General features: G+C 42.0%; 7 protein-coding genes across 20 annotated transcripts; 4 read left to right on the top strand and 3 right to left on the bottom strand.

Annotated features, from left to right (window-relative positions):
• The first annotated feature begins 102,125 nt into the window (after positions 1-102,125).
• Positions 102,126-200,948, top strand: rxraa (retinoid X receptor, alpha a). Of its 2 annotated transcripts, none has more exons than XM_076757805.1 (11): positions 102,126-102,418; positions 129,732-129,845; positions 162,445-162,683; positions 179,839-179,989; positions 182,590-182,769; positions 187,609-187,778; positions 193,230-193,359; positions 194,849-194,981; positions 196,931-197,022; positions 198,651-198,756; positions 200,346-200,948. In XM_076757805.1, exons 1-11 carry the CDS (start codon positions 102,391-102,393, stop codon positions 200,491-200,493), a joined length of 1,491 nt encoding a protein of 496 aa, XP_076613920.1. In that variant the 5' UTR covers positions 102,126-102,390; the 3' UTR covers positions 200,494-200,948. The 2 variants fall into 2 exon arrangements, with proteins under 2 accessions (XP_076613920.1, XP_076613919.1); XM_076757804.1 differs by having other exon boundaries at positions 187,594-187,778; positions 200,346-200,634.
• A 4,187-nt stretch (positions 200,949-205,135) lies between these two features.
• wdr5 (WD repeat domain 5) lies at positions 205,136-211,054 on the bottom strand. Its single transcript, XM_076757806.1, has 14 exons — positions 210,875-211,054; positions 209,924-210,033; positions 209,624-209,732; positions 209,436-209,509; positions 209,128-209,217; positions 208,815-208,904; positions 208,595-208,678; positions 208,463-208,518; positions 207,387-207,433; positions 207,146-207,221; positions 206,852-206,885; positions 206,614-206,688; positions 206,437-206,524; positions 205,136-206,254 (listed from the first exon to the last, which is right to left on the bottom strand). Exons 2-14 carry the CDS (start codon positions 209,999-210,001, stop codon positions 206,154-206,156), a joined length of 1,002 nt encoding a protein of 333 aa, XP_076613921.1. The 5' UTR covers positions 210,002-210,033; positions 210,875-211,054; the 3' UTR covers positions 205,136-206,153.
• Positions 211,055-211,411: 357 nt separating this feature from the next.
• On the top strand, positions 211,412-219,482 carry LOC143338481 (bromodomain-containing protein 3-like). 4 transcript variants are annotated; one of them, XM_076758913.1, is made up of 11 exons: positions 211,412-211,581; positions 212,632-212,959; positions 215,404-215,541; positions 215,633-215,768; positions 216,496-216,608; positions 216,714-217,013; positions 217,107-217,235; positions 217,330-217,512; positions 217,863-217,966; positions 218,057-218,331; positions 218,443-219,482. In XM_076758913.1, exons 2-11 carry the CDS (start codon positions 212,765-212,767, stop codon positions 218,544-218,546), a joined length of 1,677 nt encoding a protein of 558 aa, XP_076615028.1. In that variant the 5' UTR covers positions 211,412-211,581; positions 212,632-212,764; the 3' UTR covers positions 218,547-219,482. The 4 variants fall into 4 exon arrangements, with proteins under 4 accessions (XP_076615028.1, XP_076615026.1, XP_076615027.1 ...); XM_076758911.1 differs by having other exon boundaries at positions 217,842-217,966; XM_076758912.1 differs by having other exon boundaries at positions 217,330-217,527.
• A 6,600-nt stretch (positions 219,483-226,082) lies between these two features.
• On the top strand, positions 226,083-417,214 carry vav2 (vav 2 guanine nucleotide exchange factor). Of its 9 annotated transcripts, none has more exons than XM_076758096.1 (29): positions 226,083-227,358; positions 278,598-278,714; positions 358,662-358,720; positions 369,513-369,581; positions 377,519-377,624; positions 379,656-379,754; positions 380,791-380,859; positions 382,068-382,168; positions 391,479-391,578; positions 393,046-393,141; positions 396,913-396,981; positions 397,189-397,275; positions 398,455-398,540; positions 398,659-398,791; positions 399,172-399,186; positions 399,505-399,614; positions 399,841-399,942; positions 401,710-401,798; positions 402,800-402,813; positions 402,981-402,999; positions 403,596-403,723; positions 406,368-406,439; positions 406,615-406,676; positions 406,987-407,103; positions 407,638-407,725; positions 407,844-407,967; positions 410,583-410,666; positions 411,128-411,282; positions 414,954-417,014. In XM_076758096.1, the coding sequence occupies exons 1-29, from the start codon at positions 227,155-227,157 to the stop codon at positions 414,999-415,001; spliced, it is 2,622 nt and encodes an 873-aa protein (XP_076614211.1). In that variant the 5' UTR covers positions 226,083-227,154; the 3' UTR covers positions 415,002-417,014. The 9 variants fall into 9 exon arrangements, with proteins under 9 accessions (XP_076614211.1, XP_076614203.1, XP_076614204.1 ...); XM_076758088.1 differs by having other exon boundaries at positions 410,580-410,666; XM_076758089.1 differs by having other exon boundaries at positions 398,452-398,540.
• Positions 417,215-417,614: 400 nt separating this feature from the next.
• Positions 417,615-433,486, bottom strand: vsig8a (V-set and immunoglobulin domain containing 8a). Its single transcript, XM_076758949.1, has 7 exons — positions 433,384-433,486; positions 432,047-432,222; positions 430,583-430,787; positions 425,542-425,694; positions 424,726-424,848; positions 423,330-423,471; positions 417,615-417,831 (listed from the first exon to the last, which is right to left on the bottom strand). Exons 1-7 carry the CDS (start codon positions 433,484-433,486, stop codon positions 417,615-417,617), a joined length of 1,119 nt encoding a protein of 372 aa, XP_076615064.1.
• Positions 433,487-436,608: 3,122 nt separating this feature from the next.
• On the top strand, positions 436,609-487,932 carry LOC143338365 (putative flavin-containing monoamine oxidase A). Its single transcript, XM_076758720.1, has 13 exons — positions 436,609-436,726; positions 436,858-436,945; positions 438,325-438,505; positions 439,071-439,185; positions 440,233-440,390; positions 441,434-441,523; positions 443,572-443,656; positions 451,730-451,830; positions 458,550-458,708; positions 460,818-460,904; positions 462,468-462,568; positions 468,607-468,895; positions 487,732-487,932. Exons 1-13 carry the CDS (start codon positions 436,609-436,611, stop codon positions 487,930-487,932), a joined length of 1,773 nt encoding a protein of 590 aa, XP_076614835.1.
• A 3,057-nt stretch (positions 487,933-490,989) lies between these two features.
• Positions 490,990-537,641, bottom strand: lrrtm4l1 (leucine rich repeat transmembrane neuronal 4 like 1). 2 transcript variants are annotated; one of them, XR_013079222.1, is made up of 3 exons: positions 537,139-537,641; positions 519,396-521,092; positions 490,990-492,768 (listed from the first exon to the last, which is right to left on the bottom strand). XR_013079222.1 is itself a non-coding variant. In XM_076758292.1 (3 exons), exons 1-3 carry the CDS (start codon positions 537,140-537,142, stop codon positions 492,703-492,705), a joined length of 1,701 nt encoding a protein of 566 aa, XP_076614407.1. In that variant the 5' UTR covers positions 537,143-537,641; the 3' UTR covers positions 490,990-492,702. The 2 variants fall into 2 exon arrangements, 1 of the variants encoding a protein (XP_076614407.1); XM_076758292.1 differs by having other exon boundaries at positions 519,462-521,092.
• Between the last annotated feature and the right edge of the window lie 39,075 nt (positions 537,642-576,716).

The raw sequence follows: 576,716 nt of genomic DNA, 5'->3' as shown, positions 1-576,716 counted from the left end.
TCTCACAGGCGAGGTGGAGGAAATGTGAAGAGGAGTAAGTCTGGTGAGCCAAAAAGAAAATAAATCAGGATAACATTACGAAAAGAGGGAGAGAGCAAAAGCTCTATTGACTGAGGCAGAAAAATGTGCGAAATTGTTTGAATCAGCAGTTACTCGTAACAGTGCTGCTGGGCCTTTTTTCATAGCACACATTGACTGCTTCCAGCAGGACAAGCACAGGTGGAGCTCGTTCAGTGAACAATGGCCCTTTTCCACTTAAGTGTAGGAGTAGGCCAGGCCAGTGAGCAAACAAGCAACTTAACTGGACCCTGACACTGACACATCTAAATGAAGTGCAGCCGTCATTAATGTTTTTAATGACACCTGTGCCTCCTTATTTGCTATTAGTTATCAAAAGGTCTGCAGTGAAAAAGCCTGAGCCTCTATGGCACAGACATTAACATGACGGCATTTCTCCAAAGTTAAAAGGATATTTTCACACTTCATCATGATGGAAGACATCCACATCAAGCTGACAATGGGCAAACTTGGTTTTAGCTTGGAGGTAGGATGGTTTTATTAGCTATACAGCAGCTGACTGTGCAATGTTTTTCATGCTATGTTTCACATTACAGTGAAGCTACTGGATTATAATGTTGGTTAACTGTATTTGTGTTAAATGTGCTTTAGTTTAATAGTGCAGTTCTGTCACATCGTAGGTCTGTGTCAGTGGTTTCCTGTAAGTAGCTGGTGCATTCCGAGCGTGTACCCTCTGATCAGTCTGAATAGCTTTTTTAATATTTACAGCCGGAGCTGGCACTGAGTTTTGAATTCAAGCTGCTGGGATGGTGGATGCATTTAACACAGACAGTGCTGTAGGAGAGTGAGTGAGCCAAAAGGCTATGTTTCATCTGTAGTCCCTGGACAAATGTCACTAAGCCATGTTTCATGTTCACAGGTTGTGGAAAGTCCCTGCTTCACTTCACAAAGGTAGGATATTTGCTGTTTGCGCTCTATGTTTATTGCTGAATTTGCTATGAGGCATACTCTGCTGGCTGTTTGATGACTGCTGACGGCTAATATCCGCACTGCTATTTATGTGCTATATTTGTACTGATAGAAATTGTGAGACTGCTACTTCCTTGTTTTGTGGCTGATGTCTTTTCACTTGTTTGATTGGCACGTGCATGATGATACTTCCATGCTGTTTATGTTCGTAGTGTTGAATATGTATAAGTTAAGGCCAAATTGGCTTGTTCCAGCTGTTATTTTGAGTGCTTTCTAGTAAAAGGTGGTACTATATATATATTGGCTTTAGGGATGTAAATTTGACTGTTGTCTTGCACAAAGCCCATCGCTGGAAACTTAAAATGGCTTTAGTCGTGCATAGTCTGGTCAGTCACGTTCATGTTTTCTCCACACATGAAATATTCAGCTAAAACATTAGAGAGAGCTTGTTGGTTGGGTTTGAATTTTATCATCATCTCACTTCAGTAGATGGTAAATTCCCTGTACAGAGGTGCTTTGGTGGGGGGTGGCCAAACAGTGGGTGGTACCCAGACATGGATTTCGCATAACAACTGGGGGTGGCCTCTGTATATGTTTGAGTGTTATCACCACTCTTCACCGTCCGCTGTGCTGAGCTTGATGTTTCTTTGTGGGAACTGATAAGGTCAGAGCCTAGACACCAAATATCATCTCTTGTATTCACATAAATAAATCGGTTCCATGTGGTTTGGCCAACTGAACAAACTCCCTCCCAGTTTTGTGACATTGCAATTAAGTTATTGTCAACTTGCTCCCACGCTCAGGGCATGATTAAGTGACAGTCTGTAATTGTTTTCTCTGGTTGTGCTCCTTCTGTGATTTCCCCATTCAAATTTCAAATTTGTTTTGTCACAGCTCATTTAAGATTCACTGCAATTAGAACTAGGCCACTGTGAAAACTGTATTTCTAAGTAAATGAGATCATCTTACATTTAGAATTAAAATCTGGTCAGACCTGTTTGAATGTGTATTGGATTATCCTGCGCTGTCACTTGCCTTGTCTTAATTCTTGTTGCCATCCAGTGACAGTTGTGGTGTTTATTTTCAACCGGGTCACTCTGGAGAGGCTGTGGCTCAGGACGGACAGCAGCTGTTTGTGGCTCATCCACTGATTGCAAGGTTGATGGTTCGATCCCTCAAAGTGTCCTTGGGCAAGATACTGAAGCCAACTTGTTAATTGTTAATTGTGCGTCTCAGTGGGTGAATGTATGTGTTGTATGCATTGATCAGTGCGTGTTGGTTGATAAACTTAAAAAGCACTTTAAATACAGTCCATTTTCCATTTTTGAGAATGAATACACATTGTCTGTCGCTATGAGATCATCCTTCCGCTGATCCAGACTAGCATCTACCTGATTGAACTGTCTGGTCAAATAGTGAGGTAAGCTGTTATTTTCATAACAAACATGCAGTGTTACTCTTGTCATGTTTGGAAACTACAGTGCAGCATTGAATATGGTCAGTCAAGTTTGATGAACTGCAGCCTATGCAATGCTGCTAACTGTACAGTAGACAGCCTTATAGAATAATGCAACATAAATACAGAGTATTTTAAACCACCTTCCTGATTTCTAATGTTCAACTAGTTAGCATTAGCTAACTTCCTAGCATTTGTCAATTCATTCACTTGGAGGAAAGTAACAAAGTACATTTCCTCAAATACTGCAGTTAAGTACAAATTGGAGGTATTTGTACTTTACATTTTATTTTCTGCTAATTTATACTTCTATTCCACTTTTGCTTCACTACATTTAGAATTAAGGGCTTTAGTTTAGTTTGCAGATTCAGAATCAATATATTATATCAAGGCTTTTTTTTGGTCCCCAACAGGAAATCCACAAGCTACCCAACGGTATAGTATATCATTCTAAAATGGGCCATTCTGCATAATGAACACTTTCACTTTTGCTGCTTTAAACACATACATTTTCAATGCAGGATTTTAACTTATGTATTTTCCTTTTCTGAATAAGAGAGCTTGAGGAGGAAAGTGCTATCCATACAGCACAGCTAGATTCAGGAGTGAGATGTAAATGGAGCTGGGCATGACTTAAAGTGGAGGTGAAAGCAGTCCAGAACACATTGCACCTTTGTCAGTATTTTAAGACAGTAGACAAACCGGGACGTGTCAAATGTATCCTCTATTCAAAGCAGATAAATCATATGCCAACAAGGGCGTACATGCCCTTTTGTCAGCCTGCCAAGGAAACACCAGCAGCCAGTGCACACCATCATGACAACTATGAGTGTTTCACCTGAGCATGTAGTCCCCAAAATGGAATTTCTCTAGGGGTAAAAATAGTTACTACACTCATTGAGTATCAGCCATTTAATATGAAGACACACACAAATAATACATGCATGTTGAATCATGGTAATGAAAGGAGGAACGTTTACAGGCGAAATTTGAATCATTTTTTTGTTTTGCTTTTAGGCAGTGGTTCTTGCTTCTCAGGCAGAACATTCACTCCCTTTCACTCTGATACCTGTGGTTGTGGAGCCGACAGAGACGTTGGCCACAGCTAAAGTTGCACAAAGCAGAATGAAGCTGTCAGGCACATCAGCATCTTACAAAATGGTCCAGACCTTTTGTGAGAGGATCTTCAGCAACACTCAGAAGTATCCCTTTTCCATTAACCTTGATGAAAGTACTTCCAATGGTGATAAAAAGGTGCTTTCCATCCTAGTTAGCAACTTCAACACAGAGAGGAAGACCGCTGATGTGGAGTAACTTAGGTCTTTCTAAAGTCTTGAAGGTCACAGAAAGTATTCTGTAAAAGGTGATGGGTAAGTTCCTGAACAACAACAACATTCCATGCTCCAACACTGTGAGCATGATGATTGATTCCTGTGGTACCAAACAAGTCAGCAAGACGGGTTTGGAAATGAGTGTGACAGAAACACTTCCCAAAAGTGGTATGTGTATGTACAAACTCAATTCCAAAAAAGTTGGGATACTGTGTGAAACATAAGTACAAACAGAATGCAATATTTGCAGTGTGGCTTCATAGTAGTAGTTTCAAGTATGGGTACTAGATTAGCTTAACTGCAGTCCAGAGGTGATGTAACTTTTCAGTCACTGTGAATCACAGTGTGTGACTCACTCTCTGTGATTTCATTCTGGGTGAACTCACAATCTCAGTAATTGGATATTTCATTCACCTCTTAACTTACCTGGCACCCTTATGTAAGGATTGTATCCTTGCATTTGTATAGGCTGATTAGGGCCGCATGGGCAAAAACGTTTTGCATATTTCTAGACAGATGACTGAGTGAACTTATTAAACACTACATTGCCAAGTGCGACCCTCTCCTCTTTATGTTTGGACATAGATTGTATGCCAGAAATTTACATCGATCTCTCAGCCAATATTACATTCTCCTCAGGGTGAATGAGTCTTGTCCACTAATTGCAAGCAAGCTGCAAGTTTTCACCAATTGTCTTCTTGGTTTGTGAAGACAGAACACCTTCCACAAGACCCTGGTAACTCTTGAACACAATGCAAACAAACAGCTGCCTGTAAGAGATTTGTACATGAGACAATTCATGAAGAAGGTTTAACTTTGAATGTGTTTCCATTCATTTTCATCATTAGTGCTACAAATCAGAAAGAGAAATGAATAGAAAACCTTTACTGTAGATGAGTGGTTTTCAAAAATGTGAGCAGAGTTGAAGAGGAGGTAAGAGGGAGGGATGTGAGACAAAGATACTGTGTCAGGTGAAAGGAAAAGATGCAGTGCCTGCAGCAGGCAGATTAAGTACTTTAAACCCATTAGAGACCTGAGTTGTCTGTACAGTCATCGACACATTTCAAACTGAAAATGCTACTAAATAGTTCATCATACTTTCAATAGTGCCAATTTGCTAAAATGTTAACAAGACATCACAGGGCTCAAGTTGTAGCTAACTGATTCCATGGCAATATTATACTTCCTGTTTACATCCCCCAAAGCCCCTAAATTATAGGAACTGCAGTTTCAAAATTTGTTGCAGGGGAAGAGGAGCAGTTGTGTCAATTTAGTCACGGTGTCCCAGATTTTGGAAACCCCTGTCGTAGTTTAAATAAGATTTCAAGAATTCACCAACCCCCTCATGTCATATAGACCAGAGGCCACACATGGCACTAGAGGAGTCGGAGTGCTATTAAACCTTCATATATTTGTGTTTTGTTTGTTTTTTTTTCTGTGCAAACTTCTCAATTCAATTCTATAGCTTGAACTACCAGTAGTTGTGATTATTTAATAGAAATCATTCTTCCTGACACAACCTTGCTAGTACAGTGTTGAACCGGTTGCTGCTGGCTAAGCTGTCTTTGTGACGATTGAGATAGAAAGTCTATATGCCCTGGACATGTTACCAGTGAATCGCAGGGTCAACAGAGGAACAACCATTCACATCTACAGCCAATTACTGTACTTCTTTTATAAACAGCACATCCTTCCAGCTTCTGATTTCATAGTGCACAGTAAACAGCTACGTTGCAGAGCAGAGCTGCACTCGTACTATGTGTTTTCTTTTTATCACATATATATAAAGACAGTAAAAATGCCTTATGGGTGCTATTGCTGCACAGATATTTATTGAGAGGTCCCAGAGGCTTAATCACAAAATTTACCTTCAGTTTCTAAAAAAGTGTGCCATAGCTGACAATACTTTGATAGTCTTATAGGCATCGTTTGACTAATATATGGGGTTGAAAGTCAATGAAGTGTCCCTTTCTCAGCAGTCGGTTGTTGACCAAGTGTTACCCGTTCACTCTCCTCAGGTGTTTCAGGGATTTGAGCTGCTGACCTTCCAATCAGGACTGTACTCTTTTCGCCTTTCGGCTACCACTGCCTGTAAATTGTGTAACAAGCTGTAATTTCTCCTTCTTAGCAACAGTCATGTCCATATCCCTCAGCAAGTGCTTCATCCTGCCACCACAGCATTCTCATCTTGCCTACAGGGCTAAATCAATGAATCAAATGAAAGGACGACAGGTGGGGAGGGTGAGTGTGTGAGATAGACATCAGGAGGAAAACAGAGAATGAGAGGTTAATCCCCACAGCTCGATATTATTTCATACCTGCTGCAGAGCGTGGTCAAGGCAACCCAGTCACCCTTTCTCTTAAGGCCATCTCAGGACAGATGTTGCAACTTTTAGCTGTAGCCTGTCATTGAAGGTCATTCAGCTAATGCCTTCACACACATTTGTCCCCTGCTGTCACTGCCTCTCACACTGACATTTATCTTAAAACTCAACAGACTGCTTCAACATGCTCACCGTTCTGTCATTGCTAACCAGAAAAAGCGTGTGCATAAAAACATGGACATAATGGGCAAATGAATGTGAAAAGGAAGTCATTCTTAGTTACAGCACTATCAGCACATAATCACTTTAACACTGGTATGTGGTGCTATATGTAACATGTGTACTCAATGCATGAATGTATGAATGTAAGCCATGTTATCAGTATAACTAGAGTGAATGTGAACTTCCCAGTTCTGCTTCTTCTATCAATTTGTGCAGCTATTCTCCTGCTTCGAGATGCTTTTCATTTTCACTCAACCACTAATGATATCAAAACTAAATTTGAGATGACAAAGTCAGTGTACTAATGTCAGCTACAGAGACGTGTGTCTTGTGACGAATGATCTAATAAAAAACTGAATTATAATATTTAATGAATTAATAATAGACAAATGGAACAAGATCTGGAACAGAGCTCATTTAATTTTTCTACAGACGTTTAACGGAAATTGACACAGCTATACATAGCGTATTGGCATTGCTCATTTCCCACTAAATTACAGAGAGACAGTATCGTGACCAGCTGCCACTTGCTGTAAATGATCGTCAAAGGAAGCATCATGGCTGTATATAGTATGGGAATGTGTAACAGTTCAAAGGTTTTGGGTTCATGTTTTCCATGTAATTAAACCTGTATTGAAGCAGATTCATCATTATAGTGTTCCCTCCAGAATGAATAATCTGCATTATAATAAGAGGTTGGCTGTAGCTTATGCTGTTGCCAAAAAGGTTATTTTTTGTGCGAAGGAATGCTTCTGTATCCATGTATTTAAAACATGAGAAATCCAGTGTGGAAAAGTGCAAAACCTGAAATAGTGATCTACGCTGAATGTGTCCTGTGGAGTTTTCTTGTTACTCCTAGTGGAATTTCACACTTGCTCAGAACCTTTATTTATTTATTTATTTTTTTTAAACCTTCCACCCTATTCTCAAAATAGTAAACACAAAACCCAATCTTCAATCCACATTCACAAATCTTCTGACTCTTCTGGTAAAATCAATTGTCTCAAAACCATTTTATCTGAAATGGCTCAAAATAAAAGACTGCTTTGAGGTCATACACACAGGGAATCAGTATATGTCAGCATAACACTGCTGAGCATTCATTACATCCTAAACCAAAAGTTTGTCATGACTGGTGTGAGCAAGACAACAGGAGTAGTACCCAAATGCAGATCACGGAGGCAGGGCTGGAACAGATCAATGATTTATTCAAAAAAATCAGATTAAAAGCTTACAGGACCATGAGGCTGGCAGGCAGGTACACAATCAGGTAACAGAGGAATAAAGGAAGTGGATTGGAGAGAGTGGCTGGAGTGGCTGATTAAGGAATGAGATCTGTCCCCCCAGCTGACAGGAGTTAGAGGGTTCAGGATTTGTGTCAGCATGGATGGCTGACTGCGGTTCTGGCAGTTCAGGCAGAATGTCACCAAGGATGGCTGACTGGGGTTCAAATAGGATGTCCACAAGGACAGCTGCCTGAGGTTCAGGCAGGTTTACTTGAGGTCTGTGGTGCTGGGCAGCTGAGTCAGCCACTGGTGTCACAAGCCATGGAGACCACACCCTCTTCTGGGGACTCCACAGCTCCAGCTGAAGATGGCCAGGTGAGACCCTTCAAAAGGTGATCACCGGTTGGTAGCACGCTGGCTCAGGGCAGGCAGGTTTCAGGCTCACAAATCTGAGCTTAATCAACTGAAGTGCAGGCTGGCTGCTAACAGGTGCAGACTGGAGGCTAGCTGGTTGAAGGGGTAGTTGATTGGGATGCTGAAAGGCCAGAGTGACAGCTCATGTCATGTCATAAAAAATGTCAGCAGGGCTGGTGACTGACTGCTGAGCCCACGTTTGGTCAGGTCATACTGTCACAACTAGTCTGAGCAGGACAACAGAAGTAGGACCCAAATACAGATGATGGAGGCAGAGTTGGTGCAACTCAGTTATTTGTTCACAAAATAATCAGATGCAAATCTTACACAATACTGAGGCAGTTGACAGGCAGGTACAGGTGACAGGGTCCCAGTAACAGGTTTGACGGTACTGGTGAGGAACACTAGAGCAACTTAGCAACTTAGACAAATGGACAGAGCAACAAAAGAAGTGGATATGGCTGTTTAGGGTGTGGAGATGGGTGGAGCAGGCGATGCAGATGATGGGGAAAGGAGGGAAAATCTGAGGCACCCAGTGGATGAAGGAAAGGACAATGCAGGGACCTGGGCACACCGAAATGTGGCTGGAGAGGAGGGACTGGGAGGCAGAGTGTCAAAAATGTAAAACAGCGCTCAGGGCATGTAGCTGCAGAAAAAAAAAATAAATAAATAAACTATGTACACATTGTGTAAAATACAGTTGTTGTTTTTTTCTCATTTGCTTACATACATTTTCTGAAAGCATGGCTCATTGTCTTTAAACTCTAAACACAAATACAAAAACTGACACAAATCCCAAAACTTTGCCAATGTCTTGCAAAAGCAAACACTGCATTCAAAACAATGTCATATCTTGACATTTTGGCTTCAAATGACACGCATACACCATCAAACGAATAGACAATTTCTCATTCAATGGAAAACACTACGATGAGCAGAATTCACCTCTATGATAATCTTTATCTTTAGTCTGCCATTTGTATCTGTATTTTTCAGATACTGTATGTGCAGTAGCCTTTTGTAAACGGATGTGTATTCATACTCAAATATAAAACAGAAGACCAGCAGCATCCTGCCTTTCATTTGTCTGGCAGACCTCATCGACATCACAATGTACTCCTAGGCCAAGCAATGGGGAAAGTATCCCCTGGCATGGTGAATGTAGCCTTGATTTACTTCAGCAGCTATATCACTACATGCTTCCTCCATTGCTTGTAGGAAGGGTATGCACTCATGGGGCTTGCGTTCATATACCTTCCAACGTCAAGCTGAAAAAAAAAAATCCTCATTAGGGCTGAGAAATGGAGAATGTGGTGGCAGAGGAAGAGAGGAAAAACGTGGGCGGTTGATGAACCAGTTGTGGACCAGAGCAGCCCAGGTATGTCGTCTTCTGGGACACTGTACCTGGGCTGCTCGGGGCCATCCATCTATTCGGCTGGAGTGAGAGTGTTGTGTCGTGTGTCCAGGAAAGTGATGAGATGGGCAGTATTGGAAGGGGCAAGGGGTGAATTGTGGTGGAGGATGCCTTGGTGATTTATAGCAGGCCCCCCCCCTCGCTAGGCCACAAACCTCTACAGTGGCACACTGGCTGATGATGTTCCTTCCTTGGCGCCACGTTCTTACGAGGTTGAAACCTACTTCATCCAGAAATATGAATTCATGGGAAACTGCAGCTGCATCTAGCTGAAGAACTCTCTGACACGGAGAACACAGCTATATTGGAAATAGACCTAAGGCAGTCAAAAATACATTACAATACAGTGATGTACATATAGTACAATTCTTTGACTCTGAGTTTGCCTTGAATGCTACTCTATGGACCTACTTTTTGAGGTAGTAGAACATGGTTGAGTGAATAGAAATTCACCCACTCAATATTTTGGAATATACATTGGTCTTCAGTGATTTGAGTTTGTGTTTGCTTCAGGGTTATTATAGTGTTTGCTCTGACCATATTGACCATTTTAGTCTCCTGTTGAGGTGTCAAACATCTCCCTCTCCCATCACAACATAGTAGCCTTTCAGATAACACTGTAAAGTACTGTAATTATTAGAACAACAGTGAAGGTGAAAATTGATGTCCCAAATAATGGCATAGACAGGATGCATTGCCTGCTCATGATTCTGCTGCTCACGCACAATCAAAGCATCCCAAAGATCACCCAGCAATATAAGAAGTTCTGTGCTATATGGCCCCAAGGGGCCAGGGTGGTGGAGGATCCCACAATTACCTATGTTTGCACAAAGGGTCACGTTGTTTATCTGGGATTTCCACAATAGCACGCTGGGAAATTATGTTCCTGCCACTTCTGCTCCTTTTGCCTGATTGAACCCAGTTTCATCCACAAAAATGCATTCATCTACTTCAAACCCCTCTCTATACATAAATATATAATTGCCCACCCCCTCTTAGACATACTCCTCCTCCTCTGCCTCTCATATTATTTCCATCCATTGTTACTAGCTACATTCAACTCACCTGGGCCATCTGTTCACTCTGAACTGGTTTAGACTGTGGATTTGCGTTTTCGCAACTGTGGAAAAACTATGACAAGTGTATAAGAATCAATGGACCCCACTCTAACTCGCCTTTCCACTGCAAAGTGAAGTGTATCATTATCAATGAAACGTTTGCACTTAAATTAGCCTACACACCTTTCATTCGCTTGTAACAGACTGGTTGTGTTCTCCAACCCATTTGGATCACTGGATGCACCAGATAGACTGAAACACATGTTAAGTGCTCCCAAAGCAAGCTCAAGTAAGAAGCTATTGTCTGGGCAGAGACAGGTTGATAATAATGTGACTGTAACCTTCATTGTTGTACACTTTTTACTGTATTGTTGTGAAATTAATGGACCACTGAGTCCGGTTGTTGTTGTTTGAGATACCTCAATCATTGTGTTTGCTCCTTGTTGTTGTGTACTTAGCGAGTTATATTGATTGTGGCCCATGCCGACAGGCTTGCTTTGTTTTGTGTTCGTTTTCTGCCACTGTGGTTAAGCCGGTAAGCTGCATTTTATCAGTTAAAAGACTATTGCCAGCTGACGAACTCAAGCTGATTTTGCATGAGGGGTTCCTGTGTGATAAAGACACAGTAACCATGTCTTTCCACTGCTGTTAGGTTCCCCTCTACTTTGCTTTGAATGCCTTTCCCTCTTTAACTAACTTTTACTAACCTACACATGCACATATCCATGCACCTTTACAGGCATTCACACACCTTCAAGGTTCCGATAACAGCAGTATAACTCGACTTTGCTCACTGCCATCTTGTTGTCAGGGACTGCGGTGCTCCTCATATCTCTTTGTCAAGCTTTGCAGTCTTGAACCTCGCATGACTTAACCACTGACATGTTCATGTCAGCCATCTTGCCGTCTTGCACACTCTCCTCAATCTCCCCCTCACACGCTCCCTCTCTTGCACGCACATACACACACACACACACACACACACACACACACACACACATTCATACGTGCAACACACTTGCTTTCAGCCTTTATGCTTATTAGTAAAGTTGCTTGTGTGATGGCTGCCTGTGTTGTAGTTGAACAATATATGTTTATTGATTGAATGGTGTGTGTGTGTGTGTGTGTGTGTGTGTGTGTGTGTGTGTGAGAGAGAGAGTATTATTTGTATATATGTTGTACAATTAAACCATTATATAGTATTAACATGAAATATTGGATCTAATTTTCATATTGTTATTATATAATGGTTTAAATGTACAATGATTTATTATACGATATAATGTAAATTACAATACAGTGATGTGTTTTTGCTGTTGTTGCTGCTGTTCCCGGTAAAAGTCTGCTCCACCTAAGACCCAGGCCTGCTATGGTTACGCACTGTGTGCACCTTGGATAGTGTTGTAGTATTTATTTCTACTTAACACCCATGGGGGGGATTTTTTTTTTTTAATTCTCTCCGCATGTTGCTATGTATTCCATGCTGATGTGCTTTATTGCCACAACGGGGAGCGTCCCCAAGAATAGACTTGCACTGCCAAGTTAAACTATATTGCCATCTCTATTTGCTATGTGATGTCAATGCTCTTGACAGAACTCTGGTGTGTGTGTGTGTGTGTGTTTGTGTGTGTGTGTGTGTGTGTGTGTGTGTGTGAATACCTTGTTAATGCCGACAACGCAATCCCAGAGGATGACATTTTTTTGCAAGTTTACAAACAAAACGAAAATGAAGTAGCCATACTCATAAATGAAGCCCAAAATTTGTATTTCCCAGGGCTGCAATTCAGCTCCACCTGAGAAAAAAGGTTTTGGCAACTATCGTAAAATTATATTAGTTGTGTTTATAAGTAAAAAACACTGTAAAAGTTATGTAGTTTGAGTCATTCCACAAACTTGTGTGGAAATAAGATATGGAATGAAAATGAAATAAAGACACACCAAAGACACAGAAAAAAATGTGGGAGGCAGACATGATCCAGACAGAGCGACTGGTTCTGTACCAGAACTACAGAGTGAGTAGACGGCACTGATTGTGTGTCCTGAGAATTACAAGGTAACTGCAGCGAGCTGGTCTGATGCATACTGGGGATTTTTGCCGAATCAGAACAACACCCAGGTATTCATGGCATACTGCAGCTTTTGCTTTTGTTTGCATACGACATGCAACATTTTGGCAAAGTCACTAGGTACTGCTTGTGTGGTAGGCGGTTTCAAATACAGCCACTGTCTCAAGGTCAGGGTCTCTACAAATGCAACATGCTTGTTGTTGAATACTCTCTTAATCACCTAACTGCTCCTGATTAGTGTTCGGTTTATTACTCAGCACAGACAGAAAGAAAAACATTTCGTATGCTCCAGAAACACTTTTCAATAAACCACTAACACCCTCTTGTAAAAGTTTGAACCTGTTCTTTCAGTGAAGGTCTAATGTTTGTCACATTATTGGTTTCCTCCCACACACCGCTGCAGATAAGCATCCACGTACAGTGCATGGCTTAACTGAGTGTGGACTAATTCTACTTCACACCATTTCATTCACATAATGGCACTGATTCGCTGAGTACCCACTTGTCAAAAATGACATCTACAAGATGAGAGGAAACATTGTTGAGAAGTCATTACTGTATTTGATTTAGGGCAATATGTCTTTGAACTTATCTACTATTAGATTAGACAAAACTACTTCCAGCAGAAAACTGACGATGGTTTGAATTTGTCAGGAATGTTGTGAAACGTCCTTCAAGAGTCTTTCTCTCTTACCTTAGTCAAGGGCAACAGCGAATGCAGCATAATACAGACTATTTTTTTGCAAATCTGACTTGTTAACATTAAAGAGGTGCAGCAACCTACGGAGAGGAACTGACATTGACCTTCTGATGCAATACAGTTCTTAAGGTGCCAGTTCTAGTTGTGTGATTCTTTGATGAGCCCATTTAAAAAAAAAAAAAAAAAAAACAGCAAAATTTAGAAAACTGTCAGTAGAAAATCATCCTCTACGGTCATATTCTCCTTCCATATTGAATTTTTTTAAAAGGTGTGTGTGTTGTATATCAGCCCCTGCTTACAGCTTCTTAGGATTCATCCTCTGGGAACCTTGGGTATGAGAACTAAATTTCATGATAATCCATGCAGTTTGCCTGATATCAGACTGAATTGTCAAGTTGCTACACTCTGTTTCCACCCTCAGTCTCACACTGTGTCCACTCTAACCAATTTCCAACAAATCCCCCTGAATCTAGAGCCATTTTAAGTTGACCCTGATGTGTGGAGCATCTATCTTGTGTATAGCAGTCTACATTGTTGTCACTCCTCCTTAGGTTCTAGCACATAGCTTCACAATGCATGACAACAGCATGACAACACCGTTAGTTGCCAATGTTGCTGCAAATAATAGGAGGGAAGTCACAAATGCTATATATATATATATATATATATATATATATATATATATATATATATACTGTATGAATCTGTTATAGTGAAACAATTTTTATTTGTAAAACCTACTGTTAGATACTGTGAGACTTTATTCGACACAAATAAAAAAAAATACATGATTGGGGATAGCAAAACATTTGTGGATTGTCTTTTGTGGGTTAACGCTATTGAAGTCCAATAAAAACCTAACCCACACTGCCCCTGTTCTTGTTCATCTTTAAAAGAAAGTGCTCAATGCCGCACAGAAGTGAAGTAGATGTGAAAACATGAAATACTGGAAAACTCCTTGGGAGGAAACTTACCATGGCATTTCATTTTAACAACAGCAGCCGATAAATAAAATGCTTTTGTGAAGTGACCTCGCATTACTGAGTTAAGAGGGAGTTCACTGTGACCTTGGTGTTCTCATGCAAGTCATCAGCCATGTGACAGAAATCACAGCTTCGGTTTATGTACAGCAGTTAAATAACCAGCCATCACATTCATTATATAAATTGGCATTCTGCTATGCTAGAATATTTCTCGCCAATTTGTTCATAATGTTAGGGTTCACAGTGCATCTCTCAAAGTTGTTAGCAGCCTGGAGGAAGTGATACCACCTGCTGCGGTGAAGATGTTTTAAAGTGTGAAATTTCCAGGAAGTGTGCTAATTTGCCCTTGCATCCTGCCCACATAAAGAAGAAAATAGTTCCCCTCTGTAATGACTGCTCAATTCTGTAAACAAGCAGGTGGGAACATTCAAACACAGGAGACAAATTCATGTGGACAGATAGGATTACTAGCTATTATCAGAAATCTGTTTGAATTTCCACACAATCCATACAGTATCACGACCTTCTGTTTCACCAATGTTCTTTTGAGTGGAGTGGTTATCTTTGAAGGTTGCGTATGGTCGTCTCACTGAACTACTTCAAAGTGTTGTCAACATCATTTTCTCAGTTTTCGTATTTGTCTGTTTTGGGGGTGGGGGGGGGGGGGGGGTAGAAAACATGAGAAAAAAGTGACTGATGTTTTATTGAGTCCGTTTGCCTTTTAGATTTGTCTGACTCCATCTGATGTTTCCTGTTGCATTTCTATTTGTCCTCATACACCCCCCCCCCACCCCCCAACTCCATCACTTCAGATCTGGCTGCCAGTCAGCCCTCCTGATTTTCAAAGGCTCCAGAGCATGAAACAGAGACTCTGAACATGGGCCAGATTTTCATTCTCTGATCTTCCCTTCTCACTTCCCTCTATCTCAGTACGCCTTTCTGTTTTTGTATCTTTCTCATTTCCTCATATAGTGGCAGACAGGCATGCAACAGGCAACTAGTGAATCGTCTTACCACTGAGAACATAAAATAATATTTAAGGCTTTATACTAATGACACAATGTGTTGATTGAAAAACCGCCTTCACAATAAGAAATTAAACTTGGTTGGGGCTTGGGAACCATCATGGTTTGGGTTTAAATGACAGCTTCATTAAGATTAAGGGAACCTTCATCATCATGGTTGCAACAATAACCACTTGGGGAAAGGAAGGGACAGAAGAAACGTTGGCTATCAGTTCGAAATATGAAACCTCCCAGATACAGCTCCCAGTCCCTGGTTGAGCCTCTGGTCAGCAATCTCCATCCACATTTCTATAACTGACTTTGGGTCAAATGTCTCTGTGTTCATCTTTGACAGGTGAATGTGCATCAGGGCTGAGAGATGAGTATCTGGCAGACGAGGTCTGTACTTGGTTGTTATTGTGTTGAGATGTGAGGATCCCCTCTTACATGCTGCACTGCTCAAAGGCAGTGAAGAGACAGTTTAACCACCGTGTTGATGTTGGAGTAACAGTCTGGATTGCTTGTATTTACTGTTGGACCTAGCAGTACACAGAGGACACTGCCAAGCGTTTTCCTACTTGGCTTTCAGGGCATTCATTCTCTCACAGTGGAGTCTCTGTCAAGTTGCAAGGTGGTTTTTGTGATGTCCTCCAATCCATCAGAGAGCAGCCCCCATAATTCAGCAGACTGCAACTTAGCTCTGAACTCCCCACTGACAGTTTGTACAATGATCTGCATTATCTGTGCTCCCCCTTCATGTCAATACGCACCTCCAGCATTCACTCCTCAATGCTTCAACAAAGCAAAGTCTTCAGCATAGGAAGACATAAGACATGTGTATATTGATTTATGAAATGCTAGGGGAAAAACATCACACAAAGCTCGCTGTTGTTTTTCATTCAACTCGTTTTACCATTTATCAAGTGGGCGCCTGGACTTTTCAGCTTTTTGTGAGCAATATCTTGTGCCACATTCGTGTGCTTCTTTACTCTTTGTGTTTGTCTTATAATGGTGCCCTCATCATTAGCTTGAAGCCATGGCACACTGTCGTCTTTTGGACAGATCTAATCGTAGGTTACTTCATTAGGTCAATTGCTGCTGGTTTCTTCTTCTGTTGAGTTTTATGGTGGTTTGTGTCCGCAAGTGTTGCATTACAGTCATCTGCTGGTTTCACAGTGCAGACCACTTCAAGTGTCCACCCTGGAGCGTGCACCCATTCACAACATTGTCCATTCTTTCACCCAGAACCAATTCTGCTGCTGCCTGGTATGCAAAGGCATATTTTGAAACAGCTGAATTCATGCATTTGTGATTTTTGTCTAAGAACTACAGACATTAAAATAGAATGAGCGAGTCAACCCTGTCTTTTGCATCTGGCCACAACTGTCCACTCCTGCAGATATGTACAGGCCTCCGGCATTCAGTGCATCCAAGAGGGACAACTTATCATGTGGATGGCATTCATAAACTTTCCACCTCCATGAGGAATAGATTTCCTCATTTGTATTGAGGAATGGAGAGTAAGGTCCTTCCATCTTGGTATGGGCTGTAAATGCCACATTGTCACATACAATTACAAAACCGTCTGGATTCTGTCTCACTGACCCCCTTTTCTCACCTGTCTTTTACAGAGGTCATCAAAGAATGGAAACAGGCACTCATTGTTACAAGTCCCATTTTCATGTGGAGATGAAAGGAAATTGCAGTCTAATTTATAGTCATTTCATTTACATTTTAAAAGTTTTAATGTCTTCAAACAAATGCCAAATGAACTGTGGCTGTGTTAAGAAACCTCCTTCCTCTTCACTTTCCTTGTCTTTCCCCGCTGTGTTTTTCCCCCTGTCCCTTTGTGTCATGTTAGTCTCTCCTTGTGTCTGTCCTTGTGTGACAGTCCCTGTCCGTGTGTGTGTATGTGTCTGGACTGGGCGGTTCCCTGCATTCACGGCTCACCTACACCTGCTCTCTGTGTCAGTCAGCCACCACTGCTGCAGCCGATCCAGAATCACCAGTCACAGGATGAAAAACCTGGATTTCATCCTCTCCACGCTATAGTTTGTTTGCCTCCCTGTTTCTGAAATACTAAGTCTATTCTCATTGTGTCTCAAACCTGCCAAGTCTGCCCAGCTTCAGTCCATCACCTGAAAATCTGCTTACTCACCCCACCTACCTGCCCACTCCTGTTCTACACAGAACATCTCCCAGTGATAATTACCTATTTTTTGCCCTTTATTATCCAAAGTATAATGCATTTAGAGTCCAGCCATTTCCTCAGCCCTTAACGGGTTGTGGTTGAATTCGAATGAGAGAACAGTTGAAGTAGCAATGAAAGTGATAAGTTTAGGACACATTGACTTCTGTTGTGCTGACTATGTTAAGAGTTTTGAAAAAGTTAACGCAGTATTGGGAAATTGGGGTTAACAATTGTTGAAGAAAAAAAAAAAACAAAAACAACCATAACCAAGTATTATCTACTTGAGTAGATATTGGAGGAAAAGAAATGAAATATGTTGTCAGTCAACATTTTGCTGATTTGCATCTTACCGCATAATTAGCAACGTTTCCTCATTACAATGATAAGACGTAATCTGGGCAGCATTACATTTCTTTCTGAGCGTATTTGCTGTTGCAAATTAGTCGTGTACAAACAGAATTTCTAGATAGGTTTGAGAAGAATTGCTGACAGAGATCTGATGTGGGAATGTTTAATTTGATGACTAACTGGCCAAATATCCAGGAGGCAACAAAAAAAACATCACAGATGGATTTGAGGTCTATTTGTTATTAATGACAACATCTGCATTAAAGCATGAACAGGGTTGTTTTGTTACTGTGGATACTTTAAATACTTCATTTGTCTGGTTTGTTTCATTGTAGATGCTGTATTTCACTATTTCCAATGGTATATTTCCACCACTGACTACATCACTCAGAGACAGTTAAATCAGACAAACTCTTCACAGCATATATTCTCTTCCAAGTTTTTCAGGAGAAATATGGAAACATTTTAACACTCTGATCCAAATATTCAGAGGTTATTTTGTCACGAAGTACCTCCAACTCGAACTCCTTTCATCAAAAAACAAGATGCAGTGTTACTTGGTGAGATTTGGATGTCCTGGTTGTTTATGGACATTGTGCGAAGCCAGTGTCAGTTGCTGAAGTCTTCATGCTACGCTAGGCTAAACATGTCCTAACTCCACCTCTATATTTAATGTAGAGACATCAGATATCTTCTCATCTTAATCTTTAGAAGTAAATGAGTTTATTTCCCAAAATGCTGAAGGGTTGATTTAATGTTTATACCTCCAACGTGTTGAAAAATCTGTTGGTGCGCTGCAAACGGCATGATATAATCAATCCACAGAGGAATCTTTCAAGAGCCAAATCTGGATTAGTCCTTCATCATATTTTTCCACACTACAGTGGAACTACATAATGAAGATAACAAAGCTGAGTTTCCCAGTATTGACAGTATATTGTAAACTAATGTGAAACAAAGATTGAGAAGGACAACAGACTGTTTTACTAATCCAAAGATCCTGATCAAACTTGGTGTCAGAGGTGACGGTTGGGATTCTTTTCCAAGCAAAAAGACACTGACGTGAAAGTTTTTAAAGTGCTTTTTGTTGTGTGTTATCGTCAAGATGAAATGCAAGGTGGTCTGTTTTAATAAAAAATCCTGGCGAGTCCTGGGTGACAACTCTCTTTTTGGGAATGGACTTCTTTTTTGAAACTCCTTTGCTTATCATCCGTTGTTACTCTGGGGAGCATGAAAACACGGGCTGAAAGCAGACATCAAACAGCCGAGAGAGGCGTCGGGGCCTATCTCCCTGTGTGTTCTGCTATGAGAAAGGCCAGCACTATCATGGCAAGGTCTATCTTTCAGTGCACTGAGTGAGCTAACCTGCAGAAGGAAGATAAAGAAAAATGGGTTCAATTTCTTCCATCTGAGAAAGTGTGCTTGTTAGAGCGGAGAATCCATTCCCGTTTCCCTGGGACCTTTGATCTGGGATTACACAGGAAGCTCTAAGATGAGAGCTCTACGTTTGGCCTGGGAGAGCTCATGATAGAGCAGCCCGCGGTGGTCGTGGTCTCTGAAGTGAAAACTGCTGCCGAGTCTGTTGTGAAGCAAGCTTGCACGCTCATAAGTGGATTATTACATGATTGCCAGTTTTCATCAGTGGAGAACAAGAATAGAAGAAAAAAAGGCCTGATCCAAATTGTTCATAAGCAATCCAAGAAGAGACTCTGTTATCAATTTCACCTGAAATCAACTGGATGAAACCTTGTTCATTTGGTTCTTTAGCCCAGAACATATTTCTCTCAATATATATCCAGGACTATCAACATATTGTTGCCCTCTGCAGCAGTGTGTTGTGTGCTGTTTATTTGAATTACCTCTAAAACTTGCGGTGAGAATCTCCATCACGCTAAATGAAATATGAATGAATAAGAAGGTCCATAGCCAATCCGAATGATGGCGATCTCACCGAATCCAGGCATTGTTTGATGGATTGGTATTGGTCATGTAAAGCCTGGTCTACTCCCAACCTTGGCATCATCGCACAAGTGAACCACAGAGTGGCCCAAAAAAATACAAATAAATAAATAACAGTGGTGAGGGCATGATGTGCACAGACCCACTTTGGGTAAAGAAAGAAAAAAGTAGCTATAACATCCTCATACTGCACAGAAGTCAAAAGGAGGTGAGCAGGGTTCACGCTGAGCATATAAAGTACAGGACTACGACTCTGACACCAGAGAAAAGGGTATGCTTCCTTTTTCCACTTGTGGTGAGGTTTAGACTACTAAAACAACTTGGATAGAGAAGGAACAGTGTTATGGCTTGTGTTTCACGTCAGTGTGGACTTTTTCAATATTTAACACAAGTCTTTAGAGAGTCTAACACAATCATAAAGACATCAATTAAGCGCTATTGAAATACTGTCGATTGCAAGCCTATGTTTTGTCCATATTGAATATTTTGCAACTTTGCACACACATCCATTGAAGGCATTATTCTAATTATGTGAGAGTGATGAATTCAGCACAGTTCCAGCTATCGTTCGACTTCTATTTTCCATTCTCAAAGTTTCGCTTGTTGTTGAAAATGAGTCAACAGACAGGACTGCCAGAGACCAGCCTGCTGTGGACGACAGAGCGTGCTGCCATTCCTAGATATGAAGCAGCCTACCCCGAGAGAGCGGCTGTCTGCAAACAAGGTGGTGCAGAGGATATGAGGCCGTGTTTTGTAAATGGGCTAAAACCGCTAGGAATTTGGAGCTTCACTGACAGCAACCCTTTAATACCAAAATGACTCCTTTTCAAAAATCCTCTTCCTCATTGCTTAACAATAGGGCAGCAGAATAATGCCTCAAAAGACAGTATTCCAACTACAAAGTTTCTACATTCATTTATTCAATTGGTACCCTTCTGCCTCTGTCTCTCTCTTCCTCTCCCCCTTGCACTCCTCTCTGTGGATTCATGTTGTGATCTTAACATTATAAATGGGTTCTCTGGCAGCGCTTAGATTAGATTTGTTTCTATGAGATTCATTCCAGCCCTAACTCTGGTCTCGGTGCTCATGTGGCTTGTTTTCTTGATGAATGCCCTCTGCCCTGTCAACAGTCATTTGCAAGATCTCTTCTCATAAAGTCGTCCACAGAGGGAAGCCCAAATCCTCCCTCCTGAATCCATACTGCATTCCCTTTTATAAGAGGCTAACCTTTGCTAAGGTCATTCAAGCATCCAGAAGCAAAATATACACGTCTGAATTCTCAATAATTAGAATGATACAATTAAGATAAAAAGTTTGAGTGTATCTCAAGGGAAAACTGGCATGGAGCCTCAGGGTTTGTGTGTGGGGGGTGTAGGTGATTGGGTTTTGATTGATATGTTTGCTCTTTTCCTAGGGGAGAAGAGAGAGGAGTATTTAATGCCTCTTGCTTCATACAGACTGAAGTATCGATCGTGCCGGCCTCCATCTTGCCTTTGTCACACACCCTTTGGCCTGACGGCTCCCGGTGCTTGAATAAGATGTCATTATTTCTCCGTTAGCAGGGGTCATTTTCAAATCTGGCGGTAGCATTTGGCCTGGTTTGTTCAGAGCAGTATGATTACGCTTAAAGGATTAAGGTGGCATTATTTATTTATTTTTTTTCATCATCAACAAATCCCCTGAAGAGACCAAAACCAACAATGAATTTATCCTGCTAACAAGTGCTGCCTGTGTAACCACAGCTTGATATAGCTTCTGTGCCACAGAACTCCAGTGTTGTCCAAAAGCTATTAAAAAGACATTAAAGAGCCATACCGTTGCATTGGGTGACACAGGCTTTTATTACGAGGCACACGGCTAGTGTAGTTTATTCTGAAGCAACTGTGATTGCAGTTTCTGTCTCTATAGAGTGGCTCCATGCAAGACGTCACAAAGCATGCTCGGGGACACGGCTCCGTGTTTACGTAGCTGAGAGAATGCAATTGTTTTGTTATTTGTGGAGCATTGAGGAGCCCAGGCAGTTTGGGGCTCTCTTAAGTGGGACTAATTTGCATTGTATTTTGGGTAAATTCACTCCTTTTTTAACTAGAAACATGACCAACTGAAGTACAGCTTCATGCTGGTCACTGCTGCAGATCACTTGAACCTTGTGGAGGGTTTGAACGGATACTTTACTCATAGAATTACAGGCACACATCTTATTCAGTGGCAAACTTTTACTGGCTAAAATGAGTCAGTGTTTATTATTGTGAAACTAGCTCTCATCACAGAAGAGCAAAACCAAGTCTGGCATAAAGATAGACTTGGACAATATTTAAATAAGGCCTGTGTCACATTTTCACTTATCATAGCAGGAAAAGCAGTGGTGTAACTAATAACATTAACTGTTCTCCTCAAGTGTTCCAGTCAGCCATGACAGTGTGACAGCGAGCCAGCACGCACAATACAAGGCCCCTGAAAGCAGCTAAATGGACCTCAACCATCATTCATTTGATCATTTACACCTGCGATTTTCAGGCTTAAATCTGAACTCTATTGCACACACACATTCTTCATTATGTCAAATACTTCTTCTGTGCAGTGGACTCTATGGTGCTCATACAAGCTGCAGCTTCAAACAGACAAACAAAACATTTTCGAGAAGTCTTCTTCTCTCTGCTCACTCACAACAGTGTTAGCAAACCACAAATTGAGCCATGGTTTCTTCTTTTTGCCAGTTATGTGCTAACTTATTAAACCTAAAGTTAGTCAGTTTTCATCATTGCAAACTCTTTGACTTGTTTTGGACGGGTCTAAGAGTGGAACCATGATGGGCTTAATCCTTTCCTTTGTTATTTTGACTGGTGTTTGTCCTTTCTGTGTATCTTGCTGTACCTTACGGGTATCTGAATCATAGGTGACAACACCTGCTCTGCTTACACACCATGAGATAAGTATCAAGTAGGCTATGAGCTTACTGGTGCAACAAACTTATGACAGTTACAAGCCAGGACAAAGACAGAAAAGTGGAGAATGAAAGAAGAAGAGAATAGACAAGGACCACAAAAGGCTCTCAGACAGTTACACCATGGCAACTTGTAGACAATATCATTACATCTTGCTCAAACACAAATCCAATACACACAACCAAGAGGCAATTCTATGGTCTGCCTGCTTTAATGTTCCCCGAAGACAGATAAAGAATACAAACCTTAAGGTGAGGAATGGCATGTTTGATGAACCACGCGGGGATACAATGATAGCCTATTTCAGTGGGCTGAAAAAAAACGATAAGCATGTGTTTGTGGCCACAGAGGTGTGATTCAATCAAACTCTCAGAGCATCTAAAAATGAAAAAAAAATGTGTTTTAATTTGATAGAAAAACCAGTATCATTGTAAGGTAGCCTGATGTGAACCTGTGCTGTTCAGGGAAATGGTGAGCATTAACACAAGAACAAAAGTTACGCTTATATAAGACATTCTTGCACTGACTGACACCTTTTATTAAATAGCTGGGGTGCCGTCGCTGTGACAGTGGTCAACGATCATCACAATTACATCTGTCAACGTGTAGAGTAGCATTAGTATTCTTATGAAACGGTCATTACATAAGAGGAGGTAAAAGTGTGACAAGACTTATAACAACTTATCCTGCTTGGCTTACATAACCACTTAAGTTTTTGAAACTAATCAGCTGATTAGAATAGTTATAGTTTAGTCCCTCTCCCACAGATCAGCACTATCACCCTTTTGAAACCTCATAAATGTCAGCTTCTTTTTTTATTTAACTTTCTTTTCTGCATCTGATTTCGCCAGTGATGGTATACTAGCCTATGCAGGAATTGTTGGTAACTGTTTGCAAACAACATTCACACACCACCAGAGGAGCTCGGCCTGTTTGTTCATTCGTAATGCAAGCTACTACTGTAGGAATGTTACATTAGTTGTAATGGAAAAGCAGATACTTTAGCAAGCTAACTAAGCTAACCACCCCTGACACCTACTTCTCCAATAGAAAAATAGTTAACTCTGCAATGCTCTTCAACCCCATCCCCTCCTTCAGTGTTCGCCGGCAGGTGAAATCCAACCCTACATTCATTACCCTTTTGGAATGAGGTTTGCCCCTTTTCCTTTCACTGTTTTCAAAGATTCCTGGGGTCTGTCACATGGTCACTAATGTCCCAACATCAGCTGCATGTTGTTACAGGCTGGGGGCTACACACCCACTGCCCAGAAACATCCCAAACACAGCAAAATCAGAAGGAAATACAGGCAGAGGCCAGGGTTTCTGCCACGAATGAGTGTTGGGTAGAGGAGTAGCAATGAGAAGACGGCTTATTTTAGTAAATGCACAAAGAAATCTATTAAATGCCACAGTCATATAAACACAAGCCAAATAGCATTTCAGTCTGAATCATGCTTTGTGCTACTGGGTTAGCTGCTGAATGAAAGTCTGTTGATGCTGCAGCGACCCATTCTTTAACTCAGGGGTGTGTACTGGAGCACAGCGCATCATCGTCATCACTAACTCTATCCAACTCACGTAAACAGTGAACATGGCTATTGTTCGTACTCGCAGCTCTCAAGCTGCCATGCTAGTATTGCAATCTGCCAAGCCTTGTGGAAGACTCGGGACATGCGCAAGCGGCACGCAGGAAGGCCATCCAATCAACTCATTCAGGCTGAATGAAATGGTTGGAAGGGCTTATTGCAGGCCTGTGACAGCCACAGATACCTTTTTATTTATTTATTTATTTTTTTTTTTGTCAGAGACTTTGATTTATTGATTGCTCTTGAGATATAAACAAAATTTCAACAAATATACTGTATCAAAAATGTCTCTAAAATACATTAATAGCGACTATTACATTGATTTCTGAGGCCTTCAAAAGCCTTTTTAACCATCCCTAAATGTTACTGTGATGTTCATTTCATGATTCAATATCTTTTTTTTTTTTTAGTCCCTTTTTCTGTCATAATACATTGATTCTTATTCAGAAAAATTAACAAGCCATGTTAGGATTTGTGTCTGGGAGGCAAAACACAAAAGTTTAAAGTTAAATCATCAGTGTAATTGTTCTTTCTCTTTTTCTTAATCCCCTTGAGATGTTCATTTGGAGAAGAAGAAGAAAAAAAATGTTCCACTTAGACAAGTTAGCTTTTAATCAATGCAATTTTCAGCATGTTATTAGTCCCTCAGCAAGTTAAAGGGTACCCAGGGTTCATTTCCAAACACACAAGAGGTTTATAAAAAATACTATCAAGGTAATGTGTTAATATGCTCAGCGATTGTTCGCTATCTATTAATAATGAAACTGTGATATGATACCATTGCTTATAAAAATTACACCTGTGATAAGTGGACACTGCATACATATGCAGGGCCATCTTTTGCTATAAGGAACCAAAGAAGAAGCTGCTAATTCATTCAAACCTGGACACGTATTGATGCAGTGTTTAGAAGGGAGGTAAGTCTGAACATGTCTGGAGGAAAATGCATTCCAAGCATGTCTTTTTTTTTTTTTTTTTTTTCCTTTGTCCTTTTTCCCATGGACCTGATCTTGTGCCTATTTTGTTGGGCAATTACTAAATCTTACTTTCAGGGCCAAGATAGAACTCTGATTCCAAAAAAGTTGGGATGCTGTGTAAAATATAACACAGAATGTAATCGTTTGCTAATCATTTTTGACATACAATCAATTGAAAACAGTGCAAAGACAATATATTTATTGCCTCACATCATCAACTTCACTGATTTTTCTAAATATATGCTTATTCTGAATTTGATGCAGTAACATGCTTCAAACAAGTTGGGACAGGAGCAACTAAGGAGCGACATTTTTTTTTTCTTTTTTTTTTTTTTTGATAATTCTCAACCAAAGTTCATTTGCAAATGACTACAATGACTGTTTTTAATTCATGTTTTACACAGCATACCAACTTTTTTGGAATAAAGGTTGTAATACTTACCCCTGCCTGTATGACTGTGTTCACACCGACAATATCACGGCATCAGCCTCATTCATTTCAGTGACACCACAATAACAATGCAGGGTTGTCCAGGTAACTTCAGTCCTGGCTTAATACAGTTCAATGCGAGAATGATGCATAAAGCTCACTGTCAGCCAGTCACAGATGTGCAAATGTACATGACAATACATTTTATTTCAAACAGTGTAGCTAAGTGTAAGAAAAGAGAAGATATTTGCTGCCATGAAAACCCTCCACAAATGTAAAATCCTAATATTCTATACAGTGAAGTGCTATAAACCACTTCATAGTAAGTTCATGTCTGATAAATTATTAAACTCAAGGATGTTTTATTCAAACTCCTTCTGGGATTGTGTATCATTTTCTCACCAGTACCTGAAGCAACAAGCAGTACAGCATGCGCTCAGCGCTATACAGTCTGAGCGCAGCCTGAGAGATTTGGACAAAGGTCATTTTCTCCACTCCAACCAGTCTCAGCTCTTCTCTGCTTCTCCCTTAAGTCATGATTGTATTCCAGTCACTTTGTTGCTGTTTGCCACTGTCGGTGAAGAATTGCCATTAACCACAGTACAGGACAGGACTGCACTGCTGCCTCTAAGCATCTTTATTAGTTTGCTCAACTAAGGAGTGAGCCAAGGGAGGTCACCCATCAACACACGGAAAGCAGGACAGACCAAGATAGTAACACTGAGGTGAAACCCTTAGAGAGTGTAGAAATCAAGGTCTAATATGGTTGCAGTGTCCCCAGGCCAAAACCATCTGGCAGTCTGAGAGTGATAGGTTTGCTAAAGCAATCATATATCACTTTTCACCTGTATCAAACCAATTGGCCGGCCTTCTATGGACAGCTGCTCCCTTGCACAGCATTTGACACATTGATGGATAATGGATAGACATAGCCTCCATATGGCAGATACATAGCAGATTTAGACCATCTAATCCTAAATCCTTTTTCAACCTTCACCAAATGACTTGGAGAGCATGTCATATACACAGGATAATCCAGGCACAGACTAGTCAGAAGAAAGTAGCCAGCATAATCCTTCAAATCCAGTCTGCGATGAATTTTCTGCAACTATAAAGATCCCAGCTGTCAAGTGGGCTATTATTCTCACCTCCAACTTTGCTCCAGTCACAACTGATTGGTCGTAATGACAGCTAGTTTGTGGTGATAGCATAGTTCTCGTGTGACACCTGCATGCTTATGATGTTCCACTTCAGTTGTATCAGACTTTCTCTGCATGCTGATTATTGTGGATGGTATCAGAGACAGACAGCCAAGATAAAAGCAAAAAGGAGAATGGTGCCCACTGCGAGATTACACATGTTATTTCTGTGCAGTTTTGGACAGTAAGGTTAGTGTTGGTGACCAGAAACTTCCCCAAACCAGAATTCTAATCTTATTTGGGTTCAAGAACTCAAACTCAAACTTAAAAAATCATACAAATTAAGGAAGTCAGTGCCATTTTTTAATTGTAGATAATGACAGGCTTTGATTTTGAGGGAATGACAAAATTCATTAAGCGACCACTTCTCCATTTTGTTAATAATTAGCCTGTTAGCAAATGATGGCCTACTTACACATCCAATAAACGAAGTGCAGCATCATCAACCCACTGTAGTTGTTTTTCTATCCACCTCCGTTTTTGTCTCAGCCAACTCCTAAGAGAAATATCCACCTTTATACCTGTTACATGTACAACTGTCTTCACCAGCTGGTTCCTAACTTACTTTTTCTGCTGTTTGGTGCTGGACAGCTAGTGTCAATGGGTATTTCAAAGAGGTTGTTTTTCAGGAAGCAGCTGTCTACCGCTCCTGGACATGGGGATGGTGAAATAACTCAGGTTGAACCACACATTAAATCTTCTAGAAAACCAAAACACTGGGCTAAAAGAGGTTTAAGAAGCTCCAGAGCTGCAAAGTTGTGTGATAAATCTGTTGATTTTTTTTTTTTTAACATGCAGAAAACATACAGTTATAAAGGCTGTGAGTTCTGTGTCAGTTCATCTAAAGTGGGTGGTCTCCCTCAGTCTTTGTCTGATTCATACATTATGAAGAGAGCCATGCAATATTTAATCGCTTCTGGGAGCTGAGCTACCGATGACATCTTGCCTTTCTGAAGAACCTTTGATTAGTGGGACTTAAGTTGATTTAATTTGTCTGATAAGCAAAATTGTCCCCCAAACTGGTACCACATTCATTATGTTACAACACATGTACACAGACACAAATGGCCGTAATCTTTTGACCTTTCAGAGGAGCATTTTTCTGTTTGGTGTCGATGATGCAAAGTGAGTGTCCTAAATGAAAATGAATCATTACAGGATGCTTGCTGTGGTGTGTGCGCTATGAGTGTTGTGTCACTAAGGTGGGCTGTTTCTATTAACCCATACCTGTGCCATAAACAGGTCAGCTCTCTGGGGAGGTGATTATTCTCTAGCCTGGTTAATGGTCCCTACTGACAGCACTTAATGAAAATTAATGACCAAACGTAGGATGCCGTGCCACCGCGCAAACAGGAAGGCTACTCCTTTCATCAAAGTGCATTTATTGCCATTGTTTGACTGGCGCTCATTGTAAAGAAAATGATGATCCAGATTGTAATGCAGAAATGAATCATGAGGATTCGATTGCAGCTCTGAAATGCTTTACTGTGTTTCTGTTTTGTCTATAGTGATGAACATAGCACTACCTCTGTTTCGGAGCAGCCTCTGTTTAATGTGCGGGAATAGAATATAAGGACGTTTAATACACTTCATTAGGTTTCCATTATATTTTGCTTTGGGTGATCGGCTGAAATGAGCGATCAGATTTGCCTATTTCTGTCAGTAATATACAGACAGCAAGATGACATGATTAAGGGGTCATTTGGTTAATTGCACAATACTGCCAGTATGTCGCAGTCTTGAAAATGAAATAGGTGCCAGGGGCACAGTAATCCATGCGAGTCACATCACAAAAAACAAGCTGAGCAAGTTATGATTGCTTTTAGCCAGTTGTTTTTTTCCTGTCCATCCTCTCCGTATGCAAATGATTATTAATGTACATGAAGAGATGTGCATTGCTTTGCATGCTATCTACCGCGTATCACACAGTGATAGAGTGGGTGGAATAGGGGGACGGAGAGGAGAGGGTGGGAGCATGAGATGAGGCACACGCTCAAGGAATTTATCACACATTTTCAGTGACTGGTTTGATTTTGGTAAACAATCAAGCGCACCACCTGGGCAAAGGGCGCAGAGGTTGCGGGCGCGTGATTGTGTGACATTGGCAATGTAATCAAAAGGCATTAATAATGCAATTAAATTGAATTCCCATGGAAGCCTGTGGATAAAGTGGTTCAAGGCAGGGGCACACAAATATGCCCACCCACCCCTCACTGCTTCATCATCTGTATGAAACCAGCCCTCCGTCGTTATCCCCGCTGTCTCATGTGTTCCAGCCCCTTTAATCTCTGTCGTTCACACACTCTGCCCTTCTGTCCGACCTCCAACCCTTATTCCCATTCCATCCCTCTGACACCCCATTCTTTCCATTCCTCTCACTGCGTCCAGCCCAAGCCATCGCCGTGACAAGACTGCCATCTCTGGTCGTGACATCATTTTCTTGTTGCTGTCGTCCTCCCGTGTGTCTGTCGATGGAGTCCTCTGTATCCCCCGGAGTGTCTTCAAAATCAGCCATCCAACAGTGTAATGAAGCTAGACTGCCATCTACTGCCTGCTGGGAGTTTACCTCTCTCCTCTCACTGTCATGCCCTGCTGCAGCAAAGGCAGAGCAACATTGCCATCTGCTGTGGCTGCAGATTCAATTAACCAGTTAATTTCCGTTTGGTACCAGCTTCTCATTGTGCTGCTTATGTTCCTGCTTCTCACATTTTGTTGTAATATTCCCTCTCTAATTGACCAGAGGCTAAAAGATTCCGATCTTGCAGGTTTTATGTGATTATGTCTGTCATAATCTATTTCTGAGGACAAGCAGCTGAGAATAAAGCATTATTTAAGACAGCTCGAATGTAGTCATGATCGTCTATGTGTGACCTCTGTCTTCTTCTGTAATTTTATGTCATCATCAAACAGGGCAAACACGCTCGATGTCAACATCCATTTGTGCCGGGCGGGGAAGAATGGATGGAGTAAATGCTACCTCTGGCTCGACATGGCACTGTGGGATGATGGAGCATCCACTGACATCAAACCAAGAGGCGTCAATCAATATTTGTATTGTTTATTGCAGATAAATGAGGTTTTAGGTGCCTAATCAATTAGATGGTCTTGCAATTTGCGCTACAAGATTATTTCACAGTGCATGCCAATCAATATTGCGATACAGTAAATCCTCCAGAATAGGGGGCACCATTAATTCATGTCAAATACTCACACATCCTCCATATCTCAGAGAATGTCAACTTGAGATTTCTTTCTTGAGCAAGTGTTGTGTTTGCCAAAGAAACTTCAGTGCCAGACTTTTGATGCATGGCCATGATACAGAAGTTTTCACTGTGTTATTCATCTTCTATCGCAATGATAAACTGCAGTTTGTATTGTCATAGTTCAGAGCTCTGAGGTCAATCAGCACAATACACCAACACAATGACCCTGCTATTTCTTCCCTCTGTGCTTCTTTTATTAAAAATATTTTCTTGTCTTCAGCCCACACAAGTGTCGATGCTACCTTTGCACGACCAGACACACACACACACACACACGCAAACACATGATTCAGCCATTTAATTTCTCCTTTAGAGAAGTCAAGGTGCCTCTTGTGACTTGAGACTGATTTGAAAATGTTGCCATGGAGCTAACTCTTTTCCTAAAAGCATATATATTTCTCTCAGGATTGGTGGCCTTGTAAATTCTTTCTATAGATGTTAACATGCGCATCATATCTGTTGTGAACTTATTATTTACATTTTATGATTTAAACATGGCTTTACAATTGCCTTTTTTTTTTTTCTAAAAAATGGTGTCGGGCAACAACAACACTACAGGGAGCAGTGGAGGAAAAGGCAGCTTTAAGCAACGGTTGTCAGTGTTATTATTGCTTCCATCAGACCAAAATGTCAGCCTCCGCCTGGTGTGTATGAAATAGTTTTGTAACGCTTTTCTCGTTAAATGATATGTTTCCTTCTAATGGTGCACAACATATTTTGCAACAGCCTTTCACATATGGTTGCTGCCATTGGATGTGTGCCTCTGAATAATGACATATATTAACACCACAGTCTTCCAAGCAGCAATCAGTGCATCATGTTGGCTTTTGCACTGTTAAACAAGTATTCAAACCTTCACTTTTGATGCTCTCGGGGGAATTGTTAAAACAGGGCACAGTACTGCATTCATTCCATGTTGGTAGCAGCAGCTAGTACCAACATCTGCAAAAGAAAAAGCTGCATTAGTTTGTTTTTTGGCCACAGCAACACCGATGCCTTAATGTATTACTGGCCTCTAAAATTGTTATCTTTAGATTAGCCAACACCTGCACCACCATACCACAACCTATTACCACACCCAGCAGTTTCATCGTTCTTTCTGATGCATGTGTTTGGCAGCCTGATGAATGTACATCCAGTATTCACTGTACTCCTCAGAAAAATGCTTGGCCCTTTAGTTAAACGCTCTATTTGCTTCACCTGCTATTCGCAACCTTTGTCTGTCTGCCATTTGGTGGCAGGCAGGTGGTGTGCAGTGGGTTTATTAGAGCTTACCTCCTCAGAACAGCTGCTGCTGGAAATGTGGCTGAGGAGCAAGAAGTCCTCAAAATTAAACAGGAAAATGCATCACTTATCTGTGTCCTGAAGAAGGGCACATGGAAGTGTTTTCTGATCTGACATCCCTGTCAGATTTCCGATTAATTCCGATTTGTGATGTGACAATGCAGTGGTTAAGGCACAAAAGTGACTTGGTTGGAGTTCGTTCGGTCTGGGTCAAAATAAGTACGTTGTTAACATATGTGGTTTTGAGGCTGATGATGTAGTTCTTCTTGGGGGACAGTCTGTCTGACAGAACTGGGACTAAATACAGTAAATGAGCCGTAAACTAAAACCAGTTATAGAGCTAAAACCAGTTAAAAAGACTGGAAAGTGCTCTCTGTGGAATCACTCCTGTGAGTGGTCTCCTTTCACATCACAGGTAGTCATTTGATTCGTTGTTTAGGGAAAAAAAAATAGTCTTGCTATTATATTGTCCCATTTCAGCACTGCTACCTGCCTGTAGATGGGAATTAATATCTGGTTTACACAAGCATTTCCTGTGTCAGGTTTGTAACTCTGCTTGTATTTGCACTTTGATGATAATGAGACCAAAAGCACCTCTGATCACCTCAGGAGTGGTTCAGGGGATTTGATTTTCAATGCATGCTAACAGCATTTACACTTTTATGCAGTTAAGCACTATGCAATCTGACCCAACATGCATAATAATAGCGGATGTGCCAGGGGTTCCTTTTGTGGTTATAGTATCAATCTGTATTCACAAGTATTATGGAAAGACCACTGTCATATACATGTGTTTCTATGAACGCATCTGAATAATCATGAGTGCTTCTAATTTCTTCTCTCATCATGCTTTTGAATTTTATGATTGCAGTAATTACTTTGGTTGCCACACCATATGTTATTCCGTATGTATGTTATGCACAATTATACATCTTCCATCCATTATTTCCACTCCTTTTTCTGCTATTCTGTGCATTATATCCATTAAACAGTATGCTTAGTGTGTGTTTCAGTCAACGTGATTCAAAGAAAAAAACAAAAACACTGATGTTGACTTGAGACAAATAAATAAAATGAACTGCAGCATTGCTGATTGAAATGTTCAGTGGTCCAGCTACTGCCGTACTATATAGCATCCTATATACCAGCTATTATTGCAGCTCTGTCCCCTGATGGTACATATGTAGCATTTATACTTGAGTGGCTTATTGCTGCCGGTCACGACTTAAAAAAATCACATCACAAAGATCGTGGCAATAAAGTAGTCATTTTTCTATCTATATGTATTCTATCGATCTATCTGGCTCAAATCAATAATCTATTGTAATTAAATATTGAGCATTTTTCTGAGAGAAAGGACAATGATTAGACTTTGTTGTCAGATTGATGAATTTACATTCAAGCGATGTGTGGCAGCTGAACCCACATGCAAGACCGGGGGCAGGTTTAAGCAGTTCACAAGACTTCAGCAAGGTCACTGTAGAGCTGTAGGCAGACACGGGCAAGGGCTCAAATGTGACTTGAGAGTTGTAGCGGGTGCACAAGCAGGCAGAAGATACAGAGCAGGCAGCTGAGGCAGTCTGGCAGCAGTCAAGCAAAGGGGCAAAGAGGCTAAAGCCAAAATTGTAACAAGGTACTGGGGCAATGAGCACAAGCAAACACTCTGACAACTGACTGAGAAAAAGGTGAGAATAACAAGCAGGAGGGGCTGGCCTGCATATAACGCATATTCTCTGCTGTGTAGTTCAAATTGTGAATGTTGCCAAATGCCTCACAGGCTCTGCCAGACCTGCAGACTGAGTGTATTTTAGAGAAGAGGAAAAAAATCCCAACCGGTGAAGACAACAAGAAAGTAAGAAACAAAAGTTTTTGCAGCAGTGATGATTTTAAAGTATGTATTAATCCTCAAAACATGTTTCGTATCAATTATGGTTTGACACTGTTTCTCTTACTACCCTGCCCTCAGCATGGAAATCCTCTGTTGTAACTCCACTTTCCCAACATTATATAATTTTGTTTATCTTATAAACAAAAGACACAACGTCTCCTATGCTGAACGGCAGCCAGACCAGCACAAGCTCATGCCAGAAGCTTCTCTTCTGATGCTGGCACTGGAGCCTTTCAGCCCCTCGGTCCCACGTCATGTGCACTCGTCAATCAGATGTAGCACACCTGGGCAGAGCTAGAGAGGACAGGAGAGGAAAAGTGACAAACAGCACAGGAAAGACGTACAGGGCACTGTGTGTTGAACAAACGGTAAAGCTGACTGCATTTTACCAGTCAAGTAAGGCCGACTCAGGAGTATTTTCTTCAAAAAAGACTGCAATGAATGCAATTTAGGCTTTGCTCACAAGAGGGTGCAGGTGTATCATTAGACCCTCGGTCCCTCTCATTGTCAAATGGAGCAGAGGCTTGCACTTACACTATAGAAATACTCAATTACAAGCAAATGTCCTGCATTCAAAATCTCTTCATTTAAAGTTCTAAAGTCTTATCAGCAAAATGTTCTATGCTTGCGTAGCTCACAAGAAAGAATGTTTTGTAGATTTGTGGAGTTAGTCCCTGTCATGTATTTGCTTAACCCTGTAAAATTTTATAAAATGATTTTTCTTTGTAAAATCTCCATCTGAAAAATTATTATTGACTATAGCTGTCAAAGTACTTCAGTAAATGTTCATTCCACCACCAGATGCTACCCCACAAACAACAGGGGACGAGTTTGCATCAAGCTGATCTGGGATACATATCAAAAGACTTGAGTCTTTTCATGCCACTTTCTACTTAGCAACTACTTCGATAATTGTTGAAGTCATTTTTCTAAATCATTTCATGTTTCCAGCTTCACAAATGTAATGATTCACTGCTTTTCCTTATTGGGATTTTTATGATTTTAATTTATTTTTCGCATTTTTTATAAACCAATCCATGGATTGAGAGAATGATCAGAAGATTAATCCATAAGGAAAATAATCATTAAAATATTTCACAAAATTGTTCCAAACGAGCTCCACCTCAACCAGCTACAACAGCAAAATCCTGCTTTTACATTAATGCACGAGTAATAATAATCAAATCTAATAATACAGTGTATAAGAGCATAACAGTCACAGGGGAGACTTTGATGCATTGAGCACTTTTACTTTGAAAAGTATATTTTCCTGATTATACTTTCATACCTTTACTTCAGTACCATTTTCAAAAAGGCCCCTGCATGAAGCTCTGTCTGTCTCCACCATCAGCTTCTCTCTCCAGTTGCAGTCTCATGTAAGTTTCACATATTCTACTGAGAACTGTACTTGGGTTAACTTTATGTAAGGATCCAAGTCATGTGCTTCATGAATATGACCACAAGATGGCTGTCTTGTCCCATTATTTAAAAAAAAAAAAAAGAAAAAGAAAAAAAAATGTGTGATGAGACTTATGAGACTGGTGGATGCAGAGTTTGAAGCCACAGAGTGCCTCATGTGGGACCTGACTTCATCATTCAGATTCATCACACTATGTAATCACCCTTTGTGGTGAAACATTTTTTTCAGGGTATGGTCATGAATCAAGAATTATATTTAGAGCTGGTGATCTTATTCTTATTTATATTTATAGTTACTAATTCCAAATTCACCAGAACGCAAAGCCAGTGTGTCAGGCATGCTCGTGCAGAGTGAACATTTGAAACTGTCCTAACCAGAAAAACAGCACTGATCACTACTAGAAATGTCTAAAATGAAAAAATAATGTTTTGAGCTTGCTGAACAGTGACCTCTTGTCTCGCAAATTGTGACTCCTGTCTGTCACACGCAAAGACCAAAGTAGCGTGAGGTGGTTATAGTCAGTCAGTGACGGTTTATTCAAACCAGGACCACCACCTGTCTCAGACCTTAGCCATGCTTCTGAGCCAGCATGAAGGTTTTAACAAATATGATCTGAAAGGTAATGACAAACAACTGATTTTGTCTTTTTAGTTTAGAGGACCTGTTGATGATTCCTGTCCTTGGTAGTCACAGCAGTACTGAACTGCATTTATTCATGTATTACCATGTGTAACGTCATTTATTCATTACCATCACAGAAAGGATAAGATATAAAATGTACCATTCACATGGAGAAATGCACCACTCTGTCAAAACAGAACTGGCCTATTTGGGCTTCGAGCCGATGCCCAGAAATAAACCTTTCATGATTCTGGTGTGTGAGCATACGGTTACCAATTGGTGGCTGTTTTCCGTCTCCTGCATTGGTGACGGCCCGGTGATAGGCTCCCCCAATCCATTAGTCACTGCTTTTAGCTGATCAACACCACAGAAGATAACAGGCAGCTGGTGGGAGGAGAGAAAGTTGCTGAAAGAGCGTAAGTGAGAGAGGGAAGGGTATGAGACAGAAGAAGAAAGAGAGGAATGATAAATGGGGGCCTCATTAATGTTTTTTTTATTTTTTTTTATTTATGTAACTGGCAGAGAGGAGTGAGCTGATAGGCTGCAGCTCCTCTGCCAGTGGTGCAAAGAACAGAGGGTTTTGAGAGACTTGCAACAGTAATATAAATCTCAGGGACATGTGGGAAAAGTATCAATCAAAGAGTGCTGTAAAAACGAGAACTGACTTAGTGTAAAATGTTCATGTTTCCATTCCCAGCGAGGCATAATGCGAACAGCACCACTGCCTTACTTTTAACACACTCACCCACAGTCTGCACAGCCTCCCCGCCGCCCCCATTTCCCTCCCCTGCCCCATGTCTTGGAGCCGGACTGTACGTCTGTGGCGCCACACTTACAACTGACAGTTTAATACTGCTGCAGAAATTGGTTTCCTGGAGTGGGCAAAAAAAAAAAACTGAGATGAGATTTTAAAGGCTTCTTTTCTGGTGGGCTTTGCTGTGCTGTCTTCCTCATCATCTGTCATATTTGCCTGTCTAATGATGTTTAATAAGAGAGTGAGGCACGGCGCACAGAGCAAAACACACTGCCAACCATTGTGCCTTCGTCTTCCTGATGATGACTTGAGGTAAATGTTATGACGCAGAGGAGTGTTTCCATTCACAGGCGATATTCTCTGCAGCCAAGTTAACTGTCTGTCAAACAGATCCCGTTTAGGACTCGGTTTCTCGTCGGAGAAAGTATAGATTTTATAGGTCGTCGTTGTATTTCTGCACCCTGCGTTTGTGTGTGCGTGAAACGTAAATGCCGTGTTAAAGTGAAAACCGTCGAGCCTGGTTAAACTCAAGAAGTCACGGTTGTCGAGTTGAAAACAAAGTTGCTGTTCTTATTTTCTTGGAAAGTTGACATTGTGGAGATAGAAAGTTCGCCTGCTCAGAGAAGTGTATTGACTGTATGTGTGTGTGTGCTCACACATGCGTATATACATGTGTGATTTAGAGCGTGATCTCCTCAGACGCAGGCCTGTGTGTGTGTGTGATATATGAATGTGCATCTAAGGGAGAGAGCACATGTGAATTCATGCCCCTCAACACTCTCACAGTTGGCTCTTTCACTGTACACAGCTTGCGTCACAGAGCCTTACAAACCCTTCACTTTTCTCTCCACAATATAGCCAGGAGCCAGGGCCCAGTTACAGCTGAAGCCCTTTAATTAAGGCGAGTCGCTCTGTGCCGTCCTGGATGAGGCCTGTGGGTGCATTAATCATATTACCCAAAACTGATCCAAGACCAGTCCTATCTTGTAAATAGAAAGCAGCTTTACACAAGTCAGGAAGTGTGCAGACAGGTAGAGCTTCCACATCGTATTGTCTTTGGCAGTGGGGCAGGCCTGCACACAAAAACCTCTTTGTCTCACTCACAGAAATGGTGCTTGAGTGGAAAGTGTTGTTTGCTCACAGGCAATAATGATGTAGTATCTGTGTTTTCCATCGATGTGAAATGATGTCGAATGGATGCTTGCCGCTGATTGTGATCTCTATCATTTAAGCTACATTTATTTTTTTGGAGGGACTTACAAACTCACAGCTCTACTCTCTCCAGGTCACAGCAGTTGTTTTGCATGTTGCATGCTGTCTGTACGTAAAGCATCTTGACAGCAAAAGCATCAAGATGTGTCTATAGTCACATGACTCATACTGTATCAGAATGGTTATTACTGTAGCTTTGCACACATGCAAGGCCTGTAAAAAAAGTTGTCAGTTGTAGACTTTAATGGCTACTTAACTACAGATTACATAAAATTCAGTCTCAAATTGGGTGCATATCATTTAAATAGCTCAATCCAGTAGTGCAAACTAAGTACAGCTAAAAGGAAAGTGGAGGTAAACTATTAAGTAGGAACCTCTAAAATCTAATGCTGAATGCCAGTGGTATTTGTACCTTTGTGGCGATGACCCTGTACAACACATCCTTGTCCGTACCTCCAATCAGGCTGCAAGGAGGGGAACAGTTCAACCAAAGTATTTCTTTTCAGGTTTTCTCTTTTGATTACGAGGGGTTGAAAGGCTGAGACTGTTGAGCATTTATCAAAAGAAAGAACTAAACCTGAACAACATTTGTAACTACTTTTTCTTAAAAAAAAAGAAAAAGAAAAAGAAAAAGCATGACCAGTCTCTCAGCTCCACGACCTCCATGCTTTCCCTAAAGCCTTCTCAAAACAGTCAAATGAATGTTTCCTTATAATTAAATTCAAATGTTTTATTGCCATCGTCTGGTTGTTTTGAATCTATTGCTACTACTCAGTTTGGACTGCTTAAATGAGCTAAAATCAAAGACAGGTAAAGAAGACACATCTATGTATAATAATGCAACCCTGTGCTCCTTTAGGGTTTGAGATCAAAGAGAGTAATGAAGCCATAAAAAAATGCACTGATACACTGCAGCAGAGAGCAATCATAGTACATAGAGTGAAAATATATACACTGAAGGTGAGGAAAAACATTATTTTTCCTTCTCTGTTCAGAGTGAAGCACAAATCGTAAATCTGCTCTCAATTCCGGTATAATAAAATCAACTGTCAGCAGCGGGGTGTCTGAGCTCTGCAGGAGGTAGTATATTCTGATCCTGTATCGAGCTGTTAATGCCTTCAAATTATTTATATTCCGCTGCTTCATTTTTGTCAGTGTTATTTTATCTTCCCTTCCCTCTTGCCAATAGGATCTGACAAATGGTAGAAAAAGACAATGAAACTCTTGTGGGGTCTTGTTTTAATTCATTTTCAAATTCAGGTTTGAAGTGGAAATGAGGCTTTGTTAGAGTGCTTTCTTCATTTACGGACCTGCCTATCAGAGATATACAAATGCCTCATACTGATTAAATATGTTGAGAGTTAACCAGCCTTTTACCAATACATAAAAAGACTGAAACAGAACAGAATGTGTATGGCTTATGAAGGATGCACATATAACTAGTTTGAGAAGGGTTTTTGGTCACCAACGCTTGGTTGAATCAACTTTTAAACTGATGATGCACAACAGTTTCAGCCTTTTTCCTCCGAAAACTTAAACTTAACATCATTTCAAAGTCATTTGCTGGCTGCACAGATGTGGTATTTTAAAAAATTCAAACTTCATTTTTCACACGGACAGAGCAAGTGGGGGACTTCTCCAAAGAAAAATGAGAGAACGATTAAACTCAGTGGACCTCTATGATAATTCTCTGTTTTGAAGGCGCTAACAGAAGATAAATTTGATCTTCTCTAAAACATAAAGCGAGTAAGATCTTTGCTGTTTTTATCAGGATAAAACTTTGTGTGTGTGTGTGTGTGTGTGTATATATATATATATATATATATATATATATATATATATGTTTGTGGAGACTGTCTGACCTTCACACCTCTCTGTGGGCATCTCTCATGGCAGTTTTTGACTGACAACTGAGGGCCAGTGTTGATGGGATGTGCTGTCAGTTCCTGTTCCACGCCATAGTCCTATGTTGTCTACAGACGTTGATATAAGATTTGTTTTTCCCATTTATAAACAAACTGAATATATATGAATACCGAATAACATTTAGGAGGACAGTTCAAGCTAGCAAGCTAGGTTAACTTGCTTTCACTCGGGAACATTGATGTTTGTTAACCAGGCTTGGTAACATTAGCACTGGCTCGAGTATGAGCTCAAACACTTTTCCATGCATGGCAGTTTCTGGAGTAATGGCTAACTATGCCTATCAGTGACCTAGGCTCAAGATGGCTAAGCTCACTAGCACGGTAGAGTGACTAATCCACTATAAGCGCAGCTGTTCATTCATATGCAACAACAATTCCATTAACACATTACTATATAAAATATTTGCAAGATTCCTCATCGCTCATTTTCCTGCAGGTAGTCAGGTGCACCGCTCTTGTGTCACTGCCCTATGTAGGCATGTGACTCTCTCGGTGGTACACTTGGCTGCGTTTGTGTTCTGGCACCTGCTGTCAGGGGCCTCAGGCGTGCACTTCTGGTGGCGCTGAGCCCGGGAAGTGGGGCCAAGCTTGAATGTTGTGCCTACAAACAGTAACCTGCTAAGCGTACTTTAACAACTGTCGGCCCTCCTGCTCTTTAGAGAAGTAGGACAGAGATAGTCAAAGAGATCTGTAACTATGGTAACAAGTTGTTGTTTCCCTGGTACCAACCTGTATCAACAGGCTTGTTGTATTTATATTTGTATTTTCAAGGATGGGCAAAAAAACGCATGTTTAGTCCACTGGTCGATAATATGGTTGATATACAAATGTTTTCCAGCTGTCTCCCATCATTCTGTCCCCTCTGTCCATCCATGTTTCTCAAAGATTTTGCTGGATTATTTTGGAGAAGCTAGTTTACAAAAGAATGGATGGAACGTCTGCAGGAGTGGAAGATCCTGTATGAACATAAATATCAATGTATGAAAAAATACTCTACAGAAATGACTGCAGGGTGACAAAATTCATACAATTCATTGATAAAAAATGAATACACTTTAGGAATATTTCTTGACTTAATCTAAAGCTTTTAATACTTAATCATCACACCTTACTTCAAAACCTGTTACACTCTGGTATTACTGGAATCTCTCATAAATGAGTTTTGTTCATCAGAAATGCTTATTAACTCTTTCTTACAGCTTAATGTAGTTTGTGGTGCTGCCTTCTGAAGGTTTTATATTCTTGCAGAATTGGCACATTCGTAGCAGGCCTGACCACTCAGCTCCTCTTTCCAGTTAGCTCAAGATCCTATCTATCTTTAACATGAATAAATGTCCCTATTATCATGTTTTCAAAATTTTGCATCAGCCTGCTTCACTTCCCAGGCCTTATGAAGCATTTTCCCAGCCTTGTGGTGTACACAATTATAATACGAGACATGCCAGATGTTTACTCCTCCAAATGTTCCATACTGAGCTCAAGATACAAAGGACTCAGCTATGGAACAGTTCAGGCCAGAATTTTAAATATAGGCTCAGGATCTGCCTGATGAACCAAATTTTACTATCCAAACTGATCATATGTGACTCTAATTGACCTTTCTCTTTGTTCTTTTCTTCCCTAATGAGTTGAGTGTGCTTCAGTACATGCACACACACTCTTACATGCACAAATATACACACACACATACTGTACACTCATACAGTTTATTTAATTTATGCTTTTGCTGTTGCTTGCTTAATGTTTGCTTTTTGATCTCACGGTTGATGTTGCTTGTTTGATTTAATTTGTGGGTGGGTGTGGATTATATGACTTTGTATTTGCTTACAAAGTGCATTGAGGTGAGATCCCTGCTATGATCCTCCCAGGGTTTTCTAAATCTCACCTGAGCACTTTACCTTTTCTCTTTCGTTTTGTTTTTACTGTGCAAATAAATACAATGGAAATGAAATAAAATCATTAGTATTTAGCTTTTTAGGTTGCGCAGACGTCTGTTGTTGGAATTTGAAAACCACAGCAAAGACCAGAAGGGAGAGTGGAAGGAAGCAGAGTGAAATAGGGGTCCAGTGGGAGGGTTTATCTCAGCAGTCCACATCCGTTGAGTCAGACTGACAGGTCTGTAACTCTTGTGGCAGGCTGCTGGCTGTGGGGTTATCCTGAGGTGGCAGTTAGCCAAATGCTCCAGAGTAGATGGGTTCAAGTTTAGGCCCCGTGACCCTAAAATGATAAGGTGAGGGGTCGAGGAGAAGTCAGGAAACCATTGTTTTTAGAAATTCCAATTATTTGGTTATTTAAGTCGACTGGGGCATGCACCCCCCCCCCCCTCGCCTTGCCTTACTGCACAGAGAGGTCTGCACATCATCATCCCATTAACCACATGTGTGCTGGCCAGTACACAGTGAGGGAGAATGGCGAAGGAAATGGAATGATACATGAAGAGAGTGGAGGAGGGAAGGAAAGGGTGTTTGAGAAATAACTTCGGCCTGGAACATAAGTTATCAATTACACAATACAACATGGAAACTGTAGTAATTGAGTCACTGTTTGTGAAAGACAGACATGAAGTGATTTTGTCAAAATGTCTTCCATGCAGGATCGTTTCGCTCAGTTCCACAGGACAAAAATCTATCTTTGTGGGGCTGCTATGTAACTTGATAGCAGAGGATTTAGATTTTACAGCCTTTTTCTACAATCATTTTGCGTTCCTTTGGCTTAGTTGAAAGTGTACGCTGTAAACAGACCTTGGCAAACTCGCGCTTTCCTGCAAGAGGGTCTGTGTTTATTTCAGCTCAGGTTATTCTGCTTTCCTGTTGCAGAGGATATGGCTGAGGCTGGATTTGTTTAAGCATAAAGCACTCTCCTGTGAATCCATTATCTCCCCAAATGAGCAGTTTAAGATGCTACCCTGTGTGTGACCTCCTCCCGTCCTGAGTTCCATACGTGCTGATAAACCAGGCATGTGAGCACTGAGCAAGCATCTCTTGAAGGATATGCAAGTATCCCACATCAAAATGGGCAGTTCACCAGACAAAACTGAAAAACATCAACTGAATTTGCAGGCAAATGCATCTATTAACATTTGACTTTTGACTGACTCCTCTGGCTCACATGAATGCATTCAGACTCGATTCACTCTTACTATAATTGAGGCTCATTTTAGCAAAGACTCATTGCTTTATGTGCAACATGCCAATAATAAGAGGACCCTCCATTGCTAGAGTCTGTATAATCAAAAGATTTGTCTGTGTTTATGTACCTGTTGTGGTTCATCCTGTGTTTATATTCAGAGAGACAATGTCTCATTAGCACTATAAAGTACCGAAAAAACTCTGAAGAACATAAGAAACGAATAGAGGGAGACAGTAAAGCAGAGAGAATATAAGGCGGTGCATATAAAGGGAGTCTGATGAAGGGATTGTGATGGGCATGTAGGTGCAGCAGAACAAACATTACAAGAGTACAGATCTACAAACATCGGTGATTATCAAAGAAGCCGTGCTTCCCAGAGGTTTCAGCAGTTGGCCCCCATGGGTGCAGTGCCAAGCTTGGCCTGGCTGCTTGCTTCCCTGCCTCTTTGGCAGCACTGCCAGGTTTTCTGTGTGATTCTGACCCCCCTGGACCGAATCCTGTCACACAGAGAGCTCAATGCCAAGGGCTCATTTACACATAATAAGTCTCAAAGAAAAAGTAGGAGAGCATTAATGCAAGAAGGATGCTCTCTCCTCCACAAAACAATTGTATCTCTGTCTGTTATAGAGCAGCTCCAATCCAAGGGCCTGTTTTTTTTTTGTTTTTTTTTTCTCTCTCTACAACTTTTCATGTAATTCCTGAGGCCACATTATGAAGTGGGCCTCTTGCTGGAAACACATGCTTTTCAGTGTTTTTTACCCCTGGCTTCCAGACAGCCAGTTCCCTTATATACCCCTTTCTTTACTCTGCCAATACCACAGAAACCTTTTCCTTCCATTTAGATGCCTGAAGTTAATACGAACCAAAGAGGCAGACGCCAAGAGTGAGGGTTTGCTAAGAAACGTAGCATTTGACACTGGAGGAAACTATAAAAGCATGCGTATTTTGATCATCGGAACGACCAACGCAGCATGACTCTATCCTCATAAATCTCTCTTTATAGCACACATTTCACTGTCATATCCCATAACGATTATGTGCATTAGTTACATTCTTATTGTTTAATTTATCCATAAAGTCATCCATCATATTACAACGACTGAACCGGGGGTGTGTGGTACTCTCCAGAGGTGCTTTTGCCACGCTTTTTTCTCCTCTGCCAGTGCGATCAATTGTGGCGCATGTGGCATTACTCTTATCCACAGCTGTGATGAATGGAAAAGTGATTCTGCCGCATGTGTCATTTTTCGTCAAATCAATACTGAATGTAAAGGAATAAGGGAGAGGGGATCTTCCTTCACACTCTCCCACTTTTTCCCTCTCTTCTGATAAAGACTCTTGAGGATTGTAACTGGTGTGAGTCAGATCGATAGTACGCATATCACAAAATAAAATACCTCGATGTTATTTTAAAGAATATCTCCAAAAATGAAGAGTTCAGTGATGGACAAAAAAAAAAAAAAGAAAGAAAGAAATTGCAAAGAGTAACAACATCAGGCTGAAAAGCAGTGATTCGCTGCCCTCACTGGTTCAACGCTTCAGGCTGATTGGGTGTGGTTAGAAGTGTGTTCTGATGCACCTGGAATCCCACCCCGAGATGTCATGCGTACTGACACAACCTGGAGTACACCTCTATAATACTACACTATTTGTTTATGGTATGAAATGTAAGAAAATAGCAAAGAATAGAATCACAAAATGTCTGTTTGATAAATGACTTCAAGGCCCTGAAAACCGATTTTCCCATTGAGTTTCTTACTATGAGTGATGGGGTCCGACATCAAAACAAAAAGGTTTTTATTAAAGTTCCAATGGTTTTTTTTTGTTGTTGTTGTTGTTTCAAGTAAGAGAATTTTATTGTAATGCAAGGATACATTATTCATGCCAAAGTGAATCACATTTTTCAGCAGCTAAAGGTGCTCCAAAACTCATAAAACTTTGCACATGCATCAGAAGTGGTGGAAAATTAGATATTTTATGGATCTTTTGTATGGTTGTGCTAAAATTACTCAATGGCACCACCTAAAAAAAAACAATGCAGTACATTTCACCTATATGTACACAATTCGGGAGACATATGTATCATGTCCAGACTTACAGAACAGCCTCTGGAAGCCGTGTCCTAAACCAAACAGAAAGGCAGCTATTTTGAATTTACTGTGCAGTTTTTGCACAGGTTTTGTCATGCAGGCATTTAATTTTAACCAACTCCTCCTGGAGAAATAATCAGATCGACTTCAAATTCGGTCTGTGCAGTCTTTCAGACATTTGAGATGAAAAGTTGTTATTAGCTTGACTTTTTGCTGAATGGTGTGGCCCCGATGGCGTGGCAAATTTCTGTGTTATGCCATGAAAGAGTAAGCTGTCATAACTCATTTGACAGGAGTCTTGGCCTGGAGACATCTAAATGCCAATCTTCAGTCATAGTCATTAACGGGTTGGTGCAGTTTTAACATCTTTCAGATGAAAAGTTGTTAAAAGCTTGAGTTGAATAGCATGGCCCTGGCAAATTTCTGCTTGGAAGTTGTTGTAACACAAACATACATTGTCTGATCACCCTACTCTTCATGTTCAATAAGATTCCCAGAATAAAGACATCTACATGCCAGGCATAAAAATTATATTTGATAAAAATATGCAAGACCTTTATTTCACTTTCTATCCTATCTATTAGGCCTGGAAACTGTGCAAGATAGTACCATATTAATGTAAATCAATATGGTCCTATTTTGAACAAAAGTTATCTCATGACACTTTCCATGTAGAGCGGGTTTAGATCATACTCCTTACTATACAGAGACCCCACAAGTCCCCCATGAACAAGCTTTTGGTGGCAGCAGCATGAAGAGAAAAAAGCTAGATTTTAACAAACAGAAACCTTGAACAGACCAGGCTCTGAGTGCAGCTATAATAATAATAATTGAAATATGACTAATAATAATATATGAAAGTGCATGTATGATAGTGTGTGTGTGTGTGTGTGTGTGTGTGTGTGTGTGTGTATAAGGAGAGAGAGTCATGATCTGTGTTTGAAGAATCCTTTCTGTTTATGTTGAACATTGGCATCACGTACAGTTGATCTTGATGCTGATCTGGTACAGAACCATACACATTTGCACTCCTAACGGGGCATTTTATCTTTGGTTTTCGGGATGATGAAACGCAAGAAAACACAAAAATGGCAGATAACCACCATTTCAGCAGACCTAAGCTGGATTCAAAACCACAGCCCATCTGTTTACACAGGGTGTTTACACTGGACAAATGGACCATTGCTCACTAAAGTTCCCTGCACAGCTATATGGAGCACTGCTAACCACAGACAGCTGTAGGATGATACATGTACACCATATGAGTAGGGTACAGTATACTCTTAATTCTTGTATTTTTCTTTCATTATGTGGGAGATTTCATTGTTCTCATCTTCCTTCTCAATATGCTTATGTGTCAATGTGTTAACTAGTTGGCTAAAGTTGGGGAAAACAACACAAATAGACAAAACACACACAAAAAAGTACATTTTAATTAAGAACATTATAAAGTCGTGAGCAACAAAACGGTTACTGTCAAAGACTTCAGTTTTTATGATGTGGTGGTCCAATATTCATCCACATTGGACAATTCTGCACCTTTCAATGAACAAGTGTGCCATTTATGTAGCGAGGTGCATCGTAAGCATGTTGAGGTCAGGGTGGTAGACACCAGAGTCTGTTTCCTGTCACAGACCAGTAATTAATGTTTCTTTCAATGAACCCAAACCTTTTGACATGATTAACTGTTTCAGTTGCATAGCCCTAACCATAACTAGATTTTATTTGCTGTAATTACAATCTTTCTTTAACCTTGGTGGCACAATAGTTGCTATGTGTACGTGTCGTGAAAAGCGAGAATTTTCAGAACATTGGCAGTGGACTTCAACCCATGTTTTTTCATCCAATATTGACGTTCTTGTCTGGCTATGGAGTCGCACGTGAGCCTCAGCCAAGTGAGCACCATTCTGTATCTGTCCACTGTGTCCTGTTCTCTCTCACTTACTCAGTTACATTACATCTGTTTTCATACCCATCCTGAATTTGCACACACACACACAAAAAATGGGAAGAGCAAAAATTTAAAAAGAATCACAAAAAGGCAGAAAAAATAACAACATATTTACGCTTTGCATTGATGGAAAAGTTGCCCTATAGATATAGATTTTCCATCACAAACAAGGGGCCCTTGTTGCACGTCATCACCATGGCAGATGAGAAAAGCACAACAGGGTACACATGAATCAGAAGAGATGAATTTATTCATGCAAAGAGAAAAACACATGTCAGGTGGGAAGCAGCAGTGGTGATCTTTTTTAATATCTTGGCATAAAGGAAGCTTGATGGACACATGCACCGATTTTAATCTGCTTAAACTTCCAAAATTCACTTAAAACTTCAAACAAAATTGTAATCAGTTGCTCAAAAATACACAGTGCAGGGTTACAAGTCACACATCACCACACTCCGGATTTCTATGAATGCTAATTATCCGTGCTCCTCCTTAAGAGCCTTAGCGGGATGTCATTTTTGAATGCATACAGAGCAGAACCCCCCCCACCCTCTCATCTTAATAATGCCTCATGTATTTGATTCTGGTGCTTGTAAGTGCGGCTCCTTAGGGGGCACTTCCCACCCCGGGTGGGCGGATGTCATCTCCTCAGCACTCTGCCCTACATTTGTTGGGAAAACAAACATTTACTATGGGGAGAGGGGAGCTGTCTGGGGGTATCGAAGGGTGGGACGGGTAAAGGAGAATGATGATAACTTCATCAGCGTCTAGCAGGTTGGTTTCCGTAAGAAGATGGATGGAAGTTAAATGAAATGAAAATGGATTGTGAGGATAACGAAGAGCGACAGGAAGAGGAGGAGGCAGAGGAGAAGGGAGAGAAATGGGATTTTTAAGAAAGAAGGAAGCAGTGGGACATGATTATGAGCTCCTTCGCTGCTGTAAAACCTCATAAATGTGCTTATTTTGGTCGCAGTTACTTAATGAATAAAGAAGTTGATCAGCGGAGAATTTTTGCAGATATCTTTGTTCTGCTCAGCTCCTCTGTTTTGTTTTTGTCGCCTGCTGTGAGACAATGGCTAGCTGTGAGAGTGATCAAATTAAAATCAACAAGGACAAAATGGCCTTGTTCTAACTAAGATAGTGATTAACATCTGTTTAAGATAAAAAACGAGAACTGGGAAAACAACAAATACGTTGTTGCTGAAATAGAAAATGTAAAAAAAAAAGACACTGCTCGCTTGATTGCCAATTTAAAGTTGAACATGTGGGTTTGATGCATGCATTGTCTCTGCACCTTCATGCATTTAGGGAGCTGTGTTGCTAAAACATTTAGCCGTCACATTCAATTCATGTTCTTTCAGCAGAATTTTCGAGTTGAAACTTTGCAACAAGCTTATGTTAAACTCTTTGTAGTGACGGCTTTAAGCAGTCATGTGGACTGAAGGAACAGAAACTGCAAAGCATTTTTAGATGTTGTGTAACAGCACATGAATCATTGCGTTTGCATGATTCATGCAAGCACAAACCCCGTTCCAGTCCACGTCTCTCATACAAACGTCAGCATGCTAAACCAGTAGCATGATGTCACAATGACATATTCGTACTGGATGCTTATAGAGACATGTTATCAGCGGTTTCTTGCTGTAGTTGTGTAACCCTCCACTTAATTTTTGTCAAAGCATTTTGCTAAAATCTGAGTCTGTAAAGAAGAAGTACCTGATATATATCAATAAAATAATACTAATCTGCTGATAAATTACTATTTCCATGTTTTAAATGTGTCTGTACATCACGGTGAGGATATAGGTTGAACAGAGACGTGTTGAAACCCTGAGAAATCAAGATATGGATTGTTCAAAGTAGTACAAAAGCCAACATTGAGAAGCAATGCTCATTTTCTCAGCCAAAAGTATAGCAGCACTCCAACCCTCCTGCATCTGATTGTCATGTTATATCGATTGTATTTTAGCAAGAATAACAGCCAGAAGCTGCTCTTATAGAAAAGGATTGCACTGGGCTGCAAACATCAGTCCTTTGTCATCCTGGCAGATTGTATAAAAGAGGTGGAGTATGAAAGGCAGAGGAGGAGAGATTTCGCACCCAAGTGAGTTAGCTCTTCATTCACATTTTCACCCCACCCTTCAAACGCCTTTTTAATGTATTTTTTCAATCACTTCAGGGTGCTCCGTCTGTCACAGCAACAGTATGTTAGGAATGAGGTTTTTCTTGGCAGCTTCCCCTCATCCCTCTCAGCACATCGGTCTCACCCTACCGGCACCTTCTCCAACTTGTTGGCCTTCTTTATGTCTGCCTGTATGTCTGTCGTGTTTGCATGTCAGTCAATTTAAATCATTCCCTTTCAGTCGCTCTCCGTGTACATGCATTACGTTTAATGCCGTGTGCCCTCAGAAGCACAGCCTGGAATGTGGTTCTGCATCTGTGCAGCACAATCTCCAAAAAATAAATTACAGCTTAGACCTGATCTCCTGTTATAAATCATCCACTGAATAACAACAGATAGTTTGCTCCAACAACACTCAGATCTTCCTACCACAATTGTCTCTGGTTCACCACCTTTTTTGTCTTTTCTCCTTTTTTCTGTTACCTCTCTCTTCTCTCTCATCATCTAGCCTATTTATTTTCCTTGACTCTTCATTCAGCAACTACACCAAAATTACAGGCTTTCAGCATTGTTCCTATCACACTCTTGACATCATAAAATGGAAATGACACTGTAATTAATGTGATGAGTAAAAACAAGTCCTCAGCTATGCTAAGGCTATGTGAGGCTGCACTGAAGCACAACACTTTGAGTTAGCATACCAACATTCTCACAGTGATAATGCTGACAGTATAGCTGAGGCCGACACAGAATGTCAGTAGTTGTGCAGATACTTGGACCGAATTGCGGCATGAGATCATCAAAAATATTCGAATACATGCAGGAATCATCGGGGTCTGTACCAAAATTTATGACAACTCATCAAGCGATTATCAAGACATTGAGGCACTAGAGGCAAAGTTAAAGGATCACCAAAGTTATTAGAATTCATCACGTTGGAACTATGATTGCTTGGTCAAAATGTGCCAATCCATGTTGTAAGAAGTGAAAGCTTTGACCTGCTGATGGCACTAGAGGGACAGTCTTTGTCTTACAAATGTCTGCACAAAACTTCATGGTAATACAATACTTGTTTGGGTATTTCAGTCTGGACCACACGGACTGACTCACTGACCAACAGACAAGAAACTGCCAAAGGACAAAGAAAAGAGACAAATAAAATTTAGTGGAGTTAATACAGCATGCATTCTGAGAGGGATATACTGTGTCATGCAAAGAGGTTAATAAGGAAGTTTCCATCCAAATTGGACACATTTGCAGAAAATCTCTAAAATTCAAAATAATCCACACAAGTTTTTCCACCTCAGTCAAGCATCAAACATGTTTGACTAATTCAAATTTATTTGTTCAAATTTCAGTGATTCCAGTTTTATGCCCAAACCGAAAGTGCACATTAAGTGTACTTAAGATGAACTGGGCCAAAAAAAAAAAAACGACTCCAACTTGTTACCATGGTTATGAGTCAACCCTACAACATGTTGTTTCAATTCAAACGAATGAATTCAAAACTCAGTCTCAGATATCTGCCTGAACATTAAAATCACCAGCGAAGATAATTCTGCCACGGTGACTAAAAACTATGGAGGACAGAAATTTGAAGAATTGAGATAAAATTCCAAATTAAATCGGGGAGGACAGTAGATAACCACACAGAGGGTGGGGTTTGCATTTTAAATCTGGAAGGCAAGCGTCTCAAAACTACCAGCATCAGTCACTGCTGTGGGGTATTTAAAACATTTATGAAAATCAGCAACTACTCCTCCACCATGATGTTCACTCAGCACTTTAGTCAGTGTTTTCTTATTAATAGACAAAGCATCTAGATAGCACTTTGGAGGAGAGACCGCATGAGCTATAGCATGATGATTACCTCTTTCCCTCTGTCCTACATTTATATTTTGTCATCCCTCTGTCATTCTCTCCCTCTGCCCAGAGCTGGAGAGAGTCCAAACCCTCTATAAAGCCGCCTGCCTCACATGCTGAGATGACTGTTGGGTTGTTTGGAAAACAGCTAACTGGTGACGGATTAAGAGATTTTAGAAGTAATCTTCTGAAGAGGAAGCGCCCCTAGTCATGGATATGCTGTCATCACTGTTATTAATAAAGACATAAGGGATTAAAACAGCAAAAAGTTTGGCCTTACAAAGCAAGCAGTTCCTCAAACACTATCCCCACCCTGAACACAGTGGACCATTGTGTGCAGGGTTTTTGTTCTCCCAAAATTCAGTTACTTCCAGTTTAGTTATAGGGTGTATGGCACTTGTAATGAGTCACAGATCTTGAGTGTTCTTCCTTGTAATTGTACTAGTGACTAGAGTATCATTATTTGCTTATTACATATCAATCTGGAACAACATACACTAATAAGGTTTCATTGTTTTTTTTCTACTTGAGATGAATCTAAGGACACAGGAAGCAGCGTAGGGACCAGACCATTTGGAGAGCTATTTGTAGCTCATTACATGTTCATTAGTGTTCACTAGACTCATCATGGTGTGCCCCAGAGGAAAATGAAAGATTCACAGAACTTTGGCAGATGTTAAATTTTAATCAGAGAGGTCTAGACTTACACTGGAGTCCTGAGCTTGATGTCGAACAACTGGGTCCATATGGTTTGAGTGTATGAGGAGACAGAGACATGGGAACGAGTGTCCTTAAACAGTTAATGCAAATGTGCATTTGATGTTTAGGCTAGAGGAGATTATTCAACACATATTTTCACCAGATTACATCAGCACCATGATGTTGGTAGTGGTCTAGTATATGCTGCAATCTACACAATCTAAAGTCATAGTTTTGCTCACGTCTTAAAATAGATTGCTGCAATTCAGGCATTAGTGTTTGAAACCAACCAATTAGCAGAAGTTGCATAGAAGCAAAATTGATGGAGGCAAAGAAAGAAAAAATTAAAGATAATTAAATTAATAATCAAAGAAAGCTGAAAAGAATGAAAACACAGTTGTAGTCACAACAATCACCTTCTTATATTCTTGTGTTTTAACATGCGTGTGATCCAGTTGTAAATATTAATGAAATGACAAAGCTTTGTTTGACAATTTCTTGGGTAGTAGTTGAAATATATCCAAAAGCAGCCTATTGATAACACATTCAGCTCATAAATCATGAATCATTCTCTCCTTTTCAACAGTACATTAGCAGTTTTAGTAATAAAAATTAACAATATCAGTATCAGTGCTTGTGATTCTGGCACTGGTATTACATATCAAAACCATTTTGTGGTATTATGTATCCCTGCTCTCTACTAGTTGATGCTTTGCAGCATTCACAATCACTCACTGTACTTTTTCAACATATGATCTTAACTGTGGGATGCTGTAGTGCACATCCCTTCCTCTGACGGAACTGCGCTACATACTCTTGCTCTTTGCATCTGTTCTGGCTTGCAGCATACAGATTGAGAATGACAAGTGATTGTGCACCGTCTTGAAGTCAGGATGAGGGCCATTACCCAGCTGTCCTTGGGTAGGACGCATCCATCTCCCATAAGAGGCGTGACATGGCCAAGTGAAGGTGATGATGTTATGTATGAGGCTGACTGGCAGCACAAGGTAAGACTGGCCACTCAGTCACTCAGGGCAAGAGTTGACAGGGTCTTTGCACAGACAAGGAGACAGGCCTTGGGAATGCAGGCAAGGTTAACCTGAGTGATATCCGGAACTGATAGGAAAGTGACCATACTCAGAGAGGGCTTGATAGATGAATGAGTCGTGTGAGGGTGCTCATCTGAAGAAACAATGTGGAATTCCTGCAATGCATATGCACCTGTATGGCAGTGCAACTCAATGACAGGCCAATGCTTGTTTCACATTTCATACCCTGGCTATCAACTATCACAGATAATTGGCATGTGGCAGAGACAGTAAGCAGGGAGATATCCCTTAGCAGAAAATCCTATTTTGCTTTGATGCCTCACAGGAAAGTAGATTTCAGTCACAGCCAAGCAGCGTTTGATCTGCTATGTCCATTCGTTTCATTGCTTCTTCTGCCAGGGGAGCTTAGATGAGCTAAACTGGTGATGATGCCACAGCAGGCCAGCGTTTTTCACCAGCGAGTCCCGCCCAGCGATGGAAGCCATCTGGACAATAACAGGGCCATTCACTTCAGCAGCAGTTTAGACCTAAAACTGTATATTTAGGGCATATGGCAGAAGGAATTAGATGTCAAGAGTATGCACTGTCAAACAGTCAGAGGACATGCGTTTCCTTCTTTTCCCTTCCTGTCAAATGTCCAGCACCAGGGTCCTCTGAGGTTGCACTGCAACAACTGAACACTGTCACGTGTTGGGTGCGGTGGATGGAGGCTCGTCTGAAGCAAAATGGGCAGACGGTGCCTGATTCTCTTTTCGGAGAGCCTGTGGCTGATGTAATTGAAGTGGGCAGAGTGAGGACGAGATGATCCCCCCCTCACGGAGACATACACGTCTCCCCAGCTCTCCTTCCCTCCACTGGCCTGCCAGGCTATAGAGCTGTCGAGTAGTGAGTCTACTAATGGAACACCCAGCTGGCTAGAGACTTCATCATGCTGCAGTGAATTATTCAGCTTCCAGAGGGCTCTCCCCAAATTATTTAAAAGCTTGCTTTGGTGTTCAGGGGGCCAAGGCAGGGCCCCAAAGAAGTACTTGGAGTTTGTCTTTTAGGTTTCCAAGAGTTTTATCCAACTCCCTTGAGGTCCACAGCCTGGAAGATAAACGACTCTGCAAGCCTGCCCTCAGCGAAAAATGATCTGATGATTCGAGTCTGTTTAATGAATGCTCAGAATTCAGATTGCTGAGTAAACCACCATGATGCATATTACTAGAGTATTGACTTATACACATGAGGTCATGTAGCTGCTGCTATCTGAAAAGTTTAGCGCGTATCATTTCATCATCATCATCACTCATCAACAAGTGCAGTTGCAGAAAACAAGCAGTGCATGGCAGTTGAGCCCTAGTTAAAGATTTAGTGTTAGCCTTCATTTCATTGGATTTGACTGACTGGTGAGGACAGACACCGATCTGCATATGCAGCCTTTCATAGTGAAATCCTTTTCCCAATGGAGGATGTGATGCGCAGTCTCATGCTGTTGCACAAGACAGCTTAGATTTGTCAGTCCTTCTGGGTAGGTGTCCTGGCAAGGATGACTGATTGGAATTCCACGTCCATATACATCACACTCGATCCTCGTCCACTCAGCAAAGAGTGGATAAATCACTCCGTCTGGGCCGTCCCTCAGCAGGCCCCAGAAAGCCTTTAATAACAGGCTCAAGCTGCCTGCAGTGCCGGCCCCTGATTGTTTTGAGTGAAAACAGATGTGGTTGCTTGCTTCACAGTGTAGCCTGCTTGATGGAGGTTCTGAGCAGACCCTGTCACAAGGCCCTCTCCGCCATGTTGTCTTACTAAAACATCCGGCACCAATAGGAGGCCACCTGAATTCCCTCCCTGCTCCCTATGGCCTCCATTATTCCAGCACCTCCCCATTGCCGGACTCCGCTGCAAGGGGAAAAAAAAGGATTTCAAACAAGGTGGAAACAGGCTTCCCTCTCCACCCTCGTAAAGCCCACTTGAGAGCCTGGGTGAACACATTCATGCCCCGAGGCCCTGATGAAATAAAACACCAGCGCCATGCCCTTTATGTGAGCCAAAAACACTGGCCATGTTTATTACATCTGACCATCTGGGTTTTACACGTGCATGTCTGCTGGACACAGCTCTACACAGCCATGCACTCACACTTAGGTCAGAGGTCCTGCAGACAGCCGATACCTTATTAGCTGCATATGACTTAAACGCTAACGACACATGATTGCCATAATTTGCCAGAATGCTTTTATACCCTGAGCAATCATGCGGGCACTTTCCCTCATCTTGCATTTAGAAACATCTCTCTTTCTTTCTGTCTTTCTACTAATGATAAAATGGTCTCTCAAGGGGAGACAAATGCCTCTGCAGCAGGGGAACAAACCAAAAGCATCTCCCGCAGGGTCCTCGGTGACTGATATTCTTCACTGATTTGTTTAAACAGTCTCAAATGTCCCCCCTAGCAGTCCCCATCCCACCCCGGTCTCCTACCTCCACCCTCCCCCGGTTGCACATGTGGTGTGTGTCCTGCCGGAGCCCTGAGCGGTGGTCGAGTTGCCCTTCAGGCCAGGAGTTTTAATGAAAGCAGGGTGGACCTGAATACTAACCCACTCTGCCTTTTAAGATGATAGACGTGTTGAGGCTGGGCTTGCCCTAATCGCACCTCCTCCTGGCACACATAAACCCACCAGCCAGCCTGTATTTTCCCTTTTTTCTCTAATTTGTTTCTCACACCACGTCTTTCTTTCTGACTCAGCCACTGGAGCACACACCCAGCTCAGTGTGTTCTGTTGAATCAGGAAGGAAATATTTACCCGATGCTAGTGTGAAGGGGTTGTGACCTCCGGGTCAGACTGGAGGTCAGGATGTGGGCGGCATAGGTATGGAAATGTTTAAACATGTCACTCATGGGATGGCATTATGTAAGCCACAGGTTAGTGTGTGGATTAATAACATTCTTTGTGGTATTTTGAATTACCGTACTTGTACATTTATTGGTGTTAATGGTGGTAATTCACCTCATGGGGTGAATGAAGAACTGGCTACAGAGGCTCCTCAGAGGCAGCTGAGAGGATTTTCTGAACTGCTGAAATGGATAAGTTGCTGTGCCGAAACAAATAATAAAACAAAAGACATGATGATCATAATTATCATGATATTATAATATTCATTTTGCATTAATCATGACTAAGTTTTATATTTTGGGTTCATTTCTGTATCATCTTTAAACGCAAAATGTATTTAGATCATGGCATCGTGGGAGAAGATAGGTGTTTTTTTTTTTTCCCTTGGTAGAGGAAGAGCTTGACTGGTACAACAGGTCCTTGTTCGACATTAGCTGTGACGAAAGAATGAAAATAATGAAATAAACAAGACAACTTTTGGATGTGGACATTAAATCCCAGTATGTTAGGAGACATATCTTCCAATAAATCATACTTCTGTTGCAAAATGTTGCAGCTCACTGTCACCCATGAAGCTGAGTGGCCAGTGAGGGCAGATTTGTTTTAAACAGAGCATGCATCATGCAATTACAAATAAGTCACAATAACAATATAGTCCATTAAAAAGATAATTGGTCAGCAGGAAATGATTGTTACCAAAAAGGTTAGCTTGACCAAAGCGAGCATTTTTTTTTTCCTTTGCATAAATGAATTATGACAACAAATTTCAGAAGGAAGGGGGAATTCTCCCCCAATACCGAAAATGAAAAGTATAACAATGAACATGAGCTCTGAAGAGACATTATGAACTCACTGAATTGGCCTACTAGAGTCCAGAGACTTAACTGCTAACCCTGAGATGTCTAAATATCAAATAGGTTCATATATGTTCATGGCCTCATGTCACAGTGTATGTGATGAAATGATGTTATAGATCGCTGCTGGCCTGCAAACGTGTCTGACGAATGTCCTGTCCAGAGGCTCAACACGCTGGCAGTTGACTTCTGTCTGTATTAGCTGTGACACTTGTGGTAAGGTAACGTGCCTGTAAGGACCTGAATTAAAAATCTATGTTCAATGTTTGTGGTCTTACCTGTGTCCCAGACTGTGCAAAATTTAGTGGATCATTTTTCATATCAAGTATAACAATAGTGAAAATAACATTCATAATAATGATGTATATAATATGTAAAGTTCATTTATACAGCATTTTTCAACACAGATTCTTAAGTGCTTTACGTGGTTGAACCAGGATTAAAACATTTCAGTTATCCACAACAATAATATAACAGATAAGGGATGCTGGAAATAAAACGGGGTGTTCTTATTAATAATAGGCTTTTTTGAAAGTGACTTAAAAGATGTCACTGATCCTGCTCGCCTCAGCATCTCAGGCAGGAAGAGCCAGAGCTGAGGGACCCTGACTGCAAAACCCAGCTCACCTTGAGTCTCAAGCTGGATCTTGGGCCAGTAGAGCCCTGCCCAAGGATCTGAGGCAGGGCTTGGGCTCATAGGGGAGCAGCAATTCAGCAAAACAGTGCAACTGGGAGCTAAACCATTAAGTGCTGGGATGTGTTGGGATGTGGTTGTCACACCAACATTATTTTTGACCAGTATTAGTTCTCTGAGGTGATTAACTGCCTCATGTGTGGGTTAAAAACTGTTATTACATGTCTTATATGTGTCTTTAATGAATATCTATTGGTTTTGATGCTGTTTCCCCTCACATTTAAATAAATGTAGGCAGAGAACAGAGAACAAACACTACTGCATGCCATGATCTATATCTGGTATGATGAAGGTCTTCAAAATGGGATGTCTGGTCTAATTTGGAAAGATTTGTGTGATACTTGATGGTTTTTCCTCTATGATTTTAAACCTCAAACAATAATTAAATTATGGTGGTTAGTCAATAAAATCCCCCCCAAAAAAAAAAGCTTAGCTTTCCTTACAAGACAATAAAATGTACGCTCTAGTCAAGTTAAGTTAGCAAGTGCTACCTGTGTGTGAAGCCCTGATAATATTCATATTCCTGCTCTTGAATGATGCCCTGCAAATCACAGCCATGAAACAAAGTGGTGTTGAAGCCCCCAAATAGTAAAAACAACCAGAAAACAAACGCCTACCAGCAGTGGCATTGTCCTGAAAGGTACCAGCAGCATGAGAAAGTCCTGTTTAGGAGTTCAGCCATGCACTGCTCTCTTTCGATTGCCTTAGAACTAAAGAAAGCCAGGATTTCCTAATGCCCAGAATGGGGAGCTCTCAACAGATTGATCTGCAACAGGGGACAGTCCATTCTTTGGAAGTGAGCTGGCCAGAAAGAAGAAAAAGAGTTTGGTAGGAGAACAGTTTTAGACAGACCTCGTCTGATCTCCAGGGCAAGTTGCACCTGACAGGGGGAAGACATAAATCTGTGTATCTGTCTGTCTGCCAGAGGTAGCTCAAGATGGACCCCTTCTGTCTGGACGTTAGCATGGGTGAGTCAAGGACATGTTTTTATTGTGAAATCCAAAACACTATACAGTATATCAACCTTGTTAGCCTTTTGTTTTGTTGTAGATTACTTTGAAATTTTTCTTGGAGAAGTGACTTGGTTATTAAAATATGAGACTTTTATTTTCTTAATTTAGTTGGTAGAAGGCGGCTTTGTAACGATGTATGTTAAATGCTTACAGCGTGTACAGCATCAGGTGTGTTGTCAACCTGGTGGTAATTCTAATACAAGTTATTGTGTCTCTAATATTGCTTCAATTCAAAATCCATTTCTGTCACTGCAATCACAAAATTATTTGATACTTGCGTTAACTGACAGCATGCATTTATTTTGGCACTGAGCAATGCACAGTTTACATAGTTTAAAGGTAATCGTCCAGTGCTTAGATTTGCAGCTATTACAGTATATCCGTCCTATACTGATGTTTGTATCGGACGGTTGAGGTCTGGAACCCTGTGAAGGCCCTGTGAGCAAACTCTTGGATTTTATATATTAAAAAAAAAAAAAGGAAGAAAGAAAAAGGAAGAGAAAAGAAAAAACTGAAAGATTAAACTTGATTCAATTTTATACACAAGTTTGAGACCGAGACTTGGCAGGATGGAAAACCCTTGTACCACAGAGAAGCTCTGGTGTGTTTGTTTGTCAAGCGGGACTGGAGATTATTGATTTTGCAAGTGTGTGTTGTCTAACTGCATGTGTGTGTGTTTGAAGGGGGAGCTGGCACATACCCCTGGAATGCAAGCAGTTGCTCTTGCAACAGCTATGGCGATTTAGAAGGCAGGCTAGACTACACCCACCAACTTTCATGATTGTACGTTAGATTTCTTCATACATATTAAGTCCCTGGAGACATTTTGTACTTTAGGTCAAAGGCCTTTTTTTCACTTTTTTGCAATAGCTTTCATCCTCATATGCATTGTTAGGTGGAGCAACATAGCTGCAGTTCATTTCCGTCTGTTTTTCATTGATAGTCTGTCTTCCTTTATGCAGCTTTGGACAATATCAATATGCAAAATGGACATATACTCATCACTTGAGCATCTAAAAATCATGATTTCACTCTCTGATCACTGAAAATTCTGTTTGACCATCTTGGATCTGCCCAATTTCCAACCTCTTCATGAAAAGAATCGATAGAGTTGTGAGAGCTCAACTTTGCTCCAAGGGTCCCTGCAGAGACTTGGATACCAACACTTTCAAATGAAAACACAGTTTTAATACTGATGTTGGTCAGTTGGTCCCAGGCAGAATGGTTTCATCTACTTATAAATCATTCAGAATAAACTTGACATGGCTTTGTTTGGCATTGCTTGGTTCTTTTTAGAGACTGTATACATAACTCAAAACAAGCAACAGAAATCATAAAAATACAATTAAACTCATGCAGAGTGTTAAAGGACGGACATATTTACTGCTCTCAGGACAGTTGTGTCACATGCACGGACACATCAGCCTAAAACATGATAAAACACTGTAGTGTGGTGTGTGTGTACCATTATTGCACTGTATACAAGACTGTGCCAGTGTTTCCGAAGTCGCAGTGTATTTCAAAACTGTTTGGAAAGCCTTAAGCATTCAAGTTCCAAGTTGTAAATCATGATCTGTGCAAGAATTGCAGCAAGAGCTTGTAACATGTGCAAAATATCCCTGCTTGCAACTGTTGAGAGAAAATAAATGTTCCATCTATGTGGCCTCATCACTGAAAGCCTTTTTTTGAATTCTAACGAGTGCACATTTGTAAAAGAAATTCGTTGAACGGTACATTACACTGTGACAGCACACTCTGAGTCAATTTTAAGTCCTATATATTGGAGCAAGCGTCAACAAAAGAGAAATAGATGGAAATATGTACATTGTCACAAAAGGCATATTTTTGCTCTGTGCTTTCTTTCTCTGCGGCTTTTTCCGGTTAAGACTAACAGAAAAAGAGGAGTGTGTTGCACTAACACACTCTGTCAGGAGGCTGTAAGGTATTGATTGCAGGAGTGTATGATGATGATGGGCTTTGACAGTCCGCTGCGTGGACCTGAGCTGAGTCAGACAGGAGCCTGCTCCGTCTCCCGTCTGCGAGGGCCCAGGGTCACGTTGGCTAAAGCCTGCATCCCTCTATGCGCATGAATGCCCTGGAACACGGGCTGCGAGGCAGCAAGGAGAAGATTGCAGAGGGAGAAACATGGCTCCAATCTTTAACATTTAGATAAGAGCATCAGCTAAACGTCGACCTCGCAGAGTGACTTATAGCGAAGATAATTCACCCTTCAAATAGTTGCACCCTGTTCGATATGAGTTTTTGATTTTCAATACATTCAGTTCAGCTCCCTGCGTAATCACCTTTTGAGTTCTTATGTGTCCTAGTTTTTCCCACATCTCCCAGCGCGCTTTTTAACAGTCCTTACTGAAGAAGACTGGACCTGGTGCTTTCAATATATACATACATATAATTGTTTGCTTGTGCCCAACCAACAATCTTATGACAATAATATCAAGCAAAGACATTTGAGACATTTTTTCTGCTGTGACCCACTGTAGCTTCACTGGAAATATCGAAACCTCATGATTGTCACGTTGTCTCTGTTTATCCAGTTATTTATGTGAATAACGAGGACTTGCCACAAAATAATCAGCGCATCCAGACATTGGCTCTGCAAATAGTTTTAATGGATTTTCAGAAACATCAGGAGCCCTTGTTTTCTGGGAAATTCCAAAAAACCTGCTGTTGAGTGGATGTTAATAGCTTCTGACTGTAGTAAATGCATTTGGGTTCAGGCTTTTTGTGGGCATTAATGGTAACAGGGAAATAAATGTTAGGGCGCAGCATCCCTACAATGACACAAGTAGCAGGGGACCGATGTCAGGACACATGGTCTTTGGGCATCTATGTTGGCAAACGTCTGCCCTGATGAGGTGTCTTTGAGCCATTGTATAGCCAGATTACACAATCTAATCTCCTGACACTCTCCCTGTGGGAAAGTTAAAGCAAACTTCCCCTACGAGGATTTGGGTGTCACTGTCATCATAATACCATCATTGTGAAAAAGGCCGGGTAGACGAAGCCGCAAACAAGAGAATAATCTGTTGTCTTGTAGCAGGGAGGCAGTTATTGATGCTTAATTAGATTGTGGGTTTTGATTAACTTATTCTTGTAGTTTGTGAACCAGCTTGTATTCCTTCTTTTCTGTTTTTGATCCTGACATTAATTCAAGTTTAGGGTTCTGAATGGACCACAGTGCTTTTCATGGTGATAGAAACTTAGAAAAACATTTACGCCCACTGCATTAAGTTCGCAAAATGGGGAAAAATCTAACAAAAGGTTCTAAAAGGGCTTTCAGAGTATACCATGCTGTACTCTGCCTTCAAAACATATTTTCAAATTGTGTCAGTGCATTATTTCTCAAACAGACGACTGATGTTGTGGGCATATGCTCTGCTTTCTGGACATATTGGTCATTCTGCTTTGTGTTTTTACTGAGTGATTTATGTAGAAATAAATGAAAAGCAAAACTCCTGGCATTGGCTGCCCAGTGCAGGCCCACAGTGAGTAATCTCAGAATGTGTGCTATCCAAGGCTCAAACTAATGAGCTGGACTGAATGAAAGCTTTCATCAAATCCACTTTAAACACTGTAAGCAGTGTTTCAGCCTGTAGGAGTCACTCAGCATGACTGGCTCAGTAATGACCTCCAAATGTGTTTTGTGTGATTGCTGCCTTGCAGCTTCAGTCTTCCTGACTCCCTCCCCTCTTTCTCTCACCCTAACCTGATCTCACAGGAAATTTGTACTTATTTGTTTGAAGCCAAATGTTGTTTTTGACAGACAGAAAACTAAAATAGAAGTATATATACGTATATACATACCTCACTGGTAGGTGGCTCAGCAACCACATTTTTCCACGATGACATGCAGAAACACAGACTCACAAGGTGAAAAAACTATCGAAGCTGGTAATAAAGCAACCTAAGCATACAGCACATTCTACACTTTGATGCCACTTTGGCTTTGGCTTCTGTTTTTACATACCCCATTACACTTGTTCACAATGCATTCAGATCTCCATGCATTGGTACATATTTGTTGTACTGCCCTGAGATACTGCTACAAATGCCCCAAAGTTTTTGTTTCTTACATTAGAAATTTCTTCACATCTTCTTTCTTGATTCCAACATGCTGCTTAGCAGGTTTATTTGAGTTCTTGTGTTTGAAATCATGTAATTCTCATAATATGCATCCAGAGGTACATGTAGATCAGCTTCAACTAGTCTTGCTGGGTGCAGAGGCAGTGGTGAGTTCATTGGAACTCCTTGATGATTAAAAAAAAAAATAGCTGGATTAGTTAGATTGAGGAAGGAATGGTAACAGACGAAGCAGCCACATGGTTTCAGTGGTTACACATCATCAAGGTCAGCATCACCTTTTATTTGTCATCTCTGTTGCATGGAAGATCATTTGCACTGTGCTCTTGCTCTCATTTCATTACTGTAGTGTATGCAGATTCTTATTTCAGTCAGTTAATTGCTTAGTCTACTAAACATCACAAAATAGTAAAAAAATATATATATATTAGAGTACAAAGCTAGTAGCCATTCAAAGGACATGTACAATCAACTCAGAGAGCTGGTTTTTGAACAAAACAAAGGGAGTTTAGTCTTTAGTTGAGACAAAATGCCACTTTCAATAAAGGTGCTCACTCAAGCAAAGTCTTAGTTGTTGACGAGGTGTTATTGATCCATGAGAAGCTATCACAGCTGAGACGAAACATACTGTATCCAGCTCTGCTGAAACTACCACCTCAAGGCTAGAAGACTCCTGCTCGTGCTATAAGTGATTATAAGCGCCCATGGCAAGTTGAGCAGAAAGACCCAAAAAAATATATATATATAATTCCAAACTGACAGCAATCAATAGCAATAATGGATGTGAGGAGAAGTGAAGGACGGGTTGTAAATCCTATCTATCAGCTTGATGAGGGGGATGTTTATTAGCTGATTTATAGCCTCTGTCTTTTCGTCTTTAGGTATTTTTATTGGAATAGTGATAAATAATGCATTTTAGAAAATTAGACTGTGTCCTTGGTTTCTTAAATGCCACTTTAGACAGCTGGCAACCATGGCCACTGCTTAGAAAAAAGGCAAAAAAAAAAAAAAAAAATTGATCCCAGTGCAACTATAGACTAAGACTGGGTCATTAACACAGACTTTGTCCTGGCAGTCACTGACCCAGTATTTTGCCATATTGTTTGCTCAGATAGATCTTCTGCAGAACCAATGTTTTTTTTCCCCCAGCAACATACAAATTTAGATTTCTGTGGGAATGATACACATCTTCTAATGACAAAAGCCAGAGGGCGGGCAACAGGTTTTCCTAATTTATCTCGCTTTCTCATCTGCATTTTGCGTTAAAGGTGGAGAGCTTTAAAACCTTGATGAGAGAGAAAGAGGCATGAGGGTTGTTTGAGGGGGAAACTTAGCATTGAACAAGTCCCGCAGAGATTCACTGTAGCCTATTCCCACAGAACCATAGAGCAATTAGTCACTGCTCATTAATGACTACGAGTCCCATATGGCACGCCCCAGCTGCCGCTATACCACTGATCCAATCTTTATTTGATTTAATATCCTGATAGTTGAGGAGCGTCGAAAATTCACAGAGCATAGCATGATGAGAGAATCTTCTAAGGGACTAACGTGAGGCAGTATGAGAAGGGAGGAAGGAGAATTTTTTTTTTCTTCATTTCAGTGTTATCATTTATTTAATTTGAAACTTGCATTAAAGGCACAATCCATGAGATAATTGTAAAGAATTATATTGCTCCACCACCAAAATTCAAAGCACAGAATTGGAACCTACCATCATTCAAAAACTGAGGTTTTTAATACATTGGCTGACAGAATACTTACATGCCATACAGTACATACATCGAGAGAGGTCACTGTATGTAAATATGTGAATAGCGAAAGACTCAAGTGCAGAAAAACATTCAAAAATTGAATTCTTTAATGGAAAAGCACGTAGTCATATACAAGAGATCAGTTCGAGGCACGCAGACAAATCCAGACAGGGAGTAGGAAAAAATCTAAGCACCAAATAACAAAGCTAAGGCAAAAACCGTAGAGAATAACACTGGGAAAATGCTGGAAAATGATGAACACACAAGGATGAACAAAGACAATCTGGCAAAACAGGGAAATCAGGGGAGTACATAAATGGGGTTGGCTGACAGCAAAACCAGGACCAGGTGAATAATGAGAGCATGAGAGAGAGAGAGAGAACTGAAATGACAGGACATGTTTGTGCTTAAAGATAAAACAGGAAATACAATATGTAAAGACCAAAGGGTTGTTACAATACCCCAGAAAAGGGACCAAGTGTACACACATAAAGGCAAAAATATTCAGGCAAAAAAATATATATCACTGCAGGGCACAAAGGAGGAAGGTCTGCGTGCTGTTAGGCTCCAAATACTGTAAATAGTTCATAAATAGTTTCATGTTACAGTACTCCCTTATATAGACAGCTCCAGATGTCCCAGGTGGGTCCAGGTTGCATTGATGAAAGCAGGAGGTAGTGCATATATGTAGCCAGGTCGATAGTCAATAGTTGAACAGTAGCAAGTCAAATTTTTATGCAGGAGGCTGGAGTTTGAGTCTGATCATAGACCTGTAGTTAAGCTTTGACTTTTAATAATGATATTCCCAATTTTTCCAAGCCTAACCAACTGTTTTAGTTGCGTAACCCCAACCATACCTTACCATAGCTGAATTGCCATAATGACGATCTTCTCCTAATCTTAACCATACAGTACTCGCCATGCACAGATATTGCAGAAAGAAAGAATTTAAGGGGGAAAAAAAAAACATTGATATTGAACACAAGGTTTTGCTCAATCATGCAATGACTGTTCTCGTTTAGCAATTGGGTTGCTTTCCACATACATATGGTATTGAGTATTTTATTAAGATTGACTTGAGAAAGTCCAGACTTATCCTTCATCATCTTCAGATGATGTTCAAGGTTTGTTTGAATCAACACGGGAGTAAAACGACCCTTCAATTTATGTTCTCTGACTCAATTATAAGAAAAGTGAGTGCAAACTGTCGGCGAGAGATCGGCTCTCTACTCCTGACTTGTCCTCTATAATCCAGACCCTTTTACACAGCGAACAGAAGAGGAAAAGTGATTAAGAAAATACACAAATCAAAAAACAGCTGTCAAACAACATCACTGCTACATATCACTGCATTTTTTCCAATGTTTGACATCATTCACTTCACTTGGGTGACACTGGTCTATACAACGTTGTTAGTTTTGCTCATGAGCACCTTGGATGCACTTGACTTGGCCTCATGATATTTGGGACAACACTTACATAAATCTATGCTCTTATTTTTCTACAGTAAAGTTCGCAACTTGTAAATCCTGCAGGGCTTTATTCCTGCTTCATCTCCTGTGTGAGAATACACAGCGTTGGACCACTTCTGTTACGTAAACCAGTCCAAGCTTGCTTTTAATAAATGGGTCACCATGAAAGCTACTAGTTTGTAACTTTCCGTTTTCTGCTCAGTCTCTTGGGTCGTCACATCCTTTTCCTTTGTGATCCACTGCGAATGGAGCAGGCAGCAGGACACGTGAGCGGCTCTCCGGAGATCTACCCCCGGCGCTCTCAGGTGATCTGCCTGCATGGATCCGTTTACCAGCCAAGCAGCTGCTGTGTGAGGTTTGAGCCCTCTTAAAAGTCTATGTCAGGCTATGGTTACAGTCTGCAAAGTCTGAGGCAGTGGTGGAGAGAAGGGACAGCTTAGGGCCAGGGGGTGCTGCAGACCTCCTGCCGTGAGTTCAAAGAGAGGTCCCCAACAGCTGTGGCTCTCAGGGGAGGTTCAGAGGGCTGTTCGGGCAGTGAGGAGGGGGTTTAGGGGTCACAAGGCAACACAATCTGACCTCAAAAACCAAGCTGCTGTGTTTTTCTTGATTTCTACATTTTTTTTTAAGAAATGTACACTGCTTAGATTTCATCACTGTTAGGCCCTTTCTCATATTTTCCAAGGATGCATTGCATTTACTGCACAGATATTTGCTTTGTGAGGCTCTATAAGGTACACATTGAATACAACACATTCATCACATAATGGTTCAATGACACTTCAACAATATGGAATGACAAGCAATGCAGTTTGCTTTTGAAGGAACTCCATTTCTACATTTCTGGGAGATCTAATAGGAAAAACCTTGAAGAGAAAGTAGCATAGGAACCAGACGCTCATATTGAATCATAAATTTGTACAATTTCTTCATTCCATCTTGAAATCTAAAGTCTGAACTATGAGGATTTGCTCTGTTTTTTTTCCAATTGATGACACTGGGTTAGAAGGTTAAGGTTGGTATTGATATACAGCTCTCTTTATATGCAGTGAGATGCAACTGGAGTTCAAGGTTAGTTTAGCAGAAACAAGGACAGACTATAGATGTGATACTGTTAGTAGAAGTGCTTCAGCTGAAAATGTGTAATCAGACTCTGGGAATGCTGCAGAGTTTAAACAGCTCTGTCATGATGAAAAGTTTTGCAAATAACCTAATTTTCACATATTTCTGTCATCAGTCATTGTGGCATTTCTGTAACACCCGAAATACTTGTCATTATAATTGCTCGATCAAGCTGTATCCAGACCTGTTCATTTCTGCCATCCTCTCACACAAGTTCAACAGTCCTTCCCTGTATTTTTTCAGAGTTGAACTGGATTTGTTTGAGATCAATTGACAGATGAGACTGGTGTGCTTGACATCAGTCACGATTCGGCACTGTGTTTTACTGCACACTGTTTTTGTTGGATTCTCCTGTCAGCTGCAGAGACTGCCATTGAATGTGACAAAGAGCGGCTGAAAATCATCTTCAGAGGTAAAAGGAAAAGAGATTATGCTAATGTAAACAGGAATAAGACACCTACTGCTGTGTATATGCAAACAGGTGACAAATAAAAGGAAAAATCTGAATGAATAAGTGGAGAAAAATAACAAATGCAGATGCTTCTATACAGGGAAGGAGGGCTGACTTATTGGTTTGATGAGCATGAAAATGATGCGAATCACAGTCACCAGTTCTCCCGACTGAACGCCTGTGGAAGATGAAGCATTGCTGCAGTGTCCCAGAAGCTCTGAAATGGCTCTTGAGACTCAACACCTTACTAAGACTTTATCTTGTATATTCCTTGAATTTGCCCTCCATCTGTATATTGGAACATACTGCTGTTTGTACTGTGACAATATATATTATTTACTATAATTACCATGATTAAATTTAGCCAGTAAAAATAACTTATGTGGAGATGCTTCACTTTGCCTTTTCAAGCTGCATAAAGCAAGCTGTTGTTCACCTGCTGGTAGACCTATTACAAGCTTACATCCAGGTAAATACACCTTTCATTGGGGGGATTGCTGTTCAGTATTTAAAATGTCATTGGTACTGGTGCATGCAGTCACTCTCCAAATGAAAAGCTGGGAATTTCTGTCATTTTAAATGGTTTTAACAGACTGTCCCCACCAGAGAGAGTAGATGGTCAAATACTTAAAGAACAGATGCAGGGGGCTCAAAGACTTACATGTATGATAGATGATCTTATATATGTTCACAAGTTTGTATTTCATTTGTTGAATGGCAACTTCTAATGCACTTTCAATGTGCAGTCAGTGATGGGAGACAAAATCCATAGTCCTTCTTCCCTGCAAAAATGTACTTAAAAGTTTATCTGAAGCTAATATGAGGCTTCAGCTGTCTGAAATATATCCTCTTGGTTTGTCTATCATAGACTGCTGAAGCTTCAGATGAAGTTTTGGACACATTTCTGTTGAAAAAGTTTGCTTTGGATTTTGTCCCCGTCACTTGCAATGACAGCACATGAGAAAGTATGAACGGGGAGGCCGATTAGAGATAGGACAACCTGTTTCAATGTCCATATGGGCACCTGGCAGTTCATTTGAGACAGACTTAAAAAGATTTTTGAACATTTTAAAAGTCCTCTCTCCCCTTGCATCAAACATAAATCCGGCTTCATTTGGTTATTCTAATTTTCATAATTAAAAATAGATTCATGTGTACATTTTGGGTCACACCGTGTAGTGAGAGTCAACAACATCTGCTTTCAAATTCTTATGGTTAAGTTGGTGCCTTGATTGGATTGGACATCTACATCTGTTATCTACTTGATCACTTTTTCAGTTTAATTTCACTATATATTGATATTAAGATTTAGATAATGTGCTTTTTCTGCCAACTTTGCAATATTTACACTTTGGATTGAAATAGTAAAAGCATTCCAGAATCACACTTCTCTCAGCACCCGAAAAAATAAATACTCTTAAGTGTCAGGAGCCCTTTTCATTATTGTATTTCCTGAGCTTTGATCAGTGAATGATCCAATAGTAGATCCCCAGATAAAGTAGAAATGTAGTACATGTGTATCTGACTTTTCAATCACCCTGCCTATTCTTGTCTCCCCTAGTTAGAATGTTCCAGTAACGTGATACTGTATAAATATTTGTCCGACATAACTGCAGGCCCATTCAGCTGATCCTGTGGCTTCAGCTCCGGCACAATGGCCCCTTATCCCAACCAAGTAACTCTACACTTGCCTCCCTGGTCATTATTGATGGCCTAGTAAGTGTTACAGTTACAAACCAATTACTCTACCATTAATGTTAGATGAGCTGCTCTACAAGTACAGCTTGATGCTTATCAGCTTTCCTCTGTTATGTGCCTTTTTACTTTCACTAAATTGCACACCTTCCCCTACTCTTGGTTTCAGTCCGTAATAAGTGGGAGGTGAGAGTGACAGCTGGCAGTCTTAACCTTATATCAAGGGAAATTTCTCTCAGTTCAAGAGGTAAAGAAGTCAGGAGGTGAGCAACATGTCCTCTAGGTGACTCTGGGAAATCTGGTGACCCAGTAAAGTGATATCACACCACCAAAAAGGAAAAACGACGAGGGGAAAAAAAGAATGGTAGAGAGGTGTAGAGATCGAATGAGTTGTGCTGCCACCTCCACATGTGGTTTTACCGGCACGCAGAGACTGTGTGGCTTCAGGTCAATGAAAGGTAGAACATTCAAGTGACACGCACGCAGACGCTCACGCACAAGCAGCAGTTTTCCCCCCAGATGTGTGTTTGAGATGTGGCAGACAGGTTTGTGCAGAGGAGGGAGAGGAGAGAGATCAAGTCAACACCTTTCACATCTCCATCAGCATCTACTGAGAGACATCTATTAACACATCTTGTCAGTTACAGCTGTCCCTCTTAAGAAGAAACCGAGTGTATGATTTTAACATTAAAAAAAAGTTATTTTAAATAACGACAAAGGGCCAGAATTGCACGTTTCTGGGCAAAATACAAAATAAATAGATTTAAAATATTACATGTATATTACTGTCTTGTGGTTTATGTGGTTTAAATCACTCTCAACCCATTAAGGAATAGTTAATATTGAAATGTAATACCTGAATTTAAAAAAATTATTTTGGGGATGCATGGTTTTTACTGGACAAGGAGTGGAACTTTTACTAATTAGCACGAAACATGAAGTAAGGTCAACGGAAATGTCATTAGTTTGACTATTACTAGCTATGTGGTTGTGAACCAAAATACTGGACAAATTAAGACTGTGATTTAATTGTGGGGTAAACATGGAAGTCTGCACCAAAGTTCATCACAATCCATTCAGTTGCTGTCAAGACATTTAAGAACACACCAATAATGTTGACCTCATGGTGGAGCTCGACAAAATGTGAGACCATCAACAAAGTCAATAGGCTCCATCCAGGAAATAGCATATTTCATCGAAATCTATCAACATTTCTTGAGATATTTCGGTCCAGAGAGGTGGACTGTCTGACTGGCCAACCAAATCAGTAACTGGAATTACCTTCCTTACAGCCAATCCAAGAGCACGGCAAAAAACATACTTTAACAGAAACTGTATCTAAGGCAAAACTAACAGCAGAAAATTGCAGCTATGTTAGTAATTGCAGTGCTGGTAACTCTAATTTCCCGACACTACACAGTTTCTCTCTCTCTCCCCCTCTCTCTCTTGCAAACACACACCTATGTCTCTGTAGGTGCTGGTGCTGAAACCGTACATCAGCAGCTTTGCAGAGGAGCATGTCCTTAAGAATATGATAAAGAGGAAGCAGGCATTTCCTCCTCAGGAGGGATGTTTTCCGTTGCACGTCCTGTCTGATTAGTGAGACCGCTGCCTCTTCCCCTGAACATCACCAGACGCATTTACAGAAAAAAAGGTTTCATGTTATACAGCATGTTGTGAAAATGCTCTCGATTGCACAGAGACGGAGAGTGTCTCCATAATTCATAAGTCTGCTTTAGCTTGCACTCTGTCATGAAACTGTCATGAGACAAGTCATTGCATCTTTGCGTTATCTCTGTCTTGCTTCAACACAGATTGGTGACCATATGCTTCTTTTTTAAATGGCTTACAGTTTGGTTTGTTGAATTATGTATACCTAAGCGTATGTACGTCAACTCAGAGGCCGATTAGCGGATGTTTGTTTCAGCGATTTAAATGGTTGATGTTCTCTAAATCCGAAAAACCCAAGTTCAAAAATAGATTATTCCAAGCAACAAAACCCCAACAAACTTTATTACTGCGCCATGAATCATGGCCTTGACTGCAGAGGAACTTTGAGAAAAAGCTGCTCAGTTGTGGGAAATCATGAGATCGACTGGTCTCCTCTGGACTCCGTCTGGGGGCTGTTGAGGAGGAGATGCATTATCTGAGTGTCCAGAGAAAGTAGGGGGAGAGTGGCTAGCTGAAGTTTATGGAGATTTATGACTCCTTCCCCAGGCCTTAATTGCCTCCTCCTCAGTGGGTAGTCCTGGGAGGCCCGTGGTGAGCAGTGACCAGCACCGGGGCTCCTGCAGGTGGGCCCACCAAAACGCTGTTTACTGAGACTTGTTATGGAGACAAATGGTGTCACGGAGCGCTCCCAAACCAGACAACAAACAAAGGCGAGGAAGAGAAAAGCGTGGAGACGGACAGCTGGTCACTGAAAGGGTTCAGGACTTCAACTTGGCCTTCGGAGACACAGGAAAAAGAGTTATGGGAGCCTTGGCTTTACTGGTACCCATTAAATATCTATCATTGAAGAGTGCTGTCATAAAATAGTGACAGAAAGAAACATTTGAACTTGATCCGAGGACATTAATTTTGTGATGACAAGACCAAAACCAGAATTGGGTCTTTGTCTTTGAAGAGTAAATCTTCTCTTTCGTTCCCTTCATTCAGTCAGGTAACAGCCTCTTTTTCCTCAGGAGGGACCTGGCCTAGAAGGCAGCATAAAAGCATCGCTATGACAATAAATAGGATGCAGAAAACATTAAAAAAAAGGAAAAAGTTAACCCAGTTAGATGCATGCAGGTATTTCACTTGTCAAAAATCATCCATAATATTATCCAATAACGTCAACCCCTTCTGCTCTTGGTGAAATGAGCACCATACAAGCTTTTTCTTTTTCATCACAAGAGCATGGGCCGTAGTGGTTGTTTCAATGATTTTTATATCATTTAAAAACAGATCTCCACATGAGTGAGTATTTTTCTGTTTTCACAGTATTGGCCTGCATAAAGGGATATTGCAGAAGCGTTTGCTGAACCAACATCAAGTAAAACCAGACCTGACTTGTTTGCTAAGCAGGTTTGATAAAAAAAAATAAATAAATAGAATGCAACCAGCATCCACATATTTGTATTCATGAAGCAGTGAAAAGCACCGTTTGCAGTTGGATACCAAGGACAGCTCAGCTGGTTTAAAATGCTTCTTTGGCTGGCTTGTTTATTGACATCCTCGTCTCATGGCTGAGGTAAATTTTATAGGTTAAATCAATAAGTTGATGGCATTCACCTGGTTTCACCCAGTGAGTCAATGCCATGCTCACAGCTTTCCAGAACATGCTGCTGTCGATAGATTTTCTTTTTTTTTTTTTTTTTTTCTTCATGCAGACTTCAACGGGCAAGTGTTACATCTTGCTTCAAAACATTTTATGATGTTATGGGAGACTTAAATCCAAATTCTACTTCTAAATAATATATACTTCATTTTAATCCTTGTCTAGCTCTTTTTTCTGAATATTTGTGCATTGAATCCAAACTTTTTGGCTCGAGCCCCTTGATGTCCACTTCAAAAATTGACAGGTTTTCCCTTCTCATATAAAGCTTTTACAGTCCTGAACAGGTAAAACTTTACACAATTTTGTGCAGCATAAATGTTTTTCCTTTCTTGTTAATCGTCTTGTGACCCTTCAGATTCCTCTTGCAAACCACTGTTGCTCTGATAATCCACGTTACCTCCACATTTTACAGCACCTTTCTCATTTTTAAGGACCCAGTGGAGAAAAGGTGGTGGGTCGCATGGGGTGTTAGCAGCGTTGGAGATGACAGGCTCATGTTTATTGCAGGCGAGCATGTCTTGAGTGACTGGCTCTGTGATGAGCTCCGGAGTGAGATGGCAGAGAGGCAGTAAGTGCACTAATGACTGCGAACAGTCTGGCCACTCAAACCATGAATATTGGATATGTACAGGAGCACATTTACACAGCACCACCCCCACCCCCCTTCCTGTTTCCTGTTGAGTTGGGGCTGCTGCTCATTGAGCAGAGCTTACCTACAGAACACAGGGGACACATGTTGTCATGAGGAAGGTGTGAAGAGGGAGAAACAGTGGAAAGTGTGACTGTATGGAGAGCGAGATGAAGCAACAAGTTCTCTTTAAATGCTTAACATTTACCTTCATTTAACTATTAATAACCATGTCTTTTTCTAATGTTTGCCATTACTTTCAGTCAGCTTTGTTCCACTGCCCACCTGCCCATTAGAGCGTCAGCCCTGCAGGAACATTAGGCTATTTTCTGTTGCAAAATTCAGTAGAGTTTCATTAGACGATTAACCTCTGCCATATTGTCGATAATGTGCAAAAAAAAAAAGAAAAAAAACTCAGAGCAGGTACCAGGCAACAGGCCACAATTAATAAATGAAATAGGCTCTGTGAGCCATCTGGATACTTTTTTCCATGAGCTCTGAGCTGGAGCGAGGACTGATGCTTCTCCATTATTCTGTGGCTATCTTGGATCACCATCCCCAGCCTGTTTTGTGAATGACTCACCAGCTGCAGGAAATCATTTATTGTTTCTGAGTAAAAATGGATACTTAGGAGAAAAAATGCATTCGTTTCAGAAGGAATTAATGCTTCAGTTTTCACAAACAACCATGGTAACACCAAATATATCTCAATCCTATTTCTTGTACAACTCTCAGCTTGTTATATGTAATTGTTTCAGCTTCACAATGATGAAAGGAAAAGCGGGGTTAGCTTAGTACACTTTAAAGCTCTTTCTCTGCATCATGTATGTGTGCAGGAGCACCTCAGCTTTAAAGGGAACATCTAACCAAAGTGACCAAATGCTGTGACGGCTCCTCAGCGGGATATTGATTGAACTTTAGCCAGAGCTTTTTCCACTTGTCACCTCCAGTGTGTTACGACACTTTTTCTGGAATATTCAGGCAAAAATCCCATAAAAACAGCACTCTCCACACCATCCTGCATGCCCTTACTTTTTGCTAGTGTTGTAAATGTCAAACTGTTTCCTACATTGGTTCAGTTTGAACTCTTTTGGAGCGTTTAAGTTCAGTTTTTATTGTCTTGATCACTGTCATGGCTTTCAAACCCCAGAAATCCTCCTCTGGGTCACTGTCTGTAGCTCTGTAGAAACTTCTTAAACCTCATCATATTTTCTAGATCCATTTGAGATAAACTGCAACGTCTGAACATTAGTAGTCACTAATGTTCTTTAGTGGTCACTAATGTTCAGAAGTCACTTTCTGCTCTCCTTTGATGGTATCTCGGAGATTTTATTTGTGGGAAACTGCGATTGCTGATAAGAAAGGGAAAAAAGAGGGAAGAGAGGGGATCGAGTGGTTTTCTGAAGGCTTGCCTTCCTTCAGAACTCGGTGGACACATTTGTGCTCAGACTATAACATACTATGTGGTGACACACATCTCAAATCACTTCTGAACGTCGCCTGAACAATCAGCTAAATGTATTTCAGGTGTAATCACAAAATATTTAGAGTTTGAGATTAGAGTTAGAGTTAGAGCTAAACCTAAGATTGACATTTAAAGTACTCACGGCATGCCAGAAAGATAACATATTTAATGACGACTTGAGCTGAGATTTTATGCGCAAAACCAAATTTGGAAGAGGTGCAGCACATAAAAATGCCTCTTCCAGCCGTAGGAATTATGACTCTGATCCGTCTGATCTGAGGAAATAGTGCAATGCTGTTACAGAGACACAGAGTCCACGAAGGAGGTTGGGATGGATGGAGGGGTCAACACAATGTCTGACTGTGAGAGACTGCTGCTCATTTACCGTTTCCTGCCAACAGGCAGTGCTGGTTTCTGTTCATTATGACCACGGTTGTTCCCTCACCTTAACCAAGAAGATGAATGTCTGCAGTGAAGTGGTTATTTTAACCAAAACCACAATGTTTTCCTAACCTTAACCAGTTATTTATTGCGACCCAAACCATGATCTCTTCCTCCACCTGTGTGTGAACGTGGTTTTTCTTCTCTTTTGGCCTTCATCATTTGAGCTATATGACGACCTGAAAGTCTTGTATATTGCTCTTTTGCTACAAATCCAGATGTTTTTCCACCTTGAAAAAAAGGACTCCACCACCTAAGTGTAAACCAGATCTGTATTTCACAAGATAAAAGAAAAGCTGCAACTTTCTCAGACATTCAGATTCAAAAACACTGCAAACACCAGCAAACTGCGACGAATCAGGGGCCCTCAGTCATGCAGTAATGTACACAACAGGCCAGGGTTGCCAGATCTGATGAGCAAACGCAGCGGCTCCACTCTGCCTGACCCAGTCGCTGTGAACTGGATCTCCGAATGCTGCAGTCCCCGCGGTGAGGAACCCCCCTGCCTTCCCCCCATTCCTCCCTCTAATGAAGACCAGAGGAGAGGATATCAGGCCCTCAATCAGCCACAAGTCCACTTCACATATGTTTTGATGAATCTCCGCTCATGTGCAGAGCCCTGCGAGCTCAGGGGATCGCGCCGCCGAGCCTTATCAGCATTCCTCAGAGGACGCAGTCAACAAAACCACATGGGCTATCACTGACAGGCGACGCCTTGACACAGACGGGCAACACCTCACTGTTTGATCATGTGATATTCTTGGGAGCAGGGAGGCTGGATTGTTTGTGCGATCATGATCACATGCTGTAATTTGTCATGAAGCCTGCTGAACAGTCAGCTGCTGCAGTGGAGTTAAGGCTTTTTGAATTGGGGGTTTTGCATGTGATTGACAGCAGGGTTTTCTGGAGTTTAAGAGTGCAATTTAAAGCTGAGCAGGGTCTTTTTCCTGTCATTTCTGCATTTGCATTCTGCATATTTTCCTGGTCGTGTGACCATCGTTTGTTATTTTGTACACATTTTGATGAGCAGTACTGCTTGTCAGATTGAGTTAGTGTGCATATGTGTCTATACTAGTGCTAACTCTCTGGTTCGAGCTTCTCAAATGTGAGGGTTTGTGCTTTTCTCTGTGTCATATCATTGTAAAGTAAAATATCTTTGGGATTCAGAGTGTCGGTTGGGGGAAAAAAAGTTATGTGAAGACATCACTTTTGCTGTGGCGACTTGTGTTGGACGGTTTTCACAACTTTCTGGCATTTGTTAAATTCCATGATTAGTCAAATAACAATAAAGAGAACAAAAAAAGCCTTTTTTCCAAGCATTACATTTCTTACTGCAGAAACATATCTTGACTACTGTGTGTGTGTGTGTGTGTGTGTGTGTGTGTGTGTGTGTGTGTGTGTGTGTGTGTGTCTGTTACCCCTTCCAAAGTTACAAGCCAGTCCAGGTCAAAAGTACTATCCTTTAGTGTATTTAAAATATAATTTAAGTATAGAAAAGTCATTACAAGTCCACTACTTAATCTAAACTATGTTTGACATATACTTTAAAAAACATTACTTCTAAATAGATGTCGTTAAGTTCTTCTTAAATTTCTGAAAAACAAATGTACTAATTCTGCAGTACTTAAAGTAACATTTCAAAGTGCTATTAAAAAGTGTACTAAATTACAAATACGCTTAATAGTAATAAAGTGTATTTATGAAAGTATACTTTTTCAAGTCCTTTGCAATACACTATTAGTATGCTTAATTAAAGTGTACTTTAATTTCACTTCATTTTAAGTACATTTAAGTATATTTCCAACACACTGGTGATATAATAGTTGTAGTGCAAGTGTGCTTTGACTGCTCACGAATCCTGAGTTTCACTGGTGTACTTCATTTAAAGTTTGTAAAAAGCTATGTCAATTTAGCATACATACACTTCAATTTACTCAAGTATTACTCAAGTGGTACTCAAGGACTGCTTGAGGACACTTATGTATGCTTGAAGGTGACAAAAATTGCACAAAGTGCACTTACATTCTTCAAAAAGTATCACTTAAGTATAATATTTTTTCACCTGGGAAATGAGTCACTGAGATGATGGGGAGGAGGGAAACCAGACAGCAGCGTCTGGGTGAACACTTTGGGAAAATACACCAAATGGTGATTTGCAGCGTGTGATGCAAGCACACAGTACCAGTTGTACTTCAGTAGTACACTGGAAAAAGTGAACTAATGCCATGCAGTCAGATGTTTTTGAAAGGGACTGAGAGTGTGTGTGTGTGTGTGTGTGTGTGTGTGTGTGTGTGTGTGTGTGTGTGTAGGTGTGTATGTTGAGGTGGCTGTAAGGAGCATTTTTTTCTGTCTGTGGAAAATTTCATGCAACTGCTTTCATTTCTCAAGAACTGAAATGTGTGAGAGTTTAGATCCAGATGTTGGTTTTCGAAACAAACTTTACAGGAGATAAAATATTTACTGCTATGTGAACTATGTCTTTCATAGTCTGCTGCCTGAATCTGTGTTTTGAGCATTTCATTTTAACTTTGTAAACTCTTGATTTTGGCTTTGGAGTAGCTTCAGAAATATTTTTTCCTCACACTGTTTGACTTCACATATATATTTCGCTTGCTTGTTCATATCCCTGTGACTCAGCGTGACATGTTTGGTGTCTACATATATATAGCTGATTTCTTATTCCGTATTTTGTATTTCTCTTCTACATCTACTTTTTTTTTTTTTTTTTTATTCCTGCTCCTATTGCTTGCTGTCTGTAACACCCTAATTTCCCCGGCAGTGGATTACTAAAGTTTTATCTTATCTCTTTTGAAACCTCTGAACTTGATAAAAATTTCAAAACAAAGTTTTGCAGATTTTACGAGGTCTCGCTGTAGTTATGCAACATGCGTTTTCACTGAGATACAGAGGTGAAAAGGCAGTTGCATGGAGAAATGTGCAGTACTGGACGCTTACATGGAGCAAGAGTGGAACTGCTGGAAAAGCAGAGATGATTCTTCATTTTCAGGTGCTGTGTTGCAGAGGAAAAGGGCACACAGAGCTAAAAAAGACATGCAGCAGAGAAATAGCAGGCAGATAAGGGAAAGGACATGAAGAGATACAAGGAGTAGGTGTGCATTGCTGCTGAGTGGGTTTGTAGGGCATCTTCAAAAAAAATCAGAGGCAATGTGTAACTTGACTGCATGTGCCCTTGTTTCATCTTACTACAACACGACCTGAACTAAACCCACAAGCTTTCACATTTCCGCTGTGATTTATTCATTTTATCAGCAGTGTAGCGTAGTGGAGGGGTAATGAATAGGAGAGAGAGAGCTGTTAAGAGAATGACTGGGGCGAAATTGGGAGGAGGAGAGGAACATACAGCGTACATGCTTTACTGCTGCTTCCAGACTCTCCTGCCAAATGGGTGCAGTTTCTTTCTCATGAAGTATTCCATTTACTTTGCAGCCATGTGAAAATACAGTTACTTTGAAAGCTTTTAAAGCTCTCAGAGGTGCAATCTGCTGAAGTACAGTGTACCACCAGTAGCCCGCGTGCTACATTTCCTAGGTAGGGATAAGACAGAGACAGAGAACACGGGAAACATACATGCATTACATGCATGCTTTGAATGTTAGTTCCAAACCTTCCTGGAAAAAGTGGCATTTTCTAATCTCGTGAAATGCTCAGCTTAGTTTCTAGCCATGTAAAAGCACACATAATAGCCCAGAAAGCTCTCTGGAGGGCATTTTGTTAAATCACCTGTGTAACACCAGTGCAATCACGCACAGTGTATGTATGTGGCTATATGTTGTTTTTTCTTCTACTCTAAAGGAGCAGGCACCATGTGAGAAAACAGGAAGTTAGCCAGCTGAGTGGTTTCTTTCTTTTGTCTGCGCTGCACTTTAACCCATACACGGAAATAGTGCGATGGAAAGTGTGACTTCTGTCACAGAAAAACAAAATGTTCAGAGCGAGTCGAAATAGAAAAAGTGGCGACCTGCAGACCAGCTGATTGTCCGGTCTGCATGACCGGTGAAAAGTAATTACGGGCAGCTTTCCCTTAATACGACACACTGACAGAAACAACAAGATCCGAGGCGTTCTTCTTCCCTGAGCACACGGATGAAATTTTTGGCCAGCCTGGCTGGATTTCCACCAAAAAGAGGAGAGCTGAAGCGAAACCGCTGTCTCCAGCACTCTGCATGACTGCGTGCTGTTGTGCAACAGACATACACTATTTACTTGTGTTTCCTCTGCCAGCTTGTTGTTTTACACTTTCAACATCCTGCACGTGGGGTGCCACGAGAGGCTGACACTGCTGTTTAACTACTGCTTCATTTACAGTGTAAAAGCACTGCTCATGACAAAAAAAAAAACTTGAACAGAGGAAGTAAAAGATGCTTTAAAATCAGTTTTATGAATAGTAACATGTTTTTTTTTTGCTGCCATATGCGATTAGTGAGCATAAGAACACTGAGATGGCAATTTGAAGACTATGTAGCAGCATAACATAAATCTAGCACAAACATGCAAACACCCACACACACACACACACATACACACACACACGCTGGCAGATAATAGGGACAAGAGCTTAGCTGAGAGTGAGGGTCCAGAGAAAGGTCAGAGTCTTCAGTAAACAAATGGCTGTTTAACCATAAACAAATCATTGTGCCGTTTCACCAGAGCCCTGACGGATGTTACCTCGGGTGACATGACTCTTTAAGTTGTGTTTATGTTTCCTTACATAAACAAAGCATCTATTATCTACTATTATCTGTAATGTAGACCTCAATTATGGACTCATTCTTCTACTGTGTCTTTCTCTTATTTTATTCATCTACTTCTTTTTTTTTTTTTCTTTCTGAAGTTTTTGGCTTCTTTCACAGGTTTCAGCTTTCATCCACTGAGATGAACGTGCCGACTGCTGCCAAGTCTGTGTTCAGTCTGTCCTGGAAAAAAAAGTGTTTTGTTTGTTTTGAGAGAGAAAATAGTGTTGCAGAGCTTTCTGAAACATTTATGGGCCGAAGTCACGGCGAGGTGATTGTCATGATCTTAAAATAGTAGCAATATCCTGTGTCATCAGGGGAGTGGCAAACATGCGTGTTCCATCATGTTCTACTGATGATGTTCTCCGCTGGCAGGATTTCTGAAATGATTTAGAAATATGTGTCTGCGGTCGATTGTGCGCGAGTGTGCTCGTGCAGGTGGGAGTGCGGATTGGAATGAGCCGCCGCCGGTGGTTTTCAGTGAATGCGGCAGTGAAAGGGTGACGCTCTGAGCTGTGGTCACAGTGTATGTTTGCTGTTTATTTTGTTCTGCTTGACTTGGTGGCCTGCTTGGGTTGGTCGGGGGGGCAGGAAGGGCACAGGGCTAGGAGGTCAAACAAAAAGAAACACCCACAAAATGTTGTCCAATCCCCTCTTTGATTCTGAGGATATACATGACATGCATACTATAGTATGGGGTGGGCTGTAGCAATGTCCCCTTTACAGCTCTTTATGGATGATTATGTTTGATTACAGGCAAACGTAAAATCAAGAGGGTGCCGTGGCTCAGTGCATGTCTTTGTGTTGTCCTTTCTTGCTTCCTCCCTCATGCAAAGCAGCTTGAACTTAAGAATGGTCACAGCCAGCAAGGCCTCCTTCCTGTACAGCGTGGACGGGAGCAGTGTCTTGACGGCCTGCGTGGTATATTACATCAAATACATCAAAAAAAGTATGTGCGTATGCATAATGCCTATCCAGTCTTTAGTATGTAGTTTTGTACTGTTATGCCTTTCTACCTCAAATACAACACATACAAACACATAGTCAACACAGGAGAGTCTATTACACGTCTGAGATAGACCATGTCTGGATGAAAATTGCAGCCGACCAATGAATAAAAAAGTGTTTACTTCGACTATGACATTAAGCCGATGCCACAGAGGAGGCCTTGTCCTTCAGTCCCAGTGTTTCAGCCATCGGGTCCTCGAGCGTTTGCTGTACAGTTCTGTAAAAGCTTTTTTTTTTTTTTTTTTTTTCCAGTTCTTTTTCTATATCTGTGTACGCTTTGTCAAGGCAACAAGCAAATGTTTTTCTTTTCCTGTCAGGCACTGTTCCCCGCATGTCCTCATGGGTTTTATTCATGAAAGATCGATGCAGTACAGTTGATACTGGGAGCATCTCATCCACCACATAACCAACCAGCTCATGAATTTCCCTCGCAGTGACACCCTCAGCCGAGCTAAAGGCTAGCTGTTGCTCTTTCGGAACATCACTCCCCTCCTGTCTTCAAACAGAAGTCAGGTTGACCACTGAAATAGGTTGTTTCTTGCTGGAATCATCCTTTTGCAAGTGAAAATCCACGCTCCTCAATCTGTGCAGTTTCACCTTTCACCTGTTGTTTTAAAACAGACTTGAACGATTGTGACCCTGTCCTTTAACTGCAATGACAGTAGAGGCACAGACCTTGTAGCCTTTTTTAATTTCAAGTTAAAATAGACATGAGAGCACACCAGGAAACGTAACCTTTCCTCCATGACGGTGCTGTTTCGTCTAGCCTGCGTGAGCTTGACACACTGAACCCATTATTTTGACCTCACAGAGTGCATATCTGCAATGCCACTGGATGCAGAATCTGTCAAGCTGCAGGTGTATGCAGACTATATTCAGGGTTAAGGATGGGGCTGGTGAGGGAAGAAAACTTTTCTCTTTATTGAACTTTGTCAGGCTGGCAATAGATTTTTTTGTAATTCTCCTTCAGCTCTTGAAAATAAACACTTTCATGTCACCTACCCGCTGGAATGGGTTCATCCTGTATTTGCATTTTGTTGAGGTTTATGCTTCAAGCTGAAAATTGTCCCCTTTAATTTTGGATAGTCATATAATATTTATGCTCCATAAACAAAAACAAAACAAAACAAAAAAAACAAAAAAACAGTAAAACAAACTCCAAGACCCCACCCCTGAGGTGTAGAATTATACAATAAACAATGAAAGTACAATTGCCATGCTTCCCACTGATTTTCCTTCAGGCAGTTTGCTTGGCCTGCGTCCCACATTGTCAGATGAAATGAGTGGGACGACACCGGCGCTGATATGACCGTGCCGCAGGTTTTGGAATCATACAACATCATAAATCAACCACAAGAACAGTGAACAGTCAGACTTAATGCCTGAGAATCCCACTCAGCTCCATTTGGCGCCTGTTATGTGTGAAAACATGCGAGTGTGTAGGAGACGTGAATCAGTGCAACCACTGTCCAAAAGTCCGGGGGATGTTGTTGTTGTTGCTGCTGCTATAACAGTCTGTACTGCAGAGTTGTTGCTGCAGCAGAGACACTTGACTTGGAATTGCACAAAAAGTAGAAAGGCACTTCTGAAATGTCATAAAATGAGCATGTGCTTTTGGCAGAAATCTTTAGAATCTGTTTGTCTACCTTGAAAGCATCAAAACAACCAGAAAAAAGATGTAATTTGACAGTGAAGGGGTTAATATAATAAAATAAAAAAAATCTGGTGAGTACTGTGAGTAAATTACTGGAAACAGACTCTTTATATTGGTGATCCAGAGATTAAGAATGGCCAACTGGGGACCCACGATGACAGAGAATTAACACTAGAGCTACAACGATTGATCAGTTAATCAATTAAACAATTAACCATTTATTTTGTTGATTGACTAAGTCATTTTTAAACAACATTGCTGGTTCCATTTGTGAGGATAAGGTGATTTTCTCTGTTTTATGTGAACATAAACTGAATATTTTTGAGTTTTGGGCTGTCAGACAAACCTAAAAAGTTATAGCTGTGACTCTTTTGCTATTTACTATTTTCTGGTATTTTATAGAATAAAAAAATCTAGTCTATTAAACAATAAAAAATCAGCAGATTCATTAATAATGAACATCATTAGTTGCATTCCTAATAAGCGCTCATCTTTAGATTGCAGTGCAATACATCTCAGGCAGTAAAAAGCAGCTTTTTCTGTTCAAAAGTAGGATTATGTCTCAGATCTCAACCCAGTTTCCCACAAATTCCGTTCCTACTGTTTTGCATCAGCAATTATTCTTTCCACCTCATAATGTTAGGCATAATTACAGAAAAACAACATGCAGTGCCCCTCCTCCATCACTGTTACCATAATTCAAGATGTATCCAAGCAGTTTTAGTTTCCTCAACTTAACCGTGCTTTGGGATAAATGAACCACGCTGGCTGTGAATGCAATCCGAGTGGCTTTGCATTTTTCCCAAAACGTAATTGCTGAAGCGAAATGGTTGCATATGAATGTGATTTGTCCAGATACAGTTGTGTTTCCAGCTTCCACGGGGGTATTTTCCATTGCACATAGAGAATTAGGTCAGAAAGAGCTACGTATGAGCAATGGGAGAAAAGAGACATGAGCAGGGAAAAAGGTAAATTCACCAATATGACTTTATCAGGAGAAGACATGTTGGCTTATGAGCCTTTGTATCTGTTTTTTTTATTTTATTTTGTTTTATTACATTGATGGTTCAACCCAGCAGAGATGTCCACTGTCGTTTCCTGCCATGCCAGCTGGACAGCATGCAGATCTCTAATTTTACAACTCATTTGTCCCACAAGAAACTGAGAAAAGGACAAAGAAGTTAGATCAACTCTCCATGTCACATGTTCTCCTTGCTGGATCCATGATGATGTTCCACGACAAATTTATGACTTTTTGTCATGAGCCAGTGTTTGTTGGCACAGCGTAACGTCAGCTTTCTTTCCTTATCTCTCGAGTGGGACCGTTTTTCTGCATCCGTAATCACCACCCAAAGAGGACCTTTAATTTGTTGGCAAGGCCCTCTGATTATTGTTTAAGGCGGCAGTGCCACGTGTCAGAATGAGTTCGAATCATTAAAATAGCAAAGAAGATGAATGGAGGTCAAACAAACAGGCCGTTGCCTCTTAATCATTCCCACGGACGATAAATCTTTCAGGAAAAGGAAAAAAAAAATATGACAAAGAGAGTTTTTCTCAAATGTCATTTTTCAGCCGCAACATGATTTCAAGTCATTTTAAAGTTGAATGAGGATTAAAACAAAGATCTTTATTCATTCATAAGAATATGCTTTCGTAAAATACAGCTGTTTCTGGGCTTGTGCACAACGGTGCAGCAAAAACCTCTCTATACGGAGTTTACGATAAGTCACAATTACATAACCAGAGCGGGCTTACAATCTGTTCAAACAGCGCTGCGTATGAATGGTTGTTTTCTTAGCACCAGGCTAATTTCTGGGGGAAGTGAGCTTCACATGAAGGTAATAAATGGAGTTTCCTTTTTGAAATCCACTCTGCGCCGACCTGAGTGGATGACAACCCCTGATAAGGTTAAACAAACAGCATGGCCTATCCGCTTCAACCCACAGAGCTGCTGAAACTCACAGAAAGCGCACACACATCGTGCTGCACACACATCAAGTCCGCTCTGTGCTGATTCGCCATGTGCCCTCATCTGCAACCGGTTGTATTCACTTTCTACAAACTGCTCCAGCGCCGATAGTCATCACAGTCACTGCATATCTCTGTTTACATCCACAGGTGCCTTACAAATTGTGTGTGTAGCAGAAAGCAAACAGGAGCTTGTACCCATGTGGAGAATGTGTGTGTGTGTGTGTGTGTGTGTGTGTATACATATATATAATGAATAATATTGAACAAGCAAAAATCAAAGAAAACATATGAAAAATAAAAAGCTCCACGGCTCACTTGTAGTTCAGACGGACTGTGGTTCATAATAAGCAGCTTATTTTTCTCTTCACTTTTTATTAGGCTACATTATTTTTGAGCTAGTATTATAATTACTTGGTTTAGTGTGAGGATCTTGCAGAAAGAAACACACTGTCACCAATGCTGTGTGTGTGAGGACAAAGAATCCTGATTTAAGACAATCCAAATACTAAGAGATACCACTAAACCACTGAAGTTCACTGAACTCCGTTGGTTTCATCTTCAGGTGAACATGAATGTCCCTGAAGTTTCATGGCAATCCATTGACTACTCTCGCTTTCCCTTTTGTGCACAGTGGCAGCAAAAATCTAGAGTCATCTTGTTTGTGGTGGCCTAACTGTAAGCTTTTGTGGAAATTATAGCCAGTGCACAGCAGAGACACGAGACAGGATGGCAAGCACGAAAACGTGAGGGCGACTTTGGCAGCTGGCAGTCCCACCTCCTTCAGCGCCACAGCCTCCTTATAAACTCACACCTTGCTGGGAATCGCTCCAATCTGGCAAAGAGAAAGTTAGAGAGAGGAAGGCAGGGAGGAGGGGAAAGAGGGGGGGAGGAGGAGGATGGGCAGAGGCTTCCTCACAGAGCCTCGAGCTGTGACTGTGAGAAAAGACTGTTACGCTATCTTCACAGAACCCCCTAGACCGAGGAGGGATTTTATCTCTCAGTCCTCTGGGACTGGAAAAGGCAATAGAAGGTTATTTCCTGAGAAGTGAAGCGAAGAAGAAGTGAGTGGGGAGAGGAGGGAAAGAAGTAAAAGAGGGGAGAAAGAGGTGGGTGAGGAGACTTTCTGAGTTTGGCGGGATCTGGGATGGGAAAGGAACAGGAGGGAAGGAACAACCCAGAGCCAGCAAAACACAAAGCAACAACAAACACAGCCCATTGCGGTAGCCCTCCGTCCCACCTTTCCACGCTGCGATTTCCACAACAAAAACATCCAAGCAGCATCTGAGGCGCCTGTGGGTCACAGTCAGAGAGACACAGAGCGAAGCCTCAGTGACAGAAGCACTGCTCATGAAACATTTGGACATTTTAATGTCCCGCCTCCTTCATGCGGAGCTTTTTCCCTCGTCAAAGCCGCACAGAACAAACAGCTATCAAAGGGGAGTCGGGAGGCGAAGGCATAACTCTGTGATTGAACGGGAGAGCATTGTGAGGGGACCCCGCCCTGGATCTGGGTCAGGCTGGGGTTTTCTCCTCCCTCCCGATCGCTTTCTTCCCAGAGATGTTGGGTTTGAGGACGATCAATTTGTAGTTGACAAGAGATGCTCAGACGCAATTACAGTAGTCACAATTGTGGTGTTTATGAAGCTTTTCAGATTAGAAAAAAGCCAACAAAGAGTCAATGTAGGTACTGATGTTAGCTAGCTTGTGACATATGCACCAGCAGCTCAAACTTAGCAGAAACACTAGTTGTTGGTTATTTTTCTTCTTTTTCCCACGAATGCAGTAGAAATTCTCTGAAACCTAGTCTCCATGTCGCACTTCCACCTGACTTTGCACCACATAGTGTCGGTCTCCACCTGTCCAAGCTGTTCCTTTCTCTTGACTTCACATTCAGCTGCACTGCCTCTAAAGAACATCCCGCCTTTGATGCAAGCTGCACTTTTCTCACAATTTAAGCCACCTCTTTGCCAAGCGTGTTGTGTACTCAATGTCCCAGGTCAAGAAAATGACCTCACAAACACCCTTTGAAGGCAGCAAACATGTCATGAAGCTTCTTCAAAGATGATAATTGGATTTAAACTTCTTGTGACTGATTTTGTCACTTGATCTTAAACTGTGCCCACACGCTCTATCTCGCAGTTTACGCTTAATGGCAGACAAAGACATACAGTTCCTGAGAAAATATCTTCAAGATGCATGTGAAGAGTCTTAGTCATCCAAGTCATAGTTACCTAAGCAGGGCACCACCATCTCAATCATTCACACACAGGAATAAGTAAGTGTGAAACGCTCCGCCGCGCTCTATGTTCCCACATGTACGGCAGTGTAGGTCATGCGTCTATGTGAAATCCCCCTTTCATCTCACCGCACACCTCCCCTCGCCATCTCCAAGCAAGGGGGTGACTTTGAGCGGGAGATTTACTGTTGCCGCCGGTAGCGACGCAGCAGATGACGGGGTGCTGTCTCTCTCCTCGTTCATCAGAAAGAAAAATGGATGGGAGCAGTTGGGCGCGGACAGGACCCAGCCATCCATCTCAGCTGTAATTATGCACAAAGCCGTTGACATTTCTCGTACTTCCTACTGTGCTGGAGCCAGGACTGAGATGGACAGAGTTGGGTTGGTCACCTCTTTGCAAGAGTGACCCCCCCCCCCCCTTTAATTAGATGACAGAAGTGGAAAATAGATATGGTTACAGGGTTTTTTTAATGCCTTGTGTGTGCATATCTTATTTTTGTTATCAATAATATGTCAATAAAAACAATAACATGTCAATAAAACATGCCAATTTCCCTGATAGTTTTGTTCAATCAACAGCCCGAATTCAAAATCTATTTCATCTGCAGTGATGTAAAAGTACAGAAAAGCAGCACGTTTTAGGAACCAGACCAAGAAAGTGTCTGGCATCTTTTGCTTGAAGAACAACTTCAACTCAAATCTGTTCACAATTAACTTGCTGTTGTTTGGCTAAACAGTTGATCAGCTCATTTTTTTTCTTCACGGATCCAAGAGCTTCTCAATATTTCTCTTTATTCTATCATGTAAGACACATGGCACAAAGGCAGGAAACCTACTGGAAGATCATTTTCCCTGCTCGTCTTGGCTTAGAATCTACCCCGTTCCTCTTCTGTGACACTTTCCTCTCTCTGTCCTTAAAAAACGATCTTTTGTCAGGAGGAGATGTATAAGTCCTTCCCTGCCGCCTCTTATGTACACTGTACTGCATGTGACAAGAGGTTTTAAAGGGTCCTGAGGATCTGTTTTTACAAGACTGAGAAACTGCTTCAGGAGACCCCCACCTCTGCACACACTGCCTTATCTGTGCCCTATTCATTGGTGCGGACCATTTCTACGCCTTCTGTCACACTTTAGAGGAATTTTCCATATGTTCGATGTGTTGTCAGTTTGCAGGGGGGGAAAAAATGGATGGAGAGGTCCTCCCTGTGCGGCTGCTCTTTTTCAAACATACTCAGTCTATAGGATGTTCCACGGGAACAATGAGCAGACACTGTGCAGTGGCAGACAAAGGCCCAAGTCAAACTGTATAGGAATTTAAATAGAGCAATCCCATAGGGTCACACGCTGAAGCGCAGTGTTTGGAATGAGGAGAGCAGGAGAAAGAAAACAAGTGAAAATTCTGCCTTTGCCGTTCTGCTCTCCATCCCACTGTGGAAAACATGATTAGTTTTTGCCCAAAAGTCCTCGTGCATACGTTATTGTTCCTCTGTATTATGGCTAAGCTCCTCTTTCCATTTCCCACCATTCTTTCAAGACGTAAGAACAAAAGGAGTGTGATGTCGAAACTGCAGCTTTTTCATTTCTGCGCATTACGTTACATGTTGGAGGAGTCTTTTGAAATGGGAAGAAAGATATTTAGCAAGAGGCCACAGAATAGGTGAAAGCCGGTGGCCAGTTTGATATCTGATGCAAAATGAGGCATCACTTTACAGCTGAAGCATGTAGCTGGGAACAGCCTCTCGTGCTCTATACTGTACATGTTGGAGGAAATGGGTGGAGGAAGGGATGTCAAGGCTTCCAAAGGTGTGAGTCATCACCCATTTACAGCAAATAAATATCATTCCCATACCGTGGAAATGAGTGCTGTAAATTAGAGCCAACCCAATGCTGTACAGGCAGCTTTCAGCACGCACACAGGCTATATGTGCATGAGCCTCTCGGTGGCTGATGCAACGAGCCTCACAAGGAAAGAAGGGAAATGAATTATGCGAGCAAATACATTTGTTGGTATAGCAAAAAAGACCCTTAGAATATCTCTACAGTCTCTGAGTAATTTCATTGTTTCCAGACAAACCAAAACAAAATAAAAGAATAAGTCCGGCTCCCTCCCGCGCACGCACAGCAGGCGAGCATGAGAGAAAGCCGTGGCCTCCCTGACACTTTTTCTTTTTTTTTTTTCATCTTTTTAAATTAAATATTCTCTCTCATCCTTGGTGTGGAGCTATAAGCGCTTCAGGTTGGGGGAGGAGGGGAAAAAGAGAGTGTGTTTTTTTTTTTTTTTTCTTCCCCTCTTTAGGAAACTAGATATATTTAGAAATAGGCACATTAAAGAATAAAACCCCCAACACTGAAGAGACACGAAGAGAGAAAAGAAACATTAAGACCGAAATCCCACCCCTGATAAATCACATTATGAGAAAAACAGTAAGAGGAAAGAAAACCGGGGAGGGATACTTTTACACAGATGGAACAGTTAGTCCATAACTGTTGAAATATTTACAGCAAAGTCTGTGCAGATGGTTCAATTATGACTTGTTCTCTGAGAGCCTCTGACAGACTATTTGTCATTTATATCACCTTGCTACAGAGCGAATCCGCAGATAGCTGTTCAGCATTTGTGTTGAAATCATTTTAAGGTCACGATGCAGTTGCGTGTAATGGATACCTCCTTGTTTTTTACGCTGTCTTAAAAATGACTGCTGACGATTTAAGGTATTTATTTGCCTTGTGCACATTACATTGACTGGTGTAGTGACAAGCTCTATAAACACAAATACCCCCCCAACGCCTTGATCTACCTGCAAGGGTGTAACCAGCTACCAATAAAGTAAGATAACGTTTGAACAATTCTGCTGCTGTTGTAATTATTTTAAGCATTGCTTTTGTGTATAATTCATTCTTTGGTACCCTGCCAACACTCAGACCAAAGTCTGTCTTCCTCATTTGCGTTACATAAGGTTATATAAGTCTGTAGCAGAGCTGTGTCTGCATTTTGTTTGACTTGATAAAATAACCTACAGCGACAATGTGCTAAGTTAACTCTTAAACTGGTGCAGTTCAAAAAAGTTGCTGTTAAAGTTCATCCTCCAATTTCACTGAGGGTGTCGTTTTTTCAAGCTCAGCATTTTGTCAGTAAGGACCGAAGCTGCTCATTTTTGTGCAGCTCGTTATGATAGTTTCAGTTTTGCCGGTATTTATGTCTTTAGTTACCGTTAAAAAGCCATGCCTCCAAAATGTGTTTTTTGATAAACAAGAGAAGATTCTGAAGCAAGAGAATTGACATACGAGCATGAAACATATTTCTGTGCATATATTTCTGCCCCACAGCGGACGACTTTGTCCTCTGGCAGGCCTTATTTGCTTTCTATTAAAACTGACCTATCACATTACATAATTCATGCATGGAGCTTGTGAATAATGAATGTTTCTGCCCCAGTTGACGTGAAGCCAGAGGTGGAACAGCACTGCTCTGTCCAGCTTACAGCAAACACCGATGCCACAGGTTGTCTTCTTCTGTTTTCTTTCTTTTTTTCTTGTTTTTTTGTGCTCATGCATGGGTTACACAGCACAAACACTAAATAATGAGACATCAACACGACAGCATGCTGTTTTTCATTAATGTCTTGTTTTTTAAAGCTCTGTTCTTCTCTGTGAAGACCTTTTTTTTCCCACCCTGTACTCAGAAATCATGAGGATAAAATTTCCCTCGCAAAAAACTGAGGCATCTTTTAATCTGTGCTGCGCCTCCCGTCGGACCAACTGTCCATGTAAATGTTTTATCAGGCCTTTAAGGCCCATTCATCACCCTCCTTTGTGTGGATGCCAATGAGGCATCAGGCCATGGGAACCCAGTGTTTCTAAAGAGCCAGCAGCGACTTGCTGCTGGTGACTGCATGAACCTGAGCTTTATTAATAAACAAAAGCTGACGTGTAGGAGGCCTGAGAACCTACAAGTGATGAGACCCACATTAGAAACATGCCAGAGCAGGAGCTGCAGAGTCAGAGCCACAGTTGGTGTCATTTGCAGAGGAGCAACGGACCCCAAACCAGCCTGGGGCTGCTCATCAGTACTTGTCACCAGACTGGCTTCATTAGTCACTGTCCAGATGACAGGGGCTCTTGTAAAGGATATCTCACCCCCTGTGGAGAGCCAAGTGTCTTCGCAAATAGGCTGCTGACCTCCAGAGCCTCGCTGGTCCTAAGGGGGCAGGGAGGGGGGGAAGCTGAAGATGAGGACAGACCAAGAGTGAGATGAGGGCGTGCAGACCGCAGGGCACAGCCAGGCCAGGGCCTCTCCTTTCTGGAGAACCCTGGGAGCTGACCTGCCCCTGACCCCATCTGTACAATGAAGTCAGCCGACTGGTGACTCCTGCACACTCTGATGAAATGGCAGATTCCCCAGAAGAAGAGAGAAAAAAAGGCAAAAAAAAAAAAAAAAAAAAAAACTCTGGGGCCCCTCTGAAGGAGAATGGGATACCCAGCAGTGACATGCTAATCCGCTTGGTTGATGATTAGGAGTTGGGGGATGGAGAGGTTGGAGAGGCAGAAATGAAATGATGAGGGGGAAAAAAATCTTGGCAGTTTTTTGATGCCTCTGCCTTTTGATTCTGTCTCTCCGCCGTGCTATGTAAATGACAGCAGCTCTGTCAGAGTGGAGGTATCTGTCCAATATGTGGACGTGTGATGGCTGATTACGCTTTGATGTTGAGCCTCTGCCTGGATCTTCTGTGAGACATGACACACAGACGCTTTTTGATATTAATTTAATGCACCTCTTTATAAGCAAATTTCTTGACACTGAATTAGAAACACTTTGATTATTAGGCAGAATCAATAGATGTTGGAATGAAGTACAAGTGAGGATGCTCATTTGTGCATTATGAAACCAATACCCATTCATAACATGGTCCATTTTAATTTCTGGGTTTTACTGTATTTTGACGTGCTTCAGAGGGTTTAAACATTGTGAAACCTGCCTTCTATTGAAGAGTAAATAATAGTATAATGGAAGGAGGCACAGTAATATGAGACAGGCCTGGATAATAAACCTCAATACTCTTTGTTTCCTTAAAACCAAGTATTGAAAACTATCAAATAACAAAAACATTGAATTCTTGATCAGATACTGATGGAGACAGTTATATCTCTGCAGATAGTCACATCCCGTCTTTAGCATCCTGCATGATGTGCAAAGGTGATTGGGCAGAAGAGACCAGAGCTAGTATCTGAAATCGGTACCACAGAGAATGTTGTAGACAAAAGCAACCAAAAAAACTTGTTATTGGGTTGATATTTTCTGATTTAAAGCTGCTATATTCATTATTTTTATGCAATGAGCAATACAACACAGTGGATCAAATGAAGGAGTATATGGTAATGATGTTGCTCTTCATGGCGATGCTACAGGGAACTATCACCTGCCATTCCCCTCAGTCGTCCAGAGCATTTAAGCAACCCTGTCTCCTTGAAACTATGTTTATAGCCTAATTGCAGCAGCTGGTACTTAATACCAAATGGATTAAGATTAACATAATGAGGAAATGCTGTTAATTCATCAAGATTATATTAGCAACATGTTTATGTCCTTCAGAGGGAGGTGTTGAATGAAGCATCATTTGTTAGCAGAACTGACAACAGTATTGTTTTGGAATCACAACTGAAAACTCTGGTATTGTGCTGGTGCTGATATTGAAAAATTATACCCAGCCCTAATCAGAAATACTCCAGTGGTTGCCTCAGACAGTAATCAAGGACAAAAACTAGTTAAATCCTACAGGAATTGTGAGGGATGAGGGGAGTTGTGAGTTCAATCGTGTGCTTTAATATGACTTTTCAAAGCTTTCTAAATGTTTCAAATGTCCAGACTTCCCTGTATGCTGGTTCGCTTGTACATCACACAGCCTGTACTCACCAGATGTTAAAAAAAGCAAGAGAAGTGTGAAGCAAACAATGGAGAGTGAGAGCCAGAGTGACACAATATATACAATAAATACCACATGTTGACAGCAATCCATTAGATACACTCATACATCACTGCAGTACAATAGCTGACGTCTCCCACTGAAGACTTCCATATGGTGTGTGAGCCATCCATCCATCCATACACACACACACACATGTGCTTTAATGTATCTAATGCATGAGCCTGGGGAGAAGAAGCCTGGCTCAGAAAGCCCTCCTGATCGTTCGCACTTTAACTCCAAACCTTCTCTCATTCATGCGCCCTTTTGTGCTCGCCACAAACAGTGTGCTCAATCGCATTATCATTACAGAGGAAATCAGTCATATTAAGCCTCTGCGCTGTCACTTGCCCCGCAATCTTCAGCTGTGTGCTGCCAAGAAAGCATGGCAGGACATAAGATGCATGTGAAATGAGATTTGCATAAGCAGTGTTGCTCCATCACTTATTTATTTTCTCCCCTCAGCCAAAAAATAAATAAATAAAAGATGCTGACTTGCTGAGTACGTCCCTGAGGGCGCATCAAACAGGTGACATTACCGCAGTGGGGACTTCATTCATGGTATTATTGTAATCATGACATAATGACCTCATCATGCTTTGAGACATAGGTGTGGAGGGAGGCGAATTGGGGGCAAAAGGAGCATGGGAGCAGGTGGCGGCTCCTTCACAGGTCTTTCTAGTGTAAATCATTATATGGCTAATGGGCCCGTGACATTGGTGTTTTTCTATTAGCAAAGGAGAGGTGGTTAAGACAGGGGGAGCTGAGTCTCGGCTGAATAATTTCTGATCAAACACCGAGGCGGCAGAGGAGCATGTCTCCGCCACCCGCAACACAAAACCGAGACCTGTTTACAAAGAAAACAGGACATGAGGCTTAGTCATAAGGATGTCTCTGACGCGCAGAGTCACTATTGGCTTTCACCAACTGTGTGGTTGTTTGTTGTCTTTTTCGGCATGCTATTAATATCTTTTCAGTCTTGAAACCTAGAATATTGAGTTTGCTAAAGTACAGTCATTACGGCTCTGCAGCATGTGTCATTGAAGTGCAGGAGAGTGCAGGAGAACGAGTAATACCTTATAATAAAGATTATTTAAGCCAGTGCATTAACTGGTTTGAACCAGTAACCATGTACAGTATAAATATATGGAGCTAGATGTGTAGATCACATTGTTTTTTTTTGCTTGGATGTCATCATCATCTTGCATTTTTCAGGCCATAGTTAGTGGTTGTGTTAGATTGGAGTGCATTATATTAACATTTTTTGCCCATGCCTTCTTCACATAAATCAGGGCAACAGAATATTGGAGTAACTATCCTTAAGAGTCTAACATTTCAGAGTGCTGTGCCAATTGTACTGTACAGTACTGTATATATACTGTATACATCCCTGTGCCATCCCACAGTACATACAGGATTTCCCATGTTGATAGAGGCTGCAGTTGCGTCATCATTTATCAGACATGAATACACAACTGCCATAAAAGCTGCAGCAGCACAGATATTTCACATTTAGAATGCAATCCCTCATGTTGTAATTTTTTCAAATTTACAAGTAGTTCAGTATACGTACACATCACGCATACTGTAATCTCACAATTTTACTCAATAGACTTGGAAGTCAGTATTAGTTGACTTGGTCAACATGTACAGGAAACATGTGAACAGTAGTAATTATTTATCATATCTAATGGTCACACATTATTTGCAGTGTCAAGAAAGATGTGTTATTGTATTTTCATATTAAAAATTATAGCTATGAAAAGTAAATGGTAGCTCACATGGAGTTCCTCATGGAACTCCTCACCTTTCAAAAAAAACTGATTTCAAGCCATCAGTGTAGTTTCCGAAACCTTATTCCATATTGTTAAGATGATTGTACATTTTTTTAGTTAAATGTTAGTTCAACATTAGCTTATGTTAGTCAAAGCAACCAGTTAAGTGCTATTGCTATAAATGGAGGACTGTTTTCCATTTAGCCGATATGTCTTAGATTAGCAGTAATACACTGATACAAATGTTATAATAATTCACCAATCAGTTAACACAGCAAGGGTCAGAATCTGTCATGTTATACTGGCCTGATCATAAATTATTCAACAGTCAACCACTTGGAGTAATTTAACATTCGTCATGAAACGTCAGTGTTTTTTTGGTTTTTTGTTTTCTTTTTTTGCAGCATCAACACTCAAAGACTGTTGACTGGCACGGCTTGATTGGCCATATAAAGTTTTTTTTTTTTTTTCTAAAAATGTTACATCAGTGTCCTCAAGTGGAACCCAGAATAAGAGCCTGACTGACAGCAAGGGGATCAGGCATCTGTGTGTGTTTCCCCATGAATAATGAGTGTGCGTGCGCTGGCTTTTCTGCGATCGTGCATGTGTGTGCGTTCGAACGTGCATGCTTATGTATGCGTCCGTCTATACATGTGCGTCAGTGGGCAGGTGGGTAGATACATATGCAAGATCGTGCGTCTGTTGCTGGGCTCTTGGGTGATTATGGGTGTCTGTTTATGTGTGTTTGAAGTGTGTGTGTCCTCTGGACTACAGGCTGTTGCTTCAGCTGAAGGCTCATGTTATAGTCTGCTGCCACAGTTCAGTGAAGGACCCGCTCTCCACTGACAGCCCCCCCCTTCTCTTTTTCATCTGAAATTTCATAGATGCATTTGGGCAGCTCAATGACAACACGTCTCTATTCCTGCTCTATACCTCTCAGCACCAAGCAAACTTCCTTGCTAAGCTGCAAATTGGCATGCTGGGACTATCGCTTCACTCATCTTGAACAAGTCTTTTGTGGTTTGAAAGCCTTTTGAAAACTTTTTTCTTACTTTGTCTTTGGGAGAAGAGAGGCACTTTCATAAAAACTTAAAGAAAGAAGTGTTAGCTTTTATACTTAGCATATTGCGGGGGAGGAATACTGTAACTCCTTGCATGAACTGTTTTGTTTACTTTTAGATTGTTTTTCATTTTTTATTCACATACTGTCTTTATAGGTCCGGTAAAACGTCTGGGTTATATTTTATTAGTTATTTCGTTTGTAGGGAGGGGATGGTAAATCTGGAAGGTTCCTTGCCTCTGAGGTGTGAAGGAGGCCCTGTGTTTCCCCCTGTAGCATGGCCTCATGTTGGGGGAGGGAGGATGGAGATTGGAGGGTGTGTGCAGGGGGTTGCAGACAGAGAGGAAGAGGGTTAATCATGTTTGCAACAGGACAGGCTTCCCCTTGAAGTGGGAGACAGTGGTAGGAAGTGTCCAGATTTATGGTGCTTCGTAGCCGGCCATTGTAGCCGCCTTCATCGTGGCAGTTGACCAGCAGACAGAAGGGGAGAGTGTGAGAGAAGCTGTAAATCACAGAGAGAGTGTGGCTCAGACACACACACACACACACACACACTAACACATCCAGCCCTATCCTTGCAGTTCACAGACAGATAATGCACGGCTCTCCCGCAGTCTGCAGACAAGATAAAGCTGTTCTTGCATGACAAGTTTGGAAACAAGATTTTCTTTCTTGCTTGCTTGATTTTTTGGAAACTTTAAAATTCAAGATGATCTTCAGTGTGTTGAGAATGTTACATGACCCCGACGCCCACAAAATCCTTTTGAAACACAGTCTTTGATTTGAAAAAGAAAAAAAGAAAATCCATGGTCACCCAGTAAAATAAAAACAGACTAAGAAGTGCTCAGTGTGCCTACCTCTGCCCCGCCACACACACACACACACACACACTCCTCTAAATATTTAATGTGATTGATTTCAGTGGACCTGCATCAAAATACACAGAATGACAGCCAGTCAGACTGATTGGCATACGAGCGCTTTTGTTTTTTTGTTTTTGTGCTCTCGGAGGGAAAAGACCCTCGTTAACAGCCAGCTGGAGGGTGTGAGCGACGCATGGCAGGCGAGCGAGTCCACCATCCCTCACTGCTTTGATCGTGTTTTGGCATTGTCCCAGGGAACAACATGAACAGAACTTTTTCGGATGCTCCCCCTGTCTGAAACATATCAAACACACCTGGCATGGCGAGTGTGTGAATGCCCACTTAGCTGTAGGCGTATCGGGTGAGATTGGATTGGTGTTGGATTTTATCCTTTCATTTGGAGATATTCAGCCGTAGCCAAACCAAACCTGGTCTTGATTGGACAAAATTTGTTCGAAGAGTGTTGAAAAAACAGTTTTGCCAAAAGCCTAAGTGGCAGCTGATCAGCGTTGGCAGAGATGGGTGAAAAAATTGCCATGAAGCAAAGAAATTGTGCGTCTATGCCTCACAAATCAGAAGTCTCAAAGTGCCCGAAATGCACACATGGTGGCGCTACCTGAAACGAGAACTAATCACTTTTTCCTCATTCCACCAAATTTCTCTGAAATGAACGAAGAGACGGGTGTTAATCCTATCAAAGGTGGATCTGGTGGATGGCAGCAGGAGCAGCAGCAGCATGAGCTCCTGTGCAGGGGGTTAATACAGACAAATAGCGTCACTGTTACTCCCCGAGCTAACTGGGCCTCACGCACACACTAATATAAGCCCTGATATCCCCACAGGCCTCGTTTCAAATACAGGAAAAATGACTTTGATTTCAGCCAAGGAAAATGTATTATCTCTATCACATCCGCCGTGTCTGCCTCACAGAGGGTTATTATTAGCTACGGTCTGTCACTGCTAGTCTGTAGGTGTCCTGTGGGTGTCCTGTTACTCCACTTCACTCTAATGTTCCTCTCAGTTAAATGACTCTCTCTGTCTCTTTCAAGCACCATTGAGTCCATTTCCTTCACGGGCGGTCTGAGGCTCGCGTAGAGTACTGGCGAGTGTGCATCTTTGCAAACGCGTGGATATACAAGGAGAGGTGTGGAGGAGCTACATCCACACCGAGCTCACCAAGCTGCTATCTGTTCATCAGAGCCTAATGGTTTCAGCAGATGGGGTGGTCTCTTGTCATATTCTGACTGCTGTGCCCACATGGACTCTGGCCTGGTTAGCCCATCCATCCTTGTGGCGGCTGTGAGGCCCCCTCGCTGAACGTGCGCTGTGCCCTGTGTGTACACAAGATCTCTGGCCTCAGTGGGGAATGTTTACCCAGCTGAAGTCCAACAGTGTTGCAGCTCTCTCCCAGCTGTACCGAACAGACTGGAGAGGATGTCACTTAGGACACATCTATTGACCAATATCAGATCCAATATCAGGCCTCTCTTAGATTAATAGCTGTATTAAACACTCTGGTTTTAAAATTCCAAATGAAACTCTAATTTTAGACCTATATATTTTTTAATGTTCTACCTTTACTCAATTGTAATGCCTGTTGTCATTTTTTAGATGACTAGTGTTTCCACATCTCAGTGGGCTCAGTTACCCGACATGCACACATTTGCAGCTGAAGCATAATAAAGCACATAAGTGTCAAGGAAGTTTTTTTTTTTTTTTAAGTGGAAAATACAAAAATAGACGCTTCATCCACCCAGTCATTTATCCTGCCTCCAAATCTCTCAGCCTATGGAACTGAAATGGGAACGCCGTTTTCTCGCAAGATGTGCTCTGATTGCAAGTCACCACGCCGCAAAGCAAAGCAGGATTAGGAAGCGGGAATCGACAACAATGCGACACAAACCAGCCGAGCTTTGCGAGGCAAAACTGCAAGCCAAAAAAAAAAAATGCATTCTGTAAAATGTAAATGAGTGACTCAAGTGATTCTAGCCGGCGCTGTTAACACTTATGACTTGTGGTTTCGAGCGCCGTTCAGCCACAGATGTCTGCACAGAAATGTGTAACATTCGGCGCACAACAGGAAAACAATTGAACTGGCACTGTCATTTCAAAACAGACCTAGATAGCTGTGTGAATGGGGGGCTTGGGGTAAGACAGATCTTATGTAATGTACTGTAGACCTACTTAAACTCAAGGCTGTGGAGTTGCAGATTACATATAATGGTGTGCATGTAAAAAACTGTGATGAAGCAGCCAGATGCTCAGTTTGGGTGACAGGCTGAAGAATATGTGTTCTGTTTGGATGGATTGCTGATGGGAAAAGGACATTCTGAAGGCGACACATCATACATACAAGTTATTTCAACACCAATTGCAGATTTTGGTGGAAAAGAATCAAAACCTGAAAAAGAAAAATCTCATTCATCTCAATTATGTGAATTGAATTCTTAACCTTCCAGTGTGTACTTCAATCACCAGTCCTCTTTCAACTCCACACCGAAAAAAGAAGAAATGTTTGACTACACCTTCAACCCTTTGCACGGCCATAATTCACCCACTCAATCTGCCGGCTCCAGCAGCGCGGGAGCTCCATCACTGTGCAATAATGCTGGACTCGATCGGAGGTAAGAAGATGATGCTCTGCAGGGACGGCGATTCTCCCCTCCGTGATAAAACCAGCTTCTGCCAAGTGCTGACGAGATTTATCGCCGTGTCTGTTTAAATGTAGCCAATTTCACTTTAATATGATATTAAAGAATGATGCATGCCTGCGCTTCAGATGCTCCCATTGAGGGAGTCTCATCTGCCCGTGGCAGCGTTCAAAAACCCAGCGTGGTGAGTCAGTGCTACAGCTGATGTAATGTTCAATATTGATAACAGCCATGAGCGGAATGGGCTCTGATCATTTAGGAAAATATTGTGCGTTTTTTTCTTTTTTTTTTTCCAAACTACCATTTCTTGGCCCCGCGCCTGGATTCATGCCATCCATCAGCTGGATTTGATGGGCAGATATCCACAAAGCTCTTATCACCTCCGATGAAATGAACTCTGTCTGTGAAAACAGAGCAAAGTGGGGCTGAGCATAAGAGGTGAAATGTGCTTGGTAGGCAAGAAATGGTTTCTGGTATCTTTGTTGAAGAGCTTGATGTTTTCTTTTCTTTTTATTCCTTTGTGGAATTTTAAAAAATGACCGAAGCCATGAAAGAAGATGTAGTCTAAGAATGGCTGCTGTCGTTGAATTGTGTTTTCGTGAACCATACCAGGGGTTTTTTAATGTTTCAGCCCACAATACAATTCACTTTCCACCTTTCCAAACATTCACTCGGTTCAGTTTATTTCAATATAGAACAAAAATCAGCTTGCAGACTCTTGAACCTTAAATTTTACAGCGTGACCATCAATCTGCTTTCAGACTTTTCAGCTTGATCAACAGGAATGTTTTACAGCTTTGGCCTTATTTTCATAGATCTGGCCACAGTTCCTATCAGTGATGAAAACATTGCACTCACCAAGCTAATTGCTGAGATCTTGGGATCGGAAAAGAAGTCTTAAGATACAGAAAATGAGGACAAACAGTTCAATTATTGCATTCCTCACAGTTTACGGAGCGACTACTTGGTGAAATATGGGCCATCCACAGTTGCAGTATTTATGTGCTCACACAGTTTTCCTGTGCAATGAAAGATTATTCCTGCAAATTTCAGATGCACTCAGCTTCAGTTTTACCACCAAATAAAGTGGTTTAGATAATCGGGCTATAATGTGGTTTAAATCTCTACAGCATGTGTTTGAGAGCGGTCAGCAAAATGTAAAGTATGAGTGTGTGTTGGTATTTAATGTTCTGGTATTGTGCTTTTGCAGTTTTCTCAGATTTTACACAAAATGGCAAGTTTATGACCATGCATTTGCTCCTGTGTGTGCGGTGGTCCCTCTTCCTGCCTCTGTGTGCGTCTCCAGCGTTCAGTGTGTCAGCTCTTGTTGATTTCCGCAGGGGAAGTTGCCTCGGTGCTATCCTCAGACAAAGCCCTGACCCTGGGGTTAAGGAATGTGAACCCGCGGCTGTGACGATCAAGACCTTCCCTCGGGGCGGACAATGCTGAACACCTCAGCAAACGCCCTAATGATCTCACATGCTTTTGTGTTTCTTGCAGCACACCTTTTTCCTCAGCCCTCAATCATGTCCACATTGAAGTGGAATCAAAAAAACGACAACAGAGAAATGTCAGGCATTTCCTCCTAATAAACAGCAAATCAACCATGTGTCTGACTACTTGCTTTAAGTGGTTTCCTCAATTAGATTGAGAGACTTGGCTTAATTTGATATAATAAAAGAAAAAGGAGTCCAGCCGTGCTAAAACGATTAGTCGATAAATTTGAGTCATTTATCAAGTTAAAAAAAGTCCCCTATTTGCTGGGTGCAGATTCTCCAACTGGAAAATGAGCTGTTTTCTTCTGTTTTATGTCATAAATTGAATAACATAGAGTTTTAGACTGCAATGAGCCTTTTCCACTTCTTTCTGAACTGCAGAGACAAAACAATGAATCGATAAAATTGCAGTGTATATTTATCCGTACATTCCTCAGGACTGGAAACCATTGTCATTGCCACGGAAAGAGGCCATAATCGCTTCTAGGGATGAGCTTGTTGTGAATGGTCAAAAGTACAAAGGAGACCAAAAGGCTCTCATTTATCACCCACTTTAAGAGAGGGAGAAAGAGGAGGAGGCTGGCTGTCAAAGCGACCATAGCGGAGTGTATCGTAACGGTGGTCTCTCCGTCCCCGGAGGCCTGAACCCATTGCTTAAAGCAGGGAAAAACAAAAGAGAAAGCAAAAACGGAGCCAAGCGATATCACAATTAAGAGTTAAATATGCACTCGAGAACCTCCACGAGCAGAGGTGCGAGGCGTTGAAGAGAGCCAGAACAGCCCACAGAGAATTTATATGGATGGAGGTGAAGGGTCAGACCACTATTAATCATGGCCCAAGTTGGGGATTAAATAGCTCGTTCTAGCGGGCAGATGAGAGAACCCGGCCTGATCGAGGTGTTTAAAAAGGCAGGGTTGTGTCTGTCTTCTATTACAGAGCGAGGGCCCGAGGCAAGACAGCCTCCTGAACAGAGGACAAATAGGATGTCCAATCTCTGCTCTTCCCTCCCTCCCTCTCTGATGAGCATTTACCCAGCCACTTAAGTCACTTAACATCATTGTGCTAACATGACACCGTCTGATGATTGATAATTGTTTACTGGGAAGACAGATGATGGAGAGATTTGCACAAAAGCGAGGCCTTGGCTGGAATAATCAGCCATTTTTCTCCCCTCGCACACATTCTCTTGCACACCCATGCACACAAGCACACCTTGAATCAGTGCCCAGTCTGACTTAACTTTTCTCTTTTTTTTTTTTGCACAACTGCCTTTGATCTTTGATGTGCCATGCATTGCATTAATTATGTATCTTGCCTCAGTGCAAACATGATGAACACCTTCAAGTGCTTAATATGAGCAGGCTCATCGCAGGGGCCTGGAGGATGGCTGCAGGGGGTCTATATGTACCCTATATCGTTCCTATATGCACTGCATAAGGGATTTTTTTCAGCGTGGGGGGGGGGGGGGGGGGGGCATAAAGCCTGCATCTGTGGTACTCTTCTTCAATCTGGGCCAAAGACAGGACATTTTTCACTCTCCTGAAACATGCACCACCTCTCTATGTGTGCAGGATTGAGTGTTGAAGGAGAGGAGGTGCACACAAGATGGATGTGGCTTGAATTAGGCGTAAACTGTCATGCTCAGAGGAGACAGCAGTGAGAACAATGACAGAGATCTGGCTGGAGCATTGCTCTGATGCAATGAGGGTTATGCAAAGCACGCTGCCGCTTTCTGTGCAGCTAGCTGAGGAGGGCTTATGTGAATATGCGCCAAAACTTTTATGCATCTGCAATAAATTCATGCTTTTTTTTCTTTTTTTTGTGCCATGTTGGCAGATCACAGACATCAGCAGAGGCACAGTGGGGAATTTTGAGAAAGATCTTGACATTGTTAACATTTTGGTTAGCACAGCTTTCATGATCTGGATTTCTGTCTTTCTTTTAACCCAATACAGAAACAATATCTCCTTGTACCTGCACCACAGAAACAGGTTATGATCGCCTGTTTCATATTTTATAACGTGGTTACAAGTTGTGATGATCTGGATTTATTTGAGTGTCAGATTTTTTTTAATCTTGTCGGTTTCATTCAAAAACTTGGAGACACAACAAAGACAGATATCCATCGCATTGTGATGGACAGTTTTCACATCAGAATCTGAATGCACAAATAATTCAGGTAGCCATTTATCCAAATTGCAAATGTGCACACAGGACTTGAGCTTTGGTTCCTTATCAAAACTTTTAAACAATTTAACAGTTCTCAAACCCTCTCTTCCAGATTCACACTGGATGAAGTGCTCTCAAACCCTAATTCTACCGTGCAGATGAGAGTGTTTACTTTATTCATGTTGTAGCAGCTTCTTGACAGAGACACGGGCTAATTGCAGATGCAGTTGAAACATCTATCCGTTGAGCCAACAGCCCCGGCTCAACAGATGTGACCAGGTTAAAATAACAGCAGATAAGCGGTGAAAAGAATAAGCAGCTGCAGCTCAGCTGAAAGAGAGCATGATCTGGAAAAAAAAAAAACCCTCTACCTCTACCTGCAGCAAATCTGCAGACTAAAAATCTAAGATGAGATGTGTTGCTTTGCTTTTGTGTCGTTAATTTCCAAAGTTGACGACAGGGCTGCCTGCGTGTGTGTGCGGCGTCGCTGCAGGCCGGCCTGCGTTGGTGGGAGTACCCCCTGCACAGGTCCCTTTGCAGTGCGGATCCAGTAGTTGGAGTTGTTGTACGCCGAGCACGAGAGGGAGAGGAGAGGAGCGTGAGCGCAGCAGCCGAATGAGCAAACAGAGGTAGAAACATTAGGTTATCTCCCGAGACTTATCAGACATCGACCTGTCACTTTTACCGCTTCGAGACGAGTGTGCTTGAAGAGGACGGCGGCAGCGGCGGCGGCGGCAGCGACCCGGTCTGGTCCGGTCTGCTCGAGCCTGTGAAAAACTCCCAAACGCGGTCGCCTCAGCTGGCATGAGCTAACCTACCAGACAGACATGGAAACCAAACCGTTCTTGTCATTGGGTAAGTTTGTTTTCATGACAAAAAAAAAGCCTTACTCTGCTGTAAATGTGAGGGTTTTTTTTTTTTTTTTATTAGGACTTCCATCTGCATTTTAGTGTAAAACGTGTCCTCGAGCTGTTTTTTTCTTTTCTCCTTTTCTTTTTCTTTTTTCTTTCTTTTTTTTTTTTTTTTTGCGTCTTTCTCTCTTTTGACAGCGCGTGCGAGTTGCCAAACGCATCAGCATGTTTGGAGCTGTTGTCGAGCCTTAGCGGACGTTGTCTTCTCTTAATTCTACGAACGTGGACGTGTCGTTTCCACTAAAACAAACCCAGACACATCCTCTCTATGTTGCATATCTAATGCTGCCATTTGAGCTGATGACATGTCGCTTTGATACGGAGTGACATCTCGCTCGGGAGAAGCGGTGCGCGAAGCTCGCGTGCGCTGCAATTAAATGTACTTGTTTTAACTCCGCTTAAAACTTTAATTCGCGTCGGTTATGTGAGCAAAAGTTCGGTTTTGTGCTGGTAGCGTTTGCCACGCATGTGGACGGTCTGTATTGAAAAAAAAAAAAAAAAGTTAAAAGCATTTTAACTGAACGAGCAGCTTCTTCTTTCCCCTCTTTTAGCATGTGTTGTCTGCATTCAACTAGCCCGTGTTGTTGCGTTCAAGTGTTTTCTTTAAACTCTGTGTTTTTCACGTGACTTGGTTGAACTTGCGGCTAAATTTACTTCCGTTTGACTTTGAATGTGTCGCTGGTGGTTTGAAAATGAACTCGAGCAGCATGCACATTTTTTAACTCGGCACCGTGTTCAAGCAAACTTGCCGGACTTTCTCAATGCCAGTTTTTGTCTCTTGAAGCTGAGCTCAAGCAGCTTCCAGCAGGTGACACAGGTGTGTGGGAACAGCAGCAGGGTCTCTGTTCAGGATCACAGACTGGAGAGGACGCTCATTAAAAGGTAGCCTACTGAACTGGCACTTTGTGTGGTTCTGTAGAGGGAGACTTTCACTTCACTTTTCATGCTTAGTTTTTTTTTTTTTTTTTCTAGAAAAAGAAAAAAAAGGCAGCATTTATACAGCTGTCATCATTTTAAACAGCAACTCATGAGCTGTTTGGATTTCCTTAAGTTCATTCATTTTTGTTTAGGAATCACTCTGCTTTGCAACCATTAATCTTTATTAAGTCTAAGGGATCCTTTTAATATCCAGTTTAAACACACACGAGCACACCGCGCTGTAAATGATTAATGCTGAGCGCTACTGTAAGCTTGTCAGAGTGAACAGAGCGGACCCTTGTCCCCTGTAGCAGAGATCCAGCTCAGAGCTGTAGGCGAGCCCTCTTATTGTGTCTGCTGCTCTTTCATGAGGGCGTCATGTTACACCTCGACACGTATCATCAGCTGCCTGGATGCACCGGGGAGATTCAGGGGGACCACTGAGACGCCGGGCGCCTTTCTTCTGTTACAGGCCTCGCTCGCTGACACTGTCGCCACAGCGCCCTTTATGTGGCTTCCCAAAAACACGCTAAACCGCCAGCGTTACACACACTGACAGGCTGTTATTACAGGTGCACTGTATTGTGTGTCCAAGCTGAAAGTGATTCAAGTTTCAGTCTGCCTGAATGTGCTCCAGAGTAGCCCTCATACAGGCAGCCTCTGTGGTTGGCGTACTGCTCAACACTCAATTGTTTCAATGAGGAGGAAGACTTTTTCCAGCAGGCTTGGATCTCATCTCTTCCTCGTGCTGTATCAGCAGCTTTTTCACCGCCTGCAGTCCTAATCTGTCGGTCCTGAAACCGCCATTTATATTTAAAGTTGCTCCATCAAAGGCCCGCCCGAGCGCTGATTGTTAATTGGCCACTTCAAGGACGCCGCAGATAGCAGGCGTCCTTGAACGTATCGATTAGCCGCTTCCTCAGCGTAATTATCTGTCGTGCCGCATTAGAAAATCTGACATGCAACTGTTTGAAATGACAGCCAGTACATTTCACAATAATAGATCGGTTGTTGGCCGTGATGACGACATCTCCCTGTGGCACCCGCTTCTCGGTGCTTGTGTGCTGATGTGCTGCCTGATCCCACCATCAACCAGCCCCCTCCACGTCTGACATTAAGCTGTGAAGACTGAAGGGGTGACACTGAAAGGAGAATGTGTCCTCTCGTCAGAGCAATATGAGGCCGATCATGACAGTCTGTCAGCGAATTAAACAGCGTGACTGGGAGAGAGAGAGAGTTGTTCAACAGTGCTAAGATGAAAAGCTTTTTTTTTTTTCCTGGAATTCAGGTGATCTGGGGGTATTGATTTTCTGTTTGTGAATATGTCAGTGCCTAAGTAGTTCTCCTTAATGTAGTTTCACCTGCTGAATGTACATGTCTGGTTTTATTGGTTTTATTGGGTCTTTATCCATATCTGGGGTCTGAGGATAGATTGTGTTGTACAGTTGTGATTGAAAAGCCCACAGGAGCAAATTTGGGTAATATCAATAAAACACAGGTTGAGTACAATAAGACGTGGTGTGAAATGTACAGCCATTTCTAATTCATGGAGTAATAAACCACTGATTTATCTCTGGTAAGCGGCAGAGGATCATGCATTTGCTCGTGTGTGTGTGTGTGTGTGTGTGTGTGTGTCTATGTATCTGTCCACAGCTAATCTCACATGCTAATAAGATATCGTCAAGCTTTGAATTTTGTCTTTTCAACACTATTTTAGGATATGTGTCACAACATAGCAAAAGGCAACTGGCTAGCCTAAAACAAGTCCTACCTAGTCTGTTGCCTTTTTTGTGGCTCAACAACTGACATCCATAGAAAGGTTTGGTCTCATCTTGAACAGGAGCATCTGCAGATTAATTCCATGTCAGATACGTTATGATCCTTTAAAGTTCGTCACTGTCCGAAATGACCGAATCCCTGTTTTTGGTATCTTTGCTGCCATCTTGACTGTAAGCCAGGTGATGATGTGCACTCCCAAAATACAACATTTTAGAACATAGCTCCCAGTTTTTCTTTAAAATTCCCCAATAGACTCGTAGCAAAACTGAAGAATCAAGTCCAAGTTAAATAATTGAAAGATAAAAAGGATTAAACTTTCACACACCAAACCATCTGTTTTTTGTTTTTGTTTGTGCGTTTGTTTGTTTGTTTTTACAAATTTTGTAGGCTGAACTTCCACTGAAATCTTCAGCTCTTTGAAACAAAGCTGGCTCTTTTGATACATCACAATTAATTTAGCACGATTGAAAAGTGCCTGTTTTACCACCTGCCAAAGAGGTGTGTGTCGTTTTTTCCTTAATCTGGTGGAACTAAACTTTGTGGCGCTTTCTGCTCTCGGGAACACAAAGTACCCTCAGTGCACGAACACACACACACACACACACACACACACACACACACACACACACACACTCGCTCCCAAAATCAATGAAGTTCATGGTCTTTGATGAGAAAGTGAGATTCATGCTGGTGTGTGTGTGTGTGTGTGTGTGTGTGTGTGTGTGTGTGTGTGTGTGTGTGTGTGTGTGGGAGAGACTGACATTCCTTTTCTGGCAGTAACTCAGGAACAAAGGTAATACAGGGAGAGGGTATGTGTCTGGCGGGAGGGGTGTGTGTGTGTGCGTGTGTGTGTGTGTGTGTGTGTGTGGTGGGAGCGGGCTGGTGGAATTACACTGCCAAAAGCATTTGGCCAAGTTTGTCTTTTACGGCCGTCCAGTTTTGTGTTCCTGATGTGATGCCTTTGCTCCCCTTTTGAGAAAAGGGGCTGCAGCTGTCATTTTTATTGGAGGAGTTTTATAGCAAGACTTAATGGCTTAAAGTGACAGCTCTCTCTCCCTCTCCTTTCTCTTTTTTTCCCCCTCTCTCTCTATGTCACCCACGAGGCCTTTAACTCAAGCAAATCAAAGAAAATTTGCTTGCGCTCTCTGTGCCCACCCTGCGCTTTCCCACCCCTCACCGCTGCCACCATCCAAACCAAACTGTAAGAAGAGAAGATTTACGCTGCAATTATGAACACAGCAAGAGCATGTTTTTTTTTTTTTTCTTTTTAATTGCAGCGAACTGCAAGGATGCGTAGACCTGTGTTTTGTTTTCCTTCATCGAACGTCTCTGCTGATCAGTATTGAGCATTAAGAGTTGGCTTCGGATGAAACGGTGCGTATTTTCGCCCGTCATGCTCTCTCCTCTGCAGCCCACACTTGCATATGTTCTAAACATAGTACAAATCAGAAACTGCTGCGAGGCTCCTTGATGCACAAGTCGCGGAATGACTCACAGGCTCGTTAATTATTTGTGTGAGGAGCTCCTCGCTCGCAGGAGGTCTTTATTGATAACGGCCGCACTGAACTTTGCACCTCACACCTTGACCTTTGCTCCTCGTGTGCTCGATCACCTCAGGAATTTGCCTTTGGCGTTCAATCTGTCCTTTAAACTTTTTAAAGACAGTAGCTTGTAGTTCTTTCTTTCTTCTTCTCCTCTCCTTGTGTTGGTCTGTGATTCCCTGGTTTGTGTTGATAAACAGTGGTGCAGCAGCTCAGGATTAGTTTGTGTAGTCTATAAAATAGTGAAAAACGACCTTTTCTAGTTCCCAACACTGACATCTTCACATTGCTTGATATACTTGATCCCCAAACCCCAAAATATTCACAGAAAGCCTGAAAAAAAAGCAGCCAGCCCTCACATTTTAAAAGCTGGAACCAGGGGGCGTTTGCCATTTTTTGCTCAATAGATGCCTTTAAATGGTAATCAACCGATCTTTCCAGCAGTAATTTACACTCACAGCTTGGATTTGCAGAAGCTTGTTACTGTGAACACTTTCACCGCTCGGTGTTGGAATCATCTGAACACCATTAGTCTCAAGGTTTATTGCAGGTCCTCAGAGTGTCTGAATGGCTCTTCTGCGGGCTGGCGGTATTCAGGGTGCGTACAGCCACTCTTTTGAAGTGGAAACGTAGTCTCTGTGGGGAATTGACCAGATCACACTCATAATTTGCACTGAGAGGAAGGTCGGTTTGCCCTACTCCAGCCAGAACTCTCTCCTCTGTGGGCTGTGAGCATCGCCGGACAAGATGGAGAGAGAGAAAGAAACAATGTGAGTAAGAAAGAGCTGGAAAGAAGGAACGCAGCATATTGTGGTTGTGATATTAAAAACCCTGCCAAGAAAAAAGAAAAAACAGTAGCTGTCAGAGGCTAACTACCTTTTCCACTCCTCCGCAATCCTCAAGTTGGCATGTTTTCAATAATAAAAACAACTGTCGAGTCTTCGCCTCTGATCGCGGTAATGCATGAAAATATCTGGGCTGTTTGGCGGCTATGATGTGTTTTGTAATTAAGTCATGAGCACATCGGCTTTGATGGTTATTCGCTGGAGAGGGATGACGAATCGAGTGAATCCTCGATATGTTATGCTCCTTGATGTCATTATATTTCCTTATGCCCACATTTTTTTTCACACTAATTATAATTGGCCCCAGTGAACGCTAAAGATGAAAAAAAAAAAAAGTTGATTTATTTCACTTAAATTAGCCGCGTAGAACAATGCAGCAGGATTGAATAGACTTTTGTTTTCTGCATCCAGACGATAGGTCACAGAAGTGAGATTGAACCGCAGTGGCTCATTGCTTTACATGTTGTAATAATATGTATCTGTTACACTGGATATCAGCAGTGTGTAACATGATCAAAAGCTGGGATGATGCGTTTGATGTCTCTGCACTCCACAAAAGACAAAGAACAAGATTGTAGGCCCCAACTGTGAGGGTGTTTTTTTGAAAGCTGTATATTCAGGTGTACACACAGTGCTCTGCCTGTCTTTTTCACACGCATACTCAAAACAGCCCGCGTGCGTCTGTGCGTATGTACATGTAAACACTCGCCGCCGCAGCAGAAACAGAGCAAGGTAATTAAGACTGTGTCTCTCGCTGCTCCATTACAGCTTCTTTTTGAGGTCACAGGGAACCAGAGGAGGTGTCCCAGTGTGCCTCACGCCTCCCTCCCTCCCTCCCCACCACCACCACCACCAGCCGCCGCCGCCGCCGTTATGTTTGTCTGTCACCTTGCCAGATGCCAGGGAGGTGGGGCTTCCACGCACTGCTGGGCACAGGGCCACGGAAACCCCACAGCATGCAAAACACCTCGCTTATGTGCTGCGTGTGTGTGCATGTGTGACCGTGTGTGAGTGGGTGGGTGTTTGGGTGGAAGCAGAAGGCAGCTGTATAGAATGAAGGTTATGTGCATTTACACCTTCACGCCAACAAATATATATATATATATATAGAGTGCGATGAAGTAGCTCCGATATCCAGATTTTAGAATACCACAAACACATAATAGTGGTTTTAAGATTGAAAGAGAGCAAGAGTGTGAGCGTTTCTACTCATGCTGACACTCTAATTAATGGAAGCCTTGTCATTATCATCATTGTGAACGCTAAGTCGGCCCGGAATGTTTTTATATTTATAGAAGAAAGAAGATTATAAAAAGCGGAGCGGCTCGCCAAGGTACACTCAAAGCTGGCTAAGGATATCCTCCATTTTTCTTTCCCCAGTCAGGTAGAGGTTTGTACTGGCACCAAAATGAGATGTGACCCCAGTGAGGCCGCCTCATGCTGCCAAGTTTGAGACACCAACTCAGAGTGTACTTATTTCTTCGTCAGAAAGTCATACGCTGGCTTTGAACAAACACACAAGCTTTCATACCCAGAAAAATAACTTATTTGGGAACAGCCATAATTTCAACGAACAGTTTCCCATGGGCCCAAAGCAAAAGTGGCTCAGTTCTCTAAGGTTATGTATCTGCACCACACACATTTTAAGGTCACCTGCAGACGTTATAATATTTGTTCTATTAGCCAATAACAAGCTCAGCTTTGCCTTTTGCCTTGCTTGAGTTCGAGGCAAGGTGCGTATGTCTGAAGGGGAACTCAAAAAGTCTGAGGCCGTAAAATACCATTAATGACATCATAGTATCGATTCATTGAATGAGTCGTGCAGTCACAGCAGTGATGAGATCATGTTTTGTCCCCCTCACCCTCTTCCCCCTCCTGCAAGTGTCTTCTGGCACCTGCCAGGCCCTCACTGTTAATTGTCTGGTAAAATTAAGCTTAAATAAAAAAAATTCTCCAAGATGCTCAACTACAAATATCATCAATCCTGTAGCTGCTCACCATTTGTAAAACTTTCCCCTCCATCGACCCCCTGCTGCTATTTTCTCCTCTGCTTAAGAAACTCCTAAGCTTCCTTCCCGCTACTTTAAACAGTTCTTCATCTCCAGAGGTCTGGCTAAGATGTTTTGTGAACTGCCTTTATTAGGATTTAATCTTAAATTTAGGGGAATTTTTTTTTCAGCATTTCCCCACTGGAAAGGTTTGTGAATACTGCTCCTCACGTCCACAGTGTGATGCTGCACACTGACAGGCCATTGCTACACTCTCTGTTTAGGAACAAATAAGCTAAAACTGCATTTCCACCAAACACTTTCAGTGCAGTACCTCTGAAACCCATACCAAACCTCTACCTGTATGTACCTAAACCCTATCTGCTTTACATTACCGCTGCAGAAAGCACTCATACATGCAGGGGTTAACCTTCACTTTTCCTGCAGTGGGGAAATAACAGACAGACTTTTCTTGGTCTGGAGAAGCTGCAGCATTTATTAACTGACACACTGTAACCTATACTGTACATTTACTGTCACACTGACAACTTACTGCTCACCTTTTCCTCTGCTCTGCTGGCATTCCCCATCACTTTCTGCTGCTCGCTCACTCACTCTCACTCACTCAACCATCCACACACTCATTGCTCACACGCATTAAAGGTATACTATGCAGGATCATGCCGGACCCTAAGTAGCATGCATCCGAGAGGAAGCTACGAAAGTGGCATAGACAGCTCTGGAAACTGATGGTTAGGGAGTAGCAGTTCCTGCAAAGTTTACCTTTTAAGCGTTATGCTCCGCCACTCTTATAACAACAGGAACACACATGGCATTGAATGTTTCGTGTTCTGTCTTCTCGCTGCGTGATTGTTTATTATGCAAGGAGACAAGCTTGGTTTGAGAAAAGGCTGCAGGCAGCAAACAAAAGACAGCTCTGACTGACGACTCTGGTTGCTTCTCTCTGACCAATCAGAGGTCTGTTTGAAGTGGTATCGGCTCAGCTTGCTTGGAAGTTCGGCGGAGAAGCAACGGAAAAACGGGATGGAGTGAAGTGGCTCTATTGGTTCCATCCACAGCTTTTGACAATGGAAATGTGAAAATACCCGCTTCAGTGTGTGATGAACTGAACTTAACTGGAGCGCACTGCTCGGCAGCTTAAACATGTCAGTTAAGCCGCAAGTGTGTCTGTTTCCCTGACAAATGTAATGCTGCATGTAATAATGGCCACTTTTCGTGGGGCGAGAAGCTGTCAGTCGAAATGAATGTCCCCATATTGGCTCTGCTATTGACGAACACGAGCACCTAGCAACCATAAGTGCAGAAAATTATCACATTGCAGGTAATAACACTTACGCAGTAGCCAGCTTTTATCATGCTCCTGTCTCTACAGCTTTGATTCCCCCCCCCCCCCCATGGACGCAAGCTTTCCATATTTGCCTTCGCCTCTGTCCTGTTGTTCTGTTACCCTGAATATCTGATCCCAGTTGCAAACTAAAAGCAATTTTCTTCAGTTTTCTGTTTGCAAAGTGCACTCACAGTTCTTGATTTGCCTCATTTTAGAGCCTGTTCCCCTTTCAGTTTGCCCTCATCTGAGACAGGCCCGCAGGGATCGAGGACAGTTGGAGCTGTTAACCGTATAACCATATATCAACTGGTATTTCCAGATCCTATCAGCGATAGCTCGCAACACACAGCGCATCAGAAAGTTTTCTTTGACTTTTATGTCCTTGTCATAATGAAACAAGAAATGTTTTTGGGATCCACTTCAGCGAAGTGGCCCTTTAAACCAGACTGTAAGATTAGAGGCTGTGACTGCAATTAGGATAAACAGAAGATCCATTAGAAGAACCGCCAAACAGTCTGGATTACTGATGAGACGGAGGATACTGAGTGTTGATGCAGATCATGTCAGAAATGGATATGAAGCACGAATGTGTTTCATGAGTCACTGTGTGTGAAGATCCACTCATCCAGGTCATGGTTTTCCAAGGAGGGTTAAATCAAGGGCAACTGGACCTGGTTGTAGATGCTTGAAAACTTTTTCGCCTCTCATCCAAGAAGCTTCTTCAGTTGCAGCTGACAGGTCCCGGGTATTGAACCTCTATGGGGTCGTTATCAAGGTCACTGATACTACTTGGTTGGTAGCGCGCCTGGCTGTTGTAGCAGTCATTGGGAGAGTAGAATGAAAGTTGTAACATTCACATTATTTTCACAAATTGCTGTGCACGAGAGAGACGAGAAAACCGATGATATGTGAGATAACAGGGTTCCTCTGTGGCTTTTTTTCCTCTGCCTGCAGTCGAGAAAGAGTGATTAACTCTTTGTTGACGCCTGCAGGCCTAGAATGTTCATACATCCGCCCAACTGTGGTCCCAAGGCCTCAGCATGCATGCACACACACACACACACACACACACACACACACACACACACACACACACACACAAATACACACCTGTATGCACGCAGAAGGGACATGTGCACACAGACAGGCGGTCTTCACTGAAGTCTGGAGGGCTTTGTCACCTGTGGGTAGACACCTTGCTGCAGCCGTCTGGTTTTAGGAATGTCCTCAACAGCAGGAAGGTGAAAGGGTGTTAAGGACAGTGGAGAAGGGGCTGTCGAGCTGGAAAAACAACAATGTGCTTTTAACTTTCTATTTTGACAGATGAACATACTGTACTAATCATTCCACCTGGAACAGCACTGTAAACAACTTAAATGAAAGTACCTCTGCCGCTTGTGACTGAGTGACACTTAGTTGAAGGCGTGGAGATGGCTGGCCCCTCCCTTCCTCTGCTCGCAACATTTCAGTCTGTTCCAGTTCAACATTTTATTGCCCCAGAAGGGAAATTTGCTTTGCAGACAGTGTTTGCAGTCAAATTAAACAGTAGAGTCGTGTATTACAACACAACGAGGCCACATACTATCAGACGACAATGAAACACATCATAAATTGCTGCAGTATAAACCCGTCTTGACCGTGGTAAAACCAGAACGCAGGGTGCCTTTTATTTAAGTGAGCACCACTGCTTAGTCACTGAGAGTAAGATGACTGAATGAAAGCAGAAAGTGAATTAAGTGGTGGCTAAGTTGAATGCTCTTTCATGTTGGCTATAGAATTTGTTAACCTGCTTATTAGACTGAGAAAAACCCCGCATTGTGCCACCAAGGAAAATGTCCTCAGAGCCATGTAAATGGATTACGTACACGGCTTTGTATCAGCATTTTCTTGAATCTGCAACGTGGTGAATTTGGAAATTCAGTGCGAACGGAACCATACCTTCTATTTAAATCTGTTTGTGCTATTTCAGAGAAGCAAGTTGAGCAACCAGGTTTACTTGACAGACAGAGACAGGCAGGCGCTGGCCATGTCTTTGTCATCACGCTTCCACATACCAAAGTGCTGACAGTTGCCTGCGTGAACGGCTCTGACAAGTTCAAGTGTCACATTTAGGATGCTTTCTTCAGTTTCAGCCCAGAACGGGGGAAACAGGAGAAGGCTGCAGATTAAACAGGACAGATCTGAGCGTTGAGTTGTTTGGCGGAACAGGACCGTTATTGGCAGGACCGTCTGCAGCTGTGTAGATTTATGTATTTGTGTGTGTGTGCGGAGGCATACAATAGGGCTGTACTTGCTTTCATAACTTATAGTATATTTTTTGTGTGCAGTGATGTTTTTCTGGTGATCAGCTCAATGATTTATCGACTAATCGTGCCAGCACTAGTAGGCGCACGTATTTGAGTATCAGAAGGGGTATGCGTGTGTGCTCGGGCATGCATATATGTCAGCGTGTGCAAGCCTGCACATGTGCCGCTTTCATTTGCCATGTGCATGATTAGCTGGTGCTACAACGGGCACATTCTGAACTTGGTGATGGCGGTCGGGAGTCCCTGACTCTCTGAATCATGAACTGGTGTATCTGGAGCAGTGTCGAGTTAAGCCGTTGAGAGTGAGTGTGTGCTGTCTGGGAGAGGGAGGGTCAGGGGTTGCGGCTGGGTCACACTCTGTGAGAGCCTCGGCAGACATGACATCGTTCGTATGGAGGTGAGGAGAAGGGAGAAGTGACGGGAAAAGGGGGAAAACAAAACCGGATCAGCGGCCAGGCTCGCAAAAGGAAGCATGTTGTTTTTATTTAGCTCTTGCTTCGCTCAGCGCATGGCCGCATCAGCGCACGCTATTGTTAGTAACAGAGTTAATTGTTAATTGATCCAAAGAACGATAAAACAAGGCACCTAATCTCCCCCTCTCTGACACACACACACATACACTCACACACGTGTGCTGTAGAGAATGAGAGTGGATGTTTATTACAGGATCCTAGTGGATGCTAAGGTGCCCTGGGGGCTATTAAAGCCCTCACTTAAAAGGCACTATCAGGGAACACTGATGTGGGCTGCTCGCAGGAGGGAGGGGAGAGGGGTTGTCGGAAGAGAAGGAGAGGGTAAAAGAGAAGAAAGAGAAGTCCTTGGAACAGCGAGCAGAAGGAGGGAATAAACAGTGTGAGCACATCTGGATTGCCTCAGCAGAATATTTGTGCAACATCTGGAAAAATTCCCTGGAATTTAAGGGTCCCCTCCTTTCATTTCAGTTATTTTTTCTCCATCTTTTCACTTCTTCTACGTCCTGTTTTCTGCATCTTCAAAGTCTGTGCGCCTGGTGCGGCAGGCACGTAAATACTCCTGCAGTAACGCATGTTGAGCCCTTGCAGACTTTATAGCAGGCCAAATTGGGCCCATGTGACCAACTCCCCTTTGTGCAGGGCCGGGCTAATTAATTGGCACAGAAGTGAGAGGGCACCCGGCTGTGGACCAAGACCTAGGCCAGTCCTGAGCCAAACACAACCCCTCATAAAAACAAGAATTCCTCTTCTTACAGACAATAAACTTAAAATCATAGCATGAAAAATAACCTCTGTTTTGTTTTGACCAGAAGCCCTTTCTGGTGTACCATGAAAGAGTCGCTGCATATCATGCTTAAAACACAAACCTTTGAGTTATTTCAAAAACAAATTTAGCTCTTTCATGTATTAGCTTGTTGTCACTGAAAAGGATGCACAAAGACTGTGTTCATGAGCCTCCCTTTGAGGTACGAAGTCCCAAGAGGGACAAGAAAGCCTCAGCGCTGAATCAACACCTTCAGTTGATTTGTATCGCTCAGCTTTTACAGAGTGCACGGTGTTGCGTTCAGCTACGGGGCCCTCACAGTGCATAAGAGATGCACGGCGAGGCCTTCTGTCCGTCTCTGAGGCGAGATCACAAGCGCAGCTCCCTCTGCTGTAGTCAGTGGCGGAGCGAGCCCGCGCTCATTAGCGATTAAGATTCAGACGCGCTCCGAGCGCCTTCTGTCTCACCTGGACGAGGGTCCTCGTGGGTCGGCGGCGCTGACAGGCAGGTAGATTACTCAGAGTGGATGGGAGAGCAGGAGAGCGCAGAGGTACATGCTAATGTGGCTGCGCTGATCAAAAGAGATGCATCATGGTCTCGCTCTCTGATGGGCTCACTGATGCCGCCGCCCCCCCCCCCTCCTCTTGAGAACTACAGGCAGGAGTCGGGCAGTGATCAGAGGGAGACAGTGAGGCGAGCGAGGAAAAGAAAGGAGAGCAGCGTGAGAGATGTGGGAGGAGAAAGAAAGGCATTGAATTGAAAATCAATTGAACATTGAAATTTTTTATCAAGCAAAAATGGCGTAACGTTCACGAGTTTCCAGTGTGGTTTCCCTCGTTATCTGTTGACTGAGCGAGGAGGCAAACGCGTCGTTTCAGCTGGTCAATCATCTCTCTTTCTAGGAATACACTGAGCCAATTTTTTTTCCCATGTTGCTCTGCAGTTGGCCTACATCTTTCTGCCTGGCTGAACTGACAAGCTGCACTCCTTTCTAGGAATGCCGATGTTGACGACACAGTTCACTGTATGTGTGTGCGTTGTTAGGTTTAGTTTATGCAGAGCAGCATCGGCCTGTTTATCTGTACGAGGATGTTTCTACATACGTATATGTGCAGGCCTGTAACGAGGGTGAGTGAAAACAAAATCCTGCTGAATAACAGTAAAAACCAAATGTGCTCCTATTTGAAAATTTCAGGGAAACTCTGTAAAAACTGAAAATGGTGAGCGTTCACAGGAATGATTGAACCATTTCAACTAAAATACATAAAAAAATATATTCAGAGTAACTACTAGGGCTGCAATTAATGTGATTATTTTCAGTGACGCTATCATTATTTTTTTGATTAATCAGATAATTCTTTAGTTTAAAAAAAAAAAAAAACACAAGAAAAAAGGCCATCATAGTTCTCCTGAGTGAAGGTGTTTGTATCTAACTGGCACGGTTAGATACAAATTCATGCAGGATGATTAATATTACCATTCTTTGAAAGAGGTATCTCACTGCCAGGCTTTGTCCAGACATCAGATTATGTTGGCATTGCTTCCTTTAAAATGTGAATCTGAGCACCCAACAGCCATTCAACACGCACAACCCCTACACCGAGCTGCACTGGGAAGCCTTCTCCTGTGCCTCCAGGTCATTGTGTATGCAGACATCTCTGTGCGGCGCTGCAGAATGACCTTGCTCTGGCTTGTCCACTTGGCCGTCCCTTGATCCAAATTAACTTCGCTGTTTAGGACCGTACTTTTTTGAGAGGGTGCACTGTTGCTCGGCTCTAAGCCGATCTGACGGTCTGTCTCTCTTGCTCAGTAATTGTTATTTGAGATAAGAGTTTTTACCCTGGGAGGCAGATTTAGTATTTTTGGAGCAGCCTTATGCTTCGCTAGCTCATCGCATCTTGGGGGCGTCTGCAGGTAGACGGGCAGTGATGTCATCGATGACATTGCAGTAGTAGGAGTGCGCTGCAGCCCTCAGCCTCACCTCTCCACCTGGACCTCACTACAGTATCAACATAAACCCGATTCTTGTTGCTGTAGTTACTCTCTTACTTTCATCTCCTCTGTGCCGTGCAGCTCTGTCGATCTGGTCTCCACTGCAGCAGCTGCCTGGTTTATCTACGCTGTTAAACACTGTGGTCTAAATGTGTTGTCGTGGGGGCCCCGTGACCCTGAAAGCCCGGGGGTCAAAGTGATTGCAGAGAAGAGCCACGTGTCGGTCTGGCCTGTCAGTGTCATTACATCAGTCACATTGATTGGCTCACTTGGCTTAACTTACCACAATTATGAGTGGCTCGCAGATTTCGGTGCAGTGCCCAGCTCTCTCTCTCTCTCTCAATCCCACACAGACACGCGTACATTTTGTGTGTGTGTGTGTGTGTGTCCTGGTCTCAGCTGACCACAGAGGTGAATGGATGATTGATATTCCAGAGGCTGGCCTCCTGGGCATTCACTGAGCTTATGAGCAGCTTAGCCTGTAGTTCTATACTTGATTGGCAGCTATAGTTTACTTTTTCAGTGGGATTGGGTGGGTGGTGGTGGAGGCGCTGATGGCATACCAGTGGCTTTTTCTTACTTTCTCTCTTCTTCTTTTTTTTTTTTTTTTTTTTTGCCTCCCACTACATGTCACCCTGCATTACATCGCCTGTGCATATCAGTCACTCATTTGATATTCCACACAGACAGACAGACAGGCATTACTCAAAATGAGAGTGCATCAGTCACAGTCACCGTTCAACCAGACAGTTTTTCTATGGACAACCTCACCTAGTTGTCGCAGACGACTATTTTATTGCGAAATATTAGCTTTTAATTTTGCATTCATGTCGTACGGGGCTGTAGTCTGGTACAAAATTGTACTGCTGCACAAAACGTGACACCAGATTTGGTTTATGCCGACAAATGAAATGGTTGAAGCAGTGTTGTGACCTCTCTGCATGCGCTTCCTGATCCAGTGTGATTTGCAGTCATAAGGCAGCAACCCATTTATTGTCGTATGCCATCCGAAGTGTAACAGACTGCTGTTACACCTCCTGACCTTCTATCTAGGGTGGCGCTATTTTGCCAGATGTTCACATGGAGCTTTTTAAAAGGTGCTTTGAGGTTTTGAAGGCCATTTAGTAAATCTGAAGGCAAACTGCTGCAGTGGCTGCATCTCATTGCATGAAAAATTAATTAACTGATTATGTTTGGATACGTTCCATAAACCGTGAGGCGAATATCAGAAAATATAATCACGCAGCCCTGCCGTGCACACATTCGGCACACTTTTGCTGTCACTGTAAGAAGTTGAAATGCGACTCTTTGTTTTTTAACATTTCGCTGTCCTTTGCTTTAGCTCAGGATAATGGACAGTGCATGATATAGCCATTAGCCTGTCACAATGGAGCTATCACACACTGGAACCGTGTTCCCTCCTGTTATGATCATTTTCGTGCTATCTCAGGCTCGCTTTGTTTCCTGTCTCGGAGGGAACGGCTCGCTCGAGTCTTTAATACTCTGTTTTTGTGCTCACTGAAAGGCCTCGCTTCCTACCAGAATGCAGCGCAGCATCGCGCTCGCTATGCTGAGCCTCATCCCCCATGGAAGAGAAATAATTTATAAAATGAAAACTACATTTGTTGTGTAAATGACCACATGCTGTAGGATATTTAATCCTGCCTGCAGTCGATCCCAGTCATGTGACTTGACCTAGTTTTGTCTGCCTCCCTCTGCCTGTCTCTCCTCTGTTTCTCTCTTTCATTCTCTTTCTCACTTTCTCTTTCTCCCACAGTCTTTTAGTCTCACTCTGTTCTTCCTCTTTTCCTCTTTCACTCTCGTTTCTCCCTCTTCTTTCTCTCTCCATTCCTCTCCCTTGTGTTTGCCCCATGCTGGCTGCTGTCTGTATTTCTGTTCCCTTTTTATGACTGATCCAAGGATTTGTCTTTTTTTTCCTCCTGGTGTGTTAATATCTGTAACCATGTGGTCAACAGTGCTGTCCTTGATTATGCACTGAATGCAAACCAAGTCAAAAAATGAAGGCGTCTGTTGAATGAGGGCAGTGACACTCACAGAATGACTGCAGGTGTGACAGCAGAATATGGGTTATTACAGAACTCATGAGTCATCCCACACGACAGTTACGCAGAATCATTTCTGCACAACTGAAATGTCAACTGATGAATATTGAGGCGGTCAGATTTGACTTTGTTGAGGAAACTCATAGAGATTTTCCTCACTGGGTTTTCTTTTCTTCTTGGTTTTGTTCGGGTGCCTTGCGGCAGCCCTGACCTGACGTCCTTTTCCCAGTCAGTTAATTGATTTGTTGGTGTAAACAGTACATGTTTTTTTACTCTTTGCATCCTGTGATTTGAATGTCACCTTGTCAGAGTGAATACTATGAATCTTATAATAAAGCAGTGTAATTAAAGATGATTATTTCAGTGATTGATGATGTGATGATTCTAACTCCAAATTAGTAGGATCCTTTTCCGTGTCGGTGCTGTTCTTGTTGTGGTGCTCTTGAATCTCATTGTGCCTTATTTGTTTCAAAAATGGAGACATCTGACTCCATCAAATCCCTTCTTTTAATACTTGATTCAATTCCAGGCAATTTGAGGCGGTGTTCTTCTATTGACTCAAAAGATTCAGAAGTCTTCCAGCGAAGCCAGTCTGCAGGTTCGATATCTACCATGCGTTTACATTTAAGAGCACTACCTAACTTTTGTGTGTTTGGGACTCATGATGCCACTTTCTACAGCCATCTGCAGTGTGATATACCTTGCAGCAAGATAAGAAGGGCCAGGCAGATTATCCTCAGCTAAATGCTCTTGTCACATGCGCTTATTAAAGGCAAAGAAAGGGGAGTAAATATGTCAAATGCTTTGCAAAGCACGGCCTTTTGAATTTGAGAACAGGGCAGATGGAAAGATTGATAGGTAAATAGCTGGATGGACGTTGTGTAACAGCAGCTGGAGCTTGCTTGGCACTGTCTGAAGCGGAACGATTTGGTCGCCTCTTGGAATGCGTGGCATGTATCCATTCCTGAAGAGCACAAGAGATCACTCGGGCTTTGGAATAACACTGTAACCCCGTAACAAGCGTCAGCCTCGCAGTGACAAGTGCGTACATATCGCCGGTTTTACACATTATGCTTGTATCCATACAAGCCATGTCCTTTTTTGCCATAAGAAGTGATTTATAGGCTATTATCTTTCTGCAAATACAAATTAATAGTGCAGCCTGGGTGTGAAAGCGTTCAGTGTCAAGGCTTTGCGAGGAATAACATTTGATTTTGTTCAGTGTGCAGTTGCTTTTCTGGAACTGTCATTTCTTTTTATTTTCTGTTCCCTAAATACACAATACTCAACTGTGGCTTCAGATTGGAAACACGGAACACATCATGAATCACATACAGTAGCCAGGTATTATATTCGCAGCTCATGGCTGAACAGCTCTATTATCATGGAAAAGTGAAGTAGTTTTCCACCTTGAATGGCATTCTGGGGGTGAAAAAATGATTATACAAGAATGATTATTCTTGGTCAGACGCATAAAAATTAATGAAAGTCTTTTATCATGTACTTCTTTGGAAGATTGGCCCATTTAACAGTAATTATTTTACTGCTGACTTTAAAGGCTCGGCTAGGTCCGGCTCCTTGGCATTTTTCATAATTTTTACATAACAAGCAGAAAGAGCCAAAGAGCAAGTTGAGATCCTCAGCCAGAGCTTTCCTGGACCTTCTCAAGGCTTCGCTAAAGACCTGAGAATAATTAGGCCTTTGCTTTTCTAAGACTACCTCAGCTGTCAAGTTCAGGAAAAATCACTGTCATCTCCAAGGTTTACGGACGAAAAATGTATTTAACAGTTTAAACTGGATTTCTTCAGTCCTGCAACACACCGGCCAAATAAATAAATACATGGTAAAAAAAAAATGTTTACACCAAAGAAAAAAACGTGGTTTGCCTCCAGTCTCACACAAATAGAAGTAATGTCACGCCTTGCTGAATTTCCTTCACAAATGGCTTGCTTGGAGCTTAGTCGCCAGGTCGAACTGTGTTTATTTTCATGAGTCAAGAGTGAGAATGAAAAACAGCTCATTTTCATCGTACGGGCGTCTTAAACCATGTCATTAATACAGGACCTGAAACACTGATACTTGAGGGTGTACTCCTTAAGAGAGCCTTGTTGTCTCCATTCATTATTTTGGCTCGTGCTAGTCATTCCTAAACTTGACTTCGCTCTGTAAGCACTGTTTTCCTGTCCAAGTGTTTCCCAGTGCAGCCTGGCTCATTGTCATATACTGAATCAGAGGTGTGCACTTTACAACCAATTTATTGTAGATTTGAAATCCTGGACACGACTATTTCACTATGTTCCCCTTCTGGAGTCAACTCCTTAATGGGGCTTTACAGCCAACAGGCTGCAATCAACATTACTGGTTTAAAAATCCCCCATTCATATTTAATGCCTCCAAATTAAAGAGGCATTTTACCCAAAGAGTGCACTTAATCCCTGTTTTTAAAACTGTCTTACAAGTGGTGTGTCTTTGTATGATTCTTATTCTGCTCTATTATGAATTTCAGTGTTTTTATTGTCGTTTCGGTTTTGGAGAGCACACCCATGCAGAGCAGCTGTGGCTCCAGATGTTTTAGTTTCAGGTTTTGAATTATGCACTATTTCATGTTAATATGTTTCACATAACAGGCTCAAATACACTGTTTTCCATGATTTGTAGTGTATGTGGCTTTTGTTTTAATCAGGTTTTTAAAATGCAGCTGGATTTCCATTTTGGGAATAGCACATAATTACCCAAAGATCATTAAGAAGTTTATGTTAACATTTTTCACAGTGGATGCTGAACTTTAGCTTGTTCCAAATGTGAAGATTTGCTGCTTCTGTCTGTGTCACTATGAATGGAAAATCTTTGGGTTTTTGGATTGTTGATTAGCATTTTCCCAATTTGGAAAATGAAAATGCAATTTTCATACATTTCGTCTATTACCAAACCTTTTGAAAGTACAGGTAAAAGCTCTGCCTTACTTCCTCAAGAGGAAAGAAAGCCTGAAAAATGTTACCACACGAGATTCTTCAGTCTAGTCAGGATTCAGGCATTTGCACATGTGTCTTGCAGCCGCGAGTAAGACAATGGGTGCACAAGGGCTTCTTACAACAAAGGCAGAATGAGCAAATGATAATGTAAGCTTTAACTTAAACATGTGTCGACCTTGATTGGTGAATCTGGGTCAGAGTTATAGAACAAATTGTTCGGAAGAGGAGAACAGAGGACGTGGGTGGCAGCACGAGTCCTTCCTTCTGTTGTGTCCTTGGGTGTTTGTACATGTTTACATCCTCAGTACGTTGATTCAAGATGTACTAGGTTGAGGCAGAAGGAGGAGGTTAATGCGAGACTCTGTGTGCTCCTGTAGAGATGGGAGCGTGGGTGTGTGGAGTCAATTTAGTAGGCTAACAGGAAGCGTGCTCTGGGACCTTCCACCAGAACTCAGGCAGGCAGTGAGTGGGTTACAGGTCGCTGCTCTGCACCACACCTCACTCTCTGCCTCGCAGGACCTCTGGACTGCCGTTGATGCATTAGATTTCCCCCTGCAGAATATTCATCTTCATACTGTGAAGCCAAGCTTTATGTTAACATCAGTTGCTGGAGGTAGTTCTCTTTGATCGCTCCAGAATGTCAGCTGTGATCAAGGGAAATCAGAGCCATGAACTAAGACCAGAACTGTGTTCAATTGCAACCATTAATCAGGGCAAAAAATTGTAAATTTGATGCTAGATTGAAGCAGTGGAATGCCGGGTGAATCCCACAAAACGTTGTGTGAACTTCCACCCGTTATCCATTACAGGAAGCACATAAAACAAGGTTTTTATCACCGCCTTTCTGTTGGTGATATTTCACTGCTGAGAAAAAGGGCCAGTGTGTGATGTGCCAAGGGCTGTTGGCAGATAGTCCGTCATGTGAACAGCTACTGTAAAGATCAGCAGAGGGATAGTAGATGTTTAAATGCTTCCTTGTGTCCTTACCAGGGTGAAAGGAGCCACTCTTAACCCAGCAGCTTTTTCTGGGTCCAGTCACACAAATTTGATTAGAGTCCTTTGCCCAAGGAGCTGCTCCGGCTGCTGGGCTGTAGTGAGGCCCTTGTTCCCCTATTTGCCCCGGAGAAAGGTTCTGACGTGCCCAAGTGCTCTTTGAACCGGCCCTTTCTTTTCTTCCCTTCTAACCTCATTTACCACACTCGTTTAGTTTCTCTCCCATCCGCCCATGCCCCCCCCCCCTTCTCCCCCACCCATCTGTCTGTGGCTGCTCACCAATGGCCTGCCTTTGGCTTCATCACGTCACACCAAGTGAGACAAATGACTGTTATAAATTATCAGGATCCCCTGCTTTGGTTTCATCTAAGCTTAACCCCAGCACTTTGTAATGTTTTGAACAATGCCGCAATAGAAGGCAATGCTCTGTGGGAAAGGTAAACCTGAGAGACTGGGAGAAATGGAGCCACGGCCCAAACACATCCAACTGTCTTTCAGAATAATCCTAGAAGACTTTTTCAGAACTTAACGGCCATTATGAAAGCAGGTGTACTGCATGTCTGGAAGCAATCGAGTTTGGTTTTGGCATGAAAGAGTGTGTGTGTGTGCGTGTGTGTGTGCAGGCGGGGATCAAACTGAGATTAAAAATTTCTACATCAACCAATCCAGCGACTTGTGGAGGTGGTGGAGTTGGTTATTCACACCAGAAATTGCAACGGAATTGGAAGGAAGCCTGTGGGCGGAGTTCTGTGAGCAGCGGATTTTGCCACAACCACAACCACACTTTCAACTAGTTGTCTCCACACGTGTGTTCCCTTCACAGAGTGACAGAATTATGTCTGGCTCCGTGTGTGCAGTCATAACCCCGGTGTCAACAAGGGCAGTGGAGCAGCAACACTGTTAAGTTAAGACTGTTGATATATGTTTTTTTTTTTTGTTTTTTTTTCAAACTGAGAGGCACATCAGTCAAGGTTTCCTAGCTACACAAAGCTGTGTCAGATGGGGAGACAATAGTATTGTGTTGAGGTGATGGTTTGGGAAACAGTATTTCAGTGCAGTTTCGTCTCTTTTGCTCCTACAATAGAATTTGGTATTGATTTTAGATTTAAATCAGTGGAATCTCATCAGTTTTAAGCTTGTTAAGGTGTTAAATTAAGGATTGTTCTATCAGCGTTCCTGAGAAGTCTAAACAAAGTTTCAAGAACTTTGGGAAAGTAGGTAGATAGACATGTGCTGCTCAGTAATAACAGTGGTAAAGTTACAGCTTTACAAAGGTCATCTTTGTCAGGTCTACCTTTTCTACAGATGCCTTGCAGCTTCAAATGCCACACCAGGGCAACTGCCACTTTCATTATACCGAGACTGTGTGAAAGTGCAGACTCAATTTCAGACAAAGTAGGAAGGCATGTTTTTTTTTTTGTTTTTTTTAAACAGCAGTTGTAGAAAGGTCCTCTTGTTCGTTTCAAAAGCGCCTCAGTTTAGGTCCCTCAAAACACAGTGGCTTAATAAGTCATTCAATAAAGCTGTCCAGTTAACTTTTTATTGGCAGTCCAGACCTCAGCAGCGGTTGTGACTCACAACCCGAGAAACAGTTGCACATTGCAGATTTTCGTCGCATTTGTTTTCCAGCTAAGTGAAGACTACTCATAACATGGACCTCCTCGTCATTTTGTGCAAGGAAGTTGTGTCGTGAGTGATTTGGGTTGTTGTGGCTGAACCTGAGAATTGTGTCTTCCGGCCAAGGTCTTCGCGGGTATCTGTTTCTGGAGATTTTGTCGAAATTCCCAATAGGACTGAAAGAAGCCCTCAGGTGGCATTGCTGCCCTAATTCATCCAAAGCAGAGCAAATTATGGCTCTAAAGAATCTGTAGCTTCAGTGAAAAGTTTCTCTACATACAAGCCTGTATTTTAATACAGGCGACATGCTGTTGTAGAACAAACAAATAAAATATGCAACCTACTGCAGAGACTTCCGAGTTATTTCAAAGCTGAAGACCTTATTCATCTGAGGGGTAACCTTATGTTCACCTGCTCCCTTTGACCTGTCCTGTGTCTGCTTTGGCTGCTCAGGGACCTTCAAAGGTGTCAGTAATGGGGTCTAAGTAATCCAGATAGGCAGAGAAACATGTAGAAACGACAACAAAAAGATTTACATGTCTGTAAAATATGCCAAAGCTATTTTTCTATCAAGTACAATAGTATAATCAGCATCTAAGTATTGCCTCCAGTAATCTTCATGAGGTTTGCTTTGTTGTCGTGATAGATCTGCGCAGGCTTTGTTCTGGTTGAGATAAATAAGAGCTCAGAGGCATGTTTAAATGTAGCTTTTTTTCCTTCAAAATGGATATCGTCAAGGGGGGGAGGGAAGACGGTTTGCTGATGGAGCAGATATGCTCAGGAGCAGGTTGGATGCTTTCCACGCTGATCACCGGGATCAGAGAGGGATGCAGCGCTCAGATGAGAGGTGTTTGATTATCAGCTGATGGGGCCTGAAGTGTGTTTTAGCTCCTCACAGAGAGCTCACTGAAGTGAAGGAAAGGTTGTTTCAGCGTATAGGCTTTGTCATAGCGGTAATTGCTGGTGTAATGAGACAGTGCTGCATGGGATTAACACTCTCTACGGAAAAGCAAACATCAGAGGATCATTAAGCGTCGAACGTGATGCCTTTCATTTATCAGAAAACAGCATCAAACACAGAATGTGTTAGAAAGACTCTCAGAAAGCATTGACACAGTAGTGACTGGGCCTGCAACCAACAATTATTTTTTTATTATTGACTAATCTCTCTAATTTTGCAATTATTTATTTAGTTCTTAAAATGTTAGAAAAAAGAGAGAGAAATAAAAAAACACACATTCCCAGAACTCAAGGTGACGTCTTCATCTGTTGTCAGACCAATAGTCAAAAACTATGATTCAGTCCACTGAAAACAGAGAAACAGCAAAAGTCACTGGAAACAGAAAATTGAAGGCATTTTTGCTTTTGAAAATGGCTTTAATGGTATATCAATTATCTAAATTGATGGTTAGTTTCTTGGAGTTTCTGTTAATGGACTAGTTTTTTCAGCACACGCTGGACACAGTTGAATAAAGCACTGACGTAGTGCTGATATGTTGCCTCTTACATGTACTCAACAGTAATTTCATAATTGACTGTTCCTTCATTCATAGTGTAATCTTCTGTCCTATGAAGTAGCATGTCGAGGAAACAGAAAATCTATTAGAATAGACATCTCAAGGACACGTGGGCAAACACACTCGTCTTCAGGGTAGTTTTGAAGGCCGGGCAGGTTTTCTTTTCCTCACGTGGAGCTTGGAGGCATGCTGCAGAATACTGCTGAAGGTGAATGGCATTCACAATGGTAACCGTGGTGATTGATGGCTCTTCTGCTGGTCTGTCCTTCTGCACATTCTACCAGGACCTTATCCCCTGGGGTCCCACGTGGGAAAGGCTTTTTTTCATTTTTTTATTGCACCTGGGAGATGCATTAAGGGCCCAATGAACTTTGACCTTGGGCTTGATCACCTTGGCAACGCGGGACACGAACAATCGCGACGCTTTAAGAGAGCACTGCTGCAATCCCTTCAACTCTCATAAATGCTTGAATGTATTTCATTGAAAAGACTTGAGTTTGTGGGATCTTGTAAAGTCTGGGAGCACTTTCACTGATGTGTCTGTGACAAATGAGAATCGTCCTCTCACGAAAATACTTCAGCTTACCCTTTATCAGAGAGTTCTGCTATAATTGCAAATTGACACACCTTTGTTTCATTAGAGCCTTGTCAATAAGTCTTTCTTTTATTAGCCTTATATCAATAAAAAGCCTTCTTTCATTAGTGGGCCATCTCAAAGGCTTGCCTTCATTAGCACAAGGTTGTAAATGCTGGATGCCGTTTCATGAGCGGCCTATCTTTAATGAGGAAACCCCCAACATGTTTACATTGCTCTAACGCCCCATGATAGCCGGTAAGGATAATACTGATTGGCTGGAGACGTTTCAGCTTGTCCCGTGAAGATTGGATCGTACAATTATTAAAGCCAATGAGATTCTTGCTGCTTGCAAGTGAAGAGCGAGATCAAACATTTCTGTCATCGAGGTCCTGCTTAAGTGTATGGGCTGAGGCATATTGATGCAGCCTGATGGAGATGATTCAATGACAAGACATGTATCAGCCTTAACACTCATGACAGCGGATCCTCAACCTGCACGAACATGTCCAGGCCGCTGCCGCCCTTTTCATCTTTTACTTCAAGGCCTGAAAAGTAAAGCCCTTCACGGAAAATGATTTATGATGTGAACAGGAAAAAGACACGCACATGCCTCTCAAATCCTTCGTTTGTCAAATACTTTTACAAGTGTCAGGTGACTGAATGTTTGATGAGTCACTTTTTGCCCAACCCCTAAAATGTTAGGATGGTGATGATAATGGTGATAGTATCACGACTGGGTATGAAAGGGGCATCCTCGAAAGGCTGAGTCGCTCACAAGCAAGGATGGAACGAGGTTCACCACTTTGTGAACACATGGTTGTATAAAGGATGTTGCTACATGGGCTTGGGAACGCTTTGTAAACCTGTTGTCGGCAAACACACGTCATTTGCAGATTATTGCATTCTGTTTTCAAGCTTGGTATAAAAATACCAAAGGATGAAGTTCCTTTTTTCTGAGATTATGAGATCATGTTCAGGGTCAAACTAATATTGCTGTTCCATTTTCTTGCTCTGCTTCAAGCTTAAGGTGAAATTCTAAGTGTTTGAACACCACACTTAAGCATTGCTCTGTCCAGTGGGAACATTACTCTGGCGGATGGCTTGCAGCGTTGGGCGCTTTTTGTGGGGGAGCTGCTGTCTGCTTAGTTTACTCTTGATTTTGGGAAAGTCCAACTTGACTGGGAGCCCGGGCTCATATGTTAATGCCTTAATGTTCAGTGACATTGCTCAGAGCTCCATACCATGTGTCATTGTTTGCCCTTCAACCCCTTTGTACATTCAGGAATATACTGGATTGTAGGTGGAGCAGGACTTTTTCGGAATCAAAGTTTAACAAGATTTTTTAACAAGGTTTTTTTTCTTCTGCCACCCACCGTGCAAGCATGTCATACATGAGTACTGAGAAAAATGATGATGACGATCCGTGCTTTAAGGATAACAAAGATAAAAAGATCAAATGGCTGATTTTGATGTCCTTTTGTTTGCTCTTTTTGCCTCAAAAGCAAGAAAAAGTAGGCAACACTTCGCCTTTCTATTCCAGTTTACAATTACATATGCTTTGTCCCTAACTTATACACTTTTGTTGTTAGAACTCTTTATTTTTGTACTTTTTGTTGCGCAATGTGTGCCTGGATCTGGATTATATATCAGTCGTGTGGATGGCACAGTATCAGACAACTTCACCATGTTCATCATGACCGTTGAGTTTTTGTATTGGGGTGATGACAGACACATATCTCAAAATTTTGGCAAGACATATTCACAGTTGATATATTGCACCCAAGACTTAAAAAAAAAAAAAAAAAACAGGTTTGGTTGTATTTTGGGGTGAACTAATCCCTCATCTAATAAAAACTTAATCATGCACACACACAGTCTTGACTGAAGATCAGTCATCTCTTAAATTCTAACTATGTTTTACTCATGTCCTTCCAACATGCCTTTACTCTCAGGGATACCCATGAAACTGAGGTTTGGAGTCACTGCTATTGTTTTCAGTTGACATTTTCCAACATCTGACGGCAACAAGAGCATTATTGTGCTCAGCGAACAATGAGGTTAAGCGTATGAGGAGAAACATATTTACTTCTAGTCTAATGAGACAGTCAGAATGCGCTCCTCGTCTGTTTTACGTAATTCTGGATGATCTCAGTCTGTCTGTGTTTGCTGGTCCAGACTCACTTAGTCCATCCCTGCTTTGTCCGTAACACTAATTAAAGCTTTGAAGAATGCCTCAGACATGAGATGGACCCCCCCAACGACCACATAACTGCGCACGCACATGGCACCCACTCATGCTCGCACTCCCTTGTAAACAGAAAGTATCAGCATCCCAGACAGCTTATCATGGGGAACTAATTCAATATCCCTTTGCCTGTTTTAAATGTCATTCTCTGAGCTCATCCGGAGTGACATGTTTTTCATGGTGGCAATAAAGGGCTCATATCACAGTGATGGGGGGGCTCCTCTGGCTCCTGCTCTTGATGCTCGCTGGAAATCTAAAGGTCCTCGTGAGGAATGAATAAAGTTTGGATTTGCAGTGATCTGCCGATGCCAATGAGATCCGCATGAGCTACCCAGTCGATAAAGACAGAGTGGATCTGCCTCAGTAAAGTTCACACAGAAGTTTCCACTTTGGCTAGAGCCTGCACATGAAATGAAATGCCACTCATATGTCACTTTGAGTCTGCAGTATTTAGGAGATATTCAGGAATTTAAAAAGGTTATTAGTGGCAGGGTTCGCGCGACAGGGTCAGATTTAAGCTGTTTTTCTAAGTTGTTGTTTGATTCATGGTGCATTTGTTTCCAACTGAGTCTTATATTCAGTTATTTAACATTCTCTTTTAATTTAGAATTCTAGAGTACTGTAATTCAAGAAATATTTCCGCAAAGCATTTCTGTCTTGGGCAATCTACAGTAGCTTTTTTTTTTTTATTGCTTGCTCTTCTTGTTTGCTGGTACTGTGAGTGATGGGTGAATTCTGGTCCGGAGGGGGTTCAGCCCTCTCAGTTGCTTCATTGTGCAGGATAATGGCTTCCCTATAGAAGATGACCCCCGTGACCCCAGAGGCAGACAGTAAGATGGCCTCGTCCAGCCCCTCGAGGCACCTCGGCCTAATCTGGCATTTTGCCCATAACCTTGGTCCTGTGCCCATCTGCTTTTTGCCCTCCTCCAGGCCCGCCAGTGTTCTCCAGGCTCTGTTCGCTTTCTGGAGCCCTCGCCCTGGGTGTAGCTACAGAGCTGACATGAGCAGCGAGCTGGTGCTGTGCCACCGGTGAGGAGGTTATGGCGAGGGCCAGCCGGCCACAGAGCTGTAAATGTGAGAGGTTGGCTGGGTCTGATGGTGGCACAGTGCTGGCGGCCATCTCATTTTTTTAACTCGTTCCCTCCTCACCCCATGACCGTCAAACCAAGAGCCCCTTAAGGCAAATCCTCAATTTTTGGCATTTGCCTTTTTCAGCTGGAGTCGACCTTTGTTGTACCAGTGTTTCATGCTCAGAAGAATCCACTTTCTTTCCAACTTTGCTTTCCTTTGTCTTATTTTTTGTCTTCTCTTTCATTACAGGGTTCTTGAAGCCCCAGTGCTCATTGGCTCCTCCCATGCAGCGAGGTCGCTCAGGTGAAGTTTGTTCCTGCTTCAGTGGCATGTGTCCCCTCCATCAGCGTCGCCTGTCCTCAGGTAACACTGGCTGCGCAAACAAACCTGTTGCTGCTTGGGTACTTGTCAGTTCTTGGGTAAAATGTCGGGGGGATGTACTGTATATGCTTATCAGTAAGTTCTAGCAGCAGGTGGACACAGTCAAGAGTGGATCGTCAGTTGCGGGAGAAAGAATAACAATATTGAATGTAAAAACACATAGAAAAGCTTTGTTTTGGCAGTATTTGAGTTTCTATGATCTTTAGTTTTAATTGGTTTTTGCCATACTTATATACAGAGTATTGCCTGTTTCTGCCACACACACACACACACACACACACACACACACATGCTCACACCAACGCCTCCGGTCAGAGGTGTGTCTTGGCCCCTTTTTGGAGACAGTGTTCACTCACACTGCTTAATGGTGTCTTTGCATGTGGAGCCCCGGTGATGGACAAGTAAACAGAGGTGCTCTGAAATCAGCCCCAGCCCCCTTCCCCAACACACACACACACACACACAGGCAAGCAGGGTCTGACATCAGTGGATATTCTGAACTGCACTGTGTGGTATGTGGCCCATGAATAGAGGACAGAGCCGTGCACAGCATGTGGTTTATGCTGATACATTTATCACTCCATCCCCAAGGCTCGCTCCGTCTGCAGTGTCAGTGCTGTGACCAGCTGAGCCGCTTGTCATGTGAGGAGAGCGTGACTCATTTGGCAAGACAAAGTCACATAAACATATAAACAGCTGCACGCTGTTTGATTTTAAAGTTAGATGCTTTTGAATTTCTACACTTGAACTGGAAGCTCTCAGTGCATGGAGGAAGAGGAACGTCCAGGCTTATTCCGATGTCCAGCAATAGGTCTGAACAGCCATTGAGCAAAGCCTTCTGTAGAAATGCAGAATATTAGCTAACCCCCCTTTTTTTTTTTTTGCCATTTTGCTTGTCCTCTGTCTTGTTTTGAATCAGCTCAGGGTTTAGTCCATTTGTTCCATTTTGTGCAGCACTACAAAATAATTAGACTCCTTTCTGGTTGCTTCATGTAATTCATTTCCTTACTTGAAGTGCTCTTAGCTGCATGAGGAGAAATTGTTGGGTGAAGTGGTAAATATTAATACATGTTCTGTTGCGTCAGTCTTCGAGTGGTCATGACATTTTCTGTTTTTCAAACAGGACAAATTGAGCAAAACACTTCAAAGGTGATGGAGAAGTCCTAAAAATATTTTTGCTGTTCGTCTTTCAGTCTACTAACCCTAAATAAAACAAAAACAACTGTATCATAACTTTCAGATAACGAAAATGACAAAATCTGTTCAATCTTCAATATAGTGCTATCTGAGTTTGATAAGCGGAGAGAGAGTCGTTATCAAAACTGCCTTGAGGTCTCTCCATAATTGAAATCATTCCGTTTTATCTCACAGTCGGCCGTTACGAAACAAAGCAGTCAAATTTATCAATATGATTACCCTGCAAAGATCAAATCTGTTCCTGCTCACATTTCTTCATCTTTTCTGAGTTTGTTATTCTTGTGAAAGTTTTGCCCTCAAGAATCAGAAACTCCTCAATGACCTTGAAAGAAAGTCGTTCTTTAAAAATGGCGTGGAGTTGAATGAATGGATAGGACGCTGACAAATGCTGTTTGATACCCAGACAGCATGAGCAGCTTGGCTTAATGTTGCCTGGTTGTTACATGGACTGAAAAGAGAAAGGTCAACACAGGACACTGATCCTGAACCTGCAGCAGGGGCATAATTCCCATCTGCCACAGTGGTCTGACATATGGAGAGAAAGAACAACTCATATGTTTGACTGATAAAGAAACCTTTCTGTCATCCTCTCAAAAGCAAATAGACGACATTCTTATTTTCATCTATGGAAGATGAGGAGGTTTTTTTTTGTTCTCAGTGGAGGCAAGATGAGAACCCACTCCCCTCTCTTTCACAGGCAAATACTTTTTCACAGGCAAGTTTCAGCATGATCAGTGAGGTGCACGGTTCTCCACCAACCTCACCCCCATCTTTGTGTATTTTACGGAGCTATCTTGATTGATTGCAACATTTTTTACTGTCACAGCCTGCAGTAAGGGTGGACGTGCTTCCTGAACAATTAGGAGCATCTGGATTAGAAGTGTAGCCTTGCTGAAGTATGTCAAAGGCTTTCCTTCTTTGTGTTGTGGCTATTTTAAGACCCGTAGCACACTAGGATATGAGTCACATTCGATTATTTTGTCTACCTCCGATTCAGGGGCAAACGGAGAGGAGAGGAGGAGTGAAAGTGTTGAAAAAAGTAGGATTTTACTCTGTTGCTGTTTCACTACAGGAGATGTTAAACCAAATCGGTGGTGTGTAAAATGCTCCCAGAGCACAGTGTGCTTCTAGAGACAGTGAAGTAACTGTTAAGTCATAGCAGCAGAGGTTGGGCAGCCGCTCTGGAGTCTAAAGTTTATAGACCCTGTAATAATCATGGGTCTAATTATGGAACGTGTTACTATAAATCCACCAGTGTCCCCAGATCGTGTGATTGTCCTCCAATCTCGACGTTCCAGCCGCCCGACTACGGCCACAATGACAAGCTGCTGTGGGAGGTGCGAGGCATGTAGCGGTGACCGAGCAGGAGGTTTCTGGGAAGGTTTGCGAACCTCGCCCGGGGAACCGTATTGAGCAGCGATCTGCTGAACTCCAGGCCGCACACTGATGTGGCCAGGCTCCGGTTTCAGCGGTTTTACATTGTTTAGGCTTTTCAAAAACAAACTCTTACTGGAAAGGGACTGTGAGAACCGTAGTGTTCGGGACTTTTGCTTTTTTTGAAATGATCCTGCGGGAAAGCGATCATTTAGTGTTTTTTTCTTTATGAGAAAAAGAAGTCGTGATGGGAAAAAGTTTTTTTTTTTTTTTTTTTTCTTTTTTGGAATTGCGGTGTATGAGGTGAGAGAGAGGGAAAGCATAAAAGAGAACGGCAGTGAAAACAGGGCTTTTTGAAAAGGCCCTCACAATGCAGGCCTTGTGCTGTGATTTGGTCTGTCCTCACCGAGCTGAGCAGAGGAATGGAAAAGATTATCCGCAGGAATGTCTGGGGTGCCCTCAAACGGAGCGGGCCGCGTGACTGGCCAATGGGAGCGAGGCCTGCAGAGCGGCGGGCTAATTTTTTCCTGATGAACTCAGCCGCCTGCTCCACAATGCAGTCTGATTGCCAGGGCTGAACCCACATATGGTCTGTGTTTGGAGGGTCCAAATGACAGGACCAATTCTGCCTGCAGAGAAAAGGGGGTGGGGGTGTTGGACGTAGATGATTATTACTGGCTCCCCCTCTTTTTATTTCATTAGGTTTGGATGTGGCTGAGCAGTGTGCCGGAAACGCGCCGACATGACTGTGCAGCCCTTAGTTTCTCACTACCTGCTGAGATTAACCCACCAGGTGCACTGTTAGCTTCTTGATTCATCACTCTTTATTGATGGTGTTTCGTACAGTAACTCATAAATACACCCAAAGCCAACTCACATTAATGTTCACAGCAGTCCCACTTCATTACAGTGCCTAAGAATTATCTCACTACCTCACAAAGCCTGCCAGTTAATTTGGAACCCATTTACTATTCAGGGTAGTTGGAAAGAGGCTCCGCTGCTCCTCCACCTAGAGCCAGGCCAGAGTAAACTACAGGGAAATGCAAGTGACACAGCTCCAGCTCCGTGCAAGGAATGTGTGTGTACGCGCTCATTGTTTTTCTGTGTGGTGCTTTTTAGCATCAGCACAGCAGTTAAAAACCATGTGGTGGGCCTCTGGAGAGAGGCAGCATGTGTTTGTAGACCTTGTGGTCACACAGCGGGGTTTGAGAGTGGAGGCTGGGGTGAAGAAGCGAAGGAGGCTAAAGAGAGAGGTTGGCTTGGTGGGTGGGGGGGCGGTTGGTGTGGAGTTAAAGTGGCTCCCGGCTCCTCATATTTCCCATCGCGGGGTCCTGCAGAGGTGAGGAGGGTCATAGAGAGGGAGCTCGTTAGCCTCAGTATGCTCCATGCTCCCCACGCTCTAATTGGCTGGCCGGAGTCAGTGCTCTCCCTGGCTGCTTCCTGTTAGGTCAGGAGCCAGAGGGGCTGGAGGACGCCAAGCTGCCGATTATGGGCCCTGGCCCCCATTCATTCAGGACTCACACTGCAGATTATTTTTAATACACAAACTCCACAGTATCCAGACTCATCCTAGGCAGCAACCAGCTAATCTCTGTTTGCTTTTTGTTATGGTTAGCTGTTTACTTGAGGCTGGAGGACTGGGATTTGTCATAACTGGGATAAGAACTGCCAGACTGTGCAGTTAATTGGCTGCTTTAATTTATATTAAACTTATCAGGTACTGTGAGATGTAATGGCTGTGGTTCCCAAGATATACAAACTCCTTATGTACTTTAAAATGTAATCTAATGAAACAGTGTTGCCTGGAGGAGACTTTTCTGCCTGTCCTGGACCCTTTTATGGGCAGTTGACAACAATGATAACGTGCTAAAATCCACCCTGATTAGTATCTCTCCTTATTCTGTTGAATCACATAATAAGGAGGCTAATTTCTGAGAACTCTGCTATCTCATTAAAAACAACTCTCTTTCAGTGTATTTGCAAAACTTCCAGCTTGGTGTTAGAGTGCAGATGATATTCAAAAGAAAAGATTAAGCTGTGGCTTTTGTACAATTTTAAAAACTGAAGTGCCAAGTCAAATGATTTTTTTGGAACTCTTCTGAGAACTGTAACACACTGTAAACACAACATCTGACATACTGATGTACTGTACATATTTACTCTAGTTTTAGCTCTTTCTTTGGTCTCCACCGTCTCCTGATTAGCTGGTAGATGCTCCACAATGCTAGTCGCTATCTTGTGCTGTCTGCTGTCTATGAAAATATTAATTAGAACAGCTGTCTTTCTTTCTTCAATTGTCTAATAAAAGGAGTTTGACTCTATCTTCATAATTACCTTACATCTGTGTCTGTTTGTGCTGCTTTCTGAAAACCACTACGCAAGTCCTTTTATCTGACGTGGATTCACTGAATACCCACAATACCTATCCATCACGTCTGCCAGTGGGATCCTCCAAAGTGACATGGCCCCTGGTGGCCAGCTGCCATGGCAGCAGCAGCCAGGATGCATCTGCAGAGATGGAGGTCTCTGTGCTGGCACAGAGTGACGGCAGCCATCCACGGCGGGTCACTAGAAATCAGAGCGACTAAGCCTTTGATAACTCTGTGAGCCTATAATCCCCCAGCAGCACCATCAGAGTGAAATGCTATCTCATTGTTACAGCTCAAACTCGGCGGAGAGGGAGGCGAGCAGGCAGCCAGGCAAACGAGGGACAGACAGGAAGTGGTCGTACCCCTGCTCTCATGCAGCCACTGTCATCTCCGCGGTGTAATTGAGGGTAGTGGGATTGAGGGCTGAGACTTGGATTTGAATTTTTAACAAAGTTCAAATTCTCAAAGGCAGTCATTACGAGTTGCAAGTTGAATCGTGATAGCGCAAAGGAGACAACATTTAAATTTAAATTATCAGGAGTACAGCATAATTTAATGCCTAATGAATTTCTGCACTGAATACAAATTCATCCATTGTTCCTTCTCCTTTTAGGATGAGAGAAAGCCCTTTGTATTATTTCAAGCCCAAAAACAGTGGTTTTTATTTTAAATTCATGCTCTGTCGCATCCTTCGTTATATTTAGCTTGTCGATAATGTATTCTCTCAGAGGCAGTTTACGCAGATGAGGTGAAATTTCCCTCTGCCACAGATTCCAGCTCTCCTCGGAGTTGATCCTGACCCGTTGAGTGAGGTTTACAGTACAGTGTGTGAGGCTTCGCAACTGGAAATGGAGGGGGGGGAAAAAAAGGAAAAAGAAACCTTGCATTTTTTATTAACATCAATTAAACATGAATAAGCAAGTTCTCATTCTTCAGGCCCCATGTTGCCTAACACAGAACAGTATGTTAATCACAGCGTGGGACGATGGGTATGCAGCTAAAATATATGGGCAAATTAACAAAAGGCATGAATACAAATGAATATGTACGTCTTAACCCAGATATCTCAGCTCTTTCTCTGCTCCGGCCAGCTGATAGACACATCAGAGACTGCAGCAGTGCTCAGGCTTTCCTCACTGCTTGAGCCTGATCCTGAGTGCCATGTTTGTATCAGTGAGGCTGACTAAGTGTTGAGGGGCACTGGCCTCCTCTAGCCGCAGATAAACATTGGAGGATTGGGCTACGAAGGAATTGCATATGTGTCACATTTGCAGAAGAATGGTTCGACTCATGACACACTGCACTCCACTGTGCAAACAAACAGAGGGAAATGTGTTCTTTGTGTGCAGAGAAGTCTACCACAGGCAGGGATAAATCATGAAAATAAAATGGGGAAAAAAAAACCCTGCGTGCGCGCTGTGATAAATGAACACGATGAAGAACAAGAGTGCAAAGCAAGACGTGATTTTGAGCAATGCCATAGTTCGAGTGCCTCTTTTGTTTTTCCTCTTTTCACTAAAATCCTGGAGAATCCAAAAAAAAAAGTTTGCATCGAACATCTGGATCAGCTAATCGCGGCAGGGCCAGATATTTGGACAAGGCCAGACCAAAGGAAGAGGCCAATTTTTGTGATTTATTTATCGAGTCTTATTTTCTCTCGGAACCGTGCGTTTTCTGGTTGTTATGCTTCGCTTGCAACATCCGACGCTGCTTTTGTAACTACGAAGAACAACAGCACAAGAATGCAGCAGCGTTTTTCTTGGCCTCGGTAACTTTTAATGTCACTTTTTGCAGTTTGGACATTGGGTCAGAATGTTTGATTATGTGGCGTTAGACTCCTTCTATTATGTTTTCTCCCTCTAAACTGTAATGAGATTCCCCCAAATGTTGCAGCAGAGTTTCTGCATGTCCACCTCAGTCCTGTTCGTGTTTGTTCACTGGCCTGTGTGTTAAGTAGGTGTTGAGGGAGCTCAGGTGTCCTTTTAGAGTGGAGTGGGAGCTTGATGCTGTCAGCGTCGGCTCTGGCTGATCCTCTTCTCACTATGGTCAGTTGCCTCTGTCCTCGTCGATGGGAATTTGAAGGACAGCGGCAGCTACAGATCATCAGACTGTTTGCATCCCCCCCAAATCCCTGGGGGAGGAGAAACAGGGGAGAGAGCCAGACAGTCAGGGATGTTGGGGGGGGGATGGAGAGAGAGGAGTGAGGAGAGAGGAAAGGGGAGGAGGCTGTCGGTATTTTGACGCTAAAGTGATTCGACACGCTTGGCATTATAACCAGCCTGGCGATGGGGGGAGGGAGAGGTAGCGCAACGGAGCGCTTGATCCGAATGTCACCGAAGCCGATCTCATGAAGTGGAAGGTCAGAAACATAGCACCTGCCACCCCAGCACGCTCAGGCTCCGCCCTCATGCTCCCGCAAAGGCCAAACCAGGAACTGATGGGTGTAGGGTAGAGGACGAAGGGTCAAGAGGTCTGCAGGAGATGTGTGCATGAGTATGGTGGAGGGAGGCAGGTTGGTGGAGCCCTGACCCGCCAATGTCACATGTCTCTGCTGCACAGCAACAGGCCCACCCGAGTGTGCTAATGCAGGCCAGTACATGCTGGGATGTGAGAGGTGGAAGAGGGGGAGAAGTGTTCGCAACTCCCACGTGCTTTTTCCTCAGAGAGGTGCACGGAGAAAGAGAGGGGGGAGTGATGGTAATGCAGCGGTTAATGGAAATATCTTGTCGGGACTCTGTTGGTCTGAGAAGCCGGTCGCCCTGGAGGAGCAGGCTGTGGCTGCTGTGGCGACACTAAAGCTTTAGCCCCTGTTTTAGCAGACAAACAGGACAACAATTGAGAAGCTGGAAGTCTCAAAGTCTGCGAGGACCATAGTGTTTTTTTTTATCATCATGGCTTTGGTCCTCATTGCTCATGTTTGTGATAACATTGTACACACCAGAGTAATTGCTGAGCTCAAACAGCAACATCAACAGGTGTCTTGGCGAGGTCAATGTTCTGATTGGCAACAGAAATGACGGCAAAATCTATTAAAGAAGACGACAGAGGTTGCAAACAACTGGGCTCATCCTTAAACCCAGCCCTGCCCACCCTCCATGGGCCCCGGGCGCTGGGAGTCCTGGGGCGTATTGGCGGGGGGGATGTGTTGACCTTTTAGTGTCTGCCCATGCAGACGGCTCAGCCAATGGGGCTGTGTGATAGAGTAGAGCCTGTGTGAAAGAGCGCTCCAAACGCCACAGGGGCATCATGTCCACAAGTCCATTACAGTCGCTGACATTGAGCTAATTGACTAATGTGGTTGTGCAGCTGTGGTGCCATGACTTTGAAATGAGGATGGGAAAGAGATAGTAATATCCAGAGAGGGCGGTGGAGGCTGTAGAAGATTGTGTGTGTATGGAAGGGTGGGGGGGGGGGGGGTGTCACAGTCGAAACCCAATGGCTCAGCATTGACATATCTCTGGTTGTTATTTATCAGACGGTTTGGGCCGTGTGGTTCAGTTAGCCAGACCTTTATGAATCATCCTGATAAGATTTTCTGGTTCACAAACCTTTGAGGTGACCAGAGGGGCAGTGTGATGTGAAATAAAAAGATAAAAACAAGTTCTTTAAACGCAGAGGGCCAGGCAGATGTGCTGACACGTGTTTAGTCGATACATTGATAGCATTGCTGAAATGATCAGTCAGCTAGCTGGTTGACGGAAAAATCACTGATTTTGATCATTGATAAGTTGTTTAAGTCATTTATTGAGCAAAAAAGCCAAATATTTGCTTCTCACATGTCAGGATTTGCTGCTTTTCCCACCGTATTGTTGTAAGTTTTGTGTTTGGTGGTCACAATAAGACAAAGCATTCTATTTAAAGACATCACCTTGAGCTCAGGCTCGAGCTGATACTTTTCACTCCTTTCTGCCATTTTCTGTACAGTACGCATCTTACCCGCTCACACTCTCACCTGCCTTCCTCGCTTGCCCCTGCGAGGCAGCAGGATGCCTGCCTGGGAAGGAGTTAATCATTTACGTGACAGTTTTGCACTAAATATGATGAAACCATCCAGAGGCCCTGGAACATTTAGTCCCTCGCTGTTAATGCTCGTCAGGCAAAGATCTCCTCTCCCGCGGAGACGACGGCATCAGGACAAGCGCTTAATGCCAGAAAGAAAAGCCGCCACGGGCCTAATGCCTTTGTGGTTGCTTTTTACAGCAGCAGTCTGTGTGTGCTCATGTTTGTGTGTGTGTGCGCGTGCGTATATTCATACATCTTTTTATGGATGTATACTGTATTTACAAGGCCGTGTGCTCTTCACGTCTGTCCTGCCAGCTGTGCTTGATAGTGTTTCAGATTCAGCATGAGCCACCCAGGTGAGTGATTAGGAAGAGCTGAGGCACTGCATTGTTAACCCCCCCCCCTCAAAATGAGCATGTGCATGGCTTCTGGGCTTTGATTTGTTTTCCACCCTCCTATATAAAGAGTTCGTCAGGGTGGGATTTTATAGAACATCTATGTCAAAGGCAAAGCTCGCAGAAGCAGCTGCCTGTAACCCAAGCTGATTATGAGCGTGTATTTGTGTTTATTTAACACCCTCCCCGCCATCTGCTCCATGTATTGTGATACACAGGCAAGGCACGTGTGTATGAGCCTGATGATTACACAACAGTCGGGCGAGTTTTGTGGTGGCAGCGTCTCACCCGACACCAACGTGCCGCCAGTTCCCTTATTCAGACTTTGCTCAGCGGCAGACAGACAGTATCAAGTGCCAAATACACATGTATCAACAGAGGGAGAGGCGGCAATGCTCCATGCACACAGTCGTATTGATGCGCATGCAGGTGCACACACAGCACTTGCAGAGATGTGATTAACATGCAAAATGAAGCATATGCAGAGGACAGTGCCTGTCGGCGTCATTATGCTGAATGCAAGAAGAGATCGCTGTGTTTGTCTGCCCTCCATCTGCCTGCCAAAGGTCGCAGGGGTTAAAAGAGAATGTAGAGCTTATGGAAAAACAAACAAGTCCATTATCACTGATTTACCTTGGTGTTGTGTGATAATTAAGCATTGTTGATTTTGGCCTCTCGCTCTACCTGTCTGCATAATCATTATTCGCGAACCCGACACATTAAGTATGTAGGAGTGAAAAAATTAATGCCCGAGCACAGCAGCGCTGGAGGTTACATAATGATCGTAACCTGAAAAGTACCCTGTTCTCTGAGCGCCGTGCTAAAAACTGTATTTATAACGCGGCTTTACAGCTCTTTGTTATCTGACTGCATGAGTTATCACTGAAGATGTTGATACTATCTGAAGACGAGAAACGAGAAGTTGACTTTGGCCCGCGTTAATGGCTGGGAAAGCATCTGATGTGTTATCTCGTGGAATGTTACCTAATATCTAACCACGACGTCGGCAAGCCGCGTTTGTATGTCAGCAGAATTCAAAACAGAGATATAGGTTTCCATAGAACCTTACACAACCTGTGCATATGCACTCCTTTTTCATGGTGGCTATGCTCATAACAAGATATCTTATAGCTCTTGCATCTCTTTAAAAGCTTATTTCAACATTGCATAGTGGTTTTCAACAACAAGGTAGACTGTGACTCATCTTTGTGTGTAGTGAGATTTATGTATAAAATGCATAAATGTCCTTACTGGTTGGATCTAAAAGAGAGTGCTGATGACATGGACTGTGGAGGTTCACAGAGGTCTACAGATCCAGTCAGTGCTTACGTTTCCTTAAAGGAGTTCTCCGGTGATTGAGCATTGCACCTGCACAGAGTTTCACAAGCCACAGAGATCAAAACAGAAAATATAAAGAATCAGATGCCAGAATATCCTGACATTTAGTCTCTAACCACACACCTCTAGTTTTTCGTGCATGTCTTCTTGCAATGAGTAAACTAAATTCTATGTCAAAAAAAAGAAAACCGGCAAGTAACTTTTTTTGACACAGGCCATTTCTTTAGCTCAGTTTTCAGAGTTGTGTCTTCACATTTCATTTGTGGAAAAGTAATTTGGATTGGCTGCAACATCCTTAAGTTCCATGGATTGAATGGCACTGAGAGGGTGGTCAGTGGGGGGGCCCAGGTCTGCCTAAGTCCTGCCTGTACAGGAGTACTGTGATCACCCTCAAAGGTTCCCACTTGGTCTTGTGGTGGCTTGAATATGAAGTTGATACTTTTGAAGGCAGTTCTTGGGCATTAAAACTCCCTCTTTGATCTCTTCCATCTCATTGCTGTGACATGCTGTTGAAGCAAAATACACTTGAATTAAAAAAAAAGTGTCTTTATGAATCTGAACATGGAATTCTCCCGATCCAGCCTCCGATGACGGCTCTCTAGATTTGTGCTCTCTATCTGCTCAGCTTAGGTCACCTAGTCCCTACAAGAAAAGCAGTAACGTGTCAGATCTGAAACGTGCTCCCATTGGCAATCAAACATCCCGAAACAGAATTTGACAGATGTCAGGACAGACACAGCATAATGTCTACACAGCTGTCTGTCCTCAAAGTTCTTTTGCAATGAACTGTCAATGAAGTGAGTGCCATGAAAGCAGGCCCTGAAACATCTCAGCACACCAAGAAGTAAAGAGCACGTCCAGTGGATTTCAGGTCTGGATGACATTAACAGCAGCAGGCGAGTTTTCACAAACTCTGCCATTTAAAATATTGAAAGATTCCAGGGGGGGAAAAAATCACATACAAAAACAGGCAGGGAGGACAGATTTTGCTGAATAAACCAAGTCCCAACATGGACAAGAGAAGCTGTGTCAACGCAACATGAGACAATGAGTCGTCCGGGCTGTTAGGATCTTTGTTGAACTCTTCTTCAAAGATGCGAGAAATGTGGAGCGCTGGCTTCAGGAGGAGAGGGTCGACATGAAAGTGAGTGTAAACAACATCTCTTCACCAGAGGCGTGCGCTGACACTGAGAAATCCTTCAAGATGTTTCACCCACCGCTTCGTACTGTGCATCACACTGCACTTAGAGTTGAAAGGGAGGAAGCTGCTTGCATCACTCAGACTGTGTCGGAGGAGGAGGAGCGTGTGGGTGACTTCTGTGTCGTCTCATTAATTGATGTGGATTCCAATTAGTTATCCAAGGAAGTGTTGTTCCGTGTGTTGCAACACATGTTCGTGATTTACACGCACTTACATGATCTACATCCTGGCCTTGACACTCTTCTGAATTTGCTTTGAGGGGTTAAACACGGTATTTGATGAGGCGCTTTCACTTTTGCTGCCTCTTCCATCATTCAGACTTAATACATGGCACACAACACAATCCAGGCTCCCAGGTACAGGACCTGTGTACAGGATAAGACAGTGCGAGTTTGCGGTTCCTCTGCATGTTTACTTCCATGTTCTATATTACAAGTCCCTCAGCGCAACAAACCAGGAAGTCAAAGGGCCCTGCCTTCCTGTTTGTGTGCTGCCGGGATGTGAAGGGGAAGGCATGCCTAAGAAATGAGTGGAAATTCGAAGCACACACACGGTCGACGTGAACATGCAAACCTCCAATCACACGTGACAGGGAACGTGTTGACACTGTCGCAACCCGGCTGAAGGTTGGACATATTTCACGCAAGGAGAAGATGACAATGAAAATAGAAGAAAACCAAACGGTCAGGGGAGAGAGCAAGAGGGTGACGGCCACCAGTTTATGTATCTTGTTGCCAGACCCGACGACCAGGCTCTCAGAGGGAGAGGCCTGCTCAGAGGGTCCCCCCTCAAAGTTCCACCTTGTTATCTGAATCAATACAAAGTTGATATACCAAAAACTAAATCAAATACAGTACAGTGAGGCAGTGTAAAACAAACATCCCGTTAAACTAGAACAGCTATCGCACAAACATTCATCCGTGACCACAATGGCCCAAACTTCCTGACCACAGCCACCGCTTTACCAGCTATGTTTCCCAACCAAGCAGCTTTGGAGGAGCAATTTCAGGCTTAGAGGAGAAGAGAAGCCAGTGAATAAATAATCAAGCCTCGACAAACCTTACCTGGCATTTGCTGGATGAGAATCCCAAAGCTCTGTAAACCTGAAGATATGTAAGCACCAAACCGATGACGCAAACCCAAACTTCCTCTAAACAAAGGCTCTCCAGCCAACCGAGTCGTCCCAAGACGGACAAAATGCTCAAACACAATGTATATTTATCTCCTTTCACATCCTCAGCGGAGGACATTATGTTTAGACGTCTCCGTATGTCGCTCGTGTGAAGTCTGGAGTGTTTGACGCTCCTCCCTGGTTTTCCCTCATTACACTGTGAATTGCCGAGCAATTTCGGAGTTAAACTAAGAGGCCGGGCTGCCACTAATGATGCATCAATCAGAACGCTCGGCTCTCCTCTCTCTCTGTCTTTCTCTCAGTCACATTTTCATGAACACGTTGCCTAAGTTCCTTTCAGATTCCTAAATTAGCACGTTTCTATCGACTACCTTTATTTGAACACATCCAAGAGGATGTAATGAGATTATTTTTAATTGAACAAGAGTAATTCTAGCAATTAAATTAATCAGTTTTAACTATCAATTCATTTCTCTCCCTGTGCTTGTGCGGATACTTCCCATCCTTCCTCTCCCTTTGCTCTCACTCTCTTCCCTCTCTTCCCTGTTCTTCTCCCCTCTCACCCCATGCGATTACTCCTGAATCATGTTTTCCAGTGGATGTACTCCTCAGCCAACTAAGCCAATAAATTCGGTCTACGTGATTGATCCTTCTGCCTGTCTTGTTTACACAGTGTGCGCTCGCCTGCGCCCAAAGGAGACGTTGACCTTTCACACGGGGGGCAGCCCACCCTCTTTATCTCGCATCATTGTGCAGCTGAAGAGTCAATCAGGGCCGATCATGTGGGAAGGTTTCGCCGAGGATAGCACGGATAAACACTCGTGTCTGTGTGAGCGCGGTTGATGAGGGGAAAAGAGATGTTTTCCTCTGATGTTCACGACCATATAGTTTCATCGCCCCTGGCGGAGGGCTTATTTATTGAAGGAGCTGTGTGTGGGAGACAGAGGCGGCGTTGTGCAGCCACCGTCTCATGAATCAACTGCGCTGGTGATCCTGTGACCCGCTGCTCCCCCCGGTCGGCTCTGGAGTTCAAAGGTTGTCTCTGAAGCTTGTCTCTAATCTGTGCTCAAACATCATAGAGAAAAGGTGTAAATTGGCCCCCTGTTGGCAGCTGACTGGACGTGCATGTCTGAGATCAGGCTTTCTGCACTGTTGTGCTTTGTTTGTTACTTTGAATGTCAAAAGCATGTCTCATAGAGAATTGTGAGAATTTGCTCTTTTTTTGTTTTGTTTTTGTTTGTTTTCTGATTTGTTTTTCTTTATCTTAACTTGCAATAGGCATTTTATACCGTTTTATATTTTAGACAAGTAATCAGTGGAAATAATAATATTAGTTGCAGTTGCTAGCTGTAAGTACAAGTCGAGGTGTCTTTTTCCCTGCAAGATTTTTTTTTTTCTTTCCCCACTTAAGCACATAATCTGTCAGAAAAGATCCAGTGTATTAACTGATGGATCACTGCAGCTGCTGCTTTCACTGCAGAGAGTCTTTTGTCATGTGACGCCTCCTTCACTGTTCTGTCCATCCTCTGCAGATGACAACCATTTGACCCGTGACCCCTGGCAGCCTGTCCCATGTACCTACTAGCGCTAATCCTACCCTCCATAATGCACTGTTGTGCTTGACATAGTGTGACCACAAGGATGACTTTGGATCTTGTTTGCTGCTTTGCCATCAAGCGACAGAGTTGTGAAAGGAGTCGCCCTCCCACCCGTGGCCTGTCCATTAGCGTTCTTGTTCAAGTGTGTTTTCCTACTTCTCTGCCATCCTCCATCACTCTCTTCTTCTTCTCTTTTTTTTTTCTCCCAGTACTATCCCTGAGGTATGGGGGAAATGGAAAGAGGGAGTGGAGGAAAAAAAGGAGGAAGAGAGAGAGCTGAGATATTCTACAGGGGATTGTGGGAACCCACTGATAAAGGCTTGCATCTTAATCCATCCTAAGGCCTGTCTTACAGTGTACTATGAGCTTTTATGTGATCATTAAGAGTGTGTGCTCGCATGCACGTCCCCGTGCACGCTTGAGGTATGAGTGTGTGTATGTGGGTTTGCGTATTTGATATGTTAATGTTTTCTTTTTGTGCAAACACTGATGCAGTAGCTCAGTCCTTTGAATCTTGTGTTTCAAGGCTCTTGGAGATCTTCAAATAGAGTAGAAACACAACACACCTCTTCCCTTTGACAACAAGGCAACACTACTACACAGCGAGTGCATAACCACTTGTTTTATGGCTCATAAGTGCATTAAAAGCACTAATTAATGCGCCACAATTCTCCCTCTAATTCAGTGCACTAGGTAGGGATCTCTCTCTCCCTCTCTGAGCTTATGCCTTCAGCTCCCTCGCTCCTCCTTGAGCTTTAGTGGAATTTGGCTGATGTGCACCAAGGGGAGGAGAGGAGGGAGGCGCTCATCTTGTTTCAGTGCTTTATGAGTCTGACGTGTATGTCTGTAATTGCGGTTATGGGTGATTAAACTCCCGATGCCCCTCAGGATCCACAGCCAGCTATCAGTCAGCGTCAGGCCAAGCTGCACGGCGCCGCTTCCAGAGCTCGGATTGGTTCAAGTGTCTGTCTGTCACATGATGCTGCTGCGCGTCACTCTGTGCCATATTCATAATCAGTGAGCTTACTCATTATTTTTTGATTTAACCGATTAATCTGGGAAATGTTGGAAAATAAGAAGGAATGCCCAGAGCCTGTGGCGTCAGTGTCTTAACTGCTGTTTAAAAACCCAAAAGGAGTCAACGATAATACTTTTAATCAGTTGATTGATCAGTTATTTGTAAAAGTCACTATTTAAGCAAAAAAAAAAAAAAACAGTCCAGCGTTGTATATTGAAGATGTCCCCTTGGGCTCTGGGAGCTTAAAATGTTTTTCTTTTGACTATTTTCTGACATTATAATGCAAAAATAGCGATTCATGAGATTATTGGGATTGTTACCCATTGCGTATTTGTCAACTGGCTACTTGCTTCAGCACTACTCCGTCATGCCCTCCATGGCATTTTTGTTCCAGATGCTTGGTTATAGGAAGCAAATGAGAGGCGAATCATGTTTATTATTTGAGTCTAAATATGTGTATTGCGCGTGGGTGGATGGAAGTGGGTAATGGAATGAAGACTGCGTTCTTCATTTCATGGTATGCGTATGTATGTCTGTATTTATGCATCCATGCCTGTGTGCAATGTGCTTTCATGCCTGCCGTTGTATTGGTACGGCGTATTTGCATGTGTGTTTGAATTCTATTTACGGCCATAAAAAAAAAAGGAAGGCCTTGAGGCCTGCTGCTTCCTGGTCTAATTGGCATGTTAATCATGTCTCTGTGGGCTGGATATCACTGTGTGTGTGTGTGTGTGTGTGTGTTTGTGAGAGATCCGTGACTTATCTCCAGAGGCAACGTGTGACCGCGGGTGTCCTGTCCTCCTCACCGACACTCCCATGGCGAGAGGACGGAGTTTCTCTCAGCTGAAGAGAGATAGGCTGCCAGGAGTCTGAGCCGAGTCCAAATAAAACACTTCAGCATGTGTGTGGTAATGAGGACCTGTGTTTTTGTGTGCGAGTTATCTGTCAGTGGCCTCCTCCCACTAGTTTGCTGACTTGGCTGAGCCTTTTCCCCTCTGTTGATGTTTGGATGTTTTCTCTTCTTCCTACCCCCCCCCCCCCCCCCCCCCCCCACGCAGTATCCTTGAAGGCAACACGGAAAAAAAAGAGGAATCCCACACCCTCTTTACCCTGAGGACCCCTGTTAGTCATGGCAGAATGACCTCATAGAGGAGGATGCAGGGAAAGGGCAGGAAAAATAAATTATGTCAAAACACAGAAGGACAAGAAATGTCGAGAGAAAGAAGGTGAAGAGGAGAGGAGAAAGGAAGAAAAATGTGAAGAAGTAACTCCTGTTGCACCCCGTTTGAAGCCCTTGCCTAGACTTGACTGAAGCCAAGTGTCTGGGTCAGCTCAGGTCAGCCTCGCTCCATCATGTTAGAGGCTCGGTCGGGAGGCCGGGTGATGGCAGAAGCGAGGGGCTGATGAATGTGTGACAGCCCACGTGGACCATAAACAGCATGGATACATTGTGAACTCTTTCACTCTGCCACACTTCTTCATGTGCATTTACAAACAAAAGCTCTGCATTGTCCCATGAGTTTTTCTTTTTCTTTTTTTTTTTGTTTGTCTACACTGCAAAAAGCTCCTTACCAAGTCATTTTGATATGCAAATGAGTCCTTAAAGTGTTGTTCTCTGAGCCGTCAGAAGGAATTCAACCTGTTTCCAATTCAAGTGTTCAAATCAGGTTTCATTTTTTCGTTTGTGGTGCAGCGAACTGCTTTGTGCTTTTTTTTTTTTTGCAAGATACAGAAAATCGAAAGTCGCAAATCCTTGAATGAACTTGACTTCTTTTGGAAACAGGGTTTTTCCACTTTTGATTTTTAGGACTCAATTACAAACAGAAATGACTCAGTAAGATGTTTTGAAGGATGTTTTTTCCCCCGTTACTTCGGCTTGTAACCTCAATTGCTCTGATAATAATTTAGTACAGTAAAGTGGAGTCTAAAAGGCGAAAAGACCCCAAGTGTTTCCATTCTTGTGTTTTGATGTACTCTCTCTTTACAATGGGCAAAGCAAAAACATGCCATTTAATTTGCTTCAAAACCCCAAACTGAAGCTTCTTTTGAAAGTCTTTTTGGGTGACACTCATCATCATCTTCATCCACCTGTTGTCCATTATCCAGTCAAGAGACAGCCTCCATTTAAGAATGTATAACAAGGTCAGACTGTATTGTCTCCTGAAGTCCTACAAAGGTTGCAACCCAAATTGTTTCTTAAATAAGCCACTTCACTGCTAATGGCTTTTGATCATACCTTGATGGTTCCTGCTTCTGCACATGAACACAAGAGTGGTGTTTGTTTTTCGACTGCCTCCTAATACTTAATGTTCATCCACGTTCACCCTTTTAGACTTAATCATGATTCTTGACTGGTCTTGGTGTTTTTGAGCCTTTTGATCTACTTTCTTTTTTCACTGGGCAGAGTGAAAGAAAAAAAAAATCCCCCTTAACTTGGTGGAAAAACCCGAGCTGAAGCTCCTTTTGAAAGCCTCGCTGGACGCCGTGTGTTTGTTGGAAATCTGCCAGTGAAAATGCAAGAGAGGGGAAGTCAGCAGACTGGCTGTCTTCTGTTCACTGTTGTTCAGATTGACTCTGTCAGGCCAGCCTTTGAGGCCCGTGATCCAGGTGGTCTGTTCTCTCTGCGGCGCCCTCTCTCCCCTCCACCCTCCCCACCCTCTGCCTCAGCCGTCCCATGCCCGCAAACATGCCCGGCATCAGCAGCTTCCTCCCAGAGCGGTGGTGTCTTCCCTCCGCCAATCACAGGCCTCCGCAGCTATGGGCACATCAGTGTGAGCCAATGAACAACACCTGTTTCTCTCAAGCGTGGCTGTCCATGCCAATCATAACACCCACTTTATTTGGCCTCTGTCCTGTAGCCAATCCCAACACGTAATTCACCAGCATTCAGGCCATGAGAGGCACAGGCTAAAAGAAATATGGATTATATCGCTGGGGAAGGGACCTTCCAGAAAATGACTTTCCCAGCACAAATGTCACCAAAATGTACGCTGCATCATTGCATCATTGGAAAAAAAGTATCTTGCAATAAAGCAACCTTTTGATAGGACTGAGGGATCATTGTTCGGTAGTGAGACTCTGGAAAAATGACTCACTTTGTTGCCTTTTAAAAGCGTGAAAGCTTTGCTTGTGTTTGTCTGCACAAATCTGAGTTGCGGACACGATTGCATATGTTAAGCTTTCATGCTTCCATATGCATGTATACATGCTCTATGCGTTGCCTTATGTCAAATAGGAGATGCAGTTTGTTTTCTTGTTGTCAGCTGTTAGTGTCTGAGGTGGTGTCACACTGATGTGGTGTGGTCCAGAAATCTCTTGGAGCAGGTTTCTTGGCAGCAAGCTAGTGAATGAACTTATTAAAAACACTGATAAACAGAACTTGGCTAGACGGTTTGTTAGGATGGAATTTCAAACAGTGATTTGACTTTTCTTTTAATGATCACTTGTGAGTCACTTGTTTTCAATATTCCTTTATCTGTCCCGCGGGGGGAAATTCCAGATGATTCCAGTTGATGCAGTGTCTGCCTTTATATAATAATTTGTAAGTTGTGAATCCTGTATATTTGATTCGGGTTAGAGGTCGGTGTGTGGTTCAGGTCAAATTGCGGGTATGAGGTTGGCTCTGTGAGGCGCAGGGCCAAGCTGCTGCGGTTCGGTACATGAACTTTTGAAAAATAAAAATGCCTTTTTACGAGAACTCTTGCGTCAAAACGTTTTCGCCGCCACAGTGTAACTGTTTTGTTTCGGGGATCTGCGGTACACTCCTGTGAAGCAGCCTCCCTCCCGGGGCTCTAAAGAAACATCCAGAGCACACAAAAGACTGGAGCAGCACTCCATGCTGTTGTTCAGCTCCAGCACCTGGAGATGGATCCACTCCCAGGTGTTTGTGTTGTGTTTGTGCTGTCTAAACACGAGCGAGGAGTGTTAGTCACGTCCGCGGCAGAACCGATGGGCTCCATAATGAAGGAGAGCATAAACACGGGTGAAAACACAAGCACAGAAAGTAAAAGACAGGGGAGGGAGGTTGAAAAGAGAGGGAGAGGGAGCAAGACTGGGAAGCTGAGGCAGGTATCTGTGGAGAGGAAAGGGAGCTAGCAGCACTCTCGCCAGCGTGTCTTCCCAGGACATGAAAGACTCACTGCTCCGAACTGGGATTATCCTCCACCTCTGGGGAGTCCCTCTGATGAGCAGAGAAGGCAGAGGGAAAGATGTGGAGAGAAATTCAAGGAAACCGCGACAGAGGAGAGGGAGGATAGGAAAATTAAACGTGAGAGCACGAGCACCAGGGAGAGATAAAGAGAGATGCATCCACAGGGTCTCATCCACATGGATGCCAGCTCCACTTAAGGGCCTGCTGATGCTCATGACGCTTCAGATGACCACCTTTGTGCTGTTTTTCCTCTTTTCAAAACGTGCCTCGAACCCCCCGAAGAACGGCCCGTGCTGGTAATTCACCAGAGAGCCGCGTCCTTGTTTGATCTGACTCCATCCTGGAAATCATCTCTGCAGGCTCAGACAGTTTGAATCAGTTGTGATCATTCCTCTCTGACAGAAAAGACTCAGGTAACAGAGATCTGCACTGCAAAAAACTCCACCTTACCAAGTACAAATCAGTGTGTTTTCAGTGTCATCATTCCTCATTCCAGTGCAGCCTTCTGCCCTTTTCTGTCATGTTTCAAGTACTGACGCTCACTCCCAAATGAGAGCAGGTGATCTGTGATGGAGACAGCGCTCAAACAAGGACATGATACATAGTTTAGTCCAGTGACAGAATATGCATGATAACCAAAGGATCATTTAAGACATTTATCAAGCAAAAATGCCAAATATAATTCTCATATTTCTGTTTCCGACATGAGGATTTGCTGCTTTAATATGTTTTATATCTTAAGACCCTCATTCCAAAAAAGTTGGGCCGCTGTGTACATTTGCTAACTCTTTCAACTTTCAACTCTTAAATCTTCAACTTCAACATTTTTTGTAATTTCCTGCTTATTCTGAATTTGATGCTGTTTCAAGCAAGTTGGGACAGGAGCAACAAAAGACTGGGAAAGTCATGGAATGCTCCAAAAACACCTGTTTGGAACATTCCACAGGTAAACAGGTTGATTGGTAACAGGTGATAGTATCATGATTAGGTATAAAAGGGGCATCCTGGCAAGGCTCAGTCGTTCACGAGCAAGGATGGAGCGAGGTTCACCACTTTGTGAACATGTGGTTGTATAAAGGATGTTACTACATGGGCTCCGGAGCACTTCGTAAAGCTGTTGTTGGGGAAACTTTTTGCAATCTGCAACCTCACTAGACCTCACCTCACCTAGATGTCGCTAAATCCTACACACTGTTCCTTCCAGAAAACAGGGCTTTTAGGACCAAATAACAGACTAAAACTTGGTTAAGATGAGGATTTTATTTGCTCTGTGTTAGTAAGAAGCTTGAAACTTACCAGCTGAATAAAATATGCGTTTGAAACAGCACATTCAGTGGTTACACTGTTGACATAAGCTGTTTGAGTTGTCCATGAGACTTATTTTGTTGATAATGGGCCAAAAGTGAATTGATTTTGTGTGTTCTGGACCGACTCTCTGCGTGCAGTCGAGCAAGAAAAGGGGCGGATTTCGCGGGGGGAGGGCCTCATCAGTCAACGCGACTGTATTTTCCTGATTTTTGTTTATTTACTTTGGATGCTGCGTCCCTCCGATCCTCCGCCTCCGCCCTGCAGGATTTCGCGTTATTTGTTTGCTGTGAGTCGATGCACCAATCCAAAGTACACCCTTCAGCGACAATCACACACAGAACACACACATGCACACACTCGTCAGGACATACAACCCCCCTCACTCATTGAGGCGCGTGTCCCCCCCCCCCCCCCCCAACTCGGCTCGCAAGGCCTCTTCCTGCAGCACGTACACACATATTTTCCCATCGCCGCCCCCCTCATCTCATCCCCTCCGACTGGCCCCCAGGGTCTCCAGCTTTCTCTGAGACTTTCTCGCACTTTCTCTTCCTGTTTGAATCTCTCTTATCTCTCTATGAATCTCTCTATCTCTCGTCCTACATGTCCATCTATTGATCAGTCCATCTCTGCCCATCCTCCCCTTTCCCTTTATCTCAGGCTCGTTCCCCCAAGGGAGAAAGAGAAGGAGTGGGGCAGTTCCAGCTCAGGGCCAGGAGCCAGAACCTTCTCCATTTGGATTTCATTACAAACAGGCCAGCACGTCACAGAAGAATAATAATCAGAGGGTAAAAAAAGAAAGAGAAGGGGGCTCAAAGGCTTGTAATATAGTCAATAAATTCAAGCTTTCCGCTGAAAAAGGGTTCCCATATTATTTCTCTGTCTCAAAACCCAAATGCAAACCAGCTTCTTTTTTGTCTCTGCAGACACTAATTGAAATGGATCTGTTATCCTAAATCACATGTAAACATGTCCAGCTTTGTATAAGGGAACAGTAACCGTTTTTATGGTCCATGATACTACCTCTCCAAACCCAGCTGGGAGGGGGGTGGGTTGGACACGGGCCGCCGTGTACACCGACATCTGCCTTGGGCCCAGTCCAGGTGTTGTACAGGATCAAACACACACACAGTAGACACACAGCGTTCAACTTTGGATGTGTTTCATTGCTTCCTCCATACAAATGGAAATCATCCATCACCCGCTGCCTCTGAACAAGTCGTCAAGTGGCAGATTCCTCATCCCGATGTCACCAGAGGGAAGGGACAGTTTGTTTTTCCTCCTCAGTAACTGGCATAATTATTCTTCACAGACTGATGGCTTTATGGCTGCTGAGTCATAACAAGACACTTAGAAAGTGAGCAGACGCACCTTGTAGATTAATTTCTCTCCCACTCTTCACATCAGTGGGTGTTATTCCTCTTCTTCATTTGCATGTAAGTGTAATCAGATCATTTGGTTAGGCTGGGCTTGAAAACATACTCTCCATGTTCTTTGTTTTCCTTTTGTCTGAAAATGAGCAAGCAGGGGTGCCGTCTCTGACCTCCTGCTGTGCTCTTAAATCAGGTTGCAGAGCTCAAACCTGTGCTTGGACAGTATGACTTAAAGGTACAGCATGATAAATTAGCACATTTTCCTTGATCACAATGAGCCCAATGATAACCTTTTTTTAATGCCTCAATGCATTATGTATTTTCATTGTGTCATTTGAATACATTTAAGTTGGTTAGAAATCCATGATTTAGTAATTCAGTAATGTCTCCAGACCAGGAATGATGGGAAATTAGTGCTTGGTGGTGAACTACCCCAAGAATGAGGAAAAATATAGAAAATCAATACAGCGAGGCTAATTTATATGTTAAGTTTGAAGCTTTTTTTTTTTATAATTTCTACAAATTCAGAATTATGAACAGGGTTGTTGCCCAGTTCATGACACTGTAACGGTGACTAGAGGTTGAAATATCTGAGCTGCGGACCATCGGTTCCTATTTGTGATTCTTTGGTGCGTCAAGACTGACGGATTTTGTCAGTGGATCATTTTCTGCTTCCATCTGCTGAAGAAGCCACTGTTTATGTCCACTTTACATTTTCCAAAGCACGCCTTGGTGCTTTGAATGTGTTTTCCTTCCCTACCTTCTGAAAAGGTATTTGTTTCCTTTTCTTCCAGCAGAGAAAGATAATCTTGCAGAAACTTGCTCGTGATGGGTAATGCATCATCGTGCCTCGCTGAGGTCGTAATGTAACTGACAAAAGTGTGGAAATAACCAAAAACTAGTTATCGGATTCCTCGTGGCTGCTGTTGTTAAATTCCACTCAACCTTATGCTTTGCAGTCAGGTATTTATCTCTATCTGTGTTTTTGTGTATATGTATATGCTTGGCCGTGTGCCTTCAAGTGTGTTTTGGCAGTGAGCGAGCCAGATAAGGGGTGTGTTGTGATGTTCATCTCTGGGTGCAACAAAAGAGGAAGCTCTATGAATCACGGCTTCCTGGCTGCCTTGCATTTCCCCAGTTACTTGGATTCACACAGCAGCCTTAGACATGACAGCTCAGAGGGCCTTAACAGCAGAGATAGATTTTTTTTTTTTTTAGCAAAATTTATCGAGGAAAACGCCAACCCGTTTACTCGATGGCAAAAAGAGGAGACGAGCAAAGTTGAAGCTCTCACATAATCGTCAGCCTGGGGATTGGTTAAGGTCACTCGAAGAGCCCGTTGTTCTTTAACAGTTTATTAACGCACTGCTCTCTTGCTACTTGCTAAGCTGCCGTGTTGATGAAAAAGTAACGGGTCCTCAGAAAGAGCCGAAGAGCATCGGCTGCGAATGTAATCTTCCTCTCCTGAAGGCAGCTCCACAGGCTGCGGCGGTAATTATCGCTCCATGCCACGTCTTTCATCACATGCTATTGTCAGTTGCTGCTCCTGTTATGAGCTGCTGACCAAAGGACGGCCAGCATGATGCGTTCACCATGTTGGATTTCATTCAGCTGTATATTAAATCTCGTAGTCGTCCTTTTGCGCTCTTTGTGTAATACGTGCGTTGAGAGAAAGATGCATATTTGCAGTGCAAATGAAGCAGGCCATGATGCTTTGAGTGGAGACCGCCAGTCCACTCTGAAGCCATGTAGGGTTGATAGCGTTTTCAGCTCTTCAAAAACATCTAAACTGATCTTTTGCATTGTTTTATTTACATTGGTCTTCATCAGTAAAGCCAGAACAGGACAAATACTGTATCAGATCCATTGCATTGCTCAGCTGTGCCTCGCGCAGCCCTGCTCGCAAGCGGGCAGGCGTGGGGGAGATGGTATATCACCGCTGAGCTAAAGAGAACAATTAGGCCATATCAGCAGATCAGAGTGTTGGCAGTCGGGGCACAGTTAGCAATAGTGCCAGTAATCTGTGGCTTAGCTGGCACCGAGCCACAGCCAGCCGCGGCTCCATGGCCTCTCCAGACACTTAAGAGTCACCGAGGGCACCGGCATGCCCCAGGAGCTGGCGCTTTCATCCACATATCAGGGCAATGAATTGAAAAAAGGGAGCCTGCGAGAGACAGAAAAGAGTAAAAGGGAGGTGGGAGGGAAAGAATTAAGTCTTTAATGAGGGCAGTTGATTCAGCAGGCAAAAAGAATCGGGTTATATCAACACTGTATCAAATGATGGCTGTTAGCAGCCCACCTACTGTGAAATTATGGGTGGCCTGTTTTGGGTCTTTTCTGCCACTTATCTCATATTAAGGCCTTTTCCTTTTGCTCTTACATTCTCGCTTTCAGTTGGCTCATGGATGCCAGCAGAAAGGGACCTTAACAGACAACGAGAAAAGACCTCAGATCCTGTTGATTTGAGCTGTCACAAAGGTGCAGCTACAGTTACAGCAGCTCTGTCTGATCATATCTCGTCTTGACAGAAGTCGCTGTTGAAGCAAATGCCCTCTTTACGGTGTGGCTTCGTGCACCTTCTTCAAGCCTCGTTTATTGTAATGAGGATGTAGGATTAAAAGTAACGAGTGTGGGGAAAAAGCTGTAAACACGGTGTATCAGTGTTGTGCCGGGATTATAAAAAGCACAGACGACGACGAGAGCAAAACCCTGTTTCCATTGAGCATCATTTGTGCATTAAGTAAGGCTGTGATGTCCTTCGCTTGGTTTCAAGCCTCAGAGGTGCTGATCAAATGCGACTATCTGCAGCTATTCATATCTAATTGGATGTTTTGTGCATTGTTTTGCACCATTTTTTTTTCTGATTAGATCAACCAATGCTGCTACAGTGACCACAGAAGCCTTTTTTCTACGCTTATCTTCTCCACCTGGCCCTCAAACTACATAGAAGTGTGTAAAACATGAGTACAGTCTGTGTAAAAAAAAAAGATTCAAATAAATACCTCATTCTGCCAGAGGCAGCTTGATGCAACACAGCAACCTTGTGGGTGTTCTTACCCTTCACATTAAAATAGATCAATCCAATCAATGTGATTCCACGATCCTGTCGTTCCAGTGATCCACTGAATTAATTCAGTACCAGTTGATAAAGCCTACGCTGCCAAACCCTGCATTACCACTTCGCACAACTCATTTGCACATTGTGAAGCTGGCAACAGCACACTAAAAAGGTGAAGTGTGTGCAGCAGGTAAAAAAAAAACAAAAAAAAAAAAACATGCCCCCCCCGCCTTCATGATGTATCCATGCTTCATGTATTTCAGCCATGATACCAAAGCTACCATCCAAACTATTTGCCTGTTCAGTCGACAAAAATAGCGAGTAAGCAGGCTACATGAGAAGTGTACATGAGGAGAGCGGGTGTTTTTTTTTTTTTTTTTTATTGATTCATAGATTGCATCATCCAAACCCACTGAAGTGCTATATGCCCGTAGTGAAACAGGAAAGCAGCAAGAGTGACCTTGGAGTTGTAGTCGTTCACAACTGAAGGCAGTAACTCTGAAAACCTTAGAGATGTGGATTGCCTCGGAGGGTAATACTCGTTAATGGTGTCTTCATTTCAAACACAATTTTGATAATCCCAGTCACTGGGATTTGTCGCTTTTCTCTTTCATTTCATTGCAAATTGAAAAACTTCGTATTTAAACTTGTGTTCAGGCAAATCACGCAATCAAAAATAATCAGAATCATCAGGTTTTACATCCCCGTCGACATGTCATAAGCCCCTTATGGTCCCACCCCCTACATCAACTCCCTGCCACCCTAAACACACACACACACACACACACACACACACACACACACACACACACACACACACTCCCTCTCCCCTATCCACAGAGTAAACACATCAGACTTGGATATTTACTCTTTGGACCTTAACTGAAGGGGCCAGATTAGTGTGTTTATATAGTGGAAAACAGTAGACTGACATCCCTGATTAATGATCACACACACACACACATACATGCGTCCCTCCAAACATGTTGACTTTGGTAATTACAGACAATTACAGATAGAAAGTGTGACGCCGCAAACAACAGGCTGATGAATAATAGTCTAATTGTTGAAGCACACATAGGAACACGGACGCAGCCTCACCGAAGATTGGGTAAAATATCAACCTGCTGTCGTCATGGTGATATAGACATCAGCGGTAAAAATGAAGCTGTTACACTGACTCCTGTGTTATTTTGGGCTCTGGGTTTTTTTTTTTTTTTTTACGCAACCAGCTGAATCTCTTGGGTTTTTTTGTTGAATCTTTTCCCCCCTCTTCTCTCTTCCTCCTCTGAACACATCCGGAGAAATGCTAATGACGAGCGTTTCATCCCGACTGTGCTCCGGTGCTCCGTGCACTTCAAAAAACTGACTCACCTGCCTCTCCTAAAACGTCCCTGTGAATAATAAAAAAAACCTGCTTGTCGCCTCAAATCAACAGAAGGGGGGAGAAAGATAAAAAAAAAAAAAAAAAATGGAAAAAACGCGGACTGCGTTATTGTTGACAGGCCGCAACTTTATCCAGTTTTCTCCGTCTGAGGAGCCGCGGTTTGCTAATGCACTGCAGCGAAGGTGCAAGTGAGTCATGGCTGCTTCATTTAGGCCAAACTCAATCCATGAAATGATTGAAATTTTTTATTTATTTTTTTTCCCCTGGCTGCTTTCTCACCAATGGCATCATCCCTCGGCTGACCCACTGCCAGCAGGGTGGTATAGAAAACCCATTGTCTGTGTGAGGATCTGCATGGAGCCAGTCTGTATATTTTTGTTTGTTTGTGTGTATCTGTGTGTGTTTTTGCTCCATAGAAAGGTTTAGCAAAGTCTCAGGAGACTGTGGGATTGGACAGAACTGTAATATTAACCAAAAACTGGCACTGCTGCATGCGTCCTTTTGTGAGTGCAGGCTCCCCAAAGCATAATGGTTTTTGCCTATTGACAGTCAATTCCACTGATCGTGAGTGAAGGCGAAACGGCAGTCTGACATAAAGTATGTGATTTACTGAGATTTATGAGCTCCCCTTTATGTTTTTGCTGCATCCCACGCCCTTGTGTTCCACTAAATCTCCTCTGTGGCACTAGTAGATGAATAATAGAGGAGGAGAGTTAGCTGCAGCGTGAAAAACGAGCATCTGTCTGCCTGCGCATAGGCACGTGCTCATGATTGCGAATGCGCTTTAAAAAGGCACGGCAAATCGGCCCGGTGTCCAGAAGTGAGGCGAGAGAGACATGGACAGAGAGGAGCATATGGAGCTACAGCAGTGAAGCAGGCCGAAGGAAGGAAATCTGCTCTCAGGATGGTTCAGGCTGGTGTGGGGGGTATGGGGGTGTGCTTTACATCTATAATGCATCATCCCCTGCTGGTGGCAGAGGCAACACGAGCCGGTGGGTTAGTTCGGGAATGCAACCACAGTGTTAGCTCTTCATCCAGCAGTCATTTGTACTCTTTATACTGTAGAAGCTGTGTGGATGCAGTGGTTGCTAATTTTTTGGGGGGTTGTGACCTCTCAGCACCGCTGACATGGAGACCCTGAACAGGTCAACTGATCCAGTGTTTTGTAAGGAAAAGTTCATTTGGTAAGGTGGAAGCTGGCAGAGATGGAAAGTCATGTTGCTCTCTGACAGCAGGGTCGCTGACAAATTGTGCACCTTCTGCTGCCCCCCCCCCCACCCGCCTGCCACAAGCAACACTATCAGTGACTCAGTGTAACTATAGAGACCACAGAACGGCCTCCTCTTCTGCTCAGCCTTTCATTCAGAAAGACCTTCCAGTGAAATGGTAAAGTGGATTGTTTGTCAGCGCCTCTCAGAATGACTCATGCGAGGTGATTCATGTGATCTGCCTCCTCGATAGTTAATGTCTGATCAAGTTTAGGCAACTGAAACTTTTTGAATAAACCCAGTCAACGGTTACCTGTTTGCCCAACCATCAGAAAGGTGTATTTAAGCCAAGCTTAAAGTGGATTTGAGCCTCTCTGTCTTCATCAAAACGCTTGTAACTTGTTATTCATCGCCGATGGTGCTGCCTGACTGAGCCTGCGCCCACACCCGTCTTTCCATGGCAATCACGGCGCCTCTAAAATTCATTCCGCTTTCCCTCCGAACAAACCCATGCAGCTTAATGGTATTTCCACCTTGGCTGCTGAACAAGTGACAGCTCTTTCCGGAAAGGACGGCGGTTAATCACGAGCGCAGCCAATCAGCTGTCAGAAAATGTAAACGCGAGTTGTTTTGTGTTTGAAGAATCGCCTTTCGCTGCCGTTCCCCTGTTGAGGACCGTCTCTTTTCATCTCATCGTCCGTCCTCATCTCAATCATCCATTTATCACATTCTTAATGCCAGCAACAGCCAGAACACAAACAGGCAAAATTTCCTCTGTGTAATCTCACCCAACGGCAGAACAAAAGAGGGAGAAAGGCGAGAGGGAGGGAGGGAAGCCTTGTTTAGAAACAGGAGATGCTTTTATGGAGCGCAGAAGTGATAAGTGGGGAACTCTGTCTGCGCCTGTTGGTAAGATGGGCCCTAATTTGCTTATTTGTAGCTGTCAGCTGTGCTTTTGTGTGCCCAGCGATCCCGGCCGATTGACAGGCGGCGGCTGCAAACGGCATCGCTCAGAAGCACTTTTCAACCCCGTATCCAAACACGAGTCTGGCTTTTTGTGCGTCGGCACGCAGGGAACCCGGGCGGCTGCGGCTCGTTTCTTTGGTGCTCCAGTCATTTGTATTCCCCTCTCCTCCCCTGGCCTGCCCTCTCACTCTGATGTGCTTACGCGCTCTTATCTACAGTAATCTTGCGAGCATGTTTATTTTGTGCATTTTGCAGATAGTGAAAACGGTTGCTGGAGATTGCTATGTTTTCTCAAGACTGCTGGTAAAACATGTTTTATTTTCCAGTTCAACAGGTTGACGTGTAAAGGGTGTGTGAAGAAATACAGGCTGGAGTGTTAATGTGACAGTTATACTGTAGAAACCCCCAGCCCCCTCATTTTATCTTCCTCTTATATTGCCCAGCTTGTCCATGACTTGACTTTCCAGTCCTGTCTTCAGTTGGCCTTTCTTTTTCTTCTTCTTTTCCTTGTCTCATTTCCTGTCCTTGTTTCCTCTCCTCTCCTTGTTTCCTCTTCTCTTCTCCCTTTGTCTCCTCTCCTTGTCTCCTTTCCTCTCCTCTGCTCTCCTTACCTCCTTTCCTGCCCTTGTTTCCTCTTCTTGTCTCTTCTTCTTTCCTTGTCTCCTCTTCTCTCCTTGTTTCCTCTCCTCTCCTCCCCTCGTTTCCTCTTGTCTCCTTTTCTCTCCTTTTCTTGACTCGTCTCCTCTCCTCCGCTCTCCTCTCCCCTCCTCGTCTCCTCTTTTCTCCTTGTATCCTCTTCTCTCCTTGTCTCCTCTTCTCTTCTGTCCTTGTTCCCTCTCTTCATACGTCTTTTGGGTTCCTCCACACCTCTCCTCGTCTCCATTTCTCTCCTCTCGCCTCTCCTCTCCTCTCCTCTCCTCTCTGGGGAGGATTAGGACAGAGTCCTTTTCATCCTGCTGTAATCCTACACTGGCAACCCAGCTCCAACATGCATAAACATACACACACATGCAGTCGTACACACACATTTTGCTGTGAGACATCTACATGTTCACACAGAATATGAGCACATCATCAGATGTGTACCAGAGTTGTTGATGATGTCAGATGTTGGCAGATTTTTCAGTTCATTTTCTTCTTTTTTGTTGTTGTTGTTCCTCTTCTCCAAAAAAATAAGGGTGAAAGAGAGAGAGACATAAAGAATGAATGGGAGAGAAAGAGACATAAACAGGCTGATCTACCTCCCAGCCCGTCTCTGTCATCCCCCTTGAGGTGGGGCCTTGCTGGGACTCTGTCAGCTGAGCTCCCCCCTGCTGAGACCTACAATGGCAGATTGGCAACCCTAATACCACAGCTCCCTTTATCTGCCTGAATTAAAACCCAATTGGCGAAGGGTTATGGGAATTGTTGGCTCAGGGAGAGCTTTTTATTTATTTATTTTATTTTTCAGGAATTATGTGTGTGGGCGCAATTTAGGGAAAAAAAATGTAATCAGAGGGATAGAAGCTCAAGGGGTATCAGTCAGAGGATTAAACACTGAACTAATACAGCTAGATGTAGAGCTGTTGTTAGCCCTTTATTAAGAAGGATGTGTGTTTGTTTTCAAAAGGATAGGGCCCGTGTATGTGTGTGTGTGTGTGTGTGTGTATGCATGTGCAGGCAGGAAGTGCTCGTGAGGCAACCAGGATGTGCAGGAAGTGTTTGGCTTGGCTGAGCTACCAGCTTGGTCGCTGTCCTGTGGATTGCTGATGCAGAGGACAGAGATGCAGAGAGTCCCCCTCTTTTTTTTTCCTGCATTCACAGAGCGTTTTACAACACAAACACACACACACACACTCAAAAAATAAAACCACTGTTAAGTCAGCTGGGACAGACATGAAGCACTTGAGGGAAATTGCTCTGATCTGGACTTGTTACTCTTAGCTGTCAGCTAATTGAGCCATCCATCAGTTTTCTTCCACTGCGCAGAAACAGAGGAACCCAGTCCCTTATGAAACAGGGGAGTGCGATAGACAAGCACACTCATTACATAACTAGTCCATGTCCCTGCTGCAGAGAGAGCAAAGTTGTAGTGTCAAAATAGGACAGGGGATAAGAGGGTATGCCAGGACAAAGCACTCAGAGGTGAACCTAAGCTGTCTTATGTCAGCTGGATAGATTGTTATAGCACAGCATAAAAATACATTTTAATGGTATCCTACGCGAGTATCACTGGAAATGAGTCCAAAATGACATCTCCAGATGTCTTGTTTTGTCCAACTGACAGTCAAAAACCCAAAGATGTTCATTTTGCTGTCATGTAAAAGGAGGAAAAGCAGCAAATTTCCATGTCTGAGATGCTTAAACCATCAAATGTTTGTCATTTTGTATATTAATAATCACATAATATGTATAGATTAATGTCAGTTGTGCATTTGGTGCAGATTTAAAAACAAATGTAATGAATAAATTAATGCATAAAAAATTGAATTATCATTTGCATTGCAATGTTTTATACATGTAGCCTTAAATCGCAAGTTTGTCACAGAGAGCTTATCAATCTGTGTAGCTTATAACACTCTCCAGACTCCCAAAAGGGAAAAACAGTATTAGAAAAAAAAAAAAAAAAATGGAAGCACAAAACAGGATGGATCCGTCTCCCATGGTGTGCAGATGAGACAGAAGTAACAGAGGGACAGAGAAAGGAGGCGAGAAGAGGGAAAGACAGAGATAATCATAAATAATAAGTTAGAGATAGTGGAAGGAGGTGGTGAAAGACGAGATAGGAGGGCGGGGGGGTTATCAGTGCACACACAGCCCTGTCGCCAAATTCTCAGTGACATACCTCAGTGCCCTCCGTCTCTGCTCGCGCTCCTGCCTGTCCCGTATCTTCCGTGTTGACAGCTCACGGGAAGATGGCACGCTCAGTCAAGGTAAAGAGCGGGACCAAGTCTAAGAGGCAGAAAAAGGATATCAGCTCTTGTACAGTACACACGACCTTATCTTTATCACTCCCTCTGACTTCAGTTTGGCTGCGGATTTCCCCTCAGCTCTTGTACAAGGTTGTATATTCAATCCCCCCAGGCCCACTACTCCACTCATCAGCCACATACATTATAGATATACATCCTGTCCTCATAGATCCCCGAGGGGAGCACTTGTGAAGAGGTAAACTCCTCATAGAGGGGCAGAAGCAGTGCATGAGAGCGCAAGAGAAGCTCTGTGCAGGCATAATAGTCGGCCTCTTTTTCACAAGAGCCATCGTTGGATGTAATTGTCTCAAGTGTTTTTGCTGAATTGTCCGTTTTCCTGACTCACTTCACACTTCACCAGATGTGTTGGAACCAAAAAGAAAGAACTCAAATTAGCTCAAGTGTGAAAATGGTTCTTTCAAGAAATCTAAAGGTGCAGGTCTGAATGTGCATCAGTTCATGCTGATGTTACCGTGAGAAATTCAGTGGAAAGTCGTAAAACAGCAACAAGTAATCAAGGTTTCATTGTTTTCTCCCTCTTTTTCATTTTTCCTCGCAGACTCGTCGGGCCAGGTGACCTCCTCGCCCCTGGGCTCGCCCACATCCCACCGGGGAATGCACCCCTCTCTGCTCAGCCCGACGTCCATGGGGCCCTCTGGCTCCCTTCACTCTCCCATCAGCACCCTGAGTTCGCCCATGAACGGTCTGGCCTCTCCCTTCTCTGTCATCAGCTCGCCCATGGGCCCCCACTCCATGAACTCGCCCGGCATGGGCTACGGCCCCAGCGTCAGCCCCCAGGTGAGGCCCGTGACAGACACACATGCACGCAATTGAAAGCACACTGACTACACCTGCATATTCAAGGAAACTGTAACAACACACAGGGTCCATCAACCACCACCAACAACGCATTTTTATGTTATGTCAGAGTCTAAACCCTGCACTGCCCCTTTTAAAAGAGTTTGACATTTTGGAAAATTAGCTTATTAGCTACTCTTGCCAAAAAATGAGAAGCCGCTCTCATGTTTGTCCATTGAATACGAAGCTATAGCCACGAGATAGTTATCTTAGATTAGCATAAAGACTGGAAGCGAGGGATGTTCCTAACAGCTAATTTCCCTGATGTTTAAATGGATGTTTTAACTTAGACTACTCAAGTAGTCTAAAAGTATGAAAGGTCTCAGAAAACAGTCAAACTTCAGCACAGTTCAATCTGTAATGTTAGACATTGTCCGAAGAAATATTGTGTATATTACGAGAGTCGTTTAAAATCAATAATCACATTCTTCAATAACCAAATTGCATGTTAAATGCTGCTGAAATGTATGGCAGTTTGCGCCGTGCATCAGAGTTTCCTTGCTGGTCCTGGAGCTAACAGGAGATTCTGGTCAAATATTGCCTCTCTCATGGACCCATTTGTCCTTGTTTTTTCGTGGAAGTGACTAATCAGGCTGCGATTTTTGAAATTGGTCCAGTATTGAACGAGAGCGCTGCAGCAGTAAGCCGCAAAAAGTAATCCCTCCTGATGGCACCTTCGATGCACACACGCTGAAAGACAACATGATGGAAAGACTCGCGTCTTTAAGAGTAAGATCCTTTTTGTTTAACCAGAAACAGCCGCTGCATCACTCTCGCCAAAGCCACCAGACTCCATTTAGAGAAACAGTAATTTTCTAATCGTAAAACACACTTCATTCAAACTCCACAGAAACAAAATAACACTCACCAAAACCTTCTTGGTTTGTCTTTCCTCTGTTCCAACAATCAGCACTAACTCTGGTTTGGTTGAAATAAACCCCTAGTTAGGAGAGGAGTGAGAGAGAGAGAGAGAGAGAGAGAGGGCAGACATCAGAGAGGCAGTGAGGAAACCGGCGTGTAGAGCCGGAATATTTTCACTTCTAAATCAAGCATTATTTTCACCGGACATTATGACAGAGAGAGATTTAAGTATGTCGAATTTCGACAGATTTTCCCTTAAAAATAATAATTAGAAAAAAGTAATTACTGGATAGTGAAACCCCGCAGTGCATTATGAACACATTATCCTGTAATTATAAATGTGTACATTAATACAATGAGTTGAACTGACGGGTATTTCTGCCGCCGACTAGCGAGAGTAGCAACGTTTAAGCTAACCGTCTCCTCGATGTAGCTTCGTATGTAACGGACAGACGTGAGAGAGGGAAAAAAACATATTTCCCATCATGTTGAACTATTCCTATAAATTAACATGGAGACTGGTTAAAACCCATCGAGGTTATTGTGTGTTTGGGGCCGATTTGTCACATCCGAAACCAGAAAGCTTCATGTTCAGCCGTAGTTTCTCATGAGGTTTCGCAGTGTATTCAGTCTCAAATCCACACAGAAACACAGCTGCCCTCTAAACTAACCAGACAAACGGCTGCATATCATGTCTTACAAACTGTATTCATGTCTCAGAAGTGCAAATTACGGTCGATTACACTTGCGCGCGTACACACACACACACACACACATATAATTTTGCTAAGCCAGGCCCCAGCAGACAGAGGCCCTGCTTTGACCCCATGACACAGTTAATCAAGGCCTATTCAACTGGGATTCCACAGAACTTCAGCCCTGTCACTCTTCTACAGTATATCTAAGGCATATTTGTCACTCTATCTTGCTTCCCTCTCCGTCCCTTCATTCTTCGTCTCTTCTGGCTGTCCTCTTTCCTCTTTTTCCCTGCCTTGTTTTTTTTCTTTTTTTTCATTCCTTGTCTCATTCACGCCATCTCCATTTCCTCCCTCTTCCTCGCTATGTCTGTCGCTTTTGTTCCATCAATAAGCCTCAATTTCTTTGGTATTAGAAAAAAAACACAAAATTAAGACATCAAAGCCTGCTGTGGCCCAGTTTTTCGTCTGGAGCCATATCTGAAATTGAAATTGTCCCCCCCCCCCGAAATGCAGCGACTGCCGTTTTTTGTGTTTGTTAATAATTGTGTTAAAGTGCGTCGGCAATGCGATGCTATTTGGAGTGGGCTCTCCTCGCTATTGTTGGGCTTATCACAGAAGTGTCCCACATGTAATGGAGTTAAGAGTGGATTAGGGGCAGTTTCAGAAAGCAGCACGGATCTTTCATTGCTAGAAAGCCCCCTTCCCCCCTCCCCACCCCTCTCCTTCTGATTCTTCTACACTTTTTAATTCCAACACTTTCATCTGTGCTGCGGTTTGTGTCCCGGAGCGACATACTTTGTATGCAGGTTGGATGTTTAGGCAGCAAACGTTGTCTGTCTCAAGTCTGTCTCATTTGAATGAATCTTTTTACTTATCCTTCCTGCCTTCGGCCAATCATACCAGTTTTAACAGCTGTGGTAAGAGTAGGTATAACAGCTGTTTCTGTTGGTGGTGACAGTTTTAGTACTGTACAGTAATGACGGCGTGTATGTGACTTATCTAATGGGTCATGACTGGTTTCTGCTCTTTAACAGTGCTGCATTGTTTTGAATTTGCTGAAACAGCTGGTACCTAAAGTAGATGGACTGTTGCCGCTACTCTTTCTGTGCAATTTGTAGTGTTGATATTTAGACATACAGACACATGGATGTGGCTGATGGGTCACTGTTAGCAGCCTATGAACCTTAGTTAGGGCCGGGTATCCAAAAAGCAATTCTGCCTCCGATACGTTACCTGAATTTCAGCATTAATACCAAAACTATGTCCTCCCCTGAGAAATCTAAAAATAATTTTCTGCAGGTCGCTTTTCTCATCGAGGGCTTCATGGATGGGCTGGTTAGGAGTCAGAGTGTGGAAAAGAGCACCACCCTCTTCTGTGTCCCCCACCCGTTTCAAGATGCCAGTGTGTGGTAAACACATGCAAATGTAAAACAGCATCTCTCACTTTTCAAAATCAGACTGAGGGCATAGGAAACCTTGACCTTGAACTACAGATGCTCTGATACTGATACTGATCTCGGCTCGATACTGAGTCAGATTGCTGGATTGGGTATTGGTGACAATGCATTTGGTATCAGATACCATTATTTTAATTAAGTTAGAAAAGCAATTTTTCCAGTCATGCCTGATGTTGCCGTATACATTAAAGAATGATCCCAGTCTCTTCCGCACAGTGAGGCATGCAGCTTGTTAATTAAACACTAGTATTAGATTGGTGCTCTGTCTTGGCCAATACTCAGAGCCCAGTATCTGTATCTGGACTGAGAAAGTAGGATTGCTGCATCTCTACCTTGAACCTCAGTATCTTTTCGTATAAGTAAGTCGATAAGTGTTTATTAATGACTATTAATGACAGCATTTCTAAACAATTGTCACTTCTCTTATGAAGACATTTTACAACTATATTTTATAATATCAGTCATTATACCCCAGCCTCCACTTACAGACACCTACAGGAGTTATAGTTGTTGACAAATGTATTAATTAACACTTATAGTGTATCTATATACATCTACCTTATACTGTGTGATAAGCCACTCATTAAATGTTTGTATGCTGCCTATAAATGCTGAATAGGAGGAACAGGCTGGCCATGTTATTCAAGAAAAACCTGTTTTTGTTACTCAAAGAAAGAATTAGAAAAAAAAAGCATTCTTATTGGTTCCTCCACCGAGTATGGTATGGGTGCTGCTGTTGAAACATTTCAAAAGGTACCCAGCCTGAAATCTGACAGGTACTCATGTTGAACGTTTTTGAGCCGTTAACCGTGAACGTTTGCATAACTGAGGCTGTGGAGGCTGCGCACTGTTGCTCAGTGTGGGTGGAGACCGGCAGTTTGATGTGAGAGGTTAAAGATGGTGGCAGGGCCCTGTGGTCATGAGGCGCGGCACTCTCTGATGAGACGTGATTTGAGTCAGACGGCGTATGCCACTTGCTCTTAACACTCGGCTGACTTGCTGTTTTCATGAGCAGTTGACTGGAACGAGGTCACAGCTCAGCCTCTTCCCTACTTAACCACCCAGAGGCCAGTACAAGACCCCCGCCTATGCTAACCACACACATGGCTAAACGGACTGGAATGGACACACACACGCGGGCACACACACACACATGCACAAGTACCTGTGATTACACAGTTTGCATACCATGAGGTGTATCCTTCCTGAGGATCTCACATGCACATAGACTTCATAAAAGATTAGAGGAGAAATTAATAATGGGCAAATGTGGTCGATGTGATTTTGGAACATTTGCACTGCTAACACTGAACTTTCTTTTTCTGTTTTACTTCCTTTATTGCCTCTTGCTATCTCTCCTCAACACAAGAAGACTTTGTTCGCCCTAAACTATAATCACCAGTGTCTCCTTTTAGCAGGAAACAGCTTTTAGATGCTTGGATCCAGGTGGAAATCTGATTCAGCCACTCTGGTTCTTATTAAGACCTGTGTAATTTTCAATGAAAATCAGTAAAAACCAAAAACTCATGAGCCCCAACTATCCTCTACATCAAAGACGCAATTGACAACGTGATGAAAGCAGAGAACGGGATGAACAAAACTCCCATTCTTACTGGAATCTTACATGCTCCAAAAGCCAAACCACATGTAAGGAGAGAGACAGTCCTTTATCATCAGCCAATTCTTACATCTCAAACAACGCGTCTTCCCCTTGAGCTCTGTCCCGAACATCCAGACACACAGACATACTGTGGTTGTACTTTTTTTTTTCCCCCCCAGTGAGAAACTTTTGAGTTTGTCACATCTGTTCTGTACGTCCCAGTTATCAGTGGTGTGTATTGTTGAAGATCAGCAAAGCATTGTTCTGAGGAGGGCCACACACACCGTCAACAAACGCATTTTGACACAGTAAAGACTTCGCCTGCGACGCACACCTTGTCTTTTGATGAGAGGTTGTGGAGCCATGTGAAGGGAAAGATGGCGGGACATCTCACTGGGTATCAGGGGCTGATGCCAGGCCACAGCCATGCCCATTAGGATCAGCCCCATCGGTGGTTATGTCTGCGGGCTGGAACTCACCGACAATACAGACCATCTCTCGATCACACACACCACAACTCTCCAAGCAGCTGGGATGGATTATACGTGGGGTTGGAGCACATTTCGCACTTGCAATGACAATGGTGAGAGTTGTCTGGCTGTTGTTTTTTTTGCGGAAAAAAAAGGGGTTCTTTATTATCGGACCACTGCCGCCTCCCATTTTCCATTTTGCGGCTCGGTCTGTGCCCCTCTGGCTTCCGTGCTCTCCCACTGAAAACCTTCCTGAGGATCCTAAACCAACAACAGGCCTCCAGTGTGTCTCAGTACGCCTTCTAAATACATATAAAGCTGAGAGTGTTTCTGGAGTCGAACACGGGAGGAACACTAATGTGAAAAAGGTGTAAACGCTTTACAAGAAATGGAACATGGGCTTAATAAGTTCTAAATGAGCGGCGGCGGTGATGTCATGCGCCGATTTTGGGTACGTCGTGTTTAGGCGAGGGTCGCTAGGAGACTGAAGCACAACACACTCGGGAGAAGGAGAGGGGGAGAGGGAGTGTAGTGGACCTCAGCTCCTTCCTGTGTGGGAGTAATAAAGGTCCATTCCGCTGCTCTTTGATGGACGTCGCTGTAGTCACTGTGCATGACATCATGGCTGCATGGCTCTAATGGCTGCACAAAGGGGCTGTGTGTAAGGCCCCGGGAGAACAGTTAAGGCTCTCTAACGTCAATCAAGCCTTAAATGGATGGGGAAAAGAATTTTTTTAGCCAAAGCTGTCTCCAGGTAGCAATTACAGGCAGTTTTAGAAACCACTTTTTTCCCCAGCTCTGGTAGTTCAAGGAAGTGTAACTAATGTGTAGAATTAATTTAGTTGTGCTTCACGAGAAGTTCAGTACACAGCCCTACATTTCTTTTTCTTCCTGAGAAAATCTTTGCATTACTTAGGCACAGGCATTTATTCCAAAGTTTTCATGTTACATAAGTAAACTTTATCATATTTTAGCAAGTTTCCCATTTGCTGTGTTAATTTGCTCTTGCTGCTGTAAAGGCAAATTTCCCTACATCTGTTTCCAATTAGCTGTTCCAGCAGTTCAGGGAGCAAATCCCCCTGCCTTCCCTGGAAAGCTTTTATTGTGAAACATATCCAGGAAGTGTTGTTTTGGTGCAAGAAGCTGAAAATCCCCAAAGCACAAACAGTCGAATCAGTGAATAAGAACATCACACTATTTCCTTCAAGAAGACACAGTGGTTAGTTGTGTTGATGGAAATGCAAATTGTGAAGAATTTGCCATGTAGCTGTCACCCTGCGAGCACTGGGATTTTATTTTTTTTCCCAAAAGGCTGCGACTATTTTGTTCTCACAGACCATCATTTGAGAACTGACATCATGTGATTGTGCTTGGGCCCGTGTGTGTGTGTTCGGACTTGTGTGGCTGCCACACAGGAGACAAGTCGTTTAGGAGGTGGCAGCTATAAGGGATAGAAACAGTAACATTAGGCTTAAGTTACAGAGAGCAGCCTTCTAATGCAGGCAGGCTCTAGACGTTGCGGTTAAACAGCTGGGGGGCACATATTTATTTTAAAGCTTCAGATATTCCCCATAGGGCTTTAATTGCATCTTGGCGGTGTGATCTTACTGCAACTCAACACTGTGGCATGTCTGTGAAGTGTAATGACACTCACTATATGACTAATTCTACTTTTGTCACTGCTGTCACACCTGTAAAAGCTGGAGTGGGGCACAAAAAGTAGCTAAGGAGAGAGTTGTCTGTCAGCACGATGTCTCATTCAATAAATACAAAAGAGGAATTTCTAAAGACGGTGTGAAAGAGGCAAACGCGGGCCAGACAGCGGTTTGAAGTATTGTTTTAACCTGTTGAGGTTCTAGAAGGTTGAGGTTTGCCACGTTTTCTTCATTTAGCATGCAGCGATTGACAGTTTTCATGTTACACTAAGAGGGTCTGCTAAACGGTGAGACCATTTCTTACAACACAGTCACCTTGTAATGACTATTACATGAGAAAAAACACTGCTGAACGATAATAGATACACTGACAACAACAGCCCAAACTTTACCATGCAAGCAACATCAAAACCGATCAGTGAGATGAAGTAAAAGTTGCCCATCAAACTGTGTTCTGCCTGAAGTAGATTTAATCAGCTCCTACATCTCGTTTGAAGAGTTAATCAATCACACACTGGATAACACTGATGGGAACATTGATCAATAAACTACCGGGTTACTTGTTAGTGAAAGCAGCAGCGAATGAGAGCCTGCGTTCCATGCTAATGAGCGAGTGAAAACATTAGTCTATTATAAGCTGGATGATTTTCTCTCAGTCCATTATCTGCTGCGTGGCGGACATACTGCTGAACGACTCGCAGGATGTAATCAGTCTAAATACTGCTGAATTTAATAGTGCTTTGACACTGAAACACTGTTTGAATCACTGCTGGGTTGTGTGCTGTTTGACAGAAGAGGTAGCACTCTGATCAGTTTCACGTCAGACACTAGAGGACACTTAGAAAAGCACAATGAATGAGTTGATCGTAATGGACGTAGTAGGAAATGAATCACTTGGTTCTCGTTTTGACACTGGAAGCACTTCTTGATCCATCACTCAAGAGATCCGTTAGACAATCAACAATCTTTGCTGTGAGTTGTTGGAGGACATGCCAGTAGACAAGAGAACCACTGCTCACAGGCCGATTGCATAAAGGAATGGGTGGTCAGTTAATTGCTGGACTTACTAATAGACAATGAAACCATTGTCGATGGATCACTGAATGACTTCTTCCCACAGGGCGGTGTCCCACACAGTATAGTAAAATCCGTGAGTTTTCAGCCCTATTTGAACGCCACACCAATGCAAATGATGCCAATCACAGTTAAATGCAGACAAACTACATGGAGGTAAACAGGTCTGGGTTCGTTTGTATCCTGTTCACGATTGACAGACAGCACACGCAGACATTCACAGTCAGTGCCTGAAAAGCAATTCATGAAGCTTTTCTCTCTTTCCTTGATATTGATTGGATGGAGGGTGTGCAGTAGTTAAGATAACCACACAGTGTTTTTGTTCTCATTGTTCTGTAAATCGAATACTACATTTTCTTTTACTTGTTAGAGAGGCACTATTTATTCTTAAGTTCACAAAAACAGTGCGAAAACAAAGGTTTCTCAATAGTTTTTTGGACAAACTGACCACTTTATTATGACAGGGCCATGATATATACAACATTTCCACTCAGCTACAAACTCATGGAAAAATAATGCACTCTGCTTTCTGCAGTATTTATTTACAAAGTGCATGACTCATTGCGGCTAATACCTTGATTAGACTGGAGGACCATGTGTTAAACTCTAGTAGTCATGAATCATGTATGTTGCCAACATGATCATAACACAATCTTATTAGAACCAGACTTGTGTGGTGATGATCATCAGCCACCATTAGACAATATACACATGCATGTGTTCTGTATGTTTTCAGTGTGTGTCTGTTTCCTGTGTTTTCACATCTGCTCAGCTCATTTGGTTGGGCCCTAGGAAAAAAAAAAAAAAAAAAAAAAAAAGATTGATTGTTGCCTTTTAGTTCTGGTCCAGTTTGTGTTCCCACTGGGTTTGTGCAAACTAACCAAGAGCTGTAAACATGAAGTCATACACACTGACAGGTCACGCATTGATTGGACAGTTTTTGACTGCGATACTGCATCGCCATCACAGGTGTGAAAGCATCCTTAAAAAAAAGTGTGCTTTCTCTCTGGAAAAGTGCAAAAGTAGAAGAAGGCTGTTGCCATTCAAACACTCTGCAGACTGGTGTGAGAGGAGAGTGACTCCAGGGTTGGAAGAGCTGCTGTGTCAATGGCAGGCAGCGCCGTGCCCACAGGAGCAGCGCTGTCTCCTGGATAAACAGCCCATGCGCTCATCCACCCACACACACAAAGCCAAAAGAACACAGTGAAACGCATGCATGCAGACAAGACGCACACTCCTGCCTGCACACATGCAGTCCAGAAACAGATCCACACACCTGACGCGGAAATTAAAAATACATGCATGTGCACACGCTCCCATGGTTGCCAAAAACACACATGCACATGCTGCCATGCTGAGGTGAGGCAACAGCTGAAAGTCACTCTGCGTATTCCCCCTTTTGCTGCTGGAAGGCTCACTGCCTTTCATGCCACTGATAGTCTTAATATCCTTTTTCACTGTAACAAAAGTTTCTGTCAAAACACACACACACACAGACACACACACACACAGACGCGCCAGCAGTGCTTACGATGATTCATTTTATCTGTTGTGGCACAGCATGGGGTGAGTGTTGGAAACCTCGGAGCTGTCTAGAATAATGTCTGCTTCTGCTAAATTCTATCCGCTGGGACGGAGAAGAGAAAGTGTTTTATTAGAGCTGAGTGACAATAATCATGGCGATATTTTACAATACGGCGTGCTTTGGAAGGACTCGCTGTGTACAGTCTGTTGTCACTAAAGACTTTATTAATGGCTAACAAATAATTCAGTAAGCCATTAAAATGCACAAATTTGCGTTGCCAGGTTGTGAGCCCATATGTAAGAGAGGGATGCCTGTCATTTCATTCCATCCCCTGCCAACGGTCTTGGATTCATCCAGAAGGCTGCACAGCATCAAGACCAAACACGGCTTATTAATGGCCTACAGTGATGACAATTAAAAGACAGTGTTAATGGTTAATTCGGACTTAATGGATTGTTGTAGTGTAAAAAGCCATCATCGATTTTAAAAATGTCGGTTTTTTTTCCACTTTAAGCAAGTCATCAAGCCCGCAATTAGAAATGCAAGCTCACAACCTGTCGACCCAAACGTTCCTTTGAAATTAAAGCCGCTATGGCTGCTTATTATTGATCTGTAAAAATTGTTGGAGGAGTGATCGTCCAAGTCGTTAGTGATGACTTATCTGTGGAGTATACTTTATTACGCGGACAAAAGTTTGAGAGGAGAGTTTGACCTTGACTGATTCTTTGTTGCAAACATCCATGGGGGGGGGGGGGGGGATTATATAATATAATATACATTTGTGGATTGATTAGAATTTGCCAATGGTGTATAGTCCCATTGGTGTTTGGGGATTGTTAAACATTCCCTGTAGACTATTTCCTCCAGCAGTGCTTTGGAGCTGTTTCACTGCGAGTGGGTCCCTGTTTTGTTGACGTCATGCATACGCTCAAGGACTCGCATGCAGACGCCTGCTTGCAGGTGACGCTGTACACATTCCTGTCAATGGTTTCACACTATCCCGCTGATCTACAGCTGGTGGGAACATGCCAAGATGTGAGGAATGGCTGGCAAAGACAGGGAAGAAGACAGAAAGCTTGTGAGCTTAGATGTAAATAATGCTGGATTTGGAATTCTTCAAATGAGAAAGGCAGTGCACGGAGTGCATTTGTACTCGGCCTTTCCTTCCGTTTCCTTGTCCTGTGCATGACTTTGAATTTCCAGTGACATGACGCACCTACAGACGACCTTTAGGTTCATCCGTAAATAACCCCACTGCAGTCTGAACTAATCTGTGCATTGTGTGCGTGCTCACAGCCGTGTGTCTGTTGATTTGTGCTTGTTTGTGAACCACGTGCGTTCAAACAGGTGCCATTCAAACTCGTAACAGTGCCGTAATTGATCCCAAAGGGTTTCTTACTGTGAATATACCCTGAGGACCACGGAAGAGCGGACCCATTAACAGCACCCACCCCCACCCACCCACCCACCCCCCGTGTGAAACCTGATCCCTCATCTCTTGCTGATACGTGTCCAGATAAGACTCACTCACAAACAGGCATGAGAAGAAAGTTCTTACTCATTCCTGCCATACTTTGCGGCAGCGCTGAGATAAGTTTGCTTTTAGAAGGAAGTGATTGTCACGAGGTGTCAGAGGTGAAAGGTGACACCTTTAGTGTTATCGTTAGGTTGCATCATGACCTGATCCCTGTCCTCACCTCTCAGGAGGCGGCTCGTGTTGTCTCCTGTCAACAGGAGATTTGTATCTGTCCACTCGCACCTCTGTCTAGCCTTTGGACATTTCTTTCCTTGAAGCAAAAGTGAAATAAAGTTACAGCACCAAATTGTGGTTCAGAGTTTTGGGGAGCGAGATCTCCAACGGTGGATTGTGAAGTACAGTGTTCTATTCCTGCGTGATGGAAAACCACATGGAGGGATTCTGTAAGGGCGTTTTGAAAGAATACTGTGAAGATAACTTTCTTTGTGTTCGAAAAGGTGCCCTTGAACTGGAAAGCAACTGAAGTTCCACATGAGGGCTGTGCATTGAGGAGCGGTGTGCTAGGATTTGATGTCTCCGTTTGAAGTGCCTTTATGAGCAAAGTCTGCGCTCTGACTCGCTGAATCGAGCTAAGCCCATCTTAAGCAGAGGCCCCCACTGTCTCCGCTCTTTCCCTTTTCTTCCCCCGTTCACTCGAGAGACGACTCCTTTCTTTTTATCTCACCACCATGTGTGTTGTCATAGCATACTAATAGTTTACAGGACCTGCTCTGCTGCTGCCAGGCTGATTCTTTCTATTAAAGTGAATTACGGTCAAGCAAGACGCTGAAGACAGGCCGACTCACAATCATCATTTTTATTGATATTTTGTCCCATTTTTCTTGTGTATTGTTACAATAGGACTGCTGATTGTTAAGTTTCAATTGTATTCTATTTATTATGAGATTGGCTTATTGATGTGTTTTACTAAATTAGCCTTTTGTAGTGGTTGTTGTAGCTCGGGGGTATACTGTAGAGATTGTTAATGTTTAAGTCAATCATTTGCTGTTCTGGCGTCACAAATGTGAACATTTTCTGCTTTTCTCAGTTTTGATGTTGTTGTTAATAGAATATCTTTGGGGTTTAGACAGTATCTCAGACAAAGCAATTTGAAGATGTCACCTTAGGCTCTGGGAACTTGTGTTGGACATTTATTTGCCAGTTTTTGAGACCTTCTGGATCAAGAGATTCATGAAAATATAGTTAATAGCTAATGTATAAGGACAATAATCATTAGTTTCTGCTCTTGCTTACAGAAAACATGTGGTTTGTTGTCCTGTTTTGTTACAAAACCAACCCTTCTGTAACCTCTTAGGGCACCATTTGTGTATAATAATTCATAAGTTCATATTTTGGGGCAAAACAGACTCTGGTGCATTTGCCCGGTTAGTGTTTGTTGGCCTGGTGTAAAAGCTGTCAATCAAACCCTGGTGCAGACCAAACAACTGGACCGAGACCACTTTACAAGGTGGGTTTCAGTCCACTTCCAAGTGGACTCTAGTGCGGTTTGTTTGTGGTGTGAAAGCAAGTCGGCCACAGGATTGTGTCATTTAAGCATGATTTCAGAAGTTAATGAATCCATCTGCTCATCGTTAAATCTGTTCAGGAAGAGATCGTGTAATTGATTTGTATAAGCAATGCAATTATTCATGCAAATCATTTGGTAACCATAGTGACGTGTATGCACGTCAGCGTGGGTATTTTCCATGATTAATAGGTCAAATGATTAAGACTGCTGCTTGTATCCTACTCTGTGAAATGGGGCCCCATCATTACTGTAGGAGACGCCTTTGTGTCTTCCTGTCTCAACCCGTTAGTCATTATTCATAACATGCAGCTGATTTGCAGGCTAATAATAAATCTACTAATAATTCTTGTAATTATTTATTTCTTCTGAGTTCATAGTGACATCAGACAATATAAATGTACTTCACAGGCATTTGATTTCCCCTTGTGGGCAATGATGATGCAAGAGCTGTCCAATCAGCGAGTTACCTGTCAGTCTGTATAACTTCCTCTGTGTGAACAAGAACTAAAACGCAACAGTATCTTTTTTTTTTTCCAGCCGCAAACAACAGGTGTGATTAACCTGTATCATTTTGAATGGATTTTAATAGGCTGCAGATGATGTCACGTCACTCTTTTGTTGTGGCGTGAACTGCAGATGGAGGGCAGTGATTTTCTGCATAGGAAGCACTATAATACACACTCAAAATGCCTTTGTTTTGGGTTGTTTGCAGGTGCTCAGATCAATCAAACAAAAGTTGTTCTTCATAAGAATGAAAAATGAAAGAACTTTACCGGAAGAAGCTGGAAAAAAAATGGCTTGTTAACTGTCTGTAGTTGGGAAGAGGCGAGTCAGCTGATGGTGGAAATGGTGTAACATTAACTATTGTTTTAAATCCATGGTGATAGATTTAAAGTAACAGCTGCAAGCAACACGACTAACACTTGTTAAGTCAGCATTGACGGTTTCACATAAGACAACTGAATGTAAATAATGTACCCTGTCAAGTTTCAAGATGATCCACGTCTTTTGAGGCGTTTCACCGGACCTTTGCGAGTGATTAACCAAGCAAACAACCGCAACATAAACGGCAACATTCAGCACCGCGATGCTGAAAGTTTGCTGCTCGGTTAATCCACAGGACAATAAGCTACACACCCTTGAAAAAACAGTCATCCCGGAGTGTCGTGGCACCCCTTTGAGGAAATATTATTTCATCACCTTTTGCATGTTTTAATGTTGCAGCATTCTGCTGAAGCCAGCGGGTGGCACAGGACATACAATCACAAACATCAATGTTGTGCAGAATCTGATACCCACAAGAAGACAGAGACCCCCTCTGTACTGGATGTACCAATCAAATGTTCTCCACATGTTATGTAACACCTGCAGCTCATGAAACAGTGTTTTTCAGCTGGAGCGTTTCAGGCACTCGTGCTGTACATTGTACTGCAGGGAATCTTATGTCCTACATTTGCAGTCCTTGATGTTAAATGCTCCTCATTTGTGTCTCTCCTTCAGTATAAAATTCTGAAGCCCAGAAAAGAAAAAAAAATTTGTGACGGGGTTTCCCAAGACCATTCGGCCATAGACACAGCTGGCATACCTCCCTGTGAAGGCTCACATGTATGTGTTGTAGGGGAGGGTGCATGTATTCTATTTCCAGAGCCAGTCCTGAGCCGCTTTAATCCCCCCGCCTTGCCTCCATTGCCATGGGCAGAAGAGAAAGAAAGGCCCCCTAGTCTGCCCACCCCAACGTGGGGAGCAATGTTGCTGAGATTGAGTTGCAGGTTTACTGAAAATAGATTGTGAGTAGAAGAGTCTTTTCTGTCAGGCATACAGAGGGTTTGATAGAGACGATATCAGCAAAGGAGACAGCTCTGTTAGTGCTGCGCTGCAGGGGAAAAGACTAGACTCAGACGTTTAACTGAGGTAAGACCTCATGTTGTGTGCGTGTTTGCATGTGGGTGAATATGCAGAGATGTGGGTGTGTACACATGCCGCCGAGGCTGCTTCCAAACAAATGATACAGCTGTGTCGGTGCCTTTGTGTCTTAGAGGTGCTCTCAAAAATCGTCTTATTCCCTCCGAGATCAGCTTTTCCTGTACCAGGGAGCATTTTGCCACATAAAGTTATACAATAATAACTGTTCTTGTACTCTAACGCGTGTATAATATTAGCTTTGATCGTTTAAATGACACATTTTGAATCATTTTGATATAAATTATGCCCACTTGGCTGATAATCTGCATAAGATTTCCTTCTTTTTCTCTTGATATTAGCAATGAAATAATGTATACAATACCACATGGAAAGCTCCGCGAGGTAAAAACCTAAAAATAATCATCATATTTGAAACTTAAGACGTGTGCGTGTGGTGGATTCGGTGTGTATTTGTGTAAACGGGGTGTGAAGAGCAGTCCGGGGGTGGGTGTCGGGGTGTGAATTGAACATTTTCATGTGGCTGAGGGCTTTAACCTTTTCAACCCACTGAACCCACCGGTGGAACCTTCAAATGCAGCCAAGCCCACATAAAGCTTTATATTGGAAATTCTAGTCAGGTACCTTAGTCAAGTTCCCATGACGCCACATATGTCATGCTGAATTACGTGGCAATGTGTAGAAAATGATGCAGAAGACATCTTAGAATTTTCTATTTGATGTGATGGTAATGCGCCGGGGTTTGGAATATTTCGCTCAATGTACGCATACTGGAGCTCCAAGCAAAAATGTATATGCGGCATCGCTGACATTTAAGAGGAATAAAATATTAGAGTGTAAGGTGAAATGAGATGCCAGAAGTCACAGTGTGTGCATGGTGCACGCTTGCATGCTTCGGTTTTGGTGAACTTGTGCGTGCATGGACAGTATATCTGCATGTGCAGCATGTGCTTCAGCTTAGTAATAGGTGCTAAAGGAAGAGAGGCGCTACGCATTAACAAAAAAAAGAAGCTATTCCAGTCTTGAGCACATGACAGCTTGAAAGAAGCAGAGCTGTAAGATAATGGCTATCACAACAGTCCTGTTCAAGACACTCAAGGAGAAGAGCCCTGCATGAAGGGCCACTCCACTCGGTTTACAAGTCAGCGTGTGATTACGGCGGTAAATGTCCTCTGTGGCTCTGAGGAGTCATGTCAACAAGGCAGGCATGGTCTAACAAAAGATGCTGATTAGTAGCATTGTGGGAAGTGTAGGATCCAGGCTTGCTGGGAGCTTGACCCATACAGGGGACTGAACATCAGGATGCTGCATCAATGTTAACTGTTCTTTTTTAACATCTCTCACACACGCCAAGGCATGCAAACATGGATGCAGTTCTCTCATTTAGGGATGCAGGGAAATATTATTTGTGCTTTTGATCATATATTTTTTTTTAATTAATCATTGAATATAGAAAGTCAGAAGATGGAAACAGTGGGACTTTTCGTAGCTCTGGGTGTTTCGGCTTGTTAATAAAGTGATTCGTTTGTTTTGTCGATGGATTAATGAGCCAGACATTTGATGATGCACCGTTTGCTGTGGAGTGTGTATCTCTACGTTGTTCCATTGTGTCGCTCATGCAATTACTGGGGTCAGTGTAAACGTGGCTGAGGGGCGTCTGTCATGTATGTCTTGTCATTCTAGAAACAAAATGGTCCTTCTGTCTTTCCGGATTCCCGCAGACAGAAACAAGATTTTTCTGCTACATTGTGAGCTAAATTTAGAGCTAAGACAAGTTTGTGTGATCACACGCCTCATATGTGGTAACTTAATGAAAACACGTTTGGCTATATGAGCCCATGTGGCGGCTCTGCCAACTCTGTTCTCACCCCTCAGTTGTGGGTGTGTTCGGCGGGGGTTCCCTTGTCAAAATATATTCCCAGTTGTTTCACATTTTCTTCCACCACTGTAACGTCATTGTAGCGTCAGCCTAGATAAGCAGGCTGGTGCTTTTAGTTTCCCAGTTTTTTCAGGAGACGGGGCTATTGGTCAGCTAGCTTCTGTTCCATCGAGTACATTTAGTATTGGAATAATTTACATCCTGCCCCCAAATGTTTATCTCGGCTGGAAACAGCATGGTGCTAGTTATGATAATTAGTCTCCCCTTGCTCACCACTTTTAGCAAGAGCCGAAGAGAGGTCACTTTGAGATTAACTTTTTCAAAGCTCTTTTTTTCAGTGGGGGGGTGGGGGGGGGCACTAATTGAAGTAAGACTTGAGGGTGCAGTTGCACTGCTGCTAAAACAAATGCCGTCTCTTTATTCTGCTGTACTGTTAAATTTTGTAGTGGAGTTATGCTAGTGCTGAACATTTGGGAGCCAGCGGGGCTTGTTGAGAGCATGAATAAAAGAGTTCCTGGGGTGGAGTGGTGCAGGATCCTGCTGTGCTAGATTTAGATCTGAAGTGGGGAGGGAGGAGAGAGAAAGAGGGAGCAATGGGAGAGGGCAAAAAGAGCTGGTGCGACTGCTGACCGCCTGTATTGAGTATCAGAAGTCAAAACATCCTTTTCATTCTCTGCTTTTAGAAGACTGTTCAGGACAGTCTGCATTCAGATTTACTTCCACCACACCTTCTCTCTCCCTCACTCACAGACCTGGCCCTCGCTCCATGTTCAATGTCATCCGCTAACTCCGCCGCACCAGCTAAGCTATGACAAGCATGTGTTGTGGGGTGTGTGATGTCGCCTGTTTTGAGTTCACGGGGCCTGCTTTGTGACCTGTCGGCGTGTGTGTTTGTGTGTGTTGATGTTCCAGCTGAACTCTCCGATGAACTCGGTCAGCAGCACGGAGGACATTAAGCCCCCGCTGGGCCTCAACGGCGTGATGAAAGTGCCCGCCCAGCCCTCAGGCACGGCCCTGTCGCTCACCAAACACATCTGCGCCATCTGTGGTGACCGCTCCTCAGGTGAGTGACATCAGACTGTGATGAATACCCCCAGAACAATATACTCCATTAAAAACATGCCAGAGACAGTGTATTTAATGCTTTGCCTCATCAGCTTCATTCATTTTTGACATGGTGGATATACAGCAAAGCACCCCAACTTTTTTGGGGTTGTATTTCAAATGGAATGACGTTACTCTTGGTCATTTTTTGAAACAGTAGCTTATAGGAAAATAATGAAAGGGTACAGAACCTTCAGGACGTTTGCAAACTGCTTGCCTTTTTACACCGTTTGCGGTGTTACAGCTTCATATAAAAATAGGTCATTATGTGCAGATGAGTCAGGAAAAATCTGGTTTATGATTTTTTTTTTTTTTGTGACTCATCTGTCCAAAATGAGCCATGATGTCAAAGTTGATTTAAAATTCTGAACACACTCAAATTATAAATATGAAATGACAAAACTTAAATTGATTGGAGAAGGCTGTTTAAAACGTGCACATGAGTCGAAGCCTAACCAAGAAGTCCAGGCCATTTTATGCATAATTTAGGCAAGAATTGTGGGGACTGGTATAAAAATAATTTCTCAACAGCTGGAATTACACAAGACTCAGTTATTACCAAATGAAAAGAAAGTGGGACTACCCAGCATCTCACCAAAGCTGTTCTGACCACACTGAGAAACCTCCAAAGAAGATCCAAAGATGAACTTTGGTCAGGGAACAACCCCACGGACCACTCTGGCAGAACTACATACTGCAGCTCCTTGCAGTGGGAGATCTTATCCTGGAAGGACAACAGTCAGCAGAATTCTTCACTAAACTGGGCTAAATGGCAATGAGGCCAGAAAGAAGCCACTCTTGAGAAAATGCATATGAAGGCAGCACCATAAAGGCGCTTGAAAGAAACTGAAATCATGAGGCAAAAGATTGTATGGTCTGATGAAACCAAACCTCAATTCAGCTTGGACTGAAATAGAGGAGCTCTGTGTGTGAGGGAAACCGGGCACAGCCCATCACTCATCTCACAGCATCCCTACCGTGAAGCTCGGTGACGGCAGCGTCATCATGGTGTGAGTGAGAGGTTTTTGTTTTTTCTGCAGCGGCCGCTGCTTGTAGAAAATGTCGGTGGAGGCAAACACAAGCGGATTTTGAGAGAAGCCTGTTTCAGAGCACCGTCTGACAGTGAGTTTTGTTACAAAATGAAAGGGCAAGTATGAATACTGCCACATCTCTGCTGGAACACCGTCAGATGGGGCTGTAAAGATACATGCAGTGCAGTGTTTAAGGGCTCATCTCAATACTTAATACATAACAGGTCACTTGATAGTTTACAAGGCAATTACATTTGAAACCTTGTGGGACCTTTTTGAAGTTTAAAGGAGCCCCCTGAGTGATGCAAACAGTTAAAAATCAGCTCGAAATGACTTGATGCAATGTCTCTCTAGAATGTGCAAAACAAGCCACTACGTCTGACACTGCTGACACTACTGTCATGTTTTTTGTGGCTGTATATGGCTGCATATTTATCTTGTCAGCTCGGCTGTCATGTTATTATCTTCTTCCTCTGTCCTCTTTTTGGAGATCCGAAATGTTGCCTCATTCTGGACTCGAAACGACTCATTCTTCTGTCGCCAGTTTCAAATGAGTCCTTTTTGTCTGAGTCTGCACAGATCTGTGTAACCAAAGTTCATCCAGAAAATGTTTACGTCTTTCATTTTTTTGGCCTTTCGCACAGTGCAGGCTCACTCAGGGTTCTCTGAATCATCAGCTATCACTTGGTCAAAAGCCTGCTTAACCACTTTCACCACAAGAACATTTAACCCATGGCTAATTGTTAGCCAGAGGCTAATGACATTTAACAGTGGCCTCCTTTGCAAAGATTTTGAACTCTTTGTTTTCACATAGTCAACAGTTAGCCCTGTGTTTAAACGTTTTTTTCTGGGAACAACCATAAAAAACGCTCAGCTCTGAGATAAAGCTGCATATGCAATTCATTGGACAGTTTCAACATCATCCTGCGTCATCGCTGCTATATGAACCCAAGGGGGGAAATCAAAACAGTATTTAATAGCAAGTCATGCTTCATTTAACTGTGCTCGGAGGCTTTATTTATCTTCTCTGGTGGTCTGAGTAGCAAAGTGCTAACCAAAAAACAGTTTGTACAACTCTGGAGCAACAATGAATGGACTTCATAAATAACAGAGAAGGAATTGTTCGGAACAGGGATGAGAACAAAACCGGAGCACAAATCTATGATCCATGGTTTTCTCGTACAGCCCTCGATCATATGCTGCCTCCCTAGTTTGGCACGCTTCATCAAAACCTTGAGAACCCCTGCTGCACGCGGTTTGTGTGGTCGAATGTTCATCTCAGACTCTAAAGGCTTTCTGTCCTCTAGTTTTAAAGCTGCAGTGCACTCCAAGATTGTTGCTGGTGTGGGTTACAGACCAATTACCACGTAGACCAATGAAAGATACACAACTGACAGTTACTCAGACGTCTATCAAGCTGTGGCGCTGTCACTAAACTGACCACCTAACACACTGACACAAAAGGGAAAATATGATTTCAGACTTTGTGTGCATTGGACAAACCATCTCCGTCCCTCTCTCTCCTCAGGTAAACACTACGGGGTGTACAGCTGCGAGGGCTGCAAAGGTTTCTTCAAACGGACAGTGCGCAAAGACCTGACGTACACCTGTCGTGACAACAAGGACTGTGTCATTGACAAGCGCCAGAGGAACCGCTGCCAGTACTGCCGCTACCAGAAGTGTTTAGCCATGGGCATGAAGAGAGAAGGTACAGCACATACCGTTGAGGATAAAGTCCCACTTACCCATTCCCTGAAGTCTGTGCTCATCCGCATAAACAAATATTTAGACACAGAATTTGGGTCCTGTTTAATCGCAGTAAATATGGTGCCTCCTTCTGATCGCTTGTCCTTTTCAGAAAAATCTGTTTTTAATTAGTTTAGTTGAAATGCTGCTCCGCAATTGCAAAGAGCAAACGTGCGGCCCCTCAGATATGACTTCCAGGTTTGAAGATGTCCCTTTTTGCTTGCTTCCTACAAGTAAAGCAACTTGTTTCCCTCACTGCCTCAATCCAATTTTCCAGCAGCACTCGGAGGTGCGACTCCGCTGTGCTGCACCATGCTGTGCATTGCAGCCATAGGCGTCACTGCATTTAAAAATGTTCTGCTTCAAGCACTGCTTTTTGGGAAATAATGCATTCAGCTGTTGCAGTATGGCTGAATGTGGAAACAGAGTGAGGGTTTGTGAGAACAGGCAGTCCTCAGGGAGCTCACTGATGTAGACTGAAGGAATAAAAACATAACAATGGGGCTGTGTGAACTGAATGTCAGCGTTCGTGCTCTTGTGCTCCTAATTATTTGTATAAACCTGGAAGTTGTGTGGGACAGCCTACCTAGTTATCGCAGCCGGCTTGTTTTCACAAACGCGAAGACTGTTTGTGTGCTTATTCTGCGAGACAGTCAATGGAGAAAATTTGATCAGAGAACTCAAATTGGATAATGTCTTGTAATTGCATGGCGTGATGAAAACGTGCACCACATTCCTCAAATTAGAGGCTACTGGAATGCATCATTCTGCTGCTCTTTTTAAATGGACACACTGATTTAATCAGTCTCATGGTGAGTCATAGAGCACGTACTGCAGTTGTGGAGGACAGACTGTTAATCAAACACTCACTTTAAATCATGTCCTGTCACTGTGGTTAAAGAACTCCATTCGAACTGCAGCAGCCATCCATAACATAAACACAACAGTGCACCTACTCTGGCCACCACAGCTATAATATTATCAAAGAACACAGCTGACTCTTTACATGCTCATTCTTATTCACTGGTCATAGCGGGGACTTCATCTTCCTGTCCTATCATTTAAAGTTTGAAGAGTCAGGTAACATATCATCCCGCTGTGGACAGGAAGGGCTTTGTTTCGCCATTAAAGAACTCATTAAAGATACAACAATCAAACATCCTGCACATTTAAATCACTCCTCCTCCAACGCCGAAGCCCTGTCATCTCTGGGTAGAGACTGGGGATTAGAGAATTATCCACTGTAACATTTACAAGGTTAAGGTTTGACTGCCATTAATATCACACTGACTTCCCTCTCAGCTCTCAGCCATGCTGCTTTTAGCCCCCACAATGACACGACTTCTGTGTTGATGAAGGACTCTTACATGTGAATTCCTCCAGAAGGTAGTCAGGGAACAGCAGTGGAAGGCAGCAAATGAATGAAGAGAATCCTTAAAGTGAACTGACTGGACTGGATCACCAAATGTTGTAACCTGTGATGCGTTCACTTACTAATTTGAACAGCGAATGGTTAAAGAGAATTGGATGAACTGCATAGTTTCTGACTACGAGTCTTTTAAGTGAAGAAAAAAACTATTTGAATCAGCAAAGTGATTCATAATTCTTGACATTTCATGAAAGATTTTCTCGAAATAAACTTGCGGCTCACACGTTCAAAGGACTTTATCACGTCTGTTAATGGTATGTAGGGTCTCTGTGCAAATACTTAAAGAGCAATAGCAAAGGCCTCAGCCACGTATCGTCGTCAAAACAGGGAACAATGTCGAGAGAAGGGGCTGAAGCTTTTTCACACAGACTTTCTCTATTTATGGATTTCATGATTGATTGCATACACTATATATTCTGGCAATAAATGAGACTGGCTGGCTGTTGAGTACTAGCGTTGTTGAAAATGATTGCCGTTGTTTGATGCCGCGCTTGTCGCTCTTCTTTGAGAGCGACCCTGACTTGTAAACACTAAATTGCCAAATACCATGTGTGCCTGTGGGGGCCGTACAGTAAAGACAGATTTTTCAGAGCCAATAAGGAATCAGTCTGGTTGTCTGAGGGGAAAAAAAAAAAAACAGGCAGTCAGGTGTGAATTTTAACACTCCACGAGGGTGTTAAAAATATTAGCGCTCTCAGCACTGCTGTTAAGCACTCTTTCGCACATTGAACAAATCAATCACTGCCTCTCACCATTACGGTGGCCACGGACACAGAATACAGATATAGAGTGCGTAGATTAGACTGAGCGATGTGCTGTAAAGCCAGGGGAGCCAAGATGGCAGGTGTTAACCAGGTGTGCAGGTGCATGTGCGCTGGATGTTGCTCCACAGTTTAAAGCTGTACGAACACGAAGATTCCATGTTTTTTGGATAAAACCGTTTTGGAGGCTCTCCTATCCAAGGCCAATTTGTCTTGACCTTTACTTGGCCTCCCCTCCCTCTTGCTTTTATTTATATCATTGTTGGGCTCTTTACTCCTTTCAAGGATATTATCATTTACTGCCTTTCGCCTCACTCGCAGTGCTGCCTAAGCCTCCCCCTACACCCCGAGGGCTGTGGTTAGAGAACAAGGCAGCAGTAGCCCAAAAGGCTAAGCGAATCCACAGAAAAACAGGATTAAATGAATTTATGCTCTCCCAGTAAGAAGAGGAGAAGAGGGGAGGGGGGGAAATAAAGCTAACATGATTTCAGCCCTCCTCACCTCTCCCTGACTCCAACACAAGTATTCTACCCTTGGGCTGACCTCCACCGCCAGACAGCAGTTCCTCTAAAATGGGGCCCCTTTCCCTCTGCTCCTCTAACAACGCCTGCCCCCCACCCCCAACCCCCCCGAACAAGACCACAGCCTCTCTGATTCAGGACTTGGAATAGAAACCAGAGTAGGGGAAACATAAGAAGACAGATCATTCTGCAAACCCAGTGTATGTGATGTATGTGAGTGTGTGATGTGTGTGTGTGTGTGTGTGAGTGTGTGATGTGTGTGTGTGTGCGTGTGCATGGTTCTTCAGGTGTGTATGTAAGCTTGCATGCTGACACTGAATCTCCAAAAGCTCTTTATCATTCAACACATTGCGTCCAAAACTTGTTATTAATCCGTTTGTGGAGGACAAACTTATAAAAAGCCGCAGCGCTTTTCCCGTGGTGTCTTGAATTAAGCAAATTACAGCCCTTTGAAAAGACAAAGCACACACACATGCATCTTTTCCATCCTCACTTGAGGGTCGACGTGCGGTTTCTCTTGCCTTGGCCACAGTGAGTCTCAGTGTCTGCTCAGCACACAAACCATTTCCTGTGTCTCCTCGCCAAGCCAATCAAATGACAGAACCAACGCGGTTTTGCTTCAACTAGATTTTTTTTTTTTTTTTTCTACATGTCGGGAGGAAAAAAAAGATGCACGAGACAAAGTCTTCATTGATTTGTGTTTTGTTTTTTTTTTCATTTAAGCTGTTCTGGCGACCACGCATGGCATGGAGGAGTAGTGACAGGCGATACATTATTTATGTGTCTATAAATGATTTGTGTATAAAAGAAGCTGGCTGTTTGTCATTGAGCACTGCAGGAAAAACACATCTCTTTGATAAGGAAGCTGAAAGAAGTCCTTGAGCATTTGCACGCTGCTGCGTTGTGCATAATGTAGGTCTAAGGTCCAAAATGAATTCCATCCGCACTGTCGAAGCAATTATTGATGATTGAACTCTCTTGGATATGTTTACAGGCATAATACATACAGGGTCATGCACTATTCACTAGCTTACTGAGACACACTGACTGAAGCAGGCTTTCGCACATGCAAACACTTGGCGTGGGTAAGCAAACACACACTCAAGCATGCACACGCATATTATCGCATGTATAAGTGTGTGCCATTACAAACAAGGGCCAACAGTGTATTCAGTTTTGTACTGATATGTACCATTCTATGAACTATTTGTTGTGTCAGAATCAGCAAGATTTCAAGCATTTAATCAAAGGGGAGGATTCAGTGTCGGAAGCTCTTTCCACAACTGCTTTGCAAAACAAAAAGACATCTGCTTCATCAAGTCATTTCATCTCAGATTCATCCGGCATAATTTATTTTTGTTCAGAGCAGAAAAAAAAAATCTACCAATGCAGTTCCCTTTGTGAGAGAATGCTTCCAAAAATGAGGCTTGTTCAGTGTCTTGAACAAGACTTAGGTAAGGCAGATGTTTGCACCAGAAACAAGAACATTTGACTGTTGCAGAAGTTTAAAAGAAAAAAAAAAAGATCTGACAACAGCTGGAGTCACTTATAATGGGAGACTGACTTTTTAAAAATAACAGACAACATGACTTGCTAAATTCAGCAGCCCATTGCAGGGGCTTCATTTTAAGTGTTTTAATGCACTTGCAGTTGAAGTTGCAGAATTAAAGTTGCATTAATAAATGTTTGGCCACTAGAGGGCAGAAGTGACTGAAACAGCCAGCTATTGGCTTTTGCTAACATGATAGGAAACAGTTACCTGCTTGTAGATGCAGAGTAATATTTAGTATTTTGTTTGGAGTCATGTTTGTGTTCACCTGATAAGTGCAAGTCCAATATTCCCAAATTCTTAAAAATATCTGTTGTGTGTTCCACTTTACTCAGCAGCTAATAGCTAAGCTAAGCCAGTTAATGCTGCTACTTGAAACAAGGCTGTGCTGAAAGTGGTGTGAGGGGATCCAAACAGTAAATATACTGTAAAACCAAAGTTATCTAAAAGAGGCTGATATTTTTAACATGTTGACATTGTTAAAAATAAAAAAAAAACAGAAAACAGCAGTAGTGACCGGAACCAGTTTTGTTACATGCAGCCGTTCAGGAGGAGCGCCAGCGAGCCAAGGACAGAAACGAGAACGAGGTGGAGTCCACCAGCTGCGCCAACGAGGACATGCCCGTGGAGAAGATTCTGGAGGCCGAGCAGGCGGTGGAACCCAAAACCGAGACCTACATTGAGACCAACCTCGGTGTGCCATCCAACTCGGTGAGTTGGTATTTTAATGCATTCTCTGGCAAACACTCACATACTGTGTCATTCTGCAACAAGTCATCACAGTCAACTACCTGCATGTTGACATGTGTCCCTATACAGTCTGCTGTATACTTAACATGGAAGAATTCAATGCATTATTTTGTACTAACACGTAATGGTACAAGACAGTCAAAGTGTAACTATGTCCAAGGCTCCTGCCAGTAAGACTTAGGGAAGAGAAAGTAAAATGCTCTTAAGATTTATGATTTATGGCATATGCTTTATTTTCTGCTTTCCCGAATCTTCCTGGAGCTGTCCCAACACTGTCCACATGTTTTTTGTTTTTTTTCTATTTTTTCCAGCTGCAAGTAGCTCCTATATCTCAATTTTCAGAAACGGCACAGTTTGCATACTGACATCTTGGCGCATGTGGACTTTTGTCATTTCTGTAAATATGGTACTTATTATCCAATTAGACTTGTCATGTCGATTGGAATTGGGACTGTTGGAACTGCACTGTTTGAAAAGCATTTTATTTTCCCTGTTTCCAGTAATAAAGCTTCAATAGAGAAGAAGATTCTTTCTTGTCATGTGCAGTCATACTCAGAATAACGGAGTGAATTCTTTTCTCTGCTTTTAACCCAGTGGGCAGCCAACGTCCAGCCTCACCCTTAAGCTTTTGCTTGTTTTTGTTGTGGAGTCTAGTCAGTCAGGAAGTTAATCAACACGTGTCCTCCGTTTTTTAGTCCCTTTGGAGGTGACTGCTTGAGGTGTAGAGCACCGGTTTACCTGTTCACCTTGTATCAGCTCCTGCACGCAGCTGTGAGTTTCCTCATCTATCCCCTCAGTATCAGCTGGGCACTGTGGGCTGTCTTTGACAAAGATGAGACTAAGAGTGATGAATAATGCAACAGGCAGACTGTTCCTGAAAGCATCCCACAAAGCCTCAGCTTTCTCAGGAATTCTGCTGGAACATGAGAAACAGTGGAGCTGTGCAGCAGCCTACCAAAGGAGGCGGTGGGAGGTGGGAGGAGGGACGGAGGGTGAGACTGAAGGAAGGAGGGGGGGGGGGGGGCGCTTCTTCTGCAATTCATCTGCTTCAGGGGAGGGAAATGTCCTGTGAAGTAAAGGTAGAAAAGTGAAGGCTGTTATGTGAGTAAATGGGAGCTATTTTTGGGGGGGAGACCAGATGAAAACGGAGGAGATGAGCGTTGACATTAGGGAGAGGGAGAAAGAGTGGAGAGTCACGGGGGAGCGGCTGGCAGCTCAGACACACTAATGCACCGAGTGTGTTTGGGCTCAGGCATGGTTGGTCCCTCGATGCCCGCTGCCTGCAGAAGACAGATGAAAACAGGACTGATAAATGGATGTACGCGAGAGAGGATCGACTTTAAGTGGAATCATGTCAGGATCATGCTATCTGAGCACCTACAAAATTGCCCACTGACTCTGCGCAAGTTGAATTTACAGTAGAAACATAAATTCATTTGTAACGTAACTTGTTTCTGCTTCACACATATACTATCAAATAAAAAGCGATCTTATGTGTATTTGCAGTTTTGCACACATAACTTTGGGTAATCACTTGATGCATCATCCTCTTTCAGGGTTCCTGAATATCTCGTTTCTTTGAACAATACACTATATACACTAGCAACTCTTGCTGCTTGGTTACGCCCTCCCCCTGATGTTGACGATGCCGACAGGTGCATGTGCCGACGATGCTACGAGTCGTGGAGCACATGTCTGTTTGTCTGCAGCCATCCGCAGTCCAGCAGCAGTGTGTCGGGGACGCAGGGTAAATAGGACTGAAAGTGTCTGCTTGGAGCAAGCAAGAAAACACTTTGATCTGACCAAGCTGGAGTCCAGAATGTTGGCAGAGTATCGGCATGCAGGCTGTCCTGACCACAAGGACTCCCCTTCTGTCTGAGTCCCGTCCCCGCTGCCTCCCACTGTGAGGTCTCCATTCAGAGGCGCTGCCCCGTGCTGTAATTGATCACAGGGCTCAGGCCATGAGTGTACATCATGAATAGACCACCGCCACTGTCTAATGGCCGGGGTCTGGCCAACCTGAATAAAGTGTGTTTATCTCATGGTGACCTAGAACAGGAGTTAAACAGGCGTTAGTAATTTGCCTTCAGTCAGGCAAGGAGAGGACGTCTCTTGGAGGTAGCCCGGGGGGGGGGGGGACTGTTGTTCGCTAATCCTGGGAGTGTTTCTTTCTTTCTATGTATTCCTCTCCTTCTCTAACTTCATTGACTTTATTTCTGGATGGCTCTTCTACCATCTATGCATGAATTAATAGAACTTACATAAAGGTTGAGCTCCTTATCTTTCCCTGAACTTAAGGCAGGAAGTGTTGCTGTTATTTAGATGATAATTAGCTGATGATTCATCCCCATATGAGGACAGTTTCTTTCCTCCAATCTAAAAAAGTGGGACACTGGAGTAATTCATTTTCATACCGATCTGTGTGAGTACCCAATTTTCCCTCGCTTGTCACGCTAGTGTAGTCTGGTTCAAGCAGAATAATGAAAAATTGAAAGGCAAATCTTTCGTCTCCCCTCCTCCAAGTGATGAAAATTTCATAGGACAGTATGCAAGCCTGGCATTTCTCTAAGTTGCAGGGATGATCGACCATGGCGGTGGAGCGTGCGTGGCTATAAACCCTTTGATTTGCTGGGATTGAAGACAGTGTTGTTTGTGGCAGGCGTTTAAAAAATCTGCAAAAGGGGCTAAAATCCAGGAACTTCAACTTTATTCTCTTACTTCTAAGTTTTTGTCCAAGCGTCCTCCTGCTCACTTGCCTCCAGCTGCAGTCCCTACAGTGGAAGAAGTTGACACTTACAGTTGGGTTGCAAGGTATTCCCAAGTGGGCTTTTGTACTTCCACACATGGAGGTTAATGCCATTCCCTCACAGGTCGCAGTGGGCTCTTCCATTGTGGCCCAGTAACATCTTAAATGCTGCTCTGTGACTTGAACAGTAAGTACAGTAATGTAATGCCCGGGGATTGTTGCAGGAGAGTGTAAGCTCCTCTCCCCTGTCATCTCCGCAGACAGAGGCAAAGAAACCAGGTCAGTGTAAACACGGCTAAGATAGCCATACAACATTCATGAGGCTCGCCGTGTTTAACGAGAACCCTGGGACATGTATTCTTATGAGGAGGGGTGGCTCGACCGCGCCGTACACCGAAGCCCCTTTTTTGTTTGTCTTTTGTTTTGGCTGGGGCTGCCCTTTGGAGTGAATTAGCCGAATCTGTTTATGTGTTTTTCGAGAGGAAGTGCAGCTCACGAAAAACTGTCGCGCCGTCCACGTCTCCCACGGAGATCAGATGCTGAAATATTCATAGGATGCCCCCCCCCCCCCCCCCCCCATGAAGAAAAAAAGAGTTTTCAAAACACTGTAGGCTTTGTGTCTGGTTTAGGTTTTTCATATCTGTGATACTCTGCAGTCAGTGTGAGTTTCACACCGTAGGGAGGGAACGTGCAGGAGAGGAAGGGATAGTCTTTGGCCTGCGTATTAGAAGAGGAGACTGTGAGTGGAGGCTTGTTTTCTCCTTCATCTTGAACTAATCTTCTCCTGAGAGCCGCAGTTGATGTCGGGATCCTCCGAGCTTTTAGCATCGATCGGTGGGATTTGAAGAGGGAAGTTGGGGAGAAGTTGCTGGGCGGTTTCCGTCGGAGTGCGAGTTCACACAGGGATACGTGGAATTTAAGGATGTTTACTTGAATTAAAATTATGCAAAGCGTGTGCACAGAGTCTTTGTTTACACACACACACACACACACACACACACACACACACACACACACACATCAAGGGTGTGTTCTCCTGGGATGATGAGAAATTACTCGTCAGAAGTCGACAGTATTGTTGGGGATTTTTTTTTTTTGTTTTCTTCCCAGATGGATTTACATTTTCGTGAGTTCGTCATACTGTATGTTTGTTGCATTAGTATTCCACCGCTGCTCACAAACTCCCTGTTGGTTAAGGAATAATGCCTCCCAATCTGATGCATCAAGACAGTTAAGGACAAGCAGCCCTTGTCTTTGGACTGGCACTTTAATTACACACAGAAATGATCAGCTCAAGAGTTTCTTAAGGAAGACATTTGTTGGCTAGCTTGCTTTAAATTTGACACTTTTTAAGACAAGAAAAGAAAAATCAAATGAATAAATGCACTAATTCAACAATTTTAGCCCACTGAATGTCATCCCTGGCATTAAAAATGTTAGAAACCAGCTTTTGGACCATTGCGTATCTTCTAAAGTCCTGTTTACGGCCCTGTTCATTGATGAATAAGGGAGCTGACCTTGGTTAATTCTTTTCATCAAACATAAACGTTGGGTGTGAGGAGGTAGATTCTTCCAATTCAAGACATTTTTGTATTTGGTGGAGCATGCTTTCACAACAACACCTCTGCCATGTAAGCCCCCGAGTGAAGGGAGGCTTTTTTCTTACATAACGTACATTAAGATAATAGATAAGTCCATATCTGCGAGCTGGAAGACTCTCCTTTCAGCTTTTATGCTCATCTCTCCTCAAGGCTTAAGTAGATCTAATGAAGTGAAATTAAGGAAAGATTGTGGCTTTCTCTCGGTTCCCCTGGACCTTTCATTTCACACAGGAACTAGTCTATGTTCTTGTTTTGCCACTAAATAGACAATGTACAGTGACAGCCCAGTCCATTACTGAGAACTGCTTATTTATCCTTTATGTAGAATGTGTTCCTTCTTCTCAGAAATACTGACTTTAAATGTGACGGTTAATCTTTTGAAATCGTATTACTTGGAAGATACTTAGAAATATAAGAATAGATGCACATTTCCCATCTGTTAATTTCAATAAGCTTTTGATAGATAATGAAGCCACAGAGTTCCAGATAATGGACTTTAGGCTCAGTTACTGTGTGACTGCTTTCGGAGTCACACAGTCATTATGTGTTTTTCTGTGAGTAAACATGAATAATCATTACACACAATCATTTGCACATTTGCAGAGTGTTATAAATCCCTGCTCAGCCTGGTAATAAGAGTCCCATCTGAGCTCCTAAGCGCTTGTTATGTTGTGAAGTGTCAGCGGAGTGTCAGGGACGGGCCTCTTGAGCTCCACTAGCTGTCCAAAAGGCTGATTTGTGTGTCGGCTAAAAGGTCCCCGAAGAAAGAATCTCTTTGGTGAAAGTCGTTATTTCGCCGGCAGCTCTCTGCAGGTACTTCCTCCACGAGCTGGGACAGAGTCGCTGTTTGTTTTGTCTTCCTGCAAGCTCCTCTTTAGAGGATGTTATTCATAGCATAGTGCTCATGCGAGCGTGAATGTGCACGTGGCCCGACCTGACACCAGGCTCTCAGCCAAAAGAGAGACACACACACGATGAAAGGACAATCTGACACCTCTTCATTTTCTGCATTACCTGAATTTCTGACTCTCAGATTTGCGTCTGCTTGCCTGTGTCTCTCTGCAGCCCAACGACCCAGTGACAAACATCTGTCAGGCGGCTGACAAACAGCTCTTTACCCTGGTGGAGTGGGCCAAGAGGATCCCCCACTTCTCTGAACTGCCACTGGACGACCAGGTCATCCTTCTACGAGCAGGTATGTCTAAACGTGCTGAAACAAGTCAATTAAAGAGCCGATAAAAAGCCTTAAAAAGCAGCTTTAAAGCCAACCAAACAACCTACATTTGCACTATTTAACTTATAGTCTTTTGTGTGCCTTTTTTCTTATGCAAGTATGTTGAGTAAACCAGAGTCAAATCCTTCGTATGTGCACACATGTTCGGCCAGTAAAGCCTATTCTGATTCTGATTCAAGGAAATGCACCGATACAAACGGCAGCCAGGAGCTGAGATCAAATACTATACAAATAATCACTACTTTGACGAATGCCTCGTGACTACTTTAGCCATTATTGTCAGAACAAACGTGGCGAGATGAGTTTGCTCTTTGATATTTTTAATGCTGAACAGTGTTTTTTTTTTTTTTTAAAGGGCCTGCACACCCACACACGTTTTCAGCTCTTGTGACGGATTAAACCACCGATAAAAAACAAGTTTGGCAGAGTTACTGCACAAACCCTCCATGAGAAAGCACACACAGATGCTAGCATGAGCTCTCTGTCTGTATCTAGCTTGAAATATCTAAGCAAAGCACAACTTGAGGAGCCTAATGTGGCCGTAACCATGACTAACTCTCTCGGTCATGTGACCGAGACGAGACTCAGACCCACCAAGGTCACAACAGCTCATTGTGTGTGTATCTGCTTTTTGTGGAAAAACAAGCGGGCCGCTCAGCATCGCAGGAGCAGCGACGTTAAAAACACGGTGAATCATCCGTCACTTCTCGTCCATTCGCTAACATCACGTGCAGGAAGGTCTTTCGGCTTCTCCCAACACGTTGCCCTTGTTGCCTGCCTGTCGCCCCAAATTACACCATTATATTCTAAATCCACCTTGAGGGAAAAAATGCTATTACACACCCAGCCCATGCTTAAAAAAATCTCCCCCTTCATTCCTCATCCTTCGCACATACAATGATGGAGAGACGTCAGCGACGCAGAGAGAGACATTATTCTGGAGAGCTCGTCTCTTCTCGGCTCTCAGGTTTTCTATAAATAACCGCTTTAGTTCTGCTGTATCACAGATAAAAGCATCCCGGCTCCTCTCATGCCCAACTCAACTCTGGGGAGAAGAGGCGAGTGTTGCCAGGCAGAACAGTTAAAGGAGCCCTGTCACTCAAAAGGCGGCGTCTTGTGTCTTCAGTGCTCTCCGTGTCAAGCCCCTGCTTTGGCACATCAAGCCTGTTGTCTTTATTGTGGTGGCAGGCGCAGTTCATCCCTTTTACACGCTTGTCTCTTCAGAAAGCGTGATTCAGATGTCTTGGTAATAACCTGATGCCTGCGCTGGAGAAAGCTGCACGCTTTTACCGCGCAGCTTAATTGATTCATTGGAATTCCCCCTTTGTTGTCAGTTTCATTTTGTTTGAATGCTGTGTGAACTTTTGTACCGGGATTTGCTTGTGTTTTTTTTTTTTTTTTTTCTTCCCTTCATACTTTTCCTCACTGCCTCTCCCCATCTCTGCCGCAGGTTGGAATGAACTCCTCATTGCATCATTTTCGCACCGCTCTATAGCGATTAAAGACGGGATCCTATTGGCGACCGGGCTGCATGTCCACCGCAACAGCGCCCACAGTGCCGGAGTGGGAGCCATCTTTGACAGGTCATTATTGTAGTCCTGTTTAAACTAAGAGCAACCCGCAGCTGTCATTTTTCATCATGTTATAGGTACTGTTTTCTAACAGCTCATATTTCATACCTGGTTTATTGGCTGGAACTAATGGCTTTATTAGCGGGTGAGAGCACTAATAAATCGCTGATTAACTCAGGTAAATTTATACTAGCCATTGTAGGAGTGTCTTATTACAAAGTGACATAATTTTGGACATATTTAAGATGCAGCTAAGTTTTGCTAATGCTCATGTATATATTAGTAAATGCTTTATCAGTAAGCCGTTTAAGACTCCTCCATCATAAAAGCTCAGAAGTTGACCTCATAATGCCTTATTGCTGATCTATAAAGCATTAAAGAATGCTGACAACACTTCATTCATGTTTGTCATGTTACTGTTTTATCAATCAGTGATTAGTCATTAATAATGATGCTGCAGCATTTCTTGTTTTTTCTCTTTTTAAGTTGCTCACAAGTTATTAATGCCTTATTATAGATCTACAAAACATGAATAAATAACTTGAAAGCGGTGCCATGATTTGCAGTGTATGACAGCGAGCTTTCTTCCACTGACATATCACACATAGCCTGGGAGTCTCAAGCGTGCTTCATGAAAGCAACACAGGAACTATTGATTGACTGCAGTATATTAAATATGTACACCTGTGTGTATCGGGGGTGGGGGGGTGGGGTGGGGGGGTCACACAGAAACACTGAACTGCTCAGAAAATGTCCAAAAGGAAAAAAAAAAAAATCCATGCACAAGTCAGTCATTGTGAAGTCGGGTGTGTGCAGGAACCACCCTGGTGGCTGTTATTGACTTTCTAGCTGTCTGACAGACTGAAATCTCACGAGTGTGCGGCGTCTGTTCAGCAGCATCACACCTCGAGCTGAACTGACACACACACACACACACACAATTTGGAAAGCCATGAAAGATTCAAGCAAAATTCACATCAAGTACTTTCGGTTTGTACTGATAATCAACCATTCTGGTCATCAGTTAATAGCTCAGATAATTTATCAAGCGCTGTCATCAAACCCAGATTAGCAGCAGTCATCTTCTTCTCTTTTCTGGTGCCTCTGCCTCCCCCTCTGATCACCAGCCTCTGCGCTCAGTCATCAGTGTTCACAGCCACAGGACATATTCCATCTCTGGCCATTAACCGTGGCGAGCATTAAGATACAGAGAACTGATAGTTTCTTTATCTACTCCTCTCTCTCTTCACCGCTCGAATGAAGAGACTGATTAACTTAAACACTTGAGTCTCTTTTTTTTCTTCTTCTTCTTTCCTCTTCTAGCCCTGTTGTTCTTCCTCGGAGCAAATTGAATTAGAATGAGCTAAGAGCCACAATTGACTTTACTATCCGAGTGGGGGCGGGGGTGGGGGGGGGGTGCGTAGAGGGAAAATAAAGAGCGGCAGAGGAGAGGGTGTGACCGAGTCAAAGAGGGGTGAGGAGTTCGAGCGACTCCACGCGCTGACACTCCCACCAGTGATGTCACACACAGACAGTGGGAGTGCTAGTGTTCGATTACAGCTTGTGTTTACTCTGTGGCTTTCCCTTTATGAAAAGCGTGTACTAAATATAATGACTTTGCAGGGCCGTAAACTTTTCCACTGATCTTAACTGTGCCTATGTGGGCTGAGCGTATGCTTGTGTGTATTTGTTTTTAAAAATAGATTGGAGCTGGATAGTCGTTAAGCCATTTTGAATGTCCCGGTCTGGATCATTCACATGGATGGCGGTGTGTCATTTGCGAAAATACACCAATTAGACTCAAACGGTTTTGCTGTGATCTTGAACTCTGTGGCGCTCGTTAGTTCATCTGACATAATACAGACACGGTCCAGTAGCCGAGAAGGGGTTGCACAGGCTGACTTTGAATGAGCCACATCTCTGACTTTGTGGTTTTGTGTGTGTGCGTCTCTTCTGTGCAGAGTGCTCACGGAACTGGTGTCGAAGATGAGGGACATGCAGATGGATAAGACAGAACTGGGGTGCCTTCGAGCCATAGTCCTTTTCAACCCAGGTAACTATCGCTACACGTAAGCCTTCATACGCTGCAGCAGGTGGGAGGAGCTGTAAATAAGGTGTTTCAAAGAGGTTTTAAAAGAGCGTGTACTGTTTGTCGTTCCCTCATTGACGCAGCCTGAATTTGGTTACAAGTGATTCCAATGGCAACTTTTCACAGCAGGAAGGAAAGTACCAAAACATCCACGGGAACTTCTCAATGCCACATAATCCCCTTCTCCACTGCCCATCAGTGTTCAGGGTATTTTGCAAACATTCATATTTTTACCAAAATGGGCATAAATACACCTCTTCGGGTAGAGCTTTCCAGCTTGGGGAAAGGCGATAGCGGGCCGCAGAGGCAGTGTGTTCAGCCATATGTTTGCAGTGCACTTAGCATATGGATGGCAAAGAGGATTATGCAGAAAAAAATGAAACATGTCACCACTGGGAGCCTTTATAAATGACTGAATCCAATGTGATCTCAGGAGTGAGGAAAATACATATGTTTTATCAACCCCTCAAGCCAGCTGAAGAGGTTTGCTACTCAAATTTTAGATTTCGGGCGGACTCATCTCGACCTCATTATTGTAGCTTGAGAACTTGAGGCTGAGCTGGACTTCTCTTGAGAAATTAAGAGTTTCTTGTGACTTGTAAAACTGATGTGCTCAGGTAGGAAGCACAAAATAAAAAGCTGACGCAGTGCATATTTGATTCATGAATGCGCTGAAGGCAAACCCATGCATTTTTTTTTGTTTATTTTACAGTATGACATCCTCAGGAGATGTTTTTTCTGCCATTTTCCAGCAAAAATCTGGCCAAAGAAAATGTAAGAGAGCGGCCCGTGTCTCGCCACGGTGTCCCTCCCGCCGTCAGTGCGCTGCTCTGTGTTTAAAACCTCATCCACATGGCACCAACGTGCACAAAACCAACCCATGAATGTGACCCAGGTTTTTAATGACTCAGTGTGGGAGCCTTCCTCCGTCGCTCTGGGGGCCACTGTGTGTCTGTTCACCCCAGACACACTGATTCTCTGTGTTGCACATTTTGTTCAGGCCACATCCAGGCCCGCTGGCCCCGGTTCACTTCTCAGCCTGATTCCTTGTTAATTAGGGGTTCACTAGACTGGTCTGAGGGGGGTTGAGGAGATGTGTGGGGGGTGGTGGTGGTGGTGGTGGTGGAGGTGGAGACAGCGAGGCTAAAAAGGCCCTCAGTCCTTCCTTTCCCACACTGTGTGATCGAGTCCAGCCATTAACAACAAATGTTCACTCGTTGTTCGTTAATTGTGCGGCGCTTTGTTCGTCAGAAATGTTAACCACTGACGTGTTTGTGTTGTTAATCAATGATGAGTCCTCCAGTGAAGCTTCAATCAGCGCAGCTTGGAAATTACAGTCTTAATTGGACGAACCCAGAACGTGGTGACACAGGTCCACAGTGAACCTGCGGGGTTAAAGCTCATCTTGTAAGTTCGTCAGACGCTGCTCTCCATCCTAAAGCTCTGCGATGGGCGCAGCTGGCCGCAGACTCTGAGACAGAAAAAGAAACGTTTTAGCAGGCAGGTTTTGTCCCTTCTGCCATAATGGGCAGGTTTGCTGTTGTTGTTGATCATTTTCTTAACATCTTTTTTGTTGGTGTGTGTTTCCACAGACTCGAAAGGTCTGTCCAACCCCAGTGAGGTAGAAGCTCTGAGAGAGAAAGTGTACGCGTCTTTAGAGGCCTACTGCAAACAGAAGTACCCCGAGCAGCCTGGCAGGTATGGATGCAAACCCTGAAATGTGCACAGAACTGATCTGAGATGAACTGAATCTACAGAGAAATGCAAAAAAAGTTCGGCTTGAACGTGTATTTATCCCAAGCTCCGATACTCAAAGCCATCATAAGGCGAAGAGCTGCTGCACCAAGTGTGCACATAAACAATGATTTTCATCAATACAGGAGCTGTGGGTTCACCCTGTTCCTCAGATGGGATTGATTCCTTGCACAGATGTTCTGCATATATGTAACTGCGTTTTTCCCTGACAAAGACAGTTGTGTGAATCAACATAATTCAAAAGTAGTTTAATGTGTGACCTGCTTTTTCCTCATTTGTTCTTTCTTCATACACAATTCCTCCTTTGTCACTTCATGTGGTTTAGGTTAATAGACGCCATATTGTGTTAATGAGAAAAAGGAAAAACAGTTTAAAGAAGAGCAAGAAACTGATTTTCACTAGATTTTCATCCATATGCTTGTCACATGTTCTAAGCTGACCGTGCTGTTTACAGCTCGCTGTTTGGATGCAAAGGTCTGAAAATCCATTCAAAAGGTGTCAAAATAAGGAGAAAAAAGGACCTCATGCAAGAGCATTTTTGTATTCTTACCCTAAACTCCTACACTGTCTACCCAAACTCTCCTGACTGCACAAGCCTGTTGTTAATCAATGGCTTCAGCCTGATGAGTGCCAGCTGCTCATGTGTAGGTGCACAACTGAGATCAGATCATCTGAACCATCAGCTCCCCACCCAAAGTTTATAAATAAGCTCAAGTTTTGGGCAGGTCTCGTTCTAAAAATTCCAAAAAAGAAGAGAATTCACGCAGAGGAGTTTGAAATTGTGCTGCTGTCACAGAAAAATGACAGAAAAATGAAGACATTTTGCAGCGTCAGGAGCTGTGTACACTGCTGACTGCCGAACACTGCTGCCAAACGACACGTCGTCAGAGCAGCTAGATTATAGCTAGATGCTAAAAAAAGTCTTTAAAAAGCAAAGTGGTCCATTACTTAGATGGGAGGTGGTCAAGGGGGTCAGTCCATGAGATGGACGATAGAATATTACACAGAAGACAATGTTACACTGTCAGCAGTTAGAACTGTTCTGCTCACCTGGAGCAACCTGCATGAAGCCCCCGACTGCGGGAGACTTTCCCCAACAGCCACTTAACTGGAGCCCATAAGATGCTTTGCCAGAATACACCAATAAAATGAAAAACAACTCTCGAAGCTGTCAGTAAACTGGCAGCCATGATGATTATGATACGGCGACCGGAATGTGAATTTTGCGTTGAGCTTATTTCCGTCATATATTTTATTGACTTTGATTTTGCTGCTGCGGGTTAAACTCCAGACTCGTTCAGGTTATGGCATTATAATGTTTTATAGGCAGGTCACTTTTTACCCCCGTGGAGAAAGACAGACTCTCTGCACATGACTCAGAGGACAGGACAGCACCGCTTGAGAGTCAGCTACACACTCTGTTGGTGTCGTCTGTCCTGAGATTGTTTTTCTCCAGCGTCGTCCCCCCGCCCCCTCCCTCGTATCGTGCCGCCTTGGTCCTTGTCTCTTATTTTTGTCTTGTGTTGTGACAGATTTGCCAAGCTGTTGCTGCGGTTACCGGCGCTTCGCTCCATCGGCCTCAAGTGTCTGGAGCACTTGTTCTTCTTCAAGCTCATCGGCGACACGCCCATCGACACCTTCCTCATGGAGATGCTAGAAGCACCGCATCAAATGACATAATAGCAGAGAGGCTTGAGCTCTCCTCCTCCTCCTCCTCCTCCTCCTCCTCCTCCTCCTCCTCCCTCCACCTTCCTCCCCCATGTCAGCCCCGGATCGGGAGCGGGGTCCTTTTTAAAAATCCCATCTCCAGCGAGGGACAGATCATGTGATGACTTTGAATGGAGAATCTCTCCCTCCCTGCCTCCCTTCGGCTCCCTTTGATGTGTTTCGAAACGATGAATTCATCACGTCTATGGGTCTGTTTTATACCTTGTAAAAATATATAAATAAGAAATATATATATATGAAAATCACACGACAACACGAGTGACAACAGTGGACTAAAATGAGGTCGGACAGAGGACAGAAGAAATGTATTGAGCCATCGTTTTCATCCTTGCTTTTCCTAAACCTTGATGAGAAACAGCAGAGATGATCAGGTTTTAACACCCACAGTTAAGCTTGCAGGTATATATAACAAAAAAAACTACAAAAAAAAAAAAAAGAGCGGCGGTGATGTCATATCTGGACACTCAGCGCTGTGATCGGGACAATCGTGGACTGGGAGAGCCTCAGGCTGCCTACTCTTGGACCTGAGCCCTCTCTCTCTCTCTCTCTCTATCTCTTTTTCAGGACTGAACTTACTTCGGGGAGGGAACGGTGTGGGGGGAGGGGGGGGGGCAACACGTCTGCTTAAAGGAACTCCTGCCTGACTCGACTGAACACGTCAGGTCTTGCACTAGCTGTTTTTTTCTTTTTTTTTTTAAGTGTGAGCTTTCTGGAGTAGAACTCAGAGGTGCGTTAACAAGACTGCAAGTGCTTAAAAAAAACCTCAGGTCTCTGCCCAATTCCAACAAACAAAACCATGTCTTACTCTATTAGCACTGTGCAGCATCGGGGAGGACGGCGTGTTAGTCCACTAATCAGCCCTTCAGCTAATCGATGCAACGCGGGTTGGGAGAGCTTGTTGTGTACAATCTGTGCAGTCCTCCTGCAAAACGCGGGAGGACGCGGGCCGCTGTGAATTAGCCACACGTTAGCTTCATGCTACATGACGCGCTGAGAGGCAACCAGCAGGCACCCAGAGCAGCTTTTGGCAAAACCTCTTTTGCAACCTTACAGGTGATCACAACAAACCCAGCTGGAAAGCGAGCGCAGGCTCGTCTGTTGGGGGGGGGGGGGGGGGGGGGGGGGGGGGGGGGTTGGCCGCCCTCTGAGCTCCTTTTCCGTCCCTTCTCCCTTCACTTCTCATTTCATGTGAATTTCAGCACACCATTTACACCTCCACACTCAGACATCCCTCTGCTCAATGCAGTGGGCGTTAGCTTTTTTTTTTTTTTTTTTTGTTCCGAAACACCTCATATCTACCTGTACAGAAAGTTACAGCCGTCTACAGTATTGATGTTATTTTCAGTTTTGATCTTAACAACAGCGATGCACAATTACCTCTGTTCCCATCCCTCCGACCTTCAGTTCTCCACGCTCATTTAACCATTTACAGTATGCATGAGAAGTGCTCGTCGTTGCAGCGGAGCCATTATTTGTTTATTTGTTTGTTACTTGGCACTTAACCTCATGACAGCGGAGTCGGGTTCCTAAACGGAGAGCTGATGTTGATGTAACTGACCCCTGAGGTGGAAGTTGGTCCGGGCCCAATAAGGAACGCCCCAATTGTTTTCCTCCTCAGAGGGACACACACACACACACACACACACACACACACACACACACACACATTTGCTCTCTCTGCACTTCTCTGGACAACCAAGTGTCATTCAAGTCAAACTGAAATGTTAAATATCTCCATGTTGTGTATAAATATGCTTTATGCCCATATTCTGCCCCCCCTCCTTTTCTCTAAATGCTGCAGCTGCTGCAAAACTATGCATCAAGTGCATTTCCAAAGATTGTCCACAGAGCGGGTGCATGTCGGTATGGCGCACACTGGTCTGATACCTTTTAAAACAAGCGTTTGGTAGGTGTGGGTCTGCTCTAATGTTTTCCTGGACTGGAGTCCCGCCACCCCTTCGCCCCAATGTTCAGATATTTGATTCTGTACCAGTTTATTCACCCTCGATTAACAAACAAACAGCCCTCAGTTGAAAGTGTTATATGGAAAAATGAAACATAGCAGAGTTTAAGGTCAATAGCTGCTGCCGAGTGTGATATGAAAAGAGGACTAAACGAGAATTAAATTGCAGATTTTCCTTCTCTACCTGCATATTTGCCACTCTTTCATAGGCACCTTGACGCTGTCTGGACCTGAAAGAAAAAAAAAAACCCTCTGTGTTTTCATTGTGCTGTGATGAAGTTATATGGAGTCTTGAGTGTGCCACTTCCAATTATCATTTTTTAGTGTTTAATTCTAATCAGTTCATATGTTCAGTGCATTGTCACAAAATATTGATGAGATCTATGTTTCAATTATGCATAGGAAACCTCCAAAATACATCATTAAATTAGCCAATTAATAATTTCCTCAGTCTTTTCAAAGGGTTGATGAATAATTGAACTTTCAAATTGAATCATAAGGCTGATTTTTAAAAAGGCTTTGTGACCGAGCTCACAATGAATTTGTCTCCTCCACAGTTTGTGATGGCTTTCATTTAAAGGTACAGCGAGTCGCATTTACACAGCTTTTCTTATTTTCAGGTGCTTATACAATCATGAAAACATACTTATAAATATTATATTCCATTTCTGCCGATAGGTCCCCCTAAGACCGACACACTGGTCCTTTAAAGTGTGACTGAAAATGAAATGCACCCATGGAGCAGCAACAGGAGCTTTTATAGGCAGGTTGTATTTTCTCAGTCTGTCAACATTAATTGCGATCTGTTAAGTCTGAAAATGATTCTAGTGGCACCATCAGGACTCCATAGAGGTGTTGGCTCCAACCAAGACACCATTGCTGCAAAGACCACGTGTCAGTTTTTCATCCTGATTTGGGTCCAGTTTCACAGGAGGGCCTCCACTGGGGGTTCACTTTGCAGATGTGTGTCCACCTCTGTGAAACTGATCCCCGGACGCCCAGTGATCTGTTTCCTCATGAAGAAAATGCTCTGAAATGTCACATACTGTACTTGAAGCAGGACTACAACATTTACTTTCCAGTCAGGGAGCAGTTTGGATAAAACAGAGCGAGGGGTGTGGCGGCTGTTTGAGAGCTGTGAGCTCCCTCTGGTGGCAGAGAGGCAGCGCTGCAACATTACTTGAATTTTTCTACAAGTATTTAATCAGACAAAAAGAAGGCACTTTCTGACAGCGTTGTTGTCATCGACGTTCCTCTTGATCAGACAAAACCTCAGCGTCTGTGCTTGTTAAAACTGTAAGAAGTAGCAATAACCTCAGTTTGACCGATTGGCTCGTTGTGTTGGAACTCATTGAAGAGACAGTATTGACTGCCAGTTTGAGCTCGGTTTAAAGTATTTATATCCTGGGGGGGGCAAAAACAATATACTCAAAAAAAGACATTTTTCATTTTTACTGATTCATTTTTTAGAGGAATGTTGCGGATTTTAATCAAGAAAAGCAGATTTGGAGCAATTAAAATCAACTGGGTGACCCACGTCCTGTTCCCTGAAGTCTGATGTCTCCTCTTAGTGCGACCACAGGTCTTAAGCCATAAAGTGGATGATGCGTGAGCTCACTCCCCTGCAGGAAATGACCAGACAAGGATCTCCTTGACTAGATAAAGAAAGGCCGCATAGAATGATTACCTACACGAATGCTTTATAACATAAAGCTATATTTTGTTAATATGTATATGTGTATATATTTATAAATATATATCAACAGATCTGTTCCTTGAGTATTTCCAACAGTGAAAGAGGGAGACGAGTCGTTCAGACCAAACTGCTCCACACTAGGTGTTCTTCAGCTAATTTAATAAAAGAATTCTGAGGATTTTTTTTTTTTTTTTTTTGCATTTTTGACCCGGACTTTATAAAATCAAACCTGATCAACCAGCAGAATCGCAGCAGCTCTGAAATCAAAAGAAACCAGCTTCTTCTCAGCAGTTTATGGGACCTCAAAGAAAAAAAAGAAAAAAAAAAAAAACATGGAAGAGGAAAAAAAAAAAACAAAGGTTGATACTTTAAACCCTCCAAAATGTATGTGTTGCTTAAGCAATTTGTCTGTTCAAAGAGTGTAATCAGGAAAAGCTGAGCTTGTGACACAATCACTGCTTTCTTTGTTGCATAGACAGTAAAATGTTCAAGTGGGAAAAAAAAAAAGAAAACAAAAACACTTGAAAAAGATCTATTTTTGTACAAAGGTAATTTTATCCCTTGCTTGTGTACTCTGTTCTTTCCCTTTTCTTCTGTGGGCCGTTGTATATGTTGTGCAAAAGCTTATTCAGCGAGGCAAGAGACAATTTTCAGATTGAAAATTCAAGGTGAGAGGAGTCGTTGGCTTTGGCACCTCGGTAACTGTGTCGCCTTTACTTTGCCATTTTCAGCCCGTCTCCGCAAGACGGGCATGTCTTCTTTCATTATATTTTTGTCTATTTTTAAGGAGATGGAATTTTGTCATCTGTTCTTTGTGGGTTGTTCTCTGATGTTCTCTATCTTTCATGGGCAGAAAAAAAGGTTATTAAAAAACTCAAAAGTGAGCTCCGCTGGTTCATTCTGTGTCGTGTTAAAGATGCACGTTCACTCACGACTCGGGCACGTGAAACATATAAAAACTGGTTTTATTAAGACGCAGGTTATAGCTGTCGAATGCAAACATATAATCCACAAAATCCAGGTTGACTACAGAGAACAGACGCTGCTGGCTTTGTGTGCAGAACTACAAGTATGAGCTACTCAAGCAGAAGAGAACAGAAAGAAACAAGACAGCCAAAAATAACGAAAGCGCAACATGTGTCAATGTCATATGTACAAATCTGAGAAGACAAAACTGCATTTGGTCACTGTTGTAAACTGTGGACGTTTAACATGAGGGGGGGGGTGAATCCAGCGCTCCAGTCGGAGTGCAAAATATGAGTAACATCTGGATTTTTCCATCAAACTTATCACATTTTCTTGAGGCATTCTTGACAGTTAGGGCACTTCTCAACACTTCAAACTGCAGCTTGTTGCTGTCAATTTGCACAGAACTCACAAAATATGTTGTTATGGCACACAGCGCTTACTTGAGATCTGGGATTTCACACTAAGGGGAGAAAAAAAAAAACACTAATAGTGGTGCCACTTGAATAAATAAGACAAATGGATCCTTAGATTTTCTCTTTTTTTTTTTTAATCTAAAGCTTGACGTCATTGAGACGGAGCTACAGTTACACAAATCAAAGGCAAAGGAAATCGTAGAAAGGCCAAATAACCATTACATGTATTGTACAAGAGCAGTGACGTCGGGGGTTAACGCAGTGTCAGAAATACTGAAGCACCAATGAGTGGCAACGCAAAAAGTCACCTACTTCAACAACAAAACCTGGCACGTGAACAGACAGATGGGGAGCGCGTCCTCTGCAGGACGGACTCTGCTGATACTGTGTGGCTGATGTGTCTCATTTGGTTCGCCTTGCTGAATTTCGTTACCTTGAAAGCTCTCCGCGTCCCGCAGGAGCTCTCTGTTAGAAAACAAGTCCTCTTTTCTTACAACGAAACGTAGAAAAAAAAGTATTTAAAAAAAAAAATGAGAAAGAAATATGAACGGCCCCAAAGATCCGGCGGGGCTTAGCAGTCGCTTTTCCATAGCTTGATGGTTTTGTCGTTTTCTAAAGCCGCGGATGCGATGATGTTCTCTGTCGGGTGGCAGGCAGTCGATATGACGACGTCTGAAAAGAGACGGGAAGGGAAATGGAAACGGTGCTGAGAACTGCGTGAAAGATTCAGAAACATGTTACACCCAGAATGCAATTTATCTCCACACAGACACAAATGGCAGTCTTAAAGCAGTGTCGAATCAATTTTCAGCCTGTTGAGACTTAAAGAGTCAGATCCGGTGTGTCTGCTGCACCTGTGTGGCCCTGCAGCTTCTGCACGATCTCCTTCGTCTGCAGGTTCCAGATATAAACCATGTTGTCCTCGGAGCCCGACACGATCCACTGCAAGAGAGCAGCCGTCAATCATTTCAGACGCAGGGGCGGGTCAGGCATTGAATAGCAGGTTTACTGAAACAGTAAAGAGTTCTCACCTTTCCACCGGTGACAGAGAAATTAGCAAATATGCAGTACTTCTCATTTTTGTGGCCGGTGTACGTTTTCAAGCACTGAAATGTTACAAGAACAGTGAACAGTTAATTGTTGAGCATAACCATCAGCAATGAACATATCAACTAACCCTTAACTGCACGTGAACATGAGGCTGGTTCACATTCATTTCCGCTTTTCTACCAGAATAACCTGATAATGGAAAATGCTGAAGGAGCTTACCTTTCCTTTGCTGTAGTCCCACAGCTTCAGCGTGCTGGAACACAAACACAGCAGAGCAGCTGTTAGAAAACGAACATCAAAACAGCCACATAAAACCAATAACCTTGTGATCACATTCATTTCACGTCCTTTCTGTTTATATAAACCTGCAGCTGGGGGAAGCTTAGTCTAGTGTTATACCACCACCTGCTGGTGAAAACCACGGCAAAAGGAGCAGATAAACAGCATCATGGCTGATTTTTAATAGAAAAGAGCGCTGACACCACTCTGGTGCAGCTATGTAATAATACTCACTTATCCAGTGTAGCAGCCAGGATGTATTTCCCGTTCGGGGAAAACTTCACAAATGACACAGGAGGGTTGTCGTCATCTAAGATAAGCAACAGCAAGAGCACCATCAGCACACAAACAGGCCAGAACCACATCGAAACACGTTTTTCTCCTCTACTAAAATCAGTGAAAATGAGGTGAGAATCTGTCCTAAATGCAGCAGTATGATGGGCCTGAGAGCTCTGCACACTCAGGGTTATCTTACCTATGAGCGTCTTTAAACACTGCCCCGATGCGGTGTCCCAGATTCGGCTGGGAATGCCAAAAAAAAGAAAAAAAAAATCATCATATGATTCAGGGTTGTTAAAATGTTTCACTGTTAGGTAACAGTCAATAAACAAGAAGCACGTGAACACAACTGGACTGAAGCTGAGGACAAGTCTTAAGTCTTTAAATATTTACTCAACAAATACTTTGACTTCCACCGGACGTGTTCATGTTTTGGTTGCCACGGAATCAGGGCAGCAGTGAGAGACGGCGATAAGAAATATGAAGCAGAACATTTATCCCTCCGTGGGAGAAAGACTTCCCACGGATCGAGCGCGACAAGACAACTACCCACCGCGAGGAGCACTGAACCAGATGGGCTTGTTTTTTTTTTTTTTAAAAAGCGCTCATGATAACTGAACTGTGTCTGGACACACAACAGCTGTCAGAGACACAGGCAGCAGCAGGCTTATTACAGTTGTAATACAATTTTAATGAAGTTAACAGAGTTGCAATTGCTTTTCGTGTCATGTTAAGATGTGGCACATTTTGGAAGCACGTAAACCTTTACAGCAATGCTGGGCACCATTTACACACACTGAGCAACAAAACAGCCAATCACAGACGCCACAATACTAAATGCAACACGCAGGCTGGTCCACAGTTAGCATTGTCATATTAGAATACTGTGTTAACACCAACGCTAATTAGCATTTCTGCACACTCTTGATGCAGCAATATAATGAAAATGTGGCCTATTAAATTGCATCTGCTAAAATAACGTCTCTTCATCTTGCAGGATCAGTGTGTCAGTTTTATAGTGCGACATGTCTGCATACAAGTTCACACACTCTATGAAGCACCGACCTCCGCGTTTTTATTCAAGTCGCAATGAGAACTGAATGCCACACAGTGACAAAGATGTTATAAGATCCATTAAGTCTTAAACTGAGTATGTTATCTGCTAATGAGGATATTTTCCTCTGTCAGTTTTAAAAATGTGCCATTACTGAGGGAAAGGGTGCACCAGCGTGGAACAAAAAGGCAGGAATAATACAGTTTGTTCTCACTCACCAAAGGCCGTCATAGCTACTGGACACGATCAGGGAGCCGTCTCTGTTGAAATGAACCTGCAAGCAGAGGCACACCATCAGCTTGCTCAAATCGAGAAGATTCCTCTGACGCTGGGAATAAAAACGAACTTACGGCCGAGACGGGGTCAGAATGTGCCGGCAACGTTTTCAAACATTTCCCGGTCTTCACATCCCATATCCTTACGCTCTCGTCAAACTGGAAGCAAAAAAAAACAAAAAGACAAACAGTAATGACTTTTTATGTTTTCAAAACCGCACAGAGACGAGCTTATAATGGTCTGACATCTGTTCTCCATTTATGACCGGTTTCATGCCAGAAGCTCTGTACTCACCGATCCTGACACGATAAGGTTGGACTGGGGGTTGAAGTTGCAGCAGAAGACGTAGTTGCTGTGACCTTTTAGAGTTTTTAAGCATTTTCCCTGAATGAAAGATAAAGGAGTTGAAATGTCACCAAAAAAAATGACCTTTCCTCCAAAGCACAACCCGTGTTAGACAACCTGCGGCTAGTTAACGCGAGCCACTGCAGCTTTAATGAGGATTCAAATTTTACAGCAACAGAAACCGCAGATATGAAAGCGAAGAGCGTGCATGGATTTCATTTTCAACCCTCATGAATGCATAATGAGAGCGCTGCTCTCTTACCGAGCTGACGTCCCAGATCTTCAGGGTTTTGTCATCAGACGCAGACACCAGGAGGTTGGAGTCAGAGGACCAGGCCACGTCAGATATACCCTGCAGACGCACGGGAACAATAAGGACCGCAGCTGACTGCTAAGGGATTCTAACTGATACTCACATTAAAATGACACTGACATGATGCGAGGTGCTTTCTGATCATCTTCCTCACGCATGCTTCAGCTACTCCATATGAGTAAAAACTTGACAAATACAACCCAATCTTTCAAAGCAGAAAAACAGCAGCTGTAAAGATGAGAATCTGTTAAACTCACAAGTTTGTGTCCCGATATGGTTTTCTCAAACTTGCCGTCATACGCTCCCCAGATTTTGATGAGTTTATCAGCAGCTGTAAAGACAAAATAATCATGCATTCAGTGCTGCTAAAGTCTCTATAAATCAGGGGCCAATAATAGAATGTACTATTAATAAAGACAAGTAAGAAAATGGAAAAAGGACTCACAGGAGCTGGCGAGCCATTCTCCGCTCGGGCTGAATTTGACAGAGGAGACGGCTTTAGTGTGGCCCGCTAACGTGAATTTCAGGCTGTAGTTTGGCTTGGCGGGTGCAGACTGTAAATGAGGACAGAACATGACATTTAACAACCTCCCCCTGATGTGCAACAAATATTTATCAAAAGTGGCATCAAACAAAAACAGAAATGTCCCTAAATCCCACTTCTGCATATTTCCCCCGCCTGCCTACAATTACCACAACGCGCTGCAGTTACAAGAGAATGAGCAACGGTAGAAGAAGTCCAAACCTTGCTTTGACTGGAAGATGCTGATGGTACAACTGGAGGTTTTGTGTCAGTCTCTGGTTTCTTATCTTCTGTTGCCATGGTGAAGGAACGAGCATCTGCTGTGTACGATCCTGACAGAGACGACACAGATGCGGAGGTGAGTTAACAATCAAATCCTTTAAAAGCCAGTAAGTGCTTACACTGTTAGATGTAAAAGATCTGCACTAAAAGGGGACAGCCATGCCCCAGGGGTACCAGACATCATATACTTCAAGTAATTGTTTACATTATACAGCCTGATTTCATTGGCTCATATTTATGCTAGCTAGCCGTGTAAATTATGCCATATTTCTAAAAACTCGTAGCTCTGTAACCACTGGGAATGACACTGTAATTATCAGTAATTGCTGTCATTAAATCACTGGCACAGGTTGGAGTTTTTCCCTCGTGTTTAGTTGTTAAAAAGACACGAAGCGTGCGATTTCTTTCCCCTCCAACTATGAATTTAACGTAAGCTAGCGTTAAGTTATTTCAGCTAGCATTTAGCTAGCAAACGTTAACTGGCTTCGTTGCGGGTAAAATGACTAAACAGGATTATTTCACACAGTCAGCTACGGTTATAAGAGTAGTTGCTATAATTACAAATACGCCACGTATTTGTTTTGGTTAAATACAGTAGATATAAACAGAGGAAATATCAAACAAAGGGCCTTCGCTGAGAAGTCCACCTCTGACAGAAATATTAGCATACTGTTGATATTTATTCCAACGTTAAGGATTTGAAGCCGGACAGAAATAGATAAAAAACAAAAATCCAATTTTAAAGCCACTGGTTTTAAACGTAAACTCATGGCAGGCTGATCACGGAGCCGTCTGCTTTAAAAGCATTGATGCTGTTGACAAATTGGCTGAGCTGCCACGGAGGGGCCCTCCATTCAAACAATGAGGAATCAGTCAAACGCAGATACTCACGGGGATTTAATGCGGCTTCACGGTCAGATTCTTGCTTCTCGTCAAGACTGGAAAGAAAAATGCACGTTTATTTATTCAGACGGTCATGGAGAACGCATAAATCAAGTAGCTTGCTCCTGGATGTCTGCCTGCGAGGAGACGCGGGGAATGTGGTGCGGTGGTGCCTCTGTGCGCACGCGCGCTACCCTCAGCGGTAACGGAAACTAATGAGGGACAATAAGCGTCAAAGGCAAATATACTTTGTGGTTATGTTTCTGTTTGCTTCTAAATGTTTAGTTGTGCTTTTCCAGCATACGCAGCTGAGAAGTAACTGGGAAGTCCTTTACGTTGGCATTTTCTGTGTGTCTATATATATGAAGAGAGTAAACTTGAAATATGAAATGAAAATATGCTCCCTTCTTTTTTAATGTCGATACTAACTACATTGCATGTCGGTAAGACCCTTTACACTCCAACACAGCAGGTGGCGGTGTCCACATGTCCAAAATACAGCCGCTTTACAATTCGCCTATTGAGCAGACGAGGCAGCAGAGCGAATTCTGTGCAGCAGGTTTGCTACACCCAGAAAATTGGTAGTTTCATAGTTGTTCTGAAGGTGCTCCCTGGAGTTGAACAGATTGTGGTTGGGTTTCTGTGCAAGGTGTAATCGCCTCTGAAGCTGAGCAGCTCCTGAAATCTCATCCCAACGTGCCTTCTTAAGAAAACGAGTTAGTAAAAACTTCAGTCGCTCATCCTGTAGCGCTATATATATCTGTATATGTGCTTTTTTCATGTTTAGCCATGAGTTTCCCGTCATCCCCTGCGAAACCAAAATAGTTATGTTGCTGTTTCGTGAAGGTAACGGCTAACGTTAGCTGTCAAGTAGCTTCGCTAAGGCTTTGTGCTGAAACTTCATAACAACAGGAGGACTTTCTGACTTGGCCTTTGAATGCTAAATCCCGAGTAGGTTAGGCAGTATGAAAATTAGTTATACTAACGATTATTCCTTAATTTGTGATGGCGACATAGTTTATCAGTTGAGGGTACCTGTGGGGTAGTCAGCCTTTGCTAGCTAGCTATGTAAAGTCACATTAAAGCTCATAAAACAAAGGAGTTAGTGTGCCACATTATTCTCAATGTGGGTTCAGTCCGTTGGCTTTCTTTGTAACACGTCTAGGGTGTCATTAAATAAAACTTAAAAGCGCATTTTTTTGCTGTCATGCCCAGCGTCTAAAGTTAGCTTTTATGTAACTTCGACGTGTCGTCAGTGAAGCGTTTGAAGCCATAGGTTTACTAATAGCTGTGAACACTGTCTCTGTCCAAATCTTATAAGCCATGTGTTTCCAGTAAAATATGTGTATTGATAGCCTTTGGCTACGTTTCTTTGTTATTTATCTTGTAAAGTGACAACAAAACACCCCAGAATTATTAATATCAACATTATGCTAATGTTAGCCTCACTCTCCATTCTACTATTTTTTTTTTATTCACTGTGTAGTGAATATTTCACTCACCACTGAGACAGACACCCCTTGGCTTTTCCAAAAAGTGAAAGAGAAACACTGTAACTGAAAGTGTAGACAGATTTATTCATGAGCTGTTCATAAACATCTTGTCAATGATGTGTTATGGCACATACCAAAGTATACTCTGACAGCTTATCTTGGTGTAGAGTCTGTTTTGTTTTTGTCTGTTTATTTTGTGCATCTTATATGTCTGGACCATAGTGATCTCTGACCGACCACGCTGTCGTAACTCTGCTGTCTGTTTGTCGACAGATCACATTGTCTGGTATGAAAGCTATGAATGAGGTGGGCTGCTGTTCCCTGAGAGCCTTTGATGAGCGGACACCCGAAAGCTACAGAGTGAACAGAAGATAACAGAAACCAACAGATTATTATCATCATCATCATGTCAGCAGACACAAACCCAGACCCTCCACGGCTTGCAAATCCTCCACCTCCTGAGGTGACCAACCCGAACAAGCCAGGCCGGAGGACCAACCAGCTGCGGTACATGCAGAATGTAGTGATCAAATCCCTGTGGCGACACCAGTTCTCCTGGCCTTTCTATCAGCCGGTTGATGCAGTCTCTCTTGGACTATCAGTGAGTAGTTTGCAAAGGTCAACAATGTCTGAAAACTTGTGAAGATTCTTCCAGTCCAGCATTTATCACAACACATTGCAGCATACAGTGCTTTTTATTTGTTTTGAATTATTAAATGAGTTATTTATGAACTGAAAAACAAGTAAATATATGTATTTTTAATGACAAGTAGGCAGTTTTGCTAACATTAAGTACTGATTAGCAGTTTCTAATGTAGCTAACCACCACACATAAAATGGATAATAAAATAAACACATCCATAGTGGCTTTGGAAAGCTGTAAATATATTATAATGTTGTAGTTTATTAACTTCAGTAGTGATAGACTCCCTGTGAAATGAACTTGTATATTTGCTACCAAATACAAAAGCTATTTATAAGAAAATTAAAGTCATGTATAGGCTTTGAACCCCCAAACCAGGTGAATTTTATTCTCACACCAACCCTCACTGTGTAACTGTCCATGGTCAGTCTGAAATGTCGTATCAGTGTTTGTCTTGCTTTGTGGGTAAATGTCCTCTGTTCTCTTTTCTTTCACTGAAGTAAAACTTCTTCTAAATCCTTAAATTTCCTCTGTTTTTGTTGTTCTTTCGCTGCAGCTGTTGATGTTGGTGTCTATGTTTTGCTCATCACTGTTTTTTGTTTCACGCTTGGTGTTGGTTGCCCCCTGCTTCTCATGCACACCCCTCTGAAACAACACAGCACAGTGCAGAGGCACGCTCGGCTTCACTATCGTCCAATATTTGCATCTTAAACCATACATGAATCAGAACAAATACATCTAGAATTTGCTAAAATAGCCTTGATTCCATATTACTGCAATGTTTTATTATTATCACAGATGTCTCTACATGCCAGCCAGTTCTTAATTAATGACTTAATAATTTAAAGTAGCTTCAAATTAGAAGCTTTAGTTCTGGAATTTAACTAACTGATTGATTTAATAGGGGCTTTTTCTTAAATAGTCCCAGCTGTAGTTCTTAATTAGTCCCCAATTAAAACGGTGGATTATCCAGACTAAGTGACACGGTGTTTTGAAATGAGATGTTGAAGTATAATTTGAAGCTCACCTCTGCTCCCAAACTGTCTGACTAATGAAAGAATAATTGCAGTTTATTACAACTCTGGGTGTTATTTATATCGTTTTAGATATCACTTGTATCAGTTATTATAACGTTGTACTCCCTAAAATAATTGCTGAGATCCGGGAACATGGTGCAACAGGCTAAGACAGTGTGTCCCAACCTTTTTGAGCCACGGCACATATTTTACATTAGAAAAATCACAAGGCACACCACCAAACAAAAATGTCACAAAAAGTATATTTTTTGAAATATAATGAAAATCTAGTCTGAATTTACTTACTCAATGTGAAACCTGGGCCTGTTTAGTTGAACACAAATTCTTGCAGGAATTGAAGAAAGATTTCACCTGATTGGTGCTCTAAGCCTTGGAGCACCAATCAGGTGAAATTGGATAATCTTCCACGGCACACTTATGTGCCGCGGCACAGTGGTTGGGAAATACTGGGCTAAGAAACAAGAGGTCAGATATATGGACAGGTTGTAAACAAGTGTTTTTGCCAAGTTATCTAAAACTTTTTGTATCGTTGTAGAACTGAAATGTTGATAATAAACCCTCAGTTAACAGGAAAATTGTGCACAGACAACTGCAGCACACCAACGGACATTTTAGTCATAATTCAACCGTTTGCCTTTGTATTGCTTTAAGCTCCAAATCTAAGTTTGGCTAAGCGTAGGAGTAGTTTAAAAGCTGTCGGATTGTTTGAGTGCTGGGGTTTCTTGCCCTGTCTGACTTCATTTTGAAGAATGTGGCCATTTCCCCTTATCTAAACACATTAACATGGTAAGTATCATGTTTTTATAATAAGAATTAAGGCCAAAACTATCAAGATCCAAATTGTAATAAACTGGAATGAGAACCCTTTAAACTTTCAGTGTGTTTACCTGAGATCACATCTCATCAGGCTTCAGGTTATGTGCTTATGGCCAAACCACAGTGGTTTGGACCAATCGGCGTCCTGTGAAGAACCACTGGCAGCTACAGGTTTAGGTGTGACAGCAGCAAGAGAAGCGAGTGTTTATTTGGACACAACACTGGCAGCTCTAAAAGAGGTTTGCATGGACGCTGCTTTACCATCAGTTATCTCAGAACTGGAGAGCGTTGCTTCATTGAAAGGCGAACAAAAGAACGTTAGGAGTCTCCCTCTGTTGATATAAAGGGCTCATTCTAAGGTAACAAAAACATTTTCAAGTTATTATACACTATTGAAAACACAATTAGGAAGATTGTATCTAATGTCTGCCATTAGAGCCCCTAAATCCTACACACTGGACGTTTAAGTGTGGAAATGCAGGAATTGCGCAAAACCTTTCCTCATCAGTCAGATCCATTCATCTGACACGCTGACTTTTGTCTTATCAGGATTATCATACCATAATAACATCTCCCATGGACTTGGGAACCATCAAGAAACGACTTGAGAACAACTACTATTGGAGTGCGAGTGAATGCATGCAAGACTTCAACACCATGTTCACCAACTGCTACATATATAACAAGGTGAGGAGCTCCGTGATTGGACGTGCAGCACGCTGGTTCGTCTCACACACACACACACCTGAACCCTCATCGCTGTCCCTCTGTCCTCTAGCCTACGGACGACATCGTGCTGATGGCCCTCGCCTTGGAAAAGATTTTCTTGCAAAAAGTTGCCCAGATGCCACAGAAGGAAGTGGAGGTTTTTCCTCATGCAGCCAAAGGGAAGGGCAAAAAAAGTAGCACTCCAGGTAATGAACTCTGAGCAGATGCTTCAGGCGACTTCACGTGTTCCTCACAGCACGTAATCGTTCGAGATAACGAATGGGAGTGCTGTCAGAGTAATCTGTGTGGTTTTCTGCACACGAGCCCGTGCAGGCTTTTAGAGTGCATGCTGTCTGAGCCTGTATAATGAAAGGTCAAATGGTTAAATCAAGAGCTCCCTTTAAATATATATGTTCTCCCTTAATTTCGCTTTTAGCGTTTACAGGCGGTGAGACATTGTGAATGTCGTTGCAGTCGTTTATTTCAGTGTTATTGTGTGAGTAAAAGGTGCATATTTCACCCTGTATGAACATCAGTGTCACCCTTAAGCCTCAGCCAGCAGCAGTGATTAAGTGCATCAGTAGCTCCCTGCCACTCCTCTTTTTTCTCTCATTTTGAAATGACGGCGCTCAATGCTGCAAGCTAGATACCGTCTCTCCTGTCGGTCCTCTAGTATGGTTTCACTGTGCAGTCACTGAATTTAGGTTTCTTCGTAGGTTTCTTATTGTCATTCCAGCTAAATTCTAATGCATTAGAAATGCATATGGTTGTTTCTCTAATGTTTATGTGCACATGTTGGAGTGGACACTTGCACAGAATCACTCTCACGAAGAAAATCTGCTCATTGTACACAAACAGAAAAGTATGAAGAAAAACTGTATGTTGCTATTCATCTCAAAAAAAATCTATGTATTTTGTGCTTTTCATATACAGGTGGGCAGAATGGAACAGTGGCCACATGTTCTTTTGCTACACCTACATGTCAGCCCAGCCTCAGCCACACACCCTCCAGCTCATCCTCAGTGCCCACACAGTTTTCCCCAAAGGTGATTCACCATTTGTGTCTCTGACCCTCCATCATATCATTTTAAAATCGCAGAGCATGAGGAGATTTTTATCTTGTTGTGGTGTTTTTTTGTGTGCCAATGAAGAAGACAGGGCTGAAGCAGAAGGCCGGCGCCAGTTTGAGCGATTTATCGGAAAGCAAGAGGAGACGTGGAAACTCGGGCCAAGTCATCAGTCCCCCCAGGAAGGAGTTGCTACCACAAGAAAGTGAGCAAGACAGACTGAGCGAACAGCTCAGATACTGCAGTGATATCCTGAAGGAAATGCTGTCTAAGAAACACGCAGCCTACGCCTGGCCCTTCTACAAGCCCGTCGACGCCCAGGCTCTGCAGCTGCACGATTACCATGACATCATCAAGTTCCCCATGGATCTCAGCACTGTCAAAGTATAAACTGCGAATTTACACAAACAAATGCATTTTCTCTGTGGTTGATCATTTTTTGTGCTGATTGTTGTCTTTGATAACTTTCATTTCCAGAAAAAGATGGATGGCAGAGAGTACCTGGATGCACAAGCCTTCGCTGCAGACGTGAGGTTGATTTTTTCCAACTGCTACAAATACAACCCTCCGCATCTTGATGTTGTCGCTCAGGCCAGAAAACTTCAGGTGTGTTTTGAATCATTACACTTAATAAATAAAGAATTTAAAATAGGCCCCAGTTTCTATTTCCTTCCTTCATTACTGCACATCTTTGCTTTAGAGCGTGTTCGAGAAGAGGTTTGCAAAGATGCCCGAAGAGCCAGTGGAGCTGAATTCACCTATGAGTGCCGTGTCTGCTCAGAGTGCAGGTTTCAGTGGGATGAGTGTCAACAGCTCCCCTAACTTGGACAAATCGGACTTCACAGAGGAGCACGCCACCCGACTTGCTGAGTTGCAGGAACAGGTGGGTGCAGAACAGGTGCGTTTCTCCACGGATCTCTTTGTCTGCTACTCCAAACCTGTTTCTTAAACCGCCTTGGCCTTTCCTGATGGATCCAGTGACTACATTTACGTGCATATTCCCATTTTTGCTCTTATTTTTTTTAAAAAAGCAATGTTTCTACTAAGCTCTTTACATAGCTAATGAAAATGAATATTCCTACACTAATATCCCCATTCAAGCGTAGCCATGATACCACCTTCTTGAAAATGTTGGCATTGCAATATTTGTCATGTTTAAAAGTAGGTGTTTGCGGGGCCACATTAGCCCATTTCTGTTGACACTCTATCCAGCTTAACGCTGTTCATGAGCAGCTCACTGCCCTCTCTGAAGTCCCGGCGATTAAACCAATGAAGAAAGAGAAGGACAAGAAAGACGACAGCAGGCCAAACAAAGGCAGCACAAACTCCTGCTCCAGGTAGAATGTTTTCCATCACTGAAGCACTCCTATTTTCAAAGTATTTACCTTCCACAGAGAGGACTTTGACACCTCTGCCTTGAATTTCAGGCACCTGTGGAAGCGAAGCAAAGCCTGGGATTCCGACGATGAGTCTCTTGCGATGACGTACGACGAGAAGCACCAGCTGAGCCTGGACATAAACCGGTTGCCTGGCATGAAGCTGGGCCGCGTGGTGCACATCATTCAAACATTAGAGCCCTCAGTGTGCAACGCCAACCCAGACGAGATCGAGATCGACTTCGAGATCCTGAAGCCGTCCACTCTGCGTGAGCTGGAGCAATACGTGAAGTCCTGTCTGCACAAGAAGTTTAGGAAATTTCAAAGTAAGTATGAAACCTTGCCGCCATTTTGTTTGAACTATTTGATGTGAAATGTCATCAGCATCTGCAGCATTTAATCTCTAACAGTGCTTCTTTGACTTCCCCTCCCTCCAGAGAAAAGCGGTCGAGCTGTGTCTCATCACGCCGGCTGCAGCAGCTCCTCAGATTCTGCCACCAGCAGCTCCAGTGACTCCAGTTCAGAAAACAGCGACTCGTGACAACTGTAACGTTTTTATTTATTTCTTCTTTTGTTTCCCGTTAAATGTTGCTTATTTTTGTATTCGTTGCGTGTTCAGTATCTTGAAAACTAAACCTGCCACACAGCGTCTTTGTATTCACCGTGGCTTTTCTCACTTTGTTTCTTTATTACCGGCAATATCCGTCACTGGCATTTCTTATCAGACGCTATAAATTCACAACATAGCGGGATGTCACGCTGCCGGGGCTCGGCACATTTCATAACATTGGAGTTCCAGCCAATATCCTGTCTGTCATTCATTTTGTCCACACTGTCTAAGTACAGCGCGGGCCTTTTCCAAATACATCACAAAGAAATGCAGTTTTTTTTTAAGTACATTCTTTGTAACACCCATTTGTCGCACCAGACAGCTCTTAATAGCAGCTGTTTAAGTCGTGAGTGGGGCCATTTAGCAATGATTATGTCTATACTTTTAGTATTTTTTATATTATAAAGTAGAGAGACACAAGCTAGAAGATTAACCAGAGACTGTTTCCAGGTAAGCAAAGGTACACAGCTCCACACATCCCTCACATTTCAGTTTTTACCTGTGTCAGAAGGATTTGTCTGCTTAACTTGTGGAAGAAAAAGCATTTCATATTCGTAAATCTTAACCAGAAACAGAGATTAAGAAAATAACCCAAAGAGCCTGCAGATGTGCAGAAACCTGAACGCAGGGGTTTGGAGCAAGTTAATCATTTCAGTGATGTATAATAACGAAATATAGGTATCTAAAAAGCTCTCTCTCACCCACACACAGTGAGCTGCAGCAGAAACTGTCATGGTGATATGGCCAGCCTTCAGTGTGCCTCTGTGTCCAGGCTGTTTTGGTTCCGTTGCCTGAGATACAAGCCATAAAAACATCATCAAAACTTTGGTTATTTTGTTTGGAGTTCTTACAGTGCAGTAAGTTGTGTTTCATGTATACATATTGTATTTAAAAGGTATATAATATATATTAAAATGTATTTTTATATCAGAAAAAAAGTTGTGTTTTTTGTTCCCAATAACTGCTTTCAGGCCTGATCGGATGGAAAACTTTCCACTTAGCACATATAAGAATTAAATAAACATTTAATACATGGTTTCTGTCACACTCTAATGGAATGTAGTTATCATCAGATATTAGCTCTGTAGTTGGCAACAACTTGGACTCCTGCTGTGGTGGGCTGGCAGTGTTTCCTGTTGCGGTGATGTAGCGTCTTAATTGGGTTTTCCCTGTCCATCCAGGCTTCTTAAGCTTGTGGTACAGAAAACAACTTGTACACTTGAAACTTGAATTCAGTAATTAATCAAAGTGAACATCATGTCCGCTGTTATTTATGTCACCCGCAGTTTTGTTTCCAAGCAATGCAGTGCAGACCTTTCAAATGAGTTACCATGCGATATTAATGTGCCTAACGAATTTCCTAACTCACCTTTCAAGACCCTAAAGTTTTTTTTTTTATTCATATGCACATGAAAACAACCCGTCAAAGTTGTGTTCAAATTCTAAAATTCCTTGAAAAAACAGTCCAAACAGCAGGAATGTGATTTCAAGTATAGGAACCGTCTGCTAAACTGGGGTGAGGCCTGTCAGGGGAGGCAAGTGAAAAGTAAAATCACAAATGTGACCTTGTTTTCATTTGGAAAAATACCCTCAATATTGTGCCCTTTAATAAACCGAATGCACGACAGTGAAGGAAAACCCTCTTTCCTGAAACATGTATGTCACTTTCAGCCGGCCTTCCTACTGCTCTGCGCAAACAGGCACACAATCAAAGCTGACCAGTTCAAACTCCACCCGCTTACGCTGCATCACATCTCAGTGCTTAATTTCTTAGTAGTAGTCAGGGATGTTTGTGTAAGAGGACTGAGGTACTGAGGAACAGGATACTATTGGCAGAGAGAGAGAAGTGTGCACGAGCTGCAGCTTCACACTGCTTGCAGTTCAGTAAGTAACCAGCAGATGGCCACCACGCACTATCCTCAGCCTTATTGAGCGTACTTTTCAGGGTTCCGCTGTTGTTAAGAAAATACTGCTGTTGGAATGAGTATAGCCTTTCTCTTTATCATTATTTTGTCCATTTAGTTTGTAACCTCCTAAGATGAATGCAGCTTTAAGTAATTTTCAATAAGAAAAACAACTGAAAACTAATAATACTAATGAAGAAATATGAGATACATTCTCAGTGCATTCTAAAGATCCTTGTTATGGAAAAGTATAAAAGGATACATAAGCTCCAACATCAATGCTGGGAGAAAAGAAAAAAAAAAGGAGGCCCCAGATGCATGGAGTTATTCATCATTTACACTTTTTTTTCCTCCCAGTCCAGCTTGCTGTCTTCGCACTGCGCATGTTGCAGGCAGACGTGCACTTTTTGACCCGCATTCCCATCATGCCATATTGAGCATGCCACTTGGCACCAAGCAGCACCCTTGGGGCATGATTGATCAATGGCAGAACTTCAATGACAGCCAGTCATTTCTGCCACTTCTGGCCATCACTCACAACGCATAAATCCAACGTTAAAAAGGCCACACACGTGCAACTCTCCAGATACGTCACGTAAGACTGTGTTTGCTTTGATTAATGGATCTCTGGTTTTCATTTTCTTTTTTCGCCACCTTGTAGAAGAACACTCGGGAGGGGAAGTAGAGACTCAATGAACGTGGCCTCACAATGTCAATTCGTATCGAGGTGTGCAGAATGAACTGCACATGCATGCACTTCTGTTCAGGAAACGATTTATGCTAATGTGACATATATCTGGAATCTTAATTGCAAATTAGCTAATGCTGTTCTTGATAAAGTGAGAGCCTCTTTTTTAATATACTCAATTTGGAACAAAATGTACAGTGCTTATTAATCTATTGTAAAACCATTACTTATCCAAGGACAAATTGCTGATTATGTTACTTTGCAGTAGTGCACTATTGCATCACTTTCACATATATCCTGACATATTAAAAGAAACCGCATCAGTGCACCTTGGCATTGACTCTACATGTCTCTGTAACTCTACTGGAGGTATGGAGCAACATTCTTCCCAAAGATGTTCCCTCATTTGGTGCCATGATGGTGGTGGTGGAGAGCGCTGGCATCATCACACATCAGGACAAAAACCTTCCACAGGTGTTCAGTTGGGTTGAGATATGGTGAGTGGATCATTTTCATACTCAGCAAACCATTCAGTGACCCGTCGCCTGCTTTGGATGAGTATTGTCATCCTGGAAGAGATCACTCCTATTAGGATAGAAGTGTTTCATCATAGATTGAAGGTGATCACTCTGAACAACTTTGTATAGATTTATAGTGACCCATCAATCTAAGGGGGCAAGTAGACCCAACCCATGCCAGCAAAATGCCCCCCACAGCATAACAGAGCCATGGGGTCCCCTCACTGTAGAGGTCAAGCATTCAGCCCGGTACCCCTCTGTGAGTGTATGCTACACACACACTCACCCACTTGTTGCGAAAATGGCGAAGGGTGATTCATCTGACCAGATCACTTTTTTCCACATGTCTGGAGACCAGTGTCTGTGGTTTTTATGCCACTGAACTCTCAAATGTGCATTCATCTATGTAATAAGGATTTTATGCACTGCAGCCCTACTATAATATCCCTATCTGTGTTATTGTGGACAGACTGCTGTCACTGACTCAGTCTGATCACATCCTGCACTGACATTCTCAGTCACCTGAGGAAGAGCTTCTGTTATTCCTTACATATCACGCTAATGCACGAGCATCACGGTCATCAACCTTCAGGCCGCTGCTGCTTATTATTTTGCCATTTAGCTTACAGGCACCCCCCAGTTCCTTGTGTTCATGCTGTATGCTGAGCGTTTTTCTTTGAATGTTATCTGTTGGTTTTCAGGTTCAAGTGCACAGAGAAATTACTGTTATACTGACATTAAAGAAAAAGCCATAACAGGATGTTCCAGCAGGATCAAGTTAAAATGTGTTGACCTTCGGTTAGCTGTCTTGGCAGGCCTTACAGTGTACACACACTCTTCTTTCAAGAACACAATATTTTTGTATTGTATACAGTGGGTGGTAATCAGTAAAACCACAGTCTGGTAGTTGGCAAAGTTCCTCTGAAACTGTCAAGGGTTAAGGTCCTTTGTCTTCACCTCTGAGGACAGGAACAAGCAACACTCGTAACTCTCAAGCTACCTTTTTGGTTGCATTTTTTCCAACTAGCTCTGGAACCGCTGTGAGCATTACAGTGGCCACCTGAAAAAAAAAGCCCTGCTTAAAGATTTATAGGCCCTATTTTAGGCTGATGGGGCTGTTCAAAAGGTCTTAAAAGGTTAAGTGATCTCATGGCTCCATCAGCCAAACTCCAAGACCATTTGTACATCACAGAGTGCATTGTGCAAACGACATTATCAACAGCCATTCGCCCAGCTCGCCCATTTTTATATGGCCCAGGATTGCAGAGCCCTGTCAGAGTTAGGGATGGTTTTAATGAACCATTAAGAGTCCAGACCTGGTGCAGTCTTCAACAAATTCTGCATTAAAACATAGCTGTCCCTCACAGTGACAGCCAGTGTCATATTTGTCTGCCCTCTACATGCTTCTTGAAAGTATAGGAGCACCACCCAGAACTGGTTTTAAGAAAAAAGGAAACCGTAAGGGCTGAAATCTCCAAACTTCCACAGACTGTATGTGCATGCTCTATAGAAAAGGAATTTTAGCAACATTATGCTCACACCCAACAGCACCCATGGAAACTGATCTTCAGGTGATCCACAATGACTTTTGTTGGTTCGTGATGCGATTTAATCCTGCAGCCAAGTAGCCTGAGGTGAATTGGGGGAATACACAGCCAGCAGTCCTGAAAGACTGATCACATCCACAGTTGCTGTAAATGCTAGCAAAACCGCCTCAGGCTCCCTGGCAGTCCTGTGCACCACAGTAAGTAATGTGTGAAACTGCACAAGATGGGAAGCAGTCTTTACTAAGTCCAAGTCGAAATGCTCAAATCACTGTTCAGCCATCTTGAATGGTTCTAAAGGAGACCTTCAAGTCCAACTGGAATTCTGCTTGCAGTCTTTCCATATCCCTGCAAACTCTTCAACCAATGGCTGGGTGTGAAAGACCCTGGATTGTTGAAACATGAATGAAACACTGTCCGTGTCAGACAGGACATCAGTTGTAAGCTTGTGATTGTTGAACTGCATGCTTGGACTCTGAGTCAGAAATGGTCACCAGCAGCCGTCCTGGAAAAAGTTGATGCCTAAGTGAAGATATATACAGTAAATGAAGCCCCTGCTCTGCAGTGAGACATGTCTTAAAGGCAGCAAGTGCATCAGAGAGTGGGTGAGCCTAAGAAGCTGAGTTTATCTGCTTAATGCCAGCGAAAACCTAGGCGATGTCAGCTCAGCAATTTATCGACAGCCTGGGGGGCCTACTCTTGAGGGGCTCGTGCTTTGGATGGATGCAGTAGGAGGAAGCTCTGATTAAAATTCACCACTTCCAAAAGCTCATGGAGGGCTCTATTAGTGTGGGGTCACGGGCAGTACAAAACAGCAGCTAGTGCTGGCAGCTGGACCTTTGGCTGCACTGCTGCAGTTCTGTCACATCATTCTTAAATGATCTCGTGTGTTGTATCTATATGTCTTCTTGATGCCTTTTTTACTTGCCAGTCCCAAACAAAGCAGCAAAGACAGCTGAAGAAAACTCCCTCTTTCAGATACAAAGGAAGCACAGAACACCAGACTTTACTGTGCAGTTGTATTTTATGTCTGGAGATAAATTAGCCAAATGTATTACATCCCTGTGGAAATCTGAAGGTGGAAAGGGACGATGATGACTGAGCTGAGAAAGTAATGAGACATGACAAGGAGGGTTTAACAAGAAACAGGTGGCATATTGATGTTAATGACAATTAAGTGATTACTTGACCAAGTGTGATTATTTTATTAACAAGGACTGACATTGGGAAATCTCAGGAGGAGGAGAGAGATTGGGAAAGGAACAAGAGAGGTGCCCGATTAAAGAGGTGAACAATTGGCGAATTAGACAATTGGAAAAAAAAAAAAAAAGAGTGGCAAAAAGCTGGTATGTGTGATGGTGGCAAAAGATTCATGTATTCATGGATATCATGGATGTCATAGAGGGCATGTGGGATCAAGGTGTGTAGATGATTACATCCAGAGTGAACAAAGAGGGGAAAAACAGATTTTTTTCCATTAAAGTGAAGCCTTGACCTGTTAGCTTCAAGCTGAAATGTTTAACTACATTTTCTGATACTTGGGAGCGGTGGAAACTGTAAACACAACACACTGATTTAACCTTTTGCAAACTTGTTCAAAAAGTTGCTTATTTACAAATCTCATATTGATATATCAGCATTCTAACACGTGACCTCACTCTACCGAGATGTTAAGGTGGTTGAAGGTTGTGTGGTGTTTTTATGATACTCCGCCACACAGATTAATATTCTTATCACAGTTTAACTGAACCTGAATCTTAGCACGACCCCCCCCCCAACAAACTGAACCAAATCTATTGACTGCTCAAGCCTGTTCTATCGTTGTCCTCCACCTGCCTGTGACTGCTTTCGCTGTGCCTACACTCTTTTCATGAATCTATCTGGCACTGTTTTATTCCTGTTATATTGTAACTGCCAACATGATGTTGCTGTAAAAGCCCCTAGAAGTAAAAGTTGAATACATAATGCATAAACTAATTTCGTAAACAGTTTAGCTCATCTCTCGCAGGGCTAACCATAAACATGGCAGTTGTCCTATTGAAAGACATCGGCTCTAAATAGCAGAAAATCTTTGTTTTATGTTACTCACTCAGGCACGGCCCGTCAATAACTGCATTGTGAGTGGTTTGTACACCTGAGACTCTGTGTGTGTGTGTGTGTGTGTGTGTGTGTGTGTGTGGTAGTAGTTATGGGGTTCACAATGACATTAAAGGGGCACTCCAGCAATTTCACATTGCCCATAATGTTGACACTATCAAGACACTTGTAAAGTAAAATGTAAACACTGAAGCAGCAGAGGCTGACAAACTGTTTAATATGGGTCAAGCGCCATAACCAGTGAATCCTACATTTCCCATAAGGCAACTTGACAGTGTCTTTTATTTACACATTCTTTTCCCCTGTCCACACTCAGAGCTTTTAATGCAGCCTTTCCACTAAAAAAGTGACAGTATTTGAATGAATTGATTTAAATGAAATGAAATTGTGGACTGCACGTTTAATAAAAATCCAAAATCACTGTTTAAATAAAGAAACATGTGACCACTCATAATAATCCACTTCACTGTAAGCAGATTCGCTGAAAACTAGTAACTACTTTGACTAGCTGATGGACAGAAATTTGGGGATTAATCACACAAAAACTGCCATTTTTTTTAAACGTCCCTTTAATCCCCGTGTTTCAGTTGTCGCTGCAGTGCGCGCTTCACCCGTCGGAGGGCGCATCTACAACTCCCAGTTGAAAAAAAAAAAAATATTCCCTGAAACTCACATTCTTGGAGTATGGAGCCACTTTGACAAAGTGTGAACGCGCTCCCCAACTCTTACCTTTGCGCGAGATAATCGGCACGTGAGACCTGCCACCTGGCTCGAACAGCGAGCAAGAAGCAAGCGCGCGTTCTGCTCGGGATTTGTGCCGCTCGTGTCGGGAGTTGGGACCGCTAAACATCTTCGTCCGAAAGGGAAACGAGGAGAGGGAGAGCGAGAGAGAGGGGACATGAGCGGAAGGGAGGCAGAAATCACTGAAAAGCAAAGCTGCACACACGCGTAACGCTAATTCGGCCGTGCGTAAAGGCACCAAACAAAGTAACGTTAGCCGGATTAATGTAAACACTGATAGATGTTTTTTGGACATGTTTCCGCAGCCGTTGTTTAGACTGTGTTGAGGAAAGAGGGAGATTCTGGCGCTGTGGAGAGACTTCTCTGTGTGTGTTATCTCCTTTTCTGTATTGTTCGCTCTGGAAATTACGGGAAGTTGTTTTTGACTCCTGAGGAAACGTCAAATGCAAATGCGGCGAGTGACTCCGGGCATTGGGCTCATCACCTAAACAGACTTGAAAGGCTGTTTTTTTTTTGTCCACATTGTGTACCAGACTGTGCTGTTTGGTTCACTGAAATGTGAGACACTGGCGAAGTCGACACATGACAAACCGCTGCATCCAGCTGTTTTATTAGCCACTACTGGAAGCGTCCATTCACGCCTTTTGGATTGGATATGCTGAGAAAAGTTTTTAAGAATGAAGAGGAGAAAATTCCCATAGCACGCCCCTGTTTTCTGCTCACATCGCTGCCGTCTACTGAAGTGGATCTGTTGAAACGGTTTTGTTGTTTTAGTCTTTTTCAAGCCTTCATCATCATTTCCATGTTGTGGCCACAGCACAGCTGACATGCGTCTAGGATGGGGATATAGTGCGGTGACCTACTGCGATTAACACACAGTTGCGAAATTGCCTGATTATCGAGCTGATAGTGAAAGAGCAAGACATCCGGGCGCAGGTAGGGGACCGACCGTAGCGCCTGCTTGTGCGCGGTGAACCGCCTCTTTCAGCCCGACGCGAACCAGTTGCAGGACTCGGTTACTTTGTGAGGAGAGTCCCCGGAGCCGATATGGAGGAGTGGAGACAGTGCGGGCGTTGGTTGATAGACTGCAAGGTCTTGCCCCCGAACCACCGGGTCGTGTGGCCCTCTGCGGCCGTCTTCGACTTGGCACAGGCCCTGCGAGACGGGGTGCTCCTGTGCCAGATGTTGCACAACCTCTCGCCGGGATCAGTGGACCTGAAGGAGATCAATTTCAGACCCCAGATGTCACAGGTGAGTCGTGTAAAGTTCTAACCTGCAGATGATGGGTTGAGTTACACCCCCAGGCTCTGTCTTGTCAGTGTGCACACACTCTCTCTGTATATATGCATTGCTCTGCTTCTCTTTCACATGTTGGGGATTGCCAAGGCAGAATCATCAGACATCTTCCATGCATTGCCTTGTTTTGGAAGGCTGGATGACATTTTACAACATCTCATTCCTGAATTTTCGCACTTGGTCCACAGATTTGAACCAGAAACCTTCCTGTCAGAACAAGCCCAAATCTTGGCCCCAGCCCAGTATCACTATCAGCATATCTGTGATAATACAGCAGTTTAACAGATGTTCGCGGAGCACAGTGCAGTAGGTGCTTCAAAGCATGCAGGGTCCATTCAGGTTTGCACAGGTGCAGGAAGGAGGTGCCACCCCCTCACATAAGTGGTAGTTGCCTACTGCCAGACCTCAAGTTGAGCATGTGTTTAGAACTGTGCTTTGCTGGCTTGTTGTTTCACTTTCTACAAACAAGCTGAATACTGTTGAACGTCTCCCATCTCTGTCCCCCCGCACATTTTGCAGTGCAACCACTGAAAGATTGCTCATTGTCAGGTTTTATGCAAGTCAGTGTCATGAATTGGTTTCTACACTGACAGCTGCAACATCTTCCTTTGCTTTAGATTACAGGCTGTTAATTGAGTGTTATCCTGTCAGTCTAGCTCTGACCTGAGGGACCAAAGATACAGTAATAATCTGCTGAGAGAGAGAAAGCATTTACAGGTCCCAGGTTAATTGACTTGAAACAGTTTTTCTTTTGTTGACCTTTTTGGAGGAGAATGCGGGTGTGGCAGTTCAACTGGACAAAGAAAAATCCTTGGAAGTTGTCCTGTTTGTCAGAAAGATAAGCTGTCATATCGCCAAAGAGTCGGCGAGAACAGACAAACTGAACTTTACTGCAAGTATTTTTGCAGAGGAACTCCTAGAGGAATAACCATCTTGGCATGCTGTTGAACTTGAATGAAACATCAGTCTACACGGTGGCACGATTAGAGGTTTGGATCAGTTTATGTAAAGTTCACTCACCACCTCAGCTCATTCATGTTTCCAAAGCCAATGTGAGGAAGTGTCGGTGCCACAGGAAGTTTATGCGACCACAGCGGAGCACAAGTGGAGAAAAAGTGTGCTGCGGCAAACATTCCTATTGACTTTTACTCCCCCTGAAGTCTGGTCTTAAGTACCAGTGAGCCTCCATTACTGTATGGTGAGAAGTCTGGGGATTGGCTCAGTGAATAGATCCCAGTTGCCCTCGTCTGGGATGTAGTGGGTTATCCTCATTGTCATGCCCATGTTGGCCGAAACAGCTATCATAGCAGAGCGATTGCCCTCTGACAGCACATTTGTCTGATATTCTTGGCACACCTTCCGTGACCTGTTTCTGTCATAATAATGTGTGTTTTGCGTCTGTCTGTCTGGCTCGCTCTCAGTCTGTGTTGTTGGTTGCCTCTCTCTGGTAATATTCCTCGCCTTTCCCTTCATGTTTCAAGTTGCGCTAAATCCAGCAGTCGATGAACAGAAAGTGAATCAGCAGCAGTTTTGATAATAGATTAACCCCGAACAAGCAGCAGAATACAGATTGAAAGCAGCAGGTTGTTAGATTGTTTGAAATGGCATTCAGTTGAATACTCACACAGCCCTGACAAATCATGGATCATTTGAACGCTCAAAGCCTTGCAGTTGTGTCTCCACAAAGCACAACAGTAAGACAAAAAGCAGCTTACTATAGGCTACAAATAATAAGTCATTTTTACCATGCTTGTGTTCTCCAAATGTGGTTCTGTATCATTTGAAATAGTTGTGACTTTTTGATATTAACCATCCCAAAGAGATCCAGATTATAATTAAAAGGGACCAAGAATAGTAGCCATTCATCTCTGGCTGTGAGCAGAAGAAATGGGGTTGCTTCTTGAAGAGTTAATCGTAGAATTTGCCACGCAAAATGCTTCTCAAGTGTGAGGATTTGCTGCTTTTTTCTGTTTTTACATAGCTGTAAACTGAACGTCTTTAGACAGTTTGTCGGACAAATCACTGGAGTTAAGATTGGGCTCTGGGAACACACGATGGGCATTTTGTTTTCTATTTTCACAGATTTAATCTTGAAAAACTGAGACGAATCCGTGAAAATAAATGTAAGTTGCCCCTCCAGCCTTCAGTCTTTCTCTCTCTTTGCCCAGTAACCGCCAGTAGGCCCGACTTATCAGCTCCAGAAGCTACTGACTTCCATGATTACAAGGCGAGAGAGAGGTCTGGATGGCATGCTTTGATCCGCCCACTAATCCCATGCTCTCAGTCCCACTGTGTGAAGCTGCAGTGAGGGTGGAAGGGGTGTCCTCAGTGACAAATTGGGTTAAACAAAATCCTGGCAGCAGAACAGTAGTATGTGATTTATGATAAGGAAAAGGTCAGAGCGTGTGTGCTTTAACACTCAGGACACGACGAGTCAGTGGCTGAGCCGAACCAAGAGGAGGAGAAGCCGAGTGATTATTTGCTCAGCACTAAAATTTCTCTTCACCCCAAATGTCTCCACTTACACTGAGATTAATAGTTTGCCAAACTGAGCTTTGTTTCTGAATATGACTCGCGGTTAAGCAGTCATAGGATCCTCGAACATGTTTGACAGAGGTGGTTGGTGTTCACAGAGGTGATAATGCAGTGTGACTTGCATCAGAGCGGAAAGAGTAACATTCAGTGAAAAGGGATGTGCTTCTCGTTATCTGTTGACCCACTTATTCTATTCAGTGTGCTGCTGCTAACAGGTTGTAATCACAATAATACTCTAAACTTTGGCATTGATCCCAGTTGGGGCTCCAGTGCATTATCATTGTGTTTTAGTGCATTCTGCAGAGTTCATAGGGAAGTCATCGTAGCAACGGCGTACTGTATTGTTCCTGTAAGGCGTTTTTGTGTCCATAAAATGGCATCTCTGATTGTTTTGCCAAATGATCAGTGCACCCAGCAGCCATAACTTTTTCTGTGATGAATTTGAGAGTGGATGCTTTGGTCCTAATTTTGAGACGGTCAAGGGTTTGTTTGATTTGTCATACCTGCACCTGGTCTGCTTAGCGAGGTCCTGGGTTCAAACCCAACCATGCCAAAGGGGGACTTCCTGTGTTTTGAGTTTTGCGTGTACTCCATATGTCTGCACGGGTTGTAGTGCTAATCAAATTACTGGATTAGTCAAACAGCAGAAAATTAACAGACATTTAAGTCATCGATCAAGCAAAAATGTCAGGCATCTGCTGATTCCTGCTCCTAAAATGTGAGCTGGTTTTCTCTGATATTGTTGTACATTGAATGTGTTTTTTTCTGATAATGGGACGAAACAAGCAATGTGAAGGCGTACAGGCCAAATTTCCACTGTAATGAAGGAATGTATGATAATGGATGATAACTTTTCATAGTTGTCTGACATTTAATAGAAAAAGCAATTGAAAGCAATCATTCACGCTCGTGGCTTTGCTCCAGTTGCTCAAATGTCCTCCTACAGGCAAACGAAATGTAGGTGAGGTGTACTGGCCCGTGAACTGCCCACAGGTTTGAAAGTGAGTGCTGTTGTCTTGCTATATGAATCACCCCTGTAACAGCCAGGTGACCTGTCACCAGGTGTATGCTGGGATGGATCCAGCCCCCTGTGAGTGCAAGGGTGGACATACCTGCAACTGCGAATACGCCACAGGCTCAGAATTAGTAATGCAACCAAATTCACAAACACTCAACATTTGCTCTTAGCAAGTAACTGAAACTCCTGGAATGCCTGCGAAAAAATCACAGCATGGCTGTTGGTAGAAACAAACATGATTAACACCTACTTAACCAAAGCTGAAAGGTGACTTACTGAAGTCTCTGCTTGACTCACAGGTGCAAATGTGTCTAATGGCATAAAAATGAGGAAGGGCAGTGCAAAAGCAGCACTCAGCAGAGTGTGACTGACTAAATAACAGTGAAGATATGCATTCGAGTGGCTGAAAAGGGAACTGTCCATTCATGCATTGTTCTAGGTCACAGTGAGGAAGTCACACTGTGTATTGTGATATTCATGAAGTAGATTCTAAAGCACTGAACTGTATGTACATAGGAAGCACTAAACCAAACATGCCTGACGTCTGAACTAGCTCTCGGGCTGTGTGTTACAAGCAAATAGTAACAATAAAAATTTGAAAATGCTTGATGGGAAACAGAGCTTTTCACAAGGGATGACATAAGAGACACGGGCAGGTACGCCATGTTAAGAGGGTAGGCTGATCAGGAGATATAGGTGTTGTCATTGACTTGTAACATAATTGTGTTGTTGGTTTTTTTGTGTTTCAGTGTGGACAGTGAATGTTTTTAAGGTTGTGCTGTGTAAACTGGGAGTTCAGACTTATCGGCCTTACTCCGGGCAAGAGAGAAGGTGAAGCACCTCTTGTAAAGAAGCTGTCAAGATGACCTTCATTTCAGTGGTCAAATAAATCCCTGATTGTATTTTTAAAAGACAGCAAGGCTTTCCTCTCTACCTCAAGGTCTTAAATGGATGCTTAATGAGCAGCGGTGTTTGGAGATGCTCCGGAGCTCAAAGTGTACATACCAAGAATCCAGCGCCTCAGGCTGCGTCTGAAAGACAAGACCGAGCTGTGCTCTGTGAAGCCTTTTGTGTGTTCTGCACTGTTTTTGTTTTTTTTTTTTTTTTTCCCTGTTAGTGAGGTAGTTGTGAATGCCTGTGGGATGACTCAGGCGGATATGTATGTGTGTGCTGCAGCGCTTTTGTTTCTTTGTCTATGTGAGTGCGTGCACTTGCTTGTGAGTGTGTGTGAGAGATGTTACAGTACCTGTGTTCACGCTGAATCTGTTGGCTGAGCCCAGAGCTCTCCTGGAGTTTCTCAGTGCTCCACAGGGCTCCAGATCTCACACAGAGCCTGCCGCTTCCACTCACAGTAATTGAGGTTCTTCCTCTTTGTCCGGCTCCCACCAGAAATATTGGCTGCTGCTGGCAAGTAACAGGAGCTGATTGAAATATAGTTGGGTTTTTTTTTTTGTTGTTTATTTCTTAAATTCTGCTATTTCTGAGCTGTGGCTATATGTAGACCTGCAAGCTCTGTCGCCTTTCATCAAAATTCTCCTGTCTGAATGAATAATATGGCACCCTCATGATTCGTGTGTGTGTGTGTTGGGGGGGCTCAGCATACATAATAAACTTCATTGTCTTGCCTATTTCATCACCATTTTCATCTGGAGTTTGCAGGCGTGTATGTATACATGGATAGTCATGAAAATGCTGTTTGTGTCAAATGAGGTTCCATCCGTTCGCAACTCATCAAAATTTGCAACAAAAGAGAAATGATGCATTGCTTTGGTGTTGCAATTGTTGTCTCCTTTTAGCTCTGGTTTGGTCTCCACCACCTTTTGACAAAACAAATATCTGGCTGTTTAGCTGGCTAACCTTTCCTGTATGCTGCTTGATGCTCAGCAGATAGACCACAATGGGGTTAACACAGATCCTTTGCAGAAAACCAGTGCCTGCTTCTGCTTGAAACTGGGTTACTGCACCAGTTTGTCTTCCCGGTTTTAGTCTAACCTGCAGTTAGTCACCACCTCCCCGGATCCCAAGCAATGGCCAGCAACGGTAGAGTATTTATGTGTTCCATAAAATTTGGTAGTTGCAAATTTTACCTGTTCTAATATACACCCTGGTGGATTTTTTAATTATACTGATTTTTCCTGGAGGATTTGTTGTTTATTGTAAGATCAGAGAGTGTATGATAAATGCTCACCCTCCTACTATTCTGAAATCTCTGTTAGTGATCAGTGTGGGGTGGGGGTAGAGACTACTGTAAACAACCACCCACCCATGTCTCCCTCAGGGGTAATTTAATCTCAGCATTTGGTCTACTGTTGACCCTGTGACCCTGGCACCCACCGGATGCAGGTAATACTGCTAATGGAGCTCGTTAGGGACCCGTCCTGGGTTGCACAGCTGGGACGATGCCACTGGAAGCTAATGGGATTGACAAGGAGGGAATAGGCCCCGGTCAGGGTTTTGTCTGAGCTAATCCCACTCCTAAGGTCATGAAAGTCATTTTAACTGTAACCTCTGATATTTGCGTGGCTGGTTTGTTGACATTTCCAAAACTGGTCTATAAACAATGTGTCATTTCTTGAGGGAATGGAAGTAGCTTTTGTCTCAGCCAGTCAGTGCCACTGGCAAGCAATGTGTCTTTCACAGTGACTTATGGCAGTTGGCTGCAAGTCATAGTACTAATAGTACTTTCATTCGGTCTGTCTAATCCATGGATCTAACTTTGAACATGATTCCTGCTCAGTATGATGTAGGTTTAACTTACCAAACTCCTTTAGAAGAGAGGATTAAGGTAAATGTTAAAATGACTCTGTATCTTCTGTGCTTACTGTAGTTTGTCTTTGCAGTCAGTTTAATCTCCATATATGTGGTTTAGACAATACAGCTAAATTGGAAGGCCTTGTTTTTCTAGTGATGTTACCCTATCTGTAGATGACTAATGAACCTAATGAGAAAACTGGTACTACAACCAATAGGAATAAGATTTGAAATATGAATAGTATTCCTTTAATCCCAGGGGATATATCAGAGATATATCAGAGGACATTACAGCGCATTGATCTCTGCTATGGGCATCGTACCTCTTTTCACATTGAGGTAAGATTGCATAGAGCAGTATTCCCAGAGCTGCTAAGAATCCAGTGTCCTGTTCAAGGTCACTTCAAAAGGACAGATGCCTTCCAGCCGGAAGGAGCTTGAACTTTGTCAAGTGGAAGGACAGTCTTGGTATACTGGCCTGAAAATAAACATTCCCTAGAAACAAAAGTGAGATAGGGTGAAAAATTAACAGTGAAGGTATAGATTTCCCTCACATGTACCTGAATGGAAATAATGGGAATAACAATTAAAATTGTGGAAAGACATTGTTACTAATGAATGCACAAGGTTGTAGTTCTCAGATTCATTATTTTCAACCAGATGGTGAATCAGAAAACATAAGATGTAAATCCTAGGAGTACTGTACTTGAGTTGGCTCTGTTATTTGTGTGTCAATTTTGGTATAAAACGGTAATGTTGTAATATAAATCACTAACAGATTTCCAAACAAGGCTTGCGGTGGTTTCCCTAAAAGACTTCTGCTGATCTCTCGTATCCTTGCTCATGCCTCCTCAGGCAACCTCACTCCGTGATCCTCAGAACAGAAATAAAAGCATTGGAACAACCCAGAATTATATCTGGGTCATGCGAGGCACGATCATATAAGAGGAGTGACATGTAACCTCACGTGCCAGCTGTACAAGAACATCTGAATGTTCCTAAAGGCTCAAAAGAAATGCCACAAGAGCTGCCCTGAACTGCATTACAACAGCTGAGAGGTGCTGAAAGGTTTGTTTATACCTCTTTGGTGCTTGCTTCTGTAGTGTAGTGCAGTCAACTGGCGGCCCGTGGGCCACATTTGGCCTGCAAAATATTCATAAATTTAGGAAATTTGTGCATTGCTCACCAGTTCATCCTGAGAGTGATATTCTGGCCCTTGGATAAATGTAAATGTTTAGGACCCCTGGTGTAACGGTTGTATGACATTCAGCATGTGGAAAGGTGAACAAGGGATGCACATATATATTTTTACCCTACTACTAATTCTTCAAAAAACAACATGTATCATTGTCACACCATCTAAGCGCCGGTAGCTGGTGGATTTCCTCCATCTTTTAAACATGGAAAAGACCACCTCCATCCTTAGGGACCAAGACCAGGACACAAGTGAGCTCTGGTATACTGTAAAATCCTCCCCAGACCCCCAAGAACAGACACTTCTTCCACATGTCATCGGTGCTGCATTAGCCTGCTCATTCTACAGGTTTCCACTGGCCTAAGATCTCGCTGCCTGCAGCATCTGTCCTGTTCAGCCATCTATCTGACTGTTTATTAAAGTGTCTATCTAGAGTCATCTGGAATCATCTGTGCACCCCAGTTGAATAAGAGCACTGTGGCTCCATCCAGGTGTTGTCTTGTTACCGTCGTCACAGCGTCGTCGCTATCATTGTGGATCCTGTAGTTATTGTTTGCTGCTGTCGTTGCATCGTTTGCCGTCTCTTTATTTGTTCCTGAGCATCTGAACACAACTTTGTTTACTTAATTTTTCATCCTCATGTTCTCCATCTTACTCTCATCCTCTGAATCCCTTGTTTCAAAACGGTTTAACACCTTTTGAAAATATGATGAAGCACACAGAGCACATTTGATGATCTGAAATTACTCTTGTATTTCTGCGTGATGAGTGTAGAAACAGTCTGAACTTTGGCAGCAACTTTGGCAAAAAGTTTGGCAAGACTCTTTCTAACACATGCTGTTGAAGCACTTACGAAAAAATTCCTGTAAGCGAGTGATGAGCAAGAAGAGAAGATGAGATGAGTGCTCGCATAAAAGCACTTTCCAAACGGAGTTAATGGACTGGACCAGAGACTAAAGTTCAATATATATAATTTAGCAAATTCAGCCTTCGTACGTACTTCCTGGTTCTTTTATTTTCTTCCATAGTGCGCTTCAAGGAGACAAAGAAATGTGACTTTACACATTATTGCTCTTTATTACTTCTTTACTAAAGCACTTTTTGCTTTTAATATATTCAGGTAGCAGTTAACATCTCAACCTCACCACCACAATAACCTGCTTGTAATTGTTTTTATAGGACAACAAACTTAGCTCTGTTGTCTTTCTCCTACAGTTTAATTATTTTGTACCTTTTTATGAAAAAGTATTATTATTTCCATTACCATGCAATGTGTGCTATAATAGTACTTATTTCAAATTGAGCAAGAAACTAAGAGACCAGAGATGTACGAGATAAATATCCCATTTCTACATACTTAAAGGCCATTGAAAGCAAGCTCTCTTTTACAATAACGCCCTGATTACAGCATATTTAAAATACAATGCTTCTAAAAATTACAAACAATTAAAAACTTATTAATGGGGTAACATTCACAGTCTGCTCTCACAGGATAAATACATGTGAGACTGTAAAGGCGTATAGTTCGTCGTGTTAGGCGAGAGGAACAATGCATACAGCGCAGATGTTAATAGGAAAACAGTTAAGTACTTGTTGTAAAATGCAGCAGCTGAATGAATCACACTGTAGTTGAGGTCGATATTCATTCAGTGCAAATGAATGGTCATGCACGTGCTATTGCAATTCTGCAGGCCTGCTGCTTGTGCGGGGGGGGATAAAGAAAGAGGAAGTGAATTTGGAATTCAAACAAGTCCCTTTATTTCTGACTTCCTACGTACAGTAAATGCCTGGCACATTTGCATGTGTTACATGTAACACAAACCACAGCTACCACAAGATGTGGTGCTGAAGCAGGTTTTACACACAATGCAAACACTTAAATTCCCCTGAAGTGGTTGCAATTTGAATTTCCCAATATTAAAAAAAGAATGTTAATGTGGATGTAAGCATTGATAGTCACTAAATATGATACATGATTCAATAATCATTGAATTCTAGTGATGATTAAATGCTAAGTAATATCATAGTTCTTACAGTTTAACCAGTGACCTTTGCTTTATTGAATCCAGTTTGAAAACCCCACGCTCGAGTGGTGCATGGCCCAAACCATACAAGTCCAAATGGTCTGCATCCAAATGCAAGCAGTGAGCATTCAGCTGTGCGGGCCCCAATTTGAATGGGGGCCATGTGGACCATGATGCGACAAGTCAGGTGGAAAGACTGCTGCAGAGCAATCAAGGGTTGAGCGTTGAGATTTAAAATGTAGTAAAATCACCAGAGTGCGTTTACACTAACAAACAGGAAAATGTTGCATCATGGGAGAATGGGCATTTGGAGGAATTTTCCATCATTTCCATATTATCATCTGATATTTGTTCAATATGTCTGAGCTCAGATTTGATAAACAGAGATCAATTCTGGCATCAGCCTCAAAACTCTTGAATGATTAAAACAGGAGGGGAGGGGAAGGAATTAATTCAGGACCAGACAAGGTGGAGAAGAAGTGTCGCTCCTGTGTTCCAGGCTGCTGATGACTTGAATTATTTAACATCGAAGAGTCAAACTAGCTTTGGCAGCGGTGCCATCAGACATCTAATCCAGAGTAATTACAACTCCAGCAGATAAAGCAAAGTGTTTCTGCCCAATGATGCAAGTTTGTAAACCACATTGTAATACATCATATCATTATGTATCATCTCAGCCTGTCTTTCACTGGGTGTTTTTCAGCGGCTTGAACATGACTCAGCCAGTCTGTACAGAAAACCAGAGCCGTGCAGTTTATCATGTGTGTTTAAGAACACTCCCCCACCTAAAGCCTGTGGAACGTTCATCTGCCTCTTCTGCCTTTCTCTTCCCTGCATTCTTCTGGGAGTACTGTTAGTCTGAAATGCGAGCGCAGTGTTTATGCGGGGAACTCCCGAGTTGACCTAATCTTTCAGACTGAGAGGGAGAATCTAAGTGATGTCATGTAAAGGCAGCTTACAGCAAATCCAGTCAAGAGAGGGGAGTGTTGTTTTTTTTTGTTTTTTTTGAACTGACAATAGAATTAACTTCTTGCATATGTGGAAACATCCAGTGAAGCCGAGGATCATTCTGGTAGACTCCCCTCATAATTATCTTACCTAACCAACCTCCAGGGACACGTCACACTTTGAGGAATCCGACCCACCATGACAACACGCTGCCAGTTTTGCCATTCCACTAGAGATGGACAAAGAGATCATGGAGCCTTATGGCCACCGTCTGATTTGTAAAGAGGCTCCATCTGCATCGCGGTTGTTGGGGGTGATTAGCATGGGCATGCAGTGGAATGGCGCCTGAATCTTTCCAGAGCCAGCCATGCTCTGCTGGGCGCCATCGCTCCACAGAGGAATGAAAAAGAGGAGGCCACGGTCCCATCTCTGTAGTGGCGAGCCAGATGGCTGAATCTCTCCCCTGCAGTTCTTCTCAAACCAGACCACAGAAGATCTTTTTCCTTTTCTTCTTTTTGAATTCATTTTGACTGGTTAGTTGTTAATCAGCGATCAGTTTTGCTTTCCAGGCCTTGACTAGCACATGTCTTCCTCCGCGGCTGTCAGCTGACAGTGTCGGCTGACACTCGGCCTGTTCCACGATGAGCTGCTGTCAGAACCCGGCCGTTGTCGGGAGTCTTAATTCAAGTTGTGGCGGTGGTAGACTGATTGTGGCTGAATCCTGTGGTAGAGAGCAGATTAGGATCTGGATTGTGCTCCGGGGAGATGCACAGCAGTTCCCACCCCCTTCCCCCATGGACACCCCCAACCCTAGCTGCACGCACACAAACACACACACAGTAATACATTAGCATCCTCTTTCAGCGGGAGGATAAACGGCATTGTATTTTCTCTCTCTCTCTTTGCCAAATGAAACAGATGATATGCTCTCCTGTGGCGCACTGCTTAGTGGCAACTAAGTATAGGAGGAGTGTTAATATGTTGCACTAGCCATGGATTTTTCAGGCCTTTGCCACAAGAAGCCCCGATATCCAATTACTGATGTGTATTGATCATATCACATAATTGGCTGTGGAAAAGGAAGGGCACAAAGGTAGGGTTACAGCTTTAGACTCCGTCCCATAAAAGGCCAGTGCTTATTGATCTTCCCCACGGCTCGGCCTCTTGTTAATCATGCAAACAAAGTGGAACAGTGTGTTGCGGGTTACAGAGGGTGGAAGAGATCATTTCCCCATGCTCCACCTTTAGCTCAGGGTGCGCTGCTGTGCGATTTGTAATTTAAACTCTTCCCAAGCCTAGTCTTGCTGTTTTTGTTATGGTATCTTTCAATCTTTCTTTTTTTTTTTTTTATCGGTGTTGTCTTCAAATACGTGACGTCGTTTCAGTTATGAACTAACATCTTATTCACACAATGTAGGGCTGCACTCAAATGATCAGTCAGTCTTACTTAGTCTGATAAGTAAGTCAGAAAGCCCACAGTATTTGTTACATAATGACGTAAAAACAAAGGAAAAACAAGCTGATTTCAGCATGTCTGAAGGTGTAACCAGCAGGTTTTTCCATTGGACAGTTAACTAAAATGATGAATCATAATAGATTAATTTTCTGTTCAGCTAATTAACTAGTCTAATAAACTGTATAGTATGAACTTGGGTGTAGGAATTCAATTCTGTTGCTGGATGTAATTCAGATTCCCACAAATGAAATTAATCAGATGACTGATTACAGGCTTAGAGAAACAGGTTCGTTCTAATGTGATGAGTTACCTGTTGAAAATACTCCACCGGCAGCAGCAGCAGCTCCATTGTCTCGTTCAAGGACGCTTTGGCAGAGCACAGTCATGTCAGCAGGGACTAAACCGAAGAAGGTCGGCCTGTTTAACCACTGGACCATCCTGATACAGAAAAAACAAATCCACCTTGTCAGCCTTTAACAGACATGTATTTGTATTCTGCTGGTTTCAAACCAACCCTCCAAGTCCTTAAAATTCTACACTGAAAGCCTTTTTCTTTTCCCATTAATGTATCTGAAATAAGCTGCCATCTTGCATACTAATGGAGTTGTAATTGTCACTGTTAACAAAGCCCAGGGAAACCTACTTGAAGCTATTATCTGCTTTGGAAGTTATCTTGCAGAATGTTCATAGCAATTTAAGAAATCCTTTTTTTGTGGACAGAGATGAGACAGAAAAGCTGCGGGGAAGAAAAGTAAAAAAAAAAAAAAAAAAAAAAAAAAAAGCCCAAATGAAACCGGAACCAGACAATAGACTCTTCTTTGTCTGCACATATTATATCATGACCATATAGGGTGTTGCAGAACTCAGAACTGTATTTGTGTAGTTGTGTTTATATTTAGTCTGCTGTCGCACAGCATTGTGTGAGGGCCTGTGGTCTTTCATCATGCACTTGGTGTGTCACTGCATTGCGTATCAGTCTCTCAAGTTCAGGCTCGTTCCCAGGGTGTCAATACTGGCTTAAACTTAACCATGCTGCGAGCGAGCGTTTGAGGGTAACCCTAACCCTAACCACGTGTCAGTGGCGTCAGTATTTGAAGACCTGCGATGACTTGTAGTATGGTTGCATTGTCACTTTATGCACAGGGTTGCACAGTTGATCTGTTGTTGATCACAGCCTGTTTAATGTCCATCTCATTTAGTGTCCTTGGAAAAACTGCCCTTGTTTCAGCATTCATCAGCACGCTCACTTTAGACATATGATTCCACTGCTGAGAACAGGAAAGTGTTTTTTTTTTTTCCTTCTTTCAGACCAAATTGACTATCTATGCTTTTCTATAACGCGGACAGGCTGTCCTGCCCGTGTGTGATTGATGATATTTCTAAAAACCAATTTCTCATAAGTGCCAGCGAGAGGAAGGCAGGTGAGCTTCCTCAATCCCATTTCCCATTTAAAAAAAGGTGAAGAAAAACATGAAACCTGCCACCAGTCTGGTGTTAGCATAATGAAAGCAACGAAGCGTGAGGACGGGAAACGCTAAACAATTTAGAATTAATGGTGAAAGCTCCTCCGGAAAACAAAGAGAGAAAACACAAAAGGAGGCAGAGAGGATGTGATTGAGAGGAAGCTTTTGAGTGGCTTTCTCCTATCAAATTGAGCATGTCCCTCACCCTGACGTGCACCAGTCATATGGTTCTCAGCAACTGACCCTCCATTAGAGATTTGCATTAAATACACAAGACTGTGACAAAGAGCAGCATTTAGTGGTCTCAGGGTCAGCACCCGTGTCCACAAACCTGTACCAACAGAAAACTGTGTGTATGGTCCTGATGCAAACTCGTCATTGTTACTATAGAATGGGCCTGATGGTTTTGTGTTTGGTTGCTCGTTACAGTCAATAATTAATACAACATTGACTTTCTTCTTACCTTTGCGGAACCTTTTTCCCCCTAATGTGTAACACTTTAGCCGCTCGGGTGCAGCATGTAGTTAATTGGTAGCTGACTGGTAGCTTCTCTAGTCGTGCTGCTGTTTTTAGTGCGTCACATATAACCAACCAAGCTCGCTGATTTCCCCCTGCTTTCATTCTTTACCGTAAACTAATCACACAATGGCTCGTTGCTAACATATGAAAAGCGGTGTTGGTCTCTTCATCTAATTGTTCGGTAACAGTTATCAAGCACGCGCCACTCTTGGTGAAAAGAAACATCAGTTGTTTCCTGAATGGGACCGATGCGGCTTCTTTGCCGAGCTCATTATGGCCTTAAAGTCATTTCTTTTCCTTGTTGGCTTCTGCATACACATCCTGGTCTTTTCCCATGGTCCTGTGCACCATAGAGCTCACACATAGCGTTTCTTTTTTTCTGAGAATACTTGCCAAATATTGACCCGTCATGGTTTAATAATTCACAATATCATGAGTAATAATTGACGTGCCATTCAAGGTGTCCTATGAAGAGTAAACAGACAGGTCTGCTATTAATGAAACGCAGGCAATAGGCAAACAGGGCAGAATAGACCTCAAATACATTTTTCTTGTGAATCAACTTTCCCTTTCCTTTTCTGAGGAGAGTCACGAGGTCCCTCTCAGCATAAGCACTTGGTGGGTTTAGAAAGTGACTGAGAGAAAGAGTTGTGTAATCCCCTCCCCTCCCCTCCCTTCCCTTGCACTTAGCCAGACAACAAGAAACATCTGGACGGAGAACAGAGAGTTCAGAACGCACCCATCCCCACTTTGGATGAGTCCAACAATGCTTGGCTCAGACTGTGCACTTGGAGTCTGGACACCCTACTGTTATCCTACCAAACCCTGTGCAAGTGTTGCATTCTTATCGTGACTTTGCTGATTTCTGAGAAGAATGCGTGGGTGTATTCTGTTGTCGAGAGCTCACTGTGTTGTGCAAAGTGTGTAATTTTCTCTCTCTGAGTGGGGTAAAAGGTGTTATTTTCCTCTCTACGTTTCGATCGTGACATGTCGAAACTGTTTTTTCCAGAGGTCTTTATATTTTGTACCATCAGGTCGTCAGGTGTTTTTTCTCGCTAATTTCCACATCTCAAGTGGCGTTTCATGTCAGTGCTCTGTCATCTAAAGGATAAATTCCAACATTTCTTCATGTCCTTGGATCTCGCTTGAGATCACAGTGAAAGTGCTGCGTTCACCAGCTTCGGCATTGCTCATTTGACTTGCACAAGACTTCAAGCTCTTGAACTTGAAGTTTCGCTCCCCATACGTATGTCACACACCATTTTTCTACATCATTGATCCCATGTGAGTATGCAGTGCAGGTGCTGCAGCCAGATTTAGAACTGTGGAATAAAGTGGCCTAACTTCTGCTTTTACAAGACTTTTATATTTGCCTTTTCATTCAACTGTGTCTCCTTCAGTTTCCGCTCTTTCTTGCTCCTGTTTGTGCAGTGAATTGGCACACGCCAGCCCATCTGCCATGTTGAGACACAGTGGTTGATGCAGGGGATATACTGTATTTCCCCCAAAACTCATGCAAATGATTTAACATGTCTGGAGAAATGTGGCGGTAAATCAGTGGTTATTGTGGTACTTGGGGCCAGGAATGGCATTTGTAAAAACCCTATCTTATTTACATATATATTTATATACAGAGTATATCCTTTTGCCGTTACATGAGGCTGGTTTTATTTTGAAAGTCAGATTTGAAAGAGGGTTTTCAATTTGCAAGAGACACAGTTTTAACTGAAATACACATTATTAATAGTATCATAACAAGCAGAAGCAAGTAAAAGTTTAACGTGGCGACTGCTGATTTCCCTTGTCATAATGACAACTGTGCCCATGAAAGTTACTCATCATTAGCTCATTAAAGTTAATTCTGTGAGTTGTCTGCTTAATAGGCGCTCTGCAGGCCAGCATCCGTATTATTTGCTTTTAGCCAAATATGATTTGGTCGATGAAGACACACCAATCTGTATAATTTTGAGGTTTGAAGGTAAAAGGGGAGGACAGTGTGTTTGCTGTTCGGAAAAGACCAACAGCGTGGCAAGTCCATTTCTACACAGCATCAGGTAGCATCAGCTCATGTGAATTTCAGCCTTAATTTAAGTTAAAGTTTTAGACAGGTAGCTAATGTTAGCAGTTAAACCTTTAAAGCGGTTATAAATGATATTTTTCTGTGACACTGTGAAAAACCCCTTGGTTTTTACAGAGCTTTGGAGCTTTTCCGCAATGTTTTGCTTTGCTATCCAGCCTGTAACTGCACTGTTTCAGTCAACTGTTGCAGCACATTATATCACTGTTTTGAGCTCATCACCATGAAAGCTCTGAATCAGGACCCCTGGGATTCAGAGCTGTATGCAGCTTGTCCTGTGAGTCTGTGAAGCTACCATTACTGTTATCTTACGCAGCGTTTCTGCAGAGCTTTCGACGGTATCAGTTGCCAGTCAGATGTCAGAACACTGTCAGACGTGGCTTAACAGTGAGTGCTTTGAAGACCCTGCACCCTTGTGGCCTGAGAGGTGTGTGACTGGTTTAAAGGAGATTTTGGGGGCGTGGGGATCTTCAGCAACAAGCTAAGGCAGTATCTTATTTGATTCTGTTAATATAGAACAGGATGAGTTTGTGATAATGCTTGATGTACATCCTGTTTATAGATATAGATATAGATCAGAAATACACACCTGTAGTTCAATTTATAGAATACATGTAGTTCGCTATCGCTGTCACTATCACTGTTAATACAAGGCAGATGCTGCAAGCAATCTTGTTTGACCATTTCTCGATAATATTTTAGCTCTTTCTATTCACGTTGTCACAGAATGAAACTGGGTCTTTCCCTCCCTCGTGTTTTCCACCATGTTTTCATTAACTCGTAGACAATGGGCTTCTCTCACAAGAGAAATGTCCTTTTAATTTTTGAAACCCTCTGCTGTCTCCACGGTCAACCACCTTCCTTGTTAAGGTTGTAGCCTTCGGTATACAGTCTATGGAAACAGTTTCCACTTTACTGGCGAACATTTAGCTGAGAGGCTGAACGTATGTTGAGTTTGACCTGCTTGTCTTTGCCCCTGGCAGTGTTCTCTCATTTCTCTCATCCTTAACTTGTTTTTCCAATATGGCTTGACCTTGACAGAGGGGTATAGGGGGAGTACGGGATCACATTTTCCCTGACCGCCACCCTCAGATGATCTGAGATGATGAACTGCAGAGCCTGGTGACATCCATCTTTCCCTCGCGCACCTCCTCTTCTCTTAACAGCTCTCACCCCCTTTCTCTTGGCCGCCTTTGTTCCAGTTAAGATGGGCAGGAAATGAAAACCTTCCAGTTGGAAAATAATGAAACTCTTCACAGATAGGGGGCTTATTGTTCAAATGTATTGTATTCTAAATTCTATTGAAAGACACTGAATGATTTTAAAGGACTCAGAGTTTTCCAAGAAAAAAAAACTACATTAGTTTATTCTTCTGCAAACATATTCAAATGCAAGCAGAACCCCATCAGAGGCGCGCTCCAGGTTAATCCAGACATGGCATTGGTTTAAAGGCAGTGCACAGACATATTGCATCTCATAGGTATTTAATTGTCTTTAAATGTCAGCACGAGTGATGATACTATTGGGAGATCATTAAAGGCCTCGCTAGCTGAAATGAGCTTGCTTCTAACCAAATAGCTGAATGGCGCTGATGATCGGCTGTTTGACTGGCAGAACTGACATATTTTCACACGCTGCATTTAATTTGTGCAATCATGGAGGCAACCTTTGAGAAATCATCATTTAACACAGGTTTGATTGATCCTACAGATCTGGGCTTTGGTCTGTAAGTCATGCTCCAGTGTTATTTGTGGGAAATGAAATAGTTGACCTCTACCCAATCAGAACTTCAACATCTTATTTCCTTTGAATTGTTAATGAGGACCAACATGCATGTAGTTCATGGTCTTTATAAATAATGATAAGATTAACTCGGTCATTATTATGCAATTATGTCAGACCACCAGAGCGTCTCAATGCTCTGGTGCATCTTAATCTCATTTATGTATGAGTGTGTTAATTTCCATGTCTGGACCACTTGGTCATGTAAATAATGACACTATCATCAACATACTGGAAATCCTGTTGAGTCTGTGGTTTCAGCAGCCCTGAGCTGTTTCCTCCTCCCCACAAATGGCACTGTGTCCTGTGGTGTTCTTGAGCCACATTACATTGATTTTGTTAGTTTTTGTAAATTGCTTGATGCTTGCAGGTTTTGTAAGAACCTTTGTTTTTAGCCATGTTGTGTTCATAATGATTAATTTTCCCAGAGGGAAAAAAAAATCAGTTACCAAGTACCTGCAAAACTAATGAATATTCCCATTAGCTGTACTGCAACAAATTTAAGCATGCTAACACGCTAAGACAGTGAACATGTTCAGCTTAATGTCAGCATGTTAACACGTCATTGTGAGCATGTCAGTCTGCCTGTGTTAACTTTTAACTGCCTAAGTACTGCCTTTTGTTCCTGTTAAGCATTTCTATTAAACTCTGTTGCCTAAGTTGCTTGATAGAAATAACAGATTGACCTGTTATGACAGGTGAGCTGGTAAATATCTATACGAGTGCCTTTCTACAGCTGTCTGCTATAGGTTGAGCAAACTCTTTTGGTTTGCTTTCAGAGATTCAAGCAAAGTTTGCTGCTTATGTTTTTCCCCATTTCTCTCTTCACTGTCACTTTCATGGGATCTTTTTCTGAGCTGCTCTTTCCATAAGTGGAACTTGTTTGTAAGCTGTAGCATTCCAGATGCATAGGGTCAAAAGCAATTAAATAGATCCTCTCCCTTTTTAAGAATTCAAAAAAATAAATCTATATATATATGACCTGTAAAAAAGGGAAAAAAAGAAAAAAACTACAAATACGTGTTACCTAAAGCAATTGCGTGGTCAAAGCTGCGTCTGTATGTGCGAGACATGTGTCAGTGAGTTATTCCCTGAGGAGGTTTGGTTGAGGGTGAAGATTTGTCTGTCACCCCTCATCCCCATATCACTACAGGAGCTATGCGTGGTGGGGGGCTGAATGTTTTCAGGGTGACAAAAAGAACTTCCTCGTGGAAGAACTCCATGAAACCTGACAGCTTAATGTTACAGTCCTCTGACCCCTTGGACCCCTGCTGACACTCCTAACATCTGTGCTTCCTCCTTCAGTAATTAGAAGAGGCCTGGCTCCCATCGCCGGCCAGTAGAGGAAAAGACTGCTGAAATATTTAACTTGAGCGCTTGGTTGAAGACATCTGAGGGAATTTTTAAACATTTACAAATGTTCCCAAATGTACAGTTTTCAAAGCTGAAAGCACTGTAGAAGATTCAGTATATGTATCCTTCTTATTTAATGGACTAAAAAAAAACTCCCAGATGAATCCGAAACTTGGTTTAAAACATGAAAATAATACAATTTGTCATTTACACTTCACCTTGTAATCATTTGGTGCTCTAATGCTAATTACCTGTTTTACCTTGATCCAAGTGTCAGAGTCCTCAGCTGTTTAGTCATCACTACAAACAATGCAGCTTCAAAACAGCATCCTTTTAATCCGGCAGTGGGAGCGGCTCGAGTGCAACAAACAACTTGTCTCTTTCTGACAGGTGTTCTTTTATCAGGGTTATGAGGCAACACAAATTATTATCTGCCCTGCTTTGCATGTTTTTGAGAAACAAAGGATGAAGCGCACTAAGACGAGTGTGGGAACACAAACACTTTAAAGCCGCTGTAACCTTGAAGCGCTTACTCCTAATTAAAACCGAGTCCATCAGGTTCTGAGAGCGAACGGGATCCTGCATGGAACTTTGCCTTCAGAAGCACAATCAAACCAGCGGAATAAACAGAAGACATTTCCATTTTCTCATCTACTTAATGACAGGTTCCTAACGCCTCAGGACAAACGAGAGCAGAGTAATGAGAAAAACAATAGGATGGCTTGCTCGACAACACCATGTGATGGGAACGCAGGATTCCCTGCCATTTGTTTTATACCGACTTTAACGATACACTTGATTAATTGGCTATTTTGTTTTAATGCAGCTTTAGCAGCACCTTCTATTGCAATGCCCCCGGGCAAAGCAGCTTGAAACTTTTAGCTAACATCTCCGGGATCGCTACACTGGCATGTTTTCAACAGCTGTGTCCCCCAAACAGTTGATTGAGCCGGAATGGACTAGAAAGTTGTCTCCTGCATGCCTTCACTCCTCGCTACAGCATCTGCTTCTTGAATTATTTAACTGCCTGAGATCATTAGGCCTGTTTCTTGTTTGCACAGCAGCAATCACAACTGTCATTACAGCTGTATGAGACTCCCTTGTTATTGAATGGTCTGCGGTGGGGAAAGCATACATTTAGGAACGACCCAGATTGTAGCTTTATTAATGAGGCCACATGCACGTAATTTCTGGTTCAGTGGGCAATTGTGTTGTGAGCTCAGAGCACAGTGTCAAGAGTCACTGTCAATAAAATGACACTGTTTACTGGTGCTGATGTCATGGCCACAGAAAATACTCTTTCTGATTGGCTGGCAGGTTTACTTTAATATATGAGCTAAACTGACCACCAGAACATTAATAGCTGCGTGTTTATTATGGCTTTTGTGATATTTGCTGACTTTTGAGATTGGGAATTGGTGGTTATCTCAGCAAAAAAAAACAGCAAAAAAGAAAAAAAAATGGATTTGGCCACTCTGCCTTGCCCACCCCAGGCTTCAAACGAGCGACATGTCGTGCCCATGTCGGACAGTGAAGTTGTTTATACCTTGTCAGAAAGGCTCAACTCAAAGGTAGGACGAGGAGCAGTCAGCCAGTCAGAACAGTAGAATCACAAATAGAAGTTGTCACAGACGTGCATCACAGAGGAGAAGTGGCAACTGAAGACATGGTTTGTGCGTCTGCTAAATTTGACAGGAAAGGAGGAGTGACAGCACAGCTACCGCTTCAGCAGATGCACATAACGGTTATTGATTCATTACAGTCTGGCAGGTAATGACTCATGTTCAGTTAATGATCTGGGCTGATGTCTGATAACATATGCTCTGTGTGAAAATGTTTGTACTTTAAGACGTGAAATCAACTTCAGCATCAGCGTTATGTGCAGAAACCTGATTTTTGGCAGGATGATTAATGCAAACTGTGAGGGTCCTTACGAACTGTTGTTATTTCCTTTTTCATAACATACGGTAAATCTATTTTGAACTGTGTCATGTCTAAGAATCTGAGTTCACAATCAGTTCTACAATCAGACATCAAATGAATCAGTGTACACGATGTCATGAGTGACTTCCTATGATATAAATGTTTAATCGACCGGGCACCGTCCCTTGACGTTGCAAGTTGATTGCGAATAGTAATTCAGCAGTGCTGACTGTGTGCTGGTGGAATAAGCTCACAACACACATTTCAATGTTGATTTCACGGTTTGAAAATGTGATAAAACTGGCGCATTTGCAGAATTTGCAGACCAACTGAAGCTTAAGTTCACACTTAAACACACCTGACATGAAAGCATTGAATGTTGGATTTGGAAACTTTCCGTTATTGTTGGACCCTCTTCCCTAACTTCTTCACGCCGTCCACATCTGTACTTTGTTCAAAGCAAACTGTAGCCTTTATCAAATCAAAGAGCGTGGGGTGTTTGTCTAGTTTGCATTTCTATCTCATTTGGCCCATCCGGAGTGCTCGTGTGAAAGATCTGACTGTTCATTTGCTGAATATTAAAGCCATCTGTTGGCATTTGCTTCCTCCTCAGGACATCCCCCTGATGTGTCGTGTGTTTGCCATTCATTACAGAGCACGTAAAGCACCCCAACAGTCCAATTAGATTAGCGCCGCGGACTGACAAGACAATGAGCGCGCACACGTTCCGCAGATCAGCAGCGGAGGGTGGGAGGACGGGGTTCGGTGACGTGTTCAGCCATGCACGGAGAGACTTGTGCACTTATGCAAATTCACATGCACGTGCCATCTGTAAATCTTGACTCTCGTTAACAAGTGCACAGTTAACATTTTTAACCCGTTGCCTGCCAACTCTTGCGCAGTTTATCTTACTTTTACAAGTTTATCTACTCTACCTATTTCTACCTCTATCTCTAAGTATTTCGACCGTAAAACACCCCCATGTGCTGCGACTGAAAAAAAGGCGTAACACAAGATGGAATATTTACGTAGTTGCTTTAAAACCACACCTCCAACATTCTTTAACACAGGCCTTTTTTCAACAGCATGCCGAGTTATATTTGCCGACTATTCTTCTCACAGCCATTTGCATACGTTGCCAGATTGTGATGGATAGTTTCCAGGTCATCAGCAAACACGCGATTGGTTGCTGCTGGTGGAAGGAGGGAAGGCGTGAGCAGGCTCATTGCGGCGCTGTTATTCAGAGAAATTGATCAGAAACCTTGAACGGGCGGGTCTGGCTTGAGGTTTAATGAATAATTTAAATGTGGATGATGAGTCAGCGCGAGTAGCTGTGTTTCCCCCACTGGAAATGTATGCAGTATATATCGTGTGTTTTGTTTAAGGGGCAGAGTGTCAGAAAGGAAGAGAAAGCAGTGCTGCTTTCTGTGGTATTATCAATTCCCTTTCTCGTGTGATACTTCTGCAGACTTTTAGTAACTTCCAGTAAGTGCAGAAGCATGGAAGTTAAATTGGAAATATGTTTTGCAGCCTCCCCAGATTGCCCGTCGACTGATAGCAGTTTCATGACCACAGCAACCATTTGGAGAAAAAAGTATTTCATCACTCTCCATTCCGACAACCGGATGTTTTCTCCGGCCTGCAAAAGTGTTATTTATCTTCCCAGGGCCAGATGCCGGAAGAATGTCCGTGTGTCAAAATACACCTATTCAGCATGCTGTGTCACATCCAAAAATAAATCACCAGCTTACATCATGTCTGCTCACGGTCATCAGCCAAAGCAACTTGCCCAATACTGTCAGAGAAGTCCAGAGCAGAAAGGAAATTCATTAAGAAAAACACCGTTCTGGCAGTTTCCTGGCCTGCAAAGATACCTTTTATGATGCTGTCTGCCTGAAAGTTTCCTGGGAATTAAATGCAACACATTATTGATGCAACAATTAGATGATCGACTGGAAGTGAATCAACAGTGATTCTGATAATTGATTCATTTTTTTTTAGTCATCTGTCAAGTAAAGGTTCCAGACATTCGCTGGTGTGAGGATTTGCATGCTGCTTTTCTCTGTTTTATGTTAATATAAGTTGCTATAGATTCAGACTGTTGGTAGGAGAAAACAAACATTCTTAAGATGTAATTTGGGTCTCTGGGAAATATTACAGACTAAGCAATTCTTCAGTTAATCAAAAACTATAATCAGCTGATAAATGCATAATGGTAATAATCATTAGCTGCAGCCCTATAACACATCACTCTCTTGTTGGTGCACACAGGCCCAAAAGCAGATCTGAGTAATTAGAGAAGGAGCTCGAACCATCCATAACTGCTGCTTGTTCCCAGTGTAACTTTGCTCCAGGTCTGATAAGAGTCAGATCCTCACAGATGAATGTGTAGCCTCACATCCCTTCATTTCTGTTTAGAAGCCCCTTTATTCTCTTATGAGCGATGAATTTTGTGAGTTCCCAACGTGTGTCTCTCTCCATGTGGCTGAGTGCCTGCTCTGATTTAATGCTAGGAGCTGTTAGTCCGCTGCATGGCGGGCCTCTAATGGATCTGGAGGGAAAACAAGCTTGTCTATCTAATGGCCAGGCTTCTAATGTAATGCTCAAACAATCAGGAGCAGGGAGGCGGGGTGTGGGTTTCCGGTTTGGGGGGTTGCAGGGGTTGACGTGCCGGACCATGGGGCTTGGAATCTGGGAGGGACGACCTCCCGAGTGACCAGAGGGACTGTTGACCCCGCTGGGAGGAAGCTGTGATGTAACTCCTCCGGGACGAGCACTAACAGATTAGAAGTAATGTTGGTGAATATGGACTTGATGTTTCGTTTTTGGGAAAAAGAGGGTGAGGAGTGGCTTTCAGCTAGAAGGCTCAGATGAACAGATCAAAACAGATGATGACAAACAAGATTTTCGATTTTTCTTTTTGGTGTCTGAAGATGACAAAATAAGTGGAAATATCATTTGCAGGGCAAACATTCGCCATTAATTTATTTTCTTTGTTGCTTTTTTAAAAGACTGGCATCTATCAGCATCGCTTTTGCTTTTTCTTCCAATTTCTGCTGTCAACTGCAAAAGATCTGAAATAATTAGATCAATCAGAATCAGTTTCTGTTTAAACAATCCACTCAATGCAAGTACATTGAGTGGATTAGGAAAAAAGGACATACAGCTCAATGAGGACAAAAAGACAAAAAAGCCAAAAAAAAAGATGCTTAGCAATAAGTTAGGTAGTGCAAAAATAGAAAATAAACTATATGTACAAAGAATGATTAGCAATAAATAATATCAGTGTGCAGGTATTCATGCTGACAGTGACAGTGAGTGATGAATGCATGTTAAAAACTGTGCATTACTGCATTGCTTAGATATTCTGAAATTACACCAAAAAGTATGCTTGTTCCTGCTCCTCTCATTTGTGGTCTCAGTTTTATATCATTGGAAACTGAAAACAAGACATTTTAAGATCTCGCCATGGTTTCTTGGAAACTCTGATTGACCTTTTTTCATTGTTTACTGACATTGTAGCAACCAAAAGCCAATCAGTTCATTGAGAAAATACTTAGAAGATTAATGAGCAGCTGCAGCCTGAACCTGCAGTGTCCTCTGACATCTGGAAGCACCAGAAAGATTCGAGAAAATTGGTTCAAACTGATCCGTTTCTTTAAAAAAATGTGTGCATTTTTCAGTGACAATTGATCCAAAAAGTGTAAATGATCATGAAGTATGTCTGTTGTTCTTAGGGTGAGTTATAGGACTTGCTTGGTGCAATATTGGCCAAACCACAGTTCTTTGCAACCAGTTAATTAGACTTGGCTCTATTACTTATTAACAGCAGCCCAGCTTACGTTGTTTTTTTGCTTTCAGATCTTACTTTCAGACTTGATTAACCAAGCTTGTCCTCAGGGTTATGTAAGCTTATTGGTCAGCCGTGATCTTCAGTAGTGCAGACAGGTCTTTTGTAATGCTTCTGTTGCATGGGCGCAGAGGAAGTCGGTACAGAGCGCTGTTTATTTATAGGGCAGAGAGGTCTTTCCCGTCTCTGTGCAGCTCTCAGAGTCAACCAAACAGCCAGAGGAAGCCTCATAAATGATTTCATGTCTAGGCCTGTGACTCATTTTACAGATTCAAATGCAGCTAGTATCCTAGAGTCATGCCTGTAAAACTTTGCGCTGCTCCCTCGCTGTGGGAAAACCCCTTTTGCGGCTGAGATCATCGGCACTGGCTGGATTTTCATGTGTGTTTTGTGATGCCACTGTTACAAGCTGCTCTGGAACTGCTCTCATGTTTTCATGTTTTTAATGATAATGCACTTCGCTCTGTGTTTGCCATTACACATAATTAAGGCATTAAGAATTGAAAGCCTCATGTGATTCTTATTAAAAAAACATCCGCCCGTGTTAATATGCTCTGCCCGCGATGGAAAAACCTGAAAGGCCCACAAGGCAAGCAAGTGGACTCGGTTCCAGCTTTTTCGTGTGATGAGATCAGGGGGTTCACGCTGGCAGTTCTGTGTGTTTAAATTGAGGTTACCACATAGGCAGTCACGCCTGGAGAGGACTGCTCCGGCTCCCTCAGCCATCACCGTGACAACAACACGCGCTGTGTGTACAATTAGCAGTCAGTCAGACGCTGATTAGCAACACGGTGTGCAGTATACTGCAGAGACCTCTTGAAAAAGCATACACTGAAAGGGTTTCTGGGGTGTGATGTATTTTCCTGCAGGGAATTCCAGATGATGTGCGCTTTACTGTATATTAACGATAATGCAGGTGTGTATCGTCTGGGCCTATAAAACAAATCAGGTGGAAACCATCTGAACCGTGTTGGCCTTTATGAAGCCATTTGCTCTGCTTTACTGCTCTGCTTTATTGTGCAAACAAAGACACACACACACACCCTGGTAGTAACACACATATCGATAGATGCGCACACACTAAGATGCAAACGCATTGTTGGCACTCCTTGCCTATGGGCTATAACGGATGATATTTACATAGCAGTTTGGATAAGAGAGTGGTACCATTAGGAAGATGGATCGTCACAAAGTGGATGGGGATTTATCACAAAGCCAAAGCCCTGCGTGAAAAATGAGGGATGTCTCTTTTCCGATGCCCACGTTTCCATTCATTCTCTCTGACTCTCTGTGGTTTGCATATGCTAGTTCTTCCTGGGCGTGGCCTCTGCTGCTCTGTCACGCCTGAGCTCTCGGCCCTTCCTCCAGCAGATGGAAAAGCTCTTCTGTTATCACAGCTCTCCACCGCACCTCCGAGACTTCATCATCCTCATATCTCTCGCTCTCATAGAGGCCTTGCATGGCCCCCATGTTGTGCTGCTGCCAGGCTCTTTGCATCTTTAAGACCCTGTGTGTGTGTGTGTGTGTGTGTGTGTGTGTGTGTGTGTGAGAGAGAGAGAGAGAGAGAGAGAGAGAGAGAGAGAGAGAGAGAGGTTATCACTCTAATGCTTATCTGGTCGTTTGCATTATCTGGGCACAGTGACTGCATTGTGCTGGATTTACTGATTGCTGGTAGTGAGATGTTACTGTTGTTATTCCACATGGATGGGTACAGTGCAAAGGGACAGGGAGGAGGAGCAGGTGGAGGAGGAGGAGGAGGAGGAGGCACAGGGAAAGGCCAAACCATTGTCATGGATCAAAGATCAAAGATTGTCTATGTGATGATGGAGAAGCAGTTAAAGCAAACAGGCGCATGAAAATTCAGGGAGCAGCTTTGCCTTGCCTGAGGCTTTGAGGCAATTTGTCTGACTGTGTGTGTGTGTGTGAGTGTGAGTGGGATGAGTGCAGGTTCTTTAAATGTTGCTGTATCCGACTTGGTTTTATTCTTTGTCCAAATCCGATTTGCAAGGAGAGAATGGTCGATTTGAAAGCAGGCTGTTAAAAATGGCAGATTGATTCCCATTAGACTTTGCTTTAATCTATTTATGCACTTACTTCTTATTTAGTAACTTTAACACCCTCACAAAAAAAGGAGGAAAAAAATACATGTGCACTGTCCGTTTGATAATGTTGACTCTGGCCTGAATTGGTTGCTGACGCTGATCCACCACCTTGTCAATATGTGCACTGATAACAGTGAAAGCAGCTCTAGGGTTAGATCTATTGCTATTGATCAGGGAGTTGAATAGAGACACAGCCGCTTCAGCCAGGAGGAGGAACGATAATGTGGAGGAGCTGAGAATCTCTGTTGTGCTCGGCATCTTGTGTTACTCAGCCAGAAACAGCTGGTGAGGTTTGTCTTGCAATTTCCAAATTACTTGCTAGGTTTTGACAATTTGGTGCTTTTCCTTTCAAATGTTTGTCATTCGTGCTTAAATGCTCAAATGATTAGTCGATTAATAGATTTGCCAATCAGTAAGTTAATTATTAAGAGAATTAATCAGTAGCCATTTTGGTAATTGATTGTTTTCATCATCTTTTGACTAAATAAAGCTGCATATTTTGGGGTTTTGGACTGTTAGTCAGAAAAAACAAACAAAAAAATGACCCGCATCACCTCCAACGTTAAGAAATGAGCTCATATCTTATTCTCTTTTATTTCTCATATTGCTATCAGAAATATTGATCGATAGAAAAATCTGTTAGTTGCAACCACTCATGCGTTTGAGTCACCGGTCCAGAATATCAAACGCTTGCTTTGTTGAAGATATCATTTTGAGCTATGCTAACACGGGCACAGGCCATAGACGTTAATGTGGGCCTTTTCAGACCAAATGGTTTATTTAAAACAATCATTAGAATCATCAGCTCCAACAAGACACGTCTTTTTTTTGCTTTTCCCAAAATGGGTCTGTTCAACTTCCAACATCCTCCATCCTTCGACTTCATATTGTTAAATGCGTCTTCTCCCATCCTTGGCTCAGGCCAGCAGCTTCACTCATATCCTTTTGGAGGAACATGTTTGAGATCGACTCACCCCATCAATTATGCAGCCCTTGTCACATGGAGCTGAATTCCAAGTTGTTAAAGCCTTTCCGCCTCTGTCATTCTGCCTCTGTCTCCTGGCCACCTCTAAAATCCTGTGGTGCAGTCCGATGTAGCAGAGGGAAATAGGTTGCACTGATACCTGAGGTACTGAATTACCCTGCATGAGATTGCTATTTTCACCCTTCCACCCATCTCAGTGTATCTGTAGGCCAGCGAGCACTGGCTGCTGGCTTTGACCAGGTGGGGAAACTGTTCCATTAGGTTGACTGAAGAGCCCCTTGGGAATTCTTTGTAAAAGCTGTCTGGGGTGAATTGTACAAACTCCCCTCGCCTTGAGACCATCTTTGATCTAAACCTGGTTATACGAGAGGGATGATGCTGGAGGAATAAAGGACCTTTTGGACCAACAGACCAAAACCGAAGGATAATTGAGTTTAGCATGCTATACAGGAAAGTAACACATTGACAAATTTGCTATTTTTGCTTGATAAATGATAAATGAATTATCACTCACAATTGCTAAAGATTGACCATTCAATACAGTCATCATTTCTTCACTGAATCACTTCAAAGCATTTCCACTTGAGTAGCTTTGGCTTCACTGCCCTGTTCTCACACACTTCGGCTAGATTTATTGCATACAACTCATTAATATCCCCCAGCCAGAAAATCTCATCTGTCTGCAGATTCAGTTTGATAACCTTCTCACATACTACCTCTAATTAAAAAAAAGAAGAAAAAAAAAATTTGGGTGGAAAAGCCCAAACACTTAAACTACCAGTAGACTCACAGTAATGGTGAGAGAAATCATGCATTGGGGCAGCGTGCTCAGGTTCTCCAAGAAGTGAGATGTTCAGTATCTGTGTTTGACCAGCATGCTCTGCATCCCTGGCAGCACGCCAGCGATGCTTTTTGCCTCTGACATAGGACTGAAGCAGTCCATCTCGGTGCCAGAGAGACACACTGAAAGAGGGAAGTCACGGCAGTGCACACGGCAATTTAAATTTTAATTGCCTAGATTTATCTTTCCCATACAGTGTGACGAGCTGATAACTAGGGCTGATAGCACAGAGAGCCTGTTTGTTACAGCTTGGCAACATCCAGATATCTTTGCAGGAGCCACAAGAAAGAGCAGAATGGATTTACTGCAACATTTCTTAACCTCCGACAAGCACCCACATTCACCGTACAATGCACAGTTCAGCCAAGGCTTAAGTGCTGTGTATACCCTGAAAGCCTAGCAAATTGGCCGATTTTGGCCTGTCTGTGACACTACATCACCTGCAATCAGGAACACAGTATATTGCATCAACACTCAGCTCATACAAGGAGCCTGTGCTCAGGCAGTATTTCCTCAGGTCAAATTTTGAACAAACATTTAGTTGTCATCAGCAGCAATAAAAGCCTTCCTGTTGGCCAGTCCTACAAAGTCCTACTGTCCTGTTAACAGATGTTTTTTTTTAAGTTTAACTGTGGAACATGCTGTCACCATAGCACGATATGTCCACATGCTGGTGATCTTAACAATCGGCCTACAGATTGCTATACACACTATCTAGATATCGCTGCGTTGGTGTTGTTCATCATGCTAGAAAATAGCACAAAGCCTAGCATCAAGCTTTGTAACCACCACCAAAATATAGAGGGACTGACTGTCATCCGTTGTTAGCTTGGCTAGCGATGACATGAAAACATGCATTTGTAAACTCATGCAGTGATATCATGAGAAAGTGTAAAGATGTAGATGAGCACGAGGAAAATGCTCCTTTTTCTCTGTTCAGCTTGTTTTTCGTAATTGCCATAATGGCTTTCGAAGCATGAATGAGCAACTGGTGTTGAGCTGGTAAGCTGTTTTTTTCCCGTATGAACCAGTTAGCTAATAAATCATTTACACTTAAATGTTAATGATGAAACATTTCTTAATTTGCTTTATCTTGGTCAAATCATAAACATACAGTATTCTCAGCTGGCCTTTATCCTTCATATTTATCACTCATCTGTCAGGTTTGTGTCAAGTCCAGCTGCTTTCCTACATCCTCTACATCTTCTCAGATGAAGTCTGATTAAACATTAAAACTTTAAAAGTTTTGAAGGTTTCCAAGTGCATATTGGCTCCACTGGCTTCCTTAAATGCACAAAGCTAATAATTCAGTGATCTTTCCTAAAGCCCTGAAAGCTGGTTAACATGTTCATGCCGGTGCATATCCAGTTCATAGTGAAGTGCAAGACCCATGAAGTACTGAGAACAGGAGGACCGCGGCTTGTCGCACAGAGCAAACTTCATCATTTAGACCCCCTCCCCCCTTTTATTTCCCTGCCTCTCACACACTGTCTCCCTCTTCCATCTCATCCATCCATCTTTCCTTATCGTCTTCAAGCCCCTTCTGCAAGTGTATGCTTCGCTTATTTTTCCTCATCTTTCACCACACTGTGGATCTCTGTGCCGGTCACATTTTATAAGTCCGCATCAGAAAAGATGCTTGACCTCCATCTGTGCATTTTTTTTTTTTCCTTCATCTTTCTTTCCATCTGTTAATGCTCTATTCCCAGCAGCCATTGAGATTCATTTTCAAGCAAACTCGCATCAACAAATGCAATGAAAGTGTAATTGAAAAATGTTCTTATGGGACACAGTGGCATAATGTGTAATTTCCTTAGTAAATGCTGTGCCACCATGCTGTTTTGTAATATGCTCGCACTCAATAGACATTGTGCCCTGGAGTTGTATCCCAAATTGCGCAATATGAAACAACAACCCAAGTGGGCGATGGTGAGGAATAGCATGGCGAGGAAACAATCGCATCTTTTGTTTTCTTCATATTTCCCCTGATTTTCTTTCCGTCTTGCCAGTATTCGAACTTTTAAAACAATACAAATGTACTTAATTAACTGCAATATTATGCATTTAACTATTGGAAGTATAATGAACGTTGTCTGTGCCCCCAAAATGGAACAAAATCATGTTTACAGCATCAATTATCTCCACCTTTCGTTCATGGACAGCCGAGGCAAAGGCAGGCAGAAGTGGAGAGTGAGGGATTGTGGTTCATTTAGATGACAGCAGCATGAGTTTCTGGTGATTGAGGGTTCATCAGGTAATTAATTTGCTCGTGGATGTCGGGACTCCTGTGGGTGATGCCTTTAGGATGATAGTGCAAGACTGAGCGGAATAACAACTGTGGCTGCTGCGGAAAAAAACCTATCTGATTGTCACCAGATTGATAGACCTCATTTGTAATTAGCATCAGGATGGGAATTTACAAGACTTTTCAAAAAAAAAAAAAAACAACATGGGGGATGTGAGCTTCAGGTGCTGGTTGTTACTGCATATATGAACAAATGCTGCTTGCTCATTTGATTCGGAGTTTTACTCGCAGAGAAAAAGAAAGGTCGGCAGCATCGGCTTTATGAGTTCAGCATAAATCCATGGAAAACATTAAGCTTCAGTCATCAAATGTTGTTACACTGGATGTATATTTTTTTATGATGCACATCAGCAGCGGAGTCCCAAGATCGCTATAATCATCAAAATTTGTTGCCTTGATCCAGACGTAATCCTCCTACTGCTCTCCCTCTGCACGCACACTATAGCCACTTAAATCACTTTATGAGATTTTGTGTTTTTGTGTGTCTTAAGGAAAGAGGACAAACTCATACAGCGGAGGGCTCTGTGTCTCCCTCCCTGCCGTGTGATGGATGGATGGACAGTAGTATATGTCTAATTATCATTAGCCTCCTGGAGAGGAAAACCTGTTGTAATGGAGACTCTTATTGCTGTAACGCCTTTGTCAGCAAATAGCTGTTCTCCTGCTGTTATGTTAAGCCAATGTGGAGATGACCGTATGTCTTTCACAGAAGTCCAGATATGAGCCTTGCAGTACCATCACTGCAATGGCACCTCTCTTGAAAATCTGTGTGTAACACTGTAAGGTATGCAGATTTCACTTGAGTGCTTTTGCCAAGAAATCCTATTGAACCTTTTACATTTTGAAAATAGAGTCATCAAATGTCATTAGAATAAAAGTTATATTCTAAAAAAAATGGAAAAATTTCTACAGAGTGACCCAGAAACTGTGATGTGATGGCATTTAACTACACAAAGTGAGTCAGATTGGATTTGAAGTAAGCACAAAAGTATGAATATGTATGTCCAGTAGTTTTAATAGTCATGTGTTTGCATAAATTCACTGTTATACATCATTGTAATTTGCTGCATTGCTGGATTTCAACATAAATTCTGCCACTCTAGTGTGAGGATGGTGCAGAAAAATCAGGTTTGCATTCGCAGAGATAATGCGGCATCTCATGTTGTTAGCCCAGTAATGTTGGAAGCCGACACAGTTCAAAGACATAGCTGCTGGTGATAACAGGATGGGTTGAAATCAATCCAAACCTGACAGTGAAAGAAAGAAAATGGCCCTTTCTTTGTCAGTATTGGACATATTGGAAAAGCCCAGCGCAAAGCATGCTTGGAGGTATGCACATTCTCATGGGCACATTCTTTATAAATAGCTTTTTTTTTTGCAGTGTGGTGCATGCAATCATTTTAGCACGTAGGCTACATCTGGCCTGTGGCTGGTCTGCTTTGCCTCATACCAAAGGATATCAAAGCGAAGAGAGACAAGAGACCTGCAAGAGACCCTCCTCTGAATGCAGCATCTACCTGCTGCTGTTTAGAACGCAGTTTATATTTGGAGTTACATTTTATTCTCACTCCTTTTGCCAGAGATGTGCTGATGCCTGCTGCTGTACTTTTATTTGGAAAACAAACAGAGTTTCAGGCTCCAGATTTAGATACTACTACTTTGTTGCAGCCTCACTTTCAGCCCTGCATTCACATTAAACATTGTACATACACTACGCAACATTTACATAAAACAATTTCCCTGTGTAACGTTTAAACATGACCTGATTATGTGCAGATGCAAATGTCAAAGTTTGCACTTCAGTTCTTAATCAGAGAGATCTTTTGCAGTATTCTACCTCAGGTTTTGCACCATTAACTGTCACAGTGAGAGCTATAAACCCAGCTCTTTGTTCAGCATGCCAGCTCAGCTCACCTGAGTATACATGTGCCTGCTCTATCGACCATTCTATTGAGTCATTAAAGAGTGGAGTCGCCTCAAGGGCTGAGTCTGCGTCGTGTGTGCAGAGAGGATAAAAGTTTGTATAAGTATAGTGTGTAGCTATATTGAGATCATTGTGTCTGGGGTTTATTTGCTTAGATGTGTTTTCTCTTAGTCAGCACGATAGCTTCTTCGATAAGGCTAAGTGGACTGTTTGTCTCTTATGGTATCTGAGTCGCATCAGAATGGACACAAACGCTGTACACACATGTGCGGATGTGTGTGCACACACATTTGCGACGAGGGCAGACAAAACACAGACGCTCGCATGAAGACGTGCGCACATTCAAAGCAGTGATTCCAGATAGTGTTGAATATTTGGGCAGCCGGCCCAGGGAAATAATCAGCTGTACAAGTCAAATGTGAGTTTGATTAAACCAAGATACTGTAAAGCATGAAGCCAGAACTCAAACATTCTCATCGGCTTTATGAAAAATGGTGCATACAATATGTTTATTTGGTATTATGATGTGGCAAAAAGAACACCTGTTTGAGTTACAGTATCCAATGAACATACCTGCCATATGTTCATTGTATATTGGAATTTTTAATTACAATATCCGCCCCTGGAAACACCATTATTTTTTGTTATCTTTGTGTCTGAACAATCCAAAGCACTTGGTTGAAGTTGGGGAAATATAGACATCTTGGTTAAATATTGAAAAAGTCTGCTCTGACTTTAAGGATGAGACTGACCTTTTCAGCATTTAACTAGAACCATTATCGTTCCCTGACTTTCAAAGGGTGTCTTACAAGCCATGGGACACAGGATTCATGTGCCGCTCTCTGCTTGTTGAAGTCCTGTGCTTCAATTCCCAACAAATCATCTCTCCTCCTCTCCCATTCAATGCCTTAAATACTTATATTAAGAAAAACAAGGTTACTGTGTCAGCTTACACAACCTCCAGCCGTGATGCAGCCTGCCATCTCCAGTCTTGTGTGAATCGCTGCACACCCACCTAAAAAAAAAAAAACAACAAAAAAAAACCTGCAGCTGTGTTTTCACGTTAGCAGATAAGACAGCGTCGGAAAGGAGAGATATTTGTGCCGTCAGATGAAATGAGACGCCCTTTTTAATCCTGAAGAGCCCCAGTTGAAGGAAAGATTGCACTTGATTATCCAAGAGGTTTCACATAGATGGAGTGCAGTCTGTGTGTGTGTGTGCGTGTGTGTGTGTGGTCCATACATGAGTGTGTCAGAACTAAAGCCAAGTTTTACAACATCCCATTGTCCAAATGAGGGATTCCAAGCAGTCTGTGGTTAAAAACTAACAATATTAGTTATTGTGACTGGTGCTTTTCTATTCGTTTATCATCTTATACATGAATTAATATCAGATATTGTCTTACTAATGTTGAGACGTGGATTTCAGCCATATCGTCCAGCCCTAGGTGAAGTGAGTGGGTCTCAGATGGTGTAAGTGTGACTGGAGACAAAAAAACAGCCAAGAGCACATTTCAGATGTTTCGGGACTTCTGTCAGCCTGTCACATATCAGCAGGAACGAGTCAGAAACAGCTTAACTAGCTCTTTCCAGTCCGCTGTCTTTGAAGGACTGCCATGGGTCTTGAGTGTGGACGCTGTAGTCATAGATGACACTACTGAGATGCCGCAAGCTGGCTTATTATTAGGCCTCTGCTGTGATTCTGACCTGGAGAAAAGTGTTTATTTTATCATGCGTGTTGTTTACTCTGTCAAGTTTCTGTTGTCCTTGTCAGGAAAATGAAAAAAAAAATGGCAGTTGGCTTGTCTGACATCCGGATATTAGCCCCACAGTGTTTGAGCTGTTGTGGGTCTGCGCTGATCAAATATTCCATTTCTCTGCCAGCTCCCCCTGCATGTAACAGAGTGGACCGGATCCATGTCCAAATAGTATTAGACTCTCAACACTCCCACTCCCTCACAACGGTTTCCAAATAATTACCTCTCCCCACATCTGCTCGCAGCAGCCGGCTCCAGCCTCGGCCGGTCCTGTGATACCTCATGTGCACACGGGTTGATAGACGTGATTGTTCCATTGTGGTGTATTCGCACAACGTCAGCATCCATCTGTTGGAGCTTCAGAACGATGTTGCTTTGCATCAATTGTTTGATCATGTGTTGATGCTGCGCTCGTTTGTTTTGTGGAGTGAGGATTTCGTGGGACGCTGCTGTTTCTTGCTGGAACAAATCTGAGGTGGATTTATATTGTGTTTGTGTGTGTGTGTGTGTGTGTATGTGTGAAGGGGGTGATGTATATAGTGATGTTTTATTGATCTTCATAGAGACGTCCTCAGGGCAGGCCTGCTCAGGGGATCAGAAGCTGGGGTCTTCTATAGCTAGGGCTCTAAACAAAGATGGAGGTACATATCAGGTTTTAAAAATAGTACACAACTCTGCAGATGAACTGTTTCAGTACATACTGCCTCTCAAAATTTCACCGACTGGAATGGAAATAAAACACACATGCTGTAAGATAAAAGAGAGAAATTGTCAGGTGGATTTTTTCCTTTCTTGGTAGCCTTGCCTGCTTTCTTCTTCTACAGACGCTCGCTTGCAGATTTGTCCACAATGCCGACTACTGTGTTGGCAACTCCTGCTCAGAGGAGTATGTATGCCTTGTGTTGTTGTGGATGGTGGTGGTGGCTGGTAGAACTCCAGTCACGGTGCTGAGAGCTTCATTCTCCTGTTTGCTGTGTGACAGTGATTGTTGCTGTGATAACAATCCAGAAAATCTCTCCTGTTATAAAGCACTCTGCGGTTTTGGCAGTGTTTTACGTTTCTAGTCATGCTTTTATTGCACAAAGTGGACTTCCTGGATCGTATTTCATTTTCTCACTTTTATTTATTTATTACACTGCGGTGTTTGGTCAAATGCCTGCCTTTTCTTCCTCTCCCACTCTGATCCCAGTGATCCCATTTTGTTTTTCTTTTCTAATAATTACAGTGATTAATAATTTATATCATTTTAATTTGCTATGAGGGGTGTTGTGGTATTGCTAGGCAACATGTCAAAGCTGTCAATCACTTGTGTGTCAGGAAGCTGTCATTGGCAGCTATGCTTAGGCAGTAGAGAATGCAGTACTAACACAAACAAAAACATGTACCTCAAACCCTAAATGCCCCGCTGTTGCTCCTCCATGAAGCTGATGTGTTTTAGGGTCTTCTTGCTGCAGGAAAGATCCAAACTTTGAGGTGGGTTGGGGCATAAAATCTGGTCACCGCTCTCTCTAATCTGCTCTGCTGGAACGAGAGGGGGCTTGAAAGTGGCTCTTATCTAATCTCGATGCCGCCCTGCTGACCGTACAGCTGCAGGATTATGTGAGTGTTCATGACAATGTATTTTTGGCGCTGCAGTTTACACAAACATGGCTTCATTTAACGCCTGTTGGCCTCCTGCCTCGTTCAGTTGGGTTTCTCCCCTTTAATGAGGATGACTAGGTGTCCTGGCGTGGGAACCGGCGACGTCATGTCACAGGCTTGTTCGATTAGTTTGAGAGGGGAGTTCACTCGTCTCCGTTGGTCCCCCTCGAGACAAACGGACAGATTTCCCCTCTGCTCCTCCACCTCACGAGCGCTTTTCACCCATCCATCTCCTCCTCTCTCCCCTCACACGTCCCTCTTACTCAGACGCATCATCTCTCAGCAGTCTCTGACAGGAAATGCCGACACGCTTTAGCGGTTTTCAAAAATGAATACACGAGGGAATTCCCATATGGGTGTTGGTGTTGATCCTGTGATATGGAAATCTTCAGAGAAGCTGGTAAGCCTGTAAACCTTGGCTTACAAATACACATCCAAGGACGCTCGTCATGATGGCTGATCTCATGATTAATGATTGTCCTTGAGGACGTCTTGTTTGTGATATGATTTACCAAACTCACTGTGCATTAGCTGAACTCGCAATGGGCTCGAGTGATAATTAATTACAGATAGACTGATTGCAGTGCAGTTGATTGCTTCACCGTGCTCCCTGCATATAGGAACAGCTTTATCAGCGCTGTGTGGGGTTGTAAGGTCTTTATGGCACCACTGTTTACTGCAGGCAATTTCTCCTGGTCTGCAGGGAATGTTTACATCACAGTATAGAGACGTATCTGCCCTCAGGCTTATTTCACCATCTCTGCCTCCTTTATTTCATTTCAGAAAATATCTTTGATTTATACTTGGACCTCTCACCTCATAAATCCCCAGACAGGGTTAGATGATAAGTGCCTACAAGGGAAGTGTGGATACACAGATCGATAAAAGTTTGAGCAGAGGAACACTTCCCAGTGAGTTCTTTGCTTCACTCAGTATCAGTCTCTGATGCTGCTAACCTGAGCTGCATATACCAACAACTAATAGCAGTAAACTCCAAATACGGAAATGATGAGGCTCTAATGTGCTTTTAAATAACTGCTATCCATGTTTTCTTAGGGCACCACCGCTGCCTCTTCCATCTGAAACTCTCCACTCCGTTATTCAGCAGCTTAGGAGATTGCCCCTCCCTCCAACCCACTCTTCTTTTTTTGCCATCTGCTTTGAAATTAATGGGCATGTTGGAAAGTAGGCTAAATCCAGAGTGACAGCTTTTTCTGCCTCCTATTTTTAAAGAGGTGCTGCAGGCGGTGTCCAACTGCGTGGGAGATGGAGAGGAGAGAGCTGGTTTATCAAGCTGCTTCTGCCTCTCAGATTTTCTCACCTCTGCCCTCTGGGATGCTCCTGAAACCATAGCTCACAGCATCACTTAGCCCTTGATGATTGGCTGTGTTGCTCTTTTGCTGATCCTTCAAGTTGTCGGCCGTGTCGCTCTCATGGCTCGGTCATCGTGTGAGAAATAAACAGTTCTTTTTCTTCGAATTACCGTCAGTCCCTGCAGGATCTTGCGAGTTTTCTTCGCTGGTCGTTGAGGACTTTTCTAGGAAATTGCTCATGAATTTGCAGCCATATGGTGTGTCATTTTGCAATAAACTGTGCAGTATGTTAAAATGTCAAGTCAGCTGTAAACACTTCATCACAATATGCAGTCATAATATAGTCTCTTGAGAATGTCCTGTTGGCAGGCTGTGTCTGAAGATGGTAGCCTGTGTTAGCTGGCCAGGAAGATGCATGTACCTCATTTTTTTTTCCCTGAATGAACTCCACTGCAGACTGGGGTCTCTGTTGACAAAGAGATAGACAGATTTGTATGTAGGCTTCTCTCGTCGCCTCAGTGAAACACGTTATTATAAACTATGATGAACTGGCCATAGGCATGTGACCTACGGTCAGTTCCAGACAGCTTACAGGTGTTTTGGTTAATATACTGATTTTGATCTGATTATGAGTCCATGCATGTAACAGCTTGATTTGACTGTGCTTTGGTGTTGTCATGGCTGACACAGGCCATGGATGTGCAATGTGACATGTTGATCGTCTGTTTTTTGTGAATGGTGCATCCCTGTAAATGTTTCTCCCGCAAGGAATTGTGGGACGGCTTTATCTCCTTTCCTTTTGTAAAGGATGGTCCAGTGATATGAAGGGAAGCATTGAAGCAACTTGCATGTGGGGAATTTAATCAGCTCTTATCATGGCTGACTCCTAGATGCTTCCAGGTCATTTCATTCAGTTAGGAACCTGCCTAAGCAAAAAAAAAAAAAAAAAAAAAAAGACTATTCAGCCGCCACCAAAGCATGGTTAGAGCCATTCAGGTTAAATAAACAGCCAGTTCCTCTGAAGTCTTTTAATGTGCAGTGAACAATGACTTGGCTGGAGAAAGGATTCCTTATGTTGGCTATTTTTAGAGTTAATATTGAATGTTGAATTGTCATTCATATGAGGCTCTCCCTTACACTATGTAATATATATGACACATGTTCTTGGGCTTATCTTTGACATATAATAGAAAAAAAGCATAACCTTATGCTTGGATTTCTTTGCACAGTTGCCATGTTGTGGATTTCAGACATTGTACAGTATGCAGGCTAAAACCTCCACTTATAGAAGAGGCACAGTGTTACATCTGGGAGGCGTGAGCAGCTACATATGAGAACACACACACACACACACACATATATACCCACTCTCACAGACGGAATACACACATGCTCTTTCCATGCTTGAGGCTGGGGGCTCTGATCTTTCCAAAGGTTTCCTCCTGTGGCCCGTGTGCCAGACTGTCTGGAGAGCTGTGGAGGGGCTGGCGTCGCCTCGCCTGCTGGATGAAAAAGCCAGTAACATGTGCTTTCTGTGGCACAGCAGCCAGCTTCTCCTCTCCTCCACTCCTGCCTCCATCTCCCACCACCCCTCCTCCTCTCGAGGAGGATTACCGGCAGAAACTGGACGTTTGATCCTGCCTTGCTCTCCACTGCTGCTGTATCCATCTGACAAGGCTCCTTTGTATCTCTTTCTCTTCCAGACTTCTCTCTGTGTCTCGCTCTGACTGTCTTAAAAATAAGTCTTTTTTTGCTGTCTGCTGTTTGATGTCCCTGATTTAGCTCTGGTCTACCTGGGGGCCGCCCGGACAGCTGGGTCACAGATATGTGAGAAGTTAATTCAATTTCAGCTGGAATGGTGCAGAGAAGATCATAGAGACAGGTGTGGGTAATTTATGACTGCTTCCTCAGATAATGTAGAAGGAGAAATGTAAATGGATAATTAACTGTCATGAAGATGAGAGGTTTCCACAACCAACACTCCCTCTGCATCTTTGTATAATGCTCATAAATACACAAAAAACATGCACATCACCCTCCCATGCCTCCTCCACTTAAGCTTCTTCTCTTTCCACTGTGACAATGCTTTTATCTCAGCAGTGATTAATTGCGAGGGACAGTGCCAACGAGCTTTCCAGTGTAATTTGTTGGGGAGGCATAAACAGGAAGTATGCTTCCAATACATAATGTTGTTGTCTGTGGCTACAGTGGGTGATGAGGGCCAAAAACAAAGTTGTGACAATGTGATACAATGTGACAGAGGACAGCATTCACTGACCTTAAGCTGTCATGCTTAAGTGTAAACAATGTTGCTTCACTTAGTTGAATCATGCCCCCTCAAAACAGCCCCTAATTACTTGTGTTGCAAACAGCTCTGGAAAGACCAGCTAACTGTGATTCATTTATACTGACACAGGTCTCATCACTTTTTAGTCCACTTAACAGTAGCTCTGTCAAAGTAACGAGTTCACAAATGCTGTTAATTGGCCTCTTCATGTTGCAGAATGCCATGTTATTATATACAAACATTATTAATTAGAGATTGTGCTTAAAACAGACTTCATACTTCTTATTACCAATAATCTTTCATTCCAGAAAATCAGGGGTTTTCTGCAAAATCCTGCTGCCTTAATGGACTCGTTTAGAATTGCCACAGTTTTGCTTGAAATCAGCAGCTGATCAAATAATAAATAACCATGATTCTCACTGTGACCAGACACGTGATGCAATTTTCAATACACAATGCTACTGACACATTCTATTAGGTCTTAAGAAGGATCTATGTTCGGTATCCAGCTATAATCCTGGTTTATGAAAATAGTGGAACAGGCAGACACATAGTGTGCCTTTATGAGAATTGTGCCATTTAGACCTCAGAGTCCAAATCATAATCCATGTATCAAAGTTTTTGGAGTCATTCTAACTCTTAGGATTAGTTTTCAGCAGGCCTTAGTGTGAAGGAAAGTAAAAGTATTGTTGCTTGGTTATATTACACTGCCAACAATGGCAAATCTGTTGCAGTGATCTTTGTTTAAGGTGTGTGCTAGCCAGTTGGGATTTACTATTTTCCTTCCTGGGATCGCTGTTGGCATATGTCCAAATTTGCAGCTGTCGCTGATATTTAAGTGTTCTGTGCAAATAGGATATTATCAGAAGGCGCAGGGTGTGCAAACATGAGATGTTGACTATTCCCAGTGTGTGTTTGTTGTTCAGGCAGCTTCACATGAAATCAAACTGTGCCGAACATTCACAAGTGCATTGCTGTGGTTTCATATTGCATTCACTTTGGTTGAGTGCCCATTGGAAAGCTCTCCACTGTCCATTGCACCACTGAGTGGATGTAAACTGTATCTCACAGTATCCACCCGTCCAATCACTTAATCTGTAAATTGGCTGATTGCTGTATTGTCTGTCGCAGGCAAAGCTGTGTGATGATTGAATGATTGTTTATCCGGGCTGTGGGTGTGATGATTAAAGCAGGCTGAGCTCGGCCCCAGAGCCAGTTGGGTAATTAACAGGCTGTTCTCCATGTTAATAGCATTAGTCACCTTGGAGATAATCGCAGCCATCAAGAGCACAGAGCTGCAGACCCTGTGTACCTGATAGACTTCTTAAACAAAGGACTGACAAACATCCGGCGTTAACAATGCTTTCAGGTTTTGGCCTTTTGAATTTCTACTGTTATCTTTTCAGAGGACCTTTCAAAATGTGCTTTCTCGCTTGCGGCTCTGAATATACAAGGTGCCAGTGGTGGAACATATAATCAGATCCCACTTGGAGCAATCAGAGCTGCCCCTCTTTTTATGATCAATTAACCTGACGATTATTTTCTTAATTGCACATTTGGCCTGTAAAATGTCAGAAAATAGCAACAAATTGTTTTACAAAACCCAAGGTGACATCTGCAGATAGCTTGTTTTGATCAACCAGCAGTCCAAAACCCAAAGATAGGCAGGTAATTATAATAGAAAAGTCAGAAAGGCCGCATATATTCACACTTTAGAAACTGCAGCCAAAGAATTTGCTTGAACCGAACATTTGCTTGAAAAATTACTAAAGTGATGACTTGATTAGTATTATTTGAGTAGACTGATTGATTAATAGATTAAATCATTAATGATGAGCTAATTTGTGTAATTCTGCCATATAGAACAACGTAGGAGAGGGTCACTTTGAAGGCGTAGCCAGAAATCCATTCGGATGGTTTGTTGTCAATTCAATATAAGACCTGGGTTACACAAAGTTAAATGTCATTATATTCACATAGTTTTGTGTAAGTGCAAGTCTAAGTGTACTTGAGACAACAGCATCAGTTGGTTTGGAGGCACAAAAGTATCTGTCTTTTTGATTAAACCATATAAATTGAATTTGAGGTGTTAAGTGAGTGCTAATGTCTTTGTAACTCTGCCCTGTCAAACGCATAAATCTGCTCAGATTGCATCCCTCGTTAGGTTCTTTCGTTCGTTAGTCGGCTGTGTGTGTCAGCCCTGAGCTACCACAGCTCTGCAAAAGATTATTTCAGACAGCAAGACTTAATGTGCTGTGAATGTGGCCGTGTTCGCTACAGTTAGGATCTTTATCGAAGTCATGCTAAACTTATGTGCATGTTACCAGTGTTTGTTTTGTGTGGGAGGAAGAAAAAAAATGAAGGGTAACGTATCTTATGGGGGATCTAAATCACCACAATGAGCCTTAAGTCGTGAGGGAAACTCTCCGGGGGAAAAGATAGATGCAGTCTTCCTCTCCCGGGTCTGATGTCATAAATTACCTGGCCATTGATCCATGGGTGTCTGGGATTCTCGGCGGGCCTCCTTCTCACATTCATCAAGCCTCGAGTCTGCAGCTAAGCCTGAGTGGAAATGCCTCAAACACACGCTCCTCTCCCGAGCCTCCACAGCATGGCCTGTTGCTTAGATACAACACAGATCTGTATTTATGTGAAGAGTGGATTGAACCTGGAGGACTGCATTATGCACTGAGATGTTATGACATCCTGGCCTCTTATATTTTTTCCTTTTATATTGTCTAAATGTTTTTTAGACCTGGAGGAAAAGGGTTTAAACATCAGTTGCAGGAAGTACATCTGCAGTTCTCTCCGTCTTAAAGCTGATAAGACGGGAAGCTGCCCCGGCAACACTTTAGGAATGAAACACAGGACAGCCACGAGGGCATCCGGGCAAGATGGTGATGATATGTATTATAGGCTGTTGTGAACACTAGCTGCCTGTATTTTGACAGTGCAAACAGAGATGGAGCCGGTCATGCAAGGGTGAAGCCTCTCTCGCACAAAACAACAACACCGAAAGCAAAAGTAGAAATCTTTCGCGTGTAGTTTTTACCACTTCGGAGGAAAGAAGCTTTATGAATTATTACTGGTCCACAGAGAAAGAAGAGGAAAAAACACAGTAAGGGTCAGAGGAAATCGAAAAGCAGGTCAGGTAGAATTAAGATGATAATAGTGAAAGCTTTTTTTTTTTTTTCTTTTTTCCTTAGTTGAACTCCATGCCGCTCTCTCCTCTGTCCTTCATCTCAGATTTGCATGACTGATGCAGTCAGTGGGGAAGTTGTTGGTGCACAGAAACAGTTTTGATGATGTGGTCAGGATGGATCTTGCTTTGATGCCTTATTTTATACATTAATCTTTTAGGCAAATGCAAGCAGTTTGGTTCATGTTGTAAAATGAAAAAGTGCTTTACAAAGGCAAATGGACTTGCTTGAGGTTCCAGAGGATGTTTTGCCTCCCATCGAAGAGGCTTGTTCAGTTCTGACTGACTGGTGAGGAGTCCCAGGCATTTATCCTATTGCAGGATCGCTCACACCTTGGGAGTCGTTGAGGTCACGTGTGAGATGATAAATGCCTAGGACTCCCCAGCAGTCAGTCAGAACTGAAGAAGCCTCTTGGATGGGAGGCAAAATGTCCTCTAGAACCTGTCCAGTTGCCTTTGTAAGGCACTTACAACTACCATGACCCGAATGAATGAGAATCTTCAGTCAAACACACAAATGTCAACCTCACTGTGGTGCTCAAGGAAAAGTCAAGGAATCACCAAAGTCACTAGGATTCATCCTTGGGGAGCAGTGAATGTCTGTCCAAAATGGTGTGCCCTTTCATATGTATTGACATCTATGACAGACCGGCGTTGCCATCCATGAGGTCGTGCTGTAAGAGCATTGCTAAAACTCTCCATATACAGTATTAATGTTGACACAAAATCTAATGAAATAATCAAAATAATAGATGATGAACTGTATATATAACGCACTACTTAGCACTCCTGAGTGACATTTTAAAACACCCCCACATGTCAACAAACTATCCCCTTTCTCCTGTCTCTCTCCATTATCCAGGAGAACAGATTCTTTGTTCCTGGCTGTAGTCGTTTCCGCTTCAGCAGAGAGAGGAAAGAGCAGTATCTTGAAGACATATCTCTTTCTTTTCACCGTTCCGTTGCACTCTCTTCCACACAAAAGCTTTTCTCTCCCAGGAAGGGGTCTCCTTTTTAGTTACCCTCAGGTTCACTGCTTCTCTGTTCTCACGAATGACCTAATATGTGTCCATGTGGCGAGCGTGTTACCGATGGCACGTTACAAGAGTTCAGCTAATGCTTTCTTCCTCATGCCGAGTGCGTCTTATCTCAGGCTTGCCTTACACGCAATTAGAACGCGTGCTTGTGTTTTTATGAGTAGCTTGTATAAAGGTGAAGGTGGTCTCGCTTTAATTATGTGGTCATGCTCTCCAGTCGTGGTCACTCTTCCCGTGCAGAGTCTATCCTCTGAGCTGAATTATCTTCTTTTGTAATGGAGATTAACCTTGCTAAAAAATGTACTTAGCCTATTTAACTTCCATATTTTAACACGAGGCCACGTGGGCCTGACTAACGATGCAGTTCTGCCTCGTCTGCTGAGGGTTGTACGAGATTTAAAACTGTGGTCAATCCATGCCTGCTTACAGGCTTTTAGGGGTAATAGGATAAGATTAACACATTTGCATACTATCACAATGCATTATTCATGTAGCGTCCCTCTTCTCTAATTGCAAGAGCAGGGCCTTTTTTCCTCACTGGCTCTAACATCTGGTTGACCTGGAAGTGGGACAGAGGAGCCCCAGCACTCATTAATCCCCGCTGGGTGTCATCCGGCACGTGCCACCTAAACATTTGCTAACCTGAGACAGAGGGAGTTTGCATGGCCGTGCACTTCCAAAATATAAATGTTTTCATTTTTCACTGAAGATACTAAACTCCCAGTTATATTCAATGCAGCAAATTATTCTACACTGGTAACACAATATTTCTTTTTCCAAGCATTCCAAGTTTGTGGCTTTAGAAACTCAGAGGAAGCATTTGCTGGTTTAAAATATTTATCAAAGCAGAGATTGATTTCAAGTAAGGGAAGATCATGAAGGAGGAAGTTTGTGCTCTTGAAACCCTACTTAAATCATGTTTAATTTCCTTGATATATTTACCTTGAGATAGACAATGTTATGACCAGAAGAAGTAGCCCAAGGCAGGGTGGCCTGTATGTAGACTGAGATACTAAACTCAAGGCAAAAATAGCTGATTGTTAAGCTTATTGTACTCAGTGCAAAGGAATAAAAGGTGACTCATGAGTGTATCAATATATTCTAAAGGTGCAGGTGTGTGTGCAGCAGTGCATTGTATCTGGATCCTCTTTGCTACAGGCCATTCTTTTTAAAATAACAGTAATGCCTGCAAAGACGACAGCAGTGTTACGTGCATGTTGATAGTGCTGGAAGTCTGTAAATGTAGAGTGGTAGCATCCTGCTGGCAGAAGGTGATTCTCAAAAGTGGATTTTCTTTTTTTTGTTTTCTTTTTTGCTGTTTTCAGCTATTTAAGAAATCTAAGCCTTTCACACTTAACGAGATATTACCAGGCTTGTGTAATGGACATTTGCTGCACTGTACAGCCAAGCATTTGGATGAGGTTTATTTGGAAAGGTTGAGTGCTGATCACTGCCAGGCATAAATCTCTCCTTACCAGAAAGCAATCAACACCCTGGCTGTGGGATCATTAACCAGACCCAAAGTTTACGAGATCCATCATCACTTCTACCTGGAATTTGTGTGTGCGTGTGTACTAGGTTATGACTTTAGACTGCTTCTTTATTGATCCCATATTGGAAAATTATAAAGAAGCAGTCTAAAGTCTAAAGTCAAAACAATTATGTGTGTGTGTATGTTGTCAGAAACGGCTCAGCTGGCCTTTTTCTGGCAGTTACGTGAGCTCCTTGTTGCTGCTGCTCTCTCACCTGCTGAGAGCTCTCTTTCTCCCTTCCTGTTGTTCTGAGGGTGTGGAATGATTCAGTGCCTGAGACACAACATGAGGGCATTTTGTTTGTATTTGTGCGTGTGTGTGTGTGTGTGTGTGTGTGTATGAGTATTTGGCTGCCTCACAGTTCCCAGACAGGCATCAGTCTCTTCCATTGACTCCAATTCTCTGACTGGCTGTCTGAGTATCTGATCATCTGTCTGACTCACCTCAGTCTGCTGGCTATAAATCTCTCTTCTCTTCTCTTCTCTTCTCTTCCTCATAATAACAAACCTCGCATTGATTTAACTGGTAAATGATCTTTTTTATTGATCCTTTTATCGCACCCAGAACAAAGTCTGTTTTCATTTGCCCCCAATTAGACTAAAAAAGGATATTTCAATATGTACTTTGTGTTTAGAGGATGAGGAAGGCTGTTGAGTAGACTTCTCTTCACTTATTTTGTCTGCCTCTGTGGTCAGGGGTGGGAATGTCGGATTGCTGCACGCTTGTGTCTGTAGCTTTACTGAAACGGGCAGCTAATTATTTCTTTTCACCTGTAAGGCTGCTGTTATGCTTCTCCTGGGACTGAGAGAACAAATCCGAAATTGACAGAAATGATGCCCTCTTCTTTTGATGATTGAGTAAATGTTATTAAATTAAAACTAACAGCTTATTTCCCAAGATAATGACGGCTTTATCTCTACCGTGGGAAATAAGACGAGTCGGAGCCAAGTACACGATCTGCAACTTCATCTGCAAGCCACGCCTTAGTGTTTGTGATCGTGTTTGGACTCGTGGTTTGTTTTGTTTGACCACCTTTCTGCATGTCTTTGTTTGTCCCCTGATTCGACAAGTGGCTGCAGGGTGTTTTCCTTGAATGTGTTTAGTGCCTGGCTTCCAAAAAACTTGCTGTTTTCTCTGTGTTCTCTCTTTGTTGCCTTTAGGGTTTTATCATTTGAAACAACTTTACACATTATAAAATGCACTTGACATATTCTTGTCCTTTTGAACCGTAAACTGTGGCTTTGCTTGCCATCGCTGATCCCTGTGTACAAAATGTCCCTATGCCTGCAGCGTGCACTATGTTTTTAGCGTTTTGTTTCTAATTTGCATCGCACCTGTGAATCCATCGCAGGTAATTGATCCAGGAAACATGTTCTGATCAGATCGGTTCCTTACAGTTTTTGTGAACCGGCTCCTCTTGTTTCGTAGCCTTACCTGCAGCCTCTTCCTCCTCTTTTACGCCTTCTCCCCCCATGCGTTGTTTTTCTCTTTGGCTTTCCCCTCCTCAATCCCCCTCCCTGTCACTAAAGAGCTTCAGTTTTGCCAAAACAAGCCCCTTTTCCCTCTTCCTCCCCCTCCTCTCCTTCCCAATCATCTATATCTCCACACTTCTCCTCCATCCCATTTCTTCAATTTGCTGTTGTTCAGGTTTTAGGAGGAAACTCTAATTTGTGCCTCCTCAGATATGAGCATGTGGGATGTGTGTGCAGATAAGGGCCACCCTCCCAGAGGATCAATGCATTATTCTCTGTGTGATGTAGCGCAGTGATATGGTAGAAGGGCTTGTCAGGGATGTGACGGGTCTTTGTTACCTGACTCTTTCCTCTTTGCTACTCTTCTCCCTCTTGCTTCCTTCCCTCTCAGCGCTCTCTCCTCTTCCCCGCCTTCCCGACAACAAGTCTGCCTCTTTTAAGAGTTGTTTGCTCTTGACTGAGAAGTCAAAATCAGAGCTGTCGCTCCAGTGGAGCACACAAGCCACCTTGTAAAGAATCTACTGCTGTACTACAGCTAAGACCACATACAGGCAGTCTGTTTCTATCTTTTTCTCTCAGACTTCCTCTCATCTCCGTCCCTTTCCCTCATTCGCTTTCTATCTGCTTGACCCTCTCTTTTCATCGTCCCTAAAGGGATCTTTTCTAATTTGTAAAGAGCCAAATTCAGAACACATATTTATAGCGAGGGCTGGATCTGATGAATGCTGCACTTGCTGCTGGGACTGAAAGCCTCGAGAAGCACAATTTTAGCAACCAGTCGAAGCACCAAGTGAGCCACGAGTGGAGGGGTTGGCACAATGGTCGCTTCAAATGGCAAACACTTGAAGCAAGTGGTAAACACTTGTGTGCTCATGTGCGCTCACAAATGTACACACAGTCATGTATTCTGAATGTGTCCACACACATTTCTGTTTGGGAAGATGTCTTGAAACAAACACTTCAGTCTGTATTTCCACCTCCACCAGTTATTTTTTGTCATGTGACACAGGTGAGGAAAAAGATTGGTTTGCACCCCTAAGAGTCATGTTGACGGCAGGTGCTCAAACAAAGACCCAAAAATGTAATTGCTGAAAGGGAACAAACACCTGCACACTTACTTCACTTGCAATCAACTTTTATTACAGTGTTTGAGTTGTAAAACCATATGCAGGAGGTACTTTCTTTTTGTTGCCTGAAACAGCAATCACAAGGTTGCAGAGTAATGAAATCGATTAAAATTGTACTGCAGTAATGATTCAATGTGCAATCCAGAAAATGAAAAGTTTAATCTGTTGCAGTTGCTGAATTGAATTTTGGGAATCATTTGAGCTCCAGGAGCAAGGTGATGTCTAACATGAAAGGCAGGAAAGCTGGAAACGGCTGGCATTTTTTACTTGATAAATGACTTGACTATTAAAACTGTTGGCCAACAATTTTCTGTAAGCAGACTATTTAATTGCTTAATTGTTGAAGTTAAAAATGTGTATATATGTTTTATGTGCACGTGTGAGAATTCTATAGGCACTGTAGTCAATTTAGTGCAGTTTATATGTCTGAGATTGTTGTGCACAAGATGCACTCCCACACTGTGAAAAATGGAGGAATATCTGCGCCTAGCCTTGAATGTGTTGCAGACCAGAGTGAGGTAATTCCAGATGGATTGTACGAAGGCCAGCCTCAGCCTAAGGAGATGACCGCAGCCTGTTTATTCCCAGGTGCACTCACACTCTCCACTCCACAAGAAATGGTGTATTTTTCATCAAGATCATAGCCGTTCTCCTTACCCCTACCCTGGCTGTCTTATCGCCAAATATACATTAGAATGTCAGACACATCTTTCCCCTCCTGATCCATATCTGCAGAGCTTCTCTCTCTGTCTCATCTCCAAACCACTCCAGCAAATGTTACCATTTCATATCTGGGCTGGGAAAATGAGCTTTTTTTCCCCACTGCACGTGAGGATCTGCAGACCCGATAACCTTCGGCGCTGGACTGCAAATGTCACTTCGGCTGGCCAACCAATCGCGTTTCTTTTCACTGGCCGGTGCGGCTCTGTTATGGGGTTCACACCCATGACACTGGGACTGAGACAGATGTGCACACATGAATGAGAATGAGTCAGCAGGGCTCTCAGGTGTGGCCAGGAGAGGCCGACTGAAATGCCACAAAATACCAGGAAACCATATCAGATGAAACTGCGCCTTTTCCCTGAAAAATTACTGGAGTGGTAACAATGAGTTGATTTTCGCAGTGTTTTTCCGAAGCACAAAGGCTAATTAGTACAGCAGCCTGATGCGGATGATCTCTCATGGTCCTTTGTAGCAACAGGAAACACTATGGCTCATCAAGCTGCAGGAAGGTTTAAATGAGAGCATTGTGTGCTTTGCAGTGCCTGGGGAATGGGGATGCTCTGCAGCATATTACTACACCTGAAAACCCACTGGTGCTCCCTTGAAGACATGCTAACATTAACCATATGTGAAATGTGACTGAATCCTGCTGGTTGCTCTCCCAGTTTTATGCAACAGCCATTACAAGGTTGATGTATGTTGTCAAAACGTTCAGTAGAATAGGCAATCAAGCGTTTAGTTCTCTGACTCAAATCTTTTTCAGTGTACATTCTGCTTTCATGGCCATCAGTTCATATCTCTCACGCGCAGAGAAATGAAAGGGCATATCTGAGCAGCATCTGGATTTACATGCTTGGTAATGTGTTCTTCACACACACAAAGATGGGAGATGGGGAGGCTGTTATGCTTATCATTAATATTTCAATACTTCTGTGCAGTTATTGGTCTGTTTCCCAGCCCTCAAGGTTTATCTGTGTGATGGCATATTTTAGGGACTGGGACCATCAATATTCGTGACCAAAGAGTATTTATTATGCAGTTTATTATGAGTATTCTTGGCTGCTGCAGGGTCCCTATGAACCCCACCATTCCCCCCATATTAGCCATCCGCCTCAGTTATGCTTTATTTGCATAACTGGATAGTAGCCATTGTTGAAAAAGCAGATACTAATCTTCAGTGAGTTAATATTGCCCGTTGTATTGGCATGGCCGTTTTATCTAATCAGCACGGCAGACTAGACATATTTGTATTAACCTGTGTAGATTACAAGTATGAGGGATTTCTCACACATAAGGGTAAAAACAGACTTAAAAGTTGATATTCAGAAAGGGTTGCATTGTAAATCCTCTCATCTGGTGCTGAGAGGAGGTTGGAAGAGACACTAAAGAACCATCTTTAATTACTGCTTGGCAGCCATTTACCTCTGTATCACCTTATCTCCAACTGTAAATACCCTGCAGTGATCGCTGTTTGTTCCCTTTCCTGAATATCTGAAAACCAATTTTACTTATTAAAAGGCCTTCACTGAAGTGCTCGAGCTTCTTGTTTTTCTACTGGACACGTAGGTTGTTGTTTGTCGGATTTGTGACCTGTGACCTTTCAGTGTGAGGCCAGTGTCTCACACCAACAAGCCACCTTAACCCCTGGGGCAGCTCTTCGCCGGTGGGCTTGTCTGTGCTCTGATGTTAGGAGACAGGCTCCTCTGTGGCTCCCCTTATCTGGATCAGAGGCCGCCCATCAGCCTCAGGAGCAGCAATCAGCCTGTTCACCTTCTGGTGCTGAATAATCACACGTACACGAGGAGCGGATGAAATGGAGAGCCTGCCAGTCATCAAACCGGAAATTAAATATTTACAAAATTGCTGTTGCATTGATAGTGGATATTAAACAGACTGGTGGAACATGTTTCTGAGGGCAAATATTCTTCTTGTTTAATCATGCTGTCACAACACTGTTATGAATCCAATATGTTAGCTGTACGCTGTTGCTGGAATTGTATATACAAGATTTGGTTTGAGCGTGCATTTATGTTTTTTTCCCCCTCCTCTTTTGCAGTTCCTGTGTTTGAAGAACATCCGGACATTTCTCAAGGTGTGCCATGACAAGTTTGGCCTGCGTAACAGCGAGCTGTTTGACCCTTTTGACCTCTTTGATGTCAGGGACTTCGGCAAGGTGAGTTTAACATTAGGCAAATGGATGGATGCTCTACTTTGCAGCCCCCAAAACGCTCTGCACTGAAACTGACACTGTGGTCCGCTCAGAAAATGGTTCTGCCCATCGGCTTTATTCTATCTACAGCTGGCGCTTAGAGACATGATGCTGCTTGTGTAACTCAGAATTTCATTTACTGCACCGTCTGTCCTTCTGTCCTCAGATGAAAACCTCCGATGTGCTGTGTGGTATTTTTATCATTAGATCTTTCTAGATGGGCTGATGAACTGCAGTTTTACGGTGCGCCCATGTGATTTGAATGGGTTTAAATATAGTTCAAAGTCAAATCTGTCAGTTACATTAGTCTCAGCCTGGAACTTGGAGTTCAGATGAGCATTTGGTGTAACACTTCAGGGTCAGCAGTCTCATCTCATGTCACTGAGTGACTAGAGTTGAGCTCAGCTGCTCTGCTTTCTAACAGTCTGCCGTAGGAATACAGTGTGCATGTGCTTGTTGGCTCAGCAGTAAAGATGGCTGACTCACCAGCACATCATATTAGCTTTATGGGGTAGTTTTTATGGGGTATTCGAGTGGATTTTTGTGTTTATTAAATGGGTAGTCATAAGGCCACTGCCTGCAAGGTCCTTATTTCCCTTCATCCTGGGGGAGATTAGGGGCATGGACTGTGAGTGGGCTCTCTTGGAGCACAGACGTTCAGAGGGCGATAAGAGTGGAAGTGCTGCTCTTTTGCTTTGAAAGGTGGTAGAGCATCTGATCATGGTGCCTCATGCATCCCTTTCTTTGGAGGTGCTCTGGGTAGGTTTCCAACCTGTTGTGTCCAACACAGACCCAGAAAAATGAGAAGGGATCCCACCCAACCTGGGAAAGTCTCAAGATCCTGCTCGAGGAGCTGGAGTTTGCCTCAGTGACCCAGACCTTTAGTGATAGGTAGAAAATTGATGTATGTAGTGAACTGTTGGCCTTTGGTTTAATATGAAGTTTGTGGTTATACATGTCAAATATGGCATTAAAGTAGGTAGCAGTATATGATTACAACATATAAATGAATTAGGCATTTTAGAATCAAAGCAAAACTACTGCAAAACACTAGGAAAGAGGTCATCAGATAATGAGATTTTTTCTTTTCATTGGGCCAAACATGAAAGGAGAAATCAAATGGTTTATGTTGCGGGGGGGGGGGGGGGGGGGTTGGCTGGTAATCCATGATGGGCATATCCTGTTGGCCTCAGCTCCTGAAAGTGAATTGTTTCTCTCTACTTTCTAATCCGTTTGACTGTGGTGTGTTTGTATGTGGCTACAGAACGCCTGTGTGTGTGTGTGTGGGGGGGGGGGGGGGGGGGGGGGGCTTCTTTCTAGGCTAGCAGGTTAAAAAAACAAGCATCAGGGATAGTATGAAGTCATTAAATTGATGATGACAGCTGATGCCATTGTGTCAGAGCTGCTGCACTGGGAATGTTAATACAGTAGCTTTTCAGCTGATTGAAGATACATGTAGAATTTGAACCCCAGCGACGAGGATTACTCTGCAGAGGTGAGATCTGAATAAACTGTATTACAGCTCGCCGCGATCGATTATAAAGAGGATGTATATGCACCAAGTCATCCGCTCATTTATCTAACATACCTAATTCAACATATCCACTCTCCCTGCTTTTGGGCCAAGAAGAGGGTCTGAAAAAAGACGGAGAGGGAAAAGATGAGAGAAAAGAAAAAGGAGACAAGGGCTCATTTGGCAGTTTGCAGATAAACCACAAGACGATGTCTGAGAGTCAATGAGCTCGCTGCGAACGGTATTAAAATCCAACAGCAGTCAGAATCAATCACATAGGCCCTCCATATGTCAATTTGGAAATTGCTTTTGTATGGTCTCAGCGGTGGCGGGCTTGTCTCGTCATTGATTTTCCATTAAGGCCAAACATCACATTATAATATATTGAATTGAGTAGATCCCCACTAATGTGGCATACATTTAAATAGTGAGAATGCCTCATAAATGGAAGCTTAAAAGGGGTTGTTTTATACCTGCATTTCTTTTCTTTTTTTTTGGCAGCCCATCACTGGATATGCTCTTTCCTCTTTTGTTACCTTTACATAAAAGTTTCTTTGTGTGCACATCCGATAGCAAACAAAGAGATTACTGACTTCCATCATATGTATCATTCATCTCTTCTTTCTGCAGCATTTTTTGTTTTCACCTTCCACAAAGAAAAAAAGCTGGACATTCTGTTGAATGGGAGTAGATCTCCATTTAACTTCCTGACGTGTCAGCTGATCATCTTAGATTGTGGCGAGCGATGCAGTCAGCAGTAGGCGACAGTCACTTTGGATGCCACGTGTATGATCCGTCCATCCAAAGACACTGACAGCTTTGCTTGAGTGCATCTTAAGTTCTCTTCTGCTGCATCGTGACTCGAATGCCAAATGCTATTGAAACGGTGTTGCCACAACGGTGGTTCAAACGAATAAAAGATAAAATAACACAGCAGTTCTGCATAATGTGGGCGGACATCCTATCTAATTTGACCTCATTATTAGGTGAAGTATGTGATCAGCACATGTTGGAATGTTTTACCTCCTGCGAAGAAGAAGAATATAAAAAATATAACAAAAAGAGGAGACATTTCTCAGTAAAAGAAGTGGTGGAACTCTCAGAGTTTCCCTGGTGTCACTCTGGAGGTGTTTGCAAGAAAAGCGCCTAAACTGTTTATGTGTAATCTCTGGAAGACTGGAATTAAAACAGAGGACATTGGGGAGAGGAGGGAAAAGAGAGGGATTTCATAGCCGCTGCCTCTATAAACATTAATCAGCCCCTATCCACCTTTCATACCTCCACAGTGGCTGTCAGGGGCCCCAGAGTTCATCTCCCCTGGCCTCTGATCGCCAACCCTCCCTCTAATGATGCCTTTTCCTGGGTCACATGCAAATAGATACTGGGGCCAACTGGGCCCAGCGCAAAGAAAAAGTAATTGCCCCTTCAAAACCTTCCCCTGCCCTTTCCAGTGGGGCTAGTATTGAAACAGATGGAGCACACACCCTGTTCGACGTCCTCTACTGATTTTTATTTTCTTTGCTTAACTCATTTCAACCAGGAACACCCTACGCCACAAACAGTACAAGCTACGGCTCCCTTGCCGCGCTGCCTTTTCGCGGGGGTGAAAGTATCCGTATGGTTTCATGCACATATCGCCACACTTCTATTCTTTGCACCCGAACCCATCCCCCATCATTAGAAATTCATTATGACATCATTAAACCAATGAAATACAGCTTATTACAGTAGACCCCAGAGAACGCTTTTATTTAAACACCTCCCTCTGTCCAAACCCAGCCGCCTCGTTTCCTTTCTCCCAACCTATTTTAATTAGCCACCAAAGGAACATTGCTGTCATTTAAATGAACATGGCAATCAGTTTATTTGGCTGTTGCCATGATTAGCATAATTAGCCTGCACCTGTTAACCATCGATCAACAGTTTGGTAATTTTCCGTCTGTGACTGGAGAGCAGTGAAGGAAGGAAGCTTTCTGACAGATTTGCCGTCTTCATTAAAGGGAATAGCGTCATTTATTTGAAATGCAGACAGTGTTGCTTGCATCAATTTCTATCTCATCCAAACAGCCTTTGAGTCACGACTAACTTGTGAAGCGTCGGAGCCATCCCAGGGATGCTCGTCGACTTGATAGTACAGTGTCAAGGTGGATGGATTTTATTTTTGTGCTGCTTAAGAATAAAATTTGAAATGAATCTGAATGGGAGCTCACATGACAAACAGCTATCACTTGGTAGGTGATACAGGTTTTCCAGCAAACTCGCTTCACTCTTCCAAACTCTTCCACTGTTACAGCTTAATTGTCCACCTTATAACAAAGACATTGAAGTGGCAGTTTTGGCTTTGGCCACCATAAGTAAGTGACTGCATGTTCTTTGGATGAAATCAGATCTTTTATTGGAAGATATCTCAGAAATTTGCTCTGCATCACAGCTTACAATCAGTTTACCTAATACACAAGGCACAAAAAACACCTTGAAACAGATGGGGAGTTGTAATGTGAAGGAAACACACCAATCCCCTGATTTAATTTGTACCAACTGCTCCCTTTTCAACTGCTTTTCTCTCCCTCTCACCTCCCCCATCCATCTCTTCCCTTCCCTCACTGTCCTCCTCTCCCCACTCGTTCATCTCCCACCCACTCTCAGTGTGAGTATGTTGTGATAAGGCTAAGCCAGCGACAGCCGAGCCACCATTGTGTAAGGACGGCGTGGTTGCCATTGGTCAGCAGTGTTTGATTACCCTCTCTGCTGCTCTGAATCCCATGCACACTGAACTCTGCTCCTTTCATTTCCTTCCTGTGCTCTGTGGCTAAAAATAGCTAGTTGCTTAGCATCCACACCCAGTGCTACAAACATCTGGAACGTGCCTCAGCCACCGTTGGCCTGCCTGCCTGAATGCTATTTACTGAAGTAGCGTTTAACCTCAGTCACAAGCCCTCAGCCTGGCCCTGTGCTCATTTTCTCCATAGGAACATTTTCAAACATGTAAAATACATTAAACCTTTGAGCCCTTTGTTCTCTTTACATGGTTTTTCGGGTATTTTGGGGTTCATACCTCAGGTACTACATGTCTTAGTAAGGCTTGCTTTTCAGGATAAGTTATGCTGCTGAGAAATAACAATTTTGCATATGAGTGCTCAGATTGAAGTTACATGCTCTAGGGCACATTTCGGAATGCCTTACATCTGTTAAGAAATGGTCAATACTTTATATTAAGGTGCACGTATTCAACATTTACTTGTTGCTTATTCAGTCATTCTTGATGGAAAGATGTGTTCCTGCTTGAAAAGACAAATTACATAAGGCTACCGAACATGCTGTCCGTTCAGTGTGGAGGAGTTACATGAATTGTATGTTGGTATTGGTATTGATTCACGCTGTGCTTTGGAATGAAAAAGAATAGCTGTAGACAAGGTAGTGATTCATGCCCGTCAGACTCAGGCTGGAGAGACTACAGTAAATGATGGAGGAAGGTGTAGGGTCAAGCAACTAGGGTCACTGACTCCAATACGTCCCCTTCCATTAGTGACCACGTCCTCAGCAGCAGTCCTTTGCTGTCAAGGCCCAGGTGGATTTTTAAAGCTGCAGTTGCCTTGCCCTTCCGGAGGAGATGAGTGGTTCGAAGAGATTTATTGCCTAATAAGAAACCGGAGCCGTTGCTTTAGTTCAGTTTCAATATGATGAAGTTGACGTGAATATGTTTTCTCTAATCGATAAAGCATCCTGAGAATAAACTCTTACCACCCATTCACAAGGAAGGATGGAGCGAGGTTCCCCACTTTGTGAACACATGATTGTATAAAGGATATTACTACATAGACTCAGGAACACTGTGTAAAGCTGTTGTCAGTAAACACAGTTCGTTTGCAAATTATGTATTCTGCTTTTATTTACCTTTTACACAACATCCCAACTGTTTTGGAATCAGGGTTGTGTTTTCAACACGTATAACATCAAAGTCATAAGTTTTGTACGTGTACAAGCATCGCAAAGTACATAAATTCTGCGTCCTTTATTATTCCCAGTGGTGGAAAGTAGCTGATTACATCTACTGAAGCACTGCACATGTACTTTAAGGTAGCTGTACTGAACCTTTGATGCTACTTTACTCTAGGGTTCCACACGTGGTCGTCCACGTTACCTGAAATGCTGAAACCAGCTTCAGCAAAAGAAAGTGTAGGCTTTCAAGAAATATAACATTATCCTTCAGGGAAAAGGATTCGAGGTGTTCTCTCACACACCTCCACTAACCAATTTCCTGCACCTCAGCTACTATATTTAAGTGGGGAATATTGCATTTTTCATACACTACATCTTTTTTATACATATTGTATGAGCATTGTTAAAGGGAGCCTGAGAACAAGCATTTCATCACTAATGATTGCTTCAGTGTGATTGTTGTGCACAAATAAATAAATAACCCTAACCCTAACAAATAAAGAACTTGAGTCTTGAAATATTTGACATCTGCAGTATAGTTCATAGTTTTTTTCCAGAGATTTTAGATCCAAAGCATATCATTAGTTCATAAAATAAGATGCATTGTAGATCAAACTCCTCAGCAGTGTATAAAGTTGTTAAAATTAAGTTACTGTGGCCAGCTGCAATATTAAAATGCTACTTGTATGTACATGTATTGCATCATCAATGTAACGTAGAAACTAAGTATTCTCACATTGTGGTATTGTTACTTTTATTTCAATGATCTATCCCCTAACACTATATCCCTTGATCCAAGATTACACCCAGTGCTCCCCTAAGAGAGAATTTATCTCATAACCTTCCCTGAAAACACATCCTCCTGCCTCAGCAGACAGTTTTGTGGCTGCTTCTTCTATCCCTGTGCCCTCTTACTTCACGCCCCGTCCATCAGGACCCCCCAACTGCAAGTTTTTACATAAAGCTTCCAAGACACAATCAATAATTCATTCCAAATGCCACAGTGCTGATGATAATTCTCCTGACATGAATTATAAATGGGAACTTCCTCTCCCTTCCTGTGTTTAGACCCCCTTCCATCTCACCCTTCCATGCTCCACTCCCACGACCTCATTATTCCTGCAGTTTGTCACCCCGACACCCGTGGAAACAGGTGGCGGCTGAGCATTAGGCTGTTGTCCGGGCTACGGCCCGTGTTGGTGCTTGGCTCATGGATGCTGACTGTTGGAAGGCCCACGGTGAGGCCGCAAGGTGTCTCAGCTCATACTTACAGTACCAGTCGAGACAAGATGTAATGGATTGATGATGGCGGCTACTCTAATTCAGCCCAAACAGTCCACAGAGTTGTCTGGTTTGCGTGACGGATGAGCAAAAGCTTGATGTCCAGATGACCCAAAATGTGTTGTTTGAATAGAATCTCAGTGCCATCTGGATTCCCTCCAGCTGTTCCTCTCCCACCTGCTCTGCAGTCTAGTTTGACTTTGTTGTTGCACAAGAATTTCTATGGAAGCATGGTCAAAAAGGAGACCGCAAATGGAGACGTTTCTTGCAATTATGAATTCCGTCAACCTCCCTAATTAACAACATCAGGATGTCGTAATTACAATATCCTCAAATGGCGATGAGCGGTAACTATGTTCACCTTTTTCATAATTACAAGGTAAAGGTTCAAGGTTCATTTGTCATTCTATAATACAGGGTTATACACAGAAATGCAAGTTTTTTTCCCTTTATGCTACACACAGAACAGGGGGATTCTCACAGCCTGAGGAAAAAAGCTGCTCTGTGGTCTGGTGGCACGGCAGCGGACACCTCTGTATCGCTTGCCACACAGCAGCAGGGCGGACAAGCTGTGGCTGGGGTGGATGTTGTCTTTTAGTATCCTTTGGGCCCTGTGCAGACACCTCCTCAGTATTGCTGATGCTCGGAAGATGTGTACCAGTGATGTTCTAGGAGGTTTTAATCGACCACTGCACAGCCCTCTCGTCCTGGGCTGTAGATTTTCTGTTTTGGTGGTAAAATCTCGTTAGTAAAAGTGCAATAAAGCTTTGCAAGTAAAAAGCCAATTAGAGTAATGCAGGGTGATTTGCCATTGTCACTGATCAATATTACATTTCCTGAGCTGACCGCCTTTTTTTAAATTCACTTGTATGTTCTGCAGTTACATCACTATGGCTAGTACAATATTTTTTCAGTATCACATGATCTGCTTAATGAGGTAGCATAAGCATAGGCCATCAGGAGGAAAAGTAAGTTAGGATGGGCTGTGAATGGACTCATATGTGCAAAAAATAGATAATTGTAACGTATAAATATACAATGATATCATCATCCATTGCGATAACAATTGATAACTGATACATAAATCAAATTTATGAGAAAACGTCTGTTTCTTTTCCCTGGGTGATATTAATGAGTTTCTGTCCTTTGCTGCACTAAAACTATTCTACTGTTGTGACTGAAAAAGCAGTACCTTCCAAAGTCAGTGGAGACATTTTACTCACAGTAAGCACTTTGTCTTCATTTCTTTTTTTCCCCTCCACTTCATTTTGCTACCATTTTCCCTCTGACAGCACTGCACAACGGTGTCATTTAAATCCACCAGAAGAGAAAAGTAAAAAATCATTTATTGAACTTCTAAAGCCTGGCGCAGTCCGAATCCTATTGTGGAAATAATAGGCCTCTTCTGTTTTGGGTGTCAGTGAATGTTACTGTGTGTTGCTCAACAAACTGAGAGACAGAGACAATGTGATCTGGCCCTAGCTCAGTGCTCAGCCTGGCTCTTTGAAGTTTCTTGGCTGCGCCGAGTACCCAAAAGGCTGCCGAGGTGTGATCACAACCCTCTATCGCCATGGATTGTGAGACAGTGGTCACCAGAGGGCGTGTCCCTGTTGTTCGGGTGGTTGGGATGTTAGTGTGGGGGTGTAAAGAGGAAGAGCCCCCACAGAGTAGGAGTCTCTGAGTTCCTTGCAGCCGGTGTGAGCTCTCATTATTTCTCCTCCCCTGATTCCTCCCTCCGAGGCCCCACAGGCATGGCTATGATGGACAGGTACATTCTCTGAGGAATCACTGGCATGAAAAAAAGAAAATAACCAAAAAGGGAGTCCGTCCTCAATCATCTTTTCATTGCACAGGGATTACTTTCATATGGAGCTGAAAGGCAAACCCGCTTGGCTCATAAATCATACTTATTTCACACAAATTTGAATGCGCATTTCGGTGTACACTTTGGGTTATGCAATCATACCCCATTTGTCCTCAAATTGAAGATAATTTCCCCATAAATAGTGTCAGCAGATATTGTTTTAGGAGGCAGTTGGCACACAGAATGTCAAGGTAGCTTTGTAGGATCATCAGAATAAGCTGCTTTTCAAAAACCGTGATTAAATCATGGGAGTTACCAAACAGCAGACTGTGTCACGTAAAAAGAATCCTGTTTGTTGACAACAGGGCTTCACTGGCAAAATACTGTGAAAAAAGAAATGGACAGATTGCACAAACTGCTCTCTGAATTAAATCAGGCTGTTGTCTTTGTATTTTAGATTATTAATTTCTTTTTTGTAGTGTGCTGTGAGCAGTGGTATTAGTGGAAAAAACAGACAGATTTGTAGTATTAGACAACAAAGACAGGAAGTGATTCTCTGCCAGTTAGTTGCACCCTGTAAGTGTTATCAGACCATGTGTTCACTGACGGCCACTCAGGTTTGGCTTTGATTCTTAGAGCAACAGAAATGTTTTCTGATCTGACTTTATTATTGACAGGACAGCATCAGGCATCCAGAACTTTCAAATCACTGATGAAAAATGAATCTGTTTCATGGTGTGACAGTGCTATGATTAGGGTTAGGCTTGGTTCAGGCACAAAAACAACAGGTTTGGGAAAGGTCATGATTTGGGTTAAAATAAGCACTTGCTTGGTTACAGAAATAATGATGTGGTTAAAATTAGGGAATGATCGTAATGTGAAAGACTTCATTGACTTTGTTGCTCTATAGCAACTTCGCCATATTTAATCCTTTGCGATGTCGTTTTGGGCCATTTTCTAAAATGAATTATGCTGTTGTTCTTCTCTGGAGGACCGTCTCATTGGGATATCGATGTTGCTCAGCCTTAATTACAAGAGAACATGGTATCTCTGCATCAAATATGTCAAAACAGTAGCCTTGGGAACAAAGCCTGAGCTGCATCTGAATTGTCCATTGAAAAATTGACTTTTTTGTCAGGTTTTGTTAGTAAAATTAGAAATATTCAAAGATGCAGTTTGATATAGTTCAACATACAGTATCACTTCCTGTCACTATGAAACAGTGACGTACATCAATTGATGGTATATCTTCCAAAATTGTACACTGCTAACATGAGTAAATATTGAACACTTCAGGACACTGCTCAGGTTCCTTTCTTGTGCTGAAGTGTCCTTGACCTTTAAAGTGAAACTCCACCTCCAGGGATGTCGTGCTGAGGCTGACTCCGACCTCTGTCCTCTGGGGAGAAAAGTATAAGTGAAAGCATCAAAAAAGAAACAAAACGATCAATAACGCAAGTCTTCTACGGGATTTAAACTGCAGATGAGCAAAACAAAAGCTCACAAAAGCTGAAAACTAGATGGTGTTATTATGATAATACAAAGACCCACACTAACCCTTTTTTTGCCCATATCCGTCCAGCAGATTCGTTGGGGCACATAAATGCAGGATTATCACATGCTCTGAACAAAAATTACTGTGTCAAACCGGCAAAATGGAAATAACCACTTTACTCAATTGGAACATTGACCGCACTGTCTATGACAGCCATTAAATTTGTCATTGCTTTTTCTACGGTCCAGTTCATCAACAGGAGCACATCGCAGTGCTAGATGAGGCACACAGGTTCAGGCAGAGATGGACACACACACACACACACACACACACACACACACACACACACACACACACACACACACACAGAGTGAAGCCCAGGGCCATAAAGTCTCTGCTGGAGCCAGGGCTCTCTGATTCCTCCTATCAAAGGGCTGTAAAATGGAAATGAGACTAAATGGATGACATGGTCTCTCATTATCCACAGCATGTGTGATAGAAAGTTGTAGCAACACATTTGACTCTGATGGCCATAAACTGATATTGGCAAGATGCTCCAGCCCACTTACCTTTCACAGATTCTATTAATCCACCCTCTTCCTCCTGCTGCTCCACCTTTTTCTGCCAGATTCTGCATCGTGTAGTCAAGATGTTCCACACTGCTTCATTTTCTCACCCTTTCCTCAGATGGTACTCTCATTGTGTATCTCTTCCTCCCACCGGATTTGATGCTCTCACACTTTTTTTGTGTGTGTGTTTTTACCCGTGGCTGTGGCTTGTGTTCAGTGTGGCACATGGTAATTTGATACGGCTGATAAAAAGCTAGCAGCCAGGCTCCTTATTGTGCGGTGTTGGTGAGCTTGCCAGGTGTTATGAACGCCCCCTACAGCGGCCACTAAACTGATGCCCTCCTCTGTGCTTCTATTCATTTATTTCCCGGCAGGTGCCTCATGGCAGGTAGTAATGATGCACAGCCCTTGTGTGGCCAATAGGAAGGACTGCCTGATGTGTGGGTAAAGGTAAAACTTTCCCCAGTTAAGAGGATACTACCCATATTTTGACCATGTAAAACACAACTGCTGCATTTGTGTTGAGACACTATGATTAATAAGAATTCTTTTTTTTAGATTTTTACCAACTTTCAAGAAAGACTAGATTGAGATAAATAGATTTTAAAATAATACAAGAGCCTGTCCAATCCAGTATTTATTTTGAACACTCAAGAAATGTAAAAGTCATTAATTTCATACATACACTTCATTATCAAAGATGACAGTAACAGGAGGCCTGTGACAGCAAATATTACAGCAATTGTCGTTATAAAGAATGATTAGAATTAAAGTTAAAGCTGCTCTGTGGATGTTTCTCACAAACAAATACTTGTTCTTGCATACATAGCTTGCTGGAAGTCTTCTTCTTTACTGCTTTGTTGGTGCGTTGCCTGTTTTGTCCGTGTGTCACCACTAACTACCAATCAGTGCAATAGCGCGAAGGCAGAGGCAGGATGTGAGCCGTGCTCGTTCGCATGCATGTGCATGATTCAAACAAAACACGGCCCGACAAGTAAAAACATTACTCCACAGCACTACCGGTGGTCAAAAACTCCACAGGGCGTATATAAGATCAAATCTACAATTATTCGTAGAAATGACGCCAGTAATTATTCAGATTGCTGCTTTCTCAATCATCATTTTCTTTTTACATATGGCCTATCGTATCACCCAGCCATGTGTTGATCGGATTTAAGTTGAGTTTTACCCACATTAATCTTTCAGTGCATCAGCACAGTTGCTCAATATTTTGCTGCAAGATAGCAGCAGTTTACAGTAAGCATATGCTCATAATGTATATGTATATATACGCACATGCTCAACATATGGTCCGAATATGCTTTCAGCAACATGAAGTGAGCACAGAATGTGGAGAATACACAGGAGATTAGCGATACCTCCCTAAAGTCATTAATAGGAATAGATGCATGCTGGGAATAGATCTGTGCTGCAAACGTTTCCTTAAAAATGATAACAGTAAAACTATCAACACACTGACATTCAAGGCTTGTTTGAAGAAGGGATGGGTGTGTTCAGGATGCAAAGAAATGACCATTTTTGACATTTCCTCCAACCTCTGACTTAGTGAACTGAACATGAATAATACTACGTGTGTGTGTTAGTGTGTGTGTGTGCGTGCCGTACCCCCATGCTGTGCTCCGTCTGCCTCGGCTGCAATTACCAGTAGAGAGAGTGCCTGTAGCTACCTGCTCATCATCCCAGAGCCAGAGCCCAGCCCTGGACAAAGCACATACGGCGGACTCCTGCCAGAGACTGCATTATGGAGATTAGGGTGAAAGACTGACAAAGAGGGTAGAGGGAGGTGGAGAGAGACGGGTCCGGCGAGAGCAGCGACTCTTCGGGGAAGGGAAATTAGTTTGCTTCTGGATGATCCCCCTAAGGCTCGAGGAGAAGGGGAGAGGAAGACAGAGGGATTAGGAGAGGGAGGAAGAGGGAAAGCGAGAGGAAGCCAGAGAGAAAGGGACACAAACAGCCTAATCTTCCTTAGTCAGATATCCGTCTTGTCAAGCTCACAGTGGTCTGGAGCAGCACTGAAATTATTAGAAACTGAATCAACAATAATTGTGATAATCAATGAATTGCTTTTATCAAGCAAAGAAGCCAAACACACTCTGGTTTCAGCTTCTCAGATGAGAGGATTTGCTGCTGTTTTCTATCACTGTTAATTCAATAGATTCTGAAAATGCCACATGCGGCTCGGAGAACTTGCAACAGGCATTTGTTGTTTTTTATTCAACTCATTAGTTTCTCCCATTTAAAATCTAACAATTGCATCTCTTCCCATTTGTGAACTAACTTTTGTTCTCCAGACCTCTGCGAGCTTGAGAAGAAACGACATCTGACTGTTCGAGATTAAGACATACAGCAGCAGTGATGAAGTGAGAGGACACCCGCAGAGAAGCAAGGGCCACGGAGGCGACATGGGCTGACGCCAAGACAAAAAACGCTGCCAGACAAAGAATGTTGGAAAAGAACAAGGATAGAGGCAGAAAGAAAGAGATACAGGCAGGAATAGACAAGCTAATTGCAGAAGGTTAAAATAAGAGAGAAAGAGGCTTGAGGACATAATGGAGACGAAGAAGAGATGGAGAGAATGGAGAGTGACATCGCCCTCACTCCTGTCATCATGGGAGTCCGTTCACTCAGCTGGCCACCTTAGTGGCCTTTTTGATGAGGAAGAGTGGTTTCATTGCAGACAATGGCTGGGAGGATAGTAAGCTTATGGCCAGTCTGGGCCTGTGTCAGCCTAAATGGCAACAATCAATAATCCCCTCAGTCACTTTCACCCTGAGAGGGCTGGAGCCTGAGCTGCAGTGATGCACGTGGTTCAGAGACACGTGTGTGTGTGTGTGTGTGTGTGTGTGTGTGTGTATATATGTGTCAGTGGTTTCCTGTTTATTCATATTTTCTTTGTGGATTGCATAAATATGTTCTTATGTAGGCCAGTGGTTTCCAACCTGGGTCAGGGTCCCAGAAGGGGTCACAAAATATAATATTAGCTTTTTCCCTCAACAGACTGAATAGTTCTACTTATTCAGGTCTTTACATTCTTCAAATGTAAAGAATTTAAGAACAGACAAATGATTCATAATCTTAACTGCTCATAGGCTGTTGACGTCCAGGCTGCAGTTACCAATCCTTTTCACCATCTTCATCAGAAAATAGAATGAAATGCCCTCCATCCAAGGTTGGATCTTTAGAGTATTTATTTAGTCCAGCCAGCAGTTCAAAACCCAAAGATATTCAACTTAAAATGATATGGAACACAATAGCAGCAAACTCAAATTTGAGAAGCTGGAAGCAGTATTTGTACATATATTTCTGAATATTTGTAATACATATTTATACATACTTTAAACAATGATAAAAGTTGAGTTTTAAACCAATTTATTGATGTTTCAGCTGTGGTTTAGAAGCACCGTTTTAGGCGAAGACCCTCCAGACATAGCTGCCAGTGCAGTATCAGTTTAAACTCTGCAGTCAGACCTTCACTGGTGCAGAAATAATTCTCGTTCGGGTTGTTTATGTACTCCAGTTTCCTCTCGGAAAAGAGAAACATTTGTTGTTAACTTCAGCTCAGTGGGATTTGCACTATGCAGCAAAGGGTGCCAAGCTGTGCGCAGGATTAAAGGCCTGACAAAAATCGCCGTCTGCCCACACCTGCAACACTGCTCCAGTGTGGACTGGAGTGTTTGTAGAAGTCCAACACACTCACACACACACAGTGGACACTTTGTTAGCCTGCTGGCACAGTCATGCTTCCCAGTACAGCATGTTTCCACCCTGACTAGAACAGTGTGGCCGTTGTGCGTGTGGTTGCAGCATTGTGCGGACACATGCATGCAACCAGTAGTCACACTGGATTGTATTCATTACAGAGGGATGGTTGTAGGCAATCACTCAGCATAGTTCACTGTCTGCAGAGGAGCTATGTTCTAAAATGTGGTGTCTGGCATTGCAGTAAAGTCACAGTTTCGCTCCAGAAATGACACAATGAAAAACACCCTAACTAACGGCTTTTTATGTATTGATTGACAAGCATGGGGACATTAGTTGTATCCACATGAGTTGTTGGTTGAAGCTGTAGACAGAAAAAAATCAATTGTTGCTGTGATTGGTGGGTTTTTGTGATGTTTCTGATGCTTGGCTGCAAACCACACTTCCTTCCAGAAAATACAGAAGTTTGAATTCAGAGTTAAATAGTAATGCGTTTGAAATGCGGCTCTGAAGTGGGCAAAGAAACCGGGAACGCCATCCAAGCCCTGAAAGTTTAGTGTGACGTGGAAACAAAGGAAACTTTGCTCCACTGATTCTCGCAGCAGTAGTGGGCACATTATAAAGCAACTGAAGGAACAGAGCTCCCTGAAAGCCAAGTCTGTGCCACACACACACATCTTTAGAAAGCGAACAAGCGGCTGTGCTGCACTGTTCCGCTGGCAGTCTAATATATCACCTCCTCCTTCTGGCTTTTTCAATATCACTTGGTTCTGTTGTTTTCAAAAGGGTTTCAGAGTGCATTCTGTGCTGCACTGAGGGACTGAGGGACATTTAACTGCATCTTTTTTTTTCATATTAGGCTGTTCTGGGCTGAGCCTGGCTCCCAGAAATGGAAACTCATTCTAGTGCAGAAAGTCTTATGGACCATGGAGAGTTGTTTCCTCTTTCTCCCAATGTGAAAGCTCCGGCATTGATCTTGCTCCCCAGGTGTCCGCGCTGCACAAGTCGTATCCAGAGCTGAGGCAGGGGGCAATGCTATGGCTTATGAACACAGGGCTGACACGCACACAAACACACACACACATGCACACACAAGCATGTAAAGCACAATGCAAGACACAGACATAGACACGTTTCGTCACTTGGCTTCATTTAGTTGCAGTCGTATGCGGGAACACACATGAACACACACATTCACTTCCTGACATGACTTTGACGTGTGAGTGAAGTGAGTCAGCTGAAGAGAACATGATGTTTTTAGCCTGAAGAGTGTGTGTGTGTGTGTGTGTGTGTGTGTGTGTGTGTGTGTGTATGTGTGTGTGTGTGTGTGTGTGTGTGTGAGTGTGAGAGAGAGAGAGAGAGAGACTGGCAGGGAAAGGACTTGTTGTCCAGTTTGACTCAGCCAGTACTGGTGTATTGTGAGCTTATAGACACAGTAACAGGGAGTAGAATGATTTGCTGTTTGACACCATGTGGCAGTATGGAAGAGGAAGCAGCAACAAAGGGTAAAGAAAGAATTTATTATATTGAAATAACCCCCAAAAGACATTTGATTCACGATCACACTGTATACAAAACGTGGCAGCGCATGATCATATTCCTGCTTCTTTTTGATATGAAAACATTGAATTTCCATTTTTCACGACTTTGCCTCCACCTTACATCGCCATGACATGAACATCTTTGGTCTTGAGTGAAATATCCTCACTATTAAGTGAAATTTGATACTGATATCGAAGTGGTCTCCTGGCTTTAAATCTCACACCGTCATCAGGATAAATTCTTATTTGCTCAGTACTTTTATTTATCCGACACCTGTAAAACTAATGTCAGTGCCGTCAGCCTTAGCTGTACTTTTACTTTATGTTTAGTGCTAATTACCAAATGTAAGCATGCTAACAGGCTAAACTATGATGGTGCACATGCAAACAAACACATTTCTAATAATCATTTTGGATTTTTATTTGCATGTCTGTATTGAACACATGTTTTTTTTCCCCACAACAGTCTTCCTTGTGGCTCTTGTAAATCCCATCTGTGCTTTGTTCAGGCCTCCTTTTGCAAAACTGACAGTCACAAACGTAGTAAATCCAGCAGAATTTATGATCATCCTCAGTTAACATGCCTCCTCCTGTGCAGTGAGGAGGCAGACTGCAGACGCAGACTGCGCCTCCAGCCTCATGTGCTTGGCGCAGAATGTATCTGCACTTGACAATCAACACATGTGATTCTAACAAATTTCTAAGTAAAGCTTTAGTTGACCTCACTGCATTCCTCCGTAAACTGATATCCACTTATTTGGCTTGAAAGTATTAAAACTGTCCCTCTGTTTTGGGGTTAGCATTATGAGTTTGGGTTGAGTTCAGCCCAAGGCTCTAAACTCAACCACAACTCCTTAAGCTCCCATCATTCCCAAAATTACAGTAAAATAACAAAAACAGAGAAAGAAGGAAAGAAAGCGTGCGCTGTCTTGGTGTTCATACCCATAAGCCCTTTAAAACAAGTCGACTCATATCAAAGCATTGCTCTGCTCAACTAAACATTTTAATTTGCCCTGAACAACAGCTCGGATACCTTTGTGTTACTCAGCACTTTGATGTAAAATGCAGTGATATTCACCTTATATGCTGAGGCAATGCGGGGGAAGTAATGAGATTTATGTAGCCTGGGGGAATGAACCGCTTTCAGGGTTTCCAAAGTCTTAACGTCTTATTTTTGAGTGTGTTGCCCTCCCTCTGTGTTTCCTGTATACTCTCCATAGCTCTCCCCACCCTTATCCCCCCTCTGCTCTGCTATCATATGTGCAGCTCTACTGAGAAACAGTTGAGTGAGGATTTATTTATGATGGGTTTTTCAGGCAGGCTGAGACTCTTTATCCTTGAAAGACAGTTTGGTATATTTCCCTTTAACAAGCAGAGTAGCTGAACATGATTTTTTTTTTCTCTTGGTGTTGAAATTATGAGAATGTCTATCGGGATTGTCGAATGGAGATCATTCATAGGTGATGTCTGTGCATTACAGCTGCTCCAGTGTTTGCTGTAGCCCCTCTATCATTAGACATGGCTGCAAAGTCATTATGCTGGTGGATGGACAGGGGGCCGACCTGGGTCAGCTAAGCTTAGCTAATCTGTCTGCATGTTGAAGCAGGGGAGGAAGTAGGCTCGTGTACAGAGGTCAGGACCCACTGCAGATCCACTCATGTGGGCTGTTGTGTGTCAGAAGAAGCCCAGACAGGTGTCCCTGCACCCCACATGTGACCTCGACACACTCTCTGACTCACCTGCATACCAAGTTTGCTGCTTTGATCTCAACATTTGAGGCCAGCTGATGCTGATGTAGTTAATATGGCAGTTAATATTTGATGCTCATGGTCCAAATCTCGTAATTCATGGTTTGAGATGCACGAGGTGAACTGAGGAAGGATAGAAAAAAAAAGTCAGTTCAGCCAAATTACAAAAAAATATATTATGTAACTTACTCTTAGTAGTTTTGAGATATCCACTTCTGTAAATTCTTCCAATTTTCTCGTAACCTGTGGCTCATTGGTTGGCAAGAACTGTCTTCAAATACCATTTCTGGTTCAGGCTTTGATTCAAGTTCAAGTCCAGCTGGGTCCCTTTGTTGCATGCAATATATTCATATATTTATCTTATCTATCTGGTGGACAAGCCATGTAATCACAGTACCGTATCTGAATGATCTCAAACACGCTTTTGGCATTTCTGCCGTGCAATTCCTCATCACTTACCGGCTGACATACAAGTCAATATTATACAAGCTAGTGTCGGACAATCTATCAGTCAAGCTGTGCACGTATTAAAACTCACAAGGACTCGATTAAATCTAAACCAAACCAAATCAATAGGATTACCTTCAACTACCATTCATGACTCACATCTTTCTCGTTATGAAGTGTACTGCAGTGTGATTATAGCATCTAAATGACTAAAAACCTTCCAGAGATGAAAAGCTCGTTGGTCTTGGTGTAAGAAATGTGACGCCTCTCCTCCGGTCAGCAGTCATAGACGTGGGAGTGTCATCAGCTCATTGAGAATATAAAAACTGGCCTATGAGTTTGCTCTGTCTCTCCCATCCTACAGCTGACACCCACCCCGAATCTTGGTCTTATGATTTGTATGAACCTTAGTTTAATAAATTACTTTTGATCTCTTGCGTGGACTCCCTAGTTTTCACATTCCATGAGCCAGCTCGTGACAGAAAGGAGAAAAATGTCCTTCTCTGCCCTGTGATAGAGGTGTACTGTGTTGTGATGTGAGGAATGAACAAAATATGGTGATCATTTTTCACTTTGTGGGACGCTTTAATATTAAAGAACTCAGTTACTGCAACTACATCAAGCAGATGGAGCTGATAACACATTTTTCATGTGTGGGATACAGGGGATAAATTTTAAAAATGAGTAAAATCCTGCCTTCATTTTAGTTTTGAATATATTCAACCCAAGCTTCAAGTAATGTTAGAAATCAGTGTAGTGTGATACTTTTTTTCCTCTTATTGGCAGCCAATGTACTCACAAACCAACTTTCTTTCCCTCTCCTACCAAAAATGTATCAACTACTCAAACTGAGGCAAATATTAAATTGAGAATTATGCTAACCTTCTAAACTCCCATCATTCAGTCTAAGTGTTTTCTAATTATGACACTGTTTCAGCAGTGGGAAATGGATTAGTTACATTTGCATGTTGATATGCTGTAGAGTCATGATGTTAATAATGTCAGTTGCTGTCAGCTGTTGCAGGGTGATTGCTAGGAGCAGTTCTTTCCAGCTGAGGATGCTGGGTGCTGCAGAGGACAGTGACACAGACCTCAGCGACAGTGATGAGAGACAAAGAGACAGCACATGTCTCCAACCGCCACAGATTTACATTACGGTCTCCTCTTCTTCCTCTCCTCCTTTTGCCATCTCCCTCTACCTCAGGCTCCTGACCTTAATAGCAGCCTCTTTTCCTGTATGACTGGGAGATATACTGTATAATCCAATAAGCACAGCCCCCCTGCCTGTGGCTGGGACCACAGACATAAAAACTCACTGGAAAAAAACACACGCTTGCACGTGCTTGTGCTACGAGTGTGTGCGTAATCGCTCATCAAGCTGAGTGCTTTTTTAGCGGTGCATACATGTCATCTCATGTGAAAGTGGTGCACATGAGGAAAAGCTCTGCACTGAGATGTTTTGGGGCAACTTATTTGCAATTCTTTGGGGGTTTTAACACGTGCAAGGAGCTGAAGAAGCTGTTGTCTTTCGCTTCATTTGCTCATATTTCCTGCGTAGGAAGGAGGGCTTGCTATTTATACAACCTCTGGCCCCTGCTGTTTTGTATTTGCCCCCTCTTAGTCAAGGAAATTCCTAACCCTACAGAGCCCTGTGCCATTTTAAGGCCAACCATTTCTCACAACTTGTCGGACCCATTTGGCATCATCTGGGGATTGATAAAGCCCATCCCCCAGCTGCAGACAGATAATGAGTCTCCGCCTCTTTCCTGTTCTATTTTTTTATCCTGTGTGGTCTCATTTATGAGCACACTTTGCTTCACTTCTATGGTTTTCTAAAAAGCCACAAGGATCAGGATTATTTTTTTTTTAACATATATGCACAGGTCCCAGTGGATCATCTCAGCAGGTGGACAAGCTTCATCATAACATGTGGCTGGTCTACCAGAACTGCATTAATGTCTGATTTCCAATGCTATTCAGCCTCAGCTTAACGTCATGTATGCGAATGAGAATGTACCTCCAGAGGCAGCCAGAGCTGAGCAGGGAGATGCATGAGCAGGGAAAAGTGCAGACAAGATGATACAAGGCCAAAAGAGAGCAGAAGAAACTACAAGAAGAACCCACATGCTCCCATTCTCTCTCTCACACAGGCATGTGTTTCGAATGCACAAAGCCTCACACAGATAAGGTCTCCGGTGGGTTGTTCTTGACACAAATGAATTCAAAATCAACAAAAGCTTTGGGTTGTTTTCTAAGGATGCTGGTTGTGGAGGTGGCATATAGCTTTTTGTCTTCTATTTTCTGACAACATCTTTCCTATCGTGAGTGAGAGCCGGCAGAGACAATGAGCTCGTCAGAAAAACAACCTTGTCTGATATTTTTCTTCCATGAAGCAGAAAAACAAGATTGAGGTTTGGAGGCTTTTTGTAACAAATTGCTGAGTCCATTTCAACAATGTTATCCCTGGGTTCTTATTGAAAGCATTCCTATAAGGGTAATATTCTCTATCTACAATGCTGACATAGCAGCGTTAGTAGGAGCAGCAAGTTTTAAATCTATTGTGCTCTGCAAACAGCACAAACAATAATAGAAAATGCCACAGTGGGACATTGGTTTACGTGCTGCAAAAAGAGCAGCAAAGAGTGTGAAATGGGGCGAAAACCAAAGATATCTCAATGCTGCAGTAATCATCAGACGTATTATTAAAACCTGCCCTGCCTAATTTCAGCTAATCTGGCCTGAATTGGCCAAGTGCACTTGGGAATTGGTTTGTTGAGCCTGGGAGCTGTCCCATAAATTGCAATGCTAATGGTGGGGCTGAACAGGCTTCTCTCCCTGATAATGGTAGATTTAATGGAGATATTTCTCATGGATTCATTTATCAGGGACTGACAGGCAGGCAGTTAGACTCCCACCCCCCAAATAAACTACACACACATGCACACAAGCACCTTGATGGGCCACGTCCTCTCTGTCGGTGCTTGATCCGTGACAGTACAACTTTATCTGCCTGCAGCAGATTAACTTAAATCAGTTTGTTGTGAAATTAGACAAAAATGAAAATGGAAAAAAAAAGAAGCAGAGAATATTTATTTCAGGGTGGATCAGAGCTCATTTTTGGCACTACTGGTCTGTGACTGTGGACAGACAGCGAGGAAAACGGGCTGTGAGATTTTTAAAATGCTAGAGAGGATACATCTGAAGCAAGTCATAGATCACAGATAAAATCTGACAGTACTATACAAATATGACTGTAATTGAATGCAGAGAGGCATTGTCATGCAGGGGGCATACATGAGTGCTCATGTTGGTGGCAGTAACAGTGTTTCCAGCTAAACAATACAATTTTTAATGCTGTTGTCGATTTAAATTCTTTTAGAAATGTCCATGTTGACTTGTACAGGATAGCTGTCTCAACTACAGGAACCAAAATGCTAAGAGGAAAAAGAGGTTTAATGTAATGTCGCAAACACAGGAACACTGGTTACATGTTGTGACTCCAGCTCTATGATTACACTGAGAAATCCCTAACTGGACTCTGTAAGCTCTGCCACTCATATTCATGTAACTGCACATTAAGAATTTGCACATACATTCTTAGCTCATCATCCAGTGCTCATTTTGGCACCAAATTTGGATTCAGTTTCAACCTTAGTTTTGTGATGAAAATGTTATTTTTTGGGGAAAAATTTTAGCCATTTGATTTTTGTCAGTTTTGGACATTTTAGTCTTTTTCTCATCAGTGAAACATAAACAATATCTCTGTCATACATTTTAATTTCTGAGGTCTTCTAATCATTTTGAGGCCACAGCTGTTTTGCCATTTTTGTTGTGTATAGTTATCATGGTTACAAATGTTTCACACATCTATGGCAAGGTTTACTGGTAAAGGGACAGGTTACTTGTTCACACAGAACCGCTCACTCTCTGTCGTTCCTGCTCGCCCAGCATTACCACAGCTACCTTCACACAGTTGTTGACTAAAATGCTGTTCATTGTCTACAGCAGCTTATGATGCAGTAGCATGCTAACATAGAGCGTCTAGAAGAAGATTTAGGTGGTCGACCGTTGACATTAATCCTGGAATTTACTCGTTCCTTCTGATAGCAACTCAGGGTAGCGTCAGCTGACTGAAATTAATATTAACATCCACAGAACTTTATGAAACTACAGTAGCTTACTGTTTCATAAATATGTTTGCTGTCTGTATGTTTTTGTAGTTTGTCCCAGCTGTTGAGATCGTAGAATAATTCAGTCTAGTCTGTTTCACACAGCCAAATCAACTTCTGAACAAGACATACGGTAAAATATCGGGCCGACAGCTAAGAAATACTGTGCAGAGCTGCCAGGGTTTGGATTTTAAGTTTCCCAGTGCTCTGTAATAGATAACTGTGCTTACACATCTACTGCCAGCATTGCCAGTAAAATAACAGACAGACCTAATGCAGACAGAACATGCCAAACCTCAGACAGCAATGAGAGTAGCTACAAATGTCTTCAGTAAATTGATACATGCCCTTAAGCTTAGATTGTAAATCACCTCCATAAAAATAATTAATGTGCCAAAGCTAGATGGACTTTACTGCTCACTGTGACTCAACTACTGTAAGATGTACTCCCACAGAAAAAAATAGCTGAAATATTCTAGACTATCTGGCTGAGAAAGAAGCAATAGAAAGGTACATTGCAAGCAACAGTATAGCCTATATTACTTATTTTTTATTATATATTGCCATATTACTTACAAAGTATATTTAACTCTAATAATATATCTCGTGATATGATTATAAGATCCAACACAATAGTATGATATGAAATCAAAATAAAGAAATCCCGACCTGAATAATATTATGGGTTTAAGAACATTACAACAGGAAAATATAAAGGAAATAAAAGCTTGAGTGTGAATTCATGCTGTATGAAATCCAAAATGATGTGGAGTCGCCCTTAAGTCATGAGGCGGGCTGCTCTAAGGTTTGGGGTACATGGGGCAAAGGTTAGATTACATTCAGTCCGTGAGATAGGCTTTGAAATGGGCAGCGGTGTCACGCCTAAAGATGTCTTTGTTGTCCTCATCATGACCTCACCTGACCAGAGCTGCCATGTTCTTCTTTGTTCATCTCGTCTGTTTCTTAATACAGCTCCCAGGGGACATGACTACTCTCTCTCTCTCTCTCTCTCTCTCTCTCTCTCTCTCTCTCTCTCTGACTTGATCTCCCTCCTTTGTTCACCACCCCCCACTCCATCTATTCCTGGAACTGGTGATTTAATGAAGAGCTCGGTCACCATGAATGACCTCTCCCATCATCAGTGCCCTCTCTTTGTGTGTGTGTGTGTGTGTGTGTGTGTGTATCTCTGGTCAGATTTGAATTCAGCAAGCTGCGAAGCTGTAGCTGTTTGCTTACTTTTGCACTTACTGCTACTGCAGTCATGCGTGGGTTTTGCCTGTGAACTCCAGACACTATCAGAGGCAAACACAAGGCTCATTAGAAGAACCCATCCTCAGCTTGTTTCCTTCTACTATCCCATCAGAGAGCACTAAAGTTAAGATATCAATAGCTGCCATATTTGCAGCACTATTTCCAGGAGAGATAATTTACCTCGCACACAAATAGTCCTTTCATCAGTTAAGATGTTCGACAATGTGATTTCATGCATAACAAAGCTAATGGGAAAGAGCAATCTAACTAATACCATCTATCTACCCTCCTCTGTGTGTCCTTTGAAGCTAGCTGGGCGGTAGTTTATGTGTAATCTAACAGGAAAGGGGATTTGGCTATCCTGCTGTCAAGGTAATGCCCTGTAATTGGCCTTCTAATTCTGTGGGATAATGAGACTAGAAGCGGATGGCAAAGGCTACGCTGCTGTATTTACCTGCAGCACCAGACAATTAGTATACATAATGCTAATCACGGGCTGGCAGGTGGACCTTTTTAATGAGCGCAAAAAAGGATTTGTTCTCACTCTCTACTTTCACAGTGTTAGTCATGTTGTCATGATGATTATTAGTTAATTATATGCTTTTGGAAGCCAAACAAAGTTCTTTCAATTAATTACTTCATTTGTACATGTTTAGTAAATTATGCTTTTTCAAAGCGAAGTATGGCCATTTGATTTATGTAGCACAATATAGCAAATCACAAATTTCCCTAAGGGTGCTTTACAATCTGTACAGCATAGGACACTCTCTGTCCTTAAACCCTTGATTCAGACAAGGGAAAAACTTCCCCAAAAACCCCTTTAAGGAAGAAAAAATGCAAGAAAACCATTCACTCAGACAGGAGAAGCGAAACACACAGACGCAGAGAGAGACAAGAGGGGGGTCCGAATCTCCTCGAGGACCAAGGTCCAAAACGTGGTGTTAAATGTCGGCATGCTAACAAGCTCACAATGACAATGCTAACATGCTCATGTCAGACATAGCAGACATACTGTAACTTTACCATGTTCACCACTGTAGTTAACCCTGTTAGCATGTCAACATTTGCTAATTAGCACTAAACATAATGTATGGTGGCTGATGGGAATGTGGTTTTGCCAGTATTTAGTCATAAAATAAATTTGACACATTAAAATTTGACTTGACAGTCGAGAGCAGTGGACTGACTGACCGACAGAATGACATTGGTATTCATAGAGCTATGCCACTAGCATGGCTAAAAATGGAACTTAAAGTATACAAAAGAAAACGTATTTTTTGATATTAATGCATGTGTTTGTGCTGATTCCCATAATCCCTGACTTTGAGCTCTGGATACCTCAGGATGCCAGGAATATTCGCCCTTCACACAGCTTGTCTTTCTTGAGCAGACTACAGATGATAAACCTTTGGGGATTCTCAGAGCCACCCACCCTCAGCGGGTGCAAGTCTCTGAGGGTGTCCTACACAAGGAAAGACGGGTGCTGATTAAAGTAGGGCCGTCTCGGGTTGACAGTTAACTGTCAGATATGTCAGCTAACACCAGCCCCTGTAAATTGCCAGTTACAGATCCTAATTTAGCTGTCTTTAACATTTCCAACGATTCATCAGCTGGGATCTCTCTCAGGTCCTCTGCTCTGGGGAAGGTTAGAGCAGGGTGACGGGGTTCGGAAGAGGTCTGACTGTAGCCTTAAGCTGTCAGAAGAGCTCTTTGATAGCTGGAAACAGTAGTGGGAAGTTGTGGACCCGTCAGGCTCATTCTCACAGCTGAGGACAGAGTGGAGTGTCAGGTGTCTCAATGATGTTCTGCCCTTTGGAGAACAAATCCATCAGACACCATCTGATCAGCTGATCAGATCAAATCACAGCTAGATAGATCAATAAGATTAGTTTTGGACTTTTGACTTTTCCATATATGGCTTGGACTGCTCTGATTAATATAATTGTGCTGAAGCGTCAACCATAATAGATTGTTCCAGACCCACAATCTGAACTACAATTAGCCTCTAGGTCTTTCTAGAAGAACAGATATTGCAAAAGTCTTCGACACTGAGATACTTTTTGTTCCCTCAGTATTAGTACTCCTCACATGGTGACTCAGAGGTGTGAAATGGAAAGTCTCCCATAACCCCAAATATCTCTTGAGCAAAACCCTTAATCCCCTGACTTCTCTCTGACTGAAGACTCTCTGGGATGTGTGATTTACTTCAATGTCACATCAAACAGTTTTGGGCTCAGACAGCTTCGGTTTTCACCACCTCGTTCCAGACCCCTTAGTCTTTCATAGAACCATCAGCTCTTGTGGGCTTCAGAGCCATGTTTATTAAGTCCATCACTTAAATACTGATGAGACTGGACACCCTGGGATCTTGGAGATTATGGGGACATGGAGCAGGTCCTATCTGTGAGCGTGCGCATGAATGAATTTGTGTTGGCTCTTTATTTGTCGGCGCGTGTGAGATTGTGATTTGTGCTGCTCCTCCAGGGTAAGAATGAATAGAAATATCTCCCTGTGAAGTAATAACCCCGGGCTTAAACACAGCACAGTGGCAGCATTTGTTCTCGCTCATTTTATTTATATATTTTATTTGTCCCTGAGAAAGGGAGCCATTGTCTGTGCAGGACCATAAAGTGGAAATCAATGACAGGCTGTAATTCGCAGCCCCAAGAAAAGATCCTGCCAGATCAGTCTTCTTTGTCAAGGTGTTATCAGAAGAGCTGACCACTGGTTGGATGTTTTTGTCGATTTTCCCTGTTGTTTTACATACATGTCGCAGCTACTTATTGTTGTCAAAATGTATTCATAATGCATGAACACCCTTCTTATAGCAGTTAGAACACAAAAGGTTCGTAGTCTCTCTTGGAACTGCAGCTTTTAATGTTCTGCAGCAGAAAAGGTAAATGAAGACGACTTGTTTCTGATGATGTGCTGCTTCTATGTTCCTACTCTGCAACATACTGCATATTTAGGGCTTGGTACCATATCTGACAATGACAAAAATATCTGTAGCATTGAGTATTGAATGGTGTCAAGCATTGCAGGCTTGTTAACATAGACATCTTTTACATCGATTTTAGCTCTGAGCAGTTTGGGATATTGTGTTAAATTAAAAGCACTGATTAACTCATGTTGACACTATTTTTCTTTTGCAGAAATTAATGCAGATTGAAAGATTCTCAGAAGTTTTAGCAGTTCTGGTGTTGACCTCTTCACACCTACAGTGCATCATCATATCCTCCCTTGTTTGTGTGTCATAACTTTTCCCATTGGATTTCAATACGTCCCCAGCCATTTTTTTTCTTTTTCATCTTTTCCAGGTATTCTTGTTTCTATGAACTCACTGTACATCACCTACTTATGTCTGGGTAAACTGTGGCACTGCCCCAGGTGTACAGGAGGTCATTACCCCACTTAAGGCATGTCCTTGTCAGGGAGCAAGTACAGAGGTCAACCACACTTACTCTACTGTCTCCAGGGAAACAAGCTGGCACGGTCTGGGCTGTAGGATCCAACGTGCCCTTGTCGCCCCTGTCACTGTGATGGTCATCTCTCATCCTGTCTTTTCCCAGAGGCCCTAATGTGCCATCATCGTGCCACGTGCGGTGATGGCTGTTTGTAGACAGCTGGTTTCTAATGATCACGCTCACACGAGAGCCAAAGTTGTGTTTCATTCTCAGAACGCCCTCTTTCTAACAGAGCTGACAGTGCCATGATTGCAGACTGGGTGACTCATAATTGGCCTTGGGCCTCATCACTTCTTAACTCACTAGCAGCAAGACTAAATGGGCTGCCTTTGTCACACATGGGGAATACATAAACCTGACTGTTATCGGCTGTGGCTCCAGCCTCTAAGCTGCACTGAAGAAGATGCATGTCCCTTCTAAGAGCTGTGTTATTTACAGGGATCTAATTTTTCATAGTTGTCACATCTCTGATCATGAAGGAATACCCTTAGAAAACCACCTCTTAAAAGTTTGTATCTTGATCCTTCAGGGAGGATAGCAGGTGCTGAGACCTCAGGTTCACAGTAGTTGCACTGGATTCTACATGGAACCAAAAAACACAGCACCATAAACGTCCATGGACACTTCATGAGCCACTCCTGTGGTAGACTCCTCTGCTATTTGTCCGCATGTTCCAGGCACACAACCAGAACTGTAAGCTGCTGCAAACATTTGTCCACAGTGGTCATAAACAACAAGTATGAAAGGATATCCAGGAAAATGAGGAACAGAAGAGGTGGACTTAGATATATTTGGGACATAAAAATGTGTGTTTTGAATATGCTGCTCATACAGAGGGACAGAGGAGGAGAGGCGTAGATTCAGCTTTCGAGGCTCGACAGCAGAGATTTTCTGTGGAGTAGTCCTTTAAACTGTTGTGCACAAAGCTAATTCTTTGTCACGAGCTGATGGAAACATAGTAGCACCTAAAAAGCATTCCTGCTGAACTGCATGACAGTGTGCTCAAAGGTGGTGAAATACAGTATTGTCTAGCTGAAGGCTAAGCTTCCCTGGTGTGGGTGAGGAGAGTAAAAAAAAAAAATGCCTGCAACATTTATGCCTGCAGCCTCTGTGAAACTAATCAGCTACTGGATTCATCCACCGCTGTCTCCTGCCCATCGACTGCTTCTTTGGTCTCGTGTTGACTCAGGATTAACACATAAATGACCATCTAAATGAGCTGTAATAGCAGAATAATCTCTGTGACCTATTAGAGTAATACAACAGTAAAACAAACACGCACACAGAAGTGCTGAAACACACACACACACACAGTTACACAGGCCGCACACTTTAATTGATTTGCTGGGGTTATTTGCTTTGTTGCACGCTTATTTCAAAGGGGAGGATGTTTTGTGTGCATGCCGTGATGATAATGGAGCGTTGAGCTTGTGTGTGCCAGCGAATGTTTCGATAATTGTGTAATGACATGGTGTGTTTGTGTATGTGACCGAGAGAGAGGGGAAAAAAAAACAAAAACCTAAAGATTAAACTGTGAACCATAAAAGTGTCACACAGTACCGCTAATGGCCTTAGTCAGTAGCATGTTATAGGAGATTATGTTGATCGCATTCAGGGCTTAAGCTCTCTATAACATGAGTGCATTGCTTCAGAGATTAGCAGAGCAGCACTACAATAAGACACAAATAACAGAGAAATAGAATATAGCTGAAGTAGACACAGATACAGTAGATAAAGTAGACAGACCTTTAAGCAAGACAAAAGAAAAAGAAAAGCCTTTAAGTGTTTTTACAGCACTGTGAGGGCACACTTTTTTTTATTTTGGAACTTTGAAAGGAATCCATAAAGTGTTACTACCCACTGTGAGCCACATCACATTCAATATTTTACAAAATGTTGTTGTGCTAATGGAAGTAGACAATCACAGCGAATGTCAGAGGCAGACAGAGGATGTTTGATGGGGAAAGCATTGTGACTAACAGGGAGAGGAGTAGACCAAGCTGCACTTCTTCCTGTTCCTAGTGTTTTTAAAGGCAGGTGGATTTGGTGTTTAAAGGTGGAAATAAGCATAATGTGACTGTGCGTCCATGTTTTTTTGGGGGGTGAGCCACTGGAGGGCTGGATTGTCTCTACCATTAACCGTAAAGCTAAACAGCCATCACAAAGCAGATTATGTCAAACTAAGAGGCAATCTGCTGGACCCGTTCAGCTCTGGCATGGATTCAGCCTCTATTTATGTTGTTGTGATAATCAGGAAGATTGAATCAGCCACTGTGTAAACTCCAAATTGAATGCCTTTCCTAGTATTTCTTTCGTCTCTTGTGCTTTATACCACCGCAAGCAGACATGTTTCTTTCCCTGACAAATCTATAAGTCAGTGACTTGGAACTATTAAGCACACATAGCCAGTAAAAACACGTACAACTTGATCTGTGATACAAACCTGATCCTGATTGAGGGAAGAGTCTTTTCGATGCTGTAAACTGCATTGAAGCAGTGAGCGGGCCAATTTGTTCCTAGCTCTGTGTTATGATAGGCTGGGGACTCACTTTCTCAGTTTTTCATGAGCTGAGATATGATACTATGTAAGAAATAACAACTATAATCCCTCCTCAAGCTGACACATGGCCTATTCCGAGGGGGAAAAGCTACTCTGCATGCCTCAGGCGCACACATACCCACACACCTGCAAGGCTCTCCCAAAAACAAATAGCCTGTGGACACATTTTTCAGCTTTTTAGTCATGCACAACTGTGGTTTGAAGCAAATTTATTTCTAAATGCATCATTTCAACGAACTGGCTGGGGAATGCATTTATGCAAAATAATGGGTATACCTGTAGGACACTGTCAGTTTAGGCTCATTAATTAAGACGTTAGTCAGACGCAAAGTCAGATGATGGTGTTCTTCAGATTTTAATGACCATGGCGGCTGGAAATTAGTACAAGCCACCAAACTGCAGCTGCAGAGAGAACTATCTTCTAAAATAATGACTTCATTAATTACCTACCGATGTTATTGCGCAACGGCGCTCTCTCTGCACCACCCTAATTGAATGTACCAGGAATGGATTTACAGCAAAAGTCGAAATGCGACAACTGCTTTCTGAGCTGTCTGTCTCGGGGCTGTCGTGTTCGCCTAAATCAAGTCAAGCCGAGTGTCAAGACGCTGTTTTAGTTAGACGGCGAGAGATGAGAGAGAGGAAGAGAGTGGGTACAAAGATGGAGGGGAGTAAAGTCAAACTAATGATGGAGCATAAAACAGGCCATCTATGTTTGATGAATGTTGGCTGAGAGACAGGAAAGTGAGATGAAACAAAGATGAAAAAGAGAGAGCGTGAGGAGTGCAGTTACACAGAGAGAATGTGGTGATTAAGCAGCTCAGATAACATGAGCAGCAAGAGAAAGGGTTCAGACAAACAAGACAGCTGTCCCTCGCTCGACAACCCCCCCCCCCAAAAAAAAACAAAACACCAAAACAAAACAAAACAAAACAAAAGATGTTTGCCAACTATTCATTAAACATATAAACATCTGCTTTTTATTCATCGTCACTGTTCACTTAATTGGCAAATAGTCAACAGATTAATTGGTAATAGTTATAAAACTGTGATGAGTTGCAACTCTAATTTCTCTACTTTAAGTATAACATAATGCAAAGTAATTCTACACCCAAATAGTACATCTGATTACTGAACACCTCTTTCCAAAATCATAGGCATTAATCTGCTGCTATAACAGCCTCCGCTCTGAAGGGAAGATTTTCCATAATATTTGGGGACCTGGTTGCTGGGATTTGTTCCCATTCATTTACAAAAGCTTTAATGAGGTCGCCCACTACTGTTGGGTGATAAATAGGGGTGAGCTAAAATTACATCGCAGTATTTTTTTGTTAGATTTTTTTTTTTTTCAGGGACAGTATTATATCACGGTATAACAAAACTAAAAGGGACACTCCAATCAAAACATGATTCTACCTCTTTTCATTCAATGAGCAATGTAAGGGAATATTGTCATAAGAAAGAAAGAAATTATTAAAAAACTAATTTTGGAATGAAAATGAGGCGTTTTGGGTGGAGTAACCTGCCCCATAATGTAGGTTAATTATTTGATGTGAGAGTCATTCTCAGATTTGGACAAAAGGTAGGATTAGTCATCTCAGCAGCATTTATTTGGAAGACAACCCAAAGTATATTGTATAAGTACAACAGTCAGTCCACCATGGGGCTTGTCTATCCAGTACATTTACATACAGCAGGAACAGACACACATACCGACACAGCACACAGCAGAGGACGCTTTCCTGCAGCAACTGCACTAGCTGAGCTTGTGTTGCAGTATGAAGTGATGATATGTTAACTCTCGCTATGTGAGATGACACAAAATGCTATGTGAAAAAACAGTCTCCCATGTCCAAGCTACTACTCTGTTTTTTTAATTGGCTTCAGATGAGCCTAAATATTCACACACTTTCTCTTGACTGTCCCTCAATATTAAATACTCCAGCATTGCTCCAGCATGTGGGTCTACATGTTTGTTGAGTTTCCATCAAGTTATCGCTGGGTCTTCACTTCCTCGAATGGTGGGAGTAGATGAAGACTTTTGTGTTGATTCTTGCAGCCAACAACAGAGAAATTTGTATGAATTGCTCATCATGTTACGTGGTACCAGAGTCAGTGTTATAGCGAGGATAATAGTAGTTACTGGGTGTAACTCCTGCTCTGTGAGTAGGTGTGTAGCCCTCGACCCGCATGTTATTGCAGCCACAGTAAAGAACATTATTTTCAATATGCTATAACATTCGTCATACTAATGGTGGTATTGCAAAATCCATGCTGTGGCAGAGCATGACACCGGTGATGGTGACGAAACCGTTGTACCACCCACCCCTAGTGACAAGACTTGATTGCAATCCATCCTAAAGATGTCAGTATCCTTCAGTGGCAGTGTGTCAGATGGTCAATCACTGTCTCAAACCCCCTCCCGTGACACATCAGGGGGGATGCGTCCAACAATTTGTGCACCTTTGTGACAATTTGACGTTCATGCCCACCTCACACAGTGATTGAAGTGTGTGGAGGTTAGAAAATATAGGCAGTATTTGGCTATGAATGGTTTCATAGTGATCCAAAAGGATCTGATCCCAGTTTGAAAGATCATTGTGTTTCTCTCCTCTCAATAGTCAGGTTTCCATTTCAAATGTAGCAATTTTAGTCAACCTCAAATGATGGAAAACCATTTTGAAAACATGATAGAAATTTGTTTTCATCTGCTACTATTTTCAGTCTCCTCAGTGGAGCAGAAGCCTCTGTGAACTATTAAATCACCATGAAGCCCCAGAACAAAAACATACAACTTTGTCCACACAGTACATCATACAGTATAAATGGTCGTAAAAATGATCAGTTCAGATAACAGATTTGTTATCAGACAAACAAGAGGCCAACAGCTCAAGCCTGCCAAAGTAAGCGTTGATGCATAGGCTAAATTTGGTTTAATGATAAGTTTAATTTTGTGCTGATGCTATTTTCTGTTTTGAATCCACCATCTGCAAATTAAAGTCTGTAATCTTCCTCAGTAAGTATTCCACAGCTTGCTCAATGGCACTTTTTTGCCTGGTGTGAAGGTGTGCTAGATGCTGCCTTCACAGTCATTAGTGCCTCCGTACAGGCGCTAATGGAGTAGCTAGCCTGCTGTGTCTCTGCAGGCCTGGTTAAAAGCTTTTCCAACTTTTTAATTTCATCTAGTTTTTCTTTCACCTCTCTCTCTCTCTTCCTTCTTTTACTTGGCTCACCATCCTTTTGACTCTCAGCCTCCTTCATCTCAATGTTTTTGTCTGCCGTCCATCAGCGTATGGCCGGATCGATGGCTGAGGGTGTGTAAGATGCAGTGCAAGCTGTCTGCTGTCTCCACACACTCACACAGAGATGAATGTTAATCAATGCGATGTGCGGTGGAGGAAACGCATCAAAACCTACCGTGTCATCCTCATACGGGATGTGTGTCATCCTTCCACTACACACCTGAACATGCAGATTTGCTGATGTTACTGCAGCTCTGCATTTCAGAGAGGTGTTGAATGATTGACTGTACTGCCAGACAGTAGCAACAGTTTCCTGCCACGCCTTCTCTTACATGAATGGCTGGTGGCCTTTGAATGAAATCCCTGCTTTCATCACACTGCAAAGGTTAATATCAAATCATCAACATTCAGGACTTGTAGGACGTTTTAATCCAAAATACATTTTTGTCGCACAAGCAGGACTGTTTTGAAACGTCTCCCTGTCGATACATTCAAGGACACTCCGGCATACAAGGTTTCACTTGGCAGTGCTGACAAGAATTTCACTGAGTCATCACTGAAGTCATTTGTCAAGCAAAAATGCCCCTCAATTACTGTTTCCAGCTTGTCACAATTTTCAGCTTTTGTCTGGCTCTGTTTTGTATCATTTTGCGTTCAGTGTCTTCGGGTTTCGAATTGTTAGTCAGATTAAATTTGACGACTGTGATTTTCTACCCTCTTATAAACTAAAATTACGAACACAATCACAAAATAAGATGAAGAAAAATAGTAAAAAGAGAAATAATAGAAAAATTGATCAGTAATGACTGTTGAATTTAAGACAAGTAGTCTTTTCTGACACCTGTTTTTGGAAAGTAAACACATTGAAGCCTTTTCTCTTGCAAAAGTGAAACATGAACATTTATATCCGCAACCCCACATTTGAGGATCTTGTTTAACAGTCACATGCTGACACACTCTCCTGTCAGACTCATGGAAGCAGTCAGAATGAATTCTTGTGGCAGTTTTCAGACTTTTAGTCTTTCTTTGTTGTGACACTCTGTCAGCGGTAATTCTTTGCAGCTTGACAGATGATTTGGACCAGTCTGTTTCTGCAAAAAAGATGTTGGAAGATGATTGTCGGTTACACTTGGCTAACTTAACACTTTTAGGGCTCATTGGCTATCTAACTACAGTAACAGACACACCAGTAACATATTTTGCTAGCATAGCAACGCCTCTGTTGGCACTGGTACTCCCTCCATTCAAAAAGAATATTTGCTGTTTTGAATGTGCAAATGTGTAGTTGTCAAATTTGATACAACCCTGCTTTTTCAAGAAGAATTTCCAGGAGAAAAAACCTAAAAGTCTTTTGTCTGGGTCAATATGGCACTGGATTAGAGTTTTCAATATGGCCCTTGAATGGCTACTTTATCATGCAGCAGTAATGCGTTGTAAGTGCAGCAGTGCATAAGTGCAGAAGTTTCAGGCCCGTATGAGGAAAGTCATTGTTCGTTAAAGGCGTAGTTGAAGAGATACGTCTTCTTTTAAAACTTTCTGGCTTCCCTGATATCTACAGGTAGTGGGTTCGAAAGCTTTGGAGCGGAACTGACAAAGACTGCATCCCTGATTTTCTTGCTTGCTGGGAACCTCCAATAAACCAGCAGCCTATGATCGCAGTGTTCTTGGAGGCAAATATTGAGCAATGGCTTTAGCAATGTAGTCAGCATTGTAAGGAGGAGGACCTTCAAATCAATTCTAAATGTTACAAGAAGTCAGTGCAGCGCAGCTTAAACTGGACTAACATGCTCCCTCCTCTTGGTTCCTAAAAGCTGAAGTCTCTCACTGTCGTTTTTCAGGGGACCAGTAAAAAGTGCGTTACAGTAATCGAGTCGGCTTAAAATGAAGGCATGAAACTAAAAGCTTGCTGTGATGGATGGTTGCTCTCAACCTGATTTTAAGCCTGCAAGTTTTTTTATAGGGTATTAAAACAAGTTGCAACCAATGGCTGCCTAGACGCTAGCTTACCAATGTAAAAATTTACAGTATGCCTTGAAGGCAGGATTTTCAATTTGTAATGCATTGCCAGAAACATGCAAAAGCGCTATATGGCCCTTTAAATCTGAGAGAAAGGCAGTTTAATAATCTCTTTCAATCATCATGTTCCTATTTCTGTTTTCTTTGTCTCTCTTCGTCGCTTTCCCCGTCTATGTGTGGCTCATTTTTGCATCTGTCTACCCTGTCTCTTCCTCTTTTCTTCTTCTTCGGGGGTTTGATCCATTATAGATCAGTGATAAAGTCATGATTCCCCAGTCCCAATACAAGTCCAAGTCTCACCTGCTCTTCTCTTTCTAAGTATCAGTCTGAAGAAGATCAATCTCCATAAGTCAGTCAAATAGCCCTCCAGGGCATCTTTCCACCAAGCGGCTCCATGGAAGACACTTGAAGCTCTGAGACATTTTAGTCCACTGTCTCCATTGCATTTAGCAGCTCTCATTTGTCTGAATCCATCTTTCCTCACAGGCGAAGACAATATTTTCTCCCGGTGTGAATTTATTGAAGAGGCACGTTTTTGATTTGATCTTTAATCAAAGCGAAGGTGACACCATGAATGTCATCACACAGTGGGAACAAAAGAGGCCCCGGCTGTGCCGTATGGCGTGGGTCATTAAAGGATGCTAATATAATCTAAAAAGTGGAGGACACAAAGTGAAACCACAGAGAAATGAGTTGGAGTCATGTTTGATGCAGACACCTTTCAGCTTCATTACCCGCTGCTATTACAACTCGTGCCCTCGTGGATCAGTGCTCATGTCTCCGGGCCATCATTATATCACACAGCACAGGTTTTACAAAGGTATTAAGAGATTACTGTGGCAGAATAGATCACATTTTACAAGTGCTTGCGGAAAATGGATTGTTTTTTTCCACTTCCATTTATCCTTTCATGCTAGTCCTCCAATCATTGTCATTAGAATAAATCCCTGCTTGACAAAAATCCATGAGGGCCTGAAGAGCCATTAAAAATTATAATCTTGTGTTTTCTCTCTTTCTCTTGTTCTTTCTTTGTCCATCTTGCTCATTAAATCACAATATGTTTGGGCCAGGCTAGCAACTAACCATACAAGTGCCAAGTGAAAGAATGTTAACCACAGTTTTGATAGAAAATAATTGCGTGCTGCTTTTGTCTGTTTGATCTCATTGTAATTCAATATCTTTGGGTTTTAGACTGTTGGTCTTGCAGTGTTGTACTGATCAATCACATCCACAAATGATTGCCAAAAGATACAAAACCAAAAATGAGGTTTCAAAAGACAAAAAGTTTCATTTCAGAGATTTTTAGATGCTTGACTGTGACTAAACTCAGCTGTCATTGAATGTTTCATCTATATCTGGCAAAACATTTAAAACCTTTGCAAATGGAGCACAGCAAGTTTTTGACCCGCATCTGATGAGAGAAACGCGCTGAGCGTTTTTCCACCCTGTGGTCGTGATTGCTGCAGGAAACGATTTTAATGAGGACTTTCAGTGAATCACAGGTGTAAAACAGGCCGCTTAACACACAGACAGATAGTGATGTGCACTGCTAGATTCACATTATATATAATGTGAGACCCAGTAATACCTAATGGAGCGCTCCAGAGTCAGATGTAATGCTGCATACAGGACATGACATCAACCAAATACAGCAGTGAGGCTAATGCTGCATCACATCATCACATCAGAAGGACAGGATGAGTCATGAGACAGCTGGGGGTCAGCAGAGAGGAAGGAGACAGACAGGGAAAACTATTTTCTTTGGTTTTGCAGTATTTAACTCAGTGAAATCGACTTTTCATCCCAAACTTTAACTTTTTTTTTTTCTTTCCGTGCGCTGTTGTAGCCTGAGGGTTGGACTGAGCATCTGTGGCAAGACGCCAGCGTGCAGCAGAACAATGCCATCACCACCCTGCTGCCTTCTTGATGTAAGTTGGTGCACGGTGGCAATGTGCAAAATGCTGTGGAAAAACAAATCAATCAACACCCACTTGGATTATTTCTCCCCTTTTCTTTCTCTCGTCGGTGCCCTCTCTTCTTCTTTCGTCCGAGCTACACTGTGCGACTCTCGGCTGACGAGCATCATCTTTGCTCTGTGTCTGAGCCGGGGTTTGGATGCCAAGCAGCAACGACTGGCCTCGCAATGTCTGTGTTTTTAATGACCTCTTTTCACAGTAGCTAATGGAGCCCTGCAGTATGTGGGCAAATTTGCAGACCAAAATAACATCAAGATCATGCCTGACAGGGAGAAAAGAACAGGAAAAAAAAGCACCCACTCATGCTTACACACATAGATTTGCAATTGATGGTCCTGGGCAGCCATTTCCTTTTGTTTCTTGTTTGAGAATGTTTTTATTTTTTTCAAAAACTTTGTGGTGAATTATTTATACTTTTCAGATTTTTATTCTATATGCTGACACACATTCTATATACTGTGCTGTGCTGTGCAGGCCATCTAAATCTAGTGAGAGTTTTCCAGGTGAACACCTGACACCTACCTCTGAGCAGTGGAGAACAGAGCTGTGACCTGTCAAGGTGGCACACAATGCCCCGTGTGGACTCTTGTCAGTTTGAAAGTCCCACTGTCCCCTGTGCTGCATCCCTCTGGGATTACCTGGGATTCACATGCTAAAGCTTCCAGGGAACTGTCACAGTCCAGAAATGTTGACTACCAGCTCCAGCCTTTGCATTGCAATACATGTCCTCACTTGTCTTCCGTGTAAATTTAATTTCAAGTTATTCCAACACTTATGTCACTAATATGTTTAAACCAATTGTCAGGATCTTAACATGCCTATGGGCATCTCAGAGAGGGAATATGTCTTCCTGCTCTTGCTTTCGTTCGACTCTTGGTGCTGCAGTTTAACATACAAAAACAGCTCTCCTGCCGCTGACAACAGTTTCACTTTTTGCACAAATCATGTTGAAAATATTTTAGAGAAAATGAGTCCCATTTGGGATTATTTTGAGCTAAATGATGTGAATTCTGATGAGGTTACTGGTGCATTTAATTCACCTCCAAAAAAAAAAACAAGTAGTTGAGAATGTGTTGGAAAGTCCATTGATATCACTAAATCATATGTTTTCTTATTCAATGCTTGTTGCCAACCAGCCCCATCATCAGACAAGAATGTTCATATTTGATGGCAAAAAACTTTTGCTCAGGTATGGTTGATGTTAGGCCACTAAAACATGGTTAATGTTCAGGAGGGATTGTAGTTACAGTAAAAACAAGACATGCTAGCAACGCTTTGATGCTTTAATGGTCATGTTAAAGAAAACCAAACTGTTTGATACATAGTAGATGATGGCACCAGCGGTAGTTGAAAAGTTGGAACATCAGCGAAGTTCATAAAAACCACCAATGTCTGCAGCAATTTTCATGGTAATTCATCCAACATTACTTGAGAATTTTCACTCAGAACCACAAACCTGCTGGAGGTGCTACATGAAAAGTCAGGAGAACACCAAATTCATTAGGATTCATCCTCTGGCCACCATGAATATATGTGCCAAATTTCACAGCAATCCATCCAGTAATTGTTGCGATAGCCTGAACCAAATCGGTGCACCGACTGACCAATATTGCTGTCAGTTGCATCAGTCTGTGATGGGACACAAATTCAGTCTCTCCACATAAAAGTACTTCACACCCGTCCACCACCCCAACCTCCACGCGGTTACTTTCCAGCCTCACCACATATACGCCACAATATTGGAGTTGTCTTATATGAACACTATGCCTGTTATACTTGGGAGTGCAAACATATACAAACACCTGTTCTCAACCTTCAGGAAAATATGAAAAGCAGCAGCCACAGAATATTACACAACCTAAACTAAAACCAAGTGAGGGTTATTATGTGGTTGGTTTAATGACGGGTACCTACAGACTGAGCCGGAACAGATGAGGGATTTTGAACTTTTGTAGACGTTGCAACACCAATCTCTTCGGTGCTTGTAGAGCCGAGAGGATATCTGTTGGGTCAGATTTCTTCAGAATGTGTTCCATGCAGCGCAGAGTTTTCTCTTTATGCCATGTCCCAACATGTATACATCCATACTGAGCATTACATGAGGCCTGAGGCTGTCAAATTCAAAACATAAACAAACCACAGAGCTCAATGACGATGAGCCTCTCAATGTCAAGACAGAGGGTGGAAATAGCTAACACGTGTCTCTAAAATAGATACAAGGTGTCTATCAAAACTCCCGTCACTCTCTGATGCTTGCAGCTGATTAGGATGGCTTCATTAGTTATGACTGCTGCGTTTTGTACCTCGCTGCACTTGTGGCGAGGTTAAAGTTTACCCAAGTCCAAAAGTCCAAAAAATTGATAGAAATGAGAAGTAAATCCTTTAAAGTTAGAGATGACAGTGAGGGAATTCTCTGAAGGGCCAGCCAGGGGAGCACAGGAGCTGACTGTTCAACAGAATGTCCCAGGGGATCTGCAATATTTGAAGCCTGGAACATGAGATATAGTGAATAAACATTTTTTAACAGTTTTTCTTAGCTTAATGAAAAACTTGAATATGAAAACATGAAATTTTTGCCCATTGAAGTGACAGAGGAGAGGAAGTGGCTCAGGCAAAAAAAAGGGAAAGTCTTCGGAGAGCAGAAGTAAAGCGGTTGTCAGAATGACTAATTTCCCTCATGAAATCCATCCTGTAAGACCTCCTGGAATAGACACGTTATTGCATGGTGGGTTATCATTGCACACTCACTATAGATAGTCCTGGAATCCCTTATAGACCTCACTAGCCTACTTAAAGCTCATCAGAAAATGCAACTGGAGATCTGAGCGGATTCTGGCTGTCCCCCGATGGTTTGACCTCTGACCTGCTTGTTTATACCTGCAGAGGACATGTCTCACTGTCCCATTGGATTACTGCTCTGCAGCTTTCGTTAGTCCGAATGGGACCTTGAAGTGTGCAGGTGTTTCTTTTTTTTGTGGCCCAAGCTGAGGTAAACCTGCATTGTATATTAGCTGAGGGATGCTAAAGGGGAACAAATGGCATTGTTTGTGGATTTATCCTTCTGCTGTTTTCGTGTTAATCCTCACCACATTCCCTGCTCTGCCCATGCCCTGTCCTTGAATCTGTAGTGTTTGTGTGTCTAAGTGTGTGTGTTTTCCTCTGTGTTGCATTCCAGCAGGAGAGGAATCTAAACGCTCCCCCAGCGGGGCACGAGTAGTTCTGTCTGCAACCCCAGTTAGTCTCTGCTTATCGATCAGTTCCTCCATGTAGCCGGACTCCCCAGCCTCTCGTTCAACCCCGACATCATTCCAAAAGACTGACAAGAGAGAGGCATGAGAGGAGGGGGGATGAGGGGTGGACAAAATTAGGCAGTAGAGTCAGTGAAACCAAGAAAGATACATGCAAACAAAGAGAGAGAGGAAGAGGATGAGGTATAGAAGAAACATAAATCCTCAATCATAAACATTGAAGTGTGATTAAATGTGCGTGGGAAAAGTCAGTGACGAGTCATTAATTGATTTGATGAAAAGGATGATCAAAGATTGAGCGACAAATGTAGCGATTTGATGAATACGACAGTTTGATTAAAAGTTACTGCTGAAAAATAAAACTGGTTTCATCATCTGTCAACTTTTTGAAGAGCATTCAAGGCGCTGAGGGGTCGAGGCGACAAAAAATGAATGTGATTTGATTAAAGAGTTTGATGACCATGAGTGTCACCTCGGATTCATGCTCATCACTTCACTTTTTCTGGTTTAAATGTTGTAATGGGTGGAGGGTTTTATTATCCCCAGTGAGGAATTATGTTGTTACAGAAGAAGTCCTAATAGTCACAAAATGCAGCTAAGATAAGAGAGATAAATGACTAAATCTATACTTATTATATTACATGAATGAACTTAACTCTTTTACAAGCAGCTGAACTAATCTAGTGCTGAAATGATTAATCAATTAGTAGATCAGCGGAACATTTGCCAGGGATATGGTGCTTTTTAAAATGACATGACGTTAAAGGTGAGTGAGGTTTTGGACTGTCAGACAAAACAATCAATTTTCACAATTTTCTCACATTTTCTAGGTGAAACTGAAGACAAAGAGACAATAAAGTAATTAGTTGCAGCCCTAAAGTAATCACATTTATTTATAAAATTTAGCTAATGTGATTTCCATCTCTCATGGGAAGAGTCAGCTCAGAAAGACACAAACACTGGAGCACTTACAGAGACGGTGCAGACCACTGGGTCACTGTTTTTGGCTCTGCTCATCCTAATCACCTCCAAACTCTGGAGAGTCTAAACGCTGCTGGAACACCAACATACACAGCACAAACACACCAAAACCTCCTATCAGCAGCCTCTCTGTGCCTCCACACACACACACACACACACACACCTGCCCTCTGACACACACACACACACACATTCTCCCCATCCGTCCTTCCATACCTTAATGAGGAAGCTCATTATGGACAAACAAGCCGCTGCTCCTCTGAATAAGCAACTAAGACAGCTCTGCTGTTGAGCTGAGTGTGGAGCCGCCGGCTGAATATTTTATTGATTCTGCGAGTTCAGCTGTTGATCTGTCTTGTGTACTCATGTCATTAATATAGTGTGTGCAGAACAAAGCCCCGTGTCCTATATGAGTTCATCAGGTTGCAGTAATTGTTAAGTGGCTGCTTAGCGGGTCAAGACCGTGTGTGTTTACATTTCAAAGAAGTTTATGATCTCTGCCACCACGTCTGTCTGTCGGTGTGTGTGTGTGTGTGTGTGTGTGTCGCTCTTCTCTCTGCTCTTGTGGATTATGTGTGTGTGTCAAGGCAAAGAGTAACCCAATATAGTGAACCAAAATCCATAAAGATGATTCAAATTCTTTGTAATTCCTTACAGTTTCTTAAATGGCCCCTTTTACAGTAAACTGAGCATCTTCTGCTCTGACAAAACAAAACATTGGATGATGTCACCTTGATCTCTTGAAAATCTTTTGCTGGCTTTCACAGGCAGTATTCACTGTTTTCTGGTGTTTTATAGACTGTCAAATTAATCAGCAATGAAAATAATCATTCGAAAACATTTTTTTTGGCAAGACATACATATTTCTTTTAGACCTGACATGAAAAATCATATCAGTTGTACATATGGCACAGCGTCCACATACAGCAGAGGGGCATGTGGTGCACTTGTTTCCTGAGGGTTCAGTGATGCTGCAGAGGTCAGTACCCATGTGTGCTTTTTCCCTTTCCAACCCTCTTTTAGTCACATGGCCGTCAGCCCATCCCTTGGTCCTCACTTGTCAGCAGAGTTGAGTACGTTACTCCATATTTTGCTGGTCCCCTGTGACATTTTATGTGACACATCATATATATACATGGTTTCTGTCTCTGTGGGAAGTTGGACGTAATATAAATGCAAAATATGCCACACGGAGCACATGCTGAGCATACAAGTTGAAAGTGATGATGAGCTTAAAATAGGTGTTTTTATGTATCTGTAAGCTGTGACTCTCCTCTTCCTTATTATCTCGACTCCCACCCCTGCTTTCCGCTCAATAAATAATCAAAGCGCTTATTGAAGAAATGTTCCTTCAGTGATTAAAAACTCCACCGACATCATCATAGACTGTATGCTGTGATTATTTCAACTTGAATGCTAAATTAGAAACTTTTTCTCAACAGTCCTCAACAGCAAAAAGACTTTTCAAAACTTACAGTTGGAGAAACAAACTGCAGGAAGCTCAGAACCTAACGACTGCAATTACAGCAGCCAGGAGCACCATCAAACCAGGGAGTATCAATGACCTCGATAATGAGCCCACAGAGGTTTAATACCTGGGACTCCCACCAGTCAGTTAGAACTGAAGAAGCCCCTTGGATGAAGTCCATTTGCTCTTGATTCAACCCTCCTTGGACAACCTCAGGGTGCAAAAAGCAATCTGAAAAGGAGGCAGTAGTTCCCAGAATTGCGGGAATATATTTACCCCGGCAACCTTATTTTCTTGTGTGTTTCTGGATCAAAATAATCACTATTTCATAAAGGTTGTCAGCTCAAATCCTAACCCAGAGCATTTGACAAGCAACAATAATTCCCATTTCCCTTCGGAGACCATGAACATAAACACATGAATGAACAGTGACATCAAAGTAATGACCTACACGCACGTGCATATTTCTGCAGTTAACGCTTGTGAGCTTCTCAGGCTTAGGTGTGCTGAAGCCGAAGTCTAGCGAGCTAATGAAGTTTCGCTCTCTAATGTAATTAATTACAGCACTTATCTGACCAGACAAAACCCAGCTCGATGGATTATATTAGGATGCAACATCCTGGCCCTGGATGGCCGACTGGGAAATGGATCATGATTATCTCGCAGTTAGAACAACAGAGGCATACACATGGACCCATCTCCTCATATCAGATCAATTAGCGACAAGGCTCTCTCTCCTGCAATACTCAATATCATAATGGTAGACTGCAAAAAACATGACCGACCATGTGTTTCCTCCAGTTCCTCTCCTTTCTGTCCTCGTCTCTGTACGCTCATGAAGATAAGTCATGTACAACTTTGGGATGAGCTTTTTTTTTGCTCAAGTTGAAAATATCGTCTACTGATTTTTCCACCAGCGGACATCTGTGGCCTCCTGTTTTCTTACATCTTGATGCTGACTGTGTGTGCAGTTGCGCCACCTGTGAAATTCACTTCTTCCTTAAAGCAGTCGTTGTCTATCATTATTTCAGCACATCCCGTTGCTCTCACATCCCTTGACAGTTGGTTGAAACCATGTTGTTTCGTCTCTGTAATACCCAGCGAGTTCTGACATGACAGCACATGAGGTGCGATATTTGGGGGTTTAATACATCTAAAGGTACACTGCCTAGCAACCAACAGTGGCTTCTCATGGTAGCAACCAGAGTCTGTCTGTGAAAACGCAATACTGTCCTTCCCTCCCTTGGGGGGAAGAGGCACCGGCATCTTTATCTCCCACCGGCTGACACTCGCCATATTCCGTCACTAAATTACTTCCTCTGTGATGGAGAAGTAAAAGAAAACGATAAGTCTGAAGGCGTGAATATGGAATTTATATACTGCATAAATTGTGGTTTCTTATGGGATCCTTTCAAGCCCAGCAAACTGACAAGCTGGAGAAATGACTCTGTAGAGTCCTGTGAGAGCCGATAGGAGGAGACGGATCTGCACAGGAGAGGAATGAAAGAGAGTGTAGCATATACCTACTGTTTCCATCATCTATTATTTTTATTGTGCAGCTCCCTTTAACGCCTGTGTTTTGGTTCAATAAGCATACAAAGTACAGTATAATGACAGGAGAGGTAAAAGAACAGTAAAGGAACGTTCCCCACAGTACATCATTGGGCCGTAGCTGCTGTTGGAGCAGCAGAGGGAAATACATCTATATATGAAACATTGAGACTGGAGTCAGTTTGAGTAAAGTGCAGAAATATTTCTTCCTGTATTCCACGGACATGCATTTCATTGAAACCCCCTCTCTCAGTATATCCCTGAGTATAGTGCAACACAATTCAACAGCAACACAAACAGCCTCCAAAATGACCAGAGGTGAGTCAACACCTTTCTAAAACTCAAAACAAGATGTACTTTTATATGATAGCATGTGTATTTACTGTCATGTTTGCCACTATAGTAGGTGTTTCAGAGAGATGGCTCTTTTCACTCATCTGCTAAACTGATGATGCAGTCATCAGTCTGTCCATGTCAGGAAGAACTACAGGTTTACTGGTGTCAAAGTTAAACATTTCTGCTTTTAGTGTTTACATTTGTAGTGGTTTAAATGATTTTAAAGTCCAGCCTTAGCTGTCCTGGGATCAGAAGTCAACATCAAATATTAGTCTTGGTATTGCTCTGGCCTTAATGCATCAATAAGAGGAGGATTTGGGGTATGAACAGACATTCTTAGAGATATAAAACACCAACAAGGTTAAGCATGTTATGCTCTGACATGCATAAAAAAACAGTTGAAAAAGTGGCTCTCAAGTCATCAGTGTTACATTGTTTTCTTACTGTTTCTTGAATGGATACCAGTTGTTTTTCCTTGGCTTCAAATTTGCATATTCTGTGTTGTTTGGTTACGTTCAGTCACCACATAGTCTCAGACATAATTTCTCTCCGACCTCCAACACAAACACCACAATGCCTGGAAGACATTGCCGTTTGGAAAGCTACATTAATAAACAGTCATGGTGTCATATTTCTGTGTTATATTCTTGCTCCTGCTCATTTTCTGACTGCTGCTCAGTGATTTTGGATTTATGGCTCGTTGTATTCTTGGGTTGTTGCAGCTCAATTTAAGTCATCCAACCGTATGCAATGAAAAACAGTGTTTTCCTTCTTTGAATGCCAGAAGCACGCCTGAGAGGCATCTGTGTGTGAATAACAACATCACAGTTCCATTTTTTTTCTTTTTTCTCTTTGTTGGGTTTACAGTGAATGAACTGAACTGATCAGCTTGACGTCACTACAACAAAAATCAGAGGCTAACTTCCGGCCGAAAAGCTCACTCCAGCCACATCAGATTAACTGTAGTAATTTCTGTGACTCTGTCAGCATATTAACAAACCAGTTGAGTAAGTGAAATATGAGCAGGATGTCTCAGTGCAAGGCTTTTTGTCAAACTGTGTTGTTTCATCGAGCAAGAATGATTTTTGCTGGCTGCTGCAAAGCCATGGAGCTATGCATTGCATCAGAAACAGAGTCAAAACTTTAGTGCATGTATTCATCTGAAAATCAGAGAGATTCATGTAGCATGTAGCTGTTTTTTGCCTCTTTGTCTTTAGGTTTGTTTGTGGCCTGCACAGCTCAGATGACTTGCTGTAAACCACTTCGATTAAATCTCTGTTAGTTATCAAGACTTGCGGTGGGCTATATGACCTAAATTTTATCACAGTATTTTTTTTGTTTTTTACAGTGACGGCATATCACAGCAGTATGAAAATAAACAGGATACTCCACTCAAAACATGATTCTACCTCTTTTCACTCTATTGGCAGTGTAAGAGGATTTATCTTAAGAAAAAGCATTTAAAGATTGGTGCATTTATTGGTAAGGTTTAAGCCCACATGTGTTTTGGAAGGAGTAATCTGCCCCATTATGTAGGTTAATTATTAAACGTAATGAGATTCTTTCTCAGAGTTAGGGTAGGATTAGACATCTCAGCAGCATTTATTTGGCAGGAAACCCAAAGTGTATTATATAAGTACAACAGTCAGTCTACCATGGAGCTTGTCTATCAAGTACATTTACATACAGCAGCAACAGACACACATACCAACACAGCAGAGGAAGCTTTCCTGCACCAGCTGAGCTTGTGTTGCAGTATGAAGTGTGGAGATAACATTAGCTCTGGCTATATGAGACGACACAAAAAGCTACATGAAAAAACAGTCTCCCACATCCAAGCTACTACTCTGTTTTTTTTAATTGGCTTCAGATGAGCCCTAACGTTCACACACTTTCTCTTGACTGTCCCTCAATATTAAATACTCCACCATTGCACCATCATGTGGGTCTATAATAGATGCTACAACCATAAAACATTCATGGAGGTATACATTAGGAATGGTATGTTTCATTTTCTTTAACACTCAGCAATATTATGAAGTTGTCTCTCAAAAAGAAACTGGACATTTTAGACTGAAAGTGTCACAGGGTATAATTGCAGTTTTCTGCAAGTTCAGGGAGTTGAGGACTGTTGGAAAATGGACAGATCCTTCAGTGTCACAGCGAGCCTCTCAGCCTCATTTGCACACAATGATAGATTTGTATGTGCCAGACTGTGTGAGCTAAGGCTGAAAATCATTTAAGTGGTTTGCAGACATCCAGAAACATGAAAAGGCAGACCAAGCGGTACAAGGGAAACATCATGTTTCCTGCGGATTTCTAATGTGTTGTCAGCGGGACAAGCTGATCACTTTCTCTTTGGCTTCCTTATTTTTTCTCAAAAGAAGATGCAAAACCTTGACTTCCTATGTTTACAGTATGTAAACAAACCCATGAGTGTGTCTTTACTACACACATTACAGAGACTTAGAAGCCAGGCTTCTGCTATAAACTCATTTTCACACTCAGTATGACCTCCAGAGGTGGCAGGTGATGAGGAACAGCTGCCTCGTTGTGATCTCTCAGTTCTGCTGCCGTCTGTCCGAGCTGGTCACTGCTGGTCGCCACCTTCCTGCAGATGCATACACACAGAGGTGTGAGGTGTAGCATGCTGTGGGCTACTGCCCCCACCCACTCACATAAATACCAGCCGATGTGGCCTGACAGTATCCACCTCAGCCATGAGGGCACCAGAGTGGAATCATCAGGGAGGAGGACCTTCACGTCTTGCCACTTATGTTTTCTGCCTGTGAATGTGTGAATATGCAGACACAATTTCTAGGAGAGTAGTCAGATAGGAGGGCTCTAGCTGCACTGAGCCTGCTAGCATCATATCAGAACTATTAGAACTATATTAGAATTTGTTCAGTTTGATTAATACGCAGGCTGGTTGCACAATATGCGATGTGATAGTGATATCACATTAAGATTCCACTGACAGTAAGTAAATTAGCCTATTGAATTATTACCCAAAGAGTATACTACAGCTTGTTGATTCATGAAACTTCAACTTTGTTGAACAGTGACCAAACTCTCTTGGTAGTAACCTTGTCAGAGATCCAGAGAGTCCACAGTAGATGAAGCTATCGTGCCTTATTAGCCGTGTGGCACTACCCACCTTTATTTAATCGTCCTCTGTTGAAAAAAAAAAAATACACAGAAGAGCAATGGTTTAGAGATGGTAATGAGACAGGATTTGATGATGAAAATGCATATTTTTTTCAATAAACCAAGGCTAAGCTAATGAGCTTACCTGTTTGCTAACTGACATGAGTTCACTAACTGACTGTTTGCAAGCTCATTAGCTCAGAGTGCTTTGTTTTCTCTCTCCAGTAACTTTTTATTGAATGAAACAAGCTTTTGCGTGCGACTGATATTATGAGTTAGCGGCTAGCTTGCCAGCAAAAATGTACTAATTATTTTGCTGTTTCAATTTCTGGTGTGAGGCCTTAATTCTGTTTTGCTGTTGTCCTCTTGCTTTGGCACGTTGCTGCTTTGTAGTTCATGGTTGTCAACTGCACTTCTGCTTCATCACACTTTAATTCTACTGTTGCTACTGTATGTCTTCCGTACGTGGAAGAGGGATTTCTCTTCTGCTGCTCCAGTTTTAATAAGCTCCAATTAGCTTCTCCATATAAAAATTGTGGCTCTAAAGATAGAATGCTTGGTGTGCTGCACAGATTGTAAGGTTTTTGGCTATATACTGCTCATGAACTTGACTTGACCAGAAAAACAAGAGTGACCCAGCTCGCATGGCCTCGTGAAGGTCAGTGCTTGGAGAGTTAGGCTCCATTTCATTTTTTTTGCTGAGCTCCACTGCAGTAAGCCAAAGCTCCGTCCTTCATCCTCCCTCACTACCCAACCAATGTCACCCCACTCCCACTGCTAGTGCGTGACCTACTGGAGGTGTTATGTGTGTGTGTGTTTGTGTTTATCTGTAGGGACAAGGCATCATGGGAACATGCTGCTTCCCTCTTTGCCTCATTTGAGCGGTTAAATTCCGTGGAGGCTCTCTTGTAAGACCTCCCCTCACCTCACAGATGGCTCAGTGCTTATATGCTAGTGCAACATGACTCGCCAACACTTGAGGGAATAACCATGTCGCCATACTTCCCTGACACTGGATATGCCAACGGACTTATACCAACAATAGTAATCCCCCTTCATTTTCCTTCAATTAAACTCAATTACCTCCTGCAGAGACCCACTTCAGGTTTGCTCAGGAGATACGTGTGTGTGTGTACATTTCTGTGCAGCTCCTCAGCATGTGAGAGTCAATCTGAGATGATGTTTGATAATGCTCTGATTAATATTGCATGGTTCATCTCACTTGACTATTAATGTATTCCTGCTCACTTGTATGGTATCTCTGTGGTCCATCTCTCAGGCGGTTCTGCTTGTTATGCTGGTCCCGTGTGTGTTTGTATGTGTGTGTGTGTGTGTGCTCAGAGCCCACACACAGCAGATAAGAACTCATTCTCTGGCCCTGTGTGAGTGGCAGTGAGGAGACAGAAGAGGGATGAAAGAAAACGATGGGCCACCCCTTTCTTTCTTATCAGACGCTGAAGGAGAGGCAGCTGGATAACCTAGACACAATGGTACAGGTAGACGAAGTCTCTTGGAACTTTTTCCGAAAGTTGATTCTTTGCTTTATTGTTAAATTCTGATACCCTTTCAGCAGATTTTTGAGGCTCTGGGTGAAGCTTGTACTTTATTATTATGGTTAGGAAAGAGATACTTCCAAACACAGTTACATAATGTGCTTTCTGTGGCAAATGCACCAAAAACTGAAATGATTGCCTTGTTAACAGAGAGATGTAAGTTTGAAAATGTAATTATAGTTATTTGCCATTTAATTGCCATTCATTTTATGCAATTGCTTATATATCTGTAATCTAAAAACATACAAAAAACCTTGTCCTTTAGCTGATTAGATTAATATAATGTTATTCTCTACTGCATGTATTAACTTCACGGTGTGGTTTGCTACAAAGCTACAGTACATTATTTACAATCAGACCTACATTAGTTATTCCCATTACAGATGCAGTTGTCTTTCTCTAGAGGGGGAAAAACAGAAACCATTGTTCAGCTGGAAACAGTTGTGTCTTAATTATGCTCTTTCTACTGGAAGTGATGGGCACCACTCTGCCGCATCGTGGCTTAATGCAGAGCAGGCAGTCTGCACGAGGACACATCAGTCCGGAGGGAATTGTTCCATCTTGACACCCTCAGTGGAGCAGCCAGGGATGGGTGAGGGGGAGCGCAGAAACACTGAGACAGACAGAAACAAATACAGAGGTGGACATAGGCCAGACACCCCTTGCGGTTGTTTGGGTTCTCTGCCACTCACACGGATGTCATAGACCACTGACCCACACACTGGATTGAATCACCAAGTTTTGAAGTTTTGTATGTTACTTTATATGTCACGTTCCTCTAAGCCGCACTGCAGCCATAGCCACGTATGTGTGTGTGCGTGCGCGTGAGTTTGAGTTTCACCTGAATGGAGAATTCATGTGAAAAACATGTGCCTCGGTAACTGTCAAAACTCTAATTCTTAGTTGTATTCTGTCAAACGAAACAAAATCCAATGTTTTTACAATGAATTCAATATTTCTCATACCACTATCTGAAATGGGGTTTCTCTTCAGAATAATATGTTTTGTTTGAACTCCAGCTGCTCCCGAGCGTCTCCAGCGAGATACTGTCCTCCTCCACTGTGGAGGTCACTACTCTTATTAGTGGTTTAAATGGCCTTGGATATATTGCCTCTAGAATGATTTCCTCTCCCACTGTATAAACTACGAAGCTGATCCTGTAGTGTTGAGGTCATTAGAATTTTTTCTGTCTTCTGTCCTCTCTCTCATCCTCATATGGTGGTAGAAGTCAGGATTATTATGATGACTATTTTGGCCTGCTCAGAGTTTCTTCCTCGCAGCAATACGGCTGTTGCTACAGCTCAGAATCGGCTCAGAAACACAATACTTTTCAAGTTAAAGCTTACTGTGCTTTGTCAGTGTGACATTACTGGAGTGCCAAATGTAAATTAACAACTCACACATTTCAGAGTGCGCAGTGACACGTATCTCAAGGAAGACAGGAACTGACACACAGTGTGAAGGACCTATGAGAGATGGTGATAGTACAGTAATTGACAGGCGACATCTTATTACACCCGTCTGCATAAATGCATTTAACATTTTACAAGTGTCGGACAAAATAATTTCCTTTTCTGTAAATGTGAAGAATGATGTGACGTGACAGCCTGTGAAAGCTGGCAAGGTACATCCAGCCCAAATACTGTAAGCTACTTTTCCCACATCACACGAGTGAGAGACTCATACTGAAAGGGCTCATTTCTTTGTGCAAATGCAAAAAAAAAAAAAAAAAAAATTCAGTTAGATCACCGTAACAAAGCTTCTGTCTTTCCATTGCAACACCACAAGACCAGAATAAATTCTGTCATCGAGCATTTCCACTCCCTCGTGACCTCCCGCCTTTTCTCCCCAAACTGTTTGATCAGTTTGATTCGTTCAAACAGAATACGGCTCTGTGTTTTCTGGGCAAACTTTCCACTCCACAGGTGGCATATCTCAGTGTACTTTTCATTTATTTTTAATGGCAGGCCCTTCAGGCTTTGTGCTCATGGGCCCTCTTCCTCTTGCACAGCCCAGTCTGTCGTTGCACTCTCCTCCTCTGAGGTCTCCCCTGACGGCGAGGGTAAACGGCTTGAAGTTGAGGTCGTCCTTTTATTAAGCGTGATTCTCTGACTGCTAAAGCTGCTGTCGTGGCTTTGAGGCCAGGATGTCTCATGTGTTCTGTGCCTGTGGAGCAGCAGGGCCCTTCACTAAACTAATGACTAATGGATATGAGAGTCCCACAGTGACACTGGTGGAGAGCTAACTTTCCAACTTCCTGCAATGTGGCAGATAGATGTGAGGAAGACCCACCTGATGAATGGAAGGCAATACAACTGTTGTGCCCATCAAGGTTGATATCTTTATCACAGCATGACTAGATCAGCACAATGAAACGTCTAAGTATTTAGTACTATAAAACGCTGAAAGTGCATGAAAAAGGAAATAAAGCTGAGAATTCAGAATTATGAAGAATTGCTATGGTATTTATATCTATGAGAAACCAGACAAGTGAATGAGAAAGTGAGAAAGTACACTCTGTCATGTTCACAATATTTGTGATTTGTCACATTTATGGAGAAAACAGAAGAAACAAGTAAATAAATGAGTCAGTGAGTCCGTGAATGAAACACTGGAATGAAACATCTCCTGTCTTGATTAGCTGTCTTTGATAAGGCCCCTGTCTGCCACACTGTCACACAGGCACAGAGGTCTGTCTTTTTCACTCCAGTATGGCGCCCCAGTGGAAATGCCAGCTGGTGCAGCTGCCTCCAGTCCATGGCCCCTACATAAAGTCAGTACATTAGCCACACACACACAAAGCTCCCTCTGTCCGCTGCGGTCTGTCTGCCAGCTCCAGGTCCCCAGAGGGAGGATGGGAGATTTGGTGGCCATAGAGATGTCATACACACATGCTTGTACATGCACACACAAATGTTTAAAACACTGGTCATTCGCATATATCGTAGTGTAGCAGCTCATAAGCCCACTAGCTGACATGCACACAATGCACGTCGTGGGAAGTCAGTACCCCTCCCGGGTGTTAAATACTCGTGTGTTTGCCAAGCGTGCAGTCAGAGGCAGAGGCGTGTGAGGTTGGAACTGAGACAGTTTCCTTTGCTCTGCAGCACTGTCCACAGCCTGCTGCTGCATGCTCGCCTGCCCGCTTCAAAATGAGCCTTTTCCTCAGGAAGAAGCCGGGCTTTATGAGTACACTGCTGAGCGCTCTGACTTGCCAATTAGGCTGAGCTTCTCCAAACTCTCCACTCCACAGCACTGCTGTTATTACACCCCTCAGGATTCACAGCAAGTCCTTACCCATTCACCGGCGTGGGCATTTGCTGCGGCTCTATCACATCTCAGTGGGGTTCACACTGGTGGTGTATGTCGGGTAACACAGATATATGTCTGCATCAGACCTTAAAAAAAGGAAACTTTATGTAGTCACAATATGAATATGACAATTACAGGAATTTATCTACTGTATTTATGTACTGTATTTGAATGTGTACATTATTATACTGCAGTAAATGCCACTGGCCTTTTTCTGCCTTGGTCCCTACAGAACAATATTTCACCACAATAAACTGAAAGATTTGAAGCTGGACAACAAAAGCTGTCATTGTAAATCATCTTTGAGCTGTTTTTAACCCCCTCCCCAAGCTGCTGTTTGGTGTTAGACAGCCAGCTGTTGCTCAACCTTACTGCCAATTTTAGGAAAACGAATGAATCAAAACATCTGAATGAACGAGTCAGTTGATCAAAGGATGAACCGTCCTTTTTGGACGGATGCGATAGTACAGCTTGGCTCAGAATACTGCTTTTGCCTTTTTGCAGATAGTGATTTAACGCGAAATTATGTAAGACAGCTAAGCATGCTGAAGCTATCACCAAACACTCATCAACTGCTCACAAAAGCACTAATGGATTTCAGACACCCCCCCCCCCCCAACAATTTTTAATATCACTTCATTTGAATAATTTACTAATCTGCAGAAATGGTTACAAAAAGCAGAGTCACATTTAATAATGGTCCTAAAGCCTTTCAGTGTTTGTTTGTTTTTTTTTTTTTTACTCTATCAAAATTACTCAGATGAGCTTTTAATAGGAGCACTTGGGTGTATTATCGGAACAAAACCTCTGTGCTTTGCTCTCTTAATAAAGTGGCTTATGCCTTGGAGAAATTGAACAGTAGGGAAAATGGCCTCATGAATGAATTAGTCGTCTGCAACAGACTACCGCTGCAATAAAATAGCATGTATCCCATTTCGACCCTAGCAGCCATGGAAAAGCCTTGTTGTCACCTTCAGAGCCGGGGTCCTGGTGTTTTGCAGAAAACAAGAAAGTTGAAGTGTGACATCACAAAGAGGAAGTATTAATGCTGCATTACTAATATTTCCTCACTGGAAACACTGACTTGATCCACAGGATTCTTGACCCCTGTGGCAGTTAACTACTTGAACTCTGCTCTTTTATAATTTTCTCCATAGACCTTTTGCAGTGTGTTGACTGAATGATATCGCTTTGTGTCGTGGCAAAAGATGACTTTTTTTTGCTAAAGGTCACGCAAATCTGTGGCACAAAGAGTGATGGATTACCTTGATGAACCTGTCAGAGTACGTATGAAAACAGGGGCCTTGGAGTGGAGGGGTGTGTGATTAAAACCTCAAAGAGTCGAGGGCCATGAAGGTAGAGAGAGGATGATTGTTGCCTTTTGTGTTTCAAGATCATGTGAAAAGTGCCAGGTTGTTTGGCTCTTGGTAGCTATGGTAAGGATGGAGTTTACATAAGCATCTTATGAGCAAAATGACTGTTCTGATTCTAGCTAAACTGTGCACCCGTCATGCATGACTATGTGTGATCAGAGGGGTCACAGATGCAGTATTACATGTAGTCCCATTAAAGTGCATGTCTGCAGGAGGCTGAGAGCTGGTTTTGTTTGTTTACGCTATTGCAGTCTGAATAAAGGCGCCCATCTTTCTCCTTTATGAGTTGTTTCCAAAGGCCCCACCACTATAAAGCGTCACCAGCACTCAAGTGTCTCCTATTAAAGCACAAACTCTAAACCGTGGAAAGGGCCTGCCTGGAGCACTTGGCTGTGTGCTGCATGTTTCTCTCAGGAACAGAAATGTCACAAAGCAAGAAAAACAGCAATCACGTCCCCTTATGCTCTTTCTCTGTGGTTTTTCCAATACTCTGTGAGGTCCAGGAAGCAATGAATAAACAATAAGGAAGCGAGTACCACATGCTTAGCACAGAGCCTGAAACGTGTAGGGCGGTGTGCTTCCACATGTCTGGCTCTGTCACATCCGTCCTGCAGTGTGCCTGGATGACAAGTCCCATTTCCTTGAGGAGGTGGGCTTTGGCTGATCAGGATACACCGTCTTCTGTTATCGAAAGGGTATAAAACACACAAAACCCACCAACTGATCTGATCTTTTGTGGTGTAGAGAGGCAAAGAAGATATGACATAGGGAGGGAGAGAAGGATAGAGAAAATAGGATGAGGAAAAAAGTAATTGAAAGGACTTGTACCCCAGTGATCTGGAAACTCTGTATTATTGCTTTTATGTTTCCTTCCATCTGCTGTTCCTCCTATAGTGCTTCTGCCTTTCCTCAAGCGCACCCAAACCCCTCCCAGCCGCATCCCACCCCCCTTCTTCTTAGGTACATTTAGGCTAATGTACCATTTAATGAAATAGAATAAAAGAAAAAATCATGCGTTGTCATCATGTCCTTGACTGTAACAGCAAAGTAAGCCATTGAAACGCTTCATCAGTAGTCAAGGCAGGAAACCTGTGTGAAACGACTGGACCAAAACATCCCCTGGTGGTGCAAATGTTGACCTTTGATTCAAGAGAACATGTAGGTAACCAAATTTAACCTATAAATACACACACAGACACACACAAACATGCACACAAAGGATTATACGTCTCCATTCTTACTGTGTTTCTGTGGGAATCTATGGGTGCTCCCCTGGGACAATAACTGCAGAAAACACATTATTGTAATAGCTCTCCCTGCCTTTCAGCCTTGTTTGTGCTCCTTCTAACATTAAACAAATTACCCCTTATTCCACTAAGGTAAAGCTTGTAACAGATGCTTTTCACAGAGGCGAAATCAGCTCTCATAGAGGCTTAATGCGTTCAAATAGCGAGAGCTTGAGATTGTGGAGCACAAGAGGACTTTTACGGTTAAAAAAAAGGTGTAGTCATTTACATTTTATGCCATAATGAACCAGTTGAATTCTAATAAGTGATTGACTGATTTTTACATAAAATACTGCCTTCTTTTTCGATTGGAGCGCAATGATTTAAGCCAATTTTCACTCCTGTGTGGAGCACAGTTCACAAAATGATAACCCATTATTCATGAGCCCTAGCTGGGAAGTGACAAACAGCTTCAGCTGATTGTATAACATATTGAGATCAGCTGGTATCACTGTGAAGGGTTGATTGGTTCTACTTGTGGCCCTCGTCAAGCTAAACACGCTTTCTCACTTAGAGGAGCCCATATTAGAGAACAGCTGACGATTGCTCATTACTGAGAGTGCATTTACACCACGGGGTCTGGCTGAATGAGGAGCAGCATACTCTGAAACCTGCTCCTGTCACATACAATACGTAAGGCACCTTCTTTTATGCCTCTTGCATTATTCATTTCACAGTGACGGGCTTTGTCACAGCTATGACCTTGGTCCTCTTCACTGTAGGCCAGAAGGCTCATGGGAAATGTGTTTGACCATGGTGATGGTTCAGGGTCATGGGACAGTAGTTTAGCTGAGATTTTAGGAGCACAAACGAAGGTGAATTTCCAAGCTTTTTGGCCTCTTTCGCTCATTGTTTTGGTTTTGCAGCACACTTCCTGTGTGGTTCAGTCTCACTGCTCTCACCAGCCCTGCTTATAGCTCCAGCATCCAGCTACTGCAGGCACAAAACGATCATATACTCTACCTGTCCAGCACCAAATGGCTGGAGAAGAAATGGGAACCTCTGACAGCTAATGCTCAATGTAGCTCATTCTGAGCTGGATGGGTAAGCAGGTAGTTGTTTGCCACTGTTAATCATAACAAAGGTGATTTTAGGGCTGTGACTTGGTCAGCTTGTTTCGGAGTTCTCTATCCATTAATGCAGCTTTAATTTAATGCTACCACTATTATTTCCCATGAAACCCACTAATGCATTTGCTGAAGTCAAAAAATACTTACGCTGCAACAACACTCACAAATATGTTGCTTAGACATGAGATGATGATAAAAAGTAAAGTTACACCAGTTCTCTAATGACAAATAAAACTATTTTTACTCACAAGGTGGACAAAATGCTATTAGCAGATCGCGTTTTGGGCATGCAGTCACATTTTTGCAGGATTACATCAGGTTAGGCTTAAATTTTCAATCACGACTGAGAGCTGCTTCCAGTACCTTGCTGACCTCTCCATGGTCTTCTGTGGTTTCCTTCATCTCCTCTTGTTCCACTCTTGTTTTAGCAGCGGTTTTGGAGCGCCTGAGTAGTGCGTCCAGGCCGCTTTGTGCTCGGCTGACGGCACTTGTGGTTGCCTGTCTGTCGACGGGTGTCATGTCAGCCGCCTCATGGCCAGATTACATCATCCCGAGTGCATTAAGAGGCGACTCTTCTCCTGCAGCAATGACATACATATTGGATTAAGAAAACACGTATAGATGACACACACCATACAGAATGTGCGGAAACACACTTTTATACATGTGTGTGAGTATGCACAGTGACACAAAGAGATCCATTAAGAAGGACGTGCTCTGATATAAGACTGAGCAGATGAAAGCCACGTCCATGCTTGTTGTGATGTTGCGGTTTTCTCTCGAGATTCAATGAAAAGACTGGTAGCGGCCTCCAATCTCCCTCCCATAGATGACAGTACTGCTTGTCAGATTCCTCCAAGCCCCCTAGATTCAGGGTTATTGAGAGTGTCATTGTCTCTTTCGGTTTGAGCTCAGCAGTCTGTGCGTGCACACATGCACGGATCTGTGTGCGCGAGCCTCTCTCTGAGCGCTTTCCTTTGTATATTTGTGCACTTATTTTCTTGACAACTTTTGAGCTTGTGTATGAGTTGCATGTATGTGCACATAGCTGTCCTGTCCACTCTAGGTTGTTGTGATCTGGGTTACCATCTAAGTGACAGACAGGTCAGTGCCGTCCTCTGAGGGATAAGCCGTCACATTAATAATAAAACCGGCTGTCAAACAGAATCATTCCGTGTAAGAGCGACCCACTCGATGAAATTCCTGACACCGGTAACACCATTAAGGTGGTGAAGATGAAGTGCAGGATATTGCCCCCGATATTGCTCTGTGTTCATGAGCACGCTTGATTTATTGTTTGGGATTTTGAGAAGGATTCTGAATGACATGCTCTGATAGCGGTGAGCAGGTGTGTTCAGTAAAAATGGCATCCAGTGGACGTCAAGAACATGTGCGTGTCTTCCTTTGTACCCACAGGTATGTGAATGAGGAGGAAGCAGGAGAGACAGGCTGGATTTGACCACTGTCAAACATTTTTATCATCCTTACATGCACTAACTCCATGTTAGGAAGAAGAAATTGACACAATAAAACATCTATTTCATGAGATGTCCTTCTACCCAGTGTGAGGAAGAGGGGATAAAGGCTGATGGTCCTGCTGCAGACATGTCTTACATTATTAAGATGTGTGCACCTCTTTGTTGCTCTTAAATGGTACATGGGCATTGTGAAAAAGGCCTTATAGAGCAGTAGTGATTCCATAGCCTTTCTTGTGCCCTCTAATAGCACTGGCTTTATGGAAAAGAGCATGGTTTAGCAATAAAATTAGACAGGTCAGATGTGTACGGCACCTTCCCAGCTCTTTGCTACATCTGACAACTTAATGGATTTCCCTGGTTTGAAAGTCCTGTTTAAAATCCCTCTAGCATCATTGTAGGAGAAAAGGCAAAGCTGGTTACTGGGATCTGAACCATCCTTTCTGTTCACATTTCCATCAAAAAAAAAAAAAAACTCACTGTGCCACTGAAGGACACTTTGCCTCAATCTGACTTTCATTCTGAAAAAGGAGACAGAGCATGAGACCAAGCATGACAGTGGGTCCCATAAAGACACCGTCACTCTCAGGATGAGTGTTCTGAGAAAAACCCAGAGTTCATCATCTGTTCTCAGCCTGACATTTCATTGTCAGTTTGAGAGAGGAAGTTTACTTCCACCCTCTTGTACGAAAAGTGCCAAATGAATAATTGAGAGCTCCTTTGGGGTCCCGATCACCAGGTTGACAACCGCTGCCTCACTGCATGCCTCCTCTGGTTTTTGGCTTCATGATTCTTTTATGATAATGAGTTTGCGCATGCTTTAAGTTGAAGGCATCCTGTGGGATTTCCATTGTAAAATAATGAGGTGTTTACATTCAGTGTCTCTCAACAATACATGCTGTGTGCATGTACATGCTTTGTGTGTACAAGATGAAAACAATATAGGGGCCCGCTCGTCACTGCTCCACAGCACCGCTAATGGTCAGGAACTCCACGGGGGATTAAGGGAGCAGGTTTGCCATAACCAAGGTACATTTTTGATCGTTATTTATTGCCTTTGAGACCCAGCTTGAAACTTTGTTGTATGTTCTTACCCTCCCAGCTCCATCTCTCCTGTTTCTCTCAGAAACAACAGTGTCTTTAGTCATTGTTTAGTTTTTTGCTTTTTAATTCACAATAGGTTGCAGAAAAAGACAGGACATGTGGGGAGAGACAGGCAAGATGAAATGCAATTTGCATTGTTTGCACCCAAAGGCACCAAGAATTGCCTTCAAAATGTTCAAATGTTTACCTGACTAAAGACCTCTTGAACCAGCTTTACAGAGCTTTAAAGCATCTGTCACCTCATTGTATTGGTTTTCTGGCCCACAACTGACTTACTTTGATGCTCACTGTACTCATAGGGTTGTTTTTGTTGGCAGAAGGCAGCTCTAAAAAGCCACTGGATGCTACCTACTCAGCAAGCCACATATACAGAGTTAGCAAGTAGCTGGTAAACATAGTGGAGCCCTTAGCAGCTACAGAGCCAGATATTTCCCTCAGAAGCTGCTGGAGAGCAAAACAAAACAGGGGCCAAAAGGAGAGTGAATATTGCACCTACATGAATTAGATTGCCAGAAACACCACATAAAATGAATACTAATCTTTCTCTATGTCTCCTGGATATGTAAATACGCAAGTGTATGCTATAATGTTTGCCACTTAAACTTGTCAGTGTTGTGTTCATGGCTTGTTTCCGCTGAAACAAAGTGGGGTCCAGTTTTAATTTAGAAAAAGTTACAAACAATCCGTTGTTGAGGTGTGAGAATTATTGTTTCCCCCCTGCAAATGTTGCCTTAAGTGACTGTCAGAAGTGTTTGGGTGTGAAAGAGGTATAATGGGACATTTATTGCCGCTGAGCTCTGCATTATTAGCTGTAGAACGAGTGAAATACCCAAATTACTCCTCTGCAAACTGTAAGGCATCCTCCCTCCTCTGGCTGACTTTTGCACCACCCTTTACTTGCCATCTCTGATCCACCAAGGACTCCTCTGTCTGCATCTTTTTTTGGAACTGGGGGAAAAAAAAAAAATCCTGATTGTGGATCCCCTTTTCTGTATCCTCTCCCCTCCCCCAGTCTCTTCCATGCTGTCCCTGGTGAGACACGCTGAACGGAGACCCATAATGAGCCTCTGTCTGTTCCAGCTGACACCGTGAGCTGTCTGAGGCTGTGATGTGTCACTCGTGCAGGGCTTCTCTCTCTCTCCAGACGTCTGTGTGCAGAATAAAGGGATTCCTCCCTAGAAATGCTTCCAACTGCCACGAGGGGATGGAAGAGATTCAGACCTCCTTCGCTGAGGTCCTGTGGCCTAGACTTGCGTTATACACTTCATCACACAGCTACACAAAAGTGGAGACTGTGTTTTTTCTTTGTTTTTTTTATTTCTCTCTGAGGCCTGACCTCGCTCTTTCTTTGTTTTTCAAAACTGAGCTAACGGTGGTGGGAAACCCAGTTCTATATCACTCCTGTGGCTGCTGTACATCACAGTGGGGACTGCATTATGAGCTTTCACCCTCTTCAAAGCGATCGCAGCAAACAATTTAGTTTGTTGTGCGTCTGGCACTTTCTGCAGCAATGCTATGCATCGCTGCAAATTGCTCGATTCATACTCCTCAACGCACGGTCCCTCTAGTGCAAAGCAGAGTTTGTTTTTCATTAGGGTAAGTGAAGCAGTTGGCGAGAAGACATGTGTCTGGCAGCAGCAGCAGGAACTACAGCCTGACGGCGCGTGTCTGGAAGTGCGTCTGCCTCTACGTCTGACGGGGCATGCTGATGAACCTGACTGCTTGCATCTGAAGACATCAATGCATGATGCTGAGAAAGGTTTAAAGCATCTGTGATACAGTAAACGGTCAAGAAAGAGGCAAGACTGTTCCTGGAGGACTGTTGATAAAATCTGGTTTCAGGTGCAAATGCGAAGGGCTGGTAATTGAACAATATCTCTTCCTACCTCTTAAATCATTCAGGAAACAAACCTGGATATGCAGAATGCTCAAGTATGTAGCTCAAGTGTGAAAAGTACCCATAAAGCATTACTTGATTTCCTCCATTTAAGCAGCAGAGGGACAAACTCAGGACTGCATAAAGCGGCTTGCAGTAGGTTCAAGTGTGGATATTTCTGTTTGTGTCACCATGTTTAAAACACCTGCGAAGACACAGGCAGGAACGTAAACATTCATTTTAACTGGTGTGCTCTGAGCGCTCAGAGGAAATGTTGGGATTTTTGCTTCTGTAAGGCTTTCACCTAGTTCAGACAATGATACGTGTCATCAATCATCCATCGACCAGGAAGAGAGTGGTTATTGTACGCTGAAGCACTCGCACAGTATTTGCTGTGTGATGTATTATACAGTATTTATCGATCATGCACATTGTGAGTGGCGCAGACTGCACAGAGAATGGATTTGTACATTTGACTAGCATGTCTTAATGCCTTTGGCTGTTAATGTCAGCTCAGACCTTTGCTCAAGTGTATTCCATGACATAGCAGTGCTGTCCAAGGTCTATTATGTCCATTTAGTAGCAAGTTAAGTAGCATATTTAAACTAATCCCACAACACCCACGTTGACTCGTGTGTTAAAAATAAAGACAGGCGCAGCAGAACATCAGATTTTCCTTTTCTGTCGAACATTTCATCAGTTTTTTTCTTTTGCCACATTTCTGTGTTTTCATCCTGGGTGGAGTCTGGGAGTGGTTGACACGTGCTGATCATCCCCTGGAGATTTGTGTCTCCCTGACATGTCCAGTAGCATTTTTCCGTAATTTTGGTTAGAGCATAAATGTTGTCTTTAGCAAGCATAACATGCATCATTCTTCTCTGTTTTTGAGCTGGCCCCACCCATCTCAGACTGACTGTGGTGAATCCCTTCAGAAACATTTTCTTCTCTCAGGCTCAGAAGCTCAGAGAGAAGACACGCACACACACACTCATATGGAAATGTGCAAGCAGACGTACAGTCGCACATGCTTGAGTGCACACACACACACACACACACTCACACACACGCAAAAAGAAGTGAAAACACCAAATAGAAAAGCTTCCCACATCCTGTTTAGCGAGCTCCCTCCAAACCATAGCGAGTGTTTGCGCTGCGACCACAGAAGCTGTATGAAGCCTCAGATTCCTGCACTTATCTCACCACACTCTGCTCCACCTGGCTGTCTTCATCTGAAAGCGTTCCCCTGATACAACATCGCCGCTCCCCTCAGCTGTGCTCAACAGCAAACAGGGATCAAATAGTGTGGCAGACAGATGTTGCGTGCTTTTTTCACCAGCAAAATGCATGTAGATCTCAGTCAGTCAGCTCAGGACAGATTATTTTCATAATCTTGCTACCAATTATTCTGACAAGAATAATATTATGAGAGCTGGAATAAATATAAAAGATGTAAAGTAGGCAGGGTCTGTCATAAAATGAACAATTACTGTTTTTTCTTGCACAAAGAAATAATAATTGTATAATATTTACAGTAAAAGTAATTAAAACTATCATGGAAAGCCTACAAGAATACGAACAAGCCTTCTTAAATTGCTGCATTATACATATTGTGGGAGCTAAGCTAGCATTGCAACATGACGTTGCCATAGCCAAAGCTTCTCCTTTGCTAGCAGCTTGCAGCAGCTAAGGCCGACCGCTTTCAAACTGAAAACGTCCAAGAACTGTTACTAATTGAGATGGAACAAAGGTGGGATAGAGATCTAAACTCAGCTGTGGCAACAACAAAATGCCACGGTGTTCCTGAGTGACATGCTGGCACTGGCACAGGCATCAACCAGCCTCATGAGAGAGAATTATTCACCAGTGTGGAGCCACACAATGGTGGCCACCTAACTTTCAAGCCTCAGCCCAGTCCCTCCACATTCCTCCCCCCCGCCCTCATCAGCATGCATTATTCTTTTTTTTGGTGTCTGTTCACATTGGCTGACGAGCGCTGTTTGGTTGGCGTAGCCTGCAGCTCAAAAACCACATCACACATACAGCGCACACATTTTCCTCACTCTCACGCTCTCTCGCTGTCGCACAGGCTGTTAACAGTATTTTCAGAGTCAGGGAATGTGAAAATATTCAGCGAGAACAGGGGGGTTAGACTGAAGAAAGGGGTGGGGTGGGGTGGGGGGGGGCTTGGAAGTGTGACGCCACACAAGCTGCCAGTGTTGGCTGATGTGTCTGGCCATCCTGAAAGGTTAACAGGCACCAACCTCCCTTGCGTCCGATGTGACATGACACTCCACTCGCGTCGCCCAGTTTGATGTGTCGTTCTTTCACGGTTCATGAACTCAGGGCCTTGGGAGGGGTCTTTCACTTTGTGTTGTGTAGGACATCATATAGAGTGGCAGCACAAAGGGAACCCAATTTATTCTTTTCTGGATTTTTGCCCTCTTTTGATCTGTCACATACAGACACATGCATGTATTAAGGAACACACGCTCACATTCAAACAGATGCACCACACACACACACACACACACAGAGCACAGAGTGTTTGGTCAACAACCCCCCCTGCAGCAGAGATGCATTGTCTCCCTTCGTAGAAGACATTAATAAGAAATGAGTCCGTTTGAAGTGTGGCTGTGGGCTGTCAGATCTGAACTGACATAATCATCCCCAAGAATAACACCTCCTCCCACCTTTTAACATACACTCCCACACATTCAGCCTCCCTCTGTGCATATGGAAGCACTGGAAGAAGACTCTGCACCCAAAGGTGTCCTCTGAACGTGCAATCCAAACGGCCTTTATCCAGTTGCTGGAAGCACACTGCACCCCCGCGCTGCTGTAATCCTTTGTAGTTGTATTTTCTCCAACTGCATGCACTTTAGCTGAAATGCAAGGTGGTGACACTTTTGTGTTTGTCTCGCATTCCCTGCACCCCCTCCACCGCTCCCCTCACTTTGAACTGGTCGATGCATTCACACTATGTCAGCAGAATCTGGCGAAAAAGAGAAAATCCTATTTTTTTTTTTTAAGTAATTTATTCTTTTTACAGCTTTTTAGCATTTACCCATGATTCCAAATTATTCCTTGTTAAACTGGATGTAAACAAATGGGAAGGTTATACAACTCATATGTTAGCCATAACATTCTATCAGTCGTATTGTTTGATATTTTTGGGATCTGATTGCATAAGTTAATTCTTTCACTGCTTGTGTTTACAGTTTTTATGATATGAATGCAGTGATTGCCCCACCCTGAGCTGTTGTTGTTGTTGTTGATATACAGCATGTGTGTGAAGCTCAGTCAACCTCTCTGTCACCCTGAACAACAGGGGCGGTTCCAAGGTCAGTAGAGATTGGGGCCCAGCCCTGAAAGCTGTCTGAGTCTGCGGTAACCCTTTAGTTGCTAAATGCTCTAAGTGTTATATATTGAAATTATTATTATTATTTTAAAAAATTAGCAAAAACATTGCTCCTCTGTTCCTCTGTTTTCTCTTTCATTCAAATCACAGTGCTTCCTGCACAGCTATGATATGGGTTTAATAAAAATGGTGAGAAGTAGAGATTTGGGATTTTCCTGAATTGGGGGTTTAAGCGCCCCACCCCCACACACACATCACAGATTTGATCCTCAGTCACATGCTGTGAATCCCCCCCCCCGGTGTGATACAGTAGTTACTGCCCCTCACTCCTCTCTGGTTTTTTTTTTTTTTTTTTTTTACATTCCCATGCCTCTGCAGTGAGTGGGGGTGAGGCTTTCCTGTCAGAAATTCAGCTGTTGCTTCAATACCAAACTGCACATCTAGAACTTATGGATATCCACGACCACAGACACACAAACATTTAATCCAACAACAAAATAGGAATACACACATGTCAACAGTTGTGCATTATAAGAAGATGGTGGATTCAGAGAAACGCTTCTAAGACATGCAAACTGTGTCCATACCATGTCACACCACTCCATCAATCTGATAGATGAAGTCGCACTCGGCATCTCTTTCCCCTCCCCTCTTACCGCCGGCTCATTTCACACTTTCCAACTTCCTCGCCTCTCTGCCAGGCACGTGCTAGACTGGTAGTGAAAGATGTGCCTCCTTCTTCCCGTGCTGTCGCTTTTAGATTCACTTCCTCTCTTCCTCTGACTCTTTGCGCTGAGAGTGAGGATGTGATGATACCACCTGATTCACTATTTACTTACTGTAGTAAAGCTGTAAATTGACAGTGTGGTGCACCGACGCCATAAGTCTGTTGACTTTACTTACTTACTAAATTGCCTCTCATTCTAATGCAGATTTCTTACTCCCCCAGACTGAGTTTAGATTCATTTGCACATCCATTTGTCTGTTTGCATGTTTTGCACAAGTAGACTGACACACAGCATGTGAACATGCCCATCTGTAGGCGCAGATGGAAACGCACTCACTTCTCACACGTACAGTATGGGCCATACAACCCACACATGCGTCAGAAAAGGCAAGTTTGGAGTTGATTTATTCCATTGATTCTTCACTAAACATAATAATTGATACATGCCCAACTTTGACGTAGTCTTAGCGTACAGTAACAGCAGTGACACTTATTTAACTAAGAATTCCGTTGGAGTGTCCAGTTGTGTCTGTGACAAAAAAGTCTTTGAATTTATTGTAGACTGTGCTTGAACAGTGATGACACAATGTTCATCCCCGAGACAAACAACTGGTTTCAAGTCAAAAATGTGCCCCAAACCTGAAATGTACATTAGCACTGACTCAGAGAAGACGGTTTCAGTTGAACCCCTGCTAAGCGTGCAAAAAAACAAAATAAGAAACAGCTCCAGTTTCAAATGATTTTCTCTTCTCTATTTTATGTGCAGACATACCCAAAGTTGTGCCATCGTTAACATGCACATATAACCCTCTTGGCATTCTAGGTTACACACTGTGCCATGTACTTCCCCTGTGATGGCTCTTTACCTTGTGTTTTCTGGGACTGAAACAGCTCCCAGGCAGAGAGGATACATGACTCTGCTCCTGCTGACTTCCCGTGCCCAGCGGCTCCATCAGGGCCTGACTGTGATTGACACTTCCTTCATACTTGTGGACAGTCCATGTTGATCCTGTTACACTCAGCATGTACACGGCTTTTACGCAAATGCGTTCGCATGTGAAGAATTCATGTACTGCTGACCTGACAATGAAGGTGCGTGTAACCTATGTGGTTAGTGTCTGTGGTCTACGGATGCCCACACCCCTTTATTATGGAGCCACACACAGAATACAGAGACAGGAGGCAGCTGTGGGGCACGCTGTATTGTTGGAGTCGTTCTAGTGTTGAAGCGCCTCTGATCTCATGCATAATTTAACGGTAAGGTAAAGCAGATTATTTATGTGGATATTAAAGGATGTCTAAAACCTTGAGCTGCATTAAGGCAGTTTAAATATTCAATCTGTCTTTTTCATTACATTTGCTGTGGTTTCCACGCCAAACAGCAGATCTTATTCATGACTTGCTCGCAGCATTTGTAAATATTCGTATATTTAAGCATGTTTGTGGACTCATTGAATATCTCCATAAATCTCCAATCTATTACTTTTAATGTTTTTGATCAAACTGAATCTCATTTCAATGATCTTAGAGGGTATTAATGGCTGAGACGAAGCAGAGCAGACTTTGTCTTTCCTCACCTTGTGTTGATGGAGGTCTGTTGTCTGACTCTGATGTTTTTTTGAAAATCAAACCACATTCTTTAAACTTCTTGCACCGTCCTGTCTCAGATGCCGGTGCCGTTCGCGCGTTCGCGACCTGATCTCATTCCATTTGTCGGCTCTTTGTGAGACCGTAATTGGCGTCGCGCTTGTTGCAGAACTGTAGGTCTCACCAGTGATTATTTCAGTTTCACACTGCTAAAATCCCCCTTTTTAGTTCCCTCTTCTGCAAAGCCATTAAAGGCTGGAGGATTATGATTATGTTCCCCGTTCAGTAATATGGCATAATTCATGCTAATTAAGTTCCAATGAAAGAGCCTCCAATTTTTGAGTGATTGGTATTCATGAATATGCCCATCTCGTTATGATTGAAAAATCATGCCTCTGTGTTTTTGAGCAATCTGCTTTGAGACTTTAGTCAGAATGTTTTTTCCCCTTATAAAATCTATTTCCCAATTTGTAAACTAGGTCCGGCTTGTTGTGGCCTCTGTGCAGGGGGTCAAGCTGCTGATTTTTTTTTTGTGTAAGTTGGTGATCGATGAAATTTTAAAAACATTACTGAGTATCTTATGGATTTTATGAAAAACAAAGCCTCTGCAGGACCTGTTTTTGCTCTTGGTATCATTTGGACATTTAGGAGGAGCAGCGAATGCAATCTGTCCTGAGAGGTTAGATTGCTCCCTTTTGCCTTGTGCTCCTCTTCATCTGTCAGCAGCATTAGGTGTCCCACAGACAGGGTCTTAATAGCAGCAGAGCGAAGGGGACAGGGCCTCTAATGGAAGCCCTTTGTTCAGTTGTCACTTTCACTGCTCCCATGGAAACATCCTGCTGGCCAATCAGACAAGCCCTCTAGGTAGAGGCCTGTCACAGCTCGACTAAAGGCATCTATCACTGAACTATCACAAGTTTCTCTTTTTTTCTCATCTTCCTGCTCTCTCTCTCTCTCACTCCGCACGTGTTTTTACGTATCAGTGATCATGTTTGACAAATATGCTTTTTATACAGTGTAATAACTCAGGGGAACGTGAGCTTTTGTGTCATGTCAAAACATGTGAAAAGAAAAATGGTGTTAACAGTGTTGCCCCCCCGTGTGTACCAAACTGAAAGCAAAGCTGTATTGTTGCAGCGTCAGGATATGCTTTGGTAAAGCATGGAATAAAAGCTTTATTCTTTTAAAATTCCTTCATGTGGATGGCAGGGTTCCCAGCTTATCCCCTCCCTGAAGTGGATCTGAATACCTCCCACTTGACTTTCTATGAGGTGAATATAAAGGTAGCCTCGGCTACATGCATCTCTCCCACTGGGTAAACACTGTGGTGTGTGATAAGGGTTTTATAGAGGAGGGAGTAGTGGCAGAGTTAAAGGGGAAGCGGGGAAAATAAAAGATCATCTGTATCTCTGTACTCAGCTGCAGCCAGTTGGAATATAAACCACCAGTAGGATTCATCTTCCAGAAATACTACTTCTCTAAAGACCAGGGAGCAGCACTGACGGTCAGATGAAGGGAAATTGTCCACTTCATCTGACACCAATAAGCTCTGCACTCTGGAGGGGCTTTAACTGCAAGGATTTGGGGCATAGTTGTGCAGGAACACCCGTTGCAGGCATGTGCATGGGAAAAGTCTGATTGCCTGAATGATCTCATTTTACATTATCTAACTGATGAGTGAAATATTAATAATGAATGAAATGAAGGGCAGTAAAAATCAACAGCGTGGACTTTATTTTTTGTGTTTGTGTGGAACAAAACATGGATGTGCACACATGAATACATGCATGTCTACATGTTTTTGCTTCTGCTTCTCACATGCGTAACTGTCCACGCAGTATATATGGTGTGGTCTCGGGACTTGTGTACAAGATGCAATATATGTAAACCGCATACAGACACAGCTGCAGATCAGGCATACTTATGTTAATGAGGAAAAAAACAGGATTTTTTTTTTTTATGTTCACCGCATTCATTACATTAGATTTGACATGTTGTATATCTGAAGTAAAATTCATGTGTTGAGATAGACAGTGGTCACAGAGCCAAGATTGTGTCAGCCATGCAGCTTTGCGTTTGCTCTGTAGAAGAGAAACATCCCCGCCTTCCATTAGAAATCCAACAGGGAGAGAGAAATTGATCTCCATTAAAACAGACCACTGCACTTTGATACACATGAAGGGGCTTTAAGATGTAGGGAGAGCTATTAGTACTGTATGTGGAAATAACTTTCCCTTCACAATGGCCTTACAACTATCAGGACAAATCAATTTTAGCTCTGAGTTTCTAAGTCTTAAATGGTTAAAATGGTTAATTTTCTAAATACTAGTAGGATATTAATAATTCAATAAGAATGGAATATTAGTGCACTAAGAAAATCAAAACATTGTGCTGTTTTAGGATTTGAAAGGGTGCTTCTGCCATTTATTTGTTTTGCACCTCCATAAAGTTGATGGACCTGCGAGAGGCAGAGGCTGAAACATGTTGTCCCTGAGCTCCAAAAACTTGGATCCCACATTTCCAATAATGCAACCATTATTATTATTATTTTTTCTTTAGACAGTCTCTCTCTGATAAAACGCCCACATCTTTCAAACTCACTGCCCCACAAGCCCAGGCAGAGGTCCCCTCTGATAACATCATCAGGGTGATTAGCACTTCCCATAAAGACTAAGCTGACTTTATGTGTAAAATTGGTGCAATTCTGCTTATAAAATAAGCTCAATGTTTGGGTGATATGGTGGTTTACACCCCCCGTCCCAAACTTCCTTATCTCCTCCAGCAGAGGGGTGTGGGCAGATGCCCCCCCCACACAGGCCAGCTTGATTACGCTTGTTGGTTTAATCCCATTCTTTCAGTGCTCTCTGTCGGACTGACATGTACTGGACCATCATGAGGCCAAGTCCCAGACACACACACACACACACACACACACACACACACACACACACACACACACGCTCAGGTGCCTGTGTCTGATAAGGACTATGTGGAAGTATTAGCCTCATCAGCCCAGCCCCACCACATCACTGGAAATCCCTTTTCCTCCCATGATCCCCAGTTTGCCCTTATCACCACAACCTGCTCCTAAGTCTTAAACCCTTGTGTAACCACACGCCCCCGGCAGCTTTGTGTAAGGGATCATCACCTGATGTACACACTATGGCGCATAAGTCTAAAACGATTTCAAAAAGTTCTTTGGCCATGGTAGAATATTGTAACAAGAGAAAAAATGGCTCCATCCTTTCTTCCTCTGCCCCTGCGTGCATTACAGCTATCATCTGGTAAGGATGGGACTGACAGCCTGGTTCCTCAGTCTGGTTAATCCTCTGCCTCCTGTATGAGCACTTACTTTGTGTTTCAGTGTCGCTAATGATATGATTTAGTTCTTACATTCCTTTGGCATATTTTTACCTCTGCCAAAGAGGTTATGCTTTCAGTGGAGTCTCTTTGTTTGTCTGCAGGATTACAGAAAAAAATACTAGTCCAGTTTTCATGAAACTTGGTGGAAGGCCGTAGCATGAGCCAAGGAAGTACCCATTAATTTTTAATGCAGATTCGAGTCATGTTGCCGTGAAGTTTGCGCTTCAGATTTGCATATCATAGACGTGTGGGCTGTTGGCCTTGGTGGACGTCTGCGCTCTCTGAGTGCCCTTCTACTTTGGTTTCTGTTGTCAGACAACTTAGTTTGAAATAAAGATTTGATCATAGGACTCTGTCTTGTCAGAATACAGAATGCCTCTCTACATTAATGAGACAAGCTAAAGGGCATGCTGTGGAGGAGCTCTTGTCAAACTCTCAGTCCTTCTGACTCATAGAGACAAGTGCAAGTTTGCCAAGTAGGAAACTTCAGATAAAAAGCACGTTCAGTGTATCACAAATCTGACACAAAGACAGATAAGTATTTCAGGAACACAATAGAAATGTTAATATATATTTTTTATCTTAACCTCTTAATTAAAGCCTCTCTGTCTCTGGGTTGTAAAACCTTCATATGAAAGAGTTTAAAATCTGCAGTAACTGTATGGCCTCCCCCTCCGGATATGTATTTATGTAGCTTCTTGGTGAAAATAATATCGAATGCAGTAGTTGTTTTTTCTGTATTTCTTGCAGAGATTAGACATGTTATATTTATTACCATGACAAGAGATTGTCCTTGGAGTGCTGTTGGAAAAAGAGAGATGGGCGGTGGTTTGTTCTTTCTGATTTTCTCCCAGCATATCACTTTTGCTTTTGGCCTAAGCTGCAGTGTCAAGAACTGTTTTTAATTGGTGACTTTATCATTATTATATTGTTTTCCTTCTAAAAATTAGACTTGTACATACTTGTACATACTGCTGGGAATTGAGCAAAAATCATAATGGGCTTTATTTCCACATTTTTAGCTTGTGGAAACAGCAGTTTTCTTGCTGTGTTAGCCCACCACAGCTGAAAAATGAGGAGCAGAGGCTGTGTAATAACTAATGGATTGGCTGAAGGCAGCAGCTGTTTGCTGTTGAGATGTGAGCCAGACAGTGTTGTATGGCAACCTGACCGGAACTGCTCTGCAAACAGCTAGCAGACAAAACAAATTATAGGTTTGAAAAGCTTAAAAAAACACTGCAACATAAGGAGAGTCACACACAGACACGATGCAAGGCGTGCACTCACATTTGAACAAATACTTATATGCCAGTACGTGCATGCATGCAAAGAAGCATAAACAAATGCATGTATCCCTGGTGCATACACAGACTGCATGGAGAAACCAGAGAATAAGAGGGTGAACAGTTAATTTTTTTCTTCTTCTTACCCCCTCAAGCTAAAGAAATAAACTCAGTTTTAGCTGTTTTGGCTTCATCTGCATTTGTTCTTGGTGAAGGAAGATATTTTCCCTCTGGCTCCTTGTGAGCAGCAATAGATAGTTGACTCAGCAGTGTATGGCAATAATGATAGTTAACCCAGCACTGAACTTTAAGACAAATCAAATGCTAACTTTTAAATGCATTGAAATCATTGATCCGTTCAAAGTGCAATATCTTGAGGCAGAGCTGTGCAACAAAAACAACCCCAAAGGGTATTGTGTATTTTGCACTTACTCTCCGTGTTACACCCTGATCCACAGCATAACAGGTATAACCTTTAGTAAGAGTGCAAGGAAGTGACCTGCGGTTTTGTTGGAGAGGCAGCACTGAACAGATTGCGTGACTCCATAGTATAATTGGTATGATGTTTACCACGTTCAGCATCTTGTTTGCGTGCTAATTAGTACCAAATACAAGTACAGCTGAGGCTGATGGGAATGTCATTAGTTTTGCCGTCATTTGGTCATGAATCTTATATACAGATAAAAAAAATTTGGCTTGATGGTGGTGCTAAATGAAAAGTCACGGGATCACTGAAGTGATCCAAATTCATTCTGAGGGGCACAAGAATGTGTGTTCCAAAGTTCAGAGCAGTCCGTCCAATAGTTGTCAAGACATTACAGACCATGAATGTCTCTGCGAAATTTTTTTGACAGTCCATCTCGTAGATGTTGAAAAGTTTCACAACACAAGTGAAAACTTTGACCTGCTGGTATTGCTACAGAAAATGTGAGGGGATCCACTTGGTAGTTGGTAATATTTTGCAGTCTGGACCGGAGTGATGGTGATTAACAAAGCGACTGACAGACAAACGTTGCCATTCCTAAAATAGTTAGATCATCATTCAAATCGTCTCTGACATGGCGAGAGACTAAGCCAGAAGTACATATAAATGCTGCCATGTTGACTGCTCTGCAAGTTGTTTTTTTGCATGTCTGCCAACATGGATGCTGATGCATTGCTCTAATCCACAGATCCAGGTTTCCTCTCAGTGCATTAGATCCATATTACAAACACATAACACGTCACAAACATGATTGCAGTTCCTCTGATTTTCTGACTTTTCAGCTTAACCATGCATGACATTAAAGCATTATTCTTAATGACACAGTCTGTCATAGATGACCCTGTATGCACCTTTGCATGTGGCACTGGTTAAAATGTCAATGACAGTCCAGTAGGTTGGATGGTTTGTAATAGCTGATAAGAGACTTTAAAACATAGGATGACACTTGGGAAATGTTCATCACAGCAGGAGATTCAGTCACTCATGCATGCAAATGTCAAACACATGTTTGGGAAGAGGCAAAAAAACCCAAAAAACTGGGCCAACCCAAACACACAGGCAGTCAGATAGACTCATGCTTGTGCACACGTACACACTCTTTCACATTCTATTTTAGTGGAGCCTTTTCAGCACTTTGAGGAGGGGTGTGATTTCTCTCAGCAGTGGGTCCAGATCATGAGTAATATTTCAAGGAACTGACCTGCCGTTTTGTTGGAGAAGCAGCAGTGGACAGATTGCATGTCTGATCCTGCCTCGTTTCTAACTGCAGGAGAAGCTGCAGCCGAAGTTGCTCCTGGATTGATAACCATCCCTGTGTAATGATTTTCGAACGAAAATGCGGCCCACAGATGAATTTTAGTCATTTGTTTTTCCTTTCTTGTGTTGGCTCAGCTCTCACTTTCAGTCACGCTTGCATTGTCAGCTCATTGTGAGACAATTTCATGCACTGTGCTCTGCCTCTGTGGTTTTGTGGAAGGCATCAGCGCAGTTCGGTTTAAGAATTCATCTACAGGGGAGGGGTTGTCCTACATCACTCGTTCACACTGTTTACTGTTTTGTCAGCTGCCACCATGTCCCTGAAGAGCTGTTTTGTTCAAACACGTGTAAACGCGGGCGTCATCCATGAATTGCTGAGTGCAGTGTTGTCCTGTTGCCATCATGCTCACCATGACGCCCCTCTAGGCGGGTCAGGCGTTGTGTGCCTGCAGGATGAGATGAAGAGGCAGGCTCAAATATGAGAGGGAATAGAGGGATTTGTTTACTCACCTCTCTGATTGAAGCCTTTGGGCTACAAGAGGTCCAGACTTCCTTCAGCCTCTCGTTTATCACATCACAGCCACACCCAAGCCGATGATAACATTTTATTGAACTCTCACCTCAAATTGTCTGTAGGGATGAGGCATACACACACGTACGCACCTGAATCCCAACATAGACATTTCAATAGAATGCTAAAATAAATTCTAACATTTGGGAAGCTGATGCCAGAAAATATTTGACATTTCTGCTTAGTTAAGGTTATATATTACAACTTAGCAAAACTACTTTCAATTCTAAAACCAGCAACAGTGGTAACAGTGGGAAGTTTGTTCTGTGGGAGCTCCTCGGGAGAAGGATGAAGCCGACTACTGCTGCTGAGTCACCAGAGGCCCACTGCTTCCTCTCACCGCCCCCAGACTCCTGAAACCTCCCACCTACTTGCTGAGCCTCGAGGCCAAACACTGATGCGACGCTCTCAACGTGTCGCCTTCTCATTCATTATGAATGGACTGGCTTTGCGACAAATAAGCTCATAAATGAGCCGATACTGTTGCTGTTGAGCGAAGCAGCATCTTTTTTGTGCTACAGTTGTTTGATCTGGGCCACTTTTAGAAGGATTATTAATGCTGCTTGGCTCAGACAGCTTAAGTGTAGATTTACTCAGTGGTATCGCAGAGCTATTGAGGCAGCGTTTCTGTCAACCTCTTAACCAAACCGTTTAGCTTGCTTTATGGTAAAAAGAAATGCTGCACTCAAAGAGAGTAAATCCATGGCATCTCCTGCTGTTCTGCATTTTACAGAGCAGTCAGACAGCATTCAGCCTTTAAGTGTTAAGACATTTATAGTGTAGTGTAGAACATTGGATGTGAATTCAGATAATGACTCTACAGTTTAAGTGCTGACTTTCAGCATTAGTTTGAGGGTAGTTACATCCATGTCAGATGAGTTTTAGGAGGTCTGAGTAATGAATTCTTCAGATTGGTTGACAGGGTCTGTATTGGCTTTGCAGCCAATAACTCTCTGAGGTCTTCAGGCATCAGCAGACACTTGAGATCTTCTTTGGCGATGCTCTGCCAGGTCTGTGCTGCCTCCACGTTCTCCTCTTGCTGACTTTCAGGGACTTTTTGCCTTCAGCCTGCTCTTTAGCGGTGAAACACATCAGTACAGAACACTTCACAGTTTGGCCATTAAACTGCTTGTTTGGGTTAGTCTGTATGTGGAGGATCACTGTCCTGCTGCGCTGTTACAGGTCTGAATCGTCCAGCACTGCCCACCAAATACAGATGCAATTACATGACATGCCTTTGCAGCCCATATTCAAAGACAGCATATCACTGTACTAATACATTTTGACTGTATGTTTCTTTTTGTCCCTTTTCTGTTGCTCCGTCCCCATTTTTCATCATCATCCTCTTGTCTAGACCTTAGACACCTGGATCAGCTTGTCTTAAGCCCCGTCTCTAACAGGGCCTGGTAGAGATGGACCTTTTTACCAATACTGCATGCTCTGCAGGCTAGTACACCATTGATCTCTGTATGTGCCTGTGCTTATTTATGCCTGTGCGTGTACACTTGTGCACCACACAGGGGAATACGTTCCAACTTGAGTGTGTGTGTGTGCCCCGATGCACACATGTAAAAACATGCTGTGACACACAGGCACAGTCACGCGTAAGTGAGCAAGCCCATGTATGATGATTTAGCGTGAAATGGGACAGGTCATGGACATGGCTGGAGCACATTGGCAGGTGCTGACCAGGCTGACGTGATCTATTGAGTACAATTTGCACATATTAGCCACTGTTGCCCTTTTTCCCTCAAGCAGCACAGGTTCACATCAAATCAATGTTTCAGGTCCTAAAGCTAAATAAGCTCTAAAATTGATCTGTAGGTGCATATTCACGTCAATATTTCATATCGACGGTTGCAGGAAAAGCATGGAAATCTGGCCAACTTTTCCAAAAGGCTTTAAAGCATTTAGCACCATTTGCATTATGTTAAGCCAACCCACATTTTGATTCGGTTACATAAGTAGGAACTGTACATTTTGTCTGTGGTCTGGATGCCCTCTGTAGGCTTTCAGTCATTTTGTCTGGCATAGATAGTACATGGGGTCTTTGGGTCAGCAGCACTCTTTCTGGTCCTTCAGGCCAACTCAGAGGCTTTTCTTGCCTGGACATACGCAGTGAAATCCCCTGTAATCAAGCAGCTGGAAGGTCTACTTTGAGGGGATTTAGTGCAGTGCAACAGGTGCCAATCTGACTGCAATCAGGATTTGCACAGGCCCAGCTCCTGGTGGCATTCAGCAACTTTAACATGAGCTGATGCTCGAAAACTAACCACAGTCATTCATGCATTCTCTTGCACAGCAATCATGTAGTGCAATAGACAAGGTACACAAGAACCCATTAGAGATGTAGTACTGTGGGCACTCAAACACATCCCATGAGATTTGGGTTTGTGCTGCATTTTTAACTTTCACTGTTATCAAAGAGGGTCTATATAGATTCTATATAGAAGTCTGTATGTGCATTATTGTTTGGTTATGTTTGATTCTTTTATTTCAGTTGAAGTTTTGTGTATTTTAACGTTTTAAGTTGTTTTTTTTTTTTTTTTTTTTGGTTCAGACCGTCTTTGCTTTGTGGCATATGTAATCATTTAGACATTTATATGTGTGAAATCTGTGTGAGTAATACAAAAAAAAAAAACCTGAAAGGGAGAGAAGAAAGAGAGACTGAGCCAAAATGAAAAAAAAGGCAGAAAATAAGAGAAGGTTTGTAAAAGGCAGAAACTCCCAGAGGCAGTGGGACAGTGGGACACACACACACACACACACACACACACACACACACACACACACACACACACACACACACACACACACGGACAGGCTCAGCCGTCTCTCCTCTGTCTGTTTATTATTGATGTTGGGCACGCAGGGTTCCCACTCGGCCATCTGTTCTCAGCTCTCCCACTCCGTGCCCCCTTTGCTTCATGCCTACCACTTTGGCAGGCTGGCATAAGCAGAGCAATGCTGTCCTATCAAAGTGTGAATACTTCATAAATATCTCACACTATCGGGGACTTAGCTGTTGAAGGAACAGCCAAGAGACTGAAAGGAGAAAAAGCATAACAGTAATGTGATGAATTTTTCATTAATTCAGTGTCTCTGTGTCGGGTGACTTCCATCACATGCATTGATTTGCGGTGCAGATATAATCAGGTCATGACTGCATGAGATGTAAACAGAATTGGCGTCGGGGTGTGTTTTGTGATGGACTGTCAATAGTCCTCTTCTTCATGTTTTCAGATGTTAATCAAATCACAGCCCCGCCCTCCTACTGTTAATAGCATATGGCTGCAGATTTCATTTCATTTGACTTGTAATTGATGGCCATGCATATTCAGTCCAGCCTGGTTGCCAGGGGTAACGAGGTCCTGTAGGTCCTCTGATTGGCGGCAGGGCGGTCACATGCGGCCTCACTCGGCCTCAGCTGGAGCTCAGTCTGGAGATGTGTAAGGGTGGCGTGTGTTTGCAAACACTTGGCTTTGCCTCCCAGTTAATCCATGGATGCAGTTGTTATCCCTGCCCCCTCCCCCTTCACTTCCCTGTCCACACACACACACACACACACACACACACACACACACACACACACTGTGCATGCATATAAACTTTTTATACATAAATGGATTGTAAATTTTGCATGTCAGTCTCGTGCAGAAGCTGTGAGCATCAGTGAGGCTCGCTGACTTAACATATATTGTCAGTTACGTCCTCGTGACTGACAGGAAGGGTCAGGTGTGGGTTACGGGATGCCAGGAACTGTGGGGTGGTGATTAAGGTGAGATATTGGTTTGGGGCTTTGGAAATCTAAGCTACCACTCCTTCGTGTGACTTGTCTTTTCCTTATTCCTAGAGGGGTGAAAGAGGCTTTATTCTCTGGCTAGCCCAGAGTTAAGACCCCCTGGGGAGTACAAGATGAGAGGGAAATTAATAATGTGTAGAGACTCAAAGGCTTTGACTGAACCCAAGGATCAGAAGAGGGTGACGAGAGTGTATTAGAGGCAGAAAGGGAAACAGAAACACGGGCAGAGAGAGAGAGAGAGAGAGAGAGAGAGAGAGAGAGAGAGAGAGAGCACAATCAGGCAGACAGGCCACCTTTGAGCAGATGCTGGAAAGTAAGACGAGTGGCATTATGAGGCAGATAAAAGAAGGCAGCTCCAAAAAAAAGTGTTTTAAAAAGATCAGCAATCAAAGGGATACTCCACTGAAAATCTTTTAAGTATCGCTCACAGCCTCAGGCTAAGAAAGATGCCAATTCTAGATAGCTTTTTGGTGGAGTCTTCCTTTAAGAGGTTAAATAAACTCAAATACTTCCCTGTATTCACAGCAACTTTGGCTGAAGCAAATCTGTAGCTCTATGCAAATAGATTAGTAAGAAATGTAATTGGCATTTAAGAAACTTGCCACAATATGAGAACAAATTTTTACTTCCTCAGCTGCCCTGAAAACAGATTGCAAATTAGCATTTCTTCCCAAAGCCAGAGGGAGTCACGAAGTGCTCACGCTCTCTGTCTTGAGACATGTTTTTTTACATTATGGTGTGTGAGTCTGACATGGACATAACAAAAATGACAACAGACTCCTCAATGTTAAGGAAACTCGAGATTTAATCTTAATAGACTTTACCCAATGATGTGTGGAAGTCATGCTAGCATGATCAACGTTGGCATGCTCACGCCTTGTCTCCCCAGGCCAAGCAGGCTTTGGCCCTGCTGTAACCTCTCTGGCTCGAAGCCAGCAGCCCCGCTATCCTTTGAACCTGGACAGACCTGGCAGAAACCAGCTGTGCTGAGCCGGATCTGACCACAGCTGATCACACAACATCGCATTAAATATGAACCGCTATTAAAGGCTGAATTTATCTACCTATCTATCCATCTGTCCATCCAAGCAGCTGTTTCATTCACATTTTGTATTTTTAGGTTAGCTTTTAAGATGTTTTGTGTCTAAATTATCCCGTCTGTCACCCCTCCACAGAGGCAATGAAGGCTAATAAGACCAAAAAAAATTGAGCCAATAATGATACTGGGGCAGTATGCCATATGTGATCCCTCCTTGTAGCAAGGCCAGGTGGGCACATTGCCACCCAGCAGCACAATGGGTTTATCCACAGTGATTTATTAAAGACCCTCACCACCGGCTAAATTAACAATCTATTCTTCTCCGCTCTTCACTTCCTCTTTCGCTGCCTTTGTCTGCCTTTCTTTCCTTTTTGGTCTCTTTCTGCAAAGTGCAGTTAGAATATATGTTAAGGAGGTGTGTAATGGTGGACTGGCCCAATACTGGAACCACAAAGCATGAACACGACTGCCTATTACACGGGTCTTTAGGGATACAGAGATATAACCTCTTATCATCCTGGTCAATAGCCTCCACTGAGGTTTCCCTCCATGGAGTAGTGAGATGTAAATGAATGAGTTGTATACATACTCCATAACAGTGCTCCACCACTCTTCACAAATGATTATGTTAAACATGAGAACAACTTGAATAGAGAGATTGAAAGGTTTTGGTCAAGAGTGCTTCAATGGAAGTACTCCTAAAGTGGTGGTCTTCTTCACAGCAGCCATTAGCATCGGCCCATCTTGAATGTTAAATACCACAAGCGCCGCGATTCTGCATTGTGTGTTTAGACAAGAGGGAGTTTGATGAGAGGCTGTAGATGACGCACCTGTCGAGGAAGAGGGGTTGAGATAACAATTTTCTCCTCCCTGTCGAGGAGACATCTGGCATTGCCATGGTGTTGCAAGCCGAAATACACCCAGGAGTGGGTAATGAGGCGTAACAGGCAGGGTTTGTGTTTTGGTGTGTGTGCGTGTGTGTGTGTTTTGGGATGGTGGTCCCATCATCTTCCTGAACTAGCCTCTGTAGATCATGCAAGCTCACCATATGTAGTCCTCTGCCATAAGCCCTCTTGCATGTGACTCATAAGCAGCGTTAAATCATCTTGAATACAGTCATGCATTTAACCTTCTTTTATTAAAAAACTTGAGAAAACAAGGCAAAGTATGGAGGTTAGCAAACAAAACAAGATAGAAGAAAAATAAGGAGAATATGGGGGGGGGTCAAGTGCGTGACTGCACGTGTTTGTGTGTTGGTGTATAATCTTACCATAATGGTACCCACTCATCCATGACTGTGCACCACATGTCTTTTGATGTCACCATTAACATGGTGGCCTGCATTATGTTTACACACAGTCCTGTGTGGCACTGCAAATGCCTGAGAGGGGTTGCTGAGAAACACGCAAGCAATGCTTGATAATCACCCTTGAAGAACAGAGAATGTTGAATAGATATGAACATGTTTTCTTCTTAGTTTGATCATTTCTCTTCCTCTCTGAATATCTTACCTTTGTAACCGTCTATCTTTTAGTTATCATTATACTCAGTCATTGCCGCTGTTGATTCATCTTTTAGTTATTTATGGGTGTTGATTAGTGACTCTGACAGTTTGTTTTCCAGTTACTTTCATAATTGATTACTGCCTTTGACCATTTATTGCTGTCTGTTTTTTTTTTATATCTATATATATCATTTTGTTACTGTTTTGCTTTGTTTTTTCATCTGATGCCCGTTAGCTGCATGAACTAATACAGTTCCACTGTATAATAAGACAGGCAGAATAAACCAGAAACGAACATCGCAAATGAAGTGCAGATAAAATGTTAACAACAAAGAATTATATTGTTATTATATAAAGAACGGTGAAAAAAAAAATGTAGCTGATTTGTTTGTGTGACTGTTTATCTTATTGTTTATTTCAGGTCATCTCTGCTCTGTCAAGAATTTCCCACCACAGCATTGCACAAATCAAAGGCATCAGGTATGTGTCTCGTTTGTAACTCTTTCATTTATTATTTGAACAGCCAAAGCACTCAACGGTGTCTGTGTCAAAGAATCCATTTGCACGAACATATTCCACATTTGCTTGTAGGCCTATATTAAGATAGAGGTGGCTATTAACATCTGCTGCTCATTTAAAAGTCAATTTACATTTTTAGGCAATTAGCTGCCGCTTTTAGCCACTGTTATCTTGCAGGGCCCGACATAATCCACAACACATTTCCATCTGTCACTCAAACAGTACTCTAGTGCACTATTTATGTTCATATTTAGTAGCACTACTGTCTGAGTCAGAGTACTACATTGTACATTTTACACAGATAATGTGAAGCAGAGAAAATCCTTCACACAGCTTCATCAGGCCTGGAATGAGCGTCTGATTTCTCTTCATTTGCTCAATCTGCTTGGAGCTTGGTGGCTCACCGGCACCACATAAAAGGCCATTTTATTCGTCTGAGTAATGAGTTGATGGAGCGCGCCCATCAGGAGCTGTGCCAAGAAATGAAGGGCGAGAAAAGAGAGGGAGAGGGAAGAGAGAGAGCAGGTCCGCTGTCGTTAATAAAGACAACACAACCTGCTGACTGCTGGCCAGGTCAGCGCCTGTCCACACTGACCATTTTGCTGCGAGGTGTCAAAAAGGCTCATTTGACCTCAGTGTGGATCACACTGGACATTCTGATACTCTGATCTCAGCAATCAAAAACATAGATTAAATAGTAAACTGAAACTTCATTTTCTCATACCTTGGGTCAGAGGTGAGAGCCCAGAGGCTTATGAATCCAGTTTTATCACAAAAGGAATATGACATTTTCATAAGCCTGAATTCCAAAGAAGGGGTTTTAGTAATTGGGCTAACTGTCCTTCAAATGAGGAACAAGCATCTGACCACTGAAGTGGACATGAAAATAAGACTGCCTTGTGAGAATCAATGAAGTGTGACTTAATTAAGTAAGGTCAAATGTGGCTCTGGGCTTGACCGAACTACATTCTCTCAAGAGGATGGATCAGCACAGTACTTCTATTGTTTTGGTGTGTGTGTGTGTGTGTGTGTGTGTGTGTGTGTGTGTGTGTACTACTTGGATTGTAAACCATCTTCAGAAGAAGAACTTTGAAGTTTCTATCTTAGTCTGATACACTTTCTGCCAAAAAAAAGTTGCCTTCTCCACAGTTCTCAATGATAAATGTGTATCTCCCCTTTTTGTCAGCATCTGGTGTAGGAGGCATGCCCCCTTGTGGGTGATGTTGAATTGAATGAATAACTACGAAAATCACAAAATAAACATTAAAACCATTCCCACCACCTGATGAATGGAAGACCAGTCTCCAGTCGCCTTCTAGTTCTGTTTTTTTCCCCTCCAACTTGCAAGGACAGCGTCTGGGCCTCTTAACTTGGTGCATGTTCCAGCCTCTTCACTGAAGACTTCTCTGCTTCAGCTTACCTTTATTTTGTCCCAGGCCGTTCATGCAACAAAAGCCTTGTGTGAGCTGGTATGCTGCGAGAGGCTTCCTGTGGTTTTATATGAGAGAGTAGGAGACATGTGTAAGGAGTCGACCATGCAGATTTACAGACCAAAACAATGAGCTGCAGAGCTGCAGAGGTGTTGATTCTCAGTGGTATTGGCATTAGTGCACATTCAGTGTTAATATCTATGACTGCTGCTTAATGGAGCTTGGGGTAATCGTCTGTCTCTTACTGCTGTCGGTACAGGATTTACGCATATGCACAGAGACATGCTGACAAATTTGAAATGAGGTCCAACATGTGCTATATGATCTGCATGAACAGGGTGTTGCTGTCAGGCAGAGTACGTACACAGCATGGATGTTCGCTGACCCCAATTGCCCTTTCAAAATGGACATGCTTCTTGGAAATTGTATTTAGGGCAAGGTCAGCTGCATTCAGAGGTCTAAGGACTTGTCAGCCCTCTTCTGTCTTGCTTGAAAGCCCCTGTCAGCTATGTAGTGGCCTTACAAAAGCTACAAATCGTTCCAACACATACCAAATCATACGTGTAAATAGTGCACCATTTAGACAGAACACCCATGCCCTCCAGGTCGATGTAGGTATACCATCATGTGGTCATGTATTCCACCTTTCAGAATAAGAACAAGAAAGATAAAAGTATCAAAATGTGAAATAGGATCAAATGAAGCTCACTAAATAGAAGACTGACAAAGTGATTTAAAAGGTGTTACTGCATCTGCAAGCCAAAGCCACACTTTAATGTTGCAAATGTCGAATGTGGCACCAGTGATGTCTGGCCACGTGCTTCCTAAAGTGAGTAAAGAAGCAGAAAACCTTCCAGTGGTTCAGTTGGCGAAGGCTCAGACCACATAGTAAGAGGGAACAGGTGTGCTTCTCCTCCTCTGAATTTCAGATGTGTGCTTCATTATTCCTTCCCAAAAGCAATTAGGAAAAAAAAGAAGAAGCACTCTGGCAGCAATTAGAAAGGTCACCTCTTGTCTTGATAATTGTTTTATTGTCAGCTGTATTTAAACTGAATCTGTTTCATTTCACCTCTGTGTCTCACTGGATGTCTCCTGTGTCTCTGTACGCCTTAAGAGGGATACTTCAGCGAGTTAGTATTACGCTTGCGTAAAGTTGGGATGCTTGTGAGAAATAGATGGTCAAACTTGAAGCAGCATATAAATTGAATTTAAGGCTTTATTTGCTCAGACTGGAGGTCTCGATGCCCAGACAATGACCCCACATCAGACCATCCATTGTGTTTTAAAATGACTGGACAATTAAACTCGGGCTAATGGCGCCACAGGCACGTCCATTGATGTTCTGTCGAAGCTCATTGATCTTGTCGTTGATGTCTGTTCGCTGCAATCAGGCAACAATAGTTCATGACTCTGTCCCCATGTCAGTGGACGATGGACAGTGGAGCCTTTGCTTTACATGCTCCTCTGCACATTCAGAGACACACTGGACACACAATCAAATATTCATGCACAGTACACTCTCTTCTCCTTCGTCCGGTCAACATCCTCATGTGAACCCTGCAACCAGCAAGAATTCTGCTTTTAAGTTCAAGAGCATCATTTCTGCTGAGCACAGAGGAGCATGTCCTCCTCCTCTTTCAACATTCCAATATTATTTTTCTTCCTCACTGTTATAATTACGGTTAAAATTTGAATAATTCATTGAATCTCTCTAAACAGTGCTTTCTTACTGTCCAGCTAGCATACACTTGAGTCTGAGTTGATTAAAAAAATGAAGATAAGTTTGCCATCAGGTGTTTTTCTGCTTCTGTTTGAGTTTTTTATTTTCTTTGCCCTCAGTTTCACCTCTCAGACGGCTGAAAAATTAAAAAAGTTCTATATATGTATAAGTTTTATATGGGCTGGTTGAGGTACCCCCTCATGTAACCCCTCCTCACACTTTTGTAACCAAACCTACATCTTTCATAAAATCTACATCTCTCATCTCTTGACAATTTATTGCAAAAGCCCTCAATATAAAAAAGCATTTTTCTTTTTCATTGCCTAAAACCACAAATCCTCTTTGCGCCGAGGCCTCGTGTTCCCGTCACTTTGTGTGCCCCGGGAGGTGACCTTGTGTTTCTCACAGCTTATCTACAGTATAAGCCTGCGTCATCCTCTCTCCTGTTATTCAGCACCCTCTTCCCACTGCTTATCGTCACTGTCCTCGGCTAACCCCTCTCTAACCTTCAACCCACTCGTGCTTCACTGTCCTGCTTCACCATTGATCCTCTATGTCGGCCTGTGTGTCATGGGATGAGGGTCGCCAAGTGCGAGAGACATCAGCTCAGCATTTAGACAGAGAGCAGATGAAGAGGAAGTTTGTGGAGGAGTTTAGATAACGATAGTCCTTTAGAATCCTTCAGCTACACACAGTTGTTAGGCTGGGTTTAATGAAAAATGAATGACTTTGGATGACTCTTCAAATGTAGCCATACTGTTGCTTGTAAGTTAAATTATGACTATATGTATGTGTGAATATACTTGAATGTTTAAAGCCACAGCTGTGGGTGGAACTAACTGTGTATCTACACCACAACTATAGCCAGTTCAGTTCTTGAAATTTTTTTTTTCTTCTTGTTTGTTTCACGCTTACTCATTTACATTGTTTAAAAGTAAAAAGCATGAGCTGCAAATAATTAGATTAGAAAGTTGTGACAATACATAGTCTTAGAAAAACAGCATCACGTGTCAAAAGGAAAACAATGAGATAAACAGTAATAATGTGTAATGTAAATTAAGGTAAGAAGAAAAAGGAAAAAGTAAGGAATATAAAGAAATTAGAAAGATATCACACTCATAGTTACAGCGAAGGCTAATTACTTAAAGACTGAATTTCGGGCTGCAGCTAACGATTATTTTCAGCTGACATTTGGTTGTTTAGTCTATGAAAATGTCCAATTATGGGGAAAATTATTATTCAAAATTCCCTAAAGCCAGAGGTGATATTTTCAAATTACTTGTTTTGTTATGCGGGAAGATATACTATAAATTTTCCAACGACATAAAATAGGGAAAAGCAACAAATCTTGCACATTTGAGAAGCTGGAGCCAGAGACTGTTTGCCAAAAATGAGCCAAATAATTGCTTATCAAGACACAGTAGTTTCAGATTCAATTTTAGTTGATCAACTAATCGGTTAAGCGACTAATTGTTTCAGCTCTACCTGAAGTGAAGTGCTAAACGAAAAGCAATTTGCGGTGCTTCTTCCATGTAATAAATACACATAAGAAATAATAATCAAAGCGTTTTACAGCATTGCTGCTGAGAGATGTAGTTTGCAATTTTTTGGACTCAGCACTGGGAAACAATTTGATGTGCATGTGTGTCGACGTTTTTACTTTCAAGATGAGGCCGCAGTGCTCAGCAGGAGGAGGGAAAGCATCAGTGTTCGCACGTTTCCTCCTTCCCTCCGTGTCCTCATCCGGTGTGCACCCTCACCCGACTCATTTACACCGCACACATTAGTACGCAGTTATCACATTGCACATTCACTCTTCATTTTTCACTCATGCCGTTTGAGTGCATCGCGTGCGGTAATTTAACACGTAAATGTCGTGGAAATTAACTCAGACATGCAAAGAAAAAGGCTCTTCCTCATATGTTACTTTGCACACATACCCCACCCCCTCCAGGCGAGAGCGGCTTTGGAAATGAAGCTGCATTTCCAGGTTTCATAGAGGACCGGGAGGGTTTATGGAGCTTGCTCGAGCTCCAGCGATTTATTGACCTTTGCAGAAACAAAACTGTGTCCTGGGACATGGAACTGCTTCCAACGCTGGCTATTTGAGATACGATCACACCTAATGACTACAGTATTGTACTACAGTTTGACAATAGTTGATCAATGGAACCTGCTCACTGCAGCTTTGTCCAGCACACTTGTACCAACTATTCCCTTCACAGCAGCACCGACTTTAAAGACAATGAACAAGAAATTACATGATACAATGAAATTAACCAAGAAAAGGCAGGACAGTAAGGAGGAGGAGGGAAAAAGAGTTGGCCCAGAGATTAGAGTGTCAAATGTTGGCCCTCAGTTATTAAAATCATTAAATGCAAAACAGACTTCTTTTTTAATGTCCTGTTATTGTTAACCTTTAAATAATCAAGAAAGCCTCGCTGAGATCATGAATCTGGTTAATCAGATCAAACAATCAAAGAAATGATGCACAAATACACAAACAAACCCACACATTCAATCCCTCGTGCTCCTCTAAAAGAGGGAATAAGAGCCAAGGTATGCATTAGTTCATTCATGATGTCCTTGTTTCTTTGAATGAAGTTTGGTAGAAACTGAAAAATAATAATTTACTTGAAGGAAACATTATTCTAATCCCACTATATGTTAATATTTTTATCGGTTAATTCTTGAATTTTATACTTGCTTTCGCCTGAATCTCAATGTACTGTACTTACTAAAGGACTCTGGAAATAAAGCTTACAATTGGAAATAATAAAGTGGAATTGTACCAATTGAACAGTATGTATTCTCTACATCGAATCATTGTAAAATAAAGCAAACAAAAGAGATACACAGCTGAACCAAGTGCAATGTAGCCCATCATGAGTGGAGACAGACACACAGAAGGAAGAAGAAAGACACCAGTTTACAGCAGGTTACATCAGAAAAGAAATCCTTTCGTCACAGACAGGTGTTTGGAACAGAAACTCTTCTGACAGAGATTTAAACTGAGAAAATTTGCTTTGACATACATAAATGTAGCTGCTGAACTGACACAGCCTGTCTGCTGTGGTTGGACAAATCTCTGGACCACAACAAAACCAACAAAGACAGCAAAACAAAGAGGCAATAAGACTTTGGCCAAGCATCAGGGAGAAGTAAACACTGAACTTGTCACAATTCTCCTGTTATGTATGTATGATCTTTAAATTAAAAAAAAAAACAAAAAAAAAAAAAAACATAATACAGACAGAGAGTTGTATAAAAAGCTCATTAAAGTATGAGGAAAACTTGCATTGTTCACAGGAAATAATCTGCTCATTCATTCAAATTACACAAACTTTCTGCATTATTGTTCTGCATAATTGTAAAGTCTAGCAGTTGTTATGTATTGTTATTATTATATATTAAATATAATGTGAAATATCCAAAAAATAAGTCTCTCAGTTAGGGGTCGCGAGTATACTCAGTGATAGAAAAGGGGTCCCTTAAGGAAAAAGGTTGGGAACCACCGACTTACAAGAGCCTTTCTAAGTACCACAACATCTGCCATGGCTTCCCACACAGCATGTAGACCTGAGAAACACGAAGTAACGAGCTTGCAGGAAAAAACAATAGAGCGGTGCTGAATAGCCAAGAGACTGCTCATCATCGGAGTTCTGATGAAATTATAAACATAGTTCAATTACACCTGGTTGTACCATTTAAGCGATATGAAAACGGCAGCATCGGACATTGCTTGGCTCCGCAAAACAACAGCGAGGCAATAGATACGAGCGCATATCTCCGCAAACTACTATGTAATTAAATTTTGCCCTGCGGGACTCCATTAATAACTTATAATATAATGCACATTTCATTGTAGGGGGCCATCAGATGTGGGTGTGTTATTATGCTCTGGTGGAACACCTTCTGTGCTGTGCTTCTGTTCATAAAAGTGAGTGAGGAAGTAACATCAATCAGATGAGGCAGTTTTTTCTGTTATTATTTCTTAATAACAGTGGTTGGAATTAGCTCCTGAAAATACAGAGGTTTTAATGAAGTCAGCCGCATAAACGTGGAAACATTTGCAAATTTAATGAATCAGGCAAGACTGTGGAGGCTAGCAGGATTCTGTGCATGTTCGTGTGTGTATGTGTGTGTGTGTGCTTGAGGGTGACCATCTGACCTTTGACAATCTAGCTGAGCATCCATTAACTTGATGCCTAACACACAGTTTAAGTGTGACCACTGCTTTAATTACGCAAAGGCTAATTGGCGGCATCACACTGATGCACACAGCACGAGACACACACGGGCACGCACACACACGCTCACAAACCTGCACACATGCACGGCTAAAATGATGAGAAAAACTGCTGTTTTATTTGCTTTTTTTTTACACTGACACTTGAACTTTCACTTTGTGTGATATGTGGCCTTTGCACACCAACAGGCCACCGCTGTTGGCTCTTTATGAAGACGCATATCACGCTGAAGTGTCTCAGTCAACTGATCATATCTCGGGATTAAACGCAGTCAAAGGATTTCAAAGCCGAGTGCTTACAGAGAGTAGAGTGCTTTATGAGAGCTTTCAACGTCTGGTCTCTGACACTGAACTGTCCGTATCGTCTCCCAGCTCACTTCTCAGTCAGCTGCCACACACACACACACACACACACACATTCACTCTTTTTGACTTCCTTCTCCTTCATGCAGCAGCATCTCTCTTGAACTTTCCCACATGGTAATATCCACTCATTCACACTGAAGTTGTGCGTTGTATCAATCACTAGCAACCCCCTGCATCATTAGTCAGAGAATGTATTCGTTGCTTTATTTACTTTATTTATTAAGTAAAAAGTTTTCTCAAGGGGCTTTGAAGGCTGTACAACCTTTGACACCCTCAATCCTTCGAATCTTGATTCAGATAAGGAAAAACTCCAGACTCAGACACACACACACACACACACACACACACACACACACACACACACACACACACACACACTGACCACCTCTCTATGACCTGCATGTGGTAGAAAAATGTCCTCCCTCCACACAGAAAACATTGCTGGTGCATATCATCCAGGCAGCACTGACATTTCCCATCACAACATAATCAGGAAAACAAAGCGGTGTTATATAATTCTACTAAAGGACAGGGTTGCACACACACAGACACACACAGTTCTCACCTGCTTGCAACTCCACCGACCTTTAATGTCTAACCATTGTAATTTTTAAAATGCACAGTTTCGAAATAGTAATTGTGGACCAAGAAATAAATCTTGCGCTCATTTCTTGCATATGTCCACTCATGCAAGCTTGGAACTGTCGTGGCTCCTAGCTTTATACCCTCTCTCAAAGAGCTGGCTTATGGCCAGTGATGGAGGCATCAGACAGATTTCTATATTCTACACATGCAGTTCAACATTGAGTTAGAGCCTGTGTTAGAAACCTGAGGTTGACTGGTAATTACCAGCTTGGTTGCTCTAACTTCTTTCAGACCACATTGTCCTGTGATGGTGCAGTGTGCTATATAAGCAGCAGCAAGTATGTGGTGCAGTTTGTAGGTGGATCTGGTGGTACCTGAGAGAGGTGCATAGGCTTGAGACTGGGATCAGCTCCCAAGGATTTTCTAACCTTTAGTAGTGGAGCTGTCACAGCCAGTGTTCAGAGAAGAGACCTACGTCAGGATCAGACCTGAGGACCATGTATCAGGCTTTGATGTCAGTTGCAACCTGGGGATTTCACCCAGTGGAAAATAATCCAGGATACCATGAAAGTATCGAGTACACATATCGAGCCCTCTTCATGTACTGCATCTCTCAACAGAAGAACAGGAATTTTTGGTTGAACATTTTGAATGTGGTGTGTCCCACTTTGCACTTTGGATAATGGAGCTGGTTGAATACATTAGTTTATTAAGCCTTCCAAACATACTGAGGATTCCCAAAATGTAAGTGGTTTGTCTGCTATGGTGACATTTCTGGTAAACAGGGGCTGAATAATGATCTTTTTTTTTTTTTTTTTTTTTTTTTTTTTTTGACATCATTTTTGTGGCACATCAGCCACAAGACACACTGAAATGCTTAAGTGATGCTAATTTCACATAAATAACAAGCTATTTATTACAGGACTGCAGCGGATGTTATGAATGGACTTACTTGAGAATAAAACAAGTTTAGAAAGAATTGCTGAGTTCTAAATGTGTGTGTGTGCGGGTGCAGGTGCGTGTTCGTGTCCATTGGCTCTTTGACAGTAGGAAATCAAACCATGTGTTCAGTAGTTACATTATACAGAGGGAGTCAAGGTCAACCTGCCAGGGCTGTTTACCGCAGCAGGAAACACTGCTGGCTGCTGCTTTGTGCGAGATTTATTGCTTGAGAAAAGGACAGTAACAGCAGCGTGCTGCTATCATGGCAAAACATGCCTAAAAACTCACAATAAACTCCTCAAACTGAAAAAAAGGCGTAGTGCTGAGGCATTTGGATACTTTGAAAGCTGGTAATGACCTATAATTCTACGGTATGTGTTTATTCACAAAGTGTGCTTTAATATAAAACATTTGCCATCCTTACAGCGTCGAGGTTAATGAGGATAGCCTGAAAGTATCTCTTATAAACATTAGGAATGCTCGGGATTCATTTTAATAGTACAGGCTATTTCCGTTTCAGTAACGTTAGTGTGGTTGATGATTAGCGCTGCTCGTGACCTCACTGATTTTAATGAGCTTCAATTGTGCACAACATTAAGCTAATAGGCTATAATTTGTAGCAATCAGCTCTTGTGAAAGGGAAAAAAAGACGCACATCATAAACACGGTTGGGCAATCGAGAGCTAGTCATGCACTTCAGAATAACGTTTGCAGAAAGCAGATTTCTTTAAAAAAGAAATAAATCCAGCCTGTTTAATGAGCTAATTGATTAGTCATCCATTTTTCTGCTCTGCCACTTGCCAGCACTGCTGTGTTCGTTGACACTGAGTGAGCAGGAGTGAAGAATTTAAGAAGAGGATGAGGATGAATTATTCAGGTTATTGTACAATGAGCTGAACGCTTTTATTTATGCTATTGTAGCTTGAAGTGTGTCTCATAACCATTCTGTTTTATAACAAAATGTGTACATAGAAGTAAAGAAGGTCACTTTTGCTGTGTAAAAAAAAAACCCCAACTCTTCGGCTCTAAACTTGTCATTTTCAATATTTTATGTTGCTCCACATTGTCCCTGAGGGCCCTTGAAAACAGCCCAAACCTCCTGAGAGGATTTATACGACACCTGGCCATCCGTCTGGGGAAAAGAAAAAAAAAAAAAAAAAAAAGACTGTGTTCCTCCCTGAATGCCTGAGAAAGTTGGTTGTGGGAAGATGCCATGTTTTTTATCTGTCAGCAGCAGCCTGTTGATGTGTTTTGACAGTGTTGTTTGTGACTGATGGGGTCCTCTGTTGAATACATCCCGCTGTTGCGCTGCTGAAGTGATGGAGCTAAGAGTGACAAGCTGGCAGAGAGAACACAGTTTTTTTTTCTACCTGGGACACTGTGGTGTGTGTAGTAATAAAGCATCTTGTACCCTCTCTCACTCTTTACGTCTGTGTGTGTGTCTGTTTGTGTGTGTACCAGACCCTTTCCATCAGAGGACACGGCTCTGAATGAGGATGATGTGTACCGGAGCCTTGAGGAGCTGGCTGAGTAAGTACAAAACAACACCCACGCAAACTTTTTGTCTCGCTGAGGTGGACTTTTCATAAACTTAACACTCCTTCTCCCAAACCACATGCCTCAACCCAGCCTTAACCTTTTCCTAACCCTTAAACCCAAACTTAACCCTGATCTACAACAAAAAAACAGTCGGAACCCTAAAATGCAATGGCTTTTCCTCTATCTAGTCCCATTATGTGACTGTGAAAACACATTTTTGTCCTCACAATGGATTAATACACTCACATGATTTAGACTGATCATTGATGGTTTTTAGCTTCTCGTCAGGAAGCATTGATATTTTTTTAAACCTTAGATTGCTTGGATTGATTTATATTGTGTATATTATATTTGTATTTTTATTTGGATTTGATGTTCCAGCAGATTAAAAAGTTGGTGAGTTACTGTTTCCTGTTTCAAAGGGACATTTACTTATTAGTGTTTACACCTGCTACTGTGATGAGAACAGCTCAGACAATGCTTCTAAACTGGGTCAATATACAAAAGAGCTCCTGATGAGTCCATCAGATTAGTTCTATATATTCACTTTTCACATTATTGAAACTTGATACCAAGTTTGAAGTATGTTTTCATAGTCAAAATAAATATATATGAACTCCTGGATATATATATATTAAAAAAAATCTGGATGTATAACAATTCTCTATGCATCATTTATATAGCACACATCTTGTGATGTGTCAAACTGAACTGTGATTGCCACATCTTCCAATTTCCTCTAACTGCCTAATTACATAAGCATGGAGCTCTCTGTCGCTCTGCCCATTGCCATGGTGACACCAGCTCTGCTCCGGTGTCTGGCATGGTTGCCTCTCCGCCCGCCTCGGTGGCTGGTTGCCTGGCTTGATGTGCGCTAGGTGGATGGGTGTGTTTTTGCTGGGTGTGAAAGAGAGTCGTAGGGTTTCGGAGTTGGCAGTTTGACAGCAGCCGCTCGACTCAGATTAATGGAGAATAATTAGTTAACCGCCCTGAGATGGGTGTCATTCATCACAGAAGATAGGAGGGAGGAGAGCAGGGGATAGAGAGGAGAGCATGCGGGCTATAGATACAGTGTGTGCTCGCTGAATGCGTGATTGTGGTGTTCTTTAGGGGATGAGGAATGTGCTTGCTTGCTAGAGGGAGAGGAATACCAGCCAAGCAGGCTAATACTGGATTAGAGTGCATCCAAACATGTCGCCCTCCACGCTTTGAACATGGGCCCTTACTTTGACAAGTGAAGTGCATCTTGCACAGAAAGTGATCCTGAAGAGAGTAGAGGAATGACTAAAAACGTGTTGATTTAAAGATTTTATTAAAGAAAGAAAACACAGATGAAGATGTGCTCATAGAAACAAAAGAACATACAGGTGGATAGAGGATAGAAGGAGTCAGGCTCTCTAAGGCGCTCATGCAGGAAAAATCAAAGTGGCTAAAGTTAGCCTCCCTGTTCCTCTTTTCATTTCCAGTCCATCACGATGAAATGTCACCTATATAGAGCAGCGGCTGCTTCATTTGTAAATTACTTTTGAAATATGCCGTGGCGATAGGTGCATGGTATCCATAGCAACAAGTGCCAAATCCACCTGTAAAGCAAGTGAACAAGTGAGGTTTTGCTGCCTGCTATGTGTTGTGTTATAGCTGGTGGTTATGTCTTTAATTTGCCTCAAACCTCCAACCTGCAAAATCTCCTCTTTCAGGCCTCATAACCTTCATTGAGCTTGAGTTCGTCTCTTCCTTTCTGAAACGGTCAGTGGTGTTGTAACACGGTGCTCTTTGTGCAACCTTTAGGTGCACAGGGCTGGCTCTTATTGAATTAATCATGCCACTCTGCCACACTGCTGCTCTTGACCTTTTCCAGAGAGCATGTATGCAATCGTTTCATCAACAGGCAGCCACGTAATTAATTCATCAGCAAGTCCTGCACCTAATACAGCTGGACACAACTGGCACATAGGCCACACTAGCAATAACCCTGCTCTCAAAGACTTATTAATTAGCCTGAAATATTGATGCATTCATAATTTACAATGAGTACTTGACTGAACTGCAAGAGTGAAGGAGAGGATGATGATGATCGCACCACAGCGATAATAATCATTTTTATGAATGTAGCACCGTTCAAGAGCATCCCGGAGGAGGAAAGTAATATAATGTCAGAACATATGGTATCATAAAAACAACATGTTAGTAATAAAATAGCAGTATTGTCACCAAAGATATTTAGCATGAGAAAGTAAAGCTGCATGGACAAAAGAAACAATATAATGGCAAAAAATAAAAATCAATAAAATGGCATCATTAAGTTTTGCGATGAGGCAACAAAGGATACTAACTGCTACAGAAAGCAATCTATAGAAATGGATTTTCAGGTGAGACTTAAAAACGGAGATCATGCCAGCAGACTGTTACAGCAGCCCGTGTGGCACAAGATCGATGAACGATTCATTTTTGTATGGAGCGGCCAAGAGACTTGAACCTCAGAGATCTCTGGAGATAGATGGAAGTTCAATCTTCACTAATGTCATGATGATTCACAGTATTTAAACATATAACCCATTATTTAGATTGTTCCTGCAAGGCTTTTGTCGACAGGGTGTTCTGCATCCAGCAGAACATTTGTGGTTTGCTGCTTATCATCTTAGAGGTCACTTACCGTGCTGCACGATTTCCATATTTACAATATCATGTCATAAGAATTCATGTCAGGTGATGTGGACTCAGGCTTCAGGCTGTCAGTATGAACTCACTTGGAAATGGCCGCTGTATATGAGTGGTATTCAATGATAGCATTCTGCTGGACCATATCTGTTTGTGTCTGAGTCAGGTGGAGGCCAGCCTCTACCTAATTGAGGTCTCCAGGGTTAATGCGCTATACCTGATCCATACTTCCTCCCTCTGGCTTTGTGATATCAAGCCTTCACGTTGCTTAACTCTGAGTCCTCCAAGTCTGGAATGACTCCATCCGGGAGTTGACAAAGCATGAAATGGGGGGGACCGGACATAGGCGCCAAGGGACTTTTTCCTCTGTGAAAGGCACACATAGATTTCCATTCTGAAGCAAACGGTGTCACAAGCCCTTTTTGTCGCTCTTTTGCAGTTTATTTTGCTCCATTAATCCCTTGGGCAGGTTGACATGAAAAGTCAATAGCTTGAGAATGGATGGAGCTCAGCTAAGGTATTATTTACTGCAAGGTATTAAGGCACAGATATTTTTAAATGAATCTTTGTATTATCACACGAGCACATTCAGAATATGTTTTTTTTTTTTTGTTGTTTTTTTTTAAATAGAGATGGGCCAGTAAGAACGTGTAGATAAGTTTAGAGAGTAAAGCTGTGCACATACATATAAATACAAACCAAAGCAAAAGTGATGGTTAAGACATTTCTACATTACATATTTCAATGAACATGTTACTGTTAAAACAGTTATTTTCAGCATGATTTATGGTTTAAAAGAAATAATAATGATGATGCTGACAGTCAGGTCAACACATAATGCATTTATTATACATTCCAGCACATGAAACACACTCAACTATACATACAAACACATAATGTCCAAGCATAAGCATGAAAAGTGCAAAGAGAACATATATTTTTGGTGCCCTTTACTTCACAGACAGCTAAGTATCTTCAGTTATCTTTAAGCCCAGGCAGTGCAATCACATCTTGGCATCACTACTGATTATTAGCCAATGCCGTCCTTTTCTGGTATGAATATTATTATGAGTGTGTTGGAATCTGAGTTAAGCTGTTGTGACATAAATTATAATTTCAGCTGAAAATATTCAAGCTCATATACCAGGGAGTAATAACATCAACTGTGCAATCAAAAAAATAAACGTCCTGTGCCTGTGACTTCTTGGCTGGCTAATCATGTGATATAATGTATGTACAGAGTGAAGTAGTGCTTAGTCCAGAGTGGTCAGCTTGAAGCCCTTCTAGCATTAGTGTCAGTTGACCAGTCTGTCCAAAATTAGATATACTGATATTGCCTATTCATGCTCCCCAGAGGTTGCTTCCTGATGACTTTGCTATCCCCCCTGATGTTTTCTGTTGTGCCCCCATCAGACCTAACTTTCCATATATCCATGCAGAACAACAAAATCGAATGACGTGGGATTTACTCGGCACATTTATGTTCCAGTGAGGATAAAGTCATTGTAGTCTGATGATCACATGACCTTTTCTGTAGTGCCACCCTAGCCTCACTGACGATATTAATAACAATGACCTTATTAGTCCCCTTGGGGGAAGTGTTTTCATGCCATTGTTATTTTCTGCACGCACACACAGGACCCATAACCATGCAGTTTTTGAGTAGGGATGTTAGAGTGATGGGGCTGCCACGTAGTGAGGTGCCCCAAGCAGGTAGGGGGGTTCAGTGCCTTGCTCAAGGGCACCTCAGAGGTGAACTGGCACCTCTCCAGCTACCAGTCCAGACTCTGTACCACTGGTCTGCGCTAGACTTTGACTGGACACCATCTGGTTCTCAAGCCAAGTCTCAATGGACTGAGCTCCCTCCACCCCAAAACCTCACAGCAGCTATCTCCACCACTCCAGATTAGGGAATCTGAACCTGACCCCCTTCTTGACCCATAGTCAACTGCTCTACACATGGAACCCTTCTCCACTTTGGCTTTCAAAGTTCTTGTTTGAATAGGCAATATAATAAGGTTTTATGGATAACAAACTCTTCAGTATGTTGCCCACCACGTGTGCATTGCACAGTGAAATATGGAACCTCAAGGGGCCTTTGGCTTTTCCTTTTCTTTGTTTTGTTTTGTTTTTTAGTGGTTTTGTTTCAGTTTATCACTGAACTGTGATATACTGTGTGGGAGCATTACCGTGCTGTTCCCCACACAGTATATCACAGTTCTAACAAAAACAACTTCCTGTGTGAAAAAATAATATCGTTGTAAAAGAAACCTGGAAGGCAACCCAGCCTTTGGGGACATATGCTCAGCTGCTCTGATGTGGTGAGTCATACTCTGCCCGCTGATGTAACTCTGTGGCATTGAGGCCCGAGAGCAGAGGCTACCGAGCCGATTGCGTGCAAACGCCTCGGACACCCTCTGGCCTGTCACTGTGTAATCAAACAGAAAATAAGACCTAATTTATGAGTCCTCAGGACTCTACTCCCACTCTCCATCCCACTGATGCACACACAAACGTGCACACACATTAATGCATTTGAATTATTTATTAATGTCCATTAAAACCCAAGAGACAAAGGGATGTAAATAGGGAAGTTGTGGCATGACAGATTTACTACACTGGCAAGAAATATGTCTTTCTCGCCTCTCACTCTGTCTTTCTCATAACACACATGCAAACTCATACTCATGTATACTGCTGGCACCCCGAAACAGTCACCTTAACCATGAATACTTCATGTCTAAAACCCAAGTAGTTCAACCTCAACCTAATCCTAGCCTTGAACCTAAAATCTAAAAAGTCTTAACCCACAAATAATCCACTGAAGAAGTGAGAAGTGGCCAAAAAGTCCTCAAGTTACAAGGATTGACTTCACCATCTAAAATGCCATCACTATCAAAGTTTAACACTTAAGCTGGTCCTCACAAAGATAGACAGGCCTACTTCAAGCTTACATAAGTTATATAAGCATATATTTTTCATTAGCAGCAACCTTCTCAGTTCTCTGAAACTCCGTACTGAGTACTAATATGTACTGGAGTGAAGGCTTACACTGATCACATTTAGATCTTGTATTGGATTTGTTAGTGTTGTTTGACTCTAGGATCAATGCGTATTGACAGTGGAAACCTGTAGTCAGTTAAGAACTTCATCAATGACATCACCAAGTGGAAATCTGAGGGAGCTAGAGACCGATGATCTAAAACAATCGGGAAAAGTCGATGTGGCATGTGCATATCAGCAGAATACTGATTCCTCTGGCAACTCTCTCTCATGTCCATCAAGTGCAGGATCAATAGACCAACACAAAATGTTTCTTTTCAGTTTTACTAGTTTCTATTCAGTGTTCTTAATATTTTTCTATTCTTATACTGTATGAAAGGACCCCACTCTCCAACTCCTCCTCCATGCTGTCCCTGGAGATTCTGCTTCTCTTAGATCTCTCCACAGGTCGTATTCACCTCACTGCACCAGTCCTCCGTCGTACAGTGTAATACTGTCTCTGAGGGATCAGAGCACAATGAAGTACAACATCTGCTTTCCAAAAAACCTTCCCTGCCATGCAACACATCAGTCTCTGTGGAGCCTACTGTAGTCTCAGAGTTCAGAGAGGAGATACTGGTTGTACAGCATTGGCTGTCCGGTATCCTCCCACACAGCCTTCTCAGTATTCAACATGAGCCACTTTAACTTAATGAAGAAAGATGACACACAGTGCTGAGAGTGAACCAAGCCACCTCAATTAAAACTTCAAACAATGCCTGCATGAGCATGACGACAAAGCTGAATATTTGATTGAGGGCACTTCTATCTTTTCTGATTTCTGATTGTCCCCTATTCACACAGACTGTGAAGGGAGGAATATTTTAGCAATGATGCAGAAGGTCAATTTGCAGCCATGTCACTGTGTAGAAAATCTACAACCTGTATTTTTTTGGACCTTTGCCTATAAATGTTGTTTTAGAATATTCATGAATTAATAAAGTACATCAAATCCCCACAAAATATCCCATTTCGGGCATTTTAAGTGAAATAAATTTCCCTGATCTGAACCCGGTTGGTCTGATGCCAGTACAGCCAGGTTATGACCCCCATTAAGGGAGTAGGGATGAAGTATCTTCCTCAGGAATACTCAAACAGGAAGGTCGACGTGCTGGAGATCACGTCCAGATACATTTGAATGAGGCGCTATTTATCCAACAAGAGAAATCCTCTTGTCGCTTGCCTCCACTCGGGCCGGGTCAGAGCACAAAACAGCATCCCTTGAGCTGGTAGGCATCAAGTGTCCCGCTCAAGGACATTTAAGCAGGAACCACTTGCCAGGCTTGAACCCTGGTCATCATTTTCTGAGCATGTGGAGGTAGTACAGATTGGCAGCTCTCATGTAACTCAGTAGAAGCAAATCAGATCGCACAGACGTAATACATGTATCGTTAGATTAGATTAAAAAGTGATAGTTGTCTGTACATCTGTACATTGCAAACAGGTACTGTTAATAGCTAATTCTGTATACTTTAACGGTTCCAATTTGCCAAATATATGTTAAAAACAAGGCCCACAGCATAACTCACAGAATCCATGGCAACAATATACATGAGCATCATGCTATGCAGTTTTGTTTGAACAAGCATGCAGTTGCCAAGCTTGAACCCTGGTCCTCGATTATATAGCAGGTGACTCTTACTAGCTTTATTTATTTTATAGCAGTTAATCATTTCTGTCCTTTTTGGGGACTGAAAGCTTCCATATCAGTGTAAAGCAACTACATTGATATGGGCCCACTGCCAAGGTGTATTCCTGCTGAGGCTTCTCCACCGCCTCAATAAGTTTCCCAAACAAAAATTGCTTTCACAGACCACAGGATGATACAGTGTGGGCTCCCAGAGCTTGAGGATCTTTCCCAGAAGACGCTCTTCTCCACAGTAACTGTATGTGCTCTGCTGGCTGCTTGCCTAATTAAAGGTCAGTTAGCTAGCTGGGTGCCAAAGCAACATAAACATATTAAAGGGAAATGCCACTCAATAAAGCAACTCTGTGGAGGTTTGTGTATATCGGGCACTGTGTCCCCTTGCCTGGAATGCCAATATCACTCTCCAGCTCATGAAAGATAATGAGCTCTCACTGGTTTGACTGCTCAGTGCATCAACTGTCAGAGCAGTTTAAGTGGACATGTGAGGCTTTTTGACAAAGTGAAAGGATGCATCCGCTGAGTTCAGCCTGTGTTCTGATACATCTGTTTGTCTTACTTGTCTGTGTGTGTTTTTCCCCAGTGAGCATGACTTGGGTGAGGATGACATCTACGACTGTGTGCCGTGTGAGGATGATGGGGATGACATCTACGAGGACATCATTAAGGTGGAAGTACGACAACCCATGGTGAGAATGTGACACAATCTCTGCCCATTTATCACAAGGGATATTTTTTGTCAGTTATTGATGATGTGAGATTGTCATATTGTGAATCTGATGCGTGCTGGGGGTCTGTGACTGAAGCGTTGCATTTTCAACGGTCACCTTAGACTTAGACGCCTGTGTCCATTAGACAACACTTGATTTGATGATTACTAAATCTAAAATCTATTTAATCATTAAGATCTGTTCTCTACTACCAGGAAGGATGCAATGAACATGTAATACTAAGAAGAGGAAACACACACTTTTGTGTGTCTGTGATGTGCATTGTCAATGTCTCTGGGGCCATCATCTAGTATTTGCATGACATCTCATCTCAGACTTGGATGTCTCTTACATAACTGGTGATAAATTTGACTTCTGACTTGCACTGCTTTGCCTTTCCCAATGCTGCAGATCAGATACATGCAGGTGAGTGCTGCTGTGCTCGTGACTCACCCCACCCTGTCGGCAAACCCCCTCCACCACTTCATTAAAACAAACTCACAGCATCCCATTAGAGCGACCTGCCAGTTAGATTACTGACCCGTGCACGGGGGAAAAGGAGAACCCATCTGGGGTCTGACTCAGGGCCCCGCTGGAGACAGTTGTGACTGCAGTGTTAACTGACGTCAGTGGCGACCGCCAGCTGCCACACGGAACCTCAAAGCATGAGACAAATAAATATTATCCTGCTGGCTTTGAGCCCTGCTTCTGATTGGTTGATTACATGCTGGATTGAAGCCTGGACTGGACTTGCAGTCCTGTATTTTTAGCCCCAGTTTTTATATTATCGGCACTGGTCATCAACAGTCAAATCTGTCCCAGATGGCTCAGTTAATTATTCCTCAGTCAAGCTGCTCATATCACCACCATAAAAAGCCTCTGTCTGTTTCTTTCCTTTTGTTTTTTACCATCATCATGTGGGTGAGTCACTGACAATATGCATTACAGTGTATTGTTCTTACAGAGAAACACGTGTATATATACACACATTCCAACATGGAGACCCACTCAGACATCAGGTCTCATGAGAAGTACTCTATGTAGATAAGTTTGTATCTTTTCCCCATCCTCCAGTGCCCTCTCATAGCTGCACAGCTGTAAATGAAAACCCTTTTTAGTCATCTACATATGCATGCATATGCCTTGTTCAGCCAACCTGCCCACACATTCAATGACACACAAAAGCTCACCAGCTCACACACTTCCCTTTCTCAATGTACACAGTCAGTGTGAGTGAACATTTTGGTCAGGCTCAAGTTGAAATTAACTCTCCTTTAATTATACACACATTTTTTAAAATGTTCCTGTTTGGAGAAAGACTTTACAGTTTTTAGGATTGTTGAATGTACTTTTCCTTTTGTTCCAGCAGCTGTTTGTTTCCATTCATTTTCAGACAGTATTAGAATCAATTAGCAAAATCCAATCAGTTTTATACCCACGACTCCCTGGAAAGCAGTACTGATAACGAGTGGATTATCCTGATGAATGAAAGTAAACAGACTCATGAAACCTGTTTGAGTCATGTCAGCCCAGTCAACATCAAGTCATTAGGGCTGCATGGCAGTGCAGTTTAAGTGTAAATTGATTGCTACATTATCTCATGCAGATAATGGAATATGATGGATGACGCAGCTCAAGCCATTTTCAAGAATGTGCTAATAGATTTTATTTTGTTTGGAAATGAATACAAACCTTAGATAACCCACTTAGCTCTGATAACATACTGTATATGTTTTGGGAATTGACTGAAACAAACAAAAAATTAAGTTCTTCTAAACAATGTTTGTATGTTAAGACCGTAGACTGAAAGGGACACCAGCAGTTAGCTTGAACAATTTTTTGTATAAATGTATTTACATGAAACATAATCACTAAAAAATGACAAGCCTAATCCTGGTAATGCTAAAAACAGTAAAAGGTGTAATATGTGGTAAATACAAAGATGATAAACAATCCAAAATCATGCAGTCTAACTGTCCCGGCTCATTATATTTCCTCCTCTCACCACAGAAAATGGGCATGACAGAAGATGACAAGAGAAACTGCTGCTTATTGGAGATCCAGGAGACCGAAGCAAAGTACTACAAGACTTTAGAGGACATTGAGAAGGTGAGTGTCACAATATGTGTTCATTCATTCCAGTGCGCTGATATATGTGCATTTTTATCCTGGCTCAAGCGGTGTCGCATCAGAGTTTCCTTTTGTCACTTCGTCTTTGTTGGTGTCTCAGGCCTGTGGGCCGGGTCACAGCATGGAAATGTCAGCTATTGGCAGAGTCTTTGGGGAGCGCAAATGTCACAGGAGCTGATCGATTCAGTTATTATTGGCTCAGTCCCCACAGGGCACGCTGATCCCTGGGGCTTTAAGTATAGACCCACACATCACAGGCGCAAGGATGTCTATACATGAACACACAAAGACACACTCACACACACTGGCAACAAGTGTTGGGGAAGATTTGACATTATTTTCGTCCACAGTCCCTTTATTTCTTTCTGTGTTTGTGCTGCTTAACAGTAGTTAATGATTACACTGGACACCACTGCTCTCAACACTACTGCAGACAAACTCAAGTTGCATCCATGTAAAACAGCAAATTCTGTATGCATGAAGACTCCTAAACTCTCTCACACACACACACACCATCTCTCTCAGTGTGATAATGAACTATTGTTGAGATCAGCGCTGCTAACGCATCAGTTTCCACATTGACAGATTTCATTCGCGATTTGATGGAACGCCACAAATCACCCGCTCCACTAATTTCATTAAACTAAATGTGTATCCTGCGTTTCCCGCGTCAGGCCGACACGAGACTAAGTGAGAATAAATAACCTTCTTATGATCAGAGGACTCGTTAAGCTTAATTGAGTTGGGGTTAATAAAGCCTGTCATCTCTCAGTTGCTTCTCAGTTGATCTATTTGTTATTATTATGATGATGGAATGTGACAACCATAAAACAATGTTAGAGGAAGAGTAGGCAGGTTTTTCTTCTGTAAGCATTAGTAAGTGCAGCAACCAGAACAGCTGTGTAGTGTACATTTATATTATATAGCCTGAAATTAAATACCTATTTGTTTTTTAAGAGGGATTTCAATTATATTTGCACACATTTGCACTGATTTGTCTGTTGCTTCTCTTAAGAATTACATGATCCCGTTGAAGCAAGTCCTGACGCCACAGGACATGGAAGCTATCTTTGTCAATCTTGAGGTGAGTAACCGCTCAAGCAAGGAAAATGATGTCTATACAGCATGCCTGGATGTGTCGCCCCCCCAAGTGAATAATTCAATATGTGTATGGCTGGCTGAATGAATGACGGGATATGTTGTATGTATTCATATTAGAGGTGTATTGGGATGCAAAGTTCACTGTTTGATGTGCGCTGGGATTTTAGTGTCATGGTTCAGTGTGTTCATCACAGTGCAGGAGAACAAAGGATTTCTTTTCATTCTTTTTGCAAAACTCAACAGTGAATCGTGGTCTAACTGTAACTGTAACACCACAAAATAAACTTGGAGCATTGTTGTTATTTGCAAATATCCTGGTGGCACAGATTGACATGTTCCTTCATTATGAAAACAGTGACTGTACACCAAGACGCTGTATTGGGATTGGAACCTTGCAAGTACAGATGTACTCTTTACACCACAGAAGTTATTTTTGTAATCACATGTTCTGTACACTCTCCAAACAGGCTTTTCATGACCTATCTCTCTCAACAGACGCTACACATAAACATTTGGCGCTCATTCACTCACTGAACTCTGCATCTGCTGCACTGCTGCCTGCTTTCACAAATATAATTCTGTCCACCTCCCCAGCCGCCTCCTGCATTAGCATTTAATTGCACATGAATTTTGTATCTTTTTTTTTTTTTTTTTTATGAATTCATGTTAATTGAATGTTGGGGGGGGGGGGGGGTGTATGAGCTCAGGGACAGTCATGTGAGCCACACCACAAAACTTAAACACATATATCTGTGAGGCATTTTTAAAGCTGTTTGTCCTCAATGGGAACCAATGGGCTGAGGGAGAGATTGATTAATGCATTGTTTTGTTTGTTTTCTTTTTTCTTTGGTCTTTTCATTGCATATGTGGGCAAAGACATCTTGAATAATGCCAGCCTTATCCTTTAACTAGCAGTGTTTAGCTGATGGCACTGTATTTTTCATTTAGCTTCCGCATATGCAAATACATAGTTTTTAGGCATAACAAGACTGTAATCATTTGAATCATAGGGCATACCAGTCTAATATATAAGGAATGTCATGTACTGAATGTTTCAGGATACCATTGCATACCTCATGTCCTGTATATCCTTGGAAATGACTGTCTACAGTCTGTATGTAACTATCAATGTGAAGAACTGTGTGTAGGAATATGCATTAGAGTCTAATGTTTATTGTGATGTTCACTCAGGATGTAATCAAAGTCCACTTTGCCCTCCTGCGAGCCATCGACCTAAACATGGGCAGTGGAGGAAATGGCCTGGGCAAGATCTTCCTCGACTTTAAGGAAAGGTTAGTGACCTGAAATGTGCATGTGTTGTTGGTCTATGGCGTCATATTGTTTGCTACATAGAGTGTTAAAATCCACTTGTATTTGAGAGGCTGGGTATCCACAGGTCACTTGGAGGATTGCTGGGATTAGCCATCACAGGATAAGTCAATTGAAACAAAACACGTTAGAGGAAAAAGCTGAGAGAGCATTTACCCCATTGTTCCCCATTCAGCCAAACGATCACAGTTAATCCAGTCAAGAGTGCATTGGCTTGTCACAGTTATATTCCTGTACACTTGTTTCTCCTCTCGTGCTACCTTATCAAATTGTTTCTTTCTCATCCAGGACATTTCATCTGTAATGTTGATTATAGTTTTAGTTTAGTAAAACAAGCGAAAAAATCTCCAAGTGCACTAATTTACCCTGTTTGTGCAAATCAGTTTGTTTCAAGTATTTCCTGAAATTGGGTTTCATTTCAAGTGCAGCCACCTGCCTTTTCAAGATTGAAAATTTTTAAAACAAGTACAGTTTATTAGAAAGTTAAAAATATTCTTATTGCACAGGCAGATTGTTTCAATCGTTTTGTCTATTATAGACAGAAATAGCTTGATATGAAGGTCATTTATATGGTGTGCAGAGTAGAAAACGCTGTGAACAGGGAAAGCTGGGATTTATTTGCGAACAGGTTTTTCTCTCAGATGGATCTGTATCTTGCCCAGCTGCTGAGCAACGTGTGGGTAATTTGCATCCCTGAGGGGAGCAGTGATTTGCCTCCCTGCTGTGCGAAGTGTGGCTCCCCCATAGGTAATGGTAATGATAGAGATGATAGGTTCTGGCCCCGGTCATGATTCCACACACAGCCATGGATATGCCACTCTCCTCGAATGATACAGCCATTATTGCAAGAGTGAGTCACACACCTCACTGTGTGTGTATGTGTACCTGTTCTTGCATGCATAAGTATGTATTATATTCGTCTGCACAGTAATTCTGATAGCACACATACTTTTTCCCTCTCCTCCTCATCCTTCCAACCTGAAACAGGCAGCCACAGTATTTCTTTGGGCGACGTCAGTTTGCATAGATAATAGGCTCATCGCAGGCCTCTTCCTTAAGCCTAGAGGGCCATGTAACACAAAGTTAGTGTGACACTAGAGACTCTTTTCCTACTAATAGATAGAGGCAGGCACATACTCTCTCCCTCTATCTCACACATGCGCGCACACACACACACTCCAACTGTATCTCCTTCCTGGTTCAGCTCATCTGACTCCCTGATCTGGTTGAGCAGTGGTTGGAAATCTTCATTTGCACGCAATCCCAGATAAGGTCAAGCCAGCCAAAGGTCCCTGTAAAGGCCTTGTCGCATGAAAGCTCAGAAGATATACATGGAGGGAGAGAAATGAGGGAAATAGAGGAAGAAAGTTAAGCAAAAGCAGTAGTTTCTACAGTTCCATCATTAATGTTCTTGATTGAGGAGTCAACCTTTTTTAGGATTACACTCTAAAGTATCATTGTATACTGTAACATTGGAATTGTCATTCATTGGAACTGAGGGGCCCATACTTTGAAAAAGACCAAAGGTATACACACAGTCTGCCTGGTTGTTTTGTCATGGATTTTAACCGCCTATCGCTGACAGACTTACTTTCTATTCATAAACAAATTTGCTGATGACATGCCGTTCTTTGTTAATATTTACCTTTAGCGACATTCTCTCAAAATGCAACGCAGGGTTATTTTAAGAAAACGGCTCATTAGATTTGCAGATTCTTTGCGTCACAGGCTTTGACTCCCCACATGTGATTGACATGTATACCTGCCTCATTATGAGCCACTGCGGCGTCTTGTCTCTCTGTGGCGATAAGCAACAGTGACCAGGGGATTTAGATTCACACAGCACCGCTCTCATCAGGCATCTTGCCGATTTTCCTGAGGACCTCGCTTGGCATAATTAATTTGGTTATCTATGCTTGTAAGTCCCTGTGACCTTTACAACAATGTGCTTGTATCTTTCTTGCACACGTCGGTGCAAAAGATGAAAAGCTTTTTTTTTTTTGTTCTTATTTGTCATTGAACTGAATGCCATGCTGAAAATGTCACTGGTTTATCTCGACTACTTCTCAATTCTTAAACAGCCGGAACCCAGCTGAATGGAAAAGTGCACTCAGAGGAAGCTCCATAAACTAAATGGGCACCTAAGTACCCTCTTGTTGATATCCTCATTTGCGACATTCCCGAACTCATTTCCGGAGTAATCTGGCTCCCTGATATCCTTGCATTGCCTAATCATGGCCGCACTATGAGCTTCTTTATTGGAGGTCTTTGCTCTATGTTCTCCTCCATTTGCTGTGTGCTGGATATGTTGAGTGGAGGTGAGGGGGTCCCAATGCCATGTGTCAGAGAATATTAGCTGGCTCCACAGCCTGTCACTTCTGGTTTGCTTGGAGATTTTCTCAGTTGCTTGGCTCGGCTTGCAGGGCTCCACGAGGGTGGGGGTGAAGGCCCAGGGCGCAGTTACTCAAAATTGCATTTTCTGTGAAATAACATGCATGACAGCATCCTCATTATGAAACAGGCCAGCACAGCAGGGCAACATCGCCGTCAATGACAAGAATATAAACAGCAAGTTTTTATTGTAGCAGCAAACTCTCCAAGCCAAAAGAAAACTGTTCAGAGGTTTCTGTACTGCTTCTCGTCTTTTTCTCGCCTCTTGCGCCTGTTTGGAAACTTCTTCATGAATTTTGGACTGCTATAGATTTTAGAATGGCAAAAGTGAAACTGTTCCAATTGGCTCTACTGGGAGTAGAAAATGCCAGCTTTTATTTGAAGTTAATAGTTCAAACTTAAACGCGTACACACAATATAAATGTATGTAAAATGTCCACAGGGCATCAATGGGCCCATCCTGCTGGCTTATGGACCAGGACAACTTTGTCTTTGTTGTCACCTTGAGCATAGAATCCCCCCTCACCTGATTCATCTTTGCATTTGTAGTTCTGACAGGAAAATCGACATTTGGCATAAAACATTGTGATGGATACAGTGCCTACATCAAAACAGGCAGCATTTGCCTCAATAATGCTCCACTCCAAGAAATATCAGACCTTTGGAATCCCACTGCAACTATTTGGCTTAATAATAGTTTTTATTTCGTTCAGTATTCTGCATGAAATGTTCAGAGTAATGCTGTGATCATTTTATTCCCCTGTGAAGCTCCCAACATGTTCAAGGTCACTCAAGTTGTTTTGGAAAGGGCTTATATGGAGCTTCGGTATCTTGGGCCAGCCAAATGAATACTTGCGATTAAGGTACTGAATCCTGCATTCAGAGTTCCAATTTTATTTTTTATTGTTTTTGTTTTTATATATTTGACATGGCCTTTTAGATTGCAAATATTGAAGTATAGATACAAGGAGAAAACAGGAAATGATGAGTCATTACATCCCACAGAGCTGTGTCCAGACGTGAATTGGAGTGTGCTTATCACCATGTCACGGACTAATTATGGATGACTGGGCCAAGAGTGAATGCAGTGTGCTTGTCTGTCATTAGCCCTTTTGTTCCTCTGCCTGTCTCAGTGAAGAGGACAAAGCCACCGACTAGCCTCTCAAGTCTCAAACCAAAGGCTTTTATTAGACATGGAAATATATGACAAGTTTCCACACAGGAATGACATCTATAGTTCCAGTTATTTAACTTGTTGCATGAATGATATTTTGTTGCCAGAGAAAGCTTCTGTGATGTTTTTATACACTGAAGACCTATGAGGTGTGTTTTTTTTTTTAAACAGAGTCATTCATCTTCTGTGTAAAGTCCAAAATACTGTATAATTTTGTATATACACTGGCTTTTACTCCTCATCTTGCCAAGATGCTGAAGCCACAACTAATCTGCTAAGAATATAGCAGGATTACAGCTGTGTGAGACTGACCCTTTTTTATGTTACACATTTTATGCATCCATATTTCCCTGAAAAGAAACACAAGCTGTACAATAATATTGCATCTTTCTGGACATGTTCAAAACATTCATCGTTTCCCAGCTATGCTTTGCTACATCAAACATCTTGCTATTCCCTCGCTAGAAAAGAGGCCCCAGCTGCTGCTCAACAAAATCCACAATGCTTGCTGTCCTGGTGCCACAGTGGTGGAATAAACTCTGCATTGACATCAGGAGATCAGAAACTCTACACATCTTCCATCGCAAACTGAAAACTCACCTGTCTGGATTGCATCTTGGCCCATTAATACTATGTTATATAACCACCATATAAAGCTGTGAGGGCCAACATTTTAGAAAAAAAAGTTGGCTGTTTATACATCCGGATGAAATATAGCAGCATTAGCATTCACTAAGAGGTGTGTTTGCACTGGATGAGTCCAACATACACTCTCATTTTAGCTGTTATTCATTTTCCACCATCGCCTGACAACAACATCTGGCCATTTAGCTGCTAAATGCTCCTCTTTCTTCACCAGCTACTCGCTAACTCTGTATACCTGCCAGTTGCTGAGCAGGTAGTGTACAGTGGGATTACCTGACCTTGTTTGCTGACAACAGCTGCCTGCTCCTGGAAGTCAGGCTAATGGGAGCACTGAGACTGAACTGTACAATGAATGTGACGTATAGCCAAAACTATAATATTTAAGAGGCTAAAGAGGTAATAAGGCCCCTTGTTACAGTGTTGTGGTGCTGACTGTCTGGTTGGACATGGGTCTGTTTGCTGCAAGTGGAAACTTCAGAAATTGAGCCCCCAGGGAGCAAAGAATGAGCTGCTTGCTCCTGGCACACAGTGGTACAAATGAAAAGACTTGTACTCACAAGCCCACACACACACACGCACACACACACACACACACACACACACACACACACTAAAGGATGGCCTTCTTTTAAGCTCAGCCAGATGAGCAAACAAATCAGTTTTTTAATCATTTTCATTCACTTAGCTCTTGCCATTGCTGAGAGAAACTCTCCCTTTGAGGAAATTTTCCCTATTAAGGCCACGTGTTGCTGAATATAAATGAGCATACAAACAAGCTTCATTATATCTAGCCTTCAGACATTGCACAACAAGTCCTTTTCTTGAACATTTCTCAGAAGTAGCTGCTTATCTGTAAACTGTGGAAGAATCAGAGCCTACAGTCATGCTTAAAACCTCCCCTATTCAGAAACTGCGGGTGGATCTGTTTGCGATGTACTGAAAGGGTGAACTGCTGCATTCAGCTCAGGGCTGGCTTCTAGGAATGTAAAGGAATTCAAGAGAGCATCCCACAACCTGCAGACAGCGGTGGAAAAGGCTATGAGGTGTTGTAGGGACAAAGTGGAGTCCCAATTCCAGCTGTCAGACATGAGAAGCACATGGCAAGGACCAAAGACAGTAACAGCCTACAGAGGGAAAAACTCCCCATGGTGAGTGCTGATGCCTGTCTGGCAGATGAACTAAATCATTTCTATGTGCGCTAACAATGCTAGCATTTGTCTACAGGACCAACACAGCAGAAGTAAACACCCCAGACGCAATCATGCCCTCAGACCACAACATTAGGAGGGCTTTTAGGAGGTAAACACCCAGAAGGCACCGGGACCAGACAGCATCTCATAGTCTGTGCTGACCATCCAGCACTGGTGTTTACAACCATCTTTGAACTCTCCCTGGTCCAGACTGTTGTCCCCACATTCCTCAAGAAATCCACCATTGTTCCTGTACCCAAGATTGCTCGCCAGACTGACCTGAACGAATGACAAATCATACATGGGAGGACCACAAGGATGTTTTCTGAGCCCTGCCCTCTACTCCCTTTACACACAACTGTGTGGCCACCTCTGACCCAACACCATAATAAAGTTTACTGATGAAACAGATGTGGGTGGCCTGATCACTGATCAGGATGAGAGGGTCTGCTGAGAGACAGTGGAGAAATTCAAGTATTTTTTCACCTCTGACGTCTGCCAAAATTCAGGATGTCCCTATACCCCCCTGTGGTATGACAGCAGCACCCATCAGGACCACAAGGTCCTGCAGAGAGTGTGGTACGGTTGGCTGCAAGACCAAGGTCTGTAGAATCATAACGGATTTGATTCCAACTGTTGTGGTCAGTGACGTGCTACTGCCTCCACCCTTCCCCACCCATCCCTTTAATATCTATACCACATTTAATATTTGCACAATATTCTGATCTTTATTAGATATATTACAGTGTGTATTCTCTTCTCTTGTTGTGTTTATTGTATTTTTTGATATTTGATATCATATATACCAAACACAGGGAGCAATAAGCATTTCACTGCATAATGTAGAGGTATATTTAGTCACAAATCAAAACTTGAAACTTGGAACAGCCTTATTTTGTTCATCTTTACCACATCACACAGTCTTGCTGCTCAGATTCCTACATTCACATCGGAAGCTTGAGCCCTCTGCATTCCCGTCAAAGAGCAGCTTCTTAAAAGAAGACCTTCATGTCACATTGTGTCCTGATAACTTATATGATGGGTGCCTCTGGATCCGTGCCGCACAGTCTGCCTGCTGTCTTATAATTGATCAAGGACCCATTAATCTCAATCACTCTGCTGTCCTGAAGGGGCGGGAGCTTGAGGGTAGCTGTCTTCTCGAGTGTGGATCAAGTCTTAATCAGGGTCTTGTTAGCCCAGGGCCAGTTTAACCAGGGCAGGAGCCTCACTGCAGGGGGCATGTAGTCAAAAGTCCTCCTGGGTTCTAGTGAAGCTCCAGTGATCATCAGTGGTGGAGCTGAGAACGGTCAACTGATGAATGGGTGAGACAGAAAAGCTGTTGTCAAGAGGAAGATTTTGGTTCTGAGTTCCACCTCGGAAACACATGACACCAAATCACAGTTTTACAGCCGCAACATTTTAGAAAGCAGAAGTGATGTAGTCATGCTGTAATCATTTTAAACTGATCACATTTCAGAAGCTGGAACCTAAAAATTTTTGTACGAAATATGATTGAAACTATTAATCAGTCGCTGATTTTATTTTTTTCAGTTGACTAAATGATAAATTGACTACTTGTTGCATAATCAGAACAATATTTGTATTTTGTCTACTGTTATCTTCATTCTCTTTTAGTGGAAGATTTTCAGAGCTGTTTGTTGCAAGGACACAACTTCTGGCTTTTCTAAAGCTTCTTATATTCTAGTTACAATATGTGATTAAATTGTTTACATTTTACTTGGTTGAATATCACTTTCAATTGTCACTCTAACCGAATTTTCCCACAGGCAACTGACCGTTTAATCTCATCTCAGCACTTCATTCATGGCTGTGATTATGTGGCTTGTAGCGCAGTAGTTAACAGCCCGCCTCTGCTGCTTGTAGCTGGAAAACTCAGTGTTATCTGCCAACAACACGCTGCCATGTTGTTATGCGAGTGTTGTTTGAGTAATACTATGTCTTGGTGCTCACCTTGAACCTGCATCCTTTCAGTCCACTTTCTGCCTGCCTTGTTTGCCTCTGTTGTGTCGTACACACCACGCACACATCCAAGTGTACAACTTGGCGGTCGCACACGTGTTGTCTGTAAAAGACCACAATAATTCAGATCAGTTGGCATGGCTCATAAAAGGAGGACGTAATTAACATATTTTCTTCTATATATTTTAGGGGAGTATTTTGCCAGTATTGTGGAGAACATCAGTCCCCAAAGAATGCGTGGGTACAACATACAGTGAAAATCAATCTAAAGTGATATGCCACTTTAAGAAATTTGGGAATTTGTCAGTGAGAATATATCAAAAACAGTGAGTCTTATGTCTATGAAAATTAAGCCCATAACTTGTAGGTGTCTTTGTGTCAAGTGGAGAGCAGGAATCATGTTTCATTCCCTGTTGTTCCACCACCGCTCCGTCACACAAACTTTCCCTGGTTGGTCTGTTTGCAGCGCCGCTCTTGTCTGCATCACAGATCTGTCAGAGGCTTGATTAGACTAAGGGGTGCCAGCTCTCTGCAGTGCCTCGCCCCACTCAAGATTCAGATTAAGAGACCAGAGTGCCAACTCTACGGGGGTGGGGGGGGTTAGCCTTACACCAGCCGTGCCAATGCCCTACTTTGACTCAATGAGTGAGCGAGAGGAATGTGTGCCACATGCACTGGCATCCTCCAGGCAAGATGACTTTGAACTTCTTCCCAGCTGAACCCACAGATCTGTGTCAGGGTCCCATTGTAATATCTAATGAACACAGCTCTCATATCCTCACTGCTTGAAATTAAGAGATTTTTTTCCTCACTGGCTGATAAGAGGAACTCTGCAAAGCAGCTGATATAAAGCACAGTCTTTCATTAGTGCTCTGTGATTACAGCTTATTGGCAGGAGGATGTCGACCCTCCAAATATTGCCCGGGGATCAGAATCCAGTCATTACTTATTCATGGTATTCACATATATTCCTAATCATAATACATGTATTCACATATTAATTTATCTGCCCCCTTTAGTGCCAAATGACTCTGAGGCTGACCTCTCAAATTGTTTTATTAATCTTGATATTAATGTGCGGTTCATTGCCTAAGGCCTTAAGACACTAACCAGTTCATAGCTAATTGTGGATCTCCTTTTTCTGTACGTTTTTACAAAGATATGATACATGTCCAACATTTTGAAAATTAAGAATAGCCTCATTAGTCCTTATTAAGCTTCATTTTTGGATTTTCACCATACCCTTGGCTGTGAACAGGTTTCATGAGCCCACATGTCTTCAAATGTCCCTGTACTTGCAGAGAATGGGAGTGTATCTGAATAAAAATCTCAGCCGTGGAGTTCTCTTAACTGTCATTAATCTTTCATCATTTAGAGATGGAACATTTGTAAGACATGTTCAGCCGCAGAGGCTCTTGTGGGGAAAGAATGTGGTTAACGGCTTAAAAATGAAATGTAATCAACAAGCGAGAGACTGTGGTTATACTTGTCTTTTCAATACTTTAGATTGATAGACCAGCTTGGGTCTTTACTCAGATTGCTTTTACAGCTTTCTTTCCTTTAGAAGAAAATGTGCTTGGAGTCATAGAGAGCTTTCAGAGGATAATTAGAGGTGTGTTCAAGGTGATACACCGTGAGGTGTGTGGTCTCTGCCCACATGACTGTCCAACCTTCTGACATAATGTGAGCGTGACCAAATTTGGCTGTGGTTTGTCTTTTTGAGGCACATTATGAACAGGCCTGGCAGAAGGAGCCATGACCAAGCATTTATCTACAGTTATTTGTAGTGTTTACTTTGTCAGAATGGTTTGTTTGCTCTCAACATCCCCTGAAGGACATCAAGCTGTGACAGCGTATTGAGATTAACAGCTGTTGTTAAATTGTGTCCTTTAGGTTGTTGATCTATGGTCAGTACTGCAGCCACATGGAGAACGCCCAGAAGACACTGGATGAGTTAATAGCAACGCGAGAGGACGTCAAGATTAAAGTAGAGGTAATGTCCTTCACTCACCCCAAACAGATGACAACCCACTGATTTAGCACATTTTCGTGAAAATAATACATTACAGTGTAGCTTCTTTCTCAGACTGAATCAAAAGAAGTGAGCAGGCAAGGTACAGCACATTTTGCCATTTATAGACATACCTGAGTAAAAAGGAAGAAGATATATAACCCTTAAAAGGATCATTTGGCAATTTTTTTTTAGATTTATAAGCTTATCTCGCTCCTAAGTTGTGTCAGCAACACATTCAGTATGACTATCCAACAGGAACAAGTTGATAAACTGTAATACGCTTCTGAATGCAGTGTGTTGTTTCATTTTAAGTTGTACTCAGAAAAAATTAAATCTTTCAAGCAAGGCGGCTAACTTCTGAAATGGTACAACCATACTCCATAAGAATTATGCAAATGTGCGACTTGAATCTTACAGAGTCGGACATTTCTTTCAAAATGTCTTTACACAAGTGTGAAAGTGAAACTCACGGTTGAATACACGGCGACACTGAATAAATAATGACTTCAATAAATTCAGAGAAGGGGTTCAAATTTGCCATTGTCATGGACAAACTGAGATGAAATCAGAAAGGCAAATAATGTCATTTTCAAATGGGCCCTCTGAGCTGTATAATTCAGAATATTTTGTTAGAATGAACATAATTCAACATTACCCCATCTTTAGTGTTAAGAGTAGAGTGGATCTGTAGTGACTGTCTTCAAAAGGTTTCGTTGGGAGGCTCATTTATCTTGTAGTTGCTTTAGTTTGAAAAAGAAAAAGTTGTATTACATTTATGACTTAAATGTAGGCCAGTCCCCTTTGGCAGCAAGACCTGCCTCTTTGTGTGCCACTCTATCTCTGATCTCCTCTCCTCCAGGATTCTTTAGAAGAGTCAAGGCTGATTATAGAAGAAGGCTAACCCTCCTGAAATAATGGAGTAACGGCCAGACAAATTCCTCTGGGAGCTGTTGGCAAAAAACATTAGGCGATTACAGCCTGGGTAGTTGACACTGAGATGCTCTCTCTCAAAACAGAAGCAGTTTGTAACAGAATAATAAAACAGCCTCTTACTGTAGTTTCCCACAGAAAGCTTATTTTGAAAGAGGGGTAAAGTGTCTCTGTTACTGCACAGTTCTGGAAACTGAATGAAGCCACGCCTACACAAAAGAGCGAGTGCAGAGCTAATAGACATGTATTCATTAGTCTGAAGAATTTCCCAGTCAGCATGCAGGGTATCTGCATCACAAACGGCTGGCACAACCAGAGCTTCAGTGCCCCGGAAGAATAAACTGGCCTCGTTGTTGCTCCTGGAATGCCCCGTGAATGTGTGGCAGCAATCACAGCAGTGCGACAAGACACAATGAATTATGGAGCCATGAATGAATGCCTGTTGGTAGGAAATGTGCAATGCTGCATTATGCAACGTGTCATAATTGCCCTGCCCCGTGTGTCATCGCTCCACAGGAATGTACCATGAAAGTGCAGGAAGGGAAGTTCAAGCTGCAGGATCTTCTGGTGGTTCCCATGCAGAGGGTGCTGAAGTATCACCTACTACTGAAGGTAGGAGGCATGCCGCAGCTGGAAAACCTACAATGAAGTCATTTTTACACAGCTTCCTCCTATAGAAAACAACTAATTAGCAGAGCACCTAATTAGGACAATAATTTGCTCTTAGAACAGATTCAGTCCGTCTTTGAATGCTCTGCAGCTCTTAATTGTCAGAGGTTGGATGTTGGATAGGGCTTATAGAAAGCAAGTCTTCATCGCTGTGATGATTGAAGCAGATGGAATGGAAACTGCTATTTCACACTTTCCGTTCTATCTTCAAAATATGAAACCCTGACCCCCTGTACACTTCAAAGGTGGCTCCAAAAAGTCTGTAGCTTGCTTCTTCATAGAGGAAGCTGTAGTCTGATTCACACGACTCACCATGTATCTGAATGATGGCCCAGTTTCACTGCAGCACAAAAGCACCAAAACATTCATAGTAACTTGTCAAACTTCTCCTGCAGCAGTATCCACTTTGCAGCCTCCTCACTCCAGAGCTCTGCCAGAAGTGGCACATTTAGCAGTTTATTGGTAAAGCAATGATTGTCAATTTTCATCCAGTTTTTATGAACTCCTGCACTTCTGTGGTAAATAAACAGAGTCTTCAGAACATTATGTCCAAAAATAGGCCAGCTGCCTCTTTCATAAAACAAATGGAGCTCTTGGAGTACTTACATTACTTGAACAGATGTGCTGTTTAAAGGATACAAGCTATCATTTTCTGCCTGACACGGCGTCAGGAGTTGTCATGTTTAAAAACAGTTTTCATGACTCTGCAAAGCAATCATTTGACCTCGTCATCACCATGATTGTACAGTGTTGTACAGTAGATCCGTCGTGGGTTAACGGCTTTGGTGGCTTTCTCAAAATGTAAACATTTCCAACTGTAGGAAGACAGAAGACGATTAACCAGAAGTCAAACTTTGAACAGTCAAAGGTTGAGGTTTACTTCTTCACATGCCAGAATGTTCATTTCTGCTTGTTAGACCGACTCAGACTCTTTAAATAGCAGGCATGCTGCAATAACCAGCATTGTGAAATTCATATTTTGTTGATATGTCATCACTGAGATGATGATTCATTTCTGCTGTAATCTTGGCAACATCCTGCATCAAGTCTGTCTATTCCAGTCAGTGATCTTTCATTGGTGACAGTCGTTCCTCTGTTTTTTTTCCCCATTTCTGTCACAATTTTCCAGACTTTTAGCCTTTCCACATGAAGTCGTGGTTGTTGTTTTTGCAACCACTCCACCAGCAATTTGGGCACCAACTATTTTGCCCTTTTTTCGAATGCAGCTTGTCTTGTGTGTGGTTTTCATTTTGTGGCTGTGTGTGTCTGTGTGTATGTGTCTGTGTGTGTGTGTATGGTTTTATCTGGTTGAAATACACAATAAAAGTCCTATTTCATGTTTAAGGTTAAAAAAAAAAAGTGTTTAGTTGCTTCAATTTTATAAGCAGTCTGTACATCCACTGTCACCTTGTCCATCCAAGTGCTGGAATTATGAGTCCGTTAATAATTCAGTTGATTGATAGAAATGCAGTTTATTTTAATGAATAATTCATCATTTTGAGTAATTTATCAAATAAAGATAGCAAGCATTTGTCAGATTTATGCCTCTGAAATGTGTGCACTTGCAGCTTTTGTTTAGTTCATTTCACATGCACAGAAGTCTTTTCAGTTTTTCAGCTTTTGATAAGAAATAATAGCTATATCATGAATTGCAGCCCTGCACTGATGCAGCTTCGCCTGATATGCAAATATCAGACCACTCCCATCGCAAATGACATTTCTCCCTGGAGCTCTCTGGCTCTTCATGTATAAAACAAGCTGCCCACTGTAACATTCGCCATGATTAATTGACTTTGCATCTCAATTATGGATGAGCATATGAGTTTATGATGCCGTGCGTAATGGACTGGGGTGGTGGCGAGTGTTTGCGCCAGGTGATTATAGGACTGCACAGAGGCCGCTGCGACTTCTCTATTAGCTTGAATCGAACCCCTGCAGGAGTCAGGAGCAAGGCACTGAGGTCAAATCAAGCGTGCACTAATCAGATTAAATGCACCCCATTTCACTGCCTCCCACAGCTTTGCAGTAAAACACTGCTGTATGCTGTGGCCTTGGGGCATGTCATACTGACAAGTCCCGCTTTTGTGTTTGTGTGTGTGTGTGTGTGTGTGTGTGTGTGTGTGTGTGTGTGTGTGTGTGTGTGTGTGTGTGTGTATGTGTGTCCAGTCATGCCTTAGGGCAGCTCTCCACTCAATTTTCAATAGATATCGTCGCTGTAGTGTGTGGTCATGGTGTGAATACTCTCCTCGCTCCATCTTTCATGTACTAAAGCTGCACTCTAAATAAAGTGAATTGAGCACAGTCATCTCGGAAGTAAGTCTCCTCACACAGGGTTTGAATATTTGATGAATTTGCAGTGTTTTTTTTATGAACTCCTAATCATATTTTTCATCTGAAGTTGAGTTTCATGTCAGCATGTTGTCACTGGCCGCTCTCACTTGTGCAAAAGCAACAGAGCACGGTATTGAAAAAGATCTGCTGAGTCAGCAGGTCAGTTGGATAAAAATAAATTCAATTAGGTAAAATGGGGCCCAGTAGCAGCACTCTCCTCTTAGTTGTGCTGGTACTACTGCTGGTGGGAAGACAGTGAGGGACAATGTCCTTGTCTCTGCATGAATGACTGTTTATGGTGCCTGCACAGTGGGGGTGGAGCTGATGGAGATAGTATCCCCAGTGTTACGCCCTCTGGTGAAGCTCACTGCTAGCATGTGAAAGAGTTTGCAATGACAGGAACTACAGTGCAGGGGAGAAGGGATTTATTATGGTAAGAAGAGCACCATTAAAGTGCACTAGTAAAGAATACTTTTAAAGAATGGCTGCATTCATTTTAGGTTTTCCAGTTTCAAGGCTCTGGTGTTATGCATTGTAGTGTAATTCCACGTCTCCTTTACCTGCTATGACAAGTCAAAATCTGCCATTAGCAGCTCTATTGCACATTCCAAATTGGTACAAATGAGAAAATATCAGAGAAATAAATAATACTGAAAAAGCAAGTTGAAATGATGGTTACACCTCTGACTGTGCAGCGTAAAAATGTGCTGCAAATGGGAAGTCCAGCAGCTGTGTGGCGACAATAAAACATTCTGTGTCATGTATGATTTTTAGGACACTGCTGATTGGATTTGCCAGCCGGTTGGACAGCTGACCCAATTTAATTTTTCAATTAAAAAACGATAAAAGATTTGATGACTCGTTTCTCTTTTTCTCTGGAAACACATTGTGTCTCACCACTGCTGCACAGCACGTTATAAATCACTTCAATAAGCCAGTGGAGGATGCAGATAGTCAGATCAGAACAATGCAACGTATTTGCTATTGACTTGCCATGTGGAGGACAACATGTTTTGCATGGAACGAAACATTTAACATTATCTTGTTAACATAAAGAACAGTCAGACCTGGAGGTTAGTTGGTAAACTCTTTGACTTCCTGTTTTATTTTCGTGTATTTTGCTGTTGCTGGTGCTCATCTCAAACATATTCTGAGCCACATCAGTGTCACATCCACAGTCACAGCAAAGATCAACTACACATCTCTCAGAACAACTCCCTCTCACTATTATATTATCACACAAGTTCCAAAAAATACACTGTGTTTGTTCAGATTTTATGTCTAAAGTTGTTTGTTGCTGCTTTGATGAAGTTATTGTAAATTATAAAACATCTAATCTGGATTATCTTTGACATAATGATAATAATAATAATCCTTCCACAGGAACTTTTGAGTCACTCAGCTGACCGACCAGAGAGACAACAACTCAAGGAGGCTCTGGAGGCGATGCAGGTCTGTGTTGCACATGTGCTTGTGTGTGTGTGTTCATGCTCTTTAAAAAAATATGACATAATAACTCCCCAGTGCTCGAGGCAAAAGCAGTGTACTTTGTTTCATCCAGCCACTGTGGCTCTAAGGGCTATAAATCTACCATGATATGACACATGTCAGAAAGATTTCCAGTTGAGGGCTGAAAGAGTGTTTGCCTTGCTCCGTCAGGACCTGGCCATGTACATCAATGAAGTCAAGAGGGACAATGAGACACTGAAGAAAATCAGCGAATTCCAAAGCTCAATAGAAAATCTTGTAAGTACCGTGAAGTTCTTTGTCACTTCTTTTTCATCTGGAGGAGAATTTTTTTTTTCCCAAGATCCTTTCCACTAAATCCCTGCTTAAAGGCCCTAATCTTACCATTAGTGATGGGATCCTACTTTGCCCAAGTTATTTCACATGAGAGATTTCTGTGTTGTATTTCTATCTGTGCTCTTTTCACTGAAGTGGAGGGAGCTGGAAAAAGGTGATGTCAGGTATTTCCTCGCACCAACGTGAACAATATAAGAAACAGACTCAGATGACAAAGAGTGGAAACAGCTAGCGTGGCTCTGTTAAGTGTGCAAGGGGTTATGTCATGTTTTGGCTGGCGACATTAACTTCCCAGGGGCCTGTCGTCACTGGGAGGTTGCTGGGACAAATACAGCCTGAGAGCGGTTTCTCATCTTTCTCCCAAATGTCAACCTATTGCTGTTATATTATTTTTGAGATCTGAACCACATTTTCAGGCGCTTCAAAGTTTCTTTTTTTTTTTTGGATTAAGAATCATCTTCCTGCTTTGGCACCTGCCACCAGTGAAGTTTAACTCCATCATTCAGTAAATAAAATATTGTACATGCGGTTTTTGTTAACCTTGTATCATTTCTAATCCAATTTTCTGCCTTCTATTGTCATTTATAATGCCAGATTTGACATCTTTGTAGAAGTCAGTTTTTATATCTAAAAGCTAATGCTCCAGAACTAATGTTATCACCAGGCTGGAATTTAAAGTTTGTCACTGTGATTAGTCACTGAGCATCACAGAGCAGTAACCCATTCTTTAACATGTCCACATTTTATTTCCTCTGCTAAGAACATCGGCATCATGCTTCCACCACCTGTCATGATCCTCCGCTTTTATGACGTCCCCAATAAATCATTTAGTCTTGCAGAACACGAAGAGAAGTTATGTACACTGTCATTTCTTTGTCTTTCTGTCTTTCTCTCCTTTCACTTTCACTCTCACTCTGCTCACCCCTCTCCTTCTATTGTTCCCTACTGAGGTGCAAATAGTCACTGGGTTAATTCGTTGTACATGTTTGAGTATTGTTTGAGTTGCATCATTCATTATATATCTATTTGAAGTGGAGCTGAATTATTAAAGGTTTCTCCCTGTGTTTAGAAGTTATAGTATGCCATGGATTGACATTCTGGGTGTCCTTGTGACCTAAGCAGCAGGTGAAACTGGAGGAGTACGGGAGGCCAAAGATAGACGGAGAGCTGAAGGTGTGCTCCATCGTCAACCGAACAAAACAGGACCGGTGAGTCCAAACTCTGCAGAAAACCTGCCCAAAGGATATGAGAAATTCAGTCATCCAGTGCCAATAACGACAAATGCTCATCTCGAAATTACCAATGAATGTGTGTGTATGTCTTCAGGTATATATTCCTGTTTGATAAAGTGGTCATTGTCTGCAAGAGGAAAGGCTATAGCTATGAGCTCAAAGAGATTATTGAACTGCAGTCGTATAAAATGTCGGACGACCCCATGAACAACAGAGACATGAAAAAGGTAAGGATCGCGTTTTGTTTTGAAGGAGCAGATTCATTCAGTGAGGTCTTTTAAAGGCAGCTTTGTAAAGTGCGGGTGATAAAACATCTTCTGTAATCATTGCAAATGTTGCCCTTGAGCTGAAGGACCCCGTTGATGATAATTTCAGATATGGAACTTATGAGTAATGCATTGAAGTGTCAGACATGCATTTTGCTCGTCCATGCTTGAAAGACCATGTAAATGCAACGAAGGCCATTTAGGATTCATGAAAACGTACTGCAGTGCATTGCACCACCGGTCTAACATGGCTTTTTTGTTTTGAATCTGCATGTGTCTTTCCATGTTTGCATGTGTAACTGGGTCTTTCTCTGGTGTCTTTCTTTTTGCATGCTTACCAGTCGAGTGGAAAAATGGTAAGCTCAAGTGACCCCTTTTTTTAACTCATCTTCTCATGGTGGCCTATTTTTGGCAGTGGTGTTTTTTGGGGCGTCATGCCGTGATTGCATGTGCACTCAGAGGCTCTTTGAATGGCCTTCCGGCTTTTGGTCGGATGCACGGCTAAAGCATGCGGAGCATCTTTTAGTTCTGAATTCAGTTCGATCATATTTACTGTAAGTTTTTGGACGTGTTTATTTGGAAACACAGGTATCACCAAGCTTCTTTGCTTTTATCTGTCATTGTCATCCACATCTCTCTCTACCATCTGTTCCTCATTCACTTTTTCTCCCCAGTGGTCTTATGGTTTCTACCTGATCCACCTGCAAGGGAAGCAGGGCTTCCAGTTCTTTTGTAAAACTGAGGAGACAAAGAGAAAGTGGATGGAGCAGTTTGACATGGCCATGTAAGTATGATGACATGGCAGGGTCGGCGACATCTTCTATTGTCGTGTATGCAATTTTAGACTGTGGTATTTGAATTGAAACCCTCTTTAGATAAGATAACCAGATGGGAATGTCTGCTTTTTGCTAATCCGGCGAATTAAATGCCAGAAGAATCAAGCAACTTCATCACAAAAACAGCCTGTTGTGCCCAATCAGATCCCCTCATTCATTATCATTTACTTCCAGGTCCAACATCAAGCCAGAGAGAGCCACTGCCAATCAGCATAACTTCCAAATGCACACATTTGATAAGAACACCAACTGTCGAGCCTGCAAGATGCTCCTGAGGTAAGAGCCGTGCTAACTCCAGTGCTGATGTGCGTAACAGCACACTCATATTCTGCAGTGAATAATGAATGTGTCTTCTTTCAGACTTTCCAAGGACTATCAACTATCCAAAAACATTCAGCAGTAAAAGAGATTTCTCTTTCTGTGTTATCTGTACTATCTGGGCACATGCTTTTATGTCGACTGTTTAAAAAGATGTTTTATAGACCCTGACACACGTTATGTAACATTTATACGAAGATACTGTATATCCATGTTTTATGCAGTGGCAAGAAGGAGAAGGAGTCAGATCAGATACTTAAATAAAATCTAACAATGCCACAATGTAAAAAAAGTCCTGCACTGAGAAGTAATAGTAATAGTCCACCTACCAGCACCTGAGATGAACACCGCTAGAATATAGACTGAAAGCTCCAGGACAAAGCTGTCAATTGGAGCTTGAGAGACCTTGTGTTTTGTAGTACTTTATTTGTACTTGTATGAATCAAGTACTAAATAAAATAATTTATAGTTTCTGTGGCTACTTAAATGTACATTCAGTGGAAGGAAACAAGACAAAGGTGGACAAGGAAGTAGCAATTGGACGTATTAGAGGAAAGGAGAAGTAAATTAGAGTATTATTGCAAAGTAGGTATTTTGTAAACACCTACAGGGTACAATTCTGGGAAACGGAAGTACTGACATGGAAGTCTCAGGAGGAACTGCTGAGTATTTCATTGATGCCTGATCCATTCAAAAAGAATCTGTAGATCCTGGGCTGTATTATAAAGTGTGACACTTAATTTTATCGACTTAATGTGCTGTTGAGTAGTTTAATTGATGATATTTTAATTCATTCTAGTTTTTTTAATGGAAAGGTATGGAAATACCTGAACACTGTAGTTGTAACTTGAGTGTAGTACTTCAGTCAGTGTACTTTGTTACTTTCCACCACGGCTGTCATGCAGCAGTAATGTAGTACTGTACATTGTTAGCAAATGTCGTATTAAATGTAGCACGAGTAAAAGTAGTGTTAAAAGCTTAAAATGTGTCTCAAGAGCAAAGAAAATAGGGAAGAATTCAGCCACATTTGGTGAGCAGCAAACAAACAAACAGACTTAAATCACAGAGGGAATATGTTTTTGGCTAACATAGACCCTAATTAGTATAAAGGCAGTCTTTGGAAAAAAATTCTACAGAGTGTGACTGAGGCTGAGGATGATATTTTTAAACATTCCCCTTCCCAAAGCCACCCACTGCCTCCCCGAGCACACCTCCTCCCATGTGAGAGTGCTGCTCGACTGCAGCAGGGACAACCCGTGTCACTGAATCACCACTTTCACCTCTGTTACAGTCAGCAGGCTAAACTCCACTCGGTGTATTGACCCACAAATTTCATGGCTTGGCTGACCTAAATTCACAGAGCCAGTGGAAGCAGGGACCAGTGTTCTCACTCCCTGCTAGATGCTAATTACTGCTGCAGCCCCAGCAGATCCTGTCGTGATTTATGGCACTTGCTATTCAACATGGCAGTGTGCGATGCGTGCAGTGTTACAGTATCCGTAACGAATACAGCTCAGGAGTGCATGGCTTTAAATGGGGCGAGCTGATTTGGGGATTTTAAGGGATCGCAGAGTGGAAATGATGGAGCATATGTAAGCACAATCACAGGCGTGTAGTAACGAGGAGCAGGTCTGCCTGTGTGTTGAACTGACAAAAAGTTCATTTGTGTCTGAAAGACTTCCTGTTTGCATTACTAATGTGTGTGTGTGTGTGTGTTCCCTCTAGGGGCATCTTCTATCAGGGCTACTACTGCTCTCGCTGTGGGACAGGAGCACACAAAGAGTGTCTGGAAGTCATCACCATCTGTAAAATCAGTAGGTGTTTCCTCTAATCCTCTTCTAGATATTAGAGCTACGTTCATCGATAATCAAACCGTTATTCGGTGCTGTGTGACGGACACGATTTCACAGGATTTGTGAAATTCCATTCTGCCCACGAGTATAAAGCTGCAGTCTCTGAACACTGTCTGGCTATTTTAACTGGCAGGAAAATGGGGGATGGGATTTGCGGGGCTCTGTGGGGTTCCTGTGGGACAGTGGGACTAATATGCCACTGGGTTTGGTACCAAAGAAGACAACCACAATTTGGGAGTCAGGATGAACTACAGTACCTGAATGCACCAGCCTTTTTGACAGACACATAGCCCTGATTATTCGGACCACATGTTCCTAAACTTTGTGGCTTTAAAATGAAGCCGTGCCTACTCGTGACCCATCATGATTGGTTCCATATGTTCCATAGATTATTCTTAGAGGCCTGAAGAAGTGAAATGATCCAGTTATTCACAACAACAAAAAAACAAGTCGACAAACATTTCCAAAAGTAAATAGAATTTTGTGGAGCATATTTTTTCTCTGCTTTCCTTCCTATTATTCATCTTTTAATCACAAACCACAGTTAAATCAACATAAATTCAGCCTGCAGCCTCTGTGGTTCTTTAGTTAAAATAACACCTAAATACTGTAGTTAGTCAGTGTGAAAAATAATTCCTTTGAGCGAGACAGAACTGGCAGCAAAAGTGGGACTGATTGGGAAAGGGAAGAATTAATTGGACAAAGCAGTAGGAAGAAAATGCGTGTGTACATGTTACCATATATTTTCTGCTTTATCCGTGACTGCTTTACATCCACCATTTAACACTTTACTTCTTGGATGAAGCCGAAATGCAGCCATACAAGCGAAACTGCTTTTCGTGTTTGACATGGCATAGTAAAAACAGCCCTGACACATATTATGAGAATTGTTGTGCTCATCTTGGCTCAGGCGTAAACCCGAACCCTCCGTGACTGTCACTGTTTCTGTTGTTCTGTTTCAGATCCTCATGACTTGGTGAGTAGATCCTCTATTAGTCAACATACTGCAGCAGTATTATCATCATCACCATCACTATCATTATCATCATCGTGTTTGCATCCTCTAATTGCAGTTTTCTCTCAGAGATTTTGGAAGTCATTCGTTTGTAACAGTGTTGTTGACCGAGTGTTTCTCTTTTGTAGGAACCTGGACTATCATCAGGTCAGAACACCTCTTGACACCTACACATGATGTAGAATTCTTCCATTTGAAGCTGGATGATCTGACAGCTGCCATGTAACAACTGTGTCACAGATATAGCTGTTATTGAACAGCACAGAGCTCTACCACCATCTAGTGGAAAGAGCCACTGCACATGATCCACAATAACATCTCAACCACATAGAGTGGGTGGCACTGCACACATGCTGAACATAGAGGTAGATAGATATGATCTGAAGGCACAGATCTCATGGGAACATTTTCTTTGTCATTTCTGGCATTTTTGCCTGAAAGATACTTCAAAGTGGATGGAGAAAGGGAAACCAGGAAACAAAGATCCTGGACTAGATTTGAACCCAGGATGCTGTGGTTGTATTGTGTGTATCTTAGATCATTGCATCACTCAGTGGAAAAGATTTTTATACAAAAACAGTCCTGTCTGTGTCAGACCAAAGAGGGAAATGCAAACTACAGTGAGCAGTTCTGTTCAAAGTTAGATTTTCATTAGATCTTTTCCTCTTTTATCTCTCGTCAATAACCTGACCTAACAACCCGCACTTAGCTCAATTAATACTCACTGCAAAGTGTGTTCGCAGGTCCCAAGATGGTGGCAGTGAGGAACTACCATGGCACACCAGCACCCCCGGGGAAGACGCCACTCTGTTTTCAAACAGGAGATTTCATCGAGCTGCTAAAGGGAGATCCTGACACTGCGTGGTGGGAGGTACAGTCAATAAATCACTTCTATCTGATGTTCCACTTTGACACGTTACATGTGAATATTAATATTAAGACAGCGGATGTTGGCTCCGTACTCCAGCACACTGAGAACTTGTTTCATTGGATTTGAAATGAATCAAAGTTAAAATGCTGACATTTAAGGGTAAAAGCCCTTTGAAGGTGATCACATCTATACTGGGTGAACAGAGTAAAACTCATAACCTTTTTAACCTGTGGGATGTGTATAGAAAGAGCTACAATTCCTACAGTCAGGCCTGGTTCTGTTAAAAGGTAACACAATCCAACTCCCAGCCCCTCAAAGCCAGCTAATTAACATTTTGTTTGTTTAATCCAAAGAAAAGTTTTTTCTTGGCGAGGTGCCGTGACTTCCTGGAGTGTTGTCAGCGCCATGAGGTTGCCAGGCAACCGGCAGAGACTCCAGGAAGTCAGCGGCAAGCCCAAACAACAGCCTGGCACATGGCCTTATATTTAGTGAACAGACATGAGAGCGGTATCAGTCTTTTCTCAGTCTTGGCAAGAAAGCAAATAAGCTCATGTCCCAAGATGTCCAACTTTTCTCTGAATCCGATGTAATGTAGAAGAAAGCCAAAACAAATTGTCCACATACTGACGGTACTACAAATCAAACGTCCTCACATGTATAACACAGTTAACATGTTAGCCGAGGGCTCCAGCCAGATTTGACCCAGGGGTGTAGCAGCTACATGGTGTGAGTGTTGACCACGAGACCACCAGTGCACACCGCGTGGTGAGACTGTGTGCTGATATACTGTAAAGGGACAGATTAGTGTTCCTCCTGTACAGCTGGACTCCAATTCCTTGTTATGTCAGCATATTTGGCCAATAAACTTCTGATTCTTCTGATTCTGAATGAAAGAAATACAGTACAAACTCCAGCACACTGTTGCACTTACAGTCCTCGCCAGGCACCCTCTTGCTTACCCATGGGAGCCCTGCTTTTCATTCTAGTTGCGCTGCCTTCTGATGCACCTGTCACACGCTCGTGTGTGCAGAGAGGTTTTTCGGTTTTCCGAATATGAAATTCTTCTGATTTCTTTGAGCAAGTTGAAGGCTTCTATGCATATTTACTTATGGCATTAGCCGTGTCTCAGTTGCACATCAATGACGCTGTGCCCGTAAACCTGGAGGATCCTCTACATTGAATTAGGCTGGATGTCAGGAGCTGTAATGCTACTGGCTCTAGGCACTTCTGACACTCACTGCTGAATCACTGACTCTTACAGCTTCTTGTATCAGGTTAGTCTTTCCCAGAGTGACTGAGGGCAGCCTTCTGAAGCCATTAATTTAAACTTACCTATTGCTGTATCCCTCCACGGCATGACAGTCGAGTCTCTCCATGCAATGTCAATGGGTGAGTTGAGCTTAAAAAAAAATAATCAATTGCTTCAGGTAGCAGAGAGTGCACGTCTCACGCTGATGGGAGAACTTGACAGGTATGTTCATTTCATTGTAGGTGCAACATCGAGCGTCAATGTGTAATTTTTTTTCATTGCCAGAAGTTTTTCTGTCTCGAAAAATAAGCCTGTCCTGTAGAAAATTGGTGGAGTCTGTGTTCCTTTCAGTCCATTCAGAGTCCTGGCATACATCGCTGTGTGCCTGGTTTTACAATGATGTTTGACAATGTGTTGCTGTGTTTTTCCTCTGTGAAAAGTGACTTCTCCACTGCGACCCTTTGAATACTTTTTTCCTATTTAATCTGAGGGCAATTTATAGCTGCACTATTACTACACTGACACTATTTAATCGAATTTAATTTCCTTTTCATCATGCCTCTGTGCCAGTGACGGTCGTGGCTGGAAGCGTTATGTTTTCCTGGTTGTCCATCTGTCCCATTCTCGTGTATGGGGATAGAAATGAATGCAATAAGGGAATTCCATTACATCTGACACAAATGTCCACTTGGACTCAAGGATGTTTTAATTAATTGAATGAAATTAAACTGATTAACTTTTGGTGGTCAAAGGTCACTGTTACCACACAAAACACAGTTTTGACCACAACTCAATAAGTCTTATGCTAGTTATGACAAAATTTTACACAACTGTCTCACCACATAGAATGACGAAGTGATGACATTTTATATCCAAAAGGTCAAAGGTCAACTTCACTGTGAACTCAAAATGGTCTACAAAACTTTTCTGGCCATTATTCAACACCATATCTCAGGGACAGAAGGGAAGATCGTGACCATATTTCACATTTGGTCAGATCCTGAGTTGGTGACTCTAATCTTGGCTGTCCACCTTGATCCAGTGTGGAGATTGTACAGGTCTTCTGAACTGCTGGCTTGAAGATGTGTGTGAAGCATTCACGTTTTACAATTTGTAGCTTCTTTGAAGCATTGTAGTCCACCAAAAACTTATTGGTTCTGCTGATATTGAGCTTCAGGTGATTGTTGTTGCACCATGTGATGAAGCTCTCTATCAGTCCTCTGTGCTCCCTGTAAAAACTGTCTCTAAGTGAAGACAGAATGTTTCTCACTGGAGATTATTCACTGGAAGCATACATATCAGTATAGTGATAACTTAGTACCTTTTGTTAAATTCCTTCAAAGTATTTATGACATATATGAGTCTCACAGACAGTACCTTGCTTTTGTCTTGCAGGGAAAGCTGATACAAACGCAAAAGAGTGGCTTCTTCCCCAGTTCATGTGTCAAACCTTACCTGGACCCAAAGGTAAGTCATTCATATACAGTCCATCAGAATCAATACAGTATGTGTGATTTTTAAGGACATACCAGAGAACTCCCCTTTTAACTATCTGTGTGCGACATACATATTAATGATCACCTTCTGCATCATAGTTTTGTTTGCAAGTAATTTAATTTGCAGTGTCTGTTATTTGTGCCAGCCCTTCCAATCATTATCCAGCCGGCAGTCCTCGAGGGAAGCAGACTACTATGGATATCCTTGGTAAGATCTTAATTTCTAAAAGGTTGTGGATTCAAGATTGTCATCCTCATACTTTCAAGGCCCTATATACTATATACTAACATTAGCCTGAGGTCACTATCCTTTAATTACTGCAGATCTATTGATGTTAACTCCAGTATACTGTTAATTCATGGACGAGTTCAATTTAACGCTAACTGACCCCAAACACGACCGCAACCAAAAGCTTAATTACTACATGGCTCTTTGATGTCAAAGGCTTTTCCAATGCCATTCAATTATATCACTTTGTATTTGGAGGTCACAACATTTATTCTCTGCTTCTCTGTAGGTTTGCAGGGAACATGGAGCGCCAGCAGGCCGACAACCTTTTAAAGTCCCACAGCAGTGGGACCTACCTTATCAGAGAGAGGACAGCTGAGGCAGAGAGGTTCGCCATCAGCATCAAGTGAGTGTTTCACATCTTACAGGAGGGGAAAATCTCAAGGGAGGGTTTTTATCCACATCTCGTAGGATATAAAAATTCTCATGGGATGCCCCAGTCAGCTTTTTCCTTGCATCTTTTAGCTCTGCCTAATTACCACTCGGTAATTGCTTTTTTTTATCCTGTTTTTTTGTGTGCTTTTCCTCTGAGAAGTTCATCCAAAAGAGAAACGAAGTATGAGCTCTTGCTGGAGTTTTCATACGGTGATGTATAGGAGGAAATGATTTGGCACATTTATCTTGAAGTCTTTAAGACGGGTACAAAGGGCCTGGAGGGACCAGCCTTGGGACAAATAATGAAAGTCCCACAGTCAGCTTTAACTTGTGAAAATATCTTTATTTTTGCTTTGTTAGTCCTTCAGGTATACAACAAAACAAAAAGGAACTGTACATACAAGTCATTATGTACATGTTTATAGATAAATTATTGAGGAGAATTTAATCAATTACAATAATAAACAAATTCTCTTCTTGGTGATTCCTCTGTGGTGTTCTACAGATTCAATGATGAAGTGAAACACATCAAGGTCATTGAAAAAGACAGCTGGATTCACATCACTGAGGCCAAGAAGTTCGAGAGTCTTTTGGTAAGTCGTGTTTAATCAGCAACACAAAATGCCCTCAGTAGCTTGATGTCATTGTGACAAAAACACACAAATCAGATGGTCACATGTTTCAATCCTCCTGTATTGTTTATTGTAACAGGAGCTGGTGGAGTACTACCAGTCCCATTCGCTGAAAGAAAGCTTCAAGTTATTGGATACCACATTGCGATACCCCTACAAGTCAAGAGAACGCTCGCTAACTCGGGCCAGTACACGCTCACCAGGTAAGCCTTCTAAATGCTCCTCTTCTCCAGCACTTAACTTTCACCCTCTACGGTCAGCCTGAGCCTCACACACAAAGTAAGAATGGAATGACTTTTAGTGTCGAATATCAGCCACTACCAACACAGCCTGACCGTTGTAAATACCTGCCCTAACCTTACATTCACGCTGCAAGCAAGATTATGTACTAGTCGCTCAAAATCATAGAATTTCCTCAGGTGCGGTTATATTCAGCGTTCCTCGCCAACGCGCATTGTGTGCATCCTTGAGCTTTAGCAAACATGTCAAGAGCATTTCCTTCCTCTGAAATCATTTGTCTTGCCCATTTTTAAAGTTTTATTTTTAAAGTACTCTGCTGGTGCATTGCAGCACATCATGGCATGTTTCCACCACCATCTTCGTGTGCATGCACAAGCTCAACAAAATATGGACCTACTTAAACAGCACTGCATAAGGAACCATTACTGTCTACCTTGTTGAGTTGTTGCTGATGTTGCTTGATAAACAGACCTATAGGTCTGAATGATAACTTCATCAGAATATTTGAGGCTAATATGTGGACTAACAGTAAAGATGGAGCAACTGTAATGCTTGTCTGTTGGATGGCTTTGGAGAGAAGGATGATATAAGATGTAAGTAAACTATTCACTGCATTCAGTTAATATTTTGTGTACAGTGTTTTGGCCCAGTCAGCAATACACCCGACCCTTTGGCCCAGTACTGCAAGTGGTGAGCCCACAAGGTGGCAGTCTCATATTGTTCCTTTGTGTTGAAAGGGATCAAGCCCCTATGGGCAGAGGCCCAGCCATCAGGCACTCGCCTGTGAGCTTTGCTCTCTGACCGCACTCCCTAAGGGTTCTAGAATTAGTCTTGATTTAACAGTCAGTCTAGGTTACAACCCTCACCTATGACCATGAGCTTTGGGCAATGCCCAAAAGAATTAGATCAGAGGTGGAAGTGGACGAAATCAGTTTCTTTAATGGGTTGGTTGAGCTTACCCCTTGAGACAGGGAGAGGACCTCCGACATCTGAGAAGAACTCTGAGCTGAACTGCTCCTCTTTTGTCAAAGCTGGAAGGAATCAGCTGAGTTGGTTCAGACATCTGATTCAGATGCTGCATGGACCTCCCTGTGGCAGTACTCATGACATGTCCAGCTGGGAGGAGATCACTGGGCAGACCCAGAACAAAATGGATGAATTGCGTGTCAAATCTGGCCTGGAAGCACCTTGGATTACCCCATGAAGAGCTGGAGGACATGGCTAGGGAGGAGCGTGTATGGGCTTCCTTGGTTAGCCTGCCGCCATCATGAGCCAGACCTGGATAAGCAATGGAAACTGGGTGGATGGATTATTGGCCCAGCAACTAATAGCACATCATGTATCAAGTTACACTGTATAGCTTCCTGCTTTTATGAATGATTATGACAATACTAATTTGACTGCAGATACATCAGCAATGTGTAGGTCCAGCTTACAAATTGAATCCCTTGCCATCTTGGCTGTAGATATAGCAAAGAAGGGTAAAATAAATGAGACAGACTACATCCCACTCTCTTTGTCTTCACTCCAGGCCAGTGACTCGCCTGACTCATACAGAGAGGAATGGAGGAAGTCCAAAGGGGAAAAGGGCAGAAAAGGAGACTAGCAGTGCAAAGTAGACAAAGAGAGAAAGACAAAGAGGAAGAGTTTGTCAGCTAACTCAGAGATCTGTGGATGAGCTGTCTGAATTGGCAGCCCTCTCTGTCCATTAGACTGTATCAATACTGGCTCTAGCCTTGCACTGGCTCCTGTTCTGCACTGGTCTGCCTTTGTTCAATCTGCACGAAAAACTGGCCACAACAGCAAGATTGTCTCCCTCCTGTTTTGCCTGAATCTGGAAATGAAAGGAGACAATTGAGTCTTTGCTAATGATGCTGTGCTGTCACTCCTTCTCTGTCTGTGGTTGCAGGCATGTCACACCTCGCAGGTGTGTATGCAAACAGTGTGGGATTAGGAACCATCTATTATGATTAGGAAGCATCTATGGTCATACAGTTTACAGTACGGTCAGTGGGTTTGTTCAGCGGCTGCTAAAAGCTACATTAAATGACATTCTGCACTGACAGTTCGGTAATGGAGTGAGAGTTCAGACAGCCTCCCTCTGGGAGGCCGTACAGGGTTGTGCAAATGAAATATGATGCAAAGAAGCAATTATGTTGCTATTTAATTCATGTGTCACACATTAAAAGGCAGGCAGTCTTCATGTTGTCTGTTAAGATTTATTAATGCTTTCAGTATAGTCTGACTCTATCTGCATGCAACAATAAAGTCACCACTGCCAAATTTGGAACAAAACAGGAGTCTCTTTAAGATTCGGCATCAGGGCATAAACCGACAATTCCCACTGCGATCCTGCTTGCAATCCACAAATTATTGTGTATTTTTTACATAACAAATTGTTGTTTTCAGACCACCACTGAAAGAGACAGACGACTTCAATGCACAAGCAAGAGACAGACAACTTCAGTGCACACGCTTTCCTTTTTTAATTCTGCTTCTCTGACTCCGGCTCTGCATGCATGCTCCTCAAAACATTTTCCAGCTTCATTTCCCCCCCCCCTTTCTCTTCTCTCAGCAGCCACCTGCGCCTCCTACAACTTCTCCTTCCTCAGTCCGCAGGGCCTCAACTTCTCTTCTCAGAGCTCAGCTCCCTTTTGGTCAGGTACTCTTCTTCTTTCTTTTCTTGCTCCTGTTGCCATCCTGCACCTCATCGCCTGTAATTTCATAATAAGCCTCAGTGGTCTCGACCTCGTTGCTTCTTCTCTGTGGTGCTCTTTTCATTAACAAGAACATTTTAGTTCTTCCCAGGATGACACTCCCTCATTAAATCAAGAAGAGAAAACCAATTTCCTCTTTCGTGATGAAACGACTTGTCCTTTCCCATCATGCTCACTTGTCATTGTGTGACTACATTGCGTCTGCTGAACACTGAACTGACCATCTTCCCCCCGATCATTCTTCACAATTATTACCACCATGTCCCGTATGACCTTTCCCCTCTCAACCTTATACCAGTGATGGATAACTTTAGTTATTTCATTATGTACAAAGCTATCTGTGAAAAAAACAGTTCAGTTCTTTAAGTGTGAATGGATTGAGCTCTCATTGTTTCCATTTTCACAGTGTTTACTCCTCGGGTGGTCAGTACAGCAGTGGCCAGGTATAACTTTGCAGCACGAGACATGCGAGAGCTGTCACTGCGAGAAGGAGACATTGTCAAAATCTACAGCAAGATCGGTGGAGACCAGGGCTGGTGGAAAGGAGAGGCCAACGGACGAGTGAGTGAAACATGGAAGTCTGTTCATTTGTGTATGGTTAAACTGAACAGGGCAACAGAGAAAGAACCCATAAAGAAAGAGAACATTTTGGGTGCTGTAATTTTCTTAGATTAGTGCTGTTCTCCATTTGATTAAAAACAGATCCCACTGCTAGCTTAATTAAGGGATAAGCATACAACAAAACCAAGTACTTTAGGACCTCAAAAGCGTAGCGCTTCTGTGGTGACTCAGTTACTGAATTTAACAATTAAACCATTGATATGAAAAGCACTCCTAAAGGTGGCTGAATAAAAGTAAAAAGCCTGACTGCAAGGAAATGTGTCAGTTTAATAGGCTGGCAGTAAAACTGGATGTGATGTCAGCTTTTTATTCTAGGGATGTTCCCCATTAGGTTGTAAATTTTTGACAGTGTTAATGTGTTGCTCTGGAGCCAGAGTGAGTGTATCCACTTAACTATTGTGCTGTTGCTCAGCTGAACTGGGTCGTACTCTATTGTGCAGTCTGCTGCTGAGGTACTGTAGCTGTCTAATTTTTGTCTAATTTTAATGCCTCTGCACCAGCAACAGCTGTGGCCAGAGACATTATGTTTTCGGGTTGTTAGTACATACCACATCCCGTACGTCCCATTCTCGTGAACGCAATATCTCTTTAACACCTTGAGAGAATTTGGCACTGCTGCACTTTTACTACACTAACTGTTTAGTGGAATTTATTTTCATTATGCTTCCATGCCATGCCAGTGACATCTGGCACAAAGGTTCATTTGGACTGAAGGACGAACTGATTCGATGTTGATGATCAGTGGTCAAAAAACTCATGTTTGGCCAAAAATTAAAAATCTATAAGGTAATTATGACAAGATTTTACAGAATAGGATGGGCTATATCTCCTAGGATAAAATGAAGTGATGACATTTTATATCCAAAAGGTCAAAGATCAACTTCACTGTGACATCCTAATATTCTGCCACAACACCTTTCTGTCCATTATTCAACATTATTAAACTCAGGAACAGGAGAAGGGGAGATTGGAACCATATTTCACATTTGGTCAGATCCTGAATTGGTGACACTAAGCTTGGGTGTCCACCTTGAAACGGTGGTGATTGTATAGATCAGGCATTCTCAAAGTCCGAACTGAGCACAAGTCAGTCCTGACTCAGGCCATGTCTCAGTCATCGAGAACTGGTGGCCCGCTTGCCACATCTGTCCCACAGAATATTAATGAATTCAGAAAATGCGTACATCTAATGTCCCCCACGAGTGAAAGAGATCCAGTTCATCCTGAGAGTGATAGTAGATTCACTTGCCAACCCCTGGCAATGAGCCAAAACATCCATAATTCATAGCATGCCTGCTCTGCAACATCTTTTTGTCCAACTCCATCCTGTCTTCTCATGGACCCTCCATCAAACTGCTCAGCTCCCTGGCTGGTCATTCCCTGGAGCTGACAGCAGCAGCACACTGGCTGGATGAGGAAGGTGTCTCCGAAGTTTAGATACAAGAGACGCTTGGGTTTATTTTCATTGAGCCAAGTGTTGTATTGAGTCTCAAACGGAGAATTTTCTGTTCGCTTCCTGGGAGTTTTTGCTGTTGATGTTGTTGTTGTTGTTGAGATAAGGACTCATTCATTGGTAGCTGAACTGTGGGTTTTGTAATGGGCACTGACTGCCTCTTCAGTGGAGGTCTGAGAATCATGGATTTTCCATGTTTTTTAGGAACCTGCTTAAACTGATGTGGGCTTATAAAAATAACATTAATTTTGTAAGAAAGGTAAATTATTAAACAATAATCGGCTAATTAGGGCTACATATGTTTTTATTTGAAAGTCCAGCCCCCCACAGCATCTGCTTAGAAAGATTCTTGGCCTTGGACAAATGTAGATGAGGACCACTGCCACCCAATACATTTTTTGTTGATCAATAATTGCTAATGACGTTGAATATATGGTGCATTTGGAGATCATTCACGTTTTAATGTTACCTGTCTACCTATCATTGACATCATTGCCATGGCGACATTAACAGCTGGAGAGAGTGTTGTGTGTTGTTTGTTCATTACACGAGAGAATTTGCTGTCAGGTCCTGAATTGCAGAAACAGGACGTGTCTCCTTTTCTCTAGGACACAATAACTAGAGTAAATGCAGTCTCTAAGTGAGGACAGAATGTTTCTCACAGGAAATGAATCACTGGAAACCAGCATGTCAAAATTGTAATCACTTCCATTTCATCAAAAAATACTCTGAATAACTTTTCCTTCAAAGTCTTCACTACGTGTACCATATGAGTCTGGACAGGCATGGATGTAATTCTAGCTATTATAGCATCTTGCTTTGACTTCATCAAGGACCTTTATGGAAATCCATTTTTAAATGGTAGTCTCATCTTCGTCAAATGAAACCATCTGGGTGCCGACTCTGTGAATGTAATAATACTGATTGCACAAGAGTAATTCATGAGAAATAACATTGACTTACAAAGAGCATATCTGGGTAAATATGCTCACTGTCAGCGTGTCACTTTCAGTTAGATCCCACGGAAATCTGGTGTTAGCGTGCCATCTGAATCTAGGTCAAGAAATTGCATATGTCAGAGCAAGATGTTAAATCATGCTGAATGCAGATTAACCAGATAACCTCTGGGGGTGCTCTGTGTTGGTGCATTATCAGATCTCAGCAAGGTGTACATGTCATTATCCAGAATCTGTACTGAATCCAGATCTGCACAGCACAGGTGACACAGCAATGGTACAGTCTTTTTACAGATTTGTTTTGTTTACTGTGCAGAAAAGAATAATCCATGCTTAGCCAGACAGTGGTTGAAACAGCATACAGGCTTTGAGGAGTGTTTTATTTTTCATAATGGGATGAATCAGAATGCATTATCCCACTTTTACAATGATTTTTTTTGCCAGTGATAAAACTAGAATTTTCACACTGGTGACACTTTATATAAAGGTACACATATTCACCATTAACTAGTTTCTTGCTATTAGTAAGGTATTGGCTCTGTATTTGTCATTATAAAGCAGGTGTTAATGCCTTATTCTGGGCTTAAGGTTTTGTGTGTGAGGTTATTAAAGGAATACTTCATATTCAACAACCTCCTAATTTACTGTCAGTACGCACTACTGAGGAGGTTATTGAGGGAGAACTCTTAGTTAATGGCTTAATAGTTGTAGAATATGCTCATGCACAATGAATTGATCCGTGCTTTCTAATGACTAACACAGAGCCAATGTGCTTCTCATATGCATGCTAGTTAATGGCGAATATGTGTGGCTTAATATTAAGTTTCACCTTTATGCTCTATGATTACATATTGTCTTTAAATACAAAATGTGACGGTGTTATCACTACTCACTTACGTTCCAACAAGGAAGAGAAGTAGTTGCCTAGCAACAGCTGAAGTAGTATTGGAGTATTTTTTTTTATCACAAGGATGAGGCTGCTACATCTGACCAGTTACCTGAAAATAATGCACATCCTTCAGACAATTAAAGCAATTATTCTGAGAGGGCTTATGCATTCATGCTGCACACACAGTGTTTATCCACCTATATGTACAAGTGGATGTAAAAAGGTATCTGAATGAACTCAGTTAACGTCCCTTATTTACAATTGCTTCTGTAAAGGAGTTTATTGCTCTGATTATTACTGTTTTGTGTTTCAGATTGGATGGTTTCCATCAACCTACGTGGATGAAGAAGGAGTGCAGTAAGGTGTGGATGCTTGCTGGCCCCGGCTCCCTTTAAATCAGGAACCATCTTTTATCTACTGTTCTCAGAGAAAATTACTCATTCTCTCCAGGAAAATAACACAAGGAAAAAATAACTTTTTTGTTGTTGTTTTTGCTGGATACTCATTTTTCAGCCAGCGTTTCTACCCCATTTGTCTATCTTCAATTATGCATCAGCTTTGCTTTTGTTTGGATTTTCTTTCTTTTTTTTCTTTTTCTTGAGGATGTCCTGTTAAATTTCTGTACAGGAAAGAGGAAAAACTGGCTTGCTGCGTGCAAGCCTCTGTGTGCTCTGCAGAGGCTTTATTGAACAGAGGACACAGCAGAAGAGACTGTGGACAGCTTTCCTTTGAAAAAGGCTCCCCTTTGTTGCAGGTCTATGCGAGGTGAAATAATTGTACAGAATAGATAATTTATTGAATAGAGATTATTATCATTACTGATGATTATTGTGAGGAAGTGGATTTTAGCAACAGCGAGGAATCAGATGACAAAAAGTAAGAAAAAAAAAAAAGACAGCTGCTCCATTTCCATGTTGAGAGATTTTGCCTTAGTTGTCATGGTGATGCCTTGTGGGCTGACACCAGCGGAGGGAATCGACTTTGTTGACTGGTTTTACTTCTCCATGTATGCATGTGCCCATGTGCGGCCCACACAAACACACACACAGACCAATGTACAGTACGGTGCCTTTGAAGAATGGTCGCTTACTGAACCTCAACATCAGCCAGTAAAGAACATTGCCATCCCCGCAAAGACAGTCGGTCCATGTCCAGAGGTCTTTACTGACAGAGGGGAGAGGCACTGATAGAACATACTGGGGGCGGCTCGCCTTGTGAACCCCGAAAACAAGATGGTGAAGCATTTAACTTATCCTAACTGGTGTCTGGATGGACTCACAGAGACAGTTGGAGGGTTTTTATAGCCAACAACCATCACATGCAGAGTCTATGGGTGCAATCAGCTGGATTTGAAAGGGAAACATCAAGACATTCCACTCGACTACCACTTTCACACTTTTAAATCTCGGTGTTCGTTGTTTGATTTTTTGCTTTTGTTTGTTTTCTCTTTGCACAGATTATTTTTTAAGTTTTGAGAACTGGACCAACCATTTTTATTATTATTATTATTATTTGAAGCCAAATTCAGCCATGTTTTAATGTCTGCATGGAGTTTGATCAACTGTTATGATTTTTGTACCTTGCCTTATTTTAACGGACGATCAGGTGACGGGATTTATTTTTCCTCAGTGTCAGTCATTTTTCATGTGTGATAGCCATTTTGGTGCTGTGCAGACTGGTGAAAATTAAATAGTGTCTGAAGGTTTTGAATCTGAAGGAAAACTTTGTGTGCTAATTAACAAGAATCCACAGAAGGAGCCCTTAATCATTTTGTGATTTTCTAGGGGTGCAGTGCTCAGTGTTTCCTTTTACTTCCAGTAGTTTCCTCGTGCCATAAATATGTTTACAGATTTACAGCCATTTCGACCGCAGTGTGTCAGCGTACCGATTAGCCATCAGTTTTCTATTTAGATCATAAGTGTACCACATAATTTTTTGCAATACAGACATGTTTGATGACCCCGTCAGCTCAGCTTTCTTTGAAAGGTTCAAATTTTGTATGCCCTCAAGCTCTGTTGATATGGCCTTAACTTTCATATCTTCAGCCTACACATGTCAGTATTGGTAAATTGCTTACCCAGAAATGGGTAATTATGGAAAGTAGCCATCCCCTTGCTGCAGATGGGTTACAAATAAATCAGTTTGAATGATTTCTCAAAATGTTCACACACTGAAGTAAAGCGCAAATCCTGAGCACGCCCGCTCTGCCTGGTTCACAAAGACTTATGGAGCAGAAGATGCTGAGATGTTTAGCTTCTAAACTTTTGACTGTCTATGATGTGTGTTATTGCAATGGCTGACCGCCCCGAAAAACATTAAGTCCTACCACTGTGTGAGGGAGACGCACAGGAGGCCTCCATGTTGTGTAGAATGGTGAGGGGGGTGGGTGGGGGGGTTGGGGGAGTCTAGTTGCTGTTTATGTAGTGGACAAAAACCCATTGCATGTGGCTATTGATATTTCAACTCCTGTCAATACATCCTCGAAAAAATAAATACTTAATCGTGTACATTTTTTTGAATGGTTGAGGATTTCAAAATGAGGTCTATTATGAAATAAATATTTCTCTTTTGGTTTAAAATTTGAGACTGGATCTTTTTGGATTCTCAGTAGCATTTCAAGTTTTCAGCGCTCCGTTGCAAACGATAAAAACACCCGAACGTCCTCTAACAAAATTCCAGAAAACAGTTTATTTCAGTGTGTTGTTAAAAGTGAAAATAAGAACAATGATTATTTCTATTACATACATTTCTTTACAGAATCTTAGAGATGATGATGCTACAATGCTAAGAGAAGAAACTTCTTCTGCGAGATCACATTAAAATAACATGAAGGGCGTTAGAAAATCATCACACTGCACAGCTTTGATTCAGTCAGTTCAATTTTCAATTTCAAGTATCCAAACTGCTTTGAATCATATATTCACAAACTAAAGTTAGAGTTTAATGCCTTTGAGCTCAGCTCTGTCGCTGATTGTCAGACTGCGTATCCGTACTTGCGGTCATACTCAGCTGGTGTGCATTTGACCGGTGTGTGTCCATGGCTGTTGCCGGAGGGAGTGTTTGTGCCTCCTCCATTGAAAGAGCTCACCTCGGTCCCTCCCACCTGACAGTAAGTGACCTGCGGGTGCCGACTGACGCTGTGGCTCGTATGGCGGCTGACTGGGCGGCTCTCAGGAGGCGGAACGTCCTCCCTGTTTGACATCAGAGCAGAAGAGAAGGAGAAAAACAAGCAACAGCAAAGGATTTTACTACCAAAGAATGAGTGATTGGTTTTTCTTTATGTTAAAATGGTTCACAAGGCAACTATAGCAGCTGAAAAGGTTTTATTTTTATTATTTTATTCTTCATGGTGAGAAATCAGTAAAAAATAATGTGACACTCATTTCCAGAGCTAATATGCACACTGCATTTTCATTGAAATTGGCTAGTTTATTGTTCTGGTTGAGAATAAGAATAATTTTTTTCAGAATTAAATCATTGTTCAGTCTGTAAAATGACACAAAAGAGTGAGATTTATGTGAGGGTCTCGACTTAAACTCAAGGGTATTCCATTTGGAATGATATAAGAGAGAGAAAACCACCAAATTATCACATTTTAGAAACTAAAACTTGACATCATTAGGCATATTTGTCCTGATAGGTGGCATAAAAACTGATTAATGGTTTTAGCACAACTCGTTTTGACTGTACAGTCTGAATACGCTGCAGTTGCTGAGAGATAACTGAGAAACAGGTTGCTTTGTTTGCCTTCTGTGTGCTTGGATCCATATTTACCTCAGCGGATGTACAGTATTTACTAAGTGAAATAATGTTGCCCTGTAGGTGAAGAGCAGAACTCTTTGTTGTTGCCCATTTGGAGGCTCTTCCCAGGAGCGCCTACTCTCACCGAGACCCAGCTTTCACTTCTTCTCTTCCAACAAAGGATAAGATTCACTCCGGTGCTGGTTTCAACCAGCAAACACTGACAAGAAGCTTTCAATGCAATCTTCCCTCGTCAACACTGCTGCCAACATTCAAGCTTAGAAGCTACTTTGCATTTCGCATTTATGTAACTTTGCAGTACCAGCTGGGATCTGCTCCTCTGTCAAAGAAAACACCCGCACAACTGATCGGCTTTGGCATTTTCTGCTCCCGTGGAAGCCAAACACTCAGATTTTTGCTGGTAAAAGGAATAAATTTGCTTTTGTTAAAGTGAAATGGGAAATAATGTCTTTGGTGCTATGAATGTGCATGTGTAGTATGTACGCTGTGAACAAGAATGTGTGCAAAACTAAATGCAGTAAATTAAACACTAATTAGGTTTCTAATTTTAGGGCATTTCCACTATTTATTAAATTACATCCTGACAGGCAGTTTGTTGCATTTGTTAATGAATGTTTTGGAAAGAGCGACTTCACTGCTTCAGAAAGAACTGTGAAATCCCTGCAGTCTCACTGTCGATTGTACTTAATTACGTCTTTCAAGCTGCTTTAATGGAAATGTTTATATCAATTACTTTTTTAAAGCTGCTTTGTAATGAATATTTTTAGCGTTATTACTTCATTAAAGCCGTTATATGATGAATATGTTTATGTAAATAATGGATCAAATGATTATGTGTGATGTGAAAACTGAAGCTCAAAGCAGCAAACCCACACATGCAGTAATTATCAAGCTGTAAGGTGTCTTTCAGCTCATTGTTTTGGTTCAGTCTCATTGAAATAAGTGGTTTTCAGTGGAAAAGCTCTGATAAAGCCACTCTGTGTTACCTGTGGCATTAACTGGTGAACTGATAGCAGCTAAACACAGATATTTCCCCACAGTAGTTATAGAGAGCTAAAAGGAAAGTGCATACCGGATTTCTTCATTGAATGGACAGAAACCCAAATTCCATGAGTGCTAATGTTACTCCATACATGCTAGATGTATATAAATAAACAATTGTGTGCCAAAAAGTTTTCCATGATGATATGCTAGTGTTGTGTTTACATCTTGTTCCCACTGTCCCCAAGTGGCCAAATACTCTGTTTTTGCAGGTTTATCATATTCTACCACCGTCCTACCCCAAATTCAAACCAGATGCTGCACTCCACACTGATTTCACCCTCCATTAAGGCGTAACTGCACACTGTCCAGGCAGCAGCACGGCTGGTGGTCAGAGCCGGTGTGGATTATGACATTTGTGCAAATCGAAGTGCATCTGTTTGGCGTAATGAACCAAATGTGACGGATGCAAAAACAGTCCAGAGACACCGCCTGTGAGGATTGCCCTTTACACTAAGAGAAGAGCTGTTGAGATTGTATGGATCTCTCTGTTTACCCATCTGTCTGCCTCTCAGTGTACATTTACAGGTTTTGTTTTTCTGTATCACGTTCACATTTGCACTTACAGCTCTGATGCTTTGATCCTGATGCAGTCTTATTTTCTAACTGTATTCATATGTTTTTTTTTAGATGCAGAGGATACAGTACTTGAACTGATTTGATACTCAGCATGACTCATCTGTGAACTCCCCCCCACCCCCCCAACTCAAGCTGCAGTGTTTACTTTTTACCTTGAACACTCTAGTAACTGACAGATGTGAGAGGAACTATTGTTATCTTTGCTCAAATGATTACTGCTTTTCCATCTCTCTCCTATGAGCTTTTCACTATGGTGCCACATTCATGTTAAGAGAGTTGAACTCCTGTATGTCACAGATATGGAGAGGACCATATCAGGATTGTGGCTTGAAGTGCTTCGCTGTCTCTTGTACACAACGCTGTCCTCCCACACTGACATTGCTCCCATTTCAGCCATCTACTTTGAAAGCATGTGGGCTGTTTTCAACTGCTTATGAACCATGACTCTCAATTTTTTGGGAGACAGTGTTTCTTTGCAAATGGAGAATTCCTCTCATAGATGTCAGGATGGGAGGTCGACTGTGGAACAATGGCCCTGGAGCAGCTCTGCATTCTGCAGCCTGCTCACTGCTCCACGTCATCAGAGGACCAAAAAGAGCCTAAACCAGCAATGACAGTGTCCCACGCTGCCCTTTTCAACTTGTTGCACAGTTTGCATTGATCCAGTGGAGGAGAGAGATGTCAACTAAAATAATATCAGCTCACAAATGTGCAAATGAAAATCTGCAAATTGGATGCTTGCACCTGTGGATTGTGAAGTTGTGTCCTCAAATGAATGTCAGCATCCAAAAGGTTACTTATCCTTCTTTGCCTTGAAGCACTTTCAGTAATGTGCTTTGTAAGTTAACTCATCTTCCCCTGCATTAGTAAGAAAAGGTGAGTTCTGTACATTGTACATTCGAGCATGAGTTAATCTGTTGATTTCTACCATTGTGTATTAAGTGGTACGCTCGAAGTTGACCTTGACTGAAACTGATATTTATTGAGTATTTTCTTTTTTTCTTTTTAAATTCTGTATTCATTAAAAGGGCAGAGGGCAAACAGTGCCAAGAAAAGACAGTCACAACCGATTAATGGAAATGAGCAAAATTTTTCCCTTGCTATATAAACAAAAACCTTCTCATTCACTCAAAGCAGGGGTGAGGAACCTCTGACCTCCGGGATGAAAAACATAATGCGATAAAGAACACAACACAGCATAGTAGAGTGACTCGTTTTTCCGAGCGGTCCCTGAACGCAATAAGCACGGAGCGTCGATACCACGTCAGCGCATCATGGCGACTGTCAAACGTAAGTAGATGAGTGTCTCGCTTTCCGGGAGATATGGACATGTTTTGTTGTTGAAGTAAAAGATAAGTCAGTGTGTCTAAGTAGGTTTGTGGATATGAGCTCACAGTGATGAAAAAGACTAAGCTCGAGCGACATTGCAGCAACACGCTAAACTAGATGAGCTACAAGGATAAATGCTTCTGGATAAAGTTAACGCTGTTCAGTGGACTTTGGGTGCCCAACAAGCAGCTCTCACAGACCACATTCAGACAGAGACAGTGTTACACAGGCAGGTTTGTGGTCAGTGGGCGAACAGCTAAGAAGCTGAAACCTCTTTCAGAAGGAGAGCTTGTGAAGGAGCTGGTGTGTGAGTTGGTCTTCATGGTGGACATTACCAAGAACCTCTCAGAGCTGAACCTCAAGCTCCAGCCGCAAGAACAAAAGCCTGCTGTGACATCTGAATATGCAGCTGAGTGTGGAAACTCCTTCAGGCATTTGGTGAGAAGTTTCAGGACATGAAATGTCATTGAATTGCAAAGCAACGACGTACGAGCTGTTCTTTTCCAAAGTAACTCTTTCAAAGACAGTTACGCACAAGACTGACTGACCCAAAGCTGGAAAACCAGCTGCGAGCATCATCAACATCATCATCACTACCATCAAACGGCTCGCCAAAGAGAAGCAGTTCCAGTGATCACAGAGGTGAGTGTGATGTGTTCAATATGTTTGTATGATGTATGGTGATAGTTTTACCCAGGATCATGTCTCAGACTGTTTCTTCGCCTGGCACAGCAGCTTCTGGAGCCTGCTCAGAGCCAAAAATTAGTCCAGCACACAACCTCCATAACACAGCAAATTGTTGTTTGCTTCTTTTTTTTTTGTGCGAATGAAACAAATGAGATATAACACATTTGATTCTGGAACTTTAGAGATGCGGCTGGGCGGATTTTGTTACCAAGATTAAATAAACCGTACATTAGCTCTGCAAGTTTAAGACAAGAGCAACCCAGCGTGCTTGTTGGCACTCGAGTCTTTCATCTCTCCGACTCTAAAGAAAGACAGAGAAGATCAACAAGAAGAAGGAGTTGGTAACTTTTAATGAATCCTTCTCAGGCTTTCAGATGAAGAGTACAGCGGCACTGATGTTATTTATAGTGTCAGTGGTTACATCAATACACCTAAGCTGAGGGCTTGCTTATGGGTGAAATGGTGGGGCCCTGTGCTTTACAGAGTATGGTCCTGACCTGCTCCGTATGGGAGCTTCTGTTGTGATTTGGCGCTAGAGAAATAAAACTGAACTGACTTGGAGAAAGAAAGTTTGTTTCTGTACTTAAAGCTCACAGAAGAACCTTTGATTTCTCCATCAAATTGTTCTGCACAGCGTGAGGCTTCACAGGAGACCGTAGATGACTCCACCTGCGTAATTAAGCGTATAGATGAACGCAGCGATGTGAAATGACATAACATTTGGAAGAACCCTGCCTGAGTAGTTTATTTCAGAGGGTCTTAAATAAAGCTTCTTTTTTTTTTTTCCCGTCTGTGGTTTTGTTGTATTTGTGTTTCTTTCCTGGTTTTAAATCTGGGATTTGGATTCTGTTCTTATCTGAAGGGCTTTGATGTGTGCCGTTTTATATCTGGTAATACACATTTGTAATTGCCCCTCTTTTAAAGTTCAGTTGTTGGTGTCTCTTCTTGCTTTAGTTTGTTTTTGTTTTGCGATGTGAGGCCAAAGAAATTGTATTATCACTCATTTAAACAGTTGGAAAACATGTGTACGAGTGCACTCAGCAGTGTTTCATCTAGACGTTTGTACCCCTTTGCATGAACTCACGAGCTGACAGAACTACTCAACGCGAACAGAGGCTGAAGTTTCTTGCTCATGGGACTTTTTGGCGATAAATGAACGCGAGGAGAAACTTGCCAGACTGTGTGTGGATGTGTTCCCTTCTTGCAGCAGCTCGGTTATCTAACCGTCAAGCTGCCAACACCTTTAACTGTGCCCTGCTGTCTCTGCTGGAGCCGCAGTGCTGTTCAGTACCTGATCTCATTCGAAAACTCCTTCTCGTAGCGACGTATGTTGCTCAACTTCCAGTATAGAAGCCCGGCGAAGACCAGGAGGATGAAGATGAGGAGCAGAGACCCCACAATGGTGCCGACTATCACCGCAGCTCTGTTTGGAGCTGTAGAAAAAAGTGCGAATAACAAGGAATTACTGTCTCAGAAGCTTTGCGGCAGAAGAAAATCCAGTGGCTCCTGCTGTTTTTGGGATGGTGACCCTTTCAAGTTAAATAATGTCTTCTCACAACACCTGAATACAGATTGGATTGTTAGTGGCCAATGAAAATCATGCATTGGCAAAACTTTTCAAGGCTCTGTGACTGTGCATCTTTTCGATAATTCAGTGACCTTGTAGAGTTTCTTTAGTGGATATGAGAATTGTCTGAACCCACAAAAAGTTCTGTTTTTCAAAGGTTAGCAACAACCTTATTTATAAGCCTCAGAGAAACCGTGATCTCTTCATCTCTTCTCAAATTGTTTCATTTGAATATTTCTTAAAGGCCTGAAGATGTTGAATTATCCAGATTTATTTATTTTTTTTGCAGCACCCTTGATGTAATTCTTGAATTCCTTGTAAATCATCTAGCGAACCCTCTGTTGGGAGGCCCCGAGGCTAAGGGTTGGAACCTCTGGTCTCGGCCAGCACCCTGCTCTTGAATGAGAATGAATGATTCCCTGCCCACAGCCAAAAATCTGAGCACTCAACAAGATGTAATACGGAGGTCTGCTCCACAGATCATGAGGCACACAAAGACAAACTCATTTTATGGATCCGCGGACTGGAGAGGGCTTGTTGGAGTCTAATCCCCGAGATGATTTATTCCGAGCTGAATCACTGACGACTCCCTCCTGGTGCACTTACAGTCACCAGATTGATTCGCTGTGAGGCAGCTCTGGTATTTCTTCGCTGTCTGTCTTGCTCAGAGCTGGTCAGAGGTGCTTTTAATGAGGCCACTTATTTTTCTGTTGCTGCCTTTTTCCTGTTTCATTTACTCTTGATAAAGCTAATAGGGACTGTTGACATACAAGACAGTGGAGTCATTTCAGCGTTATTCGAGCGACTTTGTGACTCAGCGGCAGGATGTCATTGATGAAGAGCGGAAGGCTAAAAAAGGTTTTGTATTCTGTGGGATTTTGCGCTGTTGACTGTCACCTCCTGTCATCATTAGACAACATAATTAGGATAGCGCACTGAAGTTTACCCATGCAGTCGCTAAGACCCTGTGAGTGAGAAGTGGAGCAATGGGGAGAAATGTGGCACAGCTACAAAGAGAGAAGACTTAAGAGGATGAAATCTAGGTCTTTCATGGTGGCATGTGCGCATCATGCGTGATGTATGTCAATAGGGACGTTCTGTGTGAGTGCAGCATTCTTACGTTTGTTCGCTTTCAGGTTGATCCTGCAGTGTTCGGCTCCAACGGCATTGTTCACCTCACAAAGGTAGATTCCTGCAAAACTCCCTGAGTGGTTGCTGATTTTCAGCTCCCCAGTCACACTGTCTGAGAGAACACACACCCACAAACACAGATGAGCACACGTACTGTACATGTGCTGCAGGTTATGTAGAGGCTAAAATGAAGACGGGGATGCTGGGAGGTTTGTCTACATTCGGAATAGTTGAAGCGGCACATCCTTTTGCATAATATCGCTTAAAATATGCCGATTTTTAGAAAGGAGAAGATTTGATGTTATGTTGTGCTGTTATGCCTGCATGCAGCCAAAATCTGTTGTGTCTCCAGCTTCAAGAGGACAATGTTCGATGCAGTTTATCGTAAACAATGTCAAGAACATTTCAGGGAGCGTTTTGTGTTGGAGAGTGAAAAGAAAATGCAAATGATCTGCTGATTATGTACCACAGTCCCTCTGAGTAAGTCAGCTGTTAAACTACAGACTGTTGTGCCGCACCTCATTATTTCTTCATCATGTTTTCGCCAAGATTTTCTATCACTTTCATACAATTTCAGAAATGGGAACAAACACTGAGAAATTCCTGGATTCCTTTAGCCTGAAAAATCAAAAACAGAATAATAAGCATGTGCTGTAAATTCAACAAGAAGAGGGTTGTCATTGAGTTTTGATAACACAGAATAAAATACTCAGTCGCCACCTGTTCCCTGCCCCCACCTCCCACACGCACACTCATTCTCTTTGATATGTAGTAGCATCGTGACGTCAGCAGAGGTCATGCTTACTCTGTGTGGCTGGAGCAGGGATGGGGCCTGTGCTTTCTCTCCTCCACATGTATGTTAAGGGAGTGGAGCCTCTTGCAGAGTTGCAGTGCAGAGACACAGCCTTGCCGACCAGCTCCCCTCCCTCCGCCCAGCATTTAGGCACAGACGGCTTCACTGAAATCATACAACAAATGGATCATTTCACGCTGTCATTTCCATTCCGTTTCTTGAGAAACAGTCGAGCTTTAAAGCTTTGGGATGCAATGGGCGGAACCATTTTTGTAATGGCACAGATTCAGAGCATATGGATGGGTTATACAAACAATGTGATGCTTTTTGTTACTCGGATATCCTATTAAATATATGAGGTCCTCATTACACATTATAAATATGGATTTCAACATCAAAATCTATTTGAAACATAAGCTTAAAGATTATTTCTGGTTATTATTTGCATTTACAATATATAAGAAAGAATACTATCCATCCACCCATTCATTGATGTATTTTTAACCCAGTTATCCAGCTCTGGATCATAAAAGGAACATGTCTGTCAAATGACTCATTGGCTCTCAGGATTGTCTGTGTGGATTTTTGCATGAAAACAGCTTTACGCCATCTATTGAAATGCGAGGCCTTCCTATTGATATTTATTTAACCGTCTGCTAGTTTTCATCAAAGGAGATACAGCTTTTATACCAAGTTGAGTGTGAGAGCAAAGACCTGAGAAATACTGAGGACACAACAAAGTAAGTTAAAGCTGCTCCACAGACTGTGCAAAATAAATGCATCCATTGATTTAAAATCTCTTTCTTCTATGAAACGGTTCATTAAAAAAAAAAAAAAAAGCTCCAAGCTCATAGCCTCAAACACTTTGACATTTGAATGTTGCTTTTAGTAGATGATGGTGAAATAACCAAGGCTGAGCTAGATGTTGGTGCGCTGGTTTGTGGATGCTGTTCCAACACATCCTCATACCTAAATAACTGAGTAAGTCAGTTGCCAGTGACTTCCAAAACAACATATATCACTGTTGGGGTATGCCAGTGACAGACAAGCTGTCCTTACATGATTAACATTGATAAACACTTGCAGCTTGCTTAGGTTTATGCACCAAACATGGGTTAAAAGAAGTGTTACGCAAGTGATGTACATCGTGTAAGTTGAAAGTCAGCATTGACGTTTCACGAAGGACACGAACAGCGGTTTACTCATTAGGCCGCAACCTAATGAGTAAATAAATGTAAACATGGGTAAATCTATTGGATCAGGGTAAATGATATGTTGGCCGACAAGGGCAAACGCTGCAACAAATACAACAACGGAAACATGCTGCAAACGAAAAAAATGTGCTGCTGAATGCCACAACGGATATATTAACAGCGAACACAAAGCAAATACAGAAACGATACAAAGTCTAAAACACAAACTCCAAAAAGAAATGCAACAGAAAACGCTGCATATCCAGTCAACATGACAGAAGTCCTCCTGGCCTCTAGGTGGAGTGCCAAGTAGAACAGCTTGGGTTTTAAACAGAGCTAGAGGGCGAGAGCGCGTATGCGTTTTTGAATTGAAAGCATTTCTGAAGCTACGGTGTGTTTCTCCTAATGGAAATGTTTGGCAGTGCATTTGCTCCTGACGGCAACCATAAAGTCATACAAATAATGTTATTTGGCACATTTACTGAGTATTTCTTTTAGGGATGTTACGATATATCGAATGTTGCGATATTATGATGCCACAATATTGCAACGTTGATGCCGTTGTGGGACTGTGATGCTATCTACCTTGACATTACATGAGGACGCAATCATAGTAGTCAAGAAGACAGACTACCGTCATCCTTTGCATGCAAGCAAAATAATCCTAACGAGAAAATTATGGATGATCGTGCCGATAACAAAAAAGATTGAAGATTCTCCATCGACATTCAGAGCCATGTGGCACATCGCCACCTGGAAAAGCTCAAATCACAACAACAGCAAAGCTTCAGTCAGAGGAGCCTGAAAGAAGCATTTTGAGCCCTGCTTCCCTGTAACAGTCCCAGAGCTGAAGATAACAAGATGCATTGGTAAGTATATAGCCAAAGACTTACGGAAGTTTTCTGTGGTCGACAACAATGAGTTTTGGAGGTTGGTAAACACGCCGTAGGCAAAGTATACAGTCCCACCAAGACCACACTTAAGCTGCACATTGATAGCAGCTCTGTGCCAAGAGACAAAAGCTAAAGTGACTCAGAGCTTTAAAGAAGCAGCGAAGGGTGCATCTGAATAACCACAGATGGGTGGACTTCATGAGCTACTCAGAGCTATATTACAGTCACAGCTCGTGTTATGAGCAGCGAATGGGGAATGAAAAGGTTTGTCCTACAGAAGCGGCCTCTGTTCCAGTCAACTTAGCCGAGGTTTTGAAATCTGCTGTTTTGGAGAGGGAGCTCGACATGAAGGATATAGATGTAGTGATGAGAGAGGCCGGACCGTCCCCACACATGACGGGTTCTTCACACACTTTAAACCTCGCATCATCAGCGGGTTTGAACGTCGGCCACGCCAGCCGTCTGCTTGGTCGAGTGAGTCGCTCAACTGAGCAGTTCAACTACCACAGCTGAACTGACCACCAGACAGAGACCGTTGAAACCGCCGGTACATGAACTGATCATGGATGTGGTCAGGGGATGGAACAGCTCTCAGGACTGCAAATGTCTGCTGCTTTGTTTCTGCTTTTACATGGTTCACTCATTCATTGCCGAAGACAATTCATGTTCAGTTTTCTGCACATGCTCGGGTCATGGCTGAATACTTTTATTTTATGAAAGAGGGAAAGCAGAAGCACTTTAATTTGAAAAATAACTTGTATATGGATAAAAAAAATGCTGTATACACTAATTTATTAAATAATGGGCATTTTTATCCAAGTAATTTTTCTTTCTTTTTTGAATATTGCAATAGATATTGTATCATGGCCATAATATCAAGATATTATCGCACTGTGGGTTTTTGATATCGTTACATCCCTAATCCCTATTTGTCCACATTATAGGTTAAAGGCTTAGCTATATAGAAAATAAGCCATTTCTAACCAGCCTTGTGTTCCATTCTTTTGATTTTGATTCTACAAAGGAGTTAAAAAAAAAAAAATACTGGGACAATGATTTGCTTAGTTGTGAAACATTTATTTAATACAGTATTCAGTCTAAAAAAAGAATCTGCCATTGAGTTGACCTTGTCCTCGCCCCCACTTTCTGCTCACATTCCTAAGATGAGTTGAACTCGAATCAATGAAATTACTTTACACATTACTTCTGGCAAATTTTAAGACTAAATATACTGACAAATGGCTTGAAGTTTCATTTCAAATGACTGTCGCCTTTTTCCAGTCGTTATCGACTGCTCAATCTGTAGCTATCAGTGCAACACAGACCTTTTCAAAGCACCTTCCCTCAGTTAATTCTTTTAGTCCCGGTGGTCAAAAATGTGACCACACCCAACTCTATCAAGATAGCTATCTCTGTTTGCTCGTCTGCTGATGGAGAAAAGACTGTGACATGCGGTTGAAAGCTCCAGCAAAAAAAAAAAAAAAAAAAGCTACTAAGTGGACTTTGAGTTAAGATTGTTTGGTCAAACTATTACACAAAATGTAGAAAAGTTCAAATTCTGTTTTCGGAATGTTTTGCTCCCTGAAGTAAAAATTCATGTTCTCCCACAGCAGCAAAATTGCATTCTATTTCAGACTGAAAGGTTAAGCACTTGAGAAAATTGTGCAATTTGACCTGAATTTAGGCAGCAATTTCTCATTGATTAAAATTGTTTCTTTCACAGAACAAAACTGGACTGATAAAAGCCTATCATAACAGCAGGCAGCAGCCCGAGACAGCCATTATCTAAGTTCTCACTGACATCCATGAGACCGACATCCAACCTGACAATCAACTAATCAGATGTAGAAGATGTTGATGTTGTTGTTGTTGTTTTTTTTAAAAAAAAAAATAAAAATCAGTCAGTTTATGACATTTGTCTTCAGACAGATGAGCACAGTAACAAACTCGCTGACAGCAACTCACCGTCCAGAGAACAACAACCACCTAGCCGAGCAACCTTGCATTTTGTGTGTTTATTTGTACTTGCCAAATAGTGAGGACTAGAAGATTAACACTAACAAAATAGGGCCATTTTTTGGCCAGTCCTTGTGTGTGTGTGTGGTCTTTGCAGTGTAGCGTACGGTGGCTGTCTTTTTGCTTTAATGTGTGCCTTATTTTGCTTTTAAAGTGGCAAATTATTTAATTAATGCAGCCTAATATTGCTTATTGCACCACAGGTCATGTCCATAGATATGTTTCTGCTGTCATTTTTCTTTAATTGTCTGAGTTTTATTCTCTCTTCTGTTTGATTCTAATGAGACTACTCTGAGGAAGAAAGTTGCATATTTGTAATTGATAATCAGTTGTACAGGCTGCAGAGTGCCTGTCAATAGAAGAGGAATTTGTCCTTGGTTTGGACATAAGGGCTCTGCGATGTTGTCCCACACACATTGACATGCTAATGCACTTTATTTTGTAGCCCAAGGTAAAGGTGTTCTTTAATTTAATACCTCTATCATAAAACATTATCATCATAACAACTCCCCCTCCACCCCCCTTTTCAAAATAGAACCCAGTAATATTCACTCTGGGTATATTTTAACTGACCTACTTTTTGCTTTTATCTGACTACATTTTTACACAATTAATTCAACTTCTACTTGAGTGATATGTACTTAAAGTAACAGACTCTAATACTCTTTCCATCCCTGCTGGTCTCAGAGCATAGAAGTAGTGTACTGTAGAAGTGTAGTAGCCTTAAAAGATAAAAGTGTGCCTGATAGCAGGTGCCTAGATATTAGCTTTGTGGCAAACTGTGCAGTGCATACCGCCATGTGACAAGGAAATGTGTAACATCCCAAAATGCTAAAAGTGCCCTCTCCTTGAAACCAAACAGCCCCCACAGTTGTCCAAGGTGATGGACGTAAATAATGTAGCCAGGTGACATGTGTTAACCCCAGGATGCAACCCAATGCCTGGTCTTACCCATTACCACTAGTGACACCTTGCGCATGTCCACTCCAGGTGATTTCTTCACTTTACACTGGTAGGTAGCACTTTGAGCAGGTGACAGCAGAGAGATGAAGAGTGAGGCGTCACCCATTGAGGGGTCCTGTGCAGCAAAGCTGAGCCCTTTTGCAAGAGCGTGGTTACCGTGGACGTATTTAGTGCCGCTGGTGTAGGACATGAGCTGATGGAAACCAAAACACACAAGAGTCAAGAGCATCAACATCTCAACGGCTAAATGCAATGTTGCCTTTTCAGCTGCTTTTAGCTCACTGTTTTGGTTTCTATTAACGGCGTGGCTCAGTCACTACCTGCCCGGCTCTAAAAGGCAGAGGAACCAAGTTCATTAGCATGCAGTTTTATCATACAGTATGTCAGTGCTGTGTGTTTGTCAGCTTGCTCATTAGTTTTGCTTCCCCCTCGTGGCCAAAAATCAAAGAAGGCAGCTTTAAGTTTGCAGCGGATAAATATTTAGATTTCGTATAAAGAGCTGGTTAGGACTGTGCTTATAGGTGTTTGACTAGAATATGATGCATTCAATGTACACATGGATCAATACGCTGCACTGGTCACTCGCCTGAAGTAGCACATAGAGGACCTGGTCAACCCGTGTATTACTGTGATAAAATATCTGCTGCCTGAGGGCAGAGATGAGGGGAAAAAACACCCTTTCATGTCTCCAACACTAATGAATTTTAACTGCAGATGCAACGAAGGATGAACAACTAATTCCTATGAAATTATGAGGTGATAGGAGTTCATCTACTCTCCAGCCCACGAGACTGAAGATTAGATGTTTTAAAGATGCTGTTCATGTCATTATGGCACTTGCCATGAGAGTCAGGTTATATGTTTCAGACCTTTGTGTTGGCTGAACTGTGCTCTGAATTCTAATTAGTTCAGATGTGGTGGAGAAGTTGAAGACGTCTTTCATTTTACGGGTCCATAATTTTCTTTTCCTGGAAGACCTTTGTAATTTGGCACTAATTTTAGGCAAAGACAGAGACGGCATTCAATTGGTACACTTTTAATTGATTAACTCTAATTAATTGCACAACCTTGAGAGTCGTCTCAGTCAGTGCACCGCAGGCCAGCTGCAGGCAAAGTACTGTACATCTTCAACATGTATGACAAGTAATGTTTCCAGTGAGGAATGGATACATGGACCTTTTCTTTTTAGGACCTTTTTTATGTTCTTTGAAGTTAAATAACCTGTTCTTGGTACGTGATTGGGGAATTTACTTGAAATTATGGACCCAGAACATGATGCGTGACAAGTTCACCATGTGCATGAGTTTTTTTTCCAGCCTTTGAAAAAAGAAAACCATACACATTTATGTCTGAGCATAAATTGCAAATGAATTCTGCATTATAATCCTGGTATATCAGAGCCTACACGTACATTTCTGATAGAATTTGCACCATTCTTAGTCTGCTTCTTACCATCTGATCCTTCTGCGTGGTGTCTGGACTGACCACAGACCATTCAATGTCAAGTTCTCCGGTGTCAGAAGGGCTTGGCGTGTAACTGCAGCCCAAAGTCACACTCTCTCCCTCGGCCTTCTGGATGGTCTGTGGGCCTGTCGACGTCACCTGCATCCCTTGCGTACATTTGAAATCTAAAGAAATTCAGACAAGTCTTGAAATTAATCACAGACACATTATAGCTCCTTAATCCCTTCATGTATTCCTAAAGGATAAATATGTGTTCTCATTCAACAAAGCCTTTTTTTTTTGTTTTTTTTGCAGTCACAGCTTACAGAGTCCATGCACACATTTTAATGGATACATTTAATATTAATTCCGATTCTTTTCTCAAAGGAAGCCTGGGAAAGAAAGCAACAAAAACACAGAAACAATAGTTGCAGCCAAATGCCACACAGGAATATAAAAATGACTTACCGGAATGACTTTAAGAGCTCTTTGAGACTAATTTAATACAGCAGTTACAATAGAGAGAACTCAATAAGCAGCACTCCAGAAAAACATTTGAATCAAAGTATATATTACTCTTGACAAAGTACATTCCATACAGCTTTTTAGTGGCTCCTCCTCAAGGTATTCATGATATGTTAAAGATCAATAAGAAAAACTAGCTTTCGTAGTTTGCAAACATCTTTAAGTAACTCCACAGGGAGGGAGTACAATTAAATACCTATTTGCCTGATTCTGTTTGGACTACAGAGGCACATTAAAAGCCTTGAGACAGAAAAGCATTGTCCATTAAGTTGTCTTTTGCTTTCCTCATTTCTCAAAAATAAACATAGGTGCACACATAACAAGAAAGCTAGACTCAGACAGAGGAAATGGACCCTGTAAGTAGGATTTTCATGGATTTGGGCATTTTTCTAAATGTTCAGAAAACTTTTCAAATATACTTTGTTTTCAAACTACTGATGTATTTGAGATCTGCAGTTCAGTCTGCTAAGAGCCCCACCCTGAAGACAAGAAAGCGCATGAACTCAGATCCCTGTGCCATTGGGGAGTCAACAGTCGTCTGGAGGCATAATCTCAGAGCCTGATTGGACAGACGGCGAGCGCCATGGTAACACATGGGCAGTCTTACACCACCGAGGCCCACAGCTCAGCAGTGTTCGACAGAGACGAGACACGAAGGTCTCAGAGATCATTTCTAAAAAGATGCTCCATTCAGCTCTGCGTCGTAAAAAGACGGCGCAGCATTACACAGGTCACTGTACCCACTGTATGTGTGTGTGTGTGTGTGTGTGTGTGTGTGTGTGCGCGCTCGTCTTCATGTGCGAGTGTTTCTGCATTCTTACCTGTGCTCAAGAGACTCGCAGCGCATAACAAGAAGACAGGCAACCAGGGCAGGCGGCTGAGGAGGAAGGCCGACCTCAGATGACTGCAGCTTTGTCTCAACATATCCGTCCTGTTTAAAATCAGTGAAGAGCAAGCTTTCAAAATGACTGAGATTACAACAGACATTACAGTGTTGTTACATATATAATATATATGTACGTGTATTAAATTGGTTTTCTCAACTGTTAAGAACTGTGCTCTTAGAGAAAAAAAACACTACCTGCAGATGCTAAATCCAAGCATTTGGAAATGGAGTCCAATGGAACGAGCGGCAGTGTGCTGCCTGGTGCTCTTGCTCCAGAGGCAGCTCCTCCTTTACTTCATCCTCATTACCATAGGGCCTTCTGATTGGACGCTTGCTCCACCCGTGTTACCTGTTAACCAGGCGGTTTCCTTGGCACTGCTATTCAGATGTTAATATCGCCTTTAACGCCCTCTAACTTTCCCAAATGATTTGTAATTACCACCATCACCACAAAAAAAAAAAAAAAAAAATAGATGCAAAATGAGATTTTAACCAAATTAGATGCAATCAGTGGAAATGTGGTAGAGGAAATCAGTGCCCTTGCAGCTGAGTAATAATACCGCAATCCATTGGTAAACACGTGAAACTGGAGGAGAGACCGTACAGTTTGATGGGGTTTCTGCTGAGGAAGTGGATTGAAACTGCTCATTTGAACCGAACTGCACTGAAACCAAAACATCTGCAACACAATGCTGCTTTGTCCACACTCAATAATACGAGCTGGCTTGTCTGTGTGCCTGTTCACACCTAAGTCCGTTCATTGATTATTTGGATGAAAACAAAAACTAAATGAAAACATTTAAAGTTGAAGATGAAGAACAAGGTAACACACAGCTGCTGGTATTTGTTGCGTACACAATACAGCACACACCACTTTAGCGCCTCTCATTTGTCAGATGTCTGTGGTTTCAAACAATAAGGAAGTCAAAGAGAGAACACAAGGTCTCAGGTGACAAGAAACCGGTTGTTCAGCCAAAAACATGAGCCAGCAAGGTTTGTATACATTACCAAGATGAATGAAGAACTACAAAGCTTACCTCCATGCCAAATCTGCTGGGAAGCAGCTTTTAGAAATAAGAAACAGTGGGGTGCCCCTCAGTAGAAACAGGAAGAAAATGGATTAAAGAATGAGGAGTTTTATGTCCACTTGTATAAGAATAGCTTCTACTTTTACATCTTTGACCACATTTATTTTACATGCGTTGATTTTTTTATTTTTTTTTTAAAAACAGTTTTATATATAGCCAAGTAGAGTTGTCAGAGACAGAGCCAGACCCATCTGAAAACCAGCTAGACTCCTCGCTGACCCCCACACGCCCACTCTTTTCAAAATTTGAGAGGCTTATTTCATATAAACAACTGTTTTAAAGACAGTATTATGGAAACCAGCATTTATGTAGGAATAAGGAGGATTTTACAGGGGGAAATTATATTTAAGTGCTTTAAAAGCGCAAAACCTGGTACTGCTCACATTTTCCTGTTGACTAAAATATGAAGAAAGAGAATCGTTTCAGCTAACTGTTCAGGACTTTTTGTATTGTACGTTACACAAAATTGCATTCTGCTTGGTTCAACTTTCCTCATATTGCGCAGCGTAGATCCCAGTATAACAAAACACAGGTCATGGAGCTGTGTTATACTCATTGTTATGGGTTATGCCCTCTGTGTGGGATGTCCGTGACGTCGGGAGCCAGGACCCGGTTAGCAAAATGGAGCATGGATATATCATTTACATTCATCAGGTGCTCTGAAGCATGGCTGCAAATGAATGCTAATGTTTCCCCATGTCTGCTGGATGTAATAAGCAGTTGATTGCTCTACTTATTTTACCAACTTGGAATCAAATCCAAAAACAGAGCAGGTCGTTGGAGCACATCCCTGCTCACAGTTGAAACTGTTGCTGCTAATTAGTAGCCACTGAGCTAGCAAGCTCACCAGCTGCAAATGATGAATAAAACAAACAAGAGCGCACGGCTATCGTGACAGTAACCATTCAAATGAAAATCCAAATGTGTGTAACCACTGTGCAACAGGAGTTTTTGGCCTCGTCTGAGTCGTTGGACACCATACCCACCTACGTGCCAAGTTTGGCTTCTCTGGGATTAATGTTTCGTCAGCTAGAAAACAGCTTTTAGTGGAGAAACATAAACAAGGACTCAAGTAAACAGGCAAACCTAGTAAATACAGCAGGGAGACACGAGTCAGAGAGATAAAAAATAAATATTTAGGTCTTGGTAGTTGGCATGCTTTTTGTTTACTCTGCTATAAGATGTCATAACCCTTTAAGAGTATACATAAATAAATTCCTCTGTTCTTTGGACACTGATCTGAATGTCTTTTTCATTCCGTATGAACCACCCAAATGAAACTGAATGTGGCCATCCTTGTTTCATAACACAGACCGGAGCACACTGTTCCCCCGACTGACTGACTTTACACACACTCACAGCACTTTGCAAATTTGATTGACTTGACGAATGCAGCTGCAGACATGAGACACAAAAGGTGGAGGCATACAGAGTTGTAACGTTTGCTTTTTATTTCGTCTTGTTTGCTTCATGTGCTGAAGTCATTATTAATAATTGGCTCAAGTATTTCAGATTGTAGGAGTTTTTTTGGTCCATTTCACACACTTTCTTCAATCTGCTCGCCCGTCCTCCCATGGAGAGCGCATCCTCAATGAGCCAGTTATGAAACCAGAAGAATATTCGGTAAATATGAATGTCCAGTACTGCAGACTTAGGATTCGCTGCAGGGATTCCTCCAGAGCATCATTACAAACCTATTGCTTGTTAACAGAATCACTTCATTAGCATTTTGTTATTTAACTGACGATATCAAATGAATATTTTGAACATTTGCGTGATTGTTGTTTTTCAAGACTTTACATCTGACCATCTCTCTGCTGTTCAGAAATCAAAGCCTTCCCCTGGCTTTTATTGCTGGAATTGATACAGCCAGTCCTCTGCCAAGTAGGTCACAAGCTCAGTTGTTCATAGATCCAAAGTGCACTGTTATGAAAGCAGCCCATGCTTTGCAAGATAACCTAATTGATACAGAGAAAGACAGGGAAGACAAGTTGGATTTCTGTTTCTGACTCCACTGTTTAACAGCACATGCTAAATTGGCACAAAAAAAACATAGAGACTTGAGCTTGACCATGACTGCAGAAATTTTGGACGTTATTATTGTTGGTGCCGGACTCTCTGGGCTGAGTGCAGCTCATTTGCTCAGAAAAAGGAATGCCAATTTGAGAATACTGATACTGGAAGGAAAAGGTTTGTAAATATGAATCATGATTGAAAGCTGTTGTTAAGCTGAAGTGGTGATTTTTCTACAGGATGCCTTGTGGTGAAAGTGTTGTAAAGTGGGTATGCTCTTATTAAATTATGTGTGTTGTGCCATGCAGATCGGGTGGGAGGTCGCACGCTGTCCACTGAAATACCAGCAGCCAATGGTGTCGATTGCTGGGACTTTGGAGGGCAGTGGGTTGGAAGGTAATGTGGATCAAAAACTCCAGTTGAGAGCACACAGATGCATGTTATTCTCTTGAATGATTATGTCTTACAGGGATTTTCTAGCTGACAGGAGCAGAAACAGAGGAGCATTTTCCTCATGATGGGAATTTGTTGTTTTGTTTATGAGTCTGAAAACCATTTAGGAGCAAATGAAACGCAGTCAGAGTTGCACTGAACGTGAGGCGAATATAAAATCAGTGGTTTTTGAGGCGAGCTGCTGCTATGCAATTGAAAGTCAGTCAAATTTTGGCAATTAAATGACTGAAAACAGGTATGAGTCACAGATGCGTAGATTCAATGATATTATGAGTGATACAAGGTTCATGTATCGTGAAAAGAATAGAATCCAGAAGTATATTCAGTGTTGTGCTTGTAGGCTGGTGCTGGAGTCAGAGGGCCTTTGATTGCAAGTTGTATGCTGCTGTACTGCTCGTTATATGACACACTGGTACTGCGACATGTTTCATTTTACCTATTGAAACTATATATATATATATATACATACACACACACACACACATATTTTTTACTTATTAAAACTGTATGTGTGTGTATATATATATATATATAAGTGTGTGTGCGCGCCTATACACTACATGTAATATTATTATGGCCTTTGTTTCAAATACGTAATGACGTTATGTAATGTCCTCGTGAACCTCAGGAAGAGTAGCTGTTGTGCCACTAACAGACAATGGAGATCCAAATAAATAAGAAAATCAACACCACAGAGTATGCCAGCTATGCAAAAAAATAACATCTTTTATCTTATCAGAACTTAAGCATTGAAGCTTAATGTGTCTATTTTTAAATATTTCATGGTCAGCTGGCTCCTTAGTGTCTCGTCTTTCCAACCTGAATTCACCCATCTTCCCAAAAACAAAACTGCCTCTTTCTCATAGGTTGTGGGGGAATTATTTTTCAGTAAATCAGCTAAATCAGCTGTTTCACCAAGAAGTTTCCGTCAGGATTCAGACAGCTTCGCAGCACAGAGTATGATCAAAGTAACAAACCCCCACGTGTGTGTATGTCGGAGCTGTCTAGCCATGAGGCTACAACCAGTAGTTAATTATTGCCAACAGAGCAGCTCAAATAGAGAACTTGAAGTTCATTGTTCAAAAGAGAATAAAGAGAGAGCATGTGTCAGGTGCTTCATGGACATATTTCACCAGTTTTCAGAGATATTTTTGATTGTTCAAGGACTCAGCGAAGCAGTGGTGTACTCTCAAGCCCGCTTCTCTTACCTCAGAATAAGTGTGTTTAGGATTTTGTATCAGCTGAAAGCACAATGACCCTCTAATAAATCATGAAACACTATAAACGCACGCATCTTAAAAACTGCTTCCTTTCTCTTTCAGCACCCAAACACACATTTTGGAGCTCATTAAGGAGCTGGGCCTAGAGACTTACCCACAGTTCAGTATTGGCAAGAAGGTACTCCACATAGGCAGGCCAGGTGCTAAAGTTCGCACCTACAGAAGCTCTATCCCTGCTCTATCCATAGCTGCGCTAATGGACTTCACCCAGTTCCTGTGGAAGGTGAGGCAACAGGCTTACACAGCAGTGCTCTGTACTTAGGACTGTGTTCAGTTAGAGCTGATAACAACCAGCTAAATAACCACAACTCTCAGTGGACAAATATGATCTGAACAACACTGAGGACTGCTTTAATTAATTTCCTGTTGACTTTTTCATGTGTACCAAGAGTAGGATGATCTGCAGTATATATATCAGCATATTTAGCAGATATTTCTTCAGTGGTCAGTTTTTAACATCTACATATTTTTAAATTCAGCTTTATTGTCCCATTTTCCTCCCTTGCTGAGAAGTCAAGAGGTGGCCAGGGGGGCTGTGGCCGCCTTATTTCAACCCCCGCAGCTTTTGGATTGATAGGACCAGCATTTATCACACAGCAACCAAAATTTCCTGCCCTGGATAAATGCTCAGAGTAGCAGTGGGAAGCAGAAAATGTTGGGGGAAAATGCCCAGTAGAATCATATCTGGCAGCCTCCAATGATTATTATTTTTTTTTATATCAGCTTTTGGTTCACAGTGGTAAATCATCATGTGTGGGTGTGTTGTGGTGATTGACTGTTTCCCTCAGATTGACAGGTTGTGTGCCACAGTATGTGTCCAGGATCCTTCAAGGACTCCCAATGCTGCTGAACTGGACAGCATGACCCTGCACTCGTACATTGAGAAGCACGCTTGGACTGCAGGTCAGGGTTAACAGTAACCGGTGTGTAAACATCACCTCCTGGATCTTCCTCAGTTGAGGGGGTTGAGTTCTACTTTGTGTTTGTCTTGGACAAAACTGTGTCACATTTAACATCACAAACTGGAAAACAGTGAGCAAAAGAAAGCCGCACAGAGGCCGGTGGTTCCTTTTTTCTATCTTTTATGACACGATGGTGATGAGATGAAAACGGAATGTTTACAATTCTGTCTGATATCAGTCAATATGTGCGCACCAGCATCCAGAACTTAAACGAGCCAGGTGTTAGTGGGTGTTAGAGGGTTGTTTGTCCAGTGTGAAAGAGGCATTAGATGGTTAGTTCAGTTTTTACTGACAGTATTTCAAAAAGACGAATAAAAGTTTGGGTCAAAGTCAAGTGTTGGGTTGAGTGTTAGCATGCTAACATTTGTGAGTTAGCCCTAAACATATAGTGCAGCCGAGGCTGATGGGAATATCATTAATTTTGCAACAATTTGATTCTAAACTCGAGTATTCGTTGAAAATCTGCCCCAGTGATGGCACTAGATGAAATGTCAGAGAATCAATAAAGCCATGAGCATTCATCCTCTGAGAGTCTGGAAAGTTTGCCCCAAATTGCGTGACAGCCCATCCAATATTTGCTGAGATATTTCACTTTGGATAAAAATGGTGTTGTCAGTACATGAAACGTCTAAGTGTAGATTGCCATTAATGCCTAGATTTTTACAGCAAATCAAATTACACATTGAATTATCAGATTTATTGATTGCAGACTGAAAATGTATCTCTATTTGAATACAGATTTTATTACAGAGAGAATCATCATTATCCTCTCATGTGTCTCTGAACTATCCTCAAACTGTGGTTTAGACCCTCAGAATAAAGTGCAGGGTGTCTGACAGTGCACTGTGTAGTGGTTTGCTATATAATGGCAAACAGCTTTGCAGAACACTGTCATTGCAGGGAAATGCATATTATTAATGCATGTGTAAGAGCGCTGTGTATGACCCCAGCTATGTAAAATATATATTCATTTATCCATTTCTGCCAGAACTAAAAGAGGAGATGGGACTGTGTAGCAGGTCTGTCTTTGGCATGGAGCCATCCCAGATGTCCTTCCTATTCTTCCTCATGTATGCTGCAGCAGCTGGAGGGCTACTGCCACTGCTGGAGAGCACACCAGGTTCTGCTCAAGAATCCAAGATCAAGGTGCACAGTTCATATCCTTCCCCAGAGTTTGTATTTTTGTCTTGAGTGCCTTCTTTAATACCAGACATCGCATCTCTTCTCCACTCTAATGAAACTTAGAATCTGGCCCCTCAATACAGTCTGCACATCTTGGTCACGACCTGCCGCAGCAAAAACGATGCTGTTCCTTGTCTCAATGCGACATCGATTGGGGCTATATAAACATTTGGAGCTGTGGGCTTGTATTGGATTTCCTATTTTCCATGTCCTCCCTCTGCATGACAGTTGTGTTTTCTTATTGTTATCATATGTTTTTTGTGCTATTGCATCTTTACCTTGTCTCTCCTCACATGGATGGAGTACAAAAGGGCCGAGGGCCACATCATGACGTACATGGCCTTAAAGAAAATGGCAACACAATTTTCACGTTACAAACTGGTGCATTAGCCTCCTCTTCTGTCATCTGCAGCAATTTCCTTATTACCCAGCTATTTCCTGAAGGATTTATTTTGAGTGGGACTGCAAGCATAACAACACCACAGATGCAGTTAAAGCAGAATCAAATGGGGACCAGAATGGCCCTGCTTTATGAATTGTATATCATGACAGAGGCTAACAGAGGTCTGACTCACCCCTGCAATATTTTTTACATTTACATTTTCATGTGAAATTTCTGTACTCCTTCAGTACAACCTTCGGAAGAAAATAGCTCTCACTGAAAAGTGTTCACAGGCATTTCTCTGGCTTATGCTAAATAACCACAACATGCTTTTTCAGAAAGAGACACTGCTGATGAGTTTTCCAAATGTCATCTGTAACTGCTTGAGGACCACAAACAAAATGTTTTATCACATTGGCACGCTTAGCAGAAGTCTCAGAGGCACATACATCAAAATCTTGGCAATCCTAACTGAATCATCTGCATCGCTGGCTAGACAGCGACAGGGGTTTGTTGTTTTGTAATGTGGGTGAAGTGACCCTTTAACTTCAAGCGCTCTGCCCAACCAGGCGGGCATCTGTGGGTTTTAAGCCCACCTTTAAGTGTAATATCTGTCTCTCCACAGGGAGGCACCCAACAGCTTTCAGAGTGCTTGGCAGAACGCGTTGGGTGGAGGAATGTCCAGCTGGGTTCTGCCGTGACGGCCATATGGCAGGTAGAGTACAGTAACAGCTCACTCGGGGGATTGATGAGGCGCGACACAGAGATAACAGCTTCCTCAGTGGGGAAACAGGCCGTCTCCTGTGAAGGCACTGTCTGTTCCGCCTGACTGTCTTCCTTATCCACAGCTGAGAGACCAAGAAGGCTCCGTGCACCCTTAAGTGTAGAGCTTTACCTCAATTAATTGTTTATTTCTACTGTATATGCATTTATATGTGCATTTATTGATTGTCCAGTAGATTGAATATTGACTTTCTGAATGACAGAATATAAAATTATTTGATTATAGGCTATGAAACTCTGAACTGAATACTGAATTCAGTCAGAACAGTGCCATTTGAGTCCACATTTCCTAACATGCACCAGAGTCGAGTGGAAACGATAAGTCGACTTGGCAAGTAGCCTGTCTGAATGTATTTGGGTTTCGGAATTTTCTTCGGCACCCGTTTAATCAGTCAGTCAACATAAAATTAGTCGTCGCCTTTTAAGTGTGAATGTTTGCTGGTTTTCTTAGTCTTCTGTGACAGTAAAGTTAACATCCTTGGATCGGTTTGACAAAACAAAATACTGTGTTTTAAAGACCAAACGATTGATCGAGAAAATAATTGGCAGATTGAATCAATAATGAAAATAATTGCTGGATGCGGCCCTTCATTTTCAACACGGGATGATTAATTGACCTGAAAAACATAATTTACTTAATAGATATTGAAAATAATCATCAGCTGCGGGCCTGTACATTCCAGTAATAATAGGAATGAGGAGGAAGGCATGTGCTTTCTATTCTCAGGGTCACAGGAGGCTGTAGTCTGTGCAGACATGTGTTGGGTTACAGGCAGGTACACACCCTTGACATTTTGTCAGTCTATCGCACGGCTAACACATATCGACAGGCAAACACATTCGCACTCACATTCACAGCTACGGGCAACTTAGAGTTTCTAGTTCACCAAAGCTGAACCAGAGCACCCAGAGGAAACCCACACAGGCGGGGAGGAAGATGCAAACTTCACACAGAAAGCCCCCCCAGTCAGCTTGGCTGGCTTCACATCCAGGACCTTCTTTCCACTAGGCAATAGTGGCAAGTGCATACAAACCAAAGAATAGAAAAATCATTACTTCATGAAAATAGAAGTGAAAATAAATAAATTGGCTTCCTTGAGACTTTTGAGGAAAAGTCGAGGAGCTGGGACACCTTTAATTTTCAGCTCTGTCACTGAAAAAGCCAAAGAGCTGAGGGTTGTTACAGTGGTGCTGGAAGACATGAACTCCTAATTACAGAGGGCCTTCACTGTGTTAAAAAGAAAAAAAAATAAAAGATCCTAAAGTTACTAGGGAGCCAGTCGAGAGAGCTAAAAATATAGCAAATGGAATTCCTAATTTTCAGCATCCAAAAATATCTCGCTGTTTTACCAGTCTCAGAAGACGAGAGCTTTCTATGTTGCACACTGACGTTCTGTGGTGGGTGAGTTTTAATTATCACCAGAGGCTTAAGTTTAGTGGAAATACATGTGAGACCAAGGGAGCCAGCACATAAGAGCTCTGCAGCTGTAACAGCAAGCCTGTCTGCAGTGATTCACAACTCGGGGATATACAGCAGAACATCTTGTCATGACTTGTCATTTGTAACCCTGCTTTAAAGTGTGTTTTGACATGTCATTTACATGAATTACTCAAATGTATCCTTCTCAGATTGTCAGAATTGATGTCTATTAGAAAGAAATCAGTCTGACTGATGGCTGTGCCTCATGTAGAAAAGTCTGCTTAGAATCTGTTTTGTGTGCAGTGATATGCAGAAATGCAGAGTCTGGCTCCAAAAAGGTATTCATTTAGCACAGGCAGATGCTCATCCACTGGAAAACAATGATGACTCCAGTTAAGTTGTATACGGATCGTTCATCCTGTATTTGAATTAAATTATGTTCAGAATCAGCCTCTGAACCTCACTGACTAACAGCTCCTCCACACCAAAGAGGTTATGGTACGATTCTGTGCAGCTTGCTTATTAAATAAAGCCGTGTTTCTGTTTATGTGTTTCAACAGGATGCTGAGTGGGCCAGGGTGACGACTGCCACCAACACCTTCTTGTGCAGAGCCGTGATTGTCACCTGCCCCCCTCATTTGGCAGGTCAGTGCGCGTCTCCTGCCTCTGTCGACTCACTAAATGAAATTCTCACTGATGCAGGAGGCGAATGTCCTCCTCTCTCACTGTGTCTGTCATATGTGGCAAACTCTGCATCCATGCAGATAAATCTTTGATTTTCCTAAATCTTTTTTGGCTGTGGGGTGTGGCAGTCTCTTTGGCTGAAGTAAATTCTGTCTGAGGTCGGGCCCTGGGCTGAGGAATTGCCTGGATTGGATTTTTATCTGGAGTAAGAGCTGAGGCCAAAACTTTAAGTGGGGGCCAACGTGTCATTCGTTATGGTCGGCGGTGGGAAGCTGGAAGTGACACACACGTCATTACTGTCCTTTCTGCACTGGAGCTACCAAGGAGGGAAAAATGTAGCCCCTTGCAGTATGATTTTCTGTTTTTAACTGAACCAAGTAACATAGCATTTAAAAACATGCCATGTCGAAAATCGAACTTGGGAGTGTGTTTCAATCAATAACAAACACATTAAAACACACATTCTAATTATAAAGTCTGGTCGGCCATGTGCATTTGACATCATGCTGTGCAAGTTTGAGAAAATATATCCAACCCCTGAGTAGAATCTACTTTATATTTGCTTTTTCCCAAGACAGAAATCCTCCATTCCAAATTCCAGTCAACTTCAGTGTAAGCTATGGTGACTTGTGTCTGATTTAATTTTTGTAGTTTGACTACTGCTGTGCCGGACACACAGTACGACTGAAGTCGTGCTGGTTGAAGTTGCGGCCTCAAGCAGGGGCTAGTTTTTGCCAGGTTCGGAAGGGGCCGAAGCTGAAGCTCGGGCTTCCTCTGCGTCTGTGCCTGTTTGTATTAAGCTGGCAACAGATCTGTCACTCAAAGCCTCATACTCAGAGCCATGGACCATGGCCAGGATCCTTAATGAGACAGGTTTGAGAGCAGTGTTGAATTATGCAGCATGGATTGCTGTGGCTCGGATGCCACAGTGCCATGCTTTGGCCCTAAATCAGTGCGGGGAGAATGACAGGGACTTTCAAAAGCCGAAGTCAGGCCAGTGATGGAGACGTCAACTCTCCCAAAAGGAGTCGGTGATAAATTAAAGAGAGGCTTGCTGCTTGAAGTCATCTGTGCGTCATGTTTTGTTTGAATTTTATGGAAGTGGGCAAACCTGAGAAGCTTTCCAGTTACTGGGGGAGGGAAGAAGCTTAAGGCAGGCAGTGGGAACGCTGATAATGACTCTAGAGGATCCCGAGCCTCCCTTGGATGGTGCAAGTGTAAAGGTCGTTCACAGTATCCATGACCTCTCATTTTTGGCTCTTGTTTGTCTGAATTCTTTCTCAAGTCATTTGCTTTTGAATCAGTGAACAAGCAGATGAATGAATGACCCAAAAACAATCTGTGCCTTCCACGGTTCAAGAGGTACTTGTCACCGAAAGACACCACCACATCCACACACACACACACACAAGCTGAATATGAGCTGTATGCATCATGTTTGTGTCCTGTTCCCAGCTCTTGGATTTATCTCCCCATTTCATCTATCCATCTTTTAAAATGAGTTCCGTCACCCCCCCCCCCCCCCCCATTTTTTTTTTGTTACCACTTCCCTCACTCACCTCAATGATTTATGAACTGTCTGGTTTCGCTGCATGAGACTCCTATGCATAAAGAGGATGAGCTTGGAAATGGGAATTTTGGCCATGTGTTAACTTTTTGAAGATGTCGCTGAAGTATGTGCGTGTTTCAGGCGGTTCCCATGTATATTCATTGTGAGACTGCATGATAAGAAAAACTCCCAAGTAAGCTTTCACAGCATGCATTTGGAGTATAATGCAATTAGGCGCACTGTCTACCATTCAGCGATAGTTACAGAGACAGCTCTGCAGTTACTGAATTAACATTTTGTTTCAGTGTGTTTGTCTGTCTCTCTTGATCAAGTAGGAAGTCCCTGGCAGAGCATGGCTGTCTGGCTGTGTGTGCACATATGTGTCTGTGTAGGCATGTGTATGGATGTTTAGTGTTAAGTGGGCGAAGTTAAATTCTTGACGTCACTTTCTAAAGTCGCACCTGACTAAAAAGGGATTTTATCTGATTGCGACTGAACTTGACAGGCAGCCAAGCAACAGTATATCTGATGTTGCCATCTATCTTGTCATGCAGGAGGCGCTGCTGTAATAACAGCGGGCTTGGGCAGTGGTGAGGAAACTATTACAGCTGCCACTCATGGTTTAGTCCAGGGCCTTGTTTACACTAGCAGAAAGCAGGTAAGCAGTGCATTAGCATTGATTTGTCAACTGACACTGCGAGCCAGAAATCTTAGGCCAGTATCCACTGTGCTGTGAATGAAACTAATGGGGCCTAATTTGGGGATTAAACATGAAGTGGGAGCTGAAGTGATTGTGAAGATAGCTAATGCAATCAGATTTTTATCTCGCCGAGTTTAAAGTCATATCTGTGTCTATTTTGCATCGCTCCCAATGGGCACTGCAGCAAGTCTTGATGAGCAGGTACATACAGCACACGTGGCTCTGCAAAGCTTCTGTTCACCAATGGAAAATGTTAATACCAATACTCCCTTCTAAAGCTCCTGTCATGTCTGTGTGACAGTAATGGAGTTTTGAGGCCAATACTGACATTGATACTGGAGAGTTTTTCTAAAATAATTATAATGGTGTTTTGTCTGGAATTCATTTTTTAACATCAACAAACAACAATATGTGAGTGTGACATTTTACAATGAAAACTAGAACTGGTGGACAGATTTGTAAAGCTGTTTCTCAATGACCTCTAACATATTGAGTCTAGACTATATGCTGCGTGTGTGAATCTATTTCTGGTCCGCTAATTAAAAGAGTTAAAAAAAAAAACTCAATTATTAAAGATTCGGGTGTAAAGTAAGAACAATCAAAAAGAAAGTTTTGAAAGTAAGTTCATATTATAAATGAATAACATTCAAAAACGCAATTAATCTGCTTCCCCAGGACTGTGTGTGCTGTGGTTTGATTAGATTTGACTGACAGGAGTGTGTCTCTGGCAGCAGAAGCAAACAAGTTCAGCAAATTAAACACAACTCTTCTGTAATATACCATGCTTTCTTCCCCAAGCATTTTTGGCTATCTTGCCTTTATCAGCATGGTAAATATTTGGGGAATAAAGTAGGACTGCTCGGCTTGCACTTGCAGTTCCATTTAGGCTGTCCTGTATGCTGGAAAATGACTTGGCCACCACCTGCTTGTAGATTTAAACAGTTAATAGTTCCCTGTGTGCTTTTATTGCAGAGGTGTAGCAGTTATACTTTAAACCTAAGTCAATAAGAAAATCAGCACATCCTCATACCTAAGCAGCTGAATAGGTTTATTGCCATTGATTCCCAAAACCTCTTGTGTCTGTGACCACATGTGACCATTGGAGAGTACCAGCGATAAGTTTGAATAAGTCTACTTGACTTTTGGTTTCACACGTGGCACGAACAGCAGTCTCCTGGGTGAAGGTTTTGAGTTTGTCTGACACATCCATCCACTCCACTCCTCCTTGATGGGCTGAGTTAAACAGCTTTAATCTGAACCAAGGTTTGGAACTGTTTCACCATAAATGTATCAGGACCTTCTGCATGCTCGTGCCTCCTCAGACCACCTCAGACAGCCATTGCTTTGGCTCACAGTGCTGTAAGCCTCCCAGCAGAAGACGTTCTGTGGTGCTGCAGTATTGTAGAACTAAACTATGACCCGGGCCCACACTTTCTCTTTCCACTTCCTCTGGCTGCTTGGAAATCTGCTGTTTTCACATGAAGCACAATGAATAAAGACATTTAAGTACAGATAAAGCATGAGACAAAGTGGAGGCTGACAGGAGTTTAATGTGGGGCAACTGCTCTGCAGGTGTCCTGAGCTGACACTAGAGTGAATAATACATTTCTGATATCTGTTGGTAAAGTCCATTGAAGATAAGACAACAGTAATAATGTTGAGGGTTTGTAAAAATGAAACGTATCTGTAGATGAGAAAAAGCTGAACCCGAACCAATGAACCACAAGCATGTGACAAATTGATATACAAAACATCTATATTACATATTGATTAGATTTGACTGATACACATAATATATTTAAAGAACTTTGACATCTTTGTCTCTGAAACTCCTGGTCTGGGGACAGCCCTTGAATAAAGCATGGTATATTGGAGCAGAGTGGTGCACTATGTTTTCATTTTGAAGGACTTGTACTGTCACTCACACTTAAAGTTAGAAAGTTTAGCATAAGCAAACAACACAGCAACTGTCAGATTCCAGTTCTTGCATTTCTAGCTTCTGATCACTGTCCAAAAGTACCTCATGTCACCTTTTTCCAACACATGGCTGCCTGCTTCAAACCAGTCAGGAGAACATAGACAAACCACAATACAGAAGTGTATTGTATATGTATAGTGAAATAAGCAGTACTGTAGATAATAGTGTGTTCATGTAGGACCGTTCACTTTTAATGAAGAAGCTTCTTGAGAAAAAATGTTCCTCCAGCCTTTAAAAGAGTGGTCAAAATGAAAAGCGTCCTCTGTTAATGGTCCACCAGCTATGTTTAGTAAGATATTTATTCATTGGAGATTAAAAGCCAACCAATATCAAACCGCTGTTAAATGAATTTCCAAACTAATGAGGGCAACTTTAGCCAAAAGGGTCATCCTCCTTGAGTCTGCTTTTGTCAAGACCAACAGCAGAAATTATTAAGTGATGTCAGAGTCACTATGTGTGTGTATGGTGAGATGGGGCAGGGCGTCTGCCGCGACTACCCAGCCTTCAATTTCAATAAGTGTCAAGAGGCTACATACATAATTCAATAAAAGATCTGTGATGTAACGCGCCCGCAGATACGAGACCCCATCTTTAACATTTGGATTAAGTGGTTGGTGAATTCCGCTGCCTATTTCTGATGGCCTTCCAGATTTATGACAGTGAGGGATATCATTTTTTTTCTTTTCCTGGTATCCATCTATCGTTAGTTCCTCTTTCTTTTGAACTGACCTTCTGGGTCCTTTGGATACCTGCCCGGAGTTATGGGATAAAAGGTCTTTATGTCGTTGTTTTGAATGAAAGGCAGACACATTGATATTGTGGAAGAAGCTTTCTCCCTTTTCACAGGAACATTTTCTTGGCCATACACCTAGCAAGAGATTGTGCTTGTAATTTCCCCTTCCTCTTCTTTTTACACAACAGGTTGTTACATCATATGCTGTGCATTACTCTGTTGGCTTTTCAGGATGAAAGAGATGATCCAATTTCACAGCATACATAGGCACAGTCATGAACTAAACCTCAGCTCTAGCTAGCTTACCCTATTTTCATACTTTTTAAAGTTTCTTTGCACCACTCTTTCTAAATTGCCATTTGGAAACTGCATCTCTGAATCATTGTCCCTTTGATGTTATGTCTTGATATGAGTGGCTTTTAATGTTTCACTTTCCTCATCCTTGTGACAGTCAAAGACACTGAAAGTGCCTGTGCGAAGTGATAAAAGTTCAGAGTGAGAAAATAATGGAAATTCCAAAGCCCTTTGCTGAAGGCTACCAGAGATGTGACTCTCAGGTCAATGAAGGAGGAAATTGGGAAAGCAAGGTCAACATTGTCCGGTAGTGCATTCACAGAAATTAGCTAAGCAAGGATCAAATGCCACGATGTTTTAAAAGTAGAAAGTGAAATTCGGAAAGACAGAAAGACGATGAACAGACTGAAAGGAAAGCACTCTGGGGGAAGAACCAGCAGTTGTGCAGATTGCTCCGGAGCCATAAGACGCTCTTGAACTTGCAGCTGTTTTCCAAAGATGACAGAGTGATGCTAAAAAGCTGTCTGATGAATTGTCAAATGAGAGTACTTCGGAGAATGGTGTAGATGAGGATCATGTCAGCATCTTGTAGAGGGAACTTGATGTACTCCTTCACGTCCAGTCCAAGGATGAACCCTGTCTTTTTTAAAATTTACTTTCTCCCTTTTCATCCTTTTTCTCTTCAGTCCAATATAAAAGAAGTTGTCAAGTTCTTAAGAAAGTCTTTAAGTTACGGTTGGTTAGAAATTAAAATGGGCCTTGGTAGGAAAAAGTTCCCCACCCCTGCATTAACATGCATGTGTCCTTATCCAGATAATGTGTCCTGATGCAGTTTGCATTTTAATAAAAGGTGTAAATGGGGTCAAGGAGTCCACAGCCGTGTTATGCTTCATGAGGCTGTGCTTAGGTAAAGTGGAGCTAAATGCAAATATCGGCGTGCTCACTTACTCATAATGAGAATACTAAAATTCTGATGTTAATCAGGTGCTAATTTTTCCATGTTCACCATCTTAGTTTAGCATGTTAGCATGCTGACATTTGCTAATCAGCACAAAACACAAAGTACTGCTGAAGAGGATGAGAATGACGTTAGTTTTGCAGGTGTTTTGGTGCTTTGGTATGAACCAAAGAATTGGACAAATTGAAATTTAGAGTTGATGGTGGTGCAAGAGAAAAAGTCAGGAGAACACCATGATCATTACAATTCCCCGAGTGAAACACAGATGTGTGTAAGAAATGTCGAGACATTTCTAAAAATGCCAAACTCGTGGTAACGCTAAAGGAAAAGTCAGTGCATTTGATGGAAAATATCATGGCAATCCATCCAATAGTACAATAATAATACACTTGATTTTTGAAGAATTTTGCTGTTTTCTCTTGTTACTAGCATCAGACAAACGCATGTGTGTGTGTGTGTGCACTTTGAAGGCCAACCCAACAGCGAATACTGGCCTGTTGTGAAGTTGTAGATATTTTTCAAGGCCCTCTTTCACTTCAACTGACAGAGAGAACTCCTCAGTATTTGTCCTGTGGAGGTGCCAAGCCCTGTAGTGGACAAGGTTTGTGATTTAGGTCATTTATTTTTCAGAAGGTGCCTCAGTGAGGCGCCTCCAAATATACAAGTCTCGAAATTGCTGGATGCCGGAAAGAATGCATGACAATAGTCTTGTTTTGCCACTGCTGCAAATGCTTGATGTCTGTTTACAAGCAGCACTCTATCCCCATTTATCAGCTTGTCACTGTTCGAGCTCACAGAACTCGAGTCGTGTGCTTAATCTCATGTTATTTAGTTATATAAACTGCCATCGCATTGAACCTGTTTATTCACGTCACCTCGATTTAACTGTGATGCTGAGTTGTGATGAAGTTCCACGAAAGTGTCAGAACAGATTTGTGCGTGTAAGAATGGATGGCAGTGTTGTCACTGTAGAGCACTTTAGTGTCCAAAAGAATAAGATGCCAGAATGCATCTCATTTAGCCAACGACAATTCAACATCTGCCTGACAAATAATGAGGTAGACGGCATCTCTTGCGATCAACTTAGACAGTTTTGATGTCAAAACAAATAGCATTACAGATATGACACCACATGACAGGTCTTATGTCATGTGTACAGTGCTGTCATTTAAACATCTAAGTGACCATGTCAAATTAGTTCAGAGCCACTTATCATGTCACTGTATTTCAATTTTATGGCTTTGGGCTCATCAATTTTGTTTAGCATTAAGGGCATTATTTTGAGGTTGCTGACAGGTTCTTGACAGTTTCTAAATGATGTCTCACATCTTCAACCGGTTCATTCATTAAAAGCCTGGCTTTTGGCCAGATGTCGCTTCACTTGCCAGCGCGAGCACAGAAGCAGTCTGGCTTCTCTGCATGCATGACATACACTACCTCTAACAGTACTGATGAAGTTACTTGACTGCTCTCACATCAGTCAGATGGAGCCTTTACAGATGTAAGTGCTGTGATTAGTACTCTGGAGCACAGCAACAGCCAGAGTACTATTAGGTCATGGGGATTTCTTTGCAAGGCCATTAATGCTAGTCAATGATTGAATTAAACCATCCTGATAAATAGAAGGATTGGGTCCATTGTGCTATCCGTCTTCACTTATTTTTATTTTCCTCTTGTGCTCTGTCTCACAAATATAGCATTGATTTGTCTAACGTGTTATATATAGGGTATGCACTATACCAGGTAAGACCAGAGAAGGTGGATTAAATGGAACTAAACAGAGCGTGCAGTTTTTCATGGTGTGTTGTTGTTTTCCCAATAGCAAAGATCCACTACCAGCCAGCCCTGCCCAGCCAGAGAGAATTCCTTACCCAGAACATGCCTGTGGGCCACATGATAAAATTCATTATTACCTACCAGACGGTGAGTAACATTAGCTGAATCTCAAGTGAGCAGATGTTTACATGAACAATGTTATAATAGTACAAATGCAGAAACATTCATTTTAAAAGATCAAACTTTGGATTCTAAGTAGCTGTTACTTAATTTTCCTCCCCAAAGGGTTCAACTCAAAATAATGTTATAGCTGTCATAACTCTATAGAAAATCAGCTCAGTCGATTTATGAAGCAGATCATTAAATTTGTCATATAGTACTTACAAAGGGTCGTTATATGAAGGTATTTTATTTTTTTCACTCCATACAGTTGATGAAAACAAACATTTAATTAATCTACGTGCTTGTCAGATATGTTATTTTGCAGTTGCAAAACAGAGGCCCATTTCAAGAAAGCAATTTGTGAGCACTGCTTACATGCAGATCACAAATGGTGGCAGCATCACGTTTCACAGTTGATTGTTGCCTGCAAATTGCAGATACATTTGTGAGTCCTACAGAGCACACTTATGCATGAGGTGCAAGTATGCCGTTTATTTTAATTAGTAATATTTAGTTAAGAAAACAAAAAGAAGCAGGAGATGAAATGTTGTCATGCATGTTGCAAATTGCAGCTTGCACGTTGCAGATTTGATGAAATGGGCCCCTGCATTTGAACAAGCCACTGACAAGACAGTATCAAAATACCCTAATCAAGTCGTAGTTTTCCACCACTCATGGCCCGAAATTCATTTGAAGTCCTCTTTCCACTGTGCAGTGTTTTCTTTCATGCAAAATGCAAGAATGTTTCCAAGCAGTGGCATCAGCAGAAGTGAGGGAAAATCATTTTCCAATATGTATTTATCTACCTATTTTATGAAATCGAAAAGCCTGTAGCAGACAGTCGTCGACTCATTTGGCAGTTCTTCATAGATGTCAATCCATTATACAAAAACTCTTCTAGCATATGAAATTTGATTTGTTTAATCTTTTCCATTTTGCACTTTACAACCTCACAATTAATTAACAAAATGCTTGTGCACCTTGTTAGTAGATTAAATTTGTCTGCTGTAATGAACACAAAATCATTAGTGCTCATGCAAACACTTATTGGATCTGTGCCTTGGTGTCTTGCCAAGATACATTTGGAGTCTGATAAGTACATGAAAATATTGGTCACTGATCTAGAATATGGTTTATTTGAGTATGGTCTGTCCGGTCTGAGTCAGTTCGCCGTCATATACATGGCTGGAGAGCTTACTTTTTCTCTGTGTGGACTTGCCCAAACTTGCAGGCTCACAGACTTTACAAGTGGGCACTTGTAACCTCTGGCAGGCCAGTCCAACAATTTATCAGTCTGGAGGAGTCTCAGGGGCACTTCACTGTGGACTTTAAGAGAATCTGCTCCAAGTGCAGACCTCACCAGTTTGAAAGATTACCCATCAATTTAGATACATAACAGAAACATATGTTGAAACATATCTTTTTTTTTGTTGTTGTTTGTTTTTAAAGTACAAGTAAATAGACAACCCATCCTCACTCCCTACTCATCACGTACAGACTTGGTCAGGAACCCTTGGCTTCACTTTTTAAGGCAATGAAACGGTGGCCAGCTCACACATACTGTTGGATTGATATTCTGTGAAAGAAAAGGCCCACAAAAGTCCTGTGTGTGCAGAAGTTGATGGGTTTTTTTTTATTCATTTATTTTACAGATTAAAGGAACAGTCATTTTAGTGCCATTTTTCTATGTGCGGGGTTGTCCGTTCTGTAGACTTCCGTTAACAGCCTATTCTCTCTCCCAACACGGGAAATGTCAAATAGCGAAAAGTCCACTAATGTAGGAAGTTCAGGTTAGGGTGGTCAATAGTTAAGTGAGTTGAAGATGAACTGATCTCCAAAAGGCATAAAGTCAAAGATGACACACACATTTAACATTTAAAGCAAGATTAGTGTATTATGTTGATTTGTACATTTTTAGAGTGAAAAAAGGAAAGGAGCACCATACAGAAGTTTGGATCTCAGTTGGGACCTTAATTAGCTTGTTAGGCTATGGCTTGATCACAGTCATTGTTAGAAAAGGACAAATGATACAGATTTCAAAGCTTTATAAATATGCTATATATCACAGAACTAGAAACCTTTTCCAAGAGGAATGGGCCAAAATCCCCAAACAAGAACTGGAAGGTGGCTAGCAAAAGTGTTTTCAAGCTGTGCAACTGTTTCACAACGTTAAACACATGTGCAATTGTTGTCAGCAAGCTTTATTTTGAAAGTCTAACCGGATGTTGCTAACCAGACGTTATATATGTATTACTGTTTACTTGACCATGGAGCACTGCATGTTGAGAAATGACAAAGGTGTACTCATTGCCTTAGAAAGTGACGCCACGGAGCCCTGACTCAAACGCCAATATGTGACGAGTTCTGTAAGGCATTGGCTTTATTAATGACAACTATGTGACCATTTTGACTTTTTGACAAAGCAGGAAAAGCACAAGTCAAACACATTTTGTCAACAATAGTTTAGTTTCATCCAATGTGTCATAAAGTCATGACATTGAGCCGGCGACCAAACCCAAACCTAAATGGAATTTATTTTTCTTTAATGTTATCAATTACACCTGTGCATTTCCTGCTATGACAGGAAAGAATGATTGCTGTGAAAAAGATCTGTTGTGGTCTGAAGTCGCCTCTCATTTCACATTTTAAGCTCGCTGTGATGGCAGGAACATGTCACAGCATTTATAACTGAGGTCGCCAAGGCCCCAGTCTGCAAGTCCTGCGGGGGAACATTTTGATTCAGCCTTCAACTGTGCATGTCTCAACGGGAGCCTCACCACTGCTGTTGCGTGGTTTTACTTTGAAAATGCATGTACACTGAGTGTTTTACTTCACTTGTGTGCATGTCACAAAGCTCTCTGATGACTCGGAGAGCCGCAAAACAATGTTGTCTTCCCTCCAATGCTCCTATCTTATCCTTACTTTGTCTGATCTTTTCTATTCTCGACATCTAAACCCCCCATTTGATTTCTGTATTTCATTTAAGCACATTTTAATTGAATCTGGCCTCATCATTTTTGAGTTGTTGTAGGCTCTCTCGCTATCTGTTTGAATACATTGATTATTAGGATCTGATTTCAGCCGATCCTTCCCACTGTGTACCTGACAAACTTTAGCCCTTGCCATCAGTTTTAACTGTCAGTATAGTAGGTAAAGAAGCGCACGGTGGTCAAAAGCAACTTGTAAAAACCTTTTTGAGCAGAACAAAGTCCACTGATCTGCAGACCTCTCATCTAGGCCAGAGTCCCCTGAGATGTACTTCCAGGACCTGAGAATAGCTGTTTCTGCTTGAAAACACACAAGTGTCATTGAGTGACTGAATGAAGCAGTAGATCAAATACCTGCGCAGTGTAGTGAGAGACAGTTTCTACAGCAAATATTTGGTTGTGGTTATTGCCATTTATTGAGCCAATAAGTAGAAGTGGATGTTAAATTATTGTGATGTGCTCATTTCTATGATACATTCTAAGATAATCCTTTGGGAAACATACTGAAACATCGAAAATCTTATTTCCTAAAGTTGTGTTCTGAAAGAAATGAGGTCATTTTTCCCAACCTTGTTTGCATGCAATAGCTTTGATACTAAGATGCATCCGAGGCTAAGCACTCACTATATGTCAAGACTGCTGAGTAAGCCATCCCAGACCAGTCAGAATCTGCATGTTGGCAGAGTGACATCGCTCCTCTCCCTTGTTTAATAATGCCTTTGGGATCTAGTGCAAATGGTCAAACAAACCAAATTTATTGTGACGTGAGATACCCTCGAACAAAACAACCTGCAGTGGTCATCTAGTGCTACAAGATCTAAGATTCCAGAAGATTTATTTTCCAAACACTGTGGTGATAGAACATCGACCATGTAAAATTCATCATGTAAATCCTTTAAAATTATGCATTCGTGTTCAGAAGCCCCTCATCTTTTTAGCTGAGGTTAAAGCAAGCAGCATTGTTGCATTGATTGAAAACAGCTTGAGAGGGAAGTGCGTAGTGCATACAAAAAGCTCCCTTTAAAGGACATCGAGAACCACCAGCAATCCCCACTGAAGGGAGAAGAGTGTGTTTAATACTGGACGCTGCCATCTTGCTCCCTGGTCAGAAACATTTCAGAGGAGATTGGTTAAAAATCAACCTCTTGGAAACCCATGACCAGGGGAAATGAGACGCGTTGATAGCAGAAGGCAGCAGACATATCTATACTAGAAGATGTGAAAAAAAAAAAGTGAACACTGAGCTGACTGAGCAGTTCACTGGAGCACTCCTGAGGATTTTGCCTTTTCAGCATAAATACTTAAGTCTGCATTCCAGCCTTGGATTATCTTCTCCACAATTGGGGGCAATTATAGAAGCACCACCTTGTCCCTGTCAGGATCCAAGAGGCAGCATCAGACAGGGCATGGCTTCTCCATCTTCATATACCTGTGACAACTCTTCCCAGTACTGGGAAATTAGCTAGGGCAACACCCACCATGGCTGCACTGCATCATCTCCACATAATATAGAGTTGATGTGAAGTCTGGATGTGGATGGTGTTTTGGCAACACATTCAGTCCCAACAATGGATTGAGTGGATTATTGTGGGGTGACAGGTCAGGTGGCAGGTAGCAGCAAATATCCTGCTTTGAGATCCAAAGATCCATGTATGCCTACCTGAAAAAGGTCCAGCAATGTTGCAGTCATGACTTGGGAGGCAGCCTTGATGAGGGCAGGATCCTCAGTGACGCTATGTGTTTGCAGAACTCCAACCTTGTTCAGCATGCTGTGCACTGTTTACTGACTGGCCATTGCCAGGAACTGCCTCATCTCCTCAGTGTCTCCTGAAGTTTCGAATTGGATAAAGGTATGCTGTCATACTTCACGCTTGTTGATCACTCAAATTAGCCTCCCTGATGGTGCGCTTTGGCAGGACCGCTGAGATGTCCTGAGCAGAAAATGGATGGGACTGACCCTGAAGAGACTATTTTAAAGAAACTGCTTTTTGTTGGTGTGTCGCCAAAGCTAAGAGTCCTAAATGTCGTTTGATTTAGAGTGCTTATGCTTCTTCAAATATATATGTGTATACATATATATATATATTATTGTACTGTAAAATTATAATGCAAGAATGCAAGGATGCTGTGCCTTCATTACTCTTAAAGCAATACTTGGGAGAGTGCAAGCACAGTGCAATGTAAATGAGGTTTTCTTTTTTCACTCTATTTGGATATAGTAAGTTCAGTCGTCCTTTCGCAGGCTCAGCAAAATATCTTCAAATTAATAACTAGGCAACATAAGGCTAGACAACTGAAATATTGAATTCATTTTTTCAATGATCATTTATCAGATCAAGTCAGTGTTTATTCAGGGTAAAAAAACAAACAAACAGAAAAACAGAACATCTGCAGGGATGGATGCTCGACAACTCATTGAAATGCATCCTGATGTAGGCGTACATATGAGTGCATCTGCAAATGTAAATGCTTTCCAGCATGCACATACAATAGTTCACAGAAGTGATTCAAAGATCGCTGATATATTTATCCCAATACCGTCACATCTCAGTAAGTCACAAAATGAATGTAAGCATAAATAAGAGATTTCAAAGCAAAGTGTCATTCTATGCACTCTCAAAACAGTCTGTACTGCCCAAAAGCCTTGTTTGCAGGTACATCAGGGCCACTTATTATTACATGAGGCCGCAAAGTTGCCAGCAGGCTACACATAGCGTGTGCAAGAGACCTAAACACTTACTATTTTATGAGACATTTGATTTCCATTTGTAGGTCTCATGCTGTCTTAGGAAGTACCTTAGAATAGATATTGAAATGATGAAATCCGTGACGTTAGTTTGGACAAGGTTGTGTTTTTGTTTATACTGTGCAGTTTGGACACGATGGTTTAGCACAACAAAGATAAACTCCCCTGTATATTTACTGAATGATACCTATTTCTCAGAAAGAACAAACATATCTTTCATATAATGGAAAGTTGGTTTCTGGTTTTTCTTTAGATGGGAGCCCAACTTTAAATATGATTTGATTCTTATATTCAGCCACTGTAATAGCAATAATACGAAGGAACAAATCAACTGCACACTTTCAATTTGCAGAGTAATCATTCAGAACGAGCACACACTCTTCTTGTACAGGCAATGTGTCATCTCTGTTCAGTTTTTGAGGTTTAGAACAAGCATGCAAGTAAAAGACAAGGTTCAGCAGCAGTGTTACCAGTTTAGCAAGCATCAAATTACATTTGTATTATCATTGCCTTTCTGATGCATTGACAAGTGTCAGCACCGGGAAATAGGACAACAGCACTGGTGTATGACAGAAATCAATAGTACATGTGGTTTGACACGTATTTGCAGCCCTTGTTCTGAGGCGTCGTAAATAGGATGTCTTTGTAAAGGATTTATCTTTTTTTTTTTTTTTTTTTTTGGGGGGGGGGTGGGGGGGGTGGGGGGGGGGGTTGGATTGTAACAGAGTTGCTCATGTGTTGAATTTGATCCCAAGCTACTAATAATATTATATAGTATATATATATATAGCAAAGTCAATTACCGTCAACTCCCACTGACTTTAATGACTGACTTTAAGGATACCTTTAATATACAGTGTCTTATATGTCAGTGTCTCCTCGATATGACTTGTGCACAAGTGATTTTTGTGTTAAACGGCTCTAATTGTTGATATATGATGAAGCTGTGAACTGTTTCTGTTTCCCCACAGGCTTTTTGGAGGGAGAAGGGCTTCTCTGGGGAAATAGTGGCAGGATCCTCCGGAGACTGTCCATTCTGTGTTACCTTTGATGCCACAAGCCCTAATGGCAATGCAGCTTTGGTAGGCTTTATTGCCGGCCAGCTGGCTTCTCAGTGGAGCTCCAAGGAGGTAATGAGTTATCAGACATACAGTGAATATTCATTGTGATTCACTATGATATCACAGAAATTCCTAAATGAGCAGAGAAATAGATGCATATTTTTGCTGTCATCAAGATGACATGTTAATTATGTTTGAGTTGACAGTGGCTATCAACTGTGGTTTGCAAGATAGCTCAAATTGTGGCTGGGCATGAAATATTACAGACCTTAATTGTATGATCAGTTTATGTGTACGAATCCAAATGTAGGAGTATGTTAAATTGTGCCTGAAAGCTGCCTTATTGTCCTATGTATCCTGAAACTAAAGCTGGATATATGACAGTTTTTAGTATCACATGGTGTGATTTTTCATGCATGTTTAGCCTTTTAAAGGCTGGTAAATATTTCGTGTGGAGACAAAGGCAACATAGTGTGCATTATCAAAATGATGTTATTGTGTCAAACAAAATGCCCAGGGGCAACATTATGAAACTTGCATGTGAGATTGCGCACCACCTGAGCTCTGAAACAGCACGGCGTTATTCTGTAAACCGAGGAGAACATTGGGGTGGTCCTGCCAGCTCTCAATATTTCTTACCCTGGTAAATATGAAACAAGAACAGGGTAAAGCAGTGTTTTTTTTTTTTTCTGGCATACCCTCCCTTCAGAATCTGGAAATATTTCACATTCTACCGACCCCACAGTATTATCAATCATTAACAATGATAGGAGAAGAATCCTAGTTGAATTTCAGTGAAATACATGCACGATAGCATCAGCACACTCTTATTTGTTCATTTTCCCTATATAAATCATTCATTTGTTTTTTTTATATATATATATATATATAATTACACATAGTGGCAGGTGTTATCAAATGGAGAAGTTTTATTGGCATGTAAGGAGCCACTTAATCATGAATGGTTATCCACTCGCTAAGCAAGTGCTCCCATAAGCAATGACCTTAAAATACCTTTTTATACAGCATCAGCATCACATCAAGTGTTGATGAGTTATTTTCTGCAACAGAGGTGGTATTAGATTCATGCAGGCTTCATATACCTTAATGCCCATGTTGGCAATTGATAATGTTATATTTCATCTCTCCTGCCTGTGACTCAGTATTGCTATTGACAGCTGCAGTCCTCTTGCTCTACCATACACTCCTTTCGCACACTAAGCCAACGTCCTTTCCTCTTTCTTTACACACTCTCCCTCTGTGTTGACATTTTCATTTAGTGCTTTCCCTTTACCTGAAAAAAATAAATAAACCCAGCCTTGTCCTAGTGTTGTTTTGGCATTTCGGTCGTTAGTCTGACTTGCGACGGAGCTCGAGCAGAGCCGTCTCCCTGCTGTTCTACACTGCACGGCGTGCTGAATAATTAACCCCCACTTGCTACTTCACTGCTAAACAGAGGAAAATAGTGTTGGTGTGTGAGAGGCAAGTGGGCAACAAGGTCACAATTACACACTGTTTGTGCTAAATATTATGTTCAGCTTTTTTTTTTTTTAGTTTTTTCTCACATTTGGCTCTTATACAGTGTAATTGTTTGGACTCGCTTGATTGATTGCTTTGGTTTGCACATGTGGAGTCGTCCATTAAAAGCCATTTTTTGCTGTGTGATGTCATTAAATTTTCAGCTGACACTATTAGCGGTCCTGCAGCAAATTAACAGTGATGTTTTTTTTTCTTCTTAAAGAAATTGCTCATCGAAAGCAATTTGGCACCATGCTTCAATTCACTCTTTGTTCTTCTGTAAGGAGTGTATTAAGAGACTATGAGTTTCCGCTCCAAATTATTGCGCGAGGGTATGCTGAGAGCAAAGGTAAAGTGACATGCAGATGAGGAATCTTAGACAATTTTGCAACAGCTGTCAGCATGTTTTATGGTGATCTGTCCTTTTGGTCCTCAGGCCTCAGTTGCTCTGTACATAACTCATCGTGTGAACTAATACAACCAGGAGCAAGTGCTGACCACAGCTGAGTTATTCAAATTGACTGCTACTTCCTGTGTCCAGCCTGCATTTGTTTCTAGAATATGCTTTCATATTTCAGCAGCCTGCTGTAATAGTTCTGAGTGATAAGCACGTGTAATGTTAAGAACCGTGTTGGCACCGACATTTCCTGCTGTTTTCAGAGTGGAGAGAGAAGAGAAGCTGTGCTTTCCAGTCTGGTCAAATACCTTGGTCCTGAGGCCGCGTCTTTCATCCACTATGAAGAGAAAGTAAGTAGTTCAGTGGCAGATGTCTGATGTAATAAAACAATAACGTTTTGGTTTGAGGCAGAGTTTTGTTGTGCCAAAATTCATAGTCAAATTTTTAACCCTGAATTCCAGAGGGGAAAGCTACTTTGTGTAGCAAAAGCTTGCATCTCTGTCAGCAAAACTGAAACCAAAGTGATTTATTTAAAGGCTTATAAATGTTGTGTAATGCTTAAAAAAAACAACGCTACTTAGCTTTAGCTTGATTGTAGTTTTAGTCTTACTAGTCTAATGTTATAACATGTAACAGTATTACAGACAGTGGGCCTAGCATGAGTCTAACAAAGACCTGTGATAATCAAAGTTTTATCACCTCTAATTTTGTATTCCAGCGGTGAAATTGTTCATCCACATCCATCAAATGTGCTAATGTGGACCACAGTTGTTTATAACACAGTCCATATCCAAAGATATACACAAACATATAGACAATGTCACAAGCTTCTTCTTGTTGCTAACGATGGAAAGAGATGTTGTTTTCATGACATAGCGAGGCAAAATGTAGCATGCGATACTGACACGGTGGACCGGCGTGACACCGGTTTGCAGCAATAGATATCCTACTTGCTTAAATCATGTGCCACTCATATAGAATATCAACTTAGCTACATGACTTGATGTACAGCATACGATGGTAAAGTGTGAAAGAGCTCAGTTGTTATGCAAAAAAATGTTATTTTAGCCACTCATCTGCTTTTTCCTCACTTCACTGTTGAACGGTAAGATGGAAAGTTGCCCCGAGGAAACTTGAGGCGGGGACATTAAGGAAGATTTCATGATGGTACTTAGTAGGGACTCGATGGGAACATGCAATTATACAATACAAGGACAACAACTCAGAACTCAGTGAAGAGAAAAAAACATATTTGGCCTAATTTTACGTTAGCCCAATCGGTATCGAGTTTCTTGATATTTTATACTTATTATTTTTGTACTTGTTATTCATCTAAATAGGAAACTTACTAGTGAGACCACCCACCAGGACAACCCAGTTCCACACTTTTCTGTTGTATATACTGAACTTCTCTCCACACGACAGGCTGAAGAGTTTAATTCCACTGATCTCTATCTCCATTTTAGAAGAAAGGTATTGAGTAGGCGATGTTAGCGATTCAACATTTACTGTTAGGTAATCAGAAAATTAGTAAAATTGAGTCATGCGATGCAGATTCCTCAATGCAATACTGATATACTATTTGGTAATATTACTGACTGTGGGTAACTTTCCATGTGAAATAACAGCAAATCATGAGCATTATCAAACTATATTCATACAAGCCGTCATGTTTATAGTGTCTGCTTCCATAATTAAGGTCAGTTTTGGTGAATATGCATTTAGTTTGTTCAATGGTTCAAAGGTTTTCAAACTTTCAATAAAGAGTAACTGCTAATAGCTAATCTAACATAATAGACAGGGAGTCTATGGGGAGTACAATCAAGTGCCATTTTGCTGGAACAAAGCCGTGCTTTTGCACTGTGCCATGAAATACTACAATTATAATGTCATTTAACTTTTCCACTTTACAGGATTGGGCAAAGGAAGACTACAGCGGGGGCTGCCCTGTTAATGTCATGGTACCAGGCCTGCTGACATATTACCACCCTAGCCTGAGGAAGCCCTGTGGCAGGTAATCAACCCGCTGATGACAAATCCACCACAGCATCACACCTTTTCTTCTCCCAACAGTCACCTTTCCTCTGTGTTCTCATCAGAACGAGTGGTTTGGTAGCGTAGAATAAACTGCCATGGCAGTTTCAAAATCTTTGATCTAAATCTTTTCAAGAGCTAAATTTAGAGTGTATAGTAAGCGGCATCGTTTTACACTAGATGACACTATGAGAGATGCTGACTGTGGTTGCTGGATGCTCATGCTATTTTTAAACCACAGAATCAACAGCAGGTATTACTCACTAACCCCCAGTGCCTACAGATAATTGACATGAGTCGTAGGAGTGACTATGTCGTCACTGATTCATATTAGTCCAGTTCTAACAGAATGGCGAGATGTCGTCAGTAGGGGTGTTCTCGTAGGAAAACGTCCTCTAATCCATTTCTAATGGCCTGTTCGGAGATGCACAAAGCTGTGCAAGTGAGAGGGAGAAGTGGGGAGTGGGATCCAGGTAATGTATTTCAATAATGACATTAAGTCCGTGGGGAGCAGAGGGAGCTCATTACATAACGTAACTCAAACAGAAGCATGGAGCTATAGCCCTTATTCACATTCCTGGGCCATATAGGAAATGGATCCTCAAGGGCGCGGTATGACCTTGACACAAATCCAGCACATGTAATGAAGATGTGGCCGTGCTCGGTTGACTAAAATGCTTTAACCATACTGTAGCTAACAGCACAGTGGATTCCGGTAGTGTCTGCTGGATTAAGGGATTTTATTTGGGCCTGAATCTCAATGCTGACCACAGTGTGGTTTTTATAATTAGAGTAATTATCCTAGGTGGATGCTATGGCTGAGCGGTCAGTATGTGAGATTTTTACTGAGAGGTCGTCCCTACTCCTGTTTAGGTGTGACGAGAGAGGAACGAGAAGTGAAGGAGTAAGAAGGAAGAAAAAGCTGCAAAGGACTGTGAATAAATTGAAGTCAGTGCATTGTTACCAGCTCCAAAATGAATGCAGAATAAACACTGCACTGACAAGAGTTCTTTAGTAGGATGCTGCACTTTTTCAAAACAAACAACAACAAAAAAGGTCTGTGCTGCTTTTCACATCGTTTGGATTATTACTACCAACAGAGAAAGATTAGTTCATTCAACCCATGATACACAACAGAAAACATTTAAAGTCCTGTAAAGCTGTCTGGACTTTATGTTTTGTATAATATCAGATGTTTATACTTTTACTATTTTAGGAGTTGGTGCTGAGAGTGATAATTAGATGCCATAACTGGAGTTATGAAATCTAACTGTGTGTTTACATCAGAGCTCTATAGGCACAGCAGTTTCATCTCTTTGAGTCCACACAGCCAAGTTCGTACCCATTCAGCCAGTTCAGGATTATCCCGTCAGTAATGGAAAAGTAAGCAAGAAGCAAGTGCTTCTGGTGCCAACAGACAAATAGTTCAAAGAACAAGACCCATAATGTAAGAGCATTCCAAAGTATACAAAGATAAGGCTGTGAACAAGCATCAGAGAGTGTCACCGTTATATTTCGCTGGGGGTGCTGGAGACAGGACTGTACAATAAGAGCAGTTAAAAACCAACTGCAAGACGCTGAATATTAGAAAAAAAAATCTCAGTTCAAACATCTGCTAGGTCTGTGTAGAAACGGCATGTGATCAAACACAGAGCTGCTTTGTGTTGGCAAAAAAAAAAACACCATTGCAGTAAGTCATCATTAGGAACGCTAGACACACCTTTAGATTTTTTGACATTGATTGCAGATGCACTTCATTAAAAAGAATTGAAGGGGGAGGGTGTTAAGCAGAATTGAATTTTGGACCCAAAAGCAGGAAACAGACAGGGGAGAGCTTGCAATGGCTCAATGTGGTTTTATTGAAAAGATGATGAGAAGAGGATTTGGAGGGCTGATCCACAGTTTATGGTGCAGCGGGACAAACCGAGAGAGCTGGGCTGTCAGCCGGAAGACAGACTGGCAGGACAGAGGCCAAGGAAGGCAGGGATCACAGAAGGATGTGAACCTGAGGCGAATTCAGGAAAACGGGGTAGGAGCTTGAGGAGGGGATGGGTGCAGGTGTGCAGGCTGATTGGCAGCAGGAAAGGGCAGAGAGCCGCGCCCAGACCGACTGGACACACACACACACACACATAGAAAGAACAAACAGCAAACACAAAGGAGGGTACCAGAACAAGTAACTGCTATTTATTCCAGAGAATGCAATAGTCCCCATGATCAAATGCTTGAGAGAGATCAATGATGGAATAGACAGAAAGCTTTGTTCTTCCTGGATTCTGTATTAGTGCTTAATGTGACAATGTGGACCAAGTTCTTTCTTAATCCGTTTTGTTCATCTGCTGTTATAGTATCTGACTCAGCCCACTGGGAAATGTGATTAAACTGAACACAGCAGAACAGTTTGTACACAGCAGAGGTCAAAATGATATCACACTGGCTCAGAGGGATTCTTTTATCTTTATTCCCAAATTTAGAGATGGGTTTAATCCCATACTTGTGCATTTCTGGAATTATCCATGTGGGAGTCTTCAAATGATGGGCCACCGTGTTCACATGAGAAAACATAGCGTTGCACTGATTTGACGGAGCTCTACAGCTGTGGGTGATCAGTTTCACTGAACTCTTATCCTTCTAATCATCTACTTAAACACGACACCGATAATCAAGTTTCATCAAGACCGCAAGGCAGTGTTTTCAATCTGACTAGCTCTCACTCTTCTCGTCATACTGCTGCTGCTCATTATACTGTTTACTGCCACCTGCTATGGGTGCCGCTGTAATGGTTGTGCGGTTGTGATTGATTTGTCCCCACCCCATTCATGCGTGTTTCATTTTTATTACCATACTTGGTGAATGTATTGCTTTCATTATCATTTGTATATAGTATATCTCAGTGATCTTTGGATTTGACACCCACTGAGTCAACGCTGCATAAATCCCTTGCAGAGCAGCCTCACACCAAAGTGTATAACCATGTGTTAACGTAAATGTTTTAGGACGTTAAAATGTTGTCTTTATCAGTTTGAGGAGACCAGTCAGGCTCCTGGACCTCTCAGCGGATATGCAGGTTGTGTGCACGACCACCTCCAAGCGTGTTGACATGTTGCCAAAATGCCTTTCAGTTTGAGGGCTCAAGGTCTTGAATATTCTGCTGATGAAGTCTCCAATGGCATCTTTTAGTAGGCTGAACCTAACGATCAAAAAGCTTCTAAACATTTCTCATTGCAGCTTTGGCACACATTGATCCTCTTGTTTAATCCTGACTACTTTGTTTCCGTTGTCATTCAATTTCGTCTTTGCACCCTCGCTGAATAGTAACATCCCCTTGAATTTCATTGTTGTATCCTGCTTTACAACATCAGAAAAGTGTGTCTATATGAATTCCAGAGCAAGCTTGTTTGCCGTGGAAGCCTCTAATGCTGCTGTTCAGATAACTGATAAATTAATCATCAGGGATACAGGCCAGATTAACGGTGCTAAGGGGAGGCCCTGATTGGTGGACAAGGCTGGGGGCTGGTATACTAGAGAAGCCTTGAAACAAGGATGATGGGCTAGTGAATATATGAATAGTTAGCCTTATACGTCCATACACATTTACACTATCCTTTGAATGGTGAATTCGTGGTATGTCTCAGCAGTGCATAGATGAGAAGGTACAGAACCAGACGCGTAGGTACTTTAGCCAATGTAGTTTCCATGTAACGTGTACATGTTACATGTAATACATAATTACACTTACTGTAAGACAGCTGTTATGTGTTATAATAGGTTGCAAGGTCACACAGTGGAGCCAACATATACAGCTCATTTCAAGGCAGGTAACAAAGGACACATACATACATACATTATGTTTCAAAACTGTAATAGAAATCAAGCAGCCAAATAAATGCAGCAGGCAGAATCACAAGCATTCAAAGACTGCAGATCAATCTCTCTTTTTTTTGTTTTTTTGTTGGTACCTAAATATAATTGATTGATAAGTGACATTATGCAGTTAGTAAATAACAGACCTCAAGAAATTGCTACTTTCTGTAGAGCACTTCAACCTCCTGGAAAAGGGCCTCTCTTCTATCTGTAGAGGCTGTGAGTGAGTCCTCCAACTCACCTCAAAGGAAAACTGAAGAACATAACACGCAATCAAAGTGTCCATCCACTCCATTGAACATGCCATCACACTTAATATCTATCAGTGGCTGCAGGCCAGCCAGCTGTGGAGCAGAAGTTAATCTCTCAAATATTGCCTTAGTTCTCACCTCTGTGTCTCTGTCTGCAGCAGGTAGGGTAGGCCATGGAAGGATAACATTTAGCTCAAGATCAACCTGTCAGTCTGTATCCCAGAATAATGGCCTTTACTTTCTTCCTGAACCAACAGTGCAGGAAGAGCATTAGTCATGGTTTGTGCAAGGAGAGTAACAGGAACACAAGGTATAGGACCCAAATGCAGACGATTGAGGCAGAGTTTAAGTAATTCAATGATTTATTGCACAAAATGGAGGTACAAAGGTTTATGGGATGATGAGGCAGGCAAGGGTCAAAACCAAACAAATCCAAACAAATCTGACAAGAACCAGGCAAGAATCAAAAGTCCAATCAACAGAAAAACTTCAGAACAGGGTCTCAGGCACAACAGATGAACAGGATACAGAGATTAGACAGCAACACATGAAATACATGGAAAAATAACATCACAATCTGGCAAGGAACAAAGGAAGCGGCCTGGTATATGCTACGAACAGGCCGACTGGGGAATGTGATGCAGGTGGGGAGATGGTAAGATCAGTCAGGTGGTGAGAACAGTAGGGATGGACAGGTAGAATATGGCAGATCTGGAGAGAAGGGCCAAACAATTAAACAAATATTCTTGAAATCGCAATATGGCGAAATGCAGTCTCCAAATCACAGGAGCTGCTTTTTTGCTAAAGGTATAAATGAACCGTTGTGGTGCTACAGAGATGTCCCAGCCTACAAATTATGTGCTCCACATGGAACATGCAATTTTAGATTTTCTCCCCTCACTTTTGCTTCTACGGCCAGTGGACTGGGGCTTTGAGAAAGTAGCTAAGCCGCTGCTAAGGTGCCTCCATGTGGGGGTGGGTAGTGGTATGTTTTCACAATGCCGCTGGTAAAAAGAGACCATAATGTGTCATCTTCAGTTCTGCAGTCATTGTCTTCAACCTCTTGGGGGGCTGGCAGCTGGCAGCAGCCCCTGCCACATTTTATCTCTTAAGCGTTGACTCCAATGCTTGTTTTTCCTTTTTTTTCTTTCGCTGCGCTGCACGGTTACACAATCCAACCCACAATGCTGCCATCTTGCCAATGACAAAGCCCTGCAGTCTGCATACTGTAGTTGATGTTTAAGTATGACAGCAGTATGTTCAGCTCCTCATTATGTGGACTGATGCTGACAAAATAGCTGTCGTGATTAGTTGATTAATTGATTAGTTAATCAAATGAACATTAATTGCTACCTGTTTTGATAATTGATAACCAGATTGTTTCAGGTGTTTTCAAGCAAAAATGTCTAACATTTGTTGGTTCCAGGTTCCTGAATGTGAGGGTTTGCTGCTTTTCTTTACTAATTGATTAATAGTGAAATAATCAGCAGATGAATCGTTAGTTGCAGCCCTTTAAGGTTTTTTAAGACGCCCTTGACTTGCCATGACATGGAGAAGAAAAAAGGATGAGAAACAGTGATTGAGACCTGCATGGCTGAACAGACTTAACCTAATTTGTTGAGCATGTTTCAGTGCACAGTGACATGGAGCGTCTAAGCCAACAGAGACTTGCTAAAGGGCAAAACTTAAACTGTATCAGTTCATCAGAGAGGAACTCTCAACACCTTCACGTGTGTACTCTGCAAGACAGATCGTGCAAATGAGTGCTCATGGCTTAAGACACTACATAAATGCACAAAAAGGGGTGTGATTACCCCAGCAGAGAATAAAATGAATGCCTTTTCAAACAGCAGCGCGAAGCTTAGTGTTTTGTATTTGACTCACCGATTGTCTTGAATTACAGGATCCATTGGGCAGGCACAGAGACAGCCACTCAGTGGTGTGGGTACATGAGTGGTGCAGTACAAGCTGGTCAGAGAGCAGCTCTGGAAGTGCTGGCTGAACTCACCCCCACAGTACTGACCAAGGAGGAGCAGGAAGCAGTGCAGCTCAGTGAAGCTGATCAGGATCCTGCCAAACAAACACAATCATCCAAACTCACGTACCTGCCTACAAGCAAGGCTGTGGTCATAACAACACTGGTAGTCAGTGCTGCTCTCTTGCTGGCGCAACATCAAGATGCATTGCCGAAGGTCAAAACTTACTTGATGAATGCATTTTCAACAACCAGTCATAATATGTTCGTGTTGTAAGAGAAACTTGTGAAACAGGTGTACATTTCACCTGAGGAAAATTGCTTCCTCATATCTGCTATTTTTTCTTTTCTTGTTTTGCCTCCGGCCACACACTTCATATTTCATGGTAACGTTAGGAAGTTAAACTCAATTTTTTATTCTATTTTCTCATGTTAAATGATCTTATAATTTAGGTAAATTGTGGCATTACTTCATCATTTTTTTCAAAATGATTTAAAATGTGCAGTTTTACAAATTTGTAGCATAACATGTATTTCATTATGAAATGTTTATTAATAACAATTCAATTTGGTTTTAATATATGTCATATGTATTAATATAACATAATTTACTGAAGGCTCTCCCCTTCTTGTTTGCAAAGTTAGAAAACCCTCTTGAAGAGAACGATTTAATAACTCCAATTGCATTTTTGCTCGTCAGCTTGAATGATTTTATCATTTGCTCATCACCAATCAAAAGAAAATTATTTTCTGTAGCAATATCAACAGAAATCCATTGGAGACATTTGCAGTCTGCAGCATGTCATCTCATTTGCCTTTGTAACATTTCAAATTGCGACTATAAAATTTAGGTTGTGCTTGTAAGCTTCGGGCTTCAGAGCGATCATGTTGTGTTTAAACCAGTTTGCAGTGAGAAAATGGAGCTTTCATACTGCATGCCTTGCTTTGTTTCCCAGAGAGCCATAAAACCTGCTTGAGAGGCTTGGAGCTGCGCCACACACGCATTCCACCGAACCACCAGCAGACATTCGAATGAGCGTGAGATGGATGAACCAGTCACACAATGATAACGTCCCAGAGAAAGTGATTTAATCACTATCACTTGATTGCACAGTTGATTGAAAGGATTTTTGTCAGTCCCCACGTCTCCTCTAGAGAGCATCCCAAACTCCCCCTGATCATTGGATGGTCGTGTGTGACTCTATTGGCACCGTGGCTTGCTATTTGTCTTTGTTATCACTAGCATGCACTGAATCAACTGCCTGGTGTCCGTGGTTTCATTTATGCCTGTCCGGCCTGAATCAAGACCAACAGCTCAACATCTTCAAACGAGCTTTATGCACCCTTTGGTGTTGATTTGGTCAATTTGTGTTCAAACAGGAGCAATGGCTCTCATGCAACTGAGTTTCTGAACAAATTTAATGTAAAATACGTACTTCCTTTTTTTCTGACTTGGCCCCACTGAGAGGAAGGATAAAGCGGATGGGTGTGCTATTTCAGGGACTTCACAGTGCTGCTCAGAGGTTCCTTCTTATGCTACATATCTCCAGCTTCAGGCATGCATGCAGTAATGTACCATCTGGGGGACTGGCAGCCTGCCTTGTTAGTTGCTGTTTTGTTGTCGTTCAATGCAGTCCAGTTCTTGGGTTCACTGGTGAATGTGTTCATCTGAATGTGTGATCACTGGGAAAGAATGAGCATGTATTAGAACAACTCTTCGAAACTGTTGTGTGAAATAAAATACCAACATCACATAAACTCTATAGTCACAAAAACCTACATTGTTAAAGGCTGAACAATGCAAGGGCACCGATTTCACCTTGATGAAGGCTGAATACTTCATAATTTTGGTAATTCCACTACAAAAAGAAGTGCATCAGTATACAGCAGCCAGCATGCTGTCGTAAAAAGTCATATCATAATGCAGAATAAATATTGTGTTTTGTAATGACTCTGGTAGGAGGACAGTTTGGTTGATAAGGTTGAAAAGCAATAATGTTTTTTTTTTTTCAGCCCCTCAAAGTTTGCAAGCACAAAATATCATACATAAATTAAAAAACAGAAAAGAGGGATCAGCATCTTTGGCTATCAGGCTCTACTCTGCACAGTCGGCAGTGTGTTTGTGTGAATTCTGTGCCTATTTTTTACATATCCAATAAAAGATTTCCAGTAAAGGCTCTATGTTGCTGTAATTACTGTAGCCTCTGTAAACACCTGTTGTAGCACTTGCCTTAGTGTTTGCCTTTGGGCAATAGCACCAACTTTAAAAATTCATACACTGCAGTGCAGTGTAATCAATATGTGACCATAAACAACTCTTTTCTCAGAACTAAAACTACAGCCTATTTGTTTAAGCACATGCACTTGCCATCATACTATGTGTTATGCTGACTTCTATGTAGTCATACAGCCACTGATAACAATAGTGGCATTATAATTCAATTCAACAACCCTGGAATAAATACTTCCTTGGTGAAGCTCGTAATGTTCATTTACTTAGAATTATGTCAGCAAGGGGTTGATTCAACTTTGCCAATTGTGTTTAGACTGCATTCTGTTGCATTGTTATGCAAATTCTATCAAGTACCTTTCAGTTGGCAAGGGTTTACTTATGGCTTGTGCTCCTCATTGCCAACGCTGCTTTCTTGTATAAAACATACATCATGATTTTTTAGCCTGTTTTGAAAACCTAATGAGTCATTTGCGCAGCTGCTTCTGCAGCTGTGATTAAGTTCCTTCAAAGTTTAAGGCCTATTTGTGTTGGAATTATGTTCATAATACATGATTCTGCTGCACCAATTTGCGTCCAAGGCCAGCGTTCTACAGTGTTTTTAATTTATTGAAGCAAACTAACAATTGTGGAAATTAATATGGGGGGAGGGGGGGGGGGGGGGGGCGCTGATGGGCACATGGGGCCAACCTTCACACTGGTATTCATGTACCATCTAAGACCAATAATGAAAAGAGCACTCCACTGATTTAGCATTGCGCTCTCGTAGCACTGTCAGACTCATGATTGACAGTTTAAAAAAGAAAGGCTCAAGATCAATAAAGCAGAACCTTACACATTTCCTCGTAAAAAAACAGGCACCTGCAACTTAATTGCCAACATTTAGGTGAGAGAAACTGGTGTTGTGCTAGTAGCGGCTAATGTAGCCTGAAGCTTAAGGGATGAGGAGCGAGCTACAGAGGTCTGGTAGGCTCACATCTTTCGAACGACGCACCTCCTTGTCGTCTTCAGTCCACTTTGGAGCTCCCCCTGGAGCCACGAAGGATTTAAGGATTTCTACAACTTTCTTTCTGATGCAGTAGTACTCCCCAAGACCTGTAAACAGTGATCTGTGAACCTCCCCTTTAATTTTTTTTTTACTGTAAAATTTCTGTAATCCAGTATTTTAGCTATCTGACCTCAACCCTACCTTAATGCTCTAGTTGCAACACAGATATTTTCAGAATATCATTTGGTCAGAGAGCATCGTTTTACATTACGTGGGGTTTTGTAAAATTGTCCAATTTCAACATTCTGTCTGGAAAGTATAAAGGCCAGCTGCACGACTTATTTTGTCAACCATCATTTTATCTGAAGTGAATATATAACAGCTAACAGGGGAACAACGAGGCTAGGTAGTCAGGATTTGTGTTCTCTCTTGTAGATATAACTGCTTGAGCCAGGCATACGATGAAAGCATCTAAGAGAAAGTGATTTCATCGTTATCACTTGATAGCACAATGGATTGAAAGGATTTTTGTTTGTTCCCATTTCTCTCCTAGAGAGTATCTTCAACACCCACTGATCATTGAACAGTAAGTCTGGTGCCATGGCTTCCTATTTGTCTTTGTTATCGCTAGCTTGCACTGGATCAACTGCCCGTTCTTCTTGGTTTCATTTAAGCCTGTCCAGGCTGAATCAAGGCCAGCAATCCAACATCTCTGTATACCCTGCGGTGTCTGTGCCAGAACAAATCTGACAGGCAGATTTCCACTCAGATTTCCACTTTGGGGACATGCATAAAACAACTGCATGAGCAACAAGGTGTAATGACCAAGCTGCCAGGCGTTCAAGGGCATTCAGACCAAATCAGAACCAATATTCATGGATACGCAATAAAACTGAGCACCAACATACCACAGAAGGAAAAACACACACTGCCAGTGCTATCCCAACGCACCACTTCCTTAGTACATCCACAATCTCCAAGGAGTCACACTGTGGACAGATACAAATGTGAGCGACATATAAATTAATCTATTTGTCACAACAGATGATAAACAAGCACAACAATACCAAGGTTTGAGCTGTTTGAGGATGGCACCTTTCCATTCATATGTGCACTTCTATAGATTCTCTCTCCAAGGCCAGCTGCACTAATCGGGCCTACTGTGAGTGGAACATGACTTGATGTTCCTTGATGTTGCAAAACAGCTTTTTCACATGTGGCAGTAAAGGATAGAACATGAATAAATGCAGGAAAGAATCACATTCCCCTTGTTAGTGCTGTCATAACTGACGAGGGAACAACCAGTCTCAATCCATAAAAATGATAATCTCACAAATGAGCTGATTATATTTGTATGAACAGACTTGGTAAAGCTGCAGTAATCTGAGTCTTATGGCATGGTTGAGGTTAGACAGTTAAAAAAAACAAAAACAAACAAAAAAAACCCATCATTGGAGTGGTGACAGCAGTCCCAATTGAAGCAGCCGGTGGGAGACTTAATGAGCTGCACCTGTCTACCGCTAGCCGCTGAGGTGTTAGCTTAGCTGGAACTGAAAAATGGATGATTCTCAACTGTGTCCAAGCTGTTCCCTCAAGCGCTGCAGTGTCTATAGCCATAGTTTTTCATAAGATGATAGCTACTTAGATTCTCACTGTATCTGAGCTAACATAAGCAACATTCAGGTATCCACCATAGCCTGATATATATGTTTTCAATCTGACAGGAAATATATGCACACACTTGGTATATTTGCATTCCTTACACATGATTATACAACTCACTAGATTTTTATTTCTTGCCTTAAAAAACTCTTACCATTCCTGTAGAAACAGTGTGTAACACCGATCTAAAGCATAAAGTAAATTGAAAGCTATTCTTGAACTATTTGGCATGCATGAATGGTTTTGGTTTCTTTTGAAAGGTAACACTGAAGTTTTTTCCCCCGCAGTCAGAATCACTTTATAAGTGCTACTGGCATTGAGCAATAGAAGTTTGAACACACTGAAGTTGAAGGTTTTTTTTTTTTTTTTTTTTTTTGCTTTTCTGCCTGAATATTGTTTCGCAAATAGATGGCCTCAGATGAAAATATCTGGGCCTTATTAGCTGGAAAACACAATGAGACCACTGCATGAAGCCTTACCCTTGTCCAAGTTCAATAAAAACTGACAACAATGGCGCAGAAAATGAATGTTTTACATGTGCCTTTTTTTGTTTTGATGGAAGGTCTGGGCAATTTATTACAATTCTCTAGATAAATATCTATATTTATATTCAGGTAGTAAATATTTGGGACAAATCAAACAGTTTTCTTTGGATTATTATAGTATTGTGGACTGGTATTGGATCATGTTGACCTTTGCCAATATAAGTTTTTGCTGGAGTGTTAAAGGTTTTGAATTCCAAATCTACCAGCAGTGTTACTAATAACCACACGGGGATTACGGGCCATATCACAGTTGGACAAAAGGCCTTCTCATACTCCCTTGCTGTTGCATCTCCTGTCTAGCCAATAACTTCGTTTCGGTGTTCTCTCCCTTTCCCTGCAGGCCTGTAGCATTGTTTTGGTTGTGTCTCTATCCCCATGACCTTTCAAATGTTTCCAATAGAGCTGTTTTCTGTGTAAACTCTGTCCCCTCCCATCTTTTTAATTATCCCCGACACCTCTGGAGTTGTCTTCCTGCTTGAGTCACAAAACCTCCTCTAGAATGCCCTTTTGCCTGTCTTATTTTTCTCCTCACCACTGCTTGAGCTTTTTTTTTTTTACTGCATGTATGCTGCAAATTAGGATTTTCTGTTCCTCACGCCTTCTTTGCTGTTATTGTCCTGCCGTGGTACTGCCTTCCCTTTTATTTTGCCTTTATACTTAGGGATGGATCTCAGTGCAGCTGGTTTAATACTATGTCTTGTTTTATTGTGAAGGGGTTCTGTGGCCACATTAATATTGCTATGCCATGTATTACCATCCATCCTACATTACTGAATATTCTCCCAGTTAGTTTTCCCAAACATCCATTTTCCTCCCATCAACTTCAGTCGCTACTGCATGAATGTTTATTTTACGTATGACTGGATCATTATTTTAATAGTTATTTGTTTTAAAGTTCAGCTACGCATAGCAGATTTCAAATATGAGAACTCAGGTATAAAATCAAATCAAAATAAATGCATTGAAATGATACATTGATGAAACAAAATCAAATTACAGCAATAAAGTGCCACTACAATTCTGTTGGTTTACATTTTACAGTGTAAATTTTTCTGCACTAGCATATTGTAAAACACAATTTCCACTGTGCTGGATCATTACGGATGGGGGAAAAAAAGGAGACAGAAAGAAAAAAGAAAAGAAAAAACACAGCTATTGAAGTAAGAGCTGCTTGTTAGAACAGCTGACTAATATATGTAATAACATGAGACCAGGTGGATAATGTTTCAAGCTTTGCACCATTAACCTTGGCAGTACAATCTTCTAGAAGGCAGATATCATAGAATAATAAAGGCCAGACTTTGTTCTGAACAATACCCAGTTAAAAAAAAAAAAAAAACACTTAAGAAGGGTCTTTATGCAGCTGTTGAAGCAGTCAGTATTACACGTTTCGCTCCATATGGTAATGCAACTTTTGGGTTATGATCAAAAAACCAGACAACTGGACAAAATGGAAGATGAGAATATGTCTGGATGATGATTACTACCTGTGGTTCAGTCTTAGTATGTTTTCCAGTCAAATATTGGAACAACAATAATAATAATAATTATCATAATAATAATGATAAGATTTTTTTTTCATTTGTATAGAGCTTTAAAAAGGTTCTCAAAGGTATTTTAGGAGGTAAAACATAGACATTAATAACAGTATAAAACAACTACAGCAGTGAAAAAGGAGAGGAGGTGTCGATGGATCATAAAAGCAATTTGTATAGGTGTGTTTTGAAAGGGGGGAGGGAGGGAGAATGTCTGAGATGTGGGGGGAGAGAGTTCCAGAGGAAGGAGGAAGCCCTGCTCCTTCCAAGTCCGATGCTTGGACCAGGCGAGACCTGTATTTATATAGTTCTTCTCTAGTCTGAAGACCACTCAAAGTCTGCATTCGCCCTCTCACACACTCTTTCATACTATGGCTAGGCCACAGCTCTTTTAACCATTCACACACTCACACCCTGAGGGCACAGCATCAGGGGCAATTTGGGGTTCAGTATCTTGCCCAAGGATACTTCAACCTGTGGACCTGGATGTCATCAACAGTGGAAATGGAGGCCATAGCAATGATCTGAGAGATGTGGCAGTGCTACTGATACTGAGGGAGGACTCAAGGCGCGAGAGGAGGATGGAGATGGAGTGATTGATTGTGCTGAAGGCAGCACTGAAGTCAAGTAAGATTGGGACGGTGAGAGACTGGACATCCAAGGAGAGGAGGTCATTTTCTGTGCTGTGTTGGGATCTGAAACCAGACTGATATGGTTCATAGTGTTGGTTTTGAGTTGAGAGGCGATGGCACGTTCCAGTATTTTAGAGATGTGTCTAATTCTTGGGGGTGTCAGGGTCAAGTCCAGGCTTTTTGAGGATAGGTGTAACAGAGGCCTGAGGGTCAGAGGCAGTGGGCATGAAGGGTTGAAGTCGGTTGTGGCCAGTTGGTTGTGGATGGTCTCAGTTTTTGATTGGTAGAATGACAGGAAGGAGTTACATAACTCTGAAGGAGTGGGAGACATTGTCCATAGGTTTGAGAAGGTTTTTTATTGTGGAGAAAAAGACCTGAATGGATGAAGAGTGTGTGATATTGAGGGCATCTTTAGTATTATTGCATGTACTCTTTGCATGCCATAGTGTGCACTAGCACCAGGGAGCAGTATGAGTGAAAGAGACAGTTCTGCTTTTGAAGGGGGTAAGCTGATTGAGGCAAGATGATAGATCATGTGTTACTGACCAAGTCTGTGGGGGCGGGGCTCAGAGAGGAGGTGAAGATGGATAGGAGGGATTGTTAGTGAGGCAGGCAGGCAGGGAGGAAGGACCGATGGACTTGATAGAACAGATAGTGATGTTGCACGTGCACCTATATCAGAGCAGCGCTGAAGAAAGACAGCCATAATCTCCTGCAGAATCCGTCCAAAATCTCACACCAAGCGAGTGAGAGCTTTGCTTCTTAACTTCGAGCGATCAGTGACTTTATTTTCATTCTTTCTTTCCTGCTGTTTCTCTGATGTCCACCCTCTTTAATTTTATGAAGTAAGGGTTTATTCAACCAAACCAGAGTTGGAAAGACAAGTTGTACTTTGTTTATGTCATGTTGAATCAAATGTGTTTTCCGATGATAAAACTATTGTTTCTATAAATGGGGTCTGGCTTCTTTGGGGAGCACGATAGTGGCTGTTTCTGGTCAAACACAACGGATCTTACTCTTTGACAAAAATGTCTTTCTCTATAGGGATCCTTTCCATAATGTTGTCAGACACTTAGAACAATAACAATCTGAGCCTGTCAGTGACAAAAACAAACCCTTTTAATGGACGTACATTGACTGTCCGCAAACGCCCGGAAGGATTATATTACAGCCTGTTTCACAGCTGCCGACTGCAGTGCTCTCGCTGAATGCTGGACCAGTTTCAAAAATTGTTGTCCCCATTAGTCCCCTGGACACAAAAGCATGGGAAATAGGTTCCATAAACACAGATAATATTTAACTGTAATTTCTCCCATTTGTCTTGGACACTGAAATCATGTGGGACACAAGGACCGGCACCATTTTTTTTTTTCTTTTTTTTGGAAAGTCTGTACGGAATCTGTCTCAGCTTAACAGAATTACTTACTTTGTCGACTTTCATTTGTTTATACAAGGAAGAACTGTCAGACATCACTCGCATGAGGTTGTTCTCAGCAGACAGATGACAAGCAATGACCTTGGCATTTCATATTCCTCACAGCTCTTGTGAAGTTCAGGCTACATGCATGACATAATAGTCTCTATTATGTTCATTCTAATGTTGATTGCATTCTTTTGCCTGAATAACTATTACTATCACCGAATAATACACTAAAGCGGTCAAGTGGGGAATCCATAGTTTTATGCTTATTTCTTAGAAAGTTTGCAGGTGGCAAGGTGAAACAAACGTCATGATGAATGTTCTGACTTGGCTGCAGATGTAACATATCGCAAATTTTCTATCACCTGAGGATTGACATCAGTATTCTCACTCCCGTGTTTAGTATCTCATCTAATTGCCACATATCAGCCATGATTTCTGAACACAGCATGTGTCTGGTTTCTCCCTCCTACTGTCTATAAATTGCTTAAACTCCTGTCCTCTGCTTATCAAACTTCAAGATGATGCATTGCTGCTTTCACAGTTATTTGAATCCTTTCAGTTTTAGACATCAGATATTGCATTTATCACTCCTGCGATAAAGGACACCAACTTCTTTTCCTCTGCCTACATCTTTCTTTTATCATTCTGCCCTACATTCTTTGCCATTTGTTCTTTCTTACGCTTGTGCTCCTCAGACTATTTTTCCTGCCCAGCAATCTTAAGTGCCTCTGCCCAGGAGACTTTTTCCTTCACTCTTACCTGTTGAACCTGTGCCTCATGTCCACACTTATGTTCACTTCAACAATGACAGCATTTTGGTTGTGCTCCTTCTCCACTTTTTCCATACGCGTTCACCACCACACCTGCCGAAGCCTCTTTGTCCTTTGGCAACATGTGACCGAATTCCTGGCAGCTGAAACACCTTGCAGGCTTTCGTATATTTTCTCTTACATTATATTTTATAAATCCACAATGCAGTTCTCTTGGGGTTTCTTTTAACTTGAATTCTGCCAAAATGGTTTCACTCTTCTTTTTCTCAGCTCTTCTTGTCATTCTTCTAGCACTCTTAATTGCACTGTTGCGTACTTGCAAGTTCTCGACAAGGTCCCTCATGTTAACACTCCTGCTTTTACTCTTCCTTCCACTGGTGATTGGGCAGCATCTGAAAAGCTTATTATACATGTGCGACTGAGGGAGGGGGTTGCTTACTTGGGGGATGGCGGAAATTGTATCAGGGTAGGCTTAGCAGATCCCCTGGCTATACTAAATCATTGAACACACTAACCTCTGCATTGAATGCAACTGCTTCCCTTTGGAGAAGCATCTGATGTCAGATGGTAGTGATGATGATGATACTTGAACCTGGTTTTCCAGGGTTGGCCAGGCCTTGGACTAAGTCATTTTTGGGGCGAAATATCATGATAAAAGAGAGTGTCTGTTCCTTAATCATGGCTGCATGTAAATGGGAATATTAGTGGGATATTCATTTTCATTATGTAAACAGCTTAGTAGGAATATTGTCTTCTTCGGAATAAATGCAATAACTGGAACATTTTGTACATGTTAACATGGCCATAGATCAGTTTTTCATGCCTTCCCCATCTGCACTCATGATTACACCCAATTAGCAGATTTTCATCTCCCACGATTCGACCTTATTTCACTTCCCCAACTTGTATTCCGATGACGTTTGTCAGTTTCAGCGCCTCCAGTTTCTTTACACCTCCATCTCCCCCAAATATTACTACAGTCATAAATCATGCCTTCAGGACCCTTCCCTCCTCTTCCCTTCCATTACTCACTGTTCCTCCCAAACTAGCTTCATTGTGTGTTTCTCTTATGTTCGCTTGACTTCTTTATCTATTCTCTCTAACTACTTCTTCCCCCTCACTTTTTTTCTCCTAGCATCACTTCTGTTTTCCTCTTCCTCACTAAACTCCATGCTGCTGCTATCACAGTCTGCTTCTTTTCTTGTCATCCTACCACAATCTTGGAATCAGTGGAGGACTATCTTTCCGGACATATACAGGCCATCGGTTTAAATTCTTACACAATATCCCCCATACTGCCTATTCCTACAATCAAGTCCAGATGTCTGTAAATCCCAAATCAAAGTCATTAAATTGGTTGTATAGATTGGTCAAAAAAATGCATGCTATACACTTCATGTGATATGAATTATGACCTGTGTGGGCAAGCACACACAATCTGAAGTTCTGCCCCTGCCCACCTGAACAGCAGAGTTCAGCATTTTATCATATTGATTATTTATACATTTAATATGTGCATTAATAAGTAAAATACATGGGGAGGGCATAGGCAGTTATAGATACTGTTCACTGATTCGCTCACTGAGGATGACAAGTCATAAAATAATGATTGCTTTATGGATCTGATGGTGTCATTTTAGCTCTGCCACTGCAGACAAATACAAAAGGAGCTACATCAGTGATTTAGCATTCGGTCAATACCAATTAGCAGTCTGTGTCAGCTTTATTCAAAGCCTGAGTAATATTTTAAAATAACATAACCCAACATAGAGGGTTCAACAAGAGCAGAAAACTGCTGATTGAATTTCTGGTACATCACTCGCACATCCTAAAATTACAGTTTTTAGCGTGGCAGGAAGAAGACTCTCAAAAAACACCAGGACGCGTTCCAAACACAATCAAAGTGAATTGGCGGGGGGAAGCAGCGATCACGAGCTGAACCTCATGAAAATAGACACATGGGAACAAAAAGGATTTTTTTTCGAACAACACCAAATCCTGCAGCCTCAAATATTACCTTGAGTTGCTGACCTGTGATACACTCTAAACAAACAGTGAACACTACAAGCTTTGAAAAGGTTGGATCATGTTTTTGCTGGGGTCGTGCAGAGACTGCATTATATAGAAAGACACGCCTGGAGGATGTTGATGAAAGCAGATTAAAAATGACTAATGTCATATTGTGGATTTTTACACTATATGGGTTTTTTTTATTCTCTGGAAGACCATTTGAAGTGTCACCAGATGGCCAAAGAAGATGACCTGGGTAGCAGCAAATTATGCAGCATAATTAGTATATATCACAGATTTAGAAATGTAAATGATCTAATAGTGCAATTGAGCTCCATCCCATCTTTACTATACGCTGAAATAAATATTTTTAATATTTAAAATGTGTTGTAGGAGGTTTTTTTTCCTGCCTGAATTTCCTTTTTGCAAACAGATGCTTGCAGATAACTATATCTGTGATCTATTAGCTGGAAAACACAATGAGACCACAGCACGAAGCCTTACCCTAATCCAAGTTATGATAGCAATACCACAGAAACTGAACATTTTCATTTGTTTTCTCTAATGGTATATCTAGGCATTTGAAATTTACTGTATGTATCATTTCAAAATATGTGTGATATCCCCATTGGCACTGAATTCCTTCATTTGAAGTGATTGAAGCTGTAAATAACTCACTCAAGTGGCATATCGACGCATTCCGAATCAATCTTTTGTCAGTCTTTACATGCAAGAAGAGAACAAGGCCCATCTGCTAAACTCAGACTTTTATTGGCTGAGACCTGACTTGACCAATCACGATCTATGACCATCTATCATTTGAAACCTAAGGCCCCGCAGAGAAACTGTGTATGTTTCCGGAGGTTGTTAATGGGGAAAACACGGAAGACGAGCACATTGCCGGCTAATTTGAAGGGAGAAAATATCTCTCTGTGGATTAATATCATGTTTTGGACTGAATATTTGTACTGCAGTGGATCCTCTAGACTCTAGAGGTTTGTTGATATCAGACTGTTTTTGTTGGAGTGTTATTGATCTGTTGATAACTGGGAGACATAATAGGTGAGTTGCCTCAATGTTGCGTCAGTTGTAGTATGTTATTTGTTTCCACCAATGTTACAGCGCAACTTTGCATTTTGGAATATAAAACTTGGTCCAGCATCGCACAATGGGAAATGTGGGCCATCGCTATAGACACTATAGTGTGTGTGTGTTTGTGCAGTGTGTTTGTGCCTGGCTCCGTCCAAATAGCAGCACACTCTGCCTAGGTTGCAAAATGTAGATAAGCGTACTTACGGCTTTTTTATTGGGCATCAACCTCATGTTTACACACACATTGTCAAAAAAAGAGAATTGATGGGAAGCATAAATAAATGCTTTAGGTTGCGGTTATGTCCGTGAGACACAGCTGAAATGCGAGTCCACACAGAGTCAGTGCAGATAGCTGCATAGAGTGAAATGTAAAGAACCAGGCTATAGTAGCAATTATAATTCTTCAATTCTAATTACAAACGCTACAAACTGTCAAATAACAGTAACTAGTAATATTAAGTAAATAAGATGTTGAAACTGATTTGCTTCACATTGTGTATGAAACAATGAACATCCAAGCATGCTCTGTGACATACAGCACTTAGCAGGTCCAGTTGGTGCTTGAACAAAAAGAGGGACTTTGACAGAGGGTATTTCCCAAGGAGGCACTGAATGGTTTGATGAGCATGAAAATGAACTTCCTTGTCACCCATCTGCATATATGCACATACTGTGCACGGTATATCATATAGGAGGTGCCTGAAGCGGGCGGGCGGGGGGGGGGCTCAAGCTGCTCTGTGAATGTTTGAACAGGATGTGAGGTAAACACAGGATTATCTCTTTGCTCATTTGCATGTAATACACAATTTTGTGTCAGTTATTTCTGGCTTGTGACTTCTGAACTCCTCATATCTCCCAGTGTGTACTGGGATAGGCTCCAATCCCCCTGTCACCCCAAACAGATGTATGTGGAGGATGAATGGATGGATGGATATGTATTTAATTTCACATGAATCAGTGTCAGTAGAAACTAGCGGAAACACTGAGGACCAATTTCTACTTCTTGGTAAAGAAAAAATGAATAAAGCGCAGTCATCCATGCAATAACTGGTCAGTTATCCATATATTAATTTTAAGTATAACTGGCTTTACTTTCTCCAAATATTGACAGTGTTCTGAGAATATCTGCTATGAAACCATTACTGAAGCACAATGCTGCGTTTTCAATGACATTTTTTTTTCTGAAGGTGTATTTAAAATTTGTTCAATGATTATGAAGATTATCTGGATCAAGGTTAGGTTTTTCTAGCAGAATTTCAAAGGATGAGCAGAAAGCAGCAGGGAGCAAGTGTGAATAGAGTTATCCATGGTCACAGTAATTTTTTCTATGCAGAACAAGTCCAGAGCCTCTTTCAGTGTTTGGTGCAGCACACACCAAACAGTATCAGGCGAACAAAGATCCAGGAAGTGCAGGGCAAGACTCGCGGTCTGAGACATTTACCAAAGGGTCAGGAGAACAGATGTGGTCAAAGGCAGGTGGATTCAGCAATGAGAGGTCAGTCCAAAGGTAAATGCTGGAGAGTTTGCATGGAAACAAAGAGCAGTCTGGCACTGAGTGAGTGTGGGAGAGCAGCTTAAATACCGGACTGATTGGGAATGAATCTCAGGTGTGTGATCAGGTGAGCGGACAGGTGGGCGTGGCTAGCAGGGGGAGTGAGAGTGGAGTACTGGCTGAGCATGTGAATAGATGAAGGAACATGGCAGCAGGTAAGAGACTCAGTACACTGTGACATTGCTGGGAAAACATAATTCTCACTAAAAAAGCCACATCAAAGCTTATACCTGCAGTTCATCTCAGCACTAATTCCCAACACTCCTTTGTATTTTTGTGCTTTAAAGTTCATTCCTGACCTTGGGAAAAGTATGTGTGATGAAATAATCTTAACTTTAAGGTCTGCTTTGTTAGCGCTTTCAACCACATCACACATTCTTCATCAGCTAATGGAGTTGGCACAGGGGTCATCTTGTGACCTATGCATGGGACTGCGGTCACAAGATAACAAATGGTCTTATATGGATGTGAGATGGAGATCATAACCACTGCCTCAGTGATGTTGTTCATTATTGTATATGAATGGAGTCCTTGACCTTTTTCCGACCGTCCACTTCCTGGTTGAAGGCTTTGTTTTTGTCTGGTGATCACAGACAGCTGATGTCTGCTTCCAGTGTGCATTCAGTCTTTCGCCTTGGGTCCTCAGCAGCTGAGTACAACTATATGTACACTGTCAAAACATTTGTGTCATACACATTAGAGTTCTTAGCTTTAGCTACAAGATTTAGGAACACCCCTACTTTGTATCTACTGCAGTAGCCAATTGCATTTTATGGGTTTCCCCACAGGAATCAGTTCTTGGTCTAATTTAGGTTTATATCCTGCCTTTCTGAGTCACAGCCCATTGGTTTCAGTGTGTTTGGTAACTTATAATTGCTATGTGGAGAAAACCCAGCTCTCTTTGTTGTTAAATCCTTCACATTTTAGCAAATAATCAATCGTATAACATTCCCTGGTTAACATTACACAGTGGGTGGCACGAAATATCATGCAGCGAGGCTTAGATGAAGCAGATTCTCACTGTAGGCTCTGAGAATGTGGCAGATGTCATGTGTGCTTTCCTTCAAAAATGTTGGTTTGATCTTTGACTGAGCCCTCAATTTTTTATAGAAAAATGAAATACCCACTTGATAGACCATATTTATTCCTGAAACATCTGGACAAAAGCTCCCACAGCTGCTTCTTCTCCCATCTGGAGGCAACTCCCCTTTCAACATCATTAGCTTCCTGTCTGCGTCTTGTCCACAGCTGCTGTAGAACACTGCTTCTTAGCCCTTGCTGACATGATTTGACCTCATCCTGGTACTTCTTTCCCCTCACTGGCTGCCCGCTCAACTCTGTGTTGACTGTAGGGTTTCTGTTGCTTGTTTTGAAGGCTTTAAATGGACTGGGTGGCAAAGACCTTTTAGGTTAGCCCATAGTGATTCCACAGAGTGTTCAGACTTTTGAGATTGCAAGCCATAGACTGGGGAAGAACCTACATTGAATCAAATCTTCGAAACTGATGTTTTTCTTAAGCCTTCTTAAGCAAGTCAGCATGACTGTGAATGTATTTATGTTTGTGTTGTGCACAATGATCAGTCCGGAGTATTATATGTAGTTTATTATTGTTCAGCATTTTCATTGCCCATGGGTTGTTTCAGCTTTGACTTTGTTTGGACTTTGATGCTAGAGCTGTTCTTTTGTTTTCATCTATGTGGAATAAATAATATGCCATGACTTTAATGCCCAGTTTCCATGGGTTTTCCTTGCATATTTTAATAATTCTAGACTCATTTTAAGTATCCCGGTCTCCCTAAAGGAATCATTCTCTGAAGTTAATTGAGTCAACATTTAAATCACTTTGTTATGGAGGAATACTCAAGACAACCATTACTCTGGAGACCAGCAAGAATGTCACAGGACACACATGGCGCTCGCACACACTGTCATGCAAAACTGTCCAGAGGCACCAATTTACAAAATGTACCTGCAATGTGCATACTAATCATCAGAACACACATATTCATTGGAAATCCATTAGAAATCCCGCCAGCGTGACCTCAGTGGGTGATTTTATGGTATGTGTCTGTAAAACAATTTATTAATGGATATATTCAGTATTCTAACAATGAATTTGATCATTACAAGACCTGAGGAAACATATTCATTGGCAAAGTTCCTAATGAATCTTTGAACTACCTTGAACTAATTAGACCTTTAATGATCCACTTAAACTGTAGAACAGAAGATCAGTATGCCAAAAAACACTTTTGGACAATAGACACACAAAGACACGTGACATAAGTAACTACATAGAAAATGTAAGATTAATATATTTAAGAGCTAGGGTCATGTCTTAAACGTGATGGTGTCGGGGGCATACAACTTGCTACAGTCACATGACATACTCCACTGGCTGCAATGTACATCCAACGCACCCTTTTGCAAAACAGCACTCCGTTCAAGTGGCCGTCCCCTTTAACTCTGCAGTGAAGAACATTTAGCTCATGCAGAATTTCACCATTAAGCTAGTTAGCCTGTAAGCTATATGACTGTTTTGCCTCTTGTGGAGTAAAACACACCTCTGGTGGCGCACTCCTCATGTGGCTGTTAGTCATATCAGCTTGTGGCCTCAAATGCCACTTGGAGCCAGAAGCGTGTGTGAGTAAGGGTTTTCCTCGCCCTGCTGTCAACACCTCAATTTTCCGAAAGAGGGATTTAGCGTCAGCTAGGATACCAGAGATCACTGCCTCACTTCAACATGGCAAGTGCTGCTTCTGCTAACATGTATTATCAACCTTGGCTCTGTTTAGTTGGTGTGTGTCATCAGCAAGGGCGTAACATTGGTTTGAAAAGTGTGGCTGCCCGGGGGGTGGTATTTTCTGCTTTTATCATATTCCCAGCTACTTCAAAGCAACACATCACGATTACAATGGCTACCACGCTTAGTTTCATCATCCTGCTAGAAAAGTGGTAAATACACAATATACATCAGGAAAAGTTGTCTTACTCTCAGTGTTTAACCCATAAGCTCACTGAACACATGCTCTGGTATATATACAGTGGCAAAATTTCTGTTACTGTGAATAGTTAAATTAATAGATGATGTACCGATCTCCAAAAGTCATAAAGTTAAAGATGAAACACCCTCTTCTACATTGTGAGCAATATCGGTGCCTTATTTTTGTTTTGTAGAATTTTAGAGTTAGGAAAAAGGAAAGCAGCACCATACAAAAGTTGGGCAACACAAGGTATTTGAGCTCTCTGATAACTTTTACCATGGTCTCAGACCTTAATTAGCTTGTTAGTGCAATGGCCTGTTCACAGTCATCATAAGGAAAGGCCAGGTGATGCAAATTTCAAAGCTTTAGAAATACTGTGACTCCTGAACCCTTGTCTCTACAATCAGCAGCCATGGGTTTTCTCTAAGCAGCTGCCTAGCACTCTGAAAAGCAGGAGAAGAATATTAGAAGATAGCAAAGTGGTTTCAGGTGGCACTTTCCTCTGTTCCTAATGTGATTAAGAAATATATATAAAATGCTCCTTGTCTTACATATGATGGTCTATGTATATAGCAACACAGTCCTTCTTACCTTTTTGTATTCATACCTTAACGTTTTACATTTTAAGGTGGTAAAAGACCTTTCATCAATGACAGTCATTTGTCTTCATGGGAAAATACCCCTGTCCCATATAGGAGAGGCTTTCACATTCACATTTTCTTCACATACTTGAGTCAGCTAAAGATTAGAAAAAATATTTCAACTCAAAGCAATGCACTCATGCAATAGGTTGTATTGCTATTCATATCATTGTTTCATCTAAACCGCTGGGCTCCTGTTCAATGGTTTACATTGCTGCTCCACTCAGCTGCATTCATGGCCAATCTTGAGTTCATATCCATGTACTGATGGTCATCTGCTGCTTGTCAGCACTATGTGGCATTTCATAAAAAGAGACTATCTCCTCCACAGCATGAATTTCTGATTTTAATATCCGGAAGCTGATAATCATCTGCTGCTGATGTGTCTTGGCCTGCCGCTGCATATCTGGTGGATTATTCAGTTTAGCTTTATCCATCTCTGTTCACAATGGTATAGAGAGTGTATTCCCGTGCAATGTCTGGACATGCTTTGTCAGGGTTGGCCACCTGGTGGCTGATGCTGCTGGCTCACTGATGGTAGATTCCATATCATCGCTGTTTATAGCTGTGTCTTGTGCAGTTTTTGGAATCTAGTTTGTTGTCCCAAACGCTGCTTTCATGTTTGGTGTGTCCTTGTGAGGAGAGATGAGGTCAAAATGACCAAATGTCATCTCAGCAATTACCCTGTATTCACTTAAATGAGTCCATTCCCAATGGCTTTTGATGGCCCTTTTTCCACTTTCCTCCCACATATACTGTCCATTTTGAAAAAGCTCTTCAGAAACATCATGGAGGGCGGTAAACTGTTTTTCTCACCCCAGCTCATGGGACTAACAGCTGCTAGGCTTTGGAGGAGGTTGCAGATGTGTACTTGGATGAATGCTGAGGATTGGTATGTGCTTCACAGGCTGCACTCTCAGAATCTATGATACATGGGCGAAAAGCAAACATGTCCTTTCCATGGCGCTGTTGGCTCATCGTGGTTGAAGATTGAAAAAAGGAGGCAGAAACAGGAGAAAGCAGCAGACCAGCAGTTGGCGATGATGGTATCAGAGATGATCTCAGCAAGAACCCTTCAGTCCCCCAGTCAGGAGCAGATGGCTGCAGCACATGATCTGTTCAAAGCCACTCCTGGTGTGGGCTGCGAAGGCAGCGATGTGACTGTTTGGAAACAACTGGTGCTTACATAAAGGGTCGCCATTCACTCAATGATGGAGTTTGGTATTTTAGTGTCTAACTCATTTCTCTCAAGCAGTCACTGACTAATTGCTCCGACAGTCATAATTAAAGTGAAAGCCGCCCAGCGAGCTGCACTCCAAGATGGAGATTATATGAGGTTATGAGTGATTAGGGATCATTCCTAGAGAGGCATACACATTGCTGTTTTTTAAAAAAAATGGCTCTGAATGAAACTTCACATTGGAATGTCAAATCAAATTAACATGCCTAACATAAAAAGAATGATTCGTTGGTGAGTCAGCCGCCGTCAGGTTAGGCAAAGTTATTAATGGCACATTTGTTTGAAGCGAAGAGGAGGAGGAACACAGGAATCAAAGGGGTTGTTTTGCTGTTTTCCTTCACGCCTTTGCCAGTCAGAAAAAAAATCTTCTAAGGGAGGAAACACTTGAAGGCTGAGAAGGGTTGTTGATGATTGCTATTTTTTCTACCTCTGACATGCACTATCTGAATATCCTCTTTCCTGAAAGCTGGTCTTTTGTGTGCTGTCTCTTTGAAACTTTCCTGTGTTGGATTTATTGTAATCTTCATGGTCATGTGCCACAGCATCTTCACCTCAAGTCATCAAGTTATGAGATAATCTCTTTCTCATCAAATCACCGTCTGAATTCTCAAGTGCTGTTATTGTAATCCATTGTCCTGCTTAGCTCTGATGTGCATGTCTTTGCTTAAAAGGTTTTCACACACATTAAGACATCCCGCCTTCTCATTTGAACTGAGACTGTAGAAGGCCACAATGTCTGAAAGTTATGCTTACATGTCATGCGAGTGGCTTGATAAATCTTACATCAGTGTATGTTGCTTTACTTTAACGTCTTCTTGGGGGCTTTCTGTGGAAGTGTTATAGACTGCCAACTGTTTGGACTCAGGTCAACAGGGAGCCCAAACCACATGAATTATGCATGGTGTCTGCTCGCAGGCATACAGCCCTGTCTGTGCTGCCACTGCACATGCAGTGCCAGAGACGGAGGCTGAGTTACGGGGATCATAGTGAACAGCGGTGGATAAGACAGATACACAGAGAGGAGAGCGGGGGACAGAGAGATACAGAAGATAATAGCAAGCACAGACATGTACAATATGCATGACAGGGAAAAAAATAGACCAGATATTTTAAGGGTCACTTCACTTAAATTCAAAAAAAGAAATGTTTCTCATGCAGCACTGCTAGAGCTGCAGCCAATGGTTGTTTTCATTATTAGTTATTTGATTAATTCCATTAATTCAATGTTAAAGAGCCCAAGGTGAAGTCTTCAAATGTGTTGTTTTTGTTGACAGTCCAAAACCCAAATATATTCAGTTTACAACCCTCACAGTAGAGAAGCTGGAAACGGCATATATTAGGATTTTTGCTCAATAAACGACTTTAATGATTAAGTGATTATGAAAACTGTTGATTTATGTTGATCAGGAATCCTGGCTGTCTAGTGCTCAGCTAAGATCCTCTCAATGTCGTTGGTTCATTTCCAGCCACTGCAACAATAAGTTGATTGATCATTTATTTGACAGAAAAGTAATTGTTTTGAATGGTTTAAGTTATCATCAAGCGAAAAAATAAACAAAAAAAAAACTCTCTCAAATATGGATGTTGCATGATTTGCTGTATATCACCTTCATAGTGCATCATTGTAAACTAAAAACCTTTGGGTTTTGGACTGTTGGGAAGATGAAACAAGGCACTTGAAAATGCGTCCTTGGACTAATTTTTAGACTGAATGATGAATCTATTAATAGAGAACATTCAGTGGTGGAAATGAAAATGATTATTAGTTGCAGCCCTCTGGTGGTGCATGTCATCTCCTTCTCTCTCTGCCTGTTTACCGCTCATCTGTCCCTACTATCTGCTATTAATGACGCCTTGTCAATTAATCGCCCAGATAGTTTTAGTTTCATGTGCCCAGCGTTTGAGAAATCAAAACAGTGGAGGTGAATGGAATTTCATCTGTGCTCCCCACAGCATTGGAAAATCATTTTTGACAGATTCCGCAGCAAAGTGTATTTTTACAGAAACAATGTCCCAGGTACTCTGGATAACCCACAGACTTCACTGTCAGCACTCTCATGGGAGCTAAATGTTGTTTTTCAATGCTTTGACCACCATAAACAAAATTTCATTCACCCCCAGGGTGGGAGCTGAAATCTCAGAACCCTGACACATACTCACAGTTGCTATTTTATAGCCACTCCTTGCTGAAACTAACGCAGTCGCATACAGCAGCCCATCCATAAATCCATCAATATCATATATTTTCATGACAGGGACATTCTTCAGTCTTTGTTAAAACTGTCTGTCGTTTCCTTCATCCCATAAACAGACAACTGGGTGTGAAACTGAAACTATCTACATGGCTAGAAACCACTAAGGATAAAAGGAAAAATCTCTTACTGTAATTTGGGTAAACTGACCCTTTATGTCAGAGGGGTAGGAAGCAGGAAATAAAGTGAGACTGAGATACAGACCTACAGACATACAAGATCAAAAACATCCTAAATAATGGGTAGAACCCAAAAGTGAGTGAGATGTGGGCGCCCCACAGAGAGGAAGTCAAGACCAGCAAGGGGAGAAATGTGGTAGCAGGGGGAGATAGGTAGAGAGGAGCATGTGAAAATACCACAGGGAGCGCTGGGCCAATTGGCCATCTGGATCTCTGAGCTGACAGCTTGACATGTTCCAAGTGCAGTGAACATGGAGCAAATTCACTGAGCAGGGCCCCCCCTTGAGATATGCAACACATTACACAAGAAGCGTAATTAGTGGGCTGGTGGGGCCCACACTGAGCGTCACCGTGAGCAGAACGGTCGAACGGAGATCAATGTCGTGCTCTCCAAATTAATGAGGCTAATGTTGATGTGACAGCCTCGTCACTGGAGATCTGTGGGGAATAGGAACGATTCCAACGTGCCAACGGAGATGTGGAACAAGGTACATGCTTATTAAATTACTGTGGATAGCGAGCACACACAATAAGAAGAAGCTTCAAAGGCACATAGAGCTTGAACACAAAAAAAAATGATTGATGAATATTTTTAATTTGACCAATTCATATTGCTCACCAATAAAGTTGTTATTTTCATTATAAAACATACTGTTGAAAGTGAACAAAGAATACAGTTGCTTACTAAATATCAACAAATTCCAGGGGGGGAGGGGGAAGCAGAAATTTACAATAGAAAATTACCATTTTCCGGTGTAGAAAGATAATGTTTGAAGGTTGAAACAAACAATCCACAACTCAATGCATCTCAAATATAATTAAGAACTCATATCGGATGAAACACAAGCACACGTGGAACCGCGTACAGCAACATCTGTAGTCTCTTTGAGGGGAGAGAAGGGCTGATTATTTTTAGGAAAGTGAAGCATGTATTCAACATAAGTCATAAAATGTGAGCAGTGCTCTAAGTTATCTTTCTGACAGGATCTTCCTAATGAAGACCGTCGTTGCGAGATCATTTGTTCACAAAGACGTACACATTACACACATGAAAAAGCCAATTTGGTAACGGAGCACTGCTGGGATGTGAGGGAAGTTGAGGCTTCTTTTGATTTTTTTTTTCTTTTCTTTTTTTTTTTGTGGATTTCTTTTAAGAGAGCAAATCCTGGATCCGTTACAACCCTTGATTGGGAGAGCCAAAAGCCAAAAATGCTCCATTTGGCTCTCTGGTATTTGGTGTTGAAAATGGCAGAAACACATATTCATAAAGTACAACATTAACAACGTTATAATTTCAGAAAATTACATTTTACCCTTGATAGAAGCTTATTCTTTTTTTTTTCCTCCTATGCTTCTGATTGGCCTTTCTGTCCTCCAAATCAAACCAGATAGTCAATGTTTGATTGCAATTAGAAACAACTTAGAAAAACTTAAAAAAAAAAAAAAAGCAAACCAACAAAAAACTTCACCGAGTGTCATTGGCCGGGGGATAGTTTACTTTCAATCTTCCAGCTGCTGACTCGAAATCCACCTGATTCTTCTTAACTGAGAGGCGAGCAGAAACTCAGTGACTGCTTTCATAATTTTCTGCTCCAGTGAGGCACATTTACACCATCCCAGCCTTTGATTAGTCTTTCTTAAAAAAAAAAAAAAAAAAAAAGAAAAGAAAATATTGAAAGATGATAACATGACGCTTCATATGGACTCAAAATATGGAATCCCAATTTAAATTATACACAGCTGTGTTAGCAGAGCGGTCAGAGCCATTTGTTCAGTGCATTTTCATCGGTGATTCATTGCTCAGTTTACACTTTTTAAAGCCTCTTGAATATGTCTTTCACTCGTGTTTAGTTGCCACGTTGTCTTCATGGAGACAGTAAGCTATTATATTCTGTACAATTAGCTCCCATGTTGGTAAGAACCATCCATTAGTGCTCATGAGTCTTCTTCTAAGGCTCTGCTATTCACCATAGGACTGCATTTCCACAACCATCTGTGTCAGTGTTTGTGTGGTGATGAAGCATGATGAAGTGCAGCAAAGCTGATGACCAAAGACCGCAGGCCAAAAAAAGACATTAGAAAATCTTAAGAAAAAGAAAAAGACGGTGTGGTGTCCTTTTTGTCTTGGTCGGTGGCTGTCCTTGTTAGCGTTGGAGGACCATTTTAAATGCATCCTTGAATGTGAATTATGGGAGTAGGATCCTGATGGGTTGTCTGCATATGTCTCTCTGCTGTGTCCCTGTTTCATTGTGGTTTGCTGCACCATCCAAAGCAGTTCCAGTTTGTGGGTTAATGGATGGTAGGCAAATCTCCCAGCCAGGCACCAGGTAGGGGGCGTGGACATGTATATTCATTCTGCGAGGACAGAAAAAAAGGGAGAAGACAATAAAGTTAAAACCATTTAACAGCTGGTCTGTGCCAGTTACAGAGGTGGTGGTTACAATGTAAAGTTAATTACAGTGCCCAGTGATTTGATAACAGTACAATGGGGCTGTGACAGTGCCAGCAAAGCAAATTAGGGTACGCAATTAAGCAGATGATGAAATCCCATGTGGTTAGATAGCTTAGAAGGCTGGAGTGACTTCCCCTAATGTCTTACAGAGATTAAATGAAAGCCCAGCACAGAGAACTCTTACAAGTGTTCATTTTGAAAATGTCAATTAAAGATGAAGTAATTAAATAAAAAAAAAAATGTTCGATTGAACCTGCTCACCTCAACATTTAGTCACTTTATGTCTTGTTTGTTTGCAATTATTGATATTTCAATTACCTTCTAGTCAAGTATTGATTGGCCTCTGAACAATGGCTGGAATGCCAACTGTAAGTGTTGCTCTGTATGTAAATTAATTACATGACACGTGTCAGCAAAAGAGGGCATATTTTTCATGTTTTCTCAAGAATTTTGTCATCAGATTTATTACAGTAACGCAAACATAGAGCGGTTGAACATGTGCTTACATTTTACTCCCAATGGAACATATGGTTACACCTCTATACTCCCTATTAAATACATTTATTTGAAATAAACAGGCTCATTCCTATCACACAGCCTATTTGTATCACTAGGAACAGTAAATTCAAAACCATGACAAGTGAATGATTCGGGACCTTTAAATGTCAGCCCTTTCCCACAGGTCAACTTGAGCTTGTTGAGATGTTGCAAATTAGTAAGAGATTTTGACATTTTACTCTCATTTAAGAGCCACAAGCTTTGAATTGATCTCCACAGTAAAAGCGGCAGAGGCACACTCAGCCCGCATATCCAAATTTGCCTCTGAGCATTTTGTGCTCTGTAAAAACCCTCTTCTTCACAACTTAACCTTTTAAAAGAGCCTATTTGCAGCTTGGCTACAGGTAAATCCACGTTGCCTTAATAACACAAATGCTGTGAATTTTGCCAGGCTAAGCAATTTCTAAAGCTTCCAGAATCTTCTCGAAATTATTCCGGCTCAACTTTTTGCTGCTCAAGCTGAGATTGTTGTCAGCATGAAGCAGATCTCTGTAACATAAGGCTCAGACGAGTATGCCCTGAGCAGAACTTTTATTTAAACGTTATCAAACAGGCTGATAAGTCTTCACTCGACTCTTTATCTACCTCTCAGGTGGATGTGAGTGAAGTGAAGACAGCTGCGCAAATTGTCATACCTCAGACAATTTCAGAGCAGAGCACAAAAACAGAAACAACTCGCAGCCGAAGCTCAGGATGTGCTGTGCACACATGCACGTTAACGTGAACTCTGAAGCAAGCAACACACACAAAAGCTGACGCATACAACGCTTTGAACAGGCAGACGCACACTCATAACCGCTTCATCCTTTGAGGTGGAAATAAAGATGGGATACACGAAGAAATGAGTACATCATCTACCCAATTAGTTTTTGTCATTACACACGATAATCAATATCATAAGCATGCTGTGCCCCATGTTTTGCAACCGCTAATGAATCATGTTCTGGTGTTGAGAACCTTGGCTATCTGGTAGAATTATAGAAATAAGGAGCCAGTCCTTGCCAGAAAAATGTCCCTATAGGTCTATGCATGTAGGTTATTACGGCCCATATTTCCGTTTATTGTCAGGCGGCGACTTTTAGTGGCTGTAGTAAATATGATGGGAGCAAAATGGAAATCAGGTGATGTAGATTATCATAAAGAGCATGAAAGTTTGGATTTGGAGGAAGGTGGGGTGGATGGAGGGGTCACACAAACACAGGACTGTCGCCCCCCGAGACCGCTGTTCACGCTCTGTATGAAACTGGAAGCCACTTTGATTTGTAAGACCTGAATTAAATGGCAGCAATTTGAAAGGAATTGCAGTCACATCTCTTAGATCTGAATTAAAGAGACGATCTTCACAACTCTGCCTGAGAGACTGCAGGAGTGCATTGCTTGTGAGATCATGGTCGCAGGACCAACTGTTATGTGGCTCATTATGCTTAATTTGATGGTAAAAGCAGAGCATAATGTTTCTTGTTTATCTGTTTATCGTTTTTTTTTTGTTTTTTTTTGCAGTCGTAGTGTATCATGTAGTCTTTCAACACAGCTCAAAAGTTTGCTTCATGGATACAGACGTCGGAGCTGTCGTTTGCAAAAAATCACTATGCGGCTTCAACGTAATTCAACACAAAGTGTTTGGTTAAATAAGGATTGTAATTCACTTTACTGCTCACACCTCTTCAAACTCTTCAAACTTGCTTGATTGCTTTCAGTCATAGCTTGGAAACAGTGCTTTTCACATCACTTTGCATGAAAGGACTGGATGGCTATGGCTGTTTCTGTTGCCAGACCGGCATTCAATACTGCTTGCATTCTTGACAGCAGCAAGGAAGATGTGCTGCTGTGCAGCCATGACGAGGTTTTGCCATCTGTCACCAGGGACATGTGCTTCACTTTTTGCACTCTCTCAGAAGTGGAACTTTCCAGTGGTAGAAACTACAGTTCTTTCCTGCCAGTTCTCCAGCATTGTTTTCCAGGACATTTGGACAGCAATAGTGGTCTTTCACAAAAAGGCAACTTTCTTCATGCCTCTGAAGGAGCAATTATCCTCCTCCACCTGTCTGTGGCAGCCTCTGAAAAGTTCTTCATCTCTAAAAGCAAGAGCAAGGTTTTAGCCAAAGTGGGAGTTACGACAAGCTGGCAAGGGCGAAGGATAAGGTTGGCAAACGTTATGGTCAGGGGTCCTTTCTTCCCACCAATTCAGGATGGCAGCATCTAGAAGTGTAGCTGTTGGCTATTATTAAAACTGTTCAAAATCTCAGAGAACCTAGAATGTCACAGGGCCACGAGGAATGTCCTTTGCCTCAGAGCACATTACATTTCAGGCAGCAGAAACGCCGGGGCCAATGAGATGTCCACAGACAACAGTTGACAAGATGCATCCTGAAAATTTGAGTCTGATTTAGAATTTTGGAGAAAGGACGAGGATATGTTTACCTCAAGGAGAGGCGCCCACTGTCTTTTGTGGATCTCGTGCCACCACACAACAACCTACCCTTGGGAGTGTTGTGAACTATTGCAAGAAAGGCTCTGTGCATAAACCTTTGCCAACTAAATCCACAGAAATGCCTCTGTGCTTTCCTGTCCTACAGGCAACAGACCCACACATTGAAGAATCTCAGGGAGAATTCTGTGAAAGCACATGTGCAATGAAACTGTCTTTTGTTGGCATCTGTAATAATCATCCTTTTTGCATTTGGTAATATTTTGAGGTCAGGTTGATAAAAGAAGAGAGATTTGCTTTTCAAAGTTTCACACATTTTCTGAGGACATTTGTGTTGTATGCCTTTTCAGTATATACCTTCTTCTATAGTACAAGTAGACAAGCTAGCAAGGCTGCAGAAAATTAGCCTGCCGACACATTCTGCTGTCCCTGTCGGTACATGCCTCTCCAACTTTGTGCAATGGGGTCTGTTTAGAGCCAAACATGCACAAAAATTGGACTTTTCCTGACAGAAATGTCATTGTTATGTTGAAAAACAGAGCCCTAAAAATGATACATATATGGTGGCCCTGCCTTCACAGAATTAAGGTTAAACATGTAAACATTGATTCCAATACATGATATCAGATGCAAACCTCAGCAGCACGGCAGACAAGCAGTGAGACAGCAAGACAGCATAACAGTAAGACTGTATAATCTCTTACTTTGCAGTTTTATTTTTATCAATTCAATTAGCCCAAGCAATATAATTTTGTTAACATCATAACAAAGTCTTTGTGTGAGTGCAAAATCTGGGAGAGAATCAATTTTAAATGTATCTGCTTCTCAGAGGAAAAAGAAAATCCGGGTATTTTGTGGGTGAATTCCACAGAAACCTGAAAACCATAAGCCTTATACATATGTTTGAGTTGTGTTGGTCTGCCCACACTGCTTTCACATCATTGCGTACACAACAAAACAACGCTAATTGAAAGGCACATAATTGTAACTCCTGCTGCCTTGCTATGTAGACATTTCAAAGGAGGACTGGCTGAGGCTAAGTTCTACTCTTTTCAAGAACACAGGTTACATGTCCAGAGCTGTCCATACTTTCATCCACCCCCTCTAATGCCTTTATGTGTTTTTTAATTAGGCTACAGTAATTAGCAGGATACAAACATGATGTAATTAGGTTGCTCTCAGTCAGGACAGCTGGAAGTAACACAGACATATGCCAGCCACTCTCAAAGGGATCACAAGCCTCTTACTCCACTCAGGGCTCCAATTACCCTGTTCCATCTCCCCACCCCGTTGCCTGCATTCCTGTGAAGTTGCCTGTTTCTTTCTTTCTCTGAAGACCAAGAAAAGAGGCAGACAATAGGAAAAAAGACTGCATGTGTAAATTCTTTGTGAATTGTAAAGTCAATGAGACAATTTGAATACCGCATCCATTGCAACATTGGTCTGGAAACCATAACAAGATCTATGTATGAACGCAGTTGCTCTTTTGTTGTGTAGATTATGTCAGACATGGATCAGGTCTTATCTCCACTTATGATGCAGACAAAGTGCAAATTAAAGAACACCAACTGAGCTTATTTCTGCTTACAGAAAAACAACAATTACACAAGGAAGCTCTGTTGGGGAGCTGATGCCTGTATAAGCTCTTGATCTATGCAAACACAGATACTTAAACTTTCTCTTAAGCTCTCTCTGCCACACAAACGCAAACTCCATCCTCTGATTTACCAAGACCAAGTGACAAGTGACCAAGTGATAAATTGCGGTGTTGATTCATTTTTGTTTGATGCTGGTAAAAGAAGATGAAGGTGCAGAAGCCACTGTGAACAAAGATGTCTATACACATCTGCAGAAGTTGGTTCGGAGTAATGGGATCCTGTCTTTGATAACAAGACAGTGTTCTTCAGAAATAATAGGTACATTAATGGACTTCCTGCTTCTGGTCTGACAAAAAGCCATTCATTAAAGGTGTCTAATTTTGTTCTCAGCAAGGTCACAGCAGCCATGTCTGGCTCTTAACAAATAGATACAATACATGTATCATGGGAAAATTCAATTATTTTAATTGCCCTTTTTTATCTCACTTGTGGTTCTCATTCATTATTTCCACCAACACCTGGGAGAACATAACAGATCTAACATGAATTAAAAGGTTGAGAATGATATACATATACTATTGTGCAAAACATTTGTGGCATCCCACCCAACTCTTTTCAAATACACCAATAGCGTGCATCCACATTAATGAGATGTATGGATACAGCATTATAAATCTTGACAGCAAGAACAATACTTTGCCTCCAGCTATACTTTATGACTCAGATTTAAAATGCAAACTTTGCAGTGACACCATCAAGATATTTGCAGGATGCCAATAAAAGAGAACAGATGGTAAGCAAACTGTATAGATATAATAGCACAAATACAAATAAATACATTACAATCTGCATGTAAGCACTGGACGTGCAGTGAACAGAGGCTGAACACCAGTCACTAGAAATGGCTTAGTCATTCACAGCCACTTTGCTTAATTGTGAACACTTCATTGGAATAACTTTATTACCTCATTTGAATTTTAAGAACAACAGGTGTGGTGGAGACTTAATGGGTTGGCAGACATATGTATATGCTGATTTCGTTGCAAACAAGCAGATATATTAATATTTGCTTCGAAAAGGCCCCAAATGAAGATACTTTACTCAAAAACATATTATTGTGGCAGGAGTAAAGTACTGAATAGGACTGTCTATCTATCTGTAACTATATATCATATCTGTCAGTCCATTGCCGACTAATGTTGTTTTTGGGGGGGCTTGGAGTGAGTGAGTTTAGTGCTTCTGTGTGTTGCATGACTGATTTGCAATTTGACCATGTTTGTCTGCAGAAGGGGGAGTTTCAGGGATGTTGGTAGCTGCAGGCAATCCAGGGACACTTGTAAGCACCGCTGAATATTTGGGTTTAGTCAGGTTTAATCTGTCCCTCAAACAAAACAACCCCATCACAACAACTCTGTGACTGTTCTGTATTTCTGCTAGTTGGAGTTGGAATCCTGCACATGCATTGAGCAGGTGAAAAAAAGCCACTGCAGGAACGGCGAGTGGCAGCAGGGTGAAATCGCCGCATTACCAGCCCCATGTCCTCTCGTGGCTCCTGGCACCACACTGTGAAGAGAGCATCATCTCTTGCTGCATTCACTTGCAAGCGAACATCAGACTTTCACTCTTCCAACCAGCCACAACTTTTCATATATAGATTTTTTAATTAGATTTTTCAAAACCGGGGAGGCAGCTGAGATGTCAAGGCATTTTTTAGGGGTCACAGCTGCCACCTGATGCCACTCCGGTAGCTCTCGCCCTGATGAACAGCTACAGCAGTATCAGTCAGCCATGATGGAGTTCTAGCAAATACTATTTTAAAGATGAGCACATTTTTGTGTCAGTCAAATTACTATTTATTTTTAACTGCTATTATGAAGATGTCTGTGTTGGGTAACTGCAGTATCTTCGAGAAAAGAAATAACTGAGCTTCAATATGTTTTTTTTTTCTCTGCACTATCCCTGTCTCTAACAACACAATTTCATAAGAAGGAACGATATCGTGACCCATATGTGAGTGTGCCAGCGAGAGTGAGCCGCTCTACACGAACATCATTTGAAGTCAAACAGAGAGTGACATTGTGTGTGTATGCATTAAGCAAAGGATACAAACTGTGTTGTAAAGGTAGAGCTCAAAGATCTCCCCGAGGAAATCTGATCCCGCGAGCTGTGACTGGGAGCAAACCGAGCACGGCTCTGAAATGTTGCACTGTGTGTACATTTTTATGTAAGTGCATGCACATGCATGTTCATCTCTGTTTGAGCATTATGATTTATGACGATTGTGATTCATCCAGGTGATGGATGACCACATTAGCAGCACCAGGTTTTTTCCCCAAAGTCTCTCTCTGTATATATCATGCGGTGCGCCATAAATTCGTTTTCACATGTCCGGAACAAAAACTCCATAAATAAAGCAAGCAAGAAATAATTTCTAACCCTTGTTAGGGTACATGTATCATCTCGGGATTATCCATTACACGTGTTATCCCACTAATACCATACACACTTGCTGACAAAGTGCCACGTCAGGAATCTTTTTATGAATGTTGTTTTTGGGAGGGTTGTATAACTTAGCTTTGATCTTCCTCTTTTGTTACAAACATTACAAAAATAATAGTTCCTGTGCCTTACAGTTCCTGCTGCTTGTGTTGCTAGGCAACATGTAGCCTTGCTAAACATGAAAGGACTGATATCAGCTTGACAAGTGAATGTCTGTGCCTGGATTACAGGTTTTTTTTTTTTAAGTCTTAACCAATTTGAAATAGGTTTCATCACACAAAGCTTTGGTGATGATCTGTTCTGAAACCATGAATACACTTAAACTATGAGAATATAGAATAGACTTGAGTAATGGACAACAGGATATTAAGAGAGTCTTTCCAACGGAGATATGTATCGCATAACTTTGTTTCTCAAACACGCACAGGCTCACCTCACTCGCCTTTTCTCCACCTCTCTTCCATTATCACACATATAAGAAGACATACTTCTGCTCTCTCTCTCTCCGTCTCTCTCTCTCGAACTTGTGAACTCTCCCCATCTCTTCATTATCTGTGCAGGTAAAGACGTGTTAGCCTCAGCAGTTTTTAGCCACATTTTCCTTTGCTTTTCCCCTACAGCTGTCCTTCAAACCTGCAGGACACCGATGCAAATAAATTACTTGGATTAGATCAGCAACGGCACTTGTGTTGCTTCATCGGTTTAATTTCCCATTGAAGAAAAAGAATTATAATAGGACACTTTACATCTTTTTTCAAATTAATATCAATCTAATTTTTGGGTCTTTTTTTTTTAATGGAAAATAAACATTCAATTTTTCATTTTCTCTCCTGCAATTCACAAATCCACTCCGTTTCTGCCTTATTGGCTGATACGTGGTGAAGAACACATGCAACCCTGTCGTTAAATTTGCTGATAGCACTTTAGTGACAGGCTGGATCACCAACTATGATGATGAGGCCTAACTGGAACAGGTCATGGGGGACCTGTAAGGGACAACCTCGAACAGCCTAGCACTAAATGAATGCAAAACCACAATACGATAAGATAATCCTTTCTTAATCCCACAGCTGGGAAATTTGCAATGTTTCCATAACAAAGCAAGTCGTGTAATAGGAAGGGGGAAAAGGCTAAAACAAACAAAAAAAAAAAAGCAAAAAAAAAAGCAATGATACTTAATATTGCACAGTTTAGTATAGACTGATATTGCACATGAGGGAATTTGTCACTTACAGTGCACAGATGCACAGACACTAAAGGGAGCGGTGATAATTGTAAATTGTCTGACAGCAGCAGGAATGAAGGACCTGCGTTATCTCTCCTTCACACACCGTGGGTGAAGTAGCCTGTCACTGAAGGAGCTGCCCAGTGCTGTCAGAGTGGGGTGGGACATGTTCTCCACCAGGGATGATATTTTAGCCATTATACTCCTTTATCTCCCACCACCTCCACTGGGTCGAGGTAGAGTCCCAGGACAGAGCTGGCCCTTCTTAACCAGTCTCTTAAGTGTCTTCCTGCCAGCAGTCAAGATGCAGCTGCCCCAGCAGAATACTCTATAAAAGATGGCTGGTGCCACCACAGAGCCAAAAACAGTCCTCACGAGTATCCCCTGCACTCCAAAAGACCTCCTCAGCAGATATAGTCTGCGTTGGCCTTTCTTGTATAGTGCATTTGTATTGTCAGTCCAGTCCAGTTTATTATTCATGTGAACACCCAGGTAACTTGTCAGATTCCAGCATCTCAATGTACAAGACAAGAGTGTTTGCACCTTTGGGCTAATTGGGGATTTTGCAAAAGCATTTTTTCATTTTCAGACAGTTTAGGAAATTAATAGGTCCTAATGACCCTCTCCTCTGACACTGTGGAAAGCATCATAAAGCGGGCCCATCATCCGACCCACACTCCTCAATCTGCAGGATTTAGACACCAGAAAGTGCAGCACAAGCACCAGTAGGATTATGAAGGATCCTCACCATATTCCAGTTTCTACGCTCAGGCAAACACGTTCGTAACCACATGCACAACACAGACAGAGTCAGAAAAACTTCTTTCCTCAGGCTATCAGGATGGTAAACTGTGACCTCAGGATATCCTCCACCTTGTCTGGCACATTGGCCTCTGTGAATCCATCACATTACAATTGCCCTTACAATTGCACATAATAGTTTATAACCTTTTTCCCTTTGTTTTCTCTAGTGTTTTAGCACAGCCTTAAGAGTATGCCAAATAGCATTTCAAGTAGACGACCATTCAATCCTTGTATTCAAAAGGATTGGAATGTCTGCTTTTGTTTGGATTCAGTAAATACTATACCTGAAAAATCCTAGTATTAGAGTTTTAAAGATCTTCTCATTACAGTACTCCAATAAAGCAGTCCTGCTCAGTGATTTTCAACAATGCACACAATGGCTTAATACAGCCACACATTGTTCAAGGATAGGTTAGTTGCTAGAAACACTATGGAAAAACCTCTGACAGTCGAAAAATGTCCATCTCCTCTTCACATATCATAACTCCCTGTCCCCGGTGCAGTGTACTGCAATAAGACTGTCTCCATATGTTCAAATCCAAATCCCTCTATTTTCTGACATCTTAAAGGGAATCCGTAGCTGAATTTGGGAATTGTAGGTCACATTTAATGAACATGTAAAAGGCTTCAATTTGATGTGATTAATCATAGCCGCAAGGTGCGTCACTGAAGCAAATTTGTCTAATATTCTATTGCTGACTTTTATTTTAACACGGGAAATTAAGCAGATACGAGTTTGACGGGTCTTAATGACAAAATAATAACTGATTGAGGAAAGGAAAAGTCACCCTTTATTAGCGTTCATGTGTATTATTTCTGTGGTCAGAGACAGTTCAATTAATCATCATTTCATGAGCATGAATAACTCATTACAAAGACACACAAGGGAACCGACAGTCTGGTTTGTGATTTCATATTGTATAGTGTAAAAATGTGGAGCAGCAAATCTCCTCAGTTTGTGCGCAGTCTTATAAAACATTTTTAATGCCAATTATGTGAGAAAATGTCACTTATTTTTGGGTTTGTCTCTTTCCTTCTCACACCGTCTCAGTAAACATAGTTATATGGAATTCAAATATGTACTTGTTGACTGATTGAAATTCAGTTCAGGCCTGTCTTGATCTAATACAATACAATGCATTTTAATATGATGAAGTATGATAGAATTGTTGTAAACACTTTTATTATTCCATTATTTCTACTGGACAGTATTTTGGCCACTGGTTTCATGAGGGCATTTTTGGCATCAATAAGAGAGAAAGATATAAATTAAAATGGACTCAATGCAATGATCATGATAAAAACCTTTTTAGATGATGGATTATTATTATTATTCTGTGTGGACAGATATTGGTACAGGCCGATTTTTAGAGTGAAAGAAATCAATCAAGTCAAATTAAGGCTTTCAAACAGGTCATTGTTTATTCATAATGTAATGGTGCTGTATGTGCAGCATCTTTAGTAATTGATATTGACCATGCAGAACTGTTGGTGATGGAAATACTGTATATTGACACTGTAGAAAATGTCTAGCTGAAAGGGCCACATTTGAAATAATAATCTCTAATAAGTATCACTAATTTGAAATTTTAATTTAGCTTTTTCTAATCATGTGACCATTGTAATTCTTCAGTGTCAGCTGTAGAGATTCAGCGGTTTTGTGGAAAGCATTCAGCTTTGTATTGCAGGGGAAAAGATGGGGTTTAATTAATTCACCTAACATTTCTAGAGACATTTATAGAAGTCAACCTCTAGCAGCCATTACAAAACTTTGCAAAAAACTTGCATTGAATTTATTATTCAGCAGTGGTTGTGGTATGTTGGCAAATATATTAAAAGCCTCACGAAATTGTCACAGTGTAAAATTGGGTAATCGGCTGGACACACCGCCTCCCTGTATTCTATGTGGAAAAAGTGGTCTGCCACATAATTTTCAGAAGGTAGCACAGTTTTGCTTTCATGTTGGCGTTGAGATTGTGGTTTAAGGAGCATTTCAACAGGCAACAGTTCAGGTCAGGGAACCAACAATTAAAGGTTGAAGTAATATTTACCAAGCAGTTGACGTTTGCAGGACTTCATGGTCATTAAGGCTTAGTCAATTCATTGATTTGATGGACATGGTTGTGTGGTTTGAGTATAGCCAGATGTCTCTGCGAGACATGTATGTAAGCATTCATGCGGCTACCTCCAAGGCTGAAAAATGCAGAGCCAACGTGAAAATACCCAAAACTGCAGTCCCTTGAATGGCCACTTGTGTCCGGCTTGAAAAGTGAGTCAATCCCCATAGACCCCTATATTAAAATGTCCATCTTTACAGAAGAAATAATCATGTTCATAGCCTGGTGCAAAAAAAAAAAAAAAATGTCTATAGCTAAGTTCCCCATTCATAACAACTGTACGGCGGTGTGGTATTTGTATATTCCTATGAGTGATGTCACAGAGATGATGTCTATGTTTTACAATCTATGATGGAACTACATCAAGTGGTCAATGAAAATAGCCACCAACAGGGGAAAAAAAAGTGCCAGCAGTTTAAACATACAGTCATACAGCAGATTGGGCTATTGCAGTGTTTATCTGATCCCCGATCAGTACAACCAATGAATGATCTGTGGGGGTGAATGAGCATTCATCAGCATAGGAGAGGCAGTTCATAATACAATTCATCAGTGTGTTTGTTTTAGGTTTTGGATAACACTGACTCTATTTGAGGATCTTTAGTCAGGATTTAGAGGGCATCATAGCACAGAGACAGCATGGCTGAAAGTTAGAAATGACCTAATTGCATCAGAGAAGGGACTTGTCTCTGTGCTCATCTTGTTAGATCTTAGTGCTGAATGCGACACCAATGACCATCACATTCTATTAGGGAGACTGGAGCATTTAATTGGTATTAAAGGAACTGCACTAAGCCGGTGTAAGTCCTGTTTATCAGATCAATCCCAGTTTGTGCATCTTATCAATGGATGCTCCATGCAAAGTTAGTCACAGAGTTCTACAAGGATCTGTGCTTGGACCGATTCGATTCACCTTATGCTTTCTTTAGGGCGGGGGTAGCCAGTGAGACCGTTTGATCCAGCCCATGAGGCACCTCATGAATACAAAAAAACAACTCAGTAATACAAAATAAAAAATACATTTAAATTAAAAAAAAAATCTTGGCAGCTATTACTACTTTAAAGAGTAGACTAACACAAAGTGGCTGATGTCACGTCAAAGCATCAATGCAACTGTCAGGCAAACAAAAGTAGATTGGGAGTGATGTGGATTCAAATAGAAATGGAAAAACAATCCTTTTTTTGTTCAAGTAAAAGACAAGCCAGTGTGCTTATGTTTATTTGTGGACACACGGTTGCAGTGAAAAGGGCCAATCTCAAGCATTTTTACAGCTTGATGAGCTTCAACGACAAATTGCACTCATATCAAGTTGACGCTATTCGCTATTTATTTTGGGTGTCCAAAAAGCAGCTTTCACCAGACTGCATTCTGACAGAGACAGTGTTATGTAGGCAGGTTTTGCAGTGAGCGAGCTAATAGAAAGATACAAAGATGCTGAAACCTCATTCACAAGGAAAATTCGTGGAGGAGTGTGCTCTTGCAGCTGTGGAGCTGATGGCACAGGACAAAGTAAAATTGTTCCAAAGTGTCAGTTTGCCTCAAAGGATTCATTGATTTGAAGGGAAAATCTGCTGTGGGACTGATGTTACTAAATTACTAAAGTGCACATTTTATTCTTCTGTGGGCAGTCTTGTTACCAGACAGGTTCAGGTGCATTACAATCACCTCTGGACTGGAGTGGAGAAGATCCTGATTTGCACTGAAATCCAAGATTGCATTGATCATATTTGTGATCTGGCCAACTGAGACCAATACATGTGGGTCAATGCATTAAATCTGATCTGTATTTTATTCCCAATATGAGACAGTTAAAACATAAGGGGGCTATTCACACCACAATTTCTGTTCCAAACAACCTGTATCTACTCATGTCATTCATACAACCCTTCCCCTCTGGAAAAAAAAAAAAAAAGCGTGAACATGGCATTAGCATTTGGAGACAATGGTGCAAATTATCTGAAATCACAAGCGAGCAGGCTCAGAGTGAATGGTGCTACATTAATTTGTGTTTTGGTTCTTGTTGAAAAAGGGGGCAGGGGAGCATTGCTCATACACTTTCCCACCCCTGAAGCAGAAACAGCTCTGACCTTTTATCAAAAGGCTGCTTGTCAAAGATTTCTATCGGTCTGATGAGGAGTTGGATTGTATCAATTATGCCATGAAACTGTCTCCCTATCTGATGAGATATGTATTTTTTTTTTTTATCTCAGCATTACAAAAATAGATGTGTCAGTTTTTATGCTTTGTATTGAGAGAGCCAAATGTTCATGATCCCTCATTAGTTTCCCAGCTTGGAGAAAAGTGGATTGTACATGACATCTTGAAACTCACATTATACAAAATTAGATGTCTCTAAGGGTTAGTGGAGACATGCTATGGAAATTTAAATGCATCAACAGGACTGCGGATGATCGCTTTTAATAATCCACCAAAAGCTTTGTATTTAGGTTACTGGGCCTCTAGCATCTAGTTCTCTGGCCAAAAGCACAAGCGTGTTTAATCAAGTTTTATTTTTTTCCATTTTGTTAAGCTTAATTAATTGGTTTGCTTAAATTCTGACAGATTCCTGCCATGCAGAAGCCATACCAATAACAATGTGTTTTCATGTGTTTCATGTCTTTGGACACCAGTGGAAACCACACGACACGGGATAGTTGACTTCCTATCCTTATCCTGTTAATAAAAAAAAAAAAAAAAAAAAAAAAAAAAATGTTCACATGTTCCAAATCAGCTGTGACTTCCTGATATAATAGAACTTGATCCTGAAGAACTGCCAAATAGCTGCAGGAGACATCTTTTCCATTTCCCTCCCCTTCCCACTGGAGTGGCTGTTGACACTTGCCAGAGGGTGCAATTGTGCAATTAGCACTCTACTGCAACTACTAGTGACAGTGTCATCTCAACTTTAAATAAATAGCAGGCGTAATGTGACATTTAACAGAAAATGGGATGCAAATGATACCATGATCATGAGTGTGATACATTGAACTTTTCCAGCGCCTTGTTATAAACAACTCTATCAGGATGCCAACCAACCAGTTTATTATGAGCCTTAGAAAAAGCCTAAAATGGGAAAGTTTTGTGCCTGATGAACAACAATGTTAACCAAAAAAATAAATAAATTAAAAATACAATGATAGTAGTCACATTGACATACTGTTCACTATGAAAAAAAACAAAAAACAAAAAACAAAAAAACAGGAAAAGCACCAGCTCCCAAATGAACTGCACCAACTTAAAAGCAAACATTTTGAAAAAAACAAAAAAAACAAAAAAACATTCCGTCATAATATAAAATCAGAGTATTTCTGCTGTTCCAGCAATCCATTGTCTCCCTTCCCACAGTGGATCTCGGACTGGCCCTTCAACGCTGATCTGCACTGCATGTATTTGCCATTTAATTGTGTCTGTGTCTTTAATTGTGTTAATTGTGCCTGTGTGGCGTTATGATAGCATCTGCATGACTTGGGTGGAGTAATGGGCAGTAAAGTTCATAATGTGTAACCTCTTAAAGGGCTTCTCACACCATTAGTTTTTACAAGAACTGATTAAAGGAGAGGGGAATCAATTTGGTGAATTGTGTGAAAGAAGAAAAAAAAAAAAACAGCGTTACATAATATTGTATATTTAGTAACGTCAAGTCTAAACCAAGGATTCACCATCAAAGAGACGCTGAATATTGCACAGATTGGTAAAAGTCACCTGAAATTTAGTCAACTTCACCACTAGAGTATGCATGCAAGACAACCAGACCATTCTATTGTATTCACCGTCATTAGGTTCTGTTCATACCGTACATACACATACTATCTGTTTGTCTCTTTCATTTAACTGATAATTGCTGTGTACAACAACAATAATGTTAGATTTAATGTAATCAGATATTGATGTGGTTACATGTCATTTAACACTATTTTGCATTAATAAGCAGTATATGAACAATTGGATATTACCCTTAAAATCAGACTGGACTGTAGTTTCACTTGACCTTATTGTTCATGTTAGCTGCTTTCTGTTTGGGAGGGGTTGTTATGTTGCTGTAACCTACTGAACCAGTAGTGAGTGATGTACCAACCAATCATATTATTTACTATGTAGCTGAAGACATATCCTTATTTGTGATTTGTTAATGTATAAATAAATTAAATAAAATAGTAATACATAATATTATTGTTATACCAACCTGTTCATTCGGTGTGCCATTCATCAATCTAGAGATTATAATAAGGCTGTTTTCATGCACACTAAATCCAAGGATGTGATCTAGCCGATAGTTGGAACTTTAGAAAACCAGAACTTTCTCTCATTCATTTTTTTCCCTCTGTTACAATGACATAACATGCTAATTTTTTAAACTAACGAGTCTCTTGAAGAAGAAAAGCAACTTTAGGCAGCGTCGCTCTGCTCTACAAAAGGAGTGGCCTCCGTGGGTGGCTGTGGCTGCTGCTTCATTCCAACAAATGAACATTATGCCTATAGGGCACCATTCAAAATATCTGATCTCCACAAATGTCTCCGCTCCCTTCTGAAAACCACACTTTAATAATTCAAACATTTGTAGAGAAAGAGCAAGAGTCTTGTGAAATTAAAATTAATGTGACAAGAGGAAAAAAAACATACTGCAAATACAGCACATTTCAAGCAACAGAAAGCTACTTACAGCAAGAAGATCGAGGATAGATGAGGCCATAAAATATAGACAGCATTGTACAATAGTTGCACTTCTGATGCAACTTAGAATGAAGCATCAAACAGGATCCATATTGTGGCACAAACCAAATTGAGAGTCTCATGAAATTACAGCACTTAGGAAAAACAAAGTGATGTTTGCACCTTCATACCAACAAAAAAGAAGAAAAAAAAAATGCAGTGTAGATACTAAAGGCTCTTACTGTCAAATTTTCGAAAGCAAAATCATGTCTACCTCCTCATAGTTTCAAGGCTCATTAAGTACAGTGTGTCAGGCAGAGGCAGCGTTATCTCAATTCATTATAGTTAGGTTAAACTGACCACAGCAGTAAACCTCCCTAAAGAGCTGCGGCCCTGCTCTGTCTGAATGGAGGTGATGTCATGGCACATACTGCAATATCCACCGACCTCATCATGACATGAGTAGCACATGGAGTTGCATGGTGCTTTCTGTCTTCTTTTGATTCCAGCTGATTTCCTGTCCGCTTTTATTTTCCTGCATTATTTAAACTAAGTTGGCGAAAAAACAAGGAATGAGGAATAAAAGGTGCTACAAGGAAAGTTTAAGATGCGTTTTCTCATGCCCCTCAGCTTCTCATACAGAAGCACAAGGTACCTTTAGTTTACATTGGATGGATGGGTAAAACAAAGGCCTTTCACCCAGGAGGCCATTGTGCTTGTACCATGTTAAATCAGAAGTCATGCTTACGTTACTCGTCATAATGTACTTCACTTGTGTTACATATGCATGTGCCAAGCGGCAATCTCTGGGGCTGAAAAATAAAGCCAACATGGTAGCGCCAAAAACGGTAGTCCCTCAATTTGTTTTTTTATGGGCAGAGTGACAGCTAGCTGCTAGCTTTCAGCAACCAGGCTTCATTGTGCCTCATTTTTGGATTAGCTGGGAGTTTGGTGGAGTCATGCACTGCCAAGATACTGATGGCTCAAGCCACTGTCACTGAGCATTAACAATTCATTGATTATCAAAATAGTTGTTAAAACATTTTCTCTTTGATATGTTGATGGATAACATTCGACATACACACAACATAAAAATGCTTTTTGGCAATGAGTAAGTCTTAACCACTGCAGTATAAACCATTCAAATCCAGCAACCGGAGTATATTTGGTGGACCTGTTCACGACTGGCTGACGCATGCAACAAGTGGACATTTTATCATTTTAAAGGGTCAGAAGACCAAAAACTATTGGTTTTGTCAGAGTAATGTATGCTTGGCATCCTGTGCTGATCATGTAACTGCAGCATAGCTCGTGTGAGAGAGACCTTTGTTGTGTGACAGTCCACATCGTTCTCTGTCTGTCATTTCCTGTTCGGGCTGGAAGTGTCCAGTGTGTTGTCTGGTTTGTTAGCTAATGCTTGTCTTCATTTTGTTTATCTCCTCTGCTCTGAATGCTGACACATGAAAACCTAGAAACAGCAAATCTTTTCTTGATGAACAGCTTAAAAATGATCAATTGTCAAAATCGCTGTCTATTCTATTTCTGTTAATCAACTCCTTGATTACTCAATTAATAGTTTACAGTATCGCACGTTCACTGCTTTCTGTGTGTAAAGTAGCAGGAATGCATTTTGTAAAAAGACTCTCTCAGTGTGTGTAGGCAGGTGTGTTGTTCATTTTAATCACACTTGCACTCTGCAGAGTGGTAATGTCATGATACCGCTAGTTACACTTACTCCCATTCAGTGTGTGCGCATTTTAGTGCTTGGACGTGTTCATGCTGGCTTTGCAGTTCTAAAGGCTATGGCAGAATAAGATGTTTGTGTGTTTTTGACAGAACAAGTGAAGGTGGGTGGGTTGATGCTACTGTTATCTGAGGATGAAGTATACAGCAGCTGCCAGAGCCCGTGGCAAGAGGAAAAGGGGGGCAGGTAGGCGATTATAAAATTCAATTTAGGGCAATAGAGGGGGTGGATCTTTTATGTAAGGTGCCACTGAGCTGCTTTCCCCTTTTCAGTCTGAGACACAAACACACATGCATACACACACTATCAAAAATCTGCTATAGAATCCTCTCTCTCTGTTTTTGTTGTGATATCCAGTAAAACAGAAGATCCCTATTTGTCTTAGCTGCAGGGCCAAGTCAAGCTCCAGATGCTGCTAATAATACACCACTCATTGGAGTTTGTGTTGAGTATGTATGACTGTATTTCTGCATGTGTGGTAGGGAGAAGCGCCTGGGGTAAAGAGCGACGTTTTAACAACATTTCAGTACATGCATCATCATCCAGCACGGCCTCTGCAGGGAGGAGTTCTTTTGAGGATGACCCAGCAATCGAGGGAAGAGGGCATGAAATTGCCCCTCTGAGATGGTTAAGAGGTTGTTGCACTGAATAAGTGGAGATACTTCTCACCAAGGGGTTTGCTGGCATTGTCGTCCAGCAGCAGCTGTTCCCACCATCCACATTTCAAAATTATGACAATGGAAGATGTTTTCAGTTTTTCTCTGCTTTGTCGACCAGAAAAACACCTCAGTCGAGCAGTGAAAACCATATATCTTGCCCTCATTAGCCCCCCGTTGTCATTAATAGCAGTTCATTTATTGGCTGACAGGAGCAGCATGATCTTGCTCCCACTCGATGAAACACGCTCAGATTTTATTAACTGCCCTGAACAGAAACAGAAAGCTTTCTATAAACTATAAAAATCTCTTAATAATTCAATCTTTTAAAACTCTGTCTTGTTTGATCACAGAAATGATGAATTTAATAATTTAAAACCAGAGTGGATTTCATGATGCACACACGAAAAACTGCTATTTCAGTGTCTGGAAGGGAGAAATTGGGGGGGAAAAAAGCAAATGACTTAACTGGAATATGGAATATGAGACCTACTGTATATTAATTGAGCTATCTCTCCGCGGTGCACGCCTGCTTGCACTTAAGCTCTTAATGGTTCCTTAAAACTGATGAGGTAAAGGGGAGAGGGAGCGGAAAATGAAAGTGTTCTTCTAAATGTTTTTTGGAGGAACGCCTGTCAAGTGGAACGGAACTGGAGGGGAAAATCAGCCAGGGGACATGCAAAGTGAGCGCTGTGGCTGGCTGTGTGACATCCTTCTCTCTTCAAAGCTGTCTGAGGGGAGGAGGGGTACAGGCACAGTATCTCCAGGAGGCAGGGAGTGCTTGAGGAAAAGACCAGAGAGACACGGCGAACTGGCAAATCTGCTTTTTCAGTCTCTCACGAGAGACAATCACAGCATTCGTTACCTAGTGCTGATTTCTTGGGCTGTTTTTGTGAACGTTTATGCCATATGAAAGTGTAAAAGTTGGACATGTGTACAATGCTACAGACACCTGTACTGCTGATTGATACACACTAAAAATATATGGCATTTTGTCCCACTGGGTCACATGTGTTGCCTTTGTCAAATAACAAAGCCCTCTAGTGAGGCAATTATTTGGCCGAGAAGGAAGTTGAGTGAAATTATCAGAGAGCCAGAAAGTCAATTTAGGCAGGTGGATGAGGTGAATGGGTGGGTGAACTTAACGTGGGACTTTGCCACAAGAGACTACAGTTTGTTTCCTGTCCATGTAACCATGACGATGGAGGGTCTAATCTTAATGAAGAGGAAATTTTAACCCGAAGATTTTTTGGGTGCCATGCTGCTGATAGCTTATATTTAATTTAGAGGACTGTGTTTTTCTTTTACTTTGCCACAGTTATCCCACTCTTCGGGGTTGGGGTTAGGGGTTAGTCCCTTAGAGGTGGAACTAAGCGCACAGAATAAAATCACGACCATGATGTGCAAACCCATGGAATGCATCATCATTAGTGAACGGCTGCATGTAGGGAAAAAGTGGGCAAACTGAAAAAGCAGAATGTTAAATCAACTGGTGCAATAGCTTTTCCAGTCATTACAGTTTTGGCCAATCAGGAACCGATCTTGGTAACTATCCTGAAAACAACATTAAGCAAATGTATTTCCAATTGTCTTCTTTCAATTCATCTGAGGTCTAATCCCAACTGCTGCTGTGTGACGGACATTTTCATTCATATCTTTTGGGTATTGTCATTTTGGGGCTATACACGCAAAGTATGAAACCATAAGGAAGCACATGTAACTTAACTTAACTTAATAAAAAACTTAACTTAATAGCATTTAACTGTATTATCATTAACTTTATTAACAACCGCTAATGTTGGTCTCTTAATATTAAGAAATACTAGTATGTATTTCCATAATGTTGAAAAATATATATATGTAACATCATTCCATTATCTGAAAGTTGCAGTCTTATATCAAAACCTCATACAATAAGCTCCATTTGTGAGAGAAGCCAAGATACCAAACTGTTCGTTGGTGTAATATATCTAGAGTACAATGCTGTTTTTCCCACAGCTTCTTTCTAAGGACATTTTTGTCTGAAAACAGCTCCTTTTTTAACCACTATCCTTGTTTATTAGCTCGTAAAGCACACCCTCTGTATTTTATCAGCTCATGAAAGAAGAAGCTACACTATGTGAACAGCATCGCTTGTATAGAACTAACAACTTCGTAAAAGAGAAAAACAGACTGAAGACTTACCGGTATACTACTTACTTACTTAATACTTGAACCTCAAACTGTGACACATTATAGACATTTAATGAAAAGATAAGTAGTGGAGCATAATATTGTGTCACCTAAAGATTATACTGCAGCCACGCTGTATAGTGTACCACTAATTATGTATTTAAGCTCCGAAATCTGGCTCCACCACAGCTATATTTTCACTTGTTTTGTCTGATTAGACCTCTTCTAATGAATGTGTGGGCATGCACACACTGTATTTGACTGACATTTTTGTGCCTCACGACAGGCAGCTTACACGGGCATTCAGACCATGTCAGCAGACTGGAGAAAAAAAAACAAAACATTTTAAATCTTTGTTTACAAGTAAAACTGTCATTTGGGGCGGGAACGTTTGAAGAAAAGATGGAATTGAGATTTTCCTGACCGATAATAATTTTGATTTTAATATCTATTATTGTCTTTGTAAACTCCAGGCCTGTATTTGTTTATCCAGGTATAGAATCAGATAAAATAATGCAGTTGCTTGTTGTTAAAGTCCTCTGAGTATTACCTGATGGGTATACTTGACATTGCCTGATATCATCGTGGCTTTTAAAAGTGGCATTGTGTTTATTGAACAGTGACACTGAATGTCAAACTGCCTCTAAGTTGCGTCTGACAGTGTTATGATATCAAACAGACTACCTTGTGATACAACTGACAGCTTTGCACTGTAGCTGCTGAGCTAACTTTAACGTTAGCTTCGCAGACTGACAGGGCGAGCTGCTCCACAGCTTTGAACCCTGGAGGTCCCCACCCTGAGCTGGTGATAAACATAAAACAATGAAAGTATTGCATGATTTTCAAGGTCTTCCTCTAGCGCACTCAGTGCCAAACCATTCAGTCATGTTTGGAGTACAAAGAAATGCGATGTGAAACTGGCAGTTGAGCTTGCTGCTCGCACTGTCCGACCTAAACTCGAAAAGGCAGAGAAAATTGTGTGGGAGTGAACAATTTTGTATTTAAAGCAAACTGAATTTGGTCTTCTGTCTGTAGATGAATTATTAATGAAAGTTTAACGTTAATTAACTGGATTACTAAATGCCTAAACCAATTGATCTATGTGCTCTGGAGTAAGGAACAAAAATATATGTATATGTTTTTGCATCCCCCGCAGTGGAGAATACTCTCTATGCTGCAAGGCTAGTGCGTACCAAGGAAATCCATCATTATCCATAACTTTGTAAAGACATACGTGTCTCAAATTGAAACAGACTGTGAACTGAGTGATATTTCTTTGCCAAATCAGAGTTGGCTGAAGTTTAGTGCGTTGGTTTGCCAGCTTGTTTGTTAGCGCTGGAGTTCAGTGATCCACTCGCTAATGTTGAACGGTGGTGATGTACTTTCATCTTACAAAGCTACTTATCAAGTTCTTAAATCCCAAATGCTGGCCTTCTTTGAAGATTAACAACGCTGCTTCTTTGAACTGTTGCGGAATCGTAGAAGACAAGAATCTCAATTCTTATTTGGATCAACTTTCACTCACTCTCATTTCTTGAGGCGGTGTTAATTATGTAAGTTACGATTACAATTACAGCTCTGGCGATCTGAATATTGTACTCTTCAAAATCGCAGTTTTGATATTAAAATAATTAATTGTTCAGCCCAATCAGATAAACAACATGAGCTCCCTTTAAAATCGCTCATTGTATTGGTGGTTCTGGATTTGCCAAAGAGCACTTTATTTACACTTTTGTTGTTCTTTTCTCCAAGTAGGAGATATTGAAAATCCCAATAACTCCAACTCAAGACAATCTGAACTGTATTTCCCATTCAACAGCTCACATTTACAGTCTCTGCAATTTATGTGAATGTCGCTTGAGTGAATGGATTTTGGTGATCTCAGCAAACTCGCAACATACCTGCATTCAACTTCTGCCTGGCAGAAGTCTAATCAGCCAGAGTAAATGACAACACCTGTCTGGGTGTGTGGGGGCCTTTATGTTTGAAGTTTCCAGCCCCAGAACCTTAAGGACCAAAGAGAAAGAGGCAGTCTCAGGCAACTGTATTCTGCTGGGCTCTGACACCATTCTGTGCCAATCTTGACAATACCTCACTGAATCCTAGCCACAGCAGCGTAAATGTGTTGTGTTGGCTTTTGTTTTTCCACATTGCCATCCGCAAGGACTGCTGGCGCTGCACAGGGCCATAATGAAAGGCACAGCCAGCTGTGCTGGCCAGCAGGATGACATTTTCATCAAGCTAAACGAGGCTTACATCAGCTTCTTAATAATTAAACGCCTGAAATAAGCAACAGTGTAGACCCCCCCCCCCTCAATAAACTACTGTAAAGCACTGACACCCATCAGCGATGATGTTGAAAAGGAGAGATCATTTCTGAGATGATGAGATTTGGATTACAGTTATGTTGAGAGAGACAATACACTGACTCTGATTGCTCCAGAAATACTTGCAGTGGTAAAAGAAAAACAAAACGAGCACTGCTTTTGTTTTGCAGCAAACTGCAGTCAAGTTTCATATTCGTGCCAGATGTATGACTAACACATCAGGCACAGGATTGTACATACCACTGTCTGAGCCTGGGTCCTTCAACATTTTCTGGGCCTCTTTTAGGTTCCAAAATAAATCAGCATGTCATGATGTTAATTTGTTTATGACATATTATATTAGATTTGGCATAGATCATGACAGCAGCTTGCAAGTGATTATACATAAATGCCAGGTTTGGAACATGTCTAATGTATTTATTTTTCTTTAAAAATACATCAAAAAGGCATTATGTTGTTCTAAACATTCTACAAAGCAGCTAACTTGGATGCTACAGACTAATTTGGAATGTAAAAGAATCCCGATTTTCTGCAGTGCTTGACAATTTTTACCCAAGTTCCACTAGGACTGTGGAGTAGAACTGGATAACGGGGAATTTAGGGAGGCATACAATGAACATATCCAACATGCTTCTCTAATGTGACAATGATACTGTCACAACTTCTGCCTGTCAATGCTGGAATGCCAGAGTCAAAGTTGAACTTAAAAAGGGCTAGTGATCTCTTGTCAAGCTCATGTATCAAACAACATATGCAAACATTTCTGGCTCTTTTGACATGTGCACTGCAGAAGCCCCAGATTTGTTTATTCTGAGAAGTCTACAGCAGCATTTTCAATCACAGGAGAGTAGCCCTGTATAGACCATATTCACATGGCGGCCCTTTTCCTGTGACGTGACACTCAGGGTGGAAAGCTTAAATGCTGTTATCAGAAAGGATAATGTAGAGCTGCTGTGAGTAATTCTGAAATATTAACGCACATCTTGGACACATTGATTTAAGCCTGGAAGCACAACTCACCGGATGTGATCAAGCTTGCAATATAACGTTAACTGTCTTGCTGTCCCTTCACCCAACCTCAAATTTTCTGGTTACGTCAGTAACATTATGTGACATTATACCTCCTAAAACACATATTTCTGTGTGACTGAATATCACACAGAAACATTACAGATTACATCCAAGAGTCTGGCCAAAGGTTTGTAGTGGTAAATGTTTTGCATGGTATGAAGAGACTGGCAAGACATGCCTGCTTCATATTATTATGTTATATTGCAAGTTTGTTTACGTCAAGTGCGTTTTACCTCCATAATTTCGATTACTACATTATCCTGCTCAGGATACACAAGGCGTCCTTACATGTTATTTCAAATATTTGCATAAATTGCAAAGATTTTTCTTCTTGCCTTTTGTATAATTTACTGAACCCTCACAATGATGAGATAATGAGAGTATACATATATTCAATATTAACACTGTTGCGCATTGATTCTCTGTTGTGAAAATTATGTCAATGCAACCATAATCTACGGTAGCTGGAGGAGAAATTACAGTTTGAGGTGGTATTATATGGAGATATTTATTTATTTTTTTAGCGCTTCTTTTTACAACCATCTTAGCAAACTATTGAGCAAACAAAGCTTTTCATTTCCTTTTCAAACACAGTTGGACCCATAGGTGGATTTTCCATAGGTGTGCACCCTTTGGTTGAACGGCTGTATTGTCCTAAAAAAAGCATGCTTCCTGAGAACAAACAAAAGATGACCTGCAATTCTTTTCTTTCCTTTTTTTGTAAGAGGGTGATAATTACTGTGGTGTATAAATATACCCTCATATCACTAAGGGATCCACATTTAAGCCATATCATACACTCTGGGATTACCGTAGTGCATCTGTGCAGGTTACCATAAATCTCCCCACACCACTGAGGAAGTGTGCGCTGTTCCGGAGAAACTCAGCTGAAGGGCAGTTTCACTGCACACCCATGTATGAGACTATAGGAGGGCAATATGGCCAAAATCTTCTATCATGGTATATGTAATGTTATGTCAAAGTAATGGTATATATCATGTTATGGTTAGTGTTATGTCAATTTTTTATTAAGAAGTGGTATAAAATAACCATACTGTACCATACTTCTTTTCTTCTTTTATTTGGAACTTCCATACAAATAAAAACAACTGCCTCACATGAGACAACACTTCAGTTAAAAACAAAAGACTCAAAACAGTAAAACTAACTTTCTTTCAAAATGGAACCTTTTAAGGTTCCAAACGAGAACAACAGAGATGTAACAGAGGTGCATTATCGACACCAACTGTTGTTCTCAGGACACGTGTGGTAATCAGTCCTCCTGAACAAATCATATGACCTCGCAAAGCAGCTGGATTGCTACATCGTGCTGCCCGCCCGAATACACAGCAGAGACACTAAAGCCGTTTTCTCATATGAAATTCAAACAATGTCCACAGAATCAGGTCCAGACAGTGTCCAGAGTTGCTCTTTCACACACGTAGCACTTTTCTCCGTGTCAGACGCGTTCTCACTGACTGGTTATACTGTTTGGTTTAGGCGAGGGGTGGTGCCTGGGTAGAGCGTGTAGGAGGAGGAGGAGGACTCATCTGTAATGAGGACTGTTTCTGCGTTGATGTCAATATTACATGTATTAGGATGTATCCGCAATATCAATGAAAGAGTGGAGAGCAAAAGCAGGTAAGTAGAAAAGAGTACGAAGCAGCTACACTCAAAACATCCACTCGCTCGCTGTGTAGCAGGGTAGCAGTGCATCCACTGTGAATGACAGTGTGCAAATATGGCTTAAGGGATAGCTCCTGTGGTGGAAACACTACTGCCAAATCTCTACTGCTGGACACATTTCTCCTGTTGCATGGTGTATACCGTCATACCACCCAACCTTGCACAAGACCATGCAGATCATAAACCTTCATCACCTATAAAAGACTTCCAGCCTTGAACAAGTTAACAGGATCCAGTTTTTAGTGCAGTTAAAGGCCTCTCAGGCAGCTCATCTCTGACATGTGATAGCAAAACGGTGCCGATCAATACCAGTGCACTTTATCCACCCTTTCTGTGAATTTTGCACCAATTGATAATGTTGTCTTTTACAAACTGAAAAGATTTACAGCAATTTGCAAGTTTATTAGTAATATATAATAAAAATTCCCACAGAAACACATATTTTTGCACCAGTGCATCCCATCCCATCCCTGCACACACACACACACACACACACACACACACACATATATATATCAAGTACAGTACAAACAAACATACTGTCCAAACAAATTGCTTAAAACACATATGAGCCATGCCATGTTGATGTGGAGAGGTGTTTGCAAAATAGTTAGACATTGTCCAATTATTCATGGTCCCTTAAAGCAGACACCAATACCATGAAAAACATTTGCAAAATAAAATGTAGACAACAAATAAGAGATAAATATTGTGTTTCAAAACAGTACTTAAAGCCACACACAATAAACCTCAGAGAACACAAACTTCAGTATTGCATTATTGTTATAATGTGGTCCTCTGAGCCCATGTTGTAGATTGCTTCCCCTGGATCAGATTAATTGTTTTCCATTTTCCACTTTAAGGTTTAAGTAAAACCTGAATAATTGGAGACATCTAATATTAGAAGTCAAGCGTGTTATGAACGAAGAGTCAAGGGTGCTTAGCTGTGAATCAGAAGTGTCTTTTTACAGGGCATATTTGATAAAGGATTTACCTCTCTGTTGAGCCTTTGTATTTTGATTTTGAGTTTTTATTTTTAGGCTGATGCGATGGATCATACCTCACACTCCCTGGAGCCAGAAATTGTGCAAGTGCAGGAACCAGTGCCATTGCCTAGCACTTCCAATGCCTCTGGTGTGGCAGCAGGGTTGTAGCTCATGTAATACTCTTGCAGCTGGGAGCTCAGGTTCTGCTCTGGCTCTGGACTCTTTTTGCGACGCTTCCTTCCCACCATGGATCGCTGCTGCAGCAACCTGGTTGCACCTGGATAGCGCCGCCACAGCACATAGATAATTGTTAAGAGTAGGGACATGCTGAAGAAGAGTGCCACGCTGCCCACCACCACTTTGTGCAGAGTCATGTGCTCCATATCTGGGGGTGGTGTAAGAGTGGGTCGAGTGCGAGCAACTGAGTCTCTTGGGTCCTTGCTCATATGCCCTGGGAAGGTAGGATGAGGAATAGGTCGAGGTCTAAATGGTGGGGGAGGACCAAAGGTGCCGGTTGGTGGCATAGGTGGAGAGCCACTAGTAGGGGCATAGGTTGGTTCAGCAGTGGCTTCAGAAATTAGTTCAGACATTGGTGAGGGTGTTTCAGTCAGAAAGTAATCAGTTTCCTCACAAATACCATGATTCCTTGTGGCTTCCATAATTTTTTCTCCCTGGAGATACTTTGGGCTGCTGCATATCATCGTGGTGTCTTTACTTCCCCGAAAATTCCTCAACCAAGCCACAAGTGGGCATATGCCGGTTCCACAATCCCACATGTTCCCAGCAAGGCTGATGGAGGTCAGTGAGATCCATGCTGACACTGCCTCCTGAGACACATTGGACAGTTTGTTGGATTCCAGGTTGAGGACTTGAAGGTTGGGCAAGCAGTGAAACACGGCTGGGTCCAGGGTCTGGATTTCATTTCCAGACAGATCAAGTTTCTGCAGTGTATACCAAGTCCATGGAAGGCCCTGATTGACCACCCTGATGCGGTTCCACTGCAGATAGAGTGATCTCAGGTTGGCTAAGCGTGGAAACAGAAAAAAGTTGATTCGTGAGAACTGGTTGTGCTCCAGATGCAACTCCATCAGCTTCTGTAGCCCCAAAAAGGTGGTGCGTGTAAGAGCCTTGATTCGATTGTAGCCCAAATCCAGAAACTCCAAACTTCGGCATTCCAGGAATGCTCGAATTGGGATGTTGGACAGACCATTTGAGCGTAGGTGAAGGTTTTGTAGTTTTCGTAAGCCATGGAATTGACCTGGCTGCAGGATTTCCAATTTGTTGTAGGACAGGTCCAGACTGCGAAGATTGGGAATTCCATGGAATGTTGAATTGTGCAGGGATGTGATCTTGTTGGAGCTTAGTATTAGCTCTTTAAGCCTGCGGACCCCCTGGAATGCTCGACTGTCAACAGCTGAAATCTGATTGTGGTCCAAGTATATCCAGAGAAGTTGGCTGAGGTGAGCAAATTGATACGGTAGGAGGGTGTGCAGTTCATTGTAGCGCAGAGAGAGGCCTTGGCAGCCTACTGAGACATTTTCTGGGACATCCAAGAAGCCAGAAGAATCACAATGGACAGTTTTCCCCTCACATCGGCAGCTGTTAGGGCAGGTGCGCTCACCAAAGCTGAGCAACAGGGGAGCCCGCAAGAGGAGGAGGAGAGGAAAGAGGAGGTGTGTCAGTCGTCCATCACACAGCAATGAACCTATAAGAGAATATGAAACAGAGAAACACAGAGAAAAGAGGAATTTAAAGACTGTAAAGATCAAGTCATATGTTTAGATGTTTGCAAATATGCTGAGGACAAATCAAAAATGCTACATCTTCTTTCAAGCAAGAGGGATTTGTAACTTTTCCAAGAGAAAACCATGTGAGAAGTAATTTAAAGTTCTTTGTTAAATAATGCCAGAGGAGCTTGATCATATAAATGGAAAAACTAGACAAAAAACTCAGGTGAGTTAAAGACAAGAATGATCTTCAGAAGAAGATCATGGAAGCTGACTGCAAAAACTTATGCAAAAGCAAATGGAAGCTTAATAATTGTTTTCTTTCATCCTTCAATACTGGTACTCATTTTTAAAGCAACTATTGCACGAATCACATTCAACACTTTGCATACCATCCTTTTTAGTTTTCTTATAATCAAGGGTCATGATGCTGGTTTCTGCAAAAGTGAACTTTGAGATTTTACTTTTCTCAAACATATTAATGTTCTGAGCGTAAACTTATCAAGGATGATGGACATCTGGACAAATATTCTACACATCTGTTCAGGGTTGAGATACTGCCAAACTCAGCTTAATCGTGAATCAACCAAAAACTTGGAACCTCTATTGAGTAAGTCTATTAATATAATTCAGTGTAAATGCAGTGACTGACTCAGTAAAGGTCTTGCAATTGCAGGACAATAGAACTGGACAACGATGTTCTTGACTGTCCAAGTCAGTCACCTGATGGAGGCACTTTCAAATTGAAGCTGACAGTTGGCCCTTTAACCCTATAGCCTTGTTTGATTTCTGATTCTCCATCCTGCAGTGCCAACACGTTAAATGATGTGTCACTGTTCTAATCCATTTTGACTGCACTATATGTCAAGGGACACATCCTTGACCCAAGGCTCTTATCTAGTCGCACTCGAAGTAATGCTCAGGCTTAGAATGTTCATATCTCAGGACAATGCTGCTTTCAAAGACTTTTACCTCCCCAAGGCACCTGTCTGTTCCCCGCTTTTTCGAGCAACTGCTCTGCTGTTAACCACTTCAGATTTGACAATTAACAATGAGGACCTAGTCTACAAAGGCATAAATGGAGGAAGGGTGTTAATTTTGTTTGGACAGGCTGAGACGGCAGTGTTTCTGAGTAGGAAGTGGGTGAAAGCAGGGATGACAAGCAGCATTGTGGAGATGTGTAAAGTAGCTGGGCCAGGGACTTTTTTTTTTTTAATATATTATACAGAGTTTCAAGGTCTAGTGGTTTTTAATAATAAATGTTTCCACAGGTATGGAGTTTATTATTGAGTATTGGACGAACTATCATTTGTTGAATTGCTAAGATTCAAATTTGTGTGTGTGTGTGTTTCTGAGACAGCGAGAGAGAGAGAGAGAGAGAGAGAGAAATTATTAAGTATAAAGTCTTCTGTTTAGTTCATGTTTTTAGTAATTTATAATTATTTTTTGCCCAGTAGATTTGATTTTTTGTTTTTGAAATTGCTATTACTGCAGAAGCATTTAGGCTAACTCTGTACATATATTATACATAAGCAAAGAATGCCTTGTTTCTTCTTTTACACATTGATTTCCAACTTCAGAAAACACATATTGACAGAAAAAAGTCATATTCCTCATGATTACACATTAGCATTAATTCATGCATACTTAAACGGAACTTATGACCACTTGACGTTTGCCACCCACTGATGTGGAAGGAGTTGACTACTTGTGCAACACGTATGTTTGTGCTTACACTTGTGATGACCCTTACTGACACAGTGCATTTGTTAATTCCTAAATGTAGCCACGACTGTGACATTCTCAACCTCAAAACCCTTGTCCTAACTATAACCTAAACCTAATTCTAACCTTAAAACAAATCCCCCCAATCTTTCATAGAACTGTGGACTGAACAAAATATTCTTCTTTTTTGAAAATGTCCTTACACTCAAGGTCTAACATTCAAAATGGTCCTCTCAAAAATGAAAGTAGAAGAGCACACACACACACACAAACACACATAGCCTAAATGTTTCCATTTGTTTTATATATGAAGTCACTGTTTGACTTTGGTCAAGGCTTATGAAAGGACAGCAAGTGAATGACAGGAATATAAAACAGAAATGCATCATTTCACTGGCAGAATGTAAAACTCTGCATATATAAGATTTGGAGAGATATAGTATTGCTTTCCAGAACTGTGTGGAGAGACAGATGTGATTTAAGAGACCAATAATCAATAGTCATGATGGGGAAACTACATGAATCAATAATGCAAGTTGATAAATTTGTTATGTGCATTGCAGTCACTTGACATTCACACTGACAGTTCCCCAGAAAGCTGAACAGTAAATAAAGTGTTTCGTCATGCCTCTTGTAAATGTTCATTACGATCCTTAAAACATAGTTTTAATATATAGCAAAGCTCCAGGAGATGTTTTATGAACACAAAATCATTTGTAATGTCCATGTGCTAACCTGCTGTTGTAAGCTGTAAAAAGAAACCACATTATTTCATATATATCATTATACCACAACTTGGGGAGGGTCACACTGCACTGTGACAATTTCATGCTAATATGGGTAGCAAAAGTCTCACATGACCTGCATTAATCACACACTAATAGTATGTCACTGTAACTCAGTGCAGGCACGCTCATTTGGAGCCATAAAATTGCCAAACAAGACTAAGCACAAAAACAATTGACTTTTACCCTCTGAAAACTATATTTTACTAGAGGCTGAATTTTGTTTTAAAACTCTGTACACTGTATTTAACAGTCCTTGCCAATGAAAATTTATTCCACACTGTAATGAGTTGGGGGTGGAACAGTAATCAAAATTCTGTTAATAATATACAGCATAACTTAGTTTGGGACTAACAGATCACATTTAATGGAATTGCATGGGTAGAAGTTCTATGTGGTATCCCAGTTGTCAGTTCCTTGCGACTGTGCAACATTAGCTAGGGTATGAGCACCAGCAATGGCACAATTTTAATGGATCTGCTCTAATTATAGTTATCATGTGACACCTGAAAAGAGTCCATACTTTAGCCAAGGCTGCATAACCCTCTAAATCTGTTATTTTAATAATACACAATGTCAAGAAATGATTCATGCATTAGCATCAAAAGACAGTGATAGACAGCCATGGGATACATATAGACTTGTTTCTTTAAAGTAAGTGTAATTGGTTAAAATGCTCAAATATGAACACTTTGTCACTCTTACTAGTTCTGAGATTTCCTGCAAACAACAATCAATCAATTTTTGCATTGCACTGTGCTTTATATTTAATGCTTTTATAGAAATGACTATAAATAGTAGAAAAGAAGAAGAGAAAGAATGTAAAATATTGTTGGATTTTCGTGACTATGGCACAATACAAGCAAAAAATAAAGCGGCAGAGGGAAAGAGAGTGTTAATGAGCATCTGAGAAGGAGTGAGGATACACACTCTGTCAAAATGCGTGTTATAAATAAAAATCCTCCAAGCAATAGATGCACTGCCACTTCCATCACCTCCATTAGGTACCCTGTGAAGTGGGCAAGTGTCCACGTGACTATACACAGTCATCAGTTTTACCAAAATGATAATCCCATTGGAGTATTTAAGTGTCTGTTGTGAGCCCCTTAGGGTAACCTCACTAAGTCGAACCACTGAAGCTACATTTGGGATCTTTCGTGCTTGTGCCCCTAATAAAAAAACGTAAAAGTGGATTCATACATATTTTAAATCGTAGAAAACTGCAGGCTGTACGATGTCATAGAAAACCACAAAATTCAGCCACTGGCTCATTGACGCCTCCACATGACAGCATCTTTAATTAGCACATACTGGTTCAGCATGGATTTCTGTGGAGAGACAAGAGTAATAAAAACCCACTGGACATGTGTACACCGGGCTCCCATAGGAGGCTTTACAGAGCAGGACGAAGAGACTTTTGATTAATGATTATCCAGTCATTAAATGTGGTATTCTGCAGTGGCATCACACAGATTTTCCTCTTTTTTTCATACATTAGGTGAGGTAAACACCATGTGGCTATTAGGGCTCTACGGGTCTTGCTAACATCGCGCGTGCCATCTCCGCCAAAGACAGTCAGGGAAACAAGGACTCTCCCTTAACAATGTGTACGGGGGCGGGCTGTTGGGGCCTCCTACAGCTTTCCAAATAACAGGATTTTTACACGAATCTTTTCAAAACACTTTTTCTCTGGGTCTGACTGAAAGTAAACACAAAAAGCAGCTGCCTGGAGCAGCTATTATGACTAACTGCATAGGGATCTACATCCAGGTCAACTAGTACACCGTTTGTTTACACGTGCGAGGCTGTGGGTAGCTTTCCATTGCGCATGTGTTCGTGAGCAGCAGTAACTAACAAGTGCCTGCGAGTTTCTTGCAATAATTAACTGACAAGATGCACACTGTGCAGTTTTCATCTACTATCACTACCCCTGGATGATGGAGACTCCAGTTGTGGCTAATTGCTCAGCAAGTTGCCCGAAACACTACTCCGAGACACCACATTCTTATTTTTGTAATCTCTTTTTCTAGAAAGCCACCACCATATGCTTTGATTGAGCTGGCCTTGAGATTGACGACAGTGTTTTTAAGCGATGCATTTGTTGCGGTTACACAGTTGGAATCCCTCGCATTCATGGACACATCTGCTTTCCAACTCTGGCATCAACAGGTCCCACTCTCTGCAGCGAACGTTTTCCTCCTCAATCGGCTGTGGAGAGCAGTGAGTGCAGGAGCACCGCCAGTTTCATTACAGTCCTGTTGCCCTTCTGCGTCTGCCTTCATTCTTCATGTCTCCTCTTCCATTCGACTTAGCGCCTTGTCTGTGTACTCCGAACAAATATGATCAAGCATTAAAACGAAAGTTGGCCTCACACATATGAACAGATGAAATCCCGCAGTTGAAAATGCAGGGTGGTAAGGTGATTTGTGTCAAAAGCATTAGTTATTTGGAAAGCTGTATGAGCCTTATACAACTTGTTTTGATCGAAGTTGCTGCAGATGAGTCCTCGTTTCTCTGAATCTCTGCAATGGAGGTGGCAAGTGCAAAGTTATTTCCAACACAATAGCTGCATTCACGGGAAATGCACCAGGTTGAAATTAACTGGAATTATCCTTTCAGACCTCACTTGTAAGGTCACTCTTGATTCTTGGCAGTCGCACACCAACAACACTTCACAGACAAAGCGGAGTGAAATAAAGCTTTTTGATAGACCGGGAAGAAATAAAAACACATGCAGAGAGATGCCTGTTTGCATACACATGCCTACCTTAACGCTACAGGTATGACTGACATTCTAATTTAGAAAGCTGAAATGTTAGAAAGGAAAAATGCGATGGATTTAAATCATCATCAATGAAAAAAGCTAAATTATACAGAATCTGTATCTGTCACTGTGGGCAGAAGACACGAAGTTAGAGCCTTAAAAATAAATGAAATGCCCCAGCCAGTGCTATCTGTTCCCTCTCAGAAGAGATTTGATCTCATGTGGTAAGCTGCACACATCTGTTTACCTGGCTCTCTCTTAGTAGAGCATGACCAATCAGCGCCAGAGGGTTTCCGAGATTTCATATCTCGTAGCAGTTATATCTTGGAGATTTGAACAACTTGTACTACAACAATGCAGAAGTAATTATCCTGTTTCTAACAACTTTCAGGTCTCAAGTCCACTTTTTTTTTCAGTTTGAATGTCAGTGGAAGGGGTTTGCGTTGCAGGTTGCGACCCTTATAATAGTGTTGCATGCGTCGATTTATTTTTATCATAGAGCTTCAGCGGATTGAGCCCACAGTGTCTTTATTTTTTTCTGCAGAGAATCCACCTGCAACACTCAGCCAACAAAGGTTTGTTGCCATCTTCAAAAAACCGTATCCCTGGTTAACCCTCGGCTAAATACGAGTGTAGAATTTTGATGCCTTGATTTAGTTAAAACTATGAAATCAAACCTAGATTTAATCATATTAAAAGAGTGCTGCACCAATTTAGCATTGTACTCTTGTAACACTGTCTCATGATGGACAGTTGGTATAGAAAGTATCGCAATCAATGCAGCAGAAGCAGAGATATCAGCTCTTTTATTCCACACATTCTTCTCCCATCACTTGAGGCAGTTTATCAGATTTCACGCATTTCCCTCTGGAGCCACAAAAGGATTTATACAACTTTTTCACGTCTGTTCCACAAGACCTGTGAGCAGACTTTGAAGTATAAAATCGCTGCAGATCCACTCTAACTTTTATTTGGTTTAGGATTTATTAATAAAAAAAAATTTGCAACAGTAAAACCTTGATTTTAAGCTGATTTAATTCTTATTTTTGTTGGTAAAACCCAGTGTACTGCATTCCAGCCAGTGGATCAGTGCATTAAGGGAAGGACAAGATGGGTAGCTGTGCCTCACAGCAAACTGGAGCACATTGCTTTTTCTTTTATTGTGTGCAACGAATAATGCTTCAACGCAATTTACGTCTGATAAAGACGCAATTGCAGCCAATAAATATCAATTAAAAAACAGGCTCTGTGCTCCAGTGTCCCTCTGGGCTCAACTACTGGCTGTGTGGGAGTAGTTTGCTGAAGTTAGACTCCAATGTTCACGCTGAATGTCAACTAAAATGGGCTTGCAAATGCACGAAACAGCAAAAGTTAAATCATGTAATTTCTTAAAATATATCTTTCCCCCAATTACCTCACCTACGGTCACGGATGGCACCCTTTGTGAAATCCCATGAAAGTGAGACAGCTTCTCCCCCTGAGAACAGAGCGGATTCTGGCAGACCCAACAGAGTCAGCTGTCGTCTTCTTTGGCTGTGTGACAAGTTGATATTTCATTTGAATGCACATTGCTCTGAGCACTGATGCAAAGGCTATTACCCAGAGTGCCCAAAGTGAGTTGGCCAAGAGTGCTAAGGCCGCACGCTGGGCCACTTCAAAGAAATGAAAAGTGCGTAAGAAAACAAAATATATCTAGTATTTCGTATTAAATGGTCCACGATACTATAGGCTATAGACATCAAAAGGAAGCGTTCCTTTGTCGCAGCTTTTCAAGGTTATAGACTGTCAGAAATGTATGAGCATTTTAGATATGGATTTATTGTACAAACGCTAAATTTTCTACCTTTATCTTTACTTGAGACATATGTACTATATTATACAATACTTCTCAACATATGCATGGTGCATTCTGTGGGAAAGACTAGGAGGCAGTATTATATATAATAATATGTCTTCTTACAGACCTTAACGCTTCAGATGCGGACTTGTTATTTTCTCCAACCGCACCTTCTGCCTTCTTTTCCCTCCCCGACTGTCTTCCTCTCTGACACAGGAGCCAAGTGTTTTTAAAACGTGTGATGTGTGATCGAGCTTAGGCAAGCAAAATTCTAAGGCACTACAGCATGTGTGATATATTACATTATTGAGTGTTTTCGCTCAGATTTAAGGCACGGAAAATTGAAAATACTTTCAGGGTATGTGACATATTACCCATCATGCTACAGTGATTAATTGGACATAGTGGCATTACAATATTTAAATTAAGTACCTTTTGCACACTTAAAACCCATTATTTTACCCCCAGTAATTAGAAAATTGGAGTCAGCTGTAATTTCAACTCACAGCAAACGCATGAAGCAGTATAAAACAGCTGATTTATGATAAAAGCTTATTTTACTGCTACTGGAGCTGCGCACACATGCAGAGATAGGAGGAGCAGCCTGTATGAAATACACACAATATGGTACAGTGGCAACAAGATATAGGGAAAAATAGAGCATGGCTAGTTAATATCATGCCAGTAATGGAAAAATGCAGTTTAAATGGGGCAACATCTATTTAGAACTTAAATGAAATGAGCACTCTGTTTTGTTAGCTCAGTTAGTGTGCCTGGATTTGTGAGGGATGCAGTAGCCTAACGGAGGTCTAGTGAGTCCATGACCTACTCAAGCATAACAGTGAAACAGGGGAATGAAGACAGACAGATTGCTCTAGCTTTGCCTGCTGGCCGCTTTATAGGAAAAAGAGAAAGTCCTGACTTATTACCACTTAAAGACCTAATGCCATGATTAGGTGTATTGATTCCCTAAGTCTAAGCATTAGCATTCCAGATCAATGAGATTAGTAACATACGATATATAGAATTCTTATTTATCCACAAGAGAAACGGCCTGTAATGTACATGAACCCTTCACTGTGAGTGCAGCGCAGCCTTGCTGGTCACCATGTTTATTGATTGACGTGTTTATCATTCTCATTTATACAATGGCCACTGGGAATTCTTAATTCTGAGTTGACAGGTGTGGACTAACTTTCAGTAACCACACAGTACAACTGGACGCTGAAGATGACTGTGTTTGTTTGTAGTTCTGAATGAATGCCTCTGTTAAACTGGAGGTAAAGATGGCAACACTGACTGCAGTGCATGCACACTAATTTGCCGCTGCTATTCCAGAGTTGATTCAGGTCATGCACACGGCAATTATGTCCATTTGGATATTTACAGCCCATTTTGAATATCCATCTAATTTGGAGGTTTTACCACAGTTTGCCACACATGTTCTCTTCCCTGTTTACGGTCAGCTTTGTGCACGATAAGCAAGCCAATGAGCCAACAGTTTGCAAGGCTTGGGTAGAGATGCATGCACAGAAGAAAAGCCGACCATTCTCATCAGATGGAGAGAGACATGACTACTTTTAATCATTCTGAAAGACCTTCATGTCAGCTTGTCCTTGGGTATGCACGAATGTTGCAATGCTGACCTTTTCAAGGTGATTGGAAAAATGAAAGAGGGAGGCTGTGTGTGTTCATGAGGGCGTTGCTGCATGTAAACAGGAATATCAGTGGAATATTCATTGTCATTAGACACGTAAACAGCTTCGAAGGAATATTGTCTTTTTTGGAATAAAGGCCAACAACTGGAATATTTTGTGCATGTAAACGCACTCACTGAGGATAATGTTATTTGTGTATCTAATAAAATACAATCGATAAAATAGCTACTCCGTGAAAACCACACAGATTTCATTTCAAAGTGTTTTATATTTGCATGAATCTTGACGTCCCGCAGTGAAGCGAGCCTGTGGGTCTGACTGGACAGCTGCAGTGGAAAGAGGAGCGCGCAACCAAAAGAAAATAAAGACATTTGGAAAAGTCGCAGGTTAGGGTGCAACAGGGAAAGAGCGGAAGCTAACTTCACTGAATGTGTGAGTGAGACGTGGAGGGAGGGAGAGAGAACTGCAGCCAGTGTGTGTGAGAAGGAGAGTGCTAATGTCTTCTCAGTTGGGGAGATTTAATAATATGGTATTTCTGTATTCTTACAGTCTGAATATGTTCAAGAGCTTAAAGCAATCAGTGACATTTCTTTCTCTCCTCATTTTGAAATTTGTCACAACTTCCAACCTCCCGGCCCAGCTTTGAGAAACACATTCCTTCCCATTTAGCTACTTGTCCGACAATGCAAGCAGCTGGGATTCTGCACGAGAGGAACTATATTTCATTGTCCTTAAAACAGAAAAGTGAGATTAAAAATTGGTTGTGATGTTGAAATGTAAGTAAATGAATTACAGGTATTTTTCATTTGAGTACACATGGCATTTTGTTGGCATGTGGACATGGCATAGAGACGATAATACCTTCCAAGTTGTACATTCCATGATTGTAATGGCGTCATCCATGCATAATGGTATTATCTCCTACATAATTTAGCATTTTGACTGTAAATTCAGCCTAGTTTTCTCAGTAAAGAGGGTTTCTGACTACATGTAAAGTTCAACAACTGGCTCATATTATTTTCTTCTTTATTATTATTTTTTAATTCATCTATTAATTGTTCACTCTCTAAAATGTCAGAAGATAATGATTACCCAGAACTTAAAGTGATGTTAAAATTGCTTGTTTTGGATTTAAGATATTCAATTTACAATGAGAGAGAAAAGCAGCAAATCATCACATCTGAGACTGGAAGCAGCTGTTCCGCATTGAAATGTAATAGATAATAAATAGTGTTTTTTTTTTAATCAAAATTATCTATTATTTTTCTTTTGAGTTGTTGGTCAACTAATTGTTTTGACATTTAGACTAACTGATGTCTCACAGGCTTTGAAGCTGCTCATCAAATCCAAACGACAAATGAATGAACTTCTTTACAAACAGTTGTCTCATAGAAATCACAGCCTGTTACAGCTTATTTGTAGAAATCACTTAAGTCTACTCGCCCAAGGTGTAAAACATAATTTGCAAGCAGGGAACCTTTTAAAAAGGCTAATTGGTTATTTAAATGTCAACATTTCTGCACCAGCAGGTTTTGTGTGGCCGTGAAAGCTGCCCGCTGCAGAAAAAGGAAGCCTTAATGAGACAAGTTGGATGGAAGTCCACTTGGAAAAGTGACTTTTTTGAGGCGCTTCAGCCAGACCATTCTGGTCTGGTGCCTACGGCTCCTCTCAGCCGCAGCGCTGCCTGATATTTCAGGGACTTTGAGCCTTATGAATGTCCAGTAATCGTACATCTGTTCAGGCATGTTTGTGTAAAAAAAAAAAAAAAAAAAAAAGCATCGCTTTTTTTTAAATTGACAAACATAAAAACAACATATGCACTTTTTGAAAACTGAGAATGAAAGCTGCGAATGGATGGTACTTAGGAGATGTGAGAGCAAAACTGGAGTCTGCACTGCTGCTTTATATTTCCATTAAAACTTCAACTATCTATTGCTGCAGCGTTTTGATCCGACAGGATGTCCGTGCCTGATGAAGATTTATGAATGAAAGAAAAGCTGCAGCAATAGATAATTAAAGTTAAACAGCGTACAGATAGTATTTGCTCCTTATCTCTCTTAGACACCGGCAGTAGCTTAATTCCTTGTCTTAAAGATATACAAAACCTAAGTGATATCTTTCCCTAAATATGATTAAAGCCCAATGGAAAAAAAATTGATATTTAAGAATTATCTTTATATTTAAGATTCAGACATTAAAGAAGTCTGATTAGGACGAGGTATGACTTGTATGAGTTCACTTCTTTCATTTTCAATAATCAGCTTATACAGGAGCATTTTCCTTTATAAGAAAATGTAGAGCAGTACAGCAATGAACCTCATGAGGCCGTTAGTTTGCGTCTCTAATAGTTGCATCCAGTAAATCAGCCATATCACTAAAAGTCTTCAACCTTGACACCCACAGCGCTTCACATTCAGACTCAACCTGTCAAAGAGTGACAGCCGAAACTCTCCACAGGCCCAGAGGATCAGACATATCAGGAAGTTGACTGATGCTGGCGTTCCCTGTACACACACACAAGTTATTGGTTTCGAAGTCTGTGCAGAGCGGCTGAGAGCTGCATTGATCGATATGAGTGCTGATGTCAAAAGATCAGCACAAACCGAGACGTTTAAGCTGGCCACTGTGAGACGAGCCCGTTGTAAAGGCTGAGGGGTTGACATCACAGATGATGAGAGCGTGTGTGGTATGCTGGTAATGTGCAATGGTGAGAAGGGAACCCACTGAGGAGCGTGAAAGGCAATATTTATTTTTAATCATAATTCATCACTTTATGCCAGTGATCAGCCAATCCCAATGTGAATCAAAGTCAGTTCATTAATTCTGTAGTATATTCAGTATCTCATTTTCCTTACTGTGTAGCTGCTGGAAGGGATGTGGAAGACGACATGACAATGGGAGGAAATAAAAGACCTCTTTTTCTTTCTGACACAAATCCTTCAAAATAAAAGCACCATCTGCACAAATGGTCACTGAATAAAAAACATACATTTGGCACAAAAACTGCATAGATTGTATGTCTAAATACACCACCTGATCTAAACCTCACTCAGACAATCATAGATGCATGCCAAAAATATTACCAATGTCATTATTTTGTTTTCCTGTTTCCCAAATGTCCAAGTGACCTGGAAGAGAATTAACCTTTGTGTTTAAATTTGTGTGCAAGAATGAAAAAATATGTCTTTTTTTTCCCCCTCTGCTATCTATATTTCTCTCCATGCCCCCTCTGGGACTTCATGCTTCACACAAAGAGGCTGTCCTCATCAGAAAAATGAAAGCAATGTTCATTTGTTTAAAGGCCCTGAAGACCTAATTTCATTATGAGCTATGAGCTGCTACGTGAACTCACATTTGTTCTGCTAAAGTTAGAACAGTGTCGGTTATTTAACATAAGACATTTCTATGGTTGTCTTTTTCCCTGAGCTCGCTCACTGGTTTTTGAAGTGGGTGGGACTGCTGGAAAAAAGGAGAGGTCACGTACTTACATGCACCAATCACAATTTAACAATGCTTCGTGACAGTTGTGAGGTAGTTTGCTTATGTTGCCAGGCCCCTGTCAATCAAATCAACTCAAACCACACCCACAGAGTCCTGACAAAGCACATCAGCTGAGTTTTTGAGTGTCAAACTAAATGAATAATTAGGTTTAGGTTTGTATTAATCAAGTTTTCAGAGCCTTTGGATGCTAAAAAATACCCATGTTTCTGTTTTTTTGACAAGCCACCTCTTGTGGTCGTGTGAATACTGGCTGATGTCACTGAGTTGTAGTGGCAGAAGTCTACAGTTAACACTTCATCTTCTACCAACAGTTGGTGTTAACCATGACACAGATCCTTCCTCCACCTTGACCAAGCAGTTTGTAGTTGCCTCACTTTAAACAAACCTTAACTGCGGTGCTGGCAGCACTGTCATATACTGTGCACTGACAAATGATCTATTTTGTTATTTAAGCAGAAATTAGAAAAAAGTGGACATCATCAAACGTATAAAACCATGACAACCAAAAGTAGGTTGTAGTGTGATTCAGTGATATACAAAATACACAACGTTGTGTTGCAGAGTCTTTTGTTTTTTTTGTTTTTTTTCCCGGTGCTAGCTCAGCTCCCAGTGCTTCCTGCCAGACTCTGTTCTCAGTTTTGTGTCTCTGCCCATATTTCACTTTGTGAGTTCAGTGTGCAGGACACATTGTTTGGGGAAGTCTTTCACAGTTATTTCAGAATTTCAAGGAAAATACAAAATGAAAAAGAAGAGAAAAACAAACTTGGAAGGAGCGTTGCCGTTCCATTCGAGATCGTCTGGCGCTCCAAACTCAAATGAATGACCTAAAGGTACAGTGAGGGAGTTCTTGCCCATGTGATGTGCTGTGTTATGACGGCTTGATGGCGTGTGGGGGTAGTGGTGAAGTGAATATTACTAAACTGCTGCAAAAAGTGCCTGATGGGGACTTTCAGCCAGGCTCAGAATGAGAAGCAGGCGTCACACTGACAGAATAATCCTTATTGATGGGTTTAGGTATTTTAAAAAGGAAGCTACAGTTGCAGCTATTTAGATTGTTCAAGGCTAGTTAATTATTCTTCTTTCATTTTCATGCTTTTTCTAAAGAAAAAAAAAGGAGGATTTTTCTTCATGACCATGGCTCTGGAAGAAGCATAGTATAACCAACCATCTTACAGCACCATTTTAACTTTCAGACAAAGGTACTTATTTGATTTAATTTATAGTTGGCAGTTTGACTATGATTAGGAATTTATAGACTTGAGAAACTATCCAAATCTATTGTGTAAGATTGCATAATGGTCTCACAGCTGCCGGGAACATTAGTGGTTTTGTGCCAATGGCAAACCTGTGAATAACACTAAATCTTGTAATTATCCGCACTATTTTGAGCTTGAAGAAGTGAAATGGAAAAACTGTGTCCTCAGGTTACTTTTTTGTTCAAAGACATTCAGCTTAGGTTTTCTAGAAATTTGCCCCATGCACCAATTACCATCTGCTCTTGGAAACCGGTGGATTATTGAATAAATTGAAGGTTATTTGAGTGTAATTGCCATGTTGCCCTTGCCTAAGCAGTTCTACTACAGCGGCCGAGTGTGTTCAGTCATACCTGAGATTACCGGGTCCCTGTGTTGTTGCCAGTGACTCCTGCATTACTTTCCCCTGCCCTTACTTTCTGTCAGCTGGAAATGTAGCTTCACTGTGTCGTTAGCACAGTTCTGTTGTTGTGGGAGAAAGGGCTGAATATGAATTTCACAGCTTAGTCCACAAATAGTTCAAATTGATCAGTGTTGGGCTTGTTAAGGGTGATCCATCTTACGTGTTATTCATCAAATAACAACAACAAACAAAAACACAACATTGATACCAATTTTGAATTGATTAGTCGAATTAAGTGAATTTTCAACCAACAGAAAATCATTCTGATGATCACTTCATTTATCAAGCAGAAATGCCAAACATTCAGTTCCAGCTCTTCAAATGTGAGGATTTGCTGCCTTTCTTTGTTTTATATATTTGTGAATTGAACACTTTGGTGTTGTGAATTGTTGGATGAACAAAACAAGCAATTTTAAAGAGTTGGTGATGGGCATTATTCACACTTCAACTGACTGATTAGTCAAGAAGTCCTTTCTTGAAAATCAATATTTACCTAAGCTGCAACTAGTTGCTGCGCTTAACAGTTGTAAACCATTTGTTAGCTGGAGAAATCTTCAGCCCTGGAGGCATTATAAACCTTTCCCATTTAATCTGCCCCTGCATGAGGACAAGAAAGGCGCTGAAGATGAAGATGGATACAGAGCCAGAGCTTAAGTCAGAAGCGTTGATATGCCAACAAATGCAGCCCCTTATTTTGGCCTATAGTAATTTTGATGACATAATTAAAACTGTAATAGTATGTGCTCATTAGTTGCACTAAGCTGCTCATTACTTGGGAAAATGCCACAATTCTGCACAGATGTGTGGGCAGCATGCATCCCTCCAGCCTGTGTCAGCTTTTCAGTCAATTTGGGAACAAACAATAAGAGAAAAAAAAAAAAAAAAAAACAGCAGCAGCATAAATCCCACAAGTGAGGAGTCAAGACAGACCAAATGAATCACAATGGTGCAGTTTAAAAACAACTCAAACGGCTCTCTCTGCACCTATCAAGCGTCGAAGCGCGCGCTTGCTTGCGTGCGTGCGTGCGTGCGTGCGCGCGTGCCAACGTATGAATAACAGTCCTTCAGTGAGCACTGAGATACTCAAAAACAAAAGTTGCTATGACAGAAAGGACTTGAAACATCGTGAGACTCTCGATTGCAACAGCTCCAGACGGGCTTGAAAGTCAGCACCATTTCAGCGCATATTCAGTGACAATTCTGAACACCCACAGTTCCTTTGAGCCCCACCACCAAAAAAAAAAAAAAAAAAAAAACATATGCAAAAGGAAAGAGTGGAGCGGCGGAACGCAGAGCTCATGAAGAGGAGTGTGGGTTTGTGAGGTTTATGAGGCTGAGCGGTGTGCTTTGGAGCACCCACAGTCAGTAAAATGGAGGAGGTGATAGGCAGTGTGGGATGAGATTGTAGGTGCCCGGAGCTGTCAGGAAAAGAGGGGAGGTAGAAAGAAACCGGGACTGATTCAAAACATGTCAGGGCTTTGAGGGGGAGACAGAGAGGAGGCCACAGAAAACAGACAGCTCACCAAATTTCGTGAAATCAGATTGGGATTCAGTGAATAAACTTGTCGTTGCAGCTCCTGGACGTCGTCTGACTGACAGATAACGGGGCTATGATTGAGCTCCAACTCATTCTGCATTGGCGCCTAGACCCACGTCGACTAATTCAGATTTTGGACTGCATCACTTCCACATCATAAAGGTGAGAAGATTACTGTCTCTCTCCTCCCGTTCAGATTCACAAGCACCGAACACTCCGCCTGCAGTATTTTTTATTTATTTATTTTTATGAATAGGGAAAAGAGAAAAATCTCAGGAAACATGAGTAAAAAACAATAGAAATCAAATAAAAAGAGGCAAAAGTGCTGCTCTGAAGCACTGGAGATGTTAGCTTGCTGCGCAGGAATAAGCCGCGAAAGGCTTGGGGAAAATTTCTGAACATCTACACACTCACAGATGCGCCAGAGGATATCAAGCCATACTTGTACGGACCACAAGTGCGCTCAACTAATAATAGTGGTGATTCGCAGACTCCCGGGGCTCTCTATGCTCTGGCGGCAATCGTTTCAAAATGAGACAGTCCTCCACTCAGGCTACTTACCCATGATGTCTCATCGGTCCGTTCCCCCGTCCTCCGTGGCGCAATCCGCCGCACAGATCACGACTTCCTCCGTGCTTTTCCTTTCCAGTACCTGGAGAGCTCCGGAGATCCGCGCGCTTTTCACGCGAGTGGTGACTCACCTGCCTTCATTCTAAAAACTGTCTCGATTATAAAAAGCTTTTAAAGTTTGCGCCCATGCTCCCTGGCGCAGCGCAACTTTCCAGACCTGTCACAAATAACCGTGCCATCAAGCCCCAAGTTGGAAGTCAAACGCCTGGTTCTACGGGGTTTTTTCACCCGATAGAAACATAGTCTTGGAACAGGTGCCCGCAATAGTAAAACCGTCACACGTCGCAAAAGTTAAAAGGTGGAGAGGCGCCGGAGTGCTCCGCGGGGGTCGGTGCAGTCACCGGCGGAGGCAGGTGTCCTCTGCGCAAACATCCAGCGGAGCGGCAGAGACGCCAGGCAGCGATCACAGCCAGGCGCACGGGCACTGTCAGTGGCTCCCGTGCAGCGCATCGGCGAGCAAGAATCGCGTGTGCGCGCCCGGCTGCGTGGGGAACGTGTCCGCGCGCGTGCAGGCGCGCGCACGCGGGAGAAAGAAACGGAGAGAGAGAGAGAGAGAGAGAGAGAAAGCATTCAATGCAGTGTCGCACAGCTGCGGGTAGATATGATCAAATGTGAGATTTGCGTTTCTTTAGTTAGTTTTTGTTGTTGTAGTTGTTGTTGTTCTTGTTGTTGATCTGCTTTTCCCGTCATCATCAGCACCAACCCAAAGAATGCGGGAGCTGTCTCCGCGTTCACCATGCTTTTTTTCTCTGAGTCCATTATGCAGGTGTTGTGGAGGATATGCTGAGGGCTATACGTGGTCATCATTATAGCATGAGTGGGTAGCCTGATCCCACCTCCTGTTGCATAATTATTGTGATGGGAAGACTAAATGCAAGAGTTTTGTGTTAGAGCAAGGATAATGCTGAGCAGTGTTTACAAGACATGATTTTCTTCTTAATGTAGTGATGCATTTCAAGTGCTCTCTCATTAGGGAGCATGGCATCCTCCAAACCAGAGGGAAAACAGTTGTTTTGAAGCCCTAATGTGCATTTGATTTTTGGATGATTAAAAATAGCTGTAGTTTTTAGTAGATTAATTTTCTTGGCAATGGCAAAAGTCCTCCTGCAATGACATTTCTCTCTAATTTGAACTACTCGGTTGAAGTTATATCCACAGACCATAACACTCTCAAATATTTGATTTAGTCCGACCTTCTTTAATCACTTCGTATTGTGATTAATTCCCGGGCTGGTGTTTAGCCTTCCAATTGGTACTCAGACACAAGAAATGAAAAAAAAAAAGACAATAAATTCTAAGAAATGTGCCCATTATAAGTAATAGCTTCAGCCTGATTTGACTTTCAGTTTAATCTTGTCACACGTATATAGTGACTTGCTGAAACCTTTATGACTGTATAACATTGAAGTAGGAACTTCAAAGTGAGCACGTATGACAATAAGCTCCTTTTCCATTCGGGCTGTTACAGCATACGATATTAGTGCCCATGGATGTGGAATGACATGTTCAGCTATCGCACATCAGCGTGTACGTTCAGGTGTCCACATACTTTTAGTCGTATAGAATATCTTTCATTATCTTTCGTGACATTGTCGTCTACACACCGACAATTTATGCTACTTAACAGGGGGCAGATTGTTTAAAATTCAAACCATCCCTTAAAGAGCCTCATATGTACTCTTGAAAGGAAACACCCTCTTCAGGAAGGTGATTTCTCTAATATTGTCATTTTTTGACCTCAGTCTCTTTTGTTAGTTCTCAAAAGCAGTGCACATGTGTAACAGAAAGCCATATAATGAGAAGGACTGCAAAGACCTTGATACAAACTGAGAAACAGAGATAGAAAGCAGCATGTTTTCCAGCCTAACTAGTTGTTTTACCATGCTGTGGGCAAAGCAGCTGCAGCGTCTGGCTATGTGATAGTGCCGGTTTGACCACACAGTCATCTTTTATGGGTCAGAGCCCCTTTGAATGTCAGATCTATTCAGTTTCTTTGAGCCAGTCACATGCTAACAACAGCACTTTATTTTTGGATGGACTTGACCTAACAAGCTGACCATTTCTGCCAGAAAACATCCTCCAGGTGTGTGCAGGATTCAGCCCATCAGTTCCTTACATACCATACAGTGTTACTGTACGGCATTCAGCTCCTGCAGCATTTTTTTTTTCTTTTTTAAAATTGAATCTGGTTGAATTTAGTGAAGTGTAGCTCACTCAGGAAAGACACTTGAGACAAGGAGTGACAAGAGCCATAAAATGAATTTAACAAGCGCAGGGAGCTGCCCGATGGAGGTTTGACATTGGCCCTGCTGCCTGGAGCCACGGTCACAAGGAGGCGGTGCCGTAAATCAGCAGGGCTATGGAGATCCCTCCCCTCCCCTTCCTCCTCCTCCGCCTTGACCACAGACGGGGCCTTGATGTTGGTGGTGGTGAGGAGGAGGAGGAAGAGGAGGAAGGAGGGTTAAACAGATGTCAGCTAACAAAGGAGGAAGGCCGGCACGACAGAGGGGAACAGTGATAACACGGGGGGAGGACAGGTGACACAGGTGAGACGGCAGAGGCAGGTGAGCGGAGAGTCTATGCGTTTGAACTTGTGCAAAGGGCTTCTTTAATGCAACACATGCAGCCTGTAAAAAAACACAAATATTATATTTTCTCAGTTTTCTTTAGTGGTATGTAGCCATGTGTGTGTGTGCTCCCGCGGAAAAACAGCACCGTTCAAGCGAAAAAGCCCTCCTGCAGTCGTAGCAATACTGATTATTGTCCATTGGGAGCAAAAGAAGATAGTTTCCCTGTTAATTCACAGGTATCGATATATGTATGAGAATAATTAATATAAATAAAATTGGCATCGGTGCAGGAGCTCAAAAATACCTTCAAAGTCCACCCCCTGTAGGTGTGTATGATGAAACCCTCTTCTTGCATATGGCTACAGGTCGGACTCTTTGTGCTCAGCATGATATTGGTTGCGCTCTCAAATTTTCTTTGGAGGTAGTGTAAGATATAAAGAAAAGGGGCTTTCTCTCATGACACTGCAATGCATTGACTTCTTTTAGGATTAAAGTTGGCAAATTTCCTCTCCATTTTTCAATGCACAGTAGTTTTGATGTGATTATGATGAGGATCTGTGGACGGTTCTCTGGCTGAATCAGTTCCGAGTTTAAGCCAGTGGTGAAAACTTTTTGTCATATCTGGGACGACAAAAATCACAAAATCTTGTACTGTGAATAACAAATGTTAAATGTCTCAACTAGGCAGCCATCTTTCTTGATCACATCACCCCTGCTGTTGTGAGCCATTACTGCCTGAAAATGATCATGGGAGTGTCACTCTGAAGAAGACAAGAATGGTAGACGTTTTGATGCACAATTCAGGCTTAAAACTTGTTTTCCACGGATAATTTGTGTTTGTGATTGGTGATATAACGTGCACTTCAGGGTCATGGGAAGAAGAACAAGGAGGACATAAGAAATTAGTTGGGTATTTTTCCAAACAATGTAAAAAATCTAGATTATTTAGTGAGATAACATCAGTTCAGCTCAGCCGCAGCAGAGTTTAATAGAATAATAATTGGAGCTCTGAATCGTCAAACATTAGCTTATTGGTGTCAGTCCCTCACAATCAAAGACCATTTTCCGCTATGTTTTGACGTTCGACAGGGAGAAACCCTTTGTTGAAGAGGCAGGGATAACAGCGTCTCTACCACGAGCTAGCAATACTGCGCAAGCCACCAGAGATGATGCGATCACTGCCATGTCCCCATGTTCATCAACCAGATGACTCTCCTGCCGTTTGACTGAGCACAGCTAGTTCATATCAGTTTCCTGCTGAAACACACAAAGTCAGTAACTGCAGTAGGAAGGAAAGGCAGTGGGGGGGAGCTGCAGTAAAAGAGTAAATGAAAAGTCTTCATTCACTGGACTGAAATGTTCACTTCTTAAGTAAAATGCATACTTGACAATATTTTCTATGCCATGGCACTGCAACTTAACTGTAGCTGTCAAGGTAAATGGGTAATCTAACCGAGCTGCAACTAATGATTATACTTTTACTGATTAATCTTCTGAGTCATTTACAAATTAGTCAATTACATAGTTTATATCTTCATATTCTTTTTTTTTAAATCAACCAATGTCCAAAAACCTAGATATGCACTTTACATTGATACTGAATTGACTAAAACAATTAATTTTTACATTCAAGAAGCCAGAACCAGCAAATGTTTGTTTTACTGACAGCAAAGACTGACACACTAATGGCTTACAGTATGATAAATGCATGATTTAAATTGCTGTTAAATCAATTTTCTCTCAATTGACTATTCAGTGCTTCAGCACTACTCAAACTAAGTAAATGTGACATTTGAAATGCTCAGCATTAATTTTCCTTGACAGAACAATGTCCCCATTATGCCTTACCAAGAGGTCTGGATTATCCAAAGTTAAGACCTTTACACACTGGGGACATTTTTTTGGTTGGTTGGTTGTTTGTTTTTATGCAATTAATTTGCAAGACAATACATTTTTTTTAACCTGTTGACATTAGTACTTTCACACAGAACCCAATTTACAATTTCTTTTGGAACAAGGTTGAATAAAGCCATCGACCACTGTGTGTGAGTGTGTGTGTGTGTGTGTGTGTGTGTGTGTGTGTGTGTGTGTGTGTGTGTGTGTGTGATGTGGATGTGCTGCTCCTCTCACTCTCCAAGCACAAATGGGATGTACCTGGAATCTCTTGTTGAGGAGGAGGACAAGATCATCATCCCTGGATGATGTTGAATCCATCAGTTTTTCTGAAGAATGAGCTGCACAAATCTATTTGAATCCTTATTGAACACATGTTGTGCATTGCTGCTGGTATGCATAGTTTTGATGCAAAATATTTACAGGTCAGTATTTTTCATTCATTGTTTATTCATCATGGCCCCCTTGTGTAGAGGCCTTTCAGGCATCTGATTGGACGAACCCCCCAGCAAGCTGGCCTGAGCTGAAGGTACTGTTTGACTGCAGTAACATGCTTACTTGCAGGGATAGTCTTTCCTTCTCTAAAAACCTTAAATTCTGTTTATTTGGCATTGCATCATATACTCCTACCCGCAGTGCCCCCAGCTGCATATCTGCTATCCACTTTTTTATTACTGCACAGTGCTAAAATGACAGAAGAACCATTAGTTTACGACAAGTGTTGACTACTGGTTTTGAGCAATACTATGAAACCCTAATTGCCTGGCAGCACCTGGTGACAAAAAAAGCTGTGGGAAGTCATTACGACAGACTTCTTATCGGCAAGAAATACTTACAGTATGCAACTCCCGATAAAACCACAACTTGTCATTTTTTTAGTTTGTGTACAGATGAACTTGAGGTGTTGGTAGTGATGTTGAACCTTGGACTGACTAGCTGTTTACCCTGATTACAGTACTTCTGATAGGTCAAGCAAAAGGACTAAGAAAAAAAAAGCACATTTTGCATAATGTCAAATAACTCCGATAAAGACACTATTTGTTGACCATTGACTAATTGATTAAGTGTCTTTGCCTGGTTTCCAAAGTCTATATTTGTGCCTTATTAGATGACTGAAATTAAAGTCGGAAGATGTGATCCACAGCTAAGAACACTGCTGTATACAGTTTTCTGTCATTAATCTCTTGTCTCTCATTGTACATTTTAAGTGGCCCAAGTCACTGACTTTCTCCAGTCACATTAGATAACACAGACCTAATACTAATAAATGCTATACAACACTTTTCAAGCACAGTTACAAATTGCTTTACAGTAAAAACAAAACGAGAATTAGATATACTAAATGTGATTAAAAACTAAGCATGGGGCTTACTAAGCAAGTCTGTAACACAGACCTCCTCAGACAGGTCACTCCAAAGCCTTAAAAGCCCTGATTGCTCTATCACCTCTATATAGTAATCTGGAATCTTGAAAGATTCATAGAAGATGCATCTGAGGATCTCAAGCACCAGCAAGGAACATAGTGCAATAGAAGATCTGTTAAATAACTCTCAAGGCTTTGTAAGTGATCAATAATATCTTGAAATCGATTCTAATAGCAAATGGTAGCCAGTGTAAGGAAGCCAGGGTCACTGCAATGTGATCATGCTTCCTCGCCTGAATGAAATCCTGGAAACAGAGTTTTTCAGGAGCTGGAGATTTGAGATGGAAAAGCAGGATGGAACCACTGATTTAACATGCCTGTCTAAGATGAGGTTTGAATGCACAGTTTCTGCAATGCTGAGTTATTGACAGAGACAGAGAACCAAAAGTGTTTGTGTAATGGGTTGGTTTAGGACCCAAATGCAGTACCACCAAAACAGATAGCTTGTTCCAACTTAAATCTCAGATGTGGCAGAAACAGATAAGCAGCAACAAGTTCAAAGTCTTTTGAGATGTTTGGTTAAGCCAACACAAAACAATCACAGGCAAACAAACATCCGGCAAATGCAGTGCAAGACTTGTGGTCAGAGACAGAAGGCTCAGGTATTCACTGGAGAACAGGAGATCAGGCAAAGTCAGCGGCAGGCGGGTCCAGTAACGAGAGATCAGTCCAATAATGAACGTTGGAGAGTTTTGCATGATGCGAAGAACAGTCTGGCAATGAGTGAGTGTGGGAGAGCATCTTAAATACTAGGCAGATTGGGAATGAGAATCAGGTGAAGATCAGGTGAGTGGGCAGATAGGCATGGCTGGCCAGGGGAGTGGAAAAGTACTGGCTGAGCAGGTGAGCAGAGGACAAGGAAATGGCAGCAGGTAAGAGGCTGAAAGCCCTGTGACAGTTTGATATTTGGGTATTTGTACTACCTTAACCTGCGATCATTATGTCTGTCTTACTAGCATTTAGCTACAGGAAATTTTCCTTGCCATCCATTTGTGGATGTCATGAAGGCACTGAAGGCACTTTTGCAGTGTTCTAGTAGTTGTTTGCAGGATCACTTTAGATAGACCTGAGTATCGTCTGCATAAAAAAAAACCTTACTCACCCAGGTTTCAAGATGGTTCAAGAGGATATCAAGGCCAATGGTATAAAGTGCTGTGCTTAGATCTTTTTTTTATGAAAATCGTGTTGGAATTTATCAGAGAGGATATTTTCAAAAGCTTCCAGTTGAACTCCTATAACCTTTTCTAAAACCTTAGCTGAAAATGAGAGCTTTTGATTAGGCCTACAATTGTTAAGATCAGAGGAATCAAGACACAGCCATTTTAAAAGAGGTTGAACAATAGCAGTTTTAAAAGATTCAGGAATGGAACCTGTCAACAAAGAACAGTTGGACATTTTCAGAATAGTGGGGGGCACTCTGTTAAAAACCTCCTTTGGAAATTTTACAGTTAGAATTTCTGAAAGGAACGTTGAGGATTTCATTTTCATTAGCAAATCAGTTAGTATAGACGGAGAAATTCGATTAATTGATCAGAGAAGAAACTGCACAGGGCTTCACAACAGTAACTGGAAAATCTGCACTAGAAATGCAACTTATATTTGAGATGTTCTGAGAGAAGAAGGACAGGAATTCTTCAATAATATCTAGGCAGAGGGAGGGCCAATAACACGACTCACAATGTTGAACAACATTTTTGTACTGGGCTGGTTTTTATCAATTAAAGTAGCAAAATATGCAGCTCCAGAATTTTTGATCTCTGCGATGTTAAACATAAGATGTTGGTGGCATCTATACATTGGATATTAGGAATCTTCATACCGTAGGGATAAGACTCGATCAAGAGTATGACCTTTTGAGTGAGTATAGGTCTAGATAGAACACATGATAAGTTAAAAGACTTCATAAGTTTTAAAAACTCCAAGCCCCGGAGCTCATCTGGGCAGCAGACAGGAACATTAAAGTCTCATAGGATCAGCTTATCAAATCTAGGCAGAGTTAAGGACAGCAATTCTGTGAATTGAACTGATAAACGTGGGAGCATATCCAGGTGGTCTATACATTATTAAGCACAGACAAAATCTTCCCTTAATCAGGAAAGGAAGGGCTTCAAACTTGCTAAACAGACCCAGATCAATGCTGGAGCATTTGTCTTCACTCGTCTTCAGTTACATTTGATGCCTCGTCCAAACTCATACCCATTATATTCATGAAATGTTTCTTTCATCTGCCCCCTGTCTCATCCATCTGAGCCCAGTGTTTTGGGTCCTGTGAACTCTACTGAAACATAACACAGTGGTTTGCAGTGTTTGGCAGTGGCGGTGCTAAAAGTAGAAAGGTTACCAGTTTGACTACATTTCTCAGTAGCAAGCATTTCTTAAGCAGAGCTTTTTGCTGCTGTCTGATATAAAACTGCTTAGGACCAATAAGTGATTTCACCCCCATTCATAGACGTGTAGCTTTTGTGAGGCTTCATTCAGTGTCGAGTAACTGTTAGCTTAGTTCAGTGTCCTTCCAAGTAGCTTGCCCAACACTGGTGGTTTGTCTCCTACCACAAATGGTTGATATCTTATTTGATTGGAAATATTTAAACACTGTCAAAGAGGGGTTTAACTGGATAGTGAGCATGACCACGTATTATTTATTAAAGAAAAGGAAATTTGTACCCTTTTTGTTAGGGTGTATATTGGGTGTATATTATCTCTTTTATATAAATCTCTCCTATTCCAGAATCAGTCAAAATTATCAATAAGGCTGAAGCTGGTCGCCTTGAAGCCATTGATTAAAATTAAAATGCTGGCTAAAACCTTCACACCCTTTTCTCAGTGTTGCAATGAGCCTAGATAGTACACATTGTTTATCCAAACTTTCAACAGCTATAGCAACAAGTTCGATATCATGTTGGAGCTTGACTGTTGTTTATACCTTACATTATTCATTCCCACGTGGACAAAGTCTGTATAGACAGCTCAATAACTGCAGGAATGTACTGGGATATATCAAAGATTTTTGCACAAGAGAAACAGTATGTTAAGCCCCTGGAGAATTCCAAAGTGAACAATGGAATCTGACACCAGCAGAAACTCTAGATCTGAGATATTGCCATTTTCAACCAGAGCCAAGCTGGACTGCTGTGCCACTTGGTAAGATAATTGGGTAGGGTGACATAGATGGACTTAGTTCACTTCATCCAGCCGTCATTGGAAGGTGGAGGCCTTGGGACAACAGGACCTGGGCCTGCGCAATGGTGAAGATGTCCTTGGCCGATTAAGCTGGGAAGGACTGGCTACCCTTGTGAGCTTTCTGGCCAGGAGATGTTCAAGTAGCAGGCCTGAGGTCAAATGAACGGATGTCCTCTGGTAGATCGCAAAATGGAGCAAAGAAGTTTGACAGTGGGAGGACATTGTCAACCTCTATGGATTCAAAAAGAGGGAGAAACAGTGTCTTTTTTCCTTTAACCATCAATGCTCGAGATGACCCAAATGGACACTTTGCATTTGGCAGACCAAACCATTGTATACTGACATGAATGGGCAAGTTGTTTTCCAGGCTAGAAGGCTCCACTGCCAGCCGTGCCAAGGCCACCACACAGTGCCTGTCAGTGGCTCAAAAATACTGTAAATACTCAGCTTCTCCAGGAATTATGTAGGCAAGGAGGTAGACAGTAACATCTGGAAGTAAAATGACTTGAAATTCAAAGTAAAAACAACCAGCCTAGCCCCCAGGCTAAAAAGAAAACCTAGCCAAAGTAGGTTGGCAGCCATCAAGACAGACCACTAACAAAATGTGTTTTAAAAACTAGTTCAAGTGACATTTTATGACAGACTGCCAGACGGACTAACACGATGCTGATGCATGCATAGGTAGGGATCACCAGTTGAAATATATACCTCAAAAACTAAGTAAAAATGAAGAAATTGTTTGAATATGTTTTTTAGGATATATCAACTAATTTCTGCATTTAAAAAAATACAATAATATTTATTCATATAGTTGGACAAATTTCACTGTATGACCTTAAACTGCCATTGCGTTCACCTTTTAAAAGCAATTCTAATTGACTGCTGAAAATGGCATGAATCAAGACAACAGTTGTTAAGATGACTAAAACAAAAATCAATAGTAGCACATATCCAGGTGGGAACAGCATGTGCTAAATAAGAAAAAAGCTCTACACAGATGAAGGTCAGAAGATACAGTATGAGATTAATAATATAATACTTTAAAGTAGAAGAATGTTGATGGCGTTGCACAAAATACAAAGGAGGATGAAAATATATATGCAATACTTATTACATGATTGAATGAGTCCTTCATATATGAGTCTAACTGGTAAAACACTGATATAGATTTATGTTATTATACATATATCAGAGCTAAGGTAGATGCACTATAGTTGCAGTTACTTGGAATTGAAAGGAATAGCACAGAGCAAGGATTAATGTAAAGGGAGCAACAAATAAAGTATGATGAAAAGATGATGGATAATATGATCTTTTCATTATTAAAAGACAGTTTGAGTCAAATATTGTGAAGAAATAAAAAAATTGTGGTTGCATAATCTTGGAAATGTAATGTCTAAGTCGATGCAAAGCTCAGTGTGTGTGATGTCGTTTTTTATAAATCAGTTTAGAAGTACAAGTTCAGGCTTCAGGCCTAATCCTTTTCTTAACCAGGCTAAATGGTGCATGTTAAATTTGACATGAATTGTAAACATGCATATCAATTATTCAATATTATAAGCAAAGGTCAGTCAAGCAGATAAGGTCACATTAATAATAAACCGCCACTCATCCTGTCCAGTGAAGTTTTATCAATACACAACACACAACAGCCCAAAATAATTTCACTGCATGATCTCAAATTAATGTGTAGTGTCATTTCTCAAGCAAACATACCAGGATTTGTGCTTTACAGTTGCATATCCCATCACATGCATGTGCAAGTAGGGTATGTCAATCAACAAGGTCACCTGTTATCTTGGGGACCTGAACGCCCAGGTAATATTTCTATTGAAATCATGGAATCAGAGGGCAAACCGCACAGCACACAGCTCAAACAGATTTACAGTATATTCCAATTTTACCATGGCTGTAGAGAAAATGAGACCTAGCTAGTCAACCAGATCTCAAGAGGCAAAAGTGACAGAAGATCCAGCAGGACCACTGAGGATTTAGCTATAAACATCCCCAGTGGAATGAGCAAACTCGTCCTACTATAATTTAAAGGAATGTAAAAGAAAGTTGTCCTCCTGGGGAGGAGGGGACTGTCATCAGGTGAGAATCAAAAGACACGCAGATGAACACGCTCCGCTAAATTGACGCTGACACCAAGCAGGGTACTATGGGAGACTGATGCTTTGTGTTCCTGATTGCTTTCGACTGAGAACATAAGAATCAGTCATCTATGTTATACGTGGAAGAATCCGCATTCCTCTTGCCTGCAGCAGGGCCAGTGCGGCTGCCATGCATCTTGTGGATATATTGGGGGGTAGCAAAATCCCATGTGGGAGCACTCTTAACTGGTATGCCCTTCGACAAAAAGAACTGCCTGTGCAGGGGGGCTATGGCACACAAAAATAGACATTTTTTAGAGAAGAGCTAGACTGATCAGTCTGAAAGGCAGATACCGTATGGTAGCTAAAAGTAGCTCATCATGGATACATTGCAGGAAATATAAGTCCAGAAATCCCATTGCATAGGGATGTATTGGCATTGTGTGTTGGCCAGACAACCATTTCCTACCAGCAAGGAAGACAGACACCTCATAAAGCGGGAGCCAGGACACTGCAGGATCTCTCAAATCATATGGCAAGTGAACTTAAGACTGGCTGACCTGGCCTCAACAAAAGGGCATAGTGAACATTACAAGTAAAGTAAAGCCCAAGTCCAAACGTACTATACATACAAACATACATCCTGGTCTGCGAACCATCCAAGGAATTACAGCTATGAGAGTTAGCAACTAAGGCTTGAGAGGTGTTCTCAAAACCATCTTCGTCCACATCTTTTCCATATCATAAAAGGTGTTGTCTGAGACTCCAGTTGGCAAAGCATCCTCCTCAGCTGAATGCAAGGCCTTGAGGAGCTCTCATGTCTGTGCCAAACATTGAGGCTAAGGTTGCTGCAACCAAGGCTTCAGAGGGCAGTGCAGGAGATGGTTGCAAGTTAAAAAGTGTCCACTCGACCGTAGGGAAGGTTAGTTGCTTGTTAGTTATTCCCAACACTATAAAACAATAATAAAACAATAAACTAATTCAAAGTCTGAAGCAGCGCAGTGAGAACATCCCAGGCTGTCTGAATCTTATTACCTCCACCAAGGAGGTTTTGTTTTTGGTTGGGTGTGTCTCTCATTATGACTGGGGAAAAACTACTTGCCTCATTTTTAAGAAACTTGCAGAAGAATACATTAAGTTGTGGAGCGGATCCTTGGGGCCATGGGGCAGATGCACAAATTATTTTTCACTTTCACTAACATTGTGAGATTTGGCCTTGGCCGAATGAATGCCATACATCTTCAATGTTCAGTGCTTTTTTCTCAAACCAGGGTGTGGCTATGGAATCATAAATGCACGCATCGCATGCAACAAATTATACTCCTACTCATATCCAAATGCGAAATTCTAATAGATTTGGAAATACATCCAGACATGCATATCGTGGTTGTGATTTCAGATTTGCATATCACAGACGAGTGGACTATTGGCCATGGCAGAGGTCTGTGCTCTTCGAATGCCCTTCTAGTTAATGCCATAATTTCAATCTATAAAATCATAGAGGCCATAGGATTTAATTTGGGCCTTAAACCAAAAACACAGTGTGATCCCTCATTACTGTCACATCACACAATGAATAATCCAATAACACTGCTAATCTGCCTATTGTTTTTAAATCCAGTGTAAATATATATGCAGTGATACATTTATTTCAATACTATTTTTATTTCTTGTACTTTTTTTTTTTTTTTTTAGACCTATATACCCAGTTGAGAGTACAGCCACAGAAGACCTTGTCACACCTTGTCTGACCAAGGACCCATGGTGTCAGGGAAACATCTTAGAATAGATGGACACTATTGCTCAGGATTTGTAATACTTCCATATACTGTCCACAACCCCCACAGCCGCCAGTGAACACTGGTTAAAAATTTGGCCTGGCCACCACTCTTGTGCAAAGCACTACTTCTGGCAGTCAAAATATATAGACAAAAAACGATTATAGTACTTATAGTTACTCAAACTAGTGTGCCAATTTACAATCAGTATTAATGCTTAGTTTCATCGCAAGAGGGAGTGGGATGTGTAGCACTGTGAAAAATACCTGTAGCTTGCTGATATTGATACTCATACGCATTCTGCCCCCTTGTGTAAAGCACCACTTCTGGCAGTCAGAAAGAATGGAGAGAAAAACTGACTTGAAAATGGAAAACACATATCACAGACTGAGAGGCAGTGGGAAGGAAATGCAAGGGCCAGAAAAAAAGCTGGATGGCACAGTTGAAAAAAAGAAATATTTAAGACATGCACTCAGACATGAAAATCCTTGTCAAATTAAAGACTCTTGACAGTGTTAAATATGACTATTCTACTGTTATGAGTTTCACTGAAGGCAACAATTATGTTCACCTCTGCATAAATTGAAACACGGACTTCAGGCAGGCCCACCATTACTGTGATCACAGTTAAGTGTTTTTAAACATTAAATCTCTCTCTGGGACATGATACAGCTTGGTGATACTGTGCTATGTATGTATGATAAACTAAACAGGCCATTTCAGAAACCATAATGCTTGAGTCAAGTCAAGCGTACCTGCTCACCTTTGACTATGCTCATCAAAATTTCCAAATAACGCTTTCTGGCAAAAAGCCCTGATAGAAACTTCCCACAAACCAAAGGCACTTAAATTACCTAACCTTTTCTTGCTAACGCTGCACTACCAACTTATGAGGATGACCTCTATCATGACATACATTCTTCATGAACAAACCCAAAGTCATGTGAAGTTTTCTGTCAGAATTGTCGTAATGCATGTAGCCATCATTATATTTAGCAACTTAGCTATCTGGAAAACAAAATTATTATCATTGTAAATAAATGTGAAACAAATCAATGTATATTTAAAAATAAGGTTTGCAAATGTATTTCTGATGCACACAAACTTTTCTTGTTTTAACTAAACGTAGTAGAAATCCACAAATAATATATGTAATTGAGTACTTGCAATTTTCCTCAAAAACATATTGGCTGTTGTTACATTTATATGGAGACCAGCAATTACGAATTGCTTCATTCACATGCAGTTTTTAATAGGGAATGCTCTTTATGTGTCAGCCAATCACATAAGCCTAGAACTTCTCAGCAGTGACAGCTTATTCACCATTGTATTATATTGTTGCTTAGTTATGGTAGTTTCTTCATTGGAACATCCGATGATAGCAGAAAAGTCTGACATTTTCTACTATTTGAACGGGTCAGAACACCTCTGCACGACAGCAGTGGAAGAGATGTATCTCACAAGCTTGAATGTTAGTTATTTGTTCTATCTCTAGCCTCTATGAGCGCCTTTGTGCATTTTTGAGTGCTGTTTTAATGGATAACATCTTGACAGACATTTGGGCCTCAGAGCGTGAAGCACCAGGTGTAAATCCCACCTGCAAGAGTGCTAGAGAGTGCTCGACAGGTTTCTGTCATTTCACTGGCTTTAAAAAGCCCTTTACCAAAGGATGCACACCAGCATCATCAGCGCTGAAAAGCATCTACTCTCGTAACACCCTGTAGAATAGAAGGGGCTCTACCCTGGATAGCACCCCCCCTTGAGACACACATTTCTATTATAAATGAGTAAGATAAAATTTCTGTTGGATTTGTGCTGTGTTGTTTTCCCGTCACCTCACATTAGGTTACGGTTGTCAGTTGGTGGTTTGTTTGTGTGTTGCTCTGCTTGCTTTTCAAGTGAACTAGCGTCACTTCTAACGACTGTTTGTGATCATTCGATTTCTAAATTGATTTTATAGTCTGCCTGTACTATTTTATGGACTATTTGTGAACTACTTTTGTCCAGTCTTCGATCTGCATTGATTTTATGACACAGAGGCCTCTAACTGCTCCTTCTGGGAAGCTACACCCATGTCGTGGAGGCACGGACACTTTCAGTTACATTTTTTATCAATGCCACCGCTCAGCTCTCCTCTGGACTCATCTGGATACCTTTGGTTAAGTCAAATACAAGTTTAGGAGCAACTCCTGGACTCGTTTGCTGCAGAATCCTCCCACATTCCCGACAACAGCACTATGCTTCCCTGGTCCCCCCTGTAACCACAGAGCTGCAGCCGCTGACCATATCACTCCACGAGAAGGACCCCTGGCCCCACAGTTCAAGAAGGCCACTGACTTTTTACATCTATTGGAAGGTCTGACCTTTACACAACACGTTTGTGAACCAACCCATAGCTGTGGTCATCCCTCAGACCTTGTCATTACTGGGGACTTTCTGTTGACATGTCATCAGTCCTGGATGTGGTTCTGTCTGATCACTACTTAACTGAATTCATAGTCTCTCTTCATATGCTGCATTGTAATTCTAGACACACTGTGAAACAGCAATATCTTACATCTGAATTGGCCGAAAATATTATCTTGCATATAAATAATATACCTGAGTCTTTGCCAACTCTCCAATCATCTGCTGAAGATCTGGTGGATAATATAAATACAAAACTAAAATCAGATATTGACCATATTGCACCAGTGAGGTGCAAAAAAAAAAGATAAATCAAAAACAGACACCACCATGGAGAAAACATAACATCAACCAACTCAAAAGAAACTACTGCAAAGCTAAATGGAGATGGACAAAGACAAAACTTCAGGTCCACCATGATATCTTAAAAGAACTCTGAGCAGAATCCAAAACAGCAGTCAGAAATGCCAGACGATCTAATTTTTCTCAATTTATAGATAAAAATTGTAACAATCCAGGAATTCTTTTTTTTTTTTTTTTTCCAACTGTTGGCATTCTCATGAACCCTACCCCTAACTACTACTCAGATCCATGCAATGAAATTTCTGCATATTTTAAAGATTGCGGCAATCAGACCAAACATTACCAGAGAGTATTAGTCTAGAAACCAAATGCACCATGCACTGCTTTACACCAGTGGACTAGGAAATGCTCAAGAAAGTTGTATGTGAGTTAAAATCATGTACTTGTGCTCTTAATCCCATTCCCACAACAAAAATAATTAATAATTAATCACTCACTGTTCACAGACACCTTTCCTACAGCTTTTAATTACAATTACAATTACAATTAGTCATTTGATAGATGCTTTATCTACATCTCTAACTACCGACCAAGGTCCAACCTGGCAAAAAACTGTTGAATGATTTCCTCTGTGTCCACATTGTGTTAGAAAAATTCCAGTCTGGTTTTAGGGCCCAGAACAGTGGTGGATCACTCCTCCAATGAAATAGACTTGACGTGGTATCCCGCAGAGCTCTATCTTTGGCCCAGTTCTTTCCAGTTTCTAATGTTACAATTTGGTAATATTATTAGAAATCGTCACATCAATTTCCATAAAAAGCTGAGAGAGAGAGAAACTGTCTGAACATCTAAATCTATTTACAGTGAACATCAAGGAACAGATCAAAAACCCTTGTGTTATCACTGAATCTATCTGGCAAAATTTTGAACGTCACATTAGAAATGTGACTAAAGTGTCCTATTATTGAACTGGACTACTGTAACGCTCCTCTGTCTGATGAGTCAAAGAAAGGTATTGGTCAGTTACAGCTCGTTCAGAATGCAGCAGCACGTGTTCTGACGAAAACCAGACAGACATTACTCCTATCTTAATATCTTTACACTGGTTACTTGTCTGTCATAGAATTCATTTTCAAGTTCTTTTGTTGTTTCTTTAAATCACTGAAGTTGCCCTGTCTTATCTGTCTGACATGGTTAAGACATATGTGCCTGCTAGGTCTCTTAGATCCTCTGACTCAAACTTGATTGTTCCTGAGGCCAGAATGAAAAGGCACAGACAGCCAGTCTTTGTTAATTATGCCCCAAAACTCTGTAACAGCCTGCCTGAAGGTCTTAGGGGTTCTAAATCTGTTGACACTGTCAAACGAAATCTTAAGACACATCTTTTTAACACTGCTTTCTCCTGAAGTGGCTTTTCTTTTTACCTGACAGGAGGTTCATTTTGTCTTACCCTGTTGTTCTAATTTTATGTTATTTTCCTTGTTTTCACTATTTTATCACAATTAATCATTATTTGCTTTTATGTTAAGTGTTTTGCGTTGCATTTTGTGCATGAGTTGTGCTATGTAAATAAGATTAAAAAGCATGGCCGCCATCCACCATACTGTAATTATCACAAGGGGCAGTGCAAAGCAGGAAAATGTCCATGATTGATTAGCAATTTGTCCAGTCATCATAAATCTGGGTATATTCAGGTCATGTTTGGGTGTTAGGCCTATCAAAGCATTTTGAGCCTGGCAAACAGGCTGTGCCACAAGTGCTAAAAATGTGTAAATACACACCCAGTGGACAGAATTCCGCCAATTCTATTTAATTAGTTAGCATAATGGATGATCCCAGGTTGTCTATCAGCATTATTTGGCTAAATTGTTAGCTAAAGCCAGTGTTGAATGCCACATCACTGACTTGGTAAGCATTCATAACTGAAACATATTTAAGAGAGTTGTGACTTACCTGTAGAGAGCTGTCTGACCTTCATCCTCTGTTTTTGTTCTAATTCGTAATTGTGCAGATGTAAGGCTGTGTGATCATATTAAACAATACACTTGAATCTATGCCTGGCTGAAATGAAATGAAAATGCTTTTGTGAATCAAACCCCATCAGGGGAGTCTCCAAAAGCCCACACCCACATACAGTTAAGTTCACAAATGACGAGCAGTTTGTATCTGCAGATTCAACAGTTTTTATACAAATGTACAATACAAACATCCAAATATGTTTCTGATGAAAATTCTAAATGCTTTTAAATACATACATTTGTGGATTTCTACTACATTTATTTAAATCAAGGAATATTTGTATGTGCATCAGAAATATATTTTTGAACCTTATTTTTTTGTGGATTTGTTTCACATTTCTATACAACAATAGCAGTTTTTGGTGCATTTAAAAATATTTATGTGGAGAGAGCCCTTATATATAATTCCCTGCATTCATTAATACAGCCACCAATTTGACTGCAGATTTGTTCTGACATTGTTAAGCAATAAAAAAGGAGAAAAATAAACTTACCAGCTGACCAATATGTTGGCTCATACTTGCTGTGTCCCCATAAGGACAAATGGGTGGAACAGCATTGAGCTTACTGCAAACCAGAGTATTCTCTGTCTCAAATTTTCAGATCATTTGTCAAAGAAGAAATGCTAACCTGCTAAAATTAGAGATGCGTAGCTACACACTGCTTCTCCTCTAATACGACTTGTTTCACCGCAGCTCCTCCCTGCAAATTGAGGATGTTCCTTAGGTATGTTACATATGTAATCCTGGCTGTCTGAATGTGTGTCTCTTGCACATTGATCTTCTGCAGTACTAAGGTGGAAATTGCCAGACATGGCGCTGACTGCTTATTTCGCTCATGGTGTGTCTTTTAGCATGCAAAAAACACCATATGGACATGTTTAACAAGGTTAAAAGCTTGATGTTAATTAGAGGGGGTCTTCAGAAATAATTCATCAATGACGTGTACATTCATAGCAACCATTAAGAGATTGCTGAGGTGATTTTTCACCATATTTAACCTGTTGAGGATAAAGACTCAAGGACTTCCTTTTCAGCAAATTGATAAAAGGAGAACCTCACGCTTAGTGGACTTTAGTTGGAGCTGAAGATGAAGTTTCAGTTTTTCAATTTGTACCATTTCATACAGGTTAATCTTAATAGAATCTCCTCTGTGTGTATGTGTGTGTGTGTGTGTGAGAGAGAGAGAGAGAGTGCATATGTGTGTGTGTGCGCGCATGTGCATCTGTGCGTGCATGCGTGTGCGTGTTTGAGAGAGCTAGGACAGAGAAACACGGGGAGAGACAAAGAGAAAAGAAGCTGCTTCTCATCAATCTGGCAGACAGTCGTCAATGTTCATTTGTGTGGCTCTCCTGTGGCTCCAGTGTAGTTTAGCCATCCCACAAACACAGTTGAATAAAATGGCTGCTTTTCTTGTTTGTATGAAGGTCAGCTAAATAGGATGTGTATCCAAAAAAAAAAAAACCTACACCTTGTATTGACAAATGAACAACTCTGAGCATGTCACTGAGCAATTAAAAATATCAAAGTTTGGAATGTTAACAGGATACTTGACAGCATTCACACTGACTGCTCCACATCACAGTACACACATGCAGAGGGATTCCAACGCAGGGCTGGTTCCCGTTTGGATCAGTTCAGTCGGCGTCTAAGTGGGTGTCCCACTCATGATGTAAAGGCATAAGCTGCAGATTTGGTTGCTAGGATGCAGTCATGAACGTGTACACGGCTACACATTGAAGGGTACCAACAAGGGAGCAGCAGCAGCAGCAGCAGCAGCAGCAGCAGCAGCAGCAGCAGCAGCAGCAGCAAGGACTCATTTAAGCAGTACTGTTTTCCTCAGTCCACACAATGACACTGTGCACTCTGACGCTGGTAGAGAAGCCACATGGTTATGCTTTTCTTTTTTTTTTTTCCCCTCCCTTTGTTCCACTGTGCACTTTACCTTGAAAGTACAATTCTTAATGTTTGCAAGAGGAACTATGAAAGTGTGGCTAGCGAATGAGGCTAAGCTTTTATTTTAAGAATGCTTTTCAGATTTTGTTTTCACATGACATTTATTACATAGATATACTTTGCCAGACACCAGAAGACACATTAAACTTGTAGTGCTTACATACTGTATAGCCTGAGTGGTTTTCACAGCACTAATAAATTTGCCAAGACAAGCCAAACATTTATGTATATAACCTCTGCAATCAACAATCAGGTCCACAGGGCGTCTGCAGGCAGGAGCCACACTGTTCCCCCATGCCAGCACCACACCTCAGCCCCCTACTGCATATCAGTGCCACAGCTTTGTCAGAATTTAGCAGAGCACCAGTTAAGGTCTAACTTTTACACAGTTCACAGTGTGCATACAACCCCACTCACCTCACCTGTGCCCCTTTTATGAATAGGGTCTACCAATGTCACAGGAGATGGGTTTTGGGCCCAAGTGCAGAACCACTACAGCACAGATAAAATTTATATCAACTTTTAATCCTAACATGGCAGGATCAGATTAGCAGCAACAAGGACAGTCTCTGGTATCATGCAGCAGTCACAGGCAGGCAAAGATTTGGGAGGTGTTGAATACAAAGTCTCAGAGTCTCTTTAAGTGTTTGGTGTAGCAAACACCAAACACTCTCAGGCAAACAAAAATCCAGGAAGCGAAAAGCTAGACTTGTGGTCAGGGACAAAAGGCTAAGGTTTTTTACTGGGGAACAGGAGAACAAGCGTGGTCAGAAACAGGCAGATTTGGCAATGGGAGATGGAGATAGCTGGAGAGTCTTGCATGAGAACAATGACAGTCTGATAAAGAATGAGTGTGGCAGAGCAGCTTACACATGCACTGATTGCTATGAGTCTCAGGTGTGTGATCAGGTGAGCAGGCAGGTGGGCGTGGCTGAGAGTGGAAAAGCACTGAGGGCACCGGTGAGCAGATGAGGAAACAATGGCAGCAGGAACCCAATATACTGTGACAACCATTTAGCAATGGTTGTCATTTTAATGATTTTTAAAGCAGGCAAAAATATCCAGCTAGAACACCCACAGTTATCTTAAAAACAGTGCAGCCAGACTAAAAAACAAGTAAATTTGTCTGGGTACATAGAAATTCTAACCTTGACAAAGCAGTTTTGTACTTGTATTCTACTTTCAAGTATTAGGCCACTCAGAACCAGTTACAAAATCTCTGCAACAAGTCATGATACAATAATTATGTTACGATAATTAAGGACAAAAAAGCCTGAAACATAAAAACTGTCTGATAGGAAGATATATCTGTCAGACAACAAATGAACATGTGTTGCCTTGATTGAAGACATTTCTATTTTCGATTAGATTTTGGCTGTTGCTGTGAGCTAATGCGTCAAACTCAAGATGATTCTGATTTTCTAACCTGTAGACTACTAGTCTGTTTCCGTATTTAGCCACAATATGACCAACCTGGTCTCCTGCTGAGAATGTAATAGTGTTAAAGAGTAGCTGAATGAAAGGGCTCTGCGTAAGGTGTTGCCATGGTCACCCATTAAAAAATGGTGTTCTGACAAGTTAACAGTCACTCACACACTTTAAACTGCAGTCAGTGGCAGTGCAGCAGATGAAAAGGAGATAGGAATGGGCATTAAAGGGTTATTTTTAAAAAAAAGACAATAAAAAATCCCCAGGCGAATGGCCTCATACCCTCCTACTTTTTCTGGGTATCTGCACACACGGAACAGTTTGGTACTGAAAGAGGAACATCAGGAGAGATTGGTACCTTGGGTGTGTGAAGCACAGTTAATTATCCTTTAATTTTTTGTACATTTGAAATAGTTATTTTTTGCCGCCCCAGTGGGTCCAGAAGGAAAAGTTCTGGCTATGCCCCTGCTTATCTGGCCCATGAATACATTTTTATTTCTTAAAATGGGCCATGCAGTGAATGAGTTTGACAGCTCTGAACTAATGAACTAATTATGATCTATACCTATGGAATAGGCGAGGTGTGGAAATAAATGGTTTCATCCTCCACATGTGTCCATGTGTGGAAGAAAGACATCAATTTTTTGGTTCTTGAGGTCCCATTTGGCAGCTGTAAAAATCTCACATGAATAACTGCAAATCTGCGTAATGACAGTGCAGCATTCAGTGCCAATGCAAGAATACGTACAATGTTTATATGCTGTAATTTAGAGGAAATTAAAAAAAAAAAAGTCCTTGGGACAAAGATCCAGAGTGGGTTAAGTGAGTGATGTTTAAGCTGTAAAAGCTTCAGAACTATGGACACATTTCTGGGAAAGGTCGCATCTCTGTTATCTAACCAAGTCCTAGGTGTGACAGTATTGTAAATGTTCATTAGAGAGTTTGTTGCAGTGTTTCATTGTTGATTCCATTGTCATCTCTTGCTCTCTGCAATGCACTTCATATAGTATTTCAGCCTGAGCTCGTGCCTCGAGGCGTGAACTCGCTACCCTCAGGGACTGTAAGATGGCTGGTGGAGGGATGTAATCGTCGTCATATGTCCCTTTTAAGAATTCTGGGTCAGGGTACACTGATTGTTTTTTTTTTTTTTTGGCATGTGTTGCACATGTCTGAAAGGTAATGGTGCACAAAACTGAAGTCTTCTGCTGCAGAGCTGATGAGAAGACGCTCTTTCACAAGTCTGCATTCATCCTATAAGAGGAATTGCTGTATATGTGGAAACATGAAATAGCCTGATGTTGTCAGTGCAACAAAAAGACCAGTGATTGAATGACTGATGATAAATGAGTGAGGGGGCTTTTTCTTGCTGCTTTCTCTAGATTATTTCTGTGAAGAGATAAAAATAAGTAACGGCCTCCTTAATTATCATTACTGGCTGCTGCCATCACATGGCACTGGACTCAAGCTGCTGGGAGCCATAAGAAATCAAGAAAAATAAGCAAGAGGCACCTGCAGACAGCAGAGAGGCAGTCTTGTAAAAAGAACCACTTTTTCATTGTTCCTCTTTTAGCTTATGTTGTGAGTAGGGACCTTTAGTAAATTTAAAATGCATCTTTTAATTTGCGTTTCTGTTTTTGCTCTGTCTCTCTCACTTGTCTGTTTCCATCCACAATTTTACTGAAAATATACAAAAGAAGTGCCTTTCCATCTACTACTTTAATGTATATGGTGCTTTCTTCAGGCTGGAGCCATGAAACCACTGCAGAAGGTGAAGGTGTAATTAAAAAGTGACGGTCAAGCCTCAAATGAATAGAAACCATGTGGAAAATGCAATGGAAATATGTTTTCCATGTTTCTTTCAAGTATTCATGCGAGGAAGGTCACAGTAACTTCAATGGACGTTTAAGTGACATGCTTGATGTATGTGTAGCGCTGTGTTAATGCTGTCTTTCTCAATTCATAAAGCCCCTTTTCTTTTGCACTGTTATCAATGCTAATAGATGCTCGCCTTCTCCTTGCGATTTCTAAGTAGTTTCTCTCAACTGTGCAATAACACTTTACATATTGGCAATATTGCCAACAGTATTTTTATCAACTGTACATATTGTGCATATACATAGTCGTAGTATTTCTCAAGCGCAATACAACATGTGACATTGGTATTATACATTATATTTTCTCATAAGAATATTGGCAATAGTACTTTTCATGGCAGTAAGATTTTTATAGCATTTACTATTTTTTATAATCTGTACAAACACAAGCGTAGTTGTTTTTCTATTCATTATCCTGTGCACTGTTTTTTTATCTTGACCTTTTTATGCCACTGTGTTTTCTTTTTGTAATACTTGCTGGCTGTAACAACTGAATCTCCACAGTGTGGGATCAATTAGGTCTCATCTTATCTTATCTTATCTTATCTTATCGTCCAGCCAAATGCTGTTTGAATGTTTAGTCTTTCACAGTCGAGACAGTATTCTTTGTTGGTTCCACTCAAACCTGTTTTGACTCAACTCTTACAAAATATCTTGTTCTGATCAACTTTATTGTTGATTAGACATTTCTAAACCTTCATATCCCCTTTGCTGTCTTTGTAGTTATCATTGCGGTTGCTTGATTTTTTTTTTTTGTCACCTGTATTTCCACTTTCCCCAGTTTACAGTTTAGTCTGCACATGTTCCACTACTGGAGTATTAATAAACAAAAATAAATAAATAAATGAATGAAACAAAGCTGCAGTGAGTATATGCATATTTGTATGCTGTGCTGTTTCTGGCCGTGTTTCTATTACAGGCAGCTTTGAGTTCATCGCTGTTAGTGTTGTTGAAAGAGGAGAGACTGCGGAGACCCCCAAAGGATGTCACTATGCCTAAACATAGCATTCTTAGCATATCAACTAGAAATGGAAAGGATATGAGAATATGTTATAGATAGACTTCTTTATTATTCTTTGCAAGCGGGCCAGGAACTAGTGTGTGCAAATCTTTTTAAGAGCACTTTCCAAGCTGTGCTGATGATTGTCTCTCTTAATGCTGCTGGCTAAGTGGCTCTAGGTGAGAAGAAGTGGCCACTGTTTGTCATGACCAACTTCGCTCCCTTTCTTCGCCGAATGAATTTGCATTATTTAAAGTCGCTGTGGCTGCGCTCGTGACAGTTTTCTCTCCTGTCATTTTGTGACTTAAAAACACAATGCACTTAACCCCACCCTACGCTGGTGTCCATTAACACACTTTATTATTATGCTGCGAGTAGTGACCTTTGAAAAAGCACTCAGGATTTCCTTTTTTTTTTTTGTACTATTTCTGTAGACTCTCCAGACAAACATGGAAATCCACTTTAGAGGTGCAAATATATGACCTGTCCCTGCCTGTCTCTGTCTGTGACGACGGACTCCCTCCCTTCTTGCTTACCCAACCAGCTGTCTCACCTGGATTTACCTGAAATGTTTGCAGACTCATGCTGGCTTTTCGCCCCAACTCATCATCCTGTTAAATGTAAGTCAGTGTGTGAATGAGTATTTGTATAAATGAGCTGGGAAGTGAATGGATAATTAAGTTAATTGGTGGGACTTGCAGAACAGAAATGCCAAAGATGCATTTATTTAGAAACAGCGTCTCCATTCATAGTTTGTCCACCAGAGAGCGCTGACAAGTTCTTTAAGTTGTTTAGTTACTACTTTTTTTTTAATCCTCTGTTTTCATTTCATTTCATAATGACTGACAATGATTAGCGGTCTTCTTCAGGTGTCCAGCATTTATGTATTGTTAATTTGTGTTTTCATGTGAAATCGTCAATCAAACACACGACAACATTCTGCAGTGTGATCACAATATACTTTCTAGTGCTTTTTGTCATGATTTTGTCATGGTTTTCGTTTACTTATTTCCTATTTTATGTTGAGTGAGTTTCTCCTAGTGTTGTGTTTTTTATTTTTTTTTCCACCCTCCCTTCGTCTCTTTCATGCCCTTGTGATTGTGGATTAGTCCCTCGGTAGCCTTCCCTCTCGTCTGTGTTCAGTCAGTGTGTTTTCCCTCTTTCAGTGGTCAGGTCGTCTGCATGTGTCTTGCGTTTGTTCCCTGCCTGAGCCTTAATAGTTTGTTATTAACTTGGTAATTTATATTTCTGCTGGCGGTCTGCAAGCTTTTCAGCAAACGACCTCCCAGCCGGTACTCCAGGAGATTAGGCTCAGGTTTGTGAGCCTGTAGCCTTTCTATCCTGAGCCAACCTCCCGGACCGCAAACTGCCAGCCAGCCTCTCTCTGGCCGGCTAACCTGCTGCTACCTCCAACTCCTGAATCAACTAACCACCGGCCTGCTCTACTGCTGCCAGCTCCAGCTACTGGGTCAGCTAACTGCTAGCAGCTATTGGCTAGCTTCCTTCTTGATCCTGTGGTCCCCTGAGGGTGGCAAGGCTGACACCTGCTCATGAGCTCCAGCTGTCTCCAGTTTCTGAGCTGCCGCACTCCGCTGCCCTGTTCCCGGCCTCCAGCCCAGCTGACCGGTTGACGGCCTCCAGCCCAGCTGACCTGCCTCCAGTCTTTGTTCCAGCGCTCCAGCCCCCAGACTCTGGTCCTTCTCTCCAGCCACATCTTCTGCCTCCAGAATGGTCCCACTACACTGTTGGACCTCCACAGGGGTTCCACCTTTGCCACAGGCCTCCTACCTCACTTCCAGCTGTCCCTTGAAGGGGTGGGGGTTACCGTCATGGTTTTCGCTTTTAGTTTAGTGATTTCCTGTTTTATGTTGAGCTTCTTCTCATGTGTTGTGTTTTGTTTTACTTCCTGGCTTTGTCTCTGTTCCACCGCTGTGATTGTGGATTAGTTTCACCTGTCCTTTGTTACCATTCCCCCTCTGTATTTATTCTATTTAGTCAGTGTGTTTTCCCTCTTTCAGTGGTCAGATCGTCTGCATATGTCCCCTTGTCCTGCATCTGTTTTTTGCCTGAGCCTTACTGGTTTGTTAGTAGCTCATTCATTTGTATGTCTTCTGTTTGTATTTTTGATTTGCCCCTGTCTGCTCCTCCAGTTTGTGGCCTGCGTCTTTTGTTTGTCTGGATTCAGATTAGGTTATTAAATCTGGCTTTTTGTTCTTCAACCTGCCCCGGTGTTCAGCATTTTGGTCTTTTAAATTGTTGAAACCGTCCAGATTTGGCGGATAAATCAACACATCAGGATGATCCCTCTACTATAATGTCAAAAATTGAATATATCAGCATGTTACAATGTCCTTACACTTTGAGATAATCATAAAACAGTGTCATACCATAAAGCAACAGTCACATATGTACTACAGGGGGCTGGCAATAGCAGAACTTTTCTTATGTTTGTATGCACATATCTAATATTTAACGGCTTCTTTATAATTAAGAGATAATGATGTGAAATATCATCGGCTTCTTTATAATTAAGAGATAATGATGTGAAATATCACCATCAACTGTCTGTTACACATATGTGTGTTCAGCTATTAACTCGATGGTTGAAAGGTTGTCAGTGATAATCACATAAAATAATCTCCCTCTCTTTACATGAATGTCTAATGGCTTGTTACAGATGCACGTTGTGAGCCCTATAACTTGAATATTTACATCATGAGAGACAGCAGGAGTGCTTGTTGTTTTGATGCATGATACTGTATACTGTATATGAAGTTAAACCTAGTGGGCATGAACACAGCATAAACAGAGAGACCTGCTGCCTTGTGTCAGCTCAGTGTCAGATCAGCACTCACAACTGGAGCCTGGAACGTGGCTTATTAGTATCCAAATGTAATACCTGAAACTACTCCCAAAATACAATTTGCTCAAAGCAGTGACTTAAGCACATGTAGGATAAATTTAATGCTCCATGTTTTAGTTTATTTGCCACAACCCTGTTCTGTCTGCAACAGCTTATGCGCTCATATGTACACTGAGTGTTATTGGTCGATGTAATCGTTCCTTGTGTCCACACTGGCTGCAAAATGATCCCTCTCTAAAGTCTTTTCAATGTAAGTGATGGAGGACAAAATCCACAGTCCTGTATCTGTGCAAAAATGAACTCCAGCATTTAGCCAAAGCTCTAAGGCTTTAACTGTCTGAATTAGGCAAATGAAATGGGTATCTTCCAAAGTCTTTTTAATACAAAATGTCTTCTTTGTGCTTCCCCAGACAGTGTTCCCTCGCTGAGCTGAAGTGGAGGGATAGTAACAAAAAAAAGGAAAATCTCTATTAAAAAGACTTGAACTTTGGAAGATTCACACTTCAATTGTTCAACACGGAGTGCTGAAGCCTCATATTATCTTCAGCTGAACTTTGGAATTATTTTTTCAACAGAATGAGGACTGTGGATTTTGTCCCCCATCTCTGACACTGCCACTGAAAAAAAAAAAAAAAAAAAAAAAATCAAAGTTCATGGCCAGAGTGAACAGAAGGCCCTACACGGCTTTTTAATATGCACAAGGCATTGTGAGGAATGTATAAATACATCCTTCAGAAAAGGTAAACATCCATTAATAATAACATAGTTGCCATGTGCAGATATTGTAAAGAGAAAATTCTTTGTAAATTTTGGCCTTCACTAATGTAATCTTGGGTTTTGCACAAACATCCAATACTGATGTGAAGCCATTAACTTTGCCATTTTAGAAAATCTTGCAAATCAGTGAGCAGGACTGCTTTACGATGGCATTTGATGTGCCTAAGGTGCCTTTTAATTACCAGGCATTTGAATCACTCTATTGTCCAGATCTATACATGTAGTTTTAATTGAATTTTTAGAGCATCTACAATATCATGTTACAAAATTCCACATACTGTGATAGAAGATTTTATCCCCATCACCCACATCTAATTAATGGAAGTCATATAGCAGCACTCCCTGCTTGACCCCATCAACGCCACTGGACATCCACAATGCACTTAAGGCGGCATTGATTGCCTGAGACACGGTGGAGCTCCACCTCAGGGGGGAGCTGGATTCCTGCTGGCTCCATGTGATTGTTGCTCAGTGGAATCCTTCAGTGGTGGTACTGAGCAGGACCCCTGCAGACTCTATCAAGCACACTTCACTCTGCATCAACAGTCCACTGACCAGGTTTTCATCACTTGTTGAACGGCCAAGACTCAAGCTACTGCACGGAAAAGGTGTGTAAATGAATAAAGAGCATTGTATCGACAGTGCCTACAAATATGTGTCAAATATAGATGTTACAAACAAGAGAACGAGCAAGCAGTTTTGACTTTCAGGCCAATTTACCTGTTCATGTCAAGTGAGTAATTGGAAATCAAGCAAACAAGAGGTAAGAGGTGAATAATCCTGTTAATGATATTTAATAAGTGTTGCAAGCAAACAAGAAGTCACTCAAATCTCGCTTTTCAAACGTTAATCTCTGCAAAGTCCATGCTGCTGCTGAACTCTAAGAGAGATGAGATAAAATGCAAACAAGATACTGCATGTCATCGGTCCTAAAGGGATGTTGCATTTGTCTACAGTTCAAATAATCTTTTCAGTATTTTTTAATGGTATGTCTTCACAGCTCGCAAAGAGAGACCTTGAATAAGAAACTTGAGTGTTTCTGCGCCATCCTGAAGCCTTCCATGTTATTCAGAATCATTTTTTTTAACCACGTTTGTATGAATTTTAATTGGCTGCCACTGTAGATGTCACTTCTTTGAACATGCTTTGGGAAAATACTCTTCATCTTTGTCTGCTTTGAAAACATCTCCTCAAATCATAGAGCAGTATAACCAAAATAGCTGCTACTTCATATGGCAAAACACACAAAAAAAATGCGATAAACAATGGCGTAAATGTGAGTTCTGCTTCAGAGAGGTTGGACAGATGTTTTCCAGACACCATTGATGATAACTGTTTGTCTGGTCTGAAACAGTGTGTGACTTGATACCGCACTGAGATCACACTGTGTGTGGGAGGAAGCACGAGTGGGTTTCTGATTATAACCAGAGGAAAGACAGCTTGCATAGATGATGCTCATTATTCTAAATATCCCTGTTTTTGAGCGAGTGCCTGGTGGATGGCACACCAGCGAAACGGCAGTTAATTGTCAAGTTACGAACCCCCCGTAGGCACACATCCACTCAACTGTGCCCACAACATTTCTGCTGTCACCCCAACCTGGACTGCCCTTTCTCACCATCCTCAGTGTGATTCATTCATGATTGCCCGACAGCAGTGACTCCTCTTTTTCTGATTCTGAGAACAAGCAGGAATGACAACGTTGCCTGTGGCTCATGAGTATAAACCATTAATAGCCTCATATTCTGCAGGGGTAAGTGAATCCATTGACCAGACACCCAGCAGCATAAAACTCCCACCCTGCTCATGCATCAGTGTCTGTGTGGAAAAGCGGACTCCTAACTGCTGTTCCACTCGTGTGACAGCAGACAAGATAAGCAGGCATTGATTTTTTGCCTCCCTTGACATTGGCTGAAAGGAGAACCCTGCCCTGATATAATTGTGTTGGGTCCTTGCTTTGCAGCTGTTGAATAGGACATGAGCCAGCAGACGGATGTAAGCAGTGAATGACTAAAATGACATACACCACACAGACTGAACTGACCCTTAAAACTGTCCTCATTCTTGCTTGCCAGCCCTTCAATGCAAACTCATCTCCACACTGAAATTCCTTTCACAGAGGTGAGTTTCAGCCTATAGACATCAAAATGCAGACTGAAGTGTGCAAAATGGGCCAGAGCTGCTATACATATACGCAATTATCCTGGTGCTCCTTGTGCATTTTCCTCAAGATAGAGCCCTACTTTTCAGTCTGCATTGCAAATTTGAGGATTTATTCAGCATTGTTCCTCATGCATCATACATGCATGCACATACTGTGCCGAGAACAAGCTCAATGTAACGTGTGTCGTTAATCTGGATAAACATTTTTCTATAAACACCTTTGAGACGCACTTAGAGATAAATGAATTCAATGTTATTTTTGAGAGGATGAAATCCCTGCAGTGAAGCACATCAGACACATGGCAATTTCATGTAACACAATTAATTTATTCATAGCTCTGCTATAGTGGTTTATGTTTTGTTTTTATGCTCGCCGGCAAAGGGATACAAATGCACATACAGTGCATGTGGTGATTTGTCTCAAAGAGACTGTAATATTTTCAGCATAACTGAAACACAGCCCGTGGCAGCAACTTTATAGCCAAGCTGATGGACCATAACTTAGTCCTTTAAGGACTTCACAGAGGTTCTCTACAGCAGCTTATGGCAAGAAGTGTGGTGCAATTTAGACATTTAATTGGTCTTTTTCTTGTTTTGTGAGCAAACTACTGGGGATATTTGCATAACCTTAGATTTTAGAGCTTTTATAAGAGAAAAAAATTAAGGGTGCTTATAAAAATGTACCTTTACAGAATGTCACATCAGCACATTAATAAGATTTCACTATGTTCCCTGTCACTATGAAAATCGTTTAGCAAGTGCTCCTTCATGTGTTAGGTAGACTTTGTGTATTGTTCATTATATAAATTGCTTTGGCAAATCAAAGACCCATGAACAGAATTGAAAGGTAACAATTTAGGTTAATTCAGGATCTTGCTGTGCTCCTCCCTCTGTATGGCAGAATAAAACTCAGATTTATGAATAAAATTCCCTGTGGCCTAAATTATTCATCATAACCCTTTAAAACCTTCACATTTTTAAGTTTTTGCCAAGTTTTGTGTTGCTTGTTTTTGTAGACATCGGAAGATATTGGCACTGACTCCACGCAGAGCTCACCCCATAATCAGAGAATGATGTAACCTCTCAGCTCGGTCATGGCGCTGGATGCTGGACGTGGTCCGGAGGATGGTGGTCATTTGTTGGCATCAGGATGCTTAAGGCAGTGAGCCACAGGAGCATCTGATTGGGTTAATAAAGAGCATGCTGATCAGTGGTCGGCCCCCGTGTGTGTAAGTGGAAAAAAAGGGGGAAGCTTGAGGATTCGTTGGATGATTTGAACCAAAATGAAGCTGGCAAGAAAATAGCAAGTTTTCATAAATTGAATGGGGACTAGGAGGATTTGCATTAATATGGGTCCTGCTGTGGCTGTTTGTCAGTAAAAGTCACATTGGACGTTTGTACTTTTGTCTGATTTTGTTGGCCAATTACTTAAAGCATAAAAAATCTTTTGACTTTTTCTTGGATGGGCCTTCTTTTCTGGGCCAAATCCTCCTTCACCTCCATGTTAGCAATGGCAGTTAGAAAAGAGTGGGGCTCAGTTGGAAAAAGGTTATATCATTTGAGCAATGGGTGTCAGCCAGTATGAAGGGTGTGAGGGTGGGACTCAAACAGGATTCCATTAGCCTTTGATTGTTTGAAGGACGTACTTACTGTACTTCAACCCAAACCATAATCTTTTCCTAAACCTAACCGAGTACTTATGGTGCCTGAACCGACCATCACCTGAAATAAGTCTTATTTTTGAAATTCTAACCAGATGTTTAGTATTGCAGATGTGACGGTGGAATGAGAATGACAGTGGTCATGGTGCAAGCACGAAAGGTACTTCCAACTGAACTGAATTACTTTGAAAGAAGAAAGAGGAAAATTCATGTCCATGTGCACAAATCCAATCAATTAGATTCCGTGACTAATGCATGTGAGACTGTGTTGCAATGGGGCAATGAAATGCAATCCAAGAAGTCCAGTTGGAGAAAAGATCTGTGAGTCTAAAGGCTCATCAGACGCCAAAACTCTGTACAGTGGTTGTTATGAGGAACAACATAACTAACATACTATATTATCTCGCGAGCATATCACATGTATGTTCTCCTACGATAAATGCAGTATTGAGCTGTTTGGTTTTGGTTCAAATTCATGCACCCTTTTATCGAGGAAACAACCGAGGAATAATTTCTCATACCACAATCAAAGGTCATTTGAATCATTACATTATATATTAGATATGATATTATGCATACTATGAAGAACCAGAGAATGTTTAATGTAAAACTGCTTGTGTTGTTACTGCTTATAAAAGCATTGCTCTGATCAAATAATAGTCTATATAAATACCCAACAAGATAATTTACTTATGCAAGTTTCTTGTGTAAGTTCTCAAAACTGTCATCAGTGATCATGATGATGCCCTGAATATTATTGCTTGCAATGAGTAAACAGTGCATGTCATTTCTGATCCCTTGTGCTCTGAGCAGGTTAAGACGAAGACATGAATGCTGATGGTATTCAGATGATTGCCTTTGGACCTGAACACATCAGAAAATGAGTGCCCTGTCTTCTAATTAAATGTTTTAGTTGAGCAGCTTCCACCGCTGTAGCTCGGGATATATGGCTGACGTTTTTACCAGGCCACTTAGGAATATTTGTGCCCCCGGCAGCTTGGCTTTTCAGCAGTGATGCTGTTTAGACTCCAGCGTCTAACTGGGCGTGCTGCTCCTTGGCAGCATTCAAGTTGCTGCTGGGCTCTGACATGAAGTTTCACACTGGCTTTGTTAGTCTTGTTGTCATGTTTATAATGAAAAGAAAATATATTACATGACCCCAGGAGTGCACTAACCTGCTTTTATTATATGTCTTGATCAAACTGCTGTGAGTGAGCAGCCATCATGGACTTATCTCATGAAGCAATACATTCAACCATAGAATGACACGTGAGAAGGGAAAATAGGTTTTGCTTGTTTCTGGTGATGAGACAAGTGGTCGGATCTCTGCTCATAGTGAATTATAAAAACTGCATTTTGAACATGAACTACTTTTTCTACACAATGGGGGGAAAAACAGAGTAACAGAACATCATCACACACCCAGTTCTTGAAAAATCTTATCTCGCTAGAAGTGCTGCCTTGCTCAGTGTTGATAAGAACAAGCTTACATGTCCTTTCTGTTTCTCAGTGCAGGACCCATGTGTGTCTGAGATGAGCACACAAATGGATTTTCATAATTTTGATATTTTGGCGATCGCTATCTTCTGTTCAGCATATTACACACTCTGAATAACAGCCTATAGCTGTTTTACAAAATTAGATATTTAAATCACTTTTTCACATCAGAGATATTCTGTGGGCTTTGGCTGCCTCTAATTATGATTATACATGCTTTGTCGTGCTTCAAGTCCACTGTTGGACAGTTCTTAAACATTTCAAAACAACACCGCCAAAACTATAAAAGCACAGATTTTATTTAAATCCTTAGCATGCGTTGACCATCAATGTTACAAAAACTGTAACTCTTCAACTCTATTCCTGTGTAAAAACTATGATATACCAATATCAGATGACATTATTGCATGATGTCCTTAGAAGTTAATAATTTGCTCTTTTTGCTGTTATGCAAATTTTCTTTCAACTGACGTGTGCAATTTAGGCAGAGTTATTGTAAAAGAGAGTAAATGTAGCAGCCTGTTCATGAACCAAGGCGACATACACGTCAGACCGCTTCTTCAGAGAGAAAGTGTGTGAACCCAGCTGTGACAAGGTTCATTAATAACTTTCATACTGCACCACCATATATTTCCACTCTGGCATCATCTCAAAATCTTCTCAAATTAAACAGAATGTATCAGACCCTGCATGTCAGAAACACCCACAGTCCAACAACTGCATTTACTTCTTCCTGTTCTTCTCCTCTAACTGTTACCAGAAAAAGTACCAGAGTTCCTCTTAGTGACATAATGATTTTTTGTGGTTTTTCCATGCAGGATGACAGTATAAAATTCAGCATATATTATTTCAACCCTTTTAATAATAATTAATACATTCTGGTCATTAAAAGAAAAAAAAAAAAGAATGCCTGATCATAGAAATAACCTAGCACACTTCATGACAATGTATGTGGCTGAAACCTTAAAAATATGGCACCTCCGCACCTTTAAAGCAGTGTCTTCTAAGCAGTGTCATCAATCTTTAAAAGCTTTAACTCAGACGGAAAATTGTACATGACAACAGAAACATAAGTAAGTAATTCAAGACCAGCATTCACCAACACGTTGGCTATACAATGCAGATAAACAACCAGGATCATCTATTAGCATGCTAACTCATCAAGCATTCATAGCCCAAGCATATTTAATTGATGCTCGACAGGAGAGTTATCACTTAGCAGCTTTCAGACTCCATGTTGAGGTCGACCTGCAGGCAGACGTAATGCCACTCTGCACCGGATGCCACATTTGGGCTTGTGAGATGTATAAATCCAGAAATACCTCTGTGAATCCTTCTGTGTGCATTCATTAATATTCACACTGATCTGTCTCCATAGCCCTAGTCCTCACCAAATCTATAAAAAAAAACACGCCTTGAACATAATTTAAACAACCTGTATTGCAGTGAAGTGTGGGTGCTTCAAGCGAATGGAATGACACACAGTCAGCACTGGTCAGACGTTTTTAATTAACATGGTCCAGAGGTCCACTTGCAGGCCACTAGAGCTAAGCGCTCATTTGTTTTAAATAATGATTAATAGTATTGTCAATGCTTTATCACAAATGTTTGTCACATTTTCAGGATTCTCAGGTAGCCTGACTACTGCTATCAATCACTGATGACATTTACTGTTGCATATTAATGTGCTGAAGTTTCATCACCGGGTTCCCCACAGTGATTGATGCAGCAGATTGTCCCCATATCTCCCTCACCACAGCCCTGCAGAATACAAGATGAATAGAAGATCTTCTCCCAGACACGCTGTGAGTTGTATCAATGGATGATCTTCTCACTGTGCCTTAATGACAGGCAGTGATAAGCCTGTTTACACACTTAGGCTAAATGTACTTTTTCTCCTCCAATCCTCTCCGGCCGCTAGCTGCAGTAACAGTTTTTGTGTCTTTTGTGTTGCTCTGCTGCTGAGTCATTACATAGTTTGTTCTTCTTGAGAGAACACATCACACATTTTCTTTCCTTATATCAACACTTTTTTTTTTTTCCCTATATCCATTTTCACAGTCTGCTTAATCTGTTGAAATTGTCTGCAGCATATGGTAACATAATCCCACAGTTATTCAGTAGATTGCTCTGAGTCCACATTCTTCATATTTTAGTTGTATATTTCTTTTATTTGTCATCTTCCCACCTCAGACATATTAACTTTGCCATTGGAAAGAGCAAATTTAAGTAATCATTATTTTCATTATTGATTTTCCTTTGAAAATTCCCCCATTGATCATGTCAAATATTTGTCTCTGAATCTTTCTTTTCTTCATTAAATTGTTGATTCCCTCCTGTCTGGTTTCTATCTCTGAGGTTGGTCATACAGGTTCGCCATTGTTTGGTTTTGTGAAGACTGCCGTAAAGGATGCCCTGATGTTCAACTTGCTTTGTGAGACAGGTCCCTGGGCCTTTGCACTGCTAAAAAATTCACTTTCAAAATCCAAACAGGAAATCTAAGTGAACAGCTGCGCAGACACAGGGCCGGCTTCCCGACAGTTGGTAGACAGAAGGTGGAGGAGGCTTTTCCTCTCTTTTCCTTCTCTTCTTATAGACGGCAGTATACAAATGCACAGCGCATCAAGGCTGTAACTAGTAAGCAGACAGCACACGCAGTTGCACATTAAATGAAAGTGCACTACTGTTGCATGCAGAAAAAAACATAAGTGTTTTCCAACACTGGCGTTTGTTTACTTATGAAGCCTTCCTCCAAGAATTGCTTTCACACTTCGTGCTGCTATTTGAGTGGATGTAAAGAGCCTGTGATCACCACTGTGGCAGATAGTCTTTTTGCTTTTAGTAATTTTGCATCTCTGTGAACAAAAGATCCTGTGATGTAAGTGCTCCAAACTTTAAATGCTCATAACGGCATCAGCCTCATGTGGCAGTGCGTTCTCCACTGTGGCCTTGCTATCCTTGTGGTCATGCCCACTTCTGAGTCTGTAAACTCCTTAATCTTCCTCGATTATTCTTTGTGACTTGTGTTTTGTGTAGAACACAATCTGACACAGCTGCTTTTTATTTACCCAATATTATATGACAGCTTATCGGGTGTTAAGTTGATCATGAGAACACAAACACCTCTGTGACTGAAGAAGCCAATGTGCAGACCAAATGCCCAAACCCAATTATTTTAACAGTGTTTTTATGCTTGACAGTACTTTTCCAAAGCAAAACAAGCTATCAGAGTCCATTATTATATATTTTCATCAGATATTCTAGCGAGAAAATCCAATAAATTGTTTTTAGAGTTGTGTTTTCAACTTGTTTGAACTCTTGAAATTCTGAAATAGTATTAAAACCACAACAGTTTGCAAGGATAGTCTCAAAACAATATTTTGTGTGTGCGCATACGGTATTTGTGTTTATGTATGCTTTCTTTGCCTCTCCCTCAGGATCTCCTTTCCTTGCCGGATGAGCGTTTATTCTCTGTCTGTGCCTGTGTGTCCTTTATGCACTTCACATCCTTCTGCAGCTGTGTCTCCAGGTAATAAGAAACGAGAAGAAGCACGGCGTGAGTAGGTTTGACAGTGGTAGAAGCTGTGGAATACATTATTGTGTATTCCTGCGCAGCATAGCTTGCTCGCACTTTGTCTCTAGAAATTTTGCTGAAGACACAGAAAAAGTTAATACTAAAGAAAAAAACTGACAGCGTCTGAGCAGCTGACATTGTTTGATGTGGATAAAAAGGAGGAGGAGGAGGAGGAGGAGGAGGAGGAGGAGGACGTGTCACTTCTTGGCCTTGTTTAAGTCCAGCTGACATTAAATTGCATTTCATTCTTGACAAACAAATGTATTTGGTGTGTAAACTACAGAGCATTTCTGTCATGAAATATTCCCAACTCAAGGTTATTTTTCTTGATTTTTCCTGGACTCTGTATCTTAGGACAGGTGTCATCACAAATCACATGACCTGAGCATGGAACTTCTTCACATGATTCCAGGTGGTTGAATGTTACAATCCTGTTTCTGCTCAGAGATGGTCTTTGGTGTCAGGTGTGACTTCTGGTCGATGACTTTGACCCCCTCTTAGTCGATGCTGTGACCGGTTTTGGTTGGGTGTTCACAGACAGCTGATCTCGGCTGATTCATTATCTAACCATCTGTTATCATGTGACCGAAGCTGTTGTTTTTCTGTCCATCGATATAGACAGAGGACGTCTTCGCATATTACACATTTCATTTAAAACTGTATTTGCATAAAGCAGCAACAGTCAGCATCCTACCATCTGCGACACAGTTTGTGATCACAAACTGTGCAACAGATTGTGAACTGCAGCACACATTAGCTTTTTAAATTCTAGCTAATGTCTCAATCAAATCTCAATCACAGTAGAGACAAAACCCAACACATAACAACAAAGACTTCGGTAAATAATGTGCAAATGTCAATATTGACTCATTTAGATCAGCCTGTCCCAGCCAAGGGTTTGGAACCCACTATGGGGTTGTAAGATAAATGTGAGGGTTTGCTACATGAGATTTTTTTTTTTTTTGGCAAGTCAAAACGGTTGGTAATCACTGATGTGTCCTTTGTGTCCATGGCTCTTTGGATGGTTAGTGTCAGTCTGTTGATTGGTTGATCCACCACTTTGTTCCAGACTGAAATATCTTAACAACTATTGGATGGATTGTCATGAAAGCTTGCACAGATTTGTACTCCCAGATGGTGAACCCCACATTGGTAGGATCCACTGACTTTTCATTCAGTGCCTCCAACAAGTTCCAACTTGCACTTATTGAGTGAAATACTGTGTATCAACAAACATGAAATGGATTGGCGTGAAATTTGGTACAGACCCTTATGTTCATGTGCGCTCAGGATGAACTGTAATTCCCTGGCTCTTCGTCTAGAGCCATCATCAGGTCAAAGTTTTGATTTGCCCAATTCTCACTTAAAAATGAACGACATTCCCATCAGTCTCAGCTGTATTCGCCTTCTTGCTACAGGGCTAGTTAACAATTTTTAGCCTGCTAACACACTTAAATAAGATGGTGAACATGGTAAACAATATGGCCCACCTGCTTAGCTTGAGCATGTTGGCGTTGTTTATGTAAGCATGGCTAGAGACTGTTAGTGCTGTCCTTTAAAACAACTGTCTTTGGCTTGTAAGGCACGTACAAGCTATTTCAATCCTCTGCTTTCTGGGAAATAATTGGTCATTGTTGTGTTAAAAGACAAATTTGCATTGTGATTTTATTTTGTACAGCGACCCTCTGAATATTTTCTTTCCCTGAGATTTATTTCATTATTGACACGAGGTAATGCAGAAGGACTCTTCTCCTTGATAAGTCTTCTCCTTGAATCTTGGCAAATAGTGGAGAATTTTCTCCCTGTGCTAGTGTTTCTCCCTTTGTTTAAATCTTTCTCATCCTCTCTCAGGATCACTCTTATCCATATTTGGTGCTGTTCAATTGTACCTTCTGCCTTTAAAGCAGCTGATACCGTATGTTTGATTTAAAACAGCGTGGTTCTTACATTCTCTTTGATGTTTTTTTTTGTTTTTTTTTTACCAGAATGAATTTGGTAGCTTCCTTCATCTTTTTGGCATTGCCTCACATTCTGCAAAGAAATCAGGCCCCAAATTCTCTTTTTTTTCCCCCAAACGCTTAATAATGCGCCAGCTGAAAAGTTTAATATGTAACATTTCTGCATTCAATTGTCTAAAAATAACTAGAACTATGTTATATATTTTCTTGAGTTGTACGCTCATGTAATCCCCAAAGTTTCCAACAATGTTCAAACCCGGAGTAACTTTATTCAAGGTAACGGTGCGTGTCATTGTCGCCTGTCACTGACGTCATGTCCTCTTCACCCCCTCTAGTTGCCGTAACTTCAGGACACAGGAAACACCAGATGATACATCAGAGAGTGGAGGACTGTCGTTCTCATTAGAAATGGTGGTTATTGATGATTCCGCATCACGCTATATCATCAAACTTCGTCTTTTGTTATTGTTTGGACTGAGACAACCCTTGCAGCATAAAGCATATACTGTGCTTGTGAAATCTAACTTGAGAATTTGCTCTGTGTTTTGTCTGTTTCCAGTGTATGCTCTCATTAGTCAGTGAAAGAAATGGTCAAAACAGGTGGGAAGAGGTCTCCCAAGGTGGTTGACATGTAATCTGTAGTTAGAAAGTTCTGTGCCCACGGACTTGAAAACTTCACAGATGCTTCAGAAGTGCACACATCAAAAGAAACAGGCGGTAAAAAAAATAAGATGTTGTGTGTGGATGTTAGATTTCAACCGTCCTTAAGTTCATCTCCTGCTCCTCAGATGTTTTTTTGTTAATGCTCCTCTGAGGTGTCAATGAAATTTTCACTGGTTGCTTCCAATCTTTTGGACTTGAAAATGGCCACAGAGCAACAAAAACTTACACAGACTGCACAGAAAGAAAGTTCTCCAGTATTCACATCAGCTCCGTTGTACAACCCTTATTCCAAGAAACATAAGTAAAAAGCAATGTGGTGATTTACTAATCATCCTTCATATACTCAATTGAAAACAGTACACTTTCAGTTCTTAATCGTTTTTTTAGAGGTAAAACCAACATGCAGTCACACAGACTACACCCATTTTACCC

Source organism: Chaetodon auriga, chromosome 19 (genome assembly GCF_051107435.1).
Source record: "Chaetodon auriga isolate fChaAug3 chromosome 19, fChaAug3.hap1, whole genome shotgun sequence".
In the NCBI taxonomy this organism is placed as follows: Eukaryota; Metazoa; Chordata; class Actinopteri; order Chaetodontiformes; family Chaetodontidae; genus Chaetodon; species Chaetodon auriga.
The sequence above is the reverse complement of the archived record's forward strand: the minus strand, read 5'-3'. Positions and strand labels throughout refer to the sequence as shown.

Bases quoted from the DNA above. Each gene is read 5' to 3' on its own strand.
- rxraa (XM_076757804.1), top strand. From the start codon at position 102,391: ATGGAAACCAAACCGTTCTTGTCATTGG. The intron at 179,990-182,589 runs GTGAGTGACATC...CTCTCTCCTCAG, and splicing joins CTGTGGTGACCGCTCCTCAG to GTAAACACTACGGGGTGTAC. The intron at 197,023-198,650 runs GTAACTATCGCT...GTGTTTCCACAG, and splicing joins CATAGTCCTTTTCAACCCAG to ACTCGAAAGGTCTGTCCAAC.
- wdr5 (XM_076757806.1), bottom strand. From the start codon at position 210,001: ATGGCAACAGAAGATAAGAAACCAGAGACTGACACAAAACCTCCAGTT. The intron at 209,218-209,435 runs GTGAGTTTAACA...GTGCGTCTGCAG, and splicing joins CCATATCGGGACACAAACTT to GGTATATCTGACGTGGCCTG. The intron at 208,679-208,814 runs GTGAGTACAGAG...TTTTGCTTCCAG, and splicing joins ACCTTATCGTGTCAGGATCG to TTTGACGAGAGCGTAAGGAT.
- LOC143338481 (XM_076758910.1), top strand. From the start codon at position 212,765: ATGTCAGCAGACACAAACCCAGACCCTCCACGGCTTGCAAATCCTCCA. The intron at 215,769-216,495 runs GTAATGAACTCT...TTTCATATACAG, and splicing joins CAAAAAAAGTAGCACTCCAG to GTGGGCAGAATGGAACAGTG. The intron at 216,609-216,713 runs GTGATTCACCAT...GTGCCAATGAAG, and splicing joins CCACACAGTTTTCCCCAAAG to AAGACAGGGCTGAAGCAGAA.
- vav2 (XM_076758087.1), top strand. From the start codon at position 227,155: ATGGAGGAGTGGAGACAGTGCGGGCGTTGGTTGATAGACTGCAAGGTC. The intron at 399,615-399,840 runs GTAAGTATGATG...ATTTACTTCCAG, and splicing joins GAGCAGTTTGACATGGCCAT to GTCCAACATCAAGCCAGAGA. The intron at 403,724-406,367 runs GTACAGTCAATA...TTTGTCTTGCAG, and splicing joins CTGACACTGCGTGGTGGGAG to GGAAAGCTGATACAAACGCA.
- vsig8a (XM_076758949.1), bottom strand. From the start codon at position 433,486: ATGTTGAGACAAAGCTGCAGTCATCTGAGGTCGGCCTTCCTCCTCAGC. The intron at 424,849-425,541 runs GTAAGCATGACC...GTGTTCTCTCAG, and splicing joins CCCTGCTCCAGCCACACAGA to ACAGTGTGACTGGGGAGCTG. The intron at 423,472-424,725 runs GTAAGAATGCTG...TTTTTTCTACAG, and splicing joins CAACCTGAAAGCGAACAAAC to CTCCAAACAGAGCTGCGGTG.
- LOC143338365 (XM_076758720.1), top strand. From the start codon at position 436,609: ATGACTGCAGAAATTTTGGACGTTATTATTGTTGGTGCCGGACTCTCT. The intron at 436,946-438,324 runs GTAATGTGGATC...TTTCTCTTTCAG, and splicing joins GGAGGGCAGTGGGTTGGAAG to CACCCAAACACACATTTTGG. The intron at 441,524-443,571 runs GTAGAGTACAGT...GTGTTTCAACAG, and splicing joins CCGTGACGGCCATATGGCAG to GATGCTGAGTGGGCCAGGGT.
- lrrtm4l1 (XM_076758292.1), bottom strand. The intron at 492,769-519,461 runs GTATGATCCATC...CTGTCCTCGCAG, and splicing joins CTGGCTCCAGGGAGTGTGAG to AATGAATATACATGTCCACG.